This window comes from Colius striatus, chromosome 3 (genome assembly GCF_028858725.1).
Source record: "Colius striatus isolate bColStr4 chromosome 3, bColStr4.1.hap1, whole genome shotgun sequence".
NCBI lineage: Eukaryota > Metazoa > Chordata > Aves > Coliiformes > Coliidae > Colius > Colius striatus.
Genome location: NC_084761.1, coordinates 7,794,878 through 8,264,352, shown reverse-complemented (window position 1 = coordinate 8,264,352; position 469,475 = coordinate 7,794,878). Strand labels below are relative to the sequence as shown.

The following is a 469,475-nucleotide window of genomic DNA, read 5'->3' as shown; positions in this document are numbered from 1 at the left end:
CATTACTGGGGTCTTTCCTGCCACATTAATGCAAATACTCACAGTCACTAATATCTCTCAATTTCTGTGTCTACAAATGTCGTAGAAAAAGCTGTCACTTGCATATTACCTTCATTTTGGAATGAGCTGAAGTGCTTCTATGGAAAATTGCAAAACTGAACTTTTTACCAACGCAGCTTTGGTTGCTCTGGCCATAGAAATCCTTTTTTTTTAACTTTAGTTTTCCATAGGTTAAATGCTAGGCCCTCATTTCTCCATAAACCAGTGAGTCAGATTGTTATCTATAGTTGGAATCTGAATTGTCTTTTCAGGGCAAGGAAAAGAGCTCTGGGAAACAAACACAGGAGCTCTAACCCTCTGTGCTCTGCAAATCTTCCAGTGTAACCAAAGCCATTGCATCTGCTTTCTGTCATCCCACTAGAGATCATACAGAAGCTGCCCAGGTGCCCTGGAGCAGCCTGGGAAATGGGATTTTAGTGGTAGCAATTACATACAATTTTTGTTCTGGTTGAAGATGACAAAGAAATGTTTGGTACTTACCCTTTGCCAAGCACGTGGCTCAGCAGGGTCATGGTCTCCACAGCTGTGAAGGCAGAGGCGGCTACAAAGGTGTCCTTCCCTGAGCTCTGAGGTAAAGGTGTATATCTGAAGTCAGAGGAGAAATCATAGAATGGTAGGGGTTGGAAGGGACCTTCAGAGATCATCTAGTCCAAACCCCCTGCAGAAGCAGGGTCACCTAGATCAGGTCACACAGGAACATGTCCAGGCGGGTCTTGAAGACCTCCAAGGAAGGAGACTCCACAAACCCCTCTGGGCAGCCTGTGCCAGGGCTCCCTCACCCTCACAGTGAAATAGCTTTTTCTTATGCTTAAGTGGAACTTTTTGTCCTTGTCCCTTGTCCTGTTGCTAGCTACTATAGAAAAAGGGATGTCCCAACCTCCTGATACCCACCCTTTAGATATTTATAAATGTTAATAAGATCTCCCCTCAATCTCCTCTTCTCCAGACTAAACAGCCCCAGTTCCCGCAGCCTTTCCTCATATGAAAGATGTTCCATTCCCCTGATCATCTTGGTGGCCCTGTGCTGGACTCTCTCCAGCACTTCCCTGTCCCTCTTGAGCTGAGGAGCCCAGAACTGGACACAGGACTCCAGATGAGGCCTCATCAGGGCAGAGTAGAGGGGGAGAAGAACCTCCCTTGACCTGCTGGCCACACTCAATGCATCCCAGGATGCCATTGGCCTCCTTGGCCACGAGGGCACATTGCTGGCTCATGTTTAGTTTATTATCAATCAGGACTCCCAGATCTCTCTCTGCAGAGCTGCTCTTCAGCAGTTCGACCCCCAGCCTGTCCTGGTGCAGGGGGTTGTTCCTTCCCAGATGCAGGACTCTGCACTTGTCCTTGTTGAACCTCATGAGGTTCCAATCCATTCCAAATCCATTTAAGGTGGAGAGAATCTCAGGACTGCATCCTCAGGCCATTGTCAGGATCTTGCACTGGGATGGTGGGTGGATGAGAGCTGGCCTATTGGCTCTCGATACTACCTGCATTTCATCTAACACCCTCCCAGTAGAGATTTGGGGGGCTGGAACAATCTCTTGCTTCAAAGACTTGTCATTGTGCAAGCAAATTAAAATCAAATGCATTTCCAGTACAACAAAGCTTTGAAATATATCTGTGAAAATATACCAGTCTATTCACATTATTAGTGGTCTCACATTTATCCTGACTACCTGAAACATGAGAGCACCTTACAAGATGCAGACATGTAGCAAATCCTGTGAATGTCAGACTGCCTTTCTTGTTAATGGATGAAGAGGAATTCCAAAGCCTCTACACTATGGCTGCACTTTCCAAAAAATCATTCCTTAAACGTTTAAGCTAAGCAAAGTCAGCATTTAGGTGAAAATAATTCACAATCCTAGAGTCACATGTTCAGATTTTAGATGAATTTGGCACCTCGATGAGCACGCACACAAGGTGTTTTCTTAAGTAACTTGAGAAGCTCCATCTAGTTTAATTACAGACTGTGATGTCTTGCATTAACTGCCCTTATGAAAAATAAAACCTGAGCATGTAGAAGTTTGAGGATTTGAATGAGCAAAATGCATTTGTGAATGTTGTTGGAGCTAGAACACGGTAACTGAGACTGTTAGGGAGGGAGTTATGTTAGAAGAGGCTGTTCTTTGTCTAAGCTTGATATCACAAGCGAAGGTGACAAGGAGCCAGTGAGGTGTGCTGTAGATATCAGATCTGGAAAGCACTTTGGAAGAACTTAAGCCACAAGTTTAAATGAAAAAAAAATCTTTAAAACCAAATTTTTTCTCTCCCCTAGAATCAGAGGAAACTATGTGCATAGACTCCACAGCATCAGAGCTGTTTCAGAGGTATTAGTTTCTGTCATGCACAGAGGGATTTTTTTCCTGAGCTTTATCAGCACGCTCCAAGGAGTGGGTTACACTTTCCTTCCTGAACACTCTTTGTATCAAGCTGGATCTCGGTGTCAGTTGATCAGTTTTCCGGAGGAGTGATTATCATTGGATGCTTATGTTTAGAAAAAGAAGCCCTCAAATATTTGTTCACACTTTGCAGACTCCCTTTCAGCAGCAACTGATGTCCGACTGATTCCGAAATGACCTGTGTGCTTCACATACTTGACGTGACGTGCAGCCAGCACTAAGCACGAAGCCTAACGTTAAGCAGTTGGTGACTATTTGACATTGTCAGACTGCTCTCATGCTCAGTTCTTCTAGTTTGGATGCAGAACGTCTCTCCTGCTGCAGGAGCAGAGCTCAACTCAGACTGTAACCCACTGGTACACTTGTCAGTTCTAATTACTCATGTTGTCCTCATGTCGTCTTTGACAAACATAGTTGGTAAACCTAGGTAAAAACATTTGTAAACAAAAACATTGCTTACCTGACACCCGTTATTTAACAAGCTAACCTCACCATCAATGCTTTTCTCTTTTCCCTCTGTTATACTCAGCTTACACCACAGTAAGACAGAAGAAAATTCATTTCTTTCCTCCCCAAATCCTCTTTCTTTTTTCAAGTATGGTATTTCCAGGGCAAATTCACTGAGGAGATATTTAAGGGCAGGCTGCTCGATACTTTATTTTTTTCCAAAAATGTAATTAAAACAAATAAATAAACAAACCAGGAGCTTTAAAATAAAGCTGATTTTGTTTTCACAAAGGCATTTTCCACTGGGAATCCACAGCTTTCATTTTGAGCTAACTCTGGTTTAAAAAAACACGACATTCAGGAAACTCCAAGCAGGCTATTAGTGTACTCTTACATTAATTTTTTCAGTGAAGGTTGGAAGCCAGGCTTACACTTATCAGTTCCTACCCCCCATGGCTCAAGAGTGCAACCATTTCAGTCCCCACAGTAGTACTTTTTAGACTTTCCAGCTCGGTTCAATGTCACATCATCTATCACCCTCCAGAGCTGCCTCTGTTAAACACCCCACTCGGGCAGCGAGCCTGCATGTGCACATGCAGCGCTTTGCAGATCAGCCCGAATAATTTCCACTCCTTTTTAAGCTACTATTAAAATGTGTCTGGTTTTGTGAAACGGCTGCACAGGTTTAAAAGGAACTAGTCAGGAACTTTGATGAATGTTAAAACCACCGCACTTTTCAGGGGATCCCCATGCGTCTCATTATTTTATATTCATTATAATCTTATTTAAAAGGGAAGTTTTCAACTGCAAAAATTATTTGGGTGAACTACCCCATGAGGAACTTTCTGTTAACAAGGGCAAGTTTCTTGCATTTATATGCTGGCAATCATTTCCCCTGGCCTTGTTCCAACACAGTCACACGTGCACAAGTCTGATAAGCCACTGCTGCTTTTTGGGTCCTAGGAGGGCTTTGCATGGCTGCTCAGCAGCCCCACACCTCAGCGGGCACTGAGCCTCTGACTGGTAGGACAGACTGCGACTGCTGGGACTGTGCCACTGTGGTGGCAAATCTGCTCTTCTCCAGCTAAGGCCTGAATGAGAGTCTGTACCTGAAACTCCTGAAATGTTGCAGGGAAGAAACCCCGATACTGTTCCCCTGTCTCCTCTTTGCCCAAATTTGTTCAGCAGTGGCCAGAGCTAGAAGAAAGGGCTGCAGGTCTGTTACACCTGCAAGCACCAGTACTTTGACCAACAGACAGCTTCCAGCCCAGCCTCCCCTCGTAGGTATTTTTTAGGATGCTGAGACCAATATGAGCCACATCCATCTTCCTCAGAAGGGTTTATTTTCCAGAGAAGATCGGGCTGTTGATGTCAAGAGAAATTATTTCACCCGGGACCGTGCTCTGATCCTTTGGGTATACACCATATTTAGTCTGTTGCTGAGAGGGGGTTGTTTCGGTATTTTGTGTTTGGCACGTTGATGGGAATTCCTGGAGGATCTTAGCTTTCCCTTTTTGGGATGTCTCCATCCACAGGTCCTACTGCACAAGGCTGTTGTCTACTAGCAGGGGAAGGAGGGGGTACAGCTGGGGACTGAAGTTTTGAGGGATATGGGGAAGGTTTGACAAGGACCAGATCACTCCCTAACCCTTGCAGGTCTGGCTCCCAACACCCTGTCCTTCTTTCCCGGCCAGCACATGGTGCCTGCCGCTTGTTCTTTCTTCCTGGGGACTGTTGCCCCTCTGCTATTTATGACTTCTCTTCTTCCTTTTATGGATAGAGGGAGGTATTTCTTATATATGAAAAAGTATTTACAGTGTTTTCTCAGGAACTGAGCTGCACACCAGATTGCAAAAGAAACTTCAGCAAATCTGCCGGGGAGGTGGGAAACAACCCTCTTATTCCCCAGAGGCAAAGGAGGCTTAACCAGCCACAGGCTCCAGATGTCACATAAACACACCAAGACCCAGAGCAACCTCCACCCACACATCCCTGCTGTGTTAGGAATAACCCTCCTCTCCCAAACTGCCCCTGAGCTCAGGGACTCAGCTGCCAGACAATGCACTGATGGTGGGTGGGAAACCTCCTGTGCCCCACAGAACCATGACCTGCCCTTTGCCCTTCTAGGCAAGGACCCACGAGGGCAAGGATGCTGCCAAAGCAGGAAGGAGTTAGAGATCCACTTCACCTTAGGAAGAAGCAAAACTTCTGAATGTATGAGTTAGGGGTGCCCCTTTCCTGCCCTCTCTGAAAGCCAGAACGAGCCTACTTCCCTGAAGAGTGGCTCAGGGCAGGGGCAGCAGCCCAGGGATAGGCCCTGCTGGGAGTGAGGTCCTTGGCTCAGACTGTCTGTCTTAACCCAGGTACCAAGAGGATTTTCCAGCAGGACGTGGTTTCCAGGGCCCCTCCCCGTTGACAAGATTCTCCTCCTCTATATAGGGAGGCTGCAAAGGCAGTGAGGACTTGGACTGTCCTGGCTGGTGACTGTACAGGTTCCCGACTCCAATTCACTCTCTGCTCCCCTGATCGGACACCTGTAAGTACTGAGGGGGCCGGGGGTCGCTGCTGGCGATGGGGCTGGGGGCTGGCCACACTTTGGGATGGAGCAGGTACCTAAGCTCACTGCTATGCTACTTTGCAAACTCATGCAGTGAATTAACCTGCAGATAGTGTATGAATTAGGAGCAGACCTATCAGACACACTCAAATGATTTATCCTGATTTGTATATTACTGATTGAGTTCGGTTTAAAATGCATTACAGAGAACATGCATGTTTGAAAGTGTGCATAGATGTTCTAGCCTGTTCATCAGTCACTTCTAACACTGCTATTGCCAAATTGAGCTTTTAAGACCCCAGCTGCAGAGCACAAGTTGCACTCCAAGCCAGTGGTAAGGCAGCCCCAAGGTGCTACTGCTGAGTGGTGGCAGGTACCCTCTGCAATTAACCATCACACATGCATCCAGTAATGGTAAGACCTGGGAGTCTGAGCTGTTAATCTTCTTTAAGCATTTCTAACAAAGAAAACTTAGTGCACTTTCCATGCTGTTTCAAGACAGTATAAGCAAACACAATAATTAGCTTTTCAGTTACTTGTTCTTCAAACAGAAAAAAAAATGCTTAAAAATTGGAAGAAGAGATGGAAACATTTTTAGAGAAATGATTTAGCATTACATAAGTATGTTTTTAATACAGAGGGAATACACTTTAAGCAAAACTAATCTGATAATTCAGTGAACTAATCTCATCTGAGGAATTTCAAATGTGACAAGCCTTTTTTTTTTAAAGGGAAAACAAAGCAACAAACTTTTAACAAAGTACAGTGAGTAAGTGAAGAAGACAGTAGATGGCAGCATAGAAAGCAGTTTCAGCCTTCACTGGCTTCCTTCACACAAGTGTGTGTATGTGTGTGTGTATGCATGTCCACCTATGTAAATGTTGATATGTATGCCAGAGGCACTTGCATGTGCCTTAAGAAGCAACTTGAGACTCTTTAAATGTAAGGGAAATCAGGTTTGCCATTATTATCTAACACCTACATCTCAATAGAAGCTTTTCTAAAATGTATTTCTTTAACAACAAGGCCACCTTCTCTTCAAGCTTTGCCAGCAGCTTGCAGCAGGACTCTCTGGACAGACTGACTTGCTGGACTCCCAAAGTTCACAATTCCCTCAAGCCACCAACATAGAGGCTAAAACGATGAACCCCTGGAGAGCAAAGTGCTTGATTAAGTAGTCACTTTAGTACAAAGTACTCCTCTGGCTGTATTCGCTTGGATGTAAACAATGATTTTTATTATCTCATTTGCAATTGACACACTAGTCCCTAAAAGGTATTTGTTTTGAATTTGTTATCATTACATTTTTGTGGAACAGCTAGTATTGAGAAGAACATCACCATATATGGTAGCATGCATGGATGTATGCAGAGGATCCCTGCTCTTTCTAATTCACTGAGACTTATTAGTTGCAAATTTGTTGGCTTTTCTTTTAAGCATGTTAATTTTAGAAGAAACCAAGAGCTAGAGAGAGCTTTCCAACTTGTGCAAAGTCCAGTTAAAATATGGATTGTTTGTTAATTCTAATGAATGTGCCAATTCTGAGGTACTGAACAGAATGACATCTGGGGCAATTTGAAATGGCTGGTATTTTCCAGATAAAGGAAATCTGTCCCCGCATGATGTAATTCAAGTCTTTTCTCCTTCTCTACTTTATACAGTTTAGAACACAGGTAATAACCTGGGCCAATTTCAAAGACCTATCAAGTGTTTAATCACAGTTACGTACTAACTTGCATTAACAGAGGTGAGAAGACCTAATAGGAGACCAAGGCACTTACAGACAATTTAGTTAAAGTACATGGAGATGTATTTTCAAAACCCCCAACAAACCAACCCTGTGAAATTACTGAAAATGTGTTTTTAAAGTAGAGATTTTCCCTCTTCTGTGGTTAAGCAATAAATTAGAAGCGGTGACACCACTATGTTCAGGTGGAAATGTCCATGATGAGAGTAAGCATTTGAGGGGTGGTCCTGGTGATCAGTGGGGAGAAGTGAAAAGCCAGGAGGGATTGGTAGCAGCGCTCGTGACAAAGCTAACTGTGCTGGGAACCTGTTCCCAAAAGAAGATCATGAGATTAGGATTCACATCTAGATTGTCTTTTCTTTCAAGCAATGCTCAGTTGGATAATTTAGTTAAGTACTGGCAAAGTAAAAGATAAACAACCTGGAAGTCACATAGTCAAGAACTGTTGTAGCCCAAGAAATATGTTTGGGTCAAGCAGCAGGTTACTGCCACACTTACACAAGAAACCACTTTTGAGAGCAACACTTGGTTTCTGAAAATAATTCACATATTTGGTTGTATATTCCTCTGTTCTAATAACCATTCCCTGTACGGTTGTGATAAGTTTTTACACTGCCACATACATCCTGCAGAGGAAGGGAGCAGTGTCCTTTATCTTCTCATTAGGAGGAAAGCAGTCTCTCTAAGCTCTGACTCAGGAGGCAATTCTGCTTGGCCAATAACCTTTTAATTAAAGTGCACTTCCTGAAGTCCTTGGCATAATATACTCAGGATAAACTGATTGTGAAGATAGCACTCAGCTTCTGTCATTGACACGTTGAGGGAAAAGACAGTGAAGATCAGCTGGATGGACCTGCAGTGGCACGGCAGAAGGAGGCACGGAAAGCAAGCTGTGGAAGTGTGCATGTCCATTTGTGTGTGCATATAATTTGGCATACTTCTAAGGCAAGAACCTTTATAACAGTATTTTTGTGATTGCTTTTCCTCCTCCCTTCCTCAGGATTTCTCACTGAATGTATGAACATATTTTGGGCTGTCATCTATCTGAAAGAATGGGTGAGAGCCTCTCACCACATCTTGTCTAGATAAGATACTGGTCCTGGTTTCTCTGAGCCAGCCCTATGGATGAAAACCAGGCACTGGTTAAGGGGTAAATTTTGTCTTCTCAGGGAATGTTCTCAATAGGCAATAATGAAGTTTTCCCCTTGGCCCACTTCCCCAATATCAATCATATGCTGTACCAATGCAGTTCAGTCTCGATGAGAGATGGACCAGAAGGTTTACTGACAATTAGTAATCAGACAGCTTCAGCAGCTCAGTAGTTCAGTGCACAGCACCTCATTAGAACAAATCTATTTGCATTTGTGGAGCTCACCTTCTATCCTTTCCATTCAAAAACCTTCCTTTATTACCAATACACAATAATTAGTATTCACTAATCTATTCAACTACTAATAATCATTAGTCCACATTTTTAACTTTATTTCCTTTTTCTTCTCCAGTGGCACTCAGCTGCTACTCACATTTTACCCTCGGATTTCAGAGGAGTCAGTCAGGAGTTATGAGATCCAGCTCAGATTGCCTGTTCCCTATTTCTTGTAGGGGTTCTATTCTTACCATGTTTGAAATAGTCAAATGTAGTGCTTAGGTCCAGGAGGTAAAAACCTGCATGTCCAAGATCTACAGTTCATACCACCTCTCAAACCTTCCAACCTCATTGTGCTTTTGACAAATCTAAATTCAAATAACAAGGTGCAGAAAGTTTTATGTGCAAGAAGAAGTAGGAAGACATAGTAGAATACAGATAAACCAGCTCTCTGTTTCATGCTGTAATCTATGGAAGATCTTTTTGACTTAGCATGTTACAAGGAAAGGAACTTTCCTTTGGTCTTTGGGCAACAAAACAATGAAGAGCTTTTGGGTCATGCTACTGGTGACACATTTTGTAGCAGGCAAACAATTTCATCTTTAGCTGGGTTTTTGAGGTAGATGGTCAGAGTGATTCAGTAGTTTGATTTCCACCATCATTGTGGGCAGCCTCAAAGTAGCAGGATTTACATTGAAACTCATCTCTGCAGTGCAGTTTAATTTTTGGTGTTTCTGAAACACCACCAAACTCCTGGTGATTTGAATGTGCTATCACTTGGCCCTCAGCCATGGGCAGCACCATCAAATCTTTCTGATGCTGCAGGATGACCACATAGCTCTATCTTTTGGACCCAGGATGGAGTGAAATCCTCCCACTCTATTGTCACAGCAGTTCCTCCCACAGCGGTGGGGCAGAGACTGTGCCTTGCCCAACACCATCACAGCAGGAAGACACAGGCCATAAGCTGGCTGCTGTTGCTGTTCCCCATGCACCATGCTCCCAGAGCCAGGGCCCTGGTCATGGGGCAGTGCTCCCTTTGTTCCCCTGCCCAGCCAGCTTCACCCCACGGCCGCCAGCTGGAAAGCTCAGCTGGAGAGAATACCATCTCCATTATTGGAACTGCGCAGCTCTACCAGCCCTCTTGGCAACGAGGGAACATTTTCTGCCTTAATCCACACAGAGGTCAAATAGTTTCCTCTTGCATCTCTCTTCCAAGAATCCCCTGGGAGCTAGTGAAGGGCCACATCCTACTGAGCTCCCTGCAGGGACTCAGCTGGAGGGAAAGGAGGGAATGCTGTGCACGGGCCCATGACAATGCTCAGCTCCAAGCCCTTAGGGTCTCCCTCCTGGTCACCCACAGCACAAGGATGACCTGAGTGAGTTTTCCTGTTGAGGATTTCCAGGCAAAGCTGGTGGTTCTAGAACGAGCACATTTAGAGGAAAGCAGCATTTCTCTTTTCTTTAGATAAGTGAAGTCAAAGGGTTTTAAGGAGCTGGGGCATCTGATTGCCAGTGAATTTCAGTGGGATATCATCTAACACTCTCAGGTGCCTCTAAACTCCTAGTTTTGTTTTTAAGCTTTATGTCACCTTTTGCATGATCCATGCTTCTCTCTCAGACCCCTCACACAGTCTGGCCTTGCAAAAGAACATTAATCTGTGGGAAGGTTTCAGGGACAAATATTTGAAACCAATCTCTAATACTCCCAGAGCACAGGGTGTCCATTTGGCTTGGTCTTTACAAATATCTTTCTGCTTATGGGTTCATTGCTGACATCTTTAGCAGTCAGTTTTCCAAGGTCCCTCAAGATTCATGTTTGTTTGAATGCTGTAAATGTTAAATTCATTCTCAATAAGGAAATGAAACAGCCTCTGTCTCCTAGAGATATTTTTCTTGGGCACATGCTATTTCTTGCTCCCTACTGTAGCTGCTCCCCAGCTCCCCTCTCCTCTACTGCATAACAGGTTTCCTGGTTAGCACCACTCTTTCTGCCCTGTAGCAAATCCCAAGAAGTCTTCTATTTACTCCTTTCCTCATTTAGAGCTGTGTCCCTCAGACAGAACAGAGCATTTATGAAAGCTCCAGCATTATCAGCACAGATCTTTCAGCTGCATCCTGTCTTCTCATGGCCAGAGCAGAAAAGAAGCTGCTTCCTCCCTCTCAATCACAGTACAAAGCAGCCAACCCCCTCACATTGCTCTCACCTACAGAGCAGACACATCCACCTGCTTTATTCAAGTGCAACTGCATGACACAGATGCATCATCCTTCCAAAATGAGCATCATGGTTCAGATTATCTAATAGCTCATGCAATTTCCAGGCTTGTTTTATTTCTTCCCTCTCTCATGTGGTAGATGTTCACCCCTCATAAATGATCAGCTACCACTGTCTGAACCACTGAAAGGGGATAACTCTAAATTACTTCATTCCAGCAGTACTGATAACTCTTTTTTTTCCTTTTGACCTTTTCTTAATCTTCTTCTCCAAATGAAAATGGGATTAGAGTGACTGAAATTAGTACTTTGCAAGAAAAGTTTGTTACTGTCCTTTCTGCAACACAGCCTGGGAACTGTTCTTCTGTTAATTCCTGTACTGATATTTCAGTATGCACCCAACAGTATTTGAGTGACGAGAAATCTATGTATCTGAATTGAAATAACTTTGTGACAGGCAGGAGATAAGGCTGCAGGAAGCTGTTCTGCTGGTAGTCTTGGTGTCTGACGGTCTCATTGCACAGACATTAGTTATGGCTGACTTTTCTCTCTAATCTTCAAAACAATATGAAGGAAATGAAGTATTAAGCCCAGGTGTCCTCATTTGGTTTAGTGCTTTTGATTTAGGTGATTTCAGACACAGTAAGGAACAGCCATCTGGACACAGATCCTCTAAGATATCTAAGCTGGCACCTAAAAATATCTGGGTGGAAATGTGAAGTATGACAGGACCTATAGTGCTTTGGATATACTACATGGTAGATTTGACAAATGCATTTTGCCTGGAACATCTCCATATTCACCTCCCTTTAAAGCAACATATTTTACTTCCTCAACAGGTGTCTACTGAGTCAAAATGTCTCAAAAAGCTCTCAGCGATGATGAGAAATTCCTCTTTGTGGACAAAAACTTCATTAACAACCCACTTGCCCAGGCTGACTGGTCAGCAAAGAAACTGGTTTGGATTCCATCAGAGAAACATGGATTCGAAGCAGCGAGCATCAAGGAAGAGAAAGGGGATGAGGTGACAGTTGAACTGGCAGAAAATGGAAAGAAAGTGACACTGAGCAAGGATGACATCCAGAAGATGAACCCTCCAAAGTTCTCCAAAGTGGAGGACATGGCAGAGCTGACTTGCCTCAATGAAGCTTCAGTGCTGCACAATCTAAGGGAGAGATACTTCTCGGGTTTAATTTATGTGAGTAGAATGAAACAGTACCACAGCATTTCCTATTGCATGCTCTCACATCTTGTCAGAAGGGGGATCTCACCCACTGACAGGGATCCAGCCCTTGTGTGTAACACTGCCATGCAAGTGCTAACCCCTCATAATGGCATCCTAAACCAAAAAAAATGTATTTAGCTCACTTTATACCCTATGAGTCTCCTGCTTCTGTAATAATTGCTTCTTCACTTCAACTAAATTTAAACAGATGAAGGTTTCTTACACAGAACTTGTTAATTCTGAAAGGATATTGTTGGCTTGGACTCTCTGATAGCTGAACAACACCTCAGTCCTGCTGTTTGGGGGAAAAAAGTAATTAAAATCAATAGGGACTTTTGAATGACTTCAGTGTAAGCCTGAAAAAGTTTCCAGTAACTTGCAAAAAGAACATATGGAAAACCCAAATCATGCAGTCTTTTCTCAGGCAAAACTCCCACTGAAAGGCAACTGGCAAGTTCTGCTTTGGCGAGTGCTTGAGTAAAACCTTATGTTTGAATAAACTCACTGGAATTCAAGCAAGAGTGCTCATATGCACCAGCACGTTACTGAATTGAAGTCAGGCACCCACTAAAACTCTTTTTTCTCCCTTATTGGTCAATTTACAGATCAGACAAGCCTGGAAAAATGATAACCTTCTCTATGTTCATGTGAATTAGCACCAAGATTTTTCTGTCCTCCAGTCCACACAAGTATATTAACCCAAGTGGGTTTTGACATGCATAACCCCGTAATCGATCTGCATCAACAGTTAGCAAACTGCACAGTAAGAAAGCCCAGAAGGTTTCCACAGAACTTACCTGTTATCTTTGATTTTACATGGAGGATCACTATGCTGTGCTGCAAGAAAGTCATCTACAGTTCCAATCTATGAAAACTTGACTTGCATGACAGACCACTGATGAGCAAAAGAAAGTGGTAGAGCTTAAAGCTCTTAAAGTAGAGCTTAAGTAACAAGGTCTTAGAAGTAGGAGAAGAGCTTTCATTGCTAATATGAGGAATGCTAAATCAGAGAGTAAGAAATGAAGCAGAAAATAAGCCAGTTATATATAACAAAGGAACTGTTTAACTGTTATGCATAACTTCAAAGACTTAAGCTCGAGATTTTTCCTTCAGTATCTGAGTGTATTGGATTTTAAGTTTGCAGGTGAACATCTGTGTGCTATTTTATCAGAAGCTGCAGCATTAATTACTAATTGCTAATTACATTAATTACTAAAATACCTTTTTCCCTGACAACGTTCTGCATTGTTGCAAGATCTAAAAAGAATTAGTAGAAGAATAGTGGAATAAAATGTGTGAAATGTGTGGAGTTTACTTCTTTGTAGTTGTTATCCTCAGCAGCACACAGCATAGATGGCCAGGATTTGCAATATGTTTACTTCATTGATCCTTTTTTTAGTGGAATCTTCACGGAGGAAATTAACTTCCAAAAGTGAATAACACAACTAGAAACCAAATAACTTTTCATGTAGACAAAACCAGAAGTGTGTAATTAAATTTTCTTTCTCAAGATTTTAAGATGGTGGTAAATTAACAGCTATAAAGAAATTATTTTTAGTACATAAAACCTGCTTAAAACTGTCCAGCCTTACACAGTGCTGCCCTATTAAATGCTATCATACCTTTAAAAAAAATGATGAGATATGATGAGGCATCTAAACAGTCTAAGCATCTAAACAAGTGGAGTTTCATCCACTTGCAAAACCACCTGTAAACAACCATCTCCTGGCTTAGCCATGCAACACCTGTGTTGCCTCCCTTGGAGTCCCACACATACCATGTGGCCTTAACATTTTCCCCTTTAGAGCATGACTGGTGTGAATGAGGAGTCCCAATTCTACTGAAGAAAAAAGTCAACCTAGCTAGAAAAAAACCCATAAGTTAAATCATCTTCCCCTTGCATTTTTATTAAACACTATTAAATAGAAAGATTCCTTGCAGAAAGTCACAGAGTACACTGAAAAAATACTCTGGCCCCTTTTCCCCCATCACAGCTGATTAAGAAAGGCAAGAAGTGTGCTGCCACTAACTCATGTTTTGCATTGCTCAGAACAAACAGAACTGCTTTGTTTACAAATAAAATAGACCAAAAATGACTATATAAACATCAACAAAACAGCAACGTAACTTCAGTAGATTTGAGAGTAGAATCAAGTTTCTTGTGCCTGTGCTCATAGGCACTACTAGTTCAGCATTTTGCACTGTTAATAGAAGACTTTCTTAAATACAGAAAATGATATATGCATGCTGGAACCAATGGTGGATTGTTCTGCCCAGACCAGGGCATTCACAACATAGTTGTGTTCATTTGTGGCAGGCTCTCTTAAATATGCATCAACAGAGTCTGCCCAAGGGTTACACAAGCTCAGCACTCCTATGGACACTATCCTTAAGATACTTCAAATCATGTTCTGCCTTCTCTAAGCAGAGATACGGCTGGGGGTCCTCCTCTCTGAATACACTGTGCTCCAAAAGGAATGATTGAAGGCACAGAAACTTCAAGCCCCTCACTTTCAATCACATGCTTAGCCAACTGTCTCACTCCCTTCAAAACATCACGTACATGAATCTGGTTTCCCCAAATCCTTGCAAAGCAGATAGCTAGAACTACAATCAATGAAAACAAGAGCTCTTGGCCAACTTTCCTGTGCTACAAGATGATATCAGTCACAGTCCAGGTAGAAATGAGGACTCCTGAACTTTAACAGCTCAAGGGTTTTGCCCTCCCTCAATAACCTACTTCTTGTGCTGCAAAGTTAGCTCTTCAAAGGTATTTTTGGGTGGGCAAACAGCCCTGCATGTGGCAATTCAGGCAAATGCCTAGAAATCTCAATCTCAAGAAATATATTAACTGGAAATTTACTCTCTTATTATTTGAGTCGGTTGGGAATGATCAGTTGAACACATACAGTAAATCTATTTCTATGGAAAAAAAGGCCTTGCTATCCTTTCCTTAAGGGCCTTGGTGGTCATTCTTGGATAAAGAACTGTCACTTGTCAAATACATCGTCCCAGGAGCACTAAAGTTCATTTTGACATGACTAGCAGAGAGTTTAATTCTGAACTCCAGCATCAATGAAAACCCAGCACAGTAATTATCTACCTTCCACGTCAACAGTTTTAGCTTGAGGATACCAAGAGCTGGCAGAGATCTTGAGCTTGACTTTTCTTGTTATGTGACATGAAACTATGGAAATACAGTCAAAACCTGAAACAGCAGGAGAGGTCCTCATCACCACCCAGAGCACCCCAAATGTTCCCGTGCCCAGCATGGAGCACCCAAGCTGCGCCTCGCTGCTGGAGGCTGCTGGATGCTCTCATGTTTGCTGAATACCATATAAAGCGCTCGCGCTGTGCTGAAACCGTGTTGTGCCATTTCCTATTATGGTCAGGAAAGGGAAATCCCTGTGCCCAGAGCCAAGCCTCCCAGATGCCATTTTACAGCCCTGTGCTGCAGCGTGTCCTATGGGAGAACTGAGGCAGCTTGAGCTGTCCTTGGACACAGCCCTGAGACTGAGGCACAGCAGCATCTGCACACCATGAAGCACTCCATGACACAGCAGGACAATACAAAGAAAACCCTAAACCAGACCAAAACCACTTATGCCTAAGTCAGAAAGAACATCACTCTATTATTTCATTTCCTTTTTAAACTGGCATGGTTTTAAAACTAACAGCCACAGGCCAGCTTAAATAGCAAAGTACCCCTGCAATTATAATCTCATAACTTTGTAACCAGCTATCAGCTGGTAGCCAATGCTCTTGTTTGTTTACATATATATTTTTATATGAACACCTCCATTAAACTGTAAACACAAACCACATTTTTCCTCAAGCTTCTTACAGAAAGGGTCACGTATTAAAAGCATGACTGTTCTCTGAAGACATCTATTTGGAACTTGAGTAATTTCTTTCAAGGACTCTCATCAATCATTACTGTTAAATGCTGTTCATATCATCTTTGTCTTTAAAAACAAAACAAAACCATCTTCAAACATCAATCCACGCTTCATACCTGATCATACCTTGTGAACTGATCTAGGTTCTGCAACCTGATCTAGTTTGACCTGCTTCTGCAGGGGGGTTGGACTAGATGATCTCTAAAGGTCCCTTCCAACCCCTACCATTCTATGATTCTATGATACCTAGGATTTCAGTTTACAAAATTTGACACCTACCAGAGCAGAGGATATATTCTGGTATGAAAATACATATGTAAAGAAATACTGTAAGTTGTTACAGCATCACAGATAAGGGTGGTTCACTACATACTGAAAATAGCTAGTCAAGAAACTCTAACATCAGATCATGGTGTTTCTATAGGATTGCTACATTCATATACATTCCATCAGTTTGCTTGTTAGAATTAATTATTTGTGCCCTTGGAAACCACTCTTAGGTGTACATCCAGAAATGGCTGCTTCATTTGTTACACTGGGAAGAACACAAAAGCATGTTATTTGCTAAAATCCCGTTAAGTACCTTGCAGCTGGTGCTTGTGCTTCCCAGACTAGATGTGGAATACTATTCATTCTGCTTTCTATTTTAATTTCCTTGCAGACTTATTCAGGTCTCTTCTGTGTTGTGATAAATCCATACAAACAGCTGCCCATTTATTCAGAGAAGATCATCGACATGTACAAAGGAAAGAAGAGGCACGAGATGCCCCCTCACATCTACGCCATCGCAGACACAGCCTACAGGAGCATGCTGCAAGGTAGGGCCCTTGGATGCTACAGTTCTTAGAAATCACTGCCCACTAGCACGAGAGAAAACACCTTATAACTCCACATGTGTTCCTGCAGGAAGCATAGCCAGGAAAGATCCGTTTCGGAGGCTGACACAGGCTTTCTAGAAGTTTCAGAGGAATTCTTTGGCAGGAACTGCAGTCCACAAACACTGTGACTCAAAAAGGAAAAACAATCCTTTTACCCATCTGTGTAGAGGCATGTGGGAAGGTTTCAAAGTCAAGCAAATAGTTTTGGCAAATACGGGCATGGAAAATGCTCCCTCTACACCAGTGGAGACTATTCCAAAGTTAGCTGCTAGCACTGCTGGATCTGTCAGCTTTCATCGTCTCTCTCCCCTAGCAAAGCAGATGCAAATAGTGTTTTGGGGGTACTTTCGTTACAATTGAATGCTCTGGAGCCTTGAGTTGAGCTGTGCTCTGTTTTCTAACAATAATGGCAAGGGGCAGCCTTGGGAAAGCAGTCAGGCCCCAAAGGGTGCAAACAAAACCTTAGACATTCACAGCCCTCTCTTCCTTCTGCTCACTGCTGACAGACTGAGGGGGCTTTGCTCTAAAGAAAAGTCATCATTTAGGGATGAAGAAGCTATAGTGATGAATGTATGAGGCTGCAACACCTACGGACTACAGGAATGGGACCGGTTGCACTCTCACTGTGACCTCAGGAGCTCTGGGAAGACAGGACTCTTTTGTCCTGGCCTCGAGATGCTTTGAAATTTAAATGCCCTCATTAGGAACCTCATTCTGCAGAAATTCTGGCTGTTAACCATGGCTCAGCAGGGTTCATAAGCTTGGCCCCACACTTTAGGGCTTCCCAGTTTGCAGCTTAAGGATTTAAGGCTTATGGGGTTTAGATTTGATCAGTGAAAACCATAAACAGTATCTCCAGCTTTCAGTTTGGCAGCTCATACCTACTAACTGTAACACTAACAAAATAATCCAGGTAACAAAATCCTTAGAGCTTCTGGAGGTTAAACTCCTGAAGATTATTTACTGATTTAAGTTCATTACCTAATTAAAACAGGTTTCTGACGTTAGAATCTTACCCTTGCAGATATGTTACACATAAATGTCATTAATTCCACTCTAAACACAGAGAACTAGGTATCTTCTTTTTTTTTTCTGTGGTTTTTGTGACACTTCTTTTCTGGAGCTATTTTAGTTTCTTTATCTGAGTGCATCCCAGAAGGCAGAGCTACAGTACAGCAGAGAAGGAGGATCAATAAAGCAGCAGTGCAATACCTTTTGAAAATAGACCTTCCTCTGTACTGTAACAGCAGAGTTATTAGTGAAGAAAGGCATCTAAAGGATGTTTAGGACTGAGAGAGCAGGTGCTTTAAAAATAACTGATTCAGTAAATATAATTTTTTACATAAACACAGTTTAAAGAAACTTACTTGGCATAAGCTCATCCCACTAAGCCACAGTCACGGAACCGTCTTCCAGATCACATCTTGAGCTTTGTGCTCTGCATCCAGCAAGCCCTGAAGTCGGAGTAGTCTTCTTTCCTCTGTCCCTTTATTTAAGCAGCAAGGCTTGGAGGGGAGCTCTGCAAGAAGCTTCTGACTCTGGCAGGTCACTTAGCAGTGTTCTCATTCAGCTGTGCAGAATACTACTACTTGTCCCTAAAAATGAGATGGGGAAAACCAACTAGGATAGGGCTACAAGATATCTGTCCCAACCAGTAGTGAAGCCACTGGAGCTGGCTTGCCCTTTGCTGTGGTCATTAACTGTACCCACAACAGCCTGGGTTCAGCTGTGACTCCCAGGCTAGATGCTGGGAAGTGGAGGCAGCAAGAGTGGGTGCATCTTTTTATTCACTTTTTTGGTGCTCATAACAATTTCCTGGCCCCATCAGCTCCCAGGGAAGCTTTACACCTCATTATTCATGGGCCCCCACTGCAAGGAATTCTTGATAACAGAGAGGAGGGTGAAAGCAGGTTGAAAGGAACAAGGAAGGAATAGATCATCAGCTGAACCTTTAAGAGAATGCTCTTCCACCACCTTCCATCCTAACCATGCACAGCTGGCACGGCAGCTGAGAGGCAGTCCCACGAGAGCTTGCATCACAAGCCCAGGACACCCACGCTTTACTTGCTCATTTACTTGCACATGCCATGTTGGAGTCTCTCCACCTCTGAAGAGGGCCCCAGCTGGTTTTAAAGCTGTGCTTTTATTTGTAAAAAGATACTCATGTTTTGTGCATAAAATTAAACCAAACCTCAAAATAACTCTAGTTATTCAGCCAATTTATATTCACATTGGAGTGGTGGAAGTGGGTGTCAACATGATTGTGTGTGTGTGTGTAGGCTACACATAAGCTTCGTAGTTTTTTTGTAAGCACGTTTGCAAATGGGGTATAAACAAAAATTCTTACTCATAAACATGGATCAGGGCACTGAATGTTTTCCTTGTGAAATTTCAGTATTGCTCCTTCTCTGGGAAAGTTGCACAGTTTCTCCTCGCCAAGCTAAAATATATCTTAGATTCATGAGACTGGAAAGTTACATTCTGGTACTTCGTGAGCAGGGCCACTTGGCCAAGAGCAATCAGCTTGTTCAGAAGTCTCAGGGAACCTTTATCTTTCAGGGAATCAAGCCTCAGTGTCTGCAGGTCTCTGGTCCTACTGCAGGCTCATCATCTGGGAATCACAGCCCTTGACATTCTCACCCTCTCTTCTGTTGGCACAAACATCCAGCAAAAATATGAGCTGTGCACACTGTACTCCTCCCCTGCTTTAGAGACTTACTTGGTTATGTATTCATTAGGGATAATGTTTAAGTCCCATCAAAGTTGCTCAGTAATAACACTTAGCCATGGTTAACAGAAATCAGATAATTGGACTTTCTTCCAAACATGCAGAAAAGCCGACAGCTCACAGGACACAGGAATTAACAAAGATGTTGGCTAGGAAGACATAAAATTTCCACTTGTTTCAAGTGCTTCTGAGCACTTAAAACCCTTTTACAAATCACAGTCTCATGCTCAGACCAAGGTGCTGGATGTCTTGTTGAATCTACTGATTACTGTGTCACTCATGCAGTATGACTGTTGCCAAGGCACCCTCACTGATACTCACTTCCATCCAGAACAAGAATAAAATGTATCCACTGTAGTTCTTCTTGATCCAAAAGACTTAGAGAATGGAATATTCCACGAGAGCATTTTGTGTGTGTATCTGTCCCCAAGTTCTACCACACTGAACTGGGACCCACTGACTGTCCTTACAGAGAAGCAGAAAATCCCTCTGCTTTCTGCACCCTCCTCTCTCTCCTCTGTTCTGGATGAAGTAGCTCCCCAGTGGCACAGCTGCCATATAAAGGGCTTGACCTCCATTCCAACTCTTGCACTGTCAGCACCAGTCTTCATGCAGTCATGACACAAACCTGCTCCAGATGAAAACCATCCCTTGCTTTCTGCTCCATTAGTTTTGAGGTGGGTCAGGTTCTCCCGGTGCAGTGTGACTGCATGAATGCTGGTCACAGCAGTGAAGAGAGGGCAACGCAGGCCAGGGAAGAGGAGCTGGAGATGGGTAGATGACTCCTTCCTGCAGCACTGCCAGCTTCCAGTGATGATAGAGCTGAGACACTAGTCCAGTAAGGATGAGTAATTCTGCTGTCTTCTGTTGTCTTCCCTGCATGCAGCAAACAGCAAATAAGTGGTAAACAATACAAATGTGAAAAGTCGGGTTATGCAGCACTAGTAAGAGATATAAAGTTTTCCTGTGGGTGATTAGGCTTCTATTAAGTTCTCTGGCAATAAAACATCATGGGGAAGATATATTATGGCTTTTTGAAAATTCAAGAAGGTTATCTATTTTCTGCAAAGCCATTTTTATTCAAGCTTGAGTTAAAGATGGAAAAACAAACAACCTGCTAGTTACTGGGAAGGAAATGCAGTTCCCAAGATCTTAGAAAAGGAGGCTGCTGTGAAAAAGCCATCTGTTTACTGTGTTCTTAGCAGGACTGTACAGAAATGTCCCCTTTAGGCAGTGTAGTTATTAACAAATGTAAAGAAGCAGTAAGCGAGTGTTGGAACGTGGTTTCAATCTGTTTTTATTCCTTTTATGGTAAAGCTGCCAACTTGCTGCTTCATTGTGATAAACCATCCGATTTTGTTTGTGATTAAGCAGAGCTAGCTGGTCTATCAAGAACAGAGGGGCACATACAATTCTTGCAGGCAATCTAGAGGTGTTTGGTGAAAAAGCCAAGCAGATTCCAGGGGAAAAAAGAAAAAGTCGACTGGATGTTTAGGAAAGACGGTGGGGTTTAGAATGTAAGTGTAGATCTCTGTGCTATTAAAAATCAAGGAGGAAATTTTTAAGATGTCTTACACATCCCATGTGGACATACAAGGAGTGGACTTGATAGCCATAGGTTGTGTCAGTTTTTTAATGAAAGCATTAGCCAGAAAGAGATTGGATTCTAGAAGGCTTATTTTTGTCCTTTTAAAACAGCAGGAATTATGTTTCAGTTTTATTTGTGCAAGCCATTCTCTTCTGATAGAGCTGCCCACATAAAGTTGCAGACTCCCTTTCTATATAGAATAAAATATTCCAGAACAGAAAGAGGAGTAATAAAATGGGAGAGCCCTTAAAATCTGCAGCTCAGCTCAAACCAGGATTAGGTTTCCTGATACTTTTCATTCTTACCTTTGCAATGTGTTAGAACTACTGAAGGAAATAGAGTAACATCTGGAACTCTCCCTCCGTGAATGTGCCCAGGAAAGTTTGTCAGCATGAGGTTTTGCAGGACAAGCTGCAGTTGAGCAATGTAGGGGTAAAAGCTTTGAGACTTCATTGGCTGCCAAACACAAGGGGAGGTAGAAGGGGGAAGTCCAGCGACTAAGACAGAATCTTTCAAGAATGCCTTGGGGTTGATCACCTACAGAGAACCAGCAAATCTCAGCAGCCTTTCAGACAATGAGAGAAAGCTGGAAGCAAACCATTTTGGTTTTCCCTCCAAGAATCCCCAACAGCCCTCAAGCAAGTTACTGTCAGTAGAGTCACAAAGTGCTGCTTTACCAGAAGAAATCCTTGGGGAGCCAGCAATCCCTGCTTTCAGTTGGAGTCCTTCCAGGACCACCATTCTCTCCATTTCCCTCTTATTCCCATTTCAGCAAGATTTGTTCCCTGTGCAGGAGGAGCTGGGCTGATCGAGTACAAAGAAATTCAGCAACTCAGGCTTGGCTTGCGTAGCCTGTTACCTATCTCAGAGGGCACTTGGTGTAACTTCTGACCTTCCTAATTCTTCTTTTGGTCTTACACTTCAGCAAAGCTGCCCGTATGCATACACTCATGAAAACCCCTGTGGTGGGACAGTTTATGAGATACCTTCATGAGGGGTTCTTCACTTACTGAGGAGCAAAAGAAGGGCAGCGATGGGCAGCAAAGGATAGTGAGAAAATACTTGGCTTGGAGGGGACCAACTTTTTTCTGATGTTCCCTGAGCTCAGAAATTCCGCTGGCAACTCTGTATCAGGGAGTTGCTTTTGTTTTCTTTATGGTATTTATGGGTTTGTGATGCAATATCAATAGATGCCCACGGTTTCTATTTACACAACAGGGTATTTTTAGCCAAAATTCTACCGTGTTCTCACTTTCTTAACTTAAAAGAAAGCCTAGCTCATATCCTGCAGTGAAAAATAAACATGGCTCACAACTCCTCTCCTTCCAAATGTTTATCTGGAAGAGTCCTGCCTTGCTGATTGCTGACAAATATCTCCAGTAGAAATGTAATGAGTCATTTTGCGCTAATTCGCCTAATAAAACAGTTGAGTGGCACCATGTGCTGTGTGAGGGATCAATAAAGCCATTAATGTTATAGCTATTGAGGAACTGAGAGCAAAAGAGTTGTTTAATACCAGTCCAAGCCATAGCAGAATCCTCTACTGCTTCTCCTAGACTGGCTGTGGTCCAGGCAGCAATTACAGCTTGCAAGCTTAATAGGTCAAATTTATCTCCATTATCTTTACACAGTACAGAAAGCTCATTATCTCACAGTATTTATTGCAGACAGGGTCAGCAATAAGGGCAAACAATCAGATAGGTAGCCCTGCAAGTCATTGCACATACTGAGTAAAAGGAGGAAGGAGTTCATGCCTCAGTGTCTGACCAGAGATGTCACTGGGCTAATGCTAGCTCTGTGTTTGATAAACAATGCTAAACCATACAGATACACTTGCTTCTGCCTTAATTATCTGCCTCAAGTCTCAGATTTGTAAACTATGTACACTTTTCAAAACAGTGTTTGACTTGCCTGGGAATTTATTTCCCTAAGCCAGAAGATTTTTCTACAGTCTATACAAGAAAGTCTGTGACAGCCTCACTCAAAAGGGACCAGCTCCAACAGCAGGGCACATTGCTCAGAGCCATTTTCAAGTCTACTTCCAAATAACATCAAATGTGGAGGTACCACACCTCTCTGGGCAACCTGGCCCAACTTTTTTCCATTCCCACAACAAAGAAAAACATTCTACTTTGGTACTGATCACAGCAAAAGCATATTTACACAGAGAGCAAATTGTAGAGCCTCTCATTAATCACAGGCTTTTCTGGAAATCTTGCTTCACTGGAGCTTTACAAACTACTTTGTCATCGTGGAGCACATGATGAAACCTCAGTGGGTGTTCATCGTCCATCACAACCTAGAGGTCTTAGCCTGAGACCAACTTTTTGGTAGGAAATTCTGTGTAAAAGTTCTGAAGGTAAAGAGAAACACTAATTCCAAAAGCATAAGTAGGGAGGAGCAGGGAGGAATACTGCAAGAGCAGGCTTTGGAGCCAGAATGTAATCCTAAACCTTCCTGCAGCTTTACAGCACACCGGACTGCCCTGCACAGAAACCTCTTACATGCCTCACCTGGTGGAAAGGGAGATTTTGGCCCACCTTTTTATAACTCTTCACCCAAAATGTGTTTGATGGTCCTATTCACAGTTAAAAACGATGAAGAATACTTCTGTACTTGTTGTCAGGCTCTTGTAGAATATGAGAATATCTTTTTTTATCTTATTCTTTGGAGGACATCTCAAAGTGACTTGTCCTCTTGATAAAACTTATCTCTTATTCTGAACTGGAGTTGATCATTCAGGTATTTGAAGTGCTTTGCTTTCAAAATTCAAACCTTTGCACGACCAGCTTAAAACATTTCAGGTTTTGACACCTTATCTGTTCAGACCTTGTATGGAGTGGGCTGCTAGCCATACTTCACAAGCATAGTACAAACTTGGGTTTCAGGTTTGAAATTGTCAGTTATAATCTTCTTATAGAGAGCCTGATCTTTTTGCTGTCCTCATTACAGTTCATCTCTAATGGAATTTACAAAAGATACTTTTGAACTCTTCACCTTTTGTTCATGTATATTTTTTTCGCGCAGAATATTTCCATCAGAGACGGTTATTTAAATACGAGGGCAAATTAAATAAGAGGTGAACCCAGTACTTTTGGCTAATCATGGCTTGCCAAGTTTTGGAAAGCCGAGGCTGCTCAATGTAAATCCTTATAAAACATAAGTACTTCTGTCAGGACAGCCACTTTCCCTAATTAATGGACTTCTTTTCTTTATTCACAGATCGAGAAGACCAGTCTATCCTGTGCACGTAAGTAAACTAATCTATTTTAGTATATCTCAATATTACAATGTCTATCTTTATTAGAAAATTATCCAAATTCTGATGGAATGGACATATTCTCCTCACCTTCAGTAAGCTTGAACTTCACTCCTAAGTCTGCTCCAGTAGATTTACCTGTTGATAAAATAAAGAGCAGGTATCAGAGTCACAGGATGTTCTTAATGTGAAAACTTATTCCTTTAGATTGACTTTCTCAGTTTAGAGATTGAAAAGGTTTCAATGAACAACTGGGGATTGTGGTTGCAAAACTGTGTGTAGAGAGAACAAGGGATTTTTAAAAGGTTCCTGGAGGAAGCTGAGGAAGTGAGAAAACTGAGCAACGGAGCACATGGGGCATTGATATTTGCTTTTCATTTTTAGCTGTTGGTAGTTCACCACAACTCATCATTCATTTGTCATTGTAGAGAAGTGTGATCTTTCCTGTTCATGCTCTTGTCTTGTGCTGTTTGCACACACTGTAGCTAGAGGAGGGAGGGTTTGGTACCTCCTGCTGGCAATGGGCACTCCTGGAGCCTGTGCTCAAGGCAGGGGTGTGTTGGCTGAGAGGGCTCAGCACTACCACAAGTGTCAGACCTCTGTGCAGTCTGCATAACTGGTTTAGGCCACAGTGAAACTCCAGCTAAGCCAGCCCTATTTAGAACACTCTGATTTTCCTGTGTCACAAATTGCTGATGGCCTCCTCCTCAAGTTTTGACCTGCCAGTGCTCAGACAAGACCAACATGGGGGTTCCAGCTGTTATATCATAGGCCAGGCCATGATTTTATTGCAACAAGCTTTGTTGTGAACCACTTAATACTCTACAAAGTCCCATTCATTTATCATTCTTACCTATTTCACAAAACATTCAGACTGTTGAACTGGACAGGAATTCATTTCACCTTCAGTTTTGACTGTTTTTCCACCTCTTCGTCGCCGTTTGTTGGTGTTTTTTACTTGACTGCCATCAAGGATGCTTTTGACACAATTTTGTGTTTATTGTATTAGGCATCTTCCAGTTTTCCTGGTGAAAGGTAGGATTAGATTCTGTGTAAATACCAATTACTGTTGGCAGAAGATGGCATGTAGATTACTTACAGCAGGTTCATGCAATGATGCTGTAGGCTGAGTATTGTAAACACACATAGTCCCAAAATGGACTGGTTTGAGGTGACCTGTGAAAATGTGGCTAGCAATTGAATACATATTCACACTTCAGTTTCTTAAATGTCAAAAAACGCATTAATACTAAAAAGAAATCTCAAATTGCTGCAATGATGAAATGAAAATTGAGCATCAGATTCTTCCCAGTATCAAATATGCCATGGTAACGAAGCCTAATTTACAATATGCACTTCCTCCTCCTATTTTAGTTTAGATCCTCCTTCTTCACTTTAGTTTATTTTTCCATTAGTAAATCTTCAGATCTTCTTTTAACTTTGGAATATTGGGATTTTTAGGAACTGCTGTTTCACATCAGTAACACATAAAACAGAGGAAATGAAATGTCTTTCCTGCTCTGGCAGGGGGGGTTGGGCTAGATGATCTTTCAAGGTCCCTTCCAACCCTTAAGATTCTGTGATTCTGTGATTTTAAAAACAGCCACAGTAAGCGATTCATCAAGATATTTAGAATAACTGATTGATGTTGGATGGGCATCATGACCCATAGTTTAAAGCAATCCTCACACGTCTTTCAAACCAAATAGATGAGTCAAGCCAAAACCATTGTACACGACTTTAATCACCACTGGTTTATCATCCTTGTTGGCCTTATTTGGCTGTGCAGAAAGAAGATTCTCTTGGCTCTACAGCTGGTCAGTTGTCAAACATAAGCATTTTGCATTATTTTTTAGAATTGCTAAAAATTCTGAGAAGTTATCTTTTTGCCTAAAATATGTAACAACAGTTGAAAACTTCATGGCACTAATCTGCTGAGATCTTTTCTTTAAATAGCTACAGACTCAAACTTGCCAAGGTCTGGTACCTAAACTGTAAAAAGTGTAGCTATAGGGATTCATGTATAACTAGTGTGGATGCTGCCAAGAACTCAGTGATGCTGCAGTGTAGCCTCTTGCATTCTTCCACTTACTGCTACCTGTCTCCTACAAATAACTTTCTGCTTAATGGGAATTCAGCAGGATAGCCAAATATTGGTGTCAAAATGCAAGCAGAAATTATAGCACTTTATTCTTTTAAGTAGTCTGTGCTGTGTGCTTTATACTACTCCTGCAAAGTTATCCCACTGGTAGCAGACCTCACCTGGAAACCAAAGGCCTGCTGGGACACTAAGCACCCGAGACTCACCTGCAAAGCTGTTGGGGTGTAGGCAAAGGTCTGAGAAGTAGGAGTGATTCCATGTTTCTGTATATAAATATACTCAGTCTTTGCACTCACCCTCAGCTCATTGAACCTACCTTCCTATGCTTAAGTATTGCTTGCACTATTTTTCAGTCCCTATCCTTTGTGGGATTAACTGTGGCATGTTTCAAATACTCCCTCTATCTTTAATGCTCACAGCTTTGAATGCTCCCTCAGAATTCCCTGTCTTTCCTAGATTTCATTATTTCCCCTACATTTTCTTAATAACTAATAACTACACACATATTGCCTTTGATCTACTCTCCTCTGTGCACAATTCCTTTCTGCTCTTAGCTCTTTCCCACGGGCAGCATCACTGAACATCCTCTCACGTCATTCCTTGCCATTTGCTCTCTGCCACTTTAGTCAGCCTTAAAACCCCACATCTTATCACATGCATTCACAAGCTGCCTCTCTGGAACATAACAAACTTTATACCATGGCAAGGTAATATATCTGTGGCTGCATTATTATCCCATCCCACTCCATCCCATCCCATCCCATCCCACCCCATCCCATCCATAACTGATATATAATGCATAATGCTGCACTAAGTGTATGAAATCTTTTTCTGTGTCTGAAAAGTAAGGCAGCTAAAATTTTTCTGTCCTTGTGTTTCGGTCCCTGTACTGTTCTGGACAGTCTTCACTGTTCTGCCCAGCTATTGGGATTCTCTGAAACTCTTGCCCATGCTTAGGCCTTCCCCACTGCAGTCTCTCTTCTTTGACATCTGAAATATCCTGTATTCACTCTTGCAAAAGTGATCTCTGTTGACCAGCATATTAGATGGTGCTGAAGGAAAAACCCCAAGAAATCTGTCCAGTTACTCAGAGACCTGAGCAACCTTGGTGCATCAACAATTAAGCACAAATTGGTTGAATCAATGGCTAGTGAACAGGCTTGTGACTCTTCAAGCTCTTTCCGATGTAAGTAGAGGCACTAGTCCTCAAAGGAGGTTTCTGGCCCTTAAGTTGTTTGATTTCTAAAGGTGCAAGTGGATTCTCCTGGAGTTTTCAAAAGGTTTTTTACTAAAAATTCCACAGGTGCTTATTTGCATAGGTAAATACACAAGTGTTTTAAAGGTGTCCTCTTAAACCTGTCTGCTCTTGAGGTTAACACGTTTGAGCCACTTTCTGAAAAGAGTAAGTAGAATATTTTCTAGAAATGAAATGTGGCTGTGCACAAGTTTCAATTGAACAAAAAAAAAACCCATCTGAAATGAATGAGGAAAAAATCTGATCAAAATTCTGACTGTTTGGGGTAGTATGAAGCCTGTGAAAACAAATGCTTGTTCAATATTTCATTTGTACATATAATCAAATGCTTTTTCACTTTATTTCTTTTTTAATACATGCATTTAGTTGGAATAGATTCAGTAAAACCATATGGTAGCAGGGTGCTACTTTCATTTCATTTGATACAGTAACAGACAATATATTGAGTAAAGCAGTGACTATTCTGCCCTTTTCCCCTTCCTCTCCTCACTCCTTCTGGGCAAACTCTCCAGAGCCTCACCCGGCCATGGGATTTCAGCCCACATTTTCCCCTGACACATGTCAAAAAGCAGAATCATCCAGAACATCCTCCCAACTGCAAAGCCTCATTAGTCAAAAGACTCCTCCATGAGGGAGCTGAACTCTTCTTTCCCAGCTCACTAAATCTCAAAGGCTGGAGCTGGCAAACGTTGCTGCCTGGCCCTTGTCCCATACTGATATCTCGTGTAGCTTTAGACCCGGGGTGGAGCTTGGGGCTGAACCAGCTCAGTCTCTTCTGGGAATTCTTCTTTATAAGTAAACTAGTAGGATCAGTGGGTTTGCTCCTGAGATGGGTCTCCAGTGAGGTACAGCTGGTCTAGGATAAAGGTTTTCATTATCTTTGTACATCTCATACTGCAGGATGAAGCCTGCCAAGCCCTAATGTGATTTAGGGCACCTCATTGACTGCTCTGTGCACAGAGGCTTCCCGTAGAGCCAGCACAGTCAGATTAAGAGATGTGTGAACAGGCAATTTTTGTGGTTCATTGCTTATTGAAACAAATGCTGAAAATAAATTCTGCATTAAAAAAACCTTTTTAGATGTTTCCAAAAGTGGAATTAAGCTAAGTCTTCTGTCACAACATTAACATAGAAAGCTTTCAAAGTTTCAACCAAAAAATACACTTTCAAAAGTGGTATTTCCCAGTTACACCCAAACATACAAGAGTCCCAGCTACACCTCAGGCTACCCTCATAACTGTGGGGCCAACCTGCTACTCTCACCTTGTCCTAATTTGGAAACTTACTCTGACTAGTATCATTTGCATTTAAGGTGAAGGTAATGGAGTCATGGAGGATTTAGTAGGTCATGTGGTACAAAAACCTATTATAGCTGAGTACTATATATGTGAGCTTATGTGCTTTAAGTCCTGTGCTGAGTTCCTAAAATAATGCCTGGCCAGAAACGAGGGAGGAATAAATTTAAACTGTGTCACACAATGTGAGAGAGGTGTTTTTAACAGAGCAGGCTTGTAAACCCAGTGGACCCTTTTGCTCTGGGAAAGCCAAGGATGAAAACATGTAGGGGAAGCAGATGAAGTGCTGCTGTCCAGCTAATCAGAACTGTGCAACTGGACATACTTTTGATCTGGATTTTTTCATGTTGCCCATCTGAATTAGGTGCAAAGAACAGCACTGGTGGTAAATGTGTTGCCTCTATGTATGGCAAGCAACAAGAATAATTTGAGATGCTTCAATTAAACAAATGATCAGTCTGCCCTAAAAAAGATCATGACTAGGACAGTGGAAACAGAGTTAATGTGGTCAACACCCACTTTGGAACACAATTTAGGGGTAAGGATTGAGGAAAATGGGCCCTCTGAAGAGCAGGTGCCTCCTGGGAGCAACTCCACTTTGTATGGTCCATGCCAAAACCAATAAAAGATACTTGCAAGAAAAAGACCCATCTTTAAACATTCAGTCACTGAGCTTAAGAGAGCATGTAGATTTTAAAACAGGTGGAATTCCTCATACCACCTCACAATGAAAGCTGTTTCTGCCACCCTTGAAATGATAGTACTCCAAGACAGAGATAAAAACCCAGCATGACCAATTCTGTTGCAGCTCAGTAGTTCTAGGAAGAACATCCACACTTGAAGTGGACCAAGAGATTCACATGCTCTTCTCCTTCTGGGCCTTTCTGCTTGTAAGCTTCTTGATGTTTAGAGGCAATGAATCTGATCTAGACATTCCTCCTCATTAGTTAGTTTTCAAACACACGGTGTTTTATCACCGAGATGAAATCTAAATGTTGCCATACAGCTGTGATGCATCCTTCAGACTACAAGGGCTACTCATGTTGATTAGTTAATGCTTGTTTACCAGACCTCTCTATTGTCATGGAGGTTTTAAAATTAGCCAGTATGTTAAAAAAATAGATGTATTCATCAGCTATGGATATGATTCTTCATTTCTTATTGAGCTTAGAGGGGTTTTTTCCCTACTTGTAACTGCTGAGATTCTATCTGTTTTCCATTGTACGTTGAAGAACTTTTTATTGTCTGCTTCAAAAGGAAGTTAAAGCCTCAAAGTCTGTCTGCAGAAAATAGGAAAACCCTCAGCCTTTGCAGGAGCAAAGAGTTAAGGACGAAAGCACAGAACAGACTGTTAAGTAACTTTAGGATTACAGTATGGTAGGATAATTACAAGTAAAATGATGCCATATATGGTAATACTCACAGGGATTCGGGGGAAAGCCAAATGATGGGCACTCTTGCCCTGAGAGAAAGGAAATGCAATTCATGGAGTGATGAACTACAAATAACCTTTAATAAAATGGAACAGTTCAAAGCCCAGGGTTTGTTTGAAGAAAGGGTTGTTTTTTCCATTTTTTTTTCCAAAGAAACAAAGTTGTAAGGTAGATTTATTCAAAAACTTTGTATGCATTTGTTTTCAAATGGGTATGCTTGGTTTGGAACTGTTCCCAGGACACTTAATTTTAATCAATAAAACATGGAAATGTTCTAAGCACTGGAGTCCAGGCAGAGATGAAACCAACCTCTAAATTGTGCAAACTAACCCAGGTCTTGTGAAAAGGAACATATTCATCTTGGTTATTTCTGGTCAAAACTCTAAAATCCAGAAGAAACACCTTCTCATTGTGTCTGGCAGGAATTGTTCCTGGTTTCCTAAGGTTTACAACAATGTCATTCTATCTTGAAAGTTTTGTCCAGCACCTATTTTTGTCCATTTTTTACTCATCTCTTGATAGGGAAAAAGAACTCCTGTATTTCTCAAGTAGGAAAAGAGGCAGAACTGCAATGAATCCAGCTAAATAGTTTCAGCTTCAAAAGAGCTCACAAATATCCATGAGATTTTTTGGATGTATTGTTCTTTTTATTTTTAAATCAATTTTAGTTTAAATCCAAAGACAAAGAGGTCCAACTTACTTTTAGAGTGTTGTCCTCCTCACAGCACTAGCTTGATACAGTTGAAAGGACTAATTTATTACACCCACACCAATTTTAATGCCCTTTTTGAGACAGGACAGTATAAAAACATTTTTGTCTACATCATCATGAGAGCCAAAGGTATCCAGAAGACGTGAGATGATGTAATGTGATCCTTAGAGAGGAAAAAGTAGTCTGGAAATGTTCTTCTGAGAAAAGTCTGTGTAAATCTGGCCCTTGTACCTGTACTTTGAAAACATCTATTTAACTTTAAGAGAGGGCTTAAGAGTTGTAAATAAACTTAATCCTGGAAGTCTTCCAGGAGGGGAAAAGTTATCACTGCATTCCTGCTTCCCAAGGGACACTGCACAGAGCACAGTCAGGACGCCAGTTCTGCTGGTCAGACATCTCCTCACATGAGATGTCCCAGTTAGCAGGGACACGTCAGGCAGTTCCAGCTCTGATCCCACTGAATTCAAGGAGCATTTGAACATGGAGTTCAGATGGGGCAGGATCATTTGCTTATTCTCCAGCACTGATATAAGCTGTTATTCTAGTGCCAGTTTCAGAGGAGAAAACTATTGTGTTTCTGCTGGTGTTTTTACTTACCACTGTACCACGTCGTAGTGAACGTTGTATTTTTTGGTCTTAAAATACATGCAAACTCTCTGCCAGCTCTACTTCTCATAAATAAATGTTCAGATGCTGCCAAAGCAAGATGAACTGCTGTTCAAAAATGCATCATGTTTTAGAATTGCCTTAAATGGCCCAGTGTCCAGTCAAAATACTATCAGGACAGAGATATAACCCTGATAATGCATTCTTTGCACGCTGAGGTCAGGTGGATTTGGAGAGATGGTGTTCTGGGGTAAATACTAACTGAGCCAGGCAGTTTCCAGTCTTGTTTTAATACCCTAACAGACATGGCAGAAGGAGTGCATTAGTTACCTACCTTATTTTGTGTTACTTTCTTTCCCCTCAGAGGTGAATCTGGTGCTGGCAAGACAGAAAATACCAAAAAGGTCATTCAGTACCTGGCTGTGGTTGCTTCATCACATAAGGGCAAAAAGGACACCAGCATCACTGTAAGTGAGCTCTTCTGTATTCAACTCTTCTTCAGCCTCTTAGGACTGTACTGAGCTGACTGTGCTAACTGCAAGTCATCACCTGTGGCTTGCCAAACAGTTGACATATTAAGAGTACACAATTACATCACAGCTTGATGTTTATGGGAAAAAAAACCCCTCTTGTTTGACACCCCGTTAGGTCTCAAATCAGAATGTACTTTGCTAGAACGAAATAGTCATAGCTTTCCATATGCATAGCACCTATTTATATCCTAGCATGAAGGCTCTGAAGTCTGCAAGGGTTCAGGTCCTTATTTTACCCTTGACCTCTGGCAACTAAGAAGTTTGGGAAAGCCTTTAAATGATACGTTGTCCAGCTGTACGATAAAAACATATACCAGCATTTAAACTGAAGTTTTGATTGGCTCTGCCAGCAAGTGAGTTTTCTTACTAACTAGCAAAGATACCCAGTACATAACTTGTTTTTTCTTTTTACTCCCCTGTCAGAGAGAACAATAGTGAGAGACACAATTTTTTAAAAAGTCCTTTGTTCCTTCAAAGTTTATAATAACGTTGCCTTAGTGACTAAAGTTCTTTTTCTTGCTCTGAACCACAATCTTAGCTTACACCTGTCCAGTTCCTGAAGATCATTGGTGTGGTGGAGGCTTTTGACAGTCTTTGTTGTTTTCAATGGCATAACTCCAGGTCCTACATCGTTTCCAGCCTTTTGAACGTTACTCAAACTTCTGGAAAAAAGAAAAAAGGAACAGTAGCAATTCACTTTTATGACAAAACAGGCTTAATTCAGGAAGACATTTTGGTGTGCCTCAAATGCAAGACTGTCCCAAATAAGTAATTAGTAGTGAGAAACGAAGTAAAAATCTCAAGACTACACCTGTGCTGGATCTTGCAGCTGCCCTTGTCTACCCTATGCGCTGTCAGACGAAGGACTCCAGAGCACAGGGTGTGCAGTCTGGCCTCTTCCACCATAAATAACTGTTGTTTATGTACAGTAGATTCTGCTTTGGGGCAGGGGAGGAAGTAGATGTCCCTTTTGGGTAGTATTTTCTAGAAATCTGCTATTAAATTTAGTGGAAACGGTCCAAGACTAAAGGCATCATTTTCCTTTGTTGAATGTTTATCCAAAAAAAAAGTTATTTCTTCCTACTGGGTCCCTGCTCAGTGGTTCAGGGAAATGAACTTGTGGTTCCAAGGCCATCCCTAATGGGCATGTAACTCCAGTTGTTGCTGACTCCTCTGGGGAATTACACAAGCCTCGGGATCGAATTCGTTGAGACAAACCTGAAGGCAAATATCCACCAGATAGTAGCTGAGAGAAAGTCTAAGTTGTTCTATAACATGCTGACAAATAGTAATCCGGTGACTGGGACTCCTGACACTGCAATTTCAGTCATTAAAAAACATTGACTAGCAAAATGCCTCAGTTGCACCAGAGAAGTGGGGATTTATCATAAAAATATCTGTCTTCATCTGGTCCTCGGAGACTAACCTGGGACTGGATCCAAATCCCATCCCTTTGCTTCTGGGTTGTTCTTTTTTTCTTCAGCTAAAATGCTCTATATATGTTAATGGTATTTGTACTCTTGGTATGTCTGCAGTAGATAGTTTGTATTTGTATTCCTGGTTTATTTGCATGGAAACTGTGTATTGGTTATTTTAATACAGGAAAAGCAATAAAAATGTCTGTGTAATGGAAATGATACTGACACTTGTTTTATACCACGTTATTCAATACAGCAAGGTCCATCTTTTTCTTACGTGAGTAACTTAGACTGTTTGATGTGTGTTTAAGGCACTGAGTGTAGATCTGCATGCTATTGTTGCACCTTGAAAATTTAAGAGAGATCCTGTTGAAATATGTTGTATGATGTGATTAAAAAAGCAACAATAGCGCTAAATGCTCTCACAAACCAACCCTAACTGTGTCAGGCTCCATGGTGAAGAATGAGGTCTGACACAGGCTGGGTCATCTTTCAAATATCACTCTCTTCTATATGTGTGTGTTCAAATTGCCATAGTTTGAATGGAATTTCCCACGATCCTGAAAGAGCCACTCAGCCTGAAGCTGAGCAATGTGATTTCTGAATGAAGATGCCCAAATGCTTTCCGTGCTTCAGGTTGAACTTTTTAGGACTGTTGTGAAATAATCGCTAAAGCTCACGGCGTTTGGTTGATTTGTTTGGCTGCATGCTTTCCATTTGATGTGGCTTTCAATTTTACATTTTCTTGTAGCTGTTGACATCCACAAAAGTCAGCATGTTCTGAGCTTGCTGCTACGACGTGTAACTGAGCGATCCCCACTGCAGCGTGTGTCTGCAGGTGTGTCATGGCAGCTTCTGACAGGCCTTCACGGGCCCCCCTGTGTTGTGGTATGCCATACCAGCATACCAATGCTTTTGGGGAATACAGGCAGGCTTGCTGATGTATTTGTTGTTTCTGTGCCAGGCAAAGGGGATTTTTTTTAATGGGTCTTTTTTTCCCCCCACTCTGGCTGCTGCCTCTCAGCCTTTGGCTATGACAAAGGACAACGTGTTGCACCTTAGTCAATTCAGTACTTCATTTGACAAGGTCTTCTGCAAAAAACCTAATTCATTGCTGGCAACTCTGTGGAGTTCAGTGGACTTACAGCTGTATACAATGCTGTTAAGTTGGAGGCATAGCTTTGTGTTCTAGGTTCATGGCCCAGTTCAGTTCTCGCTAGCAGCAGGTGGTACCTGTCTCAGTTTAGCAGACAAGGCTTTATTTCAGGTGTCACCATTTGATTTCAGCAACGCTCTACGCTTATAGTGGAGTTTTTAAGTCTGCAGAGTGTAGCAGAAAAGAGTTCCCCAGTAGAAAGACTTCCAGGATTATTAGGAATTTGCTACTTATTCTAAGACTCCTGTGTTATGTTGTTTGGAAACCTTCCTTCCCTCTTTAACTCTGAGGGATTAAGTTTTGAGGGACCTTTGGTGGGGATTTTCTTTTCTTTTTTTCAAAATGCAATGCTGTTACGTACCCTAGATCTGAAAAGATCAAGGCTCCCAGGAAGGTGCTTTTCTCCCATCTCATGACCATGCAGATAAGTTTAGCCATTGGTTAAACATCTGTTGCTTTTTAATGGTATTTTTGAGGCAGCTCTCGCCATTGCCACATAAATGATAAGACATTCAAAATATCAAAGACATAAGATATTTAAAGAAAGGTTACCAGTTTTTCATACTAAGTGGGAAGCACTTTCATTTTTCAAATTATTTCCCCTAGATTCAACCTAAATATTGGCTATTTTCCAATTTAAATTATTTCAGTTACATAATATTATCAAGGACCCTTTTTAGTGTGAGTTATTTGAAATAATGCACGTCACTGCAGACTAGTACTCAAAGAATGGGATGGCAAGAAGCAAATGTGAGTGACCTCATAGGACAGAGCCGAAGGAAAAGTTCAGGAAAAGCTGTATTCATAGGCAAAGGATTCATTCAACTTCACTGATTTGTTGAGAAATAGGAGTATTAAATGCATGCTTGATTCAGTGCATGATTTGTTTCATTAGCAATTGCCAATCACAACTAACTATATAACACGAAGTTTGTGTGTTTGCATGAGAATTCATTATCCTAGTTTGAAGTAAATCAATGCATTTCCATATTTAACCTACATAGCCTTGCATGGGTCATTATTAATAGACTTGATGAAATCTGCTTTGTAGCTTTGTGCTGCGTTACATTAAAATGGTTCTCGGCAAGTTATTCTAATTACATTGTCATTTGCTAGCAAAGGATCTCAATAAACTAACTTGAAAAAGACATGCTACAGGTTTCTTTAAGAATATCCTTCTAAAAACTGGAAAACCAAAATATATTTGGCATTGGATGACCCTTTTCTTAAAGGCCAGTCATGATGCTAAGCAGATTAATAGACTTTGATCTGTTACAGGCAACAGGGCTGGAAAAGGGTCATGTATACAGGACAGCAGTCAACTGCACAAATATGTAAACACAAAGATTAACAGAATTAAAATAAATCAACATAAAGTGCAGTATTCAGCAAAAAAAAAAGAGTTAGAGGCTTAAATTATCTTTCGCATTTTTCTCCAGTGTACGTGTTGGTTTTAATTAAGCAATTACCAAGTTTAGGGTTAACTGCTTCTGAATGAATTTTAGGGTGAGCTGGAAAAACAGCTTCTACAGGCAAACCCTATTCTTGAAGCTTTTGGAAACGCCAAAACTGTGAAGAATGACAACTCGTCCAGATTTGTAAGTAGGAAAAATCCAGTTGGGTCTATGCAGGGGGGTGGTACAGCACCTTTTAAAACACAGTGTACAGACAGTGGCCCTCATCAGTGCTTCTCTCTAAACAGCATCTTAAAACTAATCCCTTAAAAACAGTGTAGAATTTCTCTCTGAAATAGGAATTTAGCCTTATAGAAGATTAAAGATCAAGCTAATACTTGACAATACCATCATTGTCTCACAATTTAGCAGTCTGTGTGTGACCTTCAGAGTCACACCTGAAGAATTCACCTTCAGAACACTTGCAAACAAAATCTGTACTTCCTTTTGCTTTACCCTGCTGTTGAGCACGTATCTCCTGAGGTGTGACTGTCATACAGATTCAAGTCACAATGGTGTGAGCTGAGGGTTGTCACTATTTGGTGATACTTTTTCTCTGGGAGTGCTGACAGATGCTTGTTTTCCCCTCAGTCTCTCCCACTTCTGCTCTCTCCCTGCAAAGTTCGGGGGTTGATGCAGATGAACCTTAGCAGAGGGAGTTACACAGATCCCAATGCCGTTCCCTCATTGACCTTGTGGAAATCAAAGCAGAAAATAGATGCTGTCATACTCCCAGCTTCCAAGGTCTGGTCCAGTAGAGAGGCCTCCTTTTCCTCTCAGTGCTTGAATGAAATGTCGAGGCAAATCTCTGTAGAGGGAATATCAGAGAAGTTTAATGTCTTTCAGACTTTTCCCCAGGTTGTCCCAGCAGGGGAGAATCAACCACATTATTCTTAAGAGGATGATGTACGTCTTATTAAGCAGGCTAAATACTAATAATGGAAAACCTGGCATAACCTGAAAGAACAGCCCAATTTAGATCTTCTTTTCATCCACAGGGCAAATTCATCCGCATCAACTTTGATGTGACAGGCTACATTGTCGGAGCAAACATAGAGACTTGTATCCTTTCCAGTGAGCTGCACTAGAAGCTAACTAGAGCAAGCACAAGGAAGTAAGATAAACAAGCTCCATTGCATGTCTAAGAAAGGCAAATATTGCTGAGGCTGGTATAAACAAAGATGGAAGGAAGTGGCTCCATTTATGCTGATACCAGCTTCTCCATTTGTCTCAGTCTGGTGTTTAGATTTTGAGGTCTGTTTTCCCAGCTATAGGAAAGTGTGCACTTCCCCATAGAGAGCTTCAGAAAATGGAAGCACCATACCTAAGGCAATGGCAGGGGACTTTAAAAGCAGAGTCTCATCAATATAATAATGGGAAAAAGTTGTTTTGTGGTTAATATTGCATGTGATTTTGAGAGCTATGTGGTCATTTTGTTTCATATCAGTGTGGTCCTGCACAGGTCCCTCTGGTTTCCTGTGGTCAATGATTCCAGCTGCACAAAAAGTTTTGAAACTTCACTGTTTCTTACTGGTGCTGTGACAGGCACTTTGAAAAAACACTGAATGCTTGGTATTGGAGGCACTTGGAGAGTGCTTCCCAGTTTTCAAGTCCAGCTTTGGCATTTTGTCTTGGTCCTGACTGTGGGTTGGGATGAAGTCCAAATACTCAGTATGATCTCATCTCAGCCCTGAGCACCCTGGCTCCTGTAAGGGAAGGGTCCTGAGCCTTGCAAACTAAGTGATCAAGCCTGTGGTTGCATATGCCCTGCTGTTAAGGTACAGGAAAGGTCATCTATGTTGTATGGGATTCAGGCATTCCAAGACAAAGGGAGAAGTCCATATGATACCAAGTATAAGAGCTTTCTAGGTCATGGCTGGAGGACTGAAGGGTTATTTTAATAGAATATACCTTTCCCTTCTACTCTTCTGAAGACTTTATATTAATAGAAGAAATGCCAAAGAACACAGTGCAGTCAGAAAAGCTGTCTTAGTGTCCTTATGGTTACTCACCTTTTGTCAAACTGATGGACAATTTTTCCTGAAACTGAGTTGGTTTCTGCATGTTTTGTTAAACTACCGTGGTCAGAAATCACATGTTCTAAAAACTCACTCAGCTGAAGAGAAGCAAATCTTTTGGCAGTGCTGATGGCCCAGGTAGCATCAAGTGTCACATATTTACAAAAAACTTGTCTGCTCTGGATGCTAAATACTGCCCTGCTATTTCAAATGACACACTCTGAGCAGTGAGCTATATATTAATAACCTCAATATATTTCTTTTCAGGAAAAAGGTACAGACATTTCAGAGAAATTCAGCTTAGCCTGACTTTTCCTGCCAAGCACTGTTGCCTCTCCTCTTGGTTATGTTTATGAGATTGTGTGGTTTAATGAGCAAATTAAGATGTAGTTAGATTCCTAAGTGCTGCATGGCTCATCTTTGCATAGAGAAGGAGCTGTTTGCTCCAGTAAATGAGAAAGATGCAGTTATAAAGAAGGACTTTATTCTTGGGTATGGCACCAAACAACAGTTTATCTTTTCGCTCTTATGTTGACAAGCGATCTTTAGAAAAAAACCAAGGTCTAGTTTTTCTGGTCTTGACTGAAGTTTTATCTATAGCACTCAGGCTTTTAAAGAGTGAATCACTGCTTGGTGTTGACACTCTTACACTATTGCCAACTTCATTTTAAGTAGTTTATAGCCACAAAAATGAACCGTAAATAGAAGTTGCTTTTACTGCTTCTATACCTACAATACTGGCCTCAAGAGGTTGGTGTTTTTTCTAGCAGCCCCTCTCTACATTGAAAGAATGATATTGGTACTTCATTTAAAAGTGATGTGAATTATATTGTGAATACTATTTTTATATATCTGATCTGGTTTTAGATCTATGTCTACTGTGATGCATATAACCATGATTACCAGCATTCACCATATAATAAGAGGTAGGAAACCGATCTGCTCATTGTGATGAAAAATATACCAATACCAGAGCTCCTGCCACAAAATTAGAGACACACTTATGTTAGACAAGCTTGTGGCAAATACTTCAGCAATGCTATTGATGGTTCTGAGGCTAATGGCACAATTAAGGAAGGACTGAAATGTGTTATTGATTTTTTTTAACACACTTGACAAACAGATCTGCTTGAAAAGTCCCGTGCTATTCGTCAGGCTAAAGATGAGCGAACGTTTCATATCTTTTACTATTTGATTGCTGGAGCTTCTGAACAAATGAGAAGTAAGTTACTTGCTAATGATTTTTTAGATCTCGTTAAACTGTGTGAACAAAGGTTTACTTAAGTAATTTATCGTCTTTAATTGTATCTCATTCCATCCTTTCGCTAAACAAATAGCTCTTTAACTATAGAAAATAGTTGTCTCAAGTGGATAATTAAGAATTGATGTCTTCTTCAATCAATGTCTATCTCTTTGTTTCAGTTTACACAACGTTTCAGTTCACAGGAGATGTGAACCCGTTCAGACTCCATCTTGTATGATATCAAGATGATGAATAGGGAAGAGTTACTCAATATTTTTTTACACAGAAGAAATTGGGGGCCCCAGTGAAAATATTTCTTATGGTTTTAAAATTAGATTAAGAGAACTTCTTTTTCCACAGCACATTATTACACTATGAAAGCCAAACCTTCAGAATGTTGAGAAGGTGAAAACTGTAAGTGGATCTAGAAAAATAATTAGACAATATATATTAGAACATCATGGTTCAAATATTACATCTTTCCCTAAATCACTGGTTGCCAAAAAATGTATAAAGCAATGGATAACTCTGTACTGTATTTTTCCCAGTTTTTGTGCTCCTTATCTAAAAATTTGTTGTTGGCCACAGTATAGGGCTTAAGAGTGGTTTGGCCCACTGTGGTCAGTTCCATTCTTATTATAGCCTGAAAAGCATCCCCAGAGGGAGAGGCTAATTCTGAGCAGGTTAAACCCGGTGTTAAATGGAAGACTCAGATTTGAGTCCATCAGATGCAGAATTCCTTTGAGGGACAGAGATGGTCCCCAGTTACTAACGAAAACAGGAAGTTTAACACAATCAAGCTTGCTAAATGAAGAGTTATTTTGAAAATATTTGTACACCACAAAACCCTAAACTCCTCATACAAGCAGAGTCTTTGTGAAAACACTGTGTTTCTTCCTGTTATTCATTGGGAGATTTCATCAACCAAGAGCATTAAGTTGATGCACTTCAGTAAAACTTTTCTTCTTTGCTTTTCAGACGATCTGTTGCTGGAAGGCTTCAACAATTATACCTTTCTATCTAATGGCCACGTGCCTATTCCTGCTCAACAAGATGATGAGATGTTCCAGGAGACCTTGGAAGCCATGAAAATTATGGGCTTTAATGAGGAGGAACAGATAGGTAAGAATTGTTAGGAAGATTATACTCAAGGTACACATCTGCAAGTGACACTACTTACAGATGCAAACGCACAGAGGTTAATTCTGTCCAGAGTAATCACTTTACAATATGTGCATATGATGTAAGAGTCTACATTCATATAAGAAAGTTAAGATCATTTAGATTTCATGTCCATGTTTCTCTAGACAAGTGTGATCTTGCATGGACCACTGATTGGAGGATACTAAATATCTCCATGTTATTTAACCTCTTTGCCTTTTATTTCCTCTTGTAAAACTATTACCAACTGTTTACCCAGTTACTAAGTGCACTGTGAATTAGTGCCCATAGATTTCCCTCCTTTTCAGAAGCTATTAGATTCATTAAACCATAAATGTCTCATGGAAAGAGGATGAAGGGTTCTTTCCTAAGAAGCAGCTTCTCAAGCACAAATTTGTTCCTATCTCACGTGGCAACTCAGTTCTGAATGATCAGGAGAGACAAAAGATCAAGGCAGGACCTAAACACAGGATCACATAACACGAGCAGCATGGTCAGAGCCAGTAACAAGCAACTGAACTGGTGGCAGTACACTGCCTGAAGACAACACAAAGCAGTAGCATGAATCTGGGAGGAGGAGAGGAGAGGCTGAGAATAGACTGGCAGTGAAGACATTGAAACTGCTGTCATAGATCCATGATGCAAAACGCTGCCAGCCTCCTTGGAATCATTGTCACTTTTGCATTAAACAGGGGGATGCTTCAGGAAGTCTTGTAGGTATTAGGGTGACTAATTATGACCTGCTGTTTTTATGTTGTTAGAAAAGTTCTACTTAAAAAATGACTACAGTGGCCTACCTTTCCCATTGCTGCAGTGGGTACCAGTGGGAGCAGCTGAAGCCAATAACGAAAACTCTGTACAAACCACCTTCTTCAAGGGTTTAAACTGGCAGCACTCACTGGAAACAGTGAAAGAAATATTGAAGAATCACCACCTAAATTGGAAAACAGAGTATATATCATCAAAGAATGATTAACTCTGTGATGAACAGAACAATTGGGGACACACAGGGCAGCTCTGTACAGTAATTTAAATATGGATCAGATAAAGTAATTGTCACAATATTTTGCTGTCCATCTGAATGAAGAATTGCAAGGCTTTTTCTAACAAATCTTACAGGTTCTGGAAACCTGCTTGTAGGAAGAACATGACATACACTCCTGACTCATTTGAATTCCACAGCACCTGTGCAGTTGTCAGCATGCAAAAGTACTACAGCACATGGTGTTTGGAAAGGGACTATTTCTCACCAGAAGAGCTCCACACACACCTAAAACACACTACTGAATTCAAGCCAGCCCTAACAACAAGAATGACCCTTTAAAGCCCTTTTTTTCCCCAGAACTTTCCAATAACTAGCAGGGAAAATTTGCAAAGTATTCTCCTTTAATTTTGAAAGAAATGGAACGGGCTTAAGTAGCTCTTATTTGTATTCACCGATTCAGTGAAAAGAGAAATACAAAGAGCATGAACCAACAACTAAACTATTGTGTGAACGTGGGCCTGCCAGAGACGGGTCTGTGTAGCTCTCCCTGTTCCTGCGAGCATGCAGGGGTTCAGCTGGTGCATGCCCTTGTGCATTGCCCATGGATGCAAATTGCCATGCCCTAAGTGACACCTTGTGGCAAAACCAGCCTTTCCTTGAGGACCAACTGTGGCAGCTAGGAGCAAGGGTCCTTCACATCCCACCCCTGCATCAGTGACTGAGGGATGCTGAGATGCTTTGTAGGATAGCAGTGCAAATCCAAGCCTTAGTAACCTTTGATGATGTTACTGATGAAGACTGGTTTGTGCTGCTGCCAGGGCATGTGTATTGGTGTTGACAGCAGCATTCTCCATTATAACAGTAGCAGTTGTTATTACCTGAAACCCTTTGATTTCATGCTCTAAAATATAAGCCCATTAGGACAGTATTCTCCTGTGTAAGTTTAACAAGTAAATAAATAGAACTCTCTAGATTCATAGGATCTCACTTGTAACATATCAGTAGCTTTTACTACCTGAAGTTGGCAACATCATATTGTCATATATTTTAGTAATCAAACATTAATCAATTACTTTTCTGTATTTTGACACTAATCCTTCAACAATTTGTACAGATTTCATTTTAGTTGCACAACTAAATACCCACGTGTTCCTGCATAACTGGAGCTTCAGAAGTGCCACCCATTTTTGAAGCTCCTAGTAATTAATAGATACTTACTTATTTAAAGACAGAGATGCAGATTTTTCAAGTGACTGAGCAGGGAAGATGTTACAGGCCATTGTGCATGGGAGATTAATATCCCCTCTGGCATTGGGGACCTGCCTGAGGAGCCAGCACAACTGAACTTGGAGGTGCTGGTGCTCCCAGACTAGTCTGTTTACTTCACTGAACAGTTTTTTGAGATACTGCTCAATCAGCTCTCAAACTCCTGCAGTTTACAGCACAGTCTTTCAAAGCAAACCTCATTTTTTTTTTTCTGTAGAGGCACAGACTATCCCAGGCAATACAGTGAACATTCCTTATCACAGAGTAGGGTTTTCAAACTCCATCCCTTCTCTTCAGTTATACTATCTGTTTCTCTTACAGCTGTACTGAGGGTTGTTTCATCTGTCCTGCAACTGGGTAATATTGTCTTCAAGAAGGAGAGAAACACTGATCAAGCTTCTATGCCAGACAATACTGGTATGATTTACCACTTAAAAAATCTAGTTAACATTAAGAAATGGATAAAATAGCAGCTGTGTAAGCAGTCTTTATCACTATTTTTTATGTGATTGTTATTACATGTATACTGCATGGGTTTTAAAAGATACACCAGACTTAAAATCTGCTCAAGTGTCATTGCATTTTCTAATAATCTTAAATCCATAAATTGATGAACAGTGAATTTGCTGCTTGGATCATGTATAATACTTTTACAGCAAATGGCATCTCTAGTACAATAGAAGAGCTTTTAAGGAACAGAACTTCACATACTTGCTGAGATGCTTTTATTCACACTTACTGACCTGCTAAGAGAAAGGTAAATCTGAAATAAAATCTCACTCTTTGATTCTAGCTGCACAAAAAGTGTGTCACCTGATGGGGATTAACGTGACAGATTTCACAAGATCTATTCTAACCCCAAGGATCAAAGTGGGACGAGACGTTGTTCAGAAAGCTCAGACTAAAGAGCAGGTATCTACTTCCAGTCTGCTCAGTGCTCCTGAAACTATTCTCCTGTCTTCTTTCTTCCTTATATCTTGTCTAAAGGGACAAGTCAGCTTTCTGTCTCATTATGTCTGTAGAAATTAGCCGTTAATTAATTGTGTTTCTTCTTGCACTTACAATTTTCTCTTCTTTTCTCCAGGCGGACTTTGCCATCGAGGCTTTGGCCAAGGCACAGTTTGAACGTCTTTTCCGTTGGATTCTTGCTCGTGTAAACAAAGCTCTTGATAAAACAAAAAGACAGGGTGCCTCCTTCTTGGGAATCCTTGATATTGCTGGATTTGAGATTTTTGAGGTATGTACAGTGGGACACACACTGGCTCAACTTCTCACTATCATGCAGTGGTTTGGATATAAGATGACAAAAATCTAAGTTCAGAGCCACAAAAACATTTTGTTCTCTCAGTCACTAGCAGCCTGTGGCCAACGCTACCCACGAGCCTGCTACACCTGCCACTGGCTCTCCCTTGGGCAGGAAGGGCTGGGGGTTGGCAGCATGCTGCTGCTGGGCTTCTGAGAGGCTCAGTGTTTAGAGACAGGGTCTGCTTTTTATGGTTTATTGAACAGGTGCCAGTAGGAAGATTCATCACTTGAGAACTAATTGTAGTTTTTTAATGCCTTGTATTAGAAAAATATGGATCCTTAGATTTGAATCATTGTAACATATAAAAATAAGTAAAAGATAGCAAAATTAATCTTGTCATTTAACTTCTCTCTTGAAGGTCTCTTTCTGACACTAGAAACTCCCTTTTTTCCTCTTCACAGATCAATTCCTTTGAGCAGCTGTGCATCAATTACACTAACGAGAAACTTCAGCAGCTTTTCAACCACACCATGTTTATATTGGAGCAAGAGGAATACCAGCGAGAGGGCATTGAATGGAATTTCATCGACTTTGGCCTTGACCTGCAACCTTGCATTGAGCTGATCGAAAGACCAGTAAGATTCTATCTCTATAGCTGGGACAGTACATAGGTCACATCAGAGTCAATTATGTATCAAGCACAGTAAGAGAGCCATCTAACGTATTTCAGCTCCTTTGTTACCTGGGAGGATTTGTAACATAGGGGTTAAAGAATGTGATGTTCTTTCTTCTCTCTGTCTGTAATGATACTGACCTGATACTCTGCTCACCCTGCAGACCAACCCTCCAGGTGTCCTGGCTCTGCTGGATGAAGAGTGCTGGTTCCCCAAAGCTACTGACACATCCTTTGTGGAGAAACTCTGTCAAGAACAAGGCAACCATCCCAAATTCCAGAAGCCCAAGCAACTAAAGGATAAAACCGAATTCTGTATAATGCACTACGCAGGAAAGGTACTGGGCAGATTCAGCTATCTTGACTTAGGCAATTTGGATTCTTTGATACTTTATTTTTTACCCATGGTAAGAAAGAAATAGTCCAGTACTTGCATTGATAAGGAGTGGCTTTAGTAACATAGTGTATCTATTAAGTGTTTTAATTACACAACGTATGAAATAATATTTGCAAAACATTTGTGGTTGTTGAAAACAAATGTTACCAGCAGCAGGGTTTTTGAAAATCTAAGCAATTCTGATTCCTTTCTAGCAAGTAGATTTGTAAAAGGCAGGGCAGGTGCCCTGCTATGGATATATATATCTGCACAAAGCTTTTCAGATGCTAGCACATCAAAGAATAGACACTCACTGCTCAGTCATAGGAAAGCTTTCACATTATCATTAGTAGTAGCATGATTTTGTTTTAATACAGTGCCTTGTCTTCTTGGACACTCCAGATTTTGTTATGAAGAACAGGTTTTTGATGTAGCGTTGTTTCCTGCAGGTTACCTACAATGCAACTGCCTGGCTAACCAAGAACATGGATCCTCTAAATGACAATGTGACTTCTCTCCTGAACCAGTCTTCAGACAAATTTGTAGCAGACCTTTGGAAAGATGGTATGAAGTGGAACTCCAAATCAATAATGTGGTTTAAAGGGACAAACTCCCACTAAAACCTTTTGACAGATATCCCTTGTTGGCACAACATGAGCATGAAAATGATAAGCATAGAAGAGATTGAACTAAGAAAGAAGAATAATGTGTTCTAATGACATATTTATGGAAAGTAGCATTAGATAGTTTTAGGCACTACCCAAAAAATGTTTATTCTTAATAGTATTCAGTAACAGAATAAAATTTATTCATTGCAGTGTTAAAATGTCACTGAATATGTGATACCATAGACCTCATTTAATACAGGTTATTGTTGGGTTTTATTAATTACCTTACACGTTCCTCTCTCAGAAGTCCTGCACAGTTATCTCCAGAACTGTATAACCTGAACTAAACTCCATCAGAAGAATATCTGTATGCACAGAAAACACATTGTTTTTTAAAAGTTCCTATGGGTCTTTAACACAGAAATATTGAATACATGGACACAAATGTGCAGGCAAACACCAGCAAGGTGACTGTGAATTATCAAATAACTGAGGGGGATCATTAGCTAGACTTTAAGAACCACTGCATAATAGATGGGAGCTCCTGCTTTTAATGCAAATCTGCCAATTGGATGTTTTGCAGAAAGACTGACTTTTTAAAAATAAAATATATTCTGTGTGTCCAATTGCTCCATTCTGTCACCAATTAACAAAGATCCTCATTTTCATGTTTGACAAAAGTACATTATTTACTCACAACGCTCTTCTAAACCTTTTGTTAGTATGCTTTTGCAGCATCAAAAATATGTTGGCTGTCTTTGGGAAGCTGTAGTTTAACAGTGCCAGTGACAGGTGTAACATGAGGTGAGGACAGTTTACATGAGCAGTTCTATTCACACTTTGTTTTATATTTCAGTGGACCGTATTGTTGGGCTCGACCAGATGGCCAAGATGACTGAAAGCTCCCTCCCTAGTGCTTCAAAAACCAAGAAAGGCATGTTCCGTACTGTTGGCCAACTCTATAAGGAGCAGCTGACCAAACTGATGACTACCTTAAGGAATACCAACCCCAACTTTGTCCGCTGTATTATTCCAAATCATGAAAAACGGGTAAATTTCACATGCTTACTTTTCATACTTCTGGCGCATCCTTGAGTTGCTCACTGTACCAGCACATCCACAGAGCTGAATAATATCTTCAGAGATATGCAGCCAGAACCATTTTGTAAACTTTTACTGTGCTGAAAATACTTTCTGTTACCTTTTCAGGCTGGTAAACTTGATGCCCATTTAGTGCTGGAGCAGTTGCGCTGCAACGGTGTCTTGGAAGGCATTCGGATCTGCCGTCAGGGATTCCCCAACAGGATTGTCTTCCAGGAGTTCCGTCAGCGGTAGGAATCTCTCACGTGGCCCTAACTCTGGGTTTAATAGTGGTGTAAAGATATGTTTGATGTCTTCCAACCTCCCCAATATCAATGTCTTTTGGCAGATACGAAATTCTTGCTGCAAATGCTATTCCTAAAGGATTCATGGATGGGAAGCAGGCTTGCATACTGATGGTGAGCATTGCTGATCCTATTAAGTCTATACTTATATAAAAGCTGTTGAGAGTGAAGAGAAATGAGAAGTGATTTTTAAAGACCCTAAACCTCAGCAAGAGAGTTAATAAATGTCCCTGTTCTCCTCCAGATCAAAGCATTAGAACTTGATCCCAACTTGTACAGAATTGGACAGAGTAAAATCTTCTTCAGAACTGGCGTTCTGGCTCACCTGGAAGAAGAGAGAGACTTGAAGATCACAGATGTTATTATCACCTTCCAGGCTCAGTGCCGAGGATACCTAGCAAGAAAGTAAGATTATGTACTAACAAAATTAATGTCTTCTGCAGCAGAGTACCTACAGTAGCCTTTAGCTCTCTGTAAAACAAACTGAAGAAAGCCCAGGCACTGTTTAAGCAACGAAAGAATTTGTGCCAGACTTCTTTAACCATGTGACTAATCAGCAGACTCTCATCCCAGGGTTTGCTGAACTTATGTATCTTGCAGAAAGCTTGCATGCTCAGACTGAACCAATTTGCTTTATGTTTTTAATCACAGAGCCTTTGCCAAGAGACAACAACAGCTGACTGCAATGAAGGTTATCCAAAGAAATTGTGCTGCTTACCTGAAGCTGAGGAACTGGCAATGGTGGAGACTGTTCACTAAAGTGAGTGATTACTATCAGTGACTCCCTCCTCAGCTTTCCAAAAGAAATGAAATGCACCAAAGTATATATACCAGGCACACTCCTTGTTCTGAAGTCGATTGCAGCTGATGGCAAGAGCCTCGTTAGCTTCACAACTATAATTTTGGATTAGAGATACCTATATAATGTCATTAACATTAAAATTTGTTCTTGCTTGAGAAGAAAAAAACTTAAGCAGAGATTCATGACAGATTTTACATGTCTGGGAACTTTTTTAATTGCCAAAATGGAAATCATTTCATAGGCTGGATAATGAGAAAACAGAGCAAAACTGAATTTTGTGAACATGAAGAATGAAGTATCTATGGAGGACTCGGTAGCTCAGTAGTTCCCTATAAACATCTTCCTGATAAGCACTCAAGCAAATTAAATCTATCTTCCTATTGAAGAGGCCTGGGATTTTTTTAAAGAATGGCCTTCAGTTTGGCTTCAGAAAACTGTTCCTACTTGCATTGATAGCAACCTCCTCTGGAACCTGAAATATGCAGTAACACACCTGCATGTCCACATTGCCTTTCTGTGCAGATGTAGCTTCTGCACGTATTCAGTGGGTGAAGCCTTCAAAACCCACGTGGACACATTCCTGTATGACCTGATCTAGGTAGACCTGCTTTGGCGGGGCGGTGGACTAAATGATCTCTAAAGGTCCCTTCCAACCCCTACCATTCTATGATTCTACGATGATTCTATAATTCTATGAAAACAGGCTTGGAGCTAATAAAAAAAATTACACTGTTGGAGGCAGAGATGTTCACAAGGCTCCAGGAATTAACCCAGAGATGGCTAAAAACAATACTGCTGAGCCTTACTGGTTTATAGATGCTTACCATCAAGCTTGGCCGGACAGTGTTTGTCCACTACTTGAGAAACAACAGAGAGTGCTACCATTTGTGCCATTTTCTGCCTGGCACCTTTAAGTACCATGCTTAGTAACATAAACACTGACAGGAAACATTCTTAAATAAACCTGTTATTTTCAGGTGAAACCACTGCTGCAAGTCACCCGTCAAGAGGAAGAAATGCAGGCCAAGGATGAAGAACTGCAAAAAACTAAGGAAAGACAACAAAAAGCAGAGAGTGAATTGAAGGAGCTGGAACTGAAACACACACAGGTGATTTACAGCTCTGAGCCTCTGGGAAACATTCTTTTCACCATCTCCAGAAACTATTGCAATAAAGGTGTCTTTATACTCACAATTGTATTCATAGTGATAGTCCAGAACAAAAGTTTGGTGCAGACAAACTCTCAGTTACTTCAGTAGAGGCCTAAGATCTACACAAGAACCCATGTTAGAGCTGCCCACCTCTACACTAGCACTATCTAGTACGACTACCCTGTGGGTCAATTCACAATCTAAGTCTTAATTTCCTATCCATTTCATTTGCTTAGCTCTGTGAAGAGAAGAACCTCCTTCAGGAACAGCTTCAAGCAGAAACTGAACTGTATGCTGAAGCTGAAGAGATGAGAGTCCGTTTAGCTGCTAAGAAACAAGAGCTGGAAGAGATTCTGCATGAGATGGAAGCCAGAATTGAGGAAGAGGAGGAGCGCAGCCAGCAGCTGCAAGCAGAAAAGAAAAAGATGCAACAACAAATGCTGGTAAGGAAGCAAAAGTGACAAATACAGACAATACCTTGTGTCTCCCACAAAAAAAACCAGAGAGTGAAAAACCTTAAATATTATGAAAATGGTTGCTACAGAGCCCTCTGCAGAATATGTGTCTGTGCCATTGAAGGAAGATCAATCAATTGATGCTCTTTCCTCCAGAGTTTTCTTCTTCCACAACTCAATTTTCAATACTCTTCTCTCTAAACTATTTTAACAAATCTTTTCTTCTAAATCACCAAGCATTACAGATTGTCTACTTCTTTATAAGAACAACAGCCTACAATATACTCTACATACAGTGACAAACATTAAACATTTCCTATAATGTAAGAAGTATTTTACTTCCAGAACTAATGTTTTGTGGGTTTCTTTTTCCCACCAAAGGACCTTGAGGAGCAGCTGGAAGAAGAAGAAGCTGCAAGGCAGAAACTGCAACTTGAAAAAGTAACAGCAGATGGCAAGATAAAGAAAATGGAAGATGATATCCTCATAATGGAAGATCAGAATAACAAGCTAACCAAGGTAAGCATTGTGGGTCCATTTTCTTGCTTAGAAAATAGTGCAAGATGAGAGAAAACTTTTTCTTCTGCTAGAACAACAGGAATTCTCTTGTCAATAGTGTCATGGGTGTACAGATGCACCAGAGCATCAGTCCAGCCTCTGTCAAACAAGTTTCTGACAAATTTTCCATGTTCATTGAAATAACTCAAAATTGCATAAAACTATTGGGTTTGAGGTCTGTTGTGATAATAATATCTTCAAGCAAAATATCCACAGCAGTCAAGTACAATCAGTGGAAGACATCTTCTTGGCCCCAAGCAGAGTAAATAATTCTCTAGGTTTTCAACTAATTTCAACCAAGCTTCATGATTAGAAGTGGAATCACAGAACCACAGAATGTCCAGGGCTGGAAGGAACCTCAAAAGATCATCTCATAGAAGCCCCCTGCCTGCATCCCAGACTTTTGAAATGAGATAATCCTTTGAACTAAGCTCTGTACTTACCAGCCATTAAAGTATGTGACTCTAATAGCAGCACATTAGAGAATATGGAAGTCACCGACACACCACTCCTCAAACTCCTTTGTGATTGACAAATTGAGAGTTATCACTACAATCTCACAAAACACAGCATAAAAAGACAGCATCTTGGACATCTTTAGTTGGCAAAGAGTTACTTCATGATCAACAATGACAGATATTGTTGTTAACAGAAGTATTTTCCTTTTTTTAAGGAAAGAAAACTCCTTGAGGAAAGAATAAGCGATCTAACAACGAATCTTGCAGAAGAAGAAGAAAAAGCCAAAAACCTTACAAAGCTCAAAACCAAACATGAATCTATGATTTCAGAACTCGAAGGTAACACGAACAAAAGTGTTTTATCAGTGTTTTTGCTTTGACACACAACAGAAAACCATAAACAGAGTCTGGAGAATATTTCTAAAAAGATTTGTGGGATGTTTTCCAAAGTTCTTACGCTGAAGCCATTTTGTGATGAGATTCACTAAAACCCCATGGTACATAAACCAGAGATACCTGTACTTTTTAATGAACAAACTTGAGAGTAAATTGAGAAAAAAGTAATTCATCTTCTAGAGAAAGATAAATAAATGATTCTTTAGGCTGACTTGAAATAAATGACAGTAAGATATTGCATATTGCTTCAGAAACACACTGACTTGTAGTTAAATGCATGGCCTCACTGGAGGCCAGAACACTCCTTTGCCCAAGTTGAAGATGAGACTGAGGACTCCTTGCACTAGCATGCTTCCATAACCAGAATCCTTATTTTTCCAGTGCGACTGAAGAAAGAAGAGAAGAGCAGACAAGAACTGGAGAAAGTTAAGAGGAAATTGGAAGGGGAGTCGAGCGATCTACACGAGCAAATTGCAGAGCTGCAGGCACAAATTGCTGAGCTGAAGGCACAGTTAGCCAAGAAGGAGGAAGAGCTGCAGGCTGCTCTAGCCAGGTATTCACTCCTGAATCTGCATACAACCCAGGCTGGAACACATCTCTCCCCTTCCCAGACACTCAAGTGCTGCAGCCATGAATCTCATCTCTCAGTTACATCCTCCCTGAATGCTTTTCTCATTTTCCAAATGTCCTTTTGCAAAGCTAATGATACTATTGTTTGCCCATAGACACATAATCTTACCTGCAGACATTAATGCAACCTCTTCTTAATGGCATTGGCAGTACTGTCAAGTAAAGAGTGAAATGTAACTATAGTTTGTAGGGAAAAGGTAAAAAATACTTAAGAGTCTGGCCTTGATCCATTCCAGAGTCTCAGTGAATTTTCTATGTAAATTTGAGGGACAATATTCAACCCAAATTTTTACTGAATCATCAGATCAGCATCTCCAAGCATTGTATCCTGATAAAGAACAGCTGCCAGGCTCTTTTTGTGTCAGTCCTCCATAGGTTCTGTGCAAGAAAACACCAAACAATTAAAATTTAATCTCTGTATGTTAATTTCCTCAAAGTGAGATGATTTTTTAATGTATAAAGTGAAATATTCTCTTTTCAGGCTTGAAGATGAAACTAGCCAGAAGAACAATGCTCTCAAGAAGATCCGAGAATTGGAATCTCTCATCTCTGATCTCCAGGAGGACTTGGAGTCTGAGAAAGCTGCAAGAAACAAAGCAGAAAAACAGAAGAGAGACCTAGGTGAAGAGCTGGAGGCTCTTAAAACAGAGCTTGAGGATACTTTGGATACCACAGCCACCCAACAAGAGCTCAGGTATGGAAATGTAGCATGTGGGCAAAAAACAAATATCACCAAGTTCAGCACAGTATTGTCTAGGAAGCATATATTAGTGGTATTTTCCCAGTGATCGGAATGTTTTTATGTGCTGTTGCCCCATTTCTGTGTGTTACCTTCCAGAGCAAAGCGTGAACAGGAGGTCACAGTGCTGAAAAGAGCTTTGGAAGAGGAGACTCGGACTCATGAAGCCCAGGTCCAGGAGATGAGGCAAAAGCACACTCAAGCTGTGGAAGAGCTAACAGAGCAGCTGGAGCAATTTAAACGGGTAAACAGAAATCTGCTGTGTTGAAAACTACCCACTGAGATAACATGGCTTCCTTCTGTAGATCATCTTTCCTCCTTTCATACTTCTAGGCTAAAGCAAACTTGGATAAGACTAAACAGACATTGGAGAAAGAAAATGCAGATCTGGCTACTGAAGTCAGGAGCTTGAGTCAGGCCAAACAAGATGTGGAGCACAAAAAGAAGAAGCTGGAAGTACAGCTGCAAGAGTTACAGTCCAAGTACACTGATGGAGAGCGTGTTCGGACAGAACTCAATGAGAAAGTTCATAAGTTACAGGTAAGGAGTTTGACACCTTGAACTTGAGAATACCAGTTTACACTGTGAGGTTATGCTGACTTAAGCCAAAATGTTGATTTGTCACCTGTAGGGCTCCTACCTTGAGCTCCTACCTCAATCATTACACAATTAAACAATTACAACCAGTATGTCTCACAGAAGTGAAAACTTTTAGTCTCACCATCCCTCTGTATGCGTTGCAGTCTGTAATGCCCTCATTGGTTCAGAGACTGCTGCATGTTTTACAGAGTTCCTTTCTGTTCATTCATTTTTGGGTGGTGAGGAACATTGATAGTAACATGGCTTCTGGAAATGGATTAGGCAGCTATTAAACACATAAGATATGCTCAGAAGAAATTACAATGAAAGGACAATACTTATCTGTGATTTAGTGTCTGCTAAGAAATAACTAAAGATCATTTGAAATGGTTCTTTGATATATGTCCAATGTCCAGCAATACTAACCAAGCTTATTGTTACAACTTTGCTCACAGCAGCAGTAACCTTTTCTTTATTATTTTCAGTTAATGGATAAATAAGAAACATAAAAATCCATCAACTCTGATAAACTTGGCAAGAGGAAGGAAAATCCACAGAAATTCCCTACTCCTCTCTGCAATTCATTGAAAGGAACATACTAGTACTCCTTTATGAATATGACTAGGTTTTAATATATAGTAATGAACAACTAAACTAGACCAAAATGGCATTAAACTTTGGGGGTCTTAACACACAGGTCACAAAAAAGGCACGTGCAAACACAGCAGAGTTTGTGTGTAGGATTTAGTTCCATGGGACTTAAATCCCACACATTGTCCAGGAAAATTAGGACAACTTTGTGAATTCCAGTTAAGCTAGAAACTCTCTTAGTGCCTGAGGTGACCCAGAAACATAGAAGCAGATTCAGATCTTGTTCAAACTTAAGATTTCAATATAGATCAAATTATACTTTGTAGGAAGATTTTGAAGTTGTGCAAAATAACTGAAGTTATTTGCTGTGGTATCTCCTAGGTTGAGGTTGAAAATGTTACTGGTTTGCTCAATGAAGCAGAGAGCAAGACAATCAAACTGACCAAAGATGTTGCAACCTTGGGATCTCAGCTACAAGACACACAGGTAAACTTGCATCTAGTAACAGTTCACCTACAACATTCATAAAATGCAGTATAGAAAGATCTAAACTAATGACTGTATTGCTGGTTGATATAATTACTGTAGGAGCTGCTTCAGGAAGAAACACGGCAGAAACTAAATGTGTCTACCAAGCTTCGTCAGTTGGAGGATGACAAGAACAGCTTGCAAGAGCAGTTGGATGAAGAAATAGAAGCAAAACAAAATCTGGAGAGACATATTTCCACGCTGACAATACAGGTATGAGTGCCATAGCTAAATCACTAGTTTCATCACTGAGAGTTCTGTCAGTAATTCCGGAGGTTTCCGATCTGTAGAATTATCCCAGCACAGCACATGGAGCTCGGGAGAACTAGTGTTGTTAGCCCAGATAGCTTCACAATGGAGCCAGTAGTCTCCCTCTTCCTTTAAAGGGCCATGTCTAGGACATATATAAATGCAAGGTCCCAGAATAGTTTTGCAGCACTTACATACCATGTGTATACTGGGTCCGTGGTCTGCCTCATTTTATGAAGGCTGGGTGATCAGCAGCTGGTCACTAGCTTCACATGGGTCCAATTAGATAAGATTTCTGGGTCTTGGTTGTCTCCTAGTCATCTTCTCTGCCAAGCTTTATTGTCACCGCTATAAAGATTTGTCCTCTAAATTTGAATTTCAGCTCTCTGACTCCAAGAAGAAGCTACAGGAATATTCCACCACAGTAGAAACCCTGGAGGAAGGCAAAAAGAAACTTCAGAGGGAAATTGAAAGTCTCACACAGCAATTTGAGGAAAAGGCTGCTTCTTATGATAAACTGGAAAAAACCAAGAACAGACTCCAGCAGGAGCTGGATGACCTGGTGGTAGACTTAGATAACCAGCGTCAGCTGGTCTCCAACCTGGAGAAGAAACAGAAGAAGTTTGATCAGGTATGGGTTGAAGATTCTTGCTTGCTGTGTTATTATCTGATTTCTCTGGAACTCACAGAGTCTCCACTCCTTTATCTTTCACTAAACCAGGAAATACAAATAAACTAGAATTTAACTCTACATACATGGGTTAGTTTTGCATTTACATACCTTTATCAAAAAGCAGATTATTCTCTTATACTAACAATTGACAAGACAGTTGCAATAGAAAATCCCTAATGGTTTCCTGTATTAACACTACCTTTTTACAGATGCTAGCTGAAGAGAAAAACATTTCTTCAAAATATGCAGATGAAAGGGACAGAGCAGAAGCTGAAGCCAGAGAAAAAGAAACAAAAGCTTTGTCGTTGGCCCGAGCACTTGAAGAGGCTTTGGAAGCCAAAGAAGAACTGGAGAGAACAAACAAAATGTTAAAAGCTGAAATGGAAGATCTTGTTAGCTCCAAAGATGATGTTGGCAAGAATGTAAGTTTTGGGTTAAGAGCAATTTCCACAACAATACCTTAAAATAGCAGCTGGCAAACAGATCATCGCTTTCAGTGTGGGAAATACTCTATCGCCCACAAATCCATTCAGCAAGATCAAATATTTCATATGCAATTCAAAAGTTATTTATTTTGTGCCCAAACTTTCAATAGACTTGGCAAACTAACTGTAAGCTATCTGTTATTTTTAACATGAAGACGATTCTTATTGATTTTGAATACCAAAAAAAATTAGAGATTCCAAATCATTTACTAGTTTACAAACTAGCTTTGAAGCTGTAAACTCCATAAACCTGATTTTATTAGTTATATTTGACTTTGCCACCAGCCTAAGATTTACTTGTAGAGCCACAACAAATTTCCACTGCTGCATTGCCAACCACTTCTTTTATTGCTGTGGTATGTTTACATTACTTTTAATTTTAAATAACTTCAATTGTGATATTTTACTAGAATAAAACTGAAAGTTTGGGATAAAGGGAATCTCAGATTATTTTAGGGCAGATTTGCAAGTGTATAAGAAATGCTAATTTACCATTTTCACTGTAAATTACTCCATTCATTGTCCACAGCTGATATTTTCAAGCGTGGCCTATTGCAGATAGGCTGTCTCTAACTAGAATTATTTTTATTTCCTATACCAACTCTATTAAATTCTCATTGCTTGAAAGGTCCATGAATTGGAGAAATCTAAACGGATGCTTGAACAGCAAGTAGAGGAGATGAAGACGCAATTAGAAGAGCTGGAGGATGAGCTACAGGCTGCTGAAGATGCCAAACTCAGGTTGGAGGTTAACATGCAGGCCCTGAAAGGCCAGTTTGAAAGAGACTTACAAGCCAGAGAGGAACAAAATGAGGAGAAGAGAAGACAACTCCTTAGACAGGTACTATTCCCTACTACTGCCTCTATAAATATCTAACCAAGACAGATTAAACTGATGTCATTATTAAAGCATCTTATTATAAGAAGAAGAAAACATTATATTGCCTTGTGATTGGCAAACAAATATATAAAAGCAGGAGGTTATTGTACTGAAAAAGGCACAAAATTGCACAGTAGTTTTCTTCCTGTTCCAGTAGCAAGTGCACAATTGCTAACAGATGTAGCAACTTATTACTACAACCAATATATCATAAAACTGACTCCTTTCAAGAGCCTTCAACTCTCAGAGAAAATGGAAGTCTATTTTAACTGCCAGGGAAATCACAACTAGTAGAAACATAGGGGGCTGTATCCATTATTCAGACATACACAGAGTGTTTAAGAGTGCTCAAAGACTTTCATAAACTTGTTTGGTTTTTTTAATAATCAGCTCCATGAATATGAAACGGAACTGGAAGATGAGAGGAAGCAACGTGCCCTGGCAGCTGCAGCCAAAAAGAAGCTGGAGATTGATGTTAAAGATCTGGAAAGCCAAGCTGATTCTGCTAACAAAGGTCGGGAAGAAGCCATCAAACAACTTCGCAAATTACAGGTATGTAATCCTACAAGTTTAGTTTTTCCCATCACTGTCTTTTGTACAGCTGCAATACAAAAGTCAGATGACATCTCTCAAGTTGATGCCTATTACAGATGATTGGTTAGAGGGGGAGTTTTAAGTAGACTCCCAGATTCCATGCAGATTCCCAGATTTCCATGACAATGGAAACCTTCACATGGCAAACAATGAAAATCTTAAATTTCATCACTGCAGAGAGCTGCTAAAATTCTCTGACCCACACTCATCTGCTATTGACTTACTCACATGGAAGAAAACATAGATTCCCATGGCAAGAAAGGTCTACAGGATAATTCTATTACAAGGCTTCAAATCCTGGTTCTAACACTTGACTCAAAAGCATGAAAGACTGTTCAGAAATCATGTTGTCTCTGAATTAGCATTTCCCTGTTTATACTGTAAGTCTCCATACCAACTGTTCTGTCATATGCGAACAGCTAAACAAAAAAGGATGTATCAGAAAGATGAAGACTGTACATCTACTCAAATATTCAGAGGAAACACAGACAATAGGCATCACAAGAGCAGCAGTGTGCAAGTGGAAGCATCGTTCTTCCTGGAATAGCATTTCAGACTTCTCCAATATATATGCTAGCTAATGTCCAGAGAATATAACTTAATCAGATATTATGACCATGTAAATGTGTATGTGTCCTATTCTGTTCCATTTCTTTCTACTGAAATTGTAATTAAGCCAGATAAAAACAAATCTCTGTTATTCTTTTCAACAAGGCTCAGATGAAGGAGTATCAACGAGAGCTGGATGATGCACGGGCTGCCAGAGAAGAAATATTTGCTACAGCCAGAGAAAATGAGAAGAAAGCAAAGGGCCTGGAAGCAGAACTCATCCAGCTTCAAGAGGTAAAGCGGGAAATTTAAAGCAGTACAAAGCAGCCTACACATGAACTTCAGTAACAAAACAGAACTGCAGTGAAATAGTATTATAGCTATTGGGGATGGAAAGCTATAAGCAGCACTTGTGTAACAAGTTCCACGTGCTCCATGAAACTTGTTGGATCCTACATCAGCCAGATTAAGCTGAAAAAAAATAACATTGGAGGAAGACATAGTTCACCAGTCTTAAAGGGAAATGAACCATATGATCCAACACAAACTGTTTTCAAGAGCTACAGATTCCTGAAATCTAGTTCTAGTATTCGTACATGTATTCAGTGACAACCTTGTGACTAAAAACAGTAACATGGAAACCAGCTGAGAGGCCGGATAAAGTGTATTTCATTGTACTTAGGATTTATGACATGACAAGAATTTATCCTGCTAACAGGACAACCCATTAGAAAGTTTTAGAAAGTTTATGGCCCTGTATCTCATGCTACAACTGTTTGTCTGAACATTTACTTGCTTGTTTCTTTACTATGCTGACTTTTCCTTTTCTCCTAGGAACTGGCTGCTGCAGAGCGAGCTCGCAAACAAGCTGATCTGGAGAAAGAAGAGATGGCAGAGGAACTTGCAAGCGCTACTTCTGGAAGGTAGGAATAGACTGGGTGAGTCATGAGACTGTAAACATGCAGATGAACATTGCATGGCTGCCAAGAAAAGTTACATTTCTCTCCCAGCAGCCATCTGGTCCTGACAACACAACACACACACATACGACTAATTTCACTGAAATCTCTAGTTCTCTTTTCTTTATGGATTTACAAAGAGTTTTGGACATATTCAATTGGTCAGAGACAAAACTACACACTTACTGAATTTAAAACTTACAGGACAAGCCTTCAGGATGAGAAACGGCGCCTGGAGGCAAGAATTGCCCAACTGGAGGAAGAGCTAGAAGAAGAGCAAAGCAACATAGAGGCAATGGGTGACCGCATGAGGAAAGCAGTACAGCAGGTAGAGCTCATTTCAGCATGCATCGCTTTCTGTTTGTATTCCAGCAAAAGCTATTTGTGGTTCTGAATGAATACTTGGAGAATTGCCACCTGTCATTTATCTCAAAGTGTGCAACACTTCTGACAGCCTCCATTCTCACCCTTGTAGGCAGAGCAGCTGAACAATGAGCTGGCAACAGAGCGCTCAACTGCACAGAAGAACGAGAATGCTCGGCAGCAACTGGAGAGGCAGAACAAAGAGCTGAAGAGTAAGCTGCAGGAGATGGAGGGAGCCGTTAAGTCCAAATTCAAAACTACAATTGCTGCTCTGGAGGCCAAAATTGCTTCTCTTGAAGAGCAATTGGAACAGGAAGCCAGGTACTGGTCTCCCAGAGGGCACAGCTGTCTGTTTATTGTTCCAGTTAATGAGACGAAGTAAATAAAGGCATACAGGATTTGTGTCATCAGGCTCTCCGTGCCCTTAAGGCCTGGTAAAGTCTCTCTCTCACTTAAAATTTCTTAGGCATATAGCCAGGAAATTGAGTTTTTATAGGTTCTGATTAAGAACCATTCTATTCGTGCAGAGTTGTACTGGTACCAAAAGCAAGGATCTGCCCTGCTACGTGTTAGAGTAACTGCCTTACGACCCTACCAGGTTAACTGTGCCATTTGTAAGATTATTTCTTGAGGTAATTTCTTTCCATCTTAGAAGAGATCTCCTGGAACACCTGTAGCAGACAACAAAGGCATATATTTGTTTTGATCAGATGAACCTGACCTTCAAGTCTTGCCTAGAAACTCATCTATTAAATTCAGTAAGGCCTTTACTGTACAGGTCCTTGGTGCCAGTTTGATGAGCAATGTCTGAGGCAGATGAAGAGTACAGACCTTGCACATCACCAAATGTTGTACTGTTACTTGCAGAGAGAAGCAGGCTGCGGCCAAGACATTGCGCCAGAAGGACAAGAAGCTGAAGGACGCATTGCTGCAGGTGGAAGACGAGAGAAAGCAAGCGGAGCAGTACAAAGATCAGGTATCAGACAGTGTCATGAGTGTCTTAGTCTGGGGTACTGGGATTTTTGTGTTTTACCCTAAAAAAGGAAGATACCATGTTATATGTGAGAAACAACCCCTCTACAAAGCAGACAGTCTGCTTGGACCCTATACCAGGACAGCTATACAGCCCTTTGCTAAATGATGGGACACTATAATTCTTTTCCATGCTGAGTCAGGTACCAAAGCACTAGTGCTTGACAATCAGACAGCTTCAGTAGTCTGACTGCGCAGTGACATACAGGGCTGGGCACAGCAGCTATGTTGGTATATGGAGATGACAAACATATTTTGGATTAAAATTTTAACTTTGCCTAATGGACACCAACCTGCAAGGCAGAAAAGCACAGGTAGGACTGTGCAGCAAAAGAAACAACAAAGTGGTATCTAGATGTGTGACCTGGTCTGGATGGACCTGCTTTGGCAGAGGAGTTGGACTAGATAATCTCTAAATGTCCCTTCCAACCCCTACCATTCTATGATTCTATGAAATACAGTATCTGTCAGCAAAATCAACTCCCATGAAGGAAAGGTATTTTTAGATTAGCTTCTACCTTTGATTCATTATTTCAGTAAAACTGTGAAGAGAACTACGAAATCAAAGTGAAGAATGTAAAGCTATTAGATCTGTTTTGAATTAAAGCTGTACTCTAAAATTTCCCTTTAGGCTGAGAAGGGCAACACACGACTCAAGCAACTGAAAAGGCAGCTGGAGGAGGCTGAGGAAGAGTCTCAGCGTATCAACGCAAACCGCAGGAAGCTGCAGAGAGAGCTGGATGAAGCTACCGAGAGTAACGAAGCCCTGGGCCGTGAGGTTGCAGCATTGAAGAGCAAGCTCAGGTAGAGTATTCTTGCTTAAGATAGTCTTTCCCACTTGTTGACGACCTTGAAATCTAGAAGTAAACTAGAGAAGTGAATAAACATCTGTTCAAGTAAAGAACAGGCACTGATAATGCTGCAATGTGACTCGCTCCATGCATTAGCTTGGCAGGTACAAAAAAACGCCCAACTCAGAAGGTGAAGCACATTTCACAGACTGCAGCAGTCTCAAGATTACAGCTGTGAGATGAACAACTGTGACATGGCACAGGCCTTATTCTTTTCCTAATCAAAACTCCTGTTGGCTTAAATAGGAAGAGAATTAGGCTTGGGTACTTTGAAAAACACCCCTCTATAATGGCTGTATCTGTTTGCACAGAAGCAGTTGCAAAAGTGTAGAAATGCTTCTGCTTTTCACACTTTCACACATGCACAATTCTCACATAACAATGGTAAACAGTCTTAGACAACATCACAGGAGGAAAAATGAAAAGCACGCTATGACACTTAGCTAAAAGTCTCCTTGAACTTCACCACAAAAGGATTCAGCATCATCAGACCAAGGAAAAGATCAAAATATCCCTTTGCTTTTTCTTCTTAAAACTGACTGGACAAAAACATAAAGCTCTGATCAGTCAGCTACGTACCCAAGTTGTCCTGCACCCACTGAGTTTCAAAACACCAACTCACTGAAAGAGGCTGACTTAAATTACAAGGAAACTGCTGTATCTGCATCATCACATCATAAAACTGCTTTCTGCCTAAACCCAACAGCATTTCAGATGAAACTAAAACACCTGCCTAGTTGTCTTCTTGAAGCAGTTTGCCAGTGTGTTTACCAGTAACATGAATGAACCTTCAGGTGTGGATTTACTTCAGAGTGAAGAGTTAGGGATGTGGTAGCCTCTTCCATTAGCACCATTTTGGGTGGTGCGTGCTCCTGACTACTTTAAAAAAGGAGTGGCTGTATCCAGCCCTTTCTACATAGAACAGCATAAGGCTCATTTTTGTTTTATCTAAATGTAATGTAATTGGCTGCAATGTACTTTGTTTAATTATTTAAAAGTAATCTACCTACCTCTGATCATGACCGTGTGCTTAGTATAACTGCCCAGGACTCTCTATCTCTGTTTCAGAGGGACACAGGAACCTTCGCATGACTAAGCAGGTACCATGCCTTCAATTTTGCAGCTAGTTTGTGTTGCATAAATTTCCATTTTCTTTGGCCCAAGTCAAAATTATGTGAGGTTTCTGCAAACTGTGAAGGCTTGGATATCTTGGCATTAATCTGTTTTATCAAAAGAGACAAATATTACAATCATCTAGCTACCATCAGCTGTTCATCAGTGATACAACTTTCTTACAAGTGGGTTATGTACTGATGTAAACTTACCAATGTTGTGTTCTCACAAGTTCTACCAGCAGAGTACCTAATGAAGTACTCTGAGTTTTTCTGCATGAAAATTGTCTTTTTTGCACCTCACCACTGTGCACAAAGATGATTTTATTTTTCAAATCAAATACACCACTGATTAATAAAATTGATTGCAAGGACTAAACAGGTATCAATTGTCACAGCATGTCAGTGGAATTCCACAGTATTACTTACACACAGTGTAATGCTGGCTGAGGCAAGATCCCATCTAGCTCACCAGAGATTTGGGGAGATCTTACTCGCATGTGATTTGTCACACTTAAACCACACAATCACAGATGAAAAAGAAAGTCTTGCATTTCATTACACAGCACTGTGCCTGTGCTTTCACAAATAGCTACTACTTAGGCTTTTTGAGCTGTTTCACACACATTACATTGCTTGTCTGCTGTTACTACAATGTAAGGTACAGACACAGAAATTGACACTGTAAATAGCACTGCATTATACTATGCTTTATCGCATTTTCTGGAGATAAGAGTAATACCTGTTGTTGCAAAAATTGAAGAGCTACTGCCTTGTAATATTTGTATACCTTCTATTTTACATATACTGGATTTTGCTGTGAACACACAAATATTTAAAGATGATGTCTTGTCCTTGCATGTGCCTTTTAGTCAGCCTACTATTTCCCATCAGAATGGTACTCAAACACTACACTCCAGTAGCACTTGTTCAAAGGTAGATGAAAGAGATGCTCAGCAAACACCACTGCTTAAGGCTTGTCTCAACCATACGTATTACTCTAAAGGCACTAATGCAAATGACAGCATATTATCAAACTCTTAAACCTGTTTAAGAAGAACAGACATAAACAAAACATGTTTATTCACGGGGCTAATTCTACTGTAACGTTTAATTCTAGTTTAATTTTATGCATGCTGCAACAGTTTATGTTGATGAGCAGTTAGCATGCCATAGGAAGCTACTTCTTGTAGCCAAAACTCTACTGCACAATTTGGTTGGACTCTTGCTCCCCACCAGTCCCATGCTGTCTTACAGCACTGCAGAGAATTACATCAGCATAAAGAGAGTTATCTTAAAAGTGACTCATAACTGAGTTCGCACAGCAGGAGTCCAGGGACTAAAGAGCTTTTCCTTCGTTGACAGGAATTAGTGAACGTAACTAAACGAAACTAAAACTTCCTTCTTAAACAGCAATAAAATAACAAATATCTGCTACCATAAAATAGTAGACTGCTGTTAGACTGTCAGGTACATACTAGGGAGGAAACTACATCCCTTACGTTCAACACACACCCTTGGCAGCAGGATAGAAATTACAGACCCTTGGTGTTTAATATGTACCATTGGCACCAGAACTATGGTTAACTAACAGCAGATCTTAAAGCTTTATTAGCCAGCTAATTGCTTGTTCACACTGAAGCTTTAGGCCAGAATTCTGGAAAGCATACTATGCCACATTCTCCCCTTGGAGACAAAGATTTATGTCTCTGAAATAAGTTAGTCCAGCCAGCCAATGCTCCCACCCACTTCCCTTGTATGGATGATTGTACTTTAGACTTAGGTAGCTGCTTCAGAAAAGACAACACTGGCTTAGTCTTTTGCAAGGACAAGACAAGCCTTTAAATATTTAGGCATGATTGCTGTACCCAAAAGTGCAAAGTCAGATGTATTTAACACCAAATTAGTAATTTTGGCACAACATTCAGCGATCATGAATTTATTTTATTGCTTATGTCTGTGGTCTCAAGCCTTTACAAAGGTTTGCTTAGTGAGGGGCAAGTGAGAGGCCATGTTACAAAACTTTCACAGAGTTTTGTAGCACGGCAGCAATGGAGGCCAAGAAGAGACAAATCCATCTTCTGTCTCACTTGCTGACACCTCCCCAAAAAACTAACCTCCAGGACTAAAGTGTCCCTGCCTTGGGCTGTGGTTATGAAATGGGGATGGGAGGGAGACGGGCAAGGAAAAGGGGGTAAGGTGGGAAAAAGCTTTTTCTGTAAGCTCTTCTGCAAGACATTTGCACTGTTGTCAGCACCTCAGTTACAACATTCCCAAACCTGGGAAAGAGACTGGAGCTCCCCATAAATCTAGGATGTCATACATGTCAAAGCAGAGGGGAGGCTCTGACCAATGTAGCCTGTGAGAGAGGGACCGTGAGCTCAAAAATGCCTGCTTGGCATCCGCAGCACTGCTCAGTAAGCCCAGGTTACCTTCTGTAACTGGTGGGCTTACTCAGCCTGCAGGTCAGAAATTCAGCAACAAGCTCCCTGTCTCTCTCCTTGCTCTTCTAAAGTGACAGAAAAGGACACTCATCTGCTCTCATGGATAGGAGCAGCCCACTTTTTATTCCATCCAAGCACAAGAAGCGTAGTCCCCATAGGGGAAAACAGTGAAATGAAAGACGGGAAGAGCTGGGGCAGACAAGAGTATTTAGAGAACTTCAAGTGCAGGAACAGGAATCCCATCACACTTCCAAGCAACTGGGATTCTCAATCTGTGCACAAATTAGTCTTATATGCTACAAAACAGAAAGATATATTAGAGGCCCCACAGCTCTTGCCTGTTCTGCATTTTAAGAAAATCAGCCCCACAGGTGCTGTTACAAGACCCTTTGCTTGTTTGAGGCCTTCCAATGACCCAACACCTCATGTTTTTATTCATTTTTTTCCCTCTTACTGCAGGAGGGGAAACGAGCCAGCATCTTTTGCTCCACCTCGTAGATCTGGAGGCAGAAGAGTAATTGAGAATGCAACAGATGGAGTTGATGAAGAAATGGATGCAAGAGATGGAGATTTCAATGGAAAAGCCAGTGAATAAACACGCTTACAAAAATTGCACTGCAGCAAAAGGGAGGGAGAATGATATTTAGCACTGTATAAGTCTACTCTTTAGTGTCAAGGTCACATACACCCACTCCTCTGACAATGATAAAAGCACAACTGCCTTGTTTCCAGTGTATAGATGGACGCTAAAAGTACTCCAAAACTTATATTACCATGAAGTGTATTTGAAAAGGTGGTGTTTTTTTTTTAAACACTGAGTAATTTACTTTGAGAATCTTCCAGAAAGTGAGTTCTCGTAGCTCAGAAGGTTTAAATCCCAGTGAGCTACAGTTTACACAGGATTTGTGAGACTGTTGTAGGAGGGGGGAAAAAAAAGAGGCATTGGTCAGTTAATCTTTTCTTAAACTTTCATTTTGTCTTAAATTTTAATAATATAGGGTTTTTTTCCTGGTTACTACACCCCTGATGCACCATTCACAAGGTGGAAGTGCCTTTTTAATCACTTACTGAAAAATAAAATATCATTTGTTCAAACTAAGTCAACTGTTACAGTTGTATATGCACCATGGATGTGCTTACACACTAATAAAAGGATATAAAAACGACTTCAGTATTCTTGTGTACAGATGTCACTTGGGTACAATACAAAGGGAACGGTGGATGCAGTAGAGCTGCTTTACAACTCAAATACCTTTTAGAAAAATCTGTAATCATTGGAACAAAACTGATTTTCTCCTAAATGATTGCTTTTCAAGGCATAAAAAAAGGATGTACACTATGTAAAATGACAGGAAGTACTTGGGACAGGTTCGATTACCTCATGGACACATAGTCCTGAGGAGCCCTATCCAAGACCTGACAGATATGACACTGGACATACAGGAGACCTGCATCATTCTGGTGTGGCAGCTGGAAAGCTGGCAGTGTCTTAAGTGTCTGTCTTTATGCAGCTGAGCCCACCCTTGAAGTCTGTATGTGTAGGGATATTTCAAACTTCAAACCTCTAAAGCAAGCTGAAAACAATTAGAACTAGCTGCCCACATTGAACGGAGAAATCCAAGCCAAGCTCTTCTGCATTAAGGGATCAGCATGCAGTAACTTCTTATTTATAGAGCACTCCAGCAGGACCACAGCCCACTCCTTGGACCTATGAGGACCCCCCACAAATCCACACAGCTCTAGCTCTTCAGACAGCAGTGTGGTCACACTGTGGCAGTAGAGAGCCACACACAGCAAAGCCAGAGGTAGAATTGCACTAAACCCGGTACAGACCTTACTGGACATCTTAGCTGGTACAGCAAGTGAACCTTAAGCAGTGTGATTGCAAGGAGAGCAAGTCATGCAAAAAACATCCATCTTAACAGCTAATGCAATCATCTTCTAAATCTAAGCATGTTCCAGAGGCACAAAGACCATGAACTGGAGATTTAAACTAGGTATTATTTAGCCAGCACGATCAGAACTCAAAGAATTATCTCTGCTCATGACGGAGTCAAGGAAGAGTTTATATAATCCATTGAGAGTGGCTAACATCACAAGCTGCCGAGGAGGGAGATTGGAAGCTATCAGATAAGACCTTTCATTTCTTTATCAGCCATGGATCCCAGCTCTGTAAATACAATCAGGAGCTGGGTGTTAAACACATCTTGTGAGCCTGCATGTATGGGAACTAGGAGATCAAGGAAGTCAGACTTCATATAGAATGGTCTTAAACATCCATGCTTGGAGCAGAACCGGTAAACTAAACATGGAGCCCTTCTAAAAGGAATTAATCCAGAAAATTCACATTCATAATGGTAGAGGTTGCTCCAATGCTTAGAGCACTGCCCTGTCACTTCACAAACTCAGGTTCCAGTCCCTGTCCTGCAAAGCTTGTGGCAAACTAGAAAGTCAAAGTTTCTTTAGTAACACCACAGAAAGTATCCTTTTGCAACAGGGCCAAATTGAAGTTGTTCTCCCCTCAAAACCTTCCTCTGTACCCTTACAGAGGTAACTGTTCTGGAGTAAACTACTTTGCCACTTCTCAATAGCATATGCACCCCTAATCTGTCTGACTGCATCTGCAGACACATTAGTAACATAAAAGTAAAATACATAATACTAGTATGGCCACAATCTTCCAATTTTCTACCTTACCTCAATGCTGTATATCTCAATTTGACTGCAAGCCAACTTGCTCATCAAGCAGGCAAATTCTGTCAAGATAAGGAAAATGCAACTTTTCTTGACTGAACCCTCCAGGACCCAGAGTTCACTAACTGTAGTCCAATATGTCAGCACAACTAACAAAGTAGCCCATGCATTTTTGCTCCTCACAGGTAAGGAAAGTGTCAGCTCCTAGTGTGAGAGGACAGGACAAAAATCCTGTTAAAACAGAGAGTTCAAGATTTTCAGAGCACAATGCCAAATACTAAGCACTGTAAATCCCAGAGCCTTCCTTAGCTATGTCAAGGTTTACATTCTTTAGGGTAGGAAATCATGAGAATTAAAGAGATGTAGGGAAATTTCTGCATATGATTCCACAAAGCAAATAATATCTCTTTCAGCTTCATTGATCAGAAACAGATGAGAAACTGGTAGTAAGCATAAACCATAGTGACAACTTGAAAAAACACTCAAAATCAACCAACAACTAGCATCTAAAATAAACTTTATTCTGCTCCCTGGATTAGTCAACTTCGTAGATGGCCTGAAAAAAATGGGAATGATCTGTAGTTACTTTCTACTCCAGAGAAACAGATGCATCAGTGGTTGTTTTCACAGCATTTTCTTCAAAAAAAAGCCCCACATACCTTCAACCTCATGTATGCATTCTTTTGTCCTGTAAGCTTTGCCCCACTCTCAAAAAAAACCCCATTAAAGTTGTTTAGTCAATTATTTTTGCAAGTACAGGCTTCCACAAGGTACATTAATACTGAGTGAATCTACCCCATTTAAAAAAAAAACCCTAAAATGCAGCAGTACTCTATAGGTGAAAAAAAGGATTTCAAAATAATTCTCTACTTATATACAATTGTCTAGAATAACAGACTTACCAGGTTAAAAAACATTTCTAAGTTAGTAACAGCTGAAAGCATATATTCTCATTTTTAAAATAAAACAAGAAAAAAAATCCCTAATAGCCAAGGCACGTGAGTAACGGGAGGTTTGGAAAGTACTAAACCCCACCTATTAACATGTTACAAATAGGAATTTAACCAGGTCTCTTGCTTCCTACAAGAGCTGGGCTTTACAGGCCACAATATGGCAAAAATAAAAGATGTCTGTAAGCTAAGTCAGCCCAAAGTCTCCTACCTTGCTGTTAGCTCTGCAATCTCCTGCATACACTTGGCATTTCTCACCTTTAGCCATCTTCTGTTCTTAAGGGCAAAGCACTGCTCATAAAACCATCTTACCACTAAAGAGGCAGGTTTCTGAGTAGCAAGATTCTGACCCAACACCCCACAAAGAGCTTCAAAACTGGGCCTGTCTCCACATAAGACTCCTCTAATTTAGATCACTGCAGCCCACCACACCAATGATACAAAGTCAGCACTAACAGAATTTAAGCCAGAATACCATCGTGCTGCATTAACAGCACCATTAAAGTTAAAGCCTGAGGTTGCAGATGGAATACTGTCTCTGTCGTAGGTGGAGGGACAATGGCTTTGATTGGCAGTGTCAAAAACAGCTTTCAAGGAGTCTTTTACAGTAGCTGATGTAGGAAGCAATTCTAACTCCTGCACTGCTAGGCAGCATTGCTTTACCACACCGCCTACAGAACATGGCAAGAGGCCAGACTGGGCAAGGCCATGCAGCTTCTTGTTGAGTTGTCATTGCCCTGAGAATGCTGCCCGATTGTTCATTGGTATTGTCTTTAAACCTAAAAGTTGAACATTTATTTTCTTTTCCTTTTCCAAAGACAGCCAAGGCTTTTCATAGCAGCATCTTGACAACATTTTGTGAAGAATGGCCCATTGGTCCCGGACTATTCGAAGGCCGTGTTCCGAAGTCGAGGCGTTTCACTAACCTGCAAATACAAAACACAAGTTAGTGCATTTGTTCCTCAGTGTTACCATCTCCAGAGTAACTAGTCACTTCAGAGAATGCCACTCACCTTGAGAAATCAACAGAACACCGCTCTGAGCACTAAGTGAGCCTGCTACTTAACTGGGTTGAGTATTCACTGTAACACAGGGCTCCGTTTCCCTCTGAGTACCGAGGAGCTATCTTTTACAGCTGTTGGAATTTCAGCTCTAGCATTACAGTAGTAGACGTATAATCAGTTGCATGAATACCTAAATGCACGGCCTTTGAGGCTTTCTTGAAGTTTTCATGAGGTTTCTCCCCTGGATGGGATAGCAAGTACAACGTGGAACACTCCTTCCACACAACTTTGAGCACTGGGTACCAGGACAAACCAGTATTCCTAGCAAAAGAGTCTAGCTGAAGAAGCCTATAGTATAGTTTGTTCCAGACATTTAATTTGCAGAGAATCTAAGGAATGTGCAGTACAGGATTGGTAAGGTTAAAGCAGAAGTTGAACTACAATTTGCGATGACTTGGCTGCTTTTCCTTCATTTGCTTATAAAAAGACAACCAGTTCAAGTGTGCAGATAAATTTATAACTCTGAAAGCTGCTCCTTGGAAACTTATTTTAGCAACTGTAAACCATTCTGACTGAACCTGATATTTGCCTTTTTTCCAGATCTCCAATAAATGAGAATCTTCACTGTGATAAAGGAAGTCCCTACGTGCCATAAGGTTCCCGAGACTTCACTCGTACAAGAACAGAAAGCATAAAACAAACTGAGTCAAAAAGCAAGAGCTCCTCTGTTGTACTTTGTCCCATTTAAACACTGGATTTATAATAAAATATATGTATCATTTCCTTTGTGGTTTTTAAAACCTGATTTCAGCTAATCTTTGAATTTCAGCAGCTAGTGATTCCAAATTTTAAACTGATCTGAAACATTCAAATCACAATCCTGGATAACTAAATTTCCTGTATCTTGAAAACAAATCTGTCTACCAAAACAAAGACTTAATAGTAAGCAGAACAGTACCAGTCCCTAAGTTATAACACCAGCAGCAGAGAACAGCACTCACCCTGTATCACATAGAGGCTGATGAGGACTCAGGCGTGTCTCCAGGACATCTCTGTTCATGTACATGGACACTGTGGTTCTGTTGGGAGACTGGTCATACACGAAGTTTCGGCAAGATGCAAGTTTGGACTCCAATGCCTAATGTAAACACAGATATGGCAAGTGTCATATCACCTTTCACTTTCACTAGATGGCACTGTGGCACACCAAAATGCCATTAAAAGTGTTTGTGGGTTTTTTTTTTCTTTTAGAATGACTTGTCTAGTAAAGGAAGCTGCTAAACCCCAATCCCACATCAGTTCTGAAGTTTTTATGAGATCAAGCCAGTCATCTCTCTAAAGCTGAATCTCTGCTTCTGTAGGGCAAGTTAAGGAACTAATGTTGTTCACCAGCAGGAATAGAAAGTCTTCAGCTTTCCCAGGAAGATTTTGAAATCTTTCTTACAGACATGACTTTTTAGATTACTAAATACCCATTTGAGCTATCTGCTTCCCTAGACACGTATTAAGTTGCATGTACTAGGTGGTACACTTGAGGAAACTGAGCCACAGATACTCTACTCTGCACAGATACTCTACACATGCTCTCATCCTAGATCACTCTGCCTTTGTCACTTGTTTCCTCTCAGCTATATCAGTTCTGCAACTAAGTTAATTGAAAATTCATACAAATAATTGCGCCAACACAGCACTGGAGCATAAGGAAAGAAAACAAAAGGTTAACTATTCCAGTATCAGCACTACCTTAAATGTTGAACTACAGTTTAACATGACACTAGGCCTTGTTTAGAAGGCTACTGGACTATTAAGGCAATCTTCACCAGAAGCCCTGCAGACAGCAGTCTGCTTTCTTCTCCACCTTTCATGGGAGCAGTTCCCTTCTGAATTTACTCCAATTTATTCCTTCTGCACGTGCCCCTTCAGAAATGTGTAGGAAAGCAGAGCAAGATCTGCGGAGGCTGGTCAGAAACATACAAAGTCCATACTGAACCTCAAGGCTATGCTCAGCTAAACTAGGGGCAAGATACTCTTTCCTGTCTCCCCTGAGCAACAGCACAAATGGTTCTGGCCGCAGTTTCAGACAGCTGTACCTTGCCAAGAGCACTGCCTAGCAGGTAATCACTCACCCCCACTTTTCGCAGCAAGTCTCCCACGATATTGAGTGCAGATATTCTTGCAGCAGGTGTGAGAGGTGTTGCACCATAACCATCCTCAAGACCTGTAGGGCAGGTTAAAGGAGAATACATTATTCGTTAGAGTGATTTTTTTATAATGCAGCTTTGACAAAGTCAGAAAACAGACTGACATACAGAGCAAAGGAAATACCAGTCTCTTCACCTTTTTGTATCTCACCTCCAGATCTTTCATATCCATTAGGAATATGAAGCACTGTCTCCCTGAGACAGTTCAAGTTACTCTGTCCTAAGCTAAAGTGTCCTGATAGGCTGTGGCTTGTGTTTCTAGAGATCGCTTTACCAGCCTATTCTGTATCTCTGTTGCTGCAGGGGAACCAGAGGGATGTGTCCTCAGAGAGGCCCATCATTTCTTATATTACTACAAGTCTCCAAATCCTGTCACTTTTACAGAAACATGATTTCCTCCACATAACACATCATTTTAGGTTACACGTACTAAATCCCACAATCAAACTTTACTCAGAGCTATAATGTCAAGTCCTCATAATTGAACAGTACAGCTCCCTGCACATGAACAGTTACACAAGTTTCTGGCTTTAAATAAGATGGGAGAATTAGTATTAGAGGTCTGAGACATTGAAATAACCAATGCTCATAGAAAATAAGTTAACTGATATTATTGACATGAAAGCAGAGATATAGTCCTTTAGTACAGACAACAGTTAGGGTGACTTAGTGTCCTGCTGTTCCAGAAGAAAAAGAAAGCCTCTCTGAAAGAACACCCATTCTCACAGGGAAGCCAATTAAAGTAACACAAGTGTTACTTGAATACTATGAATACTGAGACCATGGTGACTGGATTTTGGTATATTTAACTGAAAGTCTCAACTCTGTTCCCCTATTCCTTCTTTAGCCAGAAACTATAGTAAAAACAAGAGCCTGAAGTAATATTTCTGTGCTGGTTCCCTGTCAGTCACCTCTCCTAAATGTGGCTGGGGTGGGTGTGTTGATTCTGGGTGCCCGGTGCACCGAGGGAGTTGAAGGCACAGATAAAGATGCTTGAACTGCAGTGTCTGTTCTTTCTGTTTCGAGGGTAGGTCGCATTGGTGTTTTGGGTTTCTCCTGTTTCTGCTGCACTGCAAGCTCTTGTCGTAGATCTGTGAAGGAAGCAACACAAAGCAAGCCTTTGGAGTATGTATCCACCAAGACAAAAAACAGGTGAGAATGTTTTGCTCATAAGATTTTTTTCCCCCCCTTGCAGCAGTGAAGTAATTTACTGTTGTAAAGATTAAGGCATACGTTCAAAATCTGGACAATCACTAAAGACTTTTGTAGGGGGGTTGCTCAGTATGTTTTTGTAGTATTAGTTCATTTGCTATTATTTTACTTTAATTTCCATATTCTGCAACAAAGCTCCTTTGGAAGCAGGGAATTCATTCCTTTCAGAATGCTAAACACTGGCAAGCAGAGGTATATCAAGAAAGGCTAGGCAATCTGGCACATCTTGCCTAGGTTCCAGCTCCTCGACAGGTCAGGATCCTACCTATTGTACCCTTTTCTACACGAAGGAAAGCTGAGCTGAGGCCAGGTGGAAGCCACACCATTATCTAGCCAAGATAGAGGGAATACTTCAGTCCCACAGCCTGGCTGTAGCTTATGGAAAAAAACTCTACAGAAACCACAGAATCTGAGCAGAGCTTGAAAATAAAAGGTGTTTTTACAGCTCCACGATCTCTCTTTTCTCACCCAGCCTTACTGACAGATACCAAAAAGCTAGCACATGAGGCTATTCAAAGGTAACTAGAAGTCAGTCACGGCCCTCTAGTTTTACTGCCCCATTAGTGTTTCATGTACTCCACTTCTCACAGGGCAGGAAACAATGAGGTTAATGGTTACTAAAGCTGACCTTCATAGGTTACAGGAAGTCAGAACAGCACACACCCCAGCTATTCTTAATCCCTTAAAAGCCCTGAAGCACCACTACACATTATTTTGCTTTCGAGCTGCTCTAGAAAGAAGTCTAGAGTTCAATGAGTGGACAGAAATAGTCTTGAAGGTTCCTTGTTTGCTTCTACACTTCAGATAGCAGATTTCAAAGATGCAAACTCAAACACCAAGCTTCAAGAGGTATAGAGAAGACTGAACAGCTACAAACCAGGAGAGGAAAAAAAGATACAACTACTTTCTAACCTCTAGCTTCATCTTTCAGACGCTGCACAGACTCCAGAAGGTTTTCTTTCTCGTCCAGCTCACTCTCCAGAAAAGCATTTCTTTCAATAGCCTGGTTTAGACGCTGTTCAAAATCCTCCAGGGACATTATAGTGGCTCTGAAATAGAGTGCACAAGATGTCACTGCCAGATACTTCAAGCACATAGAGGAACTCCCTTCTCTCACAAGAAGAGGGAAAACACTGTATTTTTTTCTGGTCTGTTTTATCAGTATTTTTTATTTTAGCTTGTAAATGCAGTGGGGGAAGTGGAAGTGAAAAAAATTATTGGATTTCCCATCTGCCACAAACCTCTTCACCACAATCATCACTTAAGTGACTAGTTCAGAATGGTAGCACTAACAAGCACTGTACCACAAACAGTTCAGTGACACCAGGCTCACAGGACATAACAGAGGTAGAAAAAGCAATCACAGGAGGGTCACCTTTTTGCTCTTTCCAAGTCATCGTTTGCTTGCTCAAGTTCTCGAATGTATTTCTGAAGTTGATCTTTAACAGCTTTTGTCTGTGCCAAGTCATCTTCCAGTGCAGAGATTTGCCTGTATCCTTCTGAATGCTGCAATTCAATCTTTTCCTGATCAAAGGCAAACCAAACAGTATGTCAGGGACTTAGCAACGTACATTCGCTTTCTGTGGCACCATTTGAGCCTCTTTGAAGGAAGAAGCAGATGCTATGAAGATTTTTGAGAAGTGCCACCTTAGATAGGGTAAAATGCCAACAAAGCCAATTGCTCACATACTTCTGGGCTGCCAGCAGACAAGAGCTCTTCCTGTCACTCCTTATCAAAAAACGGTGTCAGGTAGCAATTCCCCAGCCATTCCTTGCTCTCCAGACAGCACAATTTCTGAGACCAAAGAGCTCAAGCAACATGCAAAGCAGGATGCAAGAGAAAACTCTTATTCTCAATTCTATTAACAAGTCAAGCAGTCCTTAGGAACCTAAATAACAAGTTAAAAAAAAAAAAATATAAGTGTGACACTGTCACACGTTGCTGTGGAACCAGCAGGATTCTCCATTGCCCCAGTGATTTTATTAGCCCAAAGCAGGTCCAGAGTCCTAGACCACAAAACATTTCAGATGCAGTTATGCACCATGCTTTGGATGTGAACCTAAACCAAATTCTGTCTCTATAGCACGTACACAAGGGTCCATTTAAGAGAAGCACAGGCAGGGATGAAAGCTCAGCCTCTCTCCTACACAGGGTGTTAGCTGCACACCATGCAACAGAGAAAGCTTCCCAGCACGTTGCCTACTGCAATGCTTCACACTCCACCACCTTGCTATCAGAACACTTCAACTTGCCAGAGATTTTTTTGAAATACCAAGGTCACTGTACAAGTAGCATTCCTAACATGCTCCCTCCATCCAGAATTTAAGTACAACGTTCTTAAAGTCACTGAAAACAAATCCATGCACTGAAACTGGAGAACCACTGCGTTTAGTCTAGCATGACTGATAATCTGAAGACAGCTATTTTAGTAGATGAAATGCATAGACAGGGAGGAGGGAAAGAGATATCCATTCAAAATGATTACAGTATAGTGCAACTGCTGTAACTCAAGATCTCTGAAGCACAGTTACATGCTGAATTTCAGAATTCTCTAGCTCCAAGAGGCAGATGCCTTTCAACTGGCTTTTCAGGACTCCCTAAGCAAACCTTCCAAAGCATTACTTCCATATATTTTTAGGTACTGTGAATTCTGTTTTCCGAGGGGGAGTAGCTAAACTCAAAGCCACAGCCTGTGTGGGCCTGGCAAAGTTCACTAGTGTTGACCTACATGCAGCCATCAACCCTTGATGGGCTCAGTTAACACTGTTGCTCAGTAATTTCATAAGTTTAATGCTTTGCTCTTGAATTGGTTCAGATAAAAGACCAGAAGTGCAAGGTTTGAGTCTTTGTTTCTAACCAATTGTAATAAACTATCAGCTGACCTGGCTATCAATAGAGTCTCTGTTCCTTCACTGCAGGCTGTCACTGCAGTTTGCAGGCTGCATGAATAGTCAATTGTTAAAAGGTTCATTTCAAGCAGAATATGTTTTAATAAATTGTTCCTCACAGTAGATAACTAATTTTCTAAAATGTTTATCCTCCACTTTTTGAGGTTGTATGTTGTGTCCTACTAGTTTCATTCTTAACTTCTTTGGCCAGTTCATTGTCCCAGCCTCTCTTCCCAACTCCTCTAAAGAAAACAGTCCACACATCCCTCAATCAAATGAGCTGCAGGTTTTATTTTTGTCAAACTTATCCCTTCTCCTCAAACTCATGGGCTTTCATGGGTTTATGTGGCTACATGGAACAGCAGACCAAAGCTCCATGCAACGTGCAGAGCATTTGATACTGTTAAGGTGCTAATACAACAAAACCAAGGATCAGTACAACGTAACAAATATTTTTGCTACCAAATAGAGATGGAGGGGGATCACCAAGTTGGTCCTAGAAGGACCAGACATCTGCCTGGAATGGAAAAGTATTTCTTAGGACAATAAATTTGGCCAACAGTTTAGACAAAAGGCATTACAAACCTGGATTAATCACTTATACAAATACCTTCATTCCCATTAACTCATTATTGCATCCAATTGAATAAAAGTGTAATTAAATCAATGTCTGCCTCCACAGATACTGACCCAGCCCTACAAAATACAGCATAGTGTTTATTGGGTGACTACATCACTCATCTTTAAACAAAAGGCCAACAAGATCAAATGTTCAAAAAGCACACCATTTTCCCAAGTTACCATTTTTTCCCAAGTTTAAGAAAACTTAATATTTCCTAAATGTGTCAACTAGCACAGGGGACTAATAGCATCTTTAAGGAGACTGAAATGAGTCAGACTCACCACTCTTCATACTTTAGAGAGCTTCATTATTTAAGTCTCTCTAGTAAGAAGTTCCATGCCAATAAGTTCATATCCCTTATGTTTTATAATTATGGAAGTCAAGGCTTTTCAGTTGGTTCTTAGTTTCACTGAAGGCTAATCAAGTGTAAAGAGGATAAATTATTTTTTTACCAAGTACAGATGGATTCAGTAACCAAATCCAAAACTGTTTTATGCCTCTCAGTCATACATGCTATACACCGCCTGCTGCTTTCCAGCTTAATTGGAATGCCAGATAAACACATAGGTATGTAAAAAGGGTTTAAAACTACAGAGCTTTCTTATGCAATGCAAGAACACAGCTAGAATGTTTGTACTTTGATTGTTTTGCAGTAGTATCTGTGTCTGCACAAAGCAAACAGCAAGAAAGCTGTGAACAAAAGCTGGAGGATGAAGGAAGGAATAGAACAGCAGCTCTATTACATTTGTGATTACTCTCCACTCCATAGCAAACAATTTTCTCCTGTCTCAAATCTGTCTTGGCAAATAGCCACAACCTCCAAAGAGGTGTTCAGGAACATGACCACAGTATCCAGCACTCTCAAAGCAGAAAACAGATTGGTATTTCTTAATTTTGAGATTTTTTTTTGCAGTTTCCTGTTCAGTTTCTTTGTAGTGCTGAAAGTCCCTGCCCACAAGGCAAGTTGAATCTGCACGTGCCTGTCTCATTCACCTTTGCACTTAGGATACCCAGATACTGCATGCATCATCCACTCTTACCTTAACTGACTCCAGTTCCATTCGCAGACGATTGTTTTCTGACAGGAGGTCTCTGTTTCTGGACTCAGTTTGCTGCAGCTGAGTCTCCAGTTCAGCTTCATACTCTCGACTTCCTTCTTGGAATTCACGCAGTTCTTCCTGTGTATTTTCAGCACTAGAGACCAATGACAGCAACAAAACTCATCATAATGAGCAAAGAAAAAAAAATCTCTTGGATACTCAAGGTAAAAAAAAAAGAGAATAAAGAAAATACTGCCCTTTCAGCAGAAGGTTCTATATCCTTTTCCAACATACATAAGCAACAGGAAGAGAGAACCGTAAGCAAATGTTGCCCCATCAAGCATGGAAAGTCACTCCACAGCAAAGTGGTAAACAAAAAAATCCCAAATAGGTAGAACAATCCCAAAGTCTGTCTTCACACTGTAGGTGTGGACTACACACAGAGTCTCTTGAGCTTGTATACTCTCCACTGCCACCTTTATATTTGACATTATCCAAATCAATTATTTATTTGGAAATACAAACCTAGTCATTTTCAACCATCCACAAAAAGTGAGAAAAATGAAGAAAAATTAATTCTTGTATTCTTAAGAAATTCTATTAAAATAAATCTCCAGCAAGTCAAAAAAAAGAGGCACTGACAGATCTGAGCACCCAGTCTAATAAAGGACCCATCAAAAACATTATCTCAAAAGTTTGGCACTTTTTTCTTTCCACCCTTTAGAGCAACACACTGAGCTGAAATGAAGAGCAAAGTACAACCACTCTCCAATACGGATCCTCCTCCATCTAAGTGTTGTCAAACCATTCTTGGTTCACACAGACATATCAAGAATGAAAAGCAGTAGCTCTCTTTCACCAATGGTGTAGACAATTCTTTCCCAGATAAGGTGCTGCAGTGAGTTACTTTTACCTAGGCTGCCCAAAGAATGCAGTCAGAGGCACAATTTCAGCACATACAATCCTACTCAAACCACAACAGGGACAACAATCAGCAGGGCCACAAGAGCACAGATTAACTGCTCAAAACAAGCAGAAAGGATTGGGCTGTTGTAGTTGATGTAGAAGCATTGCTGCTGCTACCATTCAAGGTGGTTCAGCTGTCTTGACTTTACTCTCCTGTGGTGCTATCTGTGTCTTTGCATGTAGTGCTGTGAGCCCTATGAAGAAACTTACAAGGAACAAAGCCACTGCCTTACCACTGCTTGTATTTCATGGCCAAGTCTTTCCAGTATCTGGTTTCCTCTTCCACTGAGCTGAAGTGATGTCCTTCTGAGTCTTCCATAATGAGTCCTCAAAGTTTTAAAACTCCCGTTTCATTCTTCTCCCTCTGGAAAATTAAAGGATCAAGCATAAGACTAACACACTGAGATACCTCAGCACTTTTTGCTGCAGAGCCATGCACCCTTCTCCCAGGAAGTCAATGCACACCCAGGGATAAAACTAAAGACCAGTCTTGACATGGGCTCTGTCATATATATATATATATATATAGATATAGATATATATATAGATATATATATATACACACACACACACACACATACACGACAAATGTGAAAGAATCAGTTCTCTTTCCCCAGTTCTCCCGAAGTTGCTGCATGCTTATGCCACATCCCAGCAGTGAAATACCTTCCCATGCACTGACTACATAGGCCAGAGCATCAAATCTCAAATTTTAGTTGCAGCTGTGCTGACACACACAGAACACAAGTGAAAGAGAAAAGAATCTCAGGCATAAGTTCAGCTCCAAAGCCAGTGTGATTGAGCTTGATTTCAACAACCCCAAAGACATTCATTGTGAAATTAAAGAAAAGGTACTCAAGATCCTAACTTCCTGTGTTAATATTTCCAGGAATACCTAAGCTTTTTATGGACATAACTGTTGGACATGTGAAAAATTGTTCCCTGAGTCAACAAAGACAAAGCCATTCAACTTAAAACCTGAAATATCACAAACTACAAAGAGCTGAGAGCCACAATATATCTGGATACATTGGAGCACCACAGAAATTCCCAGAGAAGTGAGGATAAAAGCTCCACAGATGTTTCAGTGGAATACCACCTAGTTGGACTAGCTATGCAGATAGATTGCAGCAATCCAGACCATCCAGCATAAAACCAGTCACAGGAAATAACCCTAAACAGGAATGAGAAGAGAAACATCAAAGAGCCACAAGGGAATCAACTTTTGGCCCAAAAAAACTTCTTTTGGCCCAAAAAAACTGCCAAAGCCTTCAAAGATCATTTAGCTGTCAGTCCTGCCTTCTACTCTTCTTTTTAATGACACTCAGAAAATGCTGGAGTAGACCCCCTGAGCAGTATATCATAGCCAAAGAAAATGTACATCCACTGTACATCTATTGAACTCAGAGGAAAAAAATTATACCTAAAACCTTTCTGTTCAGAAAATGACCCAGTTTAAGCAGAATTAACAGACATCTACCTAGGAACGCCACTGAGATAGAATGTAAGTAGTTCCTACCTCTGCTACAAACAACAATATCAAGTACTGGAAGTAGTCTGGACATCTAAAGTCCACTTTTTACATACCCAAGCAATGCTGCAAGGCAGAGGTGATTTGAGCAAAGAGTAAGCAGCTGTCACAGCTGAGTGGGCTGTGCCCACACACCTCCATGAACAGCATCAGCTACATACTCACAGAAGTTACACTATTATTTAGAAGGGGAGTTGGCAGGTGAGAGGAAAGGTACTAAGCTTTGGTTTTTATAATTCAGTTTCTTGACATAAAACATGAATTAGGCAAAACTACATGTCCTCCTTCTAATAATAAAACCACTGTGTGATGTGTTGACACCCTTTCAAGAAGTCTCAAGGCGGCTGCTCTTCTCCTACAGAAGGAAGGACTGGGAAAAGAGCAAAAGGAATGTGAGTAAAGAGCAGTGATTTTCCAAATAGTTGGCTTGCCCATCAAAAAGAAAAATCACAACCAAGCACAATTAACATTCTTGACCTAGGATAGTTTACAACACATCTCCTCTATTATTTGTAAGTGAACTGAAAGTGTCTTTGATGTTAACCAATAAGTCCTTCCACTCAAGGCACCCTGTACACATACACAAACCAATCCTTGCAGCACACTGTGAGGAACAATATTTTCTCTTTTACAGATGAGGGACAGTGAGGAAGGGTCAGACACAAATAAGCGATACAAGTACAATGAGAGACCAAGTAGGATCAGCATTACTGTAGTCAAACCATTCCAGAGAATAGCAAACAAAAGTGTCCCTTTTGATGGTTATTTCTCACCACTCAGACAACAGGAAGTTTCTATATTTCTTTAAGAACAGAGATTCCACACAGGATATGCCTGTTTTTGCTACACAAAATATATTTCAGAAGACTCCAAAGAGTAATTCTTCCAAAACAAGTGTTATAACAAATCCCATATCTGTGTTCAGAAAGTTAGACAAGACAAAGATGGAGTGTAGGACATCTTGCTCCCAAAAGCTTTCAAACGATGCTTTAGAACCAAGAGACACAGCTCCTGGGGCCTCAAAAGTTTGAGTATGCTCGTATCAGGCTCTCACTTGTGTTTTTACACTGCACTTTGGAAGGAATAAAAGGAAGCACTGATTTCCATTTTTTAAGATGGTATGACTGCATACAAAAGAACTTTCCCTAACCAAGCCAGAAGATTTATAAGAATCCCACAGATGCATAAAGATGCTGTCCTCTTCAATTTCTGTCTTTGTAAATGTGAGATTATGGACCCGTTCAGGATGTTACCCACTGAGAGTATGCTGTTTCTTTGCTGCCGTTACTAAATAGTACTTATAATTTAAAATTAATTATTAAACTGCAACTACATGAAAGGACTGTGGACCTATCTTTATTCCACATAGATGACACAACACAGCAGAGATTGTTTCACTACTCTCCAGTGCCACAGGCATACGTTTTTTGTCTGCAACACACAAGGGATATCTATTAGGTTTCCTGTACACCCATACTACAACTTAGCTCACAGGGATTTTCAAATTAATGAAGCAAGAAACAAACTGAAAAGAAAAATTCCAAGTTTTAGACAAAATAGTAAAGCTTTTTGATTTTCTGAGATTTGTTTTAAAACCCCAAACAACCTGACATAAATAATTCCCAACTGCCTGTAGAAGGGTTAGGGCTTCGACTTTTTGAGCCCCACTGCCTTCTCTCCCTGATTTTTAACAGCTTAGAGAAAGCACGCAAAATGCTGGAGAGTAATTAAGCCAATTAGGAAACCCTCATTGTCTGCCTCAATACAAAAGAAGGAGGGTAAAGGAGGCTTTAGCAATATTTTCTGAAACATTGGCAAATGGGGAAAAAGAAAGAAAGTCACAGTCTGTAGTACACGTACACGAGCTGCACCTTACTTGTTTCCACACACACAAAGCCGCAAGAGACATCTGTCCAGACTTTCTGCATGCAAGCAGCACAAGTGCTGGTCACAGGCATTACAAAACCTCTACATCATACAGGAAGTGGAAGCGTCCATGGGTGGGGAACAGACTTTTGCAAGGAGAAAAATACCTCAGCATAAATGGTGCAGAAAACAATGGCAGACAAGTAAGAGCAGAACTGCAAAATTCTTAAGGCAAAAAAAAAAATAATTCAGAAAGGCCACACACAAAATTACTAAAGGCACTTGAATTTCACCGAGTTCGCAAGGACTTCAACTTAGATTATACTTCAGAAAGAGGAGTCAGAACAATCCTTCATACTTAAAAAACAAACACAACCCATGAACAATGAAAGAACATTTTAGCTTGGTGAACAATGTTGGCCTGTCTTTACAGCGATGTCTGATGGTCTGAGTCAGAGAAATTGATATTGTAACAAAAAAAAAAAAGTAGTAAAACAGTACAGTACTACTGAATTATCCACAGCAGAGATGATAAAACTCCTATTAGACATTTTTTCCCTAACTGTAAATCAAAACAAAACCTCTCTTGGGTCCTGAGAAGTAGCTTTGCTCCTATGAAAATTATACTTTCTTTTCAAAGTCCCCTTATAAGGGCCTTCCTGTAACATAAGAGCCTATTTTCTTTTGTTTAAGCAATACAAAAGAAAACCACCCTAAGAGGGAAAGAAAAGGAAGAGGTCATCAGAGAGCCACGATTACTATAGAATCTCACAGCCAGCTCTGAAAAGGGTTATCTTCGCAGGGTCTTCTCTACCAACAGGCTTAATCCAGCAAAGCCCTCATCTTTTCAGACGCCAGCCTCACCCCAATAGTTTCGCGTTTCCAGTGATTCCTAGGGAAACTCTGCAAAGTTCTCTCTCCTCCAACGTCTGACCTTGATGCTTCCAGCTGCAAGCCAGGAAGAGGTCAGCCTAGACAGTGCTCTGTGCCTCGCAATTTCCATTCCGAGCACGAAGCCGGGAGGGAGTTAAGCCAGCGGGCACGGCTCCCACGCTCCCCTCACCACAAGCAACCGCGAGAGCAACTCCAGAAGTAGGAAATTATTCAGGCTCACAAGGAAAGATACGGGAATGCGCGAGGGGCCGCGGACCGGTGAAGCCCCAGCCTCGTCTCCCCTCGCCTTCCCAACCCTGCCCCTGTTCTCGCCACTGGATCAGAGACACCAAGAGGAGCTGACACCAGTACCTGCCTTCCTCCCCTCCACCTGCGGCCAGGGCGCTCCGGCGGCGAGGAAAAACCCGGTGCAGCGCCTGCCCTGCAGCCCACCCGCCAGGCAGCGTTCGTCGTCACCGCCGAGCTCCGCACCGGCAGCCGCCGCTCGCCGGGTCGCGTCGGGTCGGGTCGGCTCGAGCTCGGCCACCCCATTGGCTGCCGGTCACGTGCGGCGGGGGCTCCGCCAATCAGCGCGGCCAGGATGAGCCTACTGGCAGGTTTGGAAAGTTTCGTTACTTTCAAAAGGCGCTGAGGGCGGACCCGGCTCCCGGCCACGCTAAATGAAGCCTTTCATCAGTGTTCTGGTGAGCTACAGTGGGCACCAGGCTGCCTCTTCTAAGATGTTAACGGGATAAATCAGCATTCGCGCCCATGCTATGATTTTAAACACACTTTCCCTTTACGATGTTCTTAAAGAGGAAAAGCTTTACATCAAGTTGTATTCTTTCCTCTTCCAAAGGTCTCTTCTGAAAGAGCAAGCAGTGAAAGAGTGACTGTAACTAATGCCAGTGCAACGTTTTCAGACTGAAGTCCTATTTTCGCAACCAAGGAGCAGGCTGCTGTGTCGCTGAAGCCTGTCTCACAAGGGCAAAGCAGTGTATGAAACATCAGCCGCTCGCACTCATCTACATCTTGGCATGATGTCATCATCCCAGAAAAGGAGCCGCGAGCATCCGCTGAGGAAAGGAGCTGCTCACAGACAATGGGACACAGCCACAGCGCAATGCAGACAATAAATTACTTGCCATGCCCTCACCACACAGGATCCCTAGGAAGGGGACCGAGGTATGCAGGCAGGCGCTTTCTCAAGTGCCCTAAGGTGTGTTCCTACCCAACACTGTACACAAACACTTGGTCATCAGGCGTGCCTGGCATTTGTTTCCTGGGTCAAAACAAAAACACATATTATCACAGATGTGTAGATATGCTCCAGCCTACATACATATGGCCACATGTCACCGAGTATCACTTCACACCCCTGCAGCATGTTTTACAAACTGCTGGGTGACAGGCACTCACATGCAAGGGCTCCAATCCCAGTTTCATTTACTTCTGTGATGCCATACCAGGCCCACAGCAGACTCTGGTCCTGAAAAGACTTAACTGTCTAAATTGGGAGTGTGCCTCTACCAAAGAATTTGTAGAACAAGGCTGGGACTGTAACAAAGAGATGCTTTTCTGTAGGAATATTCCACTAAAATAAATAGCTCAGATAATTTTAGCTGAAAAAGGTGAGCAAAACCATTTCAGGTCAGGTGCTCAGCAAAGTAGTTCCATTTTAAGATTAGATGTTCAGCAGAAGTAAATGGAGACAAGCTATTACAGAATATGAATAGAAAACTATTTTAAAAATTGGGTTAACATCAATTTGCAGCTGTGTCATGACTCAAGAATGTTTTTATTATGAGAGTAGTTACACAAAATAAACCACATACTATCGTAGCACATCCAGAGTAATTAAAAAAAATCATCCACTCTTCACCAGTTTGAGACAAAGGACATTTTAACTCTTAAATCTTTGAGGACAGCGTGAGTACACAGAGGATATCAAAGCTACACCTGAGTATTTTTAACAGTTCTCAGACTGAAATACTTGTAAAACATAGCAAAAAAATCTCAGATTTCAGATGAAGCTCTTAGCTGCTCATGTAATTCTGAAACAGTGCAACAGCACCCTCACAAATGCCAGAGGCACTACTGTACACAAACAACAAATATATATATATTTAAGTTACTATAATTACTACCACTGCCTTGTTTGCAAGAAGGAGAACATTTATCTGTTTTAAAATCATCAAAGGAGAAGAAGAAATTACTTTATGCATTTCTTTTCAGTTTGCTGACGAACAAATAGCAGATTTTTGTGGTGCTAGGATTCATGTGCTGGTTATTTTAAATGAGAATGCCACACTGGTTCTTCCATGAAAGGTAACTGAGCAAAAATATATACACTTTGAGTTCTGGCAAGGTTGCAACACCTTATCTTTTGGCAGTAAGCTTCTTATGGGGAAAAAAACAACAAAAAAATGCTGCAAGAATTAATAAGTCACCAGAGAACTACTCACTCTATGGATGGAACCGGAACTGCTTGGCAACTGTAATTACAGCCTACTAAAACTGAACTTTTCATCTGGAGTGTTATGTCAAGTTCTGGGCTGCCCAGCTCAAGAGGGACAGGGAACTGCTGGAGAGAGTCCAGCACAGGGCCACCAAGATGATCAGGGGACTTGAAGATCTTTCATACGAGGAAAGGCTGCGGGAACTGGGGCTGTTTAGTCCGGAGGAGACTGAGAGGGGATCTCATTAATATTTACAAATACCTAAAGGGTGGGTGTCAGGAGGTTGGGGCAGCACTTTTTTCTGTTATATCTAGTGAGAGGACAAGGGGTCATGGTGAGAAGCTGGAACTCAAAAAGCTGCTTGTAAACACACAAAAAACTATTTTACTGTTGAGGTGAGGGAGCCATGGCACAGGCTGCCCAGTGTGGAGGCTCCTTCCTTGGAGGTCTTCAAAACCTGCCTGCACATGTTCCTGTGTGACCTGATCTAGGTGGACCTGCTTTACCGGGGCATTGGACTAGATGGTCTCTAAAGGTCCCTTCCAACTCCCACCATTCTATGAGAAATGGATTACTGATACCCGTAACAAGATGTAACAAACATATTTATTAAAGTATCATATGGAAATACGTCTGTCACTGAAGAGCACGTATTTTACATCAATTAAATCTATTTGTGTCTCTTTAAAGATGTTACATAATTCTCTGCAGTCTGCATATGCAAAACTGGATTTGCATATGCTTAAGCAAGAGACATTCTCATTACTTTAAAGCCCTTCTGATATCTTAAACTGACAAATTTTTAATGAAGCTGTCAAATGCTTATTAATAGCACTGACTTGTTAAGCAAAGCAAAAACATAAAGCTACTCAAGGCTTTGACACACAGCAGCAGGTCACTCTGAGTGCACCATGGCAGCAGGGACAGGACTAGGTGTAGATATGAACACTATCACTAAGAAGACTCTTACCCTGTTGGTGACTGCTACCAATTAAGCAAAGGTGAAAGTAAAACAGCTTAGCCTAATACCGTGATATCACTTATAATCAAAACATATCGAGTCAACAAAAAGTGGACCCCCACCCTGCCCTGTCACTAACCCCTCTCTTTGAGGGGCTCAGCTACCTGCATGCCAAGGAGCAAGCACAACCTTGGATGATACAGATTTACTGCATGACTGTGGCCCAGACTTCTAAAGAAATGTTAAATTTTGACACACAACTGTGTCTGGAGAAAGACAAGAAAAATAAAATTACAAATAGAGGCAGAGTGATTGAGACAAGTGAGGACTATTAGTAGCACAAGGATTCAAGAGGGAACATATAATTGTGGAAATCTATAAAATCCAAAAGGGAATAAACCCCTCAGTTATCTCCTGTGGGTCACACACACCAACAGACCCAGTGAACGACCAGCTATTAAAACTGAGATAGCAGTGAAGACCCACCCTTTTCCTTATGCTTGTTTGGCCAGCAGATTTCAGGTGTTTTAATCAGGGGACAGAAACCATGCTAATACCTAAACCAGGGGCTTGTTTGAAGCTTGCTCTTTTTTTTTTTTTTTGTTAGCCAGTAATTGCTTTATATTTTTAAGCTGCTTGTATGTTACTTGATGAATTTCTTTACACACAATAACGATACCCAAAGCTACGCAGACGATAGTACAGAGAAGTCAGACACTTCTGTTAAAAATAAACTGTTTTCTGAACAAAATTGAGTGTTGCCCTCAAGATTAGCACTATATACTGCCTTCAAGACCTCTTATGTCCATCCCTGGCAACCTATCAAGATTCTTGTGTGTGCGTGTGTAAGAAATGGTTCAAGTGAAAGCTTAAATTCTGTGTAAGGTATCACAAATCACTACCTGCAAGAGCTCTGTTCAAGGCCCGCCGCATGCCTGCTCGCTGAGCACACCCGCTCAGAGGGACTTGCTGGGAGGCCAGGTCCCCACACAGGGCTTCTTTGGGACCTCCTCCAGGATCGACTCCTACCGCTCTGCCTGGCCTTGGAGGCCAGCACTCAAGTGTGCCCGGACCGAGATCCCCCTCTTTGTGTAAAGGGGAACAGCATCACTCCTCAGCGGTGCCGCTGGGGAGTGCCCGAGTCTTCTTGAGCCGGGCTTCCCTCACCCCCTCAGGTGCCGCCCTCACCCCCTCAGGGCGGTCCCGCGCACTGTCCTGCCGGGCACGCGCAGCCCCGCAGCTCTTCTACGCCGGATCGGGGTGTTACTCGGTCCCGCCCCAGCCCAGCCCGCTGGCCCGCGGCCACCGGGAGCCCCCGGCCTGTGCGCGCTTAAAAGCCACCGCTCGCAGACGAGTCGGGTTGGGGTGGGGTAGGGTGTTACGACAGCCGTTTTTGCGGCAGCGGGCTGGTTTCCGGCGCTCGGCGTTGCTTGACGGTAGAAGGAGCAGAGAGGGAGGACAACAAAGGGGTGTGAGGGGCCGCGGCGGCATGTGAGGGGCGGCGGCGCCGGGGAGGCTTAGGTGAGGCGCGGCGGGTGGGGGCACAGTCAGACCGGATTCTGTCCGACGGCTCCCGCGGGCCCAGGGTCGCCTCTGGCGGCTGTCGAGAGGACTCGGCTGAACACCGCGGCCCGGCGGGTCTAGGGCCCGGTCCCCCGGGCGGAGCTGCGCCGCGGCCCGGCGCCGCCCACACGGGCCGGTGCAGTCGTTTGCTCGGCGGTGCCTGGGGACTGTGTCCGGAGCGGCGAAGGGCCGAACCTCACCGGCGTCCCCCGGGCCGCGGGCCAGGCCGAGCGGGGAGCGCCTGGGGAGCCGCCAGCCACAGAGGGCAAAGCGCGGACGTAGAGCCTTGACATAACTTTTAAAATGTTGCAATAACCGTTATAAATCCCACACGAAGCGGTGCTACCAGACACTTTTAAAAGTAACACACTCTAGAATTTTAGGACTTGATTAGCTTGCTGCTTTATACAGCTTATGTGTGAATAATTCTACTTCAAAACCACCAAGAGTTCTGTGGTTAAAAATAACGCTGGGACAAATATAATGCTCAGGAATGTGTTCTATGGTTATTGCTTTCAAATGCAACAAAACTGAAAGAGTGTAGCCTAATAATTGAACGGTCTGAGGACTTCATTGCTAAATGTGGCTTTCATAGTAAAGTGTGGCTGGGCCTTAGACAAGTTGCTTTGTTTCTTTGTGGTTCTGTAAAGCCAAATTGATGTGATGTGCTGTGGGGCAGCTTGAGAGTTAGTAGAAGTATTTTGAAATAACTATAATATTTAAAGCTCTCTTTAAATACTAAATACTGTGTATGTAATATATATATTTTTTTGTTAGTCAATGGAGAAACAATGAATATGCAATTCAGTTCTTTCAGCTGGGTTCAGTTGCACCTGTTTTATGTTTACTGGTGAGCCATTCTTGAAACCTATCTCCTGACTTATCTTTCTGGGTTAACGTAAAGCAAGTTTCAGGAAACTAATTCCTGTCAGCAGTGATACATTTCTGGGATTCTGTAGCTAATGCTATGGAGACTTAAACTGTGTTTTCCCTGGCTTACCTCACCAGTGCTGCAGGTTGTTGAGGAATATTCCTGTATTGAACAGCAGTAGTCAAGGCTGTATCCCATATGCATAATTAAATTCAGTATGCATTATGCAGGTTCAGTGACGTAGCAGTAGTGGAATTCATCTGGCCCTCATGAGTCTTCTCTGTCTTAACTTAAAAGTTATTGAAAGTATGTGCTTTTTCTCTTTTAGCAGGTGGGAAGAATGAAAGGAAGAGAGGATGAAAGAATGTTGAACCTTTTTTTTTGGCTGTATGATGGAAGGAAACAAGACAGAGAACCTCTGCAATAGATCGTTTGGATGGCTTCAGAGACAAGAGAATGATGCTAAACCATGGCTCTGGAAACTTTCTAATTGCTTTTCTGCTGCTGGAAAGTCTTTGCCTTGCAGTGCGAATCCGGTAATTCATTACTTAACTAAAAGCACAGCTGATATCCTGGTACAGAGTGAGGTAACTAACTGCGGTGGTGTTGCTGACTAGAGGGAGTGAATGGGTAAGGGAGAAAGAGGAGATAACAGTCTGTCTCCTGGCAGATAGAAAATCTACCTGGGAATTTAAGGTCTTTAGTTTTGCTCACAGCTCTCTGATCAATGCTAGTGGAAGCAGGTGAGCTGACTTTGCTTGGCAGGCTTTCCTCTATATAGCTTTTTTTGGAATAATAAAACTGACTTGTCTAAAAAGTGTATAAGACACCGTCTCAAAGTTTTTTTTCTGGGGTGTCGAAGTGTAGTCTTCATGCTTCTGCTTTTGTAAGTTTAGCTTGAAAGCAAAGTGAGAATTTTGTGAGCAATTACATAGTTGTTAAAGCACTTGTGGATACTGTTCTTCATGAATATCTGGTTTTCCCAATTTCTTTAAATGTTCCCATTCTGTAACTCTATATGAATAGAAGAAATAGTTCTGCACACTTGCTTGAGCAAGCAAGTTCCAGCTGTTAAGTAACATCTATGCATATTCATTGTGATTTCCAGTAAAAGACATGGGAGATATAGACGAGCTTGTATCCTGTTGTGTTACTGAAAGGGAGCTGCTGCAAATTTTGGAGTTTAACATGTAAGCTAATTTCAGATTGGGTGTATCTTCAGTTCTTAAGATGTGGCATCAGGTAGAAAGGAATGGTTTTGAACTTGAGTAGTCAGTTATTCACTGTTGTGTAGCAGGAAATGCATGAAATTCAATTTGAGAAGTAAAAGTTGTTCCAAAGTACTGTCATAAAGGTCTGGAACAGTGAGTTGTAGGGAGGTTAGCACTACTGACCTTGATTGTTCTGATGCTTCTGATACCTTTGTGTAGTTCTATCATAAAGATAACACTTTTCACAACTTCTGTTGTAGTCAAAATTGTAGCAATCTAAAATTATGCTTGTTTGTATTATGGAACTATTGGTTTATGTATCTGAATGTAACTGAGCTTTCTTTATCCAGAAAGATTACATGGAGAACAAGAAAGCTGCTGTAGAATTGAAGGATGCTTCATCTCCTCACAATGCTGGCTCTAAACTGTTTCCAGCAGTGCCGCTTCCTGATGTTCACCCTCTTCAGCAACAGCAAGTACAGCTTTCACCTGGCCCAAAAGTAAGCTGCTGTGCTCATGGCTCTGACTCTTCTTGTACTCCACAAATGCATTGTGGTGGTGGTGGTGGTGGTAACTTGGTTCACCCTGGCACAATATTAGACTCAAAAAGCACTGGGACGATTACTTGTCAAGTAGGGTCAGGATTTGCTTATCCATCTGCACCTTCGCTGAAGAACCCTCCAGCTAGAAGCAATTTGGCAGGCATTGCGAGCGAGTTCCCTGGCATGTGCGTAGAAAACAGTGTCTCTTCCTGTCAACATCTGCCCTGTTGTGGAAAACTCCATTTCCAGTCCTGTCATGGTAACTTGCACAAACTGCATCAGTTTCCAGCCCTTCAGAGCTGCACATCTTCTGGCTATTTTCCTTGTTCTGAGTTCACAAGTGGGGCTACAGGCCACTTGGATGAGCATATTGCGCAGTCGGAGCTAACATCACGCATGTGTACCAACTCTTTGCACCTAAACATGGCACCTTCCCTTTGTTTAAAGGGCTCTCACTACTGCAGTGACTGCTTGAGCAAGGTTTGTACATGTAACATTTCTCATTCATTAAGCATGGTATATGATTAATGGTGAAATAACGTTACTTGAGCAAAACACCAGCTTCCGTGGCTTGTAGCTTATGTAGTCTTGGTTGGTGATGCACAGTCCAAATGTACCAGAGGTAAACTTCTTGCAGGTTATCTTTGTTCTACATTCAATTCAATAGGAAGACCAGAGAGACTATCACAATGTTTAGCTTACAGAGGGTCTGTAATGTACTCAAGCAGAATTGCATCTGGATTTGTAAAACAGTAATCTCTTCCTGACAGTTCCTGTTAAAGCATCCAACAGTAGTGACTCAGAAGTCTAACAGGAGTTAAGGTGTACCCATGGGCAGCTGATCAATAAAGCTTCACTTGTAAGGTGAAATGTCTGATGCTATAAGGATATTTTAGTTTTGGTTTTGTTTGGTAGGTCTTAGTTTGGTGTTCTCAAATTTGTTGTTTATACTTGAATACCAATTTGCACCATGTAGCACTGATTAAAACCTGTGCTTGAGTTAGAGTAGGAATTTCAAGTGAAAGAATGTATTCAGCTTTGCAGGATCTATTGGTGAAACTTCTGAATTTGAGTTTCCAATATAGAGTGAAATGTCTTCATCTCTATAAACTAAACGGTCCATTCAGTATGTTTGCAATTAGGACCACTTTTTTGGGGGAGAGAGGTGATTCAACCTTTTAACTGTACTGATTGCACATGCTACGCCTGTCTTTTGTGTTTTTTGGAATATGTGTTAGTACTTCCTAAAGATGAGCTAAGTATTCTAGGAAAGACTCTGGGTTAGAAGCTTCCTTCATGCATTGATACTGTTGTTAATTAACTTTGTAGAGTACCTCTGAAATGGAATTTGTTGCTGAAGGGAAAAGATGTTTCTATTGTGGAGTAGCATGTGTTAATATTGTATGCAAAGTGAACATGTATTTTGAAAAATTGTCCCAACAGCCAACCAGAAACAGCCTAATTGATGCTGCTAAAATCTGGCCAAATATTCCTCCTCCAAGTGCACAGACTGCACCTGTTCCTATCCCAATATGTAATGGCTGTGGCGCCAAAGGAACAGGAAATGAGAAGAGTTTACTACTGGCGAGCAGCCTTGGCAAATCACCACAGAAATATGGTAAACCACATTTGTTTGAAACTTTCAATTTGTGGGTGTCCTTGAATACTCTTGCATGTGAAGAGTTCTCTTAAACTGCACCATTCTCTGGAAACTCCTATAAAGTCACAGAAGACTAAACAGTGCCAAAAAATACTTTATTTCTGTTTTGTGAAGTCATAACTTAGATTTATCTGTTTTGACTACCTGGTTAATGCACTGTATTGTTTGCATAGAGCTTCTCTTTTTAAAAAATAATCCACTTTTTTTGGTTATGTTTTAAGAACTAGAAAGAGGTTCGAAGGACTTGCAGTAATATGTAATAAAGGTGTTATAAATCTTTCTACACCACTTCTGGTGGTATAGAAAGAAATTATCTTCAGCCATACTTTGAAAAGCATCTTAATCAAATGCTCTTTCTACAGTGTGGCACTGTTTCAATTACAAAGTTGCAGCTAGTGTGAAAGTTATAAACTTTAAGTCATGGAAGACTTAAGAAATTCTATAGTTTCACTATCATTTTAAAACTATACCTATTTTTATTGGTTTTTTCCCTCCAATTTCAAGGTAATTAAAAAATACAATACCAGTGAATCTTGTAGAAGTAAAACTAGTCAACATATACCCTCCAAAAAATGACATTTGACTGTTATGCTTTAGTTTTATCTTCTCAGCCAACTCAGTCTTGGCCTGTGAGGGTTCTGTGTCATTCCTCACATTTCTGGTTCTAGTTCTTCTAACCCTTTTCTAGGAATGGAATAGATGTGTGATGTTAATTCAAAATGAAATAGATAATCAGGGTGCTGAAACATCAGAAACTTTAACTGCACTTCTTATCCTGTATAAAACTCTTATGCTACAGTTCAGGACAGTAAGGTTAACTTTGCTGTAGTTCCGCACTGCCTTTATTTTCTCTAATCACTATGCCTTTACTGGTAATCCTACCTAGTTTTGTATAGGTTCTTTATGTAATGCACACTGTAAATTTGAACAGCTTTCATGTTTTACTTCTGTTACCAATACAGCACTTGCTAAGTTTAGTGTGACACAACAATTTTCATGAAATATAGAAAAAAGTATCAAATATGAGGTGGTAAAAAACCCAAAACCATTACATGGTGGTTTGAGAGTTGAAAAGTGAAGTTGTCTTGCATCTCTATACTTAATTAACAGCAACTAAATTTCTGTTTAAGGCAGAAGTATAAAGTTTCTTTCTTAAAGAGAAACTTTGAAAGTACCTGATTGTTTTTTTAGATTCCTTAAGAAAACAAAACTGAACTTTCAGTCCTAGGTATGTTTTTCTCTAAAACATACAGCTTCCCATGTGCAAAGTTTATAGTATGTTAAGTTCCTTTTTTTTTTGGCATTTGATGACAAAATGAGCTGTGTTTAAACTTGTACAGGATCTCCAGAAGTTGCAATAACAGGCCAGATTCTTGAGAACTTGCCACCCATTGGAGTCTTCTGGGATATTGAAAACTGTTCAGTTCCCACTGGCCGTTCAGCTATAGCAGTTGTACAGAGGATTCGTGAGAAGTTTTTTAAAGGTCACAGAGAGGCAGAGTTCATCTGTGTGTGTGACATTAGTAAAGAAAATAAAGAAGTTATCCAGGAGCTAAACAACTGCCAGGTATCAAAAAACCATCTACTTCATGTTCTTGCTTGAGAATTGGTGTACTCTGAGTGTGCTAATTGTGATTCCTAAAGCTTTATGTTAGCTTCTGTGTTCTTCAGTGTGTGAGCTTGCAATTAGTTTATGGGTGGGATCTTTAATGCTTAACTTTCCTGGTGTGATACTACTTAAAACTGAAACTGTGTTCTGTTTTGTGTATATAAACCAGGATATTACATATAATGCTTTAACTATAGTTTTAGCGTTTGCAGAGAATTTTAATTTCATTCTTAATATAAATGAGCTATGGTTCTGTGAATCTTTTAACTTTTGTTGGCGAGTACTGTGCTGGTTAGTGAGGACAGCTGTAAATGAGTGATATTGATAGGGAAGCCTTCACGCTGTGTATTTTTCTATTAATACCTCTCGTTTCATGGGATTTTTGTTCTTAACTTAATATGCACTTTTCAAAGTCAGAAGTTCTTTTCCTACCCTGTAAATTGCAGGTGTGATATCAAATGGACAGTTTATCTGCATATGTGAGGTGAAATTAATTGATAGTGACTATTTGTGATGTTTGTAATAATTTCAAATGAGAATTTATGGAATGTTTAGGATACATCAATTGTCATCTTTGACACAGAACAGCAGCAGTTGTTCCTCAGACATTAGTGAACAGCTAGGGTTGAAGCTTACTGCTCATTAGAACAGTTTGAAATCCATACATGTTGTCTTTAATGCATGCATTATGTAAATGTGCATGTGAAACTTGTATTTATGTTAATTAAAAATTAAGCTAACATAACTCACATCTGTGCTTCTCTTAAAGCATATTTATGTATTTTTACAGGTGACTGTTGCACACATCAATGCTACAGCAAAGAATGCTGCTGATGACAAGCTGAGGCAAAGTCTTAGGAGATTTGCTGATACACACACTGCACCTGCCACTGTGGTTCTTGTATCAAGTAGGTGCTTGTGGTACTTATTTACAGTGCAGAGTTCAGTTCCTCTCTTCAATAGTAGTCTCACATATGACACTATTCTGCTTTCCAAGGGTTATGTTTAGAGTCAGCTTTAACTGAATTACTCAAGAATTTTTGATCATGTCAGTGGCAGCAAGGGAAAAGACAGTAAAATGAGAACTTGATTTAGTTAAACCAACATTGGAATCTGTCTTGTTGAGTGTTGGTAGGCATGTGTATAAATACTGTCTAGACAGCTTCAGCAGGCAGTTAATGAAGTAAAACTCGTTGAGTCTTCCTTATGGTAATCTTTCAGAAGTCTTTGAACAAAATGTGTTTGGATTTTTATTCTTGTAACAGCATCCAATACAGCTAAATATACCAGCCACTCAAGTGTTTAATTGCTGTGTGTTGCCTTGGGTTTCTCCCTAAAGCTAAACAAATGTTTGTTATGGAAGTGTATTGTACCAGTCAATTGCTATGCTGACAAATGTAATTCATTATAATAATAATACTTATGAAAATATCTGTAATTTACTATTAAAAGGAAGCTCTTTTAATAGAGGGGTTGAGACCAAATGCTAACTGCTGATTCATGTCTGTTGAGAAGGCTTGTAGATGTTGGTGCTCTATCATTGGAAATTTTCAGTGATGAATAGAAATTATCAAGTGATATCTGGGGTTTTGTTTGTTTAATCTGATGGGTTTTTTTAGCCTCCTTCATTCTGTTTTCCTCCTCAGCGGATGTGAACTTTGCATTGGAACTGAGTGACCTGAGGCATCGACATGGCTTTCGGATAATTTTGGTGCATAAAAATCAAGCTTCAGAAGCACTCTTGCATCATGCTCATGAGCTTATTTGTTTTGAAGAATTTATTTCAGACTTGCCACCAAGGTTACCACTGAAAATGCCAGTAAGGTTTTTAATACTTAATTCAACAGACATTTCCAAGTGTCACCTTCCTTTTTTTTTCCTAACTTAGAGGGAGAGCAGGCTGAAATTGTGGTTGGGTTTTTTTTTATGCTGAGACAGAGTGGCTGCTGTGAATTTCACCATTGTCTGTACTTCAGTTACTACCATGCAAATGCATGCTTTTTGCTTTAACATTGAAAGAATGAAATAAAATCATTAACTAAAAAAGTGAAATAGCAAGGTCATGTTCTTATAACTAAATATTTTGTTAGATAATCTTGTACGTGCCTCCTACTAGCAGAAAGTTAGGATGGGAACTTTGTTGTGTATTAAGACAACTTTGTGGTGCTTCTTAACACTTTTGAGTCTAGTCAAAGCTTTGACTGTCTACTGTTTTCTTGGGTTTTTTGTTTTCCTGACAGTTTCTTCTGGATTTGCTTTGTTACGTTTGCACAACACCAGCTTTTCTTTGGAATTGCTTCTTGAACTATGTGTTCATGTGTAGAATTTATACAATTCTTGAGTTGCAAACAGATGCTTTCTTATCTGGAGAGGTGATGAAGTATTGATCTATTGATTATTGACCTGTAGTTTCTTGTAACTTAAAATTTTATTGGAGATGGATGTTTTGAGGACTTACCTTGGTGTGAGAGTTCGCCAAACAAATTGAATGCTGCAAAAATAATGGCTGGGGGTAGTGAGGGTTTTAACAAGAGGATATTCTGACACAAACTTAAATTTTACTCCTTTTCAAACAGGCCTGCCATACACTATTGTATGTTTATAATCTGCCAACGAACAGAGACAGCAAAAGTGTCAGTAATAGACTCAGGCGTTTGTCAGACAACTGTGGAGGGAAGGTGCTGAGCATTTCTGGAAGCAGTGCAATTCTCCGCTTCTTAAATCAAGAAAGTGCTGAACGGGCCCGTAAACGAATGGAAAATGAAGATGTTTTTGGTAACAGGATTTTGGTGTCTTTTACTCCCAAAAGTAAAGACCTTAATGAAACAAAAAGCTCCAGCTTTGTGGGAACTGAAAAGATGAAGTCTCCCAAAAAAATTAACAAGAACACGAAGCTGTGCCTCATCAACAAAGACTTAAGTGATCAGCCTCCTGGTACAAAAGGATCTGCTGGGAGAGGATTCCAGATTCATGGACCTGTTGTCAAACCTACAAATGTGAAAAGTTTACAGGTGGTGTCTTTATTCCTGCTTTTTCCTCACATTCTGAGTATTGCTTCTGTTTAAACTTTAGCTTGTCGGTTGTTTTTAATGAATTGCTGTGATGCATAGTGGTGTTCACAGAATCACAGAATCATGCAATGGTAGGGGTTAGAAGGGACCTTTAGAGATCATCTAGTCCAACTCCCCTGCAGAAGCAGGTTCACCTAGATCAGGTTGCATAGGAACATGTCCAGGCAGTTCCCAAAGGGGATTTGTATTAATCTATTTGGAAAGCAGACAATGAATTTGAGGATTATTCCCCTTGCATCCCAGCAACCTTTGTCTCAGTTTGGAAATACTGCTGGTACTTACTGAGTCTTGGGTCCTAGGGTGCTTGGCCTTGAGTTAGTATTGAGTATAACATCTAGAGTGATCAACTTTGCCAGTTTCAAGGAAAACTAAGGTAGATGTACAGTGTAGCAAAAAATGTTTTAACTGATTGACAGTTTACTATTTTCAGTCATGGAAAATTAAATGTTCCTCATGAAGTAGTGCTGATAAAAAGACTATTCAAGAATAAATTATCAATGATCTAGATTTTTATCACAAGAAAGGCTTCTGGCAAGGAATGTCTAGTGCTTTTATGCCGACCTTTCATCTGTTTCCTATAGGAGCTATGTCGTCTTGAATCAAAGACCATCAGTAAAAATACTGAAAACCATCAAGAGCATTTAGGAGAACCAATTCCTTCTCCTCAGAGTAACTCTAATGCAACGATTCCTGTATCTTCAGCAACCAAAAAAATTGGAATGGGAGAATCATCCTGTAAAGGCAGTCAGAAGTATGTCTAAAAATAAAAATACATCAATGCTGTCTGCACTTCTGAAATGTGAATTCTACAACATGATGTGTTTTTTCTTTTTCTTGTATCTGTAAATAGAAGAGACACCTCTGCCTCCAGAAGCATTACCAATTCCCCTGTAGATAAAGATGAAACTGTATTTCAGGTCAGCTATCCTTCTGCTTTCAGTAAGTTGACAGCCTCAAGGCAACTGAGTCCTTTGCTGATGTCCCAGAGTTGCTGGTCATCTCGGTAAGTGCTTGTCTTATTTGGAAGGTGAAGTGAGACTTCTTCAATGTATACATAGATTGTTGACAGGTGCATATGGCCTTGTGTATGCTAAGCACATTTATGCACTCATTTATGTGGAGGCAAAGGGAAACCATGATGATGTTGCCTAACAGCTTAACAGGGGGTGGATGTGAACATGAGAGAGCAAACTCTTTCAGAAACATGTTACATGACAGTGGTTTCCTGCAAACTTTCTCTACTTATAGAATCATAGAATGGTAGGATTGGAAGGGACCTTTAGAGGTCATCTAGTCCAACCCCTCTGGTATTTAAAGCTGAAAAATCCTCAGAGGTATTGTAGACACCTTAATACTCTTAAGTATCTTTGACGTTTCCAGCAGAAATTTGTCCAGGTCTATTAAATTTTTGTAGACTCTAAATATCTGGCTTTTGCCAGTTATTAAAATCACAGGAATAAGTTTGACCTTTTTGGTATGCTAAGATAATGAGAGACTTGATGTCAAAAACATTATTAAATAGGGTGACTTTGAAACATGGATATTATTTCCTTTCCTCTTGTAGGACATACTTATTTTAGGATATTTTGCTTGTGATGAAATTTCTTTGGCCTGCACACACATGTACTGGGAAAATACCTTCCAAGTGCTGTATTTCTGCATTTGACCTGTGTCTGTTCTCTGTGTGTATCAGAATGATGTAATAGCTACTTCAGCTCAGAAGTGTTTTTATTTTACCCAGGAGTATGTCTCCAAACCTCTCAAATCGATCATCTCCGCTCACGTTTAATGTAGTAAATCATACCAGTGGTTCAGACTGTCCTGATCCTTTTGCAAATGGTGCAGACATTCAGATCAGCAATATAGATTACAGATTGTCCAGAAAAGAGTTGCAGCAAAATTTACAGGAGATTTTCTCAAGACATGGCAAGGTAAAGGCTAAAATACCTTTATTAAATCTTTTAGAAATCCTTTCTGTTCATATATGTATATATAAATATATATAGATGTGTTTGTCGTCTAGCTTTAAGTGAGTAGGAATGGAAGGCTTATCCAGATGTGATGTTTAAATTTTATTAGGAGAATACTGTATTTTTCCTTTAAAATGACCTGATAATTGTTTGCACTAGGTTAATAATTTTCATAGATCTGTTACTCTGAAGTTTTGTGTATCAAATTCTTCATAAACGACTCATTTGGTCACATAGGGAAGAGTTGTGGCTTAAAACAGTTATGCAGCTAAAGCCTGTGGAGCTGAATTCCTAACATCAGCTTTAAAAAACAGTAAAAACTGAATTTGAGTCGAAGTGATGAAAAAACAGATAAAGGTAATGTGTATCAGTAAAAAGCAAGTGGGGAAGGAGAGAATTTCTACAGCAGTCGTGTCTGTCTGTAAAGGATATTCTTGTGACATAATCTACATAGGAAGATGATGCTTGCATTAAAGGAATATCGTGGTCTTGTCTTGACCAAGGCTTGTTGCACTTGGTTCATGTTTGCATTGTTCTATTGACTGTGGCTCATACTCAGTTGGCTTTTGTGTTCTGTTTGGCTCTTGGCCAAAGCAAGACTCTGCTTCTCTCATGGTGATGTGCCTTGGGTGACCATTTTGTGATAAATGTTCTCTTTCTTTCAGGTAAAAAGTGTAGAGCTCAGTCCTCATACAGACTACCAGTTGAAGGCTGCAGTTCAGATGGAGAATCTGCAAGAAGCAATCAGTGCTGTCAACAGCCTTCACAGATACAAAATTGGTGGTAAAAGGATTCAGGTCTCATTAGCAACAGGATCAGCTAGTAAATCACTCTCTTTACTTAGGTAATAAGCACTTTGGTATCTTCTTAATTGTTCTAGCATGTATTTAGTAGATAGGAGATGATTTAAAATACTGAGCTAAAGAATGATAGGGAAAGAAAGTAAAATCTGTTTTAAGACCTGATATATGTACTAAATACAATTAGGCTAGCTTTCAGTTTAGCATTTTTACACTGTTGATGTTTTAAGTTGCATTGGAAGAGACTGGATCTCTGTTTAATAGTTTCACCTCTACTCTTGCCTAAGTGATACTCAATAACTTATAATCTTAGCTCAGCTGCACAAACTATATGACATCTTTATTTCTTCTTTCCTCTAAGAAAGTGCATACAAATTATCTTTTTGAGGACGATGTACAGTTTAAGTGCTGTTGGTGTTTCTTTGATCTCCATTTTCTATATGGAAAATAGAACTAGAGTGCTGATGCTAGTGGAAGTGCAAGTGTTTTCTCTCTTATTTGTTCCTCTACTGAAAAAAAGGATTAGGATAAAAGCTGTCTCTTTTTTTTTTTTTGCAGAAAGCTATGATGAGAGTAGTACTTGGAGTGTAGGATGTTTTACAATGCTGTGCTACTTGCCATTGTATAATTTACAGCTCCATTAAATACTTGCCTTTTAGTTTATGCCAGTTCGAAGTTCTAAATGTAATGACCAGGCTGGTAACTTCTAATGCTGCAGCTTTAGTGTTGCACTTTATACATACTTGAAATCTTATTGACGCTTGGAAAGGAAAGATGCAACTCCTTCAGAGACATTACTGCAACTTTTCTAGTGCAGGGATGGAAAGGGATGCAATTTATCTTGTTCTATTTATAGTTCATGAATTGGCAAGATATTTACAGATGCCATTTGTGCTGGAGATTTAATACTGACAGACTAATGTTCAAAACTTCTCTTATAGCTCAGAAACAATGTCCATTCTGCAGGATGCACCTGCATGTTGTCTGCCCATGTTCAAATTTGCAGAGATCTATGAAAAAAAGTAAGTTCTCAGCTGTGTTTATTTTTGTTTCTCCAATACTTCTAAAAACAGTCTGACCTTGTGTAATTGTTTACAGTGAATTAGAGTGTAATGGGTATTTTGTTAGATATCTCAGTATATTGTATATTTAGAGTAAATTACTGTAATAATCTTTATTAGAGGGTTATACTTTGAGTATTTGTATTGTTCTACACTGGGATGAGTAGATAAGTTACCTTAACATTTTACATTAAGTAGTTTCTGGGACATTGTTGTTTCTTAAACAAAAAATGCAGAATACTACATTATCTAACTTCATTTATAATGTGCATCTATTTCTTTTGTTCCCTTCTAGGTTTGGGCATAGGTTAGTTGTATCAGACCTGTATAAGCTAACAGATACTGTGGCAATCCGTGAGCAAGGAGGCGGGCGGATGGTGTGCCTTTTACCCAGCAGCCAGGCCCGGCAGAGTCCATTGGGATCTTCGCAGTCACACGATGGTTCATCAGCAAACTGTAGTCCTATAATATTTGAAGAGTTGGAGTATCACGAGCCTGTTTGTAAGCAGCATTGCCTGAATAAAGACTTTATGTAAGCTGTGTATAAAATACTATAAAATCTTACCAATTATTTGAACTACGTTTAACACTTACAGGTAGATATACTAAAGTTGAGGTACATAGTTCATGTAGCATGCTCCACTCACTGTGTATGTATTTACAAGATTGTCAGGCAGAAAATAGTGAAATGGCACAGTGAATTTTTCTAGGTAGTCATGGATCAAGCTGTTCAGGTGAGATTATTGTCTTCTGGCATGGCTGCTAAGATTGAATACCTCTTACGCAGAAGCAGAAAGGTACAATAACTTCCTCAGGTTATATAGGAAGGTCGTACATACTAGAGATTTCTATTCACCTGAATTTTATTACATGATTATAGCTGGAACTAGTAATTTTTTTTTTTGCCCTCCAACTGTGTTTAGTAAGTGGTTTACACAAGGTTGAAGGTCTGCTGAAGCAATGTTTTAAGTTCTTTGTTTTATTCAACAGCATCAGGGCTGTGCTGCTAGAGCAGTTATTAGGGGTTCACTGTTGACTGCCTGATATGTGCTGCTAAATTTTTATTTGAAAATTTTAATCTAATGATAATAAAATGTTCATGGTTGCTTGTGTTAGGGAAATTTGCTGTAACTGTGTTTCTGTAAAGAGGAAAAGATGGCAAGTAGCTTATGACTGTACATAGGGGTATTATCAGCCAATAGCAATCAATCCTATGCATTTAGGATAATGTTTACTATGGGTGTATATGTGAACACAGGCCCCCTGTGCTAAAACTATACATAGAATGAGCATATGAACTTCAATTTCTTATTTTCACAGTGATCATGAGTTTGATCCAGATTCATATAGAATTCCTTTTGTGGTTTTGTCTCTGAAGACATTTGCTCCCCAAGTTCACAGTCTTCTACAGACACATGAGGGTACTGTGCCTTTACTAAGGTAAAGTGTTTTAATTTAGGCTTTTAGTATAAGCTAGTAGATTAAAGGCAAAAACTTTTTTGATGGCAGTTGTAATGCTGTGAAATTGTTCCTGTGTTACCTGATCTAGGTGAACCTGCTTCTGCAGGGGGATTGGACTAGATGATCCCTAAAGGTCCCTTCCAACCCCTACCATTCTATGATTCTATGAAATTACCTGTTGTATAGAAACCATTTCTTGAATAAGGTGGTATGTTCTATAGCAAGTGCCTTATGAAATTGTTACTTTCTGAATTGTTAAGCAAAAAAGACATGCTCATTTAAAATGCATATTGTGAAGACTTCTGTGATGTTAATAAGCTGCTGAAGCTTCTTGCTCAGGAAATGTCTCAGAATAATGATTATTTTTAGTGTTAGTATAGTGGTTATGGTGGTATTTCAGTGTATAATGGAAGCTTTTTTTTCTTCCAAAGTTTTCCTGATTGTTATATGTCAGAGTTCAATGATCTTGAAGTGGTGCCAGAAGGCCAGGGTGGTGTTCCTTTAGAACATCTAATTACCTGTGTTCCTGGAGTTAACATTGCCACGGCTCAAAATGGCATTAAAGTTATTAAATGGATACATAACAAACCACCACCTCCTAATACAGGTAAGTATTTCAAATATTTTTCTCTGAACTAATCTTTCTGCTAAAAAAAAAAAATGAAGAGTAGTATCAAGTAAATATTTTGTATAATTGTTAAACTGTTAATAAAGAGTAACTTGAATGTTCATCCTTTTTTCTCCTGTGCTCTAGCCTGTGTCAGTGCAGTGTTTAGCTGAAAAACATTAGTGGAAGATTCAGTCATATGTTTTCTTCTACTTTTTTTTGTAGATCCTTGGCTTCTTCGTTCTAAGAGCCCCGTAGGTAATCCACAACTTATTCAGTTCAGTAGAGAAGTGATAGATCTGCTGAAAAGCCAACCATCCTGCGTCATACCTGTCAGTAAATTCATCCCAACGTACCACCATCATTTTGCAAAACAGTGCCGTGTGTCTGACTACGGGTATTCAAAATTAATGGAGCTGCTAGAAGCAGTGCCTCATGTATTGCAAGTGAGTTATGTGGCACTCTTCCTTATAACTTGGGGAAACGTGTCCTCAATTGTCTGAGTTAGACTGGTATTGTATAATAGGTGCTGTGCAATTACCTAGTCCACCTTGAAACAGATGGTTAACTGAGCCTTGGAGTGTAACTGTTGTCTTTTCTGAGATGTAGTTTCTGTTCTGTTGTTTATATTGTCTCCACCCTTCCAAAACAACTTTATGAAAATTAACTATTTAGATCTCTGGACTAAAACTTGCAGCTGCTTTTAGTCAGTGGCTAGTGTTTGGGTGAGGTTTGAATTTTATTTGAAGGACACAATAAATAAATGTTGATTGCATGGAAGTTGGGCTGTGATGTGTAGCCTGTGACTTAAAGGATTTCTGTGTTACGTAAGTCAAGTTATGTTACAAGAAAGAAACACTATGTCCAAGTAGCTTGCTAGTTGGAACACCAATTGTTGGTAGAATGATAATCAATACAATGTGCAACAGTTGTGAAAGCACTCACCGTGAAAACATTTAGTGATGATATTTACCTTAGTACAGAAAGTGTGCGTTGTTATGAAGCTGCCTTTCCAAGCACTTTCTATTACATCCTTTGTTTCCAGTCTACTTGTACTAGAACTGGCTTCTAAATATCCTGTAAAAGAACTTACTGAGGGTGCTAAATGGGACTGATCAGATATCATTTTCTTTCAGATTCTTGGTATGGGTTCCAAACGCTTGTTAACGCTGACACACAGGGCTCAAGTGAAGCGCTTTACTCAGGACTTGCTGAAACTTCTCAAATCCCAGGCCAGTAAGCAAGTTATTGTGAGGGAATTCTTACAGGCTTATCACTGGTAAGTTATCTTTAATGATGCAAGAAATACTATGCAGGGCTTGTCTATTAACAGTGGTTTTAAACCTAGAGCAAGAAAAGTGAGCACTGTAAATCTTAGTACAAAACTATGGTAAATGATATTTGCTTTGTTGTGATGTGGAAGATAAAACTTCTAATGAAGAGAAAAATGAAAAGTTCTCTCTTGCTTCACTGCTTTTTATAAGTGCTAGTTTCATTTCACTTTATTGGAGCTGGAGATGGATTCTTGTAGCTGTGACCAGAAGGCTGGATTTAAGTAAGAAGGTAATGGCACATTAACATGAACAAGAAAGGGAAAATTTAGTGCTAGGCCACCTTTAGAGGGAAATACAAAATAAATGGACTAATTATCAAAAGATACTCACCTCAGCTGTATCTAGCAGTGGTGCAAAAGTCAGGAATGATACCTGTCTTACTGTTGTCAGGAAGAACATTCTCTTCTAGTGTGATGAGGAAACAATTCTGATGGGTTTTATCCAAGAACTAAGAATGATACTTTCCTTAATTTTAAGGTAGAAAGTAGTCCTTAATGTTATTTGAGGAAACCATAAGATCTTAGTGCTTCATGTGGTCTGCTTTTTGCATGTGTACAATTCTACTTCACGTGCTAGCAGCTCCTTTCTAGAAATGCACACTTGTGCTTATATTTCCACTATAGCACTGCAAACCTTAGTATGGTGTTTTCCAGGATGTCTCTGGAGGTCTCTGCCTTCTCTTGACACCTGACCTCGTTTGAGGAGCATGTATGCAGTAAATCTAGACTGTTAACGGTGTAGCCATATGGAACTGTGTAATGAAATTACATTTTCTTAAATAGTTTAAAACCTGATCTTGAAAAGTAATCTTTTATATTGTTACTTACTCTGACAAGTTTGAAGCTACTGGTAAGCATATAGAGCTCACTCTTCCAGAACTCATGTGAACCATCAGTGTATTTTATTTTCCTGATTAGAACAGATAGATAACTTAAGACTACTTTACCACTTTGTTTCCCATTGTAGTATTATTGCCAATATAAAACTTGTGCATTTTTGGGGGGGATTTGAGACATATGTTCTCAGCTTACATGGTTTTTGACTACACAATGTGCATTAATACTCTTATTATACAATTTTTCTAAACCTTTCAGGTGTTTCTCCAAGGACTGGGATGTTACAGAGTACGGAGTGTGTGAACTAGCTGATATTATATCAGAAATTCCAGATACAACCATCTGTTTGTCACAGCAAGACAATGAAATGGTAATTTGTATTCCCAAAAGAGGTATGTCCATGTAAAACTTCTTACTCTTGCCAAAGAGTTTGTTCCTTTACTATTTTCAAGCTCTATTAACTGAAGTATATAGGAGTGACTTGGGTTTTTTTGATAATTGTATTAGTACCTTCATAACTCAATTATTAACTTCTAATGAATAATTTGTCATTCTGGGAACATTTATAATGGAATAGACAGGAAAGCAGGTGGCAAAACACATAAAATAACATGACTGCCTCTGTGTGTAGTTCAGTGTTCTGTGGAATGCTTAGCGGAAGTCACTTCCACAGAGAAAAAAAATCAACACATTATACTATTCAATATCTTCTGAAATGCCAATCACCTGATCATATTGCACTTGAAATATGTAAGATTAGTAAAGGTCTTCAGTAGTAGAAGAAAGCAGTGTCTTGGTGTGCAAGACACTGCAAATCGATCACCATCTTTTCTTATTATATTCTGTTGCATTTTTAAGTGTGTTGGTACACAGCTCTTGCTTTCTCTTTTAATTTTAGAACGTACACAAGAAGAAATTGAAAGAACCAAACAGTTTTCTAAAGAGGTGGTAGACTTACTGCGCCATCAACCTCATTTTCGAATGCCCTTCAATAAATTTATTCCTTCTTATCACCACCACTTTGGTCGTCAGTGCAAACTGGCTTACTATGGTTTCACAAAACTCCTTGAACTCTTTGAAGCCATACCTGATGTCCTGCAAGTAAGTCCTAAAATCCTGAGCTGTTCTAAAGCATTTTTGAGATCTGTACAACTATTTCAGCAGATATTATTTCTCGTTAACTTTAGTGAGAGTTATAAACTGTACATCTGAGACAGAGATGTGTTTAAGAAAGTCCTTGCTGTAGGTATTTTGGTAAAACGGTCCAAAGCACATTCAGGCTAAGACAAACTGAAGCTTTTAAAATTGTATTGCATTAGAGAACTCAGTGCATTGAAATTAGTGGTAAGTTTCATTTAAATTGTGTGTTAAACTTGCTTTAAAGAAGGTTAATAACTATTTGTCTATCTTGCTGTATTTCAAAAAATGCTTAGTTTTGCTTGCTATATAGTTAGCTTTTGAAGTAGCTGAGAACTGCTACTTAGCAAATCATAGAATCATAGAATGGTAGGGGTTGGAAGGGACCTTTAGAGATCATCTAGTCCACCCCACCCCTGCAGAAGCAGGTTCACCTAGATCAAGTCACATAGGAACCTGTCCAGGCAGGTCTTGAAGATCTCCAAGGAAGGAGACTCCACATTCTCCTTGTGCAGCCTGTGCCAGGGCTCCCTTACCCTCACAGTGAAATAGTTTTTTCTTATGTTTAAATATAACTTTTGTGTTCCAGCTTCATCCCATTACCCCTTGTCCTTTTGCCTAGATACAATAGAAAAAAGGGATGCCCCAACTTCCTGACACCCAGCCTTTAGATATTTGTAAATATTAGTGAGATCCCCCCTCGGTCTCCTCTTCTCTAGACTAAACAGCCCCAGTTCCCGCAGCCTTTCCTCATAAGGAAGATTACATTGCCTGCAAGCACTGAATTTTTGTTGCAGATTACTCTTACTTCATTCAGACTAGACAAATCATTTTAATGAAGTATAATTTCTGTTTTGTAGGTATTGGAATGTGGGGAGGAGAAGATTCTCACACTCACAGAGGTGGAACAACTCAAAGCAGTTGCCGCCCAGTTTGTTAAGCTGCTGCGGTCTCAGAAAGCCAACTGCCTTATGATGACTGATTTACTGACAGAGTACAGTAAAACATTTGGATACACTCTGCGTCTTCATGACTATGATGTTAGCTCAGTTTCTGCTTTAATGCAAAAGCTTTGCCATGTTGTGAAGGTGATATTTCATATTTGTAGTTTATCTCTCTAAAAGATATATAATGTTACGTTAGAGAACTTTCTGTCTCAAATTGCAGGTTTCCATGTGCTTAATGTTCTACTCTGGAAACAATATTCATTAAGCTGGGGATTGTGGGGGGGGAATTCCAAGTCGATTTTCAAGTGTAACTTCACCATTCTTATCACAGAACCTTAAGGGTTGGAAGGGACTCTGAAATATCATCCGTTCCAATGCCCCTGTCAGAGCAGGGCCATCTAGAGTAGGTCACACAGGAACTCCTCCAGAGAGGTCTTGAATGTTTCTAGAGGAGACTCTACAACCCATCTGGGCAGCCCGTTCCAGTGCCCTGTCACCCTCACAGTAAAGAAGTTTTAAGTGTCTTTGGAACTGCTTATGTTTCAAACTTAAACCCATTGACCCTTGTCCCATCATTGGACATAACTGAGAGCGGCCTGGCTCCATCCTCATGACACTCGCCCTTTATGTATTTGTAAACATGAATGAGGTCACCCCTCAGTCTCCTCCAAGCTAAAAAGCCCCAGCTCCCTCAGCCTTTCATCATAAGGGAGATGCTCCACTCCCTTAATCATCTCTGTGGCCCTGCACTGAACTCTCTATTCCAGACGCAGTCTCAGAAAGGTGGTATTGATAGTACTTAATTTTAACAATGCAATTTGGGTTTTTTCCCACCTGACTTGCAACTATATAAAAACAGTAATTTCCTGATAACTGTAGTAATCAGTCTCCCAATGTTTTATATTCTTTTTTTTTTTTAATTTATAGTTTGAGGCTTTGACTCTCTGAATATGTAGATGGATTTTGTATGTCAGTGGGAAAGGCAGGTTACATCTATGTGGACTTAGACATACTGGCATATTAGTTCCAGTTCTGTTAATTTAACAGCTACTGTTCATACTGGAGCTCAGTCACATCTATCTCTTGGAACAGAGGATAACATCATTTCTACCATGTAGATAGAAACTGCTACACAGCTTTTGTGTGTTTAAACAGGTTTTTTTCTGTGTAATAAACTGCTTTATTCTGTGTGCTCTTGGCTATGGGAGTATCAGAGACTGGTGTGTAATATCAGACTGAGCTGTGCTCAGACAAATCCCAGTACTTAACTTCTAAACTAATCTCTTCCTCGTCCTTAACTTTGTTCACAATTGCTTTTTCTAGGTTGTGGACACAGAGTCCGGCAAGCAAATTCAACTGATAAACAGAAAATCTCTGCGGACGCTGACTGCCCAGTTGCTGGTCTTGTTGATGTCTTGGGATGGAGCATCCTTCCTCTCTGTTGAACAGCTTAAACAGCATTATGAAGCAATCCATAGCACTTCACTTAATCCCTGTGAATATGGGTTTATGACCCTAACTGAACTCCTGAAGAGTCTGCCTTACTTGGTTGAGGTACATGAGCTTTTTCTTTTCTGATGGGTTTCAGACTTTAAAGAACAATGTGACTAGAAGATATTAAAATACACACTCTTAATTCTTTCTTTTCTCTTTCAATAGGTTTTTACCAGTGATGCAGCAGAGGAATGTGTGAAGCTTACAAATCTGTACATGTTTGCAAAGAATGTAAGGTCCTTACTTCACACTTACCACTATCATCAGATTTTTCTTCACGAATTCCCAGTAGCATATAGCAAATACACAGGAGATGTGCTGCAACCTAAAGCTTATGGATGCAATAATTTAGAAGAGCTCTTGGGAGCAATTCCACAGGTGTGAAGAATTGTTTTGCACAATTGTATTGGGATTTCTGTATGGATGGAAAAAGTTACACACTGTCTTTCCTGTTAGTTGGTGTAGACTACTGGAACAATTACCTTCTCCAGGGAGACTTACCAGTTGTGTTTTTAATAACTTTGGAGAAATTTGGCTTCTGTAACAAGAAAAATATTTTTTACATGTTTTAGTGAAACTTTGCTTACAAACTGTTCCTTGTTAGGCTGCAGACATTCTTGGCATCTTTATCAAGTGAGAGGGTTGATTTCTTTTGTGAATAAATCAACAACTGTACAGTATCTCAGAATCACAGAGCAATATACAGTTAGTACATGTTCTAGCCCTATGGCTTGCTTTTGGCATAGATTATTTTGAGACACAGTTTTTGAGTGGTGTAGTACAAATTAGCAACATGGTGTACTTACAGAAATAATGTCAGTATAAGGCTAGAGGAAAGGCAATGAATAAGCTGTTTTAGGCTTTGAGCATAGTATGGGCTGATGTTTATTCTGATTTTCTTTTCTCTCTATAGGTGGTCTGGGTTAAAGGTCACGGTCATAAGAGAATTGTGGTGCTAAAGAATGACATGAAAAGTAAGCCGTTTCAATTTTGAGCAGTAATTTTGTGTTCTTAAGAGGTGACTTGAATAAACAAACCAAATGAACTTGCCTTCTTATAGCTCGTTTTAGCTCACCTAGTTTTCTCCCTGCTGATCATGTGGATGATCATGGAAATCTACTGACTGAGAATGATGGACATATTATGGAAACCCCAGGATCCACTCCATCAATGGAACTGAATCTAGGAACACCCAGCAATGGTAATGCAAAGTTGATTTATATAAGAAATTTGTTATCTTTGGGGAAATAAACAGTAAAAAAAGCATGGGGAAAGCTGTGTGAGTTACTCAATCTGAACTTCTGTAGAAATGCTTTATGGCTTGAAAGCTGTTGAACTTCTCCCAGTAAAGCATGTGTCCTCTTCAGAAGGGCATTTTTTTTGTCCTCTACTCTGTGTTTATGTAGCTGCTAGAGTACTGTTTCCTATGGATTTTAGTAGGAATTTAAGCATAAAGCTAACAAAGAAAGATGGTCAGTAGCAGCTTCTGCTAGGAATGTCTCCTGTATTCTGATAAGAACATAGTGCTCTTTTGTGATGTCTTTCTCCTGATTTTGTGCTGTTGCTTACTTGCAAATAATGGTGGTATTCCTGTTGGTATAGATCTGTCTCCAAATAAAAAGAACTAGGAAATTGTGACCTCGTAGTTAATATCTTGCTATGGTCTCCATTTCTTTTACGATCTGCAGGTTGATGGTTCTTGAGGTACTCTTGTGGAATGGCTTATGAGTTACTTCAGAAGCGTAGGGTTGTTCCTTTTAATAAGGGCAAATCACTTTCATTTTGAAACTTTCAGCTTAATTTTCCCATGTAAATGTGAACTATTGAAACAGTCGATAGGATATTGCTATGTCTGCAAGGGAGCTGTCTGCTAACTGGTCCTTTTCAAGGCTAGTCCTGGAGGACTTCTTTCCTCAGCTTCTCTTCTGTTACTCAAGTTCAGCAAATACCAGATTTTACTGTAGGGCTATACCTACCTAGTCAGGCAAGCAATAGGTGTAACATACTGTTGCTTTGTCTGCTGTGCTCTTGATACAGCAAAGAAAGTCTTGCATGAATCTGAGATCAGTCAGCAGTAATTCAATTAGTTTGGTAGTAGTATTTTAAATAAAGCACAACTCTCAAATCCTTACAATCATACTGGAAGAACTTCCAGGTCTAAAACTATGACATGTTCACAGCTTACAGATGCTTGGAAATATGTTCCCTTCTTTTGTAGTTGCTAATAAAACTGAGCAAGAACTCCTTTGCCTCACAAATACATCTCCAGTTGACCTCTTGTGTGAGCCAGTTCCTTCTTGCCTACCATCCCCACAACTGAGACCTGATCCCGTGGTTCTTGAGTCTGCAGACCTCATTCAGTTTGAGGAACGCCCTGCACCTCTCTCTGGTAAGTTTGCTTGCTTATGTTGTGTTGCTTATGGGTGATAACTCATACAATTGGAAAAAAAAAAATCAAACAAATGGCAGACAAGATCAAGTTTGTTTTAAAGGCATACATATGTGTATATATTGCACAATGAGGTGTGTTGGAAATGCAGGTGGCTTCCACCAAACTATTGAGTTCTGACTGAATTTCATAGGGACCATATCACACCATTAAACTTGCCTTTTGCCAACCTGTAGCAACCTTTTCACTACAGTAATTTCATAGCAAGTTCTCTGAGCACCAAGAGACTTAATGTGTGAGAATTAAACCTTCTAATGATGCAGGAAAGGTCATCACCTGCAGAAGTGAGCATGACACATCTTGTGGCTTTAGGCCAGGCTGACAAGTTCTTTTAAAGTACTTCATTGCCTATTACCAGAGAAATATTCTTTGTTTTTCAAGAACAGAGAAACGATGAATTGAGTTGTCTTTTTTTGTTGTAGAGATCATGATTTTAAAACCAGAAGAAAACCAAGGAATTGTTACCACAGCTCAAGAAAAATTAACCTCCAGTTCTGTGGTGTCTGCCACCACAGAGAATGCTTCAGTGCCTCCCTGTCAGTCTTCTGAAACCCATCTAAACAAGGAAGCAATGGACAGCCCAGCCAAAAAGCAACATAAAAATAAGGTGAAATTGGCTGCAAACTTTTCACTTGCACCTGTAACCAAGCTTTAACTCGTTCTTTTTAGTGTGAAAGACAAATACCTATGGACTCTGCACAAAGTAAAGCTATTTGCTAGCCCTTATGTATTTTATTGAAACGCCTGTAAGAATTAATTTGTATTTAATGTGTTCTGTGAAGATTTTGTTCCTTTTACACTGAACACAGCTGTTAGCAGAGCAGGTTTTTTCTATTATTTTGAAAAAAAAAATCTGGCATTCATTAAATTATTCTTAAATTCTCCAGTTTTTCATGAATATGTGTTCAGTAAAAGTAAGGTATTAATTCAACTGAAACGGAACAGGTTTTATTTCCTTTAAGCCTAGTTGGTGGTGTAATCATACATGTAGCATATTGTATTCTATAGGCTGTTGCTTACTGGTATTGTTTCAGACAGTATTAATAAAATGCATGATCTGTCTTTCAAAAGCCTGTTGAGAAATTTTAACTCGCTGACCTAAAATGATGAGTGAGGGAGTTGATTGTACTCTGGAGGAGAAACTTGTTCTCTGACCTTTCGGATGACTTGTAACTGCATTGGAAATTCTTTTGTCTGAGATGACTGTAGAAGATTGTGAACTTTTTGTGAAACTAGTTTTAAATGTTTTCTGTTGCTTTCAGTTCCATTTAGGAGCTTTCTAGGACACTGGTGCTTTAAGCTTCCCTTTTATATTTAGTTCCGGTCTGGCATGGATTTGGTTAAGGAAAAGACTGTCTTGGTGTCATGAGTTTAAGATACAGACACACACATTTTACTGTGTCTAGCAATGAAGTTAGGAAGATTCTGATATTTCTGAAATATGCATTTAATGCATAAATAACAGATAACAGAGCAGGTTTCAAGTGTTTTGTGATGGAAGGTATTTGTGCTATTTCCACGTGTAAGGAAAGTTCTAACTACATGTGGAAATGCTAAGGTTGTTCTACTGAACCTTGTTTTCTATTTTATAAGCATGTTCAGTGAGTGGGAAGCTTATTCTTTGATATACTGTCTTTTAGCTGTGTCTGGTTTTATTCTAAAACTTACTCCTAGTGTTGGAAGCTTCTTTTCAATTTGTGGTATCTTGTGTTGGCTTCTGAAAGGGCCAGCTTCGGAAGAGAGGTTATGTTAGTGGATGACCTTAACTCTAGTTAGCAGAAATGTCCAGTGTATGAGACTTTATACCCATTCTGGGTAACCATGGCATTTACAATGGGTTGTATTTGCCAGGCAGCAAATAAATTGCTTGTAGCATTGAAAGAACCTATACTAGAGGTTTTCCACTGGCCAACTGAAGTGTTTTTAGGTGGATTCTATTGTAACGCACAAGAGATGGAACGTGGGCTCTAATTTTTCAGCCAGCAACAGGAAATGCCACTGAATAATGGCTATAGAGAGAATTTTACTAGTCAGATTTTGTTATAAAATCTTTTAAATTTAAGTGAGTATTACCAGTAGTGAACTTATAGCCATTGTGAATGCAAAGAAACACTTGGAAGTTTTTCTGAGCATTATGGAATGGTATTTTGAGTCCTTAGTAAACCTTTACAGACATACTGCTATAGAAATTAAAATTTAGAAGTAAGCTTTCTTGGAATGCTTTTTAATAAGTTAAATGCAAGAACATCTGCTTTCACCTTAAGTTTGGTAAAGGAACGCTGGTCAGTCTAGATCTTTATTTCAGAAGAGCATACATTGGAGACAAGACCAACCTGAAATTATGTTTTCCTGAGATGCAGCTACAAGTCATCTGGAGTACTAAAGAAAAACAGGTTTTTGCTTGAAGAATATATGGCACTTGTCAAAGTGAGTGTGGTGATTTATACCATTTATGGAGGTCAGCTTATCTTTCCTGGATTCATGTGTGATTCTGATGAAATCGCTGTTTGAAAGTAATAGAATAATACTTTTGAGAAGTTGTGTTCATAGTGTAACAAAATAGCTAATTGAATTGCAATATATTTTTTTATCCAAAGGGTTAAATGAATGATGTGACTTAACAGATTTAAAAGCATTACAACCATAAAATTCTTTAATTTAACAATTAAATGTACTACTTCAGATTCATGTCTGTTAAAAAAAAAAGTCACTGAAGCCCTCAATTTATGCACTCATTTTTCTTGGAATGGGCAGGAGACAACAATTCTTTTCTTAGCTGTCTACTTTGTTTGGACACTTTCTTTTGTGGCTCAAGTGCTGTTTTGTGTGTTGGGACCAAACAGTTGTGTCAATAAAATTTTCAAGCAAGCATAACTCTTGTCTTTTGTCTGAAGTTCTGAAAAATACAGTCCTAGAATCCTTAACTTGCTGTGTTACATCCAATTGAGTTTTCCAGACAGAGCAGAGATATAAAAGTTGTGATTTAGTGAAGACAAACAGTCTAAATCCATAACCTGCTGTTTTAGAGAAAGAGGATTTTCCCAGTTTTTGTAGTTCAGCTGTCAGCAGATGTACTCAGTATCTCCTACTGCTCTTCAGAACATGATGTTAGGGTAGATTTTAGATGGAAACTGTACTATTTTTCAGCCTAAAGACAAAAATGGAGAAAGGAGTCTAAATGCAACAGTTAGAAGTAGTGAGTTTTAGTCTCACTTTGAAATATTGATGTGAATAATGTTATATGGAGTGTTAGTGTGCAGTAAAGTTGTAATAGCTTTCACGCTTGCTAAAGATAGTAATTATCCAATAATTGCAAGTTTGGCAAGCAAGTTAACTTTTCAGTTTCACTAGAGTGCTTTGAACTTACTTCAGAATCTAACTAAACAATTGAAAACCAAAAAAAACCAACAACTAAATTGGACTGTTCTTTCATCTCACAGCTTTATGGACAAAAGTAAAGAGCTGGATGAGCTGCTCTGTCTTTTTTTCTCTGTGATCTTTGTTCCATTAAGTGAGAATAAGTAATGTTAACTGGAACAGTCTGCTAGAGGAAATGTCAGGCCTGCAGCAGGTAAGTGTTCATTTGACCTTGCAGAGTACTTGGTTGTTCAGTAGGCAATCTTAAGGTATCTATAAAACTTCTTTATCAAGAAACTCTCCATACATAGAGTAATCAATATCAGTTCTTAGAGACAGACAACTTATAAAAACTTCTTACAGCGTTTTAAACAACACCAAAACCCCCATGATCACCATTCTGTAACTTCATTCTTTCAGTAGTTGTGAATGGTTTAAGTATGTGTGAGTAAAATCCCTCATACCACCTGGCATGTGATGATAGATGAGTTGGATTTGAATTGTTCTTACTGTGCTGCAAACTTTCTACTTCTTTCATTCTCATCTTATGTTAAGGCTTCTGTTAGAACTAAAAAGCTTTTAGAAGTCATGGTTTTCTTTCCTAAAATTCATGTAGCTTGTTTTGTCTGGTGTACTGTTACAAGGCAGAGTGCAATTGCATGGTTAACTGTAGTTTAACTCCTATTAACTGTTAATTAAAAAAAACAACAGAAAAATATAGAAATGGGGAGAGACTTTGGCATAATGGCAAAGAAGGACATTGTGCATTTCTTAGTTGATGTAGATGTAATGTGGAATAATGCTGATAGGAAGGATGACAATTTAAGGGAACAGAACATCAACCTTTGAAGCTTCTGGACAGAGGATGTGACAAAAAGCTTTTGCTTCTGACAAAGCAAAGCTTTTTGGATGTGAAAGAGTAAGAAAGCAGCAGATCTTTCTATAGAATAGGCTGAGGATTTTGGCTTTGGACACAAATAACAGATTGCTTTCTATATTCTAGACAGTTTCAGGACTTTATGGAGAGCAAAGGAGGGGAAAACTAACTGTTCGGAGTTAAAAAATGGCTTTGCTTTGCTTAGCCACTTACAAAAATGTAAGCAGATGAAATCTGGTATCAGTGAAGCCTCTTTATCAGTGTGTGCAAGTAACCCTCCCTGCCTCTGACACTTGAAATATGTTAAGTGTGTTTGCAGGTAGCCTTCTTGCAGTTTTAATATTTAAACCCTTTTCTGCCTTAAACTTGAGTTTGAAAACCTGGGCTTTAAGCAACTTCTTATTCAAAGCTTGGCGTTGATACCTCTTCAGTCTGTGTGGTGGTAGAAAGTCAGATGCTGATGCACTTCAAAGTCAGCATGTTATTAATACATAGTGTGATGTCTCCCAGTGGATGTAGGCTCTGGAATAATTGAGATACTTAGGGATGTGTCAGATATTTTCCTGCAATTTAGCTGGTATTTAAAGAGAATGAGATGCAATATCCTCATTCTCCTGGTATGCATTACTTTGAATTTAGTATTCCTTCCTTGGACTGGTTTTGTTTAGTATTGCACAGATATAGATTAGAAAAGATATCTTAATTTCAGTGACTCAAAATGGTTTGTATTGCTCTATCTGTGCTACAGGAAGCAGACTGATTTCAATAGAGAATGCCATTTTACAAAACAATTCTGAAATGCTACTTTAGGGTACTATTTCTGAGCACTTTCTGTGCAGTTAAAGAGGGTTCTCCAGGATGGATCAGTTTTAAGGCTGCTTTTTAGATGCTCCACTAGATCTATTTAATCTTTAGCTGCTTTGTATCTAAAACAAGATTTATTACTTTTTTTAGGGGAGGTTTTCTTTCCCTCTTCTGACTCCACTGACAATGTTGCATTTCTTTTTCCTGAGCATTTAAACAATTCATCTGTAAGTAGTGACAACTTTGACAGAAGAAGTTTGACCATGCTGACTTAAAGGCAGACTTGTTTGAGGTGCAGATTGGTGCATTTGAAGACATCTCAAATTTCAGCTCAAGCTGCTAGGGCAGGATTCTTATGTGGTGGCTGAAGGTGATTGCCAACAGACTTGGGATGAAGAGGACAGTAGGATATCGTGCAGTGAAACCTAAGCACCTTTATCAGACTGTCGGTAAGTAATTTTGCCTGAACAGTAAGATAACCTTTTAATATGTGAAGTAGATTGGGAGAAAAACAACTTGTGCAAAGGGAAGGAGAGGAACAGATCACGTGATAGTCCTGTAACCAGAGATTGCTTTCATATTTTCTGTTGTGTTGGTTTTAAAGGTATGGCAGGGGAATGTGAGGGTAAAAAGAATGACAAGTATGTGGAAACCTCCAAGATGTTCTCAGAAGAGAGAGCTAGATGGAAAAATCACAAATGGATTAGGGGAGAAATAGGAAAACTGCCTGAAAATATCTGTAACAGCTTGTGGTCAGTATCTTGAAGGATCTGTATCCTGGACTTGGTCCAAAGCATAGGTAATGCCTGCAGGAAGAGTAATGGTGCAGTATCAAGATGACAAGTACAGAAAATTCTTGCTCTCTCTGAGTTTGATACTTGAAAAGCTGAGCAAGGTATTCCTGCACCATGATGATCTTCATGATTTTATATATGGCCTGTATAGGTACAGACAAGGCATAAAAGCATCTGGCTTACACTGTGGGTGCTTAGCTCTGTATTTTGTGTCATAAGGGATTGTTCTTAGTCGCAACACAAATGGTGTAAACTGGAGTGTTTCTATCGCTTGTGAGGATACAGGTGATCCCTTTGGAAACTATAATCTGTTGAGCATGACATCCTAAAGCAAAAGCTTTTGAAATATTTCCTTTGAAATGTATCTGTGTCAAACAGGGTTTTAAAGTGATTGTAATCCAACCTCATATGCCTAAGGAGGCTCTACAGCTGTGATACTGTGCCAGAAATAAATTGGTAGTAATTCAGGAAGAAAGATGGGGAGAGACATCATACGTTGCAGACTTATTTTGAGTTGGCATTTATTCATTTCATCTAGATGTGGAACTCATCTTACTGCCAGAAGCTACTTTACTCTGAGTATAGGGAACCTACAGCCTTATTCAGTAGTGTGGGGGTGCAGGACATAAAGCCTTAAGCATCTCAGCAGGTCAGATGGCATGTGGCTTTCAAACCACTATTGTACATCATGCTGTGGGCACAAGTCTTCACGTCAGCCTTTCAGTTATAGGATTCAGAAGGAATAAAAGTGGTGTTCTTCCAGAAAGCCTATTTTGTGAACAAAAATCAAAACAAAAAGAAACAAAAATCAAAAACACAAAAAACCCCCACAAAACAAACAACTTTGTCAGTGTAGGTGGGATGAGGTAGTTGGCTCCAAGAAACCTGGAATTGGCTGCAGTCATCTCTGCTCATCTTGATCTTCCTTAAATTACTTAGCCATTTACTTGAAGCAGTTTTGGAGAGAGGCCCAAGCTGTAAATCAAAGTGCTCACCAGGCCAGCAGTTACTGCATTAGCTCTGACATAGACCCTGCAGGTCTCTTATGGGCAGCTTTCTCGGAGGCCAAAGCAGTGTGGAACAAGGCCTGGTCCCTTCCTAGTGCTGGAGCTCTGACATTCCAGCTTTGAAATATTGATGGCAACTGTCTTAGGTTCCTGGTATCCCAGGCACAGTATATATCTGGATGTAAAGGACACAAGGAGTGCAGGGTGAGCTCTGTTTCTGTCTCTGTGCTAAGGCGTTTACCAGTGTTGCGAAGAGAGCTGCAGGGATGTTCTTCCAAACTCTGCTGTCAAGAACACCTACCCTCAATTTGACTCTCCCATTGCTTTCTAAGGATATTTCTGCTTTTTAACTGTCTTCAGGTGTGTCTGAATGTGTTAACCTGCTTTAGCCAGAGAGGTTGGACTAGGTGATCTCTAGAGGTCCCTTCCCACCCTTACTGTTCTGTGATTCTGTGTGATTCTTAAAGGTAAATCTCCTGCTAAAACTTTGATACATTACAGTTTTGACCTTGTTGCAGTTGAGTGGTCTTGGTGCAGAAGCTCTTGGAGCACAATGAACTGCTTGTTAATGAGACACATACTAAAAGGGAAAGTGCTCGCAAGCAAGAATCTAAAAGGTTCGCCTGCAGGAAACATGTACTTGGGTAGGTTATCTTGGACATCAGTCACTATTTAAGAACATGAACTTCCCTGAGAAATAATTGAATGATAATAATTTAAAATCTATAATCACAGGACCCTCAGGAGAGAGTTGAATCTTTCATTCAGTTGATACACTTAGATTTAAAATACCCAGTTATAAATCGAGGCAAGATTGCTCTGCTGCTTTCTTGTGGCTTGTCTCTTTGGCTTCGCTAATGAACCCACTGCTACCTCATGCTTCAGAAGGTGTGCCTGTAGGCATGGTTTGAGGTAAAGTTTAACAGTATCAGGAAAACTGTTCTCCTTAACCAGCTGTTTAGGTGAAAATAAAAACAAGTTCTTACACCTGTATAGGAAGGCCAAGTGTGACAAAGCCTAAGTCACACATGAACTTGTGGACACAAACCATAAAGGTGAAAGCATGCTGTGATTACCTTTTGCAGTCTCACATTTCAGCCTGCAGTCAAATACAACTTTAATATTAGCATTTAGGTAAATAGCTCTTCTTCTGGAGGGTGGAGGGGACTATACTTACGAAAGTACTTGTTAAATCTTGTTGTGTCTTGGTTGACAAGGCATTGTTGCAGTTAGGCAGAGGCAGTCTGGATGATGCAATCTCTCTCCTGTGTATTGCTGATTTTTTTTTATTTAAGGTTCCTCAGCTGGTTGCAGGGTTATGTTGAAAGCTTTCTGTTGAGCTGAATTACTTTATTCTGGGTGATGGTGGAAGAGAGAAACTTGTCCTCCATACCTCTTGTTCAGTATTGCTGTTAGTACTTAGCTGACTCAACACCAAAGCTTTGTTAATACAGATGTTGAGTTCATTATGCTTGTTTCCCATAGGAGGAAGGCTGGGGCAATGAGAGCAAAGGAGCAGCATGAGATGCACTTGATTTCATCTTGTTCCCTGTATCTAGTAATGTAGTCTTTTGTCCCTCAGATGTCCAGAGCTTTACACTTCTGGTGGCATCTGTAAACTCACTCTGGAGAGCAGGCCATATAGTGCTGACTTCTTAAAATAATGGCTGTTAGGCCCTTCTGGCTCAGCAATGGTTTTGATATTCAACTATGTTGGGATCTTTATTTTCCCAATGTCAGGCTGGGAACGGCATCTTAATCTGTGCAGTGCTCTGGGCTGTAGTGATGTTTCAGAGTCATCTAGGAGCATAATGAGATTGTCTTTTTTGGTATGTGTGGGAGGGGTTGTGGATTCTCATAGGAGAGACTTTTTTCAGTGAGGTTAAATAGTTTTTAATTTAAGTAGTATCACTAACTTATCAAATTATTCTTTTCTAGCAAAATAATCCTGTTCTTTTTGGGAACTGTAGCAGCACAGTAAGTGCATCCCAGTCTACTCCAGAACCACTTATTACCTTCAGTAACAGAAAAAAACCCACGCTTAGTATAACACAGCAGCTTAGTTTATTTGGAAATATGTTTAACTTTGCTGAAAAGATTCAGTAGGCCTAGGGAAATATGCAAGAGAGCCATTTGCTGGTAGCATTGGTGATTAGTACAAATAGCACTTCAGCAACATTTGTTTTTCTCAGTAGACCAAGATCCTTTCCTGAACACAGACACAGTCACCAGTTCATAGAGGAAACTGTGTCAAATCCACCTTAAATTTTCTACTTTTTCCTAATGCCTTGCTGTCTTCCTGAAGTGATCAACAGTCAGGATTTCCAGAAGAGATTTCCGGTGCTTCAGTCAACCGATGTCTCTTTGCAGACAGCAACATCTGAAAATCAGCTCTGAAATGATGCCAGTTACTTGTAGTGAGTTAGATACTTGTCTGATACTTTCTACTGGTTTTACATCTGGGGTTGCATTATGTGCCATGTTCACAGGACCGTGGAGGCTACAAAGCCCCTCATTGTACTTGGGAATACTCTGTGGTTCAGTCTGATTTTTTTTTAAAAACAAGGAGCAAGATTTTTCCATGCTTAATTCCTTCTTGAGTTTAATTCCAAACATGATGTTTGAAGTAAGCTGTTAGGGCTCTGTTGTGTTGTGGATGGACAACACTAAGCCAGTGTTGAACATGATTGAGAACCTGACCTCACAGTCTAAAAGAATCCAGGGCTTTACTGCTAAGCAGCATCACTGACCTCCTTCTAGAGGAACCACTGCTGCACTGCAGGCAAACTGTTCAAACTTACTCAAATGAAAACACAACTGAAGCATTTGCTTATTAAACCCAGATCAAACTCACAGAAAAACCTTTCAGCTGAGCTATGCTAGAACTTCTGAAAATGAAGTTCACTCTCATTAATACTGCTGTACTTCACATCCCTTTGGGGCACTGGCTACCAGTACTAACTGTATATGAATATTACATACTCATACTTGCTGTGTTTTATCTCCTTCATTTGAAGGAGGGGGCTCTGTAGCCTAATCATGGATGTTGCATCCCAGAAATGTCTAGCTGTTTTCACTTAACGAAACTTTTTCATATGAACCTACATTCTACCAATTTCCCTTATGTTCCCAAGGGACTAAAGCTGCTGTGCAGCATGCAGGGATCGCCCCAGTCATCAGCACAGCCTGGTGTAAACACTCATGTGCATAAGTTACCTCTTGCCTTATAAAAACTGTGTGTGGAGTCCTCATTCAGGACGCTTTACTCACCAGCATTCAACAACTTCAGTCATTGGTTTTAACAGTTGATCCTCCTAAAACTTTTAAGTTTGGTGCTTCACTACAGGTTTTTCCCTAACTGCCATTTGCCTTTGTTAATAGCACTGAGCATCTGTCTTTTAAGATACTGATAATTACTGGAGTCTTAGTTAGGTATCAACAAATTCAAGAGGTGGCTGAATTTTACAGAAGCCAGTGGGTATTTCTTCCTCTCCAGTGTGTATTTTCTCTTAAAGCACTTTCCCCTATAATTCTGTTATTGTACACAGATGGTCCAACCCATACCAGATAGAGCTGGTATTAACAGCTACAGAGCTCAATGTGATGTTTGTGTCAAGGATGTAGTAACTATATCCAAAGGCTGAACAGTCATATGTTTTGTCCTTCCCTGCATCTTTGGTCACAAAGTAATTTTAAAGTGCTTCATGTTTTAGTGGAAATCTTTTGTGGTTGGTTGAGTTTTTTTTGCTCCTTGATCCTTAAACCTTAAGAACCTTAGTGATGTAGGTTCTCTGTCTCAAGTGTGTCTGCAACGCCGAAACAAAATTATTCTGGAAATGTGAATGCTCTTCATCAAATCAGTCTGATGCTTAAGAGTTTATTTGTACAATAATAGTTTGATTTACTTTAGATGGTGTCTGTCTCCTTAAACCTTAAGATACTTTCTCTGTGTAGATATATTACTGTTTATCCTTTTCTGGGTAACTGCTGTTTATTTTTTTTCCTTTAATATAAGTGTGGTTCCTTTATAAGTGCACACCTCACTTAGCTGGCTTCACAGAATGGAAGTTCCTCTTGAAAAACTGTATTTTAGGAACTTTTTGCTATCTGTTTTGTTATTTCTAAGCCTGAGAGTTTCACATTAGATCCATGTACATTTATTTTACTATTTACACCTATCACAGTACATTTATATGGAATACCATCACACAGACAAACCAGCTACTGACGGCTAATATAAAGATATTAGATTCCACAACGCTTAATCTTCATAGAGACCAGAAACACATTTAATGGTGAAACACAGATAAGTCTTGCTGTATTTCCCTTTAATTTTAAGCCCATTTTCTGTAGAATGCAATCTTCCTACCACAAATATCTACTTTTGTATTTGTATATTCATCCTGTGGTCAATTTTTGTTAGGTGGCTAGTGTCTTCCTATGCTTGATAGTTTGTATTTCTTATGGTCAAGAAATATGCAACTACAGTTGTTTTAAGCATTGTTTAAATATTATGTCTTCCACTGTCCTCTCAGCAGCCTACTAGTGATATGTAATCTCATACTGCATGTAACTTATAGTGGACTGAACTCTGGGTCTGCATTTCTGTCAGTTCATGTGAACTGGAGCTGTGAAAGAGAAATGACACAGCTTTGGACCTCATTATCGCAGATTACTGTAACTGTGCTTGCTAAAGCTTTACCAGAGATCTATTTTTCCTGGTGCAAGCAATATTCATTTGACTTGGAGTAATTTAGAAATCATATGGGATATAAAAATCTATCTCCACTTGCAACATCCTTGTCACTGATCCTCATTCTTTAGGAAGAATTGGAAGTGAGACTCCACAGCAAAGTAGTTGAACATCACATTAGTTCGATAAGTATCTTGTATGCAACATCAGTTATCCTGAAAGTGCTCCATCTATCAGTTGCACTATATACAGCGTTGCTAGTTGTGGCTTTTGTTTTGAAAAGTGGCCAAAATGGGGTATTTCAGCAATTTGAAGGCTGTTTGTCATGGGGGAAAAGTGTACAGCAAATTCTTATGAAGTCATGGCCTACTAAAATTGCTGTTTTACACCTTACTATATGAAATAAACCCTCTTTTCATTTACTTTTATCACTGGGCTGTTTTTGTTGACTCTACTACAGCTCTTTTCTGGTCACTGGACAGCCACTATATAGATTTCTTTTGTTTTTAGGCATGCGTGTTGAGTGATCCATGCAACAGTGAAGAACCTGCCATTGTACATTCCATATGTTACTGTTGTACCAGGTGCTCTTGATTCCATTAGCAGGACCCTGTTAGTCCCCCTCACCCCACAGTTTCATTCAATGAAAACATTTGAAAAGACAAACATGGTAGAGAGCCCAGAGCTACATGATGTTGCATTGTGTGGCCCCACAACAATCTTTAATAATAGCCAATCCTGCTTTGGCAATGGTGGGCTTGCTTGGAGGAGGTTCTGCCTTCTTTTCTGCTGGGCTGCCTGCAATGTTCAAAACGGGACACCATTAAAACCAAGATCTGGTCAAACTATTTCTTCCTACTTCTGGCTTATAGAATGCAAGCTTTTCCCTACATTTTTTTAACTCTTGATTGAACACTTTGGTAGTAAGCCAACTAGCCTTTGGATTCAAACTGCTCAGGAAGCCTTATCCCTTCAGAAGAGGGAGTTAAAAGAGGACCCCAGACATCTCAAAGGGAGAGTAAACGTCTTGCATCTTTTCCCATCTACATGTCCCTGTGCTCAGTCATGGGGGTCAGATAATAGATCCTTCTAGAGAAAGTCATCTTGCTGTGAAGCCCAAAAACTAAGGAGTTGCTATATTCTCTCATCAACTTTGTTGTAATTAGGAGAACAAGGTAAAGGTGGGGTTTAATTTTTCAGGGTGAAAAGAATCTTGTCCAACATTGCACTTAAGCAATTATATGATGTAAACTAACAAGGGAGATGAGTCATGCTCTCTGTGACTAAGAGAATTAGTGATTCATCTTCATGTCTCTATCAACCTTGTACTTGAACTTCACAGTCATTCCACATCCCTTGAGAAACTCCTTAGCAACATCCTGATCTGTGCAAAATAGCAATGAGTTTGCAGGCAAACATCTACAGGTGGTGGACCAAATTCACTTTATTAGAAAGGCACCACTCAACTGTCTCCCTCCCTAAGAGCTCAGTTTAAGACAAGTCACAATCCTTCTGCTAACTTTTAGAGCTCACGTTGTGACTGCTTTGTTTGAAAGCTGCAACTAAAAGCTTTCAAGGGATCCTGTGATCTGCTTAGTTTCAGAGGAATTAGTGTGTTTGCAGTTCTGTCCAGAAGAGATGTGGGTCAAGGTCAATCAAAAAGCCTGTTTATCCTGGCAAGATGTAAGAAATTTGGAGTAGAATCATAGAATGGTAGGGGTTGGAAGGGACCTTTAGAGATCATCTAGTCCAACCCCCTGCAGAAGCAGGGTCACCTAGACCAGGTCGCATAGGAACATGTCCAGGCAGGTCTTGAAGACCTCCAGGGAAGGAGACTCCACAACTCCTCTGGGCAGCCTGTGCCAGGGCTCCCTCACCTGAACAGTGAAATAGCTTTTTTTCTTATATTTAAGTGGAACTTTTTGTGGTTTTGTGTTCCAGAGTAGATATGGAAGTTTGCAGTCTCTTATCTAGTTTCCATCCTGCCTGCAGTAAAACAGGCAAACTTTGCTTCAGGTATCCTGGTGTATATCTTAAGAGATTTTTTCCCCCTAGTTATTTTTGCAGAACCAGAGAGGAAAATGACTTTCAAGAATAAATCTAGTTCCTTACAAAATCAGGTGGTAGTAATGTGTATTCAAATATCTTTTGCATATTTAAAACATAGAATTTTAAAGTGGCCATATATGACTTGGATTCAGTTTTAAGGAGTAATTGGACATCTGAATTCTAAGTAGCCAGTAATTGCTGACACATGGTCTTATTTCTGGGTGATCTAGCTAGATTAAGCTAGCTTTTAGCAGAGGCTAGCCCAGCGTGCTGTTTGAAAATGCTCTTTAATCCAGTTGTCCTTGGAGTTTTTTTCCTATTATTCTTGGTTTTCTTAACATTTCAGAACTCACTGGTAGGAGATTGTGTTGCTTTGTCTAAGGGTTTTAACTTGGTGCGAAGGAATTCAGCCATCTCTTTGTCTTCTTCTTTCTCTCTAGTGGGGGGAAAAAAGGAAAATAAATCTGTTACAGAAATAACCAGTTTTTCCTCTGTAAATAGGACAGTAAAACCTAGAGTAGCTAGATCAAATCACCAGTAAACAATTTACTTTGCTCTTTTAGAAGCAATTTTGCTTATTAAAGAGCAACGTGTTTATTTAGATGATAACAGGAACAAATTTCTTGTAGAAATAATTGAGACAATTTTCCCCAAGGTTCTTTGTCTGATAATGCTGGATTTGTTACATTCCCTTGTCAGCAGATTTCAACCATAATGTAGCGTCTATTTTAAGTTCACCTCAAGTGCTTCACAATGCTTCCTCCACCAAGTAAAGCAGATGATATGCATTGCTATGATTGCAAGGCTTATTTTTAAAGGCTTGCCAGACAAAAGACTGAGTCTTATGGCCTGTTAGTGTTTACAAAACCAAGTAGGCTGCTCTTCAGCTGAGGATTAGGCCCAAAGGATTGTGTTAACACACTGTGTCTATTAAGGACATTTCTATGTTGGCATCTTTGCTATTTTGTTACTGAAATGTTAACAATGCACCAACTGACTGTCTCAGTTTAGAGCAAAAAGCAGATTTTTATTATCAAGAGTTTATTTAAAATTCTTAAGGTTTTACTGCAAATGTGAATTGACACTAATGTAGTCACATCTACATTTTGCATAGCAACACATTTTCAGCAGCCTGCAATTAGGCTTCTACATTGTCTGGCTGATGATGCAGTTTTTGCAATTTGAACATTGAACTAGCAGTTGAGAGCTCTGGATGATGTCACTAGCTCAGGCTTCTTGTCAGCTGCTAACTTGGGCCAGCTCTCTTTGATCACCTGCAGGACTCTGGCAAGTTTTCTTCTCTTCTGTCCTTTGCTTGCTTAGAATTTAAATGTATTGGAAGAGATGTTGCCATTTAGGATAAATGGACTGATTAGTCTTGAATCTCTACAGTTGAAAGAGACAGGGGAAGTAATAGCAAAACTCTGAATATTTGTAGAGTGGTGAGATCTCAGTGCAACAGCTGGAAATGAGCTAAGGACCGACAGTTTCTCAGCAACTTGGGGCTAAGATACTGAGATGAAGCCATTCTGAACCCACTTAGGAATTTAGGTTAAGTAGACCTGTGCTAGTGTTTGCTTTTTTCTCTCTATGGCAGGGTAAGAATACCAATAATAAAACCTGACCATGTTAATTTGTTAGAAAATGGCAGATCTTAGATGTCTACAAATACGCCTACTGTAGAATTCTATTTCATGTCTACTTCTCATGCCAAGAGAAATACTCTGGTAGCAGCAAAAATCCTTTTGTTTTAATGGCAAATGGCCACACACTTTCTCTTAGGAAAGTAAGAGACCAACTCCTGCTGTAGTCATATGATGACTGAATCATTGATGGTATAAAGAGCCATAGAAGTGCAATAATACAGTGTTAATGTTTTTCCTATGGAACTAGGAGGAGGCTTTTAACTGGTAAGTTGTTTTATAGGACCAATTCTCTCCCTGAAGAGTTGATGTCAATTCTGTCACTCCAGCATAGTGTTAGGTTTGTGAAATCTCACTAAGAAGTTCAAGTCCTTTTAGTTCTTACCGTAATCTCTCCACCTCTGCATCGTCTACAAGAAAATCTCTCTTTTGAACCAGTCTGTGGATCTTCTGAATCAATTCATCCTCTCTTTGTTTCTCCATCTTTGTTTTTTCTTTTTCTGGTGAAAAACAGAGAAAAGAGCCTATTACTTTGGACTGTAGAGAGCAGGGTTCAGGGGGTAGACACTGCAGATGTCTAAGAATGAATTACTGATTTATGTCAATGGTTCTTGAGTCACCAGTTACTGCCTCTTCTTCCTTCCACTTATTGCTGTTGCATCTGATCAGCTTAATGGCCTATAGACTCTGTGGGGCTTGCCCAACACATTTTTACTAAGAAATTATTCTGCAAGACACTGCTTAGATTTGGGTTTTTAAACAGCTTTGGTAAGAAAACAGTCCAGGATGCTTCATTAACATCCATGGTACTAACTCCCTTTGACCTCAGGGAAAATGAGACCAAAAGGAACCTCTGTTTCATGGCAGCTTTAGCTGTTGACTGCAACAGGTCTTTTTCTACTCTGGTAAAACATGTGAGCTGCAAATCCACACAAACAGCATCATTTCTAAGATGCTGAAAAATTATTTTCCCTGTGCTTCCAAAATCTGAGTAAAATGGGTCCTTGTTAATTGGCTAGTCTGTCATGACCAAGTTGTTTATAAACAACAATCTTTGTGATGTGAAAGATGTGCTTGTCACAAACTAGAACTCATGAATGCTAGGGATTATGGAGATATAGCTTAAGGTTACCAAGCAAGTGTAGTTAAGACAGAAATCTTCAAACCTAGCAAGTGGAGCAGAGATGAAAAAGCCAGAGGCAAATCCCAGCCCACGTATTTCCTCAAGAAACTAAACATTTTGATCAGCTGAGAAGACTCTTTGCATTAAATCAAAGATTTTGGTTTTGAGCAGTTGAACTGTGTTTAGAGAGCCATAAAATTAAGTACAATAAGAGTTATGGGAAGAAGGGCAAGCTGCCTACAGCCCAATGCTGTGGTATGTCTGTGGACTGAACTTTAAAAAGCTAAATCAGACATTTGAAAGTAATTGTTTAACACAGCTTAATTTTGGCTTATGGGCTTCAGGACACTTATTGCTGAGAATTTCTGCAGTAAATTAATTCCTTAGTAGGATAAAAGCAGCTCGATTATTTTCAAGACAAATTCTGTAAGTCTCAATCTCAAGGTTGTACTCCTTGGAGAATTTCAAATTACAGTCTGCCAGGAGCAGAGGAAATAATCTCTAATACAGTCTAAGGCTGCTTTGAGGTGTATTTTTGTGTTTTATCTCTTAGAAATGATAAAGGAAGGTGGTTATTGACTGCTGTGAACACTGGGACTTATACATTGTCACCTGTGATTAATGCTGAGTCTGCATCAGAGAAAGAAGAGAATGTTTAGGAATCACTGCTTTTTCTTGCTTCTTTGTGTCTATGAAGCACAGGATTCTCCTCTCACTACTGAAAGCAGAAGCTACTTTCTACTTCCTTTCTGTCTGTCGTGCTCCTAGATGGAGATGTGCTCTCCCATGATACCCTTCAGGCAACTGCCTGCCAAGATATACACGTTGAATTGTTGCAAACTACTACACACTTGATGTACAAAAAGACTGATCCTATGTCTACTGACATTGGCTAAACTGCATCTACTAAAACCAAAGGGCAAGTGTGTTTCTAGAAATCTGTATGCTAACAGGCAAATTATGATGAAGATGTTACAAATTAACCTGCTTCTGGAAAGTTGGGAGCTTTTTAGGTTAGGCACATGCTGTGTCAGCACTTAGTTCAGTCTGAATGCCAGCATCTTCTTTGTCTTCAAGACAAAAGTGTTCTTGTGAGTCTGCCAAAAGGTGGTGCTGCTGGAACTGATCAGACTTAATTCTTAACTTTGCTGAAATTTGCCAAGTAGTAAAGAGAAACTGGTATCTGTGGATAACAGTGGGGGGAGACTTTGGATTGTTTGGGGCAGAGGTGTGTTCCTGCCACAATCCTCACCAGTGCGTCACCCAAGCATTATCCTAATATTGGATTGGAGACAGACATTACCTGGGATTGCTACCAAACTCTGCAGCTCTTTCTTAAGGTTCATAATGTCTTTGCACAGCTGGATGTCATCCATCCTGCAGAAACATAAAAAGCATGGTCAGACATACAAGCTCCATCCTGCGTTGATGAGACTGGCCCGACCTCACCTGAATATACCATACTGTCCCTTGCCTAGGACCTGTGCATCAGCTTCAAAGGCAGAGGTTTAATCTTGGGATAGTGATGCTGTTTATTCACCAGTTTTAACAGGCAGCAAAAGGTATTTAATACTAAATGCCCATGGAGCCCTCGATTGCTTGTCCTACTGGCATCCAGTTTGTGTGTAGGTCGTATCTGTCACTGCATATTACTTCAGATGGCTTTTGCTTTCTTCAATGTCACTAAACATTCTGGAAGAGACATCTATGTATCTAGTAGTCATGAAAGAGATGGGCGTGCCATATCACACACACTGCAGCAACAGTTTTCACCAGAGGAGACAGGAAGGGTGAGAATAACAGGGAGCTTGGGAAAGGGCAGAATCAGCAGAACATGATTCATTATTTGGCACAGCCAAGAGATGGTTTATATTCCACATCTAACTTTCTTTATTACTTTATTAATAACTTAGCCCTGATACCAAAGATCAGGAAACTGTCATAATTTGGCATCTAACTATATTGAGGTCTTGTGCCTTGGGTGCATCTCTTCCATGGTTAAGCTGAGTGCTGTGAATCCTTGATGTGTGCAGAAAGTCCATTAATGTTAAGACACAATAAAAAAAACCCATCTGTAACATTAGCAGAAACTGTACCTTCAGCTTTTATTGAAACTGATACCTCTCCTGAGAGCTGCTACACTGAATTATTCCCTTGGAAGCTAGCAAACTTCAGCATTCCTGGCAAAGGTTTTATTTTAGTCTCAGCCACACTGGCAGCCAAGGCTCAGGTGTTTGTGCTGAGTCGCATCAGAGGCTTCACTTTGAAATCATGCCCTGAAGAACACAAAAAAGACTCTTTTGATTAATGGTACATTCTTCAACTTGGATGTCACCAAGGCTATCTCTGTCTGCTGATCTCCTAGTCCTTGTTTCATAGTCCTGTGCCTGAAGGCTAGATTGCTTGTTGCCTAAGCACCTGAAGGGAGCTGAAGTGCTATCAGAACATGGGCTGTCACTGTAGTGTTTCAAGAGAGGAAACCTGAGAGATTACAGTGTGGATGTGAGAGTGACTGCACAAAGGATAATGCAGCTGAATTATTTAATTAAGTGAAGAGTGGGAAAAGTGGAAGTTTCTGGCACAAATAAGATTTTAATCACAATGCAAGAGCTTTTATTCTCCTTGCCACCTCTGCAGGGAAGGCAGGTCTCTGCAGGGAGTGTCCTTCAGCTGCTTTGCTCATGTTATTAACACGTGTTGCTCCTTTTATTTGCTGCTTTAGTTAACCCCATCCTGCCTGTTCCATTACTTTCATTGTGCTGTAACAGCTCTTCCTGCTGCCTTTTTATTTCTCTCTTCCCAAAATATGACAATGAAATACCATTGATAGTAATCTTTATTGCTGATCTCTTCTCCTTGTTTAGATACCACTGTCACCTCCACTGAGGATCTGCTTTCCCACCATACTTCTGTCCTGTAAGACTTAGTTTTACTCAGAAGATCAGCATGCAGTCCATGGTTCCCTGCTTTATGTGTTTAGGGCACTTGGAGGCAGAGACATTTGCACTGATGATTATTCTTGCTTGGGCTCCCCGTATTACGCTGATCACAAGCAAAGCCTGTTTTACTCTTGAGATCCACTATGCTCAATCATATTGAAATTACTTTCATCAATTAACAACCTCAAATGCTATTCCCTTAGGAGAATCCACATCCAGAATGTGCTGGGATGTGAGCTCCTTCTCAGTCTGGTGTTCATGCAGTTTGAGTGTCATGAATATAATGAATGTTAATACATTTGAGGAAAATGATCACGGTTAACAAAGATGACAGTTTCTTGGCAAGAAAGGTTCAATATTGAACTGCTGCGTTCAAATGGTATCTAGGGGCCAGACCCTCAACTAGTGAAGAGAACAGAGAGGATATCTTTCTTTTCTCTGTTTGGTAGATTAGGCCTCATTTGGGCAAGATCTGAAAGATGCTAATTGAAGTACTTTACTGTTATTAGTTTGGATCCCTGCCCTCCTCATGGAATTCTCAAAACCTAATGTCACTGTTGTTCTCAGGATTTTCAGGAACTTTAAAATACCATTGGTGTGATGTTCTGAGTGAGCAAGATCATCCACGTTCACCAGTCCTTACAGCCCCTGTGCTCAATGTGTGGCAAAGGTGCTGGCCTCATGTTGCAACTGTAGTTGCAGTTCCTCCCATTATTGTGGCTTCTGAATGCAGAGCATATAGAATCATAGAATGGTAGGGGTTGGAAGGGACCTTTAGAGATCATCTAGTCCAACCCCCCTGCAGAAGCAGGTTCACCTAGATCAGGTCGCATAGGAACATGTCCAGGGAGGTCTTGAAGACCTCCAAGGAAGGAGACTCCACAACCCACCTAGGCAGCCTGTTCCACTGCTTTTTTACCCTCATGGTGAAGTTGAACTTTTTGTGTTCCAGCTTCATCCCATTACCCCTTGTCCTGTTGCTAGCTACTATAGAAAAAGGGATGTCCCAACCTCCTGACACCCACCCTTTAGATATTTATAAATGTTAATAAGATCTCCCCTCAATCTCCTCTTCTCCAGACTAAACAGCCCCAGTTCCCGCAGCCTTTCCTTGTATGAAAGATGTTCCAGTCCCCTGATCATCTTGGTGGCCCTGTGCTGGCCTCTCTCCAGCACTTCCCTGTCCCTCTTGAGCTGAGGAGCCCAGAACTGGCACTCTTCATATATTTTATTACTATCTTCTTTTCCTGAGACCTAAACTTTGTTCCTCCCTTGTAATTCAGAGGACAGAAGCAGATATGTGGCCAAGCACTTGAGGGCTGTAACAGTGTGGCAATCTGAATTCCAAAAGCCATAAGGCAAAACAAGTGACCAGCTCTGTAGCCTAGTGCGTTTTGATGATGGACAAAAACTAAACCCACCATCTGTACCAGTCCCCTTAACCCCATGGTGCATCTTTGTCTCCATCTGTGGCAAACAGCCTTTGTGTTTCATCCACTCCATGGTGCTGATTAGGAAAATAATTAAAAATATATATTAAAATGACTGAAGAAGGGCTATGAGACATTTTCATAAAAACCCTGTTAAGGCTTCATATGTCTGACTTAATGATAGCAGGCGGTATAGTAGCTTGTAACTATAAAGCACATCACATTTGATGGCAAATAATACTGAATGTAGGATTACAATTGCTATCCTGGGCCAAAGGATAGCAATTCCTTTTTGCTCTCAAAGAAAAGGGAAGAGGAGGAACTTGGGAAAGAAAGCCCTTGGAATGCTATTCAGTCTGTACAGGTACCATGAACCTTCCTCTCTTTTCCTTCTCCTTATGCTCTGGTTCTTGGATGTGATGAGCAATTACAGGAGGCCCAGGAGAAGTTAATACTGCTTCTGAAAAAAAACAATCAAATCCCAGTGGATTTATCATTTGAATAGGCAGCAAGGTTTGACTGAGATCGTATTTGTACCACTGTCAGACCTCTTTAAAAAGATCTTTTGGGAGTCTTAAAGAGAGTGGCAATCTGCAGAGTAGAGAAAACAAAACTCCTTTGGGCCCCCTAACCTACAGAGAAGCTGGAGGAACACACTAAGCCTAGTTTTACAGGACTTTCTGTCTTATTTTTAAGTCAAATGTATCAGAGTATGAGATGGGTAGGAGAAGAAATCACACAGGCTATTGTCCAGCTCACTGTGCACCTGGTGCTTTTCTTGAAGAACAGCAGCGCAGTCAGGTCATTGCTCTGTGCAGAACACAATGGTGTTTTCCCCATAGATACATATGGAACTGGGAACTGAAATTACACCCTCCAGGCCTATTTGAGTTATCTGCAAAGCTGCTTGTGACATTTGCATAAGATTTGCAATATACAAATAACCTTTGCCGAGCTCTCTGTTCTCTAGAATAGACAGTACATTCTTCCCAGTCCCTGTGAAATCATGTTTGATGTTGTAGAACATCAGCAAAGCAAACAGCAGTTACAATATGTCAGTTTCTCCCCCAGAGCCGAGCTTTAAATGTCTGCCCAGCAATCTTAAACACATGAGTTATGAGTACAATAAAGCATTTCTCTTATTAAGAGCCTCAATCCATTCCTGGAGTAATTGTAACAGTATCAACCTGGAGATGAATTCTCAGTGGGCTTTCCTGTAGTCCTGACACTGTGCAATTCTGCTTTTCTGGTTCTTCATGGCTCTTTGCAAGAAACCCTCTGTCTGTTTGGAGATATCACAGAAGCACGTATTATTATTTTCTCTCTTGGTATTTCAAGCTATATCATCAAAACCTAAAAGCAGATTCTCTGCTTGCCAAAAGAAAAAGGGATAAAATAGTTCATAATGAATAAACAGCATGAGCAAAAGATTTTCTAAACCTGTCATAAAATGACAGGAAAATAAGTGGGTCGGAAGAGTCTGCAGTGATCTGGCACAGTGACTCAGCCCCAATACGTGTTTCTGTGGTCCAGTTACCAGGAGAAGAATGCTCTGAGCGCTGTCATTCCCATCAGATCCACAGCATGAGTCACCTCTGCCGTGTGCCATCTGGACTGAGGGGGAGCAGGGCAAGGAAACAGAGGAGACCTCCCCTTCAGCTGTGCCCTGGCAGGTCTCAGAGGCTGTAGAAGATAATCGTAGGTAGGGCTTGAATAAAACAAACACTCTGTATTGGACACAAAAGAAGTGTTTTGTTTCTGTAGAAATTATTCCATAACACATGATTTTTTTCTGTCTTCTTTTCATCTCCATAAGAAAACCAGGTTCCCTAGCGTAAGACTTGGGTACCATCTAGAGCCATGGGTGGAAAACCAGCAAAAATCATAGTAAAAGTCAGCAGGAAGGTCATTAAATGTGCACCTTAATGGTCAGCCAAAGAAGAAAGAGGTAGCCAACAAGTTTATTGAATGCTTAAGATGTGAGAGTAAGAACTATCAATAACAGCTACCTTAGATTCAAGTATCTTTTTCATTGATTTCAGGACAAGCAGAGCAGCTCAGTGTGCCTAGAGAGCTGCTGCCTTTGCTGAATGTCTTTCAAAGCTAGAAATAGATCTGTGCTCCCCCTAGCATGGCTGTAAGAGGAGGTTTGAGATTCTTTCGTTTTCTGTTATTGCGTTAAAATGTTTGTAATTAAGAAATGAATGTAGAATGGTTTTGTTGGTTTCCTTCCCTCTCTTCCAAGAGGATTTACAGGCACTTGCTCAGGTTATTTTTAGTTCTTTCTCAACATACTCCTGTCCCAGAAGTAAAATGCTTGTAATTATGAAAAGTTTCTGAAGAGTCTGATAGTGCCAGTCTAGGAGATGGCCTAAGAATCAGATGTCATGCTAAGTCACTAGTTGCCATGATCACATGAATCTGGAGAAGGTCTCAATATAAGCATAAGAAGATCATCTCCTTGGTGGTGTCATCAATGAACATGCTGAACACCAGCCAAGGGCAGCCAGTAGTGATGGAGAAATGTAGGTAGCTGTGTAGCAGTAAAAGAAAATTGGTATGGACAGAGATGATAATGTGTCGTCAAGCTGCAGATTTGTTAAAGTAAGGACTGAGGTAAGGAGCAGGGCCATCACTGGAGACTGCCTTTGGGGACTGCAGGTGTTTCAGGTCTTGCCAAAACTGAGGGGAACCTGGAATGGTGAAATGAGTCTGGGAATAGCAGCAAACAAGAAGTTTATGTATGCCCTTCTTCTACATTTTACTTCCTTTTGTCCCTGTCATCTTAGTTTCTTAAAGCTTCTAATTATAAATCTGTGAAATCACAGGCAGCATTTAACAGACATAACACACTGTCTGAGTCATTATGGTGTGTGTTTATCACCTTGCTATTTTACTTCAGCACCTGGTGCTGCCCAGGCTGGAAGACACAGAGATTGCTAACCAGTCTGCTTGGCAGGTGAGGTTAACAAATCAAAAGTACTATGATTAACTTTAACCATTAAACTGTGTCTTTTCTCATTAAACACATTCTCTGATGGAGGAACAGTGAGTAGAAGCACTGGACCCCAACTTGCAAAGCAATGTTGTAATTCAGCTGTCATTTCAGACAATTGAAGATAGCAGGACTTGAAAGTCTCAGTCCCTGGAGGTTATATTTAAGGCATATTTCACAGAAATTCAGAATACTGTCTAAAGAAGCTGTCTGTATTTCATTCTCGCTGACACTGGTAAATTCTCCTGAGCTTGGTCATCTCCTCTGCCAGTTATCAAGTTCTACTGTCAACTTCAATAACAACAAGAGGAGCTTTCTTGGAAATGTCCCACTAGAAGGGAATATTTCTCTACATGGCAAAAAATAAGTTAAGGCTTAAGTTATGTGCTTGATTCATTTAAACTGGTCTAATAGTTTTAATTTTTGTTATTAGGTAGCAGAAGTAAGAAACTTTAGCTTTGGCTATGTATTGTCTCCAGCAGAACTGATGATAAATTTCCTTCTTTATCTGCCTTATTTTTAAAACCAGAAGAGCAATCACTTGGTATCAAAGCTGAAAAGAATATAAAGGTATCTGGTATTAAATTAAACATTGACAACCAGTCCACTTCAAGACTTTTCCATTCACTGTTGAGTCATCACTGATCTACACTCTCCTATTTATAGAAGTCAAGTGAGATAGACCCCTGAAATACCACAGGTCAAGCGTTACACATTATTACAGAGCATCCTTGCCTATAAGAAAAGGGTGAGTTTGAGCTGAAAATGTAATGTCAGATTTTCCTCTGGGGTTGGTTGTTTGTTGTCAAACTGAGCAAAGGAGATGGCTCTGCAGAGAGAACAAACTGAACAAAGACATTCTTTTTTTCCTCTTTGAGAGCTGATTTGTATTTATACTTGAAGCTTTAAATGCACAGTCCAAAAATTTGCAATTCTGTCCTGAACTCATGCCCCTGAGGCTTCCAGATTTCCATCTGAAAAGCTGAAAAACCCTCACCAGACCTGGACTTCCCAAGACTTCTACAGTAGGCACACTGACATCCTTGATCCTTCCAGATGCATGGCAGTCCCTAGAAACACCATCCCTAATCTCAGAAGCCTCAAGCTTGGAGCATATGACAACTTTAATTACAGAAATCAGGCTGTGCCATTTCCCAGCATACAGTTTCTTGTTTGTTTCCTCAAGGGCTCCAGGTATTTGCAGGTGAGACATTATTGCAGTATCCTTGGAGTAGGAAAGATGAATGGGAACATACAGTCACACTCACAAATTGATCCTATCTTCCAGAAGAGTGTTTGCCACACCAGGCTGTATCACTGGGACAGCCATGGTATCCCTCATAAAACTGGGCTTAGTATTTTCCCTAATGGTACTTTATCTTATGAAGCCAACAACTTGACATGTATATTTACTGAAAAATATATATCACCACACAACTGCCTCCTTCTCTACAGCCTCCCAAAGAGCATCCTGGGTCCTGTGTTCCTTAGAGCAAGATACAATCAGGACAAAAAAAGAACAGATCTCATAGTCAGTTACATTGTACTGTTAAGATTATGAACTCTGAAGGAGAAAAAATGTATTACTCCTTTCTGTGAACAGACAGAGCTTATCAGAAAACACTGACAACAAGTCTAGTCATGAAAAAAATACTGGGTTTGTTGGTGTTGCTTTCTTGCACTATAGTAACAGCCAGGTGCCAAACTTGGAGAAAAGTACTAGATGTTGTACATCTAGTAAACAGCCCTAAGAGAATTGTATGTTTAATCTTAGAGGAGAGAAAATAGATAATATCCAGTACAAAGACAAAAAGTAGCAGGAAAATAATATAAATTAGCCAAGAAAGCAAAAGTCAGAACACCTGCTTAGCAATATATAACCAGGAGTTATACCTAGTGCTCACACCTTTGACAGTCTGTTTATCTCTTTCCACTCTTCCTCCCTCTAACCCTTACCCATTGTGTGTCACTGTTGCCACATGTGGCATTAAGTCACTGAGAAGTCATGGCTGATGCTACATCAGGGAGTCACTAGAAGCAGAGATAAAGTATTTGGTTGAAAAAGTAATTAAAATTTGAAATGAACGTTGTTCATACAAAGGCAGCAATCATTGCTGTCTTCAGAATAGAAACGTTTCACATAAGCAGGCTTTGTAACTAAAAGCTACAAACTTTGTAGTACAGTTTTTGAGTTTAGGCACTAACAAGAGACTTGTTTCATGTTCCCACTTTGTATGAGCCTACCTAGATTTACTGCACTCATTTTAAATTAAAACATAGGACTTGCAGAGGTTATTGAAGGTTGCCATTGCCAGAGGAATTAACCTCTCACTTCTGCAGTTCTTGTGTATCTCAACGTTGCTTCACTTTGCAGTGGTTTCATAAAGCCAGGCAATCAGCAGACATACCTTTTTCATAGAATCATACAATGGTTTTTATACTTTATATACTTTTTATACTTTAAAATACCATTGTGTTGTGCATACTACAAAAAAACATAAAGGTGAGAATCTTATGTGACCCCCATTGATGTGTTATTGCTCTTAGAAGGAATATGGACTATAAATATTTCTCTGTGATGAATTTGCCCTAAATTTGAGATTCTACCATTATGTTCAATACCCTATAGAATAATTACTGATTATCCCTCCTCTAATAGCAAGAAAAAAAACCCAAACCCAGGGATTAATTATGTACTTTGGACAGCTAATGCAGCTGTGGGACTGCTAGTATGAGTTTTATCACCAGGGCAAAATCAAGTTGCAGCAGACTTATCCGTATAAAAGGTGATTGTTCCTGGGATTACAAGTAAGCAAGCATAATAGTGTAAAATGTTCTGAAAACTCAAATGGCTCTTTGGAGAATTTGGATGATGTAGCTATTATGAGCACTCTGGAGAAGAGGGAGTCATTTAATAGTGTGTAGTGAGAGTGTACAAAGGCATTGACCAATTTAAATTCTACTAAGTCCAAGAGGAGGTGAATTTGGCTTTTTCTCAGTATTAGTTTAGCAATGTAATAACTAAACAGACATTAAGCAAATACTCTTTATTATATTTGTAATATTTTTACAGATAAAACAAGTTTAATGAGGTAGGTAATATTGTTTTCAGTAACTGCCTAAAGCAACCTAAAAGCACATACTACTTACTGTGTTATATTCCCTGTACTTCGAAAAATCACCATTCAGTATCACCTACATGGCAGAAATAACCACTCCCAAAGCAGCTATCACAGCTGGAAGCAGCTTCTACACTTTTAGTTCAAGGTCATCCAAAATAGCTGGCTTCAAGTTCTGCTTTCCATCTGGAAAGCCAGCAGTATCAAGCACTGGCAGATTTCCGAAGGAGCATGTTTCATGACGACAGTGAATGCTATTTTATAAGAACTCCATGCCTTTTCTATTCACAGGCATAGGCAGTAACTGTGGGTGATAAGATCTCACCTATACTATTAATATTTACTGGGTCAGAATATGCAAATACATTTTAAAATGTATGAGTTGTGCACTGCAAAAGATTTTGAGGTTCAGTTTCGCTCTGTTCCTAAATCATATAGAAGTCTGAGGTTCTGCTGCCTCTCTCCTCTGTCAGCTAAACTGAGATAACACATGCATTATCCATTTTTACAATCTTGTCTTTCAGCATGGTAGACTTCTGTGCCCCTCAGTGATATGAATCCTAAACTGCTTCTGAAGCCATACACAAGTATTCATAGCAGTGGCATATTAAATGTTCAAGAACGAGGATGCTGCCTGAGCAGCTCCCTTGGCTTTTCGGTCTGTTATCTCGCCAGGAAAGAAAAAATGTGTGACAGGAGAATTAGAAAGGGAGAGAGAGTGTACATGTTCTGAAGTGGTAGGCTTGCTTCCCTTAACAGCAAAGATGGATTGAATATTTATAGTTTAACCCAGAACTCTTTTTATAGAGAACATTTTAAGAAATTATCTGAGAGAAGCCTGAGCAGCAAATGAGAGGGAATGCTGGCTAGCTCCAAACTGGTGCTTTGCCACACATATTGTCTCCTTCATATCAATACATGCTGAGTCTTCAAGTTTTCTGAAAATAAACCCAGAAGATCTAGAGATAACATATGATGGCTTTAAGCTATTTTCATTTCCTGGGCTGGCTGGAGATGATCACAACATCATTTCATGAAATTCCACGATATCGGTAGCATAGGAGAGATGTTACAAACTGCCACAATTGCTACCTAACCTTGACATATCCTGAGAAGGTCCATCCTGGGCACTAAATGAGGCAGGATCTTGAGACAAAAGTAGGATTTGATAATGTAATTACAGAACAAATCACTGCAGCTGCTCTGCTGTGACTATGGTTGCCTGAGCTAAAATGTGATTGCACAACATAAATTATGGCTTTACCTAATTGAGGAAGTCTTGATTTTATAATCTGAAAATTGGTTCCATATAAACTGTAGGTAATTCTTCATAGCAAGCAGGTATTCATCTGGAAATAGTACTGACTTCCTGGATATGAAGAGTGCAGCTGTCTTCAGCTGCCCTCCTTTTCTCTTTAAAGGAGGAACTAACAGCACAGAGCAAAGGACAGGCTTACAAAGGCTAATATCTGACTTGTAATTTGCACCAAGGTGTGAGAAATCTTACAACTTGTGAATTGATTGCTTCAGCTGATTTTTCTTTATTTCTTTCTTTGTACTGATAAAAAAGAAAACAAGAATTATCAGAAAGTTGGCCTCTATAAGATGAACTATTTCACTGTGGTATATAGCATGTAGTCAGTTAATAGATAAAAGAATTCAGCTGCTACCCTTGCTTTTCAAAGAAATAAAAAAGTCAGGAGACATGCTAAAAACATGCTGTTGTGCACTGAATGTTATTGAGCTTCACTCAGCAAGATTTAAAAGTTGTGTTTTGCAATAAAGAAGCCTCACTAATTTGAAAAAGAGAGATATCAATTGGAGTTTCCTGTATTGTATGGTTTTGCTTCATTTCAGAGTTCCACAAAGTTATACTTTTAAATGTATTTTTGTCTTTAAGTGCTTTAGTTACTGAAATAAGGTCTCACATTATGTTTAGTACATCAGTAAGGAATTTCCACTTCTATCTGCAAGGCAGAAACAAAATTGTGTACTAAGGACTACAAAGAAGAACAAATGAATGAAAAATCACAGTATTTGTGGTCTTCACTTAAAAAAACATTGGTGTTTCATTCTTAAACAGGGCAAATTCTGTTTCCACTGCTTTCATTGAACATTTAGTTTTTTGGGGGAAGTTTTTCTTTAACACAGTGATAGGCAGACTACAGAAGTGTTTGTATTTATCTAAGAGCAAACACAGGTATTCCCTTTCAACAGTAAATTACTGGTCTGTCCCTAAGAAACGGTATGTATTGCTCTGGGGCTGTGGACGGTACATGATTTGTGGGCCTAGTATAGAGATGTGGACAAATTGCAACACATTCTTAAAGATATCTTCTGAATTTTAACAATCTTGATAGATACTAGTATATATCCAACTTGTCCACCAGTCAGGAATGATGCAATTTCTGGAAGCTGCTGGTAGATTTCTGTCAGACAGTTCAATTTTCAGAGCTATGCCCCATAAACTGCAGCATTCAGGTTTGGATTGGCATATGTGTCCACTTCAGGGTGATCTGAGTAGTGAGTGTTTTTTTGAAATGACGGGTAGAGGACACTGCATTTAACAGCCCTGCAGCCAAACATCCTCTGGTGTGAACAAAGGCCTCCTGGGACTGACTAGCCACTGCTGTTGCCTCCTACCAGAGGCAGGGGCATTGGAGAGGTGGTCACTAGAAAAACATAGGGTTCTTGAGGGCCTTAGCTGGCAGCTCACAACCCTCTGCTGAGCAGACAATGAGAGGAGTGCATAGAGTTTGTGAGGAAGGACAAAAATTCCTCAAAGCTGTTGCAAGAGGAGAGTGGGTGTCAGAGAAGGGGTTGCTGCAGTTGCCCCACTGGTAGGGCAGCCATTTTGTGTTGTGTTAAGCTGCCACAGGTTAGTGGCCATTTTGTCTCATGCAGCTGCAGCACTCATCATTTCACTTGTGAGAACAAACAGCACTGCCTTGCATAGATCTGCAGTAGAAGGGTGCCTACGAAACACTCTCTCTAAACTTTAAAGTGTGCCACTTTTTAAAGGGATTTTTGCTGCGCTTTCACTTCTTTAACCAGAATCACAAACCAACAGGTAAGGGAAGTCTCTTACTGGTGACTGACTTCAGCGTCACGTTATTGTTGATGACTGGGTGGAATATCTCTTTCTGGGTGGAATCTCTTTCTAAAGGTGGAAAATTTATTCTTGAGAAGATTAACATTTCTGTTGATAGCCCAGAGTGAAGATCATGAGTAATTTTAATACCCAGCACAGCATAAAGCAACTTGTTTATACACAGCCTGACTGTTACAAAGAGGTAGGGGAAATGTATAATATACTTTCTGTTTTAAAAGTGTTGATATTTTAACTTAATACTTAATATCTCAGAAATGTATGTGAAATTTGTTCAAATATAGCTGAAATTTTCATCACTTCTGATTTTGAAAACTAAAAATCTGGGTCTGTAGAACTAGCAGCATGTTTGATAAACACAGGCTAACATGAGACATAAGATCCTATGTGGATGCATATGAGGAAAAAAAGCTCACATCTAGTTTTGTATGGTTTTTAACACTACTGTGTACCACTTTTTAAGTGTAATGCTATTAAATACTTTTATTCCACTGCCTGATTCTCAAATACTTTAGTTGATTTGAAATAATAATGATGATTAAGTATCTGGCTTTTATTTCTTCACCATCCCACTCTTTCTTTCACTCTTACAGGGTGACTTTTCTAAGGCTTTTAGTGATAATCAGATCTTCAGTAAAGATTTTATTTAGATATTGAAGTGTTACCAACTGTGAGTACTGTAATGTAACACTTCTGTAGTGACACAGAAGCAATATATTCCACTTTATCCCTTTTGTTGTCCTACAGACTTCATTAGTCATTGCTGTTACTTCTGTTCAAGTAGGGGGGAGGGAATATGGACCTCATAGTATTACTATTGTAAAAGTAAAGTCTCCATGTCTTAACTTTCAAAGCAAAGAAAGTTGCCTATATGTTTTGCTGAAGGCTCCCTCATGTAGAATTTGTGTTGCTTGAAGAGAGACATGTGCTAATAAATAACAGCTGAGGAACTGCCTGAAAGAATAGTACATTACCAATGATCTCACACATCAGCAGGAAAGGTTTTTACCAGTTCACACTCACAAGTGTGAAAAATGCAAACCAAATCCAGGTCTACTGAGCATCCACACCTTGCTAGGATTTGATGGTTTTTTGTGTGTTTATTTCATTTGTTGTTTTCTTGTTCTTTTTGTTTATTGGTTGATGTGCTAACCTGGAGAACCTCTCTGCCAATGGCCTTATTTTATGGCCACTGCATTTGTTTGGGAAAAATGTTGATGGGGCAGTTAAAGACAAACGGTTTTGTTGCAGAGCTGTGTCAAACTTCAGTAATGCTGAGATTTTTTAACTATGCCATCTTGATCTTCTGTGTGTGTCTTCTTCAAGGAAAACAGCAAGTTCAGTTAGATAGTTCCTCCCATGGATTAAACAGGCATCACTCTGATACAGGACGAGCTTACTCTGATTTCCATTGGCAACAAGTCTAATTTGCAGTGTTTTGTTTTCTTATTCTTGAACATGAATATTGTTAAAATACAGTGTCTATGCTGTGAAGAGTTGTGGCAGTTGCTGGTATGTGTAAGTGATGCTGACAGGCTGTATGCCTCTAACAGGAGGGAGCCACGGCCACCATTAAGGCTGGTGATACACTCAAGAGCATAAGTCTTCTATTTTATCTCCTTTATCTATTCTTTTTTTAAGCACAGTTACAATGTGCTTTGTCCTAGCTTTAGGATCTGGCTACATGTGGGGAAAAAAAAAGTCAGTCATACAGAGAGACAGTGAGAAGAATGAACCGCTACTTTTAAAAACACAGCTAGAGATGTAAGCTGTAGCTGGATGTGTAAGTGAGATGGAATGATTTCATTGTGTTCATGCTTTTGTAAGAGCTAAAGCACAATTAACTCAAGAGAATTTCTACTCTGTTGCTAACAGCTTAAGGGGAAAATAAGAAAATACAAACATACCACATATTTTCTCCACTACTGTATGCATTATATCCTTTTGTTATAATTGAATGAAAATCTAAAGCAGGTACAAGAAGTGAAGAGATGCAGTTGTCATTAAAACTGGTCTTGAACTCAGGGGTCTGAGCGTAGGTGTAATAATACTGATAGTTAACAGCCACCTGTTCAAAGTTGAGTCTGCCTTAAATCTGTCTGAGGCAGCTCAGTTTCATGCAGCTGATTGTATAGGTCACTCAAAGGGGAATCTAGTCCTGCTAGAAGGAAACAATTACTAAAATTCACAACCTACACCTAGACTTCTGATCTTGGGACACTGGCAATGCATTACTTCAGAAAACAATGGGGAAAAGAATAAATATGTCTACATATAAATAGATTTTATGTTATTTGCTTAGTTAAACAGACACAAAACGTGGACCATGGAGGTAAACACGTGAGTTGCGCTGTTAATCTCAGCAAGAGGTCATTACAAGGCATTTGTCATTGAAGGGAAATGCCACTGAGCCCCTTCCTCAGTGTAAACTATTCAGAATGAAAGGCAGTAAAGAACAGGTGTTGCCCTATTACTTGGGCATCACTAGCAACATGCTTCTCACTTGTCGGAAATAAAATGTAAAAACCGTGGTTTAAAGTGAAAAAGTCAAAAAGACAATCTTTTGGACTCCTAAAAGCTATTAAGAGAGGCATGTTCTAATTCTGGAGAGGACTTTGTGAGTGAGAGATGCTGCTTCAGTCCACAAAGGACTGAAGTCAGGTATAAAAATATGGTCTGCAGACACGTAGTTTGCTAAAGTTTCCTTTTGTAAGTAATAGATCCCTTTTATTCAACATGACTTGCAGAAAACATAAGAAAGGTGCTGAATAAAAAAAGTAATTTCCTTTGCAACTAAAGAAATCATTTCCCAATGGCATTTTGCAACTATTCACCTAACTGGCATGCTCTTTATCTTTCTTCCTTTTAAAATGTCAAGCAGATAAAAGTCTTCTAAATAGCATTCTAGTATTCTAAATAGCACAGTATTTTGATTAATTTTGCATAGTGTTTTCCCAGAAGTACTGATACTTACATAAACCTGAGTTCTGATTCTCTTCTGACTAAGACTTCCCGAAGCCTCTGGATCTTTGCCATCTCAAGCTCAATTTCCTCAGGCATCATTGTTGTTTCAGCCATTGAAACGATGTCAAGCTGATCTGTGTGTGAAAGCAGAGAAAGTGAATTAAGCTAGTCAAACTCTCATAGTGGGGTTTGTAATGTAAACATAATCACAGAGCTATCTGACTATGGGGTAATTAATGCAAGTAGGAAAGATTATCCTAGTTGAATGCCACACTGGTTTCTCTGTGGCTTTGCTTATGACTTCCAGTGTAACCATGTGAAGGGAAAGAATCCCTAACCAAGGTCACATCCAATTTGTTAGTCAGATTCTCTCGTAACTTTAAGGAATCCCAACCATGTACATAACTAAAGCTAGTGTTCCTTAATTGATAGCACTACAAACTTTGAAAGAACAGCCACAGACTGCTACAAAACTCACTCTTGCAACTCTTACTTGCAACTCTAAAGAGTCCTACCTTGGAGCAAGTGCAGGAAATGTGAAATGAGGAAGGTTTCCCATCTTTAATTCTTATAACTCTGCATAGCATTTCACCATCTCAGCTTGCCTAACAGCTAAAGCCCAAACCCACCAGAGAGGAGCCAAGACTGTGATTAGAAATTATGTAGGGCCTAATCATTTGAGGAGCTGAGTGTTTCTCACTAGGGCATTGAAATCAGTTGAAGAGACAAACAGCACTCTGCAGTAATTACTTGGCAACTGGTAAGGCTGGGGTCTTTCTATGATTATTTTTCTATAATTGATGTATTACCTCTTCTAATCCAGAGAGAAACAGGGCTATGAACTGTGTTCATTGAAGGCAAAAGGAACCAATTTATAGAAGGGGGATTTGAGAAAGAGCAACTTGGCCTCTGGAAAACCTTATTCCAAGGGTTCACCATACTTGACCTTCATTTTCTACATGAATTTAGAAACTGAAAAGTAGACTGTCTGTACACTTTGGAACGCAAACGGTGACATATTCCTGAAGCAGGCCTGTTTCAGCTGTATTGATTTAAACAAGAAAAATGGAGAGTTAGAAATGTACTCAGCATGATTATGCAGAAAACAGGAGACAAAAAGCATCAGGAAAAAAGTCTGTTCTACTAATTAAGAGGAGACAAATTACAAAGTCTCTTATGACAGACTAAGCACAAACAGCTGAGAAGAATTTCTGACAGAAACTTGGAGTAGGAATGAACCTACAAAATCTCTACAAACATGGTCCCTGCATGAGCTTAGTTCAAAGACCTATTCTCCCAAAATGGAAGCAAAATATATTTTCATTATATATAATATTTGTTAGGCTATCTTGCTTGTTTTGGGTTCACTTAATGATTAAAAAAGTGGGAAAACAAATATTAAAAATCACTAGGGTTGTTTTCAAGATAACAGAATCATGGGGGGGGAAGTGACATAGATTTTGAAATGTCTCTCATGAGAGAACAACCTTTTCTCATTAATGGTTTTTAAAACTCAAACAGCCTTAGTTTACCAAGAAGTCTTGTGTGACTGACTACAACTGCTGCCTGTTGAAGATTAATTTTCCTATTAAGAAATCGTCGTGTTTGTTGGGGTATATTTAGTTGAGGCATAGCCTAGATGTCCTAAGAAGTGTTGTTCCAGCTCTGTTATAAATTGCTAGCTTCACAGTGTAAAGTACATGAGTATTTTCAAATCCCAGCCACTAACTCAGATGTTGAAATAGAACCTAAACACCTTGGACATTGTAGATCTGTTTGAGGAAGGTTGAACATCACTGAAAATGCCTCTGTATCCAGCCTTGCCTTTTCCCTCCCCTCACCTTGATCTGGGTGTGTGGGGATGAAGAACCACAGCAAAATCTTAGCTACTTACTAAGTAGCAGAGTACCTAACATACTGAGCAGCTGCTAACAGATGGACAGAATTACAATTCAGCATTCACTAGATGTTTATCAGAAATCAGTCAAAAGAAACTAGAACAAATATTCTGGAAGTATAGTCTTGTCTGGTGTTGTTCCTTGTGGCTGTGGAGTTATTTTAACTGCTTGCAGCAAAACTGGCTGTTTTCAGTAAATATTAAGTAGGAGATAGGAAGTTATTCTGATGCTACCATGAACTGAAGCTGGTAAAATTGAAGCTGATACTGGTAATTGAAAAGATAAGCCTCAAATATATTATGCATACATACATATTTTTAAAATAGTTATCAAGAGATCAGAAAATTTGGGGGTGGGGGGTAGTTGATTATTTTACTTCCACTCTGCAACTCTAGCTGTAAATACCCTAGTGTTGTTCCCTGAAACAGATCAGCTGTCATACTGGAGGCGAATCGTGAACCAGCTTTCCACTCTGGGTATGTGCTTAAAGCCAACACAAGGATCAGTGTGACAAGCAGTAGTCTAGTCTGACCTCTTGCAGAACAGTCATAGATTCTCCTTCACATCCCACTCAACGTGTGCTTGAACCAGAGAAAATATTTTTGAAAGCTATCTAAAATTAGGCAATGTTTTCAAAAGAATCAAAAATGTAAGCAAGGCACCACAAGTTTGAAAGTGGAGGGTAATATATCTAGATACTGTTAAGATACTAGTTTGCAACTTGTCTGCAAACATAGAGATGTAGTTGGAATAATACAGAGAGAGGAGAGGTCTCGTTTATTGTCATAGCAGTGCATGTGTTGTGAGCATGTTCTCAGGTGATTCCTTCTCATGGAGATCTCTGGCCAGAAGGAAGATTGGTAAGAGCTGCATTAAAGGAACTTTGTGAGGAGAATCCAGACCAGGCAGTTGAAATGGGAAGAAATTTGAAGGTGAGAATACAGAGTATGTAGATACTGTGGTGCTGAAGAAGATTAAAAGCCAGTTCTAGAGGAGTAGGCATGGTCTTCCAAGGAGAAGGAACTGAAGTCAATTCATCCTTTATACATATTCACTTGTGTACTATTAAAGAATTATACCACATTTGCATTGAATCTCAAGCTTTTCTAAACCTCCCTTCGTACCAGATAAAGACAAGTGAGCTCTTTTGACAGCTGCCAATTCCCTTTATAGGTGAGTCCATAGGTCTCATAAACCCAACACACTTCCTTTGGCTCCCTCTGAAGAAGTAGCTTTTTTAAGGCAGGCTTTGAGAGAAAAAACACAATTTGAACACCATATTTCCCAGAATTCTGAAAGAGGTGTGAGGACACTTTGGAAATACAAGCCTTTCAAGGAGCCACAGGTCAGGATTCCCACCCCACACCTTCACAAACCACCAACCTGTTTGTGTCTGAATTTCTCTCCTAATATTGTAGATAACAGTTTGGCCTACCTGGCAGCAGCTATGCTGAATGATAATTAATTGCTTTTCATAAAATGTTTTGAGCTCCTGGGATGTAAACCACTTGGCAAAGAATATATTATTAAGCCTTTGAGCAAAGCTCTAGCTCAGTCCCAGTGATGAATGACACCTTAAATGCATTGGGACATGATTCTGAACATCTTCTAACAGAAGTCTCTTACCTTTTCATAAAAGAAAGAAGAAATGTTTCTTTTTATTTAAAGCAGGCATGCATTAGTCAACTATTTTTTAGCATATAGTGTTATTAAGCTGTTGCTGGTAATGAGCCAAAACTGATAAAGCAAATGTGGAGACAACACTGAGATTAGTCACAGCTAGTGACAGGATGAAAGTATTTTGTCTGCTCTCTAATCTCTAGGATCATTTTCAGTGACAAAGAAACAAGAAAATATTATTACTGTATGCACAAAAAGATATTAGCATGAAAATAATTACTATATAGAAATAAAATGATCAAACTATTACATATAATGAGAGGGACTGAAGAGGTAAACCTGAAGCTATTTATACATATTTTTGCTTCAATTTCAATGCAGACTGGTATAGTTAAACAGAGTATTAACTTAATGATCACATTTCATTCTCGGTGTGCCACCCAGAAATGGAACATTAGCCACCTGTGATGAAAAGCAATCAAAAATGAAATGCCTATTAAGTCAATAAGTGCAAAGAAAACTTTAAAAGAAGCCTGGGGTGATCCAATGAGAAGTGGGAGGATGCATTGCACCCAGTGTCAGTAGTTTCAGACAAATTGGTAAGGAACGCTGTAAGGAAAAAGTATCGGCAAAAAATCCTCCTGCGGTCATCTGATGTGAGCGTGTTGTTCACTGACAAGACCGTTGTGCTCTATGGCCATTGGCTGGTTTAATTCTGATTTGGGGGTTTTGTTATCATCATCTTCTTAAAAGGCAGAGGAATGGACAAGGTGGGATGAATTAGTAATATTAAGTGTCCCAGACCTGTCCTGTAGGAACCCAAAACTATGTCACTGTTATTCTGAACAGCAACCAGACCTCTACTCCATGAACACCTACAGCACTATACAGGCAATTTGCAGTCTAGAGGCAGTAAGAGCTAAGTGATGAGTTGCTCATGGATACCTAGCAAGTCTGTGGCAGAGCTAGTACAAGGTCTGATGGGTAACAGTGGCTCTTCAGGGCAGCATTTATCTGTTTTCTTGCTTGTGAATCTGTTGCTGTTGGAAACTGTAAGTCACTCAGCCTTGAAGATTCATCTCACTCATTTAGCAACAGGAGAGCTGCAGCACAGGTAAGGGTAATGGCCCAGCAACTCTACCACTTTTTTTTTCATCTGACACAGATAAAGCGTTTTAAATAAGACCCTGTGTTTGTTCAATCCATGACTGATGAGAGCTCTTTAAAGGATTGCAGTACAAATCAGCTGTATGGCTTCTCTAATGTGGATACCACTAAGCAACAAACCTGGCTGCTCAGCTCGCTCCATTACAGGGCTTCATCTTTTAAGCCATTTTTGTCCTGGATTGGATTCAAACTGAGCAATTTGAGGCCTATTTCCGCTCCCTGAAATAATTCCATAATAAGATAATCTTTGTTAAAATACTCTTAATGGCTGTGTTTTGTTACAAATCTGGGTCAGCACTTTTGGGGCTTCCTCAAGAATTCACTGAAATTTTCAAATTAATCCTTTTTCACGGAAGTAATTGAAGTGTTATTAGAGCATGGTGCAGCAACTGCACTCTCAATGCTGCTTCAGGTATCAAAATTAAGACTTTCAAGACCACTATTATGTGATAAGCCAAAGCAAAAGTAAGCAGAAGGCACAGGTTAGAGACAGATGAAGAGAGAACCAGATGATGCACACTTGGTGGAAACCAAAGTAGTTGTATAATGCAAAAAAACAAATTGTTATAGTGCAAAATATTCCAGACAAAAAATGTTCATGTGAAAAGAATCAGACTTGTCACCAGCTTATCACCTGGAGGCATGAATGACACCTTGTAGCCAAGCCTTTTACTATGGTTTTACTGTTGCCTCAAATGTATTCAGAGGCCCAGAGTCGGGGTTTTTTCCTCTTTGATTGAATCCATTTGGAGCAGGATGCAGTGGCCAATAACTAACCTGTGCAGCAAAAATCCTACTTCTAATTGCTTATTTCTAATCTAGCCTGCTGCAGCATTCTATTGCTGTGAATCCTAACAATGATTCAATCTGGCATGTGTGTGGAATGGTATTTATTCAAAGTTTTATACTGGAATTACCATACAAATATAGCTAATAGCTAAACACAATACAAACAGCTGCAATATATTTTGTTCCTGGCTTCCCTAACAGGCAGGAAACAGTGTGCAATTTATAATGGGTGGACTGGGAGAAAGGGAAAAAGTTATTACCAGTGAGGAAGTGACCTGACTGTCATGGTGCTGAGCATATCCCACCACTCTGGCTGGTTTGACTGCCTGAGTTTTGGGTTGGTTTGGACATAGAATCATAGAATGGTAGGGGTTGGAAGGGACCTTTAGAGATCATCTAGTCCAACCCCCCTGCAGAACCAGGTTCACATTCCACTTGACCTTGGACCTTGTACTAGAGATTTGCCTGGAGATCTGGACTGTAGCTGATCCTAGTTGCTGTCACCAGACCTGCTCTGTTTTCCTTGTTCAGGTACCAAGGGGCTGTGCCCATGCCACAGAATAGTGTTCCTGCCCTGCCTGCCTTGTAATGACTCTCAGCACAGGGTTGGTTTGGACCCTGTTGGTTTGCTTACCCCTTCCAACTGCCAGCCCTTCTTCTACCCAACACTGATCCTCCACCTGCAGTTATTAATGGAAATATGAATGCAGTGAACCTTGGGCAAAGGCTCATTCCACCACAATTTCCCTTTCATATTTTTGATGATTTCTGGAGAAGTTCCAAAGGAATCTGCATATGTAAACACAGACTGTGGGAACTGGGACCAGATCACTGCACTTCTTTTGCAAACAGCACTGCACAGACATATTACCTGTTTCTAAGTGCATTACATAAACTCAGTGCTTCACATTCTCTTTCTATGAACAATGTTATGAATATTTTTGTACTGTCTTTGAGATATAGGCCACTCTAGATGCATCCCAGGAACCAGTCCTCATCCTGCTGCCATGTACAGTCCACAGTCCATTTCAGTGGGTTGTTTTAGAAAGCATTGTATCATCCTCTTCTGCCACAAGGAAAGCTCGTCCCTCTGCTTGGCTCTTGCCCCTCCTGTTTCTCCTCTTGCACTGAAAACTGACTGATGATGGCAACCAAGTTAGTAAAAGCTGGAGTTGTGGTGCTATTTATTATCAGGCCTCAGTAACCAGCTAAGTTTTAACATTGGGGAAAAAGTAAGCTCTAAAGACAATAGTAGCGTGCAGAGGCTATTAGTGAAGGAGCAAAAAACTAAGGCACTACTCCTCGTAACTGTGCTAAAGTTCTCAGAATTATTTTGTTTCCACTGCCATAAATAGCCCTGAACACTGGAGATTACACAGCTGAATTTTGCTTCTTGCTTCTTTTCTTCTTACTGCACCTGTTACAGCTTTTGAATCCATATTAAGACTTCTCTGTCGATTGTGCCACACATTTATTTTGGAATCACTGACTACATGTAGAGTCATAAAATGTGCTTTGTGATGACACAAACTGAGCATGTATCCCTTCACATGTGCCCAGGTGTGTAAGTAAGGGTCACCAGAAACTTTCTGACATAACTGAGCCTGCTAGAAAATGCCAGAGAAGTGGCATCCAGAGTATTCGGGAGATAACATCTCGGATCCAGTACATTTACTATGAAGTCACAAGGAATGCTTCTGTGCAAAGAGTCTGGTTTCTCATCAGTGCATGAGGATCCAGAGCAGCCTTGCAGTTCTGGAGATGTTAAATTTGCCATAAAACCCTGGAAAAGTTTCAACTGCACTGCAGTACAGGAGGTAATATTGGAGCCCTGAAATACTGGCTTAAACTAGGAATCAAAGCTTCCAATATATTTGCCAGACAGCACGGCACCTAGAAATTTCAAAGATGGGTTTTCAAATGCTCCATGTCTCAGGGTAAATCTGGTTGATTCCCTACACAGCTTGGCTTTGCAGCAGGCAGCTGGGAATTCTGGCAGCTCCAGGGACCCCCTTTGGCAGGAAGCAACCAGAGATGCAGACTGAAAGCTGATTAAATGCCAGGATCTCGGCAATGTCACAGTCACCTAATAGCCCTGCTACTCAACAGTCATTTGGGGAAGGAAAAGATGGAGGACTTTTGTGATTCCTGGGAAATTGTGGTGCATTTATGCTTCCAGTAAATCTGCAGTACAAAGTATTGGCAACCTCAGCTCTGTACTATGCTACCTAAAGATCACATATTCTGAGATAAAGTCTAGACTACAGCAATTCCTTCACATCTACAGTCATTCAGCAGCTTCTCAGTCAAGACATCAGAAGTTCACGTCTGTAGAGAGACAATCTGATACAACCTGTAGAGAAGCATGACAATGATCAAAATGAATTATTATGCATTTAACTTGCCATTTGTGGGAAGAGAGGAAAACCTGCTTTTACAGTAATGGCTAGAATCACTGGGGAAAGCACCACTGCAGCATCAGCTGCAGTGAAATACTTTTAGTTTGCAACTGGAGTGAGTAAAATACTGTCTGCCATCTTTTAGGAGGATAGTTGCTTTTGTACAAATTGCTTCTGGAAATAGATTCCTTTGGTTTTTTGTAATCACAAAATCTTCTGATTGTAAGATATTAACAGCATTAGTACAGACTAGGAGAGGCATGAGCAACCTAAAAAGTCATATTTATTATATGTCACACCAACTTTGGAAGGTTTTCTTTCAAATTTTGCTGAATGAATTTGTTGACTTAGCCTGTGGAAGAAGTCATGTATGGATACTATGATTATTTATCTTTCTTCATTCATCTGCCTCTTCTTGTTTAGTATTTGACCAGCTTTCAGTCTTGTTTAGTATTCAACACTGACTATCAAAGATAATCTGTTTCTGTAATGTATGAAGTTACTCCTTCCTCTTTTCTAGTAGTAGGCTACCATGACTTAGGAGTATGTGCAGTTTTATGCATAGCTTGAATCTGTTATAATTTACATGTATTTTCTGCCACCTTTGAACAGTCTGATCAGCATCCACTAAACACATGTAAAGAACTTCAAAATTATAAGCAAAACAAAACTTGGGAGTTTTGTGCTATGCAGAAATTTTGTCAGTAAGCCCTACACTATACAGATTCAGTAGGGGGAAAAGCATCCAGGTTAAGGGGATGCTTAACAGTTCACAAGTTCACAGCGTGAACTTGTCTTGTGGAGATGATTAGCTTCACAGGTCCCTTCTCCTCATCCAAGGCTCAATGAAGTCAACAGGATAAGTTTTTAAAAGTCTTGGAAGTTCAGACCTGGCTTTTTGGAAATCTGTAGAAGTCTGCTAGTATCTTCTAAAACTGACTAACAATCTGATGAACTTAGTGGAGGTGAGCTGTGATAACACCCTTGGTCAATGCTGAGGGCAAAAAAACCAGAATGCCAGAAAAAAAGCTAAATAGTAAAACAAAACTGACATTCATATTTTGTTTTACATTTGAAAGAGTTTTTGAACCACCCTGTGGTAATGAAAAAACCCTATAGTTAAAACTCCCCAGGGATCATTCTGTTTGCCATATCATTTGCTTCTAAGGTGTATCAAATCACCTGATGTGACTGGAGATGGATCTGTTCAGTCTGCTGTGGTCTGAGTGCAACAGTACAATCATAATATTGGGATTTATTTTGTCCAGGTCACAAACACTTTTTTTTAATTATCACAGTTAGATTTACAGTCTAGACATATTACAGCCTCAGTTTCTACTTCAAAGGTGTCTCACTCTTGCTCTACCATATGACCCACTTTAAAATTAGGTAAGCAGATAATATAAAAAGCAGTGTGTACAATTGCCCACTGCACTTCAAGAATCACTGCTTTGTCTCTTCCCTATCTAAGAGCTTCTCGTTATAAAAGGATTCTTTTAGTTCCTTATCCTGTACATTCTTGTTCTTATCTTCAAGCTTTGACCTTTCATTTTTCATTATTTACCTTTGCAAAAAGCCTTTTGGCAGCAGTCTTTTCTTTTCCATTTCAGGCTTTTGCAGGCAGTGGTCTCCCTGTGATTTCTCTTGAAATATAAACGCCAGATTCAGAGTGTTGAATATTAACTCCTTCCTCTAACTCTCAAAGTCCTTTTGGTTTCTATGGTATCAAACTCGAAGTATTGCACACAATGGCTCCTTTCACATCTGATGTAAGAAAGCACCTGCCCAGTGCTCAAATGAGATTCTTGGCTGCTTTGCATCTTTTATGCTGTACTTTAGGCAGATCAAGTAGCATTGCACTGAAGAAAAGCTGGTTTAAAAACTGAACTTGAAAGAGATCCTGCTTTGAGTTTTCTAATTCAACTACATTTACCTTAGCAGAAACAGACATTCAGGAGGTAAAATTGATTGCTAATTAAGGACAGTCTTCAGTACTTCACTAACTAGAAGTTTTATGGTTAAATGATGGATCCAACTTTCTAATTTAGGGACCATTTTCTGCTATTGTTCCCTATTAAAGATACATATCAGCACAAGTCTATAATGATAAGATCTATAAAGATCTTGCCTCTCAAAAAAAATCTTCAATTAAATTGTCTTATTTATTATCCTGAGGAATTTATAAGCAGTAATTATTCTTGGCTTTGTCTTTTGTCAATTTATGACAGTACCAATTTCCTAAGTGGGTAATTATGCAACTCTTTAATCCAACACTTCCCATGGGAAAAAAAAAGATCTCTGTAGTTTTAAGAAATGGCTCCATCCATACAAGTCTTCATTTTCATTGTAATGATATTCTGAAAACGAAACAGCTCATGTCTCAATAGTTGTTCATCCTTCCCTAACAATGGAGACTCTGAATCTGCACCAGCATCAAGTTCTTGCAGATATCTAATGTGATTGTGATATTCATACTCAATGTATCTTAAAACCTATACTGCCATCCTGTATCTGGTTGATAAATTTCATTTGTTCTATCTTGCCCTTAAGCTTTCAGATTTCAGCATTCTCCTGACTTTCTGATGCTGTCAAAATTGTGGTACTCATCTGCTTGTGAAGATGGAGATTTTGGTTAGCTAAGTGGAAATGATCAAGCGCAGGGGAAAGGACTGTTTATGTCAAATGATAATGGCTGGTGTAAAATTAAGTAGAGGTAAAGAATAAGCTTAGTCAGGAAACTAGTAACTATCCAAAGCAATAACATTCTGAAGCAGCCTTTCAAGTAGGATATTGGAGGAAAGGAAACAAAGCTGTTTTAAACTAAGATAAGAACATACGTATCTTTAAAGGTCTGGCCTCACTTTGTGGGGTAAAAAACCAGAATATGCTCCAGTGTAGTATGATTGGCTAGAGTTGCAAAGAGCAGGCTTTGGACACAGAAAATATTAATATGACCATTATCCGGGGCTTTACCCTTTAAGGTAAGATTTAGGGATTTCAGGAGCAGTGTCCTCTGCAGTCAGACATTGCTCACACAAAGATTCCAGACTCTTTCTCCATGTATGAAGTCATAAGGATCCATCCTGTCAAATTAAAGTATCACTCCAAGATAGTGCACCATCTCTGCTTTCATTTTCTTCCACCTGAATCTAAGGGTGTTTGTTTACACAAGTAACTGACTCAGTAGAACAATTTGCTACTAATTACCTGTAACTAGAATATTTCCTACCTGTAAATGTTTATATGATTTGGTGATGATTATGATTTATGTTTAAGTCTTTTCTATTATTGTGAGTTCTACTAGTTTTCTCTGTTTTTGTCATGTCTTTGATCTGTGACTCACAATAGCTTGCATAGTCCCGTAACAGCCAATTTTAGGGGGAGAGGGAGAACTTTTCCTCAATAGTACCCCCTCTGGCAGCAGTTTAAAAGGTAATACAAACCGTATTTACACATCACGAAACAGAATTTCAGCACTCACAGCAATAAATGCCTCAGGAGTCAGAACTTAATACTGAACTCAGTGTTTCCTTGAAAATACAAAATAAATGTAACTTCCTATGAAAAACCTTACTGTAAACAAGGAAATAAAAGCCCCAGGCTTGATTTGATTGTGCTATAATATTAAGTCAAAAATCCAGATTTATTTTAATGTGATTGAAATTTGCAGGAGGTGCTTCTGATGTAAATAAATTCTGTATGTGCAGATGTCCACCAACAAAAATTACCCTAATGACACTCATGAACTGGGTCTTGGAAACTCCTAAGAGCTTTGACACTCCAATTATAAGGTTTAACCTTGCTACTTCAAAGTTGATTCCAAGACTCATCCTAGGCCATTTGCATGCCCCAGCCACTTTCCATTACAGTCAATAATAACAAGGTTGCACACCTCAGCCTGTTAGAGGGCAAATCCATAAAAATGAGGAAAACAGAATACTGAAATAGCAAAGGGAGTTTAGAATCAATGTCTTTTTATACAATCCCTTTTAAACTCAAGTTCCGTTGAATTAAGAAGCCCTAGAGACATTATTTGTGGATTCACATGTGGTTCTCCAATCATCTGAAACTGAATCCTCTGTTTTAATATAAATTGCATCTCTCAGTTGAGATAGTTTTCAAATATCCAGATTCTAAATTTAGCAGGCTTAACTGCTTATTATGATGTTTGTGATAAGGTCACTACAGCTCACACCTTCAGATGCAAGCTGGTCTGCAAGAGACTGCTCAGTAGCCAGCTATCGTCCCAGTACAATTTCTATAACACATCAGACATAAAAATTTAGCAACACAGAGTGTTTTCACCAGTGCCTCAGATATACTGATAGAGTGGCAAAAAGGCTTGCTCCCATTCAGAAAGCTTTTTGGAGGAATTACTGCACACTGGAAGGGCATCATCATGATTAGTGTGACCGCTCCAGTTTCCAGCATCCCCAGTACCTGAACTGAACCATAAACTCTCTTCAAGACGAGTGCAGTTCATTTGCAAGATAGCCTGTGGTATCTCATCCAGGCAACTCTGTTGTATATAAAGAAGGATTAAGTGGGTTTGAGTAGGATTTAAAGAAGAGCTGTCCATATAATTAGGTCTGTAGAGAATTATGACAGACTTAACAAAGTACTGTAATTGAATTGTGCAAGAACATTTTCCAGACTTCCTACTGTTATTTCCAATTTTAAATAAACTCTAGTTTGGGTATTAGAACCACATTCCTTGTTGCCAGATGCTCTGACAACAGGATTTTTCACACAGTTGGCTGGTGGCTTTAGGTAAGGTGTGAAAGCAATTTCCCCCAGACCACAGTACATGTCAGTCAGAAACTAAGCAACCTAATTTGTCTGTGACTGAAATAACAGAGTGGCATTTTCCCACTTCTTTCCAGGAGATGTAAACATCATGTATTTCATATCAGTGATTCTCCTATTGATCTAACCTGATGGAAGGGTGCCCTCAACATCGCAGGAGGTCTAAAACCAGAAGTTCCTCCTAATATTCTGTTGTGGTTTTTCTCTCTTTTCTCTCTCCCTAGATAAATAAATTTATCCCCAGATAAATAAATAAATCTCTGCAGATGACACCAATTAGCAGACCTTGCACAATTTTGTTTCAGCATTCCAGTAAGTTCACAGCTTGCAAAAAGCCCAACGATTTAGCTCATTTCTTTGTGAATTACATGCCAGTACTACTGTCCAGCCTGCCTCAGCCTGACCTAGATTTGGTGAGGAGTGACAAGCAGCTTTGATGCAGAGGCTGGCTTTCTCTGAGCTTGAGAACAGGGGCACCAGCCCAGGGACTCTGCATGCAGCTGTGCTCTCTGCTTCCTACTGGCTCAGGAGAAGGTGTGTAGTAAATTGCTGTGCATCCTTCCATTTCAACTTGCACCTGCCGAATCTTTCCATAAGCCAGGAAGATAGACCAAGTAACAGCCATGCCAGCTCCCCACCCCTCCCCACCTGCCTGTTTTAGGGAAAATACAGGCCCCTAATTTGCTGCACTTTATTCAGCTTAGAGCCAAGAGTTGAACAGATTTGGGATGGAAAGGGAGATGCTTACTTTCTTGAACAAACAGCTGTTACTTACTACAGTCACAGCTATATCACATATCACAGCCTTAGAGAAGATTCTCTTAATTACATACCCAGCCTGGGAATGTGTCCCATTTAAAATGCTGCCCAGAGAAAATCTCAATGCCAATGTAATAGGTGACCTCATCCCCTTACATCAGAAAATGAAAGAGAATTCTCCCTATTTTGCAAAAATCAATGTGTATCATATAAATACCTGGTGCAAAACTGGATACTAAATATATTGAACAGAACTGGTTCTCAGCACCAACCCCTGAGGGACTCCACTAGACACAGGCCTCCAACTAGACCCTGCCCCATTGATCACAACTCTCTGATTTCTTTCCTTCAACCAGTTCAGTCTACCTCACCACCTGATTATCCAGCCCATACTTTCTCAGTTTTGCTGTGAAATGCTGTGAAGTGTCAAATATTTTACTGAAATCAAGATAAACCACATCCACTGCACTACCACCATCTATCCATCTGGTTATGTCTTCATAAAAGACTATCAGATTGATCAAACATGACTTCCCTTTGGTAAAACCATGCTGACTGCTCCAAATGACCCTCTTGTCCTTTATATGTCTGGAGATAGCACCTAGGAGAAGTTGTTCCATCACCTTTCCAGGGTGGAAATTCCCTACATAAATTAAACAGAAGCTCAAAAGGAGTTACAGATTTGTCATTCAGTAAAATATTGAGATGCCACCAGAATGAAATCTGATGTTTTTAAAAACAAATTAAGTTTAATTGCTTCCTTTTTTATTCCTCTTTCCCCCTCAGGTAATCTCTCCTATTCAGTTCTTTAGCTTTACAATGAGATTTTCCTCTTTCATTAGGTGTTTATATCTCCCCTGTTGCTATATGAAAACTTCGTGCAACTAGCAAAGAAAATAATATTGACTGTATTCAGGAAGTGTTATCAGATAGTTGGACAGAGAAAACTTACTCATTATAACCTGTCTCATACCACTGTTCATATATGTTCCTATTAGCAGACTAATACTAGATTTTAAGAAGTGTGATCTAAGTAAATTCTACAGGATTGAGTAATGAATTTACCTTCAGTTTTCAATTTAAAGTTCTGTTTGCAAATTCTCTTTTTTCAATGGGAATGTATTTGTAAAAAATAAAAGAGGATAACTTCCTTTTAATGATTTCCTTAGAAGTCATTATGCAAAGTTAATCACCTACTGCATTAAGTAAGCCTTTGGTGATGAGTCTCATTTTCTTCTGAATTGATTATCTCTGACCTAATTTGTGTTGGTGCAGACCACATATAAACTATTATTCAAGTATTGCTGTAAACAGTTGCATTTGTTTGCACAATTTTGAGTTCATTTGCAATACTGGTTCATTTAGAAAGACACACATCTCAAAACAACCGTATCCTGTGCTGCCTGTTTCTTTATTTGACTCACCAGCCTATCTGCTAGCCAACACCTGCTAATGTCCTGGTTTTGCCCAGAGAAATGTCATTGCTAGCCAGTCTTCTTGGATAGCATACAGAAAACTCTCCCTACTGTTGGTAGAAAAGTACTTTCCATAGAGCCTAGAAACTGATGAGAATGCTGGTCGTCTGTTCTAGTAGCTATAAAATAGTTTCTAGCTGGGATATTTTGGCTTTCTACTACACCTGATTAAGTAAGCCTGAAATATTAAATATTAAAAGGATATTCTATGAGAAGGGGTTCTGTTTCCTCCTGCTTGTACATTTTATTCCTGTGAAGGGCAGTGGATGGCCTCCTTATAAACACACAAAAGATTTGACTTCTAAGAAATGTCCTTCCTCCCTTGTACAAGGGAATGAAAACGTACTACAAGGACAATGTTTTCTTTGGTGTAAATACCTATATAGGTGAAGGACTCACAGGAGTGAGTTTTTCTTGCTTGCAATGCAGTGGTTTAACACCTTCCCAGCATGAAAATAGTTACATTAGATTTACTCTGTTGTGACTAGGAACATAAATTTAAAGCAATAAAATTAAGTGCTATGATTTTCTTCACTGTAAGAAATTATTACCAAGGTATTTTATACCCAGACTATTCTACATAAAACGTAAACACTATAAAATTTCTTACACAATTACTGAGGAAAACACTCACATCAGCAATTATGAAATCACTGCAACAAAACAAAACTAGAAAGGTGCTTGAAAAAATGTTTTACCTAGCTAAAATCCCTGTTGGAAGAGCTTTTGCACATGCTCTTTATTTTTTAATTAGCCTGAAGTTTCAGCACCCTTGCATTACACCTCTGCTGCACAGACACAGCCTGGACTACACAAGCTCAGAGTGCTTTATATGTAAGTACAGTCTGTCCAATCCCCAGATCGCTGCAGTTTTGCATATACAAATCCTAGCGTAGCAGTGCAGTGGTTTGAGTCATAGTTGGGTTTTTTTTCTTTGATTGAACATACTTAGGAAATGAGGCAGAGGAGTAATCAAGGAAAGTGGATGAATTAATCTCAGTCATTCATTCTAGCACACTGTGTCTGTATATCAAAAACAAGAACTGAATGTAATGGAAAATGCTGCTGGCGCCCGTACAAGAGCACCCATCTTGATCAGAACCCCATGGTACTATTTGGAAATAATTACATCAAGTGTAGCTAAGCCTTAACATTGGCATTAATATTGCCCTCCTCCCCCAGTTATCACCCTAGTACTACCTAGTACATCTCTATTGAATACTTTGTTAAAGAATGAAATGGACCACACTGCCTCCAGGTACCTCAGTACTTCTCACACCAAAAGCACCAGTCCCTTCATCCTCCCTCCAGTGACCTCTAGTGCCTCAGAGACATGGAAAAAACAAAATCCAGAAATCAAACTGTATTAGTTACCCATTTCTAGATATCTTATTCGTGAGAACAGGGGCTACCTTTTCTAGTATCTGTCTGATCTCAAAGCTAGAGCAAAAGGGACAGGAGTTGCTAGCTCTCAGGATCCATTTTTAAGGCCTTCACACCCAGCGGGGTGGCGCTGCAGGACAGAGGGACAGGGGAACAGACTGACTGCTTAAAATAACATCTTGTTTTTCAAAATTAATGTATGAGATGAAAACTTGGTTTGCATTCAAATAAATCATGATGCTGACAATATAGTTACCACTGGGGTTTTGCATAGTCCTTTCACCTTTCCCATCATGTTATGAATTGAAAATATAACCTTTTGCACTTTAAACAGCAGTTTGTCGTTCAGAGAATGGGCAGAATAGGCAGCTATATGTAGCCTGGTGAGAAAGCTGGCACAGTGTATATGATTTGACAGCTATTACTATGAGAAAATGGATCCAAAACAAGACATAAAAAACGAGGGAAAATTGCCTTTGAAGGTCTGACCCAAAAGCCCTCATTGTCAGTTTTATTCAGCGGCACTCGGTTAGACCTTTATCTGCAACAAGCTATTTTAGTCTGGCTCAGGAAGACTGCCAGGAGTCAAGAAGACTCAGGAAGGGGTTTCTGTGCCCAACCCTGCCACAGCCCTGCATGAGATTCAGCGCTATCAGAAGGCTGTAAATAGAAACTGGTACAGTTAGTTCATGTGGTAGGTACCTTCCCTAGTGTGGAGCTCCCACTGAAATCAATGCACATTCCCATCTGGAGCAAGACTGGGTTTAAGCCAAGCTCCAAGAAAAGCAATTCATGCTACCTCAATTAATCTTATGTGATGGAGAATTAAAAGCAGTATTAAGAAACACACATTACTTGTTCATTTGTTTCTGTCATTTTGCTCAGTGGTCAAAGGAAACAGCCTGTGGCTTTTCATTTTCTTCCTCACTAGAGTTATATTCTGATCCTGTAATACTACATTCAAACGCTGTAACCATGTTTCAAATGCTACAACAGTGGCAGCTACAGCTAATGATCAGGTTTTAAAGCTTGTTTAGTTTGGTGTTTTTCAAAGACTTTTTCTACCCTCATTATTTTTTTCGTTTCAGAAAAAAAAAGAAGTCAACCAAATGTTCACTCTCAAAAAGTCTTGCAAAATCTCTTTAGGAATATCTGGTTTTATGGTTTCCTCTACGAGCATCAACTGAAAAAGCACAGCCTACGTTGCAAGTGGAGTACTACTAAAATGGCCACTGACATTTCTAAATTTCTCATCTTTACTCTGAAGTTATCTGATTGTATACCAAAAAGCTTCTTTCTCTTTCTGCCCTCTGTGATCCGATTCTCTAATAACAGTTTTCTAACATTGTTTTAAAGATCTTCCCAGCAGCTGGTAGATAGTTTTAGGCAACCTTAAAACCACTGGATAAATATTGTAGATGTGTGAGTTTAATCCAGTAAAGGCCAAAGTGACACTGTTATGGAGAATTGCTTCAGACATTAAGGAAATCAGTTTATGTAGCAGATTCCCACTCCTGCAAATAAGATGCTCCTCAGAAGCCAACAAAAAATGGTGTTTCCTATATCACAGGAGAAAACGCTAGTAATTTCCCAGGAGGGAAAATTCCTAAGGCCACAGGGATACAATGTGTAGAGTATGACAGCAAAGTGGAAGAACAGGCAGCAGAGAATCATACTGGGATCTTGGTCTCCAATGTCTGAGGCACACAGTGCTTCCAGGGAGCTGCAGGCAAAAACTGTGCCTTTCCTTAAAAGATGAAACTGCCAGAGCCAGTAGAGCCAAAACTGTTCCTTCTCAGTGTACGCTCAGGTGAAACAGCACAGGGCTCTGTGTGTTCACCTTCAACTCACAGAAAACAATGATGACAGTTGGCAAACAAATCTTCTTTGCACTTGCCTTTTATCAGTGGATGTAGGGTCATTCTCAAGCAACCTCTGTTTTCACCAAATGAAATGCTTTTGCATATGAATTTTGATTCAGTTTTCTTTAAATATGCTAGTATTTTCTTCCTCACCACTGGCATTGGGCTGATGAGAGGCTGAGCTGGCTGCCTCCCCGGACATCTGGGAGGTGAGGAAACAAAGGCAAAGCATTTAAGCAGAGCCTTAATCTGTATGTCAGAGACAAACAGATAGCTGGCTGTCATCTGCTCTTTGTATGACAGAAGAAATTTTGTAATTGCAGGATGTTTCACACCTTACCAAGGCAGACACAAATGGATCTTGATTTTACTGGCTTTCAAAGCTCATGGCTATGTCCTTCACTATCACATCCCACATACTCTGTCTGTGCTACAGACAATTATCAGCCTAAAGGAAAATGTCTCTGCCTTAGAGTGTGCCAAACTGCAGTAACTTCAGTCCCCTCCCAGGCAGAGTGCCCAGAGAAAGTTTTTTGGGAATCCATGGTAGAATATGAGAGGAGAGAAACTACAGATTGGATAAGGAGAGTGTGGGCACAAATGCATAACTGAATTTCTGTGACTTCCTCTTCTGTGAAACAGGACAGTTTGAGTTACAGTCACTCACCATAGGGACTCCAATGTATCAGCTAATGATTCACTGCTCAGAGACAACGGAAATGGCATTGCCCCTGCCAGTGTTCTCCAGGGAGCAAATGCTCATTGTTGCTTGCCAAGGCTTTGCAGGACATGCCTAGTGAGAAGTGAGGGCAGAGAGACCAAGCTCATGGGGCAGCCTGACACAGATCCCCAGGGAAATCCTCATGAAACCGACACAGATCCCAAACTCCCTCATGAGTTTCTAACAGAATCGAGATGAACAGGACTCCAGAAGACAAAGGCATGGAGCCTAATCCGAATTTGCTTCTCTAAAAATCAGTGATGAAATTTCCATTGATGTCAATGAAATCAGGTCTGTAGTTTGTGTTTGTCACCAAGAAATTGCCAGTTAGGCTTCTCTGTCATTTCCCACGGAGGCCAGGTCACTCTCTTGCTCCACATTGAACACCACTATTCAAAAACTTAGTTTGGCCTCATGTACTGCAAGGGCGTTAGTGGCAGAACTGACGATTCCCTTTGGGATTTTGGAGATGAACAAAACCATTAAACCATTTAAGATTGGAACATCATAATCAGTACATAAAGAACCAAATGTGTCTGTACAAAATCTCTTAGATAATCAGTAAAGGTTTGGGTGGGTGAAGGGTTCGAGGCAATGAAAAGATCCTTAAACACTGCTGATACCTTCACAATAACAAATTATCTTTTGCATTTTGGTAGTGTTTGCAGTCATTAGGCTTCTGCAATGAGCAGCTTGTCATTCATCCTCATTTAATGACAATTTAGTGACAAATTCTCTTTAAAAGTACTTTCTCAAATATTTTGACCTTTACGAACTGACAAAATGTTGATAATTCATGTTTCATAGCTGATCCTGAAGGGCAACTAACATAATTATCCAAGGGTGCTCCAGATGATTTCTCATAGTTTTTCACCCAAGTACACATTTTGCCTCTTTGAATTTGGAATGCATTTATCCTATGCCTTTATGTGGTTAAGACAGCAGAATAGGTTTAATGGAAATAAATTAGCAGTATTTATTGAGTCTCTGCAACTATTTTATTAAGTAAGACTTCTATGAGAATGTAACATATTTGTCTACAGAGGAAAAGCACTTTGGGATTCAGGATTACAGAGTGCTGAGTTCCAACTCTTCTTGTGCTCATTAACTACAAGAAAACTATACTTCACACATGGTACATAGTACTTTGCAGCACATGCCCAAACCTGAATCCGGGGTTTCAATCCTGTTTGATAATGGACCCTTGAAAGATATATACACACTTTCTCACATCCTGATGAAAACAGGCTACACAACTAGGAGATTAATTATCAAACACAGTTTAAAAAAAAAAATCACACAGTCCATATTCCCACAGGCTACCAGCTGCAGGGATGATGTATGTAGTTCAAAGTGTGCCACTTTCCAAGTTTCAGGCTTTTTTTTCTGTACAATATCTTGAAAGGAAATAGGAAAATTCATGAGCAACAGTCTCAAATACGACACTTTAGCCTCACCTGTAACTTTTGCAACAACTATTGGTTGGCACTGGTTTGAACATAAACACTGCATTACACATTAAGTGTTCATTTCCTGCCTGGTACACACAGTTGGGCACAGAGATTTTGCAAGTCATTAACTTTCTGATTTATGAGTATCTCAGACAAGAGAAATGTCTTCACTGACATATGCAAGTAGATATGCAGCAGTATGGATCCTGATCCATACTAACCAATGCGTCTTTTGCAAGGTAGCCCCCTAGCCAGAAGTAGCCAGACTCCTTGTACATTCAGCCTGTTTGACTTTTATTAGATTAAAGTGGGTTTGGTTGTTGTTTTTCTCATTTATCTCTGTTTTGTAGGACAGGTTGGACTTTGCAGGATTAAAAGTATTATCAAGAGGCAATTATGTTCAGAACCATGCAAAAAGTCAGGGAGTAAATTAGCTGCACTTCTGTTGAAAAACTTTTGACACACATAGCCCATAGTTAAACAGAAAACTGAAGGAGGGGCAAAACTCATGAAATATGATAGGCAGACTATGGGAGCAAGGGTAGCCCATTAACTGATTTTATTTCAGTCACTAAATAGGAAAGTATATTTCTATGGAGATCTTGTGCTACAGATCTGTGCACCTGGGAGACCAAGATGAATTAGCACCTGGAAGAAGCTGCTGTAAGGGTCACAGTTCCTCCCACTGTTGACCAATATTTTAGCAGGAATACACTCTGAGGAACTAAAATATTTCCAGTTCTCTCTTTTCCTTCTTCCTCCATCTCAGCAGCTGCCTGGAGCATACAGCTGTGGGAGGAGGCATTAGAGGAATGAGACAATATGTAAATAGTATAAAATGGACTAGTCTCCCTCTGTAAATCATTTTCCTGGCTTTTTGTGAAGAAAAAAAAAAATGAAGATATACTCTTCTCTGATGAGATACAAGTGACACAGAAATGACCTGGTGGAGCTTATTAGTGGTAGGTCTCCATTTAAGAAATATTTTGCAGAAGGAGGATCAGGATGTCGTACACCTAGAAGTGGATAAGCAATGAAAATGACAATAAATTGCAGGTGCATACTACTAGCCAAAAACCACCTGTGACTTGTAGAAACACTAAGCTCCCTGGGAGCATTTTAGAGCCATCTGACTGACATTGAAGCAGGTGATTTGCAGAAAATAGCCTCAGTCCTTTCTAGAAATCCTTTCTGCTTTTCAGGGTAGGTGTTCTGTCTTGGTTTCACAGATCAGACACAGGCTGCTTTTCCTCTTGACTACAATAGAAATGTGTTAACATCAATAACAACAAAAATTAAAACCATTTTCAGAATTTCTACAGGTTGTTTTGGGTTTTTCAATGGAGACGTGGAAAGAATATTAATTACATTCTGTATTTGAAGCCTGTGTCAGACCTTCATAAAGCCTGCAGACTTGCTGCTTCTATAAAAAGAAACGTAATGGTGTATATCCTTCAGTTAGCTTCTTTCCCACCTTTCTTAATAGATGGTCTGAATAAGCCTAATCTGTTTTGTCTGTTTTACTGCCTGTAATAGATACAATTAACATTTCAGGGGAATTTACAGCAACACAAGGGCGTCAGTGTGAAAGAACAACAGTGCTAATTGGGTTATATAAATTCTCTTTGAGCCTGTGAAATGTCTTTTTTATTTTGTTTCAATCAGAGTGGAGACATGATGAGACAGGGGAACATTATCAGGAGAGTGTGATAGGCAGGGTCTGCATTCCTGACTGACTGGGAGGGTGTTACAGTAAGGGAGAGTTTCTGTGCAAAGCACTGAAGTGGGTTTGTGGATGTCTGTTCAGTATGTGAGGTATTAAGGAAGAAGGCCCAAAGGTGCGTGTTTGAATTTTTAACTACCAGATGATAGAAACAGCTATAATTGACACAGGTTTGGATTTGACTGAAGGCAGCACAGAAGGAACTTCAGCCCCTTGTCAGTCCCAACTCACGAGCCTTCCCTCATGCTGAGAACTGAATTCCCAGCATTGCTCTGTAGTTTCTGACTTTTTGTCCTCTCGTAGTCGGCGCTTGTGAGGCCACACCTCAAATACTGTGTTCAGCTCTGCGCCCCTCACTACAAGATGTGCTGGAGCATGTCCAGAGATGGGCAGCCAAGCTGGTGAAGAGTCTGGAGAACAAGTCTGATGAGGAACAGCTGAGGGAATTGGGGTTGTTTAGCCTAGAGAAAAAAAATGGCATTTACCTACTTTTTGGCTAATACATAGAGGTCTACAATGAACACAAACCCATCCTAACTGTCAGTGGTCAGAATGACAGGTAGATGTCACAGGACACTAGCTGTTTAACTGTGCACTAGCTTTGCTATGCAAGACAAATGTGTTCCTCTGTTGCTATTTGATTGATCTTTTTAATATTGCAACAGAAATGTTTCTAATTATTATAAAATGTTAGTAATCAACATTAAAACATCATGAGCTAGATCCTGTTCTAAGTTGCAGCCATTCTGTCCAATAATGACATCAGGCCTTCAAGATGACACAAGCAGTCCCCACTAGATTAGATGAATTAAGTGCCCATAACCAGTGTACAAATGCCTTTTCTTCGTTCTTTGTTCACCAAAGAGAAAAGGCTACCTGGCTACAGGGACAATATCTATATTATTGCAGTCTGTGGTCATTTTCTTTCTAGCTTTTCAAGCTTCTACAAACTGAAAGACCATCTCTGTGCATAACAGCACACCTAAACCAAAGTGGTCTTGAACCAAAAAAAGTTCTAGGTAATTAGTTATCAGCCTTTCTAAGCTGCCAAGAAATGCAAATGAACAGTATTAAACAGTGTGTATTTTCAGTGTTTGAACCACACTCAGCAGCAGAGCATATACAAGAGTTTCTTTCTGTCTAACAAGCTTAGAAAGGTTTTCAAGATTAACTAACTGAATGTGGTGAAATAAGCTTTCACATGTGTCAGCCCAGGATCTCTGAATCCAGGAACAGTACTGTCTTTCTGCTGTTGGAACAAATCAGAGCAATCTCAGAATGAGATAAAATCATCCCACTGGTGCTGTTCTGTGAGATGACAGTGCACTCCAGCACCTTGCCTGGACATAATCTGTGATACAACACTCACAGCATGAAGGGAGAGCAAGCTGGCTACAAAAGCTTCATGCTACTACTCAGACTCGTGCTGGGAATCTCCAGCGACCTCTTCAGGGCTGGCCTGTAATAGGGCCTCTTTCCCTTAATCTCCACATTCAAAAACAGAAGAAAAGGTGGGCTTCTGCAATACAGGAGCGTGGCAGTTCACCTCCAATGCTGAGCTGCCATTCAAACGAAAACAATAAGCCGATTTCACAGTGCACTAAATTGCATCAAAACATAACCTTTGCAGTTTTCCAGTATTTATGCTTCCTTACACTGACTGATGCTGGGGCATATACTGTGAATTCTGCATTTAGTTCCAGACTTCATCCAAACTGAATGAAAAGATCAGCTGAAATGTACCTAAGAAGTGCAGTGTTCAAAAGAATGGTGAAAAACTGCTGTTTCTTGGTGGCTAGCATGAAGTTATTTAATCAGGTCATTATGAGTCCCTGCTGATGGCAAGACAGAAGGTTCAAAATTAAGCTGTGCATTTGGAAATGAAGTCTGACCAAAATGCTCTGCTTCAGAGCAGACTCCCCAAGACTATATGGTAAAGATCACTTACTGAGAAGGCTGTGAGCACATTATTATAAGTCTGACAATCCATAAGCCCAGCTGTGTTTTACATGCATGCACATATGAGTTGTTGTATACATGGTAATTCATCTTTTTTTATTGTTCTCTTACTTCTTGGAAATTCCCTCCTGTATGTGAAGAGAAAGGCTTCCGTGTCTTGTTAAAGAGACACCTTTAAACAGTCTGCTTCACATTTTGCATGTGAATCCACTAGAGATCATTACATCCTCAAGTTGTAGGGCATCAGATCTTCAGCTACTGTGAACCTATTTAACTCTACTGGCAATCTGAAAGAGGCCACTGTAGATTAGAAATGTGCCTGATATTAGGTTTTGTTACTATGAAGTAATTTGTCTTTGGTTATAACCAATAACCAGCAATGCCTTCTCTACCACAGATAGAAAAGTTAGCACACAGCACCATTTCCATTTGTTAAGAACAAATTAAATAGAAACTACCTAATTTCTCTCTGTAATAGACATAATCAGGATGTACGTTCTCTTATGCTATGACTGCACTCACATCAGAAAGCACTGGCCAGGAAATGGCACTCCATCATACAGAGCTGTACTGATACAGAAGTTTTACCTCCAAAGAGATGCTGAGTTGAGGCACGACAAAGCAAGAGTAAAAAGAACAAATGCATATACAGGAACAGATTTCTGCTTTTAATACTATTACTTTGCATTTCATATTTAAAACAATATGCAAATACCAAGGGCTAATGGTTGACATTGGTAAAAAAGGGGATGATGCTCTTTCAGCTTCTTCCCAGATCTTCTGGAGACTGCTGTCATTGTGCCATGCAATTTAGGACCTAAGCTGTAAGGGAGCAGTACAGTAAATAGTAAGAAATGTTTATCCTCAATCAATGCAAAAGTGTGACCAGAAGTCAGCGTCAATATTAAAATGGGAAAGATATGCAGGGATCATCTAAACCAGCTAACATGAACAACATTTTCCACAGTATTTTAGGAAAGCTGGAGCCTATGAGCAAACGAAATAGATGAAAGTTTTAATATAATAATTCTCTACTTCTCAAAGAAAAAACATAGCCTCTAGATTACTTCCTGTTCATAACCACACTGATATACGCAGAGAAATAGTCTTGTTAAACTGAATCTAGTGTGTAGAACAGCAGCTCAGCAGCAAAAAGCCAGGGAGCTGACATCTGGACACTTGATTCTAGTCCTGCCAACAGCCCATTCTGGTACCTGCTCAAGCTGTGATTTGGGTGGAAGCTCAATCCTGAGGACGTATTTTTGAGCAGATTGGGTCTCCCACTCAGCATCCTCTTGCCCTCTGGCAAACAGATGCCAGATGCTTCTGTCCAAAGCTTGCAAAACATAACCCGTCTGTCACCTCAAGCTACCACCTATTATTATTAGTGCTGCATTGCACTCGGCTCCTGAGCTATGGGACCAAACCAGACATATTTAGGAGAACAAGAAAATCACATGTTTGTGTCCTGACAGAGAACCTGCAAAACTGTTGCATGTGTCTGAGTCAACCAACTCAGCCAACAGATTTCAGTCTTCAATTTCATTTTAGAAAGTGTGGAGTTACTCAGTCCTGAACCTGTACCAGGCACTGCAACAAAACCAATACTGCAACTGAAGCATCAGAGTGGGAGAACTACACTCCTGACATCAGCATATGGCAGACCACAATACAGCCATGAAAAACTGAAGCCAGAGGTGAAGTATGATTCCAGAACATAGCAGTATCTGAGAAGTCTAAACACAGCAAAAGCATGGCTAAAAATCTGTTACCAGGATGCTTCAAAGCCATGGGATGTTAAAAGGCATCCAGGTAAGGCTTCCTGATGCACAGCAAAAGATGGATGGTGAGTCAAGAGTATCAGCAAAGATGAAGGTGTCACAACAGATACACACAAAGCTTTTTCACCCTGTGACCTAAACAGTGAAACTTATAAAATAATGTTTCTTTCTGTTAGCATAGAGGTTTTTATAAGTCTTTTCAAGATTTCTTGCTTCAGTGGTTAGCTAGAACATTAGAAAGCATTGACAGGCTTATGAAGCGGTAAGGAAGATTGTTCTGCTGATAACAGAACAATAACTGATACTTTAGGGAAGACAAGGTCCCACAGATAACTTGAATTAGCAACTATATGTCTTTTTAACTCCTCTTTCCATCGGCACTTTGGAAAGGTTATGTCAATTGCTGCTTTCTGAAAGTTATGATTTCAAGAAAGCTCTTCCATCACAGAGCATTTGTTGAGCTCATAAATACTGTGCTTGTTGAGCTCATAAATACTGTGCAACCACTAAAGAAGTGAACCAGGTGCTGTATTATTGCACCTCTGCCTCAGATAGAGGGAATAATGTGGTTGTCATCTGTGCCTTTCAAACGTGAAGCGCATTAAAGACTCGCAATATTTACGAAAAAGCCACACGTTAAGTCCCACCTGATAAACAACGACGGAGAGCCAACGTCCCGGTCACCCTCCCTCTGCCAGCCGCTCATCGCTTCACTTTGCGGAGCGGGCAGCAGCCCATTTCTCCAGAAAGCACCGAGTGCGCAGAGCCGCACCGGCATCGCTCCGGCGCTGCTCCAGCCCTTCGCTTCCCCGTCCCTCGACTGAAAACTGCTGTTTGCCTTCCAAACAGCCCCCTCGGGAAGCACCAGCTTCGGAGGGCAAAACGGTCACACAGACCTTCCCCGCGCCGAGGAGCCTGCTGTGGCTTCGTCCCGGCGCGCCCCGCCGCAGCCGACAGCCCCCCGCCGCTCGGGCTGCCGGACCCGCATCCGCGGCCCCCGCTTACTTCTCCCCAGCGCCTCCGCCTTCCACTCCGTCTCCTCCACTGCCCCGTAGCGCCTCATCGGTCTCTCGGCCTCTGCGCTGGCCGAGATGGACCTCCTCAGCTCCATGGCCGGGGAGCGGGGCTGCGCGGCTCACTCCATGCCGGCCGGGCTGCGGCCCGAGTGCCGCCGAGGCGACGCGGAGCTCGGCGCTCCCCTGCACGGAGCGGGGGCCCGCGGGCGGGAGGGGGAGCACGGGGCGCTGCGCACATGCTCAGTGCGGGGCTGGGGCGGGGGGAGGCAGGGACACAATGCGAGCCGTAGCCCCCCGCCAGCACCGGCCCCGGTACATGCCGCACACACGCCCCGCCCGCCGCGGCCTCCGGGGCGGCTCGGTTCTCTCTCTCCCACTCGGATGGGCAGACTGACCGCCGCAGCGATGCTGCCGCGCCGCTCCGAGCCCCCGGCTAGCTGGGGTTGTTTCTGCTCATCCCTGCACCTGCGGTGCGTTGCATAGCCGAGGCGACTGGGCGAGCCAGAGTTAGCAATTACGCGCGCTGCCACAGGGCACTGGAGGACTGTCTTTATTGTGGTCAATGCAGCACTGAGCACATCTTCTGGCCTGGGCAGCAGGAAATAACAGTAAAATCCACAGCCACTCATGGCTTTTGCAGTCTAAGACATTTCATGTTGCTGTGCATGCAGCCTGTGGCTTTCCTGAAAGTCCTGCGCTGAGTGGAATCCCACTCATTCCAGCATCATGTTGCCAAAAGCCAGAAGACAGCATCCAAGCAAGTGATGGGATTTTGCATTCTCATAACCATATGTATTTTTCATAAGCATGCAGCTTTGCTGCTAATGCATCCTGCTGGGATTAGAAGAAAAGGAAATGACTATGCAGAAAGCAGAGTGTGGTGATCAAAGCAGAATGTGGTGACAATTATTGTTGTTATTACTAATTTTTTCTCTTATTTTAGTGGAGGTTATGTAGATAAAATCCCTGAACAACATTGTACAGTTGGAGAGTGCCTTTCCCAGTGAAGTCCCATGGCACTGTATGTGGTATCATTTCTGATGTAAAGACAACAAAGCAGGAGTTAGGCAGGTTATCCAGTGCACATCAGGGGTTTAGCAATCCTTGCCCAGTTTTGGAAGAGCCATGGGATACTGGTAACATTGTATACATGCCGGGTGCATAAAAGCTGGTTGGTCACCTACCTTTGCCCATAAACTTTGTCTTACCCTTCAATTAACACTTCAGAAGTACTACCTCCACACTCAGGGCGGTACTGACGCACATCGCTGCTATATTCATGAACAATTTTGTTTGAGGGATGCTTCACATGTTGGAGGAGAGAAAACCTCCACATTAAGTTTCAAAATTGTAACACCAAAAATCTCTATTACCATTTCTGTGCTTTTTTTTCCCCTGAGAACTGGAATTAACTAACAAATTTAAATGGCCTGGACAATGTTTTAGTAGGTCTTCAGGGCGCTCTGATTTTTCTCTGTCAGATGTGCTCCCTAGGATATGCCATGATTTGAGTACTAGAAGTGCTGGAACAGCTCTTGTTGACTGTGCAATGCTTCATCCTCTCTGGTTTTGGCCTTTAGAGCTGGAGCCCAAACAGAGCTGTGAATCAAGCAGAAAAGCTGGTGGCAGCACTCTGCACAACTGATTTTGGGTGACAGTGCAGCTGCCTGCTTGGGGTGGGCTGGACTGACTCACTTGTAGAAGTGAGGAACACAAGTGTAGGAGGAACATAAGAGCCCATCTGGGATCTGGATGAGCGTTGGGCTGAGGGAAACAGGCTGTTTAGAGAGAAGGGCCAATATTTGATGATTCTGGAGACTATTTAATTTCAGTCCATCCCTTTAAGGTTTTAGATAACTATAATCCAAGTGCATTGTTTAGGAGATAGAGGAGTGGTCCTAGAAATGACTGAATATTTAAAACTCTGCATTTGTTAGTATGGCAGAAAAACACCCACAGGCTAGAAACTCAGAATTTACTTATGTATAAGATAATTTGTTGTAACTAGTAAGTTTTCACCTGCCCACTTTGAAAAAGTCACAAAAGCCAATAAGGGCTTGGTCCTGCAGACTGTTAAACACAACAACAGGCATATGGAAGCGGGTCCTGCAGAGTTCATTTGCACAGAAGTTTTTGCAGGACTGGAGCCTAAGTATGTCCCATGATCATGGTAATGCTCTAAGACTAGCATTTTTGCTATTGAGATTTTTGGGTATTTTCACTGCTGCATTTGCAAGTAGAATTAAATTTATCCCCTGATGATGATGCTTTTCAGGGCAAACATATGGATTCCTTCACTCACAGAAGTTGGGTTTCTTCTGCTGGAAGCACAGTTAAGGAAGAAAAGATAAAAATTCAGGTCTCATCTCAGTGCTCGTGGGAATAGTGCCTGGTAGAAAAACAGTAGTGCACTTTACTCTTACAGTCATTGCCCCTGACTGCTTTATTTCCCATTTCTCAGTTTATCAGGAGCTATAGCTGATCAACAAGAGTTGGCAAATCCACTCTCCTATTTACTGCTCTTTGGCCTCCATTAGACATCACTGATGTCCCATGGCAGACATGACACTACATATATCAATGGGCACCCTTTGCTCTGGCACAGTCCCTAGTGGGAGTCTGACTTGTAAATCAGGTGGGGGAAATGGTCTTTGCTTTCACAGAGCTTCTCAGGCTCTCAGAGCTCTCTTGCCTTTATGGATACTTTATCTAGTTCATCTTTCTAAAGATGCTTTGTGGGTTCAGGGTGGGTTGCAGTGAAGCTTAAAGTCAGGGGCATTGTTCTTTGTCACACAGTACAGTCATTCTAACAACAACAAAAAAGGGCTAAAATTTTGCCCAGATTTTTAATTGATTTATCATTATAATAAAACCTTGAAACTCAGCTGATGCAACAAAATGAAATTAAGTGGATTATGCACAGTTACTTCATTTTGCATGCATAAATACTCAGATCCATATCCAGAAGGGACACTGCTCATGTAAGCTGACTGCTTGCATAACCCAGGTTGTGGGACTCCTACAGATCTGTCCTATCATTTGTTTAAACACCAAGTCTTGTTTCAGAACATTTATGTGTTGGAGGAGTTACCATGATTCCTTAATATTTGATGTCATGGTTAATTTTGCTTCCTGTGAAAATACCTCCTCTTGATTCTTCATCTCTCAACTCTTAGGGTTCTCTAGTTACAGATCCTTTGAATTTTCCTCCTGGTACCCTGTGCAACTTCTGCCCCTGCATCCCATGAGCTGTTTGGGCAATGCATTGGGAGCCTGGGGGGTTGTCAGCCTCCACACCTTCACACTACTGTGCTACAGCCTCTCTACCACCTCCAGATCTCGCTTGCCAGGCATATGCATGGCACAAAAATGTCCTGGAACAGGTGAGAGGCTGTGAAAGAGCATTAAAGGAAAATGCCTGTCTGTTGGCAAACCTGATAGTCAAACAGATTTTAGAAGGCCCACACTTAGCTTCATGATGCTTCCTTCCCTGCAGGAGCCTATGCGGCAGTGTTGCTGTGGGATGAAGGCAGAGGGCCTAAATTACTCTAAAGAACCTACACAGGCCCTCACAGGGCACTATTCACATAAAATAATCCCTGTAATAATGTGTTTTATCTGTGCTCGAAATTCAGCCAACTCATGACTTTTTCAAGGATCTAACTTTGTCCTGTGGTATGAAGCTGCTGCACAGTGCTGTGCCCTATGGCCTGGCTGAGCACTCTGCATGAACAAGCAAAGTTTCACTCAGCACAGTGCTCCAATGAATGAGATCTGTGCAGCTCTGTGGCTACAGCTATAGCACGAGATATGGCAGCAGTAAGCTGTAGTGATAAATCTGTGCCTTGTATTTCACCTTTTCCCAAATTATTAGGGCCAATCTATACAGACAAGTTTTACACAGTGAGGGAAAATGGTTCTAAAGTGTTAGCAGCCCTAGCCTGTGGTCATAACATGTATGAGCTTGTCTGAATAAATAGCATCTTATTATGTATTCAAGTTATCACAGAAAATCAGACTGTGTTATTCTCTTATATGATCACTCTCCCTAAAAGTCCTGTATTAGACCAGAGTAAATCTCATTCGCTTTTCAAAGAGTAATAATTAAATATGATCTAATTAAAAAGAGGGAAATGGGATAGCTAAAGGAAGATCCTTGGTACAGAAAATACTTTCTTGCTGTGAGCTTCCACCTTCCATTTCGTGCTAGTGTGAAAGAGTTCTCAGAAGTTCTGCTCTGCTGCACTTGAAAGAGGATCTGCTGTAGCACAACCTGTGCAGAATGAGGGCTTGGATTCATAAGTCAAATAATGTTCTTATTATATTGTTCCCTTTTTTTATGAATCTTAGCTCATGTTTAGTTAGTGTTCTTTGTACACTTATTTCTTTATTTAGAATTGCAGCCTTTCCATGTATTAACCACTCCTTTAATTTTTTTTTAGGTTAAAGTAACTTTGTAAATAATTCACAATAGTTTCAGTAGAGTAACTAGGATGCTGGTCTTTTTCCACAGCTATCTTACATCTCCTTCATGACAGAAAAGTGCATCAATATCGCAAGCAATGTCTACTGCAGGCAAGCAAGGCATTCCAATGAGCTTGTTAAAAGGCAAATGAATTTAATGTCATGAGTCTGAGGTGTGACAGTGATCGAAATATTTGAGTGTTCATAAGTATTTCCACCTAAGCACCTATTAAATGTTGTCTTAATCTCACTTTTAAAATGTTTTAATAACGTTTCCATGTGAAATAGTGTATTAATGTAGTGCTGGTTTCTATGTGTCATTAACTCTTTCATCAAACATGCACCTAGAAAAAAAAATTGACTAGATATCCAACTTACTATTTCTCCAAAGCTGAATTTCTAAAAGAGATATAGAAACAAAAGATGAGCATCTAGTGGCAAATTCTAGTGAACAGTGTACCACTAATTATGTGTTAGATATTATATGCTTCATGCTGGCTGAGTTGAACTATGCTAAAGTACTTCCTAGAAAATGAAAAATTTCTGGTGTTTAAAAGCTCTGAATATTGCTGCTTATGATTTGACTTGTGTGCAGTAAATGTTAATGGGTAGCACTGGTGCTACAGCACCTGACTGCCTATCTCCAGAGTTGGAGATCTGTCCTGGAAAGTTGGGCGTGATCTTACTTTTCTATCTCAAATCTAAAGAGCCCTGCAGGACTGAGCTCCCAGAGCACAGTCTAGACTGGACACAGCTTGTTAAACATTTGGCCAGTTTAAAATACAATGTGGATGAAACTGAACTGACAACTGCTATACTCTATGCCAAGGTTTAAGGGTCTGTGTTTGACAATCCTATCTGTATCTGTACTGAGCCTATTTGCAAATGTTCCTGGGAGGTGAGTAATGGAGACTGCTAAAGCTGGCACAGTACTTTCCACTTATTTAGATTTATCTCAGCAATTTTCAGTATAGAAGGTCAGAAAACAGCAAACACAATCAGGAGATGCAGTAGCAGAAGAGACAGGGCACATGTGTCTGGCAGAAAGAACAGAAACAACTTGTAGTTGTGACCATCACACAGATCTCTGAAACATACTTCTGTAAACTCTTTTCTTTCCCATTTTATTTCTGTCTTAGTAAACTCCTTCTACACTCTTTTAAAGGCACAAATTTTACAGAAAAAGCTGTTAGACAGCATCTGTCAGATACGTTGCTAATATCACAGATAGCAAAGTCGTCCATGTATGAATCTTATTTTTGGCATTTGGAGCCAACTCCAGTGCTATGACTGGACTGACTGTGGTGCAGGTGACTCATTATTGTGTAGGTGGCTTTTGTATCAGTGATGAGTGGCCACAGAATCATGGAAAAACAGATGTTTGAGCAGTAAATTTAGATGTTGAGATAAATTGGTCTGGGCCCTTTTAGGAGACTTGCAAACATAGCAGACAATAAGTAATAATTTGGTGTGTATGTGGGCATGTCCACTTTAAAGTATTAAACATACCATGTAAAATTTGCAAACACAGCAGCATGCATCCCCAAGCACATTGTGTTTTCAACTTCTGCCTCAAAACAGTAAGTAAAACACCGTACAAGTACTTGTAGTATTGTATCAGGTGTAATTATTATGAACACATAATAATTAATTACGGTATGATGACCATTCTGAGACAGACTTTGAACAAAATCCTTCAGTGTCATTGACGTGGCACGGCAAATCAGCTGCTGTTAAGTCTCCATCTATTCAGGATGTAAAAGTATGTGATGCATGAAATGGAAGTGGCTGAACACCCTTAGTAGATAAGTAAAGGTGCTTTTATACTTCACAGGGAGATAGAAGAAATGGTAAGATAAGAGTACCACAAGGAACCAGGCTGTGAGAGGTAGATTTCTCCAGGCCAGCACAGAACAAGAGAAAGGAAAAGACTAGAGGTGGAAAAAGAACTCATTAAAAAAAGCAGCTTGTATTTTCTTTTCTAAATATCTGCAATGAGAAGAAGCTGTTTTCCTGACAAATCAAAGAAGTAATAGCATGAGGGTTTCTTCTTATGTACTCACACACTAAGTTCACATCTCACTTATTGTGAAATACCTGTATACTGATTCCAGGCGAGAATGTTGTAACCTAATTCACCCTGCTGCCAAATTACACCCTATAAAAGGGGACACAATTCAGAAAGCTGATACTTCCTCCACAGATAAAGGATCTCATGTGGTGTAGAACTTTGTGTGCATGGATTGTGAGTCCATATGGGCCAGACACTGTATTTATCACAGCCATCCGAGTGCTTATGTATTTTACTTCTGTTGTAACTGGATAAAGTACAGTAACAGAACTAGGGATGGCATATTTCCACTCTCCTTGAAACTCTGGTGACTGAACTACCTATTAGGCTACATATCCATGCTTCCTCTTGATCTGATTTATTCATTCCTGACAATGTAAAATGGAGAATGACTGCATTAGGGTCCCATATTTAAAGCCTTCTCCTGGCAGAGGGGATCATTTGCACAGGTGTCCCACCTTACATCATTTATAAAAACTATGTGTATAGGCAGACTCTGACCTGCTGTCCTTTTTCCTCTGTTGTTTTACAGCCTCACTTCACAACCGGCTTTCTGTGAACACAGCAAACAAAAAAAGCCCATTCTTCAGTTTCTGAAGTTCTCTCGTGTACCCACAGCAGAGCTGTCCTTGACAATGTCATTTCCGAATATCCTCCAAACCTCATCAGTCTTTTCTGGTACTGAGACTTCTCTCAGCACAAATAACTGTGTTGCTATCATTGCACAGAGGGGAATGATGCGTTTTACTATCATCTTTACAATGAAGCCTGGTTTTATACCCAGATACATGGTGCAAGCCTTTTGGGCACTGCCACATTAAATTAACTGCAAAAACAAAGGAAATGCAGTTTTTGTTAGGGTGAATGATATTGAAAACTACATGCAGCACACAGAGAGATGCAATATGCATTCTTAATTCCTGCTTAAAATGGACTGCAGCAACTTTGATCATCGTGGACTGGCTGCTGAATGTGAATTCTGCAACTTTGAAATTAAGGGACTACATACAGTCTTTGGCTGCTTAAGCACAGGAATCTTAAGCAGAAGTGGAAAAAAATATTGCCTAAGGCATATGTGAAATGGTCACTGGGATTAATCTTTAGCATGTTTCTGTCTTTAGAGGATGCAGAGCAACAAAGGGTTCACAAAAGAGCTTGAAAGGACTAACAGAGCTACACCTATTGTAGTTTATCCAAGGAATAAACAAAAACTTTAACAGTTTACCATTCCATGTACATAGGTGGCTTTGTCTGCTGTAGTAACTCCTTAAACCCTGTCAGAAAGCAAGTGACAATATTTTACTAGAATATTAAGGCTAGATTCATTTAGATTGGTGATAAAATTTCATTAAAATACACAAATAACTTCTTAGAAATGCAGAAGATCCTCTGTTATTTGAAGTCTTTAGATACCCTTCTAGAAGCTGGCGTGAGACTCGGCATCATGGGTTTGATTCAGGAAAAACTCTTTCCTTTGCACATGCAAAGATTCAGACTGACTGATCTTTTTTGTCCCTGTTGGCCATGATGAAGTCTATGGAACAGAAGTATTCAACTTGGAGACTTTCCATAAAGCTTCCTCCTCATTCTAAACATATAAGAAGTTACAGCAGGGAATGGAGGTGGTGTCTTTTTTCCAGTTGTGGAATACATTATTCCTTTCAGCCTCCAATCTTCTGAAGAGTTTCCTTTCCAAGAGTATCCCACATAATCTACACTGAGTGTAGTTCTTCCATAAAGACCCCATTTCTAACTCTGTCGTACCTAAATGACTCAGTTCCTTCTGCAAATGTATTAATTATCAAAACAAAAATTCTATCAAATTTTAATCTCTTTTTAAAAGAGAAATTAATTCCACTGGCTTCAGCATTTCTGCTCTGGATTTGACCAAAGTGGCAGATGACATTTAAAGGAAGTGAATAATTGTTGCTTATCCTTCACTCTGCTGCTGTATCTATGACATCAAAGTGAGCTTTTGGTGTATGTGATCCATGAAGACCCCACAGGAACTTTGCATTAAGACTTGGTTTTGCTTATGTACACACATAATTAAAGACTGTAACTGTAGTTAAAGACAGAGACAAAGAACATCATTTAACGTTTATTAAGCCTTTACAAAAAAACAGACATTTTTCAGTCAACTTGAAATTCATTATTTTAGTCTAATTCAAGTATTTCTTGCACATCTCACTGGCTTGGCACTAGCAGCAGAGGCATCAGCACGAGCAGAAAGCACTGGCACTTACAGCAGAGAATCAGATGGCTGAAGCTGCATAGATTTCAAAGGCTGTGCTATATAGAGAACTTGATGTATCAGATATGGTAACAAACTACAGGCAGTTTCACCTTCACTGTAGTACAAAACTGGTTATTTTATGCTGTTTCTGGTATGAAGGAGCCAGAGACCTTCTGGTGAATTTTCCAGTCCTAGAAGAATGTATTTTGCATACCACTAAGCACAGGAGGTTCATTTGCATAAAAGATTGGCAGTAGAAAAATACATTTTGAAATTCTCATTTTGTCAAATTCAGATTCTCCACAGCTATCCAGACTATCACAAAGCTGGAACTGCACCTGATATAAATGTCTTCTCATCCTATTTGCTCTGACAGTTGGACCCATGACATGAAAATGTCACCTGAATACAAGCCTAATAGCTGTTGGCAGTGTGTTCCCTCTTTCCTGAGCACCTATGTCATGTGTCAGTCTGTTCTTCTTTATGGTTATTGAAATCTGCGTGCCTGGCTGACAATAAGTGACAAAGTGATAAAGCCCTTACAGCTCTTTCTGCAAGGGTGGTGGAGAGACATCAGGACAAGTCTCACACATCTTTTTCTGTTTTTTTCTTTCCTTTTTAAAAAAGAAATTACTGAATTACTAGAAGAAGCAAACACGAGTTTGTGTGTGTATCAAATTGGGTTGGACTAGATGACTCGGGCTGGATATTCAGAGGTCCTTTCCAACCTTAACCACGCTGTTATTCTGTGAAACTAATCTCCTAAAACAAACAAAATTGTCAAGAAGTAGTAAAGTCTTTAACAACTAAGAGATTAGAACTTCAGACTAAATTCACAGAGGCAGAAAACCTTTAGAACGTGCATTAATTTATGCAAACTGAGAATTTGTCTCAAGACAACTTAATTGTTTTGTATTGAAATGTTTATAAAACCAATTGGTGCTGGTAATTAAAAAGCCCACAACTTTAAAAACAAGTGAAAAGGGACTTGGGTTACTTAACTGTCAAGTACCTTAACATGAGAAACAGAAGAAGTGAAAGGATTATACAGAATCTAAAGTTTAGTGAAATAAAAGAGCTACAGGCTTCTGCTACATGAAAGAACTGTACTTCATGTAATAGAAATAAGGAGGGAAACTCTGAACACCACAGTCAAAGAAACTTGAAGAGGATTTTGCTCAAATTCCCAAGCAAAAAGCTAGCAGCACAAAAGCATACAGCAATACAGCATAGCTTGCATAAGCTTTTAAGCCTTTTGTAATAAAAGCTGGATCTTTCAGTCATTAAATACTCCCGTTGAAGAAAAGCATCAGTGTTGTACAGATCATGAGAAGAGTTTTAAATACCTGATTCACCTGGAGATTAGGTTTTACCAACTACACCCATGCAGAAATGGTTTTTTGCACTGAGCTGCAGCAGAACATCACATACTACTTAGAGCAAACCAACACTGTCTCACTATTTCACACTCCTTGTAATGTCATTATTTTCCAGTTCCCTTCTCCAAATGAATTCTATTAATCATTAAACATTCAAGGCACAAGCAGAAATAAAAATAAATAGCATCTGTAAAAAAGGTTAAATACTTAAATTAGCATACCTCATCTAAGACTTTTAAGTCTCACTGCAGAGACTTTAAAACACTATTCTGATCCTAAATATCTCAACAGAAAAAAACACTACTGAAATTGCTTCTTTATCCAGAGGACTTCATACACACAATAGCAATTTAACAGCTGTGCCTGTCTGAAAGATCTACTCATGCATCTTTTGTTCTGTAGATAGACAGATAAAGTGCAGTTAGTTCCTCTGTGGATTTCTACTCCCACTGGGATGGGATGTCCAGCATCAGGACAATGCACACTGTGGGATTCACACAGAAACACCCACTGAATTGCTCCCATAGAAACAAGTAAGATAGACACCAAGCAGGGGAATGCAGCTCACCAAGTACAAGCATCAACAGTGAAGCTATCTATGCAGCAGTCAGCCAGTCACTTGAGACTCTGTTACTGGTGGAAAGAATTAAAACACTTAAACTGCACAATTCACCATACCCTAAACCAGATGTCTAAAATTGCCCATTTTCCTCCATTGGCTGTAAATAGAGCTTAAACTGATTAGCCAAGTTGCAGATGTCCACTCTACAGATGTCAAAAGCCAATTAAAATGAATTCCACCTACAGCAGTCCCCTGCTGTAGTCCTGTAGTGAAGGCCATACAGGTATCTTGCATCAGTCTTTACAACTCGGCTATGCTGAACAAGTTGATTTTACCTGGGACAGACTGGGCAGTGCTCACATGATCCCTTTCCCTATCTGAAACTAAGCAGAACTGGGCTCCTGCACAGTGACAAATAAATGTAGGCAATATATTAAGTAATAATTACAGATGCTGGCCAAAGGAATGCATATTTCTAGCATAAGCAGGCTTTGGTTTAATCTTTAGACAAGACTGAGGAATCCAGACATTCCTCAAAGTGGTTTAGTACTACTGTAACAAAGAGGGTTGAGTCTTCTCTTTACAATCATCATCAAGATGGATTAAATCAGATATTGCTTCAAGCTTACAATTTAGTAACTTCAAGGTATAAAATCCCACTCTAATAAACTTTACTGGTCTGATTTGAACTTCCTGCAATCACAGCAATTTGCACAGTTCGTGTTTTGACACACATATGCACAATAAAAAAATACCAAAGTGCACACCTGCACCCAGACCACATCTGACAAAGCAGATCTATAGCTCACTCTCACCTTTGCCTAGTCTCCTATGTGTAGTTAGCCAGAATCTTTTATGAAACCATTTGAAGAAATGAAAGTTCCTCATATAGAGCTGGATTGCTTTGAGATGGAATCTGTAATTTGCATTGCCTTCCTTGCCATGTTATTTCTTCCCAGTAGAAAAAAGTCAAGGTGTCAAGACTCCCATGTACTCATCAATAATTTGACCCCTGAGGGGCAAAGGAAAAAGTCACTGGCAGATACAACAAAAGCTCACTGCAGTGTTTAGTTAGGTTCCATCCATTATGCAGTAGCTGCTTGTGACTGATGCTTCCCTCAAGTGTCAATATGCAGTATCCACCCCCAAGTTAGTTACTATCTTTTTTCTCCCAATTGAGATAAAAGATGTATAAACACATTTCAGGTTTGTAAACTCTGTGAAATAATTAATTTCCTATATAGCTTTTCAGGTAGAATAAACAAGTTTGCCCCTATAGAAAAGTGGTCCCTACAAAACACAGCACTTTTGTTTTCTTTGAACAAAAGAGACTCAATGCCACTTTGTAGATAAGAAATACATTACATTTTCTTCTGCAAAAGCAATCTTGCATTGATAACAATTGTCAAGTCCGACAACTGATGATTTAATGTTCTATTCCCATTTTTCCATCAATTACACAAGTAGCTTGAAAATTAAATTACAGCTAATATTTCTCCCCAGTGAGGCAGTCTGATGTGATGTGCAAATGCTTACATTGCCCTGTCAGTTGTTCCCAAAAGAGATGGGCTGGCAACGTGAAAGTAATTAAATGCCAATGTACAATTGGCCTCTTTTATGAAAAATAAACAGGCACAAAGACAAAGTGTTCCACTGCTTACACCAACCAACACATGTTGAGATGACTGTTTTAAACACGGCAATGAGGCTGCAGTGCGGTTTCATAAACTCAGTTTAACAGTTTTGAATGTGTTCAGAACTAAAGTTCTCATTTCTCTGATGATTCTTCATCTGCATTGACCTTCTCTCTTTGGAGCCACATAAGTGCTGACTTGGCTGTGCCATCTCCACTCTGTTGGGAGAAGCAAATGAAGGTAGCCCAGACAAAGCCACAGAGCCCAGTGTAAGCTGTTCGCAGGTAAACAGGGACCAAAAGGAAGTTTGACAGCTGTGTTGGAAGGAGAGAGAGCTCAGTTAGTGCTCCAGGCATTCTTAGGTCTTACACTCACACACCCAACAACTCCACTTACTTCTCACTGGGTTGGATTGAGTATAAATGCATTGGGGCAGGTTTTGTGAGGAAAAAAATGCTCATTGAGTTACCCTAAAAACTCACCTGCACAAAAGGCCAGTACATCAGTCCTGTCTGAAATAAAAATGAATCATTTGTTATTCTTACAAACTTCAGCCACAAAACTTTTTTCCTACCACATTTAGCAAAGACTGAAACATATCTGAGTAAAGTTCATAAAAGCTGTTCAATCTTAAATGAAGTTGCTTAACTCTAGAGGTTGCAGTATTAAACTTCTTACCCTCTTCACAAGCCTCTCAAACACATTATTCTAACTCATTTTAAACACAAAACTCTAAGCATAGTTAAGCCTTCATAGTCGCCTGACAACAGAAACATAAGCACATTTACCAGATGGGTGAACAAATGTTTAAATAGGTGAACATTTGTTTCAGCCATAAATGAAAAATGCCACTGAGCACTATTTATTTCACACTTGCAACACTCCTTCTAGTTACTCATACATGTAAGGCTTTTTGCAAAAATCAATGGATAATTTACTCAGAGAACATAAGGTCAATAGAAAGCGTATGTTTTGATAGGATATAGTGGGTGCTGTTTTTAGAATCATCCTCCATAGCAGTAAAAATAATCCTTTTCTATCCTAGCTATATAGTTCCACAGTGTAAAGAGAAATTCACATTGCATTAGCTTCTCCTACTGTAATTTTTCTGCTATTCTATCCCTCTTCTCGTACCTGAGAAATCTTGAAAAGCCTTAATTTGCTGAGCTCTGAGGTAGCACAGATATTTTTCTCTTGTGTATGCAGAAATGCAAACCAAACCCAGCCAAGTCTTAAAACAAGAGACTGGGTTTCTGAAAGTGAGAAGACTGTCACTGAAAAGTACAGGTAGAAAATGATTCCTAAGAAAGATGTCTCTATTACCAGTGATTTTAACAGGTGTTCATGTAAATGTTATCAAGGCATTACTTAACTAAATACTGGCGTGTGGGTACTTCTTAAGATAAAAGGTATTACAATCTTCATCAGTGTATTGGAGGGCTCTCATTCAAGCAGAGAAAGGTGCAAGTGCTAGGTATATAAACAGTGACATTCTTAAAATGGCATCTTTTCACCCATCTGGCAGCAGTGCCTGCTCCCATCTCCCCTGATGTCACATGGCTGTTGGTACTTCAAGCTTCCTACATATTATCAAATAACAGAGTTTGATGGAGGAAGGAGTATTTCAAATAATTTATCCAATAATGGGGGGTGGGGGTTTTGCTAAGCTGGGAGATAAGCAAATTGTTTGCCTCACCTTGTATGTATTCCAAAATTTCTTTTTACAGTCTGAAAAGATGTCCTCTTTCCCCTGAAGGATGCTCATACCTAGTGCCAAAATATTTACCACAATCAGAAAAAAAGCACAAAGATTAAATGTCGACTTTTTCCAGTGATATCCCCAAGTCTTCTCAAAATATATCACAATGGCTTTGGAAGAAAACCAGATATCATCACAAAGGAAATGTGCAATTCCAGACACCTAATACTGCTACATCCCATCTCCTCATCTGTTGACTTGACTCTCAATGTTGACATCATGGATCAGATGGAATATACTGTAGAGGTGATATATTGTCTCTGTGGTTTGAGTCGATGACCTTAAAGGTCTCTTCCAACTGTAATGATTCTATGTTGCACTGCCACATAATTCACCAGTCGTATGGCATGGAAAAGATGTGGTGAAAATGCCTTTTACCTCCATGAGACAGAAAAGTGCATTCTGCACCTTGTGGAGTTGCCAGAAGTGGCTCAGAGCCTTGAAGGGGTTTAAGTGCCTACAGACCATTGAGATCAGTGGAAGAAGGCACCTAACCATTACTTTAATTTCAGCCATAATCAACATGTGATTTTATTTTTACCTTCATAAATAACTACACCACATCCAAATTCTAGAATTGACAAGCAGAAGAGTTTGAAAACTTAGTTATTTAACCCTCCATGTAGTGTTCCAAAACTTGAATAAATTCTAGTTGATCCAAACTCCTCTTGATTCTAGGAAAACACAACCCCACAACAGGCTCCCACCATTACACCCAAGATCAAGAGAAAAAGGGGCATGGCTTGAAATATTAGACACATCCAAACTGAATTAATGGAATAAACTCTTGTCACATAAATTATCATTTTAAAAGGTTCAAAATAATAAACTCTCTAAATGGTATTTCATGTGATGAGACCCTTCAGGAGTCAAATTAAGACTATATCTTTTTAAGAGATGTAGAACCTCTTCAAAGATCACTCACCTTAACTGGAAGATGTGATCTATATTAAGCAAAGGTACTAGGTTACATGCTTTTAACAAATCAAGCTAAAATCAAAAGCTATGCATTCATACATCAGTAGAGGCACAAAGTTGCTTAGTCTAACTCAGGCATTTGCAAAAATTGGCACACCATGAGGTTATCAGTATCTCTCAATATATACATCAGTTTGCTACTGCATCATACTGCTACTCAGTTTAGGGATTTTTACCATCCCACTTGTTGTCCTTCAAATCCTTTTGGTACTTGGGCAATTCTCTTCTTATGGTCTGATACTGGCTGACGGCATTTTACGAGTCGGTATCTGGTGTCTGACTTACTCCTTTGCTTCAAGCACAAACTGAATGATTGCCTTCTCAGGGTCATAAATGCAGATGTCCCAAAGCCAGGTGGAAAGAGTGCTTCTCTTGCTCTTCTTCTACAAGAACTTTAATATAAATTACAGCCTTGTTTTACACCTGTCACACCTATTATTTGTCTTTTTCCCTCATGTATACTTTTGAAATAGACACTAGTCTTGTCTAATGTCTCTTCTTATTCAGTAAATTTTGAGATTATGCATTAGTAGTACACAGTATTTCTACATACTCTCACAGAGGGAGACGATGCAGTTAATGTGCTGAAATCTAGTACCTCCTGACATTTACAGTTGTGTTTTGGAAACGAGGCAACTGTTGAGAACTGCGCAGAGCAAATCATAAAGAAATAGACTGCACGATCCTTTTTAAGTTGTTTCGAATTCATTGCCACTAGAGCTACGGGCCCAGCCAAGCCCGTGGCAGGACTCCACTCGGGCGCAGCTGCCTGACCTAACGCCCCGCGGTGTCCCGGCACGCACCCGCGGTGTCCCGGCACGCACCCGCGGTGTCCCGGCACGCACCCGCGCAGCGCCGCTGCCGCCCTCCCACCGCTTCGCCAGCGCCGAGCGCGGCTCCCGCGGCCCTGTGCCTGCCGCGCCTCGGCGGGCAGCGCGGCCCGCAGCCTGAGCGCCGGCGCTTCTGGGGCTGCGAGAGCCCGCCCGCAGCCATCGCCACCCGGCAGTCCGGCCGGGCAAGGGGGTAGCCAATCACCCCGTCCTATTTGGGGTGAAAAGTCCCGCTTTCGGTGCGCGCTCTCCAAGGCTTCAGCCAGCCTGCGTGCGCTGGTCTTCTCCGATCGACGCCGCAGCAGCCCGCTGCTCCCGCCCCGAGATGGCGGTGCCGGGGCGGCGGCACTCACCCGTGTAGAAGGCGAAGACGGCGACGGGGCCGCCGAGGAGCTGGTCGCAGAGCACCTTGCCGAGGACGGCGGCCGGGCGGCGGCCGGGCAGCGCCCGCTCCAGCGCCCGCAGCCAGACGTAGCTGAAATTGCCGTGGAAGGCGAGGGCCACCAGCGCTACGCGCCGCGTCTGCGCCCAGTCGGGCGAGTGCCCCCGCCGCCGCCGCCGCCACAGCTGCTGAGCCGCGTCGCCCGCCGCGAAGAGCCCGCCGTAGAGCAGTACGTTGCAGAGCCAGGGGTACCGCCGCACCCCGCTGCGCAGCAGCGCCCCGGCCATGGCCCGCCGCCGCCGCCGCCTCCTCCTCCTTCTTCTCCTCCTCTTCCTCTCGGGCGCGCCCGCCGCCGCCCTCGCCGGCTCCGCGGTGCCCGCTCCCTCAGGGCTCCCGCGGCCAGGTGCCGCCGCGCCGGGCGGGCCCGTGCCGGGGAGGGCCGGCACCCCGCGGCCGTGCTGGTCTCCGGGGAACTCGCGGATGTTCGCGGGTCACCCAGGCTCGGGTTCGTGGGGTGATTTCTCAAGTGACTGTGCGTTCGCTCAGAAGTAGGTCACTGTGTCTGCCGCGCTTTGGTCTAAAGGTGCACCATGGTAGCTGCATAGTATCGCTACAACAATTAAGCGATGAATGAAACCAGGCACTATTTTTAACTATTTCATTATCTCCTCGTTCCCTGCTTAGGTCATGGCTACTTTTACATTTTGCTGTTGTTTTGTAGTCTAGTTTCTGTTGTGTCTCGAACAGGGCTGATGGTCCCCTGCTGAGCAGCAGCAGCACACATGGTTTTCCACTTTGCCCTCTGTTGAGACAATCTGAAGAGAAAGCCAGAAGTGCTGTGTGTTTATTCAAGAGACTTGTGTACACAGCTTTGTTCACACAAGCATTGTCACAAAGCCGATCTGACCTCCACATAGTGAGCTTACCATGCCAGCCCCTCAGGCCCAGTCACGGGCTTAAGCTTGACTTGGGGAACCATCTCCAGGCAGGAGGTGGTAGTTCATCCTGGGTAGTGTCCTAATAGTAAGTGGGATGAATGCATTTGAAACTATCATGAAATCCTCCAGGAACACTATAAATAGGCACGGATGGCATGTAGATTGAAATACTTTTTAATAACAAAGCAGAGTGCGCTGCACAGTGCTTGGGAGACGGGCTATGTTGGGCCCGAGAGCTGTCCTCAGCAGCCCGTCAGCCGAATACCGGCACGGCCCTGCCAAGAACGGAGCATCAATGAGCTCTGCAGGCCGCGCTGTTAGAAATGCTGCTAAAATGAAAAGTGATGTGTACTGGAGAAGAACTTCAGCTTGTTGGAATGGAAATCAAGCTCTGTCAGACAGAGTCTGGCTCTGTGGGAGTGCCTGCCCGACGGGAGACCGCAGGCAAGTGCGTGCTGTGTGCTGCAGCCTCGCCTCACCTTCCTGCTCTCCGTCGCGGGACGAGGCCCGTTCTCCGGGGCTGTGCTGCGAGACCCGTACGTAGGTTTTTGGTGCCACTGTAACAAGCCCCTATAGGCCAAGCTACCGCCGCTGGGACTCGAACCCGTTCCTCACAGCCAGCGCCCCTGCTCAGCGCTCGCCTCCCTGCTGCGCTCCCCGGCGACAGCGTGTCGCCGTCCGGACCGCGCTCAGTGCGCATGCGCCAGTACCTGTCACCTCCCGGTCGTTCTCCGGGACTATTCCACCAGCTGGAGCGGGAGGGGGGCGGGAAGCGGTGGCAGGCAGCGTGCGGAGGAAAGGGAGCGGAAGGCCGCGCTGTCGCGGCGCCGCCGCGCCTTCTGCAGTGTCGCGGCCCCGGCTCCTCCCCGCCCGGCTGCCGCGGTGGTCTCGGCCGCGCGGGGCGGGCCTGCCGCCGTTCCCTAGGTGAGCGCGTTCCGTGCCCCGCCCGCCGCGGCCTCGTCAGCGCTGCCAGCGTGGAGCCGGCCGGGGCTGAGGCGGAAGTGCCCGGCGGGGAGGCGGTGCGCAGCGGGGACCCCGCCGGCTATGGACGCCTCTCTGGAGAAGGTCTGTGGGGCGCGCAGCGTTAGCTGCCGGGGGCGGCGGAGGCGCGGGGGGCCGTGGCACCTGCAGGCAGAAGGGCGCGGCGGACCCCGAGGGGCGAGCGGGCCCTGGCGCGCGTCGCTGAGGGGGCGGGGGAGCCGCGCCCCGGGGCCGCGGGGCCGAGGCCGGGGTCAGCGGCGAGCTGGCGCTCACGGGCCGCCTCCGGGGGCTGTGCCATACAGGCTGGAGTCCGGCTCGTCCCCCGGAGCCTCGAGTCCCTGGCGAAGCCCCCGGGCGTGCGCTCTCCCGCTCCGCAGCCCCGGAGCGCCACGTTCGTCGCGTGTGCGAACGCCGTCTGTTCCTGTGTCCCGGATCTGTAGCAACTCGGCAAATGCTCGAGAAGCGGGTGGAATTTGTGTTGGTTTTCCTAAAAAATAAGTTGGAGCTTATTGCTGGGAACATTAGCCTTCAGAAGGGGAGAAGAGAAAATACTATTTGACTTTTTCTTTTGGCATTTTATACTGGAGCTCTTCGCAGCCCCGTGTTTGCTCTCTTCTGTCTCTACAGTAGAAAGCAAATATTGATTCTGTAACACCATAAGTAACTGACAAAACTTATTTTGCCTTTGTCACTGTGAGTCAGTCAGAATCTGGTAATCTGGGGCCTGCCACACTTCTGTTGACTTGTGTGGCACCTGCTGGGCTTCAGATCTATCCTAGGAGTGAGGATGGAATGGCAGCTCATACATGGCTTCTGTGTGTTACTGTATGTCTTTGAGGACAGTATATGTTTGAAACAATTTCTACTTTATGTGCTGAAGGAATGTTAGTGCATCCTTCCCCTTTGCGCCATTACGCACACCATACTTTGGAATTGGCTAGGGAAGTTTGAATGGAATGTGCCGTGGTCAAGTGAATAGTAAGGAAGTGGTTAGCAGGTCAGGAGAGGTTCTCCTCCCCCTCTGCTCTGCCCTCGTGAGACCGCATCTGGAATGTTATGTCCAGATCTGGGCCTCTCAGTTCAAGTACAGGGAGCTGCTGGAGAGAGTTCAGCACATGGCCACGAAGATGATGGAGTGGAGCATCTCCCTTCTGATGAAAGGCTGAGGGAGCTGGGGCTGTTCAGCTTGGAGGAGACTGACAGGTGACCTCATGAATGTTTACAAATATGTAATGGGTGGGTGTCAGGAGGATGGAGCCAGGCTGTTCTCAGTGATGGCCAATGGTAGGACAAGGGGCAGCAGGTACAAGCTGGAACATAAGAGGTTCCAAAGAAACATAAGGAAAAAGTTCTTCACTGCAAGGGTGAGGGAGCACTGGAACTGCCCAGATGGGCTGTGGAGTCTCCCTGTCTGGAGACACTGAAAACCCACCTGGGCGAGTTCCTGTGTGACCTACTCTAGGTGGGCCTGCTCTGGCAGGGAGATTGGACTGGATGAGCTTTCGAGGTCTCTTCCAACCCATAACAGTCTGTGATTCTGTGAAGTGCCTTTCTGTGGTAAATGAGTTAATAGGAAAATAGTTTGATATATTACACTGCACATGAAGAATACAGTGTTAAAGAACTACCCCTTATAAACTTACATTGTTTACTAGTGTTGACAAATGTTACAGTGACTGCTGCTTGCTCAGAAACACTTTAATTACTCAAAACTTAATTGAATATACTAGTTTGAATATGGTCGTTATCAACTGGACTCAAGCAGAATGATGGTATAATATGCAGTTATTTAAGGAAGGCCTACTAGTACAGGCCAAGTGTTTGTCCTCTAGTACTGACAAAGTCCTTATGAACTTTCTTTGACGAGATCATCGTAAGAAGCAATAAAAGCACTGTGTAATAATTAAATACCTAAATTTCTTAAGAGTGTAAAAGTCCATGCTTTCTGTATTTTTGATATAAGGAACAGTCTATGATGGTGAGGGCCCCACAAAAATCTTTCTTGTCTGATTTTTCAATATGTACAAGTAGATATCTATAAAGAGTTATCATACATTTTATGTCCCCTCTTGTCTTTTTCCTCTGTGTATGATGAAAGCTGTAGTTCTCTGTATAATAACAAGTTGCAGTACAATTATTCTGGCTACTTAGCAGGTAGTGCCCTCCTGAAATAGTCTTTGGTTAAGATTGTTGTAAGTCTGCACTTTATCTGGTCTTGAGGATGATATATAAGAAGTCTTCTCCCTAAATAAAGTTGAAATTCATCCAAGTTTGGAATATGATTATCCTCAGAATGAGTATTCACTTACCTCAAACTTATTTAAGCATTATCATAATAAATCTGAGACTGTCTTTTATTTGAACCATGGATTCTTTCCTTGTATTTGTACATGCAGCTTCATGGGATGTCAGTGATAAGTAATTTTTACCTTACATTACCGTTTGTCCAAACTTTGTATTTTTCATAATGAAGAAGGAATTTTGGTAGAACCACCTAAGTAGCTGTAATTCAGGGTGACATTTAATGACTGCAGTTATTAGGCCCTTGCCAGTGGAAAAAAGATAACTTTTTTTTTTAGCAGATGAGAAGCTTCCCCAGAACTGAAAACACAGCATGACAGGAAGACTGTTGTAGTATCTGACACATGGATGTGCACACCAACAACCTCATAGTTTGATTTTGCAGATTATTTTTATCTGGGAGATGTTTGGGGTTTTTTTATATGTAATAAGATTCTGTGTCATAACTGGTATAAATTAGAATTAATTTTATCTGGAATCCAGAAGTGTTTTTTGTGGGTGAACTTCAAATTTAACATAGGCTTCCAGGAGAACTTTAAATTTCAGAAGTCTGGCTAACATATCTGTGACTTCCCCCCATCTTTTATATTTTGATAGAAGCGACCAATCTCCTGGAGGATTTCAACATTTTGAGTTTCAAGTTAGGTGACTTTGTAAATAGGTAAAATAGAGTAAATTCTTTCCTTGTCTTTTTTGCTGTCAGTACAGCAGTGTTTTCCCTAAACATGGAAGAAAAAACTGTTTTGGTTTCATGCTCAGCCTGTGACTTTTGTTACTGTGTTAATTACCGCAATATCCTGGGAAGCTTACAGGAACCTTGTGACAGCAGGTCCGCATGCAAATCCTGCTGCCTGTCAGGGAAGTGATAAAGACTACAAAGCAAATACCTATAAGCAGAAACCTTGTGGAGATACAGTGCCATTTTCCTTCAAGCCTAACAGCCATGAAATGACTGCCTTTTCGTTATCTAAGACTCTTCTTAGTCTAGAGAATAAATGTAGTATTCTTCTTGGCTGAAGAATACTGATATTATTTGAGATTAATTGACAGTCGAGAACAGATTTTGGGTTTTAATGGTAAAACTTGCTTCTTGTCAGATTTAATAATGTAATGGGGAAAATGAGGTGTACTGCTCATGAGCTACCTGATGAGCTACACCTGGGAGTTTCTTTGGACACAAAATACTACTGTATTAAAAATGGTCCCTTTCATACATGAGGGAGCACAACCTAAAGGAATGCAGAATCAAGACTGTAAAGCATTGGTATATGGTTCAACATTCTCCTTTTTGAATTTGTAATTAATCTTCAGTTTTATCACAGCTGGAGCATGGCCCATTATCCTTTCCCAGTTGCCATGTGACCCCAAGGTGTGACATGCTGCCTATAAAACCAGGAGATAGATTACAGTTCACAGTGCTTAAAAATAGTAACAGTTTAGATACAAAAGTAAACACACAAATCAAGTAGAGGAATCAAGTAGGGAAGTAACCACAAATCAAACCTATTGCAAGTTAATGTTAGTGAATTGGATTAAGACATTTTGAAGGCAACAAATGATTAAAGTCAAAGTAGTAGAGTAGTGGATGTCAGGGTCTTCGAAGGGCTTCAGGAGGTAGGAGGACTAGGTGCAGAATGGATGCCGTGAAGGAAGACCTGTGGCTGGTGCTTCCTTAGATGCTGAAAGAACATTCCATGTCTTGTTATTCGTCTAGTCAAAGGATCACCTAACTGTGATCAGAGTCAGATCTGGTGATACCAGAGAAGGACTGAGTGCAGAAACTAAGGTTGATATGGTATTTAATGCAGCTGCTTTAACTCCCTCAGAAAGTGTGGTGTCCTGTGGTTCAGGAGGTAGTTGTCAAGAACTCTCCCACCAGTCTTTAAAGAAACAGTTCAAGAACATGAAAAAGGTATTCTGTTTGTTACAGATTGGATTTATACACCCTTGATCTCATTTACAGACAAAACTAAAGCAACTACTGCTTTGCTAGGGCATGTTATTAAAGTGTTTTCAGAAACTTTTCTTAACTGAATGGTTTATTGTTGCAGCTTTGCCACACCTGTTTTTTCTTCTTGTTTAAAATGAGTAGGTAGTCTGCTGCTTCGCACCTCCATGTTGTTACTGATGTAAGCAGAGGAGGAAGCGTATCTAAAATTCAGTGTGCAGCAGTAAATGTTTCGGGGTTTTTTTTTTGCTTCACATAATTCAAAGGAGAAAATAAGTTTCTTCCTATTCACTTAGCAATTGGAAAATAGCAGAAGGTATTCACTTTCCAATGAAACCTGTATCACAATTCAAATACTTTCTGGATTTCATAGCATTTTGTGGATCTTACTGTAGCTTCTTAGGACTCTTAAAACTGTATTTTATGTATGTTTTTTTTGCCAGCTTATTGGCAGAAGGGTTTCCTGCATGTGTAATTACTGGTGAGACAGGATGAGTCACAAGATAAGCATGTGCAATATTAATATTTGATGTAATTCCAGCAGGTGAATTTTGTGTTGGTAACAAACAAAAGCAGCTCAGAGCCCTTCTTGTAATTCCTCTCCATCACGTGTCCTCATCTATAGCAGATCTGCTTGATTATTTGCATGTGATGCTAAGGAAAGTTCAAGCAAATAACTGCCTTCCAGCCATCAATCATATTTTATGGCAACCTGAATTAAAGTATGTGAGACAGTCACAATCAGTACATCACAGAGTGGTAGGGGATGGAAGGGACCCCTAGAGATAATCTAGTCCAAATCCCCTGCGGAAGCAGGTCCACCTTGATCAGGTCACACAGGAATGCGCACAGGCGGGTTTGGAAACCTCCAGAGGAGACTCCACACCCTCCCTGGGCAGCCTGTGCCAGGGCTCCCTCACCTCAACAGTAAAGAAGTTTTTCTTTACGATTAAGTGGAACTTCTTGTGTTCCAGTAATATCTAGTCAATAATGTCTAGTCAGTTCCTCCCTTAAGAGCTAACAGCGACTCTTTTTTTAAAGTAAGCTTTCTTTTCAGAGTGTCTTTGTTGTGCTGCAACTCTGGAAACCACTGAAAAATGTATGGAAATATTGCAAATGATCATATCTAGTTTTTTTCTTCTAGCTATATACAGTATGCTGAGTATCAAATACTTGCAGTGTCTGTATTTTTTTAATCTCTGTGATGAGGTCTTGAACTTTTTGTTATTTGTACTGCTTTTTCAGGCAGTGCTTAATTATGATGTGGCACTCATAGCCAGTGGACCTTGTAGAAGTGTGAAAACCCACTTAGTGTTAAATGCTGGGAGTTCTTGTGGGAAAATATTACTGAATATTTGCACTGTTGTTTTGTTCTTCGTCCAAACATTTGTTACTGGCCACTTCTAAAGCAACAGAATACAGAGAGCTATAGATCTTGCATTAATCCAGTGTGACCATGCCTGGGTACTGATTCTTTCAGCCATCTACCACTTGCTATAATGAGTTAAATCTCTAAATATTTTGGTAAAAATAGTCTTTGAACTTATGGTAACTCTCAGATTTTGTTTTTTCTTGATCAGTCAGAAAATAGTGTAAATCCTCATGTAAATTAATCTTACTACCTTCTGTGATTAAATTGCTTTTGTGTCTGCATCTGCATGAACAACGTGTTGCATGCATTTCCATCAGTAGTGATGGAAAGTGTGTGCAGGCCTTGAGGAATACTGTTTCTCAAATATTACAGCAGATAAGCTATTTTACCCCTGCAGTGTGGATAGTGGCAGTTTAATATTTCAACTAATTTTGTATTATTAATCTCTTTAAACACGCACCACTCCTCCCCTTACCACTCACCAACCATAGCAGCAGTCTGAAGGGTTAACTACTAGAGGCTTTGGTATGTGGGTCTGCCCCTTGAAAACAGGGTTGCTGTTGAATTTATGAAGACTATGCTTACAGTGCATTTAGCATACAGAGGAAGGGAGAAGAGGCTCTGTAATAGAGTCACCTGAGTATCTTAGGGGGTTTTGCTGTCTGATGTGATGGGTCTTTTCCGTGGTGTTACCTTCAATCTTCATATTGGGGTATCTTTAACTTCAGTTTAATATCAATCACCATAGGTAAATCAGACTTTGCCAGATGATTTGCCAATTGTCATATTCTCTGGAACCTTCTAGATGGCATCTAATCCTCAAACAGATAAATCTTTCTGTCCAGATCTTGTGTCAGTGTCAAGCTTCTGCCAAGCTTGAGTTAAAGTTCATAAAAAGATGTCTTCAAAGCAAAAGCAGTTCTTTGGAAAGTACTACTTACTCATCTGACAGGCTCTTGAACAGGTGTCTGTTGTTACCTCATTTCAGCAGTGAGATCAGGGTTTTTGACCTGTTTTGTGTAGCTAGAGGGCTGCAGCTACTGGAAGAAAAGTCTTTTCTGCCTATCAGGTTTTCTTAGGCTGCTTGCTGCAGGTCAGTTTTACTCTTTGTCTAATTAAAGGGCATCTCTCTCATAAGTTAAGCTTAAAATTTGGTTAAAACTCGGTACTAGAAACAGATTTACAGGAATATCTGGATTAAGTAGATAGATTAAGGTGTCCCTTACGTGTTTTTGTTTTGGTGGTAGATCTCTCTCTCTCTCCCTTCGGATAGGGCCACATGTGAATTTTTACATTTCGGGGAATAGTTGAAGTTTTATTGCTGAGGCAGAAGGGTTATGAAAAAGAAAAAAATAATGCAGTTGGGCTGGTGTCACATCCTGAGTTTTTTAGCTGAAGTGTTATAATATAAGCACTTGAACACCATGCTCTTTTCAAATCCCTCTTGCCTTCTGATGCTCTTGCTTTCCTTACTCATCAGAAAACATTCTGACTGTCGTTGAGAAAAAAAATTGTATTTATCAATAATAAAATCCACATCACAATTGAGCTTTGGGTTATTTTGAGTTAGTAGTATGTTCTCATTTTGGTTATTTCGAGTTCAAGATATTCAGCATATGGTTATTTTTAAATGAGTACAGACAGACTAATTAAAAGAATCTGGCTGATGCATGGATTTGTATTGAGAATGTTGCGGAGACAGTAGTAAGATAAGTGGGATTTTTGTTGTTAAAAGTTATTATGTCTTTTTTCCTGAAAGATGGTTGACCCTACTCTGGCAGAAATGGGGAAGAATCTGAATGAAGCAATGAAGATGCTAGAAGACAATCAAAGGTATGTGCAAAGAACAACAACTACAAAACAGTAGCTGTTTGTGCTAAGGGAAGAATTATTAATGTTGCTGTCATTAAGCAGGAACAAACTCATTTTCCTGGTAGTTCAAGGTCATACTGTCACTCTGAAGCTTACACATATACACCTACACAAACGACCCTTGTTTCTCAAATGATGTCATTTGTAAAACAAGTGTTGATATTTTTATGCCTGTTCTGTAACTTTCAGAGCAAGTCTATTTTTTCAGATATGTTAGACTTTTTTCTTATTAATGTGCAAATAACTTTAAAGTCCTCTCGGTGTGAGACTCTTCTGTAAGTTTGACATTTTCTGTTGAAGAACTAAAACCACAAAAGTTAGGAAATCTTTAATTCAGTCCGAGCTAAACATTTGTATTGGTCTCATCTGATTTATTTATGAAACCACTGTCAGTGAAATAGATTGCAGACACATCAGTATGTATTTCTGGAAGTCAAAGTCAACTACATATTTGATGTTATAAACCACAAGCTAAATACATAGTTTATTCTTGTATCTTTAACTTAGAAAAGTAGAGGAGGAAAATGAAAAGAAGTATGCACGGAAGGATATTCCTGGACCACTCCAAGGCAGGTAGGCAACAACAAATTTTAGATGCTTTTTACTTTTAGAATCTCTGAAATACATATTACATGTTTCTTTTTCCCAAGCAATTTCCATGTTAATGCAAACATGACCATTTGCCAAGCTTTCTGTCAACTTTTTCCATTCTCACACTGGGGGCAAAAGATTGTCATCGTATCAACTATTTCCATACTCATGTAGGAAAAACATAACAGGTGACTTGTCCATTGTGACTGACATTTTCAGCTGTTGGAATCTAATGAAGTATTGGTGTATACAGCTGGGATTGAGACTGAAATACAGATCAACTTGTGCTATAGAGTAAAGATTCATTAAAACACATGGATAAAAAAAAAACCCAAACCAAACAACTGAGACTGAAAAGGTAGAAAACATTAAAAAACCCAATGCAAAACCACAAACCCAAACCAAAAAATCCCCACCTTTTCAGCATAGCTGTCTTAAGAAATTGTATGGAGAGCTCTTGTGCATAAGGCAGGTAAGATGATTGTACTTTAAAATTAAGATTTCAGTTGGTTGTAGCCTCTTTGGAAGACCATCCTGCAGGAGCCCAAGCTAGCACTTCAGAAAGTATTGCCAAGATCTACTTAAATCTTTTGTGTGCATAAACTAAACTTGTTTCTGAATGGAGATGCTGAATTAGCTTTTCTAAGAATAAGAAACAATTTCAACTGTCACTGTGAGTTCTTACACTGCTGTAAGATTTAGTTGACATTATACAAGCATATATGTGGATCTTTTCCACTTGTACCATGTTAGAATGCATCATGTCAGAAGTCTAACGGAGCTTTTGTTTGCCAGAAACTAATGTTTGTAGATAACTGGTTAAGAGAAGTGCTCAGTTTCTGAGCTGAAGCTGGATCACAGAAAGAGCAATTTGGATCCTTGGTTATTACCCTACTTTGCTGTGTAGCAATAAGCAGTTAAATGCTGTCAAGGCAAACTTTTCCGTGTAGATTTTCAGATTCTGCAATTCAGAATCTGAATTCATACTTACTGAAGTGTCCTATTGCAATTAAGTAGGGGTTTGAGTTGAGTCAGCAACCTCATCTCCATCAGCTGTTTTTCTGAGAGCAAGGAACTAGTTTCACTGCTATACTCAGCATCCCATAAAAGTACAGTGTTGTCTTAATATCTTATCATGCAGTGCCCCAAATGGCCTCTTCATTACATGCTGGTATTTACCTTTTTTGTTTTAATGTGATTTTTGTTTCCCTCTGCCTGATACATCAGTGGCCAGGATATGGTGAGCATACTTCAGTTGGTTCAGAACCTAATGCATGGAGAGGATGAAGAGGAGACATCACAGGCCTACAGGTAAAGCCAAGAGGAATTACTCTATGTGGGAGATACCTGATTTTGTTATATTCTGATTATTATAGAACTTACACATTTGAGTGTGACAATATTGTGCAACCAGGTAACTTTTTGGAGGCAACTTTAACCTCACTATATAGGAAGAGCTTTCTTGAAAGTGTAAACCTTTTGTTACTCATTACTAAATTGAGGCCAAGTGAAGTGCAGGGGTTTTTGTCTCCACTGGCATTTTACTATGTAATACACAATGGCAAGGAACTGACTCTGGGGTACTTGTACTTCTCTGCTAAATATTTAAAACTGCAGGTCAACAAATTCTGCCATTGCAGTAAAGACACACAAACCTAACATTTCTGCTGTGCTCGTGATAGTTGGCTGTTACTCTGTTCTGGCTTGCAGGCTTCAAAATGTTGGTGAACAGGGTCACATGGCTCTACTGGGACACAGTTTGGCTGCTTACATCTCAGTGCTGGACAGGGAAAGACTGAGAAAACTTACAACAAGGATCCTTTCTGATACTACTCTCTGGCTCTGCAGGCTTTTCAGGTGAGTCACTGCCAATAGCAGGTATGACTAGGTAGTAAAAATTGTTTGAAAATATGGGTGACTGGAGTAAGGATGTCAACAAAAGAAACCACTCTATAACAAACAGCTCTGAAACACATCAGATAATTTAAAAAAAGACTGCTTGTTGAACATAACATGGTTGCCATAAAAACCTATTATAGAGGCTATGTGATGGAGCTAAGGCCCAGATTACAGGTACAGACGTTCAAATGTGTAACTCAGTTGTTTCTTGAGGCATGTGCTATGTTTGTGAGGCTTGGGCTACTTCGTGTTTTTAAAAGATGTTTTCAGTTAACTTCTTTGCTCCTTCTGGAGCCAGTATGGTAGGTGCCACTACTGAAATTTACAGCACAGTAAAATCTTTCATCAATGCCTGTTTGATCCTCTAGTATAGATATTAAACTGTTCTGTGTGAGAAGAATGGAAATCAACTGTATGAGGAAAAAGAATGGAAATCAGCTGTGTAGGGGTGTTGGAGTGGGGGGGATTCACTGATTGGAAAGTCCTTTTTGTTTCTTGAAGCAAAAGAAAGAACCCCAACCTCTTCCTCACTTTGCTGATATGGTATCACTTCGAAAGTCATGCCAGTGTTACTGAAGAAGAGATTCTACATCTATTTTCTTTTTAGCACAGTGCAAGATGAAACAGTAAAAATATAACTAAGTTAACACAAATGTTAATTGTTAGAAGTACCAAGAATTTCTTCTTACATTGATGGGTTCACCTCTATGAGCATTATTTCATGAAGTCAGTGATTCTCTGACTTGAAGATGTTGAAACCTTGTGCAATGACAATATTGACAAGTTGCAGGTAACGCAGCTGTTTTGATGTATGTCTGTGTATACAGAGAGTGTGTCAGGGATGTTTTTAAACCTAGAAAAAAAGAAAAGCAACAAGAAATACTTGTCTTTTGAATCAAATGTTGTCATTTTGTGGGTAATGCTGTGGATCTATCGCACTGTGGTCCCTAAAGTTGTGTGACATTGAACAAATACCATGCTCTGAAATGCTTCACGCTTCTTGACATTTTATGTGGCTATGAACAAAGCTGAAGGAGTTTCCCATTGCCCATGTTAGATCAACTGTTGTGTTAGGGTGAAATAACTGTTTGCAGGTGGATCATTCTGGAGTTTAACTCTGGAATACTCAGCAGTATTTGTGCATCTGATTGTGATGACTGAAGATGTTTCAGGGCCTCTGTGTAAATTTGCTGATAAATGCCACTTAAATTGTGCAAGACCACTCACTTGCACGTGGTACAAAAGTGCTACAAGAAATATCTGGCTTACAAGTTGCATCATAAATTGACATAGCTGCTACTTTCACTGTTGCTGTTTCTATAGTGAAGATACCTGAAGGATCACCCTCAATGTGGACTGCTCATACCTTATCTCTTCTTCAGTTCCTTTCCTCTTATTTCCTGGCTACAAGCATTAATATGCAGATCTCAGGTTAAAAAAGGTGGTGGAAGAGCAGACACACCCTGCTGTGATCCCCAAGGAAACATGCCTAATAAATCAGATTGAAGGCAAAATAGCCATAAAATCATTAAAACATTCCTGGGGAAAAGATATTTGATTTATGTAACTCATGTACTTAAAACAGGGTGTTGAATAGGTTGTACTAAATGGTGGTCTTATTTTCAAATTCTCTGAAATACAAATGACATCAGTAATTTTGGATGTTACAAAATATCTTGGTTTGTGATTTCATAATAAAATTTGCAAGTTTCTGCCTGTTTACCTCACTGCATGGGTCTCATTCCAGTATTACTGACTTAAAGAGTGTCAGGTTGCATTCTCTTGAAAATTAACAGTCCAGAATTTATGTGTCTATTAAAACCAGATGAAGACTTTTGTGTGTTTCTTCTGCTACATTGCTCTTGGTGAGCAAGGTTTTGAATTCTATAAAGGCAGTCCTTAGGAACCCAGATATTTTTTCTTGTTTATTGTGGAATCATAGAACAGTAGGGGTTGGAAGGGACCCGTAATGGTTATCTGGTCCATCTCCCTACTCAAGCACGTCCACGTAGGTCAGGTCACACGGGAATATCCAGATGGATTTTGAAAACCTCCAGAGAAGGAGACTCCACACCCTCCCAGGGCAGCCTGTGCCAGGGCTCCCTCACCTCAACAGTAAAGAAGATTTTCCTTAAGTGGAACTTTTTGTGTTCCAGCTTTTGTCCTATCACTGGACACTACAGAAAACAGTGTCACTCCATCCCCTTGACATACACCTTTTAAATACTTGTAAGTATTAATGAGACCTCCCCCCTCAGTCTCCTCCAGACTAAACAGCCCCAGTTCCCACAGCCTTTCCTCATAAGGAAGATGCTCCAGTCCCCTGATCATCTTAATGTCCCTGTGCTGGACTCTCTCCAGTACTCCCCTATCCCTCTTGAGCTGGGGAGCCGAGAACTGGACACAGGACTCCAGATGAGGCCTCAGCAGGGCAGAGCAGAGGGGGAGCAGAACCTCCCTCCACCTGCTTCCCACACTCTTCTTGATGCATCCCAGGATGCCATTGGCCTTGGCCACGAGGTCACATTGCTGGCTCATGGTTAGTTTATTGTCAGCCAGGACTCCCAGGTCTCTCTCTGCAGAGTTGCTCTCCAACAGGTAAATTGGTGCATGGGGTTGTTCCTCCCCAGATACAGGACTCTGCACTTGCCCTTGTTGAGGTTCCTTATCTGCAAGTCTAAATGACTATGCTTCCTTCATCTTCCCTCATTTTCATCCCGATCTGTCTCATGGAAGTTTGCCTCTATTGCAGGAAAATACAAGGGTTTTTATCATTTTTTTTGTCCTCTTGAGCTCCTTTGCTGGTCAGTGTTATTTTAGTCACTATACTGGCTATTGTTCATGTTGTTTTTATTTACTTGTCTTTTGTTGCAGGTATGAAAATGGATCAGCATATTATCATGAAGATGATCGTGAAGGTCTTCTAAAGATCTGTCGACTTGTTATTCACACACGCTATGAGGATTATACAATAGAAGGATTTAACGTGCTCTATACTAAGCAGCCCGTCATATACATTAGTTCTGCAGCTAGAACAGGCTTGGGCCAAGCTCTCTGCAATCAGGTAAAGTGAGTCAGTTGGGATTTTAGCTGCAATTAGAACCTGCCTGGCTTCATATTGCATACTTGAAATTGAGAGTTTTAAAATATATTGAGACTCTTTCTGCAAGAGGCTGGTACTTGCAGTACAGCATGGGCCTGTAGTACTACTGGCAGCAGTCTTGTTAGTTGCTTGGGATCAGTGAAAGTTTTCCTTTAGGTCCATATGTCTGCCTGGAACTTCCAGTGTTAGAAGTGAAGCTGCTTTGTGATTTTTCTCAGTGCCACTATGCTGAGTGAACACGTGCTATTCCCAAACAAGCTGAGCAGGCTCTCTCTGCAGCTCTCCTGTTTCTTCCACACACGCTTCATCAGTGTTCCTCAGCAGTAGATTCCTGTCATCCTGTCTCTTCTTTGCCTTCCTTGCTGCTTCTTTGCCATATCTTTATGGATTATAAAATTACATATATTTCTAAGACTTAAGATGGAATGCCTGCTTGGTGAAACATTGTGCAAGGGGGAATTATGAGGAATGAGAACTGAGCTTGGACCTCAAAAAAAGTTGACTTTAGGAAAAGCTAACTTTGGTGATTTTTGAAACATTTTATTCCTCATAGTAGAAGAGCAGCAATGTGACTAAACAGCAACACAACAGGGGGTGGCAGGGGAAAGGAATCTCTAATGAAACCATACTTTGATGCCAGCCAAATATTTTGATGCAAGCTACAAAGATGTGACACACTGTGTGGGTATTGCTCTATTCATTGCCATTTCCAGCATAACGATAAAGCTTAGGCAAAGGAAGCAACGTCCATGCTGGGGCTAATGTCAGGAGCTGCTGTGGACTGAATGCTTAAATTGAAAGTACTTTTTCCAGAGAAATTATTTAAAATTACATTTACAGTGTGTGTTCTGCAACAAGGATCCTGTGGGAGGAAGAGACATTTTCTGAATATTCCCAGTGAATGGATCTTACATGCCAGCTGCCTTTGGTTTAAATGAGGGATTGTTTCTAGGCTGCACTGTGCTTTGCATAAGCAGTTGGTCATAGTGAAAAAGTCCTGTGCCCAAACATACTGGGTTTCCAGACACTTAGTTACTGCAAAATTTATACTGAATGCTGTCCCTATACTCTTATTTTCAATCAGCATTATCTTTTTTGTCAATGGGAAACAGTTAAGGAGGAGGAAGTATGCTGTGCTGATCCCATTTCTTGTTTAGAGTAGCAAGATTACCTCCCCAGCCCAGCACTTTAAAAAAGCCAAACTTTTCCTAATTATGTTTCAAACATAATGTTTTCTGCCAAGTATTTATTTACATGAATATTTGTAGATTTAAGTAAGCTAATTGAGGCCATATACAGACTCTCCTGTTACATTCCTAACATTCACTGCACTGGTGGTATTTTCCAGACTTAACATGTGTTGAAATGAAGAGTCAAGTTCTTAGGGTCTTTGTTTTTCAAGTCCTTGGAGAAGGCAGGCAGAGGTATCACCATCTGATTCAAAATGTAGACTGCAGAGAAATAAAATGGTATCTAGATGGAACTTGTCTTGGCCAAAATGACTTGGAAAGAAGGTGGGAAATGTTGATTGTAATAAGTTGGTGTCTTTGGTGAGCCAAGTGTTGCGTGTAGTTATTGACTGAAACTTTGTGATGTAAGAGATACTGCGAGGAGTCAGTGTTTTCAAGAGCTTTTTTTTTCTGAGTACAGAGTAGATTCTGCTAATAACAGTGCTGCCTTTTCTTTTGTTTGTAAGGAACCCTGTCCACATTAGGTGATCATTGCACTTAAAAGCGAGAATGTTTTATCTTAGATTTTGAGCAGCAATGTGTATTGCAGAGCAGATCATTGCAACTGGGTAATCAAACACCCATTCAGTTTCTGTTAAGTCAGAGGATAAAACCAAATTAGTCTGTAACTGTAGTTCTCTTAATGTACTGGATTTTCTGTTCAGTGATGAGGATGATCAACTGCATTTCACTTGTCTTCTGAGTTGAAGATCAAAACTTTAGAGACCTTGATTCCCCAGCTCCCCCTCGTGTTAATGATACAAAAGTGATCTGGAATTTACTTCCATACCAAAAGAACTTCAGACTTACCAGCATGAGTAGTCAGTCAGCTGATTATCATCAAAGCAGGCAGAGTGTGGTCTGCCCAGCAGTGAAGGGACTGTAAACCTCCAGTGGAATATGGCCCATGCACAAAGCATCCATTTGCTTATAGGGTGTAATAACTGCTGGGATTGCCAAGGAAAAGAGAACTGAGTTCAGGCTGTTGTATGAGGCAGGGGTGTCTCATCAGGAAGTCTGAAGGCAGTTGACATGTGAACCAAAAGTTGACTCTGGTTTTCTCTAATTTCTCTGATGCTTTCTTTTCTCTGCTATTCATTTGCTTGTAAGTTTTGGCAAGAAACTCACTTTGTAATGTAACATCTAGGGTTTTTACTGTCATGTTTAGTGGTTTTGCTGCCACTCTGTATTTCTGTGACTGCTTGCAATGAGGATGTCTGGGTTGCTGAAACTGCATCGTTGTTATTGCAGCTGGGGTTACCCCTTTCGTGCATGTGCCGTGTGCCTTGTAACACTATGTTTGGATCTCAGCACCAAATGGTAAGTTTGTCTTCCTTAACAGCTCTTCTAGATTTTTTTGTTTGTTTTCTTGTTAAAAGCCTCATTGAATGAACTTCAAGTATGTTGTTAGGCAACACTTATTCGTGTGCTTTCTTTTTCAACTCTTAAGCCTTCTCTGTTATAGCTGCACGTAGATTCAAATCTAAAAACCCACCAGCTTATATCTTCACCTTGTCGTTTGCAAGATGTTTTTAATGGCCTATACTAAGGTGCTTTGTGGTCAGAGGTACATTTACAATGTGGTGTATTTTTCACAACTGCTTTATCTGACCTTTGCCTTTGAGAAGAAGAAACTGCAAGCTACAAACAAAAACATGAAGAATGTCTTCCAAAACTTCAGAATGCTATCTGTTTTCCCTCTTCTTTTTTCCAGTGCAGCAGAAAGAATTCTGTATTGTTTGACAGACATTTATAAATACCTATCTTTTCTTCTTATTGATAACAGGATGTTGCTTTGCTGGACAGAGTGATTAAAGATGATGTTGAGTCTGGAAAACTGCCTTTGTTGCTTGTGGCCAATGCTGGTAAGTGCTATGGACAAACAATAACAAAAAAACACCCTATTTCATGAATATAAAATCCAAAATAAAAATGAAACAGCTTAGTGGTTGTATGTCAAGATATATTAGGAAATAGCTTAATGACCACACAATAATTACCTGTCTAGAGAAGTTTTTATTTAACTGATTCAAAGTTGAATTGTGCTGCTACACTTCTGCTTATGCCAGTTGATGTGACTAGAACTTATTTTAGTGGCTCTAAGTCTTTTGTTGAAACTCAGTTTCACAGTAACACTTTGGAATTGTTTGATGGATGTGCTCTCAACTTTAGCTTTAAGGATTATATTTTTCTTGTCAAACAGTGGCTCATGAACAAAATTTGTTGTAAGTATGAATGGACTATTACTTGCAGATGTCAATCTTGGTTTATTCCCTTTAGTTCAGGTCATACTTTCGATATGTTAATGTCTGCATTTGTTATCTGAGGCTGCTGAATCTTAGTGCCTAGGACATCTAATTTTCTACATATTTTTAACATATCTTGTCAGTCAGAACAGGTACCTTTCTTTTTTGTCTACAATTCCAATTGCTCATAAGTCACAATGAACCAGATATGAATATCGTGTAGAGGGCTCTTTTTGAACACCCTCTTTCTTGCTCCTGTTTTGACAACAGTGCAAGAGGTCTTTTTCTGTAGAGTCCTAGTTTGAATGCTGAGCCTTTGTCGTTGCCTTTTTTCTTTTCCCACAAAGGAACACCAGGTGCTGGGCACACAGATAAACTTGGCCGCCTGAAGGAACTCTGTGAGCAGTATAATATGTGGCTCCATGTAGAAGGGTATGAAACTTGACATTTATTTCTGTATAACCATATTCATTAAAAAGTCTAACTAATGGACAGCACACAAGATGACAGCTGACCAGCTAGTAGAGAGCTGTAGGACCATCTTCATTTTTAGTCATACCAAGTGTTTTATGAGGTTATAATTTTGTCACTGTGTGAGACACAAATTGTTTCACATATACAGGAATAATTAATGATTATAAGTAAGAAAACCACTGCAAATGCAACATGCAACAAACCTGGGAGGAGGATTAAGCCCAGAGGAAAAGAAATTCCAGGAGTCTAGATGATGTTAATGAAGCCCCTAGTGGCTTAAGAGACTGGACTAGGGACTGTTTCTGCTGGTATTTCATTGTGTAGTGTTATATTTGTATACTGGTTATTTCTGATACCAAATTGATACTGAATTACGGGTAACACTTGAGGGAATCATTTCCCCAAAGGCTGAAACTTTTTTAGACTGAAAAGGATTCTTACTTTTGAGTTACACCAAGGAGCAACATCTACTGCATTGTTAATGAGAAATATAGGAACAAAAATTACCTCCCTTTACACATCAACATGAAATATTTAACCTGAAATGAAAATGCCATCTCTTAATATATATTTAATATAGTTACAAACCCACTTTCTTTTTCTAGCGTGAATTTGGCAACTTTGGCTTTGGGTTATGTCTCCTCTTCTGTACTGGTACGTTTTACTGTATCTACAAACTTAATAATGTGCTCTAGATGTTAAGGTCATGATCTAATTAAAAGAAATATAGATGGCTTATATTCTGCTTATTGTAATACACTTCAGGCTGCTACAAAATGTGACAGCATGACTCTTACCCTGGGCTCCTGGCTGGGTCTCCCAGCTGTACCTGCAGTGACACTTTACAGGCATGAGGATCCATCTTTGGTATGTTCAGCTTCTCAGACGTTATTCTCAAGATCTTGAAACATTAATTCTGATTGTGAAGTGTCTTGTTCTTCATAAGCATCTAAATTACAATTTGCAAAAGCTCCCCTGTTCAAGCTGTGAGATATCCCATAAGCTGGTGAAAATGGAATTGTTGGTGAGAGGTTAATGGTGGCTTGTGTTTCTCTTCCTCTGTAGTCCTTAGCAGCTGGGCTGACATCGAGCCAGCCCGTAGAGAAGCTCCGGGCACTGCCACTGTGGCTCTCCCTGCAGTACCTGGGCCACGATGGGATTGTGGAGAGGATTAAGCATGCCTCACAACTAGTAAGCAACAGCTTGTTGGCACATTGTTTATGGACACTTTGCTGCTTTGAGTATGAGTTGGAGACTGTTCTTAAGAATCCTTACCGTAGAACTATACAATTTGAGTCTCCAAGCAGAAACAAAGCTCAAATGGCAATGGTAGTACAAGGAATATCCAGGTGGCTATCACAGATCACCATTGCACTTGGGAATGTTTTCATAATAGCTGTTGATGCATCCTTTTGATTGCTGGGACGGATTGCAGAGGGATAAACTAAAAATACTGTGGCTGTGGACAGTATATTGGTTCATGTTGTGTTACAAATTATGAAGGCAGAGCACAGTATTTGGGGAAGGGATGTGCTTTACTGTTACATTGTGGGTACTAACAGGTTTTTTAATTGTCATTACATAATATTTGTTCTTTCTAAGCAGTGAAGTAACAATCATTTTTTCCTGTCACGTCTCTATTTTAACTGTATTTCTCAAAAGGTGTTCAGAGAAAGACTTCCTTATTTGGCATCATATTGATTTAAAGTAATTGTACATTATAAATGCCTCATAAAAAGGACTTCAAAACATTTCTTCAGATACAGTGACAAGTGCACTGGTTTTGAATCTGAGTCCTTACCCTAGTAAAATTTAAGGTCCATTGTAATGGCTCAGTTAAAACCTTCATTGTTTATATGCAAAATAGTTTTCCTTAAAGTTAAAACACTTATAAAAGATTCAAAGAAGGCAGAACAGTAATGGAAAGTTTTGGTGATGGTTACTGAAGAAGCTATTGGCATGAAAGACCTTAAAAGTATCAGTAGTCATTAAGGTTTTGTAGCATCCAAGATTGATCTTGGCTTTTGTAATAGTCCATTAATAGTCTTAAACCACAGTGTAAGGACATCTCTTCTAAGGCAAATAATTTAAAAGCCACCATAACCACTTGGTGTGGGAGCTTGGAGAAGGTTAACTCTTCTGCTGCACACTGTGCTTTAGTCAGTCAGCAGAACTGTAATGGCTCTGGGACTCTGTCAACAACTACACCAAGGTTTTCTTTTAATGAAAATATTTTAAAGATGTAAAACTGAATTTAAGGTGAAATTTTAAAATTAAAAGTATTTTAAAAATCTTTTTGAGACTTTTTTTTAGTTCCAGAACACTGTAACTTTACAAAGTAGAACTGGGGGGGGGGTTCGAGGGGTTTGTTCAGAAATGGAACTGGTGGTAATGACTATGTAATGTTTTTCAGAATAACATTCAATTTCTAAAACTACATTTGTTTGTTTCTTTTGTCTCCCTTCTGCTGTGACCTTGTAGAGTCAAAGGTTGCTGGAAAACTTGAAAAACCTGGATTTCATTAAAACTTCGGTACAGTCAACGTTTGGCTTTGGTTTGATAGCTTAGTCTTTGCTTGTTAAATGATAAGAATAACTTCAATTAAAAACCCAGTGTTTTAAAATATTACTTAAATCCTGGCTACTGGTTTAAAACTTGGAATTAAGTTGCTAATTAAGTTCTGGTGTTCAATGAAATTGTGTGGCTTGGTTATGCTAGATTGTATCTGTTGTGTGGCTGTGTACTTGTGTGCTCAGTGGAACTGACAGAGCAACATCCAGAAATTGTTCCCAGAGGTTCATTGAATTCCCCTTAAAACATGGATTTGTGCAGTAATACATTTCTGAAAGCAGTTTCCATAAGCCTCTAATACATTCTGGCTGCATCTTACCCAGCTGTTGAGATGATGTTGTGAATCCTGTGAAACCGTGTGCAAAAATTAACCCAGATGAGAGTTTTAGAAATGACATCTAATGTATCCACTCCAAATTCAGTTTCTGTGAGATGTCCTGTTCAGCAAGGTCAGGTGCTTTTACTCCCCCTTGCCCCCCAATTTGAACTGACACTTGATGTATTGCAAACGTCCTCAGCTTAGTTTTCTGAGGCAATAAATAATTTGTGGATCATTCTGGGTGACAACAGCCATTTCAGTAAAAATTGCTTTTCCAGGACTATTAGTGGCCTTGAGAGTTCAAGTGACTTGTAGTACTTCTCCCTTCCACTTAAACAAATCCTACATTTCACAGTCCCAAAAATGCAGCATCAGATTGCCTCTAGGAGGTGCCCAGTCCATTTCTCCTGTCCCCCAAACAAGCTCAATTATAACTTTGTGGGGTTTTTTTTCATGTCAATATCTGAAAATACTTGTATTAAATAGTTCAGTGTATTTGCTTTATATGAGGTTTCTTGCTTAATAATGCTGGAATGTTAGTTGTGCACACCTGAAATCAATACAATTCTGCTTTAACTGAATAGGGACTGACTTTCCTGTGTTTACAGCTGTGGCTGTTTACATTCCTAGAGTTAACTGCTAATACTGAGGCAGTGTGAACATTGCTACTGCTGCCAACCCAGAATGATGAGCTTTGCTCAGCAGTCTCAGCACTTTCACACAGTGTTGCATGAGAAAAAATGTCTGGGTTTTTTTCTTCCTTTTTTAAAGGTTGAAGATGAACTGAGTTCACCAGTGGTGGTTTTCAAGTTCTTCCAGGAGTATTCAAATAGAGGTATGTGATTTATTTAAAAACACTATCAAAACCTCCTCTCTTTTTAGTTTCTTGAACTACTAACTGGCCAGATGAATGTGGTTAGGTGAAAGTTCCATAGCGCGTTTCTCTTGTGCAACATGCTTGTAAACAGCTGCTGAATGGTGTTTGGAATCTAGTGCCAGAATCCACATGTGTGAGCCTGTATTTTTAGATAACCCTGCAGAGTTTGAAATTTTTACAACCAGTCATTATCTGCCTTCTTGAGTGAGGAGAGATTTGCATGTGGTTTTGATCTTGAGAGAGATGATGGAAGTCTCTCATAAGCTGTAAGCTGTGAGTGTGCTGATGGGGCAAGATCTTCCTTGGTTTTGTTCAGGCTTTCTGTTCCCTTTAAACTTTAGTGGCTAGTTGCAAGAACCACTTCCCTCTGTTTTACTGATTCCCCTTCCTGTTTGCAGTAGTTGTAAAAACAGCAGAGCACTCAGAAAGAGCTGTGGAAGGACTGTCATGGGTATACACTAGCCACGCAACATGTGGGCTGAGCAGAGTGTCCTTCTAGACATGCTCTCCAAGAAAGGGGATTTTTGTCCTCCCAGTTACATGAGTGGATTTGTCCTCTGTTACATCAGAGGATATTGTTGTGCAGTTTGTATGTGCACACTGAGGGTGAGGGTGTGTGTGGCTGCAGTGAGGCAAAAGGCTGCCAGAAGGCTTTAATTGGTTTTCATTGCCTGTGGATTGTTTGTGTTGGGCATGGGGGAGGACTGGGTTTGGTTTTAAGCTCCTCAGTGGTTGCACTCACAGAGTAAACCATCCAGATCAGGTGACTTGGTGAATTGCTTTGGACGTTGATGCATTTATTGGAAAAGCTTTACTGGGGAGAAGTCGTTGTTATGGTTGTGTGTAAGATGTTTGGTCATTTCTGCATGTTGTGTGTGTATCATGGCCTCTTAAATCCTTAATATCACTTTGGTGTGGTTCAAAACAGTAACCATTACAGCTTGAATAAAAAGGTAGCTGAATGCATCAAGTCAAACATTGCAGCCTGCTGTGACAGGATTTTGCTTTGTGAAAACCTGGGCTTTATTTCCATACCTTGAAATGGAGAGAAGTATTTTACTGGTTCTTTTTAAAGGTAGCACATCAGCTCTGTTTCACTTCTACTATTTGCTGTGTTCAACATACCTTTAAAAAACAATACGTCCTGCTGGATCTGGTTATGTCCAGTACATTGTGTAGATGTGATTTCCCAGCACCTGGGAAAGGTAACTGTCTTGTATCTGGATTTTAGGTTGCCTTTTGTTTAATTAAGTAAATAAAATCCACTTCTGTGATTCTTGTGTCTTTGGATTCAGACCAAACCTCACATGCTGCACAGGCCTCAACTATTCAGCACCCCATCATAAGCAACGAAAGACACGTTTATGACGCTTTCAATCAGTGGGTAAGAATGGATGCCTTTTGTCTTTAGGGGGGAAAAAAGTGACAGTGGAATGCTTCCAGGAGTTCATCAGTAATTATAAAACCTTTGGTAGACTAGTTGGATAGTTATTTTTGACCTGATATTCTTTCCAAACGACTGGGCATCTGGGATTTAAAGATGAGTTTGCTCTGGAGCAAAGTTGCTTTCACATTTGTGATGATTTACATGTAATTGATAGTGGAATTATTACTGCATCTGAAGATGGTGGTAGTGGATGTTTGGGTTTTTTTGCTTGGGTCTTGTGGGAATATGTGAAAACTTCAGAGCTCTTTAATCAGCTTGAGACTTTATTGACAATGACTCTGTGTTCAGCAATAGACAGTCTTTCTTTTCCAGATCTTCAGAGAATTCATTCTGCAAAGCTGTGTTTGCAGAGAACTGAGCACCACAAGTTTGGATCAATTGCCATATTTAATGACAGGGAAAATTCTGCAGAACTTCCTTACTTGTGGGACTTGCAGCTCATGCTGAGGTTTCAGTATTTTCAGTGCATGTTGTACCACCACCAGCTGTGTTGGCACCAGAAGTGCTTTTGAGCATTGCAGGAAACTTGAGCTGTGGTTGCCCTGAGCCGTGGGCAGGGTGGGTGGCTGCAGGAGGTGACTCCCTGCTGTGTGTGTTTAACTGTGCCGCTGCCCACAGGTAGGAGAGCAGCTGGCACAGCTGGTTCCTGCCAGCGGAGTCGATGTGGTGGAACTGGAAGATGAAGGCACGTGTGTGCGGTTTAGCCCACTGATGACCTCTGCAGGTAACATTCAGCCACTTGTCAAAACAGGGACTTGCTGCAGAATTGTACAGCAATCTCCTGGTGTAAAAGCAGATGCTCAAGAGACTCTTTAGTGTGTTCTCCTATGGTGAGGGTTTTCTTAGGACTGTCTTGGCTTCATCATTCAGCTGTGGGTAGCTCAGCTGTTGTGGGTGACACTGCCTCACTACAGTTAGAAAGGAAACAGGAAGGATAAAGCATCTCTACCTTTCCTTCTCTCCCAAGATGCTTGACCTTTCTACTCAAGCATTTCAACACTGAAATGGTGCTTGTGTTCAAAATATATTCACTTCATTATTTACTAAACCTCTAGGGGTTGCTAGACTTATCTTTCTATAACTGTGGTGGTGGTGTTGATATTATTATTATGGAGGGAGGTTGTGACTAAAAATCTGGCTTAGAAAGTGTGTTAAATTCCATGTTTAAGCCAGCACTGTGTACATACTTCATTTAGCCGCACAGATCAACTTGCAGGGGTCAGGTTGATTCATGGTATCTCCCTTTAGCACGTGTGGGGTGAGTGGCTCAGGCTATCAGAGCACTGGACGCTGAGTGAGAGGATCCTGGTGTGCCCAGGAGACGTTTCAAAGAAAATGATGCTTTGTTTTAAACCAGCATGGAAGCTAATTAGTGATCTGTTTGGCTGTGGGAAGAGGAACTTTTCTGATGCTAGCTACTGACATGAGGAAAAAGGGTATTGTCCTTATCAATTTGTACATCAGAAAATCCTTTTCGTTAGCTTTAACTTTTTATTACATCAAAACTAAGAGAGCTTAGGATTTGTCAGATAACTGAAGAAAAACCACTGTTACATACATCAAGATATTTCAATACTACCTGTAAGGTATGGTTGACTTACAGAGTGACTTCTTTACCTAATTCAGACATCTCTGTGAGGCCCCACACACTAACACATCAGCTCTTCAGTTTTAGGAACCGAAATACAAGATGTTGATCAGTTAGTAGACTGCTTAAAAATGAAGATACCAGTTCTGACAAGTACACTGCAACTGAGAGAGGAATTTGAGCAAGAAGTGAGAAGAACAGTAGGCTTGTTGTACATTGAAGACCTCAGCTGGCCAGGACTGGGTGTTGTAAGGTAAGCTTGCTTCATTATTTTGTTCTGTGTTCGGATGGACTGTGCACTAACAGAGTGGAACACGTGGGCTCTTCAGTGCTGATTCAGGTCTATTGTTTGCTGAGCAGCATCTGCCTTTGCACCCAGGTGAAGCCTTTGGGTGCTTTTTAAAAGTTGTTTGATTTTTATCTTTGTAATTTCTTCTCAAAGAAAATCTGAGGAGCTGTTACAACAAAATTAGGACAACAGCTGTCACCTTGGAGAGGCAGCACGTGGATCTGTGAGATGGATCCGTAACACACCGGTGCAGCATGCTGTGTGTAGCCAAGCAGCACGTGTGCTGTCATCTGTTACAGGATTCTCTGAATAACCACTTCAGAAAACCCTTCAGGTGTCCGTTCTGATCCTCTGATACAGTCATCTGGGAAGGATTCTGTATAGTCAAGCTGTTCCTAGTGTAATGAACACATTACCTAGAAAGCTGTATGTTAGGTTTGCAGCACCCCAAACCCTCTGATGACAAATGCCAATTAACTTGTAGAGCCAAGCTCCCATGTTCCGAGATTCTGGGTTGTTAAAACGTGTAGAAATGTGCTCAGTGTGTGCATGTTTTTGTGTGTACTGCAAAGTGCAGTTACTTTCTTGTGGCTTGGTTTGAAGGTACAACTATCACAGTGATGGGAAGAATGGTGACAAACAAGAAAAAGAACTAGAAAAGATCAATACAGAGCTTCTGAAAAAACTGAATGAACTGGAGTCGGATCTTACGTTTTCTTCGGGTAACTGCACTGTTTTAAAGACTTCTGCTCATAGTTCTTTGGCTGTGTTACTGTGGTTCAATAGGCTGTTTGTACAAAGGTCACTGTAGTGCAAAATTACCCTGCTGCCTTTGTGGTCATTGTAGGTACACCACCTGTAACCTTGTTGCCTCCTCACCCCTCTTTCAGGTGGTACATGTTGAGCAGGGTGAGCAACATGCACTGGTGGCAGAAATATGCTAGTGAGAAGTGACATACAGCAACTAAACCAAAAAGGGTCTCTTTATCAGGAAAGAGTAAAAGCTGTGGTATTCCTCCTGTGAGGAGTAAAAGAGCTGTTCCTCTTGGCAAATGGAGCCTTCTCAGGTGGTGCCGCATCTCATGCCAAGCTGCTCTCGCTCAAAACCCACTGACCAGTTTGCTGCTTCCTGGGACTAGATTAAAAGCTTCTGATGACTTTCATGATCATTAGCAGCACTTTCCCACTGACATAGTGCCACACTGGAGCTGAAATAATACTCATTTGCTTAGTCAGAACTGCTCTTTTACTACTCAGGTTTCTAAAGTTAAGGTCCCCCTGCAACTGTGGAACCAAGGAATCTGTAAAAGGCAGAAAGAGACAAGTCTGAAATTGAATCAACACTGATATTTACTAGGCAAGTCCCTGGCTTTGTAACACATCCACTGTGTTTCTTGTTTAGGTGGTGTTTGTATTTTTTGAAAGGTCTCAGGACTGAGCTCTCTTAGGCTGCAGAGCTTGAACCTGTGCAGGTTCTGCCCTTACTTACAGAAGTGTATCTGTGTGTGTATTAGGATCTCCAGATTCACAAGCAGGAGTGTTACACCCATTGTGATTGTGTTTCTGTGCATCACAAAGCCTTGATTGTCCCTTTGGTTGTTCCCTTGCCCAGGTCCTGAATTCGGTGGGCAGAAGAACTGTGTTTACATTGGCATGGTGACTGAGGATCTGGATGTGGCTGAGTTAGTTGAAACTATTGCAGCAACAGGCAGAGAAATTGAAGAGAATTCAAGAGTATGTATCAATAAGTCACACAACATTTCGGCACCTTTTCTTTTTCCCTTCCACATTGGCTTCAGGACATGGTTTTGTTCTTTGTGAAAGTAAAAGTTGTACTTGCCTACAACAAACTGTGCTGTTTACTGTGGGAGCAGCAATCTGTGTCCACAGGAAGAGAACTTCTCTTACAGGATGATGATGTTCTGAGGATGTCCTCATTTATGTTCATGGTCCTGTGCTCAGCAGTTCGAATGGAAAACTTTCATGCTACTGAAATGGGCTCATTTTACCACTAAAATTTAAGGCTTCAAAAAACCAACTGACTAAATAAACCCAACCCCAAAAGCCCACAAAAGGGAAGGTGGCAGCTGATTGTGAGTATTTCTCATCCCTGCCAGATGTGCTGGGGCTGAGCTTGTTTATACAGCTGCTTTAAAACAAGACTGTGTCCTGAAGTGTCTGAAAAATAATAAATTGGTGACTTAAATGACAGCAATTACAAATTACTGAATGAGGTAATAAAGCTGCTGATGCAACTCCTTCTTGTAGAAGCATTTACCTGATCATTCTTCAGATGTTCTCTGAAGCACAATTCCTGAATGCCCTGCATCACAAATGGATGTCTGTCCTTTCATTGCTTTAGTGCTGGGCATTTTATTTCCTCATCTGTAGAATAACAGGAATCCTTGCCTGTTTCTGCCCATGGGAATGTGATGATTTTGGCAATACCTTTTTTTTTTTCTAGCAGTGTTTCCTGGGGCCTTTCTGCCCACTCTTTACTCCTTCTGCTGCTTTGGGGGCAAGATGAAAGATGGTTTGCCTCTAGAAGACCTTCAGGTAGTTGAGAAGTTAGGAACTGAATGTTGGAATGTGGGCCACTGATCCTGAAGCTTCTAGGGAGGAACAAAGAGCAGTGGAGGACTTGGAAAGGTGCAGCCCTTGGACCCAGGCACAGTAAATCTGTGGTTCTGAAAGGATCCAACACATGCAGAACCAACCTGTGAGAATGGCACTTGCATCACGTAGATAAGTGATGTTTGGTGCATGAGGGAAGCTTTAGGAAAAAATGACTCCAGTATCAGCAAGCCCTTGGGACATGCAGATGAGTACACTGAAGGCAGAGCCAAGACTGCAGACAGACATCTTGACTGGACCAGAAAACACGCTGGTTCTTCCTTGTTGTCTAAACACAGTCCAGTTGCGCTCCCTTCTGTAGTCAGTACCTGGGGCTGTTTAGCTTGCTGTGGTGGGCAGTTCCCAGCTTGTCTCTCCCCCAGGGAAAAGGAGCAGCTCCCTCTTTTTCCTGTATCCAATGGTAACCCAAACTCTGGGCATTTTAGAGGAAATGCTTCCATGTGCCTTGTGCAGCATTAAAATCTATATGAAGTTGTTATGGCATTTGTCTTCCCCAGGACAAAACTGGGACTTTGGGTTTTGACTTTTTGAGTTTGTCCACTTCTTGTCCCTCAGCTCTCCCAGCAAGCTGCTGTCCTTTGCAGGGTGGAACATCCCTGATGCTGGCACGGAACACCACAGGGAGAGGATTGGTGGTTGTGTATTCAATTTGAAAAACAAAGCTGAACCTAGGTTGGCCCAGGCCTGGTTAGGCTGGTGTTAGGCTGCCTGTGGGGCTGCTCTAAGTCCTGGATACTTCTAGAGACCCAGCAAGTCTATAAACCTCAGAAACACCCCCATCAGATTCAGCATCTGACAAACACTTGAGTGCTAAGCAGATCTTTCAAGAATTTGGGTCACAGTAGAAGAAGTTTTGAAGTAGAAGAAAAATAGGTACCATTTCTGTTTAAAATGACACTCTGTCCTCTGGGTATACCTTTAAAAATCCTGCAGTCAGCATGTACATTCTTTAATTTACAATCTCCACGAAATAGTGACGTCTGGAGTTAGAAAAGTGCCTACCATGATTACAGCCTGAAACCCTGAACAAAAAAGTCTAAAGTAATATATATCACTGTAATATATCATATATAATAACACAATGTCTGTTCTTTATTAGCTGTTGGAAAATATGACTGAAGTGGTCAGAAAAGGGATACAAGAAGCTCAACTCCAGCTTCAGAAAGCCAATGAAGAACGGCTCCTGGAAGAGGTGAGGCTGGCAACATTTGCTATCTGGTCACTCGAAATCACTTGTCTCAAGGTGGGCAGCTCCTTCACCAGCCACTCTTTGTGTCCTTTGCAGGGGCTGCTACGACAAATACCTGTCGTAGGCTCTGTGCTGAACTGGTTTTCTCCATTCCAAGCCTCTCCGAAGGGAAGAACATTTAACTTAACAGCAGGTAGGAGTGGGGGCAGCTGCAGCCGTGGTACTGCTGGTTTTACAGCTGTTTCCAGTTGTACATCAACCTGCAACACACTTATTTTTACGCTGATTGGACTGAGTGACATAATCCACCCTTAGGATGTAAAAGAAGGTGCTCTGTTGTTTCTGTAACAGCCAGGAAAGCAATTCTTCTAACCTTGCTCCTACAGCTTCACTTTGTTCTTGCACGTTGAGGCAGTTTAAAAAAGCTGTTCTCACACACTGCCATTTCTGAAGAGAGGGATGGTTTCTGTGACTTTTGGCTCTGTATCTGCAGAAGTTTACTGTTGCTGTGTTTATAAACCACCTAAGGCAGCAGGGGAGCCCAGGGCTCAGCATCCTGCTCCCCATCTCTGTGTGGGTATCCTCTCTGCTGGGTTTAGCATCTCTCTGATTCTTGCTGCACCAAGGCTCAGGGCAGAGAACAGCAATACTTACCCATACTTACCCTGGTAGCTGGATCCCCCTCCACATGCCCTACCCACGAGCTTGCAGCTGGGAGCGTGTCAGGTGCCTAGTGGAGAAGGGAAAAAAGGACCAGAGTGGGGCAGGGCTGGGGTGTGTGAGGGCAAACTCTTCAGCTGTGTCTCAGTGCTCAGACAAACTTGTGTCTCCTTTGTGCTGTATTCAAATTGGGTTATTTTCCTTTAACCTGCAGGCTCTCTGGAATCCACAGAATCCACATACGTATCCAAAGCCCAAGGAACAGGCACTACTCCACCACCAACTCCCACTTCCAGCCTTGCAAAGCAAAGACTTCCTGGTAAGTTTCCACATCTTAAGTTTTATTTCTAAAACTTGCTAAAGCCTCCTGCCAGCCAGCTGAGCTGCACGACACAGGAGGACCCACATCATTCTCTATCCTTCCTAACATGTGGAACTAGAGCTCATCTTCTAGTGCCTTCAGTCTGCCTTAAAAACCTTCCTTTAAACATGCCAGGGAGCACCAACCTGTTGTTACCCATTGACTGACTCCTGGCCATCAGGTCTGGAATATTACCAGGTTACTGAGTTGAAGGATGAGCAGGGAAACAAGGTAAAAGTGACATCAAAGTGTAAATGATTTGTAATTGTGTGTTTGAGCACTTGCATTCCTGCTGCTGCCTCATTCCTTGTGACAGAGTCACTCTCAGGTGAAGATGTGACACCTCTGGCATGGTGTAGCTGCACTAGGAACTGCTGTGGGTTTGACAGCTGCCAACACCAGAACTTTAACCCTGTGAGAGCTGGCTGGCTCCCAGCTGCCATTGGGAGAGCCTGAACTCCTTGTGCCCGGGACTGGCAGCAGGGCAGTACCAGTGTGTGCCCAGGAGACAGCAGAGCAGGTGCTGTGGCCTCGTACACCTCCCTGACGGTGAGGAGGGGCGGCTGTGCAGGGTCACACTTACCACCCACAGGCTCACTCTTTGCAGCTGTCTAGATCAGGTCTTGTCTCTGCCACTGGCCTGGTGCACAGCCCCTTGTGTACCTGCTGCCCTCATGGCTCCTGTCCCCTCCACACTTCACAGGGCAGAAAATCTTCAAAAGGTCTCTAAGAAGCTCGGATGCGTTCAGTGAGACCAGTTCTGTCAGCCACTGTGACGACCTGGAGAAGATGGAGCAGAGAGGCCCAGCTCTGTCCCCCGGCCCAGAGCCAGGACCTTTGGAGGCAGGAAAGGCAGAGGAGCAGCAGGAGGTGGCCCAGGCGGCACCAGCAGAGGCTGTGGACATTCCGAGTGACCAACCGGCACACGACGGCTCCGAGGGAGAGGAACAAGGGCGTCGGAGATAGAATCCCGGGATGGATGTCAGACTGTGCGGACAAGCCCGTGCCTGGGGCAGGGTGGCAAGGGCGCAGTGAGACGGGACCAGCGCCACACCCCAGTACAGGAACAACTGCTGTCACTTAGGAACTGGGGGTTTGCACAAATAGAAATTCCCCCCGTGGGACAGAGACTTGTTGTACACTCGCTTTAATCCTCTACATGTCAGTGTCACCAAAGTACTAGTGCAATTTATTAAGTGCTCATCAACATGTGTGAAAGCCAGGGGCAGTGACCCTTCCTGTAGGAATCTAAGCATGCTAATAGTTGCTAACGAGCCCATCAGCCATACACCCCATGAAGAATACACCTGCACCCAGTAATTATGAAATGATCTTATGTTCATATACTTTAAAAACAAATCAACTGCCAATCGTTCACCTCTTTAAAATTCACTTTAGCCTCTCCTGTGAAACATCTGTGGAACTCACACCAGCTCTGGTTTGCTGCTTTTTTTTACCATTGAACCTTCCCAGGCCCTTGTGGGGCTGGCCGAGGGGACGGAACATGCAGCTCCCTCCTGGTGGCCACTGAGCCCCTCCTCCATGGGGACAAAGTAACCAGTTTGGAGCCTCTCGGACAGATGGTGCCTCTGCCCCCTGCGGCTGGGGCTTCTGCCACTGGGAAGGAGCCCCAGCACACCCTTCCTTGCCTTTGCACGCCAGTTACATGCCAAATGCTATTGCACACGTTCATGTAGTGTAACTGCAGTTCTTTCTGTTGTGTATTTTTAAAGATAGTTGTAGTAAAGCTTGGACAAACCAATACATTTGTGATGGTTTCAACACTTATTTTTGGAATAACAGTAACTTACCTATGGTAGGAATTGTACAGACTCAAATGATAGAGATTATTTACACTACAGCACAACTTTATGTCAAGGACTACTTACCGCAGGAGCCAAGCTCCGGGTCAGTCAAAAGCTAACGTGTCCATGTCTCCCCCACTAAACATTCCTAATCACTTTCCTTCAAGTTTTCAGAGGCTGCTGTGGGAAGGAGCCCTGGGACAGTTTGCTGGCCCCCTGGCTGGCTGACTGCAAAAGCCATCCCAGCCCTAGAGACCTGGCTACAAGCACAGGAGTTGGCTTCACCAGGGCTTTGGGTTTTTTACCTTCCCCCTGCAGGGGCTGCAGTGGCAGCAGGCCTTGCTGAGAGTAGCTGAGAACTCTGGGGTTTTGGAATTGTACAGTCACTTGATTTGACTTTCACCTTCTAGATGCCGTGGGCTGGGAGGACAGGAACAAGGTTAATTTTGCTGTTGGGGTAATTAATTGGTGTAAATCGAGTGCAATTTTTTTCTTAAGTGCAAAACTAATGAAGTTGACTGGTCTTCCTGGGTGGTTCCTTTGGTGCAATGAAGTTTGTTACTGAGAGTGATTCGCTGGGGATGAAGTTCTCCCCACAAGGATTAATTTTTAATGTTTTTTATATTTTGGAAGTGTTAAAGCAGTAAGTTTTGTTGGAATGAGCTTCATTCTTTAGATACTCTCTGAATGTTTCAATAAAGATTCTTCAAATTATTGCTCTTGCATTAAGTTCTTGTTGAAGGGAACTCCCCCACATTGTCATGAGCTTGAGGTGTGACTTTTGCACACAGAGTGGAAGAAAAGTCCACACCTCCCTTCCCTTCTCCCTCTCAGCACTCCTCCTGCTCGTTCTCTGTGCCAGTCAAATTCCTGCCTGAAGCCAAGGCCGGCCTTGACAGGAGCAGCCGTTCCTGGGTCAGTAATGCAGAAAAAGCAAGTTGCTTCTGGCAAAATATTTTATTTGGAAAAGCACAGGACCGTGGTATCTGTGAGCAGCAACCTGCTCTCTGCAGCAAACTGCTCCTACAGCAGCTCTGGGGGTTGGTTCCAGGTTAGATCTTGTCAGAACAAACCTGTTCCCACAACCCCTGCTGGTTTTTTTTGTAGATGCGAGGTTTCCTGTCGGGAAACAGGGAGCGAGATGGAAAGGGGTGTTCTTTTAAAAATGTCAATGTAGATCTAATGTGGGAAACAAAGTGAGGTGGCTCAGCCAGGGGCGAGGTGGAAAGGTTCTGAAAAACAAGACAGTAGCAACAGCTGCTTGACATTCAGAGTTCTCCATTCTTCTGCCTTGTAATAGATTATTCCCCACCCCCCACAGCAATGCACTGGGAAAAGCCGTGACAGACCCTCCCCCTCTCTCCTCTGCTGGAAGGCAAAGAAGTGGGTTTCAGGTACCTGTAAGATCTGTTTATCATCTTGTTCCAACCAGAAGTCCACGTGTGGGAAAGGCCTCCAGAAGTAAGGCCCGATATGGAGTTGTTCCCTCCGTGCGTCGTAGATGTTGGTGAGCTGTAAGAGCGCGGGGAGCTGGGCTGAGAGCCCACAGGCGCAGGCGGGACCGCGGGGCCGGTCCCACCCGTCAGCTCCGCTCCCCCCACCGGCAGCAGCTGATCACTCTGACCGAGGCGCCGTGAACCTGTCACAACACACCCAGGGCTGATGGGCGCTGCCGGGCTCTGCTCCCACGACTGCCTGCGCTGACAGCCGTGAGGCCGCTGTGCTTCCTCACCCGGCTCTACCCGCACAAGGGCGCTGATCTCCACTGTTACCCTTTGCCTCCCCTCTTCCATCTTCCTCACCTGGTCTGTCACTGACAGAACCTACCAAAGCATGTTTTCCTCACCCTTCTGAGGTTGCATTCCCCCTCCCTGGTCTCCCCTCCCAGCAACCCCCCCTTTTCCTCCCCGTTCCTTTAACTCACAGGCGCTCCTGTTAAAATGTGGGCTGAACGCAAATCCTCATCCGGCCCTTTCTCGGGGAACGTGGCAGGGAAGATCTCTGCTGTTTTAACATTTACAGCTGGTAGGAAAGAAGAGTGTATATACAGAAGCAGTTAATTTTTACCAAGCACGTGTTTACAATGACCACATCCCCACCATGACTGTGGCAGGAGCTTTAGAACCCATCACCTACTCCTACTTCTCAGTGGCACTGGCCCTTTGCCTGGCAGAGCTGTGCCATTTCTACCCATTTTGCTTTGGCAGCATTTCAATATCCCAGAACAATATTTTCAAAGATGCTGAAACTAACTGGAAAAAACACAGGATGATCAGTGAAAAGAAGGCTGAATTCTGACCCCAATGGTTAGTGCAGCAGCTTGATATTGGCAACATCATAAAAACAGTTAAATGAAAACAAATCTGCCTGTGTCTGTGCACACCACTTCCATGTGTGCATCCACACAGCTCTGGGACCACAGGCAGAGCTCTATTTCTCCCTCTGCCTCCAACAGCAGCACATCACTTTTAGGATGAATTCAGCTAGTCATTAAAAACAGCCCCTTTGCTGCTGGAATCTGAAAAGCAAGCCAGTTCCAAAACAATCGCTGAATCTGGATCTAACTCACCTATGCCATAAATGACTGGGAAGTGAATATCCTTTTCTTCTCTGTCATTCAGTTCTGTAAGGCAAAAAAAAAGTCCAACTCAGAGGGCTTTGGATATTCTTCTGAGCAGGATTCATTGACTTGTGTGTTGGCACAAAAGAACAGATCTGATGCTGCACAAAGACCGAGGAAAAACCCAGGGAAGCCCGAAAGAAATATGGAGAAGGTGGCAGAAGTCAGTAACAGCTCACTTGGGGCTGCAGTAGGATGCTTTACGTCCCACTGTATGGCCACTCTGGCCCTCTGCCACTGCCCTTCCTGGAAAACCACAGCACAACACTACCCCGATGGCAGGTGCCAACAGCCCTGAAATGCAGAGATCATGGGAATGTGACCTGAAGGTGGCACACAGACATCACTGCTTCCTTCATGTGACACCACACACACCCAGCTAACCACAGGAGCTTACGACTCCATCTGTCTCTGCAGGGAGTCCAGTGTCACAGAACCAGCCAGCTGGTGGGCTGGAGTGCTGCAAGGGCCGAGCTCAAGGGCCTCAAGACAGTCAGGGACAGAGAATCACAGAATCTTAAGGGTTGGAAGGGACCTTGACAGATCCTCTAGTCCAATCCACCTGCCAGAGCAGGGCCACCTAGAGTAGGTCACACAGGAACTTGTCCAGGTGGGTTTTGAATATCCCCAGAGGAGACTCCACAACCCATCTGGGCAGTTCCAGTGCTCCCTCACCCTCACAGTGAAAAAATTCTTCCTTGTATTTCTTTGGGACCTCTTATGTTATAGCTTATACCCATTGCCTTGTCCTATCATTGGACATCATTGAGAAGAGCCTGATTCCATCCTCCTGACACCCACCCTAGCTGCCCATGGGGGACACACATGCACATAGGGCTTGTGAGGGACACACAGACACGTTCCACAGAGCAAAGGTCAACAGCTGCATGTCAGCAATGCCTGGTAAGGAGCAACTCTTCAATGTGTTGTCAATTCAACATCACCACAATAAAACTCAACACTGCTACCAGCAATAAAATTAAAGATCCTGAAGGACTCATGATGTTCTTTGTCACAGGACAGAGAAAAGCCACATGTGAAGAGAGCCCTGCACTTTGAGTTCAGTGACCAAAGATACTTCAAAACTCAAGGAAACGGTTTCTTACCTGTCACGCAGAAAGTCACTAGATGAACATCATCTGTTTGCAGATCGAAGGCTCCTGCAGCAACAGGGACAGCAGCAGCGTGTGAGAGCGACAGGGGCAAAGCAGGTGCTGTACTGAGGCACAGGGCCCCGAGTGCCAGGCACTGCGGGGCAGCACCTAACGCCCTGTGCACACAGAAGCAACACAGCAAAGAGCGTCTCGCACGTTTGCTTCAAACTAAGTTCTATAAACTAAAGCCCCTTCTAGTTATGACTAAACAGAATGGTAATTTACAGAGTTGCCATTTGTAATAGCAAAAACATGCTAAAAGCGTGTAGTGATGCTCTCTCCTTACTGACACTGGTTTAGCTCAGCATCACATCTGCTTCAGTTCACTATACAGTTAACAGCTTAGATTTAAACACATTTTCCTAAACTGTCAGGTATATAGTGAGCAAACCCAGCCTCTCGTTAGCTGGACATCGATTCTGCCTTTCACCATCCCACACTACACAAACATGCATCTTTGTTCTGGAGTTCTAATAGCAATACAGTGTCATTGTTTCAAACTGGATGCATGAAAGATGCATCAGAAGGTTTGAAAAATACACTATCCAAAACGCTTTACTCTGCACAGAGCACTCGTATGACATGTAACACAGAACCACGAGGTGCAACGGCCACGAGGGCACAGCATGGGACCTTTGTTGGTTCTGGTTTCCTTATTCCCTTGGCCACTTCCCTCCAACCCTTCCCCGTTCAGTGGGGCCAAGGCCTCTCCACCTGCACAAGCCCAAGCACTTCCAGGTAAGCGTGTACTTTACATTCCCAATTTGTTTGTAAAGCATATCAATTGCTTCTCTGGACTACAGATCTTAGATACAGCACCTTTCTGCACACACTTCCAAATGGTATTTTTACCTCATGGCATTAAGGTACAAAACACACAGTAACTGCCCAAGATGAGGCAGCGTGTGGGCAACAGAGCCAGGCACCAAGCCCAGCTGAGCTGCTCCTGACTCCCCACGCTGGTGTGAGCACGAAACGACAAGTAGAGACCCTCCATCCCCTACCCGGGCCAGGAGTGAGCCTCAGCAGCCCAGCCCCCCCTCTGCACCAAGTTCTCAGGCAGAGGAAACACTCTTCAAACCAAGCCCAGATTTATTTCCACAAAAGGACAGGGGCTCAGATGACAAACAAACTTTAACTCAAATCCAGTCAGAACTTTTTTGGACATGAGAGTGGAAAAAACGTGAACTTACTAAGAAGCTGATTAGTAAGTTTTTGTGATAATTGCCTATCATCATTGAAACCTCCAACTAGGTGCACTTCCAGCCTAACAGAGATGGAATAACAGGAAACAGCAATTAAAAAGACATCCCAAAGTGAACAGCTTAATAAAATAATCCCCAGCCCAAAGTGCAAAGCAATCATCGGAGAAGCCTCACTTGTTACAGTCACATGCACCAAGCTGGTTTGCGTTACATGGCATGTTATGGCAGTTCCATTCTGAAGACTTCGAGGGTTACCCAGGAAAGAGCATGAATTAACACCTGAAAGGGACATTATAGGCATGCAGCTCTATCCAACCAGTGGCATCTCCCATGGTCAGCACCTCTGTTTTGGACTGAATTTAGGAACCACCTTTCAATTCCCAAGAAAGCGTTAAATAAACATGAAGATTTTTGTTCCATGATGCCCTCACAGCTATTCTGGACCACACAGCAGGGTTCCTCTTTGAGGAGTGTCTGTGTAAAGACAAGTCGTGAGGTTTTAGAGACCTTATCTTCTAATTTTGTTGATTTTTTTCCTCTTATGAAAACTACAGAGGCAAAAACCTCTGCATTCAGAAAGACTCTTGTTTGCTAAATTCTGTTTCAGAGCTTCTTTTCTTTCCCCCCCACACTATTTTTATTGCTTTTAATGCGGGACTTCGAAAAATCCCAGATAGATTCTCAGATCTCAAAAGGAATTTACAAGACCAACAGTCTGGAAGGAAAAACACAACATAAACTCAAAACCAGTTCTTTCACACATCTGAAACAAAAGTTAACTGGGGAACAGTAAACAACCCTTGCAATGGCATTTTACAAAAGACACTCCTCAGACCAGAAGCCTCTAAATCATCATCAAGGAAACAGTTTTCATGTGACACGTGGTTCTTCAGGTACTTCCTGTCCAACTACCTTGCCTGAACCCCATATAATCACACAGGAGGTCCCCATCTTACCAATTGCAGTAACCTTTGTGAAAAACAGCAGAGAAGAAAGAGCAGAGCTGACCTTCCCCATCCTGCGGCGTCAGAGAAGGACTTCACCGCGCTCACAATGAGGGACACCTCGGCCTCCGTGTCGGAGCCATCGCAGTGTGTCAGGCAGGTAGCTCCGCTGCCTGAGGAGCACAGAGGACACCCTTAGTTAATGATGCTGTTTCATGAGGCTGCTGTGTCACCGCAACTGACAGCAGGAACAGTTTGCGCTGCTGTAGTAGCCAAGTGTAGCCTCCACCGCCACCTCAAGACAGCAGCCTCCAGCAGAAGATAAGGGCTGACTGAATGAGGCAACGAGCTCTTGGCATGTCCCACCAAAACTCAAGTAAGGGGTACAAGCTCCTCTTAACCATGACCAGGCAGTGTCTCTAACACCAGAAATCCAGACACTGAGCGAGGATCTTTCCATACATTCTGCCTCTGTTCCCACCAACCCCTGCAGGCCCAAGCTGCTGGCCACGGCCAAGCTCTGCAACTGCCACTGGCCACAGCAGCTTATCAAGATGAGGATCTGCTCACTGAGCAACCAGAACATGGAACCTCTGATGTGGAACATGCCAATGCTGTGAACAAGCCATTCCATTAATGTACCACGTGACTTTCTGAGATTTGAGTTTATACAAATGTCACTTCAGTTTGGTTTATTAATGCAGCACAAGACCAGTGCATTACTTCAGGGGGTAGAGGTGTTTTTCTGAACGCCTGTTAAAGATACCTGTGTGTCGGAGCACAACTATGTGGCAGGTAGTCGCATCATCTGATCCAAGAATGGAAACAGAGCCTATTTTAAAGGAGAGAAACACTCTAAGAGCTCCACTCTTACAATCACTGCTTCAGTAGAGTAGATGTTTATGTTCCTACGTACCATCTTTAGGGGTAGTTACTGCAAATTCTCTCTGCTGGACATACAGAAGACCTTTGGGTTCCACAATCTGAGCAGGCTGACTTCTCAGAAGTTTTGCCTTTTCCTAAAGATAAATGATAACAGAGGCTAGTGTCTGAACTCTGAGGTGTATCCTGTATCACCTGCCAGAAACATCACCTCTGAGAAGGAAAGGGATCCAGGTAAGACACACAAATATTCTGTAGCATGCAGCATCCTAAATTTTGAGAATTGTTGTTTTCCTGACACTGATTAGTTAATTTGCAATCCTATCATTCCACAGACATACAAACCTCCTTTCCCTGCTTTATAGGTGATAAAACAGAGGTACAACAAAAAACAACCAAACTTGGCAGGAGGTTGGGACATCCCTTTTTTCTGTAGTAGCTAGCAACAGGACAAGGGGTAATGGGATGAAGCTGGAACACAAAATGTTCCACTTAAATACAACAAAAAACTATTTCACTGTGAGGGTGAGGGAGCTGCCCAGGGGGGTTGTGGAGGCTCCTTCCTTGGAGGTCTTCAAGACCTGCCTGGACATGTTCCTATGTGACCTGATCTAGGTGACCCTGCCTCTGCAGGGGGGTTGGACTGGATGATCTCTGGGGGTCCCTTCCAACCCCTACCATTCTATGACTGGCAAAGATTACATTAGGCAATACTAGAACTGATCTTGGAAGTTTAATGCAGAGAGGAAAGTTTTGATATGTAGAAGTGTCAGTCTTGTACTGCCACAATTCAGTATATTTATTCAGTATTTATATTTATTGCTGTTAAGTAGCTTCCTTAGTGTATGGAAAACCCACATTCCTGGGCTGTGACTACTGCAGTGCTCTGTCACAGAGCCACTGGATAGGCAGTGGATTTCCACCCTGCAGCTCACAAACACTTCAGAGTTTTATCAAATTTACACCAATTTTCTGCAAAACCACATTTTCTATCATGAAGCACCTTCTGATGAGAAACATCTTCCCAAACCTATCTGCTCAGTGGTTCCTGGCTGAAAGTCTGCCGTTAAGATGACATCATTTATACACTGAATTTGAGATAAATAACTGCCTAAAAGTTACCATCTTGACTTCTGTCCCCAGGTTTGTTACTCCACAGCGCTGCCCAGCCCGGCGCGCCCACCGTCCAGCCCCACACCACTAATCCCGTCTGACACACCGACGTCACTTGTGCTCACTGCGCGGGGGCTGCGGCGCTGCCGGGCCGCCTCAGCTTCGGCCCGGGAGCTGCACCAGCCCGGAGGCTGCACCAGCCCGGAGGCTGCACCTGCCCGGAGGCTGCACCTGCCCGGAGGCTGCACCTGCCCGGAGGCTGCACCTGCCCGGAGGCTGCACCTGCCCGGGGCCGCCTCAGCTTCAGCCCGGGAGCTGCACCTGCCCGGGGCCGCCTCAACCTCAGCCGGGAACCTGCACCTGCCCGTGGACCACTCCCTCCCGGGAGCTACACCTGCCCGGGGCCGCCTCAACCTCAGCCCAAGAGCCGCAGCTGCCCGGGGGCTGCTCCTGCCCGGGGCTGCTCCTGCCCGTGGACCGCTCCTGCCCGGGGGCCGCCCCTCTCCGCCCCCCGGTTCTCCCGTCCGAGGCGCCGGGTTCCCTCTCGGGCCTCCCCGCCCGCGGCCCCTCACCAAGGCGTTGCCGGGCAGGCCGGCCCCCGCCGGCGGCCCCCGCGGCGCCTCCTCACCTCGAGGTGCGGGTAGGCGCGGATCACGTCCCGCGTTGGCCAGGCCAGGTCGATCCGTTCCCCGTTAACGAGCAGCGGCATGGCGGGGAGCGCCCAGGCCTGCGGCGGGAAGCGGCGGCTCCGCGCTTGCTCCCGAGGGCCGCGCCGGGCGCCGCCGCGCGGGGCGCTGGGAAACGGCGGCGGCGGGGCCCGGCCGGGCCGGCGGCCGCTGCGCGTCAGACGCGCACACACGAACCACGGCAGCCGAAACCCCGCTGCAGGGATTATCTGACTTCTTACAGAAATCGGTTTGGAAAGAAACATAATAAAGTCCCAAGTCTGCACATAACCCCACCACGTCACTGTGCTTCAGCCTGAAGCATCAACCGCCAACCTGCAGTTTGAGACAGTCTCACAGACCACAGTTTTCCCTTGCAGACCAGTGATTTTTTCCCCAGTAAAGGAAAGAATCGTGAGACAGGCAGTTACATGCACTCCACAGGGAGAGAGGACAGGCAGGACACCAGGGACTGTTCAACAAACAGGAAAAACCCCAGTACGCCGACTCTGCCTTTCGCATCCCTTTTTCACAGAAGGAAACAGGTCTGGCAGATAGCCTCAAAAAAACCCAAACCCAACATTGTATTCCTCAGATCAGCACAATTTCCAAATCCCCGTTTCTCTCAATACTGATGTCATTTACAAAACAAAGTGTAGCACCATGCCAGCTCCTGCCAGCTCACCTGTCTGCAATTACAATAAGCAAAGCAGAGCTATGACAGAAGAGGTTACAGAAACACAGTGAAGTTCCTGCTCATTTGTTTTCAGAAAGTCCCTTAGGCATATGAATGTTAACTGTGCAACTGCAGTACAAACAGGTCAATTTCTGCACGTTTTTATATTCCATATCATATATATTTCTTTTTTTTATCTCAGGAAGGTTCAATATCATGAGTCACGTACCTGGTATTACAACTGGGCAAGTTTTACACAGCATCACGTTTAAACAAGTGCTCTACCTTATTGCAGTGGTGAAAGAGGAGGAAAAATACAGCTTTCAAAGGATGTTAGGTATGTGAGACACGTTCCTTCTGACAGGAGAGAATGCAACTCTTTCAGATGGAAATCTATTGTTTATTACTCACGACTGACAGCAAGGACGACTTAAATTGAAAACAAAACCTCTCAGTTTACCCATCAACACCTTTTGCAGTATCATGCCCAAAATTCATTTCTGCAGTCTGTCAGAACCACCCTCCTGAGCTTTTGAGGAGCACGACTAGAGAGAGATCCCTAGTTACATAGAGATGTGTTTTTCCAAAGGTGTAGGAATTGCACTCTGCAACAACCTTTATTGTCTCTGAATAAAAATGTTGTCTTGTAAGCCTCCCAGTTCCGACTCTGAAGAAGGGCAATTAAAAGCTTATTGCCAAATGCACAAAATTTTCAACTAAACACATTTTTTGAAAGCTTTTACACAAATAACATTTTTTCCCCCACTGTTCATAATTTTACTCAAATCTAAAAGCCAGCACTCATGAAAAGACAACTTATGCAGAGAGACTCTACACTGACAGCACACAGACACCAGTGACATCATCCTCACTTCCCTTCTACAAGGGAGGATTATTTCTTTTTTTTGTATTTTCAGCATCCACATATAAACTTCAAATCCTGAAAATAAATACCTGTCTCAGAGTGCTTCACAAGCACCCCAAAGAAAACTATCTACAAATCCTACATTCAACCACTCCATTTCCAACAGTCATCAGTTTGACAAGTCTGACCTTTCAGAGCTGGGAAAGTTGTGTGTCAGATACAGATTTAAGGTAGAGTGATAATGCCTATCATCAGAATACACTTTCCACCATTAAGTGGCTTTACCAAATACTGTTCTACAAATAGGAAAAGCTTAAGAGATGTGTGCAAAAACAATCACTGTCAGACACACTTCCAGGCTTCCCTCTCATGGGATCATACCACTGCTTTGAAATCAACTCAAAACCAGTAATCAGAGTACAGTTTGAATACTGACAATCGAATTCTGGTTCCCACACAAATCAGTAGAAAGAAGAGACCAGAATTTCACTCCTGATATATAAAACCTTATAGAGAAACGTTAGTAAACAAAGTCTTTAAGAGTCAGGAAAAACTATAAAAAAATCCTTGTAAAGTCACAAAACCCATTTCAATGTGAAATTTGTAAAACATGACCCTATTTATTCTCTAAGCCTTTCTAGTAATATATAACTTTATTATAACACATCTGTAGAAATCTGATGATTAAGAAACAATAGTTTTTCTTAAGTGTAGTTACTTAAACATCTGCCAGTTTGGAAATCGGAGCTAAAGTCTCTTTACAGAGCAAAACATTGCACATTGTTTTTAACCTTTTCAGTTCTGATTCTCCATGTCACTGAGGGTACAGCACGTAAGAGTCTGAAGGGGAGCCAATGCTGCTCACTGGGCTCCGGGTAGTTGACTCGTAAGAATTTGGAGCAATTCCAACCACAACATCATTCTGAGGGGTCTCTCCTTTCAAAAAGTCATCATCTTCATCTTCAGAAGTACCCTGCATAAATTCACAGGGATCAGTGAGAGCAGAAAGATACCCCAGTACTCTTAAGATTTGACAGAAGCAATGAATGCTGAGACAAAAGGATATTTCTAAAATACATTCTGAAATGTTGCAACAATCAAATCTGCTAATCAAAATGCTATAGGAACATTTATCAAGTTACCACTTAACAAAGCTAAACCACCATAAAGTCCTTCTGTGTGCTATCACAGCAAGGAAAGAAAAACACACCATTTGAATGACTCAAAAATCTGACAAAAGAAGGTAAACAGGCTACATAGGAGCTTTAGAATGGTATCATTCAAGATTTAGATTGTACTACACTTGTCTTGACTAGTTGCAATGGTAAATTAATTAGATGTACTCTCATTATGAAATAGGGGAACTAAATTGAATCTACAAACTGGACTTCCCAGGGACACAAGTGTGTCCGTATTCTGAGAGCATTCCATAAGCATTCACAGTGATCCTGTGCTGCCAAACTAACTCCTCAGCAGAAAGAGGGGAGAAGTGTTCCCAAAGCAAAGATGGATCAATCTCTAAAGCTTCCTAAAGCTTCCTAATTTCAGTCACAGTTTCCCCTAAGTGTTTAGTGTACTCATATCTACTAAAAAAATATAAATCCTGCAATACAAGCAGTTGATAAAAGATCTGGCCAAAGCTGAACTGCATTGTGCTCAGAAAAGATTACCTTTTTAATAGGTTTCTTCAGATTCTCAAGATCTTCAGCACTCAGCTCTTCCCAAAATTGGTACAAAGGATCAATGGTCTTCTTTGATCTGAAAGAGGAATTAAAACACAATATAATGTATTCAGTAAAAGTTGTACGTATTTCCTTTCAGTCATACAGTAGGAAATGCCTGGCATATTGATAGCCTTCTGTAGGATATCACAAACTATTCTGCTAATCCCTATATAAAGCCCAATTAATGCCATGAAGAAATAAATCCCTTTTGCTGATAGGTATAAATTATAACAGTTTGCTTGAGGAGTTTTTATACAGTTAGATCTCCTAATTCCTAGCTGGGTTACTTTTAACAGCTACACTATGCTTGCAAACAAGCATTACTTCCAATGCCATAGAATTATATTAATAGTATATATTGTTACTGTATATAATCTATATAGTGTTGTGTGTAAGTATTAAAAATCTATACTTCTGAAGGAAGGTCTCCTTTCTTTCTGCGGAGAGATTTAAGACAGAAAAAAAAAGAGAGAATGTTGACCTCTATCATTAAAAAGTAATTAATACTGGACATGCTGCAAATACCACACTATTCATTTAAAAAGCAAGAGACTTAAAATAAGCCAAAGTCTCCAATCAAGAAATAATACACTCACAGTGCAAAAAACCCAAACCAAAGCAACAATAAAAAAGGGAGAGACAGCCCCACGTGTTAGGAGAATGTGATGATATTTTAGACACTGCTTGATACAAGGAAAACCAAAAGAAAAGTCACCAAATATATATTTTTTACATTATACAGAACAGATATTATATAAATATATACTTATATAGTATTTTTAATATAATTTAGTTATGTAATTTTAAAAGATATCTATTTACTAGACTTAGCAGGAACCTGGGTCGTGTTCATTGCTAAGTGTCACAGTGTGGGTACATTTCAATTCAAACCTTTGACAATCTCTGTTTAAAATATACAACATGAAAAATAGAAGATGAACTGTAGAAACACTGTCAGTTTCTTACAGTTTTAGTTCATTACTTTCTACCAGGCAGAAACAAGTGGCTTATTTTTAAACTGTACCTTTTGAGGATGTAGGGATCAAAGGGGAAGAAGCTGTCCAGTGGATTAGTGCACGTCTGCACCAGGTCACCCCCAGAGCCACTCCGAACAACTGGTATGAACTGCCTATTGTTCCTCTCAATAATTGTGTAGCAGAAGACCAACTGGTATTTCCTTTAGAAAGGTAATAAAGAAGAGATGAGTGTTTCTAGCACATTGAAAGCACAAATTTCAGGTGGTATGAAAATACAAAGTTATTTTTTAACAAATGTCACTTCTATCTCTGTTTGCAAACTGGTACTTAAGAGTTTTCAAGACAGTCACAAGGTAAAGTGCCTATTCTCTTCCTCTACACTCTTATAAACTTCAATCCAAGTAGAATCACATTGGCACCACACAAAGCAATCAGTTTCATAGTACTGTAGGATTTCATTGAAACTGAACCAGAAAGAAACTTACCCAACTGGAATATGGGCAGTATTATATGAGCTGTCTTAGGTAATGCTCAATACTGTGCTTAACAAAAGCTATGTGCTAAGTATTGTGCTGTTTTTAAGATACACACACAAAAATCTGTATGAAGCTAAAACTGAAATAAAAGGGTAGGCACCTGGTAATGGCAGCAAACAAGTTCACAACAGAGGGTATACAAATCTTCAGAGGGTTTAGCTGGCACATGACGATGCGCTCAAAATTTAAACTCTGCAGGTATGACAGACCTTGAAAATAAGAACAATTGACAAATATAAGTTACATATCATATAAGAGGAACTTAACTTCCAGTTATTTCTGACTAGCCTGTACTCTGCCCAACATCTGAGAAGCACATCCTAGGGAGCTCTCCTATAGTAGAGATGTAGCCCACAGTTTGTTCAGCAGAAAAGTTACTCTAACCTGCCACAGCTGAGAGATCCTTCTAACACAGACTCTACAGTTACACCCATTACAGGGACTGATAAAGGCACAGTCATCAAGACAGATGATTAATTGAAGCTCACATTAGTTTTATACAGCTGAAATTCAAACATGCTCAGGAAGTGTGGCCAAGATAGGGGTGCTGAGGAGTTACTGGCATTATCAATAGGTGAGGGGGAAAAAAGTTATTTAGCTTGGTAGCCCAACAGGGTGTACAAGCCATCCCATTTTATTTAGAGGACACCATCACAAACTTGCCATCAGATACGTGACTGAACTGACTGTTACACATTAACTGTAAAACTTGCCATGCCATATCCAATACCATCCAAACCTGATGTACTCACCTTTCCTTAAGTTTCCATCCAAAAGTTGCTTATGACGAAAAATAAGTGTATAGAACACTGCCTGACATGTGGAATAAAATGGCCCATGGAGAGCTACGTCACAATAGGCATTAGCCCCTGTATCCTGATTATCAATGTATTTATGCATCCAGTTCACCAGAAGATCCAGGCATGCTTTTACTGTGCTATAATGAAGGGAGAAAAAACAGAAGTGTAAAAACAGCACCTGAAATGGCATAGAAAAAATGTTGAACGAGTCTTCAAGGATCTCAGTAGTTATAAAAATGGCAGTAAGAAAATCTCATTCTAAAAAAGGAGATTCTGCTATGATGAGCCTTCTCCTTTATCTCAGCATTAAATGAATCAATGTGTCAGCACTGAAAATCCCAATCAGTGAAAGCACAAGATGAATCCATGAATGCACGTTACACGTGAACCACAGAGTGAACAGTGAGCATCCTGAGCTACAGGCAGTAGAGAGAGAGATGCCCTCCCACGTCCAACATCTAATTCCAGTATGAAGTCCAACATTACAGTCACTGAGCCCACCCTAACAGTATGAAAATATAGAATGTGTATGTATAAAAGAAGACATTTTTGCCTGTCTCCTGAGGTATTTTAATCCATCTGTATCTAAAACACTTGACTTCCCTCTCTCAGAGTCTACATAAAATACCTAACATAGGACATTAAAAATATCTGCTTCTGCACGTCAGATGTACCAGGCATCCATGACTTCAAGTCCACATAACCTACTCATGCTCATTCTTGCCAAGTGAAGCCTTAAACAACAAGTCATGAATCCCAGCAATTGTTAGTCTGCATCCTCTGAGTGCAAAACTTTCCTGGAAACTTCAAGACAATACTGAAACAGTATTGTAGAAAGGACAAGCAAGACCATTGATTTAGGCTTACTGGCAAAGGAGTGGGAATAGAAGACTAACACTGTGTGCACATTCTGTGAATTTCATCCTTATCCTCAGCAATCATCATAAATTGGGGAGTTCTGATCATATATATCAAAACAACTTACACAACTGGAATGAATTTAGCTCTTGCCAAGAGGCTGCCTATATAAGTCCCAGCAGTCTGCCTGATCACTGAAGGATTGTTTGGATCATGTAGTTTTTTCCAAAGATGGTTTAAAAATGCCTCAGCCAACCCCTGGAAACAAGATACATAGAAATTGTGAGTTGTCACACTGATGACACTGAATAATACGTTCTTAATATTCCATTCCCATAACTTCCATAATAAAAGCCATTACAAAAATCTACCTATAACTGTAGTAAATATTCCTACACATGATGGAAGAGCACTCTTTCCTGTATCTCTTTCTACACTTAGCTGTAAAAAGTAAATGGAGCAAGAAGTCTAGGAAAAAGTTAAGAATAGACACATGAGAAGTGTTTTAAAAAGAAGAGTGGCAAGAAGGTAAATGTGAAGTGACTATTCACCATCTCTGGTAGCAGAAGAGGTCAGAGACATCCAATGAAAATAGCAAGAAGATGATTCAGACAAAGCAATTAATAACAAAGCAATATAGTGTGGAACTTTTTGCCATGGAAGTCCATGAAGACAAAAATTCACATCATTACAAAAAGCATTAACATGATATTTTCTCCTTGAATTTCTCCATCATGGGCTGTTACCATGAAAGAACATGACTTTGGCTCAGGAAGTTACCACAATGCTGCTGGAGGCTGAGAGGGTAATCTAGGATAAAGCACCATAACATGCTTGCCCCACTGTGATATCCTTTCAACACATCCACTAATTCACCACTGTCAGAGACAGGACATTAGCTTAACTCCATTTTTACCCACTCTCAGGCAAAAAGCATGCAAGGTCTTATTTTTATATAGTAAGAGAAAGATCAACAGTTTGTTGAGCAATGGGAAAATGGGAGTGGGGACAAACAGCAAACACAACTTTCAAATTGAAGAGCTACCACAGACAATAAGACAACTTGCTGGAGCACCGTCTCTCAGATTCAGGAGTTAACTGATTCTTCTGAAAGAGGTCTGTTAACCAAGCTCCTTCACACTAGCTTAGACTCCATCTGTTTGTGGCTATCAACGTGAGAAGACATCACATAAAGTAAAACTTGAGAAGAGGAATAACAGAGAAGGAAAAGAAAGCAAAGATACTAATGAATCCTGATGTATCATCTTCAGATTAGAATTACCATAGAAAACAACTACTTTTTGTAGACAAAGCCAAAAGTTACATGCAGAAATGACAGAAGACATTACACTTTAAAAACAGGTTCTACTTACCAATTTAAAGCTACAGATGTAAAACATGAAATACTGTACGTGACATGAAGCATGGGTTGGTAAAATGAGCTTGTCAAAAACAGAAACCAGATCCCGATACAAGTCCTTTGTGCTGTTGATATCAAGCTTGCCTGCACAACAACGAAAGAAAACAGAAAAAAATGAGCCCTTTCAGGGTTTTTTCCCTGCCCTCAGGCTGCAAAAGTGGCATTTCTCTATTTTTAAACTAGTAATATACACATAAACACTGCCAAGCTGACTTCTAGGCTTATCTGACACGTAAAAAATATTTAGTGTGACATTCCAGGACTTGAGTTCTACAGCTTTTTACAGCGGTGTGCAAGAATAATATCTCTGTGTGTATATGTGTGTGTGCATGCACTCACATGTGTAACACTGCCAGACATGCAAACTTTGCAATAATGTGTTAGTTCAGGACAGCAAAAAGATGAAGAAATAAGTCACCTGACTTTAGTGACCATAGAGCAAAATAGTTTCTAAACGTTCTGGTTTAAATATACAAAACTAAGAAATTCAAACTTTTAACAAATGTCAGTGTAAACACTTCTTTCAGGTTTTTTCCCTGTAACACAAAGCTTTGCTGTAGTAATTTCAATTGGGTGACGTGGCTGGTTGTTTTGATCTACTTCATGTCCTTGTAACACTGAAATCACCCACAATTCTAATACTCAAAGCAATACAGTAGGGCAAATGACAAAACACTGTAGCAAGTATTTCTAATCCCTTAAATTTCGTAGCACAATGAAAAAACAAAGCTCTATTTGCCCTTATAGCCTGCAATGTCCTATTTATATAATCTGAATGTCTCCAACAGAATCCAAAACCTTTAGAGCCATAAATGTGCCTTTACCAATAACACTGGGCAAAGGCTGGAATGTGGATTACAGCTTGCTGATGGCAGAATTCTACTGCTGAACAGTGCGGTCTCTACCTTGCAGCAGCAGAATGCCAGAACTCCTCTTATGTTTTTCTCTCTTGCTAGCAAAGCAACAAATTTGGTTGTAGCTTCAAGTGTCCTTACCATCCACGTGGCAAACATCTTTAATATAGGAAAACAGGATGGTCATCAAAATATCAAGGCGCTCTGCAAGTGGATGGGCCATTCTGTCACTACTGGATGAAACAACTTTGTCTCCTTTTCTTTCTTCATCCTCCTCCTGGCAGATAAAATGGTAGTCATAGAGCTTTCATATATACATCACAAAGGCAGCAATTCTAAGACAAGTGAAACAAGGTTCTCTTTTGAGTGATCTGCTGAAGCTTTGAGTTGTGGGGTTGTTTAAAAACAAGCAGTATTTAATTCCACAGCTCAGAGTAAGCAAATTTCTGTAAACCAAGCCAACTGCCATGAATTCTTTAATTAGCTTTGTGTATAGCTGCTTGTGTTTTTACATAAGGGAACTGCTTCACTGCATGTATGCTGGGTTTTTTCATGCATGAAGTGAAGAGCACACTAATCATCTGTCAGCTCTTCAGGTGTCAAGAGCTGTGCGCGGTGCAGTAACAACAAAGCAATAACGTATCTCTACACTGCCTCAGTTTACAGCCACCTCCAAAGTGAAAATGTTACTCAACAAACTTTTAGTAGAACAAGACAACCAACCATGTCAAAAAGTCCCTGCTCTGTAGATTTTTCCTCAGTGTCAGAGTTTTTAGCAGTTTCTTCAGCGTCTTCAATATCTTGCTGTGGAGTACTAACCTACAGTTGCAAACAAGAAATTAATGTTTCTAAGACCATGACAATAATCTGAAACCTTTACTGTTTATTTAAGAAATGAACATACAAGGAATTTCTAAGCTAGATTTTTGTCCTTGACTGAATAAACAATTAAAAGGGAATATGTATGCGATACACAAGCACACACTCCAAACTGCCTGAAACATTACCTCCAGGATATAAGCTTTCCCCAGACTGTCATATGCTCAGGTTGTCCAAAATAAAAAGCATGAATCAATACAATACAATGCTACCCCTCCTGTATTTTTTATGACTGTAAAGCGTGTTACTTCAAAGGGATGATAAAACAGACCAGCCACACAAAGAGAAGCATGTTCTCTGCATGTGAGCACTGATGACCATGACATGTTTTGATTCTGGCATGGCAATTCCACGCAGATGCAACAGTGCACACCACACAGTCACCCTCAGGTCTGGAAGTATCTTAAGGCTGGAAACAGTGCAAATTTAATTGGGTTTATACTCATGATCATGTGCACTACTGCAACATGGGGTTTTTTTGTTGAGCTTAACACTGAAGCATATTTCAATTCCTACTCTGTGCATGTTATTGCCAAGCTTCCTTAAAAGATGATGCAGAATAAACTTACATCCAACTTTAACAGCTTTTCAATAATAAGCTCCAGAATTTGAAGCCTCAGAGCTGGAAGGTACACCGTAACTCGTAGAAGGTTATGAACATAACATTCCTATAACACAAAATTCATTGATATTAATAATGTTCACAGCAAGTCTTAACTTCTGTCAAGGATTTTTAGAAAACAAGTTTCTTAATTTGTTATCTACAGAGCCAGAAATAGGTTTGAATAGAGTGTACTCAATCTAGATTAACGTATAAACCAAACATCAACCTTATAATTGTTAAGCTGTTATCATTAACTTTATAATCTACTATTTCCATGCATTTTTTCCCAATTATCTCTAGGCAGAATGAGTATGGATATTCTATAAGAAAAGTTACTCACTTCTATAGGAGATCATGTCTAAACTTTCTATAGGAAAATTAGAATGAGCATATTCCTCACTACACCTAGAACCAGCTCTAGGTTGTTTAAAGTGAGACTGAGCACATCTTTACTTCAGGTTATAATATACCAACGATTCTAAATTCCACAGGTAAGTCTTCTCAGAGTGATTCTGATTAGAATTCAAGCAGGTTAATAGACAAGGTCTGTGAGCATGCAGGTGCCCACTCACCTATACACACAAAAGACAAGGTATAGACAACTTTGCAACTTTCACATAGTGAAACTGTCAAGTCAATCCACACAATTAGGTGAAGTACCACATCTAAGTACACCATAGTCTCTTTGTGAATATTCATTATAACACAACCTTTAATTACATGAGCACATATGATTTTTCCACAGGCCATCTGGCTCACTCAGTACATAAAATGGAGCTAGTTTTAACGAGAATGTATAAAATGGAAATATTTAACAACACATGGACCTTATTTTTATTCACCTTCATTTGACCCTTGCCCTGAACACATACTTAAGAATTTCTTCACTACTTGCTTCTCATGAGCTCAGAAATAAATTCTTAAAAATTCTTCTCCTAACATCACATAAGAGCTATGATCCCCCTGATTTACAGACAGGGAACCAATGCCCAAGTTAGTTGGATGTATTAAAATAAATAAAGAAAAATTTAAGAAAGAGTAAGGTACACAAAAAACTTCAGGGGACTTTCAGCACTCAATACAGCTCCAGTGAAACTTGGCTGGTGGAGCAGGGCTCTGCCTTTCTGCAAAATAAAGTGCCAACATATCAAGTTGGAAAAAGTAAATATAAAGACCACACAAGAGCTGTAATCTACCAAGCTTTCAGTTTGCTTTTCACCACACAAGCACTGTGCCAAAGAAGTAACAACAAAACGAAACACCCTACACTACTGGTAACTTGGATTTCATCTATCACGTCCATTGCTTTCCATCTGCTTATCAAATCCCCTGTACTTCTGATAAATACTTTCCAGTTTTGACAACACATGAGACAGGCATCCTACCGTCTCCTTACTATATAACCCTGAGATTCATCGTCAAAGAGGTCCATCTTGTGCATTGATTAAGAAAGCAATCCTGTGGAAAAGATATGCAGTTATGTCATTAAAGACTAGCATAATGCTTATGCACAAGGAACTTAAGTATGCTTGGACAATCTTATACTAAACACACATACCCAGGTATATACATATGTATAAAGTAAGAAGAAACTTAAACAGTACACTCAGGAAACTGTATTCAACACCACCAGATCAGTTGTCGTACTACAGAGTATGTTTATTCATTAAAAAACAAGTGAACGAATAAACAGAAATGTTCACAGCTCTTACCAGAGTTCTTTCTGATTTATTAATGAAAGGAAAGTTTTCCACAAGTATTGGCATGAGAAACTGTGGTGTCCTACAATTTGAAAACACAGACAAAACAAACCACAAATGAAAAAAGACCACACACAAAAGTTAGAGGTTATTACCATGAGAGCAAATACTGAAGCTCCAGCACTCTAAAGACAGATTGGAATAAGCTTATTTCACAGTAACTTTATTCTAAGATAAGTAATTGTATAAAATCTGGTTTTGCAGAGATCACTGGATAGATAATGAGCAGCAAACTTTCACTGTGGACTTGCTAGAAGCTACTTCGAAGACATTGCTATAAACAGAACCTTCCCGACTTCCTATTTCCATTAACAGGATTTTCAGCTACTGATGCCTATGGAAATTTCACAATGACTGGATACAGCATTCCGCCAGTTGGTGAGTATTAGGAAAAATCATGCAATGAAACTAAGTACTATACTTCCAATTAAGAGAAAAAAAGAAATTCATCAGTTGAGAAGCTTTAAATCTGCAAGGAAAGGGCATACAAAACCACGAGATGATACTTACGAGGGAACATATCTTGTAACAGTTTGCAGTGCTCTGTGGCATGTGTCAAAGTTCTCAGAAAGGTCTAGAGGAAGAAAAAAGTACTATTATGCATTTGGATACAGAAAACTAAATCAGGAACTAGCAAAAGCAGTTCATATCAACTAAACATTCTGAAGTCTGTCAATGAAACTGCATTTGCCAAAATGTTGGTTGGGGGTGGGGGTTGGAGGGGGGAGGTGGTGACAGGGATTTTGTGAGTTTTGTTTTGGTGTGTTGTTGGTGGGGGGGGTGGGTTATGGTGGTGTTAGTTTGTTGGGGTTATTTAAGTTAAACGGTCTTATCATGAAAATAAATGAAAAATAATTCCAAGTAAGATTCAGACATCACAATCAATAAATCCTGAATGTGCTGACAGTCCCAAGACAAGGTATTTGTGTTACAGGACCTTGGACTGAAGACTCAACTTGCATTTAACATTTCTTCTATGTATTTGCGAAATGAGGGATAAATGTTGGATTTCCAAGTCCGTAACTAGATAAAATCTATTGAGTGATTAGGCCTCATTTTCACAAGAGTCAAACAACTTAATTAGGCTTCTATAGCAGACTCTTTTTTAATTCAAACAGTGTCACAAAGTAACAGCAAAAGAACAGCTGGGTTATCACCAGCAAAACTGAAATTTATTCCAGCATTCAAGAAAAGATGAAACTCTTGAAAGACATTTAGCTGTTTTCCTTATCAATAAAGACAATAATTATGTGACATGTTTATTACAAATATCTATTGTATTTCAGCTTATCCCAGGCAGACAACAAAAAAAAAGCCCTCAACTTCTCCTCAAATTCCATAGTTTTACTGAGGTAAATAAAACAGAAAGCAAACAACTCTTAACTTTTCTTTGGCTTTGAAACAACCTAGGACTAGGAATGTTTTCCTATGCATTCAGTCTTATTCCTACAGATAGTGCACCAACACAAACACTTTCAAAGTAATTAGGAGTGGATCACCAAACCACTGATTTGAGAACAAGAAAGTCTTTGACTTAGGAATTTAAGGATGAACTGTTTCTTAATACTTTACATTATTTCAGTTAAATTAACTTTGTAAAAAAGGAGCAACATGCACAGTGTATTACTTTAGTAAAGGTATTACGGCAGCATATATAAGCCATGCTTCCTTTATACTCACTTTCATCATCATCATCCGAATCTGAAATATCCACATCATCTTCTCTGATGGTTATTCGAGCTAGCAAAAAGTGAGATTATTCTACCAAATCTGTACAAATATTATAGGTAAACAGTTTCAAAGCCAAATCACACACACACGCAGGCCAACAGTCTTTATCAGGACTAAAGCATCAAAATTATCCATAAGACTTTCTAAAATAAGCAAAAGCTCATCAAAATGTCTGTTTCATTCACAGAACCAGGAGGTTCTTAAGAATATCTGACATCATCCACGCTGCAGCTTTTGCTTTTCAAGAATAACAACATTCAAACAGTTCAACTCTTTCCAAGACATCTTCATAACTGGCATATGTATTGGCCACTAGAATATGTGTTCCAAAATCTAGGTACAGAAAATTATCTGTATCACACTTCAGCTTTTCAAGTTAAGAAAGAAATCAAGAGGAAAAAAAACCCAGCCCAATGATTAATTGTGTCAGGCATACATTTATCTGAGAAAGACATTTTGATAAGCAAATAACAAAGACTAAGAGAAAAGTAACTTACGGGGGACAAATTGCGATACAATCATCCGGAGGCATGGCCTAAGATGGACAGTTTGTGCTGACACCAGATTGCCAAGAAAACCCAGATATTCCTCCACTACCTCTCGGCTTCTTCTCAACCATGGTAGCTTCTGAAAGCAAGCAAAAAGCAAGATGACAAAGAAAACTGCTTTGAGTAGTAAACCCTTAATCTTCCCATGTAACAAGCATATATTTACCAGCAAAATGCTGACCAGTTGTTCAAGTTCTTTGGTCAAATATGCAACAGAAGCTCGAAATTCATGTAGCCAATTAATGATCTGGGCATCCTTAAAATAAGGAGACAAAATTGTTAATTATTCCAGCAAACATTATTACCTACTGCTAGAAAATAACAAAATCTTTAAAAGCCAAAGATTAAGACTGTAAATTGAAAGTATTTTCACATCAAAATGCAAGGAACTTCTTTACATCCCCATCTATGGAAGTTCCTGAATGCAAGAATAAATGCATAGCAACCCCTAAACTACCTGCCTGCCAGTCTATCAGCCTTAAAGACTGAGCAAGGCATGCAAACCTCACTCTCACAGAACATATTTAAAACAAATAACATTCAATCTTAGTTTTCTTTTCTTTGTGCTCTAGTTCAAGAAGAAGGGGCATCCAGGTCCTGTCTCCACAGACAATCCTACATTGATTTTGCTTGTACACTCCAAAAGGCCTGTTAGAACCCAAGTATTTTGCAAAATGTCCTCTTCAAAGATAAAAGGAATCTCATATAGCATTATGCTTCCAGCAGCATCCTTCTCACAGCTTTGTGGTTTAATTAAAAAGGCAAAAAGAAGGAAATTAAAAAGGACAGCAAATGTGGTGGGTAGTCACAGCTATACAGAAGAGCCACGAAACAACACTTTTAGGTATAAGTAGTTAATTCACATGCATCTTACTGACTAACTAAACAAGTCTTTCATGAAAACGGGAGAAGGTAAAAATTCATGCAACTTAAAGGCTGTGAAAGTCAGAAACCATGGTTTCATCTACAAAAATAGCTGTTAAAACAAGCATCAGTGACCTAGAAAGACAGTATCTGTAAGGAAGGTCACAAAGCAAAATGTTTCTCAGTCTAGAACAGAGTCAGTAAGCACCAGACATCATTTATCAAGATCCTGCATATAAAATATATACATGTATAAACAGACAACTGCTTTTATTACTTTTCATTCAGAGTTTAATTCTGATAGTTTTCATATTGCAAAAAAGCTGTTAAAAGTAGATAATTGTTTAAAAGCAAAGGACATGGGTATGCACCAGAATGAACTGTCTGATGATTACAGTCAAACTTTAAACCATCAGACCCCTTACTATCAAAACTCTTTACCTTTATGTCTGGATCTGACAGTTGATGCTTTAACAACTCAAAATCCGTGGTCTCACCCTAGCAAGGGGAAAAAAGAAAAGCAAATAACAATAGTAAATAGCAAATTTCACCAACATATCTGAATGAGCTAATACTGTTGAACACCTATTTTACTGTGAGGGAGAAGGAGCACTGGAACAAGCTGCCCAGGGAGGGTGTGGAGGCTCCTTCCTTGAAGATCTTCAAGACCCACCTGGACACATTCCTATGCGACCTGACCTATGTGGACCTGCTTCTGCAGGGGGGTTGGACTAGATGATCTCTAAAGGTCCTTCCAATCCTACCACTCTATGATTAACATGATGAACACAAGTGAGGAAGCTCCATGAGGCTGAACCAACAGTTACAGAGCACTCTCCTCGACAGGCAGCTGAAGCGGCTGGGTCGCTTCCAGCTGCTTTCCTTGCAGACACAGTGATGATCAGTCTGCACCCTTTGATGTCACCCAGGTGTTACATCCATCCAGGACGTCACTCCGGTTGACTCACAGGGGAAACCTTTCCACTCGCAGAGCGATACCGCCTGGCACAAGCCGACAGCGCTCGCCTGCCTGCAGGGTTTTGTTCCCAGGGTCTTGTGTAAGACCGAGGGAGCATTCACGTTGCATAACACGCTGGGAGCGCAGCGGCAACGCGCGCAGCCTGGCCGAAGAGAGAGCCGCGAGGGCCAGGGGCAGAGCCGCACTCACCTTTTCGTACTTGAGCAAGATCTCTGTCAGCGTGCCCCCGAACCGCACCGTCTTCCTGGGCGGGGAGCTGATGAACTCGTCCCCTCTCAGCATGGTGACGGCCCCGCGCCTGCGGGAAGAAGCCGCGTGAGCGCCCGCGGGCCTCACCCCGACCAGCCGCCCGCCCGCCCGGGAAGCGCCTTCTCCTCAGCGCCCAGGCAGGGGTCAGCCGCTCCCCGGCCCCGCCGCTCTCCCGCCTTGCCTTGCGCTGGCGGCAGCGCGCGCCCCGCTACCGGGGCAGGCGGCGTCGCGCGCCGCGTCCCTCGGGCGCCCGCGGCCCGCAGCGCCACATGCCGCGGCCCGGCGGAAAGAGCGAGCGCCCGGCCGGAAGCGGCTAGCGCCCCTCCCCTCGCACCATAGAGACGCGCCGCCGCCGCCACGGCCGCGGCCGCTCTGGCTCGTGCGGTCGGTGGTGCGGGCGGACCCAGCGCGTGCCGTGGCGGCAGGCCGCCGGGGCCGAGGCGAGCGGCAGCGAGCTCCGCCCGCCGCAGCGCTCACACCAGCCCCGGCTGCCAGCCTCGCTGCTGTACCCAGGCCGCCGTCAGTGATGGAGGGCGGCACAATTCCGCTTAGGACCACAACCATCGGTCACATTCTCCGTGAGCGGGGACACTAAGCTGAAACTGACCCCAAGAGCAAGTCGGACAGCGAGGCCGTGACACGCAGCCTGACGGCCAGCTCCCAAATTCGGGTGGTTCAAACTGAAATCCGTGGTACTGCCACGTGGAGGAGAAAAACAGGTGGTCCAGACAACTTCCTCGACATTAAAGAAAGCACAGTGTCCACCCTAACAAAGCAGAACGTGACCTTGGGAAGCAACTAGGCGTTTGCTAGAACAGAGGTACAGTTAGGGAGTTTAAGCGAGATTTATGGATGTTTTCACCCTGTACGTAGGCTAGGCCCACACTAAAGCACGACAGTGGTATTCTGTAATGGTATTTGCTATGGCATTCTTTAAGTACTCCAAATAACGCGTTATCATGGTTTAACCTCAGCTGGCAACTAAGTCCCACAGAGCTGCTCACTCACTACCCCCCCCCCCCCCCCCCCCGCAGTGGGATGGGAGAGAGAAGCGGAAGAGTAAAAGTGAGAAAAGTCATGGGTTGAGATAAAGTTTAACAGGTAAAGAAAAGCCACACCCAGGCAAAGCAAACTAAGGAATTCATTCACCCCTTCCCATGGGCAGACAGGCGCTCAGCCACCTCCAGGAAAGCAGGGCTCCATTACACTCAATGGCTACTTATACCATCACTCTGACCCCCTGCCCTCTCCTTCCCCAGCTTTACCTGCTGAGCATTATCCCACATGCTCTGGAACGTCCCTGGGGTCAGTTGTCCTAGCTGTGTCCCCTCACAGCTCCTTGTGTACTCCCAAGTCCACTCACTGGTGGGGTGAGGAGCAGAGAAGGCCTTGACTGTGCAAACACTGCACTGCCATAACCAGAACATCCCTGTGCTATTAACACTGTTTCCAGTACAAATCCAAGACACAGCCCCATGCCAGCTACTGTAAAGAAACTTAACTCTGTCCCAGCCAAAACTAGCACAATTGTGTTATTGACTCTTCTGATGCTGAACTAGTAACTGCTTTACCTCTCAACACACTGTGTGTACGTACACACACACACACACACACACACAGTACTGTTAAAATAATTACCTCCATTTATTTCAATGGCCATTGTTTTTGGTTTATTTCTATACACACCAACTGACCATAGAAGGGATGTAGCAGCTCGGAGATGGTATAATTCAAAAGGAATTACATATATAAATGCTTTCAATATCTTTTAGAGCAACCTGGATAAATATGGAGCCATGCATTTTCTGTGTAGTTCCTCAGTAATGCTCCACCTGCTAAAAACATGGGTTTTTAAAAATTCAATTGGCTATGTAATGTTTACTTCAATTCACATAAGCTAGTTACAGCAACATATGATGCTATTTGAACTTCTCCCTCAACCAGCTGCACGTATTTGCCTATTCACAAGCTGCTACTGCCATAATTACCTCCCAGCAACACTCACTCCTAGAAATCACATCAAACGGATTTTTGTATAGAATTTGTTAATAACTTTAGACTCATTTCTCCACATTAAAACTTTCTTTGGTTATAGTCCATATCTAAAGAGCCTAGACATTTAATCCTTCTACATAATTAAAAGTTAATGGTTTAGCTTTTTTCCTTTAGTGGATATAGGATGCTGTTTTGAGTAAGTTTTAAGGCTTAACCAGCTATATACAGGAACCCGTATACTGTTACTCCTGTAACCAGGGTTTGGTTCTTTACAGTCTTACCTTTGTTTAGACTGTTCTTTACCTCTAAAGGGACTCTACCTTCAGATGTAAAACTTGGCGTTCACACAACCGCAAACAGTCCTGAGCATGTACAAGTGCCTCTTTCCAATCAACAATATAAAAGTTCTTGGAACAGACTTTGTGCTGCATTAAGCTACGGCTGATAAGGATCCCAGGAAACTAAAATAGTGTTCAGCATTCGTTAATGTTAAACTGCTAATAATTCCGTTCTCAGTTTGTACTCAGTATTAGCCTTCCTTATTTAGAAGGCAAACAGACAGCATGAAATGGTAACTGGCTGACAGTTGCAAACAGAAAGGCTCATTCAATTTTTAAAACAGGCACCCTGTTCCTAATAGTGAGCTTTTGAATCCAGTGCAATTTTTGAGCAGAGTTGCAACAACCAACAACATTCTAGCTACCATCTTGCACAACAATCGTTAAGTATTGACACTGAATTTAAGATTCATTACATTGTAATCTACAGTGAATACAAAACCCTGCTTGATTTACTCCAGTAATTATTACTACAACACTAGACCAGAAGAAAATTTTGTCACCAGACTAAGTATGTTAATGGCTGCCCACAGAAGTTCTGGCTTAATTTACTGCTGCTAGTAATTATTCCGGTTATTAAACATTACATCTCATAATTCAGTTGACAAGTGAATCTATGGGAAATCAGAAAAAGCAGTTATCTCTGTTCAGAGCAATGAAATTGAATGAAAAAAGCCCAATGTTGCAAATGACACTGAAACACAACCTGGAGATCGTTTAGGGGTTTTGCGTGGTTTGGCTTTTTTTAAAGATCAGACCACTGTAACACCTCAGGGGTGTCACATTGCAGTTCCCCTAAAAGAGAAAACAATTGTATACAACTCCTAAAAACTACAGTTAGCAACGAATTAATCCCATTACAGACCTTCAAGTTTAGTGTTCCTCTAACCTTGTTGAAAAACTGAGAGCATTTGGAAAATGTGCAAAAGTAGAACATGCATAGAATAGTAAGAAGTGACTCCAGTAATCTACAACAGGACATTCACAAGGAAGTACAGCCACAGTACTCTTAGTACTTAAATCCACCTCTAGTATTTGACGAGGAGTGGCATAAGAACAATTGTACATTAAAATTTTAAGATCTGCCTATATTTGCTAACAGTCAGCTCAAACTCCTAAGTGTTTGTTCAAAACCAAAAGGAACTCATGAGGAATTTCTCCACGCACAAATTTTAAGTATAATAACTTTAACACAGTTCTTTTTTCCCCCCCATCAAGTGCTAGTTCTCAGTTACATCTAAATGTAAATTTGCTAATATGGTTAAAAGCACCAGAGTATTTGTTAACAACAGAGATTTTTATTTGGCAGTTCTTCTCCTCAAATGCTTAAGCATTAGGAAAATAATTCCCAATGTCATTGGACTAAAAATGCTTCTTAGAGTCATCATATTACATCATTTGCAACTATGAAGCCAACATCACTATTTTTACTCATCTACTTATAAAATCTCATATTTCAATTTATTCCAAAATAATGATGAAAATTTACAAGTCACTGTAAATTGTGTATTTACACTATAAACAACTTCTACTACGTTTGAAACTTTGCATCAATAGTTTAACATAGATATTTTAAAAGCACCCTTACAAACAAAAGTATTGCACTGGCATCATAAAAATTCACAGTAAATTTTACTTGCAGACCTTGGTAAAACAGTGCAAGAGCTTTTCATTGTGCAAGAGCATTTATCCAAACATTCTCAAGTTATTAAACTTTTTTTAAAGCTCCATATTACATGCTGCAGTATTTTTCTGTGAATTTGGTTTGTTTCTTTAGTTCTCACTTCTTAAGAGATCTGATTTATGTTTTGAAATGGTGAAGAATACCCACAAAATACAGTCCAACACTGAAAAAGGTGTGTTTGGCAGAGATATGGCTCTATGTGTCCATTTTATACAGAGTCCACAATGGTTGCAGAGATTATTCCTTAATGAGGGAATCCCATTGCCTTGAGTAGGGAATTCTCTTTCCACAGTCTGCAGCACTTCCCCCACTTTCAGAGGCAGTAACTTCAATAGTCGTGTCTTCAACAGACCCTGAAGATAATACATTAAGAAAAGGTTACTCCAAAATAACATTAGAACAAATAGTCACATAAAACTCACAACTGCTATCTGAAGTCAGTCTTAATCCTGTTATTTAACAGCCAATTGGGACCCAATCCCCAAGTTTGAATGTCCCAATAAAGGCATGAAAATAACAGCATGCAAATAGTATCTCCTAAGGATACTGTCTCAATTGCTGCTTATCGCACCAGGTCTTCTTGAGCCAAATATGTTATTGCATCTCTTTTGCGTTCTTACTCTGGCTATTTGAATCACTAAATTATAATCTGTCACATTTCCTCATGCCAAATAATCCCACGCTAGTTACATAGCATGTGACAACTCCTGGATTCCTGCTATGTCTTGGGAGAGGCATCCCTATGTACCCTTTCCATCCCACTTACAACTGTGGAGGCCTCTAGAATATTTCATACTCTGAATCTAATGAAGTTCAAAGATTCTAATCTACATGTTATTCCTTTAATATAACTCCTTCCATATACTGAGAATTCTCGTCCTTGTCACTGACTCCCATATAAGTTTTAAGACAGGAAATAAGAACAGCATATGGTATTCCATTAATAACTTCAGAAAGATATTAGTGGCTAAACCCAGAAAATTATCTAACTGAAAAAAAATGCAGTTTCTGAAAAGAAACTTCTTTATAAAGGCAACAGTTCATTTTCCAGACACTGGCAGGTTTTGAGATTTTTTAAATATTAGGTGCAAACTTAATGGCTTGGATCAGGAAGTTCTTCTAATGGCCACTATCAGGATAGGGATGTGTCTTTGGGTCTTTTTGTTTCAGTTAGGTTTTTGGGGTGATGGTGGTTTGGGTATGTTTGGTATGTTTTCTTGGGGTTTTTTGGTTTGGTGGGGTTTTTTCTTGTGGTAGTGGTGGTTTTTTCTCTTCCTCGCCTTTGACAATATCTGCCCAAACATGCCTAACCTGTTTGGTTAAGTTCATAAATATCTCCAGATGGGGTGAGGATTTGGTCTATCAGCAAGGGAGATCTAATTCAGACAGTTGTTTATGAGAAGATACAAAGTACTTCATACAGGCTTACTTCAAAAGGGAACCCCGAGTTATCTTTGGAGATGAAAGTTAAAAACCCATAAAGAATAACAAATAGTTGCAAGGTAAAATAGAGTTCACGTTACAATGTGTTACAACCCTTGTACACTCCCTGTCTTGGTTCCTTCTGAATTACAATTAGTAATGCAATTGTACCAAAGTTTGTTTACTGTAGCATTAGAAGCTGCTGTTTACTTGGGACAGCTTGTAATAAAGCGCTCTATACATTTGCCTCTCTAGTTAATAATAAACCATAGATTATTTCTAATTAGAATCACTAACATGTAAGACTTGAAATACTTCAAAATAATGGGTAACTTTCACTACTAGAAGTTTATGACAGCAAAATACACATTTATGTATGCATTTTGAAAGCAGGACCTATAATTATCATCATCTTTAAATGAAAAAGGTTAGGCACAGTCATTTAACAAACATAATTTCTTCCCTGGAAATGTAGCTCTCTGTCAGTTCTAAAGCCAATTAAGAAATAAAAGTCTAAAAAAGAGGAGAATGGCTCATTTCCAACAGCCCATTTTCTAATTGCAGATATAGTTAATAATAAACTAAATAGCAGCAATAAATCTTTTAAAGCTGTACTGCTGCTGTTCGTATTCCACCTCCTACAAGTTTTCTGTTGAGCAGTAGGCATCTATATTGTATATCTCCACTGTCAGAACTTCCTCTCAGGAAAATTCTGTGGCTTTCATGAAAGAAAACATGAACGTTTCTGTAGACCAAGAGTAGCTTCTACATTTAGTTCCAAGGAGCAGGAGAAAACATTGATCATGTACACCATGAATCAGAACTGAGAGATGTTCATAATCTTTGAGTAGTTCAGACACAATGCAAAATTGTTTTTACTGTTCCTTCAGAAAAGGACTTTCCATGGTGAACTGAAAGCTTGATTTCTCTCCTCTCCCCCATTTTCAAGGCATCAAGGATGCTTTTCTTCTTAAATAAACAAATCACAGTAACGAACACACTAGAGTCTTTTGATGTTCAAGACAAGTGGTTAAACTATCAAGTGCATTTATGAGTTTGCAGCTAGTAGAAATAACTCCCTTCATTAAATACAGACCAGTGTTTCAATTATTCTTTTTTTCCTGTTTTTCTCCAAGAAAGAAGCATTTTATGATGCTGAAGAGAGAGCTTCCCCCCACAAGAGCTTATGTGGGTAGCAGTTACTTTCATTAACCTACATTTACTTCTGAGAGCATTTAGAGTTAGTCAGGACCAGTTCAGGGTCAATTCAGAACCCCACGGCTTCATGCCTGCAATCTGACAGTAAGTGCTCAGCGAGCCAACTCCATCATGCTCACACATGCTTTTCTCCAGCCTGCCTTTTCCGTCTTAGATATCTACAGGAAGTATCTTCCCTACCTAATCAATTTGGGCCGTCTCTCACTTGATTTGTATTATCGCCCGAGTTGAGAAAGACTCCTCATAACTTTTTTAAACTGTCAGCTGCGAGCGAGTTTTCAATAGAACCTCAGGTAAGAGAGTTTCCTCCAGCTCCTGAGAAACTCAAGGTTCGGCCCCCAGCTTCCCATCCCCTGACCCCTTTTCGCCGGAGGCCCAGCGCGGCGGCCCGCCCCGGGACTGGCCTCGCCCCTCGCCGCGGCCCCGGGCAGCGGCCTCCCCCGCTCTCACCTGCCGGAGTCGACGGGGCGGCCCCGCGGGCCCCCGGTGCGCTGTAGCTCCATGTCGGGGGCGGCGCGGGAGCGCGGTGCGGGCGCGAAGGCAGAGGAGAGGCGGAGGCTCAGGCTGTGCACCAGCCCCCGCAGCAGGCTGTCTCCGCGACCCTTGGGCGGCGGTAGCCCCACGTCGTCCCGCAGCTCTTCCAGCGGCACCTCCAGGTTGCCCGCGTACCAGAACACCCACCAGATGAGGCTGAGGAAGATGCCGATGCCGCCCGCGTAGATGAGCAGGTCGGAGAAAAACACGTCGGCGAACACCCCGGCCAGCAGCACGGCCAGGCCCAGCGCGTCAAAGGCCAGCGCCAGCCAGAAGGCGACCACGCAGCGGCCCAGCCCGCCGGGGGCCGCCATCGCGGGGGAGCCGCCGCCGCCTCAGGCCGCCCGCACCTGAGGGAAGGGCGGCGCCGCACCTGAGGGGGCGCCCGGGCCCCGCCCCGCCGCGCGCACCTGCGCGGAGCCACGCCCCCAGCGGCCGCTGAGGCGGAAGGCGGGAAGCTCGGAGCCCTCAGCGCTGCCGCCGCCACGGGCACTCCCCGCGCTGGTCTTCAGCTGCTCTAGGGCTGCCTGGCACCTCGTTCGCCCGGTGCCTGCTGCTGTCTTCTCCCTGCCAAGGGTGGTGCATGCTCCCCGATGAGCTCCTTCCTCCTGCCCTGTCCAGGCGGTTGGTGCAGCTGCTCTTCTCTCGAGCGTTGCTCCCCTTGGAAAGAGAATAGCAGCAGCCAGGGTTGAAGATCGGCTGTCGGCATTTTGGAGTTGAGGCATCCTTTGCAAGTCATGGTGGCTGGCATGCAACTGAGCATGAGGGAGCTGGAGCCACTGACCTGCTTGCAGTTGAGGCAGTGTTGCTCAGAGAACCTGGAGGGGAGACACTCTACATGTGGTCTTGCAGTAAATGTACATGTTAGAGACCTTCACACTCACAAGAGAAGACAGCTATTAGTAGGAGGCAGAGATTTGCAAGACAACTATAATACACATCTGCAAAGCCATACAGACCACTTTAGCTATGTGCTTGAGGTGGTTGGCTTAAAAAAAGTAGTCAGACTACAGTGAAACAGTTCTGTAAATGGTGAGATACTTATTTCAGTTCATTTATCTGCCAGCTAATGACCTGGCAGCTATCTTTTAACACTCCCACGTCCTCAAACACAAGAACTATATTTGGCTGTAAGCCTTCTTGCACATACTTTCACAAGGCCCTTACATCTAACTGTTTAATGATGGGTAAGCCACACTGTTCCAGTCACTGGAAATATCAAGCTGATGGAAATTCTGACAGGCCTAAGAGCATGTGCATCTTCCACACATTTGTGTAAGTACAGCATGCCAAGAACGATGCCATTGAGGAAGGCTACCGCCTCTTGATTCCTATCATAGCATTTGGTTCACTTACCATCGCTCCTGCTGAACACTGAGAATCAAGACTAAGTGAAAGCACTTCTGCATTAGTGACTGCCTGTGTTACTGATGTTATTCCATTAAAGGTTATGTCCTTAGGAAACCACAGGCTGAAATCCCCTTAAGAAGAAAAAAAGCTAAAACCATTCTAAGTACTTCAGCAATAAAATATCTTTCACTTTGAGACCCAATACTACTTCTGTCTGGAGAATAATAATGGTACCAAAAAGTCCATCCTCTTATTCTTCCTGATTATTTTCCTTCTTTTTTTATTTTAAAGTTTAAACCTAGTTTAAAACACCTGTGGTTCTACTTCTCCCTCACAATATGGTGTTAAATACACTTTTGAGAGGGACAAAAATTAGAAGGCCAAGAAAAAGAATATATCAGTTGTCCAAATTTGAATGAGATTCATAAACCTGCTTAGTTTGGGGGGGGTTTATTCCATTAGAATCAGAAGAGCTCTTAGGAAGCCAAGCTGATTTTAGGATTACATAGCTGTCCTGATGGCAGTAGGAATTCTAATAATCACATAAACTCTTGAGAGAAATAATCGTGATGATCTTGCTTAATCTTAAGGTTGATAGGGTGAGAAGGCAGATCTAATTACAACAGAGTAACAGATACTGAGGTAATTTTAAACAGAAATCAGTATTATTAATCTTCACTCAGATTCTTTGGAAAAAGAGCTATTTAAGTAATCGTTTTAGCCCTGTGGCATTCTTATTTTGTGCACCAAATTTACCTCCCCCTAGAGCCTAAGATGTTGTCGTGGTTTAGGCCCATCAGGGAACAAAGGCCACGATTAGCCTCGAGTACCGAAGAGGCTGAGGATTGCTCGAGGGCAGGGAGGGCTTAATTGCCGCTTAAGGTTCAGGACAAAACAGACCAGGCTACTCGGTTTTGGGGAAGAAAACAGAAAATAATTTAATGCAAAATCAACCAAAACATAACCAAAATGAAACAACCCAGAGTAATACATCAATGGAGAGTCCAACCAGCCTTTTTAAGAACACCTTCTTGCCACCCCTCCCCTCTTCCCGGGTTCAGAGCCCTGATCCCGGTGTTTTTACCTTGCCCCCCCCTGAACGGTTCGGGGGGGCAGGCAGTGGGGGGTTCAGTCAGTCGGTTTCCGAGAGCTTCTGCCGTTTGTCCCTCCTCAGGACGGGTGAACTCCACACCAGTCCTCCCTGCAAGTCCGTGGGGTAACTCACAAGCATGGCAGACTTGCACGGGCTGCTCCGATGCCCACTTATTCCAAAGGCTGCAGCTCCTCTCTGCCTCTCGTGTGGGGCTGCTCTGTGGCACACAGGCTCTCCAACACGGCCTGGGCCATGGCCATCTCCCCACACAGTCCCCCGCCCGTCCGGGCTCACCCACACGGAGCTGTTGGTGGCTCTCAGTCTTGCCACGAATCTCCATAGGTTTCAGGGGCACAGCTTGTATTCTCGCCACGGCTTGCAGAAGGGTCTCCGGTCTACTGCTTCTCGTTCCTTCCTCCCTCTCTGGCTGAAGGGTCCGCGTGGTGGCCTCCATCTTGTATCACTCTCCACCTCCCGATTCGCATTTCAAATTCCCGTTCCCTAAATAGTGATCGCAGAGGCGCCAGATTGGCCCAGCCGGGCCGGAGGTGGGTCTGAACCTAGGAGCCGGGGGAGGGTCTTCACTGCAACCCGCTCCCCCTGTTACCAAGCCAAAAGCTGCTCCTGGCTAAACCAGGACAGATGTAATTAGCTCCTACAAAATGAGTTTGTGAACAAGTTTCTATCATCTTCTCTGCATTCTTCCTGCTAAGATTCTTGTTTGATAGCATTCAGGTATTTACTTTATTATTAGCTGTTATTCTGCCTAGTAATGCTGAACTTAAAGGCTGATCTGAAAGTGCAAGTTACATCATCACCCCTGTCCTCTCAAACACAAAGACAGTGATTTCTATAAGCATGGCAGAAGGGTTACAGACCAGCTGCAAGCATAAACTAGCCTGTTTGTCTAGGCAGACAGTATTTCTCTTCCCTGTGTCCATGGAAATTTGTTTTTCAGCAAGAACTCAATGTTGTTCAAAGCACGACACTGCTGACGTTATTAACACATTGAATGTACCTCCATTTGTTTCTTTTTAAAAAAGGAACCTATTCTTTTTCCTTATTTCCTCCTTTCTTGATTAGGAAAGTCACAGGTTTTCCCAAGTCTCTTAAACAAGCAAGAAAAACATTACTAAGAAATAGTTTCCTGAATGAACGTAACAAATTCAACTCCATCGTTCAACACTGACCTTCAACACATAGGTCTGCTGAGGAGTTGAAATGTAACTCTGTGTATCAATGGTAATGTACCACTTCTGAGCACTACTGCAAACTTCTCCACGTGAAGATCTGCAACAGCCAAGTCAGATTATTACCCACTGATTTTCTGACTTTTATATATATATATATATATATGTTTTAATAAAAGAGTACTTACTCCTGGGAAGAATATAAATCACATCAGTAGTATTACATCTTATTTAACCTTCAGAATCCTGGATACTCTGTAACATAAACCAATTCTGCTAGACAGTGTATTTTTTCCCCCAATGGGTTAGTTTGTAGTGGTGTCAACTAGCTGCTTTACATGTCTTAGCTAGCTGTATGAACTCCAGTGCTGCTATCATAAGGCAAGACAAACTACTGCAGCCCCAACAGAGATTGGCTCAAGGTGCTGCAGTTTCAAGGTAGTGCTTGATTTCAGTGCAAAGGCCGTGTTTCTCCAGCACCTACAAGCTAATACAGTTCACTATCAATTACACAGAAGTTATGATCTTAACTTCACAATTCTCTGCACATCTGCAAATTAAGAAACATTTTAACACAAATGTTCAGATACAAAACCATATTTCCAGAGAGGAGGCAAGTTCTCTATTATCTTACTTTGCCATTATGGAAGTGAAATAGCTATTTTGCAGCTTGGACTAGAACATGACAGGATTATTTTTGTTAGCATGGACCTAATAGGGTTCATTGAATCAAATTCACTTTTTTGGCTAAGATTATAGAATCATAGAATGGTTGGGGTTGGAAGGGACCTTTAGAGATCATCCAGTCCAACCCCCCTGCAGAAGCAGGGTCACCTAGATCAGGTCGCGTAGGAACACGTCCAGGCGGGTCTTGAAGATCTTCAAGGAAGGAGCCTCCACAACCCCTCTGGGCAGCCTGTGCCAGGGCTCCCTCACCTCAACAGTGAAATAGTTTTTTTCTTGCATTAAAGTGGAACCTTTTGTGTTCCAGCTTCATCCCATTAATTTGTTTCTTGATTAAATAAAAAATGTTAATGGTAGACTAGAACAAGAGGTTACAGAAAGTTGATGCCATGGATCAAGCAAATTAGTTTTCATAGTCTTTACTGTTTCTTTTACCACTATTTATTTAGCACTTCCTTACTTTCTATGTAGCCAATCTATTGATATGGGATGTCCTAAATAGGAGACAAGATAGGTTTTTTTAACTCTGCAAATTAGGCTGGTTATTCTGTTGATAAATCTCCTTGTGTCTTATGACTTGTATCCTACTTGGATTTGAGTAAAATGAAGATTTTTACCACCAGGACCATTCACCAAAAATCTGCTTTGTATTCTCACCCTGAGAATGACATGAAGTAATCATACAGAGAGAAACAATTGGTTATTCTAAAGAAAATCAAGTATTTAACCTTTCAGCCTGCAGTGTGTATTTTTCATGCCTTGATGGGACTGGCTTGCTTAGCTGGCATACCTCAAATTCATTCAATCTTTGGTGTTTTTCATTTGGATTAAAGCAGTATTGTGACCAGCATGCAGGGATACCCTCAATTTTATGGTAACAGAAGTAAAGCTTGAAAGTGAAGGTTAGGAAATTTTCCTTGGTGTCATAAAGTATAAATGGTCAAAGCATGCAGTGATAAAACTCTCCATGCTGGTTTTTTAAAATACACAAATACCCTACGTAAAAATAGCTAAAACTCCCATTGTTTGGCTTGTTACCAGGCTGCTAACTTAAATATTTGGAAGAAAAGTGGTTGATGTTAACTCGTTTTCACTATATTGAGCAATTTAAATAAAACAGGACCAACTATTTCACATTTTAAACCACACATGAACTTGACCTGCTGCTCTCAGCATGTAGGCTTCTTGCTTTAGCCCTGGTCTGTTCCAGTACTAAGCTTTGCTTCAGAAAGATGTCACTTGTAAAATACCTCTCAGTATTTTGTTTTGCTGTGTTTTGTTTTGTTTTTTTCTGGAATAGTCCCTTCCCTGCCCTTTGACACTTAAAATAATTTCAATGTTTTTAGTTTGGGGCAGGAAAAAATAAAAGGTAAGAAACAGAGCCAATTAAGACTATGAGTTTATTTGTTCCAGCTCATCAGTTAGAAGGAAACACACATGAATAATTACAAAACCTCATTGAAAAAGACTGTTTGGATTAGATTTTGTTGAGAAGGTATTTTACTTGGTCAATAAAAGACACCACTGAATAACTACATATAATGTGTTACAACAGACAACACTCATGCTGTCTGTGGCTGGCGCACTTTCTTGGGTGCTTGCTTTGGTGTTTTTGAAGACTTCTTGGATGACTGTACTGCTTTGCCAGCTTTAGGTGTTGCAAACGACTTTGCTTCAGGCTTTTTGGGAGTCTTTTTAATATCTTTTTCTTTTATTGCTTCCTTTGGCACGCTGAGCTGCTTGGCTTTTTTCTGTTTTGCCGACGTCTGCAAGTCTGCATGCTCTTCTGTAACTTGTTTTGGCTTTGGAGTCTCCAGAGCTACAGGCTGTTTCTTTCTCTTACCAAGAGGTGTTTTAGTTTTCTGAACCACGTTGTCACCTTTTTCTGGACTTGGTTGCATTTTCTGTAGTTACAACATAAAAAAAATTACCCTTCCACCCAAACATCTTTACTGTATTTCAAGAAGGATTAGTGAAAACCATTACAAATGACAAATGCCTTCTATCAATTGAACTGTGCTCTTTCCTAACTAATCTTCACATTTCAATCAGGAGGCTGAGGATTAAACATAGAACTAAATTGTGAAAAAAAAATGAAATAAGCCCTAAAATAATAAGCAAACACAGGTATTTCACAGATGCAAGGATCCCCTTGGACAGTCAAGTCCCTAATCTATGCTACTACAGCTTTAAACCACAGTCCTCTTCTTGCTGCTTCTTCTTTCCAGGCTTAATAGGTTGACCAGAGGTCAGTTGTACACACACCCTGACTGCACTCCTATCTGTGCAGGAGGCTTAGTATTCTCTGGAGTTCACAAAGTATTCCCAAATGGCCCTCATGAAAGAGGGCTGCTGTCATAAGAACAGTTCACACAATCCAACAGATATCTGGAAATAGGGCTCTGGCAATCACACCAAAGGAGCTAATGTCAGCCTAGTGCAAGACTGCAGCTTATAGGCTGTATGAATTTTTTTGGGGACCTGCAGAGAATTACAGATTTAGTCTGGGCATCCCTGAAGAGATACATAGTTAAGAGTTAAAGGATATGCTTCAATCATGAATGCAGTATAACTAATTTGAATTTCTAAGTGTTACTCTTTTATTCATCATGGTATCTTTCCTAGATGTCTGTCAAATGTTGAATATTATCAGTCTGGTTGTTTTGCACACAGGTTAATGACATGATCCTCATTATCCCCAAAACTGATAAAAGGAAGTCCATACAATACTTCATGCAGGCTGCCAGTTCTCAATTTATATTACATGACTGTCACATAATCCTAGAAAATGCCACTCGTTTTTCCTCAAGATTTACACTCCAGGCAGAAGGATGATACATCAAAATACACTAAAATGTCATTTTGCAGGAAATCTTGAATTAAAAACGATTATTTATTTGATTAGGTATTATTAAGCCATTTTTTAATCATTTGCCCTTTCTTCTGACTTCAGCCTTGTTACTTGCCCCAGACAAAATTGCTGCTATTCAGAATAATAAGTAAAAGGTCAATAACCACTGGCTTCCTTTGTCTGTAAGAGGGGCTAACTAAAAAGTAAGTTAAAAGAGCTCAAAACCAAAAATCCCCAGTACTAACCACCTCCCCAAGGCACACCTCCCCCTACACTCAACTCTTGCTTTTATGATGTAGTAACAAATACTCTAGTTCACTGCAAGTGTGTGGACACATGCTTCTCCCTAAAGAGCAACAAATGGTTTAAACAGTTCAACATCTAGCTTGAACTGAAATGTGTTTATCAATATTACAAGAGCCCTACCTTCAGCTCAGCGAAGCTGGTTGCTTGCATAGGCACCAGTTGTGGGATTTCTTCATCATCATGATCACCTGATTCTTGGACTACTTCTGCCTTCTCTTTTACTGCAGGCTCCTGGGCAGCAGCAACAGCAGCATTCGTTTCAGTTGTCAGAGTGGCTTGCTTTGAATTCAGTTTTTTAGCTGCCTTCCTCATTCTCTTCTTCTTTCCCTTCTAGAATTAATTGAATGTACATTTCAGATAAATCCCTGTAACATTTCTAAATGTATAATGATTGTTTTAGTATAGTTACAAATAAGACTCTGTAGTAACATTCATTTAAATGCTGTTATTCAACAGACCTGGACTGGCCAACCATATGTAAAAGATGAAAAAATGCATTACCTTCAGAGGCTCATTACAAATAGCTCAGAAGTAAATGACAATAATATCAAGATTACTGTTTATTACATACACTCCACATATATTTTAGACTAAAGAACCCAAAAAGCAGAACTCACTACAAAAGAATAGCTGATTATTTCCTTTTTTATAAAGCCCTCCCTCATTTATGCAAGTCTATGAGCTTGTGAATTACTCAGGTGCACAGTCTGAATCCATGTAGATGCTAACGAGCCTATTTCCAGAAGGCAAATATGAATAAACAAAAGTCCTAAGAATGAATCTCAGCTTCCTACAGTCTAGGACTAGAAACAGTTAACTTATTTTCAGTTTGCTTTATAACCTGTCAGAGAGTTTCTGTAACTTCATAAGTATTATTGAGTATTTGAAACAATTGAGTATTTGAAACACTCAAGAGTCAGGAACACTTAACCCATTTGTAGCCTCCATGCCTGGGACTGACTGCTGAAACATTTAAATCCAATACCATCAGACACTATAATACATAAAAAGAAGCCAAAAAGTTAGTTGTTCCAGTTTGGTTTTACTGGAAGTTTGAAGACTCTTTTTCTTACCTTTACCTTTACTTTTACTTCTTTTTTCCTGAGAGATGGCTCGCTATCCAGCTCATCCAAGTTGGAGACATTTGCAGTAAATATTGGAAGTGAGACAGATTTAAGTGTTTTGAGGTGAAGGAGTTTTACATTTTTCCAACCCTGCAACAACAACCACAGTATATTATGTAAAAATAACAAAGCTGAATTATGAACTGACTTGGCCTTAATGCAATCAACCAGCAGTACCTTTGGTAACTTCTTAGCAATCACTTCAGCTGCTGCAATGATGTTATCTAGTACCTCATCAGCCTTCATTCCAGTATGACCTACACGTGCTGTACTGAAAGAAGTGAAGAGCAATATTTATACGTGGGGAAATAAGCATACTTCAAGTTACCTGGTTTTAGGCATGCTCAGAAATGAAAAAAGACTACTTATCTGTAATCAGCTTAACTTTTGTAAAGGATGGCTGGCTACTGCAAAGCCTTTTGTAGTAACAGCATAGATTTACCTGTATTAATCCCTCTGCCTTTAAATGTGCAACTCCTGCCTTGTATTACTAAGCATATTACCAGTTTAGATCCTCCTAGATGCACAACACATGAAAATCTTAAAAGAATAGACTATTTTGGCAGTAATTTTTGTGTAATTGAACAGTAATACTTGTCTGAGATTGTACATGCTAATACTGACAGTTGCCTAGAAGTTTCTTAGGTATAAGGAAAAAGGAGACAAGAAGTACAGTAAGTATAAACTACTGTGTTATTGTAGAGGCTAAGGTGGAAAATGGTCCATATCTGGCATGGTGAGCCTTAACCTCTTTTAATGATTACATTAATATGTGAACAGCATTTCTACAGTTAAGGTACAACTTCACAAAACAAGTCAAGTAGTAATCTACTCATACTTACTAACAGCACCCCTTGTTGGTAACTGAGAGTGTGGTCCCCTGGACGTGTTTGTTGATTTCCTGGGCAAGATTTTTGGCTTTCAGGTTTACAGATACAGGGACTCTTAAAAAAAAAAAAAAAAATAGGAGGAAGAGAGGAGATTAAAAACATATATTAAAAGAACAAAAATCACACAACAAAACAAAACCACCCCAACCCAAATCCACCGAACCAAAACTTTACCAAGAAGAATCTAAACTTTAACAAAAACAAGAGAAAGAAAAAGTAGATGTAGAGAATTTAAACACCTACTTTTTCCTCTCATAGAAGTGTTTTCCTAGATGGGAGGGCAAGAGCCTTCTAACACGGTCGTCAGACAGGAAGAGATCAAATCTGTTCAGGAGGCGCCGCTTTGCTTCAAACATTTTGTATTCCTTTTTGAGAGTTTTGTATGGGATGATCTGCAATGCAAGGGACAGTTTAGGCCCCAGTGCTGAAAACACATCCTAGAGTACTTCTCACAACTGCACAGAATTAACTTGCTTAACTGAGAGCCTCCCATGGTGTGTTATTTTGGAATGCTGAAGACAACAAACGGAAAGAGGACACAGTACTTTTTGGTTTATGAGGCAAACAATGTGTCTCCTGCACGGTAACTGTGAACCCCCAAACAGAACTTGAGTGCGTGGTAACACCTAAATCCACGTTAAATATAGCAATAACATTAATTTCTAGTTTTATTGCCAGCAGTGTAAACAATCCAATGCAGCTGCAAAGAATTGAAAATTTCTTTTACATTTTGAGTTTTTCCAGTTTTTCACTCAAATATTGAGAGCTTACCCAGCAATTACATCTGATCACTAAAGATCCCATTTCAAACTGAAGAAACTATTCTGAGTTAACTTTCTAGTTTAGAAAAACTACAAGTTAAATAGTCAGAAAAATCTTACAAGAGACCTTTAAGACAGAACCACCGAGACTGGGCTATTAAACAACAGAAAACAACAACCACTTTGCATTTTCAAGAGGGTACAAGAGGAAAGAAATGACTACACCATAGCATCTCTCTTACCTCACTAATACTTTTAATTCCATTCCGGATTAAAAGTTTCTTGTACAGATTTTCAGTCTGTTCTGCTGATAAATTTGGCTCATCCTTTGTAAAGAGGCAAACCTCAGCCGTTTCTGGTCGAATGCCATGAGGCAGGGGTCTACAACAAAAATATGAGACGGACATGGAATGCACAAGGCTTTTTTTTTTTGGTCTTTGGACCTAAAAAACCTATACTGGAACCTATACTTTCTAAAGTATAAACTACAGGGAAACTCCAGGCCAGTCAGCCTCACCTCCATCCCTGGAAAGGTGATGGAACAACTCATCCTCAATGCTGTTGATAAAGTTTTGAAGGAAAAGATGGTTATCAGGGGGAGTCAACATGGATTCACCAAAAGGAAATCCTGTTTGACCAACCTGACATCCTTCTATGAGTACATAACTGGCTGGCTAGATGAGGGGAGAGCAGCGGATGTCATCTACCTTGACTTCAGCAAGGCTTTTGACACTGTCTCCCATAACATCCTCATCAGAAAGCTCAGGCAGTGTGGCTTGGATGAGTGGACAGTGAGGTGGATAGAGAGCTGGCTGAATGACAGAGCCCAGAGGGTGGTGATCAGTGGCACAGAATCGAGTTGGAGGCCTGTGGCCAGTAGAGCTCCACAGGGATTGGTTCTGAGGCCAGTCTTGTTCAACATCTTCATCAACAACCTGGATGAGGGGACAGAGTGACCCTCAGCAAGTTCTCTGATGACACCAAACTGGGAGGACTGGCTGATTCCCCAGAGGCTGTGCTGCCATTCAGCGGGATCTCGACCAGCTTGAGAGTTGGGCAGAGAGGAACCTCATGAAGTTCAACAAGGACAAGTGCAGAGTCCTGCATCTGGGAAGGAGCAACCCCATGCACCAGTACAGGCTGGGGGTCGAACTGCTGGAGAGCGGCTCTGCAGAGAGAGACCTGGGAGTGCTGGTTGATAATAAACTATTTTTCTCTGGAGAAGAGGAGACTGAGGGGGGATCTCATTAATATTTACAAATATCTAAACAGTGGGTGTCAGGAAGTTGGGGCAGCACTTTTTCCTGTTGTATCTAATGACAGGACAAGGAGTAACGGACAAAAGCTGGAACACAAGAAGTTCCATTTAAACATAATTAAAAACTATTTCACTGTTCAGGTGAGGGAGCCCTGGCACAGGCTGCCCAGGGAGGGTGTGGAGTCTCCTTCTCTGGAGGTCTTCAAAACCCACTTGGATGTGTTCCTGTGTGACCTAACCTTGGCAGACCTGCTTTGGCGAGGGGGTTGGACTGGATGATCTCTACAGGTCCCTTCTAACCCCCACCATTCTATGAATCTAACACATACAGAACCATGAAGTTCAACAATCCTACACTAAGGCTCCAGTCAGACACCCCACTGAATCCCTCTGCCCAGACAGGAGCAGTTACACACAGATCCTGGGAGGAGGAGGACCATTCTCGTGGCTGCATCCAGTTAACAGACAAGTCTTTGTAGTACTGGGGCCCAGATAAATAAATAAAAACTCTCTCAACATGGCATATCTTCACTTTGGGGATACCACAAAAAAAAGAAACAGACACCCTTCTAATTACTTAGTGGTAGGTTAAGAAAGAGATTGATTTCTTGTCTTGAGCGTCAGGATTGACAGATAGATGCCCTGTAATTGGCAACCAACAAACCCGATATTTCAGTGTCAATAAAGAGGGCACGGCCAAGTCACACCACAAGTGTGACTCGCTCACAGCACGGAGCTGCCAGTGCTGGGCAGTGCGAACCAAACCCCTTCAGCTCGGAACATGCAAAGGGCTCTTCCCCAACCCAAAGGCCACGAGGGGCCCCGGTAAGCACAGGGCCGAGGGAGCACTTCTTACATTTTGATGACCTGTGCCACCCGCGGCACCTTCCAGACCGTCACCAGGACCTGGATGCTCTCGCTCTCGCTGAGGAGCTGCGCGCCTCCCTTGGCCTTACTTCTGGCGAAAGCCAGCAGGGCCTCCACCGCCTTCTTCACCTGCAACGACAGCGGCGGCAGCCGGGATTAGGCTCGGCCGATCCGACCCGATCCGACCCGACCCCGTCCCGTCCCGGCCGCGGGCCCGTCCCGCCGTACCTGCGCGCGCTCCAGCTGCTCCGGCCGCCCCGCCATGGCTCCGCCGGCGCCACGTGCGGCCCCGCGCCTGCGCACAGCGCGGCCCCGCGCCCGCCTTCCGGGGCACGGCGGCGCACGTCCGGGGCGGCTCTGCGGCGCTCCGGCCCCGCCCGCGCCCCCGGCACGGCGTCACGCGCCGGATGGGCCCCGGGCAGCGCTCCGGAGGCTGCTCAGGGCCGTGTCCCGCCGGGGATTCGCGGGACGGGGCACGGCGTCACGGGCCGGATGGGCCCCGGGCAGCGCTCCGGGGGCTGCTCAGGGCCGTGTCCCGCCGGGGATTCGCAGGCTCCGGGAAGGGACGCTGCGCTCCCTGTCTAGGCATCCTGTTCCGTTCCCATGGCCGACTACTCGCCTTGCATTGGTCCAGCCGGGGATGCTGCTGGCCACCTTTGCCTCCAGGGAACACGTGTAGGTGGCTCGTGTTTCGTTTGCTGACCCCCAGGTCCTTCCCAGGAGAATAAAAGCTCACCTATGATTGAAATACGCCAGAATGGTGCTACAGTAGAATAGTTGATGGCTTCAGCACTTTCCCAAACTTAGGAAAGAACGATCTGGTCATATAAAGACCGAAAATGTAATGTTATGCTGTGTGATTTGTACAAATAAACAAAACAAAACTGGCTAAGAAAAAGAAGAGGTATCCTTTGTTGCCAGGTAGTTGTATGAAGAATGGATCTGAGAAATTACTGAAAGGCCAGGAGCATGTGGGGTAGCCAAATAGGGCAGCCTTATTACAATCAGCGCTGGTAGAAATTTGCATACGATACTAACTGTGGTGGTTTATAATCTGATAATTGTATTAGCTTTGCTCCTGTCTCTGCATGGGCTTTGTGTATTTTAGAGCAGCCATGTTTCAATAAAACATCAACGTACGAGTGACACGTTAACACAAACCAGAGCAGGGCAGATGACTGGGACATCTCTCTGTAAATAAGCCAAGCTAGTCTTGAAAGACATGATTGAGTAGTATGCTTGAAGCCTGGCTGTCCTGGGTCAGCATGGCACTAACAGGATAAAAGGAAAAGGACTGTTACTAGTGACTTAGATTCAATTCTTTTTTCACATATCAGCCTCATCCAAGTACATTTTTCTGCAACCTTTTAAGTCTGACATGACATTTTACTAGATGTGGTTTAACTGACTTAGTATGAACATTTTCTCTTGAAAGGTGTTTGACAGCTAACAGAGCTGTCTTGGAAAAGTAAGTTAATCTCTGGGTAAGAAATATTTCAGCTTAATACAGCATGCAATGAATATAAACTATAAAGCTTGTGCATGCAATGAATATAAACTACAAGACTGCATTTAACTCGGGAAGTTAACAAATTGATAGCTGCTTTTACAAGGGAGATGAGGTTTGTTACTTTCCTCAGCATGCACTAAACATATTCATAGTCCTCAATTTAACTTTTCTGATTATGAATGTATTTTTTCCTTAAGCCCTTTGTCACACTCATTAAAATCCTAAGAATTAAAATGACATAATTGCAAGCCCTTCTATCTCATTACTTAGGAGGATATTTTCAATATATCCTTCATTTCATACTTAGAGCAAAAGGGATGTCAAGGTAGTGTTTCTGCTGTGAACAGGTATTTGAGGTTGAACATTATTCCCTTAGTGTGCATCTCAGAAGTTCCAGTACCAGCCTTATGTTCCTCCAGGTTGTTTGATGGCAGATGTCAAAATCTCAGCTCTCTGTAACTACTTCTTCCAACTCAGCTAGCACAAAGAACATGCAGAAATGGAACCACAACTCCCTGATGAAAGATCTTAAAAGAGAATTTACCTGCTGGATCTGGAGCTCAATCACTTGTTTTCTGTAGATTGTGCTCCTCTGCAATACTAGTGTAAGCCTCAAGCTAGGCTCTAATTAGCTGTCAGACAGCTGGATGCTTCCAGTGCAAGTTCCTCACTTACTCAAAGACTACTTTTTATTTTTCAGAAGAACAGAAGTACCTGTCTTTCTGACACAAAGCTGCAAAGTTTTGTTTTAATCCTTTACCTATCATCAGCTCTACAGGCTTAACAAATGACAGCAACATGGCCTCAAGTACTTTTTTTTTTCATTCCACAGTTAGTCTCTTATCTCTTATTACTCTTATTCAGAAGTCAAGGGACCTGTTTGGGTGCACATAACTAAGGGAGACAGAGAAAAAAACAATTTATATTGGAAGTTAAAGCTTTTTGGGAAGGAAAGACAATGAAAGGGTATATATTATTAAAAGTTACATATATGCAATAGATTTTGGGCTTGTTAGCATAAATTTCCATTTTATATTAGGACTAGACTCTTTTCTAGCTGGAAAAGAAATACTTTGTCAGGTTTACAGTGCATTAAAATAAACACAAGGAAAGAAACAGGTTCACAATATAGAATCTTCAGTAGTAACTCCAGTTTTGTTGGTATATTTTTCTTTACCAAATCCTCTATAGGGTATACAAAAACAGCAGAGTAAGTAAGAGCCTTAAAGTATCAGTGCAGGAAGAAAACAGTCTTGTCTGGAGTACATTTTACACCATCACTTAAACATTCTGCATCAAGAACCAGAACGCCAGAGCAATACAGAATCAAATACTTGGGACATCAAAACAACTGTTTTTTTTTTCTTAGGTAATATTCAGTAATAAACACTTATAAAAACATATTTCTCATAACTTACATAGTTCTTAATAGATGTACTCGTGCCATAAGTAGTTTAAAACAGAGGTTCTTCGTTGAGCAATTTTTGCTGGGTTTTTATGTCACTGGAAAAAAGCTGTAGAGAGGCATAAATTCATGACCAGCAAATATCCCCATGGATAAACCTCCTTAGAGCAGCCATTTTTCTTACAACACTGCCACACCATTACAATAGCTTGGTGCTCAAGAATACAATTTACTACCAGAATCAGTGTCTTAGGAAACCGGTGCCCTCACGTTTGTGTAGCTGTTCCCGATTGTCTGCAAAGATGACCAAGGTAGCTGGAATGGTTTCAGGTAGGTAGCTGATGGCAATGTTAGTCACCAGATTCGTGTGCCCATTCCATCATTTAATGTGCTTTACTTCTGGTAACTTGCAGAAACAAGTAATTACTTTCCTGTTGCAAAACAGTACTGCTATTTTTTTAAACATTACTGTTACATAGACCAAGGCTTTCAGTTCAAGGACACACAAGATCTTCATTTATAGAACTGCAGTTGATGCTTTTATAAGTTACATTGTGGCTATACACTTAAGCCAGACCTACGCCACAAACTTTGTCCAACGATCAGGGAAAAGAGGTGTGAACCTCCTCAGTACCCTGCACACAAACTGCTGTAAAGGCCATTATACTGAGGCGAAAAAAAACACCCCAGTTTCCTCCTTTCTACAGAAACATGCTCACAGTTTTGCTGGTATAAGTTACATCCACACCAGTACCCAGGAATACTTTACCAGTACTGTATGCTAGCACAGTTACACAGGCAGTGCTCCTACGATTCCTGGAGCTTCAGTGCCTTCAACTGCCTACGTCTCCTCCTTCCAGCCCTTGTAGTTGCACAGCTCCTTCATTTTTCTCACCTTCCAAAGCACCATGTTGCATTTTCACAAAAGGAAGTATTCAAAATGGTCATTTCAAAAAGTTTATTACATCAGTGAATCAGCAAATAGTATTTATTTCAAACAAAGCCACATTATCTTTTTTTTTGGTCTTCTTTCATCTAGATTTATCTGTACTCAATATTAGTAAAAATGGGACTATAAAATGTAAAATGGGGATGAAGTGAAAGAAGCTGAGATGGCACGTGAGGACTATTCAAATATAATGTACTTTTCAGCTCTTCTACCCAAAATGCAGCCAGTTTATGTAGTTTTATGCCTCACATTTTTCGTATTGCTATGCAAATGTTGTATACCCAAATAAAAATCCCCTACAGGTTGGCAGTACCTTTAATGACATAATGTAGACTCTGTTAATGAATTTGAAATAAATTATTTTGCCTCCCGTTAACAGATAAGGTGATATAAAATGGGCTGATGGAAATGGTAAGCAAATGCACTAGCTGGGATGAGTAATGGAAATGTTCAGTTTCTATCTACTGGTATTTCAACCTACCAGATGATTTTTCAGTTTAGTAATAAATACTCAGTCCAGACTCAAAATAATGAGGTTTTAGAATCCCTCATTAAATTTGCTCAAAAGAAGAAAAATTCTACTGGTGAACAGCAGAGATGCCTTGAGATGCATTTCAATGCTTAAAAAGTTTTACAAGTTCTAACAATTTAGGAATCTAAGTAAGTATTCTCTAATAGTGGTCTTTGCAAATTTCAAATCCATGAGCTTATTTCAAGCAAGCAGTCAGATATATGGAAATCTTAAATCAATCCACAACAGGAACAAGGCAGTAAGTTTCCTTGGCTTTTAATGTCTTCATTAGTTGAAGATCCAAGGAACTGTGAGTTTTTTTCACTTAGTAGGATAAAAAAAAAAGAGTTACTTTTCAACTCTGATTTATCCAAAAAAATAAAAGCCCAGAGATTTGCAGACATAATAAAATTTATTTAAATTCCATGCATTACTGTAGCTACAAGTGTAGTCATATGAAACTGAAGGACAATAACTTCTTCTGTCCATACAATGTAGCTGTAAGTGAAATGAATGGGAGTTCCACAGTCACAAAGAAACAAACAAAAACAAAAAAAAAACCCCAAAAAGAGAAACCTGTTTCAGTTTTGTGTTATCTGTGAATTCAGATACAGTCACCAGACTGTAAACTTTTGGGAGAGGAGATGGGCTCGCCACAATTGTACAACTGAAAATGTTTTAAGACATTCTGAAGAAGCTCTGAAGATTTCTTTTGATATTTACTACTGATACTCTGGGAAGTTTAAAAAATAGTCCATTAGTCTTCATCCTAATTGTTAGAATCAGGATAGTACTTGTAGACAGTCCACTTTCAAAGTGCAGCTAAATAGAGTTTTTATTATATGCAGCTCCTTCAAGTTGTACTGAATAAGCTTCATTTTGAACCAGTTTTGCTTTAATTTCTCAAGAAAAGCTTCGCTGGTCCTCATAAGCTTACATTGCTTTTTGATATGCAAAAATTTACAGACTGTGCTTGATTCTGACCCTCCCATATTTCAGTATGTGCAAACTCTTAGGGATTTAAATAGTCTTTCTCCCTCTCAGTTCAGACTGATCTTTAAGACAGCAAAGATTATCCATCCCTCTAAATTAAAGACAGTGAACTGAGTAACTGGCACTTTTTAATTGGCCCAGTTCTCCCACAAAATGCAGCTCTTATAAATACTAACAGGCACTATTGCCACCAATTCTCTTATTTCTGTAAGTTTCACCGGCTGACTGGTTGTTAGCATTTTCTGCAGTTAAGAATTGAATAACGATGAACTGTTATAAAGACACAATATGTAGTTCTAACCTTCAAAATTGACTTACTGTGTCTAGTGATGATGTTAAGACAACCTAAGTTTGCTGAAGATATTAACAAACGTAAAGCTAATGAAAAGTGCCACATTTGCATGAATGGTTTGTTGTTAAATTTTAAGAACTCATTCAACCAAGGGAAGGGGGCAAACCTGATTGTTTTAGTACAAACTTGGGTGAGTGCCCAATTGCCTCATTTAAAACTGTGTGTGTGGGGAGGCTGAGGAGTTTAGAAAAGTCCAAGTAACCAAATCTCTAGGTTACTGGAAAAGTTAAAAAGCTAATGCAACTGCGTTACATCCGGATAAAAAACATTATTCAAAAGCAATTCCAATACCGAAAAAGATTTCAAATTGAATAGTTTATTAACATGGTAGTCATCTTTGTAACATGTGCACACACACTCGCACACTCTGAATGATCTGCCTGGAAAAAAGAGGTCTTACTATATATATGCTGGGGGAAATTAAACATTAAAAATCCTTTTAGATTCTCATAATTATAGGCAATGATGTCCACATCACTTACAAAGCTATTGCCGAATCTTTCCAAGGAAGCAGAATTTGGGAGAAAACAAAAATTCTTTTTTTGGGAAAATTCAACAGTGGCATAGCAGAGCTCTCAATATGAGAAAGCTGACATAATGTGGACCTTTGCTGTGAAATTTGTCTTTGCAAAATATGGGGAGAAGTTTATCAATGGGCAGAAAATAAGAAGGCGGTGTGAAGTAGGCTTTGCAGAGTCGATTTGCCTCACAGTATTGTGCGGGGGGGTCTTTGAGAAAAATGCTTAGTCCTTCTCCGGAACCAGTTTCAGAACTTTTCCAATTGCAATGGTCTTACCTAAACCAAGAAGACAATGGCAGAGTTACATATATTGTGAAGAGAATGTCCCTAAACCCGTGAAAACTTTCCCCAAAAATACAGGCTTTCCAGAGTACTAGAGATACTACAGAGGATGAATTGCTGTACCGTAGAATGACAACACCGGTGTATTTTAAAAGGATAATAACTTCTTAACAATATTAAACCCACAATTCTCACAGTAAAGAACACAACGGGGACAGTGGAAAGCCTGCTCTAGAGTCATCTAAGGAGAAGACAAGGCACAATCATTTTACTAAACCTGTTTACTGCTTTGAGAGAGAATTATTTTAAATATAACCCACAAATCTATGAGTTTTACCACATCAAACCTCTGTTATCTTTTCTAACTTTAAAACAAAGAAACTACGTAACTTTAGAGAAACTATGGTATGCATGTTGTAGGTGGACATTCCAGGATGCATGAAGAAAACAGTGCTGATCATTTTTGAAATTCACTCTTTCGTTTCACAGTGCACAGTTCGCTATGTTATCCGTCTAAAATAAACCATACTTCTTGTTACTAGCAAGAACCCTGTGTAATGACAGCAATTTGCTTAGGTTTGCTTTTCCATTGTTATCCAGTGATTTCCACTTGATCACTGCCTTGCACCATCTCCTATTTCAAATAACTGTATTTTTGCAGCAGTTAGTAACTTTTGATCCTACCGACTTACCCTCATCTCTTAAGGTAAAACGACCCATCTGAGGGAAATCTTTGAATGTCTCAAGGCAGATAGTTCCTGCTGTCCTTAAACGGGCAATGCATACTTGATCTTGTTTCACAAAACGGGGCCGTGTCTTACTTTTTTCTCCTGTTTTTTTGTCTACCAAGCAGATTAAGGCCTGTACAAGAAAAAAAAAATGATTAATAGCTGGGAGTGCTAAAACATACATTACTTTTTCTTTATGAAACAAACTGAAGTGGCCTAAGAAAGTCATAGATCATAGAATCATAGAGTAGTAGGGGTTGGAAGGGACCTTTAGAGATCATCCAGTCCACCCCCCTGCTTAAGTAGGGTCACCTAAAACACTAAGAAATCAATCAATAAAAATAACTTTTAAGATTTACTACATGAAGACTCAATCATGTCTTACCGTACTTTTCAGAATTAAGAGTTAGAGCCAGTTTTGGTTGTGTTACAGTACTGCCCAAAAATTACCTTCAAGGCTGGAGCTTTGTTGCATTAGTTGCTCTACAGATGTTGGGGTCAGGAGCTCTGTCATGACATACAAGTGGCTTGTCTACATTCACATTACAACTTCAAAAGACACTTACTGTTATCTCAACTTCTTCAATACAGGTGTGGATGTGCAGCACAGCATTATAACCTGGGCAGATAATGGATTTGTGCTCGATTATCACTATCTGTAAAACAATTAAAAAGAAGTCCATTTTTTCCTTATTTCAGTTATAAAAGAGCAGAGAATAACCAAATCATAGAATCACAGAATGGTAGGGGTTGGAAGGGACCTGTAGAGATCATCTAGTCCAACCCCCCTGCAGAAGCAGGTTCGCCTAGATCAGGTCACACAGGAACATGTCCAGATGGGTCTTGAAGACCTTCAAGGAAGGAGTCTCCACAACCCCTCTGGGCAGCCTGTGCCAGGGCTCCCTCACCTCAACAGTCAAATAGTTTTTTCTTACGTTTAAGTGGAACTTTTTGTGTTCCAGCTTCATCCCATCACCCCTTGTCCTGTTACTATCTGCTATAGAAAAAAGGGATGTCCCAGCCTCCTGACATCCACCCTTTAGATATTTATAAATGTTGATAAGATCTCCCCTCAATCTCCTCTTCTCCAGAGTAAACAGACCCAGTTCCCACAGCCTTTCCTCATATGACAGATGTTCCAGTCCCCTGGTCATCTTGGTGGCCCTGCACTGGACTCTCTCCAGCACTTCCCTGTCCCTCTTGAGCTGAGGAACTCAGAACTGCAGAACTATAGTAAAATGCAGAACTACAGTAAAAGGTGTAGTTGAACAAAATACAATCAATTTTTGTGAAAGAGACAAAATCTGTGACTAAGTTGTTTATAATATGAAAGTATAAAACCGAAGAATTGGCCTCACAAGATCTTGCTTTCACAATTACAGGTATCTAAGACTTCACTGAGAAGTTGCACTCAAAACAAATGATATTTTCACACCTCAAATTAATGATGTCAGAGTGTTAAGTATGTACGTTACTGACAATTTATTGAGAAATCTGAACTGAAACTTGAAACTACTGAAGTTTAGATTTGGTGAAACATAAGATCCTTTTAATGCTTTTTACCCAGCATGACATTTGCTTTTCCCTGCACATTTTATTATACAGCAATTAAATGATAGTTGTTTTACCTGGGCATCAAACGTACGTCCAGAATGACAGAGGTTGTTGAGATCACAAAGAATAAATCCTGGAAGGATCTCTTCCTCTTCAATTCCCTTCAGTCTGATTTTTAGATTTTCTCCTGGGGCAACTGAATCAGTTTCTACATCGTCAGAAAGGATTCCAAGAACTTCCACATTGTGCTTAAAGACAGCAAAAGTGCAATTTTCTATTGTGAATCTTTTAGTCTGGTATAAAAAGAACTGAAATCTTGTTGTATTAAAATAAGTAATTCCATTACAGTTTAAATTCATTTGGTTCTGCAGGCTTCAGAACATTTAAAACATTTGAATGATGAGTTACTAAGATATAAACTAGCATATATAATAAGATGTATTTTAACAGAATTCTGTAGTATTTATTCAATGAAAAGCAAATTTCAAAACTATCCACTGTTTTTCAAAGTGAAATGAGTTTAAAACCTATAAAGGGATGAGATACAACAGATGCACATATCTAAGAAGAATGCAAAAGCCACACTGCTGTGCAGACTCGTTACATCCACATTTTAACACTGAATATTAGCACAATCCAGCAAGAAATCCTAGAATCTTGAAATTCTACCAGACTTCCTGGAGAAGATGATAAAAACACCAAGTGTATATGAATGAATGGTCTTCAAACAAACAGCAAAATGTATTTCCTAATGCTGTTATACACGTTGTAACCCGTCTTCTAATTTTTGTATCTTTGTTTGTTACTGGATACCAACAGAAAAGAAATACTGGAAAGGCATGGAAGTTAAAAAAGGGGTATTTTCAGAAAGTTGTCTATTGTTCTGACTTCCCAAAATTTTAGTTCAATCCTTATTAGCTGCCAAAGTTATAATTTAAACAGTGTGTCATCAAAAGCACTGGCTATTGAATACAAATTATGTAATGGTTTAGTTAAAGCCATTTGATGAACTCCAAAATAACATGGGTGTCAGATGCATGTCAAGCAGTTTCATAAAAAGTCACTGACTGTTAAATTACCTTAAAAACTGAAAAGCATAATCTCAAACTGCCTAAGTTCAGTTTCAACTTCCAGCAGCTCTTGAGAGAGATGACATGGAAGTCGATCTAATTAGCATATTTTGATTGGCAAATACCAACTATATATTTGAGTATTGAGACATTTTCTAACAAACCACATAAGCCTACAGAATTGGAAAAAGTGAGTTAGCTTAAATGAAGATGACGTGAATGGATAAGAAGAACATTTCCAAAACCTTATTGTAAGAAACCAATGGAAACAAACACCATTGGCTGAGTACACTATTTCTATATTTTCACATTCTTTAGGGCAGCATAATGAGTCCAAAATCTAAGTGATCTTAGATTGCAGAACAGCTACCTACATGCACAACTTATTCTTAACCAAAGCAAACTCTAGGTCTTCAATTGGAAGCCACTGTGTAGTGTTTGCATTCTTTGCTATTTCCTTTTGCAGAAGGTAAAAAAAAGGGAAAAAAAGGCGAGGCGGGGGGGGAGAAGAAGGAACATTTTGAGCAGTATTAACCCATAGCACAAAAAATATTTGTGGGCAAACTGCACAAATGGAAAGTAAAATAATTCAAATAAACTATGATGATTTGCAGCCCAGCAATCGAGTTTCCTATGGATAGACAACCCAAGTCTGAACTCTGTGAAAGTACACACCCAGCCACCTGGAAACATCACCCATGTAAAACATGAAAGCTTAATTATGTTCACCTGAGAAACAGAAAATTTTCTGATTTAAAGTAATGGTTATCTTTAAGAATCAAGCTCTTAGGGTAGCAATATTTTTTAATACCTAAAACGTTACCATACCTTGTTTGGCATCATCACAAGCTGTTGTCCTTTGCAAATAGAGCCTGACTCCAGCTTCCCAAGGACCACAGTGCCCATATCCTTCACAAAAAAGAAATTATTACATAAGAATTGGAAATCTTTTTCTAAGAGTCTGTTCTATTTGTAATTTAGCTCTAAGTATGATTACTCAAACCTATGAAGTTATTTAGCACAACTATACATAATGTTTTGCAAATTGTTCTCATAAAAGACTGTAGATTAAGAGTCTCATATTATGCCGAAATTATTTACTTCCCTTCCCCACCTCTGTTCTACAGATGGAAAAGTAGACATATCAAACAAAAAAGAACATATTCCCTAAAAGTACAGTACATAATCCATTTATGGCTTTCTGAAAACAGTCAGTTTATATGTTCAATCCTATTATTTTTATCTGTACCTTATATTTATCCACAATTGGCAGCCTGATGGGTCCATCAACTGAACGATTGAAGTTTGGCAAATTATCCAGGTACGGAATAAAAGGTAATCCACTAAAAAAGCAGAAAGCATTTGTTTCAATTTTGTAAGCACTCTTCTATTTAAAAATTACACAGAGAAGATAAATGCAGTCCAACAAAAGGAATTGTCTTCATTCTGTCATCATTAAAAACTGCAACCTCTAAGATAGTTAAATCTATCATAACATCCCATCTTTAGTGTCCACTTTACCCCAGTTAACGTGTTAATACCCAGGAAGTGTGTGTGGCTTTTAAGTTACTTTGCAAGCGTATTTTACACAAATTAATTATTCTCTTGAGAATCTAATTATTCCTTTTATAACCTTGCTAGAGGTGTAACATCTTGTGGATATTCAAAACCATAAATGTGACTTTTGGTAGTATATTTTAACTGTCGTGAGCAATATTGGAAAACATGACAGCCAGTGAGAGACGGGGTTTGTCACTACTTACAATACAGCTTCAAGCAAACTGCTCACATCAAACAGTTACTCATTCTGGCAACACGTCAACTTCAGCATCACTGAGAAATTCAAGGGCTAGTAGGGCACTCAAGCTCACACAGCTAAAGAGCACTGCTAATAGTATTACACAGCCTGCTAACTTTAATCTATCTGCAGTTTGCAAATGCTTTTATTTGGCTCATTGCATGGCTGTGTTCTGGTTGCCCTGATTGTATTTCGTCAAGTACTTTAGAACACAGCTACAACACACCACCTTATACGTCTTTCTAGCTTCATGGTAGCATTCACTTTTATTGAAACATAGCAAATACCCAAGTTGTTCAATTTAGGATACATACATATACCAAGGGCAGAATTCTGACTGTTCTTTAAGGTTTGCTCCAGTCAGTCCTGAGCAGGGCATGAAATGAATATCCTTTTTGGGATTGAAGCCAACTTTCTTCAAAAATGGCACCAGTTTCTCTTTACATTCCTCATATCTATTAAAATGACAAGCAGATCAAGATAAGTTTGAATTTTTCCAGCATGTGCCTTAAAAAAAAAAAAGCCAAAACAGGCAGACATTTAATTTTTATCATTTACATTATTCTGTGAGCAGCAAGCAACCCTAGTGAATGCTGGTGACTGATTTGCATCTTCTCCCCAATCTTCCAGCAAAATTTGGTATTGTCTATCCCCCCTCATTCCTCTCCTCCGTAAAACACTTTTCCCCATATACCTCAATTACTTGGCTGGGTAAGCAGCAGCATCTGCTACAGATGCTTTTAAGCAAGACATCCAGGCCAAAGGAGCAGGACAGACCAAGCAAGTAGCTAGATATCTACTGAGGTCATGCTGCAGGTTTTCAGTTTAGTGGTGGCTTTGTCTACTCCAATCTCCTACATAATTTCCAAAGACTTCATGTCATTTATTTTTATGACACTCCTTTCCCTCAGTTTTAGCACAATTCAGTAAGGTCAGAAGGTTGAGGCAGGACCAAGACAGCACAACTGGGTATGTCTTATTCTCTTAGTAAACTAGACTGATGTAAAGTTGTATAGTCCCTCATAGCTTTCCCCAGAAACCTTATGATTCTTGACAGCACAGCAAGTTCTATGACAACTCTTCATATGCTGTAGAAGTAAACCATAGCCTGTCACTACACAAGTATCTCCAGGGAAGGACTAAGTTATATTTTTTAGCATCTAGTATAAAGGGGTTACAAGATGTGACAAGCTCTGACATTCAGGAAAATTAAAACCCTTAAGTAACATTTGAGTGTTAAGGCAGAAAAGAATAACTTAATCATCTTCATTAGTTATTGAATTATTCCATATTGACTTCCTAGCTATTTTTACCTATCCTGTATCACTGCAAGAACCCCTCCCTCCTCAGGCTGAAATCACAAACCACCTCAATACATTATTTGCTTATTCAGTTAAGCTTATCACTCCACTACAGGTTGGATACAAGGTGAACAGGACAATCCTGCTCTCACCAAATGCAAGCCAGGAATTTAGCAGAAACGTGACTAAGCAAGCAATCACCCAGCAAACTGAACTACTGAAAACAATCACTTCCCTTTAGGTTCTGTACAAAGTTTCTAAGTCACCAACTCAGCTATGTTAGAATGCTGCATTTGTCAGATGGGGCTGCGTGGACCCAAATAGTTTAAAGTGAATGTTTTCAAGCAGTGTAGAAGTTCAAGCTTAGTTGAGAGGCACCATCCCAGGCCCTATGCTTCTGGTTTTCCTGCAATTTTGATAACCTCTGTCTATAGTCCAACAGTCTACTTTCAGCAGAAATGGGATGCAAAAAAAAAATCTTTTACTTAGAGATTCCTTAATTTCATTATATTTAATGAAGATTTCTTTTAATATTAAACTCACCTTTCATTACTCCAGTTTACAGTTGGATCATCCATTTTATTAATAAGAACTATTAAATGTTTTACACCTGCTGTTTTTGCTAACATGGCATGTTCTCTTGTTTGTCCACCTTTCTCAAATCCAGTTTCAAACTCTCCTTTTCTTGCAGAAATAACCTAATTAAGAGTACACGTTTTAATGAAAGTTCCACAATTTGCTCAACAGAAGAAATCAACAATAGGTAATACTGCATTACACAAAAATAACTTCAGGCAGTCAAAACTGGCAAAAGCTTTCAAAACACACTGGTATATTCTCAGTATTACTCGTACGTTTCTGCAAACATGTATATAGAAATCACATGACCCCGTGGACAGTGTTATGGAGATGTTAAGTTACTCCAAAAGAAAAAAGCCAAAATCACTCAATTTGGTACAAATCAGATTTGAATATTTTGCCCACTGTAACTAAGCTGAAAGAGTAAAAATGTAAACACAAAGCAAAAGCTTAATTCCACAGTACGTCCAAGAGAAAAGAATCCAATTCGTCCTTACCAGCACGGCAAGATCAGCTTGAGAAGCCCCACCAATCATATTTGGAACAAAGCTCTTATGTCCAGGAGCATCTAGAATAGTGAAGTGTTTCTTCTCAGTTTCAAAATAGGCACGACCCACTTCTACTGTTTTACCTTTGTCTCGTTCTTCTTGGTTTGTGTCTAAGGCCCATGAAAGGTACCTAAAAAAAAAGCCCAACCCAAAGATTCTATTTTTGTATTAATTTTTACTAAATTGACATATGATTTGTTAATCATGCCTTTCTTCTCTGCTCAGCTGTTCTAACCACTTCAGTGTTACTGAACTTTAGCATTCCCAAGACCAGTAGTGACTTTTCACTGAATGCTTTGTGCTTATGCAGCAAGGTGCAGTGCTCAGCGCTGGCCCTCCCTCACCTACCTAGAGGGATACTCAGTTTTCAGTACCCAAGTTCTCCAGGTGTGATCTAACCTCAAATACTTTAAGCTTTGCCTCAGCTTGAAGAACACCTCTGGATCAAATATAAAAGAAATCCTCCTTCTCAGCATAATCAACTAAAAAACATTAGTTCTGATTTGCATATATCCATATTATGAGAATTATTATTGTTAGTTCTAATTTCTTTGCACTTACTAAACAGAAATTGCCTATGAAATAGACACCAACTCTCTTTGATACTTCAATCATATTAACTGTTGCCCCCTCCTGATTTTATCCCATTGTCCACTGACAAACAAGTTAGATTTAAGTTAGATAGATGAGCTGAAATTAAAGAGAAAAAAGAAAATTGGTGTATAGAAAGAAGAGGAAAAAAGTTAATACTCTCACTAAGGAGAAGCAACAATAACTAAATTGAACTGGCTTACCATACCAGCATTTTTCAGCATTAACAGCAGCTTGTAAAGAACTTCAGCTTGTCTTTTGCATTGACTAGGTAATGTCTGAAGAGACACTGCTAACACATCTGAGCAGTGGTCAGGGAGGGAGCAGCAGAGGCTATTAAATACAAAGATGTCCTTTCATAGAATCATAGAATGGTAGGAGTTGGAAAGGACCTTGAGAGATCCTGAGTCAGAGAAAGCACTAAACATTGGGAATTCTGGATATATAATCACAGTCTTCCCCAGGCACTAGCTATTTGTCACTGAACAAGGTCTACACAATACACTAGATGGCTTTTGGTTTGTATCAGTGTGTGTGTTCCTGTGCGTTGTAATCTTCACCATAGTCTGTGTTTCTGGAAGCCTTCAGAAAAGCCAAAGGTCAGGTTTTACTCAGCTTACAAGAGCCAAGCAGGTATTTGTGTGGTAGCTGCACGGGAAGTCCTTTTTGCACATGGGTTTTTTTAGGGAAAGATACATTTCTGACTGAAACATCAGCTCTGCACTGCAGTGTGGAAAATTCTGAATGAAAGTAAAACTGCTCAAATGTCAACACTCTCAACATATAAAGCAAACTAACAAGATCTTTGATAATCAGAGAGGTACATCATCCTTTGTTGTATATCATGACATATTTTAAAGAATAAAAATAGCATTCAAGGAAGCACTTTCTCCTGCTCTTCATGTTACAGAGTGAGTTGCAGGAAGAAGAAATTGGTTTTTCAAATGGTTCAGGGTTTTTGAGAAAGGTCCTGAAATATTTATTACTATGGTTAACTCCCAACAGCGGGATGATGCTTGCTTGATAAAAAGAAGCTATGTCATCCTAACACCTCTTCTCTCATGCATAATACAACTTAGTTCAGGTCAATGCCCACCCTTTGAGTGCTCCACTGCTGCTCTACCCCTAAGGAAGTCTTTAGCTGCTTCTTTTCTAGAGCCCTTGGAACCTCTCTTTTCCTTCAGCACAGTCAAAACTGGAAAGCTTCCAAAAGGAAAAATCAATTTTCCATGAGTTATTTGAAGGAGAAAGCACTCTGCTTTATGGCTGTATACAGACACATACATACACAAACCAAAAGACAAGCAACAAAACCCAAAAAAAAAGGGCTCACAAAAAAATCCACACATGACAGCAGCATCATCTTGCCTGCAGAACTCTGGATCCTATCATGAATTCATACAAAAATGAGACAAAACAGACAGCCAAAACTATTCACTCACTCTATCATCATGTCTGCCAAACTGACATCTTTAATCTCCGTCCCTTAAATATCTCTCTGCTGTTTATAGGTGAAAGACATACAGATAAAATGACCCCAAAAGCTGCCTGAGAAAAACGCCTGCGTTGTATTCCTTAACACCAACTAGGTTTACCAAAGCATGGGAGCAGCAAAACTTGTTCCATTGTGAACCACACTGTTTTGTATAGTTTTAGTTAAAGTAGTACTGGAGGGAAACATCCTCCCTAAATAAATTCTAGCAGAAAGCCAGTGCTACAGGGACAGAGACTAAAAACCAGTTTTCCATTTTCATCCTGGTGCAAAGAGAAAAGCACACTATTATCTTCAGTAAGTTCATACCATGTTTCTCTGTTTTTTTCTTTAGCTTCTCTTTCATATTTTTCAAGTGTTCTTTTGTCAACCATTCCTGTCAAATACCTGACAAGGGGAAGGAAAAAAAAAAACAAAGGTGAAATTTTACATAACCAGAAACAAAGCCCCAAACAGTTAAATACTTACACAATCCCTACAGACTGCTTGGAGAAACTACGAGAGCCCCATGTGAGAAGCAGTGGGATTTTTTCTCCACAAAAAGCCACACCATTACCTGATTACCTGACATGTAAAAGCACACTAGTACCACTTCAGTAAGAAGTATGAAGAATGTACTTTTTTTAAGCCTAATTGTAAAGGTTCTGCAAAGGTAACTTTTGAAAACAAAGTACAGCTAGGTCTGTTTCTGAGATAAATATTTCAAAATCAAGTAAAAAATTGTGACATGAGGATTTTTCACACCTTCCCCCTTTATTTTAGCTAGAACAAGGAAACTGACTGCTGAAAGATCTTTCAGTTATGAAAAGAAGTAGTCTACAGTTTTATTATATTAAAACTTGCATATTTTTCCATCAGATATTTCTACCTGATTTTATAATAATAATATACCTAGTTTGTAAGGGAAACTAACCCTTTATTTACTGTTATCAAAGTACAAGCACTCAAGTTTTTTTCTTCCCTCCCTTACAACAAAGGAATATTCTGCAAAAATAAAAGATGACAAAAAGCTTTAGAAACAAAATACGTTGGTGGGAGTGTTAAGAACAGGCATCTCCTTTTACAAGGAGAATACTCAGACACATCAGATAATAAAATGCTAATTTGCTCTAGTACGGTCTACAAGGTTAAATGTAGCATGACAATTCCAACATTCCACTTTGGTCAAAGCAAAACAAGATGAAAATACCAATACAAAAGACCTCCCACTTTTGCTGAGAATATTATTTTAAAATCATAGAAATGCTTTGCAGCAGCAGGATCCTTTTACTTCTTCATGTACCACTTTCCATTTCTGGGATTTTTTTTTACAAACAATTTACTTAATTTTGTCTTAAAAATATTGGAGAGTCTCTAGTTACTGTTTCTAAAACAAGACTTAAAAGATAGACTGTTATGATTTCACATTTTGAAACCAAATTAAGCCTGACAATGTTAGCACCAGGGAGTACAGATATTTACTTTTTAAAAATCTTTACAAAAAGGACAAAGTTTAACAAGGGGTATAAAGCAGTTTCAGACAGCATTTTCAAATTATGAAAACAACAGAGTCACGTTCTAAAGACAGGAATTCAGGTTTTTTAATGTAATAATGCATGTTTTTGCATAGTTGTCTCCATTAATTAAGTGAAACTGCTATAGTGACAAGATGAAAACTGCTGGAATTAAGAAATTCCAAAGACACAAAGTGATTAACTTGACTGGGAAAGTAACGTTCTATTACAAAAACATTAATCTATGTTGATTAAAGCCATAAATAGAACATTACTCATTTTACTTCATGTTAATTCAAAAGAAAGAACAGTAATTCTAAAAACTAAAGAGTGTCCTTACATTATTTGTCCTCCAATAGTTGACTTGCCAGCATCTAAAAAATAAAAAGAAATAAATTAAGGCAGTCACAATTTAAATGAAAATCCTAGAAAACAAAAGAGAATGATGAACAAGGTCATCTATTTCCAAAGATATATTTTTTTAATTGTAATCCAAGTTTTTTAAATAATCTCTCAACTTCCTTTGTTTCCATAATAATTCACTGCCAACTGCATTGCATTGCATTTTAAAAATTCTGGTTTCATACATATGAACTTGGCATCATCCATAGCAGAAAATCGCTCAGCAAGCAGTGACCCGGCAAAAGTGTGGGACCCTCCTGCAAAAAGCCCATTCCCTGCTGCTTCTCTCCATTGTCCCTAACTTCTGTAGGCTGCTTCTCCATATTGAGATGTCCCTCTGCCCACTGTCTCTTTACTTTGTGACTGCATTCTGAATTTACCCAAGAACTAAGTTACAGTACTTTTAAGGTGGTAAGAGACACACAAATGAAAATTGTGATACAATAATCCTTCTGTACGTTTGACACCACTTCAGATTTTTCTGAAGCTCATTGAAACTATTCAATTGGGATATTTTGCTATAAATGTTTCTTTAACCCTGAATGCTGTTCATATATTGTTTATAGTTCTAGAATTTTAAATATTCCAAATAATATCTTTAAGATTTAATAACAATTAACGAGAACCCTCTGAAAATATGTGAAACAAGCAGAAATGGAGCCTTGCTTTCTAATTTCATTCTTTGGCTCAAACACAGATGTTACTTATGTGGTAAATAAACTTAAGAAATCATGAACACAAACACTGCCGTGCCCAAGAGAAGATAGGCATTCTGTCCTTGGCACTCCACCTCTCAAACACCTTCTTTAATTTTTCCAGAGCAGCTTGATGAGAATGAATGCTCCTATTAACCTCAAGACATGGCAAAGACCTACATCCCTACACAGAGCAGGATTCATTTCTAATTCTCTGAGTTCTAGACAAAACATAACACAAAGGCCCAATTACTTCACATTCTGTTCCAACTTACCTACGTGCCCAATGAATACTACATTTACATGTTCTTTTTTCGGAGCACCTGGTGGTGCTACAACAGATTTCGGTTTTGGTATCTCCTCCTCCTCTTCCATCATTTCCTGAGCACTTTCTTCAGAAGGCCCTGCATCCCCTGTGGGACCACTTCCTAGCTCTGTTTCACTTGTTTCTTCTTTGTGGTCCCATGACTCTTCTGGGGACATTTCCGTCTCTCCATTTTCCACTGAAAATTAACCAATGAGATATATTCAAATAGATAATGAAATTAAAAGCAATGACAATTGACAAAAGCCCCTGCTCCAAAGATGCAACCAAAAGGCTTCAACTATCCAGTCTGCTAATGTCTTCATATATAAATAAGGGCAATTGCTGCTAGTTTCCAAAATGACTGTTACCAGGAGCTTTCAAACTTTGATACATATGGGTTAAAAGACTTCTCTTTTAAAAAGGCAACAACTTTACAAGGTAAAAACAATTCTGAAGATCCATTCACACCACCAGGCTGCACTGAATCCAGCCACAAACACTGCCATCTATTTAGGAGGAAAAAGGGAGGGGGATAAAGCTCTCAAAAGCCATGCAAAGAAAAGGAGAAAAACACAATTTCCATGGTGTGATTGCTCATGTTTTTGACTGCTTTAATACTTTTTGTAAATCACCCCTTCACACATATTAATGGGACTATTTCTGAATATGAAATGGTATTTTTAATAAAGCATTGATGCTTTTCCAGCATCCAAGCAATCCAATTGCACTCATCAATGCACACTAGTGCTGTACCACTTTCCTAATCTAAGCATAAAGACACAATGCAAATTAATCAGGACTAAAAATGCAAAGGCTCAATTTTGTTTGCAATGATTCAGCAAAAGAACTATAGTAGTATTTTATAGTACTACCATAGTAAAATGGAACAGTTCTCATCTTACCAACAGATTCTGAAATTTCCATGTTAACAGCAGCATTTGAATCTGGAAGAAAGGAAAAAAACCCAAAAGGAATAATCATTAGGGACACATTTAGCATGACAGTATCCAGAGCTAAGGAAAATAGAGTGAGCAAATTAATAAAAGGACAGTTCAGATGTCTGGGCACCTGCCAATGCTATTTAATATACAGGTTCAATTTTAACAATTCTGTCTCACACAAGCTTTGTGACCTTCAATAAACCAATTGGCCTTTATGTGCCTTGCTCAACTGGCTACAAAATTGTAAATAACCATAGATAACTACACTGCATTACAATAATAGTAGGATGAAGATTAGAAAAGGTTCATAGAGATTTTTAAAAAGGAGATTCTTTTAAATAAATAAATGTTTAAAAATCATGTTTAATGGAGCTGTGTTGCCTACCATCAGAATATAAAAACAATTACCTTCACAAGAGGCTGTCTGCTCCTCTGGAGAAGTCTCTACAGGTGCACCTGCAGAGGAAAAAAAAGTTTAACTCTTAAAATATACTGATATAACCAATTTCCACACTTTATGCATAAAAGAACATCTCCCAACTTTATTGTAAGAAGTTTACTTAAGCAAAATCACTCCCCCCAAACCAATACTCAATATAGCCTCCAAACACAAATACTTCTGAAGAACACTGCCTAAAAGTTGGGAAACACCAGTCGTTAGCACACCAGTTCTAAAAACAGCTCAACATTTTTTCCCCCCTCACGTTGAAAGATACACTTAAAGCAGGTTTTAAAGGAAGTAATTTTTCTAGATGTAGTATTTTATCTGCCCATCCCTTTTGGGCACGCTGGCTCCTTCCAGTGGTAATATCTAACTGGTATTGGAAAATGTTTAACCAGTTTCCTCATCCAAAGAAGTGATGCGTGTGTGGTGTCACAACTTCATAGAAAGGTTCTGCCAGTTTCAGCCTCTGGGCATACCTGCAATGCTACAGAACCTTGATTTCACATAAGCACTGAGTAGAAAATTGAAACTGAGCAGAAAATTGAAACAAGCTATTAAGAATAAATACTTAAGATCTTCTTAAGTATTAGTTAGAGTCAAGACATGATAAACTCATTCATATGCCTGGTAAGATTCCCAGTTGTCTTAAACACTATTATATAGTCACATTATTTGGAGGGCAATCTCACCAGCCACAAGTATGTTTTTTGGATAGATCACTCAACCTTCTCACGCACTAAATCATGCCGGGAAACTATATGCTGAGGTATAACTATTAAACCTACTGAGATTGATACGTTCCATTTAACAATCACATCACTTGACGTTTTGGGACATTATATGATCAAGAAGCCTTCTATAATGATCCCAAATCTTAACCCAGTTAGTTTTTCAAGGTATAAATGCAACTTTATAATTCTTTGAAACAAGTTAATGCTCTTATTTGTTTGAGATGCATTTCAAGTTCATATCCTCCTTTTAACTGTACTCCAGCTCTTCTTCAATTCCATTATGAAAACACAGATCTTACAGCATTACTTGCTCTATATGCATGATGGGACCTAAAGATGAAACAAATCCCCTCAAAAGAACAAAAACGTACAGAGAAGGACCTGCTTCTAAGCCTCTTTGCTTTTGCGCTGTTTGCATATTTGCTGCAGACCTCTATAAACTGGAGCAGTGCTGCAAAAGCTGGAAGAGGGCCAGAGGACAAAGCTTGCAGGCAGGGTGAATGTGGGTCACAGCACAACACCCAGGGACCAGCAGCAAACAGTGGAGTGGGCACAGCAAAATAGAAGAGGAAACTTCTGAGTGAAGTTCATACACTCCCGTATCATACACAACCTGCACTCCAGTGTCCCAAAAACACAAGAATAATATTTGAAGAGAATGTTTTTATACAGTAAGCAAAAGTAGAATAGAATACCTTGAGATGAAGACTGTTGGCTATTTTACACATACTATGGTTGGGATGCATGAGTACTTTCATGACAACATCATTTCAACAAACTTTTGACTTCAATCCTGAAGTTGGTCCACGGTGAAAAACGTTTTCAATGACAGTATTTATGCACTTGCCTTGAAACAGAAGCCCTATAAGGGGCCGAGGAGTTATTTAATTCCTCAGGAATTCATTGTCAATCAACAGCATTCATAAGAAATTTAGTTTTTACTTTCTGATCTGTACTGCAGCAGGCATGTAGACAGGGAAAAAAATGTTTCTTCACAAGTAACAGAGAAAGGAGTGGAAACTCTTAACCTAAAAAGGTCCATCTGTGAAATTCTGCATATGTCTAGCACACCAGAGAATCAATAAGACAGTCTGCATAGAGATCCTCAACAGTACTAATGCCACACAGTCAAAGAGGCAACAGATACTCAGTTACGACCACAGCCAATTCTGGTCACTTCAGTACACAAAGTGACAGACATGCTTTGAAACAGGACACAATTACACGAAACATCCACTGTTCAAAGCTGAAAAGGAATATAAAACACTGTCTAAAAATGTTTGTCATAAAGAAACAGTAAAATCAATAGGAATCCTAATTTCAGAAAGAACAGGCTTTAGGTGATAAAAATAAACACCCCCTGAGTAATTGCTTACTTCTGATAAACAATTTCAGGTTATTTCAGGCACTAGTACTTTGCAAACAAATTATAAGAGAAAAGTCTGACTTTAAAGGGTCAGATTTATCATTAGCCATCTGTGGAAACAAAGAGATTACCTGAAGCATGCCTTTAAGGGAATCACCTGAAAAGAAGCAGGCAGTCCTACTGCTTCTCAGACTGCATTTTGGTTGCTGTATTTTGGTGTCTGTCACCTTTTCTGTCATGTCACCCCTAGTGCACCAACTACTGAGGTCAAGCAAAGGCAGCTTTGGCCTGGTCTGGCCAAAACCTGAATTAGTGAAGAACGTAACAGCTTTGGGTGGGATCAGAACTCAGCAGCAAACTCTCACCTGGGTGGAAGAGCATTACTAGTGTGTGGCAGAGAGGTCAGAAAGGCAGTCTTGAGAATTCACAGTAAAAACACTTGACCTTTAAGTTTCAGTTCTGAAACACCTAGGAAATCTTTGGATTACATCAAAAGGAGATGACAATTCTGGATCTAGTTGAAAGGGGCTTACTGCCTAGGACTCAATACTGGATTAGAACATGAGAAGGTGGCCAAACTTTGCACTGTCCCTGTGGCAACATGTTTGGACAAATCCAGTGAACTGAAGTAACCTTGCTTATTTTGCCCATGAGATAAAGACAGTCACTGTAACAAAATACCTTTAAAGATGAAGGAAACTGAGAAAGGTTCTAAGTAGTCCTGTTAACTTATCTCTCCAAGACACTGACGTAGATATGCAAAGTTTTTCATTTAGTATTTTCTGGAAGTCAGGAGAGTAGCTAACAACAGTTATGGTTAACATAGTTTACCATTATTGTAAAAAGATCACAGAGCAAATGATACACAAATTGGAAAAATCTATCATACATTTCAAGTTCAACTTGAAAATTCTACATCCTCATCTGTAAGAAATCATTCAAATACGAATCTTGTCATATGAGAGGGATTCAAGATGTATCTTGTATGAAAACTGTTTTTAAAATCAGAACATATCTTATATGTCAATTCTAAGCACTGCTTCAAATTCTTGGATTTACACTCAATAAACAACAATTAGATTCTACATAGCATCTTCCATCTCTCCTCAAATCCTAAGAACTGCTGTTGCAGCCTTATTCATTGTATTACAGAGGTTGGTCTTTAGTTGCCTTGACTATCACAGCCCTGGAACTTTTTGGGAATATCTTCGTTACCAACACCAGAAGCAAAAATGGATATACATGCATTTATCTACTAGTAAACCATCTGACAAGGACATTTTGCAATTCAGAATCTTGTCTGAATACTAAAAACTATTCTTTTTTTTTTTTTTAATATAAAATTCACTGGAGTATGCACACTCCCCAAAGGGTGCAAAGTTGCACAAATGAAAAAAATGGTGATTGGTCTTTTTAAAGTACAGCTAATGTCCTAAATACTGCAAGAATCCACTCTGCCTACTTCATTCACACATCAGTCTACTACAGCTGAGGTGTTTTTTGCATATGACATCAAGTTTTGTACTTGCATGCATTTTTGTTGTACAATAACCAAAGCCACACTACTAAATCTCTGAAAATGTTGTTTTAAAATAGTAAAAGCCAAGAACCTCACCATGTTAACTGTTCAGAATGCTTATACAGAAACAACTAAAAAATGCTTTATATTAGAATGAAACAAGATTTTAATACATATAACAAGTATAGCTGTTAAACTGAGAATCAATATGAGAAGAACTGCAGTTAAAATACAGTACTGAAGTAAAACTCAAGTGCTAGACAGTATTTGCATCTTCAGCGGAACTGCAGTATTTACTCAATGCACAGAATAAGCAGAAGGATGTCTCCACACAGGCAGATACTATTCAGTGGTCAACTGGTAGCTCTTCAGAAGCAGTCACCTGAGCCACAAGGCAAGTGCCTTCACAGAATTGATGAGAAGCTGCAATTTGTTTCTATGTACGACAGCACTCATAGCTCTCTGCCTGCTTTGCTGCTATAGGGAGAAGAACCTAGCGAACCTGACAACTGGGGTAGACCATGGGGTTAAAGAAACTCCTTGTACAACAGAGCACAGAGAGAGATTTAAAATAAAAATTAAAAAGAAAAAAAGGTAAATTCAGTTTGAAAGAAGGGTCTTCTCCACAAAATTTAGATGGATGTTTGTTGTTGCTCCTCCGACACCAAGTTCCTACAGGAATTCCTGAAAGGCTGCAGTGAAGAAACGCGACACCCACTTTAGGATTGCCACCACCTTTTCCTATATGGGATTTGAATAATTGACTTCAGCCCAGATTTACACAATCGTCACACAGTCTCAACAGTTGGCATGAATTACAGACAGATATTTGCCCTTCTTTTTGAAACCAAAGCATAAAACAGTAAAAAAGAAATAAAGGTCTGAGTCAAACAGAGTGTAAGAATTAGAATAAAACCCACAAAGATTCTTAGTTAACAAAAAAACACAAAAAATAACTTTAAGCATAAATAAGTTCTGGAGCTAAACAAAGTATTTCACATTCAGTATTTTAAAATATACAGAAAAAAATCAAGAATTCTCTGCAGTTAAGGCAGTTGGTTTGAACGTTAACTTAAACCCAAAACCATTTTCTTCTTGTCACTGTCCTGTTTCATAGCCCATGCCCCAGCTTCACCAGCATGCAGACAGATGTGTGTCCAGTTTGTAAGAACAGCTTTATCAGTTTTAACATGACCTTGTTAAATTTACAAAATAACCCAGCACTTGCTTTGTATCCATAGGCTTTTACTGCATCTTAGCTTAGTAGAAGACCCACCTTTTCCTTCCCCACAGAGGACACACCTTAAGTTTATCTTATCTAAAGCTGACATGCTTCTTCACAACTAAGTCTAAGAAAACTTATTGGGGATTTTCAGGGAATTTAATGACAAACACTATTCCTTAAGGCCAAGTATTTGTGCTCAGTTGAGAACTTGATTTTTGAGACAGAGAGGTAAGAAATCAAGCTCTGCTAGAACAATTAGGGATTCCACTCTCTAACAAAGACCTCTCACAACCCAGTAGGAGTTTAATTTTTTATTTTTAATCAAAATTAAGAACCCCATGGACTTTTAGCAGGCTAACCTCAGGATATCAACACTTACACACACACCAGTAAAGTTTACCCTAAATTCTCAGACTGTTCTAGAGGACACATTTTTGATATTGCATCACCTGTCCTAAGCTGACTTTTGTACTGAAATCAATCAATATAATTTTCATAGATCTCTTCAAAACAAAGTAATAAATTTCGTTGATGAAATTTTGACTGTTTTACTCCTTCATAATAAAAAATGAAAATAAATCCATCTGTCTATCTTAGCTTCAATCAGTTGTTTTTCCTAATTGCATATCACATCACAAAACAGGACAGAAATCCCAAAATTCTGAAAGTGTCACTGAATAAACCAGACTTCTAACAGAATCCAAGAATTATGCTATTTTATTTGTGTGTTAGTTTTAATAGAGCGATCCAGCTGTATGGTAACATCATGCTTTCAAATATGTTAAATCTGTAGTCCGAACCAGGGTGTTAAACATACAGGCAGCAGCCTACATGCAGGCTCCAGGACAGTTCATCTAGTCCACAGCCAGCTTCCCATAGTCTGTCTTTTATTGGAGTCATGCTAAGGCCACAAGCATGATGAATTATTCGCACAGGAGCAACACAGTCCTGGCTACCCTCCTGGAGACAGTTCAGATGAAGACAAAGGACATCTGTGTAATACATTGGCACCCTGACTGCATCACACAGGTATATTATATTTGATCATCAGGCAAGTCAGTGCCAAGACATACAGCCTTTCTCTGCACTGACCACTTTCAAAGAGGTTGTGCAGCTTAGCTGTCTAGAGAAGCTCACAGAAGAATACTGCTTTACGTAGTCAAAAGATGACTCAAATCAAGACTTTGTGGATGGTAAGAACTTATACCATATACTGGCATTCATAATATGATACTAATTTGCCAACACGTAAGCAGTTCAAGTTTACAGTTATGAAGTATTAACAGTAGCATCACCAACACCACATGCCTCTTTGGATGTTGACATGAGTAAGCCATGTAACCCTTTAATATGACAGCTTCTTGAATGGTGAGCTATTAGACAAATAAGACTTTCCTAGCAAGTTCATGTGCTAAGTGAAGTTTCTTGAGGACCGAATTGTTGAAGAGTCTTAAAATATCTTTACACCTTTCTCTGCAGGCAGTAAGAGAATGACCAGTTTTGGGGAACACGATGATACAGGTAATTCATCATCCTACTCTGGAAATTACAGGCTTCAGATCTGAAGCAGAGGATGTTGAAACTACTTTTGTTTCCGACTCACAAGGGTGTGGGAGATGGTGGATATGGCTGTTCAGCTAGTTACAAGATCAAGAAAAATGAAGGTGGGGAAAACCAGAAAGATAGATGCTGTATCTATTTAGTTACAGCATTTGAAAGCTGAGGGTACCCAGCTGCTTGAACAGAACTATTTCAGAAGTGACTACTGCAGGCAAGTGAGAATATTTAGGCAGTGAAGCAATCTAAAGGCCACTGAATCATAAGCCAGAGGTTTGCTTGGCTCAAGACCATAGGTGCAAACTTGTCTAAAGTGCAGTCACTAACACAAATGTTCAGAAATTTACTTTGTCAGAAGAGCTACTAAATGAAGCAATAAAGGGTAATAAAGGATTACCTTACACTAGCTGCTATGTGTCACATACTTTCTGTTCTTGTTACTTTTGTACTAATGACACATTTTTTCTTCCCCAAACCACTGAATATTTAAAATTGTTGAACAATTCAGGTTGGAATGGACACCAGGAAGTTATCTAGTTCAGCCTCCTGCTCCAAGTAAAGTCAACAGCGAATACTTAAAAAATTACTTCTAAGAAGAAGAAAAACCAATATAAAATATAGTAAAGCCCATACAAGGAAAACTTGGTCACAGCTTTCTTGGTCCAAGCCAAGAATCCTGTGAATCTTCAAGAACTATGACAAAAATTGAACCATAAGAATGTAGATTGACGCTGCATTTTCAGAAGTTTTCCACTGAGATCCAAGTAAAACTTAGATAACGGAAATCTTAATCCAGGAAGGGTGAAAGTTTTAACTATTCCCTTACACCTCGAAATCACGCCTTGATGTAGAAATAAAACACCACCCAAATGCATTAACATCTTATAAACACCTAGAAAATGAATAAAACTTTTGCATTAAAAAGGTCACAGATGCTACAGAACAGTGAAGCTGCAAGGTGCAGTTGTGATAAGAAATTTTAGAGGCCCTAACACAATCTACTGTCATTTTATTGGCTATCACACCTTGCCTTAATTTAGTTGAGTTGGCTACTTCAGCAACTGCTACCTACAGTAAGTTTCCCTGCAAGCACAACTTGTTCATGACGAGTGCCATGCTCACTGGAAGGAACTACGGTACAGTGACGTCTGTTGCAGTTGGCAAATTGTGACATCTCTGTTTCATATTCCTGACAGAATCCAACAAAGAAATTTCACACAAACAAGTCTGATTTGGACACCATTTGACAAAATCAAGTCCTCACAGCTGCAACATTTGTAACATACTGGCTTTAATCTGTTCCTCAGGTTTAAAGATTTAAATAATATACGCTTTTCACATATAGTCAAATGAGAATTTAATTCCAAACTAATTCTGAAACTGTCTGCAAGCAAAAATTATATTAGTGGTAAACATCTGTCAGATAGTCTCCCAAATTTTCATTTGCAACCAAAAGAAAGCACATATAAACCAGAAGTTTTAGAGTGAACTACTTGGAAGGCAAGTCTCAGCAATTTCCCAGTTTAGAAAAATAAATTCTCATTCCTTAAATGGCTTCTGTAAGTGCTATTTCAGTGCTCTAAATGTAAGTGTAAGGAATTTTATACAAATTAGTGAAAACATGAAGTTACCCTTCAGAAAAGGAAATGCTGTTACATACTACAGCCACACAAGGCAGATCAATTCTGTGGAAGTTTCCTATATGCCATGCTGCCACTCTACAACATCCTTTGAATTACTAAGGAGTTATGATTTGAACAAAACCTCACCAAGAGAAAGTTCCAAGAAGAAAAGTGTTACTAGAATTTAACTTTAGGCCCCTTAAATCCTCAAATTGACACTCAGCTTTAGATTCTTGCTAAGAATCAAGACTAAGTTAGATTCTTCACACTACAAACTAGTTTTTGTACAGACCTCAATACAGGTGAGATTTTTTCCATCATAATGCAATGAAGAACAAGTGCCACAGAACGCCTAATTCCTTATGAGAGCACAAGCAAACTGGGTTGCTGTAAAGTAACCTACTCAGCAGCATTGTCTCATCACATGTTGTTCTGACTTATTTCCAGAACAAGCTCCACCTAGTTCTTCTAGCCAGGAAAGCAGTTGTCACCTTATTTGAACATCTGCAAGGACAAGACTGTCAATTACTTTCTGTAACCAAGTATATTAGCTCTGGAAAAGTAACATGTACACATGTACACACATAACGTACAGTATTCCAGTTAAGAAAGAAAGTGTTTTTTTTACTGCAGATTTTTGTCTGCTTAATCTTAGGAACATCCAAATTAATTACAGAAACTCGAAATTGTAAACCTTGAGGAAGATAGAGAAGGTGAACTCAAGACAAGTAGATCATAGCTCTGCGTAGCAAATGGACTCAGTAACTAAGACAGGAAGAAAAGCTCTCCTGACCATTTCATATGACCAGGAAGCTTACAGCAACACCATCTCTAATCTCTTGAAAGACAAAGCTCATCACAGGCCTCAGAAGCAGCACAAGAATGGAGAAAAGGAGAACATGAAGAAATAAATATAATGAGCAGGTGAAGAAATGTAGTTTAAATCCTAAGAAAACCAAACTAAATATAGGAAGCCTTGAAAGGTTACAAAAGTAGCCAAGGATAAAAGACAGTTATTCTAATAACACTCAAAACCCCAATAAAGCTTTCAGTCACAGCATTGATTACATAGTTAAAAAAAAAAGACTTAGATTCAGGATTCACGGCTGAAAAAATACACTAGAATGAATTTTGAAGATTATTCAAAGCTGTGTCACATGTTCAGCACAGTCTCAAGCTGTTTACTCTACACCTGTGAGCCTTAACATATATATTTAATCTAAATGGTATCCAAGAGTCCAAGAGTTTGCACATGGCTTCTTGTAAGTATATTTTAATGCACTTACATATTGCTTGCCCACATAGCACATGAGCTACAACTTCCCATAAAAATCAGGACTGCTGAATAGCTATAGGGAACACAATCTAATGTTTGCTCTGCCACAAAAAAATGGGTTAATACTCTGTTATATATGAAGCTTGAAAATTTTTATAAGTTACAGATTTTTATTGTCAACATGTGATAACTTTAGATACTAGGGAGAACAAGACTAATTCATATATTAAATCAGAAAGCAATAAATAAGGTACAATCAAAAGGAAATCCTGACAAACATAATGTAACAAGTCACTTTACTGAAATTAAATTACTAGAATCCATATCTAGTTTGTTTCATATTGTACCAATAAGGATACAGAAAATTAGAGGGGAAAAAAAAAAAAAGGTGTTAAACTATCAGGTTTCAAACTCCTTGGCTGCAGTAGTGACATTTAAATACTACCACAAAGTTAACTAGCACGTCTGATGTTTGGAAGGACCTTCAGTTTCAAAGTGGAAATTAAAAAGTAGCTCTGCTTTAATTTCCCATATGCAAAGTAAATCTAGTACAAACATTGGTTGTGTACATAGGGTTCCTTTGAAATTAAAAGCAGGGTAAATTTCAAGTTATTCCATTGACCGAGACCAGGCGGACAAACCTCCCTTCCCTATTAATCATTTATCAGTACTGTATAAGGAAAAAAACCCTACATGATATAATCTTCAAAACCACATTTAAGACAGACATCTGAGCCACTGGGGGCTGAAGCAGTGCTGTTCTCCCCAGCAACACGGAATTTAAGATCACCAATGTCTTCGACAACTTCTCCAGTGCTTTAGCAAGAAGAGAGATGTGTGGTTTCCTCTCGTCATGGGCGACCCTTTCTTTGCGAGTAAAGGTACCAGGGAAACTTACACAGGATCCATGGACAGTCATACCACGCCGGTTACTGCTGCGCCTTGAGCACAATACACGGCTTGGCCTCCCGCAGCACACCCCACACCACTCTACAAAGGCCTGCAGACCCCCTCCCAATGCCACAGACTCTCGGGGATGCATCTGATGCCGCAATCAGCTCCTCTACGACGTTCCATGGCTCCTACGCCCAGACTCTGCCGCCTCACGCCCCTTCCCCTAAGACCCTCTCCCGCATAAGGCTCCCCGCTCTCGGCGGTGCCCCCCTCCCCGCCTGCCTTCGCCCCTCGCTGATGAGACCCTCCCGCCGTCGCGACGCCGGGCCCCAGCCCCCTAGGACGGGCCGCTCTCCCACCCCCGGGCTGGGCCGCCTCCGGCCCCGCCGCGGCCCTTCGCACCCCCGTCCAGCGCTACCGCCGGGGCGCCCCGCCCGCACCCCGTCAGCCTGACCCGGCCGGTCCCCGGGCTGCCGGCAGCCTCCGAGACAGACCCAGCCCAGCTCCCTCGCCCGCCCGCCGGAGGCGCGCCGCGCCGCGCTCCAGCCCCGCATGGCCTCTCCCCTCCTCCCGGCGGGGGCCTTCACTTCGGGTCCCTCCGCAGCGCGGCCCCGCGCCCTTCCAACATGGCCCCCATCCCTCCGCCCTCAGCGCCCACCCGCCGGCGCAGTCCCGTCCCGGCGCAGCAGCTACCGTGGGGCGGCGGCGGCGGCAGGCCGGGCGGAGGTGAGGGTGGCGGCAGGCCGGGCGCCGGGCCGCCCCTCAGGAAGGACGGCACGAACTCGGCGGCGTGGACGTTGGGCACGAAGGGCTTGGCGTTGACGTTGAGCTGCCGGCTGAAGGCCGCCCCGAGCAGCTCCTGCTGGGCCTCGGCCTCCGCGGCTGGCGGGGCGGACCCCGGGCCGGCGCCGCTGCCCGGCTCGATGTCCGCCTGATCCCAGCAGTCGGGAGCCGAGTCGCTGCTGCTCCCGCTGCCGCTCCCGTTCGCCTCCATTTTGTGGCTGCCCCACAAGCCTCTGCGGCCCCGAAGCGTCTCCCAGCGTCCGGGGTAAGGGGGAAGCCGGCGGCGGCACCGACTCAGCACTCGCTCCGGCGATTCCGCGTGTACTCCACCGCCCCGACGCGAGCGCAGTATGGCCTCCCGGAGCTCCCGTACCGCCTCCCCGCAGCCTCTCCTGCCGCCATTTTAGGAGTTTTTAGCTCCCGGGCGCTTCGTGCCACAGTACGGCCGAGGCGAGGCGCGGGAACTACGACGCCCATCATGCCCTGCGAGCTCCTCTCCCGGCCCGCCTCTCCGGAAGAGACGGGAAGTGTAGTCGCCTGCGTTCGCTGCGCATCGAAAGACTACAATTCCCATCATACTTTGCGTTCTCACGTTCTTCCTACCGTGTCCGCCTCCGGTGTCGGGGTGGGGGGGAGATGGGACGTGTAGTTGGCGCGAACGCCTGAGGTGGGACAAGAACTACCCGTCCCAGCGGGCCAGGCGCCAGCCTGCCCTCAGGCCACGCTTGTGTCTTGCCCCGCAGGTCTCTGGGAAGTGCAGTTCGCAAAAGCGGCGAGGGAGGCGGCGTCGCCGGTGACTGCTCCCCGTGCCCTCATCCCACACGAGGGTTGTGTCAGATGGGGACCTGCAGCAGCCAGGTGGGGAGATGGGCCTGTGCCAGTTGTCACCTGCGCCCGTCCTGCCGGATTGCCAGTCCGTCCCGCGGAAATGCGTGGCAGGGGCTGAGGAGAACGGGCCCGGCGCGGATTTCCCGCCTCCGTTAAGGACTCAGCGGCAGGTGTCAGGTGATGACATGCTCGTTTTAGCTTTTATCTATGCAAAATTGCACCAACCTACTCCTAGAAAGCAAGGTGCAGAGTGGCAGTGCAGTGACAGCACTTGTCCTGGGTCAGTAAGCCTCCCTCGTGAAGATTTGGGAGCGCACGTCCTGTCCCGTGGGGCAAGAGCAAACATTTCTGTACACATCCTGCACCAAGTTGACAGGATGCATTTAAAGTTCCAATTTTGGCAGCTCCACTGCACACTTTCACTTGGTAGTTATCATTAAAAAAAAATCCAGTTAAGCCAAATTCAGTAGGACTTAATAAGTATTGAGGCCCTTGACCGGTAAGAACTTGTTAAAAGAACTAAATCCAAACCAAGAAAACATTGGTTGAAGTTAAGAACATTTGGAGGACGTGAGAAGGAACTGAGGGAAAATCAGTAGATTTTGGTTAGTAGGCTGCACATGGCTGTGGCAGAATTTCATCTTGGAAGGTTCTGCAGAAGTGTTTGGGAAAAGGGAGTTTCTTGCAGTGTTCACATGCAAGGACTGAGTCACCCACAACATTATTTATATTGGAACACTGTAGGGCAGGTTACAGAGTTGTTTTGAAAGCTTAGAACTAAAATGTAGGGCTTAGAACTAAAATGTAAAGATCTCCATTCAGTACAAAATCTGGTGCAGTTTTGGTTGGAGATCTACACAAACTCTCAAGTGGAATTTATGTAATGTAGTCTTGACCCAACAACCAGATAGTTTCTGGCTGCTTATCAGCAGTAACATGTACATCTTGAGAAGCAGAAAATACTACATGGCAGTTAATGCCCATGTGTTAATGGAAAAATGTGCTTCCCACTGATCAGATTGAAGGAAAACACTAGTGCACAGATTAGTACCTATAAAATTAAAGAAAAAAACCCCAAAATCTCAAACACACAGATAATCCATTTTGAAAGGGAAAAAAACCCCCCAAACTATGCCCCTCTGCTAAGTGGAAGACTTTCCTTCATGCTCCAAGAGCTTGCCCTCACCAGAGGCTAAAAAATGAGTTGTGAGGACCTTGGGAAAGCCACTCTGGTCATTCTCTAGTGCACAGTTCCTTTCTGGTTTTCAGACACGCATTGCTAGGGCCTTTATTGTTCAAAGTTGAGTATTATTAAGGAATACTCTTGCCTATCTTACTGTTGTAATATTTAGAATGTTAAAGTAAGTTTGTCAGCAAAAACAGTCATAAGCTGTCCCAGTGAGGTCTGGGATAGAAGCAGGAATAGGATATGATCCTTTTTTTTTTTTTTTTTAATCAGGGGAATGGAAAAAGCAGTTGGAAGTAAAGCTACAGGAGTAAGAGATAAATTCCCTAAGCAGCTGGTGTTGTAAGGAACACTCCACTTACTAAAGATTTGTTTAGTTTGTTGTTGGGTTTTTTTGTTGGTTGTATTTTTTTTAATCCTAACTTTGGCTTGTTAAGTAACGTTTGTTAACCTGAAGGTGTCTTACACATTTCGTATGAAAACACAGTTATCACCATTTGGAACGAAGGAACTCATGGGTTACTACTGTTGAATAATAGATAAAAATCAAGTAGAAAACAAGCTTCACGAATTCTGCTGACAGAGAGGCTTGTTATTGTACATAATTGACTGTCACTATAAGCATTTAATAGCTCAGGTTTATAATGACTGAAATGTTGCATTGCAAGTCTGGTTTTTTTGCTTGAGCCTTCACACAGCCTACATGGCTTAACTGGAGGCAGGTATGTGTTTTCAGAGCAATTAAGACTCACCTTAAGATTACCAGCAGACAGAACATATGGGCAGCAATACTTAAGCACATGTTAGCATTCCTTAAAAAGGCTTCTTGAAGTTTTAAAAACATAGATTCATTCTGCCAGCTCCTAAGGTACTGATGTGGGATTTTTTTTGAGGGGGGAGGCGTGGTGCAGGAAGTATTTGCTCAGAGGTACAGAAGTGCGTATTACACTGATTTCAGGGGAAAAGAATTACTTGTGCTATCCAACATTCCTTCCTTCTTTCTTTGACAAGTACTTAATTCCTAGGCACTTGCTAAAATATAAACAATTAGTCCACAGAATTTCAGAAGTTGCCAGATGTCCTTCAGACTGTACAAACCTGTTTTGCAGGCTGTGTCACCCAGAATTGTGTAAACTCAAACACTAATTTTTTAACAAGGCCAGTAGTTTGTTTTTCCACTTAGGAACAGCTGGTACTCAAAACCTAAGTGGAATCATGGTAATTTTACTGGCAAAATGCCTACTGGAATGTAAATGGCCATGTTCTCTTGAGGTTTTAAAGCATTATAAAAGCTTTTCTTGTTTAAATCTCTTTTGCATCAAAATGTTTAGAGTAAGTATACCAGCTCTCAATAAGTACTGATTGAGGACCATCCATATAAATCCATCATCACACCATACCTGCCTTAAATTACCAAAGCACTGCTTAGGAAAGAAGAGGCTGGACCACCTCTGGGTTAGCATGTGAGGACCATGGTGCAAAGAAACTGTCTCCCCCAGAGCTGCAGTTCTATCCCTCCTCGTACTGCCTTCCGTCTCTTGTTAGACCCTTTACTGAGTTAGTCTATCTCATTACATTAAACTACAAAACAGTCCACTTTCTTTTTCCTCCTGGGTTACTGAGATGAATTGACTCTTACTGAGGTGTTTGACAAATGCCAGGGCTGATATAAAGCAAGGATGGGGAAGAGGACTTCTTTTTAGTGAGGTCAACCTATTTACATATTAAACTGTCTCAAGGTAACATCACCACTAGTGTGCACTCTGTGATAAGTCAATCCTAGAGCAACAAAATGCAGGTATTCATTCATCTAATATTAGGAACAGTATTCTGCACTTTAGTGGTAACTTTCATCCAAAGTTCTCACGTGCACTTTACACCCTACATATACACCTACAGAATACCAAAGTTTTCGTTACACAAACTGAAGCAGAAAAGAAAGATATATTTCACTAGAAGGCTTCAAAAATGTGAACAGCTTCAAGCAGTTAACAGCTCACCACCAAGAGATAAGCTTATTAAATTCCATAAAATAGCAGCCGTCTAAGAGGGAAGGAGAGTGGTTTAAGGGTGTTGGGTTATGAGTGGATTATGGGTGTTGAGATGAGATAAATACTTGAGGTGCTGCAAAATGGGAAAGAAAGCATTTGGCTGAGATTGCAAGAAGCAGGAAAGGAATAAGAAAGACTTCCCATTCTGGTACGGCAGCCAGCTGGAATTCAACTGACATGCTATGAGCCATGCTCTCAGATTTAAAGGTATTCAAATATATACACTAGTTATGCACTTAAATGAGTAGCCTGTTATTTAGAATTGCTTTGAAGTCAGAATGGGCCTTTTGAAAATGAAGGCAAAGGAACAACTTATTTACCTATGAGGAAGAAAAGACAAGAGTTACACTGTGCTTAGTTATGAAAATGCCATTCTAGAAGCATAGCTCTTTTTCTGAGGCTTATGTGAAGGAACAATCCCAAAGGATATTCTGGAAATTAAGTTTAGCATCACTTGAAAGAAGCAGGTGGCTTTAAAAGAGTGCAGAAGATTTTTGTGGAAAAGATGCATTAAGGCTGTACCTCAGTACAAGTAATATGCTTCTCTTGAAGGAAGGCTGTGTTTTGTTGTTTTTTTTAAATACCTTTCATAATATTAATGAGTCCTGACACAGAACTGAAAATACTGAACTAGTTTATGTTTGATTAGGTACCAGGAGATTATAAGTTAACATTCTTAAACTCTGTAAAATTCTCTATCCAGGTATTCTGTGGAGATGTAGCTGAGAACTACAGAACATGCTGTGTTTCAGCATGATGTTTTTTTCAAGAACCAAGTCTATCTTAAGGCTTGCTGGTGTCCTGAAAGCATAAGTGAATCATAAAGAGGCTTTTGTATTTGCACAAGACCACAAATAGCCCAAACTAAGGTATCTTGATCTGGAAACATCTGTTCATTAATTTGTTTGTTCTTACCCTGCTATTTAGTAAGTGTTTCTGACCTATTACTCTCCCTCTGCTGGACACTCACATAATTGCTTCATTTGTGTTGTCTTACATTTATTTAATTGGAGGAGATTTGAATGAAAGTCTTTATAGTTTTCCAAATGTAGCACCATAGCATAAACTCTCTTCCACAGTCCAGTTACAGAATTGCTCCAAGCTTGCAAAGGGGCATCCAGAAAGGAATTTATTAACTGAACTTTTAGACATCACGTTGTGGGTTGGTGATGAGCTGGATTCTTCTTTTTGAGGTCTCCAGTCTAGAGTAAAAGCCTTTCCTTTGGAGCAGTTAAGGTACATACTGCTGGCTTCAAAAAGGGCATAAAATTAACGGGTTTTACTTTAGATAGAGAAAGAAATACCTGGATCCACACACAAGAGTGCCAGTTTGTAATTTTGTCTCCTTACATCTCAAATACTTTATATGCTCAGCTTATTATTTTCCAAGATTTCTTGTTTATGTAGACAAGACCTCTCTTTCTCTTGCTTGTGTAGCTCTAGAAATAGAGACTGAAAGTTTGTCTTTTTTACAAGTGCTATCCATTTTTTTTTCCAGGTGACTTGGAGCCTCAGGGTTCTCTGCTGCATCACCTGCTGCTTAGCTAGCCTGTTGTTCAGGTTTGAAAAATCTTTAAGTTGGATACCAGCTAGTTCATTGTTCAAGATGCCTCTCTTGGAAAGCACAGTCATTGCAGTTTACTCCTTCTGTTGTGCTTTTGATACCATGAGCCTCCATACTGATAAATAGTAGGGGGAGGCTGGTTCAGGTGAGTAGTTTTGCTATGAAATAGTTATTTGTTTATGTGTATCGAAGCTCAAAATAAACAAAGATGAGGGTTTAGATGTGCACGTTGTGGAGAATCCTTAGGACACTTGAAAATGCTGTAAATAGCAGAAGGATTTCTTAATGGGGAAGGAATGTGCTAAGCAAAGAACACATATCCAAGGAAAGGAAGAATGAGATCACTTGAATGATGCATACAGTGACTGAGTTAGGATTGGAAAGGTTAGAGACAGGAGGGAATCTGGTCTGAAGAGAGGCAGAGATTGTGTGGTTTTAGAGCTCTGAAAGCCATATGTAGGACTGGTGGGAGGAGGCATCATGTCAGTTAAGATACTGAAGCAGCTGAAAAGAAGTCCGTTAAGTAATACCTAGACCTCTCTTCTACTGTTTTTATGCTTTTGTCTTGATTAGCAACAGTTTTATTAGGAAATTAGCCTTCTGCTTCTTTAGAGTAAATTTATTTTCACTTATAAATCTGTTGGAAGTAGACAATAAATCTTACAAGCCTAAGATACATAGATTCATTGGAAGTGATAAATGGAAACAGAGGATAGTTTTTCTCCCGGTGACCCAAAACAAGTTTGAGAATCTCAGGGGCTGGTATGCAGAGTTGACTGAGCAATAGTGGTAACTTTTAAGTGACATTCTCAGGAGGAGTTCTTCCACTGTCTGTAAGCTGTGGGAGACAGGTAACAGATGTAGTTCTGGATGACATCAAATTTTCAGTCTCATAGCTTGCTATGGAAGTACGAAAATGCAGAAAAGGTGGTTAGTATTTATAGTGGGCTTACAGTCTGTAGCTGCACAAAGTGAGTCCCCACTATCAAGCAGTATTCAGCTGTACCTCATATAATTTTCCTAGACTATCTTAATGAAGAGTGTTTTTGTGAGATAATGAAAATGTTGAACTTAGCACTGAAAATATCAATACAAGATGTTAATGCAGGGTATGTAGCATGCTGTTTATTCACACCCTTTCTTACTGCAGTGACACGCCAACGTGGAGAAGCTCAGAGCTGCCATGTCCACTATTGTGTTCCATAGCATATCTAGGCCAGATCTCCTGCCTTATACATGTGGTAATAGTCTTATAACAGTTATGTTTCAGGCTGTAGGACCGTCTCCAGGGAGGTGGGGATAGAAAACTAGTTCCATGTGAGATTTTCATGTGCTTTCTTTCCCTGCTGTTAATTCTCCACAATTCCATTTGAGGGAGCATTTTGTCCATTAAAGATCCCTTTAGATTTTAGTTTTGCCAATGGCTAAAGCAAAATGGCATTATTGCTATGAAGAAAGACTAACAGTGTTATGGGATTTTTAAAGCTTCTCTTCTATAGCTAGTTAAAATGTTATTGTTGCAGAAAAAAAGCAGCCTCATTACGAAATTGTGAGAATGAAACAGTGAGCTTGCTTCTAAATAGGACTAATTACTCCAGAATTATTCTGTGCCAGTATTTTTATTCCAGAGAAGGCAATTTGCATGGCCAATTATTCTGGAATAGAGATGGCTAAATCAATTACAATTTCTATCCTGTTTTGAGAGAGAGGAGAACATGGGAATTTGAAATAGAGTAATTGTGTGTTACCTAAACTTGTCCACAAACACTGCATGGCTAGAGAATTTGATTAGAATTATTAGAAGAACAATTCCTGTTAGAGTTTAGTGTGTGCCAGGCACTTCAGGTTATTAATAAGTGTTCATGCACACATATTTTTGTTGTAACTCCATTAGTCCTGTTGGCATTATACCACTGATTAGTTTTAGTTTGTTTTGTCCATCTGCAAAGTCACTAAAATAGTAACATGTGGGAGATTATTTTTCCAACACAAAATATAAGTGCGTACAGTAAGAGATGAAGAAAAAAATTAAATTTACATTCTGTAAAAACTATTGTACCAAGAGAAAATGTTACTGGCATTCTAACATGTATTAGCTTAACCTAAACTTTCTTGCACAATTATTGTTTTATGCATTGCCCTTTGTAGTTACATAACAATTCTGGCACATGTGAAATGTCAGACAAATCAAAAGGTATCTTCTTTCCCCAAAGGGTTTATAGTCTATTAACACTACTTTTCTGTGCTGTGCTCTTCATATTTTCCATAAAAGGTACAACACAAAGGTACCATCAAATTCTTGCTTATACTTCCCCTCTGAAGTGCTTTGTTTTACCAGTGACACCCTAAGTAAGACCAGCAGCTATGGGTCCTTTATACTGAACACATCGAGACTTCAGTTACTTTTCCACAAATGTGAGCCTCTTAATCTGAGAAAAGCAATGCTGATTTAATCACATGAGTTTCAAACTTTGAATCTCATACCTCACTGATGTGGAGAGGCTTGAGAGGGTCCAGAGAAGGGCCCCAAAGATGATCAAAGGCCTGGGAAGCCTGTCATATGAGGAAAGGCTGAGAGAACTGGGTTTGTTCAGCCTTGAGACATGAAGGCTTAGGGAAGACCTTGTGTCACTGTGCTCCAGTATTTGAAGTATGGCCACAAAAAAGACTTTTTATAAGGAGTCACATGGAATTGATGAGGGATCATGGGTACAAATGACTCCTGGGGAGATTCCAACTATACACCAGAGGAAAAATGTTCACAGTAAGAATAATCATCCATTGGAATAATCTCCCCAGGGTAGTGGTGGCTTCCCTACCATTGCACACTATAAAGATTCATCTAGATAGGGTGCTGGACCATCTTGTCTACACCATGCTTTTGCCAAGAAAGGTTGGACCAGATTATCCTTGAGGTCCTTTCCACCCTGGTATTCTATGATTCTATGAACTCATACTTTACATGGGTTAAAAAATTTTAATTGAAAGCACCTAGTGATTTTTAGTACAATTATTTTGTTCTATTCCCATGAAGTGGATGAATATAACCAATGGAGGTATGCAGGAAAGCTAGACTAACATTTTCCAAAGAAAGATACCTCCTCAGCCAATACCTTTGAAGATACCCTGCAAATAGCTGCGTCCACTTTTGGTTTAGGCCTGTTTGTTTTCTTGGGTTTTTTTTCCAACAGGAAATGAACTACATACATTGACTTCTACAGTGCCAAACATTGTTTTTTTCACTCTTTGGTCAGTGACACAAATTGTGGGTGCATGTGGGAGAAGTCACAGACTTCCCCTTAGAATCACTCCCTTAAAATAAGTTCTGAAGAAGACCTGAAGTGTCACATAAAGCTGTTGTATTTAACAGAACCTGTCGCTAGCAAGCATTTCAAGGTTTCTTTCCTCATGATAACAACATTGAACTTGAAGGAGCTTATTCATTACCATTGTTCCCTCTCTGGAGACATTCAAAACCCACCTGGATGAGTTCCATTGTGACCTGCTCCAGGAGGTCCTGCTCTGGCAGGGGGGTTGAACTAGATGGTCTTTCGAGGTCCCTTCTAACCCTTAAGATTCTGTGATTCTGTGTGATTCTGCAATTGTTCAAGCTTAATAGTATCTCTGTTGCCTACTTGGGATTTCTACATGCTATTTAACAACAGTGTTTTGCTGTCTCCCAGCAAATATACTTAATCTGAACTTCTGTCTCTTTTTTGTGAAGCTGTGAATTAATACCAAAATGCTACAAACCTACATATTTAGCAAAACTACTTTGTTGAAAAAAGCTAATATTCAAAATAAATATACATACACAATTCAGTAAAAAATTATCTTACATTAAAAAAAAAGGCAAGAAACTGTAATGAAAGCAGCTGAAATGGAGTCCTTCCCTCTAGTACAACTGGAAAAAACCCATGTGAAGTTGATTAAGGAAGTGGTACATTTATCTGTTATAGTGCACACGTGATTTTCCTAGAGTACTAAAGTAACGTCAGAAGCACTCAGCAGCTATGACGTGGTTTGAAAGTTTTGGAATTTGAGAGCTGTTGATTTCATAAGGAGTTTTGCTACAGTAAAAGACTGTACTTCTGCAGCAGATGCTGCAGAAAACTGTTACAGATTTAGTCAACCGGGTCCTTTCTAAAATTATAAGAAGTCTTAGTGCAAGTTATAGAGATGAATATAAAAAATGAAAGAACAATGGGAAGTTGTGGCACAGGAAAATATTCTATTTAAATGAAATTACAGAGCATTTCGCCGAAGTCAATGGAGTTATACTGCTAAAAGATTAAAGCATTGGACCCAGCTTGTCTGTCCTAAAATTCGCTTGCCATACCTGTGGATACCATGAAGATACTTTCACAAGTATCTGCCTTCTTCAGATCACAGTTGAGAACATGATTGTTCTCTCCATAGCTGAAGATGTTAAACGGCAATGTAAAAGCAAAACCTCCAATCACTCTGTGCTTAAGCTACCAAATGATGCTTCATCAGAAACAGGAATGGCATTCTAGTGGTAAGTTAGGTGAGTGTGAATGTATGAAGTGCGTAAGAACAGTGTTATGACTTCAGCACCAGCATCGACTCCTGGTGGCATCACCCATGATGTGTATTCACGTTTTCTTTCCTTATGCCTAAATTAGATTTGGTCAATTCCTCCTTATCCACTAATCTTGAATATGGACAAAAGCCTACAGCTGTGCACCTGGCCTATTGAAACAAGGGCAGATGCTGCAACAAGCAGTTCCATCTGCTAGAGACTAGAATACAGATTGCTTTGTTAGACCATTCCACTAAAAACAGTTTCTGTATTCCCACATGGTGCCTTTTGTGAGAAAATAAGTCTCATACATACTAATGTAGCATGAAATTACAATTCCCTATGCAGTATTATCTTTTCTCTTTCTGTAGACAGAAAGGCAATTAACTGAAGTATGTCAAGGAGAATTTTAACTATAAATAAGCCTGTAATTCTAATCTATCTGTGGCAGTGATACTGGATAGAGGCAGTTATTGCAACTTGCTAGATATTCCTGGTTGACTTTAAAATAAAGATACAAGTCATCTGTGTAAATTATTTTCATTGTGGCAGTCTATTACTGAAGCTTTTTTCACTCTGGGAGAAGACCAAATGCATTTGCAGAAATGGTGCACTCACTACATATGCACAGACATATCCCTGCATGCTTGGTGTGCCCCATCACCTGCCTGGGAAGGAGCTGTCATGTACACTGTACCACAAGGATGAAATCTATGGCCTACCTATCTTTCCATGCTGGGTACTGCAGTTTTAGTACAGTGACCGTTCTGCATTATAGAAAAATAAGGGGAAATGTTTTGAATCAAAATTATAAAGTCATAGAATCATAGAAACATAGAATGGTAGGGTTGGAAGGGACCTTTAAAATACTCATATAACTCTTCTTTCACAACTAGAATGTAATCTTATTACAATCTTATCACATTTCTCATACATCTATTCCTATAAGCAAAACAAATTGGCTAAAACCCCCAAAGTAAACCAATCAAAAAAGACAATCAAACCAAACAGATAAAAAAAAAATGTTTTGGAGCTGAGGAGCAATATCCCAGTGACTGAATCTCCAGATTTTGTCTTTCCATTGTAACTGAAAGTCTTGGATGTATTTTGTACCACATCATTATGAACTAATTGTTGAATCTGTACTTTAACAAGATCTCATTTAAAATCAGAAAAAAACATTCATTTACAAAATCTAATTCTTTGATAATTTCTGTGTTCTAAATGTTATTGTCCATACGGGGAAACAGGTACGAAGGAAGTTGTTTGAAGTCGCAGAAAGTCAGTGGCAAACCTAGAAACTGCTCCTATCTTCTTACTGCTATGCCTACTGCCTCTACTTTTTTCATCTTATGCTTTTTGGCCTGTGAAAAAAAGAACAAAAAGCATTGCATAACTTGCTTCACACAGGAAAACATAATTACTGTGGCCCATCCATAAAGATGCCCACAAATTTCAAGACAATTAGGATGAACTCCTGTTTGGAGATCACCTTATTTTTCTACAGTTTGTAATGTTTAGCACCTGTTCAAGAAATGTCTTCTAAAAATAACCATTTTCTGTTTGAGACAGAACTAACGTTGAAAATTATCTCAGTGCAGCTGTTCAGTTTTTCTACAATTGTGAATTGCCAAAAAAGGAACAGTAATTCCTTGGGGGCCTGAGAGTTAAATCCTTTTTATTTAACATGAAGTGGAGCTGTGATTGAGGTGAAGTCATTATTGCTAGCTGTTCTTAGATTTGCTAAAACTGAGACCTGAAAAGCCCTTTGTGGATGATCCTCTCTCCTTTACAATTTCTGTCTTTTTTCCAGTTTCGTAATTACTGACCCTAATGGCACATTGCCCTAAAAATGAATACTATGATAATTTGCTGCTCTCTTGTAAGCCTTGTCATCTTCGATGTTCTAGTACACCACCACCTTCATGTGAAAACTACTGTGATAAGAGTAAGTAATATTTCTTTAATCTTTTGTGGCTATGCTTGGCATTTTCCTGTTGTATTTTGCATATAAATGTATAACATAGAAAAAATTTACCAGGATATATGAGCTCGAAAAATACTTAAGATGTATGCAGTGTGTCCTGTATGAGTATTTGTGTTGAGTAAGTTTTTAAATCTCTCAGGCAGTACTTGAGCAGTCACTCTATAGAAATAGAAATTGTTCCTCTGTTTTAGAAGAAGTGTTATGTGTTGGACATGTTTACTGTTTGTTGGTTATTGTTTACAATTAATTTAATGCATGTTTTAATTTCTTGAGGTATTGATTCAAGTGGAGTCCTTTGGATTTGTCTGGGCTCAGGAGTAATTTTAATGTTCACTCTGTTCACCTTAATGGTCTTGTTTAAATGGAAGCACCTCAATCAACTAAAAGAAAAACTGAAAAGCACAGGTAAATAAAGCATATTCTTTATAAAATAATTTTAGATCATTGTATATTTTAGCTAATCTTACCATGTATAAATTGCACATATAATTTATATTCCAGATGTTGCTGTCTTCGTTGTATTGTTTTATATTACTCAGTCTCTGTCAATGAAGTCATTGGGGAACAAAATATCCAGATGCTAGTTTGTAAAAGCAGCCATCTCTCTTTGTAGGTTCTGGATCATGTCAGGATTATTTTGTTGCATGTTAATACATGTATTACTTGCTGGTGTTTGAGAAATCATTTATGAACCCTCAATAGCAAAAGATCTTTATGGGAGTTTAATCTTGCTCTCACTAACTGCAAAAGGAATTCTATGTAGGTAGAGGATACACATTCAGTAATAGCTTTCCCTTTTATAAGACAGTAAATATTTTTACTTAACTAAAAGGAGAATAAGAATGTGGTATATTTGAGGAAGGTGGAAAGAATTTTTTTTTACATGTTACAAATACTAATCCTTGTGGACTGTTCAGCCATTTCTACTAATTTATTAGTAGAAATGTGTTACATTACTTAAATGCTTTTCCTGAAGTATGGGGAGATATATTGTCATGGAACAAAAGATTATCATATAGAACTACATCTTAACACTTTCATTATATCTTAAAACTTTCACTAAGGTTAGGAACATAGTGAAATGTGGATCTTTAATAACTGCATGACTGGTATAGCATGATGTATGTACTAAATTAACTTCTGCGTATTTACAGACTCTTCTGTTGAGCTGAATAATATTCTCAAGGCTAATACTGAAAGTGATGTGACTATAGAAGGAATTAGAGACTTGCTTCAAAGTGAAACATTAATGTATTCAGTGGAAGAATGCACTTGCTGTGACTGTGGCTTGGTAAAACCTCAGAACGGCTGTGAAACTTCATTTCCATTACCAGCTACAGAAGAAGGAGCTACTGTTCTAGTTACCACAAAGTCTTTTGATTATTGCAACTATATTCTGGGTGACTATGAGTGAAATGTATTTTTACTGCATAATAATAAATGAATTATTCCAATATAGATATTAATTTTAGTAGTTTCTGTTAGTGGATAAGCTCAGTACATTATCCTAGATCTTCCATTGAGAATTCATTAATATTATAATATTATTTCTAATCCTAGTATCTCTTTCATCAGGTATTTCCACATTATTCTCAGATACTAAACTAGTTATGGGAATTTTTAATTTCTGAGGATGGCATTTTCTGCCCTTAGAGACTGTTTCTACTTATGCTGGAAATATACAAACCTATCAATAAACAAGTGTTTTATGTCAGACTCAGATCTTGTGCCAAAAATTGCTTGATGTTACACGTGGAATGTTCCAAGAAGCAGAAATGAAGACCCACGTTACATCCCCAGTCTTGTAAAGAATAATTTAATAGCTCCTATGATGCAGGAATTAGGAATGTTGTAATGATGAATACCTCCGTGGAGTATGGAGTCCCGCCCAGTTCAGGTAGTATTGCTGGGTCACACTGAGGAGCACCATACCTGCAATCCCAACATACTTCCTGACGGTGCAGGTTTTCCTTTAAGTGCCAAGTGTCTTTCAGGTTTCTGTGTTTCTAATTCTTTACTTACTCTTGTTACAAGTACAAGGACTGACGATTAGATATAGTCATGCTAGGCTACCGTGTAGGAATACATTTTTGTCACCCTGCCACCCAAGCATTGTTATTTTCCTAATATTAGGACAGTTTTATTCCTGGTAAACTGCAGAAGTGACAACATTGTTTGTAGATAATTTTCAGGTTCCTGCATGAATAATCAATTAAAATGTTTTCAGACTAATAAAATATTGCATAAAATTTGTGAACCATCAGCATCTTTAGGAGAGTGACCACAAATTTTGGGTCAGTTACGAGTTAGCTATGTCTGGCCACACATAGCAAAAACCTCTGAAATAGGCCTATAAGGCTATTAGATTGATTATTACTTTATCTAGGAACTCTTAAATAATAGGTTATGCCCTGTTGCTCCACAGTAGCGTGGAGCAGGATGTGACAAATACAGAGCACTGTATTGAGACAGGGTGCAACTATAAACCAGCAAGATGATGCCTTAAAATGAGTCTACAACTATTTCTATTTACGAAAATAACTTTAATTAACTTTGTCATTTTGTTAGTACTGGAGGTTTCCCAACTTCAATACCTTATCTTTTGACATGTGGACCTTTCAGGACTTCTAGCTTACACAGCGTATGTGACAGTACAGCACATTTCATCGCCGTTTTCCTCATCCTTTCTTTGCCCGGCATTTCCTCGCTTCCCCACAGGACGGGCTATCCGCCAGCCCCGTTCTTGAGGCGGAGGGTCCCACACGGGAAGCACGCGGCGGTACAGCACAACCCCTCCGGGCCAGGGGCAGAGCCCGGGCCCGAGCTCCAGCTTCGCGACGTTCCCCCAGGACCTGTGGGCGCTCGCGTCTGGCGCCCGTGAGGGGAGGCGAGGCCGCGCAGGCTGGTTGGGGCCGACACCGCAGGCACAGCCGAGCTCTCTGTCGCTCAGCGGGCCCGCCGCAGCGGCTCGGAGTGGTATTTACCTTCCGGGGCGTCGGAGCGGAGTTCCGGGGCGGAGCGTGTGTTCTGGGCTTGGGCTGTGCGGGAGGAGGGTGATCGGGTCCGGCGGACAGAGGGTCTGAGCCCCGCGGCCACCATGAGTGGTGAGTGGAAGGCTCAAGCGGGGTCCTCTCCGTTACCAGGGCGCGCTCGGTGGGGCCGCCGGGTCTGTGGGGCACTGTTGGGGCTGGCGCGGGCAGAGCTTGCTCGGGGGGTCCTTGCCTCTCCACTGCCAGCTCAGTCGGACGTGGCCTTGACCCCAGGTCCCTTTCTCAGCCTTTGGTTCTCCCTGGTCGGGCTGTGGAATGGCGAGGCACAGGTGACTTTGGCCTCTCTGGTCCCGCAGTGCGGGGTAAGAGCTCAGCATCACCACACCCCGCTCCTGGTTTGGGTTCCCAAAGCCCCCAAGAAGTGATTTTTTTTTCGTCATTTTAAATCCTAAAGCCTGCCCTTGAGTGTGACAGTGGGTCACGGCACTGACTGATGCGGGTCTGGGTAACATCTGTTGTCTTACTTGTGCAAATTCACAGGAAATACTCCCGAGAAGCTAACTGACCAGGAGAAAACGTTAGTAATAAATAGTAATACAAACTTACAAACATGCAGTTTGTGAGAGAGGTGAGAAGCATGAATGGTGGGAAAAGGTAGTAACTTTTAGTATTTAGAGTGTATTGTTACTGTTCCTCTAACCCGGTCCTGACCAGCTTTTGTCAGTTGCAGATGTGTTAATTTCTGGTCCTCGTGTTACAGTGAAGCTGTGTGTGGGTGTCCTAAATTCTGAGGGTTTTTGAGGTGTTTCTGAGGAGACATTTTTTGCATGAGAATTGGGATCCCTAAGCTGTAGGACTGGGGGAAGCATAGCCACTTGAATGGGCCAGAATGGAGAGTTTTTTGGTAGGATGGAGGAAGAAATTGTAGTAGATTTTTTTTGCTGTGAATGCCTTAAAATACATTGGCAGAGGTTTGGTTGGGCTTTTTTTAAGAACGGATGTGCTTCAGTAAATGCTTTCATAGGTCTGCTTATGCACTGCTTTCACTTCAGTAATGGAAGTTGCAGACAACACTCTGCGCATGGAAACTAGATCCAATGTTTTTCTCTCACCTTGATTGAGTATGTGGTGAGATCTGTTGTCAAAGATGGTAAATAACCAAATGCTACATGTTTTATGGATAGCAGTAATTTCTGAAAATGAAACAAAAAATGAAACCACTTCATTTTTGTTTTCATCTATGTGGTAAGAAGAAAACAAAAGATTTTTATGGAAGAAGATAGGAGGAAAAAATAAAGATCATTGTGGGGACAGCTGTTAATTAGCACTGTGAAAAATGCAAGTAATGGTCACATGTGTCAAACTGTGGAAAAAGAAAGTGTCTTAAAGATTTCAGTTGTTGGACTTAATATAGACTAAATCCTAATTTTGAAGTTTTTAACAGTCAGCATTTTCTTATGGAAAACTTCAGCCTTTCAATGATTAATTCAGGCTGGGACTAGCTGTGTGCAAATTTGTACAGATCAGAGCCTAAATCTTCTAGGAGAGAAATCTTTGGGAGCTCTGTTTCTGTGACTCAAAAGGCAGCATAGCGCCTCTTGAAGCATAAAACCTCATTGTGCAGTTATTTATAATACCTTTACTATTTTTATTTATGTATGTATTACAATTAAGAGATACAGGTTTACAGGAGAGAACACATTTAGTTACTTTGAACAGAATAATGCCTGAGGTGATATTCAGGGCAGTAGTTCAATAGCATGGCTAACCTACCCACATGTAGCCCTTGCCAAAACCTAGATGACTTTTCAACAATTTTGATTAGGCACCAGCATAATGAGCATAACTTTGCACTTTGCCAAACATTAGTTTTGCACAATACTGTACAATATTTTTCCAGAATAATGTATATGGAACAGAAAGGACAAAGAAATGTGTGTCACTTGTGCTTGTTTCCCAACAGGAGGTAACTAATGTTAACATCTTCAAATTTAACAATGTATTTTTTGTAGCAACTGTAACAACAATGTCTGTAGTTATTTCCCTGCCCAAATTTATCCCTTAAAAGGGCTGTTACCAAACTATAGATATAAGAACCTCTTTCCCTAAAGTATATATTTTTTTAACTACAGTGTATTTCTACTGGATGTGAAGATGACTTCCTGTTGATTTGAGCACTACTTTAATATTAGCTAATACTACTACTTACTAATTTCACACTCATATTTCGTTGTACACTGTTGAACAGGCTAGACTTTAAAGGGAAGCAACATAATGATATTAGATTGCTGTACTTGTGGTGTTATCACTTGTTTATTGACAATTTCAAAACCATAAAAATGTGCCCAAATCATGAGGCAGTAGAATCATAATAATGTGATTTTTAATTTAGGTCTGTATTTGTTTTATCGTAAACTTGTATCCTCAGAACCAGTGCTAGAGCAAGGAAAAGGAAATGCAGTCTGAAAGTTTGCATGGAAAACTTTAGTTGTTAAGAGTAATCTGATACATGTTTTTTTACCTATATGCTACACATAGTACTGAAGAGAGCCCTACTTGTAAAGAACTGGAGGGAAAATAATGTTTTCCTTTACTTGCATAGTCAATTTCCTTCTACTGTGGACGTGGATGTTTCTGTCAGGTTAGGGAGAGAAGTTTGTTTTAAAAATAGGAAAGCATGACCATGAACAACAGAAAATGACAAGGGTCACAGGGGCAGGTGCAGTACCTGAACCTATTTTTAACTCTTTTTGGCTGCGTAGATGTTGATGTGAGGAGTCTCTAAGTTTCTTAGTTTTTGCAACCTTGTGTTGGTGTTTTCACAGTTATTTTTAGACTTGTGTATGAACTTCCTTTTTCTATTGAAGTAGTCTAAATGTAGCTTTTTTTCCCAAGTAATGCTGTTTTTCCGCATTCTATGTAAATAGAATACTTCTCTCAAGTAATGAGTGGTAGGACAAGAGAAAATGGCCTCAAGTTGTGACAGAGTAGGTTTAGATTGGAGAATAGGATGAACTTTTTCACTGAGAGGTTGTTAGACACTGCCACAGGCTACCCAGGGAGGTGGTGGAGTCACCATCTTTGGAAACATTTAAAAGCTGCATAACTGAGGTGCTGAAGGACATGGTTTAGTGATGAACTTGGCAGTTTGAGGTTAGTGGTTGGACTCAGTGATCTTACAGGTCTTTTTGAACTAAATCAGTTTTGTGATTCTATGTTTTGTATTTGTATGTGCATTAGAGCAGTTTTACCACTATTCTGAATCAGTAGAAGGATATTTTGGTTAGTTTGTAATACAGTGCTAGTCTTTAAGTCAACTGCAGTTGATCACACTTAATTGTTGCTCTTGTTTGAAAATGTACTTCTTGTTTTAATAAAAGCCACTTAGTTTGGAAAATGAAGACTGTAAAAAAGCAAAATCTTAAGTAGAGTTTGTAGAGATCTATTTTTAACTTCCATCTACTTAAAACAAGACATTACTAAATAGTACTATGTTTTCAAATCTTATTACAAAGAAAAATGTATCCTGTGCTTGAAAAAAATGTGGCCTAATCTGTCATTTTTAAAAAAATGCCAGACTTTGTGCATATTCTTTTTCTTCTACCTGTGTAATTTCTTGTCACACAGCAGTGGAAGAATTCTGAAGACATGCATTGAGTAGAAACTTCAGCTGGCTCTCAGTGTAGACATGTGGCTTCATAGCCCTGTTAACGGGGAAGGTGATATGAACTGCTGATGGAAATTATTTGTTGTAATTGCTTGTAGTCATAGTTGTTGTTAGTAGAGATTTACAAGTAAAACAAAGACAAAGTGAACATTACATTCCACTCTGTGTGAACTTAAGACTTTGGTATCATATGCTTTAGTCTTCTAGAACATCAGTTAACATAGCGATAATCTGTAGGTTTCTGTATTTATGCTTTTTTTTTTTACAGTGTTCACAGTCTGGTATTTAGTTGCAAATGATTTGTTTATTACCAAATAGATACAAAGATGCCAGAGATGTGAATTTAAAAACTGATGTGTATTGCATTTGGAAGATAAATTTAACCCACAAAATTATTAATTACATGCATGTGTTCTGAAGTAGTCTCAAACTGTTCATGTAAGGAGAAATGATGCATTTTGCCTGTTCTTGTGGGTGTGTGGATAGTCTGTATATAGATAGATAGGCTGCAGAAGTAATGAGTTTTGAAACAGCAGAGAAAATCATCAATTTTGTGTGTGTTCAACATTTTTGTACATGAGGGGTTGTACTAAAAGTTGGGAAGTAATTGTTTTCCTTATCCTACAGTTAAGTGATTTATTATAAGGCATTTAGATGTGTAGGCATGTGTTTCCAGCTTTGGAAATGAGTGCATAGTAAAAACATTGGATATAATTTAATAAAATTGAAATATCTGTTGGAGTACAAAGTAGAAGAGTAGGAATTACGTGAATTTAACCTCAACCTCACTGTGGTATAACTGGCATAGTTGTTTGGGAGTTAAAAACTACCTGGTATGGAGTTTGTTTTTAGAGCCTCAAACATTGTGTCTTCACCTGAGTCTGCACACATGAGTGTGTTTGAGTAACAGAACCAAACCCCAAACATCACATGTCTGCACAGACTGCGTCAGTGTTCAAAATTGGAAATGTAACTTCTTGAAAATCCACTGCAGTCAGCCAAACAAGCATTGTGAAGCTTAGTTAGCTAGCAGCTACGTTTGCATTTTTCCTGTTTTCTTTATTCTGGCATTGTGTATTATAGACTTACTGTGGGGTTTTTCTTCTCGTGATCCCAATATTTAAGATGAAGCTAAGGCAGAATAATTTCAGTAGGACAAATTCTATCCCCTCCTGCTGGTTTAAGAGGAAACTACTTTGAATAGGATTATGAAGACAGGAAATTCTGGGGTTGAGACCTCGCAGTGTTGGACAGCAAGAGGAAGACACATATGTCTTTGTCATCTCTATTTAATAGAAGGTTTATTGTGTGATGTTTGATTTTCAGTATCTGGAGGAACTTGCTCATGCAGAGTTTTGATAATTGTCTTTCACTTTATGCATATATTACTTGTATGTTCTTTGAGAGGAAAATAACTGAATGCCTTCAATTCCAGAGAAGTCACAGAGATTTTTGGAAGGATGTTTTGAATTTAAGATTGGAATAAAGAAATGGTAGAGGAGACATAGGTTAATTAAACAAAAAAATTTACACATTCATGGGAGTTTATAGAGCACTTTCTGGCAAGAAAAGTATTATGCTATTTGTTATTGAAATAATTGACAAGTTAAAGATTGGCTTGTGTAGTTGGTTGTATAGTAACAAACTAGATTTTTTAGATGTTAATCAGAAAGAACTATGCTGGCAGTTAAATTTTAAGGAATGTACTGTAACTATTTGTTCTCTGTTCACCTGACTTAAAACTCTTTCTGCAGTAAGGTTGTTTGACAGTAAGAAGGTATTAATAGAATCATAGAATGGTTTGGGTTGGGAAGAGACCTTTAAGATCTTTTCCAACCCCCTGCCATGGGCAGGGACACCTTCCACTAGACCAGGATGCTCAAAGCCCCATCCAGCCTACCCTTGAACACTGCCAGGGATAGATCATCCACAACTTCTCTGGGCAACTTGTCTATCACCTCAACACCCTCAAAAGGAAGAACTTCCTTGCATCTAACTTCTTTCAGTTTGAAGCCATTACCCCTTGTCTGATCATTACATGTCCTTGGAAAAAATCTGTTACTGGCTTTCTTGTAGCTCCTTTTAGATACTGAAAAGCTGCTGTAAGTTCTCTCCAGAGTCTTCTCTTCTCCAGGTTGAACAACCCCCACTCTCTCAGCCTGCCTTTACAGGAGAGGTGTTACAGCCCTCTGATCATGTTCTTTACCCTCCTCTGGAATCTTGCTGTCTCTTTTTCATTTTCTCTTATTTTCCATTCTTCTCTTGTGCCAGTGTGAACATTTATGGGGTTGCAGTGCCAGCTTTATCATACACCTTGTCTGACCAACCAACCAACCAAATTATACAGAAAATTAAAATCTTAAACTTGATCAGTTCCAGACTTGCAATGTGGCTCCACAGGTGGTTGTACAAACAAGCTAGAGGCAAGCTGTGCTGCTTGTGCAAAATTATAATATGTGTGATATTGCTGCAAAATATCTTATCATGAAACCAAAATCTTACTAAAACAAGACTCTAGATGATACTTCAAAGAGCATTCCTGCATATTAGAGAAAGGCTACTTGAAGCCTCAAAACACAGGCTTATACTACGTCATTTTAGTTGGAGAAAATATATCAATAAGCTTAATGGAATAATTGGCATGGGAAGAAAGTTTTCGGAGGTATGGGGTTGGTCCAAATGTAATTTTTGTAAAAAGTATTTATTTTGAAATGATACCATTTCATTGACTTTCAGGTTCACAGAACAATGACACTAAAAGACAGTTTCTTCTAGAACGGCTACTGGATGCAGTTAAACAGGTGAGAAACCCAATATGTATTTCTACAGTATACTTACTCTGAGTTGACCGTGCTAGCAGGAGCTGTCTTTGCCCTTTTTTCTCCTCCTTACCATACAAAGAAGCAATTTTGTCTTTCCCACATTACTATTGAGTTCTTGTGTCTGCTAGCAAGCAACTGTTATGCAATATTTGTTAAATTTCCTGTTCATATTTGTAATACGTATATATAGAATAAATATATGTATAATATTCTAGAATATATAATAGAAATATGTATATATTTGTAATATTTACATGACTGAACCATATTGTAGTTAATGCAAAGGCTAAGTTAGTTAATATTTTACAGTAGCAGATTTTTTCTTTACCTTAGGATTTTTGTGAATGGTTAAATACAATTAAAGATGAGATTTATTTATGTATGTATGTTTGTATCTCACATCAATGTAAAGTTCAAGTAGAACTTCATAGACTGATTTCAATTTAGGACAGTTTGAGAGGCAAAAGAATGTCTGAGAAGTAAGCCAATAATGTGTTTTGTAAACGGTGATTCTTTTGTAATTATAGCACCAAGATGAAAAGGAGCAGTGTTTTTGTGGATATACATCTAAAACTCAAAAGTAGTAACTTTTACTTAACTTTAAATTTGTTGAAGGAACTGGAGGTGTGTTGTTCTGGATAGCAAGAATATATTTGAATGGCAAGAGTAGCCTATTAGGTCAATGTGGTTCTGCAAAGCACTTTTTGGTTGCAGGCTTCATTTGCCAATGCTTTATTTTGTACTGCTTCCTTTTCCATTATGACTTTTTTTTCTTATATGGAAATACTTCGGAATATTGAGTATTTTTAGTGTAAGAAAAATGTTACATCTGTTTATTGCAGTGTCAAATACGGTTTGGAGGAAGAAAAGAAATTGCTTCAGACTCTGATAGCAGGTAAAGTAGTATAAGAAACTTTAGCATGCTTAGATAGTGTATCATAATGACACAAAACATGGCACAAAGTACTTCACACATTCAAAAAACCCCTCTAGTTCCTTTTGTTTACATGTAGGACTCCGAATTTTTTGTCTTGTTACGGACTTGACAGTGTAAAAAACTCAAAGCATTGAATTCTGAGGTCTGAACATAAGATTGAGAGAACTTACCTTTCCTGAAACCTGTTTTAAAATGAATGTTTATTACAAATATACCTTTGTTTCATGAAGCTTGACACTTGTAAAGTGTACTTAACACACAGTCATCGAGAAAACTTTCAGTCTTATTTTTTCTTCTTGCTGACATGTTTTAAGCCTATTTTTCTGCTTTTTCTGTATGAGAAGTTATTCTTTTTAATAATGTAAGTGAAAAAAAACGCTGTTTAATTCCTGTTAGCTGCATTTGTGGTTGGGTATGATGTGGTAGTTTCTAAGACTTAAAGAGGATGACTGACAAGCAGAAATTGCAGTGCTTTTTGTGTCCTAATGATTCTTTCTCATTATCTGTCCTAACCATGAATCTTGGATGAATAAGACATTAGGATTAAGTGCAGTTGTTTGTTGTCCTTTTCCTTATGTCTCCTTTACAGTTTGAATTCTATTGTTTTTTGTTAGTAAACTTTTCCTAACATAGATTTACTGGAAAGCATTATGTCTTAAAAGCTCTTCTGTCCAGAGCAATTAGATTAAGTATACCTCTCTGTCTGTCAGTGCTCCTCCTTATGCCTTTTTTGTAGCCTTGAATAGAACTCTGTACTTCTGGAATGCCAGGGCAGAGTCTTGTTGACTGTTTTTATTTATTTGCTTGAACCTAGTTAAAGTATCTATTCTTCCTTTCAGTAACTGGCTAAGTGAAGTTTTAAGTGTTATTCATTTAATGGCATAATTATAAAACTGAGAGAAAAGAAAATCTAAAACAAAAAGCTTGCATGTCTGTTATACCTTCAGCCTCACTCTTCCTTGTAGGTTACAATAATATTCCATTCTTTGGCAGGCTGAATTCTAAACCTTTGATGGTTTTACACTATTTCCATTGGTGTGAAAATGGATTAAGTGGATTATGTATAAAAAATCAGGAAGTTTATAAATAGGATTGCAGAGAACAATATAGAAAAATGAAGATTTGACACTTCTCTAGAAAAATGTTTTCATATGCCTAAGGTTTCTGAAGGACATGAAAATGTATCTTTAATTGCTTTCCTAGGCTTGATTTGAAGTATACTAATCCAGATTGACAAAATTGTTTATTAATTGTATAGGAAGTTACAGCATATTTTCAGAAATTCATTCCTTGTAAGTGTAGTACCAATTACATTTATGAAAATGTAATTGCATTATATGACAAGTAGGTAGTCTGAAGCTGAAATAACACGACTAGCAATCACTACAGCAGGTGAAGATGACTTGATTGCCAGTTCTTCTGAATGTAATTTATGCCCCAGTTTTGGGTAGTCGTGATCAGACTGTGAGTATAAATAGATTATATTGCTTGCAAATAAGGAGATTACTGCACACAAGGGGTCTTTCACTACATATAAGATAATGATTCGCTTTGACAGTCTCTGTTCAGAGATTAGGAATAAACTTCCTCTGTGGAAACATAGGTGACTGTTCTTTTCACAGGATTTCTTTAAAAATTCTGTTGCAGAGTCACTTGTTTGTGTGCTCAGTTTGAGGCTGTGTTACAGCATGGTCTGAGGAGGAGCCGAGGATTAGCGTTAACAGCAGCAGCGATCAAACAGGCAGCAGGTTTCTCCAGTAAAACTGAAACAGGTAATTCATTATTTGTAACTATTTTAAGCAGTGGCTAAATGTAAGCAAGTGATACAGCTTCTAATGGCACTTTTAAGCAATGCACCAAATTGCAGACTGTTAATACTTGGTCTCTCATTAAGCAGTGAAAATGACTATTGCTTTCTTAATCTAGTTTAACTTTTGTAACAAGTTTTTGTAGAAATTTCAGTGTTTGTAAATCTGCACTTCCTCCAGTTTCATCATGAATAGTATCATTGTCAAATTTCTTCTGATTTCAGATAGGAATACACTTTGTGTAATTGTGCCATTAAGTTTTTACTACGACGTTTTCATTCTTAACCTTGTCTTACTCTGTTTGTTAAGTGCTGTATTCCATAGCATCAGATATACTTAACTTCTAAGTGTTGCTATAATTCTTAAACCAAAATTTACATTACTTACATGGGTTGGGTTGTTTTTCATTACTTTCTCCACATTTAAATAAAACATTCCTTTATTTTTGTTACCTTCTTGTCACCTTGAAGTTTCCTTTGTAATTTTTTTATCAAAAGAATGTGGAGGTGATAATCATCAATTTTCTTACAACATTGGAGATACAGTGTCTTTTTTCTTAACTAGGGTACATATGAAGTTTCTTTTGGGCTTTTGAAACTCCATCAAGTGTAACATGAAACTCCTAGTGGGGTTTCTTTTTTTTCCCCAAATATTTTCAGTGGTACTAGAATTGTTAGTATAGTGTTTTTAAATTGCTGTGACGATGACCTGTGGATGATGGGAGGAAATGTGATGTTTGTGCTGACTTTCTTGATAATGCTTAGAACCTCCAGACTTAGCTTTTCTTGGTAATTAAAATAACTGCGCTTTTGGAGAAGTTGATGAGTTTCCTGTATTTGTCTTTTTTACTTAGTAATGGGCAAGACTCAATGCTTTGTGGACTCTAAATGGACAAATAAGAAAAATCCAGTTTACACAATCTTTACAGGCTTTTCAGCTCTTCTGTAGTCTTTTTATGTGTGTGTTTGTAACTGGGGATTAGATAATCTGTGATCTCTTTCAGTTTCTGGGTAGTTTCCGTCTCTTTAATGGGTAGTGATTTGGTTATCTGCTTTTTATCCCTCTTGGCTTGCAACTGAGAGTCTTATACCTTGGTGCAGGGGATGTTCTCCCTGTTACACTCTCTGATTTATGCAAATAATATGTCTTCAAATTTGAAGATACTATGTATAATTCTTTTGATTGCTTTCTTGCCTGTTAGTGACATCAAGGGTGTGTGAAATTTTTGGTCCCGTCTTTTACTTGTCAGATGCACAAATGTACATCTCTGATACTTGGGAATTTAGTAACAATTTAGCTCTGTGTGTGTATTTGTGTCTTATTTGGGAGCTTGTTAGTGAGATAATGTGGAGGAAGAGGAGAAAGTTGTGGAAGTTATCTATGAAAGGAGAACTGAAGAAGGAAGAAAACGTCAATTTTATTTCTTAAGAAGCTTAAGCAATGTATGAAAGGTCAAGAACAAAAACATAACTGCTGTGCAGAAGATTGAATGCTGTACAGTAACTGAGAAGCTTTTTTTTTTTAATGGAAATTACTGGATTCCACTACATTTATCTTTGTGGGTTTTGTTTTTTTTTTTCCTGAAAGCAGTTTCAAAGTACTTCTGTATTTTTATCACTTCCAGGAAAATCTGGTATGATTTATATTTTGTTCTGTCTAATGTAATCACAGGAGTCATCTTTTTCTTTAACATTGTGGTATACTGCTGTTTAGACAGTACATTCAGGCTTTGACAATTGAAAAATAAAAGTATTCAGCAGTGATTTTTTATTTGAAATGTGCAGATATTTCATGCCAAACTGCTTTCCAATGACTGTAAACAGTGGAGCATCATTTTTCATCTAAGATGCAATTTGTTTCAATCTTTGTTTATCTTAAACAAAATGTTTTAAATAAAAACTGGAGTAGTGGTTCTTTGGAACTGTGACTTGAATTATTTGAAATATGATTTTAATGTTTTTTAATGTATATTCAAGAAAAATTCCAAACATTAGTGGGATTTGGTATCAATTGATGGCGTGGTCATCACAGTCATATGCAGCTCCTTTAATCTTATATTAAGCAATCTAAGGAAAACCAGTAAACAATAAAATTGTATTCTCTCTTTAGTTTGTAATAATAGTTTCTACCATTAGTTTGTCTCTTCATTTAACTTCAGTTAAGGTTTTGTGAGAATACTGTAGCTGATCAATATTCACTGTTGTTAACTATTTAGAATCTGTAAACTCTTCTATTGCACTCGTCTGCTCTTTCTGCTGTTTTATTAGAGGTTCCAGAGAAGCTGAAACTTTCTGCACTCAATCAGAGGATTATAGGCTAATTCAAATTGGAAGGATCCTTAGGAGGTTGGCAGTCCTACAAAGATCAGCTATAAAGTTAAACAAGGTTGCTCAGGGCTTTATCCAGTTAGGACTTGAAAACCTCCACAGAATGCTCAACCTCTATGGTCACCTCTGTTCCAATGTTTGACCATCCTCATGATGAGTCTTTCCTCGTATTCAGCCTGAGCCTCTCTTATGTTATCTTAGGCCTGTTGTCTGTGGTCTTGCAACAGGTCTCGTGGCCTAAATCAGTCTTCTTGCTGACTTCCTCGTAGGTACTGGAGGGCTGTCATTAGGTGTCTGCTCTTCCCTGAGTCTTCTCCAGGCTGAAGCAAAATTTTGTCCTTGTTGCCTTTTTTTCTTCCAGTAGCTCTAGTGCTATAGATTAATCTATATGCTTTGATGTTAAAACTGTAGGATAGCATTATCATTTACAGGTAGGTAAACTGTGTCAGAATTACAGATGTGGCTTGTTCACAGCCTCATGGCACATCAACACCAAAAATAGGAGTGTAAGTTTAAATTATTGCTAAGTCATGATGTGTTTATAGTTCTACTATCATAGCTTACTTATGAATAGTTGAACATTTCTTCAAGACCCGCCTGGACATGTTCCTATGCGACCTGATCCAGGTGAATCTGCTTCTGCAGGGGGGTTGGACTAGATGATCTCTAAAGGTCCCTTCCAACCCCTACCATTCTATGATTTCAGAGTAATGCTGTGGGCCAGTATGGTAAAATTGTTAGTTAGAAATGAAAATGATAGGCTAAGGCTTATGAAATATAAACTCATTTATTGATACTCCTAATTAAAGGCAAAAGAACTAGCATTTCCAACTATAGCAAGGAAAGTTCTACTGTGAGCCACTTGACAAAATGGACTCTCAAGTTGTGCAGTGGCTGCACAGCATAAATTGTTTTCCTAACCTTTTTTTTGCATAAGAAAGCTGAACCTGGCTTCAGGCTGTGCTCTCAGCTTGAGACAGGACCACTGTTTGATGCTGATTAAAGACGGGTGGTTGTTGCAGTTGTCAGAACTGTGATACTATTAAAATGAATTAAACTGTTTTCAGAAAGTGATTAATGTTTGGGTGAATTGTATACTGTCAGTGTCTTCTCTGCCTACAGGACAATTGTACAAATTGTATTTTACTGAAGTTAAAATGATATTACTTCTGAATATCAACTGTTGGATTATTTGCAATTAAGAGTAATATCAACGTGTAGGACCTGTATTTGTATGTAACACTACTCTCAAAGAAAATAACTTAGTTGTTTGAAAATACTGCTTACATTACTGTTTTTATAAAATGTGTCACAGAGGACTTAGAGCATGAAATGCTCCTAATTTATTTCCCTTGAGTAGATTCTGATTAAAAACTGTCAGTAATACAAATTTTACAGCTTTTCAAAATCCTTGATATCTATAAGTAATCAGAGTGCCTGGAAACACTGAATTTCACTCTCAGCACAAGGGGAAATCTGCTTATTTTCTCTATTCCTGTAATATTTTCACTTCCTCCTTTAGTATTGTTTTGAGCTTTAGCAAGACAGAAACACTAATTTTATTGGTCACAAGAAAAGTCATTAAAGCAGTCATTAAAGCATTATCATCTTGATAAAAATTTGGTATTTTAAGGAATGCTTTTTCTAACATATACTTGCATTTTACTTTTGAAATGCAGATCAGTTAAGGTGAAGTCAAAAGAGTAGGACATATGTTACTTGAATGCACTTTTTTTCAGTAGACCTCCTTGTTGTTTATGTGCAAAATACACCTTTAGTTTTGTATCTTACCTTGTAAATGGGATGGTTCATGTGCTTTGCATATTTATCTAATTTAGAAAAGCCCTAGCTTATTCTTGCAGAGCTGTCAGACCTGTTGGGCAAACCTTTTTGTTAATGAATCTAACCTGCTTGTGATGTGTTTAGGTTCCTAAAACTATATTATAAGCTTTGCTAAATTAATGCTGTATTTGGCTTTTAGTAGAGATCAATAAGAAACCCCCTATACACTCAAGTGTGCATATATCACCAAAAGAAGTCATAATCTGTAGTAAAACCGTAACCTAAATCCAACTGCATGCTCTTTATTTAGCAGAGAGAAAGAGAAGTGTCGTAGATGGCCTTTTCCTAAGATTCTTACTGCAGTAAAATAGATTTAGAAAAGTGATAAGCAAGGAGTGGCAACACCAATGTTTTCTCTATCATTTTATTTTTTTGCTGTGACTTTGAGGAAGTTCTTTACCTGTCTTTAAACATCTGCTGTATGCTGTCTAAACTGAGATTATGATCAAAAGCCAGCATAATATTTGAGCTGATAGTGTACCATTCACTTGTACGATAGAATTATTTTCTCTTTTTTGTTATCTTAAACAAATATTGAGCAGAAATGTTCATTAAATTGTCAAAAGGAGTTACCTGCATGTCTTGAGAGGTGGATGTGTTTTGATTTTTTTTTTTTTTTACTTTTAAAAATGTCCTATTTGCTTAAAATTCAATCTCTTAATATGTTACTAACTGTGTAGTTTTAACAGCTTTCAAAGCATTCTAGTTATTGAAGCAATTCTGTTCATAACAAATGAAAGCCACTTCAACATTAATGTTATGTTTTAAGAACTTTTGGACAGTGTGTATTTTATGCAACATTAATGACTAATGATTGCCAAACCATAGTAATGATTCAGGTCTCACACAACCAAACATGAGATGATTAATTTACCTGAGAAAATAGTAAGTGGTGATTGTAGTAAATATGTTCTTAAAATATAGAATCATAGAATGGTAGGGGTTGGAAGGGACCTTTAGAGATCATCCAGTCCAACCCCCCTGCAGAGGCAGGGTCACCTAGATCAGGTTGCATAGGAACATGTCCAGGCGGGTCTTGAAGACCTCCAGGGAAGGAGCCTCCACAACCCCTCTGGGCAGCCTGTGCCAGGGCTCCCTCACCTCAACAGTCAAATAGTTTTTTCTTACGTTTAAGTGGAACTTTTTGTGTTCCAGCTTCATCCCATCACCCCTTGTCCTGTTACTATCTACTATAGAAAAAAGGGATGTCCCAGCCTCCTGACACCCACCCTTTAGATATTTGTAAATATGTTCTTATTCAATTAAGAAACAGAACTACATATAAAATACTTGGTACATTTACAGTTGTTTTTTGTTTTACTTCCAATTGAGGAAGTTGAGGAAACTGCAAGAGCTCCTTTTTATCAATATATGGGGACAGGGCAAGGAAAATATTTTAGTGGAAAGAAATATTATTGCCTTTTAAATGTTGTACTTTTATAACGTAATGTCAATTTGTTATTTGCATGTTGACATTCTAGGGCTACCCATTCCTTTGGACCTAGTCTCTAACATTTCACAGTCAGCAGTAAGATATAGTTCTAAAGAATTCTTTTTGTTTGCTCCCAGCTGAAAACGTGGAGCTCTGGTATGGTTGAGATACTAGCTTGAATGTGAATTCTATTTAAAAATGTAAGATAGAATCTTTTAATGTGTTTATTTGTCTTTTTCAATGAAGTGAAGAGTTCTAAGTGCTTAAATAGCCAAAGTTCTGTGGAAATAAATAACCTATTTAACTGGATAGTTACACAAAGATGGTAAATGATTCACGTTTGTTCAGAACTATGCAACATTATCTGCTTGCTTTATAAAATCACATGTAGATGCATTCTGATCCAAGCTTAGCATTGTTTGGTGGTTCTAAAATATTTTCTTTTACATGTAATTTATTTTTTAATTCCAGAGCCAGTGTTTTGGTACTATGTGAAAGAAGTTCTGAATAAACATGAGCTGCAGCGCTTTTACTCTCTGAAGACGATTACTACAGATATCGGCAGAGGCCGGGCCTGGTTGCGCTGCGCATTAAATGAACATTCCCTGGAAAGATACGTTCACATGCTGCTTGCAGATAAGAATCGCCTCAGGTACTGTATTTGAAACCTTTCTAGTGCAGGAAATATATTATGAAATGGAGTGTTGAGATGAACAAAAAACTCCAACCAAGCAACCAACTCATCTGTAATAATATACCATGTTCATTGCTATGCTAATGAAGCCACTTAAGCTCATAGTTTTGGTTTATTTCAGATAGTGGCTTGTGCCTATATCACCGTGAGACCTGAAATCAGTTTCATTCTAGCACAGAAAGATACATGCTTCTATCCTTGTCTTCAATGCCATTCTCTTCCCTAACTCCCCTATTCTTTCAACAGTTTTGCTCCCTGAGGCTGCCACCATGCTTTGAGGTCTGCCCCTCTCATTCCACTAAAATAGTGCACAATAGCAGTTTTAGTCTTACCAGTTTATCAATGGTAATTGCATGTTGCCTTTTGGAGATACTCATCCTGTAACTGAAAAGCTCCAACAGTAAAGCAATAGGTAGCTACTTCTGCAGGTCACTTAGAAGGGTTTTGTACCAGTGTGTGAACCTTCGTGTTACTGAGAGTAACTTACCCTGCATTGTGGAATCCTAAAGTACTTTGAATCTGCATCGTGTACTTCATACTTAACTGAAGCAGACCTTTTTTCTCATAGATATTCAACTTCTTCTCTTTTTGAAAATTTGGGTTATTTTCCTTTCTTATCAATAACTGTTGAGCTTGACCAAATCCAATTGATTCAGCAGAAGAGCATTCTTACCATTTGCATCAATTAGTGGATATAGTGGATAAGATTATTGCCAGAACTGAGCTTGTTAGTACCTAGTTTTCATTATTAGTCTGTCCCAGTCCTCTGTAGCTTTCTTGCAAGGCAGATTTTGATATGAAATCAGATAAAGAAAAATGAAACAACAAAGGGAAAAAGAAAATCTAAAAGCCATTGGGATTCCTGTGCCACTAGTTACTCTCATGCTTGTAGCAGTACTTGTGCAACATTAGGATTGTCAGCACTCTCTGTATTGTGTGAAATATTGTTTCTAAAAACCCTTATTCCAGAATATATAAGATTGAAATGTTATCCAAATTCAAGTGGGATTTATGGATTCAGTTTACAACCCCAATTTGTATCTGCTTTTGAAACTTCTAAATGAATCTGTAAAAATTATTTAACACAGGTTGAGGATTTTCTTGCTATCTGTTCTTATGTTTAACTGGATGCTGGTAATAGAAAAACAGCATTCTGCTACTAAAAGAAATCGGATTTACAGCAATTAAATTTGTGTGTTCACAGTGAAATTCATGTTAACTTTTTTCCCCCATACATCTAAATTCCTTGTTGATGCTGACTACTTAGGGTAATTGATGTGATTTTAGGATCAACTAGTCCAACTCCCTGCTGTGGACTGAGACATTTTTCATGAGATCATGTTACTCAGGATGAAGAACAGAGCTAAAATGGAAGATAAAATATTATTTAGCATGTCTATGGTAACTGTTCAGACAGAATATTTCAGGTCTTCTTGTGATATACAGTTTGATCCAATTGTGTACTCCTACTTATTTTTCAATTCTCTTGCCTTTTAGAGGTGGAATATATGTTAATGTAGGACTGCATGTTCGGGTTTTTTTCCTTTCAAATTACAGTGTCTTCTATGAAGACTGGTCTTTTATGATGGATGAGGAACGTTCTAGTATGATCCCTACGATGGCAGCTGGTAAGACTTGCTCTTAAATGCTACTGTTCTTCGAAAAATATTTTGTTTTGGGATGTTACATCTGTTTCTGGTCATGAGGAGCTTCTCTAACACACTCTGCTTATGTGGAGAATGTATGTCAGACGCACATTCGGGATCAATAATTCAAGGTGGTATGCCAATTTATGCTACAAATTGATGAATTGTTCATAAAATCATAGAATGGTAGGGGTTGTAAGGGACCTTTAGAGATGATCTAGTACAACCCCCTTGCCAAAGCAGGTCCACCTAGATCAGATCACACAGGAACATGTCCAGGTGGATTTTGAAAACCTCCAGAGAAGGAGACTCCATGTCTTCCCTGGGCAGCCTGTGCCAGGGCTCCCTCACCTGAGCAGTAAAATAGTTCTTCCTTATGTTGAAATGGAACTTTTTGTGTTTCAGCTTCTTTCCATTACCCCTTGTCCTGTCACTGGATAGAACAGAAAAAAGTGATGCCCTAACCTTGTCACATCCACCATTTAATGAGATTCTCCAGCAGCCTCCTCTTATCTAGACTAAACAGCCCCAGTTCCTGCAGCATTTCCTCTTAAGGAAGATGCTCCAGTTCCTTGATTACGTTAGTGGTCCTGCATTGGACTCTCTCCAGAAGTTCCCTGACTCTCTTGAGCTGGGAAGCCCAAAACTGGGCACAGTGCTTCAGATGTGGCCTGTTAAAACACTGGATCTGGCCTTTCTACTTTCACGTAAATTTTCTAACTCTTCATTAGCCAAAACTAACTTTTTTTTTTTCTAAAAACTTGTGCAATTTAGAGAAAAAAAGGAGTTATTCCAGATTAGAAAAGAGCAATGACAGATTTCTATAGTAAGACCCAAATTACAGGTACATACTTGGAAAGGAAACTCTTAAAGAGGAGAAATTGGCAACATAATTTACTTTTTGAGAGTTTGACCATGGAAGTAATGTATACCCTTTCCTCAGATACATGGTCCCATGCTTCATTCTGCATGGTAAGGTTCATAGGATTTTTTCTTAGTGGAATATAGGAGCCAACACACATTGAAGTTACAGTGAAATAGATTGAAAGTAAAGATTATAAATAAATGGGCTCACAGTATTTACAACTTATTTAATGTGCAGCTGAACAGCCATCAAGATAAATTCAGAACTGATTGCATCAGCTTGATTGTCATCTAAAAAGGAATGAGTGGTACATGAAAGAATAAGAATTCATGCATGGAGAACTGTGGGAAATTTTAGGGGAAAAATGTTTTACTTGTCATAGCTTTGTTAATCTGCAGGTTCTATCTTTGTAACTTGTATCTAAAGTATATAGTGTGGTTTTGGTCTGTTTTATCTGAAGGTCTGAACTCCATTCTTTTTGCAATCAACATTGATAATAAGGATTTAAATGGGCAGAGCAAATGCACACCCACTGTGTCCGATCTGTTAAAGGAATCGACGCAAAATGTAACCTCATTATTGAAAGAATCCACTCAGGGTGTTAGCAGCCTTCTTCGAGAGATAACTGCATCATCTGCTGTCTCAATTCTAATAAAACCTGATCAAGATGCTGACCCACTTCCTGTTCTCTCCAAGAGTGTAAATGCTGGTAAGCATTTTTGCAATATTAATGTCATTCAAAAACTTATAAAATATTCAGATTTGCTTAAATAACTTTTTCAATTAAATTTAATCCACTGTAATGGAACAGAAATCTTACGGATAAGTGCACCACACATACAAGCTAGTTGAGTGTGAAATAAAAGATATGAATTAGAAAAACTGATGTGAATACCAGATGATAAATATGTATTTTAGCTTTCCTGTATCACTGTGAGAGGGAAACTAAACCATCTTAATTGGTAAAGTTCTTTCCTTGCGACCTGAGTTTTCATTTCTTATTTATAAGATTATGCCTTGCAGTTTCTTATGTTATTATTTCTCATTTTTAATGTATTTTCTTTTGGCTCTTTATTGGTCAGAAATATAGTCATATATCTATGATCTGTTATATATCAGATAAAAATCTCAACTTGGAATCTTCAGGTAGTGCCCACGTTTACCGTGTGAATTCCTATATGAAGTAGGTGATTACCGCAAATGAAAATTTACTTATGTGCTCTTTTTACCTTTAAATGTGTTAGTGTTGCAACCACTTTGTAGGAGCTTAGTTACTAACTAATCCGAAGTCTTAATCTGTTATAATTTTAAATTAATCCATGAAATGTGACATTCATTACACATTTTCAGTTCCAAATATAGTTAAGGAATACTTCATCAACTTGATTTCCAAAGTTGAGCTGGAAGAATGTTTTGTCTTGTAAAGGTATAAAATTGCAAGTAGTCTGGGGTTTATGTGTTTTTCAATAAGAAACAAAGTTTGAGTTGAGACTTCCAATTGTTTTCGTTATGAGCAAAAGAAAAATAAACCCACATATGAATGCTCTGTGGTAGGAATAGAAGTTGAGATAAAAATCTGTTTTATATTGGCATTCAAAATAGACTTAGTCATAAAACACTGTTTTGAAAACAGACTTATGGTAAAGCTTTTGTTGTTTAGCACTTTTCGTGACATGAAAATAGTAGGTAATGCTTGCTTTGGGATAACTTTGTTAGTATAGAATAGGCTTGCAAGATGAAATAACATAATAATTGAGCATATGCTGTGCATGACTCTACCACATCCTGTATGTTGTGTGTACAGTGCATGTATATATAGCAGATGTACATCTTAAAATGAAAACATCTCATAAAAAAAAAAAGAGATTTGTTCAAATGCCAATACATCTTGAATGTTAGAGTGAGTCAGATGTTTTCATTAAAGTCTATGTTCTTAGTGGGAATTCTATTTACATCCGGAATGGTTTTTAACATCCTCTTACTCTTAAAAGTATGTTACTGTGTTTTGTCTGTATACGACATCTGGACTTGAATTAAACAAAGCAGTTCAGTCCCAATGTGAGTTTTCTTGGTGATGACATTTCTGATATTTCTTAAAGTGCTTTGCAAGATCGTCTAGCCTCCATAATAAGTGCTGTCGCAGTGTAGATGTGATGTAATCAGAGAGGATTTCATTGTGTTTCTAGACCAAGAGTTAATTAGCTGAGGGAGGGAGCAAATTTAACTTTTTTCTTTATCTGAAAACTGCACAATTTCCAGAACATAGACAAAACTAGATTTATTTGATGTCCAGTTGTGAATTTTGTTTGTGAGTTTGTTCTTTTTAATATTTTTCTCTGCAGAAGTGTTTCATGTTCTGCAATATATGCTTGTGATATTCCATGGCAGAAATTGAATAGAAAGCCGATTTTTAATTATAAATTTAATTTCATAAGTTAGTTGAACTGTTTTTTTCAAGTTCCAATTGAATACTGTTATGAATGCACCTCCAAAATATCTTCTAAGATCTGAGTTATGTAAGGCATATAAAATAAAGATGGTAGTGAGACATAGAAGCTTGTGTATGGAAAGAATGAAATACCTTGTAGATCTAAGTAGCCTTTAAGAAAACATCCAAGCGTATTATGTTGTTTCTCTAAACTGTGTAAACCTTATGTTACTACTAGATTTGAAATATAAAAAGGATCGAAAAAAGAAGAAGAGAGTGACAAATATTATCTCATTTGATGAAGAGGAAGATGAGCAAAATTTGGGGGATGCTACAAAGACTCTGATTACAGGAGAAAGCTCAGAGGAGAGTGTAGACAAATCTTCAGTTTTCTTATTACCCTCATCTGAAGGCAGTCTTGGAAAAAGTTTGAACGGGAGTGAAAGCAACCATTCCTGGAAGAGCAATTCTGTATTCATGAATGGAGAGTATGAGTACCAGAAACTAGATGTGAAGAGCATTGATGATGAGGATGCAGATGAGGATGAGCTATATGGAAAAACATTAGGAAATAAAGGCATGGAACGTGAAACTGAATCTTTGGAAAAGTAAGTAATGTTACAGGAGCCAGTGGTAAGTTTTCTTTCTCACTTATTTAAACCATTTTGGCCACTATGGTGATGGTATTTTGTGTCTAAGTTCCACTAAAACCCAAAAATTCGATATTCAGACTTGTTCTCTTTGAAGTTGTAAATTGTTGAAGTTGTCATATGATATAGCCAGGCTATAATTCTGCCCTATTTGAAATTTCTTTAGTATGATATCAACTCTATTTTGACTTCACAGTAAAACCACATATTTTAAACAGAGGAAGCCTGTTACCATCAGCATAGATGGTTAAAAAAGACAAGACAAAATGGAGAGAAAGAGAATATAGTTTAGATACTACTATGCTCTCTTTATTTCTGATGCAGAAATGTCTTTGGAGAGAAAGAGGTAAACACTGCTTGTCTCACCTACATGGGAATGGTCTGATCTTCAATGAATTTCTGTATGTCTGAACCAAGAAATTGGCAGGCAGATTGAAATAAAGATTTTTCTTGGAGTGATATCTCTGAAAGAAATCTAAGCATTGTGAACAGGAATATTGACCATATAAATGTGCTGTTTTTCTTTTTGTTTTGAATCTAGGCCTCATGAAATGGGCACTTGCAGTTCTCAGCTATGCAGTTGGAGTCCTCTGCAGGTCCTGAATGATGACTCAGATGTTTTATTTCCTGTCAGTACTGTTGGCTCTTACTCCCAAACAGGTAGGTATTTTAATGTACTGAAATCCAGAACTTTATGACAGTATTTCTAACATGAGACAATGGTAAGAAATAATGAGATTGTAAGGACGTAGGAGATACTGCACAACAGGGATGGGAGGTTCAATTAAAATTTATTCTGTATCTGAATCTGAGTTCTCCATTTGAGTAGCTGTTTAGTTGAGGAGGGTTTATCAATGACAAAATAAACCAGTTTTGTTAATGTTTAGAATGGTCCAATAGAAAATCTCCTTATTAATTTTCTAGATATCACGAAGCTGGAAGAAGCTGCAAGTTTGAGAATTTGAATTCAAATTAATCTTGACAGATTGCAGAGAGTATCAAAAATTGGACACAGTTCAATAGAAGCTGTTATCAGTTGATATACAACATGAGGAATGATTGACTAGGAAATATTTATTTGGAAAAGAATATGGGAATCATGGAATGGTTTAAGTTGGAAGGGATCTTCAAAAATCGTTGAGTCCAGCCCCCCTGCTATGGGCAGAGAATTACTTTCAATAGATCAGGTTGCTCAAAGCCTCAACCAGCCTGGCCTTGACTGAACACTTCAAGTGATGGGACATCCACAGTCTCTCTGGACAACTCTTCCCAGTGCCTCACCATCCTCATTGTAAAAAAATTTTCTTCCTTGTATCCAGTCTAAATTGACCCTCTTTAAGTTTTAAAACATTGCTCCTTGTCCTGTCACTGCAGACTGTGATAAGATGGTCTCTCTCCATCTTTCTTCTAAGTCCTCTTCATATATTGAAAGGCTGCAATAAGATCTCCTGAGACTTTTCTCTCTGCAGGCTGAAGAACCCCAACTCTCTCAGCCTTTTTTTCATAGGAGAGGTGTTCCAACCCTCTGATCATTTTTGTGGCCTTCCTCTGGATCTATTCTATAACAGGTCCATCCTTTTCTTGTATCTTGGACCCCAGAACTGGATACCATACCTTAGGTGATGTCTCACAAAAGGTTTCACTAGGTGATGTCTCACTAAAGGTTTCCCCTGCTTGCCATACTTCATTTTGTGCAGTCCAGGGTAAGATTGGCTTTCTGAGCTGTAAGCACAAACTGCTGGCTTGTATCTAATTTTTCATCTGCCAGTATCCTCAAGTCATCTCCTGCAGGAGACCCATTATAGTGCATCACAAGCTGATAGTGAATTAACAGCCCTGTGCTTCTGCAGTAAAAGCACACTTCATAGGGACATGCATAAATGAAAGGATCACCTGTAGATTCATGCTCAGTTGGCTCTGATGTGCCCTCAGCTGCAATAACGTATGCAATTTGGGATACTGCACTTGAAGAATGGTGTGGACTATTTGGAGAAGGTCTTGACACAAGCAATGAAAGTAGTCAAAAGTCCTGATGCTTTTCCAGTATCTTTATTGATATCAACAAGAAGTAAAAAACTTCCAGTATTCCCCAACTTGACCCCTGACCCATCCCAGAGTTAATATTTTGTTAACTATTTATAAAATGTCTCTTTTGTAAGATTTTAGGTATATATTCTCATCTGAGTGGCCACTTAAACTTGTGTCATTCACACCAAGTTCTAAGTCTAAAATATGTTGTATTTTGTGATGATACATGCCAAGAGTTTAACTGGATTGTTATTTGAAGGCCTGTGAAAAAGTGTAGCTCAGTTTTGCAAGTTCAGGGATTACTGTGATTCATAAAGCAATGCTGTGCTGCCCTCTGCTGTATTTTCAGACTTGTACCTCTTAAGAAGTGCCAATGGTTAAAAAAAAATAAAATAAAAAGTACATTTTCTTTTTTTTTCTCTTGTGCTGACACGTTTTTCAACTTATGAAGGAATGGATTTAGAAAATATCATGTAGTTTGTTGCTTAGTGTCCTGGTTTCAGCTGAGAGAATTTTCCACCTAGTAGCTGTTACAGGTCTGTGTTTTACGTTGTTGGACAGAATGTTGATAACACAGGGGTGTTTTGGTTATTGCTGTGCAGTGCTTGCAAGCATCAAATCCATTTCTACTTCTCACCCTGCTCCCCACCAGTGAGTGGGCTGGGAGTGGGGGGAGGGCAGTGGGGGCACAAGAAACGGGCAGAGAACATCACCAGGAGAGCTGACCTGAACTAGCCAAGAGACTGTTCCATACCATAGGATGTCATGGCCAGTATCTAAACTGGGGGAAGCTGGCTGGGATGGTCTGGTCACTGCACAGGCATCTGTCAGTGAGGGGTGAGCAATTGCCTTGTATATCACTTGTCTTTTTCTTGGGTTTTATTTCTCTCAGTTAACTGTTATTATGCTTTATTCTTACTGTTATATTCTACTTTATTTATTATACTTATTCTTAACCCGTAAATTCTGATGGAAGGTGTAGGGAGGGGGAGTGAGCAAGCAGCTGGACACTGCTTCATTGCTGTCTGGGCTTGAACCATGACACACAATATTCTCTTAAATTTTATACAGAAACTGATAGAAAACATCCATAGGTTTTCTATTTGCTGACTGCAACAGATGGAAATCTGAAATACAAGTGAATGTGCCTGTTTATGGGGGTGTGTGTGGAATGAGAGCTTGCAGTTTAGCTATGGGAGTTAGCAGCCAGATGTCACAGGGCATCAAGAGCTGGAGTTATGGGTTTGTAGCTGAAATGAAAAGTCAGGAGACCTGTCCAAGACTTAGTACTGGAGAGTACAACAGTAAGTATAAGAGGGGCTTACTTTTAGGAGTATACCAAAGGAGATACCAAAGACCTTTGCCTCATCCTGCATCGTCTCAGAAGTGATTTGAAGACAATGCTTAGATTACTAGAAATTATTGACAACAGGCACATTCAAATCCCTTCTGGAACAGTGTACAGATGTTTTCAGTTCTCCTTCTGTCCCCCTTTGTGGTAAATCCCTTGTCCAGCTTGCAAGACAGAATGATATGGCATTGGGATGATGAAAGGAGACTTCATCAGTTACAGGAAACAGCAACCCATATTCTTCTGTCTCATTTCCTGATATTAACTTTGTGTGCTGTCACTGAGCCCTTCTGAACAGTCCTCAAGTGGCAGAGTGTGCAGTCAGGCTTCACTAAAAAGCACATCATGTAGTCCAATTGCCAACAACTTAGGGAGAGGGATACACGTGGGTACAGTCATCCACCCGCTAGCCATAATGACAATTTGATGAGATTGAAAGCTGTTGTTTGCCTGACTTTAGAAGTTACACTTTTGCTAGATGAATGGTATCAGAGGGAACGTATTAGGCTTTTTCTGAGGGCAGTTCAGCCCAGTGACTGGCAAACTCATTATTGTTATGACAACATTTTTGCTAAAGCATGGTTTATGAGCTCTTTTAAAATACATAGTTTAACTCAATATTTTGGTTTGTAGGTCTTAACACAGATAAATAACAAGACATATATATTTGAAATAGATTACAGCATAATTATAGTGATGTATGTTAATAGCAGTGTTTCCAATTGTAGTCTGTTGCAGTCCTTCAAGGATGTGTCAGTGCATATCATATCTCCATGAACCTAGAGAAAGCCTGAGTCAGAATTCAGCTTAGAACAAAAATGGAGTATGCACTTCAGCAACTGAGCTTCAGTAAACTCTAGAGCTTAAAAAATGTCCTTTATCCACCATAATCATTATGGCATAACTCTTATTCCTGTTTTTATTTCTTTTTTTGTTGTTGTTTTTTCCCTAGAATTCCTGCTTTTAAAATTTTGTGCTGTTTTGGCTCATGACTTTAGGGTTGTTCTGTAGTAACTTTGTAACCCTTACACAGGAAAAACATAATTAAAGTGGTGACTTTGTAACTGTTACACAAGAAAACATAAACAAAATGGTAACTTTGTAACCCTTACATATGAACACATAAATAAAATGTGATTTTTGTTTTTTTCCACCTAACTACAGACCCACTGATGTGTGTGTTTTGACCCTGAGAGTTGTGGCTTTGTGGGCAGACACATATTATCCATGCTTTAAAAAAAAATCTGGTTCCTGATATTTGGTACATAAGCATAAGGAGCTAGGGAATAGCCATGGTGTTCTGTTGGAAATGCATAAAGGACTAGTGTCTTTGCAAAGTTTCATGTACTGGGGACCAACCACAAATTCTTCTCCTGCAAGTCGCAAACAGATCTGAAATGAGTATCAGATGCCATGTGGTGGTTAAAATCCTGGGGCTTGCAAAAATAACTTCAGGAAGAAGTATCTTCATAGTTTTGCAACATTGTTATACACATAAAATGTACATCTAAATTATACACCAGCACAGGCTGGGGGTCGAACTGCTGGAGAGCAGCTCTGCAGAGAGAGACCTGGGAGTCCTGTGTCCAGTTCTGGGCTCCTCAGCACAAGAGGGACAGGGAAGTGCTGGAGAGAGTCCAGCGCAGGGCCACCAAGATGATCAGGGGGCTGGAACATCTTTCATATGAGGAAAGGCTGTGGGAACTGGGACTGTTTAGTCTGGAGAAGAGGAGATTGAGGGGAGATCTTATTAACATTTATAAATATCTAAAGGGTGGGTGTCAGGAGGTTGGGACATCCTCTTTTTCTATAGTAGCTAGCAACAGGACAAGGGATAATGGGATAAAGCTGGAACACAAAAAGTTCCACTTAAACATAAGAAAAAACTATTTGACTGTTGAGGTGAGGGAGCCCTGGCACAGGCTGCCCAGAGGGGTTGTGGAGTCTCCTTCCTTGGAGGTCTTTAAAATCCGCCTGGACATGTTCCTATGCGACCTGATCTAGGTGACTCTGCTTCTGCAGGGGAGATTTGACTAGATGATGTCTAAAGGTCCCTTCCAACCCCTACCATTCTATGATTCTATAATTTTGGAACTGTGCAATACTGTTTGTTTTTCGAAGCTGATGACTGTGTTCCTAAGGGGCTTTACAATCCTTCTGGCTTTCAGGGTGAATGTGCAGAACCTTGGAGAAAGACTTTAAAGAGTTTCAGAGCTTTGTTAAAGATGAATATTTCTAGTTCAAGATGTAACTCCCTTCCTTCTGCTTTTGTTTTTATTTTAGTTTTTAAGTACTGTTAACTGAAGAATGCTAATGCCTGTGCATTCTGCTTTAGGTAACTTGGAGAATGGAGAGGAGCATGAACGCATTCATGCAGGACTGGTTCCAAGATCTGATCATCCCTACAGGTACACGTCAAATATCCTTTCCTTAAAGGAAGAAAAATCTTCACCCTATAGCTGCTACCTGATTATTATTACCTAATGTATAGCTACTCAATACTGGAAAACAAACTATTTATCAGGGTACTTTTGCAAGACAAATGCAAAAGCTTACAATTTCCATTTTGCATAGTTTCACATATTGAACTTTTCCTAATTATCTTGAAGTCACGAAGTTATGTCAAATGACAGACTTAGCTTTCTGGTATTGGAAATAGGTTTTATGTTTGCTTCTACGTTATTTTTTACTGTATTCTCCATGGCCAGTTAATTGTGCAATTTTTTTTAGTGTATTCTTAAATCAGATTTGCAACAGATACATTAAAGGAGAATCAAATGTAAGTGACTGAATATGAGTGCGTATATTAACAACTCTAGTTTCTGGAATGCTTTTTTCTTAAGTCTGGAATTCAGGATTTTGTTTTCATATATTAATGATGATGTACTTTTATAACTAGAGTGGAAGTTGGTCCTCCATCTCAAGTGAATACTTTAAGCAATATATTGCCTTCAGCTGCTGTTCCAGAGTCCATGACAATTAGTAAGTACTTCCTTGATGTATCTAGATTGAAAGTTCTATAATTCTTCATTTCTGCTTTTATTTCATTAAGATCTGTTTAGAGAGGCATATAACACTCATTTTTGATGTGCTGGCCACGTTAGAAATGACTGCTCTAAAATAATTTTTGAAATGGCATATCCCACGTTACGGTTCATTGCAACTGCTGTGGCATTAGCTTCTCTTTCCACAGAGAAGCTAATGTCATCCTTCTGCTACAAGTGATTTAGGTAGTTCAATTAACAAAAAATATTTAATTTGATTAACATCTTTAAATCTCTGCAAGCTCTAAAAATGTTAATGGCTGGTTCAGATGTGACCTCACTTATTTAGCGTGCTTTCATTAATACCTAGTCAGAAAAAACCCCTCAGTCCAACTGGGAAATCTTTCTATATACACTCAGTCTGTGGCTTTGATATGTAAATCCACTACAAACATGGGTATGGGCTTTCATAAGCAAAACCTTTAATTAAGATTAAAGAGGAGGACAGCCATATTTTCAGTGCTGTTAAAGGTTAAGCTGGACAGGATAAAATAACCTTTGCCTTAGAGATTAGTAGAAGTACAGGCAGTAGAACAAAGTCTTAGTTCTTAAAATAGCTTAAACTAGGCTAGCTGTCTAAACATGTAAGTCAGGATGGTATTTTTTTCTCACTGTACAGAAAGTTTTGTAACTGATCTGATGTATGTGGCTTTGTTCCTAAAAACTCTGGGATGTGTGCTTGTCTGTTTCTTGTAATAAATTTAAATTGTGACATTTGAGAAGTTAGAAGTGATGCAGCCAAGATGATTTTCTGATTTATGGAATTATCAAAAGCAACGATCCCTTGGAGATATCCTAATCTCGCGTTTTGGTGTCATGTTCACCATTTGTGTCAATGTATGTTAAAGGAGGTAGACCATGTATTTTCACTGGGTATTGTTTCATGTTCTGGCATGGGTCTGCTGACTGAGTTTTGCAAAGCTGAAAAATCGTTTCTTACAAAATATTTTATGAAGTGGACAGTAGTTTGTGACCTTTAAGCGGTGTAAATGAAGGTGTAGGTAGACTTGCTGGTGATAATTACTGTGATACTTTAGTCACTGGATATTCTCTGCTTGTGTTATTACTACGATATCCTTTTATTCTTACATTTTAATTTGATTTTTCAGTGAAATGATTTTCTTGGGAAACGTTCTGATTTTATTGCATCCCATTGTTTTGTAGTTATATTGGGTACCAGCAGGGGCCGCAATTGGTCTCCTTCAGTTACTCAGTTCCTATGCGTAGTTAAGACAGCCATACAATAGCAAGTAAATCTTGAGATTTTCAGTCCTTGACACTTAGCAATTTGTTACTGGAATGAACAAAAGGATCAATAGGAGCACGCATGCTATCAGTAGTTTCCCATTTGGAGGAAGTTTTAGTGGAAGGACGGGAGGAGCACTTCAGAACAATCTATAAAGTTAGTAGAATGCTTAGTTAAAGAATTTAGGAACCAAACTTCAGCTGACTGTACCTATAAGTTAATACCTTTATAGTATCTGATCCCAGATACATTCAATAAAAATGCTTATTTCAAGTTTGTTGATACTGGTTGTAGATTCTCCACCCAGGAAAAATTCAGTGCTATGACAAAGCCAGACACTGAAGCTCTTTGCTTTATGGCAATTAGCAGAAGAATTATTAAATGGTGAGGCTTATAGCTTGGTTGCATAGCAACTAATTCTAACACACCAGACAAGAAAAATGGAAAGCAATAGTACAGTGAGAAAAGCTGTGAGATCTCCAGTGACTGGATTTTTGTCCTTACTTCTGAAGACAAAGCCTGAAAAGATTTTTCTTTATTTTTTAAAATTTGTCATACTTCCTTTCCAATTTACTTGTATAGCACTGACCTTTTCTCAGTTCTTTTCATACAGGCTAGAAAATTATGTTATGAGAAGCTGTAATTTAAAATTTCTTTTGTTTGGAATGATTTTACTGAATTTGTCCCGTGCATTTGTAAGGTGTAGGTTAACTTAGCAGCAGATATATCCCAAAAACTACTAATACCACTCAAGAGAAATCCTAATCCATAGAGTTGGAGTTTTGCTGTGTGTGTTAGACATCATTTGAAAACTTGCCCTACTTTACAAATCATTATGTGTTATAACCAATTTTATAAAGAATTAAGTTTATCATAAGTTTTATATTTATGCACCTGTTTCATTATAATTTGCAATAAAAAACCCTCCTTATATTTATCTTGAATGGTAAACAATTTGTCTGCTCCAGTTACTGTCACTGGAAGATGATATTTCCAGCATTGTTTTACCAACAGAAAAATCTGTCCTACCAGCACAAGTCTCCCTATTTTTATTGTGTTGTGGAAAAAAAGAAAGTTCCTAAACTTTTATTTTAGAATGATTCTACTTTTGTGCTTTACAGGGTTCTTTGATGATAGCACTATTGTTAGCAAATAACTGGGAACTTAGTTTTTCCACTATGGCTTTTGTAGCTTTTTAAAGTTAGGCTTGGCCACAGAGGTTAGCCAAGGTTGTAGCTTTGTACATTATTCCATATAGTTTCATATCATCTTGAGAAAGCCCCCTTTTACTGAATAATCAAACCTACATGTTCTATTTTTACCCTGACTGTAAGTAGGTAAGATGTGTGGTTTTGTACTTCGTCCTCTAAATAGCTTCTGAGCTCTTCTGTAACTTGGTTGCCACTGATCACTGACAGATGCTGAATTCTTTTGACTCTTCTGAAAGGACAGCTCTGGAAAAGAAAGTGCATAAATTTAATCACTTAGAAAAAAAGTGTGCAGTTCATCTTACAGACATTTATTTGGTCAGAACTCTTCCACACACTAGAAGGCCAACACTGTATTGTTTCATCGGTTTCATACTAAAATTTGCCTTGTTAATAGTAACATGACAGGATAATATTTACAAGATTTTGGAGCACTAAATAAAGCCTGAATAGCCACTGTTTATGCAGGCAGCTTAGGGAACATGTCTTTAAAGGTCAGGCTTCTGATTTAAAATGTAACTCATCTGCTTGAAGTTTTATTTGTGTCTGAAAAATCTGTGCAAATTTGCACTCAGGAAAATGAAAAGAAACCCCCATTCCTGTAGACTGCTCCCAGCCCACCCTGATACTCTATCTGCAGGATTGCAGAGGAGTGCTGCATAACCTTGTGTACATTGAGAGATGATTTCATCAACAGCTCATTCTTCGTAACAGGTGATTGCAAATCATGCTTACCCAATCTTTGGTTAAACAGCAGAAGGGTTGTGAAACTTAGGACTTTTTTGGAGGCTACTGGGAAATTGACAGGTGTTTTTTTTTAAAGCATGGCACTTTTTAATGTGTTTCATGCTCTGAATATGACCTTAGAAAAGCTTTATAGAAGCTAGATTTTGCATGCAGCATGCAAGCGAATTAAAAAATATTTTAGAGCAAATATTTGCTTTATTAGTTATTAGGGACTGCAGATTAATTTGAACAATAAAGATTATTTTTTGTTTTAAAAAAAGTAAGGTTTAATAGGAAAAACATAATTAGCAGATTCCTTGAATTTTATGTTCTTTTACTAATGAAGGTAGACCTGCTTTGAATTTGCCGGTTTGCATATGACAATCTTTTTTTTAAGAAATTGTTGCAAAAATATCTCTTATGTAATTGGAAAGACTTTATGAAGCTATCTTTATGAAACTCTGATTGTCTCTCAAATTTTAGATATGTTGGTGTTGAATGCTGATCTTTAATAACAGTAGTGTATCTCTTTCCATTAATGTCACTTTCCAGAATGGAAGTGATGTATCAAGCACAAAGCAGTTCAGAAGTAGGACATTAAACTAACATCAAGCAATTTTCTGAAGTGGGAATACATGGCCATCCTCCCACGTTTTTATACAAAAAAGAAAGAAGAAAGATTGAGGTGACAAAGTCCAGAAGTCAGAAAATGCCAAATTTATGGTTGTTGCTACAACCCTGATTTTTTTTCTGGTGTTTAATTTATTCATTTTTCTAACCCACACAATGAATGAGATAGAAGTCTGCTGAAAAAATTAGGTTATGATCATACACTGATGTCAGAGACAGGTATAACACACAGACAAAAGCTTATGAACTATGGATGTTCTGGCAGATTTGAAGTGAACTTGCTGCAGTGTATGATACTTTGCATTCAGCTCACAGTCTGACTTGCTGCTAAATTTTTCTGGAAGCATAAATGAGACCAAGAAATTACAGTTTTTGAAACTTTTGAATGTTATGCCTGAATTAAATAGGTATCCATTTAGTTCTATTTAGTTACTTGCATGAAAACGTCATGAAATTAAAGTTTCTGATTTTTGTCATGATAAATTTTATTTAATTGCAGTAGTGAATGTTTGACTCCTTTATATTTACTGTGGATTGAGAGGTTAAAGAAGTGTTGATGATAAACTATATAGTTCTTGTATTTGTTTTGAGTAATTTATAGAAAATATGACTCCTTAATACTCATAATTTCAAGAAGGAATAACATAGGGATAGCAATGAAGCAATATTGCTGCTAGGGTATGCACAGGCTGGACAAGCCTTCTAGAACCCTAGGCCCTTGGACCAGACTAGTTGTTTGTGTTGATACTTTATTCTTCACTGCTATCTGTAGCTAAACTAAACGAGCAAGAAATACTGAGTTTGAATTGTGTTTGCTTTTGTGGCCCTAAATTAAGCATTGATTTTTGTTCTTTCTGTGATACTGAAATTTGGAGTTTCTGCTTTGTGGTATCTCTGCAGTATTGCAAGTTCTGTAACTCTTAGAACAGACATGAGGTAAATGGAAATAAAAAGCATTTTAACATCTTTTTATTTCAAGAGGCTTTTTATCTTCTCCTTTTATGAAGATGATAGTCTTTAACAGAGTCTTGCTCTCAAGCTCTGCTTACTTAGATTTGTGTTGGAGAGGGGAGTGAGAGAAGATGAGGTTTCAACTGTCTACTCATGCAAAAGATTCTAGGTAGAATAAGGGAAAGAAGATTAAGTTATTAGGCAGGTTAAGATTACAATTTGAATAGGCTGGTAAAATTGGAAAAATGGAGACAATTTAGAATAGCTTTGCTGTTGAAATGTTATTAAATCAGTACACATTTGAACAGACTGAGTATGCATGCAGGCAATTAGTATAGAGTAGTCACCTCAGCACAAGTGCAGAGCCAGTGCTACAGTAACTTGTCTGAGTAGCAATGGCTTTGATTTATTCAGTCAGAGAAATAATACTAAGTGAGATTGCATATTATCATATTTTAATGACACTCCTGAAATATTTAAAGTGCCATTGGCTTGATGCTTTCTTGAGGAGGATTCTGTATTCAGTTTCATAGTTTAAGATCTTTGTTTTGTTATAGAGTGGTACTATACTGAAAGCTTACTGTGAATGTTTTTTGCTCATCTTGTAATTGTTTGTTAGTATTTAATACCCACTAGTTTAACTTCTGGCTTTTCTACAAGATATGGATTTTTTTGAGGTAGTTGGATAGAGAACTCATATAAAGTTACTGTGGAAAAAGCATTATTCTTTCTTGTGATGAATTATAACTTACTGAAATGTTTCTTGCTAATGTCAGTTAGTTCTCAAGCTGTAGTATGGAATCATCTGCTTTCCCCATGACCAAAGCAGAAATGTTTTGGAAAAATTCTAGTGTGAAGAAATTGGATTGTCTGATTTCAAGGAATTTAAGAACTGTACTAAATCATGTAAGGAGGTATCTACCAGCAGATTACCAACTTCAGACTGTGGTGTCTGCACTGACTGATACGTATGTTTGACAGAGTAAAACCTTTCACATTTTCTGCATCACTAAAGTTTTACAGATTTACTCTTGTCCACAGGACAATGTTAAGTTTGGTTTTGTTTTTAACTGCTAAAATTTTGTGTAACTACAGAAAATATTAACAAAGGTGTGAGCAATTCAGTGATTTTAATGTAAAAAAACAAGTTGTCCAGTGGCTTTGCTCACTCAAAGAAATTAAGTAATACCAGTTCTGCTAGTATGTTTTCATTAAAAGCACAAAAAATTTGCTGACATCTGCTTTGAATATTTGTGGAACAGAATTGGCTAATTCATTATATACAAACATAGGAGCATTTAATTTAACTGCTGAGAAGGATGTTTTAATATTGTGTCCCTCAGAAGCTGTTGTAAAATATTGCTTAACATGTGTGAAATTGTTTGTCTTTTTTTTAAAGTAGTTTAGGACATCTGTCTATCCTAATGTTTGTTAGAAACCGTTCAGATCTTTGAAGACCTGTTGTATTTCATGTATTCTTGCAAGATATGGAAGTCAGAATCTGTTTTAGATTAGATGATTGTCGTAATATTTCTCTGTAAATTTATAATAAATAGTAATAGTGCTGTTGTACAAGTCTATGGTGAAACCTTTATAATAGCAAAAAGGACTTCAAGTGAGGCCAGACTTTGAGCTGACACTTGTCTATATGATATTGAGCTGCTCTGGTATCGCTGTTAAACCTGACCCTAAAGAAGCTTTTAAAAACTGGTATTCTTGATTTAACATCAGAAAATGTTTTTTTAAGGTATTTATAGGAAATACAAAGATTTTTATAGGAAGTTAACAAGATTCAGAAATCCTGTTGTCTTAAAGATGGCATTTAGGACTGATCTTGAAAAGAAATGGCATGAAGAAAGAATGACATTGACTCTACCCTGGTCTCATTGTACTTAGTTGTATTTCCCGTGTCAGAATTTATAGCAAGGAAAACAAGCAACTTGGAAAAGTTAAACCAGTAACAATGTATGTCATTAATATGCATATAATGAAAAGGTGCATTGTGCCATACATTTACAATTAAAACAAAACAGCTGTAGCCACAGGCAAACTTGTAAACATTTGTACTAAAGCCAGATGCATACTAATTTGATTTGATCGATACTTCTGATACTGTGTTAAATAATACCATTTTGAAAGATTGCTCAATTTAGTGACGAGGTTAAGGGTGTTTTTATGTGCTTTGCTGAATACCAAATGGTGCTGGCATCATCTTAAGCATGTTGCTGAATTAATGCCACTAGGTACATGACTTTTAGATCTGAATGATGCAAACATACACACTATTTGACCTTTTTTATCCCTTCTCTTTAGATGAACTTCGTCAAGCTATCGTGGCCATGATGAATAGAAAGGATGAACTGGAAGAAGAGAATAGGTAGTTTTCTTGTTCTAGTTACGAGGCACTATAAAAAAAAAAATTCTGTTCTTTAATACGAGCTGTCCTTTGTGTGAAGCTATGCTATTACACATTATACATATTTTTTGGTGAAAAGTAAGCTCAATACTTCAGTGTTGAACTGTTAATACTGAAGAGTAATGTTTGCGGGTCAACATTTTCCCTTTTCCTTTGAGTCACATATAAGTCTTTGTATCTTGGGAGCTTTTGCCAGTTGTAGTTTTTCAAAAGTTAGACCCAAAGGATTATTATGATCTCTTAAGATAGCTTTCCAAATGAGTAAAAAGTTTGTTCGTATACAAATACTCAGAAAATGTCAATTTTTCCCCTTCTGGTGCAGAAGTCATGTAGGAGGGCTATGTTTTTTTAATGTTAAGACTAACAAATGATCCCATTTCACTGCTGCTTATCCTCTTCACTCTCATAATTGAAAGTTATTACCCCTTTCAGCTTTGCATTTTTTTGACAGAAGGATCAGGATGCTTTGGGTTTTACCATTATGCATCATACTGAGCTTTGCTATCTCATCAAAGGTGTTGCACAGAGGTCTGTGACAATGCTTTCAGTAGAGACAAGATTCTTACCCTCTTGCTTGTAGATTATTTTTGAGACATATGGTCTTGCACCGAAGCAGTGAAACTACATTATAAGATGTTTTCTATAGTAAGTTCTTTTTGCATGGTGATGTAGTAGATACCATAATAGATAGTGCATTGTACATGTTGATGAGATTATAATATGATAGTAAGCACTTAAAGCTGTTTTGATTTGGTCTTTTTTCCTTGTAGTTTTTCATATCTTTGTATAATCAGGTAAATTCAGGTAAATTTCTTACATTGAATAGTGACATTTTAGGATGGCATCAATGGTGTCTTTCAGACAACCTAATCCATGATTAGTACCGTCTCCTCTAATTAGCAGGTACCATTTGCAGTGTTCTAACAGAGGCTGCTGCCTTCTTCCAGATCTCTGAGAAATCTGCTCGATGGAGAGATGGAGCATTCTGCAGTGCTAAGGCAGGAAATGGACAACTGGAGAAGGAAAGTAGCAGAACAGGAAGAGCGACATGCCACAAAAGTGCAGGCCTTGGCACGGTAAGAAGCACTGCAAGTGTCATAAAAAGGAAGAGCAGTGGAACAAAGGAATAAAAAATGCTGCCCACAACAAAAAGTAATTTTCAAGTAGTTAAGTTTTCAGAAGAAAATGAGTGATTTAGGACTAAAAAAGTCATGGACTTCATTTGAATTTAAGCTGAAAGTAAATTCTGAAGATTTTCTGACAAATTTGGTGGATTTGTGGGCTGTTTGTTTTTCTGTTGTTAAATGTTAACAATAAGTGAGATTTTAAGATACTAACAAAGCCACCGTTACAGCTCCAGAGGAAAGAATAGTAGTGAGCTGAACTTAGGACAGCTTCAAGTTTTTAATATTAAAAAGTAATTACTATTAAGAAATATAAGCAATGAAAATAACAACAATTAGATAATGAAAATGGAATACATGTATATGTGTAAAGTAAATGTAAGAAGACTTTTCTCTCTTCATATACCCATTTTGTCTAGTTCTAACACCCCTCCCCCTTCTTTCTAATTCATTTTTATTCTACTTGCTATTTGGGAGATTCTTGGCATAGCTGTTTACTCATTTGGAACAAATCACAAGATAAGGTCCTGGATGATTTTCCTTCTGTTGGGTATATGATATTCTTAACAGTGCTAAAGTACCTAACTCTGTCTGCAAACAGTATTTCCCAAACCTCAAATCTAATACACCTTTTATATAAGGGGATGATGTGTAGAACAGAAACAATCTATTAATGTTTCTTGTAAACAGACTACTGTTGTTGTCCTAGAATAATGAAATACTCATTGTAGTATTGGAAGTTGTTGCTTTGGTGCATAGGTATAAGGCAAGTTGTTGTTTGTTTGGTTTGGCTTTTAGTTTTGATGGGTTTTTTTGTTGCTTTTGGTTTTTTTTTTTTTTTTTTCAAAACCACACAAGCTAGATTGTTGGGATTCTAGCTCTTGGGTTTGGAGCCAGTGAGGTCTTTCTTTGGAGACTTTAATTTCAATATTATTTCACAGTGTTTCCTCTGGTAGATGTCTTCTGTAATTCCACACAGAGATTAGTATGGGGACACCTTCCCACAAGTTCTTACTTCAGTCAGTAGAAATTGTGCTGAGTTGTCCTAGTGTCAGTTACACTGAGTAGCAATATTTGTGTCTTTCAGTCCTATAGAATATGTCAGTGTCAGCTGCTGCTGACATAAATACCCTTCCATATGTACCCTCATGTGTGTGAGGAATAAAGAATGTGTTATCTGTCCTCTTTAGTGACGTTTCCACCTGGTCTGTCTTCATCTGTCTGGTTATTTAAGCATGACTTTGTTTACCTTATGTTCTTTTCTTGTGCTGTGGTCAGATTTTCATGGCTTACCACTTTATCACCCACTGTAGCATAAGCAAGAGTTGTTGCCAGTCTCAAGAGTACCAGTTTCTAAAGTGGTATAGCTGCTTCCCTGTAGCTCTAGGAAGGTCAGCTGGAACAGGTTGCCTGGGGCCATTTCCAGTCTTGAGTACCACATATGGGGACTTCACAGCCTCTCTCAGGAATGTTGTTGGCAGTGACCCATTGACATGTTCTTCCTAATGTAGAGAAAGATTCTGTTGGCTTTTTTTCCTATGAGGGATTCATTGCTGGCTTGTGGACAACTTCTTGTCCACCAGCACTTCCAGATCCTTCTCTGTAAAGCTATTTTCCAGCCCCCAGCACATATGGGTGCCTAGTGGTATTCTTCCCAGATGTAGAACTTTGCATTTCCCCTCGTACTTGAAGGAATATGTCTGAATCCAATTCTCCAGCCTGTCCAGGTCCCTCTGAATAGCACCACAACCATTTAGTCTATCAGCTGCTCTCCAGTTCTGTATTATCTGTAAATAGGGTGCACTCTGTCCCAGCCTCTGGGTCATTAGTGAACCTTGGCTTAGTATTGACTTCACCTCTGACTTTTTTTTGTGCCACAACTATGCTGAAAGCAAGGAATTTTAAGCCTCACCTTGTCTAAATGTGATTTACCTTAAGAAAGAGTTTTGAAAGTAAATGCTGCTGTAGTAGTAGAAATTTGTTCTTCGAATTCTAAATAAGCTCTTGAGTAATCTATGATGCCTAAGATCATGGGGAGGATTCACATGTATAGTAAACAACAAACCTCTCCCAAATGTTAGGAAGATTAGTAATCTATGCCTTGTCATAGAGAGAACTGTTTGTTTTCTGCAAGGGCAAGCAGAGAGCTTAGTGTCACTTGTCAGGTACCACAGCTGAGATTCCTGTAAGCTTTTTATTGCATGGCAGAAGTAGTATCTGAAATGGTAAATGAAAAGATTTCTTGTTTTTTTTTTTTTTTTTTTAAAAGTATGTAGAGTGTTATTAATTCTGCTTTTGATGACACACCAAACCAAACTACTTGCTTTGAGGGAGGGAGAGAAATGTTATAAGTGGGTTTGACATGCATGTGTTGTAGGACAATTGAGATAATGCAAATACTTCATCATTTAATATTCACGTCTCAGGTTATAGGAATTGTATATTCATATTTCTTTGACTCACTTCCCCCACAGTTTTAGAATTTGCAGTGACACATGGGTGAATCAGATATTTGTCATGCACACAGATAAGGAGCTTTTATAATGAGATCTAAAGAGATGCTCACTTAGACTAACTTGTTATTTTTAAATATTTTCTCTTATTGCTATGGAGACTGTGGGTATGTTGTGTTGATTGTTCTTCTGAAAGTCAGTTTACCTTGTCACATGATAAAAACAATACTGGGAGCTGTTTAGATGCTACAAATTCTCGTGTCACTGTTTATTATGGACTTTGGATGCATTTCTTTAATGATTCATTGCAACTCATTTTCTAGCACATAAGAAACTTAGTTATTTTGGTATATGGGTTTTTCTTGTAAATTCTTTTGTTGGTTCACTTTGTACAATGTAGGTGATGCTGATGCAATAGGAAGATTAAACCAGATATTTGGGCAATCTGAATAATTACAAGAATTTGAAATAACAAAAACTTTGGAAAAGCTTTCTAACTGTTGCCTAATACAGCTGGTGGGTGAAAAGAAACTAAGGATCAGATATTTAGTAATAATGAAATCTCACTGTTTACCTTGAAAACAGTTGATCACATGACTAGGTAGAAAAATGTTCTCAACAGTAATATTCTCAAGTCAAGGAAAACTATTCAGTAACAGTCTGACTATTGTAATTTTGTGAAGAAATGTGCTTCAGATAATGAGATCTGATATTTATGTATGTTCCCAAAGCTCTTGCAAAGAATTTGATGTAAATGTCTTTTGGAAGGCTTTGAGAACACAAATTTCAGCGATAGATCGGTCAGTGTTGAAATGATTACTACTGGATATCTGCAAAATTGATTTATTCAGCTAGTCTCCTAGACTCTTCAAAGACTTTCTAGTCTCCTAGACAAAATGCTAGCTTAGAGAAATTTTCCTGAGTTTCCTAAGTTATCTTCAAAAAATGGAAAGATTCTTGGGTCACTTTAGAAGAGGTTATCTCAGTCTTCCATGTAGAGTATTTGAATAGCTCTTTCATAATAGTTATGATATTGTTTCAAAAGGAACATGTCTCAGCATTCAACCTATTTCCTAGCTTTCCAAGAGAGTAAATAGACTCTCTAGAATAATTTTGTATGATCATTTTCTGTTGTTTTTTTTTCCTCTCTCATCAATGGACCTTTCTCCAGTTGCATGGACATACTATGCCACTGACTTCTTCCCAGTGTGGAAGTTTTTTAATTGAGATTCTTTTTTCTGTATGAGATACTATATGCATCCCTTTGCAAGGCAAAGATATTTACTGAAGTTGACTGTGACACTGGATAATTTCAGATTGATATTCTTAGACTATATTCAGAAATGCTGGATGAAAGCATTTTACAAAGAATAGGCTTTGTAGCAAGAAAAAACATATAGGAGAAGGTGATAATGCACTGTGTGGGGAAATGGGATGAGAATTTGACTGTACTTTATCTTGCACTTTTATGTACCTTCTGTTTACTTCCTGTAATCTAATCTGCCTCCTCTTATCTAGTGCCTCTATTATTTAAGCCACATTGCTTTTGAATTTGGCATTTTATATTAATCTGGTTTACAATACTTCATTCAGAACCATAGCACTTGAGTGGTGGGTGAAATGATGTGTTTTATGTCTTGAAATGATTGTATCACTTACCTTAAGTAGCTTCCTAGAGAGAGGAAAAAATATCTCTTGTTCCTGCTTGTGAAAACTCATTTGAATATTGCTATATTCCATGATTTTTTTTCTTCCTTATTTAGTTGGTGACATGTCACAAGTTTCAAAAACATTTTATAAAGAGTGAGATATGTGATTTCATAAGATTAAGAAAAATCCTCATATTTCTTACCCACATAGCTATTTTCTGCTTTTTCAGATGTGATATCAACACTAAGATACAGCCCTTTCAAAATTTAGGTTTGGACACAGCCTAAGTTGTGAAGCTATCATGGGAATAGTTTTCAGTTTATCATGCATATGGTGTTTGTCTTGCATGACAAGCAGTTAAGTTTATCACATTATTTCTCATTACAGGTTTTTTTTGGAGATTAGTTTTATACTGTAATCTCCTTATATTGTTTATAGAATTATATAGTTCAACTTCCTCTTCTATGAGAAATAGTTCTCATTTTTTATTTGTTTACTATATATGATCATATATATGTATGATCATAGGATAATAGTATGATATAGGATATATAGTATGATCATAGGATAATTCAGATTGGAAAGTATCTCTGGAAGTTATCTAGCCCAATCTCTGTATATAGATTCTACATATTCTTGCAGTATACTTTTTATTTCAATTAATTCTCAGGATTCATGCAATTTTTTTTTTTTAATATTTGGAAATTTGGTGCCTTTATAGTGTTATCTAAAACATGTAAGAGTTTATCAACATGTAGACATCTGTTAGATATTTTTTTTCTAAGGCTGAATTTAGAAATATGACACATTTTAGAAGTAAGATCCACAGAATGTGCTTGTAAGTATCAGATGTTTATGCCAGAAAGTTAATTACAGTATTCTTCAGGCCTCCAGTATTCTTAGAGTTGAGATACACAAGAAAAGCATTTGAGAGAGAGTAGTTTTTTACCATGCTCACTTTATGAAGCCCTAGAGGAACTTTTGGATCTTTTTCAAGAATCGGTTTTGCATGGATTTGTTTTGTTTGTGGGAGTTTTTTTGGTACTTTTTGTTTGGTTTTGTTTTGATTTGAGTTTTTTTCTGCTCTAGGAAAATAAGCACTATAAAGCCTCTTCCTCTGCAACAGAAATAATAACTTAAAGGTATAAACTTGCAATGAAATTTTTAGAAATCAATATTAATAAAACACTTTCATACTGGTATTGATTTATATTAACAGCCAGAAATCTTGATGAATGTCTAATTTGACTTGCAAAATAGACCTTAACTGTGTGCAGTGTATAAATATATGCTTCAATAAGCATAGCTATCTGTCACACAAACTTTGTGGACGTTACTAGAAAATAATTAACTTCCTTCAACTCCTCTTGTCCCTCCATAATGATACTTTTTAAAAGGGATGCTATAGCATAGGGAGCATGGGGAATAGTTCACCTGTGGGGTCTTGGGCCTTCTCCAAGAGCACAGCAGAAGTCTCTGCAAGGGTGCTGATCAACTGGTGTGTTCCATATGAATAGCATCTCTCTTTGACACTGTCATCGCTTTTTACCCTGTTGCATTCATCCACTCAATATCAGAGTCCTTAGGGAACAGTTGCTACTTTTCCTGGCATGAATTAACGTGTTGGTTCGAGTATGCATTTATCAGTAATATTGCATACTTTTGGCTCAAAATGAGGCGGGGGATTGAAGATATTTGGCAACTTACATTTCTTATATAATTGAACATTCCTTGCCATTCCAGATGTTTATTTATTATCTTTTTTTGAAAACTAAGTTAATTGTTGTTAAGGTGTTCTGTGGCCGTGTACTGCTCATGAATATTCCAAGAAAAAAATCAGTGAAGCAATATTTTGTTTCTGTAGCAGTATGAGCAGTGTCATAGAATCATAGAATGGTAGGGGTTGGAAGGGACCTTTAGAGATCATCTAGTCAAACCCCCCTGCAGAAGCAGTGTCAACTAGATCAGGTTGCATAGGAACATGTCCAGGCAGGTCTTGAAGACCTCCAAGGAAGGAGACTCCACAACCCCTCTGGGCAGCCTGTGCCAGGGCTCCCTCACCTCAACAGTCAAATAGTTTTTTCTTATGTTTAAGTGGAACTTTTTGTATTCCAGCTTCATCCCATCACCCCTTGTCGTGTTGCTAGCTACTATAGAAAAAAGGGATGTCCCAACCTCCTGACACCTACCATTTAGATATTTGTAAATGTTAGTAAGATCTCCCCTCAGTCTCCTCTTTTCTAGACTAAATGCCACTAAATATTGCCATGAAAAGCAAATCCTTTACTGCTCATGTCTTATTGAATAGCTTTGACAAAAAACATACCTTATACTGGTAATGCCACTCAAATATTGCTGTATAAACGAGCCCTGAGCATGTGCATACCCTTGGAAGAAATTTGCTGAATGTCTTTCCTTTTTCTGACTTCAGTTTCAGTGCAGGAGTTTAGTAAGATCCTTTTCACATAATTTGTGAATACATACAGTGCTTCCTGCTGAATTTTCAAGGATGTCTGACAATAGAAGTACTTAGAATTTTAGGGATTTCATGAAGTGATATCTTCCATTTTAGTCAATAAAAGCTACTTGTGTATCCCCTTTGAGGTTTTGATATTTCAACCTGATGTTTGATATTTTGATGTTTCAACCTCATTTTTTGGTCTTTTTTTCCCCTGTTACCTTCAACTTGTACTTTACAGTTTTGTCACTCTCAGCAGAGAATGTGGAATTGTTTGGAGTGCTACAAAAGATGCTGAAAGCATTATATTTATCACTAGTCTTGTAATAGACTAACAGTTTTGCTTCAGGTTAGATGGTAAAGTTTGGAAAAGTTGCAGAAGTAAAACTGGAACCTTCACATTTGACATCCTTAATCCTAGGTAGTACTGTTAGGTCAACTGGACAAGAATTTCTGCAAATCTGATCCTTAACTCTTCCTATACAGGAGTTTCTTCTCCTGTAAAATACTTGCTCTGAATATCTGATAGAATGCCTTTTCAAGTTGTTAAGGACTTTTTAGTGAGTTGTTGTAGGCGCCCGGAAGATCTCGGGCTGTAACACGAGAGGTGGAGAGTACAGAAGAGGTGGGCACGGGTTGGAGTGAAAGGAGGTGCTTGTGTTAGCAGATATAAGTGCATTGCACAAGCAATAAGCTGGAATAAAGCATCATCCATACTGAGTATGCAGTGATCTAGTCCCCTCAGCGATCAGTGAGCTGAGTGATCCGTGCGAGTGGCCTGGTGATGTTGCCGGTAGTGGCAACAGTGAGTGCTTTCTAGTTGGTGGGTCTTTTTGTGTTTGTTTTTAAACATGCTCTGGTAAAAAGAACTGTATAGTTTTGTATATATCAGGATGAGCCCTTTTTGAAGTCTAAGAGTAATAGTAATGAGAAAGATGTCAAAGAATGAGAAGTAATAAGGTGATAAAGAGACATATTAGAAAACGTAACTGAGACATAGTATCCTGCTTTGAATTTCAGTCTTGTATCAGAAACCTTAAGTGAATTGAAGTCTTTCTGAGCTTCATCTGTACTGCATCATTTTTAAGTTGATAAACACAATAGTAAAAAATGGATTTTAAACAATGCAGTACAGAGAGAGGGCACCGAGTCTATTCTCAAATGTAGAAACAAGATGGTATATGATTATTTCATGAGAATCCTTAAAACTCAATATATTATAATTGTATAGAGTTATTTCCATGCAGACATATTTATACTGGTGACAAATCTTTTTGTGTAGCTGTCATATAATTTTTTTTTCATGATGAGTTATTTAGACATTTTAATACAGTATATAGAATTAAACTGTTTCTGATTTTTTTTTCCTTAATCTGTATATCAGCATCCATCTGTAGTGGAAAAACCGACTCACTGATGATTCTTGAAAACTATCATAAAGTGTATGAAGTCATCATTAAAATTTGATAGTTGGATAATCAATGGTTTCTTCTTAACTATTTAACAACGTCCTACTAAAGGACTGAATAAAACTGAGGTTATATAGTTCAGAAAAATGATTCAAAGTACCCAGAAATGTGAATAAAGTACCACTCTAGGTTTCTAACTCCTCCCCTCATTGATGCAGGGGGACGGGAAATGGGTATTATAGTCTGTTCATGATGGATGGTCTCTGATGCTGCTTCCTCTCAGGGGGAGAACTCCTCACACTTCTCACTGTTCCAGTACGGGATCCCTTCCATGGGAGACAGTTCATCACAAACTATCTCCGTGTGAGTCTCATGCATGGGAGAAGTGGTCCTTCAGGAACGAACTGCTCCAGCATGAGTCCTCCACAGGGTCACAAATCCTACCAGCAAACTTGATCTGGTGTGGGCTCCTCTCTGACCACAGATTGACAGGTCCTGCCAGGACCTGCCACAGCATCACAGCCTCCTTTGGGCTTCCACCTACTCCAGTGTGGGGTCCTCCATGGACTGTAGGTGGATCTCTGCTCTGTTATGGACTTCCATGGGCTGCAGGGACAGGGCCTGCCTCACCATGATCTTCACCACAAGTTGCAGAGTAATCTCTCCGACAGTACCTGGAGCATCTCACCCCTCTCCTTCTTCACTGACCTTGTTGTCTGTGGAGATGTTACCACATTCTCGCTCCTTTCTTCTGCTGCAGTTTTTTATCACCGGCACAATAACTTCTTCCATATCTCAAATACATTAATAACAGAGGTGTTACCTCCATCTCTGATTGGCTTGGCCTTGGTCAGTGGTGGCTCTGCCTTAGAGCTAACTAACATTGGCCCTATCAGATACAGGGGAAGCTTGTGGGAGCTTTTCACAGAACCTAGTCCTGTAGCCCCTCTGCTACCAAACCTAGCCACACAAGCCTACTGCACACACACACACATATATATATATGTGTATATATATATAGCTATAGTGTGATAAGGACCATCACACATATTTGTGCGTGTTTTTGAATGCTTCTGCTTCAATAATTTCCCATAAATAAAATAGACACCTTTTAATGTATTATCTGTTTACAGTTTTCTGTAATCTATTACATGTCCAGAGTATTCCTAGAGCCTGTTCCACTCCTCTGGAATGATTTTGACCTGTCAATGTTCTCTCTTCTCTCTAACCAGTTGTAGGGTTTGTGTGTATGATATGTGCTGCACCTGTGGCACCTATCTATCTCTTCCCAGATAGTTTCTTAAAGAAATATTGTTTGAATTCACTCTCTGCAACACATTTTAGTTGTTTCTTTTATAGAAACACTTCTGTCATACTTGGTTAACTCAATGGACTTAAACAGATAACTGAAATTTAGACATGTAATTTGTAAGCTTTGTTTAAAACGAATTGTTTAGAATCCTTTTAATTTCCACCTAAACACAAACTAAGGTATTTAATGTTGTTAGGTGGAGCTATGATGGTACCTAGTTTGAATACTTGTCTTTCCAAAGAAAAGTAAGAGAAGTACAGGCATAGAAGTATTACAGTTGATGAGATTGACCTAATTTCTTCTCTTATGGTATGTAGAGAGTTTTTATCTTGAGTATTGTTGCTGAAGTTGCTGGCATTTTCTTAGAACAATGAAGTCTGGTACTAAAGCTGCATTTTTATTTGCCTGACATTAAATACTTAGACAATGTCTAATTTTATCCAAACCATTCTGAATTTCCTTCTTTAGTATTCCATCCTCATTTTTTCAATCAACTGTTAATCTAGATAGATTGTGTAATTTTTCTGCCATCAATGTAGCATAGTATAGAAAATCTAAATCAAACAAAGAACATTTTTGATTGATATAATTTGTTTCACTGATATGTGGCCCTGGAAGACTAGTAGTTTTTCTGGAACTGTGCTGTTGATGTGTTATTTAATGCGTAAGTAATTTTTTAAAGTCCTGATGACAGAATTTAGATAGTGCTTATTATTAAAGAGAGTATTTTTCCATTCAGTGGAACTTTAATCAATTTTGAGCAAATAATATTTATTTATTCAGGTTTTTTTATCAACAGAGAAAATGAGGTGCTAAAAGTGCAACTGAAGAAGTATGTAGGAGCTGTCCAGATGCTCAGAAGAGAAGGTCAAACAGTGGAAGGTAAGAATAAAATGAAGGGTAAAAAACCAGAAAAATTCATGCACAGGCTTTGTTTTTCTGTATGCTACCATTGAAGCAGAGTTTATTGGAGACATTGATACAGTGACCAAATGATGGAAGTGACTCTTCAACTTGCATAAAAATTGACAAAGAACAACCAGTGAACAGGCACATCTCTGGTTTACAAGCATTTGCTTTTTTTTGTTGTTTTCCTGATTAATCCTGGACTGGATCTCTGTAGATAACCAGCCTCCCAGTCCTGTGCAAGACCTTCAGCCACACAAAACAATCCTGATGTGTCAGGGAACATGGTTTTTGCTTCCACATTCTACTTTGTATGACATCAGCCCTCCTCCTGGAGAAAAATACCAAGAAAAGATGGTGGTTCTGTTTCTGGGAGAACTGTCCCTGGCGCATCTCTTGGGACTATTTGCTGTTGTGTGAAAAGTTCTGTAATGTAGATTGATATCAAACAAAATGAATGTTATGTGATGGCATACTATCAAATTACTACTAAGTAGAAACAGTTAAGAAGTCTTTGCTTTCCTTGCTAAGTCTTTTCCAAAACAAATGAAATAATTTACATCAAAGTAGGCTTAGCAGGAGGTAATTATAAGGCCTATTCATCTCTTCAAATCACGATCCTGTATTAACTCCCAACAGTGAAAGGAAGGTATTTGATATCTTTTCCTTTTGAGAAAACTGCTGATGTAGATTTCTGAATTTATTTTTACAGAATGTTTTGTGGTAGATGAGATTTGTTTTTTTTTTTCCAATAAGAAACCTTCCAGAAAAAACTATCAGTTGAAAAATTAATTAAAAATAATCTCTGAATTAAGATGATATCAGAATATAAGAATAATTATTTTGAGGAGAGAATATTGTAGTATCTCTCGATTATACTGGTAGTGTTGGTTTTAGAGATCAGTATTGCAGACCGTATGAGATAGGCTCTGTATTAAGACCAGACATTTCACTTTCTTTGCTAACTTATTCTGTGCTCAGCGGTGTTCAGAGTGTCCATGACAGGATGACTTGGAGTCTTGATTCTGAATCATCTTCTGGTGGGACCTGTATTTCCACTGGCTACAGAAGGTGTTTTGAGAGATGAGGTGGCTTTTCAGAAATTGGCACCATCTCTTTTTAGTTGTCAATATTTTGATCATGTAAGTGACTGTATGAGTACTAGGTTAATTCTGCTCAAAAGGGCTAGTCACTATACTTATCCGTAGTTTAAAACTTCATTGATCCTTACAAGGGTTTCCGTTAGTGAGAACACGTGTTTTTACTTCCGACTTTACTGGAATGTAGTGATTCATATTAAGAATTATTCACGAAAACCATCGCTTCAGATTCTTATAATAGCAAAAATTATCTTTCATTAGATACTGACGGTTTCTACGATGAGTGTAATTATAGGAGGAGAGAAAAGAAATATTCCTAGGCTAGCTATATTCTGCCATGTTAAAATTATGCAAATTAATGAGTGATAAGAATAGAAACTGAGTAGGATGGTCAGATTTTATAGATGAAAAAGGGCCATGGAACAGTACCAACATTTCTAAAAAAGAATATATGTGTTTTATTCTCAAATGATAATGAATAATCTGCACTGATTTCCTATAATATTTATCGCCAGTGACCAAAATAAATTTAAGCTCCAAACATTGTAATAATTTTTCTTGTATTGTAAATTGACACATTCTATTTTTATAAAACCATTTAAAGAAAAATAACTGCCATTGGAGATTTATTTGAAATATTTAGTAGTGCTGAGGCCTGTGACTCAAAAAAGTACTTAAGCATGTAAATAATCCCTGAGAAGTGATAGGTTTAGATACATTTCAAAAAAAGTGAAACAAAAAAAGGGATTTTCTCCTACATGTGCTGCAACAGTCAGATCAGATACTATTGAGTATGGCCTTTAAACAGTTTCCTAAAATAATAAATGAAATTCAGCATAATATTTTTCCTTGCAATGAATTAAAGAAAAACAAGAAAATGCCCAGCAAATATGATTATAAATCAATTGCCTGAGAGTCAGAACTGTGTCAAGTTCAGAATATCTACCAGCTTTCAAACTATGTAATTACTGCATAGGTTGAGCAGTTTGAAATTGGTATTTAAATATTTAATAAACGAGCATCCTGATATCTCAGATGTCAGCAGCAGTTGGATGTATTCGATTTTTCAAACCTGCTTAGATAACAATATTATGTATGTGAAAATGCTGATTTTAGAAGTTTCTAGCTGAAGAACTTCAAGCAAAGTTCTACTAGGAATAGCTCTTAAAATAGCTTTCAGAATTCACTTAATAATAAACTTCTGAAAATGTATATACTTTCTCAAAGAAAAAATCAGTTCCCAAGCTAAACAATATTCAATCAGATGAAATTTGTCTTCTCTCTACCTTACAGTGGTTGTCTATGTAGTTTTGATTTGGAAAAGTGGGAAAAGCATTTGTTAAATCTCCCTTTTATCAGGGGTTGTTTATGTTCTATATGCTAACTTATTTTTTTAAAAATTAGTAATATGTGAGGAAAAGTTGAATTGGACATTGTGTAACTTAGAGGAGATTTAATAGGCCTTAAAATGATTGCCAAATACTTAAATGATAGCTAGGAACAGGACTAGAATACACTGTAGTTTTTGTTCACTGCAAATAAGAAAAGAAGTCATGATCTTAAATGACAGGTGAAGGAAGTTTGATTAGGTATCAAAAAAACCTTTCTGAGAAGAATACTTAAATTTAAATAGATTGTAGAGGGAACCATGAAATTTCCATTATTAGAGGTTTCTAAGAATATTCAACAACTAACTGTCAGGAATGAAATAGCTACAGCTGATTCTGCTTCATGGAAAATCATGAAATAGTAGATAAAGTATGGAATGTCCATTCTCACCCTATTTCCTGAAATATCTATAATATGGAAATAGTCTGTACAAGTAGCATTGAAATGATGTTATAGAAGAGAAGCAGAAAAAAGGCTTAAGAGAAACATAGGCTTCATTTTCAAAGGCCTAGGGTAGGAATTGCAGATACTACCTACTTATATTAAATAGCTGCAGTCACAGAACAGCCAAATGCTTTTAGTTTGCAATTTTTTTCTGTTGAGAATACCTGACTATTGTACACAAGAAAGCTCTCTGCAGCATTTTTGCTTCTGGACTTGTAATAATGTTTCATACTATTTCCTATTTTGATTCTTTTTTTAGAGCTATTACTTCTCAACAGATAGTCTTAGATGGTTATGGAATTTTTAATTTGAGATATCTCTTTGTTTTAGTTCTGCCAAACGTTTGGAGTACTGATGGTGAATTCACTGTTCCGGAGCAAAAGCAAGTAGAAAACAATGAGGAACTAGCCAGCTCTTATGAGAGGAAATTGATTGAGGTAAAGTTTGTACTGCACAAATTTATGGAATGATAACTGTGACTTAACATTTGAAGCTGTAAATCTTTTCTTAGCTTAATTGTTTTTTTTTCTTCTAAGTGTATAAGAAAAGTCTAATTTTTGCATTAAAAAGACAAAAATGAAAGATTTCATTTTCAGGCTTGTGTGGTTAAAATATTGATTTGTTCATCCAGCTTCAAAGTGTTATTTAATGGAATTCATGTAAATTTTTCCTAAAAAGAATACATATTTATACTTTGATGTTTTAGTAAACAAACAAGTTTATTGAGGTTATAACCTAGGGTGGTGAAGTTGAAGGCATCTAAGTTACAGTACATAATTACAGTCACTGCTGTTTTGTCAGTTTTACTTCAAAATGAGGACTTAAAGTACAAAAAGACTACATATTTTGTTCATATTGTCTTCTGATTGCCAAACTGTGTTTCTTTTTTGTATTCTTTTACTGTGTAACATATTGGATACTGCAGGATGGAAATGGAGGATGGAAACTACTAATTCTGTTGATATGACTATGTTAGAAAAAGTTCTTAAAACAAGATTCACTTTTAAGAGTAATGAAATATTCATTAAAGAAAAAAAAGGCAAGATTAGTGTTTCATCCTAAATTTAAATACAAATGATCTTCTAGACAAGAGTAATGAAATTTAATATCTAATACCCGTATCTCCTATTAAATATTAAATGAACATTTTTATAAAAAGTAAAACAATTCTCTCTGTCATTCTCTGGCACAAAATAGTCCAAAATTGGATGCTCATATTAACTGATTAACATGAAAATGACTAAAAATGCAGGTTATGCATTAAAGAGACTAATATAATTCTTCTAAAACATTCATACTTGGTTATCTATGATTCTATCCTTTTCTCATAGGACCATGTATGTGAAACTAATTCTCTCCCTTAATGCATACCTTTGGTTGAGTTCTTCTGACTCCTTTCCTCTGTTCTGTACCTATCAAAATAATGTCTTAATTAAGAACACAGGTAAAATCTCGACTTTAAAAGCATCCTCCTTCTACTAAGTTTGTTCTGCATGTTCAGGAATGTGTTCCTAACACTTCTGAGTTTGTGGACGACAGTTTTAGCAGTAACACTGATTGCACAGCAGGGGATCTAACCGCAGGTAAACCTTGTATATCACATCCAGAAGAGGAAGACTGCATCTAAGTTACTAGTCTGTAACAATATCTTCACATACTCAAAATAGGAAATAACTCCAGTAACAATCCCAATGTATTTACCAAAAGTCATTGTTCCTTTTTCTCTCCACAAATGAAAGATGCAGAGTCTTACTTTCCAAGGTAAGCTTGTGTTGTGTTCCAAATTGAGGAGTAGGATAGAAACCACTCTTGAATGCTATTCCAGTAGTTTCATTCAGCTTGAATTGGATCTGAGAAATGTTTAGACTTAAGCAGTTTTAGCAGCTCTTACTTTGTGTTGTGTAGAATATTTCAACTTAAGACAGGTTCCCTTGAATTTCTTAGTAGCTGATCAGGGTATTGAAGTCTCCCCACGGAGAAATGACTGGCTGTCAAGAGAATAACAAAGATGCCTCTGCTGAGTAATTAGAGACTTTTTTTTCCTTTGGAAATTATTTTGTCATAATTTGTTAAAGAAATTTTCAGTTTCTTACCATGTTTGTTTAAAGACTGCATTTATCAACACTTATTAATTATGACTGGTAAATTGGTTCATTTAATCAAGTGATTAGAAAACAATTGTAACTAAAAATTCTGAAGGGTAAAGAAGCTTAGAGGAAGTTCGTACTGAATGTTTTGTTAAAAACAATGTTGGAGACATTTTTCCTTAGAAATAGTAGAGAAACATCTATCTAAATGCCACCATTTTGTCTAAATCATCAGTTCAAAGTGATATGGATAAGTCTTTGGTTACCTGTAGCAATTCCCATATATTTTCCAATGTCTTATGCTTTTGGACTAGGATGACAACTTGTTTTAGAGAAAGTAGATCGATTTATACAACTTCCAAGCCATGAGTAATGAAGTGTGTTTAAAGTCATCCTAAGATATATTTTTGGCTATTGTTGTACATTGTTTACTGTATATAAGGTAAAAATATGTTTCCTTTGCCATGCTTAAGTAAGGTTTGTCAGTGTAACATCACCAGAAGCTTTCTGGTGTTATACAACAAGGGAGAGACTTAACTCTTCAGAGTTTGCACAAAAACCCTGACACAATTGGATTGTGGTTGGATTGTTATCTCTAAGACATTGTTTCCAATTGTTCTATTCTTTGTGGATGTAGACCAGTAATAAACTAATAAATATATCTAATTAGAGTGAACATCATGGCTTCAACTTTATTTGCAGTTTCAACTTTTGATAATTTTGTACTCTAAGAGTAATTTTAATGGTAGACTTTACCTTTCCATCAAATTAAATTGTAGGTTATGATCATGATGTACTAAATTGTGTTATGTGAGAGCTCTGTTAAAGACTTAATAATTGACACTGAATTTTCAGTTGCCTTCCTGGCATAGACTATTCCTGTCAGACTGGGGAAAGAGGAGACTAACTCCTCTGCTGGAATAACAGGCTTTTGATACAGTGAAATTTGTATCGCAGTATATTCATCCTTTATTGTTCTGCTGAAAGACTCATTCTTACAGGAGTGGTGGAGACAAATCAAACGGTTTTAAACAACCAATCCTTTACAACTTTAATAAGGCTTTCCTTGTAGAAGCCTGTACAAAAAATGATTCAAGGAATCATAATTTTTTACATGAATTAATTAGGAATTGCTCAATTCTTGAGGTAAAGTTCCGTAGAAACATGTGGTTTGCCTTTTTAATGAACTTGAAAATACTCTTGTGCCTTTTCCTAAAGCTTATAAACTTAACTATATGTGGTAGGTGTACTTCTATGCCTGACAAATTGATCTCTGAGCATTTGGCATGTGAGGCTAGGAAATTGTTTTTCTGACATGGAATGTGCATATGCTGATCAGTTGAACTCAAAATGTGAATCATTTTGTTCAAATAAGTACATTCAGTAGATTGGAGTTGAGAGTTTATTAGATGTTCGTGAGATATTCTGACATCTGTCAAAAGGTTAAATTTAATGTTTTTTAAATTTCTGACAAATTATGCAGCTCTTCTGAAAAGCTGTTTTTTCAAATACTTTAAACAATGTGTATGAAAGATAACTTTGGATCTGGAGTCAAGCTTTCACCTTTCTAGAAAGTTTCACTTTGTTAGTTTTCATGCCTTCTTGTTGAACAAGTAATTTGTTGGCCTCAAAATCCTCAAATTCTGAGGCCTCAAAAGCATGCCACTGATTATTTTTACTCAGACTGCCTTTTAGATTTTTAATTTCAATCTCCTCAATTTGATTTCTAAGTGCTCAAATGACATTAAGTTATATTAAGGTGTTTTTTGAATCAGGAGTTACACAAAGAGAGCAAATTATGGCGTGTATCGTTGTAGTTGGGTAGATGGCTTTTAAAAACACTTTTAAACATTTCACCTTCCATATTTTATGGTGTTGTTTTTGTTATAATGGAGTTTGGAAATAGTATATTATCTCTTTAAGATTCTTTGTGCTGCTGTCATTGTTAGTAAATGGAAGTTCAAAAGATAGCCTCTCAGGCTTAAAAAATCTAGAGATATATTTGAAGTTAATTTTTTTCAGATTGATTTTTTTACTACATATTTCTGTAGTATGCTGTCAGATAATTAGAGAAGGTTTCTAAATATTGGAGAATTTTCAAATGTGAGAATATGACTTTGTTCACGATGCAATAGATGACTTTTGTTTAGGGTTTTTTTGTTACAAATTCTCATGTAGTAAGCTATCTGCCAGGGAAAATATTTTAAATCATTAAAAGCTTTGCCAAAAAATCTCAGCATCTCTGTAGAATTGTCTCTGAGTTATAACAGCATAACAGGTAACAATATACTGTAATGAATTTCTCTACTATGTCCTGAATTGAGATCCTGAAATGAGGGATTTTGATGATATGACAACTTTAGTAATGTCTGCATTGAGTGTTATTTATTCTTTAACAGGAGATGATCGTGCGAAAGGGCTGTGACAGCACAAACCAACTTCCCTGCTTTAAAAACCCCAGCTCTTGACTGAAAAAATTCTTTGACTGCTTGTCAATTTTTATCTTATAAAGATCATTTTGATTTGTTCTTCTATTACTTTTGATCCCTAAGTGATTCTACAAACTACTGGTAAACCTAGAACCTTTCACTGTATATGAGCATGTAAGAGTATATACTCTTACCTGTTAATAACATTCTAAGACAAGAATAAAACCAAATCTTTCTTTAAAAAATAAACTCTGAAAACTTCTTTTGAACCTCATTTCATTGAAGTACCTTTTATTGTAAATCAATGAAAATAAGTTCCGTGTTCTTTGTCAGGATTCTGTGAAGATGCGGATGTTTTTTCTTCCAGATACTAAAATGCCTTCAAATACAACTATTAAATAATAGCACTTTTTTGCTTAGATTTAACATTTTCTTCTAAGAGAAATTTGGAAAAATAGCTTTTTGTGAAACAATCAAAAAGTCTTTGTCTTGTTTTAGCATTGAATGAACTGTGGAAGTTTGATCTCTTCTATTTCCATCTCTTCTGTCAGTCGTATTGTTTATTGACAGCTTCTTCATTAGTGAACTTTCATTCAGCATGAGATTTCATTCAGCAGGCAAATGAGGTCAGCAGATAGTAATGCTTCTGGAAATTTTTATTGTATTTTCTTCTTTAAAGGTCTTAGCATGGCATGCAGCCTTCTTACTAGATGGTGGGTGTATTTGAAGTCAGTATATAAAACATCATAAAATGGTCATCGCTTTTCTTTCACAAATCCTTCTGTAGCTTTTGTAGTTAAATCGTTACTGAAATACAGTGAGATGCAATTTTACCTTCACAGCGCACTTTGCCACAACGGTAGACTTTATGTGATTGTTCAATGGATTTGCCTAATTGCATAAGAATTGTGAAAGATGCTTTTATTTCTGTGTATATATTTTTTTTCTGAGTAAAAAATAATCTCAAAAAAAAATAGGGCAATGGGTACAAGCTGGAACATAAGAGGTTCCTAAAACAAAAGGTAAAATTTCTACACTGTTCAGGTGAAGGAGCACTGGAAGGGGCTGCCCAGATGGGTCATGGAGTGTCCTTCTCTGGAGACATTCCAAACCCAGCTGGATGAGTTCCTGTGTGACCTACTCTAGGTGATCCTGCTCTGGCAGAGGTTTGGACTAGATGATCTTTCCAGGTTCCTTCCAACCCTTAAGATTCTGTGATTGTCAAGGATGCAAATGTACAGTTTAAGTTACTTGGTGCAATAGTACCAGAAATGAAACGGCAAGAACTATTTTTTGTGCAGCTCTTGAAATATAGTCTATGGTTCTCTAAATGATATGTATAGCATCTTTCTCACTGACAGACTAGTCCTGGCTGAGCAAAATGATCAGTTTTTCTTTTGTGAAGCATGAATCACCGTGCACTTAATCAGTGATCCATTTGTTAGTGTGCATGCTGGCCAGCTTTATAAATTTTCTTTGCAAACAAACTCATTTCTGAGTCACTTCTGTTTATATTCAATTAATGGTAAGTAACTGTGGTAAGTGTTAAGAGGACTCTTCAAGTTCTACAAGGAAATAATGGTGACATTTGTGGTGCACCATGGACAGTCCTGCACATAGTATAGATCAAAATGAATGAACATGAAGAGCAGCAATATTTTGTGATTACTGCTGAAGATCTCCTTATTTTAAAACCCTGGACACAGCAAATGCCAAGGTGCATCTAAAGGATGGCAGCAACTGATCCATTTCTATTATGCTTTTGTGGTTCCACTGTCCTTGTACTTCCTTGCTTAGGTCAGATTGTCCTTGTGAAATCTGGTTGTGTATTCAAAGCACTTTGCGTTAGGTCATGAAGATAATCCTAGTAAAAGGATAATTAATTACAACTCAGAATAGCTGTCTCAGCACAGTATATGAGGTGAAACTTTAGGTGTGAAATGAGAATTTAAAAGGATCTAGGAGAAGTTAATAATGGCGTTGTTTAGAGATTTTAGATCTCTGTTGTTTATACCTTTTTACTCTGGGTTTTGGCTTTTGCTATGAGGATAGCAAAAGGTAGGATATGACAGCTAGTGACATGCTAATTTTAATCCCTCTTACTAACACTTATCCCTCTCATTAACACTTATTAAACTCATTATCCTGTGTATCTCAATTTGTTTTTGCTGGTTACTTATATTTTCCCTGGCCAGATACAGGTCTTGCCAGAGTAGTGTTTTTCCTGTTCAATGGCCTAGTGCTCTTTTATTTGTCAGGCTTAATCTTGGTGAACACTGGTAGTACTGTACACAATCAACAAAGACTCTGAAATATTGCAGGCATTGCTGTGCAGTTCATCTAATGTCCATTGTTCTCAATGTATTTTGAATTGAAAGCTACAGTGTATTTTCTTCTTGTTGGTTTTGATAATTTGTGACTTGTGTTTACCTTATGTAGTTATAGTGAAAAAACCAAACAAACCTCCAAACAAACAAAAATGCACACCACAAAAGGAAATTAAAAAAAAACCCACACCAAAACAACCAGAAACCAATCCTGTCCTTAGATGAATCTTTTAGTCTGCCATGAGCAAAATAACTTGCTTACAGATGGAAATGTCAGGAATAGAAAATGGAAGCTGAAAAAGCAATGCCTAAGCATTTTATGGCTGTATCAATAGATTTGTCTGCTATTTTGAGTTTTCCTGTTTTTCACTTGTGTGAAAAAGAAGTTATTAATATGTAGCAGGAGACTTGCTCTTATTTAAAGACCTTTGGCTTTATTTCTGTTGGGGAAAAATATAGAAGAATGTTGATTTTTGAGAAAAGGCATCTATGGGAAAAATATACCCATGCTTCCACTGAGAGCAAAAGGAAGCAACTTCCAGTTCTGTCTAGAATTTCTGGGGAAACAGGTTGTTTTGCATTTTGTGACAACTGGGGGAAAATACCTGACAAAAAGTCGTTGATTTAGATATGACTTGTGCAAACACTAGTGAATTTTAGCTGCAAATTATGTTTAAAAAAATCCTGAGTTCCACTAAAACACCCTTTTAAAATACCTTATTAATTTTTTCTTGTTGCGAGTTCTTAAAAGTCTGATTCTCTATTCTAATAGTACATCCTTGTAAGACAAATTCTATTATTCACATAAGTAATGAAACATCCCTAGCATGTTAACAGCTTAGTCCTTTGCTGTGGAGCACTGAGTGATGTTTACCTTTGTAATTTCTCTGGAGAGTGCTCTGAGATGTGGTCATGATGGACAGTATAGCTGCAAAGCTCTCAGGCAGCAGGAGTAGACTTAGATATCTTTTAAACAACAGGTCTTTAGAATTCTCTTAGTATGGAATCTAAACATTTTGTGTTAACCCCACTTCCCCTTTGTGATAAGGATTTGGGCTCTTTAAGCAAGCTTTCTTATGAGGATTTGGGCTCTTTAAGCATGCTTTCTGATATGACCAGGACCAAAATCTGATTGATCATCTGGGGAAGGAAAAGTTGGCTCTTTTATACTCTGATTTTCTGCTTTAAATGTATTGTCATGGAGAAATAGAACTGTGAAGATGATTGAAGTCCCAGTAGGGAAAATTATTGCTTAAGATTGAATGTGAAACGAATAAAGGAATATGTGATGAAATAAAGTGTAACTGAAAGGAAATAATTATAAGCAGACCTCTTCATTGTTTTTAGCACACCTTTATACAGGAAAAATTAGTTGAGCCTGAATGAATATTGGTATTCAGAAGTATAGCTCATCACTCCTTTTGTTTTGCTGTGATGGCAATATATTTTTCTTCGACATGAAAAAGTATTGAAGTAACTTAATTACTAATACAATGATTTTCACAAGCAATGTACCTGCCAATTTGTCCTTTTGTTAATATATAACAAGTGATTGCTGTTTTATTTGCTGTCAGTTTTTATTGTCATTATTTAACATTGCTAAGGACACATAAATTTTTTTATTACTTGCAGTGTTTTGAGGGAGCTGCTGAATTTCCATATTAATCGAGTCAGCAAGTAGAAAGTTATTTCAAGGACATCCAAATTAAAGGGAGAGAAAACAGGTATTACATCAGATAGTTTAGATTTTGTTCTTCTGATAGAGACAGGCACTGAAAAATAAGATGTAATTTGTAATGTAAACTACTATTATGTTGCATGTAAACTACTATCAGCACTACGTTTTTTCTCTAGTAGCATACTACATCTCTTTGTATGTGAAATAGAAATAAGTTCTGCCTCCCAGCCACTGTCATTAACAGTGACCTGCTAATGGTAATGTGAATCAGAGCAGAGCTTATGATACTCTTAAATATTACACCACTCACTTTGAATTGGAATGAGTGGTTAAGATAGTATGGAAAATAATTTATCCAGAGTTGATGATGTTATATTATTTCTTCAACTAGTAAAGTTGCCAATTTTGTTTGATGTGTAAGTCTTTGTAATTTTTGAAGCAAAACTGCTTGCAGTAGGCACTGTGGTGCTTGCTAACTTAGTCAATAATGTAGAAGTTCATACAGATTTTGATAACATTTGTTTTCAGAAAACTAGGTTATGAATTACTAAGAAGTATTTGAAGTCAAAGAACCTTTTTTATCATGGCTGATGTTGAATGAGCAATTGAGCTATGAATGCATATTGTCATAATTTCATAACATGTAAGTCCTAATGTTCTGATTTTTATCAGGAGGAGGCAGAAAAGTCTAATTTTGATACTAGGGAGTTAGTTTTTCTAATGGGATTAAATGCAGAAATACTTGAGAAGAACAAAACCAGAAACAGTATATTAAAGTTGCTTTAGTACACTATAAATAAGGAAAAAAAAGCTTTTGATTGTTGAAACAACATTAATACTACATTAAACTTTTGCACTTCAGAAAACAAGGAGGGAAACTAGTAACTCATGTGTTGCAAACTCTTTGTATTTTGATGTGTAAGAAAGTGTCAATATCTAAAATTGTTTCCATAATCAGGCAAATATTTGGGTTTGAATAATCATTCTCTGAAATCTTTAGATTTTGTACTTCCTCATAGTCCCAATGGAAGGAAAGTTTGTTGTTAGTTCAATTACTGTTACTGGTTTTTAGCTCATAATTTGCTGTTTTGTCAGAATAGTTTGTAAACTCAGGATTAATGAGAGATACCAGTTTAGAGAAATTTGGTTTAGTTTAGCTCTTTTTACATATGTGTCACTGATGAATTCCTGAATTTGAAGGGTTCCCTCTAGTTTAAAAAGAAATTGAAAGGAATGCTTGAAGTTCAACTCAGGTGTAATTATTTATATGTTTTGTTTTTAATCAATGATGTCAGCTCCTGGCTTGACAAATTGAAGCTGTTTTTTCTGTTTGCTTTGATTATATGAAGGATATAGTTTGTCTGGAACAAAGCACTAAATTAAAAGCAAGCACTAAATGAAAGAAATTGAATTAAATTGCCTTATCTTGGGGAAACTCCCTGGGAAGGAGAGAGAATGCAGTGTGTTAATTCAAGAAAAGGCAAGAATTAAATTCATAGATAGTGAATTGCCTGCAGAAGGGAAACTATGAACTCTTAAGAGATTTGGCAGTAATCCACGTCCTTGTGCTGTCATTGAAGGTGGTGAATTGATATTCATTCAGCTGTGCTTTTGTAATGGTACCTCATTGCCTCTACTATTCTAACTTAGAAGACTTTATCAGGAGGCATCTTAAAGGTTACTGTAACTTGAAAAATATGTTTAACAATATTGATGTGGGTAGCTTCCTATGTCAGCTAGAGCCAACCAGACACTGCTTGTTTTCATCTAACTACTTATGTTAAAATTGTAGCTTTTCTTCTCTGCCCTGAGACTCATCTGGTGCTCCTCCTCTGATAGTGACTCTCATCAGTATTCCTTTACTTTAATAAAGGAGTCAACTAGAGAGGATTTACTTGAAAACTTCTAACAGTGGGGTTTGCTAAAGAATTCTTCTTTTCCCTTGAAAGTAACTCTACAAACCCTTTCTTTGCTTTAAGACTACAGGGGGCATTCTCAGTTCAAGGCAACTCCCTTGCCAGGTGTATTATGTACTGATGAGTCATCCATCATAATTGAAACTTTCATTCGATTTTATAGCATTAATGGTTCTGATAGGAGTAGCTAAAAGTCTTGCTCAATACAGATCTAAAATTTCTTTTAGCCTTGCTTCTGGTTTCTGCTTGATTTTTCCATCACCTTCTCTTGGTGATAACATGTTACTGTTACTATTTAGACATTTGCTTTTTGAAAGCCCTTGTCCTTTTGGAGTTCTTCCCTCTTAAGCTCTATGTTTTCACTTTACTGATGTGTAAGAAAAATTTGAGAGCTCACTTAATTCTTTGACCTTGATTTGGATTTTATTATTACTTGCTTCTCTTAGCAGGGAACCAACTTCAACCTAGTTTGCTCTGTAAATGGGTATACTTTTCATTCTTGTCATTCATCCAACCATCCCTGTTCACTTTCATAAACATCCTGCATCAGTTGATGATTTCTTGCCACTTTGACTCAAGAATAGAGAGCACAGACATAACTTGACTGTGTCCAAAGAGGCCACTCTGGAGACCACACTATTTACATATACACAACTTGCGACACTGTCTAACTGTGGTATTTGTGCTCCTTTGACCACCCACAAATTGGTCTGGATGAGTGGACTTCTAGCTCCAGTCCTTTAAAAAGTCCAAATAAGTGTGCAGAATATATTACTCATGAATAACTGACAAAGTTTAATGCAGTTTTTGCATTTTACATTCTTCCCAGTTCAAACTACCATTATGAGTTTGTAACCACTGAGTGCTGTGTTCATCAAGGAGTTAAACTAACAGCAAAAGTTAGTAGATCTTTTATTACTATTGATTGCGTAGAATCTTCACTGAGAGGAATAAAATTGGACATAAGAGTTGTATTTTGTTATCCTGAATTCAGTCTCCAAACCTACATTTAAATGCATGAGTCAAAATTATTGTGTCTCTTCTGAGCAGTCAGTTCAAGTAATGCATTAACAATGAGATGCACTACTCAGTATGGTAAAATAAAAACTACCAGTAAAAGTTGATACACATGTAAGAAACTACTTAATGTGCTTTTCCAGTTTAGAACACAATTATCTCTTGGCTTTGTTTTCCAGGTAGCTGAAATGCATGGGGAACTGATTGAATTCAATGAGAGGCTGCACCGTGCTCTGATGGCTAAAGAAGCTCTTGTGTCCCAGATGAGACAAGAACTAATTGATCTGAGAGGGCCGGTAAGTGTTTGTTTGTTACAATGTAGAATACCACTCTGGAATAAGCACAAAACCATTACTCCTGATGACACAAAATTGTCAGAAATAACAGCTAATAACATACCTATCAAGAACACCTTATTTGGTATTTTTTTATTGTGTTTGATTCTCTTCAGCAGAATTGAATGTGAAATAGCTGTACTCAGATAATAAAATTGTTTTGTAGCAAGTATTGCTTCACTTGGGCTTTTTGTGTTAAAAGATTGAGTTGAAATTTGAAAACGAACAGGGAGGAAACAGAAGGAGTCAAGAATATTCCTAATAGTTGTCCATCTTCTGAGGGAGGAATATTCTGTTCATATGATTACGTGATATTGCTCCTTGCTTTCAGTGCAAACAAAAAAGTATTCCTGCCTATTTTGTCATAACGTTTACATAAAGTGGCTGATGATGGTTCTGTGTGCATTAGTGAAGCACGATTTCACCTACAATTTTCAGCCTTTTAGATGGAAACAATCACATTTTTGAGTAAAAAGATGACAAATGATAAATCACATGGGTTTTAGATGTGTACTTTCCTACCCAGAGATTTTGGGCTGTACGTCCCTGTTCAGAGACTTTGTTTTAACCATATGTCTCCATATCCTAAACCAGTAGTTAGATATTGATAATATATTTCAATATATCACAAAAAGTTTTAGGAATTTGCTTTATCTCAATCTAAGAAGTGGAAATGGTACTATACTTTTAAGGGCTAGCTAAACACTGGTAGTTCTTAGTTGCAATTGACTAAAATGAAACTGTGAATTCAATACAATCCTAAAGACTTTCTCACTATCCTAAGAAATGAATACATTTTCATTCTATGTAAACAAAGCTGTATGCTGTTACTTAATAGACTTTAATTAGAACTTTCGAAGTTGATAAAGTGCATAACTGCCAGAAATTGTGGAGTTTGAATATTTGATACCTTTTGACTTGAAAATATCAGCCAAGTACTTAACACTTCATTAATAAAATAGTATATATTTACGATATGTACTATATATAGAGAGAGAGACCTGGGAGTCCTGATTGATAATAAGCTAAATATGAGCCAGCAATGTGCCAAGAAGGCCAATGGCATCCTGGGATGCATCAAGACTGTGGCCAGCAGGTCGAGGGAGGTTCTTCTCCCTCTCTACTCTGCCCTGGTGAAGCCTCATCTAGAGTCCTGTGTCCAGTTCTGGGCTCCTCAGCTCAAGAGGGACAGGGAAGTGCTGGAGAGAGTCCAGCGCAGGGCCACCAAGATGATCAGGGGAATGGAACATCTTTCATATGAGGAAAGGCTGCGGGAACTGGGGCTGTTTAGTCTGGAGAAGAGAAGATTGAGGGGAGATCTTATTAACATTTATAAATATCTAAAGGGTGGGTGTCAGGAGGTTGGGACATCCCTTTTTTCTATAGTAGCTAGCAACAGGACAAGGGACAAGGACAAAAAGTTCCACTTAAGCATAAGAAAAAGCTATTTCACTGTTCAGGTGAGGGAGCCCTGGCACAGGCTGCTCAGATGGGTTGTGGAGTCTCCTTCCTTGGAGGTGTTAAAGACCTGTCTGGACATGTTCCTGTGTGACCTGATCTAGGTGACCCTGCTTCTGCAGGGGGGTTGGACTAGATGATCTCTAAAGGTCCCTTCCAACCCCTACCATTTTATGATTCTATGAATTTGTTATAAACATAGCTTCCACGATTCTTCACTGTCTTCTGTTTTCCTTTTGGTGCTGATAATAAATTATAATGGGTGCAATTTATAAATGAATTGTTGGCAATGGTCTTTCCAAGTTTCTAGTTACTGGGTGTCAGAACTTCTGTAACAAACAGGGGAATATTAAAAAGTATATGCTTTCAAGGGTATGAGAATTGATGCAATGTCTCAGTGACCGTGCTTTGCGTTACAATGAACAACACTTCAATTAGCATGTCAAAATCAGTAACCAATCTGTTTCAACATAGATGTGCAAGCACTGGAACTCATTTAATGAAGTCCACATGCTGTTTTTGAGGTTTTATGCAAAACCTTTACTGAATTAAATGAAAATAACTGTATATATCTGGTGCTAGGATTTGTCACAGGCAAAAAGGGGGTGCAGGTTGTAGACAGGATAGAAGAACATCTGTTTATTGCCACAGCAGCCCTGGAAAGCCAGGCTGTGTGCTGCCACTAGAGAGGGAAGTGGGCTGTGAACAGATAACAACTGACTGTAGTAATTGAGAGAGGACATGCTGGCCCTTCTCACCTTGTTCCTCCAAAAAAGGACAACAGAAGGTGTTCAGGGTTCCATATAAATGCCCATGGCTCTGCACAGGTTTCTCCTCTTTTCCTTTCTCTGTCAGGAATGACTTAGTTTTTTGGAGCCGTATCCCTTGAACCTTGGGAAGACAAAATTCAGTTTTGTCTTGTGCATTGGGAAGTCTTGAGCTGCTCAGTCAAAACATCTGTAAAGTAGATTTTTCTTTAGTCTCCTTTGTCATTATATATTGTTTTGAAATAAATATATATTGCTTTACAATAAACAATAATATATATTTAAGTTTCTTAGGTAGCCAATGTTCTGAAAAACAATGTGCGACATACATGAGAGAGACACGGTGAACCAGTATTTCACTAACATAGAAGCTGTCTCTGGAGGTTTAGCTGTTTTTCTTCATCAAAACACACTAACTATGATGGGTTATCCTTCACATTTTACAGTATTCAAAGGAGAGAAGATAAGCTTTTATGTTTAACTAGCTTTAAAGTGAGATAAAAAGGTATTGCTGTTTGATTTCTAAAAGCTCTTTCAATCTTGTTTTAATCACACTGCTGGTTCTTTTGGTTCTGCAGGTGTTAGTCCACCATTGCCATCTTTTTGAACTTTTGTAGCTATGTAATATTTTGTAAGAACATAGCTAAAATAATGTGTCTTTGTTTTAAAGGAATGTTGGTTATAAAAGAAAGTGATCACTAGGTTTTATATGCTTCATGTCTTCCCATAAATTGTTTATATATGCAATATACTTTGTTTTAGCATGCTTTACCTATAAAGGCCTAATAATGATGCTTTTTAATGGGTTTTGTATAGCTTTCAAAATTACGTGCTTTTACAAACACCAGTTTGTTTCTTTACAAATCTATAGCAAATGCTATGTGAAGAACTCACAAGAGTGATATGTTCATAATCTTAGTAATCGTTTTTATTGGCATTTAAAGGAATTGAAATGTTGAATTGTAATTTCCTTGTAATATTATGCTTTCTTAATAGCAAGCATCATAACCAGTGTGTTGAGATTATTTCTGTTTTGTCAATACAGGTCCCTGGAGATTTGAGTCAAACATCTGAAGATCAGAGTTTGTCAGATTTTGAAATGTAAGTTTCATAATACATCTATTTTTCTCTTTGTACTGTCTTTATGGGAAAGAAGAAAAAGCAAACTTTCAATAATTTACTTTTCCTATATTATTTCCAGTAACTGAATTCTAAGTTGTGGTTAAAAAGTATGGAAAGCTACGCAGCACATGTGTTAGAGTAGTTTTAAATAATCTTGACTGCAGGAGTTTAGGTTACTGAAGATTCTTTTGGAGTGCTCTTTTCAGTGCACCATGCCTTGGCATTCTGTCAAAGCACCAAGAAGTGACTGTTTTATGTTGCTTTGGGTTTCATGGGTGCTAGATGCTATTCCCAATGTAATGTACTTTCTCATTTTTACAGAATAACTCCTAATCAATGCATGCAAATGGTACTACAGAAAAACCCACAAACAACCAAGTTGGTCATCTGAGGTTGTTCTAGAGTGTTGTGATTTGGAATTTTGCCTTCATTAGTCAGACTAATGAATCTAGCTTTTTGTGGATGAGAGGGTGAAAATATAGCTAATGTCTTTGAATCATCAAAATTTGGAAATTAATTACAAAGAGTAGATGGAAATGGCTTCTCCATAATTGTATAGTGCTCTTCTGTTATTTAATAAACTCAGGTTTTTACTGAGTTTTGTGGACTAAAACGTGACATCTGTTGAAATGATTAGTTTTTTTCCCGTGAATAATCAAAAGTCAAACACATGCTGTAAAAAAAACCCCAACAAACCAAAGTAAAAACAATCCCCTCAAAGCCCTTAAAGAGAACTGTTTCTGTGCTATTTTTCAGTTCATTTTAGGGAACGCTTACAGAGACATCAGGTATAAAAGATTCAGGTAGAACCATTTGAAATGTTCACTTGCTTTGTTAATCACTTTGATGTTGCTTAGGAAGTCATTGCTTTGCAGTTATACATGAAGATGATTTGATATTTTAAGTTTTTCTCTGTCCTTCTTAGATCAAATCGTGCTCTTATTAATGTTTGGATTCCCTCAGTCTTTCTGCGTGGAAAAGCTGCTAATGCATTTCATGTTTATCAGGTAAGTGATACATCTTAACAGAGATTCTCTGTAAAGTTTCTGGCACGTTTTAATAATTTTGTTAGAGATCAACTGTTGAACAGCAGCAGTAACTTCATATATTTTCATCCAAATAGCACATTCTGAGGATTGGCTTTTAATAGTTTAATACTTTAAAAGCATGCTAATGAGGTGACTGCATTGGCCAGGAAGTATGACATTTCAATATTCATCACCAATGCCTTCTTCAAATGCATGTACATGTTCTATTGCAATTTTGGGGATATCAATGACCAGAAGTGTTACTTGGCAGACAGATGTGAAAGATAGCATCCACAGACAAGATAAACTGTGCTGTACTTCCCAATTTATAAGAGATTCAGAGCTTTATCCAAAATCTGCTGAGGTAAAGGAGCATTAAGTGTTACTCTTGGTTTGCTTTGATTAAGGATAGAAACACAATTCCTTAAACAAAAGTTTTATTTTCTTTTTTAGTTGTTTTTGCATCTATTTTTATTTATCACTGGCAAAGCATTTTAGAAAATTTGTTGTGCTAGTACAGAGTGGGCTTTAATAGACTTCATCCATTATTCATCATCAGTGGAAGACAAAACTTGTGACTGAAGGCTAAGCCTCTTGAGAAGAGGCAAAAGAGAAGCAAAATGCCATTGCAAGAGCCTAAAAAATTGGAAATTCTCAATTTACAAAAAGACAATTGTAAGAATTTTATCATGTTCTTTATGTCTGCGATATATACTCATAATGTTGGGCACACGTAGCAAAATTCTGTTTACTGGTGCATGTATTTTGCAAAATGCACAAGTTCTTCTGAGTATGCTCTATTCATTATCTGTTGACACTTGCAATTTACAGAACATTAGATCATCTCTAAAGGTCCCTTCTAAACCCTCCTATTCTATGATTCTACGATGATGCTATGAAAATTACTGAAGAAAAATGAACTTCACAGCACAAGCTGGTGCACCTTGTGTGCACTTACCAGAAGCAGTACTTACACTAGACATGAATTTAGCCCAGCTCATTATCTCTGTGCCACCTCATTGCTCAGTAACAGCCACAGTAAGATTTTGAAGTGTAAGACAGAAGAGAGAATCCCAATCTGTTCCACTCAGCTCAGCACAGGTAGCTTATAAGACATACGTTACGTGGAAAGTTAAAAGTGTCTATCTAGAAGACAGTGTGTCTGTGGTCAGATTAGTTTGTCTTCAATTACAGAACAGCACAAAATATTGTAGAATTCCTCTGCTGGACATTATGTAGTTGATCAACTTTGTCTTTCTATATTTTTTTTTTTTTTTAAATCAAGTAAGCATTACCTGTAGAAGTGATTTCTTCTGTAATTCTTATTAAACTTTGATCTTGGTACTTGCTGAGATTTTCCCTTGTGGAAGAATACATTAGTGTCATTCCTACCAGTTTTTGGTCTGATTAACAGGACTATAACTGGGAAGAGTATCTGTCTAGTCAATAACTTAGTTGCACGTGAGAAAAATACATTTTCCTAAGCAGCCCTACACTCCATAGCATAGCACTGTGATGAAACACTTGGAGTGATTGCCACGTCTCTGATCAAATTTATAGTCATGTTCTTTCCGAATTCTTTGTTTTAAAGCTACTAGGGAAGCATTAATTTATAAAACTTCAGTATAGCCTCAATAACAGCACTGTGCATTTATCTTGTTAAATCTCTGCCAAAACATGTGCTCCTGATTACAGGGAATTTGATTCAATGTTGAAATTGTGGAAGAGAATATTTACAAGGCTACCAGTATGTAATGAACAGACAAGGACTAGGAGTGACAGGATAAATGACTAAGCTCGTTTCTGAGAGTCCTCTTACTCATAATAAACATTATTTTTGCTGCTTTATCATTTATTTCTCCAATGGCACAAAATTAAAATGCGTGTATAACTCTTTGTATCAACTACATGAGAAATTCCTTGTAGTATATCAATATAAAGAAAAGTAGCACTGTTGCAGAATCTTGATATTATTGAGATCATTACCAAGATCTTTTGGAGTTCAGATTTCTCTGTGAGTACTTGAGTAATAGTAACTTGATGTGAAAATTGACCTTTGGTTGTGCTGGTTAATTCTGAGCAAAAGATGTCAAATGAACTTTGGAGAAAGCTGAAGTGGTCCAATTGGAACAGGCAAAGTTTGAAACTTTGGGTCTGAGTAAGCATCATTTTTAGATATGCTAAAAACTTACAACTGTACTTAAAGCTAATTGGAAGTTAGCTTTAAGATGCTTAGCCTGCTAAAAATTGCATCATATATGTAATACTATTAAGGTAAGATATTGCTTCCAAATGAAGGTGTTACAAAAGGCCATGGACCTTGACAGGTACTTTCCCAAATACAGTTCAAGTAAATGTGTTTTTAACATGGCTTGATTTCTTCTGCATTTTCTGTTATTGGAAAGCCAAAGAGTCAGCCCTCCTCTCCCCTCTTATGAACCACCTTGTTAACCTTTGCTGATTTGAAATTGTGTGTCTCTGGAGCATTTCACTTGATAGAGAGAAGAAAACAGTGGAGACCTGCTGTACCACATTTATTGTTGATGCATTTTAGAGTTGTGCCTCTTCCGTCCCTTTTCACTGATAAGTGTCACTGCATACATATATGTGCCTTGGAAATGACCAAAATGTGGTGAAAAGAATTGCTGAGCACCTGAGTTAGTTTGGAAAAGTATGAACCTATGAGTTCCACAGTATCTGTCGTCTTTTTTTCCTGGTTTTAGAAATGTTTCTTAAGAGAATATAACGACTTGTAATCTGTAAATCTGAGTAGCTGTGCCTCTTTGAAGTCAATGCCAGTTTTGCATTCATGCTTCTTAAACCAGAAAGAGAAGTGAATGACATGTTGATTTGCATATCAGGAGGGCCTGACCTGGACAGGCTAAGAACAGAGTCCAACAGGAGCTTTGTTGTAGTACTTTAATCTATTCATTTATTTTATTTGAGTTTAATGCAGATTTGTATTGTTGTTCTGAAGGACATTTCAAAACACTTTTCTGTCATGTTAGTTATTTCAGTATGCTTCAGGTGTCATGTTTAAAATCAGTACATATGGGTTTTTTTATAGATGTAAGATGTTATTTTTCAAGGAATACAGAAGGAAAAGTTTCCAGCTCCAGCATACTTGTCACATAGTTTCAGCTATCAAACAGTTTCATTGATTTCTATTAAGGATTCAGGATTGTGGACGAGCTTGAATAAAAGGTTGTGGACTCTGAAAACATGCAGCATTTCATAATGAATCCTATTAGATGTGGAAATTTTAATCAGACCTCTGTATTTGTAGGTTTACACTGCAATCTTGCAGTAATGATTAACTGGCAGAATATACTGGTTATGAATCTTAATAATTTAAAAACAAGGTCTAGAAACATAGCCTGATGTTATGCTCAATTTCAATGAGTTCAGTGGGACAGTTCTGAGCAGAAGCTTAATCGGTGCTCATAGCTTAGTGCTATCTAATACAGCCTTAACAATTAACAGAGCCGTAGACTTCTATCATTAAACTGTGGATGATACAACAATTAGATGATGTATAAATGTTAGTGAAAGAGCTATTTAGAATTGGATGTGCACTTACTGCCATTATTAAGTTCAATTAAAAAATTGTTTTCACTTGTTTTCTGAAATGTCACCATTTCACAATAATTGATGAACTTTCAGGTGACTACAATAAATGAAAGCTAACTACAATAAATAAAGACAACCCCCTCACATTGTGATGCAGGGCTTTTACAATTAAATAGTCAGGGCATTGTTTTCTCTGGAACTGTGAATAGTCCCTACTGAGAAGAGGGAAGTGTTAGGGAGTTCAATTTTGTCATGCCCTAGGATATCATATGGGATGTTACCTGATCAGTAGGGAAATGGGAAAGTCTTCATATTTTTAGGTAGTCTAGTAAGCCATGGTGTTGGAGATAATATTCTGTTTAGTTCTCAGTGATAAAAGGGGGTATGGAGACTTCAGAGAAATGCAAATTAGTATTTTATGCTGAAAGTTTATATGGGTCTAGGAAATAATTAAATTTAAGAAAAATCAATCTAAATACAAAGACATGACTTATTTCTCAAGAAATCTAGGGATAGTAGTGTTTTGCAAGACAAGCAACTTTTCTGGATAGCTTTTGTGCATATTTAAGTGTATTGAATAAAATACATTTAAAAATGTTGCCTGTTGAGATATGAGCTGTTGAAATCTGTATGCCTTGCAATAACAGTACACTGGAAAAAAAGTGGAGGTCATGATGTAGGATTAACTAAAGATGAATTGCCTTTGTAATGCTGTGCTAAGAATGACTAATTTAGTCCTAAAATTGGAAATAACAGATATGATTAGGAAACCTTGTTCATAGTATCACAGAATGGTACTAGTTGGAAGGGATCTTTAGAGATTATCTAGTCCAACCCTCTGCTAAAGCGGGTTCACTTACATCAGGTCACACGGGAACGTGTCCAGGCAGGTTTTGAAAACCTCCAGAGATGGAGACTCCACATCCTCCCTGGGCAGCCTGTGCCAGGGCTCCCTCACCCTTATAGTAAAAAAGTTTTTTAAGTGGAACTTTTTGTGTTCCAGCTTTTGTCCATTACTCCTAGTCCTGTTACTGGACACTATGGAAAAAAGTTTCACCCCATCCCCTTGACATACACCTTTCAAATAATTGTAAGTATTAATGAGATCCCCGCTCAGTCTCCTCTTCTCCAGACTGAACAGTCCCAGATCCTTCATCCTTTCCTCATAAGAAAGATGCTTAACTATTGCATCTACTAGTGTTTATCTTCTACGCGTTGCAAACTCATTCTGATATTTTCAGAAGCACATGCTCTCTTTATACTTGCTTAACTTTGTTTTGCCTCAGATTTATCATTTGACTACTGTCTTGCCATTCATTAGAACTGAATAGATTGCTAGTAGAATTAATTTTGTACCTGAGTAGAAAGATTAGACGACTACTTTATGTTCTTATTATGAATCAACAAATCATAAGTTTTATTTAGACATTACTAGATGAAATTGTCAGTGTTGTGAGAGGAGCTTGGACTAGATTGTTCTAACAAGAAGATAGAACTATTTGAGTTATCCACTGTGAGTCCAAAAAAAGCTTCAGAGGTTTATTCCTTTACAAAGTTCCTGATGGCTATTAGTAAGGGGTACACTAATTAGTTATAAGCATTAAAAGACCTAGACACATAAGAAGAAACGGATACGTTTTGTACAAAATAATAGTTAAGAAAGCCTAGTTCTTTAAACAGACTAATATTAGGCAGTTTTGTAAAATCAGGGTCATGCTGACAAAAGTCTTCTCTAATAAAGATCCCATCTTATCTAGTTAACTAGTTGTTTTCTGATGACTGCTTTTTGTGATCTGCATTGTTTGATGCCTGCCTTTTTTTTGTGTCTGTTTTGTGAGGCAGATGTTACTCAGTCAGCCTACCATTAGAAGATAATTTCTTGTCTAGTATTTTCACAGGCATAAGATCAAAATTAAAAAAAATTAACATTTTACCTCTAGATGGTGATAGTTAGTTGCAGTTTCCTTAATGCCTGTGAAGCAAGATGATTATTGCAATAATATTGTTTTATCATATTTCTCAACTGTAGAGTATCTTGTCATTTTCTGCATACATACAGATTCTGCTTTCATGTGAAGTGTACAGCAAATGACATTAGTCATGCCTTTTGTTGCTATAATTACCAATGGCTGACACTTAAGATAATGAAACTGAGATTTTATGATTCTTAAAGTGATATCAGTATTTGAATGGCTACTTGCAAATCTGCCTTGTTTGCAGAGCAGATTCTACCAAGCGAGATTAAAGATAAACATCCTAATCAGAAAAGACTGCTGCACGACTTGGACCTAAGATAATTGTCAAGAAACATTCATTTCTTGTAACTTTTCTAGTCCTTCACTCTCTTCAGTTTTACTATTTAATATTGACTGATATATTTTCTCATTTTCTTCTTATATTGTTTAAAACGTTCTGTTTTTCCTCTCCACTTACTGTCTGAAGGTACAGTATACCTTTCTATGAAGGAGTTATTTGCACTACCTGAATGTTCCTGCTTAAACAGAGGAAAGAATGTTCACAGAAATGCAACATAAAAGAGATAAAGGAGAAAAATATCTGATACTCAAGAGTTTTTGAGGGGGTGAGTGCCCAGCAAGTTCTTTGAGTGAGAGATGAAATACTGAAAGCACAGTCTGGGGTCTGCCAGATGTGACTGTTGACCTTTAATTTATATGCAGGACAGCATAGCCTTAGTATTTCCTCAAAGACAGAAGATTTGACAATGGATTGACAGTTAAAATAGTTGAAAAGTAGGGAACAAATTTGAGAAAGTAAACCCAAAGTTGAATTTAGTTTCTCTGATATATGAGGAATTTTATTACTTCAGCAGCTGCAGCACTAAGCAGGCAAAAAGGAGAAAGAAATAGTCTTACAATCATATTTCATCTCAGAGCATTTCAGGGCAAGTAGAGAAGAAAATGGCCTAGAATGACTGAGAAACTTTGAGAGAAAGTTATGGCTTATGACATTCTGAAACAGAGTGATTGGAGGGTACAGAAGCCAAAAATGTTGAGCATCTCACTTTTTCCATAATAGGACCTGAGGATATGTCAGAGAAGCATTAAAGTAAGTAAAGGAGAAAAGTTTTTAAGTAGCTGGAGTGGAGGAAGTATGAAAAGAAGAGATAAATCCTTGGAGACTGGATGCAAAAAATACTAGGAAAACAGAAGTAGAATTTAGATTTTTGAATTATTTTATGTCTGACACAGAAAGAAGAAAATAATAATTACAACAAACTGACTGGTGAGATACCTTCCTTTCCTCATCCAGAGGACTCAAAATACACTATTTGGAGAAAAAGCCAGCAAATTGATCATGTCAGTTATATTCTTTTCTGCAGAATCTTCTTTCACTGCAGTAGTTGTCACGCATTGCAATAACTGTATCACTGTATGGTGAAACGGTGTTAATTATATCTGGGTATTATAAGCAGTGTTTCACTGTCAGGAGGAGCTAATTATGTTATTGAGTGAAATCTGTGCTGGTTTGATTTGTATTTAAAAAAAAAATCAATTGATTCCATCCAGCAAAAACGTAAGAGTGCTGCTTTTGTTCTTTAGTGTCCTTAGTACCACTCTGCTGCTGCTGGTGAATAGAAACAGACCTGTGCCTACAGAGAGTGAACATAATTCTACACATATATACTTGAGTGGATAGGCCTGAAATGCATGACATTTTTCTGTTTAGTGGAGCAGTATTGTCTGTTTTTAAAGTTCATGCTTTAGTGTGGATTCTGTCATATATTTGGCACTGTATTGTTCATTTTTATGGGCTAAATATCAGAAAGTTGAAGATATAACATAACAAAATATCATATTTATAGTCTTTATGCAAGTAGATAAAATGGTCTTATTGAGAGAAAAGCTTGTTCACTTTAATTCCTGTTCTGTCTCTGTACCTAGAAAGGCACACAAAAAGCTGTGCCCATCACAGCTGAAAAGTTTCATTGTTCCGTTTGTTTTTCATTATACAGAAATTCTTAAATTGGATCATTTTAAAAGAGGGAACTTAACAACAAATGCAGTCCTGCAGCTGTGTCAAAATATAGCTTGCATTTGTATTCATTTCTCACACTTCCAAGGTAACTTTGGAGAATTCTGCTTGAATTTATATTCTAAACAGAATCCCATTGTCTTGAAATAATGTAATTGGCTCTTTCTTTTGTTGCTATATACTTCCCCTTTGGATTCATACACTTCTATAAGTTTTGCATGCAGAAATAAGTTCTGATAAAAGCTTCCTGTATAGATTGAAGTACATCACTCTTCTCAGAAGAGCTCACTGTGAAATAAGAAGAAAAGGTAGTTCCAATACCCTGAAAACAGTTATTTTTCTAGATTTTAAAACCTCATCATTTTTTTTTCAATGTGGTGTTCTTGATTTATTAAGATGTACATTAAAGTTTAGTGAATTTAAAGAAGTTATAAAACACTATCATTATAGTAAAGCAGTATTTTAGAAACAGAGCAAGTAATTTTGTTACAGAAGCTCATCCTGGAACACGTCTGCAGCTCTGGCTAAAATGAATACATTTTCTTCTTTCCCCAGAAAATGACTACTCAATCATTTTTCTTAGATAACGAGAGCAATACTCTACAAAAGTACTGCCATTTTTGGTTTATGGAAATATTGTGGATTCATTTAACCTAATGTTGAGTTAATAATTACTTGGCAGTTGTTGCAATGAATATTCCAGGCTTCGGTAATGTCTGTAGCAACAAACTCAATGAACATAGAGAATCAGTGAATAACTTTCATAGACATTAACAAGTTTTACTTGATAATTCAGAGCACTGAAATAGTTTCTCTTCAGTTTTGTCTCCCCTTTTTATCATAAGAAATATAAGATGTTCTTAGATGGATTTTGGTTTTGTTTTTTGATTGTTTGATTTTTTAAATAAGAAAGTTATAATGGAGCCATTGAAAATGATAAACTGGGTCAGATAGTTGAGGAGAACTTCTAATGCAGATGAGTCCTTGTCTCCTTTTACTACTTCCAACTCCATCAATAAGTCTGAACTGGACTTTTAGATGTCGCTGTCTTATGCTTGATGTCCCCTCTCTGTAGTTGCTGCAAAAGAGGATGTCTTTTTACCATGATTAATAGATAAACGTAGTAGTTTAGAAGATAATTTGGAGACATTAGAAGTGGTACAGTTTGGACCTGACGTGAAATCATGATAGTTTTTATGATTATATAATATAATATTGTTTAAATTGACTATTTCAAAGGCAAGAAGTAAAGGACATGCAAGATTTTGTTGGTAGATTCTGCCAATAGGAAGGGAAAAATTTTAAATGCTTGCAGTTTGAGCTTGATCCACGTAATCTCCTTGCATGGTTTTTGGTGACTTTTCTAACCCAATGAAGTGTTAGAACAGATTTATCAACAGATACATCCTGCTTCATGTCTGCTTTCCTTTTTTCTTGCTGCACTGAGTACTGAAGCATAGAGGTAAAACTACAGAGCAATGGTACTCCAAGGTTATTTAAAGTGTTATTTAAAAACAAATGTAAAGAAGACTTTCACCAGTCAAGCTTAGCCAAGTAAACATTTTAAAAATAATGATGCCAATTTGAATGTTATTGTTGTTTTTATGCAGATTGGATTGTGTCTGTCAAACCAGTTTTTTTTTTTTTCAGTTGTCATCACATGCTTAGTATTGATTTGCAAGGCATATGTGTAACAAACTAGGGCATCTCCAGAACACTCTTTTCTATTAGTGGGGGAAAAGAAGTTACAGTACAGTAGTACAGAGGTACAGTAGTACAGAAGTACAGTAATGTAGTGGAAATACAATAATACAGAAAGAATTCCTCTGTCCTCTCATGTTTAGTTAGATGGCAAATGTCACAGTAGCTTCCTTGCATTCCCTATACTGCCCATCATTTATTTTTTCATGCTTCTAAGCAAAACTATGACCTTGTCCAGCATAGGAATGATCTTTACAAACTTTCTTAGTATTTGTTATGTCCTTTGAAGTGTTCTGGTACTGAAATCTTCTGAATTCTCTTGCATCTTGTGCCATTGAATTTTATATGTGGTGTAGTAGAGTTTCACTGCTCACATTCTGTTAGCATTATTCTCTCCCCATCTGACATTTCTCTTGCCTCTGCAATGGGACATGGATTCTAAGGGACTGTGGCTTCAGCAGGTTTGTATTTGTGGAGCTCCCATCCACAGAATTCTCTGTCTAGAATTTGTTTTTCTTTATGTATTCAGTTCATCATGCCAGGAGACCTTAGCTATATTTGTAGGGAAGATTCTGGAGTAACTTGATTTAGGGAAGTTCATTCCTGATGCTTAATCTGATATTTCTGTAACCATAAATGTCTTTGCAACTAAAGATTCTCTGATATCCCATTTGGTGTCTCTATCTGCAGTGCTTGAGAGATAGTAAAAAAGTGAATCCTATATCAATATATCAATCCATAGTTAGCATCCAGAAGGAAAAGCACTCACTTTAGACTTCTACAGACCTGAAAGATGAATGTTGTTTGTAGGCATGTAATCTAGGAAGGTACACTGGAACTGGAGCAAGCTGGAATTTTGGCCTTTGTCCTTCTCCTCAGGCTTTGATACGTAAGCAGTGATGAACTGTGTCAATAGTTACTAGTCTGTTAAAAGACTGTTAAAGTTTTAGGGACATGGTTTAGTGGTGGGCTTGGCAGTGTTAGGCTGGACTCAATGTTAAAGATATTTTTCAAACAAAATGATTTTATGATTCTGTGAAAGATTCCTTAACGTATTACAGAAACTTTTGGCTTGAAAACCAGCGCCATGGGAGTAGGGTTCATTCATATCAGTACACAATCATTAAACTAGTGCTTTCAAATTGATTCTCAGAAGTTTTTTGGCACTTCTATAATATGAAGTTAGGAGGTAGTTGGCTGAAAAACAAAACAGTAAATTACTCCTGTTTTTGCCATTTTTCTTCAAATCTTTGACTTCAAACAAATTTATGGTGAGAAAACAGCAGACCAATTCACAATATATATTCCTATTATTTGAACATTTTCTTTCAGCTGCTATAAATCCTAGATACAAAAATGTTACCAATCAGTCTTTACATATGAGACCCAATTGGAAAGGGCTTCTAAGTTACGAGAAAAAGCTATTTAATTTAGTTTTTGATAGATGAGCGTATTCAAGTAAAATCTTGTGTCTACTATCAAATAAAGATATTTTCAGTGGTAGGATTTAGTGTCGCTCTAGGATGCATTATGATACTTTGGGACAAACACACAAAAGTGTATTTGGCAGCTACAGATTGCATTGACTTCCTATTAGAAGACCACAAATGAAATTGGAGATACCTTGAAGATGATGGGTATAGTCCTAATGACTTTTAAGACAATTTCAAACTATGAGTCTCCAGTTGCCTCATTTGGTAGTGTTTCAAAATGTTATCTACAAAGGTAATTGTTCCTTGTTATTCCTGTGCCTAAGTTGTATGCTCTGTATTTGATTTAAACAAGGATAACTATATGCCTTGTATGACTAGACTAGAATAAGTTTATGCAAGCGATTTTTGTATTTAAGATTTACTTTGATTTCCCATCTGAATTTGCATTAAGTGTCTTGAAGTATCTTGGCTTGTGAATAGTATTCCCTGTTGAGTTAATAAAGCTTTAAATGTGTACTACATCATGAACTTTAATGTGACTTTCATACTCTATTATATGATTATCAATAAATTCAATGTGGCTCAGGGCTCGAAATGTTACATTTTCCTTTCTTACTGTATAAAAGAAATCAATATCTATGTACAGAGAAGAACAGGATGAAATTCTTGAACAGTTTTATCTAAGAAATTGATCTATGTTTTTGCAGTCCTTGCAAATTTGAATTACAGTGTACCGAATTCTTTAATTAGTTAACTTTGAGTTACAGCTTAACAGGTAATATTGAACTGCATGATTCACCAAATCACATGTGCAACGATAACTTCTTAGTTAAATTAGGATTTCCATATTAAATAACTTGGTTAAAAATAATTGAAGTGGTTTTTTTTTTGTCTCCACCAGCTGTAGGGAAGCTGAAACATGTATCTTGGGAACGTATATAAAATTCCAAACAATATGCTGGTTGAAGCATGAAAAGACAGGGAGAGAGATTGGAGCTGGGTGAATAAAGATTATTTAATGTAGTTTTTACTATCTAATTTTATTGAAATGATGCAAAATACTTGCACTTCATATTTTCCCTTAATTTTCCTTCAGAGGTGTACTGAATTGTTAAAACAGATGGTCCTGTAGGTGTTTAATTATCTTTATCCTGACTCTATTTTCAAAATGAAAAAGAAATGTGAATACTTGCAGACTTGTAATGGTGGTTCTCTGTTACCAAAAGTAGTTGTAATCTTTGTTTACAAATGTTTTCGTAATTCACTTAAAACTCTGAATCTCTTATATTCTTAGATATGCTAATTTGAGGATTATAGTATTCTTTTCTGTCATCATCTTGAAACACAATGAGGTACAACTGTAAACAAAAATATGGTTATTATTCAATAGAACCCAAATATTTTCCACATGCAATATTACAATTTGGCAGAAGTTGCATGATATCTGCATGGTGTATTGTATTTTTTTGCAAGACAAGAACCTCATATAAATTTTACAAACTAAATGTCTCAAGAGATGAGAGGAATTCTTAAAGACCAAACCAAATTTTATGCCAAGAATGAAACTTCATTTACTTTCTACAAAAAATCCCAATGTCTGAAATAACATACATCCATAGTAAAACTTTGTTTTTTCTAAGAACATACCAAATCTAGATGAGGGAGACCATGTTAATATTTCAGTCATCAGAAAAAAACTAAAATTCCATATTGGAATCAGCCCCATCAAAATGCAAATTTCCTTTTTTCCCTAGTATTCACAAAAATACAGTTGTTACTGCCCACTCTTTGTATACTGGTTGTTACTATTACTTTTTTACATAAGCATTTTCCTGATATTTGTCTTACAACTTACTAAATGACTGATTTGTGTTGGAGAAGCAAGACAGTGCAGCATCATCAGTACAATTCCAATTTAATTTGTGGTGTGAAATGCCGAGATTATTAACACACATGAGAATGAATGAGCAACAGATTCTACAGAGGAAGCTAAGGAAAAGGTCACTTTGAATCTTGAGTTTGGATATGCCGTTTCACCTTTCTTTTAAGCTATGGATTCATTTCTGTAGAGAAATCATTATTCCCTGATAATAAATGAAAACTCAGCTTTCTGTAATTTCATGTCTGCATGAAATTTTCTTAGAGAACGTGAACATTTAGCATGTAATTGGTAATATGCTGATGTAATAATCGAGTGGCAAACAAAACCAGAATCACAAAAACTACAGCTGTGTTAAATTATACTTAATGTCCTATACAAGCAGAAAGAATGAACAGTGTTTATTTTCCAAACAATAAAATTTCTAATTTAGTTTTCAATGTAATTTTTTTTTAGAAAGTAAATTAAGTTTCCTACTTGTATTTTGCAATTCTGATGCTACAAAGCTAATTTGCCAAGTTGAAAAAACTGTGTTGAGTACACAGAAATCATTTTTATATTGGTATTTTTTTTTCCCTTTGGTCACTGGCTAGTATAATGTGCTGGAAACCATGGAAACAAAAAGTGTGCTACCATGGTTGCCCCAGAGTCATGTTGAAATCAGCAAGCTATGTTTGTCTTGATAAATAAAAAGAGAGAAAAAGAGAAGGAGAGGGGGGAAAAAGGAAGGGAATAACAATGACCTGTACACCAGAAACAAGAAATGTACAGTCGGAGCTGTATTGATGGACAAGTGAGCTTGGAACTTCTGGTACCATTTCATCATGAATGTGAAGGGGGTAAGCTGCGAGGCTTTAAAGAGTCAAGGTGATATATAAGTTAATCCATGTCTGTATTTTGCAGGTCTATATTAGGATAAAGGATGATGAATGGAATGTTTATCGAAGATATGCTGAGTTCAGAAGCTTGCATCATAAATTACAGAGTAAATACCAGCAAGTGAGAACTTTTAACTTTCCACCCAAAAAGGCCATTGGAAACAAGGTACTTAAAAGAACTCATAGTATCAGTAAGACTTAGGGGGGAAAAAACTTTCCTATCCACACAGACACAAAGAGGTGACTATCTTAAATATGTAAATATAAATGGAATTTATCTGTAAAATCTATAAATTTGCTTGATGTAAAGTCCAGAGTAAATGTAGTTGTTCATTGCCTACTAACCTAGGAAATGAAAGTACTTGGTAGAGGTTTTCTGTGTTTTTTCATGTATTAGAAGGTCATGCATTTTTCTTGTCCTTTTTTGCAGATAGTTTTGTAATTGAAACAATATATTTTATTCTTTGTTACATAACTCATTCTCATTTTTTCATGTGCTGCAGTATCTGCCACTTCAGTAAATTACAAAATTTCTTGTCTAAGCCATTTTTTAATAGTCTTTCATCCTTAATTACTTTAAATACTAATTGAATGACAACTTCAGTTACACAATTGATGCATACAGAATTGTCAATTGAATAACTCATTAAAAATTTGCATTGCTTATTCTTTCAGTGTTTTAGCTTTGGGCCAGAATTCTACCTTAATCATGCAGAAACCCACAACCACTTCCTGTCATAGCTGATCTCAGAAAAAGTATCTTTTCTTTACAATAAGAAATGGCTGTCATCCATTGCACTCCTGAAAGACTCCTATGATGACACATAAACCAGTTGTGTAATTGGAATTAATTAGTGATTATACTTCTGGCTGCGTGTTGTAAATTTGTTGTTATTTATCTGTTGTAAGTAACTTGCAAGCTGTAAAGTAGCACTTTCACATCAGCTTTGCAACAGCTTACCTTAGTTTTATCACACAAGGATTGATTTCCACAGCATGTTGTGGAGGCATATTTTTGTCCTTTTAGTGGTTCAATTTCCTGTATCATGTCATAGTATGTAGGAATACTGCATGGCTTTGTGCAGTATGGTGAATAATGCTTCAAGAAGAGTTACCCAGCAGAAACAGTATCCCATTGGAACACATTGCACTGTGTGACTGGCTGAGGTGGGTTAATAGCCTTGAGACGGCCTTTCTTTAAATGACAGAGAAAGCTGAAGTAATTGAATGGTTTGAAAATTCAGTGTAAGATTAATTCATGTGGGAATGTCTGTCTTGTAATTCTGTAGAACTTTCATCATGCTGATGTTTGGTAATTAGCATTAGAAGAGAGATTATCAATACTACCTTTGTCAATATTGTTTTTTTAACTTTAATGGCTACCAAAGCATGTTCCCTTTTAGATAGGCTGTTACCTTTCAATAGACCTTTTTTTGTGTGTGTGATATTAGATACACTGTTTTTAAGAGAATTGCAGCTGTTTTCTCATTTCTAGATGAATCAATACAATCTTAAATCAGTGCCTAAAGGGCAGTTTTAGTAGCTAAATTCTGCTAAAAATTTATCTATTTAGTTTATGTCAATCTATGATTTCTATATCCTTTACAAATCCTCAATGTTATTAGATGCCCCAAAACCATATTGGTAAAATGTAGTTCTCCATGTGGAAATGGCTAAAACTGAGTGCTTTACAGCTTTTGGAAAATGGTGTTGTGTGGTTTTATATCCTTCAGGTCTCCACTTGAATGATGTTATTCATTGTATATCTTCAATGCACTGTGTTTAATACTGTGAGGTTAATGAGGGTGATGTGATGATTCTAAATGTTAGTGATACTGAAAGAGGGTTTTGCTGTCATTGATATCTCCCTTGATACCAGCACTAAATTTGGTGTGCAATTATTTGTCTCTGATTGAGGGAACTTCCAAGACCATAAAGAAGACACCATGTTCTACAGAATGACCTACAACTACTAGTGCAGAGCCACAAAATATTATCCACTGTTTTGCTGTGCAAAATGTTGGATCTCTGAGGAGGGAGCTTCACTAGAGAGAGTAATGTAGAAAGAACTGGAGAACTATTAACTTTCATGTGTAATTTACCTGCTTCCTGCAACAGAAATCTGAGAGATCAGGTTCAAGTGCAAAGCTGCAGAGTTTGACACAAGGAAGATGCAAAAACAAAGCAGAATTTCAACTGAATGAGGATTTAAAGTGATAAAATATTTGTTATTGCATAGATATTTTTGGTGACCCTATTTTCAATGTATTAGTTAAACATTTGAATATAGTAAGACAGAACTAATGTAAAGCAATGAAAGTAATAATTTGATTTTTAAATGTTGTTTTGAATTAAGTCAGAATAGATAATTACTGAAGGAAAATGTAACAATGATGCTTACAAGACTTCATGTATTAAGTTTGATATGTACTAGTCCCCCTGCTGTGTATTTTCTATTAGTGATCTTTCAGTGCTGGTAGTAAATAGTTGTCAAAATCTTTAAAAGCAGTCCTTGCAAAATTAGGTGGTTTTCCTTCAGTTTATCACTGCTTAGTTTGAAAACAAGAAACATTTCTTTTGTTGCATATATAGGAGATATGTCATGTACTTATTTCACCTTTTAAAATTCTCCTTTAAAATGCAAGCAGTTTTCTTTAAAACTTACATATTTAGATAATATTTTCAACACTTGAACCTTTTGTAATTTAAAAACATGCTTCCCAAGTATCAGCCTGCTTTGTGATTTGCTAAATATTTTTGTGTAGGTGCATGTACCAAGATGTGTAATTCTAAACTATGATTTTCTTGCATTAAATAGAGTTTCACCTTTTTGCTAGCTTTCAGGTACTTAAAATCTTTTGAATTAATACATCCATAATCACAGTGTAAGTCTTTGACTACTGCTTTCCTGTCAGGTTTGTGATGTTCGAAGGACTGGTTTGTTCTGTAAGTCCAACATGTGCGCTAAATTATGTGAAGCTCATGAAGACAAGCTTCATATGACCATAATATTTAATTGCAAAGAGATCTCTCATTGCTTTTACATAGAAGTATAGCTTATTTTTTTTTTCATTTAAGATGAGTCCTTACATTTAGGTTCTGAACTTTTGCTGGTGCTATGTTGGTGTCTCATGTCTTGAAATGTTGCTTTCAGACTAATGGTTAAGTAATAATGTGTGAGTATTCTAATTTTTTAAATATTGCAATGTCCCTAAAAGACAGAACATAACAGTTAAATAATTGCTTTTAGTAACGGGCTCAACATCTAATTACCCATCCTTTTGCAAGGGTATTGTCCCAGTAGAGGACATATCAAAATGTAAATGGTTCTTCGCTTCATTGAAGATGCGAATTCAGTGATTTTCTAAGTGTGTAGAAATTGAGTAAGGTAGCTTTCTACTGAGTGCTGACTTGACTGCAGGATATCTTTTGCTTTACTTTGAAACACTGGATACCCCATATGGAAAGAATATACTGTGCTTTTCTGAGATTAGAGGAGAGTGACTTTGCTATGACTCGTCAACTGCATAGGAAGAACAATATAGAAATCTAAACCAAATTTTCTCTCTAGTAGAAACTATTGAGAACTACATCATCCATCATTTCTATCCCATATAACTGAAGTCTCCTAGTTGTTTCTCTAGCCATAGCTTGCTTCATGCCCAGTTGTTAGTTCAATAAAGTAAATGTGTACCTCTGACTTAACACAAAATAATCTAAAATTTATCTTAGTCACTGATATGTACTTATTTTAAAAGTTTGTAAAATATTATGTGTGTGTGTCTTGGGAGATTTATTTGTATATACATATATGCACATCTATCAACATTAAAGACAACATTTAGGATATATATGAAGTTGACTTGGAACGTCTCTTTGTATAACGTAATAATGTAAGCATATGTATAATTGTAATTATGCAAGTTCTATTCATCAGAGACTTAATATTTCTCTCATTTAAGTCAGTGGAAATCCTGCCTTTGCACTAACAGTGCAGGTGACTTCAGTTTTTTTTTCTTTTTTTCTGTCAAAGCTGCTTCATCACTGTCTAGTCTGTTTGCCTGTTTCTGAAGGTAGTGAAGAGTCTAAGATGATCTGCAGGATAACTATGTTAGGATTAAAAAGTATGGAGGTTAAAGATTTTATTGCAAATAAAAGAAAATAGACTATAGCTTGTGTCTTATGCTTATAATTTTGTTTTTAAAAGTTTATTAAGTGCAGAGTTGTCTGTGGGTGAAGTAATTTGAATTAGAATTTGAATGTTAGTATTTTTGCTCTTAAAGCATTCACATTTTGCTATCAATAATGCTGTATTTTCTTACTGTAAAAAGTTGATCTGCCATTTTGGGCCAGCAAGACCTGTCTTAAAAGGATACTTGTCTCTGAATAAACTGCTTGTTAGACCAGATGATGGAAGTACTAAACTTCCCTTGGAAGCAGGTAAGAGAATGAGGAGCATGAGAGATTTTTAGGGGAGCTTCCCTCTGAGTTGGGAAGAAAGAACCAAGGGAGAACCTGCAAGGCTTTTCATTGTGCATAGTTGAAGGAAGCAGTATTATGTTTCAGTTCATGCCACATTTACAACACAGAACATGAGTTCAAATTCAGTTTTTGTTTTCCCATGCTTACTACATTACACAGTACAGTACGTAGTTTGTATATATACATTAACATTTTGCTATTGTGACCTAAAGAAACTGAAAGATACTCTTTGCTCATGGATGAGCATTCAGGACTGACAAAGAAAGAATGAAATATCCTGCATCTTTCATATCTGGAGAAGGACCTGTGTTCATACCTTTCCAACTTCATTCCTATAAATATCCTAGACCATCACATTGATAAAGACACTAGCACTACTTTTAAAATAGAAAGTGTAACAATTCCTGTTTAACTAGTACTTAGACAATACAGAAGAAATATGAAATGCTTCAAAGAGGATGATTCAGAAAGAATCTCAGAGAAGGAGTCTCTGAGAAGGAGAATCTCATTTTAGGCTTGGGCATTTAGTTGTGCTGATTCAGCAAAGCACTTCAGGCCATCCTGAAATTGAGCTATGTGTTTTGACATGCATTAAAATCAGAAGTACTGATACGTGTGCTTTTGTACTTTATAGAGTTTAGTAGTTCATACAAACTATCCTTCATCTGATTAGTTTGTCAAAGTCATACTGTCATAGGGAGCTGTGACTTAGAAAGCAAAACTTCTCATTAATGCCTTTGGGGCAGTGGGCTAAGTAATATTTCTTAGTACTAAGCTTTGATATCTGATGTCTTCAAGTCGAATTAGTAGAAAATTATGGCTCTCTGATGTTTCAGAGTCTGAATACATTTATTAAAGGAGAAAAGCTTTGGAAATATAAATCCTTAAGTTATATATTAAAATTTTGAAGTTAAGGATTGCTTTAATGAATGCATGCTTAATTTGATTTTTGGATGATGTAATCCTTAAATTCTATGCTATTCTTGATTTTTCAAAGTGAGTAGATTTTAATTTTCAACCCTCTTAGTGGACTTAACTGGTATATCGAGTTATTTTCATATATTATTTTGCCTTGTGGGTTTTAGGAGAGACTGCAGCTAATATAAATTTGTCAGAAATGATTGTGCTGTACTGTGGTCAAAAAGAAAAGCAAGGGATCCATTTGTATTATGTTCAGATTGGGAAAGGATCTCAAATTAAACGTACATGCATAGCCATATGCATTCATTCTGTTACACTGATTTTTCTTATTTTTATGGCATTCTCAAGCCATAAAAGAAACTGTCCTCTAAGTTCACCATGTTACTTTGTAACTGGAAAGTTCAAGTATCAGCTTTAAATAACCTTTGAGCTTCAATGAAAATGATCTGGTTTTCAAATAGTTAATTGAAGTGCCAAACTGATAGAAATAAAAATAACTTCACACTTGGTGTAATTAATATTTCTAGTCACAGCACATCTCTTTTCTGACACTGTCACCTACACAGGGAGGGGAACTACAGAGTATTTCAGATTTTGAATTGAGATCCTTTGGGTTTTCTACTGGAAAAGACTGCAGTTGATGTTTTATGTATACAGCACTTAGAAAAGAACATTCATCTCCTTTCCTTTATTTTTTTCCCCCACCCATCACTATCTAAGAGAAAAGAAATAAGTCACTAGGAAGTGGTCGGCTTTTGTATGACAAATACTTTTCAGCAAACACTTCATCTTCAAGTTCTGTGGTATGAAATGTCTGGGTTATCTGAAGCTCAGCATGAAGGTTAAAGCCAGCACAGTGCAGAGAAGTATGTTTCATTTTTGGTCGTTTAATTTAAAAGATAAACAGTTTGCCAACTGGTACTTCTCCATCTCTTTCAGAATGTCTCACTGAATTAATGTTTTCATTTGGTGCTCAAGTGTAACCTTTCCTGAAAATAGTGAATTGAGTCTTTCAGGCTCTAAAAATGTGCTGCTAATTGCTGTTGAAGTTTAGGAGGAAGGAATACAGACTGTTTAGAGTCTAGAAAACAAAATTTTGCCTATCAAGGTGGATTTTTTTGTCACTATCTTATATTCCTGTAGGTATAGGAAGCAGTTTATTGTAACAAATGATTGAAGATAGAGCCCATAGAGCCAGTTCAGATGGTGTTGCTTTACACCATGACATTATGGGAGGAAAAAAAAGAAAGTAATGTCATTTGCATGCTGCTTGGACAACACTAGATAAAAATATTGCAGTTTTTTATAACAACTCATGTGTCATGTAGGTGTTATAGTAGCCTTCTGCTATAAAATGAAATATAAAAACAATCTTCTAAATTTATTTCTTATTGTGAGGGTGTTGCTAATCACCAATGTTACTTGAATTAATAAGTTTCCTTTCAGAGAGACCTTAGCAGGGATACCTGGTTACAGAAATAAAACTAAAATCACTTTTCCCTGAATCTGAAATTTTGCCCACATTTTTCTGTCTTTCTGTACATAGCAATGTCTTTACTTTCACAAACCACCATTCCTTCTGCCACCTCAAAATGTATTGTTTTATAAATGTGGGCAAAGTTTTGAGTGATTGTTAGTACTAAACATATTCAGTATTAATTTCTTAGATAGTGAAGAAAACTAAATATCGAATATTTCAGATCATGTGAAATGCTGGAGACTGTTCATGTGTGGAAAATATGGTTTTCCTCATTGTACCACGTGAAATATCTTTACATAAAGGCACTGTGAATAATGGATGCATTATATCAATATACCTCATTAATTCATTTTAGAAAACAAAATTATCCTACCAGAGAGTATGTAAATAAAATTTCTATTAAAGGAGCATGGAGTCTTTTGAGTGGGTGTAAAGTTCTAAGACCACTTTGTTTGGCAGTTAGGATGGCAAACTGCTATATTGATGATTCTTTCTCATTCTTTTTTCCCTCCTCCAAAATCATACTTGCTAGAGTTCATGTATTTCAAATAAGCCTATTTCAATAATATTAGCCCACAGATGTAGCCAGCAGCCAGAAGGAAGCAGGATTCCTGGAGGTCTTCTTTAGATGTGTTAGATATTGCTGGCTATCAGCTGCCTAAGCAAGACTCTTGTAATCTTAGGCAGATCTGTCAGGGGAGAGGTTATCTGGGCTGTTGTGTGGCTCCCTGTAACTGTCCTCCTTCAGCACTTCTATGGCAATCTGCACCCATCCATATTCACTTAGTATCTGCCCTCCTGACTTGGTGGAGCTATCCGATATGAGAGAAGTAGTGTAAGGTCTTGAAGGTTTTTACTGGAAAGGGAAATGTAGTAGAGAAACAGTTGTTACTGAACTTTGTGGGGAATTTTGAAAACAATTTCTTTCACTTGGAGAGAGGGTAGAAGAGGAATTGTATTTCTTTGTTGACTTGTTCAAAGGTTTGACTCTGCTGTGCTGTTGTTGGTTGGTTTTTAAAAGAATTAATGTATTATTTTTAAGAGAAAATATCACTGTAAGCTTGTGTATATAAGTTCATACACTGTAAGCACTGGTTGTGCTTGAGTTTTTGAGGGGTTTTTGAGTTGTTTTTTTTTGTTTTAAATTTAGAGTCTGTCTTTGCTCTTCAGGATATTTTCAGACTTGACAAAAGAAAGAAATTAAGAAAGAAAACTGCAGAAATTAAGAAAGAAAACTACAGTGTTGGGGGGGAAGCACTGAACTTGAGATATTTTAACTGATATTATTGATAGTTATTACAGTAATAGTTATTACAGTAAAATATGAAAAAGTGGATGTCAACTTTGAGAAATGTTAGCATAGTTTCCAGAATCTCTTGAATAAAAATACAAAATAGACTGATAATTCTTGGTCTGAGGAGAAAATAAAAATAGCATTTTTCTGTTCAATAGCTGAGCAAAAGTTAAGCCCTGGGGGTCTTGCTAGATGCTGCAGTTTTCTGTTGATGCTTTTTAATGAACGGTTGATTCCTGACCAGTTGACAAATTGACACGTTGTTGGCATTTGTGTCTTGAAATAGGAAAATATTTAGATGACACTGGATTTTTGTTAGCATAACCTTACCAGTTGAGTTCTTTTTCTAACAAGGGCATTAAACACAGCACTAAAGAGATATCAGTTTTATTCTCAAGCTTTCTTATTTTCCTGTTGATGTATTTATTCATCTTTAACACTTTTTCTTAAAGAGGGTTTGAGTAAGTTTAGCCTTTTGGATGGATGCTATTGCTAGCTTGAAAATGCCAGGTATTTACAATATTCTGTAAATGTCTGAGCCATTTTAGAGAGGTACAAGACATAGGCTGACTGAGATTTATTGCTCTGAGGAGGAATTTCTCAAAAGGGAATTGTCTGTTGTTTTGGTAGGGTCTGGGGAGAACAGACTTTTATGCATCTGTTAACGTGCTTGTGCTCTGGACTTTGTTAGAGGATGCTGTGCAGAAACATTGTATTCTAACAAAACACAGCCAAGACATTACTATTGCCTATAAACCTTATTAAATAAAATGCTATGAAATGTAATCTAACCTCTTACTCAAAAGGTAAGACAGAAATTAATATTTGAATAACAGCTTTACTTGCACGGCACAGACTGAGCTTGTAGCTTTTCTGGTGACCTGAAAAGACTGGCACAGCTGCCAAGCAACTGTTTCCTTACTGAACAGGTAGGCTTTGCCCAGCAGCTCTACATAGTACTGCAGGAGATGCTGCATCTGAAAAAATTAGAAATGCTAGTGAAAATATTGCAAATAAATCTGTGCTAGACTGAGGGCATTGACAGCACCGTATCTCACCCATAGCGTGTCTGCTGCTAAATGATTTTGCAGCAATTTTTCAAATTACTTTGTCTAAAAGCACTGCTTACTTTCTAGTATCATTGGAATGAATCCATAGTTGGAGATGAAGATGCATCAACTATTTTAGTAGAGAAACACAGAGTAGTAATTAAAATTATGTAGTAAATCTCTATTTAAATCAAGGTGTTTTTTTTCCCCCAAACTGACAGTTCATTGATTTCTTCTTTGTATCTCTTCATCTTAGATTTCTTTTCTTTTTTCACCAAACAGTCAATGTCCAAAAAATCTCAGTTAGATGGGAAAAATAGCAATTTCATGAGTTATATATCCTTGTTTTGTTGTATGACACTAGCCTAATTCTCAATACCCAAACTGGCAATACAAGTAGCATGGAGAATATAAGTTCATGGAGTTAGAATAATTTTGAGATGATTTCTGTAAAATATGGTAGTATTTTGAATATTTAGTATTGGAAACTGTACCTCCATAAAACTGTTTCATTATGTAGTAGTTACTGAAGGACAGATATATTAATTTTATTGTGATCTTTGCCAAGATGTCAATTAGCCTGTAAAAATTAATACTTGCTATCTAACTTTTTATTTGAGCCCTGATGTATTTTGTTGTTTGGTTTTGATTTTTCCTTCCCCCTGAACAATAGAAGGTCAGTTAAATGATGAATAATGGTTAGACCATCAGAAGCACTATGTTCTATTTTGATTGCAACAGCACCAAATGCAGAACATAGAGGTGTTTTATCTGTCCCTTAATCTTGGCAGGTAACCATGGCAATCATACTATTTGCTTATGGCAAATATTTGAAACATGTTAAGTGAGCTGTCCCATTAATAACAAAGAATATTAGTGTTTTGCCATCTGTTACATACTAACATTGTGTATGAAAGATCAGCAGTTGTGTGAATCAATTTAAACTTAAAGTTGGAATGAACTTGGCTTGTATTGAAAAACTTCAAAACAACGTCACGTAAAATATGGTACATTAGACTCTGATTTTATAGCTTAAAGTCATTATCTAATATCTGTTGAGAGTCTGTAAGATTTCCATTATATATTCTCATTTTTATAGATTTCTGATTTGATATTAGCATTTTGCTGTAGGCAGAAACTTGGCAAATTCTCAGTAAAATAAAATGTAATAAAATATTTTGGGAGACATTAGTTTTTAGATTAAAATATTTTTCCCAAATGTGTTTTGATGCTCTGCAATCTGAAGCAGTGTTACTCGTTAACTGATATTTTGCAGGTGTTGATCAAAAGTATATACACTTGAGCTGTGGACTAGGAAATACCTTTGACAGTAGTTTGTACAGAAACAGCAGTAGCTTTATTTTTCAGGAAACATGCCTACAAATTGGAGGTGAATGCTAGTATGTTAATTCTCAATTAACAGTACAATATGTTTACTCGACATAAAATGATGGTAAATGTGATCAAGATACCTACAGATATATATTAAAATCTGACCATATTTTTTATGTGACAGAATCCCTCTCAGTATAGTTTTCTTTCTTTTAAAAAAGAAAGAGAGATTCTTAATCATTCAGGAAAGACAATGGATTGTGCTTATAGGCCATGCATCTTTGCCCATACTGGTTCCTTTTCATTGCACAGAATGCTTTGACAGATCATTTATCAGGTGATGCTGAATATGTGAGGCTTTATCTTTCCTCACGTTGGAGCTGCTTTTCAAGTAGAGTAAGGTAATTTCAACATCATTAGAAAGAGCAGTAGCAGCTATCCATAAATAATCCCTCACACTAAGGATCATAGAATCGTAGAAAGCAGGTCCACCTAGATCAGGTCACACAGGCACACATCCAGGCAGGTTTTGAAAACTTCTAGAGGAGACCACACGCTCCCTGGGCAGCCTGTGCCAGGGCTCCCCCACATGAACAGTAAAACAGTTTTTCCTTATGTTTGGAATGGAACTCTTTGTGTTCTAGCCTTTGTTCATTACCAGCCTTTGTCCATTACCCCTTGTCCTGTTGCTAGCTACTATAGCAAAAAGGGATGTCCCAACCTCCTGACACCCACCCTTTAGATATTTATAAATGTTAATAAGATCCCCTCAGTCTCCTCTTCTCCAGACTAAACAGCCCCAGTTCCCGCAGCCTTTCCTCACATGAAAGATGCTCCGGTTCCCTGATCATTTTGATGGCCCTGCACCCTCTCCAGTAGTTCCCTATCCGTCCTGAGCAGGGGAACCCAAAACTGGACACAGTATTTCAGATAAGGCCTCACCAGGGCAGAGTAGAGGGGGAGGAGAACCTCTCTCGACCTGCTGCCCACACTTCCATATTTATCGCTCCAAAGAATTTATCTTTTAAATGGAAATCTCAGATCTTGAAAGCAGAGCTCCTGCTTCTTTTAATACTCTTTTGCTCCCTGCATTGCCATGTGATGAGGGATTAGGTTTATCATGAATACAGTAGAAGGTGTTTTGCAAGTAATAGTTAAGAGTTAAATTTCTTCAAGTTTGGTGGAATCTATCCACTGGACCCAGTTAGGAGATCCTTTTTGTTTTAAAATAATAAGATTGTAGCCCATTGTGCAAATAACTTCATGAGAAGATTTGCAGAAATAACATCTAGGGCTTGACTCAGGAACAATACTTAAAAACATGTACTCCCAAAAGGGTTGTGGAAGGTTCTAGTATGTTCTATATAAAAATGCAGAAAAACTTAATATAGAATAGTCTGTTTTTTTCTGTCATAATTTCAAATTGTATGTAATTTGTGTCCTATAAACAGCTACAGCTCTTGAAAGTATACAAACCAATTATGTGTAGTGCTGGTTTTAGTGCCATTTTTAGTATGTGCTTCTGGAAAAAAAAATCAGTTGCACAGTTATTCAAAATTTATTTTTATAGACAGATTTGAAAGAACTTACTGGTGTTTGTCCAGAGCTCCTGCTAGGGCCACTTGCTTTTCTTTTTAAAAACAATGTATGTAAAAAAGGCAGATATAAAATTAATGAAGCATTCTTGCAAATAAAAGGAGGTATTTATGAGACTAGGAAAAGATCTTCATTATTATTTGGATCTTAACCGATCAAATGGCTCTCTTGACGATTCAAGACACAAGTTCTTTCTGGTTAGACACAAGACTTGCTGTTTATTCTTCTTACCAACTCAGTTTCTTCTATACCTTTTTCTTAGCAGAATTTCACAAAGTACCTTTGATCTTTGTAACAATTCCCATCTATATTTTTCAGAGCAGATCTCCTTTTTCAACCGTGTTAGCAGGATATCTCTTCCTTGAGATCTTGAAAGTCTGCATTTGTTTACTTCTGTTACTTTATCTTCCCAAACATGCATTTATTTTCCTAAAAATGGAACTATGTAATCTAGCCTTTAATACTGTGAAAATGTCAGCTTTTTTTTGCAAAAGTGTATGTGCTTGTAATTTCAATAAAATTGCTTTTTCCCCAAATTAGATTCATATCAAACACATATAAATCTATGGATTGAATCTTAGGGGTAGATCTCTGCTGTTATGTGAATAAATATGTGAGTGTAGATTTGTATTGACAGATACAATCTCATACAGTCACCAAAGAACTGTACTAAAAGCATGGGATTTTTTTCACCAATAATTACCAATAAATTCTATTTACTGTTTTCTGACAAAACCTCTTTATTACTGCAACAACTTGTCAGTCATAATTTGTGGTAGGATCCTTCCTCTTAGTAGCTGACCTGCTGTTACCAAATGCACGTTTGATGATAATGTATAGACCTATGGCTGAATCATTTTGACCTTGGTTTGCATTACTTCTGGAAAGTACATTGGGTATTAGTACATGGTACAGAATTTCATGGTAGCTAGCTCAGTGTTTGTTTTAGAGATCAAATTTATATCAGGCTAGAAGAACATTTTTAACTGTTTTCAGGCTGAGTTTCATTTCTGAGATTTTCTGTATTTCACTTGAATTAAATGGCATAAAGATTAGCAATATTTTAAGTAGTAATTTAGTCTGCTATAAACAGCAAAAATACATTCCCTAAGCATGTTCTGGCAGCCTTAATTAAAAAACTCCTTTGTGTCATTGTTATTTGCAGTTAATGAGATTCTTTAGAATATCATAAGGGGTAGAAAGTACTTACATTCAGCATTTTGCTCCTGTATTTATAACAAGCTGGTCCTGCCTGTGAAAGATGTTTTTAATGAAATGCATGTGCAGCACAAAAGTCATACTAAAAGAATGCAGCTATTGCTTAAGAGTAAATCTTAATGTCATTGAAACAATTTCACTGAAAATACTTTTGTTGAGGATTTATGTCTAAAAAAACTTAAGGATTGAAAGAGTGCTAATGAATGTGGTACTTTAAAAACAAAGATTGTATTGGGGGCTTGAAAACATAATTGATAGAAGTGATGAAAGTAGAATTGAGGAAGTGGAAGTGAGGCTGGTTCTTTGGAAGGACTCCAAGCTGAAGCTGTGTCTGTACCATGATCAGGCTTTGTAGAACGCCTCTGTCCTCTGTTATATACTGTCATGTAAGACCAAGGGAGATATGATTACTCTGTAACTGAAATGATCTTGTGTGCCCAAACACCACCACAGCTCATGTGGTTACAGCTTTCAAAACCAAAGTTGTTCCATAAACTATTACATCTTCTCTGAGATCTCCAGTGTGCCACACTTTTTTGTCTTCTGTCTGCTTTTAGTAGCAAATTAGTATCCTTGCCAACATAGTGATATGATAAGTTAAATACTTTGAGTGAAAAGATGCGAGGAAAGGCCTGTTCCTTGAGCTGGTCAAAGAATCCAGGAACAAAAATATTGGTGAAAAGAGGAAAACTAACAAAATTTATATTAGTCAATTAGTTAATTGGTGTTGCACTACACTTTTATTAATAGCATTTGATTTTATTCTAACATTATGTATCCCCACATATTAAATTTTTTGCTTCAGCGTTTCCCAACAGCTTGTGTAGACTTCTGTTCCACACATTTGTCCAGAATTCATCAGTGCAGCGAGTCACGGAGCAAGCTGTTGCTCTGTGCTGTTTGAGTAGTAACTGTACTCAGTTGTGGAGTACTGGGTGAGTGACTCTGCAGAGTGGATTGCATGAAGTGTCAGTAATGTAGCTTTGTTTTTTGATAAAGTACCAATTTTCAAGAGTTTCCAGACATGGTTTCTTCATTTATCAGTAAATCAATTAACACTAGAACCACGTACTACACAATTTGTATGTATATGTTTCTGAAAATGTAACTGGTGAAAAAGAAATAGTTCATGTAATAATTGATATCGGTGTGAAAGTTAAAATAAAAACCATGCATTGTATGTTTTGCTGATACAAAACTGAAAGGTGACACAGGGCTGGATGTCTGTGTAAGTTTATAGCTAGAAAACAACAAAAAAGAATCTGTATGTGTTTTGGAATTTTGTGAACTTAAAGAACACAAACACTGCCCAAGTTTTTGAAGCCTGCCGGTATGAATGTCTTCAGCAATTGTACATAAGTATTACAGTGGTTACATGTCATTAAGTAATCACATACAAATAGAAGACAAGAGGAGAGAAATACTTAAATGATAAAAAATGAGGCTGTTCTTAGTATACAGGATTAGTTGCCAGTATTTGAAAATGTACCTTAGCATTGGTTGATTTAAAAACCAAAAGTGAATGTGAGCTATTACTTTGAGAAATGTCATTGAAATCTTGTCTCATTTCCTTATGTCTCCTAAATACACTGGTCTCCTAAATATACCAGGAACTGGTGTTCCTGGTAGCTTCTAATGAGAGATATGAACAGAGCTTAATATCAATAAAGGTTCTAGAACTCTACAGCAATCCTTCTGGATTCGAAGGATCGTCATGCTTTGATTGTGTGTTAATCTCTTTTACCTAAGGGATAATCTTCAGATTTGCATCCCATGCATGGCAGCATGGCTTGAACCTTTTTAATAGAACAAATTAATTCAGTGTTGTCAAGTGTATTTGTGGTATTTCATGGTGGATTGGTTTTTTTTGGGAATTTTTGCAAGAAACAAGAGTTTGTTTTAAAGGCTTGTCTTACATGGATAAATGATACAGGTTGGATAGACACATGGTGTAGATAAGTCTTTCTTTGAGAGCTGTAATTGTCTAATAATATTTTCGGCTTCATGCCTAAAGAACATACTCTGACACTTAAACCAGATAATCAGAATGCCTATGTTTCAGAGATACAGCGTACTGACTGTAGCACAAACCAACCAGCACCTAATTTCATTGTAAACCTGTTATAATCTCATGTTAGTGTGAAATCTGTAGAGTTTATTTTATAGTTCATAGTAATTGTGATCCCTCACAGGAGAAAGTTTAAGCTAGGTGTAAGTTGCAGGATGTATGATGTTGTGCTAGCCATTAGACTTTTTATTTGTAAGTCACTCAGCAGAATGTGGAGTTTATAGAATAATTTCATTTATTGAGGTCAATATAGTATAAAATCCTGAGATCTAAAATACTGTGGGAACTTCATTATAACATTTTTATGAATTGTGATATAATCTTTAAAAAGACAAGTCTACCATATGAAAACTCCATCACAAATTGATTATTTATTAACATAATAAAAAAACTGGAGAAATATTAATCTATTCTGGAGTTTCTTTACTTCACATTTGAAAAGTACAATTGTGATGAAATTGTGTGAATAAGTCCCTGTTTCCTCCTGTGAAGACTGGTAATTCTGAATCTCTAGAAGAGTTACATAAATTGTTATGCCACTGCCTCTGTGCTGTTGTTACACACAACCTTACTTGGGTTGTAAGATTTTGTAGAGATCTACTGTTAGGAAAAGCATTCTGGTCCATAAAAGAGGCGTTCTGCCAAAGAGAGGATTCAGCATCATGTCAGTGATGTTTTTGTGAAACAGACTTTTATTAGATTGCATGATATTATTTTATCTCTAAGAAGGGCAAAGTCAAGGGGTTTTTGACAAATTGCCAATATACTTCTATAAACATCATATATCATCAAAAGATCAAATTTTATGCTTATTAGAACTGTTTAGTTTGTTCCATTTATGTTTTCCCTTTCTATTTTTAGGATGCGAAGTTTGTAGAGGAGCGACGCAAGCAGCTACAAAATTACCTAAGGAATGTAATGAACAAAATTATTCAAACTGTGCCAGAATTTGCAGCCAATCCAAAAAAAGAGACTCTTATTCAGCTGATGCCCTTTTTTGTGTAAGTATTTATCGAATAGGCAAGAAAATATTAAGCTTTTCTCATCAAAATGTAATTTAAAATATAATCCAAACATCTCCAAAATCTTTAAAACTGTTTTTTTTTTTTAAAAAAAGAGATGGCTCAAGTTTAAAATACAATTGTTTTTGTTATATTGAAAGGAATATGTGACATATATATACATATTTTTTTTTTAATTTAAATGGTGGCTTTGGACAAAAAATGTAAAGCTTTTAGAAATGTCATCACTAAACATATGAAGGAAAATATGGTTATCAGGGGGAGTCAGCATGGATTCAACAAGGAATAATCCTGTTTGACCAACCGGATAGCCTTCCAGGAGTGCATAACCGGCTGGCTAGATGAGGGGAGAGCAGTGGATGTCATCTACCTTGACTTCAGCAAGCCTTTTGACACTGTCTCCCATAACATCCTCATCAGAAAGCTCAAGCAGTGTGGCTTGGATGAGTGGACAGTGAGGTGCATCAAAAGCTGGCTGAATGATAGAGCCCAGAGGGTGGTGATCAATGGCAAAGTTGGAGGCCTGTGGTCAGTGGAGTTCCACAGGGCTCGGTTCTGGGGCCAGTGTCATTCAGCATCTTCATCAACGACCTGGATGAGGGGACTGAGGGTACCCTTAGCAAGTTTTCTGATGACACCAAACTAGGTATATCTAGCAACATTTCAAGGGGTAATGGCATAAAACTGGAACACAAAAAGTTTCACTTAAACATAAGAAAAAACTATTTCACCATGAGGGTGATGAAGCACTGGCCTGGGCTGCCCAGGGAGGGTGTGGAGTCTCCTTCCTTGGAGATCTTCACGACCCACCTGAACACATTCCTATGCGACCTGATCTAGGTGACCCTGCTTCTGCAGGGGGGTTGGACTAGATGATCTCTGGAGGTCCCTTCCAACCCTACTATTCTATGATGTCTTTGAATAGCTAAGTGAGTTCAAAATCTGCATCCATACATATTCTTCAAACTTTAGGTGTTTTTCCGTTTCTTCAATTTGGCCTTTTTCAGTTTTGTTTTGCTTTTGTTTTTTTGTTTGTGTGTGGTTTGTATTTTTGTTTTAAAATTTGAGAGATGAGAGTGGAGCGTTATTAGAGTAGTTACTATCCAAATTAAAAAGTCAAGCTGTTGAACTCTTTCTAGCCGAATTTCCCAATCTGCCAATGTGTGTTATGATTTCCTTAATGTTTAATGTTGAATATGTTCAGAAGTAGTTTAATACAATCATATGTTAAGAATATCAAAACAAACCCTTTGATATGCAATCAAACAAAAGATATAATCTGTTAAAAGCTTTCCATTTGCTATGAAATGTAATTCTTTACTGTATTTTAAAATTACATTTAAAACTATTTAGGAAATAACATAAATTTAGTTTTCAAAGTGGTGTTACCTTATTTCTTTCACTAACAATTTTTCACTATAATGTTTTTATTTCAGTACTAAGCCTGTACAAATTATGCTTAGATTGAACACAAATTCATAGTAACACATCATATTAAATTTGTTGCCCCCAAGCCTCTGCTCAGGGATCATGTATCCATCCATGCCCGTGAATCCATGAGTGGATCAATTTGCAGAATCAAGGCAATTTAACATGAATGTCTTTCAACAGAAGTGTACATATTTAGCTGTATTATTCACATGCTCTTGGGCAGAGTTTCAGATTTTCAAGTTGAAACTTTTATTTCAAGAAAGCGATATTTATTAGAAAATACAATAGAAAATGGATGAATGCCAAGATGTGTTTTATAGCATTCATGTTTTTTCTTTTTTTCCTGGATTTGAAAAAGCAAAAATCAATTTGACGAGACATTTTGGTGATGGTGTTACAAATGGCAAATGATAGTAGGGACAAATATTTCAAGAGACTTACCTTTTTCTCCCTAAGAACCTACTTTGTAGAATTTCACTAAAAGCTGTACATTTGAAATGATGTCGATAAGTAGCTTTTTGTTAACTTAAAGAAGTTGTCCATGTCATATGTGATTTTGTTTTTAAAGAAGAGGGGGGCAAATAAAAATACATTTGCAATTGAATTTTCAACTTTTTATTCTTCTTCTGTACAATTATATTTTAAGGTGGTTAAGTATAGCTGTGTGAAGTAGTGAACTGATAATTTCTTGTTAACTTCATTTCTTAAGTTACTGCTTTAAATGTAGGACAGCAAAGTAAATTCTGAACAGTGTGATATTTAAGGTCCCATCTTTTCATTGGCTTATTCTAATTTATTATATTGAGTTTCACACAGATAAGCAGTAATGTGTAATAACATCTGTACATTGAGGCTAGCTAGTTTTTCTTCCTCAACTAGATTTTTTACAGAAGAAATTCTGTTTCAAGCTTTGTGCTAAGACATCTTAAGATTATATATATGATTATTTCAGGTGTACACTGAGTTGCTATAGAAATGATCATTACCTCAATAGTATCAATGGTTGTAAAGATAACAACAGGAGTATTATTAAAGTATAACAAAAGTGAACAACTGTTTCAACTAGAAGCTATTAAATTAGGAAATACTGTGAGTAGTCTAGTAGAAATATTAATTTGAAGCCTAGCCCTAATTGATGGAAAACATATTTATAGTGGTTGTTCATTACTTGAACTATGATGCATTATTTACATGCTTTAACCAAAATTGTTTTGGAGTTGGATTTTTATTTCAATTATTAGAATTTTATGTAGTCTTTTAAAAAAACCCTGTCAATTGTACAATTCAACAGTGACCATACTGTGAGGTTATAACTGTGAGATAATACAGTACTGATGGAAAAGCAATAACACTATTTTTTTTCTTCTTAATGTACTGCTATTATGGAAATATTTTATTACAGTATCTTTTTATTCTACTTTGAGAAAGGACATTTCAAGAATAGTTTATGTATAATCTCTTAGCCACTTATGTTCAAAATAGGAAGACAAATTTCCTCTTATTCCTTAGCCCTAAACAATTAACTTTCTTCTTGATAGTTAATTTCATTTCTTTGTGTAAATAGAATTTTGATCTTATGTTTTTGTTTATTAAAAAAAGTGCCAGATATGATGATCTGCACAGGAAAAGATTAAAAAATCACCACCTCATGTGATGTACAAGTCAGAAGAAACACCATTACACCATTACTACTTATGTAAAAGAACTCCCAAAACCAAGCAAAACACCCCAACCTTATTTCTTCTGATAAATGTGATGAGCTAAGTTAGATACAATGAATGTCACAGAAAGAGCCAAGAGAAGGCAGCATATTTAAGTAACATGTTTTCTTAATATGGGTAGAAATTAATGTGTGAAACATTGTCATACAAAATAAAGCTATTATCTCTAAGGAAAGAAATTTGTTCAAGGAGATTAGCTCAAAGAAGTTTGCCAACACCATTTGTCAACAATTTGTAAACACCAATATGATAGACTGCTAACCTATTTTGGGTATAACTATGTGAGAGGTTGCAAAAAGGCTGTGTATTTTTTGAGCATTATTTGCATATCATGGTTTCAAAATTGTCAACAGATGACATGAAGTTGTGGACTATAGTGGGTACAAGAATGACATTTGGACATCATGGTAAAATGTTCATATCTGTATTTGTGAATTATTTCCTTGGAGTTTTTTCTCTAATAATAGATGTTTGAATATTCTCTGTCAGGGTAGATAGTTCTTCATGGGAATGTTAGTGGGATACTGAAAAATCTTAGCTATTGAGCAAAATAACCATATACCTCATCTACAGTAGACAGTAGATTTTTAATGCATTTTCTACTGAGATATCAGAACCTTCCTCGGTAGCTAAAGCAGCAGTATTAAATTAATATAAAGATCTTTCAGGCAATGATAGAAGGAACACATTTTAGAAGGTATTGTCACTGCTAGGCAATCATTGGAATTTTCAATGTTGTTTATTTTCTGGCAGTCATGGCTTGGCACTGTTGTTTAGTAAGAAAAATGACTAAAAGAAAATGCATTTCAGTTCCACCTCATATTGACAGCTTCTCCAATGTTGTCCTGCCTGAATGGATTTTGAGCTTCGTCAACAGGGGGTCTTGAACATGCTGGACTCTGCAAAGTGTTTATTACATTATTCAGTTGTAACATTTGTACTGTACCTGCAGTTCTTTTAAGTGTAATAATATTTTGATTTAATAATATTTGACTATAAACCACTGTAAATACATATAATACTTTTGATATATTTGTGCTTTATAGCACAAATATCTATATTCTTAATGATTGTATGTAAGTTACTGATTGTATCTTTATAATGGAAAGAGCAGTTACAAAACATTGACATGTTAGTAATAGTGCTGCAGAGGGTAGTGATAGCTCGGTCTAGAAGAAAAAAATGACAGTCTTTATATGCATAAGAAGTCTCCAGGGCATTAGATTTGTCCATTAGGAAGCAATGAAATATAAAATCAAGAGTAATTATCTGGTCTTAAAGACTTTTTTCTTACTGGAAAATTAAATGACCACACTTCAGAGTGAAAATGAAAAATCCCATAAAGGTTATGTCTGATTAGGCATCCTATAGATAGAAATTGAAGAGTCAGTTTTAATTAATCACTTTTAAGATCTGAGGTTCTAGAATATGATTGTAGTGAGCATAAAATAAGATAAATGTCTCTTGAGACTGAATCCACTGATTATTAAATACTGTAAGGACTATTGCCTAAATTTTTTGTTGTATTTCCAAGTACAGTGATTTTATACAATCAGACACAGATCTGATGAGGCAAAAAATTTTAATTGATCTATATGAAATAGCCTAATTTCTATAAAGTCATAGATTAATTTTATTTTGAAACTCAGACACAGTTAACAGTTTTCAATAAAATAACTTAAATTGGTTTGCTAGCATTTCTCTTCATTATTGTATCAAATGGTAGTGTTTAATCATGGAAATGTAGTTTGTTTTGATTCCTTATGCTGTGAACTGTCATTAGGGTAGTCTTTCTTTTGTCAGTCTCTAGAATTTGTAATTTCACTTTGTATATTTTTGGATTTTAGTGCTGCATTATCTTAGTCCCTGACTTAGTCAAATAGTTTCCTTTCTAGTCTACTTTCGGATCTTAATGTGAAAAAGAGATTCTGGCTCTGCTAATTTGTCTGTTTACATGATGATTAACAAATTCTTTGTAATGATAAAATTAATATAACAACTTAAATTTTCCAGTCCATGCAAGCAAAACCTAAATCAAGAATTGTAACTGCAGAATTGGATTAATATATCTGCTAGCTAGTGAAAGCCTGTTAATAAATTAACATTTATTTGCACTCATGCCTGGGACATTACAGAGAAATAAAACTTGTTATAGCAAGTACACTTGTATTTTAATCCAATTTTAATCAATCTATCTGAAAAATACCACGCACATTATCTCTTTGTAAATAAGAACAGGAGGAACCTTTGGCAACAGGCATCACAGTTCTGTGGACAATATGAGTCTTTCAACATAAATCATAATCGCTTATATGATTCCAAGTATGAAAAATGCTTAAATGTTGTAAAATGTTGTGAAAAGAAACCCTAACATGTTGTGATGTTCCATTTCCCATCTCTGTGGTTTCTGATCAAATTAATTCTTTTAGAAGATAAAGACTTTCGTCCCATCATCTTCACTGAAGGCACCAATTGAAATATATAAAAATGAAGAAAAACTTTTTTTTACTGTAAGAACAGTGGAACACTGTTCACAGGTTGCCCAGATGTTAATGCTTCATCATTAGAGATATTAAAGGCTTTACAGGACAGATTCCTGGGAAACATGTTGCAGGGAGATTGGCTACATGATCTCCAGGGTGGCCTTTCAACCTCCAATAGTCTTTAACTCTATGAATCCTCAAAATCTCAACCTGCAGTTTTAACTTGTATTTTACATAAACCCAGCACAAAGAAGTGTTAGTTAAGTATACAGCTGGTGAAACAGATGCTACATGTGAACAGAAAAAAGCTTAAATGGTGTGAAACTACTAAAATGTAACCAACTTTATAGCTATGCAGTGCTCTTGGAATAAGAGTACAACCAGTTCATGGACTCTTTTGCTTTGACAATGCAAATATTTGTATTACAATATATGCAAGAATAGTAAAAACAGAGCTTTGTGAATATTTTCAGAGATTACTTTGCTAAGTATTTTTTATCATTTTCTAGGCCACAACTACATGTTACAGCAGTTTCTAGATAACAATTATATGTTCTTCTGTGCTGCTGAGCAGGAAATTTGTTCTCTTGTCGCTGCTCAAACATGTGCTTTAAAGAGAGCAGAGATTCTACTCATTAAATCATCAGAAAAGAGGCCAGAGCAGGTTCTGAGAAACTGTTGTCTGTGGGATGTGTTTGAACACCAGAGGAGTCATCGGTTCTCGTTGATGATTAGACAATTGTAATGTTCAAAAATATGTTGTCTTCATTTCACTGGATGTCATTACTGGCAACATTTGATAGCAAAACTCTTCTTAGGTGTTTAATGTCAGTTGCCTTTGAGTCAACAAGTTAAATTGCAGTAAAAAATTCCCACTTTCTGCCTCTCTTTCTTGTTTTGTAAATGATTCCTCTCTCCTGGAAGGTGAAGTTATGAGAAGCACAGTAGAGATACAGGTACCAGCTGACAGACTAATTTCAGTACCAGCCAGTCAGCCACTCAAGAAAAATATAGAAATATTGAAAATATTCTGTAAGATTTATTTAGCACGAAACAGTATGTATAGCAAGGTATCTGCTTTTGGTTTTTCAGATCACAAAGTTAAGGCAATGTGGAAGAATAGATGTTTGTTCTCTGTGGATTGAAGAATTTTGCTTTGATTTGGATTTTGAGGTTTTTCTTATAATCTCTAGTTCAGTTGCAATTGTTATAGTGTTATTGAGAACATTTAAATGTATATATTAAAGGACTGGGAGGTGAAAAGAATGTTAACTTCTATACAATTCAATTGCTGGTATTAAAGTGTTGCTTTCAAGCATAAAGGAAATAAATCTGTAAAGAAAATTACTGTGAGGTTCCTATGGATATTTTATCTCTTGAATTCCTTTTAAAGAAATTGAAAATTGATCCTTTCAAAGTCACTTTCAAAATATATCAGAGGGATAAAACATTTGCTGAGAATTAGTTAACTACAACCTAGTCTATTGGTTGTTGTATTTCATTCATGTCTATGTATTTCATAATCTCTCATCAAGGGATAGTTTACCATACAGTAGATATCGACACTGTTTTAATATAAAGAGTGAACTAAAGCCTCATCACAGAAACATTCTTGAAACATTATTTTAAATAAGATCTTTGAGTCATAGATGTGAACGTATTTACATCAAAAGGTAGAGGAGAAAAACTTCTCAAAACAGTGCTGTAACTGTGTTCTTGGTCAGTGATGGTATTGAGATGAGATTTTCATAAACTAATAAAAATGTAAAAGGAGATTTAGGATTATAAATTTCTTTGTAGAACTTTAAATCTCAATTTCAAATGAGATGAAAAATGTTTATGTAATCTTAGTCTACTCACGTCGTGTTCTAATGCTCTCTGCCTCATTTTATGATTTAAAAGAAATCAGTTCTATAACTACAGAGAGGCTTCTAAACTTTTCTAACTATTTCCTTCGTTTAGGAGATGCTTAACTGGGCTGATTATTTATAGTAGCAGTATGGCTCCTATTTAATTAGTCTTTCTGGATGAAAAGCTACAAAAGATGATACTTGGAAGAAGCACAATAATTCTAAAGTATGTTTTTTTATCATGTAAGCAATATAACAGAAATCATAGTTGATTCAGAGTTAGTGCATTGACCGAATGATAATCCCTCCCCTTATTTGAATTCTTATCTATATCTAAAGTAAATAAGGAGAAGCCTAGACACTGACATACATCTGTCTCAATCCACCAGTGAAAGCTTTTGTTTTATAATTTTATTGTGCAGAAGAAGTTAACTTTGAATATTTCTAGGTATTAGAGTGACTATTTGTGTGAGTGCTCAGTACTCATTGAGGCGATTGTTTTGACATCATTCCTTTGACATCCATGTAGTTAGGATATGGTTAGATATTTAGTCAGACATTGCATCAGTTATGTCTGTAGGAGTTGTGTTTAGTTACATATGTGTGTTTTATACTGATTTTTTGTTTTGTGCATTCTGTAACTTGTTGGGTCTGCAGTTGCAGAGTAGAGGTTCTTGGGGCATCTGGAAATTGACCAACAAAATTGTCATGTCTGATTTGCAGTGTATGTGATGCCAATATTCTACTGTTAGTGCATTATCAGACAAACAGTAAGATTAAAAATAAATAAGCAATCCATCCCTGAAATACTGCAAAACAATGTCAGGGTAAAGGAAGGGAGTTTTAAATACCATTTTGAATGGATTAATTTCTCAAAAAAATGAATTGGTGATGACTTGACTTAAAGCTACTTGTGTACACATCTGAGCCTTGTAATAGAATAAATGACAGTATTCAGCTAATGTATCCTAAGGTATTGTGACTAGTGGCCAGATTTTTACTTCATTACTTCCTTTGAAGTGGCAGCTTGTATTATCAACTTGACACGAGTGACTTCAGTATTGCTTTAACAGATCCCAGTTATATTCTATAACAGTAAATAAACACTATGCTAAAGAGGAATATAATTTATATGAACAAACTGGGAGTAGCATTTGCTTAAATATGTGACTTTTAATTAGTAAAGCACCTCCTAATGCCTGAAACATGATAATGAATGCAATTTATTACTATGTTAATGGATTGATCTAGTTATAAAACTATGTAGAGACACAATATTTATCTTTCAGTAGAACTGTGTTGCCAAGCACTGATGATTGTTGAGGTAAAAATATGTTAGGTATCTAAAATTTTATGAGCCTATTCAGATAATGCAGGAAGTTCCATTGCAAAAATGTACTATTGTTCTGTGGAATTTTACTGATTATAGAATTAAAATATTTGAATTGGAGTGGATTTTTCTCAACAAGCATATGGTTGTCTTGCTGTTATTCTTGGTTTCTGCATTCCTCACTTTGTAACTGACAGTTTTGTTTTTAGTCTCTCACAACCTATGCAGCTTGACATCAAACTTAAAAAAACCATCATGCCTGTTTTGATCTAACTGAAATATGCAGAAGTAGGGCAAAAATTGTTTGGTCAAAGTGTATGAAAACTTGTGCTTTCATCTCTTTTTTTCCCTTCCACAATAGCTGTATTGTATTTTGGCACATATTGACACAGGAGATGTGTATTAAGTGGCATTCTACTAATGTATAAATTTTTCCCTTCCCTGCTCTGAGTAGAGAGAGTTTATGAATGTGAGAGGAAAAAGAAGAAGGAAGAAAATACATCAGTAGACATAGGAACAGTGATAAAGAGAGCAAGAATAAGCAGCGAGAGAGAGACATTGGATGTTTAATGTTAAAAAGAAGATGAGTTGAATAGAGTCAGAAAGTACACAGAAGTATTGGTGCTTGAGGCTTCCTAGAAGCATTTGCCTTCATATGGCTATTTTTTATCCAAATGAAGATGATGTTACAGTTGAAGATTTTACAAGTGACATGTCTAGGGTTTGACAGGTTATTTGTGAAATATTTAGAACTTTGATCCTGGCTTTAAAGGCTAGGACACCAAAAACTTGAAAAAGTTTGGAAAAATTGCATCAGGTGTGTCAGATAATATCTGTTGCAACTCAGCTTCTGTTTTCCATGTGGGGAGAACTCTCCTGCATCCTCCTGTTTTGTTAAGACCAAAGGTTTGGAAAATTATTTCTTACTTTATTGCCAGGTGTTAGTCTTTTTAAATGATCTGAATAAAAGCTAAAATCTGTAAGTGGGACCAGGAAGACAGTTGAAGATGATTGCCTCAACAATGCAAACTGTCATGTAGTTTTATTCTGTTGAAGAGTTAAGGCAGATGTTTTGAGTACATAATTGACCAAATCTTAGTTTATCTTGCTGGGTTTTTCTGGCACACTTATGTCACTTAATAGTGTGCATATGGAAAGGCTCTCCTTTGAAATGCTTGGAGAAGGTGCCACCAATGCTAGGGAGAACAATGCATCTGGAGTAGCAAGAAATTATATTTGCTCTTCTCCCTTTTGATTCCAAGGGACAGTTTGCAGCACAGAGATGTCATGAAAAGTATTATAGAGAAAAAAGCTCCTTTATCTGATCTGTGATCAGAGTAATAATATAACCAAATCTGTGTTCAGGTTCTCTGTATCCCTGCTTCCTCTGCCCTGCCTATAGGATGACATTCTCTGTTTCACGTTTGACAGAACTGACATCTTCCCATGAATGCTTTTTCAATGTGAGATTTTTTTTTTCTGATAACCATTCTGAGTTAATATGTATTCATTCCATAGTTGTCTGTCCATGATGTCCTAATTTCAGGAGAGTTATTATGACAATATTATGAGCAGTATCCAAAATCTTCAAACAATTGCTGTAGATATATTCCAAATAATCATCAACACTCAAGGTACTGCTGACTTGAACTTGGTTGTGCAGTTAGTAGTTTTACAGAAGTTAGCAACCAAGTAACTACTCATTACAGCTTCAATGACAATTTTAAAACAAATAACAGGACAAGGGGTAATGGGATGAAAGTTCCACTTAAATATAAGACAAAACTATTTCACTGTTCAGGTGAGGGAGCCCTGGCACAGGCTGCCCAGAGGGGTTGTGGAGTCTTCTTCCTTGGAAGTCTTCAAGACCCACCTGGACATGTTCCTATGCAACCTGATCTAGGTGACCCTGCTTCTGCAGTTGGACTAGATGATCTCTGGAGGTCCCTTACAAACCTACCATTCTATGATTCTATGATAATAATTTACAGGAGACATATAAAATTATCTATGAGGTCTGTTTTACATACAAATGTAGTGAACCTTTAGATTTCAGATCAAAACCAAATTAAAGTAGAGGTTTGGAGTCAGAATATATGTTTTGAAAACTGTTTTCATAGTTGTGCATCTTTTTCTCCATTGTTCAAGTAGAAAGGACTAAAAATCTGTTTGATTTCCTTAGCTTTTTGTTCATCTCATGCATTTATATAGGTTGTATTTCTTTTTTCAGCAGTTGGTCTTTTAAGAGAAATTTGCCAGCAGTGCCCAATGTAAATAGGTTTTATCCAGGTGAAAGAATGTGTTTATGTGCACATCTCTGACTCCTGCCTGTTTTCTTGCTCCTGCTCACACTTTCTAGCTCTCATTTTGATTTTCTCATTCTTTCATTTTGAAGACAATACTGAGCCAGAAGTGTTTCAGTATAAGTACAATCGAAAACAATTCTCCTGCAGATTATGGATAATAATGACAGTAATACAGAAACACTTTTTTCTAAACTCACCTAGTGAAACACCTCAGTGTTATATTTTTCCAGGACTAAGGCACCTCAAAGGAAAGCTTTTTGTCATTTGTTTGCTGTGGTGTAATGCTCAATAAAACTGGTATGTCACACAACAACTCCATAACACTGAAGGGTTTTATGTATTATATTTATTGCCTCATTATCAAGTCTTGCCATTAAAAAAAAAAAACCAAACTTTAATTTCAACTAGTATGAGTCTTACACTGATTACCATCTCAACAAAGACAGTGAGACTTGCTTTGCAAAGTTAATTGCTATGAATTGTTCAACAGGCCTCACAAATAGGTGTTTATGAGGATATTTCCATCAAGCGATTTTTGTCATACTGCTTTGTATTCAAAATGACCTTTACAGTGCTTATGTGAGGAATAATTTCATGTGTATTGTACTAGAATTGAATACTCTCCAATCACCAGTGGAAACATTTGAGGGCTTGTGATCTTTTACAGTTGCCATAGAATAAACAGCTTTTTAATTCTGCCTAAGAAAATAGGCAGAATTTCTTGTTAAAACAAGAAATTGAGATATATGGTGTCTAAAGCTATTGAAACAAATGAGAGAGGATGTGGTATGATATTTCTTTTACATGTGTAGAAATGTACAAGAAGTGTTCTCCATAACATGGTCTAGTTCAATACATTCATTAATGACCTTGATGAGGGAACAGAGGGCACTGTCAGCAATTTTACTGATGGTACTAAACTGGGAGGAGTGGCTGACACACCAGAAAGCTGAGCTGACATTCAATGAGACCTGGACAGGCTGGAGAGTTGGGCAGGGAGAAATCTAATGAAATTCAACAAGGGCAAATGTAGAGTCTTGCATCTGGGAAAGAATAACCCCATGTACCAGTACCACATGTACTGTGCCCTTGTGGCCAAGAAGGCCAATGGCATGCTGGGGTGTATTAGAAGGGCTATGGGCAGTAGGTGGAGAGAGGTTCTCCTCCCCCTCTACTTTGCCCTTTTGAGACCACATCTGGAATATTGTGTCCAGTTCTGGGCCTCTCAGTTCAAGAAGGACAGAGAGCTGCTGGAGACAGTTCAGTACAGGGCCACAAAGATGATGGAGTGGAGCATCTCCCTTCTGATGAAAGGCTGAGGGAGCTGGGGCTCTTCAGCTTGGCGAAGAGGAGACGGAGGGGTGATGTCATTAATGTTTGCAAATATGTAAAGGGCGGGTGTCAGGAGGATGGAGCCAGGCTGTTCTCAGTGATGGCCAATGATAGGACAAGGGGCAATGGGTACAAGCTGGAACATAAGAGGTTCCAAAGAAACATGAGGAAAAACTTCTTCCCTGTTCAGGTGAGGGAGCACTGGAAGGGGCTGCCCAGATGGGTTGTGGAGTCTCCTTGTCTGGGGACATTCAAACCCCCTTTGGATGAGTTCCTGTGACCTACTCTAGGTGGTCCTGCTCTGGCAGGGGAGTTGGAGTAGATGATCTTTTGAGGTCCCTTCCAACCTGTAAGATTCTGTGTTTCTCTAATAGAATGGGGCAAGAATTTAAAGCAGGTAGATTAATGATAACAGTCAAAGTACTGTATGTGTTGGCTTTGGTAGCTAAAGGATTTCCTTTATTAAAGGAATAAGGAAAAAACTTATAATGCTCTGAAACAAATGTAGAGTTTGTTGAAAAAACTCCACATTCAGTGCTGTAAGAAATTATGCTTTAACTGTGCTGTGCATTTTCTAAAGGACTTTTTTCTATCTGTCTTTTGCAAATAATCAAAATGGTGGTAAGATTTAATGAAAATGCCAGGTTGCCTACCATGAAAATATAATATCATCAATTTACTTAGTATTTTTTCTTTTAACAGTTTTACAACATGCAGCAATAGTTTTATGTTGGTTTGAGTCCCTTTTATTACTTTTGAATTTGCCTGCTTCTCAGTTTGTACCAGACAGTTATTTTTACATAAGCATTTTTCTTAGTGTGGACATCTTGTGTTGAGGTGGGATGCTGGTTGCTTTGACTAAGGGACTGGTTTCATCAAGATGCTTTTGAATGTGGATTGTTTTTTTTTTATTTGGCCCCAGGAATTGCATCACCTTCTGTTATTTTCCCTCCCAGGTAACAACAGGCTTAGCAATGAAAGGTTGCTCTGAGAGAAGAGTTGTCATTTTCAGTAACATTTATTTCTTCCTTTCCGTGTCGCTCTTTTACTGCTTGCTAATAAACTCAGCAGGTCTTTAGCAGGAAGCAGGTTTTTCTCAACTGTGCAGTTTATGTTCTTAACATGCTTAACTTGTAGTAGTGCAAGAATAGGTTAAGATTTTTCTCATAAAGGAACACGTAGCCAGTTAAAGTTTTGTGTCATTACAGCAATGATCCCGTTTCCTTGGTAACAGGCAAGGCACATGCACTCCCTTGTTAAAAAGTGAATTCTTAATATATTCAGGCATTTCTCTACTGTAGCAGGTGTTTCTGAAATTGGTAGCAAAGAATAGAGGCAGTAAAGAAAGTTTCAGTTTTGAGGCTGGGTGAAATAGAATACATTTTGTAATTCTCTTCTTCGTGAGCGACATAAAATCAAACCAAAAAAGAGACTTGAAAGAGTGTAATTTTAATCTCTACCATCCCTGTTTTTCTGTCTTGCAGTTCTCAGCTCTTATTTTAAATCCACATTTCTGTCAATGATGTAGCAGTATATCAACAAATTGTCATGCTGCATGCTGAAAAGTACAGGTTGACTTAAACCAATAAAATAAAATCTTTAATATGTTTTGAATATAATCAAAACAACTGGGATTGTAATTTATCTTGAATAAAAATAAGTTAGTTGGAAAACTGGTGCATTTCAGCATCAATTCTTGAAATCCACCAGTAAGCAGTCACAAGTAGTAGCAATGTTATGGAATAAGAAAGGAGTTTTTTATTCTGCAAGAGACTGTGACTCAAAAGACTCTCCACAAGCTTCCTGTGTTTGAAAATATTTGCTTTTGTGACTTATATGAGAAAGAAGTTTCTTTCTGCTTTCAGCGCTTGGAAAGTTTAGTTCTTCCTTGGACGTCAGGTTTTTGTTTTACCTGGTTCTAGTGGCAGCAGTGACAAAGGAACCCCACTCTTTACAAGTCTAGCTGTGAAAAACTCAATTAGCTGTTTGTTTTCTCTACTGGGATTTTTACAGCAAACATTAGCCCAGAAACTGAGAATAATACTACTTAAGACTAAGTTGTAAAGTGTAAGATATCACTACCATCCATTCTCAAATATACCTTAGATATGAATTCAATTTGTAGAGCAAGACAGATGTTTAAAGTAAATGTGGACCTCACTTGTTCTTTTAGTAGAAAGAAGTAAATAGGTTTTTGGACACCCAGCCATTTTACCGAGAGACTATATAAAATCCCTTGCAGACTTCTGTAGCTTAAGGCTTAGATGTGAATCAGCTGATTTTCTATTGCCTATCAACAAACCCACCTCGTTCCTGTCAGTACACTTCATGTGTATTCCCCTGACAAGTATTCACTAAGGTGGATTTGGTTAGCTAAATTATAAACTACTCCTAATTATAAACACTCACACAAAGATCTTAAATCCATTTTGCCTATACCTACTTCATATACAATAGAGCCATTAGTCTTTAAAGCTCATTCCAGTCTTGAATCTGGAACAAATTTTTGCATCCTAGGTATAAAAAGGGGAATACTAGAAATGGTGGTGTAATTAAGTGTGCAGCACTTCAAAGTACTCTTCTCATTCTTGGTAGCATGAAAGCATTTTGCTATGGATTAAGGTATGGATCAATTAGTTTACTTTTTTTTTTCCATTCAGCTATGTGGACAGCCATCTTGAATGTTATGTGGAATGATTTTCCTAAGTAAATGAAAGAATAAAGTTGTTCTTACCAGGCTGGCCATAGGATAGCTTTGCCTGCCATTCAAATACAGAATTAATTCTGCATCATGGTTTTGTACCAATATGTTCACTTTACCCTCTGTTTACTGTCAGCACTGGTTAATATATTTAATTGATGACCTATAGGAATCAAATTTTACTCAAGAAGGTGTTATTTTCTTAATATGTTAGGGTGCACAGCACAGTGTCTAGGATCTAGTTTAAAAGAGTTTAACAGCAGTGCATGAAACTAGAACAGTCCAGATTGCAACAGCAGGCAGTTTTTCACTGGAATTGTTCTTTTAACTGGACAGACTTGTCCAGTAAGAACCTTCAAATGAGGTTTTCTGCTTGAAGAAGTGTACTAAAAAAGCCTGACACTGGTAGTCATCACAAAATATAGTTTCGAAGGTAGAACAGTAGAATAAAAATGTATCAAAGTCCCAGCAGGATTTCCTCCCAAAGCTGGAGCTGTTCAGTGTTGTGCTCTGATTGAGGCCTGGATGACCGAAAACCTGAGAGTCAACAGGTCTATATTGTAATAAGGAAAGTGTGAAATGAGGGCAAACTGAGACATGTAGTAGGTGAATTGGTTTGAAGGAGGTAGCTTGATGTGTAGGTTTTTAATGCAGGAAAGAAATGGTTTAGATGAGGAGCTGTGACAACGACATGACTTCTGGGCAACAGAGATTTGACTCAGCTACATAGAATTAGTTCAGCACAGGAGTTTCTTCAGAGAAGACTTGGATATAAAGAGAAGCAAACAATATCTTTAAATGTGCTGGGTAATAACCTTGTGGACATTTATGTGAATTAATAGAGAAAGAAAAACTGGAGAAGATGGGGAATAAGAGAACAAATTAGTAGATTAGGAGTAGAGGAGCACTATAAAAAGTAGAAGAAGCAGGAATTTGGAGAGAGTTTGGAGTGGATTAAAAGAATATATGTGAAAATGGAGTGAAAAAGGAAGATGATGGGAGAGAATGTAAAGAAGGAAACATGGAAACATTCTCTCATATAGGATTTACTTTGCTGGATTTTGTGTACACAGAAAAGAAGTAATTTCATTAGAAGTGTTTGGGATTTGCTTTCCTTTATATAAACGGCAGTGGTAGCTGAAATAGCAACAAAAGAAGAGGTTCATTGTAGGCATAGAAGTTTTATTTAAACACTGTGTAAAAGGTGTCTTGTCTTCCTTTGAAATAATCCTTGAGAACACGTATATACATACATGATTCAGATATTTTAAAAGATTCTTATTGGTATAAAGATTCGACTCCACCTAGGACTTTGGTATGAGGTGTGGTGCAATGAAAATTCTGCATTCAGTTGTTACATCATGTGTAAAGCAAAGTATATGACTGGCAAGAAGATATTCCTCTACTTTGGAAACCTCACCAGCTTGGTGCTCCTCAGTGTACCTGTTCTCTGGGTACTGTGACAAAGCTTTGTCTTTCTTATTTTAGTCCTCAGATCTATAAGCTCCTGTTCTCTCCTTCTCATACTCTGAATCTATTCTTTTTTCTTTACCTAGCAAAGAATTTAAGTTCTTTTTAACTAATGAATGACACCTTTTGATCATTTTAAAAGGATGATCCTTGTTACTTCCTAATATTGGCCTTGTTACAGCCAGACCAGATGATATTCACCAGTTGCAGCTAACATGGGTTAACTGACATGTGACTGTCATACCTTTAGTTTTAACTCTTTTCCACTAGTGTTAAATACATCTGAATATACAAGCTGAACTGAGAGTTAATGAGGTTATAGCATCACCAGTATTAGGCAAGTAAAAGCTAAGCTGTTGAGTTGAATTTTATTTAGACTATTTGAAGTTATGATTTAATGTTTGTCTACCTCCAATAATGAGGAAGATACTTTTGTATTTAACTAAAAATTAAAATAAAAAACTTTACAAAGTGTTACCATGCATATTTTAGGCTTCAGAGGAATCTTTCAGCATAATTCAGGATTACACTTTTCTTTTGGTTTGTTTTTAAAGTACCAGAAACTTGGAAAACGCACAAGCAAATGTATTATGTCTTCTGTAACTTCATTGTCTTCTGTAACTTCATTGTCTTCATACTACTCAATAATTTTTTTGCATTCAGTAGCTTCAAAGGTAATTGACATGTTGATCTGCATCAGTATATATACACTACTCATTCTGAAGTCTTAGAATTCATATCTATATTTGCTCAGTAAAAAACCATTTCCTTGTACAGTTCAAAAACTGTTTTCTCTGTGTATTGTATCAATATACTGTAAGTGGATACATAAAATTATGAAGTGTGCATATGTGGGGCATACGTACATCCTCAGAAAATGAAATCTAGGTGACAATTCTAATGCTGTTTAAAGTACAGATATTTGTGGTATCATCTATATTGGGCTACTGTGCTCATTCTTGAGGCCTAAGGTATGAACTCCATGGACAAAACAGGAAACTGAAACACTTGCCAAGGTGAGCTAATCAATGGCCCTTCCAGATGCAATATTATGGTTGTTTCTGATGTGTTTGCATCTCTGATTGATTGTGACATTCTGTTAGTCTTTTAGTTGCTGTTGCTGGTGCTGTTCAATCTATGCACAGTGCATATATTGGCCAGGCTTAACTAGAGCCTCAAAGTCTGCCTCTCAACCCAATTTACCCGTCTGCCTCTGTTAAATTATGTCCCACCGAGAGCCTGAGATAGGTGTGTTCTCAGTTGAGCAGGCCCTGCGGTGGGCTAATATGCTATCCACATCGTGTTTGTCTCCAGATGGAGTGCCATAGTGTTGTACTTAAGCCTTGAATGAAACAAATGCATGTTTTGGTTCTCATACAAAATTACAATAAGAGTTGCAAAGTATAACCACAAAAAGAGTAAAATACAAAACACTGTATGTAAGACTGTTTTCCATTAAGCTCCTAGTCTGCATCTGACTACTAACACATGTAAAATGACATTGGAAATTTTTCCATTTGAAAGAGATTGACATCTCCACAGGTTTGAGAAAAACTTTTCTTCTAAGTGTGTAGAATGTATTGTTACTTGAATAGCTAAGAAATCTTAAAGGTCATTTCCTTTCTTCCTACCCTTCAAATAACAGTAATTATGAACATTTCGGATTATTTTTGGTGTTCATTAACAAGTATACATCATTTGGAAAGGAAACGAAGTCTGCTCCTTTTGTTTGCAGTTGTTACTTCTTTTTACCAGTTTCTGGCCTGATTACTTGAGTATGATTATTTTTAAAACCTTGCCCCACCAATATACTTAGTTTAATGAAAAAGGGTTTTATTTTCTGTGTGTTTTCCTAATTTCTGTAGTCAATGAAACCCACGCTGTCTGGACACTTAATTTCTTAGTTAACCCCTCTGTCCATAACACTTTGCCTCATTATTCTGCTGCCCCATTATTACTGTCTGACTTTTCCAGAGGAGAGCACAGAGGAGTTTGCAATTCAATCAATCAATAGTTGAGAGTGTGCTAAAATGGGATTGTAAGCAAGTGCAGATGCCTAAATGCTTTTGCTCTCCCTGCTGTATGATGATGTCTACCTTCCAACGTGTGGGAGCTCTCATGATTTAAACTGCCAAAGTTGTATCTTTCTGTCCCTCTTCAATCACACTCCTAATGGCATTTACTAAAATGAATATGTAATCGTAAATGTGGATGATAAGAGCTATTTACATGTCTTCTTGGTTTAGTAGCATCTAATATCAGACTTTGTGTCAGTTATAAGCCTAAAGCATTGATATCTCCTTAATTACCTTTGTTTGCATAGCAGTAATACTGTCAAAGAATACAAGTTAAGCAAAACCACCTTTGCTCAAATCTACATGAATTCCCTGTTATGAAATATTGGCTTTCAATGCTTACTTTTTGGCCTACTAAATCCTGCAAAACACTTTGTAGTATTTATTCTACAGCTGCACATAAACTAGCTGATCTATAATTTCTTGTTAAATTCTCTTTATGGAGATTATTTTAAGAAAATTGCCAGCTTTAGATATTCACAGTCAAATATCAACATATGTAGCTGAAGATTGTGTAACAGCAAGTTCAGGAAATATATTTTGGAGAATTTACAGGTAGGAGAAGGGAACCATCTGCAGGTTCCTGACAGAAACCTCACCAGAAAGTGTTTTGGAAACTACTGATATAAACATGTTGTTTTGTAAGAAGCCATCTGGTCAGTCAGAGCAATCTATATGCAAGTGCAGATGGATATGAGAGCTCTGGGACCCATAACCCTTAGTTTCCATTCATGATCTTCAAAACAGTGCCTTAGAGGAGACCCCTTTTGATGATGTATTATTCCACTGTGTACACTGATAGCTTGAATGCTCCAAAATCTGATCTCTTCTCTTTTTTGGAATGGCAGAGTACTGGAAAAGCCCATGACATTTCCAGGAAAAGGAATTGTCAGAGTTTAATCTGGAAACAGATTTCAGGTAGGTAGTGTAGCATGAGGGCTTTGAGGAGATGGGATTATGTATTTACTTTGTTGACAAGTTCTCATAGCCCATATCACTTCTAGTGCTTTTTTTTCCAAACTTAGGATTTGAAATGTACAACTGAAGAGAGGAGTATTTATTTAAATGTATGTTCAAATAATGGCTAGAAACTGATTAATGGAACTGAAAAAAACCAAACCAAATAATCTATTATTTATATTGTATTTATAATATATTTGGCAGTTGCATACCGTGAAAGTGTGGCACTTTAAGATGTTTTTGAAGTCATATTGTTCTAACAAAGGACAAGGTTATTTCTGCTCCTGATTTTCTTTGATATATCAAAAAGAACTTAAAGGCTTCTGACTTAATTTATCCAGTCTGCATGGCAAAATATATCACTTGAAACTATAGTAGCCTGGCCAGAGTGACATGACCTGGACAAACCTTGGTCTATAGATCTATGAGAAGTTCAAATCTCTACCTAGAAAAAATATGATATAGAGTCATGGAACTGATAGACACAATTTATAACAGATAACTCCAGGTACAAACAATGGTGGCTTAAATTCAGAGTGTATGTTCAAGAGAAAGTCTGTGATTTGCTGTTTTCAGCCTGAATTCTGTTAAAAAGGAAGCTTAAGATATTTACCAACAACACAGACCATCTAAAAATCCCTTTTTCATTCCAAGACTTTCTAAAACGTGGAAGAATGGAAGAACTCACAGATCAGTAAGTGTGCATTTGATGTACAAAGGCAGGACTTTCCAGTGAGAGCACAATTTAGTGGATGTGTTGTTTAGGAACCAGTCTGAATAACATGACCTAACAGGTTAGCTGTATCTTCTTTTAGTCAGGGCAGCAGACTTCAGTTCCCAAACAGCCATTGTCTTATCACCAAATTGTCTTTCTAATACCCTGTGAAATTGAAAATGGTATGTTTTCAAGATATGTGATGCAGAAAAACATTCCTGTAAGTCACTGCATGCTTTCATTTCCTACTAATGAGAGTCACAGTGGGGTACAGCAAGCATCAGTCAAGCACTGTTTGTGTTCTGTAGCCCGTACATCAGGCCTTTGTGTAGAAGCAATCACTCTAGATTAAGGAAAGGGCCCTTTTCATATTGGTGGTTCTCTGTGACATTTGCAAGCATTTTTGGCACAGGATGGCATTTGCAAACAGTTTTGACTTAGTGTATTTATATAATCCATTGTCAGAAATATTGCAAGCTAAGCTCTCAAACATGAGTTTATGATGTTTGCTACAGATCTCCTGAAATGTCAATGTCTCAGTTCAATTGCCCTTGAGGAACCTGTTAGGGAGGCAAAAAAACCCTGGGGAATATGTATTGAAAATTCACTGTCCTTTAAATCAGAATGCATGTGTGTAAATATCCTCCCATATGTAATTGTTACTAAATTACTAGAATGGCAGATTTCAAAAAGAAGTATTTTGATATTGAAAGAACATGACTTTAAAAGTTTTCCCTTCATGTAATTGTTAAGAGTGTATGCAATGGAGTATTGCAAGAAAACTGTTCTGTAATGCTTATTTCACTGGGAATAAAGCAATGTTAAGATTAAATACTTTTCCACAGTGCAAAGGATTTTGAGGAATGGGAGAAGCTTTGCTGAGAGGTGGCTGTATAAGTTTTATTCCTTTCTCTCAGCGTATGAAACACTATGGAATGCTCATGAAATTGTAGTGTAGGAAAACCTATTTATACATCTTAAATTGCGGTCCTGTGGTGCTTATTGATACTCCTTTCTGTGCAACACTGACAGTAATGGATAAGTGGATGCATCCATTCAAATACAGGAAGCAAAAGGGAGGTGCCTTTGTACTTGTGCGTGTACTTGGCTTTTATCCAGACCACAACAAGTTTGTTTATGCCTAACTGCACGTTTTTTCCAGAGGAGGTGGGTTATTTCTTTTCCTCATGTGAACTTATGTTGAAAAAATATTTCAGCAGCCATCAGTTTCTCATGTGAAAACAGCGTGAATTAGCTACAGGCCATCACTGAAATTCAAAACATCCTACAGAAGCTTTGTTCCCTGGTTTTGTTAATCTGCCAGCTATAAACAGGCCATTCAATTCTGTTGTGTTCAGATGGTATTTTTGTGGTGTATTTTTAATATGTTTGGCACTTCTGTGGTGATAGCAGAATCCATGAACTGAAGGATTCTAGAATAACTGGGTGTGATTATAGACACTCATCTATTAATAACAAGAGTTAACGGATGCATCCATACTTCCCTGCCGTATTGCTTCGCGTCATTAACAAATGAGTAAAGACAGTGACTGTTGCAAGTTTTATTTAGGAATGTTCTTTAGATTGCTTCAGAGGTCTCCAAATACATTCTCTATAGGTACAAACTAGGCCAAATATCAGTTCAGAAATATAAGATAACTTGAACTGTTGAGGTCTCTGCACAAATAACAGAGGTAGGTTAATCCCACAGTTCTGTTTCATCTGCAGCATGAAGAGTTTGCACAGGTATCCTCTCCAGACTTGTTACAATTAACTGTTTCAGTATGGCCTTAAACCAGGGACAACATGATGGGAGTCCTTTGCATATTTACATCAGTCCATGTATAACATCAAGCTGTTCTTGCCTATGGTGATGTAGTCAGAATAGCTGCAGTTTTCCTAATGCGTATCTGCTTTGTAGTGAAACAGACTTCAGTTTACTTTTGCTAAAATAAACCAGTTTCAGACAGAAATTACAGGATCTGTTCTGGGATGGCTGATGCAACTGTAAAGTTAACCAAAGAGCCTGTTTTTTACTATTCCATGTGTATTTTAGCTCTGAAACCTTGTTTCTGGAATTTTATTATTACCTTTAAGAACTCATAAATTAATTATTTATAAGAAATTTAATTTCTTGTCTTAGTACAGTTTCTGAGTAAATCATAAATATCCTGAACAGCTCTGAATGTCTGGCTTTCAGTGGAAAGCTCCTACATATTAAGAGAGAAATCCCAGAGCTCCAGCTGTTGAGAATAGTTAGGTATCACCAAAGGGAAGTAAAATGAGGCTGGTTTGCATTGTTAGGCAGACTGGACATTTTATCATATTCTTACTCTTAGTACTGCAGCTGAGTCAGTGCATCTACATCCTGACAACTTCAACAAAATCCAGTGCCCAGTGTTTTCTAAGCATAAGGCAGCCATGTGTAAGATCAAAAATACTTCATGTCTAACTGTAGAGCTGTTGTTACTGCAGTCAAGTTGATGCATATCACTTATATAGGGCATGAATAGTTTTCACACTGCATCAGTGAAGTCCTTTACTTTTCAGGACTGTGCTCTAATACTGCAAGGAGGAACTGTAGGCACATGCTGTATATGATGTCTTTTAAGATTTTTCTCCTGCTGCTTGCAAAGTAGAGCTACCGTAACAAAGATACAGTTCTGCATCATCTTATTACCATCTGGTACTGTATACATGCATATATAATATTGACCTTTACATACAGATGCTTCAGTGGTCTATCCTAAACCAAGGAAAGTGATAACCTCAGCAGCTTGTTCAGTTACAATTCAGAATTTATTCAGATAAAATTGCCCATATCAAGGTTGGCTAGACTTCCTAACACCAAAATCTTCATGTAGCTGAAAGCCAGAAAACTCCAAGAGATTCCAAGAGTTCCTCCAAGAGGAGGAACTTCCTGGGGAGTTCTTAGGTAAAAGATGAAAGTGCTTTTCTTGTGATGCTGTAATTTCCTTATAGGGTGAAACTGAGCTACAGAAATAGATACTTTGGGTGGCAGAAGCCATATACAGGCTTCTCCATATGGCTGAGAACATTCAGCGTTTCTTAAGCCGCTGCCCGGTTGACAGGCACGTAGCTCCATTGCTGGAGTTGCACTTAAGTGACTGCCAGCAATGAGAGTCACAGCTGATCAGCTTTATCCTAAATGAATTTTCTTTAATTAGAACAAGCTTGCTGCAAATTGTATTTATTTTTATTTTGAACTCATTGTCAAAGTTGCCTCTGCATTAGAGTGAGACCAAGGTCATGGACTTTTTAAAGATTCTGAACTTGATGATACCTGGAGAAGTGATGCCAAATTTCAGGAGCTCACCATGCATTTAACTTACACTGGAGTCAATAGCAAATTTTGCTTTCTGTTAGCCTCATTTGGAGTTGGAACTAAAAAAAAGAATGAGCCTATATTTACCATTACTATTTTCTTTTCTACAGAGAAAACAATTGAAATCTGACTAAACAGAAAATGTGATTTTGGTTGCCTATTACTGTGCTTTTCTTTTTGCTGGCCAGCCTGATGTTTGTTTAGTCTCTGTCTAATCCATCAAGAATGTCACATCCCAAGCTGGCTCCCTTAGTCATTTACCAAGCAATGTCATACCTTCTTTGATTAGCTTCCCTTTCTCTGTTGGATTAAATGTAAACATTAGTTGTTGTCTTCATTACCAAGAACAAAGTCAGTGTTTCCCTTGTTATTCTGTTGACAGTACTCAATTCTGTACTTTATTTACATGTTTTCCCATCTTGATTACTTTTGTTTGTTTAGAGAGTAAAAGTTTAATTCTAGTATGCGAAGTCTCAACTGTCTCTCTGTGATTATGTTTCCAGGTGCAGGTGCACTATTTTCTGTTTGCTATCCAACTTGATGTAAATTGTTTTTTGTAGTTTAGGAAAACTAAAAGAATAGGCTAAAATTAAGAACAATCTAAAGGCTCTCAAAGGTTGAGATTAACACCTATATTTTTGAGGCTTTAGGACATGGATCACTAGTATCAAGTTTATGGTTGAAGTACAGTAAGGTGCCTTTAGTATTTAAAAAATAACAAACCCCAGAAAGAGCAATTGCTGTAAAGCACTGTTCTTCACTTTTATTATAGCTAACATGTTTCCCAGAAAAAGGGTTATAATTCTGGAGGGTTCTAGGAGCAGTTTTAAAAGTTGTTAATTTTTTGCATTCATAGCTAATATTGTTTAACATGACATCCATTCAAATCTTGATCTGTCCCTGGGAACAGACATGTCAGCTCTCTTTTGCCTTGTTGCATATGTTAATATCACACTGCAGTCTCCATGAGAAATGAAGATACTTGAGAGAAGCAGCTGATGCCTCTTAGCTTGATGGAGCAATTAAAACTCAAGCACTTGCTTGGAAGATCAAAACAACGTGTTTTGATCACAACTTTTCTTTATTATTCCGTTTGCTTTCATGTTAATTTTAAAAGAAGGGGTTTGTTTTTAAAATAATAATGGTAATAGTTTGTGCAGGTTGTTTTTTATGATGGGAAGTTTAGTTGCAAAACTCAAAGCAGAGACAGTCATGTTGTATTATTACTATGGAGACTATTTAAACTATGTTGAACCGTTTAACTGCAAGTGCCTGTAGACAAATACTCTTGCCTGGATGAATTTGGAGCAGAGTCAAGGAGCATGCAGGGGATAAAGCCTCTGAGATTTACCAGCAGCTGACTGGCTGCGCCAAGGCAATTACCCTAGCTCACATATAAAGCACTACCAACTGTTTGCACCTTGAGCAAATGGAAGTGAGGGTGACAGATATCCAGAACAGGCCACTGTGTTGCATTACCCATGAAGCTGAGTTATGTGATGTCAAAGGTTAAAAATCAGACACAGTGAAGAAGGGCAGGAATAGGCACCTAAATATTAATTGAAATGAATCTAAGTGCACCAATGAGCTTAGTGTCAGGTAGAAGATGGATATGAACTGGTAGGAGAAATGTTTAAAGCTTTCAGATTTTTCTTCACCGTGATACTAGCAAAATTAGGCAAGTTGGAGGAGATGGTAAGTCTTTATCTTTTTTTCCTCACTACTTAGCATGAAACATGGTTGACTTTGCATATTTTACTCTGTGTAAACTAGAGGTTGGTAGCTCAGAATTATTAATTTATAACTCCTTTTACTGGCTTCTCATATGCTGATGCTTGAGAACACACTTTCTGTGAAGTCTTTCTGTCGTTACTTTCTGTGCCATAATCGTATTGAATATGGGCCATTTAGAAGCTAATTTGGTAATTAAAGTTGTCTCCATTCCACGTCATTTTTGTGTGCAAACAGCTTGTGACTATGGAGGAGGAAGTGCCTGGCTAGTGACTGTAATACACTGCTGTCTCAGCACGTGGAAATTGCTACTTGTCAATCAAGAGTTTTACTCCTTTTATTTTCACGTATATGGTGCATTTTCAATTCTGATGCACGTCTTCTGTTTTTGTTACCTCAATACTTTCAGTAAAAATGTATCTGCTTTCCTTAAGGATGATAATTACAGTACTGGCAGGAAAAAGTAAATCCAGTTATTCACTGAATGCTGTTCTTCTGAAAGTAAATCCTACATTTTGTTATTATGTAAACAACCTTGGAACATGTTCTGCTTCTGAACCTTTTGTTCACTGAATTACCTATCACTAAGAAGTGGTAGATTATACTGCTTACATGAGTTGAATGAAGCACTAATAAAAGTAGAATCTTGGTGATTTCTAGGTGGAAATGGATGGAATAGCCAGACTTTCAGCCTTTCAACTAGTCAGTAAAATACACAAAACAGTTATATAAATTACAAAGAAATCGTGTATTATGGTAAACTTTTTCTTATATGTGTGTTCAGTGGTTTCTGGTTGATGGTGAATACTGTGTTTATGCATTATATTACTCTGGAGCACAAGAAAAATTAGAAAGTAGCTGTTCCTAAATGCAGATGTCATGTCTTAGAAAGAGAGAAGATTCTGAGTATAAGTATTACTCAGATGTAAACTAATGAAAAGTCATTTTTACAGGGTTCTGAGCATTTCCTGAATGAGAGTGTATTTCATCAAAAATGAATCATAAATATTAATTTTGTAGGATATAAGTGATGGATTGATGGATACTAAACATTTACTGTGCAGCAACCATCTTGTTTTGCCAACTTCAAAGTAAAGTTAGTGGAAGAAAAGAAAAGGATCCGATCATCAGAATTACGTACTGTGTCATGGTTTACAGAAACATTGAAATATCAATGCAGATGATGTTTATGAAGAAAATCTTCGTGAAACCAATTTTTAGCACGAGAGTGTTCAAGTTAGGATCATTCAAATTGCAACAAATAGAAGCGTGATTATGTGCTTGCAACTATTCACAGCAAGAAGAGACCTAATATGTCATTATGAATGCCGTGTTCTGTTGTAGATGTACATATGTGCAAGCAGAAGGAGCTGTATATTAATCAAACAGTTGGATAGAATATTAGAATGAATGCTTGTAATTTCAGATGTAATCTTGATAGGAAATGATTATTCAGTTTTTAACCTGGCAACTTTGCTTTAATAGTGTCTTCAGGCTTTTCAATGTTGATGCGTACTAGAGGAGGATTATCTTACCTGTATCTTTCTATCTCTTCTGTTAATAGCTGACTGTTTAAACATCCCAACTCAGTCATTTATATTAATAGATGGAGATCACTGTTTCTCATTAGTAATTACATTTCATTTCTGCAAAATTGGGAGTGATGACAGGAGTGTGGCTCCAATTATTTTTACACTTCAGCAACTGGAAACAAGGATTTTACCCAGATCACTGCAAAGCAGGAGTCAGTATTTAAAATGATTTAATGAAGTCAGAGTTTTAGTTAATAATGCCACTAGACAGATGTATTAGCTGATTTTAATTAGCAAGAGAAGGTGCTGAGATATCCTATATTGGTAAGTCAGAATTAGTTCTCATTTGTCAAAAAAGATTTCTTAATAGAGTGTAGACATTGTTTAAGACCATATTTCGAGTAGGCTGAGTGCACCAATCTAGTATATCACTTTGTACATTGGGGTTATAACCAGAAATTAGATTATTAGCAAACAAAAATATTAGTAACACAAGAAACAGGTGAAGAAGTGTCACCAAATTTATGTGCCAGGCAATATCTTTCTTCTTGAGATGTTTAATACAACTTAACCCAAACTAGAATTATAAATGACTTCAGAGATGCATTTAAATGTTTTTTTTTAATACATCTATCTATCTATCTATCTATCTATATATATATATATATATATATGAAATACCTGACCCTGATCTTTGCTACACTCCCGAGATGTGCTTGTTACTTCTGTTCTCCAATCTCTGGCTGGTACAAAAGTATCTCCAATTGCAGACATGTTATTACCCCTGTGATTTTATCCTGAAGGGTAGACAGTTAGATGAAAAACAAATTTCACCATGCAAATGTTCACAATATCAGCTAAGAGAAAGCTGCAGTTCCATATTTAAGTACATAAAAAAACCCATGCAAAATCCAATTTATGTGTTGATACACAGAGAGGAACAAATGGAAGGTATGAACAAACTAGAAGCTGATTAAAAAGGCCAGTTATTTTAAGCTATTTTCTATAGATGCACCTCAGGCGGAACTTGACACCAAGACAAAATCAATGAAACTGAATTGGTATCCAAACAAATGCTGGGCGATCAATTAGGAATGCTTAAAAGCTAAACAGTGACCTGGTGGGAAGAAGGAATTGATTGCCTCAGCAGGTTGTTTTTTTTTTTGTCTACATTCTCACCTTGTCCCACTCTGTAGAAAAGAATTTGAGCCTTTAATACTTGGATGTTCCGCTACTGAGCAGGGTAATGCCTGGCAAGCATCTGGCTGCCTGCCAGACTCAGCCTAGAAAATTAAACCCTGTTAAGATGTCAGGAGCTAAGAAGGTAACAAAATGAAGACTGTCATATTAAAACTGAAGATGTAACTGAGGCAGGTGTAGACTTAAAGAGTCGGTGCTTACCACAGGGCCTTGGAGTAGTTGTTCTGGAAGCGTTCTAGAACAGCTGTTCCCTGGTTTAAGTGTTTTCAATTTGTATTTTAGTCTGGGTAGAACTATCAGCTGTAGGGCAACCCTAGTGCTACCCCAGAAAGCCAGAGGCTGTTTTCCCTGCATGATACAAATGAGAAGATATGCAGGTGTTGCATGTAGGCATCTTTATTCCCTCCTCTTCAATACAAACCCAGATTAGCAAAAATAGACCTCAAAACAAGTGTCTCAATTTAATTCCTCATGTGCATTTGCCAGAAATATTGTCAGGGTGATTTTAAGGTCTTCATACCTCTGCCTGAGAGTTCATGGAATATCTGACTTGTCAAAAAAGGTGTCTTGTTTAGTGCCAGACACTCTGCAAGTATCGTTTGACCTCAAGACCAGAACTAAATTATTAAATCTAGTAACAGGAGACAGAAGAGATGGGAGATTAATCTTTTCCCCCTGCTGGATTACCATGCATTTTGCAGGCGCTCGGTCATTTTCTTCCCCTCAAAGTAGTTAAACTTTCATTGAAAGTCAATGTTTTAATTGTAGAATAAGGAGATAGAGCTGAAGCAGACAAGTGAGGTGGGAAGTTCTCTCCCCAGATTTTGGAGGAGGGAGGTTGGAAAGGGGCTTAAGAGACGGAGTTTTAAATGTATGACTTTTTTTTTAAATACTCTCAACTTTTTTCCCCATACAACATCTGTTTCCTTGGAAGTTCATTAACTCAATTTCAGCTCCAGTTTCCTTTTTCATGCTGGATGCAAGAAGGTCTAATTCCTCAGATATAAACTAGTTTCTGTAAACCTACATAACATACTGATCTGTCTTAGAATTTGTATTGTCGTTATAAAAATTAACTACCACATTTAAGACAAATTATCTCCAGTTTGGTTATTAGCTAGATCTTGTCTTGGAGTAGCATCATTTAAATTAGCAGAATTGCTTGCAATTTTTTTCCTTCATTCACGGATGTTGGTGTTCATGGAACTATCCTAAGATGATCCTATTACTTCAGCCATTCCTGTCAGGGCAGACAGATGCTAATCCATCTCTCTTCATTTTAGGCAAATTCATTTTGCACCTTTTGCACTTTTTTCTTTCAATGGCATTTTTCCTCCAGAAGGGACAAATGACTTCCCATTGGGCTGACACTAATGTCATTTTTGGACATGCCAGCAGGAGGAGCTTTTGTATTAAAATGTACTTTCAATAAAGCAATCACCAAATTACAGTAATTGTACATAACACTGTGCTTTCTTCTGCAAACTACCGTGTATCCGTAAAGTAGCTGTCTGCTTCATAAAGCTGAAGTACTATCAGCAGTGGCCATCATGCTGGTAAATTAAGCTATTATAGATTGAGAAAACCCAGTGAAGTGAAAAATTAACTTTATTCCATTGTATATTTGATATTTAGATGCTTTTATGTTTACATGTTCTGAAAAATGTGTATCTTAACAGAAAGTCACAGCCCTCAGAAGCTCTTTTACATATATTAGAGTATCAACACCACATCACTGCAATTTTATAAATAGTATAAAAAGAATGAGTGATAATATTCATGTTTCTAAAAGAAATCCATGCTAATGAGCACAGCTGAAATTGAATTTACATGCTTGGAATTCTCTACAGCCACTTAGGTAGCATTTCTGAGTTTCAATATAAGAAATCATAGGACCAGTGGCCACTCAGAATGTGCTGAATTAATATTTAGAGGTTTTGTTTCACTGACAAGAAAAATAAGGAATGAAAGATCTAATTTGTTAATCTTGTTATTAAAGGAGGAAAGGTACCATAGATATATCATGTGAAGGGCTTCCTTTTTCTACCTAGGAAGACTAAGTACAATAAAAGGAGTACAGTGAATATTAATTTAGATAAATCCTTTGTTTTAACCAAGGTTACTTTAGACTCTTCTGGTCAGAAATTTAGACAAGTAAAATGCACTGCTGTTAAAAACCATAATGTTGTTTTCTGTTAATGTTTAAGGTCTGAACTGGAAATGTTTTTCTATACTGCTTTTTGTTGTTTAGTGAGCAACAGTGGATGTGTACATTGTAGTTACAAAACTAATGGCCACCAATCGTACAGCTGCTTTATCCTGAAGAAGTACTCTGCTTCCTGTTAGTGATTTTTATTTCCACTAAGTTCCAGGACTTGTTAAAGGATCTGCTTTGCTAAGATCTCTCCCATGTGAGTGCTCAAAGTACTCAAATGGAGCCAAGGCTCTCCGACCTGTGAGGAAAGTCACTCTGCAAGAAAAAGAGAACTTCAAAGAGTGAATTCAGAGATTGTTTTAAAATATTTCTGTATGTGTTTAATCTGACAAGAGCTACTGATGAGCAATTCTTCCCTTACGGACTTGTTAACGCACTCTGAAGATAGGTATTACAGGAGGTATTTTTAACTTATAAAAGTAAGCTTGGCTTTGTAGGGTGTGTAATTTTATTGGCTGAGTTGCAAAATGGAAAAGTTAGTTTTACTTGTTGATCTGTATGTGAGCAGTATGATTAAAAACCATGTGGAGTCCACTAAAAGAATGGCAAAAGTACAATGCTATCCCTTTATACTGTAGTTTTCCGAGGAGTCTATAGCCTCTGAATATCACCTAGGTAAGCTGGAATTTTCTGTTACTGCTTGTTTTTCAAATTAATGTACTTCTCAGAGTCTTTTCCAAAAGACTCATTCATGTCTGTTGTGGGTCAGAAGAGACTGAAGAATTCCCAACAGGGATGTATTACTAATACACTTCATTATGTAATGATACATCCATCCATAATTAGAGGTTTGTTAAGTAGAGCATCATCCAAGCTCTTGTCTATTTTGCTTGTACTTTTATCACTTCAAAATGCTTTTCTCACCATTTCTGAACTGCAACTCATAGAGATACGCTTTTATCCTGTAATTTGCAATCCTCCATAAAGTGTTGAAAGTTCTACTAGTTCTCATTCTTGAAAGAGCCCATTTTGTAATTCACACTTGAGATACCAGTAGAAAGAATGCAGTTCTGTGTAACTGAAGATGTGTGCAGTCATGTGCCAGGCTCTCATAACATTTGCTTTTTTCATGTTTGGAATAACTACCCAATAATGTACATATAACGTGAACTAGCTACTTCTGTCTTTGTTTCTTGTCTTCCTAGTGATATTCCATCCTCTGGAGAACCCCTAAGCAAAAGCAATCGCTCACGAGTGACTACACGCTTCCCCAAACTGTCTCGCAGCCAACAAAGAGAGCCACGAAGCCTGGAACCTCAGAGCGGGGACCTTTGACCCTTTTTCATTTTTGTGAATACTGGCACCACATACTTTAAGTTGTTCTGTGATTCCTTCCTAGCCTGTGTTTATAATTTAAGCTCCTGAAGAGACTACAGCTGCATCAACTTAAGTCCTGAAAAGAGACGTTCATTACTGAGGGCCGTATCCTGATTAACTACTTTGGAAGGCAGTAATCACTTTCTCAAAAGAATACGAGGGCTCTTCATGAGGGCTCAGCAAACTGATAGGCATTTTCTTTGTTTTGTAAAGCTGAATTGCACATATTCTCTTTTTTTTTTCCCCTCCTGAAGTTCTTCTGTTATTATGAATTCCTTGTTTGTGTTGTGTTGTCTCATTTCCTTGCATGTACATTTTCTGTTCCAGAGATACATGGGTATTATGTCAAGACACTTTTTTTTTTCCTTAAAAGAACAGTTATGATTATCACTACTTCATATGTCAGAAGGATTTGCTTAAAAGAACCTCACTAATTTATTACCTTTTGTAAATAGAAAGACTGGGTTTTTTTTTAGCTGTAAACCTGTGACACACATGAGGGTTTTTAAAAAGCTCAACGGAGTAGATGACAAGGGAAAAATCATTACAGGTGGAAAAATAGTTTTTGTACATTTCTAGTTAGATATTCTCAATAGCTTTCATTTGTGAGAAGTAATTCTTTGAAATCAGAGGATGTAATATTTTTTTAGTGACATTTCAGTCTTGCTGTAAGACTGGGTGCAATTTTATTGATTTCTACAAACCACCACAAAGATACACAAAATTAGCATGGTACAAAACAGTGAGTTCAAGTCTTGGGTTACATTTGTTAATATTTTGCTGTTAATTTGTTGCTGATGTTACAGAGCAGTCCATCATTAACAAGGGAGTGTGGAATTCTTACTCTGATTTTGTAAAACCCTTCACGTGGTGATACTGAAAAAATGCCTGTAATGAAAGTGCCTGTTACCCATCACCACTTAGTGTAAAGTAATTTTTAGTGGTACTACTGTCAGAGTAACTAAAAAAATGGACAAGAACTATTACAAGTGATGGAAGTCTTGACATGGATTAACTGGAATCCAGTTCAGTATCCATTAGCTGCGCTGCCGTAGGCAGTTAATTATATGTTAGCTATCTTCTTCTCCTCATTAAGTTTAAGCAGTGTACACTCAAATTTTCTATCAATTGTATTCTGGTTTTCCTTTGTGTAAGAACATCTTTCTTCTCAGAAGTTCTTTTGGATAATGTTAATTTAATTGATGTCTCTTGTCATTTTATTATCCACTCATTATATTAAATTCTTTTGTCAGTAGATACTGAAATCTAATATTACTCTGCAGAAAAAACAAGCTGATGGTTAGTAAAAGATTGTGTTACCTTGGTGCTTTACTGAAGTTCTAGCAAACTGGAACTTCTCATCTGCAAACCTGTGGTCACCAAGTATTGTTTAGTCAGGTAAGTGGTCCTGTCATTTTCAGTGGCACTTCTTGAGTGAGTAGGGGTTTGTTACACACAGTGAGTAGCATCAGGAGGCTGGTGCCCGAGTGTGAGCCCCAGGTGCTGGATTCCTTATTTGAAATGTGTAGCTTACAGATTGCACTGAATAGCAAAAAATTGACAAAGTGGAGTGGAGTTCACTCTTCAGGTCAGAAATTTCAGTAGGTGAAATACCACTGAAATGAAACAGTATTTTTCAGACAGTAAGAGGTCTCATTTACAAAATAAATAGATTAGTAGCAAACCCAAAAGGCCTGCCTGGGAGCTAGCTCATTTGCTTTTATTCAAAGATGAATTCCTGTTGGTGTTTTGTATATACTACCATGGGACATTTTTTTAAGGAGAAAGGAAAGTGAGTGGCTTGTCAATTAACGCTTCTCCAAACTCTTTGGTCTAATACATTGCCGATAGTTTAGTTTGTCTTTATTGGAAAGAAAAGTAGCTATAATGATGGTCAGACTTTGAAAAAAAATTGTTGCTTTTTCTGAAAGCAGAGTCTTGTTTAGTAGAAATACGAGGTGTCTGTTGCCGCTGAATTGCAAGTAAATCTGAAAGAAAACATCGTGTGGAAACCTTTGTGATGTATCTGTCATGTGAAACTGTTCCAGTTTGCAGGAAATAATTCAGAAATTAATGTACTCATTCTGAAAAGTTGCAAATGGTAAGAAATCTCATTTAGTGTAGATTAAATACCTTTTTTTTCAGTTATTTAGAAGGATTTTTGTTTGTTTGTTTCTACATTTGGCTCTTAAAATTATTGAATTCCTATCTTGCCTCTCGTATGCATGTAGATTACATAAAAATCCTAAACTTGTTTGCTGTGTACAAATTGTTCTTTGTTAACTTCAGCTGAATTGTGTATCAGCTCCTAAGAGTACAATCTGCAAACAATATTCACTTGGTGATACAAGATACCATAATGGGTGTGTTACTAATCAATTTAAAAGCTCATCTGTGGCCTCTCTAAAAGCTCAGAAAATAATTAAATGAAAGCCTTGCTTCACAAAGATAACTTTCCCACTTTATGCACCTGGTTGTTTTGAAGATTAGTGAAGTACTTGCATGACTGCAAGTAGATACCTAGTAATATGAATGCCCAAAGTTTTAGCACCTCAAGACATCCCAAAGTGAATTGTACCTGTCTGTCACAAATACCACTTCTGTTTCTTTACCAGAATCAGCAAAGACTTTTGAAGAAGCTTGACCAACTGGTATGAAGAATCCTGAGTAGTGATATTATTCTTATAAAACACCTGTAGGCATAACAATGATTACATCAATTGAATGATTTTATCAGATTATCCTATGTCACCTAATTCCATGCATGCAGTTACAGTTTCTTTGTACAAATCTCACTTACTTTAGTTCTGACTAATGTGGTCAGATTTGATGAACCAGTTCCTGTTGACTCCTTTGAACAGAACTGTAATCACAGAATAGAGGCCCAGGACAGGTCTGTCCCTGGAGTTGTTCCTCAAGCCTCAGGCTACAGCCTGGTTTGAGGCAGCATGAAAGAAATTGTTTCCATTTCATCCCTGTTGTATCTTTAGATGTATTAGGTCTCTAGGGCTGCTCATCTGGAACCTCCAGTGACTATTGCCACAAGCAAAATGAGCAATTTCCTAAGAAACTCCAGGCAGGCAAGACTCCTCCATCTCTTGCAGATGTGATGGTCTGTCAGTATTCACAGCATACTATGTTTTTTCAGAACCTCATTTATCTAGAGATTCTGTCATTCATTGTAGAGAATGCATTGTATCGACTTGGCTTTTGCATTAAATCAAGCTTCTCAATAATGACAATAAATTTCCATGGTGTGTATGAGACAGGATATTGATGTAGTTATAAAGGCTTAAATTGATATGTCCATTAAGTCACATACTCTTAGGAAGATTAATAATTTCAGAACCAGTCTTTTTAATGGAGGATGTTGTTGATGTGAAAGTTGTAAACAAGTTAAACTATCTTACAGAGTCTACAGCAAGTCATAAACCATGTGATTGGTTTAACACATGTGTTTAGAGAAAGGTTAAGGTGTATTTTTTTTGTTGCAAAGTAACATTTAATTGTATAGAACAATGTGTGGTAGCTGTCTAATTAATTACTAAGAACTATTAAGTAATGAGGTTGACTGACTCAGACTGTCAAGCTAATAATAAATGAGACTTGGTGAACCCCAGGTGAACTAATGATACTGTCTGTCAGGACATATTAATGATTTAAGAATATGATATTTTGTTAACAGAATCAGTTAGTACTTTCAAATATACGTGTCATCTTTTGTGCTTCATAGCACATAGAGATCTCGATTCTGCTGCCAGTTTCCTGCCATCCTCAACACAAAATATTTTACATTTAATATCTTGTAATTCTGGGGACAGATAATACATATCTGTGGATAGAAATACAGTTACCTGCTTGAAGTTAGTATGAGAAGCCTGTGGAAGAGCGACAAAGACTTTTTTGCCAAATTCTGCTCATATATCTTGAAAACAACACTGTGCTCTTCTAGCTGGAACTGTAGTATATATGAAAATAAACATATTTATCATGAGAACATAATTTTCTCCTTGGGAAGAGTCATTGGAGCTTGAGTCACTTCTTGAAAAGTGATTAAATAAGAAAGTAAAGAATTTATCTTCTTCAGTTTCTGTAGGTTAGGATGTTTCAGTCAGCACCCCGCATCACATGCAATACAAATTTGTTTATTTAGTCATTTCAGTAGTTTCTTAGCATTACATGTTGAAAGAGTCACTTTAATATATGAAATACAGAATATGTTTGAAAGTGTCAGCTTTGTATGTCACACATTGTAAAGAATATTTAACACTTGTTCTACACAGTGGTGACACTCTATATTTCATTCACTTCCTAGTCTGCACTAACGGTGCTTTCATGGTCCAGTTACAGATAAGTTAGATTGTTGATAAAATTGGTTTGTAAAACAGATTTTTTTTTTCTTATTGAAAAATAATCAGAGCCTGCTTCTAATTAATGAGTAAGTTTTTGATTGAAAATGGCATGAATTTCTACTAGAAAACAGCACTGACATGTTTAGAGAGGAATGACTTTTCTGGATTTACAAATTGTTGCAAATATCTCAACAGTAAAAACCTATGTATTTTTTGCATTAAAACAAATCTATTGCACAAATATATTGCATTCCCATGTAGGAATAATCAGTTTCTTTACCAGGATTTCAGAAATTACGTCCCTGCCATTACAGAAGTGAAACTAGGGGAGTGGTTTCTTTGAGTGATGCATTAATCATTTAAGACACTTAAAATTCTATAAATGCAAATGTGATTGAAAATCTAATTCTGAGAGGCTGCACTTTCTTTCCTCCTTAACACTGAGATAAATAGCTAAGTATTTAGTATGTGGGACCAAACCTGTTGGCAACTGAAGAAGATGGATTTCCCTTTGATTGGGAAGGGATGGGGGGAATATTTTTGTTGTTCCTGTTAAACTGTAGGAAATATAGTATTAATTCTGAAGCATATATATGTACAGTATTCACATAACTATTAATAAACTGTTTGTAATATTATTTTAACTTGTTACACTAATGTTTACATTGTAGAATTTTTAACCTAATGTGTATATATATACATATATATATATATAATTTTCTAAATACTTTCTTGTATTCTTTTTTTAATATCCTGTGGTAATTTTGTTGTAATTTGGTTGAAATATGCTACTTTACCAAGAGGAAAATAAAGAATAACACCTTTTCTTGTTTGAAATAGAGCCTACTTACACCTTATTTGCTCTTTTCAGCTGTTTTGTAATTACTTCTGGGATTTATGTTCATTACTTTCAATGTGTTTCTAGAATGATGTATGTGGGTATCAGACTTTAATTTGTTAAAGTCTTGTTATTTCAACATATAAGAAGTGGTGTTTATTGAAAGAAACCTTAAACATTTTGATTTATAATAATATATTAGATAAATCACTCACATAAACAAGGAGAGCAATGCCATGCAAGTTTACTCTTTGCATTTTGCTTTTAAAAATATATCTGAAGTTACATGGGGTCCACTGGGAATTCCATGGCATACATATAATTTCAATATAACTGGTGTTTTGATACAGAGCAGGAGACTGAGGTATGTACTGCTTTCATGTCTGTGATGCAGATCTGCTCTGGAAATTTCCCTCTCCCTCAGATTTTATTGCCTGTTTTAGAAAGTGATAATTCCAAAGCTGTTGTAAAGGCTCCCTGAAGGTCTGTAATATGTGTGCAAGCTGATAACCCCTTGAAGAGTGGTGACTTTATGACCACTGGGTTCCCTAGGTAAAACTTATGAGGGTAACTTTTCCCTTACTTTCTATTCATTGCTGGAACAAAGCAGGGCAGGGGGTGCCTCATCTCTGTGTACAATGAATCACATTCAGTGCTGCAAGCCAGAATCTTATAGGAAAAGATACTAAAAGAATCCCTTGAGTGGTGAGGTTTTTTTGTGAGGATTGATTGAACATATTTTATTTTGTGGTGTCTGGCTTTCTTACATCCAGAGTCCACATAGGTATGTTTGGTTTCCTTTTATTGGGGTATGACATGTTCAGATATGCACTGACACTTTCATCTCTGGTTCATAGCTGAGTGCTTCCACATCATGTGAAAACAAATTGCTAGATTTGGATGCTTCATTGAAAAGGATGGTTTTAAATTGAATGTGTGTTATGTATTTAATAAATATCCACAAAAGAGACAAACGTGTAATGTAACAACAAAACAATAGTGTTAGTGGATTCCTTGTACTTACAGAATAGTCAGCTGATTAATTCAATTAAAAATTTTCAATCCACTCCCATTATACAGAGATCTAATTTGTACAGAAAGACACTGTAAAAGACACTGTGATGTTTAGACATCTGAATCTATTAGAACCTGTGGTAGGTTAGGTACATCTACAGGAGTGAGATGACAGAACTTTTCATTTGTCTTGGCAATCTATCTCATTTTGTTGCTTCTGAGCAAATGTGGGTATTTAAGATCTTAAACAAAATTGTGCTTACAAAGTTTTAATTAATGGTTTCAAGCCCTATTTTCGTCCATTTCTGCCTGCTTGAGGTACCAGACCATTAATAGCTCCAGGTTATTGATGAGGGCTTGTCTTCAGACTGTGTGAAGTCAAAGTTACGTCATTGTACCAGAATAACAGAGTTTCAGCACTGCAGCACAAGTATCTGTTTTGAATGGGCATTTCTTGGCCACTTGAGCTTTATTTCTGGCTCTACCAGCGTGTCTGAGCCTTTGAACTGTTGTGGGAAGAGTAAAAACTGAAAGACAACTGAACTGAAAAACCTAGGCCAGAGTAGACTGGAAAGAAAAGAGTTTTTGCAATAACCTTTCTGTGCATGTGGTGAAACCAGCAGCTGCCTGTATCCCACTGCCTTGTCCAAATGCTGAGATGCTGCTTCTTAATTACCACTTCCAAAATCTCCTGAAGAACAAGATCATTCAAACGGACTGATGATTTTTCTATGAATCCAGGAAAAAGGCAGGTTGCTTTTGGAGAGTTGTATTTGTTTGGCATTTCTACATGGGCCTACAGGGTTTAAAGTTTTTTCCCTTTTCATGAAAAGACCTACCTTTTTCTTTTCCCCAGAAATTTTAAGGAGATAAGGAGAATTCTTTGTACAAACAATCTGTTGGAAGAAAGAGAAAAGATATTTTTAAGATAGTTTAGAATAAGATTTTTGCTACTGCACTCATAGAATCATAGAATGGTAGAAGTTGGAAGGGACCTTCAGAGATCATCTAGTCCAACCCCCCTGCAGAAGCAGGGTCATCTAGATCAGGTCACACAGGAACATGTCCAGATGGGTCTTGAAGACCTCCAAGGAAGGAGACTCCACAACCCCTCTGGGCAGCCTGTGCCAGGGCTCCCTCACCTCAACAGGGAAATAGTTTTTTCTTATATTTAAGTGGAACTTTTTGTGTTCCAGCTTCATCCCATTACCCCTTGTCCTGTTGCTAGCTACTATAGAAAAAAGGGATGTCCCAACCTCCTGACACCCACCCTTTAGATATTTATAAATGTTAATAAGATCTCCTCTCAATCTCCTCTTCTCCAGACTAAACAGCCCCAGTTCCCACAGCCTTTCCTCATATGAAAGATGTTCCAGTACCCTGATCATCTTAGTGGCCCTGCACTGGACTCTCTCCAGCACTTCCCTGTCCCTCTTGAGCTGAGGAGCCCAGAACAGGACACAAGACTCCAGATGAGGCCTCAGTAGGGCAGAGAGAGTAGAGAGGGAGAAGAACCTCCCTTGACCTGCTGGCCACACTCTTCTTGATGCATCCCAGGATGCCATTGGCCTTCTTGGCCATGAGGGCACATTGCTGGCTCATATTTAGCTTATTATCAATCAGGACTCCCAGGTCTCTCTCTGCAGAGCTGCTCTTCAGCAGTTCGACCCCCAGCCTGTCCTGGTGCCTGGGCTGTTCCTTCCTAGATGCAGGACTCTGCACTTGTCCTTGTTGAACCTCATGAGGTTCCTCTCTGCCCAACTCTCAAGCTGGTTGTGATCCCGCTGAATGGCAGCACAGCCTCTGGGGAATCAGCCAGTCCTCCCAGTTTGGTGTCATCAGCAAACTTGCTGAGGGTCCCTCTGTCCCCTCATCCAAGTTGTTGATGAAAACTTTGAACAAGACCGGCCCCAGAACCGATCCCTGTGGAACTCCACTGGCCACAGGCCTCCAACTCGACTCTGTGCCATTGATCACCACCCTCTGGTAGAGGTCACTCGAGACTTTCCAAATGACCTTTTAAGTATTATAAAGTGAACTTCCTATATTCTCAAAATTCAATAATAAGTTGATAATATAAGGTTTGATAATAAGTTTGATAATATAAGGCAGACTTGATTTAGTTCTGGGTAATCATCATGCAAACTGTGGAGTGTGTGTGTTTGTCATGCTTATTTTCTGAATTTTACTTGACTTTGTTTGATCTTCATTTTAGCAGCAGGCTTTTATTTTATATGGTTTCTAGGTCTCGTGACAATCACTTTCTTTTGACTTCCAATTCAACAATATCCATGTAGTTTTCAACATGTTAAAATTTCCCAGCATTTGAAGCTGTTCAGCAAGTGCAATTCCAAGTGCATGCACCTCACCCACAACACTGCAGTTGTCATCGCTAAATAAGTATGTATTTATTTTTTAAGAGGAGCTTACATGCAGTTTGTAATTGTGTCTTTCATTTAGGCCATCCATTAATTGCACTGTAAGATGTCCTTCCTATGGAGCTTTCTTCTGGGCAGACTGTTCTGCAGTCCTTCTTACAGAACAGAGTGAGCCTCAGCACTTCTTGGTTTTGTTCCAAGTGGCAGGCTTGCTGCCATTTGTGCTTGTTCATGGTATGTGAAGCTTTAGACACTCTTTTTTGTGCACTTGGGCTTTTGCTCTTTACACCTTCTTGTGTTGAGCTTGTGATATTTTTGGAGTCTCTGCTGGATCACAAAGACCCACTGTCTCCCAGTTTTCTAGAATTCATGTCTGTCAAATTCATCCTTACTTAGTGCTTCAGCCCCGGCTTGAACTAGTTCATTTTCCCATTAACAATGTTTTCATAATTAATTTTGCTCCTGATGCTACGTGTTGTCCAGAAGCAGCTGATGGACATCAGCTGTACATCAAAGGTTCGTTTTCCCTGGTGTCTGAGTTCTGAGTCATCAACTTTGCATGACATAAGCCTCTTTAAAACAATTCCAACAAGTGTCTGCCAGAGCTGTCAAAGACAAGGCCTTTCTTTGGGAATTACCGTTATTGTAAAGTAGATTTCACGTTCATATTACATAGCTAAGCCCTGTGAGAAATATTTACAGGTTAAGCTTATGTAGCAAGAAAAGAGTTAATCAGGATAATATTAATTTTAAATATCTTATTTTTATCATTTTCTTCCTTTTTTTCCCACTTGGTTCCCTATTTTTTTCAAGCACTGTTTCATCTGTGAGTTAAGTCATTTGCACATGTGTCAAGTTCAATGACAGCTTCCACTCTGTTTCTAGTAGGAAACTAAATTGTGATTATTAACATTCCCAATTTTTATATGTTACAAGAAAATTAATTTTCAAGAGTAGAGATCCCCAGGTGCCTTCCAAAGTGGGACTGTAGGCTTATGTAGAAGTAGGAAATGAAATATCATTTAAGATAGTTAAGTCACTTTCCAGCTACAAGTCAAAGCAGGTAACACCTCAGACATTTGTAGTCAGACATTTGTGTCTTGTCTCCATTGATGTACACAAGGAAGTCTATTTCTCGTGTGTTAAGACTAAATAAAAAAATCAATATGTCACGTATTCTGTGCTATTTAAGCTGTTGAATGAAAGATCTTTTCAGATCTGAGATTTAGGTACACATTAATACTTTGTAGCATACTATTTAGCTGTTCACTCAGATTTATCTTGAAGCAGCTAAAATTCTCAGTAGGCTTTTGTTTAATACACTGATGGAACACACAGTTCTTTGTTCATCAGAGGTGATACGTATAGCTTCAAGCAGTTAATAAGATGAGAGGCATTTTGCAGTGATACTTTAATTTCAAACAATGTTTTAGATATAATTGGCATTTTTGGAAACCATCTGGTTGGTATTTTTTAAGGGTGAAAAAAAAGTGTGAATTGGCAAACAAGATACATCAGTAACTCTGAGTAGTTCTACGGTATCATAAAATAGAGAGTAATTGGGTACTAGAAAGAAAAGAAAACAAAAGAAAGCACACATTCTGATGCATCAAGTAGCAACAGAAAAAGGAGTGAGGAATTCACTGCAGGAATACATTAAAAAGAAATAAATTAAATATTGTACTATGTCAAACTGCCACCATATGTTTCATGATGAGATACAACAAAGTAGATGATGTATCTGTTAGGGATTCTGTCAAGCCATAGGACCCTTTGGATATGTCAATAATTAACAAATAACATCTGTTGTCAACTGCTGTACTTAATCAGCATGGGGAAGGTTCTCCTCCCTGCATGACAGGGTAGACTATGATATTGTGCTTTCCCTCAGTGACTGAAAATTTCTTTGACCACATTGCTTTATGCAGAACTCCTGCAGAGATGTAATTAATGGGAAATCTGGACGTGCAGAAACAGCAAAACACAGCTAGATTGGCAGTACAGTGCTGACTGAGAGTTTTGACTTACTTTTGACTATTTTTCAGTTAGATATGCCGTTCCCAACTGTGTTAGTGCCCTACTGTGTATACAGATTGCACTTTCAGAGTGGATGAACAGCCTTTTCAGATATGCAGGGAGACTAAAGATAGCCCATTACCTAAGTTGAAAATTCAGAACAGGTATGTGCTTGTTTTGTAGACAACAGGAATGCAAAAACGTGTCAAGTCAGAACTTGTCGATTCCTTGGGTACAGAAAAACTCAAACACAATGCACCTTGAGAAGTGCTACCAATATAAGGGCAATTTAAGATCCCGAAGTTCTTAACAGAATCAAGTCTCAAAGTTTCTCTCAGTTGCAGTAGTAGTAATGGCAGTCTGCAGGAGCTGATCTACTTGTCTTCCTCATTTATGAATCCACCCTGTCCTGGGAACATCACAAGATTCCTGCAGACTGGAGGAATATTGGTGGCATTGGAGTAGCTCTGTGACATTTAAGAGCAGCTGGTACAGACAAATGGGGATTGGTAAGTCAAAGATCTGACCTTTCATTCATATCCACATGTTCAAGAATCATTTTTAATAGAAATCATAAATGTTGTGCCAGAACAATTTGAAGTAATGAGATTTTCCTTTAATCTTCATTAGGATTCATTACACATAATATATGATTCATTACCTAGATAATGCATAATCTAATTAGTTAAGATAATGCTCAAAACTCTCAAGTAGGAGGTGCTTAATTTGGTAAATAACTTTCATAAATTTAAGTAACTCTGTTTAATCACAATGTGTTGCTGCTGCAGGTGTCACTGTGCTGATGTAATGTGAGTTTTAAGCATCCTCTCTGGTCCTACCAGGCTGGTCTTGGTTGTGATGAATAATTCACTCTCCAAGACTATCACTTCTATTTCCTCTCTCAATAATTGTGATAACAAAGCACCAACTTTAAACATTAACTGTTTTAACTACGACACCTTACCATCAATTCTGTAATACCAAGACATCTTGCTTCTCTATGCCATTCAATTGACTTAGGAAGTGCACAGTCAAACTCCTTCACTTTGTTCTTGACCCATGACTGAGAGTAAGTTGAGGCTGAGAATCACTTCAGGTTTGTCTTTGTACATAGACTGTTCTGATGTCCTAAAGAACAGAGAGCCCTTCATGAGTGTCATATAAATACATTGTAAATGTCACTCTCTCTTGTTGCTTGTTAGCTCATGAGGGAGTCACATCTAGACTTCTGCTGCCTTGGCTGTAAGGAGAGTGCTGAAGAGCTGAAACCGTCACTGAAGCCCACAGAGATGTGTTTTTGGTGTCCAAAAAAGGAGGCATATAAAATATGTCTGACCTGACGATGTAATTCTATTTAAGAAACAGAAAATGTGGTGGATAATATATGCAGACACCCCTGTCATGAAGCCTCATGTGGTTTCACACCCAATTATGTGTGACCACCTTTGGTTACCATAGCAATTCTCTCTCAATTAGAAGCTCACCCTCTGCTCCTGGCCTGTTTGTGCTGAAGCATGAAATTCTGTACACACTTAGGCACTTCATTTGTTTGTTTATAAGTTGCCTGTAGCTTACTGTGTTAAATGACTTCTTTATGCAGTAGTATTCTGTTTCTTTGGCTCAAACATTGATTGGACATGTAAAATTCTTCAGTGTGTTGTTGACCCACTTTCAGTCTGTGTATAATGAGCAGGCAACAACAGGAGAGAGGCAGTGGTGCTGGAGGTGTTAATATGTGTAATGATATGATTAGTAGGGTGGAGGTAGCTCTGTTCCTGCTATTCTGAGGTCCTCACAGAAGAAGGACTCTGTGAAACCTGCAGCCTGCATTCAGGCTCAAGTTGTTTTTATAACAATTTCAAAAGAAAAGAGTCTGTAAAAGTATTTGATAAAGTATGAAGTTGGCTATATTTGTGCCCAACATAGGGTGGGCAAAAAACACCACAGCATGTTTTGGTGACAAATAGAAGGTACCTATTCCTAAACTTACTAAATAAGATGAGAGGAATGAGAACAAATTAGCTGCAGTGTTGAAGACAATTCTAAAAGCTAGGCATAAGATCAGTGCTTGGGGCACAAGCTCCAAAGAAAAGATTGTGATGCTGAGTTCTCCCTCCTGTAATTCTGGGAAGAACAAAGACTTGTAGTTCTTAGAGTCCAGTCAAAGACTGTGCAATCTCAAATCTCTGTGGTTTCTGATATGTGTAGTACCTCAAAGAACAAACATTTCTTTCTAAGATAAAACAAATCCCTCACCCCCAAAAATGCTACATCACAGACAGTGTCTTTTGAGGTACAGAAGTGTACTCAGATAGTAGTACACTGATAAAGCCAATATAAGAATTTGCTTAGCAGAATAGAGTACAAAAGTATAGAAAAACCAGAATGAATTAATGCATTACAAGGTCTAGAGATAGTGGTTTTCAACTTTTGACTCACTTCTAGCAATTATAACATTCAAGGAGTCCCGTACTTTAGTCTTTAATCTGAATTTCTTATGCTATAAGAGGTTCAGAATCCCAGTTTCAAAAGTTGTTTGACACAAAGGATGAGAGGATTGAGAGAGAGAGAACAGGAAATACTCAGTTTAAAACAAAAGATTGCCCCATCTGCTTGCTTTCACAAAGATCACTTTTTGTATGCCGTGACACAGGTTGGGGAATAAACTGTTGGAGAGCAGAATAGGGGAAAGGGACCTGGGGGTCCTAGGGGACAGCAGGATCACAACCCAGCAATATGCCCTCGTGGCCAAGAAGGCCAATGGCATGCTGGGATGTATTAGAAGAGCTGTGGTCAGTCAGTGGAGAGAGGTTCTCCTCCCTCTCTACTCTGCCCTTGTGAGACCGCATCTGGAATATTGTGTCCAGTTCTGGGTCCCTCATTTCAAGAAGGACAGGGAGCTGCTGGAGAGAGTTCAGTGCAGGGCCACAGAGATGATTAAAAGAGTGAAGCATCTTCCTTCTGGTGAAAGGCTGAGGGAACTGGGGCTCTTTAGCTTGGAGGCGTCTGAGGAGTGACCCCATTAATGTTTACAAATACATAAAGGGTGGGAGTCAGGAGGATGGAGCCAGGCTGTTCTCAGTGATTGCCAGTGATAGGACAAGGGTCACCAGGTACAAGCTGGAGCATTAGAGTTTCCAAAGAAACATAAAGAAAACTTCTTCCCTGTTCAGGTGAGGGAGCACTGGAAGGGGCTGCCCAGATGGGTTGCAGAGTCTCCTTCTCTGGGAACATTCAAACCCCACCTGGATGAGTTCCTGTGTGACCTACTCTAGGTGGTCTTGCTCTGGCAGGGGGTTTGGACTGGATGATCTTTTGAAGTCCCTTCCAGCCCTTAAGATTCTGTGATTCTGTGGTTGAATTTTCACTTACTGTATGCTATGAAACTCGTATAAATGCTAGTATCATATCTTCCTATATATATCGCGCTGGATAGCAGAAGCAAGAATAATCTTACCTTTTGCTGTATACTATATTGCACTGTGACTCCAGATTCTTGTTTAATATGCATTGTTGGGTTCTGCTTGCAAATGCCACTGTTACATATGAGCAGGAGCAGAGACACAGAAATCCAAGCCAATTTCAGCTTTGTGGTCACTTTATGGAGGTGATGGCAGCTAGCTGATAGCTGAGCTCTCTCAGCATTTTTATTATTTAATGCTTCTCCCAGCTTAGGCTTAAATCTGATACTAAACCTCAAATACTGGATTTAGAATTGCATTGTTCTAAGCTGTAGTTGTTACTTTTTTGGTACATGCTTGGCATAGACAGAAAAGGTGTGTTTAATTTAATCTGTCTGAAAACATTCCTTAAGTAATAAATAGTTCTTAAGGAGCATAAGTAAATTGGGCAATAGGTATGTATCTTTAATTACACTTTTAGTCCTAACAATTGTTCTCTCTGTACAGCATTATTTCCATAAGAAAACCGGCCTATTTAAAAATCTAATGTTGCAGTGCAATTGATTAAGGTGGAAAGAGATTATCCAGCAGTCTAAAGCTTAACTGAGCACTAAGGAGAGCAGTCAGCATGTATAGATGTAAGTTTGCCAACATTCCCAGTATAAAACAAATGACTCGTTATATGGTATCTCTGTTGTGCCTGGATTCTGATTTTCTGTGAGTCATCTCTTGATTTACTGAAATAGAATAAAATGAGTAAGAAAGTCAAATTACAGGGAAAAAAAAGTCTGCAAGCTGCGTAACATCCAATGCTGTTATGGAAAAGAGTGATTATTCAGCTTCTCTGTGCTCTTTATTGGCTCTGAATTTTGCGTCAGATCTCTCCTGCCATTGGATTTCTCCTACAGTGAGGAGTTTTATGAAAACCTCATGAATAACTGAGGTTGGTCTTCAGTCCTGCATATACCATACCAGTCCTCCTCCTTTCTGATAACCCTTCTCTACTGAATTTATATTCATCTGTTGCTGCAAAATTGTATCCCTTGTAACACTGTAAGGCATATAGCATGTCTATAAAGTTAAGAGGATAAAGCAGTTTTCTATTACCACCACATTAAGTTGGGATTGGATTTTGCATTATGAATAATCATCTTATTGTGCATCTCGCTAAACAGGAATGCAATGTTCCATTTAGATGTAACTGAGCTGGAATGTGAGTTTTAAGCATCTGAATAAGTGAAAAGAAAGGTGGAAGAGGAGGAGAGAGCATGTCTAATGTTTTTAGCTTTTTAAGTTGTCTTCAATGTATAGCATCCTACAATTGTCACACAGATGTTTTTTTCACTCAGAGAGGTAAAAAAAATGTGTTACATTTGACTGTAGCTGTCATCAGGGACAGTTTGAAAAGTCCTTAATTGCGACATTTGGAAAAAGAAATAGCAACAGTGTCCCACAGAGAAGTGTCAGACATCAGAATCCTCTGGCTGTGCAAGGGCCGGCCACATACAGATGCAGTCTTAAAGCAGCATAAAGCCATGCTACAGAGATATATTCTTAAGGCTGAAGCTTTTCCTGAAGACTCATTCGTTTTAAATTATTTAGAGTATAAGGATCATGAATAAAATATCAAATGTTATCTGCTCAAGATTAGAGCTAATGCAGGAATGGTACTGCTAAGATGGTAATTTTATAGTATTTAGTTCAAGTTTCAATGTGAAAAGTAATTTTTTAAAATAACGGTTAATAATTTATCTTTGGTTTGTAAAATCTTGGTCAATTTGTGTTTCAACTGTTCATTCTTACATAACAGTTCCCCATGGTCCATGAAAATCAGGTTCAGTCTGAGGTTAAACTGTACCTTGCCAAAGCAGGGATGTGACCCAGTATGAACGGCTCGTATGACTCCATTTGTTTTCCTGCTTTGTAAATCTTTTGACTCTGTGCACATGCAGGTGTAGGAGGGAGAGAGCAGATGTGAGGGAAAGGTCAGGGATGCTGTGAAGTCTGTGAGGCTTTCCTTTTACTTCTGTGAGATTTAGATGCGTCCTTCGTGCAGATTCATAAAAAACATTCCTCGGGGAACACGGGTGTTGTTTATTTTAAGCAAAGTATAGACTAGATAATAAAGGGAAAGTACAAATCAGGTTTGTATGACTGCACGTGTGTATACATGTCTGTGTGTGTAGGTGTCCTTACCACCAGTGTAGAATCATACATGTAAGAATAGAGTTTATAAATCACATATTCTAGATGAAAGAAAAGAAATATTGATTGGTTTTATATTTGAGGAGTTAGGACATGAGTTGTCCCAGGTTACAAGGACAGTCAGTGATATAATCGAGTGTCCCTATGTGGTCCAGTATAATACCAGGCAAGAGGTCTGAATTTGATCCCTAAAGCAGTATAACTCAGGGACATCCTGTCACAGCTCTTTTGCTTCCAGTGATAAGGATAACTAGAACACTTTCCTTCAGAATCAAATGTGCCATCAATTCCCTCATGTAGAAATGGAAGACACAAATTCTATAGACTCCTTCATTCTTCTCTTCCTCCTGCAGAAAGGAGTTAGAAGCTCCTTGAGGCTATGTGTATGTATGCATAGTATCTCTCACTCTATAGTGTCTTTACTTGTCTTTGCTAAAATATTTGGGCGTTCAACTGTTTTACAGTTTCCTGTAAATATCTATGATGGAAATGGATAGGCAGCTCTTTTGAAAGGAATTTTTTCATACTTACTTGTGTTTTGTTTTAAAAATTCGGGACTCTTCAACTTTCTAATGATTATTGCAATGACTCTCACGTTTGCCTCCATCATTAGATCTTACTCACAAAGCATCATCTATATGAGTCATTTGTTTGAATACAAAGTTTTTCTGTGACTGAAAGGTTTCATACTGTGGAAGAGCATCTCTTCCAACACGGTCTAATATGACCATTAAGATCTCAGCTGGTAATAACATCATCTCCTGAGAAATTTTGGCTTCTGTTATTTATTCAGAGTTGCACTTTTTCATTTACTTTGATGATGATAATGGTTTTAGCCTTTATGGTCTTCGAGTTGCACTGGAAGATGCAGTTTTAGTAAATCTAAATTACAAAGTTTTGTCATGCAGAGGACAGAGGAAAACCTGCTTTTTTTGTGGCTTTTGCCTAACATCTGTTGTTAGTTTTTAGTAAAGTAAATGGTGTTGAGTTTGACATTATAACAAATAGTAATCCTTTGAAGAGTCCAAGTTATTATGTTCTGTTAGCTACAAGGGATAAACAGTGATTATTTTCCCATTAAAGGTGGGTTAACTGAGGCTGTAATAGAGTACATGGTATTTTAAGACCAATGCCACCATAGATTAACTGTACCATTTATCGAAAGACATTAAGAAGGATTCACAGTATTTGGTTTTGCCAGATGTGTCACATCCTGATGACAAGTGCACAGGAAACACTATCCGTGGTCTGAGCTGACAGCTCCTCTCTATAGGCTACCTCAAAGGCAAAAAAAGCCAGAATAGCTTTGTGTAAGGCATAGCCCAAGGTGACTGGCTGCTGTGACTCTTGCTCTGAGTTCTCTGCATCTCCTGTTTGTCATCTTCCTTTGCCTGTAGTTCAGAGCTTTACAAGGACCTTCAGTTAAAGAAAAAAGAATAAAGAGAAACAAAAAAAGCCATCCAATTTATCACCTTTATTCTGGTGTAAAATTTTTTCCAAGAGTCAAAATTCATTTTCATGTTTCCATTTGTGTTTTAGACTTGTTTCTCTCTGTCTGGCAAACACAGGTGCTTGTGGATTGGTTTGGAACTGGATATTGTCTCTTGATTTTCTCTCCCTGGTGTCTAGTTTGTGTTTGCCTTACTCGTATTTTCCTGTTTCAGACTTGCATCACACAGCTTAAAAGGCAATTTATCTGGCCCTCTCACTGGCTGAGCAGCACTGGATACTTGCTGTCTAGCAGTTGGCAAGTCATCTCAAGGATACCTGTTCTGGAAGGAAACAGAAAAGGTTGTTATCATTGTGTCCTTTGAAAGGAAGGCTGGTATCAGAGTAATGTTTGTATGGTGCTATCTTTTTGTGCTGGTGCAAGAAATCTAAAATGTGCTTATACATGTACAGAGAGTAGGAGAGATGCTGCCATGGACTACAGCTGGACATAGGCAGTTGGGGAGGCATTCTTGTGGAGGGAAGAGGGAAAGGACATTGGATGGGTGAGTCATGGAACAGAAGACATATAGCCCAAAGTTAATAAAATAAGGTAATTCAAACCCCATCTCTTCAAAAATATGTTTATTATGAACCTATATGCCAGTTTTCCTTCTCTTATCCTCAAGAAAAGAGCAAATTTTCATGAATGGATAGAAAAACCTAGTTTTGACCTAAAGAAAACTGAGATACGGTTGAGAGTAAGCTTGAATGTTCCAGGAATGTTTAATTGGAAATAGCAAGTAGGAAGTCTATGGAGAGCCACAATCGTAGCTTATTTGATGTTTCCTTGTTTGCATATCAGAGATCTCATAATAGTCAATTAGTAGAAGGATGGAAATAAAAACAATCTATTCTCTTTTTTTTGTAACAAAGCTGTGCCTGAAAAAAGAGGCATTGAGAATTTCACTGGTGAAATCTGCACAAACATGTTTCTCCTCCAGCAGGCACTTGGCAGAAAAAAATTGCCATTGTATTTCCAAGGAGTTTTTGGAACTAACTCATGTTTCAAGGTTAAGCAAACCTCACTTTGAGTGCTTACATACATCCTGTACTGCATGGCAGCAGACATAAATGGCAAGAAAAAAGGTAATTCAGGGAGAAAAGTTGAGTATTCATCAGTCACACAATTCAAACGTAGAGGCCACTGGAATAAATAAATGAAAGCAATTTGCACACGTACAGAAACAACACAGTATGAGGTTCCCATTTGTATAGTGGTGTAAAGTACTACAGAGGGGTTTTTTGTGAAAGACAGGCATCACAAGCAATTCTGAAACAAATATAGCTGACTGATTGTCTATAATGCTCCCCTCAAAAGAGCCACATGAGAAAACCAGGCATCAAGAAAGGGTACTGTAAAAAATATTAAAGAAAATCTATTGTGTATTTAGTCCAGTATTTACAAAAAGGGCTTATACTCCAGAATTACATTCAAGCAGTAAAACTATTGGACTTCATTGTCTCCTACGCTTCTCAAAGAAGTAATCTTTCTAATTTAAGATACATTAAACTCCTCCAATAAGCTTATTCAGGTATTGAGTTCACTATTTTATTCATATTTGAGTGTAACTCACTTATTCAGATAGTGAGCATTCATAAATGGCATGAAACAAAATGAGCTTTTTTTTAGCATGGGACATGGATGCTTTTCCCCAAGAACTATGTAAAAGTAAATTCAGAAAGTTCCACTCACTTTTGATCCAGTTTTTGTATTCCCCATAAATACGTCATGAAATATTTAGCACAGTACTAGTTGATGGAGATTTATAAAAACTAGCTCCATTATTTATTTCTTGTGGTGTTAGTAAAGCACATAAAATGGTCTCTACTTGAGATTCTTGTGTTTTCATCTTCATGAAACAACATTTTTTACTTTTCATATTAAGCAAAATGGCCAACCTAATTCTGAGACAAGTTTTCAGCAGGTAAAACAGATGCACTGAACAATTGTGTAAATTCTGTAAGGTTCAAATATCTCACAAAAGTGAAAGTCCATATTGTAAAAATACAAAATAGATATATACTAGAAAAAAATATGACTTAAAATAATTACAAACCAGATATATCTTTCCAATATGTAAGATTTTGTAATCATGTTAAGAACTCTTGCTTCATGCCAATAAAGAATAATTCTATAAATAATTTTTTAGTATAATGACATAATGTGTATATTAATCTTTTAATATAGTGAGTGCTTGGAGAGACAAAGGAATGTAATTTTGGTAGGCAAAGACATAGAGACACTACACTTGCTGGCCAGATTTTCACTCATCTTGGGGTCCCGATTTTGTAGCCTGTTAAGCACATTCTTAAGTTTTTTTCCTAGGGAGGAAGGTTCTTGAACTCAACCTCAGCTTTAACTTGTGTTGGGTTTTTTTTCAAGCATGAGTCATTTCAATATGGGATTATCAGGCTAGTGAAGTAATGAATCTGTTTCCATGCAGTCAGAGAGGAAACAATGAGCCAAGTTCACCCAGACCCACATGTAAGTGCACTTCTATCCCTCCTTGCCTCACCTCTGATTTGATTTTACACCGAGTAGAGTGAAATTTGGCCACAGCTGAAAATTAGTCATCTGCCCAAAGACCAAGGCAAGAATCAGACTAAAGCAAAGCAGAGGAATGTGATGGCCTTTGTACTGTCCTTGTATCTTCTGCAAGGGACTGGGAGTAGCAGTAGTAGTCACAGTGGAGGAGACACATCTCTGCTGTTTATATTTGAGTTACAACTGGAGTTACAACCTGAGAAAGTGCCACAGATGAATGACTCAAAAGAGAGCTCTAGGAGTGTTTAAGACAAGAGAAGCATGTTATAATTGTGGTTGGTCTGCATAAGAATTGATAAAAACAGAATTGTAGAATTCAATCAGTCTGTTGTGTAAACCAAAAATTGCCTGAAGCACAAAAATCCTGAGAATAACTTCCACATTAGGGAATTTAAGCTATAATTTAGCAAAGCTAAAATTAATGTAATCCTATAATCCCTTATAAAATACTGCAATAAATATTGTTTGAGAAAATAAGAAGTTAATCAATATTGCACCTACAAAAATTAATACTATTCCCACAAATAAGATCAGCCAAAGGCAGCTTGTACATCTTAATCAGGGAACACAAAAGCAAGAGCTCTGGGGGAAACCTGGAGTGGTTGTCTAGGAAACAACAACAAAAAAACCAATCTCTGAATACTGCTGTTAACAAGCAGTCAAGGTTCACACAGACAGTGCAACCTTGCGAGGGGCAAATTCTGAGAATTAGAGTCTCTTCTGAGAATTCACAAATAACAAAGTTTTTGAAATGTTGCATGATTTAGACAAACAAATGTGATTTGGAAAGCAAAAAATCCTGCAGCATTGTAGATAGCCTGAGGCAGTCACCACACCTTGCACAAAAATTGTGCATTTTTGAAGTGACTAATTTTTCCCTAATCATCTCCACATCCATGTGTAAATAAACACCAATGAGAGTCTGATACTGACATATTTATTGTAGGTGTTAAATCTGTGCATGGTAATTGTAAGACAATATTGAGGGCCAATGTATCGTGTTGTACTTTCCCAGTTGTAACAGGTTGGCAGTATGAGGTCCTGGGAAAACATGATTAAAATGTATATATTTGCTTGGTTTTTTTTAATTTCATGCACATCTTGGCTTTCTGAAGATCAATCTGGAATGTCAGACAACTGTGACACACCATATCCTTTTAAATCAGATGACCTTGGGTTTTGTTCCAATCAATTATTGGGTTTACTTGTGAAAGACAAATTGAAAGTTCATGAACAAAAATTGAATCTGCACATAATCTTACCATCCTGGATAGCTGCAGTGTCCAGGAGTCAGCATTAAAGGATGAACTTTGTAAATTGCCTGGTCAAAAAGGGAAAAGAACAGTGTTTGGGGTTTTTTTTTTGTGTCTCCAATTTTCAAAAGGATAGTGTTATAGAAAGCTGAGAAACTGAAAGTGTTATTGATTGCAGCATTTTTCCTGTCATTCTCTTTGACAGATATTTTGGATCAAGGATATCGGTGCCTGAAAAGAGTCTTTTGAATGTAGTCAAAAACCAGTTACCTATGTAATATTACAGACACAGTGAGTGGTCTTCTCTCTGAACAGCCAGTGCGTGTGTTATCTCCATGCTGCAGGAGGAAAGGCCATTATGATAATGGGTGATCAGTAATGCCAGTTTCCCTGACACATTTTCTGTCATCCTTCTGAATTTCATCTCCTCTTGGATGCCTGTCGACCACTCCAGCCTCATGGAGCTAGGTATTAAGCAGGGCTGAAATCTGAATACCGCAGCAGCAATATAGAAATGTCAACTTAGCTTGTTAGAAAACACAGGGACAGTATTTTCAGAGCCCCTGTTAACAGTCATTTTGGATGAGCTCTGAGGCATTTCTGCCCAGATGCAGGTGGCATTTGGCTCATGTGAAGTCAGGAGCATGCATAGATGGGTGAGCTCCTTCAACTTTGTGGATGCCCCACAGGCAGCTGAGCCCTCCTTCAGGTGTCTGAAGGAGGTTCACATGCTCTTCACCAGCTCTCTTTTCCAGACAAAATCAGTTTCAGGCTTTGTCGACAAGGTTTCCTCTCTGCACAAAGCATCTGCCACCTTCTCAGCAGAGAGATTTTCTCCTCTGAAAGGTCACCTCAACTCCCAGCTGCCACCGCTGGCAGGGTTTCTGTGGAAACTTTTCCCTATTCATCAATCTGAGTGAAGTCTTCTCATACCTTCTTCCCACAGGGTGCCCTTCTCTAGCAATGTTCTCTAAATCAAAACTTGAGTGATTTTTTTTCCCCCTGGTTAAATACCTGCTCCAACCTTCAGCATTTAACACCGACAGGACAGTGTTTTCTATACGCAGCTGTCCTCCCACCCCAGTGTGGCCTCTTTAACTGCAAATGACGGCAGGGCCGGAGGGGCCCTGTGACAAACCAGCTGAGGGGAGCGGCAGCCTCCAAAGAGGCAGGAGGCTGTGGTGTCTGTCTGCTGTGTAAGTACTCCTGAAAAGATGGCTTATAGCAGATTCCGAGGCTCCCTCATCACAGGTGCTGGGGGTGGGGGGTGCCTGCACTTCCCTCCCAGCTGCTCTGGTGTCATCCCAGCGCTGCCCAGGTTTCTCTTGCAGGTGGCCTGGGGCTGCCCTTGGAGTGCCGGGGTTTCTCTCATGGATAGCTCTTTCCCAACACCCCATGTCAGCTGGCTGAGCCTGAATCCCTGGGCAGTGTCAGTCTGGTTTCCAGAACTTTCTGTGGGCAGCACTGAAGACTTTGCTGTGCTTTGTGTGCCCTGGCAGAGCCTTCTCCCGTGCCCTCCTTCCCCAACCTCTTCTACTCAAAAGGACCAAAATATGATACTGTTTTAAAAAGAAACTTTTAGCTCAAACCCTTGTGTTGCACTAGGGTGACCCCACCATGGGATATAGAGCTGTACATGGCAAAACCTCGAGGGAGGTTCTCCTTCCCTTCTACTCTGCTCTAATAAGGCCACATCTGGAGTACTGTGTTCAGTTCTGATCTTCCCAGTTCAAGAGAGACAGTGAACTGCTGGAGCAAGCACAGTAGAAGCCACCAAGATGATGAGGGGACTAGAACATCTCTCTTACGAGGAAAGGCTATGAGTTGTGGGGCTGTTCAGCCTTGAGAAGACTGAAGGATGACCTTATTGACACTTGTAAGTACCTAAAGGGTGGATGTCAGGAGGATGGGGCAACACTTTTTGCTGTAATGTCCACTAATAGGACAAGGGATAATGAACATAAGCTGGAACAAAAAAAATTCCACTTAAAGGAAAATCTTTCCTGTAAGGATGATGGAGCACTGGAACAGGCTGACCAGCAAGGATGTGGAGTCTCCTTCTCTGGAGGTTTTCAAAACCTGCCTGGACATGTTCCTGTGTGACTTGATAGAGATGAAGCTGCTTTAGCAGGGGAGGATCTCTAGAGGTCCCTTCCAAGCCCTGCCATTCTGTGATTCTATGATCCTAAAACAAGTTTTGGGTGGCAGTGAACTGCTACAGATCAGTGCATGGTACATCCTGTCCCCAGCATGCTGCCGATGGCCAGAGATGACAGTTATTTGGCTTTGGAAAAAGACACCAGATGTTTAATGCCTGTCTACTCAACAGGAAATGCCTCAAGGCTCTTCATTGCTCAGCCCTTTACAGTATTTCCCTTACGGTTGCCTTGCTGCTTTTGTTCTTCCTTTACAAACTAAACGAGGAAGGAACTTGTGAATTAATAGAGGAGGAGGTGTCAAAACTTAAATGATTTTTTTTTGCTAGTATTTACTCAAATTGCAACACTTGTCACTGAGGAAAGTAGCATAGTTAGTCATAAAAGAGAAATCCTGTGATTTTCAATGTCAGAATTAGTGAGGCAGAAGGTTCTGGAGGAAACTTGCTGTACCTAAGTTGTTGAGAGTCCTCTGCTCTCACTGTTAAATATCATTAGCTCATTTGTAAGGATTTTGCTTCTTTTTACGTAAGTCCATAGCAAAATACTTGAATTAGTGTCATAATTAGTTTTTGAATCTCATAGTCACTACTCATTTCTAAATATGTATTTGTGCTATTGATGGAAACCCTCAAAAGGCTTGGAAACCATCCAAACCTCATAGCTCTTCAAAATTAAGCGAGAAACCTTTGTCCTTTCTCTTTCTATCCAGCCCATGTTACAGACTCTATTCTCTTTAAATTCATTTGTTTCTCCCTTGGTACTCGACTTCAGTAGCATTCACCTGCCAAAGTAATCTAAAATGAAGTATGCAACCAAATGCTGAAGTTTACAGGCCTCAGAAAGCACTTGATTTGTGGTATGAGACCAGATTAAATTCAGTTATCACTTTTAATACAAGGTTAGGTAACAGCTCTTCAAATTCTTTAGCCAATTATATCTATTTGTAGGCTACCTATCATATGTGGTTTCAGTTTTGTATAGCACCCCGTTGAGGTGGTAAATACAATTATCCTCGACTTTTGATAGAACAGAGAAAGACAAACAGATATGATTAACTTTCCTGGTATGACAGATGGGACTGCAGTAAGAGTATGGTCTTTGTTTCAGTTGCACTAATATGATACGAATCAGCATTACAAGATAAGCCCACTAATACTGTGGATAAAGAGGAAGTAATTGGCAGGGCAAAGGAAAAGAACTTATGAATACTATTTCCTAATCCTTCACTCTAAGCACTAAACCCTGTTGTCATTAAGATCTCAAAAATAGAGTGTATTGTTATTCCTAAACTGTGACAGTGTATTTTTATTCAAGGTTTACATCACATATTGTATTGTATTATGGAAAATGTTGACAAAGCAGAATTTCTTAAAGGAATGACAATCTGTTGTGCCTAGCCTGCTTTATTTATGGTGTCTGTGACTCGGTGATGACACTGTCACTTGTTGGAAGGTATAAGTGGAAAAGGCTACAAATAAATTGCGACTTTAGCTTCCCAGTCATACACAAGGAAAGTGCTATCTTATAATAGGAAATAACTATGGAAGCAAGTCATTTTTCATACAGCCCTGGAAACAGTTTTGCCCCTTGTTGTATTTTGTATACCTATTTCTTTACTGGGGCAAGTGAAAAATGCATCAGATAATGGTAAATGTATGCTTCATCTGTAAATTTCTATAGGACAAATACTGGGAGAAGTCTGACCCAGACCTTCTTTCATCACATAGGATTTAGAACAGCTTCTGTCTTTGAAAAAGGAATTCAGAATTCCTTTGAATATGAAATGAATGAGATAATCTCTTCAGACTATGAGAAATTACTTAGTTCTCAGAACGTGTCAGAGAACAGGACTCTCTAGTGCCTGCAGTAAAATACCCTAGAATATCTTTCATAGTTTGTTATTTTCTAGTGATCTGCTGCATAATATCTGTGGAGCAAAAAGATCTAGTGGGGTTTGGGTTCCTGGTGTCTGTTAATAGTGGTGATTTTAAAAAAACTCAAGCAAACACAACTTCCCTCATTCCTACCATTCTATTCTATGATTCTATGATTCCTATGCTAATTAGCACTTGGATACTCAAACCAGCAAGATAACAGCCTGTTTTAGTTCAGGAAAAAAGTGTGGTGAGCATGCAGAAAAGTCAGATAGGGAAGTAACCCTCACACAAAACTAAATATTGTGTTTAAAAAGATAGAGTGAGTAAAATATTAGTCTCTGTTGCTTTTAGATGTGGGAGGATAATTCATCCATTATGATTCAGGGAGCAGCGGCAGTCACAGGCCATATTTTCTCATTGAGTATTGATGGGAGTATTTGTGCACATTGGTTGCAAGTGTTTTGTATCATTATAGCTATGCCTCTTGTGGAGTGTAGGTGTTTGCATTCCTGACTTTCACAGAGCTGTGAGGGCTTGCAAAAAACCCCACTTTCTGTCGAGTGTGCATGTGTGGCTTTCTTTAGCAGAACCAGGAATCTTTGCCAGGCTCTTGGGTGATGAATGAACTTGATGAAAGCAGAGGATGTAAAGATTAAATAGAAGAAGGAAGGTAGATGAGTGCATGATTCTTGAAGGTTAGCTATAGGGAAGTTCTGGGATTCTAACATTAATCATTGGGTTCTGTGCATACTTATTATTGGGTACAGCGCTGCTACCTTTGAAGTGCTGAAGTATCCTCTCTCCTTTAGAATAACCCAGGACTGTGTGTTTGTTTCCTTCTGCACTCTCCTGTGTGAAGACAAAGGTTGTGCCCTTCCTACAAAGATCACGAAAAGGGCAATTTTCCCCTCTAGCTTTCCTTCTGTACTACTAAATTACAGACGGTGGGATGACTCCTCTGTAGAAGTCAGTTCCGCCTCTTATTTCCACACTTTCTATACATAGAAGATCCAATTTTCTGTTTCTTTGGGAGCTTGGGGAGGTTTCTTTTGTGTTTGAAAATGAAACATCATTTTCTTTTCCTTATGAGAGGACCCAGCTTGATCTTTTGGCTGCAGTGGGAAGGCAAGAGACGGTGCTATAGAATGTTCAGGGCAGGCTTCATAGCCTTTTAATGGATGTTTCCTAAGATCCCAAGTCAACCTCACTATTCAGCATCATTGCATGGACCCCAGGTTTGAGTCATTTCACACTTCAAATTGACTTTTCAAATTGGTTCTAAAGTTATCTAGCATGAATTTGAAAAAGAGCATAAACAGAAGCAGACTTGCTGTCCCTTGTTTGTTGCGATCAGAAAAAGAGGTGTAAGTAGACCATGGAGACTAGGAATTGCAATTAAATTTGGTGGGTTTTCCTGGTTCTTTAGCTTTTGCAGTTGTTGAGGTGTTTCTTATTGAAGAAGTGTGTAAACTTTCATCCTTTTGTAGGGTTTATCTTCCATGTGTTTGGAGTCAGTGTGACTGGGATTTTACAACTATGTCTGTTGTTAGCCTTTGCATATCACATTTCTTAGACTTTTCACTCTTGCTGTGGCTAGTTGCACTGGAGATTTCATTCTCCTTCCTCTTTGCTGTCTCTTCTGTAGAGCTTTGATGTACTGTTTCTGCAGTGCTTTGTCACTTTGCTCTTTTTTTTTACAGGGGCAATATTTTCCAAGCAGCCCTGAGATCACTGATTTGATCCTGATACTGTTGGTAATGGATGCCTTGTTTAGATAGATTGTTTGATCATAAAGTTGCAAAGTAGAAATATTCACATATTATTTCTTATAAAAGAACTTCAGAGCTTTATAGTTTGGTTTCTTTTCTTTTTCTTTAACATGTGTGTACACTTTCAAATATTAGGTTTCCTAATCTACGAACTATATAGAGTAGCAGACTTGCCATTAACTCGATTTGCTTCTTTTTCAACAGTAAATAGCAAACTAAATATTACTGTAGAAATGGCAAACAAAAATTGTAAAGGCAGAATGTGTGATGCCAACTCCAGCTTCTGGGGAGGTGGAAGGAAAACAGGGAAGAAAATAAAATATTCAGATTTCCCAAATGTATATTTAATCCCTGTCTTGTCTGTTTTGTAGTTTGAAAATCTCTATTATATCATGTTCCTTTGCCTTTCCAGCTGCCTTACTTTTTCTGATATCCCATTTTCAAATTAAGAGTAAGCTTTGTGACTGCTCTAATCTTTTATTTCATATTTGCATAGAAACAGTACACATACAGCCTCAAAAGGAACACAAAATATTCCATCTATGTCATAGTTAGTATTAAGACATTTAAGGACAAGGAAAAGTGGATTTATGGTTTGCTATAAAACATTTCATTGAAGCAGCTATTTTATCATGATAGATGTTAATTCAAAGTTGTAGCTGAGTGGTGTTTTTGGAAATTGCATGAAAAGAAATAGGCCTTCCTTTTGTCATAAGCTTTCCTTACAACAAAAAATGGATTGTCTTGCTATGTTTTGTAGTCTAATAAGACATCAAATTGTGTTTTCATATTCATCTGTGTAACAGTTAAGCTGCAAAAGGTTTTCATCCATTTCACAGACCCATTAGTAACAACAAAATGTTGATATGCTTAATACTACAAGGCAGAGTGTCTTGCAGTTCCTGTTGTTCTCAGAGCCGTGGAGGGTCAACAAGACTCTTGATGTGTTCTTAACATTATTTCCATATTCTTTAAATGCCTGGCAAGTTTATATATATCTTACTTGGATTTTCTTGGTTTAAAAAGAATTCTCATCCTCAAGAAGCTTCACGTTCTCTAACAAATTTCTTTTAAGATGAAGTTAGGTATCTCCCTCAAAGAATCTCCTTTCAGTTAAAAAATATTCTTACAAGAGTTACTGTTTTATAGGCTTTCCCCCAGGGCTTGTAAGCTGTAGAGATATCTGAGCAGGTCTGGTTGTTCTGTGAGGATTGTGTTTCATTTCTTGGGCTTTCCAAACTTCATGCTGCCTACGACAAATCTTTCAAAATTGCATCTTGTAACACTTTTGTGGTGAAGCATACTGGGAAAATATTCCTGCAAGATACATTTCTTTTATGCAACTTCAGTCTGTGCTTAGTGGCGAGGATGCTAAATTAATTTGTTTGCAGAGGTCTACCACCTGGGGATAAGGAAACCCTGCAGTGCAGAAGAGAGACAGTAAAACTATACAGTTTGTTGTTTCTCTGTCCATTTCTTGGGAGTTCTGTTATTGATCATAACACTAATAGTAGTAAGAATGCACAGAGGATCTTGTTGGTGACTATGCAGTAGCATCCCTGTAGTCTTTGTTTCCTATTTGTGCCATTGAGATCTTGTTCCTCATGGCAGTCATATTAGGATTTGAATGAGAGATTCTTATACTGTACTGCACTGTCCTTGTGTTTTTCCTAAGCATCTGCATTCAGTTCCCCTCTGCTACATGAATTCTTATGGGGAAATGGCTTCACTATTCATTGCAACCCTGACTGTTCATTTGTCTGGAAAGTATCTTTGACAGGTAGCAAGGTATGCCCATCACAGCTGAATGAGCTCTGCCTCATTGTGAGGGTAGGGGGAGAATTATTCCACTCTGATCTTTGCATTACCTGCAGGCTTCACGTTGTCATTTTTCTCCTTTCAGGTGGAAAGGGACCACCTGCATCTGTTAATTCGATAACAAGTTTTGACTGCTGCAGATGGGGTAAATGGGGTTTGACCTAGGAGCATATGTCGAGAAGTGATACAGTCTAGTGCCTGTTCTTTGGGAAAACTGCTTTACCATATGATGAACATTCAGCCAGTCACTCTTGATAAATATTGCTGCAAGTGACCTAGAACTCTTATTTTTTTTGTTGTTTCTATTGCTTTTATAAGCAGACAGGCAGAAACATTTGCTTTGATCAGTCATCTTTCTATTTTCTTCTTCCTTTACCCCCAGGTACCAGCTTTTATCATTTCCCACAGCTCCATGCATACAAACACTATAAACAAGTAGTAAAGTGTCTGAGTCATCAGATACAGTTCCTCAGGGAGTCCTGCAGAAGAGAAGTCGATCCTGATTTTTGTTGCTGTGCTTATGTTAAGAATCCCATGACGCTGACCTGGTATTCATTTGAAGGAAACAAATTCATAAGCATATGAAGAAGTTCAGGAAAATTAGAATATTTGTAATCTTCTAGTGGGTCTTCTGTGTCTGCTGAACGACAGACACATGTTTAGCAGTAACTCTTTCCTGTTGTATTTTAAAGCAAAAGTGGGAAATAACTGCTGTCATTAGCAACTACTCAATTTACATTTTTATTATATTATGCCAATGAAGAGCAGGACTGTGAATAAACTAACCTTATAACTGACAAGGGATGTTTTCTGGCTGGTGCCTTATATAGAATCTTATTGGTGTGACAATTGCTGGTTTGATGCCTTCCCAAATGATGCATTTTCAAATAGCTTCTTCCAGGAAAGTATCTCCAAAGAATCCCACCAGATTTGATAGCTCCTACCATAATACAGATTATGTTTTCTGCCTCCATTTCTACTCACTGTTCTTTGTATTAGAAAACAGTATCATGCATGGCTGAAATATGGACATATTGAATGAAAGGTCCATAACACATGTATAGACAATCCTTCTTCCTATCTATTCTCTAAGATAATCTTGCAAACTTGATGCATATGTATTGCAGATATTGTTAATTATTTCTATTGCAGGAGTGTAAAATAAAGTCAGAATCAACCCAATATAGTCTTTAAAACCCCCTTTCTATGTCCAGAAAGCATGAAGACAGATAAAGCACAGTAGTGCAACTGAAATCTGATTTAATATCAGTATCATATGGTCATCAGAATCTGCTGTACTGTAAATTATGAAACCTAATCCTGACAGTTGTCCCCTGCAGCCTGTGGTCGTAAGAAAATTACAAGAGAAGTCAAGAGAAAAAGACAGAAGTCCTTGGCTTGTAATAATTTTGTAATGGCACTGGATTTGCATTGCTGGTGGCAATGCAAAGGACTTTGACTTAAAAAGAAAACTAGTGAAATCCAGGATAGAGAGAAGAAGAAAAAGTAATAAATATAACTGAGATTTTTCTGATGTAAGCTGAAATTTACATGTATCAAATGGAACATGAACTACAACGGTAGATTTCATACAGGTTCTGAGAATTCCCAGCATTGATATTTATGTTGCTGTGAGAGGCCTTACCAAAGGATGTGAATGCCTCATTTCAAAGCCAGCACTAATATGACCTCTCCATGTCCACACTGCTACACACCAGGCTGCTATTTTATTTGTCTGGTGTGGAAAAAGTAAACACAATTATTTTCAAGCCTCCTATTTTTAGAGAAACATTATTATTATAGTAATATTTGCATCATAGTATAGTAGACTCCTGTTTCAGAGCTTGCTTAAGCCTCAGTGCCATTGTTGCCTTATAAGAAGGGATTATTTAAGTCATTGCCTAATGCTATAACTGATAGTTATTGGTACCTAGTGGCTCTAAAATATACATATGTACCTGATGTGATACTCATCTTCAGGGCCATCGTTTTAGTCTGAGACTCTTGAAAACATTACTATTATTTAAAAGAACCTTCATGTGTCTGTGCATCTCCAGATAGATTTTTTTTTTGGTTAATACTGAACATCACTACAGAAATTCCCCCAAATAAGTTCTCACTTATAACTGGGGAAAAAAGAAATCTAGAATAATGAAACTGTAAAATATGTGATGTTCTTATAAAATGGATATTTCCCTGTTGTTTACCAATTTTCTTTTTAACTTAGGGAAATGTATTTATTCTATATAAAATATGAAAATGCTTTTACTGTGTGAAATATGCATCACTCGCTATGACTAATACGTGTTACAAAATAAACACAGGTCTTAACAGGTAGAGATGGGCTTTTGCTAATGCAGAGTAAAATCTGTGGAGTATGGTGCAGAGTCTGGTTCAATATTGCAAACAGGCCCTGGGAAGCATTGTTGAACTGTGCTGATGGATATATGGTCCCTAGCTCTTTGTTTACAACCTGGGGCAAGAATTTATCTGTGGGAACGTTGAGGAATATATTACCTTATAATAATAAGTAGTTTATTGATTGGTTCAAGGGTTTAATGAGAATAGCAGAGGGCAGACAAAGATATATATTGAGATTGATCTTAAGCTTTCTAGTTTGCTCTGAATTCCTGGTAATAAAAAGACAGCATTGACTTTAGGATCATTGTTAATGAAACAGGGTAAAATGGAAAAGATAGTAAAGAAAGTGTTCCTCTCAATAAAGATCTCAGGATGCTAAGTCTGATTAGGCAGAAGAAACCTTAACCAATATGCACTTGATATTTAACTTCTGAGACAAACCTGTTGGTAAAAAGCTGTAGAGTGTTTATCCATCATGCTGGGTTTCAGAAATAAGTGGGAGGAAGTCCAAAAATACAATTAGTAGTATCTAAAGAGAGTAAGTGTATAATATGCCTTGATAGCATATCTAGCAGGTGAGAGATATTTATTGAACTAGAAAATTATTGAAGATGAGAATATCTTTCTATGAAATTTGAAAGGAACTGCCTGAGTGTTTGCAAGCAAATTATTTGATATTGCCAAACAAACACGTAAAAATGAGTCAGGTCCCCAAATCATCATCAGCTCCATATTTTAAACAATAATCTTGCTGCATTTTTGGGAGACATGAGCTAATGAACTGCAGGCAGATGATATTTGTAGATTATTTAGGTTTTTTTATGTCAGCTAATATAGTGATCAGAAACTTTAAAAGCTGAGAGTCCTACTGAATTCCTTCAAAGAAACAATGGCTTGTACTGAACCAATTGGTTTATTTTTTCCTTCTTACAACCTACACCTTGGTAATGTACTTGGGCTAATGTTGTCTCTTCATCTACATTATACTATTCAAGCTATACTACTACTATGCTACTCAAGGAAGAGTGGGTCAAGGAGCAAAGTCTTGGAATCTCAGGTATAAATGTGTGTTGACTTTAGGGAATTTTAGTAATACTCTATATGTGGGCAGACACACTGTAGAATAATGCCATTCTGCTGTGGCTTGCTTCTCCATGACTTGGTAGTTTATGTGAAACAAGTAAACAAATAGATAAGAAAACGACTCAGACTCAAA

General features: G+C 39.0%; 13 protein-coding genes and 1 long non-coding RNA gene across 32 annotated transcripts; 6 read left to right on the top strand and 8 right to left on the bottom strand.

The window, feature by feature from the left end:
- Positions 1–5,325: 5,325 nt before the first annotated feature.
- MYH11 (myosin heavy chain 11) lies at positions 5,326–65,538 on the top strand. 4 transcript variants are annotated; one of them, XM_061992785.1, is made up of 43 exons: positions 5,330–5,442; positions 11,633–11,991; positions 16,579–16,735; positions 24,334–24,361; positions 32,137–32,239; positions 33,980–34,000; positions 36,385–36,477; positions 37,332–37,395; positions 39,475–39,573; positions 40,573–40,716; positions 43,328–43,423; positions 43,800–43,918; positions 44,091–44,243; positions 44,714–44,887; positions 45,090–45,263; positions 45,751–45,865; positions 46,766–46,959; positions 47,119–47,240; positions 47,339–47,408; positions 47,539–47,699; positions 47,946–48,054; positions 49,074–49,205; positions 49,484–49,690; positions 50,084–50,221; positions 50,934–51,057; positions 51,496–51,667; positions 52,226–52,438; positions 52,583–52,727; positions 52,817–53,023; positions 54,035–54,139; positions 54,242–54,394; positions 54,813–55,061; positions 55,313–55,525; positions 56,217–56,429; positions 56,859–57,020; positions 57,777–57,905; positions 58,446–58,534; positions 58,775–58,898; positions 59,046–59,254; positions 59,801–59,909; positions 60,597–60,769; positions 61,885–61,912; positions 64,832–64,890. In XM_061992785.1, the coding sequence occupies exons 2-42, from the start codon at positions 11,650–11,652 to the stop codon at positions 61,910–61,912; spliced, it is 5,832 nt and encodes a 1,943-aa protein (XP_061848769.1). In that variant the 5' UTR covers positions 5,330–5,442; positions 11,633–11,649; the 3' UTR covers positions 64,832–64,890. The 4 variants fall into 4 exon arrangements, with proteins under 4 accessions (XP_061848765.1, XP_061848769.1, XP_061848768.1 ...); XM_061992784.1 differs by having other exon boundaries at positions 5,331–5,442; positions 61,885–61,916; positions 64,832–64,918; XM_061992781.1 differs by lacking the exon at positions 61,885–61,912 and having other exon boundaries at positions 5,326–5,442; positions 64,832–65,538.
- Positions 65,539–67,566: 2,028 nt separating this feature from the next.
- Positions 67,567–82,737, bottom strand: NDE1 (nudE neurodevelopment protein 1). 2 transcript variants are annotated; one of them, XM_061992786.1, is made up of 9 exons: positions 82,593–82,737; positions 78,184–78,314; positions 76,985–77,138; positions 73,809–73,957; positions 73,346–73,482; positions 72,133–72,312; positions 71,147–71,238; positions 70,022–70,158; positions 67,567–68,942 (listed from the first exon to the last, which is right to left on the bottom strand). In XM_061992786.1, the coding sequence occupies exons 2-9, from the start codon at positions 78,267–78,269 to the stop codon at positions 68,849–68,851; spliced, it is 1,029 nt and encodes a 342-aa protein (XP_061848770.1). In that variant the 5' UTR covers positions 78,270–78,314; positions 82,593–82,737; the 3' UTR covers positions 67,567–68,848. The 2 variants fall into 2 exon arrangements, with proteins under 2 accessions (XP_061848770.1, XP_061848771.1); XM_061992787.1 differs by having other exon boundaries at positions 82,597–82,737.
- Positions 82,738–87,073: 4,336 nt separating this feature from the next.
- MARF1 (meiosis regulator and mRNA stability factor 1) lies at positions 87,074–113,137 on the top strand. Of its 5 annotated transcripts, none has more exons than XM_061992724.1 (27): positions 87,074–87,161; positions 88,403–88,610; positions 89,636–90,307; positions 91,271–91,445; positions 92,828–93,054; positions 93,887–94,004; positions 94,743–94,915; positions 95,673–96,107; positions 96,749–96,918; positions 97,018–97,170; positions 97,909–98,098; positions 98,803–98,981; positions 99,879–99,959; positions 100,294–100,530; positions 101,319–101,438; positions 101,891–102,066; positions 102,292–102,512; positions 103,203–103,345; positions 104,495–104,628; positions 105,135–105,337; positions 106,234–106,461; positions 107,644–107,874; positions 107,980–108,192; positions 108,728–108,788; positions 108,875–109,015; positions 110,033–110,203; positions 110,686–113,137. In XM_061992724.1, exons 2-27 carry the CDS (start codon positions 88,464–88,466, stop codon positions 110,916–110,918), a joined length of 5,232 nt encoding a protein of 1,743 aa, XP_061848708.1. In that variant the 5' UTR covers positions 87,074–87,161; positions 88,403–88,463; the 3' UTR covers positions 110,919–113,137. The 5 variants fall into 5 exon arrangements, with proteins under 5 accessions (XP_061848708.1, XP_061848709.1, XP_061848707.1 ...); XM_061992725.1 differs by having other exon boundaries at positions 87,090–87,161; positions 88,406–88,610; positions 106,234–106,413; XM_061992723.1 differs by having other exon boundaries at positions 87,090–87,161; positions 88,406–88,610.
- A 579-nt stretch (positions 113,138–113,716) lies between these two features.
- Positions 113,717–177,646, top strand: LOC133625207 (uncharacterized). The gene is made up of 3 exons (XR_009818510.1): positions 113,717–113,834; positions 115,511–115,750; positions 177,043–177,646. It is a non-coding gene; the product is annotated as an uncharacterized LOC133625207 (long non-coding RNA).
- On the bottom strand, positions 121,973–170,143 carry BMERB1 (bMERB domain containing 1). Its single transcript, XM_061993848.1, has 6 exons — positions 169,965–170,143; positions 143,177–143,300; positions 127,914–127,987; positions 125,873–125,987; positions 124,198–124,280; positions 121,973–122,593 (listed from the first exon to the last, which is right to left on the bottom strand). The coding sequence occupies exons 1-6, from the start codon at positions 170,068–170,070 to the stop codon at positions 122,481–122,483; spliced, it is 615 nt and encodes a 204-aa protein (XP_061849832.1). The 5' UTR covers positions 170,071–170,143; the 3' UTR covers positions 121,973–122,480.
- A 952-nt stretch (positions 177,647–178,598) lies between the features above and the next one.
- On the bottom strand, positions 178,599–186,581 carry MPV17L (MPV17 mitochondrial inner membrane protein like). Its single transcript, XM_061993849.1, has 4 exons — positions 186,242–186,581; positions 184,018–184,088; positions 182,804–182,833; positions 178,599–182,635 (listed from the first exon to the last, which is right to left on the bottom strand). Exons 1-4 carry the CDS (start codon positions 186,555–186,557, stop codon positions 182,456–182,458), a joined length of 597 nt encoding a protein of 198 aa, XP_061849833.1. The 5' UTR covers positions 186,558–186,581; the 3' UTR covers positions 178,599–182,455.
- Positions 186,582–187,982: 1,401 nt separating this feature from the next.
- Positions 187,983–219,678, top strand: PDXDC1 (pyridoxal dependent decarboxylase domain containing 1). Its single transcript, XM_061991742.1, has 23 exons — positions 187,983–188,273; positions 195,570–195,643; positions 196,190–196,255; positions 197,501–197,584; positions 197,984–198,130; positions 201,047–201,236; positions 203,756–203,824; positions 204,291–204,369; positions 205,098–205,182; positions 205,830–205,878; positions 205,990–206,091; positions 206,290–206,415; positions 207,706–207,756; positions 208,886–208,949; positions 210,287–210,375; positions 211,057–211,162; positions 212,108–212,279; positions 212,919–213,037; positions 213,928–214,049; positions 216,049–216,141; positions 216,235–216,331; positions 217,013–217,117; positions 217,863–219,678. The coding sequence occupies exons 1-23, from the start codon at positions 188,253–188,255 to the stop codon at positions 218,123–218,125; spliced, it is 2,373 nt and encodes a 790-aa protein (XP_061847726.1). The 5' UTR covers positions 187,983–188,252; the 3' UTR covers positions 218,126–219,678.
- On the bottom strand, positions 215,727–227,651 carry NTAN1 (N-terminal asparagine amidase). Of its 5 annotated transcripts, none has more exons than XR_009818355.1 (10): positions 227,511–227,651; positions 225,804–225,906; positions 225,654–225,719; positions 224,952–225,060; positions 222,691–222,854; positions 221,534–221,587; positions 220,889–220,986; positions 220,363–220,476; positions 216,512–216,868; positions 215,727–216,398 (listed from the first exon to the last, which is right to left on the bottom strand). XR_009818355.1 is itself a non-coding variant. In XM_061991744.1 (10 exons), exons 1-10 carry the CDS (start codon positions 227,589–227,591, stop codon positions 220,017–220,019), a joined length of 933 nt encoding a protein of 310 aa, XP_061847728.1. In that variant the 5' UTR covers positions 227,592–227,651; the 3' UTR covers positions 219,907–220,016. The 5 variants fall into 5 exon arrangements, 4 of the variants coding, with proteins under 4 accessions (XP_061847730.1, XP_061847728.1, XP_061847727.1 ...); XM_061991744.1 differs by lacking the exons at positions 215,727–216,398; positions 216,512–216,868 and adding exons at positions 219,907–220,196; positions 223,932–224,005 and having other exon boundaries at positions 222,691–222,744; XM_061991746.1 differs by having other exon boundaries at positions 215,727–216,868.
- A 951-nt stretch (positions 227,652–228,602) lies between these two features.
- RRN3 (RRN3 homolog, RNA polymerase I transcription factor) lies at positions 228,603–244,118 on the bottom strand. Of its 2 annotated transcripts, XM_061993809.1 has the most exons (18): positions 244,053–244,118; positions 243,812–243,920; positions 243,085–243,141; positions 241,946–242,035; positions 241,729–241,858; positions 241,181–241,240; positions 240,011–240,074; positions 239,453–239,522; positions 237,706–237,804; positions 236,981–237,076; positions 236,399–236,534; positions 235,357–235,487; positions 234,111–234,241; positions 233,078–233,262; positions 232,426–232,534; positions 231,837–231,989; positions 230,759–230,846; positions 228,603–230,061 (listed from the first exon to the last, which is right to left on the bottom strand). In XM_061993809.1, exons 2-18 carry the CDS (start codon positions 243,902–243,904, stop codon positions 229,903–229,905), a joined length of 1,851 nt encoding a protein of 616 aa, XP_061849793.1. In that variant the 5' UTR covers positions 243,905–243,920; positions 244,053–244,118; the 3' UTR covers positions 228,603–229,902. The 2 variants fall into 2 exon arrangements, with proteins under 2 accessions (XP_061849793.1, XP_061849794.1); XM_061993810.1 differs by lacking the exons at positions 241,181–241,240; positions 244,053–244,118 and having other exon boundaries at positions 243,812–244,046.
- A 1,450-nt stretch (positions 244,119–245,568) lies between these two features.
- Positions 245,569–251,385, bottom strand: LOC133625172 (transmembrane protein 238-like). Of its 2 annotated transcripts, XR_009818479.1 has the most exons (3): positions 250,979–251,385; positions 246,148–248,241; positions 245,569–245,706 (listed from the first exon to the last, which is right to left on the bottom strand). XR_009818479.1 is itself a non-coding variant. In XM_061993397.1 (2 exons), the coding sequence occupies exons 1-2, from the start codon at positions 251,374–251,376 to the stop codon at positions 248,232–248,234; spliced, it is 408 nt and encodes a 135-aa protein (XP_061849381.1). In that variant the 5' UTR covers positions 251,377–251,385; the 3' UTR covers positions 245,569–248,231. The 2 variants fall into 2 exon arrangements, 1 of the variants encoding a protein (XP_061849381.1); XM_061993397.1 differs by having other exon boundaries at positions 245,569–248,241.
- Positions 251,386–256,765: 5,380 nt separating this feature from the next.
- On the bottom strand, positions 256,766–263,729 carry RSL1D1 (ribosomal L1 domain containing 1). The gene is made up of 9 exons (XM_061993101.1): positions 263,665–263,729; positions 263,426–263,565; positions 261,554–261,692; positions 260,794–260,942; positions 260,503–260,604; positions 259,838–259,931; positions 259,610–259,750; positions 258,657–258,866; positions 256,766–257,283 (listed from the first exon to the last, which is right to left on the bottom strand). Exons 1-9 carry the CDS (start codon positions 263,698–263,700, stop codon positions 256,942–256,944), a joined length of 1,353 nt encoding a protein of 450 aa, XP_061849085.1. The 5' UTR covers positions 263,701–263,729; the 3' UTR covers positions 256,766–256,941.
- Positions 263,730–269,456: 5,727 nt separating this feature from the next.
- On the bottom strand, positions 269,457–295,291 carry GSPT1 (G1 to S phase transition 1). The gene is made up of 15 exons (XM_061992375.1): positions 294,786–295,291; positions 283,866–283,913; positions 283,419–283,460; positions 282,485–282,712; positions 281,453–281,486; positions 279,929–280,006; positions 277,486–277,666; positions 276,953–277,107; positions 275,423–275,563; positions 274,560–274,653; positions 274,139–274,219; positions 272,315–272,488; positions 271,253–271,342; positions 270,651–270,819; positions 269,457–269,952 (listed from the first exon to the last, which is right to left on the bottom strand). Exons 1-15 carry the CDS (start codon positions 295,084–295,086, stop codon positions 269,900–269,902), a joined length of 1,869 nt encoding a protein of 622 aa, XP_061848359.1. The 5' UTR covers positions 295,087–295,291; the 3' UTR covers positions 269,457–269,899.
- Positions 295,292–295,854: 563 nt separating this feature from the next.
- On the top strand, positions 295,855–308,712 carry TNFRSF17 (TNF receptor superfamily member 17). 3 transcript variants are annotated; one of them, XM_061993507.1, is made up of 6 exons: positions 295,855–295,880; positions 299,644–299,809; positions 300,439–300,649; positions 306,861–306,995; positions 307,308–307,439; positions 308,189–308,712. In XM_061993507.1, exons 4-6 carry the CDS (start codon positions 306,881–306,883, stop codon positions 308,446–308,448), a joined length of 507 nt encoding a protein of 168 aa, XP_061849491.1. In that variant the 5' UTR covers positions 295,855–295,880; positions 299,644–299,809; positions 300,439–300,649; positions 306,861–306,880; the 3' UTR covers positions 308,449–308,712. The 3 variants fall into 3 exon arrangements, with proteins under 3 accessions (XP_061849491.1, XP_061849490.1, XP_010202914.2); XM_061993506.1 differs by lacking the exon at positions 295,855–295,880 and adding an exon at positions 299,071–299,147; XM_010204612.2 differs by lacking the exons at positions 295,855–295,880; positions 299,644–299,809; positions 300,439–300,649 and adding an exon at positions 306,633–306,756.
- Positions 308,713–310,049: 1,337 nt separating this feature from the next.
- On the top strand, positions 310,050–438,918 carry SNX29 (sorting nexin 29). 3 transcript variants are annotated; one of them, XM_061993605.1, is made up of 21 exons: positions 310,056–310,138; positions 316,428–316,492; positions 317,356–317,408; positions 319,098–319,222; positions 325,331–325,511; positions 327,111–327,181; positions 328,525–328,773; positions 330,731–331,100; positions 331,684–331,802; positions 336,857–336,929; positions 337,421–337,503; positions 344,640–344,703; positions 345,690–345,818; positions 355,948–356,030; positions 359,318–359,424; positions 370,621–370,737; positions 374,047–374,102; positions 375,049–375,130; positions 388,631–388,771; positions 404,907–405,046; positions 436,611–438,918. In XM_061993605.1, exons 1-21 carry the CDS (start codon positions 310,132–310,134, stop codon positions 436,738–436,740), a joined length of 2,445 nt encoding a protein of 814 aa, XP_061849589.1. In that variant the 5' UTR covers positions 310,056–310,131; the 3' UTR covers positions 436,741–438,918. The 3 variants fall into 3 exon arrangements, with proteins under 3 accessions (XP_061849591.1, XP_061849589.1, XP_061849592.1); XM_061993607.1 differs by lacking the exon at positions 317,356–317,408 and having other exon boundaries at positions 310,050–310,138; XM_061993608.1 differs by lacking the exons at positions 359,318–359,424; positions 370,621–370,737; positions 374,047–374,102; ... (2 more) ...; positions 404,907–405,046; positions 436,611–438,918 and having other exon boundaries at positions 355,932–355,968.
- The last annotated feature ends 30,557 nt before the right edge of the window (positions 438,919–469,475 follow it).

What these genes read in the sequence shown, in the direction of transcription:
- MYH11 (XM_061992781.1), top strand. Translation starts at nt 11,650, where the DNA reads ATGTCTCAAAAAGCTCTCAGCGATGATGAGAAATTCCTCTTTGTGGAC. An exon ending in CGGAGCAAACATAGAGACTT is followed by an intron (nt 37,396 to 39,474) that starts GTATCCTTTCCA and finishes CTTGACAAACAG; the next exon opens with ATCTGCTTGAAAAGTCCCGT. An exon ending in AACTCATCCAGCTTCAAGAG is followed by an intron (nt 57,906 to 58,445) that starts GTAAAGCGGGAA and finishes CTTTTCTCCTAG; the next exon opens with GAACTGGCTGCTGCAGAGCG.
- NDE1 (XM_061992786.1), bottom strand. Translation starts at nt 78,269, where the DNA reads ATGGAAGACTCAGAAGGACATCACTTCAGCTCAGTGGAAGAGGAAACC. An exon ending in GCCATGAAATACAAGCAGTG is followed by an intron (nt 77,139 to 78,183) that starts GTAAGGCAGTGG and finishes ATTGGTCTCTAG; the next exon opens with TGCTGAAAATACACAGGAAG. An exon ending in GACTTGGAAAGAGCAAAAAG is followed by an intron (nt 73,483 to 73,808) that starts GTGACCCTCCTG and finishes ACTCTATTTCAG; the next exon opens with AGCCACTATAATGTCCCTGG.
- MARF1 (XM_061992724.1), top strand. Translation starts at nt 88,464, where the DNA reads ATGATGGAAGGAAACAAGACAGAGAACCTCTGCAATAGATCGTTTGGA. An exon ending in TGCCTTGCAGTGCGAATCCG is followed by an intron (nt 88,611 to 89,635) that starts GTAATTCATTAC and finishes TTCTTTATCCAG; the next exon opens with AAAGATTACATGGAGAACAA. An exon ending in AAATCACTCTCTTTACTTAG is followed by an intron (nt 98,982 to 99,878) that starts GTAATAAGCACT and finishes CTTCTCTTATAG; the next exon opens with CTCAGAAACAATGTCCATTC.
- BMERB1 (XM_061993848.1), bottom strand. Translation starts at nt 170,070, where the DNA reads ATGGAGCTGAGGAGGTCCATCTCGGCCAGCGCAGAGGCCGAGAGACCG. An exon ending in GAATCAGAACTCAGGTTTAT is followed by an intron (nt 127,988 to 143,176) that starts GTAAGTATCAGT and finishes ATGTTTCTGCAG; the next exon opens with GATGGATGACATCCAGCTGT. An exon ending in AGCAACACAATCTCCTACCA is followed by an intron (nt 122,594 to 124,197) that starts GTGAGTTCTGAA and finishes TGAACATTGCAG; the next exon opens with GCAGCCCAGCAGAAAAGAAG.
- MPV17L (XM_061993849.1), bottom strand. Translation starts at nt 186,557, where the DNA reads ATGGCCGGGGCGCTGCTGCGCAGCGGGGTGCGGCGGTACCCCTGGCTC. An exon ending in CGTCTTCGCCTTCTACACGG is followed by an intron (nt 184,089 to 186,241) that starts GTGAGTGCCGCC and finishes TTTTGGCACTAG; the next exon opens with GTATGAGCATCCTTCAGGGG. An exon ending in TGTACTGGCCTTTTGTGCAG is followed by an intron (nt 182,636 to 182,803) that starts GTGAGTTTTTAG and finishes CTTCCAACACAG; the next exon opens with CTGTCAAACTTCCTTTTGGT.
- PDXDC1 (XM_061991742.1), top strand. Translation starts at nt 188,253, where the DNA reads ATGGACGCCTCTCTGGAGAAG. An exon ending in TGGCTCTGCAGGCTTTTCAG is followed by an intron (nt 198,131 to 201,046) that starts GTGAGTCACTGC and finishes CTTTTGTTGCAG; the next exon opens with GTATGAAAATGGATCAGCAT. An exon ending in ATGACGCTTTCAATCAGTGG is followed by an intron (nt 210,376 to 211,056) that starts GTAAGAATGGAT and finishes CGCTGCCCACAG; the next exon opens with GTAGGAGAGCAGCTGGCACA.
- NTAN1 (XM_061991743.1), bottom strand. Translation starts at nt 227,591, where the DNA reads ATGCCGCTGCTCGTTAACGGGGAACGGATCGACCTGGCCTGGCCAACG. An exon ending in AGTTGTGCTCCGACACACAG is followed by an intron (nt 225,061 to 225,653) that starts GTATCTTTAACA and finishes TGTGCTCCTCAG; the next exon opens with GCAGCGGAGCTACCTGCCTG. An exon ending in ATGATAAACAGATCTTACAG is followed by an intron (nt 220,197 to 220,362) that starts GTACCTGAAACC and finishes CTTGTTTTTCAG; the next exon opens with AACCTTTCCACCTCGCCCCT.
- RRN3 (XM_061993809.1), bottom strand. Translation starts at nt 243,904, where the DNA reads ATGCTGAGAGGGGACGAGTTCATCAGCTCCCCGCCCAGGAAGACGGTG. An exon ending in TTGTTTGCTGCCATTACCAG is followed by an intron (nt 231,990 to 232,425) that starts GTGCCTACCCTT and finishes ACCTTTCTAAAG; the next exon opens with GAAATACCAGTTGGTCTTCT. An exon ending in TGAAGAAACCTATTAAAAAG is followed by an intron (nt 230,062 to 230,758) that starts GTAATCTTTTCT and finishes GAATTTATGCAG; the next exon opens with GGTACTTCTGAAGATGAAGA.
- LOC133625172 (XM_061993397.1), bottom strand. Translation starts at nt 251,376, where the DNA reads ATGGCGGCCCCCGGCGGGCTGGGCCGCTGCGTGGTCGCCTTCTGGCTG.
- RSL1D1 (XM_061993101.1), bottom strand. Translation starts at nt 263,700, where the DNA reads ATGGCGGGGCGGCCGGAGCAGCTGGAGCGCGCGCAG. An exon ending in GTGGCACAGGTCATCAAAAT is followed by an intron (nt 261,693 to 263,425) that starts GTAAGAAGTGCT and finishes TTTTTGTTGTAG; the next exon opens with ACCCCTGCCTCATGGCATTC. An exon ending in GAATTAAAAGTATTAGTGAG is followed by an intron (nt 260,943 to 261,553) that starts GTAAGAGAGATG and finishes CTTGCATTGCAG; the next exon opens with ATCATCCCATACAAAACTCT.
- GSPT1 (XM_061992375.1), bottom strand. Translation starts at nt 295,086, where the DNA reads ATGGAGGCGAACGGGAGCGGCAGCGGGAGCAGCAGCGACTCGGCTCCC. An exon ending in AGTATTCATTGGGCACGTAG is followed by an intron (nt 281,487 to 282,484) that starts GTAAGTTGGAAC and finishes TTTATTTTTTAG; the next exon opens with ATGCTGGCAAGTCAACTATT. An exon ending in TTGAAGAAGTTGAGATAACA is followed by an intron (nt 270,820 to 271,252) that starts GTAAGTGTCTTT and finishes TTTCTTGTACAG; the next exon opens with GCCTTAATCTGCTTGGTAGA.
- TNFRSF17 (XM_061993507.1), top strand. Translation starts at nt 306,881, where the DNA reads ATGGCACATTGCCCTAAAAATGAATACTATGATAATTTGCTGCTCTCT. An exon ending in TGAAAACTACTGTGATAAGA is followed by an intron (nt 306,996 to 307,307) that starts GTAAGTAATATT and finishes TAATTTCTTGAG; the next exon opens with GTATTGATTCAAGTGGAGTC. An exon ending in AGAAAAACTGAAAAGCACAG is followed by an intron (nt 307,440 to 308,188) that starts GTAAATAAAGCA and finishes GCGTATTTACAG; the next exon opens with ACTCTTCTGTTGAGCTGAAT.
- SNX29 (XM_061993605.1), top strand. An exon ending in TACTGGATGCAGTTAAACAG is followed by an intron (nt 316,493 to 317,355) that starts GTGAGAAACCCA and finishes TGTTTATTGCAG; the next exon opens with TGTCAAATACGGTTTGGAGG. An exon ending in CTCCAAGAGTGTAAATGCTG is followed by an intron (nt 328,774 to 330,730) that starts GTAAGCATTTTT and finishes TGTTACTACTAG; the next exon opens with ATTTGAAATATAAAAAGGAT.